This window comes from Ursus americanus, chromosome 14, assembly GCF_024610735.1.
Source record: "Ursus americanus isolate L20-20 chromosome 14, mUrsAme1.1.p, whole genome shotgun sequence".
Lineage (NCBI taxonomy): Eukaryota > Metazoa > Chordata > Mammalia > Carnivora > Ursidae > Ursus > Ursus americanus.
Window position 1 is genome coordinate 21,763,773 of NC_142140.1, and position 491,478 is coordinate 22,255,250.

At 42.0% G+C, this 491,478-nt stretch overlaps 1 protein-coding gene and 1 pseudogene across 4 annotated transcripts; both read left to right on the plus strand.

The window, feature by feature from the left end:
- The first annotated feature begins 75,514 nt into the window (after positions 1 to 75,514).
- On the plus strand, positions 75,515 to 75,914 carry LOC123799220 (small ribosomal subunit protein uS8 pseudogene; annotated as a pseudogene).
- A 61,763-nt stretch (positions 75,915 to 137,677) lies between these two features.
- FRMD4B (FERM domain containing 4B) lies at positions 137,678 to 453,423 on the plus strand. 4 transcript variants are annotated; one of them, XM_087866862.1, is made up of 25 exons: positions 137,678 to 138,038; positions 236,905 to 237,031; positions 339,933 to 339,998; positions 342,667 to 342,761; positions 349,222 to 349,314; positions 360,534 to 360,618; positions 390,410 to 390,466; positions 391,269 to 391,291; positions 414,027 to 414,110; positions 415,771 to 415,836; positions 418,528 to 418,585; positions 419,367 to 419,453; positions 430,036 to 430,112; positions 431,409 to 431,547; positions 432,025 to 432,166; positions 433,032 to 433,165; positions 433,261 to 433,380; positions 434,687 to 434,915; positions 437,708 to 437,764; positions 439,571 to 439,718; positions 442,263 to 442,382; positions 443,490 to 444,301; positions 447,304 to 447,436; positions 450,572 to 450,663; positions 451,704 to 453,423. In XM_087866862.1, the coding sequence occupies exons 3-25, from the start codon at positions 339,933 to 339,935 to the stop codon at positions 451,817 to 451,819; spliced, it is 3,033 nt and encodes a 1,010-aa protein (XP_087722988.1). In that variant the 5' UTR covers positions 137,678 to 138,038; positions 236,905 to 237,031; the 3' UTR covers positions 451,820 to 453,423. The 4 variants fall into 4 exon arrangements, with proteins under 4 accessions (XP_087722988.1, XP_087722986.1, XP_045664021.1 ...); XM_087866860.1 differs by lacking the exons at positions 137,678 to 138,038; positions 236,905 to 237,031 and adding an exon at positions 285,676 to 286,210; XM_087866861.1 differs by lacking the exons at positions 137,678 to 138,038; positions 236,905 to 237,031 and adding an exon at positions 311,724 to 313,354.
- Positions 453,424 to 491,478: the final 38,055 nt, after the last annotated feature.

Below are 491,478 nucleotides of genomic sequence, written 5' to 3' on the forward strand. Positions count from 1 at the left end.
CAGTTTTTGCCTCCATATCTTAAACCAAAATCACCACGTGCCTTCCAAACAATCTCTCAAGCTGCTTTTATTTCTGACATCATTCTCAAAATTTAGGAGTTACTGTCAACTGTAAAATCTATCCTAACTGCATCTAATTAGTTCTGAATTCTTTTCAATTTCTTCTGTAAATTATCTCACGTTCTTTTCTTCCTTTTTCATATATGTCACTACCTATTTAATTGAGGACAGGCTGCTAACTTAGAGGATGCCAGATGCATGCTGGTGCTCACTACCATGCTATAAAAAGAGTACAGGTATGAAGACACGGTGGTTGTCATTTGACAATTTGGGGGTAATGCCTCGGGCAGCTGGAGTCTTCGGGCTGGTCACTCCTGGCCAGCAGCTGCCTTAGCCATTTGCCCCAGTGAGCAATACAAACATCATTTTTCATATGTGCTATAATATAAAAAATTTAGGCAACACTGTCATAAACTGAATTTCCTGCCTTCTATCCATTCCTCTTACCATCACCAGGTTAATCTTTCATACGGTCATAGGGTTAACGCTTCCCACTTATGAAACCACTTTATATTTTACTCTTCTCTCAACAACATAACTTGCCTATTACACACAGTCAAAGCCGGCATCCGAAAATTTCTGTCATCTGACTTGAACGTGCTTTTCAGCTTTTTGCCCACTCCTCCACAAAAAAACATACTTCTGTCAAACTGATCTGCTTAGCATCTCCTAAGAATGCCTTATTCTTTCCTGTATCCTTGCCATAGGACGAGTCCGCTCTCTTAGAAAACTTCCAAACTCCAACTGTCTTCTGATTCCATTTTGAGTACCTCATCCTCCACGAAGACTACCCCATTATTTGGGACCAAAGTGATGGCTCTGACCTCTCAGAAGATGTTGTTTATAATTCTACATCGTCCAATCCAATACAGTAGTTACTAGCCTCATGTAGTTATTTAAATTTAAATAAAACTGAAATTCAGTTTCTCAGTCACACTAGCCCCATTTCTAGTGGTCAGGTGCCACAATGACTGGTGATTCACAGCACAGACATAGAGCATGTCCCTCACGGAAGTAAATTCTATTGGAAAGCACTGCCAGCTAGTTGGCAGTTAATCATTGTTTCTGATTTGGGTTGGCTTTTCAATAACCAATTCCCAACTCTCTTGATTCTTTGTTGCTTCCTGTTATAGAACCCCAGATTCTTCTATTTCTAGACTTCCTTGTGGGTAGGCTTGTCCTTGTGGCCCAGATCTGGCCAATGCAATGAGATTGCTTGTTAGAAGTCTTCCAAAAATACTTTTATATGAAATGAGAGAGAAGTATGCAAGGAGATCTCTCTCACTAGATACTCCCTTGCCTTCAGACATGGCCATGTGAGGATGTCTTACCCAAATGTGCAGCAACCATCTTGTGCCCATGAGGGAAATACCAGGACCATCTCAAAGCAGAGCCCTGTGATGGTTAAATCACTCAATCAGCCCTAAGACTGTTAATCCCCAGACATCTTGGTATGTAGTTAACTGCGTTGGTTCACTATGTAAGCCTCTCTTAGTTTTAATACCAACTACGTCATTAGGAAAATTGTCTATACTTATGCCCTGCCTCTTCAACCATGCTGCACATACAAGAAGGCAAGAACATCTTTACAACATCCGTTTGACTCATCCACGGCACACAGTAGGTTCTCAGTAAAGTCAGGGGAGCAGATTCATTTCTTACTGCTTTGGGAAATCAACAGTGAGGGGCTCCTGGGCTGGACCACAGCTTGTGAATTTCTCTTCTGAAACTAATCTTAGCTTATGTGAAAAACTGTGTCATTTTAACAACAGCAACACTTCAATCTATATTTGTACCTGAAAGTTACACTAGAAAGGTGAGAAAGGGAGAAATATAGTCCTTCAGTTTTACCTCCACAATACACCCAAGACAGATCAATTTAAAAAAATTAGTGTGATAGTGTGATATCAGTGGTAATTTGAAAGGAAGCCCGTGAGTCTCATTGAAAGCTTTGCCAGGTAATCTAATCACACTTAGCTTCAAGAATTATTTGCAGTGTGTGATATGTATGGTGTAATGTCTGTGTGTGTGTGTGTGTGTGTGTGTGTGTGTTCTCCTCAATGACTTATTATCAAAGATGTGTGAACTGAAATAGGATATTACTGAGTTTCCTTTATGTTTCTTTATGCCTTTTGCTTTCCCACTTGTACCAAAGTTCTACTTCTCAAACCAAAAGGAATTCTCATTTCATTCATTCTTCTAACATCCATTGAGAACCCAGCAAACTCCAAAGATCCCAAAGGGAAGAAGACACAAACTCTGCTTCATTAACATTATTATAGCGTTACCATTTAGAGAATTGTCCCTTAGTCCATCCCCCAGTCCTGGAGTGAGGGACTTGTTCGTGCCCCATGGACAGGGCTACCTTGAAGGCTGCAAGTGACTTGCGTACAGGTGCACACGGGAGCCTGTCCGGACAATCCCAGAATTGAAATTTTGATTTTTCTAAACCCTAGTTTTCCATCTCTGCCATGCTGGGAGGCCTAATGGGAGAAGGTTTTAGGACACTGGCTGTGAGATCAGAGTCAGATTTCCATATCTGCCTTGGGCCCGGTGTGACAATGGTGGATTACACTATTTCTCTAGGCCTCTGTTCCTCACTCTACGAAATGGATGTAATAATGGAACCTATTCCCGCAGGGTTTAGGAGGCACTCAGTAACACAGTAAGTGCTGAATAAGTAGTACATTACATAGTGAAGCTTCTTAAAGCAACAGTTAATGTGGATGTAGACATGCGATGCACTGAGCAAAAATGTCTGCGGGAGATCCTGTGTATTCACTCCAGATGAAGTGGGCAGCAGGCTGCTCGAGATCAGATCAGAGGTGCACCTTTCTTTTACAAGAAAGGGCCACGCTCAAGCTCGGCTTCCCATGGGACCAAGAACTCCCTTTCCCCTATGAGAAAGATTGCAACATCCCGCAGGCTCCAGGGTCTCCAGGTGCTGGGCAGCTATCATGGCCAGAAAATTCCCGAATAGCTGATTCTCAAATCCAGACTGCCTGGTAACGAGAAGCCTATGATTTTCCACAGGAGGAAATACAGCAGAATGCCCTGATCTGGTGTGAACTTTTGTGTAATAATGAGACCGAGGCAGGCTCATGCCTTCTCTTGTCTTGCTAATCTTGCCCTACGTACATGTCCCCTTTCCCCAACCTTAGACCACAGAACTTGTCTTGAGCTCTGATCCATAACAGGTAGGGGTTTGGCGGGACCCCCTTGTCTAATAAGCAGGTGCAAGATGGATGCTCACTAACCAAGTGGGAATCAGTCCACAAAGCCTAGCATATCTGCAGGAGAACCAAACAAGCTGTGACGGAAGGAACATCCAGAGAAGTCCACTGTACCCCAAAAACAGCATTATAGTTTGAGTCCCAAACTCCCCTTTCTTCATTCCGCATATTCATTTTCACTCCAAAATTTTGCAATTGTGATCTTGTATTCTTTCTGTTAGAGGAGTCACCAAAGCCGTACACGTTTCAGACCCCACACACCTTGGCTGTGGCTGAGCACCAGCGTTGTTTCGTAGCAGGAGGGGCGAGAGTGGCCGCATGCGTGTCACAATGTAGCCCTTGTAAGCATCCAACCTCTTCGCTTTACAAAGGGGGAAACCGACAACGGGGCTGAGAGGTAACTAGATCTTTCTTGGCCCACAATCAGTGATGACAACAGGAACTTTAACACCCCTCCGTATGTTTATTAGCGACTTTATTGAAATAACACGTCCAGCCCTTCCTCTCTACCCTTCTTCCGTCCTCCCCAAGAGACAGGTACCATTCCTGAAGCCGTTGTGGGGAATAGGTAAGTGGGAGCGCCCTGAAGCCAGACTGGGATTAAAGTTCAAGTTCACCACTTGTTAGTGACGTACATAATCTCACTGTGTCTTACTTTCCTTCGCTGCAGGAATAGAGATAGGGATAACTGTACCTGTCCTATTCGGTCGTTACAAGGATTCAGTGAATTTAGCCACATTGAATTTAGACACAAAGCAATAAATGTTGGAAGAAGGAAGGGAGCAGCATGTTGCTTGACCCCCTTTTTCCTTCTGGTCTGGATCTGCCTGGATGTCAGACGAGATGGGTGTTGTATGAACTGTTCCCACTTCCAGATAAGGGATAAGAGGTGAGCCCAGGACTTGCCTCCAGAACCAGGTTCAGATGTTCATCCTTCTTCTTGTGTCCAGGGCAGAGTGGGAAACAGGGATGCCACAAATATGAATTCTTGCTCTGGGGCCAAGGGCCGAGGTCTAGACTCGCGTCAAGGACTGACAAGGTCGGGAAGTGGCTTCGGGCCAGGCTATTTTCTTCAATTGACTTTATCGACACAACACCTGTACTTGGGTCTGCCGTCTCAGTCGAGTGGCTCTTTCATTTGGTGATGAATTGTGGGGTGGTGGGGTGGCAAAGGAAGGTAGTGCCAGTCTTTGGTCTCCCTTAAGCTCCACAAAAGTCACATCAACGCTACACTGTAGTGCCCTCATAACTCACAGTTGTGGATGTCTCTCTCTGTCAGAAGCAAGCATACAAGACTCTCAGATTACAGAGACCTTTTTTGGGGGGTTTATGTATGAAAGCAGGTAAGAATGTACAGCCACAAACTCAGGTGTGCAGGAAATAACACATTTATCCTTTTTAAGCTTTTTATAGGGAGAATTTAAACCTGAGGCAGACGTAGACGAAACAGCATAACAAACCTGCAGGCAGCTTCAAAAAGTATCAGCTGACTGCCAGTCACATTCTGGTCATACTCCCAACCAAAACGGTACCTTTCTTCCTTCAAAAAATCAGGTAAATTTAACCACTAACCCCCATCAAGGTGAGATCGCAAGAAGTTCATTTCCTTTCCTTGGGTTGTGCAAAGGTCCTGGAGTCGTGTACAGAATGAAACCTTGGAGGGGGCACCTTCAGTGTGTGCTCCACTCTGGTTACTATAGAGCTTCCCACTGCCAAAAACTCAATGAAGTTGGAGGCTTTCTGCTTTTCTGCCATATTGCAGAGCACAAGAATCATTGCAGTGGCCAGAGCACCAGGGCCAAGTGTTGGGGTGCAGCCTCCCAGGTGCCCCTTAAAGCCATTCCTCTGTGAGGTCTTGTCACCCGCACACTCCCCCCTAGGGCACAGCCAGCCAGTGGGTATGGGTCCTTGAGGTATTGGTGGGACACACAGATCTCTAGTCCCTTCCTAGGGTTAAGAACAGTGTTCCTTCTCGCTTTCTACTTTTTAAAGACTCCTAGCACCGAGCACCATCATCTCCCATGGCCTAAATCTTCTCTCCTACTCTAGCTGTCTGCTCTCGCCTCCTACGGGATTTTATCACACTGTCTGTCCCAATCCAACCTCCTTCTCATTTCCTAGAGCATGGACTCTGCAGTCAGACAGCCGGAGTTGAAACCCCAGAAGTATCCCTTGATGGCTGTGTGACTGAATCTCTCCGTGCCTCAGTATCCCCATCTAGAAAGATAACAATAGTACCCGCCACATAGAGTCGTTGTGAGGATAAGGAGTTAATATATATGTGTATGTCTATAAAGCTCTTGGAACAGCCTGAAAGGTAGCCATTTGCTGATTATTGTCACTCAGCCTCACCTCAGCCCCAAGAGGTATACATTATAATACTAAGTTTTTAGACCGGGGGACGGATACACTGCTACTCTGGGAATCGTGTAGACATTGATTTCATTTATATTAGTAACACATTCCCATAAGGGTTTTAAAACAGGGACTTAGGCAATATCCCAGTTTATTTTTAAAGCTGGAGCAAATTATTCACCACGTATAATTAAACACTTTTGAGAGTCCAGTAGGAAATGATAATTCACCAGTAAATGGTAATCTTAGTAATTCAAGATAATTAAAAAAAAAAAAAATCTTCCTCTGACCCTCAGGGAGAGACAGCTTTTTCAAACAGCTGGGAGATATTCCGTAAATCTCAGGTAATGTTATTCCTGTAATTCATGATTTATTTACACCCAGGAAGGTGCTGACTCAACAGGCAGGGGTAAGCCATTACATCATTAACGTCTCATTATTAATCTCATTACTTCCAATATCTCTATTCTGGAGACAGGTCCCCAGATTTTCTCGGATGGCTCCAATTTTAAAGTCCTAGTGTGTTCTCCCTCAAATCATGCAGCTACGTCTCCAGGCAGTGCCAACACCAGAGCGCCCCCCAGCCCCCCAGGATGGCACTGGCACACAGAAGGAGCAGAATCACTTTTTCCTTGTGTGTGTGTGAATTCCCATGTGGAAAACGTCCTCACCAAGCCTCTGAGACAATCGAAGCAGCCAGTCTGAGAGCATAACCATGAAAGAGATCACAGTGTGTGAAGACTCTGGGTCCTGGCAGCTGAGGGCCTGGGGTGAGATCCTTCCTCTGCTGGTTAGCTGTGGGACCCTAGGAGAGTTGCTTCACTCGAGCTTTCTATTTGGAAAACGAAGGCCTGTGGGCCGCTGCTGTTGCCCTTCTCCTACTTTAAAGCAAAATGTCCAGGTTCTTCTCTAGAGCAGCCGTAAAACACAAAAGCCCACACAAAAACAACATGCTGTTGTTTCCATGTTAGGCTGAGTCAGGAGCTCTTTGCTAAGACGGGGCTGATATTTATCTGGTATGGACTTCCTCTCTTGTTAGGCTGGCACGTAGTCTGTCTGCTCATTGTCAGACTGTACTGATGTATTTTGGCAATGTCCCGCTCCTCCTCTTTCCCATCCCTAATTAAGAGGGTTAACCTCTGGGGTCAGAGAAACCTGGGTCTGACTCCCGACTCTACCCCCATCAGCTCTGTGATCACGGGCTAGTTTTTGAATATTGACTTCACTTTGTGCTCCGTAAAGTGGGGACACGAGCAGGCACTAGAGAGCATTCACTGAGGATGGAGCTCAGGGCTTCACACAATGCAACACCTGATAAATGCTATTATCATTACAGTAAAGAAAGGGCCTCAAAGTCTCCAACTATAAAAAGGAAATTAACACCCTGTCCAATGAGAAGGATTAAAGGAAAACCTCACAACTGCAGAGAAAACTCTCACTTATAAAAAAGAAAATGATACCAAGGGAAAAGTAGAAGAAGAAGAAATGTAAGCAAAATTGACAATTGGCCCCATCAGTGATTAATGTTCACTTAATCATATCAATGTCATTAGAGAATATGAATTTAACTGAATACATTGTAATAGATCTCTCTTGGGAGGATGGGGGAAGAAGAAGGAAAGATTTAAGAGAGTGAGGTTCACATCAACCAAAAAAGGCAGTCAATAAATACTGTCAAAATGGATTAGTGAAGAAAACACCGCAAAAAATACATCATTTAGAAATGGGGATGCAAATATGGAAAGATACCTGGCCGGGGAGCTGGGCAAGAGACACGAGACTGCTGTTTTTCTCATTATAAGCCTTTCAGAATTGTATTACTTAGGATTGTATTAGGCCGCAAGGAACAAGAGCTATACACGTACACAGATAACAATTGCTTAACTGTGAGAAAGTGTATTCCTTGCTCAGGTGACAGTCTACAGGCTGAAGCCGAGTTCTGGCATGGCAGCTGCATTCTGTAGAAACCCAGCAGACTGTCCCTCCCGGCTCAGCACCTTAAAGAAACGGCCATGTTCACAGCCCAAAGCCACCCTCCTCTCAGTGACATGGGGCAGGGACTAAGTAGAAAGCACATCGGACTGGGACTTGAGGTCTCTTTAGGAGATCTCCATGACCAGCCACGCAGCACTCCTACTCGCATCCTATTGGCCAGAACTTTGCCCAGCCCCCCTTTTAGCTGCAAGGGAAGCTTGGAAGCATAGCGTGTGTTCGGGATAGGCTTATGTCCAACTAACAGATTTCCTCCCTTGGAAGAACAGGAGATTGGATATAGGATCAATAGTACTACTTGACTTTTGGGGCAATTTTAAGGTTCAGATGCTTTCATCAAATAAAATCTAAAAGCAAACCAAACAGAACAGCAGGTGGCTGAGAGCTCAATCTCTAGGGTCAGAGGCTGGGGTTGAGTCCCGTATGATCCCCTTAGTACCTCCATTTCCTTATGTGAGATGGCAGTTAAAGGAGTTGGTACTAAACCATGCTTCGGATAGTGGCTGGTGTATGGTAAGCCCTCATTCGGGGCGTGTTTGGTGTGGTGGGGGTTGTCATAAACATTTTACGATAATTAAAATAAAGAAATGCTTAAGCCTCAGCTATCTGATGAAGACCAAGCAACGAAAGGAGTACAATGACATCTCCAGGAAACATTTTGAGAATCCTTCAGGGAAGAGAGGAGATGAACAGTTTAATAATAACCTTAATAATATTCAAGAAAACACTGTGTACATAAAACAGGAAATTAATGCATAAAAAGGGACAATGAGACAGTATGGGATAAAATTAACACAACTAACATACAGCCTCAGATTCTCTGAGCCTCACCAATGTCACAGACACACACTGGCGTCTGGGGTCTCAGCCCACCCAACGTCGCAGGAACTGAGGCCAATCCGTCACTCCCCTTATTTCTGGCTCTACTTCTGGAAATGGTGTATGTTCTGGCTTCCCCCAGAAGGAATGCATGATTGTACTAACATTGGGGGTGAATTCACTCCCAGGGGGCGAACTTTTGACCAGTGAGTGATAAAAGCCAGGAGGAAGCCTAGACCACCAGACATGGAATAAATATACGTGCACCAATTTGGGGGGTTTTTGAGTACAAAAAAGTTAACAGTCACGTTTTAAGTTTTATGTATTAAAAATAGAAACACGTTATTCAAATCTCCAAAATTAATCAGCAGAAAAGAGCTGAGAAAGTACTTGACAAAAATCAGTAGTTTTTAGGATAATAACGAGCTAGCAAGGAAGCAATAGCTTTGCTCTGGAGTTGCTACGCTGAGAACTAATCGTATAAATATATGATATAAAGTTATCATGGTAACTGCCGGAAACAAACCCCTCAAATATGTGATTGGCAATTCCTCCTAAGTGGTTAAGAGTCAAAGAGACATAATTTTCCTATGATGTTGTTTTACACTGTTTAATGAAAATTGACAGTGTTCAAATACTATGTATAGCTTCAGATATAATTACTTCTTAGTTGTGGAAGGATATATACAGACTCTCACATTGGTTCACATGGGAGAAGAGGTTTTGTCTTGTTCTTGTTTCGCACTGTATACCTTGGGGTTATTGTAATGTTCCTGTAATGTGGGTCACATATGACACTTATGAATAAAGTCTTTGGGGACGGAAACTGATGTATCAGTACATGCAATGCCGGGCATGGAGTGAGCATGCAGCAGGTGACCTCTTTCCCTCATGTGAAGCGCTCGAGCCCAGGACTTACGGATTCAATGACAGGGTGTACGTCAACCATGGAGCACAGCGTTTGGCTCTGCACAGTAAGCACTGATTATTACTCTCATCTTGATACCGACGATCTTCGAGTTTCTAGTCCTCAATTCACTAAATCCCGTCCCACCTGAAACAAGTGGATTTCACAAGCCAATCTAAAAAGATTCCTTCTTTCAATCAGCTCAGGGTCCAGAGATTTTCCAGAGACTTAACGGCAAATCCCGGTTTCCACCATCTCTTGTAATGAGATTCTGAGCCTCAGCATCCTCACCTGAGAACGAGGACGAGAATAAGATCTAGCTCAGAGATTATAAACGCAATAATGCGTCTAGGGCATGGCACATAGCAAAGCCTCAATAGGTGAAAGCTACACAGCTGTTGCTTTTGTTACAAAGAGCCATGAAGCCGACCAACTAACATCTTGAATAAGGCAAGGGAGAAGTGCCCCTGCAAGCACTCAGGCCAGAGTCAGTATCTTGAGGCCCTCTGCAATCAGGAAGCACGAGGCATTCGTCTGCCAAATTCCCCAAGGCTGCAGTCATCACTAGGATCTGCTGCCTCCCTGTGGAATTTTACAGCCACAGTCATGAGACAGGCAAAGCTTCCAGGCCAGCATTTCATTGCCAAGCCCATCTCAGAAAGATATCCTGGGCTTCCTAAATGATTTGTTCGTGAATCATTAATATTCAAGTCTTTATGCAACTCTCACCTTCTCAATGAGTCCTATGCAGGCTATTCTGTTTAACAGCTCAACTCACAGCTCACCCACCCCCGATTCCTTCCACACTGCTCCAGTGTTTCCCTCTTTCAACACATTTATCACCCCCTAATATACTATATAACTTATGTATTCTTGTTTATTTATTTTCTGTCTTTGCCCTTTACTTCACAGGGCAGGCATTTTTTTGGTTGGTTTTGTCTCCAAGTGCCTAAAACAGTGCCTGATGCTTAGAAGGAACTCAATATTTCTTGAATGAATGAATGAATAAATGAATGAATGAATGAATGAATGAATGCTTTCTCTGTAACATGACATGAAATGCTTGGGAAGCTTGAAGATCCTGGGTTTGATGTTGTTGTTGTTGTTTCTGAACTGCATAAATTCATGGAAGGCCATAGTGCATGCTGCCAAATGTTGCTCTCCTAATTCAGTTCAGACTCGGTAAGAGGAATCATTTCAGGAGCATGATTCCGATTCCCATGCAGGGAACGCAAGCAAACATGTCCAATACTCGATTGGCAATAGAAATGCCAGTGGCACCTGTGCAACTTCGGTCTGCACTGTCCTAAGCAGACTGTGCTCGTGTGTGTGTGTGCGCGTGTGGTGTGCGTGTGTGTGACCCACACGGGATTTTGAAGATGCAACACCTGTGGAAGGAAGAACTAGTCTCCTTTCTGGTGATTAGAGGGCGGAAAGAGGGAAACGGGAATTTGATGAATCTTCAGGGCTTTGATCTTGTACTTTTAGCCAATGTGAAAAACATTCTAAAGCCAGGTGTTTACCCAGAATGGGGTGGGTAAATCTGAGTGAGATCTGAGTCCCTTTCTAGCCTCACATAAACTAAGTCCAGGATGTGTATAATGCAAGGCTTCAAACTCAGGGCTGGGTTCAAATCCCCCTCCACCAACCTTGAAACCTCGTTTTAACCCCACTGAGCCTCAACATTTTCATCCATCAAATGGGTATCACCATTTGAGAATTAAGTGAGATAGTGAATTTATAATTCAACTCTTTGGTGTCCCCCTAAACCCCCAAATTCAGCTCTTTGAGTCACTTTCCTTTATAAAAAAACTTCAGCTCAAGTCCTTCTTCATATCTACATGTGAATCCAGGAATCGCTTGCGTAGTCTTCTGGTGGACGATGACTTTTCACCTAGTAGCTTCTTACTCTGCCTGTTTCCTCTGAGTCATGACTTGCCTTTGCTGCTACTTTCCTTTTTCTGCCCCATGTCAAAGGAAATGTGTAGGATTTCATTATTCTCCTCACCAAGAATCTGTAAATACAGGTAGTTGTGTGGCCCATTCCTAATAAAAGTTGGGGACAACAGAAGGGGATTATCTCCCAGAACATTAGAACAGTCGAGTGAACTCACCTGTTCTTCAAGTTTTATTAAGCGTTCCCTTGCGGACATCTGTCTCTAGACGTGCTACTTCTGGGCACCTCCCCCCAGCCACACTCCCAGGCCTTACCCACTGTTTTCTTTCTAGAAGGTGCCTATAATCTCTTCCTAAATTTTCGTGTTCATAGCTCTTCAGCCCCCACCTGAAATTAACATTGCGACTACTGCTGCATTTCCAAAGGCCCACTAAGAGACGACTCCTAGGAGGCTTTCACCCTCAGGCATGGCCGGGCCATGGAATCTAGGACATACATCCTTTCTTTAACATGATTTTAAACAATCTCAGGTTGGGCTCACCCTTCCCTTTGCTCTCTGCATGAGGAAGGAGGAGGTAGAAACATTTGTCCCCACACAGATGTAACTTATGCCAGTACCATTAGAAGAAGAGTTTTTTGTTGTGGTATCAGACCTATCATCCTAACTCTGTTCCCCTGTGCACATTGCCTGGCACAAAGTACGTGCTCAGTAAACAGGAGCCCCTCTTTCCATGCTCTTCTCCAAGGGACGTTTTGCAGTTCTGACAGAGAAGGCAGAAAGCAAAGCCATGCAAGGTCCTCATCGGAGACAGGGAAAAGAGATGGCATCTTAGTTGGGTTTCCCCAAAGCAGGACCTGAGATGAGAGCTGGGTGCAGGGAGCTTCTTGGGGGGAGCCAGGAAGCTGAGGGAGGGAGCAGGGAGAGTGAGCTAGGAAAGGGAGAGAAGCTAAGAAGGGGTATAGAGTCCATAAGCACAGGTTACTGCTGTAGGCAAAGGGATCGATGGTACTAGGGAACCTCAGCAGAACCAGGACAGGGAGACTGGGGCCATTTTCCCACTGACTCCTGCCCCTCATTGGCCAGGGTCTATTAACCCCCCTCCCGCCCTGCAGTTCCAGGTCTGTCTTGTTGGAAGAGGAGTCACTTGCATGGTGTCGGAGAAGGTCCTAAGGTAGAGAGCAGAGCCTTTCTGGTGCTTGAATTGAGAGCTGCCGCACACTGGAGACCATTTATCCCCCGCTGCAGGAGAACACACAGGTGGGCGGCAGGGAGGGGGAGGAGGCTGGGAACAGCATCTGTGCTGGGGGGGGAACAGAAGCACTGAATCTTGGTCCTGATGTGGCTCCTAAGTATTGTTTGACTTCGAATAAGAACTTGGGTCTTCTGTGCCTTTCATCATTTCTTCTCTACTGTGGGGAAGGGGAAGGAGGCTCCTTCATTGTGAGCTCACACTGTGCTAGACAAACCCCTGATAATTCTCAAGGATGATCTGTCTTCACAAGCACCCAAGAAGTAATATTTTTTTCTGTCTACAGACAGGAAAGTTAAGACCAAGGGAGAAAAAGGTAGATGCCCAAGGTCCCTCAGCTACCAGTGAAACTACCTAGCTTTGAGTCCAAGCCTTTAAAACTCCCCAATCTTGGCTTCCCCATCACACAAGACAAAATGGGGAAAACAACCTCAGCCCAATAATAAAGGGCAACACGGCTTGCAAAACCCTGGCAAGCGAAGGTCCTCGCAAAATAGTCAAAGGCTTGTTGCTGTGCTCAGTAAACCCTGCCCGCCCTTCCTGAGAATTGGGGGTCAGGGAGGCTGGGAGTTGGGTAACTCATGTGCTAAGCTTTGGGCAGCTCCACATTTATCTTGCTCGGCTCTACACACACACACACACACACACACACACACACACACACACCAGCCATCTGTCTCACCTTTGCAATCCAGTAGAGTGAGCTGCACTAGACGAGGAATTTGCACTTCTCTCCTGTGTCTGTGCCTTGATAGGCCACCAGACACCTCCTGCTGGACCAGACCCTGAACTGGTAGAATTAATTTTATTTGGATGTTTCTCTGTTTTTCTGTTAACTTTCCTTTTTCAAGGGATATTTTTGTGAGTCATTTGCTGGCTTTTCTTCTCCTAAGTCATCTGATTTCCATTTAGCTTCTGTTCCAACTTCAAGATGCATTTTCTCTTAGAGCCATTTTAGCTTGGACTTAATTGGTCTGCTACAGGCTCTCACTGCACATTTACGTTTCTGCTGGGTTTATGGGTGCTGGAGTTTTGAGATCCATTTGGCTTGGCCAGGTCCGTAGTTTCTGGCACACTTTCTTATTCTTTACTCCTTTCCCCACTATTGTTTTGCAATCAACTAACTTTAAACCTTCGTGGCTATTTCACTTGGCTTGGTTTTTCCTTGCTGAGTTTTATTGTTTTCTGAGTGTTTATTTCGCATTCATTTTTCAGTATAATTTGTTTGCTCTACTCCTGCTTTTGGACACGGCTGAGGAGTGATAGCTTTGCAGCCTTGTGGTAAGAGGTCCTACAAGTTAAGTGACCACGTGTCCTCATTTGTCTTGGACAGCCCTGGTTTGGCCTGCTATGCTGGCACCCGTTCCACGTATCCTTTTGAAAATGTCCCGGTTCCAGTGAGGTGATGAATTATATGGCTGTCCTATTCACAAGTGTGTTTGTCCTGCTTCCCTCAGCTGACCAGGGTTGAGTCTACTTGTGTCCTATTGGCCTGGAGGCAGAAGACACCTCCTATCGCATGTTATTCCCTGCTGGCTTACCTACAATCTAGAAGGCTCCCTTTCTTTTCTATCAGGGAAAAGCTGTTGATTTACCTTGCATTTAAATTGAAACCTGTGATTGGACATCTATGCAGAACACGTCCTTCAGGAAGGATGGTCACTGACTGCAGGTGGGAAGTGGGAAAAGGTAGAGAGAGGTACAGCATTATACCTATTGATTTATTCAGACTACTGTGATGACATGAATGCTGCAATGTCCTAAGCTCTGTTTCAATATGTTCCATGAAAATAGGAAATCCCAGAACACCTGGTGGCTCGGTTGGTTAAGTGTGGGATTCTTGATTTCAGTTCAGGGCATGAATGCAGGGTCGTGAGATGGAGCCCTGTGTTGGGGAGTCTGCTTGGGACTCTTTCCCCCTCCCTCACTGTCTGCCCCTCCCCCTGCTTGTGTGCTCTCTCTCTCTCTCTAAAATAAATAAATCTTTTAAAAAAGAGAGAGAGAGAGAAAGAAAATGGGAAATCCCAGTGTCCCTCCTTCTACTCATGTATTTGAAAAGGCTTTGGATGGTTGACGTGAACTTGCAGCTCCGCTTCACTCGTACCAATGGTCCAATCTCGGACAAATTGCTAAAGCTGGCCTTCTTTGTGTCACTTGTGCAGGTAACAAACATTTGATCTTTCAGAATGCCATGAGGATTAAATCAGATAACGTAGACATGGACCTAGAGAGAGGAGCTGGTTGTACAACATTGTGAATGCACTAAATGCCACTTTATTGTAAACTTCAAAATGGCTATGTTATGTTACGTCCATTCCAACCCAATGTATGTGAAAAGTTCTAGTGCACAGCAGGTGCTCATGGCCCTTCCTCTGTCAGTAAAGGGTCAAGGGGCATCTCTGGTAGTTTTCAGGGGGCCTGATTGTCACAGGGTCAGGCTTGCGTTCCCAGGCTGGGCACTGCGCAGCTCCAGCCACTGCCTTTGGCGCTGTCGCCTAAGTGAGTGGCGCCCCCTGTTGGTGTACGGCACCCTGGCCCTCCGTTCACCAGTTTGGATGGTTTGCATCAGAAGGCGCTGGATGAACTCATTAAAATGACAAATGCACAGGTCCCACTTCTGGAGAAAAATTCAATAATTCTGCCGCGGGGCTCCGGATTTTCACTCTTTGACAACCTCCCTGGGCGCATCCTGCATACGAGCATCATCACCTGAGAACCTTTCATCACCCTGTAATCTCTTCCTTGGAACCATATACTTCAGTGATCCCAGTAACACCTGTTGGCTGGTTCTTCAGCCAGGATGCCCTCTAATGCCTTCTGCACAACTAATCCAGTGCTTCGGACTCACTCAGTCCACACGGGCATTCTCTCCACTTGGCTGGGCAAGACTGACCGTTCTCACTTTCCCGACATGGAAACTAAGGCAGAGCATTTCATCCGCGGGGACGCAGCTCTCAAGGGAACCAGAGCTGGATTCCCAACTTCCTCACGTTCACCTACTGAGAACTTTCTTCCTCTGGAAATAAAATCATGCCCATCATTGTTCCGCATTCACCTTTTCTTTTTGTTTCTGCGTCTTAGAGATTTTTTTTTCCTTATTCATTCTATTCCTCCTTTTTTTTTTTTGTCCTTTAAGTGTTGGCTTCTTCCTCAAATATCACCATTAGTCCTCTTCTTTGATAATGCTTTTTTTCTCACTCTAACAGAGCAGAGGGGGTGGTTATCTGAACAACCGTACAACTTTACAATGGAACCATATGCAGTTATTAAAAGGAGCGGGAAGGGAAGGGGCTTTTCAACACAGTGAGACATGAGAAAAGCAGGTCACAGAGGAGCGCAAGTGTGTCTGTGTGAACAAGTTATGAAAGCACATTTATGCAAAAGACACAAAGCCAACTGTTACCTGTGAAGTGCCCTCTGGGTAGGGTGAACAACCATCCCAGTTTGCCCATTCCTGGGAGATAAAACTTTTGGTTTTAAAAATTGGGAAAGTCTCAGGCAAGTGGGGACAGGTCGATCACCTTACCTCTGCGCAGTGATGGGATTGGAGGTGGGTGGGCGAGGAGTGAGAGGTGCAGAACTCTGGTGTCCTGCTCTTCTCCTTAAACTACCCCTGCAAACTCCAGGGAGTCCTGGTAGTTGTACACATCGCTTTGAATGCAACTGCCCTGTGTCACGGCATGGCTTAGATGCTGGGGATCTCACCCAGGGCAATTCCCAACTCGGACCATCCGTTGCCCCATCTGCTAAAACTGGGTCAGTGATAATAACCATCTCCGCAGAAATCAGAGGACTGAATAAATGAATACATTTGGAATGTTTTTCGTGCATAGCAGGTACTCAAAAATGCTAGGTGTTATCCCATATCTACTCTATTTGAATCTTTACTGAGTGATATTTACTAATAGTGTTATTTAAATCAGAGTTGTGTTGTTGTTTTTTAATTTCAGGGAAATAAGGCTAAAAAAAAAAAAAAAAGGAAAAGGAAAACCCTCTGATATCCTGGCACCATTCTTTTGTCTACACTGTAACTATATCTGTGTGTGTGATTCTCTATGTATCATCTTCTAAATATTTTCCACAGCTGTTCTTTTTTATTGTTATTAAATAAATATGTTTGACTTCAGTCTATCTCCATGCTCAAAATATAAAGCAGAGCCTCTTTTTGTCACACGCAGGAATGGGTCCAGTCCTCCACATTCTCCTCATTTGCTTATTTAAACAGTGTTGTTTCCTTCTTTATCCCATGGTATGGGATGTTTGGCCAAAGCAAGCAAATGTCACTTTATTTATCCGCCAGCTGGGGCACTCTGTCCTAAAAACTGTTGCTCACCCGGAAGTGCTTTGAGCAAGACCCACAGTGGAAGACAACTAACTCATTCATGCCTCAGGGTTTATGTTTCCATTGTTTATCTTTCCATTGTTAGAGAAAGAGCAGTTTGCTTGACCGGAGGTCCTTGGGTTAAGCCTGTTAGCAAGGAAGCCTACTTGAAGATTACAAATGTCTGAGAATTGATAGTCTTGGGTTTCCTCAGAGATTCCTGCCTCCAAATCTCTCAGTTTTCAGTGGAAGGAGGGATTAATTTAGGGAAGTTTAGTTATTTATTCAAGCTAACAAATATCTATTCTTTACAATGGGACTGCCAACAGAACTTCATTTCAGGAGTTTGCTAGCCCTTTATATGTTGTGTTTAAGGCACAACCTATTACAAACATACTTGTGCTCTTAAAAAACAAGTTTCTCTCTCTCTCTCTCTTTTTTTTTTTTTTTGGCTGACACCAATACCACCTGTGCAAATTTCACCAATTTTCTTTTCTTTTCTTTTCTTTTCTTTTCTTTTCTTTTCTTTTCTTCTTTTCTTTTCTTTTCTTTTCTTTTCTTTTCTTTTCTTTTCTTTTCATTAACTTATTCGTAACTGCTGTTAGCAGAGGGCAATAGAGCTGAATGGCTGAGAATTCAGACTCTGGCCACTGACTGCCTGAAATCATCCCTTGGCCTGACATCAGGCAAGTTCCATCACCTTTCTGTTGTGTGGTTGCCTCATTTGTAACAACAGTGATTGTTTATCTTTCAGGGACTTTATGAGTCATAAATGATGTAATAAACATAAATGGCTTAAAACTTGGCCAGGCATAGAGTGAACACGAAAGCACTAGCTTCCGCTGTGCATGTGCAAGTATTTACCCCACAGGGTGAGGGGATTTGACGCTCTCTGCAGCAGTGGTAGGCAACCGGGTAGCCATCAGTGTTTAAGGTGACCCAGCTCTCTTACTCCCTTCTTGTGGTAAGGACCTCATTCTTTCTGGGGACTGCCTCTGGTGGACCTGCCCACTCCAGCACCCTGGGCACTAGGGAGTTCGCTGGCCCATGAGTGGCCAATCAAGTCCTTCGCTTGGATTTGAGAAATAGAGGCCTCGATAGTGATGACGACAGGAATGATTACAACGGCCAGTCCTAAAGAGCACTTGCTACGTGCCAGACCCAGTTCTAAACCCTTCCCATATATTAACTCCTTTAACCCTCATGACAACCCAAGGAGGTGAGTACTGTGGTCATTCCCATTTTGCAGATGAGGAACTGAAGTTTGAAGAGATTTAGTAGCTTGTTCAAGGTCACGGAGCTGATAAAGTAAGTGTGCTAGGAGATCTTTCTTCTTAACCACTGTCCAATACCGCCTGGCCAGTTTAAGAGACCTCCTCTTTCGCCTGGGTTCCCTCAGCTGATGATGGATGCCTGGATCTCTGTGAGAGGCTACGTGCTGCCTTCTCCTTCTGCCACACAGTGGAAGGCCCCCTGTGCAGCAGGCCAACATTCAGAAGACAGCAAAGGCGAGAGAATGAGGGAAGGAGGAAAAGAGAGAGAAAGGAGAAAGGAAAAGACAGACTGTATCTTGATGACAATGTCTGAGTTCTCTGCCCTTGGGCTTCCCTGTTCTGTGATATAACGAATTCTCTTCCCCACAATTCCCCTTTTTAAAACCAATTTGATTTGACTCAGTCCCTTGCAAACAAAAGGATCTTGACTTATTTAGGTAACAAAATGGGTTTTGCTTGATTTTCCATTGTGGAAAAATACATATAACATAAAATTAACCACTGGTAACATTTAATACACTCACAGTGTTGTGCAACCATCACACTATTTAGTTCCAGAACATTTTCATATGGAGTGCCAAAAGGAAACTCTGTATTCACTAAACAATAAATTCCCATTCCTCCCTTCCCCCAGCCTCCGGCAACCAGGAATCTGCTTTATCTCTATGGATTTGCCTATTCTGGGTATTTCGTATAAATGGAATCACATAATATGTGGTCTTTGTAGTTGGCTTTTCCATTTAGCATGGTGTTTTCAAGACATGGTAGGGCTCGTATTACTACTTCATTCCTTTTCATGCCTGAATAATATTCCATTGCATGGACGTACCACATTGTGTTTATCCACACATCCGTTGACGCACGATTGGCTTGTTTCCACCTTTTGGCTCTCAGGAAGAGTGCTATGAACATTCGTGTACAAGTTTTTGTCTGAACATCTGTGTTCAGTTCTCTTGGGTCTGTACCCAGGGTGAATTACTGGATTATATGGTAATTCTATGTTTAACTTTTTGAAGAACTGTCAAACTGTTTTCCACAGTGCCTGAACATTCCCACCAGCAATGTGGAAACATGGTTATTATTTAAATGTACAGGCAAATGATGAAATACACAATTCCACAATTATTGGTCTTACCTAAAAGCTTTGGGGGACCTCACAGTGCACACACATATGCACGATGCCATGTTTAATGTTTAAACATCTTCTTTCTACAAAGCTCTCACCCGACTTTGCAGGTTAAAAGAGGAATAAGACATTTTCAGTCCTCAAAAGATTCATGATAAAATAGAGGTTGTAATTAAATTTCAGGTCAAAAATTGGTATAGATAGGCCATTTCTTATGATAAACTTAATACATAAGCAGTTATAAAAGGTAATTTGTGATTTTAAGACTTCAGTGGAATGCTGTTTTCATATAGTCTTATAGCCTAGTACATATACTTAATTGAGACCCCATTCAACCAGCCAATAAGTATTTTTGATGGGAGAGGTGCCCCAAATATATGCTAGGTATACTGCAAAGTGCTAAGAACACAGACCCTGTTGCACTTAGCCAGTCTAGTACGAATGTGGAGTGATAGCCCCAGCCTCTGAGAATATTCACCGAGTGTCTAATGGAAAGGAAATATGCCGAGATGTTCAGTGTCTTTCTCCAGTTATTGGATGACAGGTCATTTTTAGCATTCTCTTCTTTTGACTCTCATTTCTAAGTTTTCCTAAAATGAGCATGCGTTGCTTTTCTCTTAATCAAACTAGAGAGAGCAAAAATCAAAATAATTTGTGGTACGGCTAAATAGACTTTTTTAATATCATGAAGATGATCTTTCACAAGTAAGGGTGAAGGTTTTAAGTTATTTTGGCTTGTTTGGGTCAGCCTAAATCTAACTGCTATGCTATTTTTGGTAACATTGAAAGGTCCTTGAAAGTGTCTCCTAGCTATGGCATTGATGTGTCTTAATTTCTAACATTGGTTTTTATTGCCCCCATATATTCATGTTTTGAAGTCTTCTAATTCTTAGGAGAGTATTGCTCTAAAGAATATGGTGACTCCAATTAAAACTGTTGGAATAAGTTAAACAGTGTAGACCAAGGTTTCGTTAAAATAAACACCATTAATGAAAAACTTGCTTTGGGAAGTGTACGTTTTATGTAGTTTCTCAGACTTCTATTCCTTGAGGGGGAAAAGCAATTAAGAAGTTAAAGTAGTTTCGGGGCCCTTACTGTAGGATAAGTGTATTTGAATGTATATGCTTTCTTCACATACCCAGCTGCTATTTATCGAGGAACTCCTGTGTGCCAGGCACCTTACATTGGTTAATTCATGGCAACCCTCGTAATAATGCAACAAGCCAGGATTTAATTCCCCCACTTCATAGATGAGAAATGGACGTCTTCACAACGTGTTAATTCTCTAAGGTTAATCAGCTGGTACAGGAAGTGAGATTTGAAGTCAGGTCTTTTGGATTCCCAAGCTGATGCTTTTCTTTCTTTTTTTTTTTTAAGATCTATTTATTTATTTGCGAGAGAGCACAAGTGGATGGGGCAGAAGGCAAGGGAGAGAGAATCCCAAGCAGAGTCGGAGCCCAACACAGGGCTCAATCCCACAACCGTGAGACCATGACCTGACCCGAAACCAAGAGTCAGTCACTCAACCAACTTTGCCACTTGAGCGCCCCCCAAGCCAATGCTTTTTCTACTATATTATACTTTCTTTCATGGAGTAATGAACAAGAAAATATATTTTAAAGTAGATCAGGATTTCTTGATTGGCGCTATCGACATTTGGGACCAGATCATTCTCTTTTGTGAGGGCTTTCCTGTGCATGTAGGACTTCTAGAGACATCTCTAGGCTCCACCTTCTAGATGCTAGTATCATCCCCCAGTTATGACAACCAAAAATGTTTCCAGACATTGCCAAACTCCCCTGGAGGAATCATCCCTGGTTAAGAACCATGTGCTCAATCATACACCCCATTATTCAGAGGGAAAATGATCCGTTTTGAGTTTTCATAAAGACAGACAGACTGTAAAGGAATTTCACAAACAAAGCCTGCTCGAAGGAGTCCATGATTATGTCGACACGAAACAAGTAGACGCAGATATTGGAGATTTGACAGTGATTGGTGTGGTGCAGACAGCTCAGGCAGGTAGTTTAGACTCCAGAGCGGCCTCCTGCCAAACTTGCCCTTCACTCACTGCCCTGCCTCTGGGATATTAGCACTAACGAATAAGGGTGATGTCATATTTACACAAGGAGCGAAGACTTTTCATTACAATGTAAAAGATAGCCTGCTCCTTCAAAAACATTAAATCAAGCGAGATAGAAACCCAGAAACACAGTCCGGCAGTTAACAACTCTTTAGAAACGCCGGCTCCGTGATGGTCATTGTTCTAAACCCTGGGGACACCACAGGCAGAAAAGAGACAATAGACTCCTTCACAGAGTTTGAAGTCTAGTAAGGAAGACAGGCATTAGCAAGAAATTACACACGGGATTAATTCAATAATTACACATAGGCATGGAGCTGCAAAAGATTCATCCCTGTGATGCTTTTTGATGCCAGGTCAAAAAGCACATGATCCCGTTTATGCTGTTAACAAGCTACCATCCCTAAGCTCCCAATCCACTTCTCTACAGTCTGTCTTCTGGTCAGGCACCAACTACATTTCCCAGAAGCCTTTGCCCCGTGGTTTCCTGTTAAATTCTGTTCACAGAAAGAAGAGAGGGAACTTAGAAAGCAGGAGGAAGTGAGAAGCAAATAAGAGGTCCTGGAGGAGGGACTTCTGTCTCCCTGTTTGCTCAAAGTCCCTGTCAACGCTGCCCCAGCAGTACCCTTCGGCCCAGAGCGGCAGCCCGTTCCAGCCTCCAGTACCTTCTGATATTCCCAGGATCAGCCTCGTGCCCTCCAGAGCAGCCAAGAGTAGCCGGGTTGGGCCCCTTCGCAGAGCTCTCCAGAGCTCCTCCCACACTGTTTTATTCTTTAAACCCTCCAACATCTGTACACTCCTTCCCTCTACTCAACCTCCCCTGTTAAAACACCTCAGGTGTTGTCTCTTTTCCTGACTGAACACTGCCTGACACGTGAGTTGGAGTAAAACTTCAGCCACAAAGTAGAAACACAGCCATGCTTCCTGTTGACCAAGGCGAGGACAAGACCCTGTGAGGAGTCTTCCCTGTTTAGGAGGGTGACTTCAGAAGACAGAATCAGTGGAAAATAGCAACACATGTCTGAGGACAGGGAAGTGAACAAGACCAAGTCCCTGCCGCCCAAAGAACTCATGATCTAGTGGGAGGAGCTAGACAGTAAATGGGTAAGTCACCCATAAGTCACACAGTTTGGCAGAGCATATTGGTTTCCTAGGGCTATTGTGACAAAGTACCACAGGCTGGGTGGCTTACAACAGCAGAAATGTGTTCTATCACAGTTCTGGAGACCAGAAGTCCAAAATCATGGCCATGTTTCCTGCGAAGGATCTGGGGGGGAGGGTCCTTCCTTGCCTCTTCCAGCTCCTGGTGGTGCCAGGCGTTCCTCAGCTGGTGGTCGCGTAACTGCCATCTCTACCCCCATCTTCACATCGCCTTATCCTCTCTGTGTGTCTCCTCTTGCGAGAACACTCGCCATTGGACTCAGAACCCACCTGGACCATCAGGATGACTGCATCTCAAGACTCTTACCTTAATTATATTTATAGAACGCTTTCTCTGGGGCACCCGGGGGGCTCAGTCGGGTAAGCATCCAACTCTTGGTATCGGCTCAGGTCTTGATCTCAGGCTCCTGCCCCAAGCTCCCAGACGCTGCTTCCTCTTTTGGCTTCAGGGCCACCCCTGACCGTCCGGGAGCCCGCTCAGCCAGCGGTGAAGCACAGACCGAAGTGGGAGGAGTCAGCAGTCCTGGAGTCTCGAGCCGGTGGATACACATCCCTCATCATTCAAGTGGACGTTCCGGCAGGTACGTATACACCTCTGCGTCTTCCCACAGAAACGTAAGCCCTGAGAGAGCACGCACTTTTTCTGATTCCGCATCCCCAATTTTTCTCCACTGACTGACTCTTGTGGGCATTGGTTATTTCGATGGCACTTCATAACTCAAGGGTTCAAATACCCATTTTATGAGAAATCATCTCAATTCTATCTAACCTTGGCTATTCTTCAATATTTGAAAAGGGCTATCTACTACACTTTATTCTGGAAAAATAAATTAGAATTGCAAGGTAAGTTGTCAGTGATTATACCTTGTCCCAATCTTTATCAAAACAATCCAGGAAAAAGTAGAAAAAGAATGCTATTTCGATTAAATTAGTTTCCTTTACATATAAAATCCAAAGGTTAATTTTAAAAATTCCCATTTTCCAGATGACGAATTGGAGTCCTGGACAGTTTATTAAATCCTCAACATCATACCCCAAGATCATCTCCAAGAAGTGAAATTTAAAATCACTCCTTTCTGATTCCCAAATCATTGCCCTTTTCACTCTGTTACATTGGCTTTCCCTGAGTCATGAAACAGAGCTTCCGACAACACTGACCATCCAGTAAAACCACGGATTTATTCACTGGGGGCTGAATTCCTTTCCTTAAAGTCTATTTTTCTTAGATTAAATAGTGGATGGAAGCTCATGTTTATTAAGCGGCTCCCTCAGCATTATTCGGTTTCCTCATAATCACCTAAAAAAGATGGAAGCCCTTAATTTGACATAGAAGCACTTTCTTTGTGCTGATGATCTGGGATGGCTGGTAAATAAAAACTGACCTCATCAAAGATCACCGCTCAGTTGCCTCGGGTCAAATCAGACCGAGTTCTGATCATGGCAGTAGTATCATCAAGCCACTTACAGGAGGCCAGATCAGGAGATTGCGGGCAGCCGTTCTGTGACTCCAAGTAAGTTCACTCATCCGAATTACATTTGCTCATATTCTCCGTCACGGTTTTGATCCCGATTCTGATCTCCTCATCCAAAGTTAACATTCACACACACCAGGCACTCTGCCCGTGATTTTGACCATCATCCCCACAACAATCTGGTAAAGATGTACTATTCAAATCCTCATTTAGCGGCGCCTGGTGGCTCAGTCCGTTAAGCAACTGCTTCGGCTCAGGTCGTGACCCCAGGGTCCTGGGATCGAGTCCCTCCTTGACCTAGGGCTCCCTGCTCAGCGGGGAGTCTGCTTCTCCCTCCCCTTCTGCCCCTCCCCCTTCTCATGCTCTTCCCTCTCTCAAATAAATACATAAAACCTTAAAAGTACATAAGTAAATGAATAAACAAATAAATCTTCATTTAATGGCAGAACCAGGGGAAGTCTTTTTTTTAATAATAATTTTTTATTATAGTATGTTAGTCACCATACAGAATATCCTTAGTTTTTGATGTAATGTTCCATGATTCATTATTTGCGTATAACCAGGGGAAGTCTTAACTGTTCAGAGGTGGGGAGAATCACAGGCCACTCGGACAATCTGATGAAAGTTTAAGGATGTTCTGGAAACAAAAATGCATGTAATCACGAGACACACGCACACACATGCAACACATGTATTTTCAGGGGGTGTTCACGGAACCCTGTAAGTCTCAATATGAAGTTACATATGCATTTAGGTTAAGAAATCCTGAGCAGCAGGGCGCCTGGATGGCACAGTCGCTAAGCGTCTGCCTTCGGCTCAGGGCATGATCCCAGGGTCCTGGGATCGAGCCCCACATCGATGTCCCTGCTCAGCAGGAAGCCTGCTTCACCCTCTCCACTCCCCCTGCTTGTGTTCCCTCTCTCGCTGTGTCTCTCTGTCAAATAAATAAATAAATAAAATCTTAAAAAAAAAAGAAAAGAAAAAGAAATCCTGAGCAGGGTACTCAGGCTCAGAGAGAGCCCCCAGCAGCTGTAACTTGCACGATGTGCCCTAATGATTAAGGGGCTAAAGTATGTTGGGACTCACAACTCTTTAACCTAGAGACTGCTTCAAAGCCAACACCATGTCGTTTCCTGAGAAATGACATTCAATTCAAGCTCAAGCACATTTAGATTGGACTAGAAAGCATGCCAGTGTCAAGAACGCAGAATATTAACTTGAAGGCAAAGCATCACAACAATTAATAAACCCCATTACCCTTGTGGAAAGTGCACTTGCCTTCTGACTCAGGAAAGATCTGGCAGTGGGAGCCCGTTTGGCTGGGGCATGTCCCACAGCGGGACAGTCCGCTTGCATCGAGCATGTCCTGGCTTTGCCTGGCCAGATTGTGGACGCTGGCCAGGAACAGCCAGCTCCCGTGGCCCAGATCCACTCCGTTCCCCACGACCTGAGCATCAGCTAAGTGCCGAGCTGCTGCAGTAGACACAGAAGAGAACACGCTCAAGACTACAGTTGCCAATGGGCTCCGAATTAGGCTGAGCAAAGATGAGTCTGTTATTTTAGACTTGTCAGTTTTTATTACCTCCACATGAAATGAAGAGGGTGCCCTGTGATGGGCACTTGACCAAGTAAATTAAACCAATTTAGCTCTAATCTAGTAAGCTGCAGAGAGGCAAGGGCTCTGAGCTCTTTAATTTGCTGATTTAGCCCCATGAAAAAGCTTAAACGGTAATGATGATCATTTTTTTAATGAGAAATGTTTTTAAAATCTGAGATGGGCATTTCTTCACCACTATGAAGAAACCATCACTCAGTCATTTTGATAGCTTGAAATTTTATTTATACCACATTAAAATTCAAGCGTAACTCTAATTTGGATCTCAGGTTTTATAGGAATTTGAATAACAGAGGAATCTGGAACACTGAATTATATTTTTGTGGAGAGTTAAGTCCAAAGTTGCACTTTGGAAATCTACCACCAGATGGCAGTGTCTGACAAAGAGTTTTAATAGTCCCTTTCACACTCCCTCCCCTCCCTCCCATCTCACTAAAAGGTTTTTTCGAAAGCCATGGCAAATAGTTGTAAAAATATAGGCGATACTCAAGCCTTACAGGTGCGTACCGCAACTGAAACTAATTGCTTTAATCCTTTGGAAAATTAAAATAATTATTTTAAATCCTTTCTCTAAATATCCTAAATAATGGGTTCAATTTATTTCAATAAATCAAAATCGTAATTTGAGATTAATTTATGGTAATACAAGTAAATTTAACTCAATGAGAATTATTTTGTAAATACTGATTTAATGGGGGTCTTCCATAATTTCTTTTTTACCTTACGAATGTCCTATAACAATGTCATTAGATTTTGCTGTTTTGTTTTTTTTTTTTAATTCAATTTGCCATTCATGTGTGCCAGGCACTAAATTACAATCAATCTGCCAGACATCTCCCCTTCCTGTGGGCACCAAGAAATAATAAACAGAGAGATAATAATCAAGGGTTAGGAGGAAGGAATTTGGAATTTCGAGTCTGCCAGTTCTGGTTAGAATCGCAGTTTTAATTAACCTGAAAATGACATTTTACTATTACTCCTTTTTCTTTTTTCATACTACTCTCTGTATGTATGCCCATTTTAAACTCTATCTCAGGAACTGTGCTCTGAGTTTATAGAACACACACACACACACACACACACACACGTTTATTCAATAAATAAGCCAGGTGCTATGCTAGGAATTGAGGATGCAGTGGTAAATAAACCAGACAAATTGTTTCCTTCCAAGAAGCCTGCATTCTGGTGAGCAGAGGCAAACAACCAACTTGTATACAAATAATGAGTTTCAGAAGCAATCACTAGTACAAAGCAAATTAAGCCGGGTAAGGAAATGCACAGGGGCAAATGAAAGTGGTCTGGCAGAATTTCTTAGAGTTGTTGACTTTTGAGTCCTGAATGATGAGAAGGAGAAACTGGTGATATGATCTAGGGGAAGAACATTCCCTGCTGGGGGCCAGTAAATGCAAGGGCATGGAGGCTGGAAAGAGCTGGGTGTAAGTAAGCCATTGTTATCAGGCCTGGGTGATTCAGCAAGCTGAGTGGGAGAGAGGGTCCCAGGCTAGATCAAGTAGCCCCGGAGACCAAGGTCAAGGAATTTGAATCTAATTCTAAGTGGGTGAAGAGTCCTTGAAGGTCTAAAGCAGGGACGTGCTACTCTTTTACAAGATTTCTCCATGAGGTACCATTATCCCATTTCATAGTCGAAGAAGTTGAGGTTTAGCGTGATTAAATAACTTGCTAAAGATCACCCAGCTAGGAAGGAATGACCTAGGGTGACCAAGAGCTCCATTCATGTATGCAACAAGCATTTACTAAAAGTCTACTAGGAGGTTACTATGAGGTCTGGGCTAATAGTTGTACAGATACTAAGAGATGCTGTCCATAACTTTTAGTTTCAAAAATCTAATTGAAGAATGAAGGAGATTCAGAAAGAGGGCACAATTTGATTAAAAACTGTATATATATCAGTTGATATAAATGACAAAGAAACAATAGGTTTAGCCAGGATGCGGCCATCAGTTAATCAGGTTTGGGCTCTGCCAGAGAAAACGAAGGCCCATTCAGGACTTTAGAAATGTACTCTGTTGTACACACTCTAAGGAAATCCCCAGTGGTAGAGCCCTGTGTATTCCCCTCTCCTTGAGCAAGTCAGCATCAGTGATTTTCTTCTAACCAATAGAATACGGTAAAGGTGATAAGATGTCACTTCCGTGATTACATTTCATTGTATAAGAGTCTATCTCTGGCCTGGAAGGAGCAGCTGTCATGATTTCGACAGCTGCAAAAAAATTAATCCTGCCAACAGTATGAATCATCTTCAGAGTGAATTCTTCCCCAGTTGGGCCTCAATGAGACCTCTGCCCCAGCCAACCGCTGGCTTGCACTAAAGCAGAGAAACCAGTGAAGCTATGTCCTCAGTTTTGACACACAGAAAGGTTGAGATAAGAGTATGTTGTCCAAGGGCCCTTGTGTGGCTCAGTCAGTTAAGCGTACGAGTCTTGATTTTGGTTCAGGTCATGATCTCAGTGTTGTGGGATCGAGTCCCACATCAGGCTCCAAGCTCAGCATGGGGTCTGCTTGAGATTCTCTCTCCCTCTCTCTCTGTCCATCTGCATGCTCTCTCTTTCTCTGTCTCTCACTCTCTAAATAAATAAAATCTTTTTTTTTTTTTTAGTATGTTGTTTTAAGCCACTTAAATTGTGGTAATCTATTACAGAGCATAGAAAACTAATACATGAACCAATGTTCAGGAAATGTCCTAGGGTTCTTGGCAGTTTCAACCCAGACTTGTATGTGTCTCTTATGGCTTGAATATGACCACACAATTCTCAGGTAGAAAGGCCTGGGTGTCACCTAACAAAGAGAAAATTCACATGTATTCTAGGGAGGAGAGAGGCACCATTGGAAAAGATTTTCCAAAAATAAATATGGAAGCAAATGAACCAAAAGCTTTTCTGCTTAAGCCTGAGGTCACCAGGACTTCAAATAACACAAGCCCTTTTTTTTCCAGTGTTATGCAATGGAAATTGTTGTTCAAAGTATAGAAAAACAAAGTATGCTGGGTAGAGCCCTAGTCCCCAAAGTCCTGAGTAAAGAGAGAATGGCAAAAATGCATCACATTATACCTTTGTTGGCGATTTCCAGTGCAGATTAGCATATTAAAGGCCTGCACAAAATATACCTCATTACATTTGTTTAATCAAAAATTTCAAATGTGGGACGCCTGGGTGGTTCAGTGGATTAAGCATCCGCCTTCGGCTCAGGTCATGTTCCCAGGGTCCTGGGATGGAGTCCCGAATCAGGTTCCCTGCTCAACGGGGATCCTGCTTCTCCCTCTGCCTGCCGCTCCCCCTACTTGTGTGCCCTCTCTTTCTGACAAATAAATAATAAAATCTTAAAAAAAAAAAAAAAGAGAGAGAATTTCAAATGTGAGACATCTCCACACCCTCTTTACTATGAGTATGGCCTGCTTGCCTGCACATAGAAATGTAGGGAACGAGAGCAAGAGAAGGGGTTCCATAATATTGAATTAGAAACAAACATCCCCCTAAACTGAATGATATGTATACTATGAAATGTGTTGGAATTTCTTTCCTCAAAAAACCAAATAACTGAGTCATGGTCTACTTAGGATGGTGAGAATAAGTTGACATAAGGTAGTTTTGGCTCCACAGAGAACTGCTTTTTTCTTTATCAAACACCACCGCAAAGCTTACTACGTCCCAGCTGCTCTTCAAAATGCTTTACGAACATTAAACCTCTAAAATGGCTATTGTTATTTTCCCCATTTTATTGATCAAAGACCAGCAGCAACACAATAAGTACATATGTAACTTTCCCATGGTTACATAGCCGGAAATGGGCAGCACTGGGATTCGAACCTGTGTAGTGCAGGTAGAAAATCCATCCGTGAAACTCCTTTCTGAGGCTGCCTCTGGCTTTTATGGAGACATTAAGATGATGCCGTTCTGTAGAAAGTGCCAACTTCCAGGAGCTGTGAAAGAATATAGTGAAAAAAAATCAGAATGAAATTCTGTGTGATTTTTTTTATTTAAAATATTTTAATTTTATTTAAAAATAAGATATATGTAATATATATGTGTGTGTGCAAATATATTTATACCATATATATATATATCAGCAGGAAGCCTGCCTCTCCCTCTCCCTTTGCTGTTCCCCCTGCTTGTGCTCTCTCTCTCTCTCTCCGTCAAATAAATAAATAAAAATCTTTAAGAAAAAACTTGCTACAAAAAAGAATGTAAAATATCTCTTTAATATTTTTATGTTGATTACAGAAATGATAATATTTTGGATAAACTGGGTTGAATAATATATTATTAAAATTAGTTTCACCCGGTTTTTCTGGGTTCAATAACATATAATCATATGTGAGTCACATATTACTGATATGAAGTTCACCTTGTTTCCTTTTACTTTGCTTAGCGTGGCAGCGAGAACATTCACAATGACGTACGCAGCTCCCACTGTCTTTCTGTTGGGTGGCCAGCACGTTGCCTTCTGCACTGGCGGACTCACTCATGAACATCCACGGCACATTCAGGGCTGGGTCTTCCTCTCGGGTCTTGCTCGGCAGTAAAAAAGAACGTGGAGAGAATCAGCCCTCTTTCCCGGTTTGAAATCTGCCTGCCCTACCTTTGCAGGGCTTGACCTTGAGGCATATGTAGCTAATGCGTGAGAACACTCTGGACCTGGAATCTTCCAAAAGGTCTAACAAACTTATGGAAATCTTTGTGTTATGTTGAGGTCCTAACCTGAGGCCCCGTCACACCAGAATCAGTCCTTCCAGCTCAATATCTCTGCCAGACCAGCCAATACTTAGAGTGAGGTGCGCAGTGTTCGCTTGGGCTTGGCTCGCAGTATCTGGGGTCCTGCTGCGTCTTTCTGGCTAATGCCCAGCACTACAAGTGGAGGAAGGCTGTGTCACGGCGAGGGGAAGTCCAACGCTGGATACCCTGCCCGAGGGCATTATCAGGATTTATATTTTCCTGCAATTCACACCATTTCCTCTCCACACCCAACGAACTTCCTCCAGTGCCAACGGGGCGGGTGACGGCCAACCTCACGTCCTTCCTGCAGCGTGTCCTCGCTACCCAGGAGCCAGAGGCAGCTAGCCCCGATGCTTGCTGTGAAGCCAGCTCTGGGGAGCAGACAGAAAGTTCCGGGAATGCTACAGCTTGATTAGCATCCCGCCCAGCCAAGTCGGTCACCGTCTCCCTCCGACAGAATACCGATACGCACTTGGCGCGGAGAGCCCTCACGAAGGCTCACTAGAGGTTTCCAGGCAGGGGCTGGTAGCAGAATTTCTCCTACTTCTCGATGAATTGGGAAAGAAAAACACCACAGGATGAATTTTTCGTAAATCAAAATGTGATCCGTTGAAAACATAGTCCTTTATCCCTTTATTTGAAATGCTAAGATGTCCTTACTTTTAGGAAATGATGATCATAATAAGTAGCATCTATGTGTGTTTAATGTGTTCACTTGACAGCCTCGTGCCAGCCCTCAGACGTGGGAAATGCCGTAACTGGTCCAAGCATGCAAATGTCTGGGAAGCAGGGATCCAGGCTGATGTTGGTGGGCGGCTTCCAGAACTTAAGGGAATAAGGGTTCTAGAGGTTTTCTATATCAAGGACAAGCCCTTAGATTTCCTTAACAATATTATCAAATACATGCAAATAGAACTTGCCCTTCCCCTCCCCCCAGTCTTTCCCACAGGACGGCTAAAGCAGTGCCCAGGACAGAAAGGTTCTCGGTAAATGCGTACAGACCAGGGTAAGGCAGTAAGAATACCTGGTGATGTTTACAACTCTGTTTGATGGGTTGACTTTCCGCCGATTCTATTTACAATTTTAACACGGATCCCAGAAAAGGGAGCTTTAGTGCAGAGAAGTATAACAATGCTGTGGCGCCTGGGTGGCTCTGCTGGTTAGGCGTCTGCCTTTGGCTCAGGTCATGATCTCAAGTCATGATCTCAGGTCATGATCTCAGGTCTGGGGGTCAAGCCCGGCATCACGTTCTCTGCTCAGCAGCGAGTCTGCTTCTCCTGCTCCTTCTGTGATCTCTCTTGCTTTTGCTCTCTCTCAAATACATAAGTAAATAAATCTTAAAGAAAAGAAGTATAACAATACCTTTTACATGTAACTTTTGAATTCCTGTACTGAAATGTGTGTGATAACCAAATGTAGATACAAAATGTAGAAATAGGGACTCCTTGAGGAATTTTCAGTCTGTTTTTAACTCTTTACTGACTCTGATGAGAAACCGACCAAGTAGTTTTTGAGTGCCTCAAAAGCAAACATATTTCTGTGGGCTCTGGGACGGAACTGGATGAGAGGTCATCCTCATGAAGCTTATTGCCTCTATGCGGAGGGTGAATACTAACCAGGTGAAATATAAGTTTTAAAGTGGAAGGATGGACTAAATTTGAATTTTTTTAAAAAACGCTCTAGACAAAGTTATCTAGTTAAAAAAAAAAAAACAAAGAAGGGGAGGGGTGTTCAAGTGAATATCTAATTAGTTCCCAGGAGAGCACATGCAGAGGGAAAAAAACAAATAAAAGACATTTTGAGAGGAGAGAGAGGTCTGTAAAAAAGAGGCAGTGAATATTAGCAAAGGTCTACATTCGAATCTTGTATTTCTCTGGATAAATATTTGCTGGGAGGACAGAGAGTTATTTTGAGATTTCAGTTTTGAAATCCTGAGTGAATGAAAACGTCTGCCCAGATGTGGGTAGATTCGTCTGTGCAAACGTTAGAAAGAAGAGACTGGGGCAAACCAGTTACTGACGACTGTCCCTTACAGTAACTGGCGATGGCGGTCACGTCTTTGCACCTCAGGAAAAGAGACAAACCACCTTAAGCCAGCTTGAGCCACCAGCTCACTCCCAAGAAAGTGGCACTGAGAAGACTTTCATTTGGCAAGACACATTTCAAAAAATTGTCAATATATGGAAATACCTAGAGTATTTTCTTTTATTTTTCAAGTTCGTTCCATATTCCTGCATCTACACTCAGTAATGGTGACATTTGGGAAATAATGGAATGACATAGGTGTAAGGTGACTTCTTGGACCTACTTAGTAACATTCATAAGCAGCCTTTGATGTTTACTGGTTTTTGTCAGACAGCTGCGGGAATTTATTCAATTAATTTGCTTCTTCTCATCAGAGTGATGGTCTAATGAAAAGAGGAGGAAGAAATAATGGATTCCGCTGTCTTGATCAATTGGGTCCTCTGCGAGTAGGTGTTAGGAGTCTGAACGCTTTGGGGGAGGGGGGCTTTGTTTTAACTATTTATTTTTACCTGGACGTAGAGTGGATACCATATGACCCAGCATCATGTCATTTTCTGTTTTCCCGGAATAAATCACCTTGCAAATAAACCACAAAAAGTGACTATGCAAATGGCTGGAGGCTGGTGGGGCAGAGTGGGAGGGGTTGGCCAGAAGGACCTTTGTGAGCCCAGGTGGTAGGTGAGCTGCGTTCAACTCCAGGGCTCTGCCACACGCAGCTGTGCGGTAGGAGACACAGAATCTTTCTGGGCCTCAGTTTGCTCATTTATGACGTGGGTATAAAAATTACATCTCCTCCCTATGGTTATTATGAGGAATAAATTATATATATACGGGGGGGAGGGGCAGAGGGGGACAGAGAATCTTAAACACACTCCATGCCCAGGGGCTCAATCTCACAACCCTGAGATCATGGCCTGAGCTGAAATCAGGAGCTGGAAGCTTAACCCATTGAGCCACCCAGGTGCCCCATGAGGAGCAAATAATATTAATATGTGCATGGTGTGCCTAACAGTGCCCAATAATGGTAAGCACTCCATAAATTATTTTTAATACCATCATCCTCATCATCATGATGCAGTTCAGTGGTTTTTATCCTGGGTTACTAGAGACTCTAGCCAGCATGAGAAAGCATCTCAGAGACTATAAAGGGAGTGATTCCCCTCCGTCTGTTCCAGATATCCGACATCTGGGGAACAGTTCACTCAAGAAAGATACTTTCTGTTACCTTTTTTAAAGTTTGGGCAATGGCTGATCCAGCAATACACCTTCCTTTTACAAGTGAAAAAACTGAGTGCATGAAGGAGAATGTTCCTGAGCCATGGGTCTCTTGGATAAAGCTGGAATTCACCACACACGAGTGTCTTGTTTCCAGTTGAAAGTTTTTTTCTCTCCCCAACTGGCCACTTGCACTGGTCACATTATGCACAGAGTAAGGTGCTGGGGATCAAGATTAAGATTACTAGAGGGGCCCCTGGGTGGCTCAGTTGGTTAAGCTGCTGCCTTCAGCTCAGGCCATGATCCCAGGGTTCTGGGATCGAGCCCCATGTCAGGCTCCCCGCTCAGCAGGGAGCCTGCTTCTCCCTCTGCCTGCCACTTGTGCTCTCTCTCTCTCTGACAAATAAAATCTTAAAAAAAAAAAATAGATTACTAGAGACAGATTAAGGTCTGGAGGAGTTGGGTCTTTGAGTTCTTAGCTTTGACTTTGTACCTCCTTCTTTTTTCTTTTTAACTTTTTATAATGAGAAATTTTGAATAAATAAAAAAAGTTGGCAGAAGAGTTTAATGAATGCCCATATTCCCCTCACTGGGCTTCTACATTATTTTATTTTATTTTATTTTATTTTATTTTATTTTATTTTATTTCATTTCATTTCATTTCATTTCATTTCATTTCATTTTATGATAAGTTTAAAGCAAATCCTACACACCATATCACATCACCCCATAAATATTGCAATATATATATATATCTAAATAGTAAGAATTTTTAAAATTTACATCTGAATTTTTATTTTTATTCTCAAATTTTTATTTAAATTCTAGTTAGTTAACATACCACGCAATATTGGTTTCAGGAGAATTCAGTGTTTCGTCACTTACATACAACACCCAGTGCTCATCATAACGAATGCCCCTCTTAATACCTATCCCCCATCTAGCCTATCTCCTACCCACCTCCCTCCATCAGCTCTGTTTGTTCTCTGTTCTTAGGAGTCTCTTATGGTTTGTTTCCCTCTCTCCTTTTTCCCCCTCCCATATGTTCATCTGTTTTGTTTCTTAAATTCCACATTTGAGTGAAATCATATGGTAGTTGTCTTTTTATGACTGACTTATTTCGCTTAGCATAATGCACTCTAGCTCCATTCACATTGTTGCAAATGGCAAGATTTCATGCTTTTTGATGGCTGTGTAATATTCTGGCGTGTGTACATACCACCTCTTCTTTATCCATTTATCAGTTAATGGACGTTTGGGCTCTTCCCGTAGGTCAGCTTTTGTTGATAATGCTACTATAAACATTAGGGTGCATGTACCCCCTCGAATCTGTATTTTTGTATCCTTTGGGTAAATACCTAGTAGGACATTGCTGGGTTATAGGGTAGCTCCTTTTTTCACATTTTGAGGAATCTCCGTACAGTTTTACAGAGCGGCTGCACCAGCTTGCATTCCCACCAACAGTGCAAGAGCGTTCCTTTTCTCCTCATTCTTGCCACTACCTGTTGCTTCCTGTTGTTCATTTTAGCCATTCTGACAGGTGTGCAGTGATATCTCATTGTAGTTTTGATTTGTATTCCCCTGATGATGAGTGATGTCGAGCTTCTTTTCATGTCTCTCTTAGCCACCTGGATGTCTTCTTTGGAAAAGTGTCTATTCATGTCTTCTGCCCACTTCTTGACTGGATTATTTGTTTTTTGGGTGTAAGAATTTCTAAATACACAATGTCAACATCACTACCCCTAAAATAAAATTAACAATAATTCCTTAATATCACGAAATCTCTAGTCAATGTTAAACTTTCCAATGGTCCCATTACAGCAATTTTTTAAAAAAAATTTGAATCAGGATCCAAATTCAACCGCCTCTTAAGATTGGTTAATGTGTCTAAGTTTTAAACCATCTATCAGTCTTCCCCATCTCTTCTCCCCCTATAATTTGTTTATTAAAGAATTAGTTCTGGGGCGCCTGGGTGGCACAGCGGTTAAAGCGTCTGCGTTCGGCTCAGGGCGTGATCCCGGCGTTATGGGATCAAGCCCCACATCAGGCTCCTCTGCTATGAGCCTGCTTCTTCCTCTCCCACTCCCCCTGCTTGTGTGCCCTCTCTCGCTGGCTGTCTCTATCTCTGTCAAATAAATAAATAAAATCTTAAAAAAAAAAAAAAAGAATTAGTTCTGTTTTGGCTTTTGGGGTAATGAAAATAATTTTTAATTTTTTTATGATTAAAGAACATTTTGACATATTTTAATAGTTATTATGGCAGTTTGCAAATTCCATGCTGTGCCTCAGGCTTAAACATAGCAGCAATCTAATTTACTTTTTATTGAATGGTGATTATGTACCAGGTACTTATTTGGACCCATGTAAAGCAGTTTGAGATGAAAATGTTATTGTGCTCATTTCACAGATGAGCAAACTAAGCAATGGAATGGTGACATCACTTGCACTATAGGTGAGGGAGTGACCTGGGCACTTTGGCTCTAGGGCTTGGGTCCCTAACATAAGCCAGACCGCCTCCTCTATATGTCCTGGAATAATAGCACTAGAGGCTAAAGTCAAAGCTCTGGAGGCATATACAGACTTTTGGTTTTCTGTTTTGCTCTGTTTTTGCTGTTGTTGTTGTTGATCACTTTTACTTACCCCTCACTGAGGGATCCAGCTCTCCCTCGATCTCACCTAGACAGAATTTACAACCCAGGTCTCAGCCGATGAGCACCAGACACAGTGATCAGGGGTAGGCATGTCCGCCAGCATGTTCCTGACAATGAATCCCTACAGTTTTATGAGAATATTGGAAAAACCTTTCTCTTCCCTGCATTTGGAATTGTTATTGTCATCTCGCCCATCTCATGCAGGCTGAGAAACAAAGTAACACCAGGGACAGTGGAGCCAAGCTGAGAGATGGAGAGGAACTAGATCCTCGTTCAAGCCCTGGATGAGCCATGCCTGCAGACAGACTAGCCTCGATCTCTTGAGCTACAAGATTCAAGAACTTCCCTTTTGGCTTAAAACAGTTTGGTTGATTTTTTTGTTCACTCACAAATAAAATGTACTCTAATCGACAGGGAAAACTGCACAATTAAAAAGAAAATAATCCTCATTGACTCCTTTCATGTGGGCAAACAGCCTTCGCATTGCTGGCTGAGAGAATCACATGTAAATTTTGACATTAACATGATACTGTCGCACAGAAAGACTGAAAGGTCTGTAGAAGAGCTCATGACACCAAAAACACAATCAAAGGACATCTGGCAAATTGCAAGTCCATTATTGTCTTTATCTTGTTGCTGCACTGAAATATGACTTTAATATCTTCTCCCCATGGACTGGATATTTTTTTTCCACTATGTGGCTGATCATTTCCAACTTCATGAAGTCAATACAATACAATTTGCCCTTTGCTGTAAATCTTAATGCAATCTGCCCTGAAAGAGCCCATTTGTAATTCAGAGTTGTTTATTGCTAAATGTGGCTTGTATGCATCCTGACCAAAGCACATTTTCATTTTCAAGGGTTTTTTAAAAATTCACTTGGTGGGCCACACTGTGACTTTCATGGCCCCTAGGCACTTTTGCCCTCATGAGCCACTTCCTCCATAAAAAATATTTTAAAATCGATGTTATCATTATAATGGTATTAAGACAAATCTAATCCAAACTGGACTATATTCATTTTTTTAATCTGATTTTAAATAGGCAACATTTTTGTGGGCCCCAAATGTATCCTAGCCCATAGATACTGCACCCAGTGTGTCTAATCAATAAGTCCACTCTGCCTACTGATTACGTACTAATAAAGGCATTTTAGAATTAGCACAGGTGTAAAGCCTGGGACCTAAAACTTGAAACCCACTCCCCTCCAAGTCTTTCCCACTATCAACATTCAGCGAGAAGTTTCTCTTTCCTTGGTGGCTTGTATGCATCCTGGTGTAATTAGCAGGAGCTTTGAAACCAGATAGGACTGGATTCCAGACACCAGCTCCCACACTTTCCAGCTGTGTGAACCAACTTGTCCTCACTCAATCAGATGTAAAACCGAGCTTGCTAAGTTGAGAGCTTCCATGTCAGGATGCGTGTAAGAGCACTTAGCACAGTGTCTGGCCCATTAGTGTGCTTCATTATCATGATAGCAATGCCAGTGAATGATTATTCCACACAGAGGCAGCATGGCATGGGGGCTGAGAGCACAGGCTTAGGAATCAGGCTGCCTGGGTTTGGATCCGGTCTTTAACTAGCAGCATGACCTTAGGCAAGCAACTTGATCTCTCTCTGCCTCTGTCATATGCTGTGTAAAGAGGGGACAACAATATCTCTCTAGATGATTCCTCCAGTGCTTGGTACCTAATAAGTGGAATTATTTATTTTGCCATTTTTCATAATATGTAAAATGTGTTCCCCTTCTTATTTTTTGTTTGAATTTTTAAAAACTAACTGTTTAAAAAGATAATTGCAACCTTAAGGAAACGTTGCTTGAATAGTACAAAAATGTCCTGAATTTCCTTTTCTTGGATTCCCTACTTGTCAACGTTTTAGATTTACTCCACTGCCCATGCTGTCTATACACATTCCTATTATCATTAGTCAGACAAATGATAGACATGATAGTCCATCATCCCTAAACACTCCAGTGTGTTTCCAAAAATAAAGACATTCTCCTGCAAAATCAGCATCTAAACCTCCCAGGCAGCACAAGCAGATCCAGTGCACAGATCCCTTTCAACTTTCCCTACTTCCCCATGATGTCTCCTTTTTTCTTTCTGGCTAAGAGATCTATTTTGCATTTAATTATCTCTTAGATGTCACCTCACACTCCTCAAGTTTGGAACAGTCCCTCAGGCTTTCCCCGTAGTTGATGTCCTTTATACTTTAAAGGGTTGGAGGCTTTTCATACTGTAGAATGACCTTCAATCCGGGTCCACCCAATGTTTCCTCGTGATCACACTCTCGCCGTACATTCTTGGCAGGAATACCCCAGAAATGGTGCTGTGCTCTTTTCTGTGCATCCAAAAGGAGGTGCATGATGTCGATTTGTCCCCTCACTGATTGATGTTAACCTTGATCACCTGGTCAAGGTGGTGTCTATGGTTTTTACACTTTAAAGTCTCTAATTTTTCTTTGTAATGGATTAGTACTTCGGTAGGGGGCAGGGTGTGAAAAGTACAACCAAATCCTATTTCTTATCAAATCTTTACTCACTGTCATCAGCTTCCATGAATGGCTCTCACCCAAATCTACCACTCCTATTGTCCCCATTTGTTATTTATTTATTTATTTATTTATTTATTTATTTATTTATTTATGTCAGTATTGAGTCATAGATTCCCATTTTAGTCAATGGATTATCTGTCACTAAACCTCCAGTTGGGTCTTACATCCTTTAACCCATTAGTTGTTGAGCATTTCCTTATATTCTAGCACAATAAGATGTTCCAGGTTCATATTAAACTTCCTTTGTCCTGAAATCCTGGAATCAACCATTTCTTCAAGAGGCCCTGGCTCATTTTAGAAAGGATGGTATTTAGAAACCAATATGTGAGTGCTCACTGTGCTTATTGCTACTGGGGTGTGTTTCTTGGCTGTCAATAGAGCTAGAAAAAAATCTCTATATGTGTATAAACAACACATTTATATATATTAGTGTCCTTTGTGTGTGTAAGTGTATATATATGTATACATGTATATTGTAATATGTATACATATTACATGTGTATGTGTGTACATATATACATATTACGTGTATATGTGTGTACATATATACATATTACAAAACCACAAGTTTATATGGCCATCTTTATTTCCAATTCCACACCACTACGTTCTTTCTAGCCTTCTCCTCTGATTTGGGTGTGAGAATTTCCCTTCTCATTACCCCAAATGCACTTATGTTATTTGCTCAGCCACCAGGCTAAACTCAAGATAGAGAGGGAAGAAAAAGGAAAGACAAACAAGAGGAGAGAGAAAAGAAAATAAGAAGAGAAGAAATGCCCCCTTTTTATTTAAAAATAAATATTGAGTTCTGCCTTCTTAAATTCAAACTTAACAAGTCCTAAAGTGCTGCAGGAAACTGGAAGGTAATTCTATCATACCCAACTTAGAATTCTGCCTTGAAAATTTCTAAGTAAGAGAGGCACTTTTCACAAACACAAGTAATTATCTTAAGCAATGAAGAAAAAAAAAAAAAACTGACTCATGTCAGCCAATGTGGGAAAGATATTTTCATCAGTGTATGTATAATCAGTTTCATATTTCCCAGGAAATACTTTGAGAAAATCTGATTAATTTCACCAGAAATAAACCTGATATGCCCAAGAATAATACACTAAGGGTTCAGTGAAATTTTTTTTAATAAAGAGAGCTTCTGTTATTTGACAGAGGAGCATGAATATCTTGAATTGTCTTCTTTAATCTTCTCTTATACATGTTCACTGTAGATCTTATCAAAACTTATTGCAATATGAGCACAGCCATACTAGTAGATCACTAAGAAATATATTTGTTCTGAAATGATGATCTCGAGGCCACTCTTTCCCCATGAAGTGTTCCTAACCCCTAACTCTAATTGAACCCATGTCCTTTATGTACAGTTGTACAGATTGGACCCTGTCCATCTTCAGGGAGGCATTTTTACATAAACTTTCATGAGCCTGTAATGTAAAGGTTGCCCCAACCCCCAGCGGATATGCAGAATACAAGCTGCACAGGTAGGCACAGTGGCCTTGACATTGGTTATTATCCTTTTCTTTCAACGCCTTTGGTGCTCGTTTGGCAGGTATTACCTGTTTGTGTGTGTGTCTATATGTGTGTGCTCTTTTCATCTTGCCTCTTCATGAATCCTTCCTAAACCACTTGGCTCATGGTAATAATTTGTTCCCATACTTCACGTCCTACAGCCACTGCTCAAGCAAGTGTAAATTACCTTATGTTTGTGCTTAGCTTTAATCCTACTTGGTGGTGGTCTCAGCTCAGGCCAAGGCTGTGATTCAGGTGTGTTGGATCAAACTTTGGAGACTTCGTAGAACAGACCTAACACGAACCTACTTACATGAGTGATCGAGAAATCTCCCACTAGAAAACCTGCCGCATGTGGAGAGGGAAAATAAGTAACATGGTTCTTAAAAGTGAGTTTGGGTCTTGACTTGAAATTAACTGTCTGTAGTCTTAAGCGGGTCACTTTTGCTTTCTATGAAATGCAGAATTTGAATCTGAAGACTTAGATGTATTTTCTAGCTCTAATATTCTTTAAAAATAGTGTCTATAGTATAAAAAATGTATAATATTTAAAAATTCAGAAAACACGGAAAAGCTTAACAAATATATATTCAAGTAAGCCTACTACCCAGAGAGAGTCACTGTTAAACCTTTTGGCATAGAACTATCCAGACTATTCTATTAATTCTATTGTAAATGTGTATACCCATATTTTTGGTGTTGGGACATAAATGGAGTAATCACAAATGGGACCGCATGATGTTTCACATTATTCTTTCATATATACATATATGTATACACACATATGAAATTGTATTTATGTATATGTATATATACATATTCTAAGTAATATGCATATATAAGTTATACAAATATATAGAATTTTAGATCTGGGGCACCTGGGTGGCTCAGTCGTTAAGCATCTGCCTTTGGCTCAGGCCGTGATCCTGGAGTTCTGGGATCGAGCCCCACGTCGGGCTCTTCCTCTGGGAGCCTGCTTCTTCCTCTCCCACTCCCCCTGCTTATGTTCCCTCTCTTGCTGGCTGTCTCTCTCTGTCAAATGAATAAATAAAATCTTAAAAAAAAGAAAGAATTTTAGGTCTTTTGCATCTTTTAAAAATTAATACATCTTGGATATCATACATAACAATACTATATATTGTTACATAACTTACTTTTCATCTAAAAATATTTCATGTTTATATTTCCATATTAATATATATTTCCACATAATAATTTTAAATCAATTTGTTGTATCTCATTGCATAGGTGGACCTTAAGTTCTTTAACAAATCCCAATCAATGAATGTTAAGAATTTCAGTGTTATAATTACTAATGAGATGGATGTTGTTATGCATGATACAATAATCACTGCACATGTCCAATAATTTCGTGTTTGGCATATATTATGATAATTACATATGATATATACAGTAATGTTTATCTCATTGTTCTTTATAGCTAAACATTTTTAGCAACTTGTATCATTATATAATATATAAATATAATATATATCAATTATTTCTGCTCTTATATTTTCTTTTGTATTAGGTCTTAGAAGTAGGATTGCTGAACCAACAGCTCTACCATTCTATTTTTTTTCTTATGGACTTTCAATAAGTGTTTTCGGAGAATGACAGGCCTTCACTATGACAAGCTTTCCAAAGAGCGGCGCTGTCACATTGCGAGCACGACCTGTGCTTCGTTAACTAAGCAAACTGTGTGAGAAAAGAAGGAAATCGTTTTGTTGAAAACAGAAGAGTGTGTCCAATCTCATGTTTATAAACTTCTTAGAAGATAAATTTCTAAAGGAAAGAACAAGAGCAAAGAAAAATAAAAAATAAAAATAACTTGCAATTTTATTTCAATCTATACATTTTAAAGAATCAATACCCTTCCATGTGGGCTTATCTATATTTAGGGTTAGTAATAAAACATCAAGATTCAGCTGTGTTTATGCTCTAAGAGCATATCCTATTAGAATGTAAAACTCCAAATAAATCAACTGTAAAAAGACATTTATAATACAAACAAAAATTTGAAAAAAAAATAACTGACCAAATATGAGATGATATTAAGAAATCGTCATTAAATGTTTTTAGGTGTGAATAATGACATCGTGGTTCTGTGAAATAAAAAAGAGAGACACATCTAAAATGATATGACATCTGAGATTTATTTTAAAATAATCCAGCAGGGTGGTAGGGAGACTTGGGGGGAAGGAATAAATACAAAAGTAAAAGAACTATTTGTTCTTAGTTGTTGAACTGGGTAATGGGACATGGGCATTCATTGTACTACTCTGTCTACTATTCCATACGTTTGAAGTTTTCTCCAATAAAAATTTAAAGAAAGAATGTCAACTCCGCAGAGGCAGGGAACCCACCTGTCTTGTTCACTCCCATGCCAAACACAAGGAATAAATGCTTATAATTAGAATGTAAGGACTAGAAATAGGTTACTCTGTTTCACATTATGTTTTTATCTTAGTTACTTGGTTTGCAAAAATTTTAGGTATTCAAACCTGGCAATTAGAGCACGATAGTGAGATCCCCATTGGTAGGAGTATTTAAATACAGAAAGGCTTCCTGTGGGGTGTTATTATATGGGAATCATGGGTAGAGTTTGAACGGCTTAAAGTTAAGTTGCCTGCCAATTTCAGAGATCTATTTGACTTAATGTTATGTTTTTCCACCCAGATTTATATTTACACTTAGCATTTTTATAGAACTGAATGGAAAAAATCCAATTTTTTTTTCAAGTTGGAAATCACCTTCTTTTTGCACTGGATTTCTTCCTGAAGTTTCAGGTCTCTGTTCTGATCTTTGAATGCAAGCTCAGAGACGCAACATGTTCCTCCGAATAATTGGGTTTAAATGGAAATGAAAGTAAGCACCAAAGGAGGTAGGAATTGCAAAGATGGAAGATCTCATAGGCATCCCAGAGAACTAGCTTGGGGTTTACAGCAGTCAGCTGTACCATCAGCAAGGAAAGCTCCCGGATGCCCTGCCCTTGGGTGAGCTCCCTTCTGTTTCCACCACTCCATAGCTTCTACTAACTCCTATCTTTGCTTCTCTCAGAACTTCAGACTTTTTAGGGCCTTTCTCAGGGCATCTTTGAAGCTTCTGCTTCTAAAAATTGCTATCAGCTGTCTGTTCCTGCATCTTAGTACTTAAACCCTGAGGGCGGAGTGGGACAGAGAGAAAAAGAGAGAGAGAGGAACTTGGGAGTAACCGTCCTGCCTGTCTGAAGGTGACCGACAACACTCACTAGAGCTTACCTCCCAGGCTGCCAGCTGGCCTATGGGTTGGCGCTTCCTGTTGGTACTGCCCTTCTCCAGTCTATCATTGAGATCATCTGGTCATAATCTGATTTTGAACTCAGGTGTAAAGAATAGCTTAGGGTAAGGATACTCCAGAAGGGAGAGATGGCAGGGTGGACATCCCGTCCTGCGAGCCCAGGGCAGCTTGGCCATGAGAAAGGGGCCCAAGGAACAGAGAGGCTGAGGACTAAGGAGGGAGAAAACTCATGGGTCAATGCCCTAGAGAAAGATCTTGGACAGCAGCCATGTTTAACCAGAAGGTCCTAATGGTGATCTCCGGAAAAGAGAAATAAATTGTACTTTTAAAATCTAACCTTGGGGGCGCCTGCGTGGGTCAGTCAGTTAAGCCTCTGCCATCAGCTCAGGTCATGGTCCTGGAGTTCCGGGATCGAGCCCTGCCTCTGGCTCCCTGCTCAGCGGGGAGGCGGGGAGTCTGCTTCTCCCTCAGTCCTCACCCCGCTTGTGCTTTCAACTCGATCTCTCTCTCAAATAAATAAATAAATAAATAAAATCTTTTAAAAAATAAATGGAGAAACATTTCAAAGTAAAATAAAATAAAATCTACCCTTGGACTTGAATCCCAGGTCAATCTCATATTACCTGTGCAAACTTGTGGAAAGTTGTCCATCTCTTACTACAAGCTTGTAGTCTGTGAAAAGGGCATAAAAAATGCTTCCCTTGCAGGACAGGCAAAAAGGTTAAATGAGGTAATGAATGCAAAGCATTCAGAAAACAGGCACTTAATGAATGATCTTGTTCTTATCATGCTCAACCTTCTAATGTTCCCTGTGAATCCCAACCTTCTGTAGCTGAATTAGAATTTGAAACCCAGCATCACTGCAGGGAAGCCGTGAGAGGCAGGATTCATGCCCCTTAGTATATAAGATGAACAGGCTCAACTAAACTTAGACAGAAGCTCTCCTCATCCTTAAAAATGACCATCATCTTCCCCCTTTCACCCTCCGGGGGTGAGCTGTCAGCAGCAGATAAAGGGAGATTACAGGAGGCCAGGCCCCAGAGCTTGCAGACTTGGATTTCCTGAATTCTCTACAATCCATTCCTCTCTAGGCATGCTTTCCCCCTTTTCATGGCTCCATCCCCCAAACACACACACCATCCTCTTACCAAACAGGAAGGAAAAACAAAGGGTATTTTTTAAAATAGAGGAAAAAATAATGTCACTTGGATCTCAGGGAGCAGAGGTCCTTGTTTATGATGGATCCTGACCAGCAAACTGTATCCTTCAGGGATTGCTTTTTGGGGAAATTTATCTAGATTCCTTCTGAAAATCGGCATTTCCCCAGGAATGCCTGAGGGATGCTGGTAGTTAAAATACAGAGCTTTGGAGCCGATCAGATCTGGGCTTCAAAATCAGCCCTCTATTGCATGTGGACCTTGGGCAATTTACTTCATCTTCCTGGGTCTCAGTTTTCCCATCTGAAAAATGGAAAGGTAGCACTAACAAGCGGGATATTGAGATGCTTATCGGAGAGCACAGATGGAGAGCTCCCCACACAGCGGAGAGCAAGGCCCTTGGGACACAGTAGCATTCATTACTCAGGAGGCTTCTTATCTGCATTGCTTTGAGACTGGCCTGTAAACATATCTCAGGGGACATTGTTATTTAGAGTGATCTCGGAATCCACCTCAGGTGATACAGGTATTAAAATTCGAGAATGAGATGGTCCTCAGTTTATCTGCTGGCTCTGTCACTTACTAGCTGGTGACGTGGGCAAAGTCAGGTACGTTCTGTGCTCTGTAGTCTCCTGAGCCGTACGGTGGCTCAAAGGGTTGTTAGACCTAGATGGTGCCCAGTCTAGCGCCAGGCACATAACAAGGGCCTAGTAAACAGTCAGTCTGACGATGATGATGACGACGATGACGATGATGATGATGGTAAGGGAGACGGCAAGAATGACGCTGCTGATATTGCATAAAAAACAGCAATGGAATTTCATTTCCAGTTATTTCTAGCATGTTCTCTAGAGACTGCAAGTCCTCGAAGGCAGGGACAGTGGTTTGCTTTCATTTTGTTCTTTGTACTTACCGACTAGCACACAGTGGGCGCTCAGCTGGTATTTGTTGTAGGCATCGATGAGTTGATAATAAGAGAATGCTTCCGTGTTAGAAAAAGGAATTATTCCCAGATCAACAACTCCGGATTTGGAGTCAGACAAATATGTCTTACATCCTGACTTACCATTTACTATGTGAATTTAGCTGAGTCCCTTATTCCTCTCTGTCTCACATCTGTGAAATGGGAATAACAGAACCTACCTGATAGCGATGTGAGAGTCAAATGAGGTAAGGTATGTAAAGAGCTTAGCACTGCGCCTGAAACGTAGGCTCTGCTCAATAAAAGTTAGCTGCTGGGGCACCTGGGCGGTGCAGTCGGTTGAGCGACTGACTCTTGGTTTTGACTCAGGGCACGATCTCATGGGTCATGAGATCAAGCCCCGGATAGGGCTCTGTGCTCAGTGGGGAGTCTGCTTGAAGATTCTCTCCCTCTTCCCCTCCCTCCATGTGTGTATGCGAGCTCTTTAGCTCAAATAACTAAATAAATCTGAAAAAAAACTAAAGCTAGCTACTATGCACTACATAGACAGGCCGCCATTTGACCTGAACTAACCAGAACGGAGGCTAATGTAACTCGCTCACTTGAACTCAGGCCATGGTTTCCTCATGTGCCCAAGTACCCTGCAGGTTGGAAGTGCACAAGTATTTAGCAAGCCTGGCCATCTTCCAATACCCATCAAGATGGCAAAAATAAACATGGGAACCAATTACCTTCTGTGAAGTGCTTGTAACCCCCACTCAGTAATTCGGTCTCAATGCACCATTACAATTAAATATGCAAATAGCAGGCCTTTGATTTTTATCATTTCTGGTAAGGACGCGCATTTTCAATGTGCTGCATTTGCATCCATTTAGATAATGACGATGATGCCAACAGATCCTTTCCATTCCACTCTGCCTTTCATTCAAAACATCAGGCCCAGAGGTGCTTTCAGAGACCACATTTATAGATTAATTCCATCATCGTGGAGCTGCAGGAATCCCTGGGGTGGCAAGAAGCGCATATTAACTTTTGCCGATGACACTGCACAAACACCGGATTATAAAAGCCAATGGCAAATAACTCACCCAGTTGAAAATGTAAGGGAAATTGATGAAGCCAGAAAGAAAGAAAGAAAGAAAGCCACGTTGAGTGGCATTGTAATTTAGCTACAGATTTCAAATAGCAAAGACTCCACAGGTCAGTGTGCATTCCCCTGGAGCTCTGAACTGCATGGAGATGGTGTGGGGGCATGACTCAACAGGAAGGAGGTAGAAGCCCCCTCACTTGTCACCACCCACACCCCCTGACATTCGGTAATCCCACGATGAGCAAGAGAGTGAACGGACTAAACTCTATACTTGCACTGCAGGCTACTTAGGTCAAAACTGTCCCTCGCACTGAAGGTTTGAGCGTCTCTCACTCTTAAAACTGAAACAAGCCAGTCCTTGTGATTTGATTCTTCAGGGACGCTCACGCCCACAGTTATTTCTCCCCAAAGCTGCTATTTCCCTTGGCTTTGTGTTTTGTTTGGTTTTATCATGCAGCAGAGAGCAGATGGACCTAGTTTTCTGAAGACATTGAACTCTTATCAGTAATCTGTACCCCTACATTATATCGGACTTCCTTTGGGAATGTGATGGATGCTTGGACCAGCTACGTGGATAAATGTGGGCACAAATATCAGCACGTGGATTCAGTCACAGGGCAGCATTCATTTTAAGGGAAATTCCTTGATCCCCTGCAGTTTATCTGTGGACCTCTGGTCAAAAACACCTATCCTGGTTGATTCCTAAGATTGTGTCTCTGTGCGACATTCATGGACTCATTCATTCAAGATTTCCAGGACCACTGTGTTGCAAGCACCAGGCTAGGTCCTGGTATTACAAAGATCAATAAAGCATTGACTGCACTTTTGATCCATTCACACCCTGAGATAGGGTGACAATGTGTGACAACTGTCTCTATAGAGGTATAAAAACATACCGAGGGCATAGAAGAGAAAGAGTGACTAAGAGTGGCTCACAAAGTCAAGAAAGACATTGGTATTTTTGTTTCCGTTTCCATTTTTGTTTTTGAAAAAGAGAGAGAGTACACATGAGCGGTGGGGAGAGGCAGAGGGAGAGGGAGGGAGAGAATCCCAAGCAGGCTCCACGTTCAGTGCAGAGCCCAATGCAGGGTTTCTATCTTACGACTCTGAGATCATGACCTGAGCTGAAATCAAGAGTCGGGTGCTCAACCGACTGAGCCACCCAGGCACCAAAGGAAGGCATGATTGGGGAAGGGCTCTTTGGGCACAGTGTTCAAGATGTGTAAACCCAGCCAGAGGGCAAGGGCAATGACATCATCCCAACAGACAGAACAGCAGGGGCAAAGGCTCGGGGGGGTGAAAAAGCCTGGCATCCCTGAGCAGTACTAAGAGTTTGGTTGACCAGAACACAGAGCATATGAGGGGGAGACATGTTGAGAAAGGAAGCATACAGATTTCGTGAGTCCCACTCTCATGAAGTTGGGACTTCATCCTGTGGGTAATGGGGAGACCATGAGGCATTTTAAACATGGAAGAGGGACAAAAGCAGGTTTGTGTTTTACAAAGATTATCCTGTGATTTGTGGAGGAAAAACCAATCCAAGTCTCCCTGAAGTCAATGAAACAATGATCATACTCCATTTTCTGTTGCTAGTGCCACACGGAAGTAAAAGCATTCGGCTGAATCAATTTTCTCAAGCAGCTCAGTGGAAAAGGAAATGTATTTTTAGAGTAATGCCGTGTCTGGTACCCAGTGGGGATGGACACGCAATATTCACAGATGAGGACGGGGGCTTCACAAATTTGAACCAAGAAAAAACAGCTGCTACCTTGAACTAGCCATGAATAATATTTAGAGTTAAACACTAGCCCATAGCACTTGGTGGATTCCAGGGCCACCGCTAAAAAGTGTCAAAAGTGTTTTGTAATAAACACAATGCGATTTTAGCTTAAGATGGTGGTGCTGGTGACGTGAGGTGGAGGGGAGATGTTGCCTAAAGCAAAAAGCTATTACAGACAAAATTACTCTTAGAAACTTCTTAAATTGCCCATGAAGTACAGTACACACAGGCAGTAGAGAGCTGGGGTGTTATTTATAAATAATCTGTACACGGTAAGGTTTCTAAAAGGGCACATATTACAAGTTAATTTGGCAGTAGTTCTGTTATACTGATGTATATTGAAATTTGCATAAATCGTACGCGTTGTATGTTGTGAATGCTACCGTAACCCTTATAACAGCAAACTTGGCAAATAAATGTAACTTTATTTATTTATTTATTTATTTTTTATTTTTGAGAGAGAGTGGGAGACTGTGTGCACGGGCGTGAGTGGGGAGGGGAGGCGCAGAGAGAGAGGGAGAGAGAGAAACTTAAGCAGAGTCCACGTTCAGCACAGAGCCTGACGCCGGCCAGATCTCCTGACCCTGAGATCATGACCCGAGCCGAAATTAAGAGTCTGGCGCTCAGCCAACTGAGCCACCCAGGTGCCCCAAGTAAATTAGAAGAGCTTCCAGGTGGTCCCCACCATAATCTAACCGTCCTGTACCCTGATCTGCTTTTCCAAGTGGTAAAAGCACTTCCAGAATGTCCAGAGTGGGGAAATGCACAGGCAACTTATGTGGCTCATAACTGCCTTAGACTGTCATGAGGAACTAGCCGGAACCTCTGTATGGTGAAGAGGAATCATGGTGATCAGAGACTGTTGCAGGCGTTTATTTTTCTTCAAAATATTTTGGGATTTGGGTAAATCCATGGGAGGGAGCCTTGTACTGGAGCAACTCTTGACACGTGTTGTGGGGACAGTACCTGAAAACTACTGCGCCCTGGGGCCTGGTGTAAAGAGAGTCACAGAGAGCAGGATGCCAGACAAAGTGGAAAATTCTGCCCTGTTGATACCGGGGTCCCAGACAATGCAAGGTCAATATGAATGTTTCCGTTTAAAGGTTCATGTCACCCGCTGGAGCCACCCTCTTCCCTGGCCCTCCAGCTGCCGTGGTGACAGGTGGCTGAGGTCTGCCCACTGCCTGGCGGGGGCTGGCGGATCTCCGCTGGTCAGCTGCAGGGGAGGACTCCACTGCCAGGACAGCGCGTGGGAGATGTCACTCCAATTGCATTGTAGCATATCTTTTTTTCTGAAACCTAGGAGGATGACCTCAAGGGCTTGTTTTGTGTGAATCAGGGCTCAGCAATGACCACAAGCTGACTTGAAGGACCTTAGCAAAATACGTTTTTCCCTCTTACTCTCATTCCTACTCTTGCAAATGGCAGAGCAGATCAGGCCTCTAAGAGACCTGTCACCCCCAGAAAGACTGACGCGACCTTGAAAAGACATGGGCATCTTCCTGTGTCTCTTCTTCTCCTCCTTCTCCTCCTCTCTTCCTCAACTCTTTCCTCCTCATTCTTCCACCTTTTGTCTACCCACACGCACACCCCGTAGAGGACCAAAGCCTGATCTTTTGGACGCGCCTGGATTCTAATCCCAGCTGGATCCTGAGTGACTTATTTATGCCTCACTTTGCTCAGCTGTAAAACAACACTAATCCAACAGTTCCTAGAGTTGTTTGGGGGATTGGATAAGAAAATGCATATACTGTGCTCAGCCCAGTGCCTGTCGCAGGGGCAGCGCTCAACAAATACTATTATTATTTATTTTATTGTAATTATACACTTCCCTGTAGCCTGCCAATGTTTAATTGTAAACACACTGTGCAAATGTTCTCACACCACTGATAGTCTTCCCAAACAGAAGACTGAGTGACGGCACAGAATACCCTTGTACAGATAATGTAATTAGCAATATGATTTCATGACTTCTTAATCACGTTGCTTTTCCTTAGCAAGAAGCAATGTTACTAAGGCAGCTAAGTGCTTAGCCATATGCACCTAACATAAGGCTTTGCTTTCTTTGCATTTCAAATAGATCAAGTAGCAGAAACTATTTTTTGCTAGATTATTTTTCTCCATATATTACGATAGATTCAATATAAAGGAGGATATTTTTTTTAATATAACTTTTGAGGAGTTTCACTCTCCTAATTACCAAATGACCTTTAAATAAATTATTTCACCTCTACTGACACTGCCACAGGGCTCTCAGCTTCACAGATGAGAGTGGGTACAGCTTTGGCATTTCAAAGAGGGTTTCAACAGATGCCTTGAAAAGATCATAATCGTCTGCGCTCTGTGGAACAATTTAAGCTCCCTAATATCGATGATATCGATGATAACAGGGAAAACAGCCAATGTGGTTGAGAACTCATTACCTGCCAAGCCCTGTTTCAAGCATTTTTACATATGTTAGTTTATTTACTTTTCCCAGGAACACTATGGGGTAGGCATGGTATTTATTCCCATTTCACAGATGAAGAAGCAGAGATGCTATTTCTTCATGTGTGAAAAGGGGATGTTACTATGTCGTGGGGAGCACCCTAGCGCAGAGGGAGAGGGAAATGCTCTGAAAATGTGAATGCAGTAACATTGAGGGCGTTATTAACACCTCCTGACATCAGTTAGGCTCCGGTGATGACCTCCATTTTGTAGATGAGAAAACAGACATGTCTGCCATGGTAACGATGAACTTGTGGCTCACCCTTGAGACTCCCAGCTCCCAAGACATGGGATGTTTTTGACAGTCCGTACACTGTCGAGTTTCACCATCTCCTGTCCTCCACAAATCAGTAAGTCCTTTACCAAGTGGAGGAACTCATGCTCCCATGTTAGCAAATAATTAACAAATAATATGGGTTTTGCAGAGAGAATAATTTTTCTCAATAAAAATGGCTTTCAATGATAAAAATGACACGTGATGTTTATAAAATGCCTAATAAAATGGCGAAACATAAAAAAGAAAACAAAAAATCAAATCTCAGTAATTCAGAGAGAGATATTGATAACGTTTTGGTGATTAGGCCTTCAGTTGAGTAATTACATACAAACACACACTTCACTGACACGGAATCCTACAGTTCTATAAGGTGTTTTTCACGCAACAATATTAACTTATGAATATTAATGTTGATACAAATTAATAATTAAAATGCAAATGAACCTATTTCCTATTGTTTTTAATATCTGCAAAGTTCAGTTAACCAAAATGTATTTAACCAGGGGCACCTGGGTGGCTCAGATGGTTAAGTGTCTGCCTTCGGCTCAGGTCAAGATCTCCAGGTCCTGGGATCGAGCCCCATGTCGGGCTCCCAGCTCAGTGGGGAGTCTGCTTCTCCCTCTCCCTCTGCTTCTCCCCCTGCTTGTGCTGTCTCTCTCTAAAATAAATAAATAAATAAATAAATAAATAAATAAATAAATAAATATGTATTTAATCAATCCTCTATTGATGGACATTATGCAATTTTTTTGTAATATCATAACAAACTGGGTGAACCTCTTTGACCTAATCCTTTGTGTACCTTCCTCTGATTACCTCCCTAGGGTAAACCCCTAGAAGTGGAATGGCTAAATCAAAAGATACACACATTTGGCATTTTCACTCCTAGCTAGGGTCTGAATACCTACGTAATTGGTTTTCCCAAAGACAATGTAGGAGAGCTTCCAATTCTTCTTGGTTTGTGGTAAACAGGGGAGAGTTAACACAGCTGTGAAACACTGCTAATATAGTTGTCCTGGGTAAACAAGGTCAGAGGGCACAAATCCCAGCAGGCCTGAAGCTTTAGATCCTGGTTCTCCCACTAGTCTCCCAGTTCATGTCTCCTAAGGGAGTAACAGTTTGCGGTTTGGGTTAACTCAATTGCCCGACTTTGAAATGCAGTTTCTGGCACCTGCAGAGATTCCTGCGGGATCCCACGATGATACAGTCGAAGAATCTCATTGCAATCCAGGAAGAAACTACCTCTGCTGACTGATGATATTTAAAACTTAAAAAAAAAAAAATTTCCAGGTTGCTGCTATGAGATGTCTTATGTATTTGTAATGTCATCTTTGTTTCTAGAAAGAACCAGTCAGTTATTTGCAGACTGTTCACTGTGACATCTGGGATAGAAATAAATTCTCCATGGGCCTTGTCGGAAATCCAGCTCGAGTATACACAGAAGGATTATTGCCATATTATAAACAGGGAAAAAAACACCACACCCCATGGCTTCCCTGATGCCTTTAATTTTAGAATGGATCAACTATTACTTGAAAGTCTTTCTTGCTTTATTAACTCAGGATCTCCATATAATAAGGGAAATTCTCAATGATTCTCCATTCCGGGGTGACACACGGCACAGACGTACTAGGGACATGTGGGTGAAGAACATTTTTTATTTGACACGCACTGCCTCATTGCATTTTAATTACATTCACCCTTTGGTGTCTAGACATGAGTAGAATATCAATGGCATTTGAAATGTTCCAAAAGCAGAAGAGCAAAAAATTTTAGTCTCTAAAAAGTGTGCTTTCCTAAGAGATTCATTCAGTAGTTTGGCATCCTATAATAAGCCAATAAATTTTGACGTAGAGAAAAAATTAATAAATGCCTTATTTGAAATATAAAGATAGCATTTTTATTGTTTACAAATTTCCACTTCTAGCCCAGGCCCAGGTGGTATATATTCTTCTTTCTTGACACTCTCTCAGGAGAAACACAATGGGTTTCTATAAAATTGCAAATTATGGGCACACAACAAAAAGAATAAAGATGAAGAAAATTCAAATTCTGGGAGGTTCAGAAGCAATAAGCAACCTGTCCTTTCCAATTTCACCAGAGAAATGCTTTTTGTCTTCCAAATACAGTTTCCCCAGCACTTCTGAGTTCACAGGGTGCCCCAGCAAAGGCTTACAAGAAAGAACGGAGACGTCCTTCTCTCTGCTTCCCCCCAGGTTCATATTCCACGGGAAATTAATGACAGTGCATTCCTGGAGCACGTCATAATTTTAAAATTCACATTCTCTTATATTACCTCATTTGGCTCTCACGTAGGAGAGGGAAGGCATAGGAGGTTATTAATAGTTCACGTTGGGATGCCTGAATGGCTCAATCGGCTGAGGAACTGACTCTTGGTTTCAATTCAGGTCATGATCTCAGGGTCGTGAGATCGAGCCCCATGTTGGGCTCTGCATTCAGGGTGCGTCTGCTTGAAATTTTCTCTCTCCCTTTGCCCTTCTCCCCTCTTGTGCTCTCTCTCTCTCTCTCAAATAAATAATAAATAAAATCCTTTAAAAATAGTACCGTTTTATCAGAAAAGAAAAATTAAGCCCAGACATACTTGCCCAAGTAGCATGAGAAATGCAGCTTAGAAAACGCACAGCTTCACTAAGTACAAGTCAACAGGTGCTAATATTATTGGTATTGTTTTATTACCATTACCAGTGGCCTTAACAAGGTCAAGGCCAATAGTTGACTCTGAAATGCCCCTAATTCTTTCCCTGGCCGGTCTTTTCATGCATCTTTTAGAAAGATGCTGAAAATCAATAGGACCCACTCTTGTAATCACATTATCCTGTTTCATAAGTACATCCTACCTCTGATGTCCCAGTCTTGTTGTAAGCAGGATACAGTGGAATCATTTATCCCCTGAGAAGCCATAGTCACCATCTAATTCATTCTGTTTTACAGAAAAGAGAGTGGAACTGTCGTCTAGCTTAAGTGACTGGTTTGCAAGGATTAACACTAAAATATTTAAATGCTTAAAATATTATTGTTTAAAAAATATATATCCTCTTTTCAGAGCATGTCCCACAGTTTTCTTTTAAAGATCAGGTGTTTGTTTTGTAAAAGTAACACTGTAATAGTTTTGTTTCATTCTAGTTCATATTTATTTTCATAATCCTAATATAATAAGTGTAATATGTGGAAAATTTTTGGTAATAGTGAATAATAAATGAGGTAGTAAATATCTTCCCAATTTTGCCTATACCACAGGTTTAGTGTACATTTCAAAGAGGATATTATGAAAGTGCTTTGAAAAGCCTAAATTGGGAGCACCTGGGTGGCTCAGTGGGTTAAATATCTGACTTTTGAGCTCAGGGTCAGGAGTTCAAGCCCTGAGCTGGGTTCCACGTTGGGCTCCACACTGGGTGAGGAACCTACTTAAACAAACAAAACAAAGTGCCTGCTCTTTTTTCCTTAAATTTATTATTAATTGTCAAACACACACAAAAGTTGAAGATCAGTGAATACATATTCACTCATCACATAACACAGATTTAACTATTTCTTCTCTCTTCTTTCTTTTCTTCTTTCCTTCCTTCTCTCAGTCCTTCCTTCCTTCCTTCCTTCCTTCCTTCCTTCCTTCCTTCCTTCCTTCCTTCCTTCCTTCCTTCCTTCCCTTCCTTTCTTCCTCCTCCTCCCCCCTCCCTTTCTGAGCCATGGCTCCAAATAGGCTCCAGGATAGATTTAAGACTTTGAACATTCTTCATTTCCCTCCCTTCCACCTCTCCCCTCACTAGCTGGACGTAAATTATAAGCAGCGTATGCTTTACCCCCAAATAGTCCAGCTTGCATTTTCTGAGAATAAGGACATCCTCCTATACAAACACAATACCAATATCAAACCTAGATAATTATCAATACTTTCCTAGTATTCTTATACTCAGTTTATATTAAAATTTCCTGAATTATCTCCCAAATGCTTTTTTAAAGGCTATGTTTTTCAAATCCAAATCAAGTTTCATACTTTGCATGTGCTTAAATCTTTTTATTCTAGGCCAGTTTTTTTCCACCAATTTTTTTTTTAATGACATTGACTTTTTGAAGAGACCAAGCAAGCTATTTCATTGAAGGTCCCACCTTTTGAATTTGTAAGATCGTTTCCTTGTAATTTCTTTAATCTTTTTCTTTATTCCCTAAACTTTCAGTCAAGCACCCTTTATTATTAACTGTCTTATTCTTAAGGAAAAAGTACAGTGTATAAATCAATAAATAGCAAAACAACCCTCATATTTAATTCTGTTATTCACTAATAATGTTTGTTCTGATGGTAGGAAGTTATTCAGAGCCTAGTTTAAAGAAATGATAAACTAGTGAAGGCATTCCATGCTCAGAATCCTTCGGCGTGAAAAGCTCATGTCTGACATTTTCAGATTTGGCTATGATTTTATTCACACGTGTCCGTTCTGGAGAGATTTAAGCACATGTGTTTTTGGAAACATTGCCAAAAAACACTTGAAAATCCTATCACTTCTGCCAGTTATGGCACGTTCGGCTAGAAACTAGAGTGTTTTCTCTGCTATTTAAATGAAATTTAAGGAAATCTTGGAGTTCGGTCCTGCTCTCAAAGTCTCAGAAGAGCCTCTGAGCTGCTCTCCACTACTAAGATGCTATTTTTACAGAACTAAACTTCTCTTTGGACTTTACTTCATTGGCAACATTTAACTAACTGCCCATATCCTGACCCCACTAAATCTGGGAATCTCATGAAACAATGAGAAAGCTAACACCAACTCACTTTGTAACATGTTGCAAAACTAAAGAATCGTATATTCTAAATCTGACACTAGATAACATTACAAAATGATAAGAAAGTGGGGGGGAGTTGACATTTTGTAAGATTTCAGCCACATTCTAGTTGCTGAATACGCTCTTCGTAGTGCATATTCACAGAACAGTAAGAATCATATTTCTTTGTACACTTTTTTACTCCATCAAGCGTATGTAGATTGATTCATTTGTGCAAGATATCCAGGCAACATAGGGGCAAACCACTGTCTTCAGCCTCAAGAAATTTACTAATGGGGAGACAGTCACAGAAATAGTGATTTTCAGAATGATGTGGTAAATAACAAAATAATGCACCGTGGGAGCACAGATGGGGGGGTACTTAAGCTGGTCTGTCAGGTCTGGAAGGCTTCACGGGGAAAAGGATGACAGGTCTCAGTCTCCAGCTTATATGAGGGTCAGAACCAGGAGGTGGAAGGAAGTAGAGCCAGGACCCGACAGGCGTTGGAGATCAATGTGTGATACCCATCACCCGTCTCTGAAGGACAGAAACCACATGAGATACAACATAGCTGGAATCTGGGCTAGAAGAACAAAGGTTGCTGCATTGTTGCAACTGCAGAGAGAACAGGAGAGAGAGACAGAAACAGAGAGAGACATCAGACAAAACCTTCCACTTTAAAGGATTTCGGTCAGAGGAATAACATGGTCGTTTATGTATTTTATGTAGTTTGTTCAGAACCCTAAATGGGACATGAATTTGTGCGGCATATGAGTGAGCAGACCAACCAGCTAGAACACTACTGAGGTCGCTCAGGCAAGAGGGACAGAAGGCTGACCTTAAACGAGGCCGGCAGAGAGCAGCAATTAGGAGATTTTGTCAAAGCTAATGTTTGGGTGAGTCTATCCCTCTCAAAATTCAGTCCGCCTCGGAATCACCAGGAGGGCTTGTTAATGCAGATTCCTGGGCCCCAACCTGAGAGTTTCTGATTTTGTAGATCTGGCATGGGCCCCCCAAATCTACATTTTTTCTTTCTTTCTCTCTCTTTCTTTCTTTCCTTTCGATTTTATTTGTCAGAGAAAGTGAGAGCACAGGGAGCCACAGGCAGAGGGAGAGGGAGAAGCAGACTCCCTGCTGAGCAAGGAGCTGGCTGCAGGGCTCGATCCCAGGACCCTGGGATCATGACCTGAACCAAAAGCAGCCGCTTAACCGACAGTGCCACCCAGGTGTCCCCAAATCCACATTTCTAACAAGCTCCCAGGTGGTACGGATGTGGGACCCACACTTGAGAAGCAAGGTTTGCGAATATCTGCTGATTTTTCCTGCCTAGTCTTCCAGTTACAACCTTTGGTTTTTAGCTTCCATGAACTCCTTTCACATCGTCGGATACAGTCATGGGGGAACCGAGTCAGTTAAGATGTCTCGCTTCCCTTTACCCCAACGAGGCTGATCAGACATGCTGTTTTGTTCTGGAATTTGATTCCAGAGACTGAAAGCAGCTGACTTTATTCATCCTGCTAGCCACCTCCCAGGGAGATGGCCCATTAGTTTCTGCCCAGGGTTCCCTCCCCAAGACGGATCCTTCAGCATTTCCTCCAAAATCACCTTCTCTTTCCTTTTTACTTACCTGTTTAACAAGTGGTTTGTTTTGCTTAAGTTAGCCAGTGTTAGACCAAAGACCCCAACTGATATTTAGTGAGTGAGGGAACCTGGGTAGAGTGATTGTATTTGTTTCCTATGACTGTGGCAACAAATTGCCGCAAATCTGGGGGCTTAACATATGGGAAATTTATCCCTGCATACTTCTGGAGATCAGAAGTCCAGAGTTAATATCACGGAAATGAAATTGAGATTTCAGTAGGATCATGGGGCACCTGGTGGCTCCGTTGGTTAAGCGTCTGCCTTCAGCTCAGGTCACAATCTCAGGGTCCCGGGATTAGGCTCCTCACTTAGTGGGGAGTCTGCCTGTCTCTCTCCCTCTGGCCCTCCCCCCCTCCTTCTGCTCTCTCTGTCTCTCAAATAAATAAAATCTTAAAAAAAAATATTTCAGTTGGGTCATGATCCTTTGGGAGGCTCTATGGGAGAAACCTTGCCTGGCCTCTTCCAGCTTCGGGTGGCCACGGGCACTCCCCAACTTGTGGCTACATCAAGCTTGGTCACCATGGCAACATTCCCCGCCCCCTTCTGTGCCAGCTTTTCCCTGCCTCATTCTTTTAAGGACGCTTGCTAGGGCCCACCTGGATAACCCAAAACAGGATCCTCATCTCTAGATCTTTAATGATTGGTAAGGATCTTTTTTTTCCAATAGGCTCCAGGAATTGGAATGTAGATATCTGGGGGTGAGGACACCACTTTTTATCTTACTATAGTGATCAAGGATTACCCTGGTTTGAGCCCTAAAAGTCTTATGCTCCAGGAATTCCCTCAGTTCCAAACAAATTTGGACTTGTTTGTTCGATTCTTAAACTCTTGGTGTGAGCAACAAAGGTGGGGTGACGGACCACCTGTCTCAGTTTACCTGGGACTTTCTGAGTTTTAGTCCCACATTCCAGGCAGCCTCTCAGTTCCAGGCAAATGGGATTGGTTGGTCACCCAATTCAGTTTCTCTGTCAGTTTCAGAGCACTGGGCTAGGAAGAGCTGTCCTCCTTAAACTCTGAGAACAAAGAAGACTACAGAATAATTGGAGCACATGCCTCGGGCAAAATGAGCCTGGAGAGAGACCAACAGAGCAACAAATCCAGTAGATAGCTGTTAACTGCCGTGGTCAAACTTGAAAGCAGGGTTTATTTCCCAGGAAAGACATAGGAGAAAGATATAATAGGATGGTTTTTAATAAATGGTAATCAGCTGCTTTGAAACATCCTTAAGGAGAAGGTAAACAAATTGGGTGATCGGTGCAGGTGTTATTTGGGGTAAGTTTATAGCCTCATTTCTCTAGGTGTGGGCTCCTGCCCCCGAGGCTCCCAACAACCTTGGGTATCTGCTAGATAGGCTGGTTCTTGGCCTCACCATAGAATTTATGACGCAGACGCTCTGGGGTTGAGGTTCAGAAACCTGGATTTTAAACTATCATTATCAATGTGTTTTATGCACACCTGTAGGGACAGGCAGGTGCCCCCAATGATTTTCTGCCCTGTGGTGGCCACACCTTTGTGTAATCTCCTCCTTTTGAGGGCTGCGGGAACTGTGACTTGCTTTTACCCAATGGAAGAGGGCAAAGATGATGGGAAGTCATGCCCAGAATCCCGTTACATTTTTAAGTCTCCATTTTAACAAGAGGGAGAGACTTGTATGTGAGAGAACAACATAGCAAGAACATTGGGGGGTCTCTAGACCTAAGGGTGGCCCACAGCCGACAGCTAACAAGACAACCACTCTCTCAGTCCTTCAGTGGCCAGGAGAGGAACTTTGCAAACAACTTGAGAGAGCCTGGAAGAAGCCCCAGGCAAGCCTGCAGAGAACTAAGCCGCGACTTGCAGCCTGCTGAAACTCGGCAGCGGATAACCGGGAGCCGTCCATACAGGGATTCCTGACTCAGAAACTGTAAGATAACTGTGCGTATGTTTTAAGCTGCTAAATTTGTACTAGTTTGTTACTCTGCAGTAGATAACCAATCAACACAATGCCTACAATCTGAGAACCATGGCACCGAGGCAGAGGGTGTGGGCTCTGAAAAAAAAAAAAGATCTGCTTCAACTCCGAGGTCTGCCCCCTTCTCAGCCTTGTGACCTTGGACAACAGCAAAATCTCTTTAAGCTTCAGATTCCTCATTTGTCATTGAGCGTGTTCAATGAGATAGGATCTGCAAGGTCCAGGCACGGGGTCCGTCACCTGGTAAGAGCTCGAACACATTCAGTGGCGCTCTTGGTAAGAACTAGTCCAAAGACGAACCTTGTCTAACAAAGTGGCCTATGACAAACAATTTATCAGAGTAGGATTGAGAGCCCCATCCGCAGGTATTTCTAGGATTGGCTAAACAGGCATAGCAGTAGGATCATGAAAGAACCTGAATTTTGAGAGGTCCAATCAGCTCCCGTCTGTTTACACAAGTGAGTGATTAGCAGGAATCTACTAGTATCTCTTCTTCGATCAGACTTTAGGGTCAAAACCCAGTGGATGACTCACTTGATTTGAAGTTGGGAGTATCTAAATCACTCAAAAGGCATGTGTGAACAGACGAAAAAATGGACAGTTTTTTAATACTTGGCTGTGATTTTCCCCAGAGGTAAGAGAGCCAACTCCTGAACGTTTTTGAGAATTTCAGGTAACTCGTGTATGGGTTTGGGCACGGCATGGCTGAGAAGTCATCGTCTCAAACCTGCTTCGGATGGCAGGCATCGGAATCACCCGGAGGGCTTATGTAGTCATGGAGCTCTGGACCCCACCCCAGGGCCTTCTGGTGTTGTAGGTGAACCCAAGAACTTTCATTTCTAGCAAGCTCACCGGTGATGCTTCTGCTGCTGGTGCAGGGACCACACTTGAAGTGGCTCTGGCTTACACTGAAGCAAAGAATAAATGAGTCGTGGTGATTTCCTTCAAAGGTTTGGAAAATTATGTTTCATCATGAACAACAGCAGAAGTGAGACCAATGGGCAAAAGTTAAGACAGATTTTGGCTTTCTAGAGCAAAATAGTTCTAGTTATTAGATTTGAGCAATAATGCAATGGACTGTTTTATTAAATACGGAGTTCCTTTTCCTTGAAATAAGCAAAAGCAAAAGCAGATTGTTGCCAGAGGCAACAGGTGGAAATTAATCACCGTTGCACTGTACTTGTAGGGGGCCAGGCAGGTGTAATAGCCATGTAGCTTGAGTGCAATTGATTCCACATCCTGCTTCAAAGGGCCTCAATTTCTTCATCTGTGAAGTGGGGTAATAATTTGAAGCTTACGTGCAAATTATGCATTGCAGGTTAGGAGTCTGGGGGAAACAGATTCCAGAAAGATGAGAGGCAGGAATTTATCCGGGAGTGCTCTCAGAGTCAGCTGTGTCCGGGAGTGTGCACAACAGAAATGGGTCTAGGAGAAAACAAGCTAGGATGCAATTGCTGGAAGACCTCTGCTGGAACTCAGATGGTCCTTTAAAAGTGTCCCACGTTGTAGTGGGACGCCACCACTTTACCCTCTCACATCCACCAGGCTTTGGAAACAGGCTGTCCCTGTAAAGGGGCTTCATCTTAGGCAATGCAAGTTTCTCCAGCAAGGGAAATCCCTGAGGGCTGACCACTGAGAGCTGTCAGACAGTAACAGTCCTAGAGGATGAGTCCAGGCCACACAGCACACCAGCTACTACAATACATGTGTTTAAAACAATGGCACATGGTTATTATTATAATTTTATTACAATTCACTTAATGCATATGGAGTTTCCAAGAGCAAATGCTCTAGGATGACAACTGCTGTTATAGTCTGAATGGAGACACTTACTGTGGGTCCTTTAGTCATCCATTTATTTTTTTTAAAAAACCCTTAAAGCTATTCATTCTTTTTTTTTTTTTTTTTAAGATTTTCTTTATTTAGGGGCACCTGGGTGGCTCAGTTGGTTAAGCATCTGCCTTCGGCTCAGGGAATGATCCTGGGGTCCTGGGATCGAATCCCATGTTGGGCCCCCTGCTCAGGGGGGAGTCTGCTTCTCCCTTTCCCCCTCCCCCCTGCTTATGCTTGCTTTCTTTCTCTCAAATAAATAAAAATTTTAATTATTTATTTATTATCTCAAATAAAATTTTTATTTATTATCTCAAATAAATAAAATTAAAATTTTATTTATTATCTCAAATAAAATAAAAATTTTATTTATTTGAGAGAGAGAGAGAGTAAGAAAGTGCAGAAGCAAGGGGAATGGGCAGAGGGAGAGGGAGATGCAGACTCCATCCCTGAGCAGGGAGCCCAATACAATGTGGGGCTCAAGCCCAGGACCCTGCAGGGCTCAATCCCAGGACCCTGAGATCATGGCCTGAGCCAAAGGCAGCCAATTAACTGACTAGGCCACCCATGTGCCCCAAAGCTATTCATTCTTAAGGATACGTGAAACCCATGATGGGATAGTTAAAAACTGAGATGAAAGGGAAAAAGAAAAAATAAAAACAAGGATAGTGGCACAATGTGCTAACCCCTAAGTTAGCATCCTGTGTTTTTTAAATTCAGAGCACTAAGCACCATTTAGAAGTTGATTTATTTACATGACCATTTATTTAATGCCTAACTCCCTGTTTCAAAAGTATGGGGGTCAAGGAATCTTCTTTTTTTTCGTTAAGAGTATCTCAAGCCTCTAGCACAGTGTTTGGCACATGGGCACTTGAATACTTGTCAAATGAATGCATGCATAAAAGAGGAGGCAGATGAAGCTAAGAAACAAAGATGTCATAATCAACGGACACATTTACTATGAGTAGAGTGAAAATTCGAGACAGCATTTCTTGGCTGCCAATGACCAAAAAGCAAAAAAGAAACTAAAAAAATAAATAAATAAATCAAACCCAGGGGACCTGATCAATCAAGCAAATCAGAACACATTGCGCATAAGAAGTACAACCATTCCCGGAATTAAGAAGTGATGAAAATCTCCATAGGAAGGATATCCCCGGATACTGGCAGCAATCACCAAAACATCCTCCGTAAGGTATGTGGAGTCAGGTGTCACGAAGCTGTTTCTGAGCGCTCTCCCACGACATACGCAGATGGGTTCACAGAGGAGCTCCGTTAGCCAACAGCAGGTAACCAGGTGTCTGCTGGTCTGGCCTGATGCAAAGTAGATTTTAGAATATCTGGAAGAGCAAATAGATCTATTCCCTGGCAACTACCTACAGCCCGGACTCAGCCAGTGTATCCTACACCCCCGTGTGCTGAAAAGCTTTCCTAGATGTGCTGTGAAATTGTGTCCGATATCTGACACATTACCTGTGGACATAGCAATTGAACACTGAGCCGAGTGGGTCATAGGACACTGTGTAGAGGGAGGAACAATTTACTGCAAGACTGAAGGAAAGAGGAGCCAGCAGCTGCTGGAACCAGCTCCAGAAAATGGATTATGCTCATGTCTTTCCAAGTTCACGCTCAGTGACTTCATGTTGTTGGCTTAAAAGTCTTGGTGGAAGTATTTACACTATGGAAATCAGCAAAAACCACATATAAGGGTTTTCTTTTTTCCCTCAAAGAACTGGTTTACCAGTACCCCACTGGAAGTAGCTTCAAGTGAAGCCTGGACTGGATAAAGGCTGAAGGAGAAAGGTGTTTATTCGGTATCCGAGAGCATGGTTAGAGCCGGGGAAGGTGCTGTTCACACTGCCCCGGAGCGCAGACGAAGGTCAAGTGAATAGCTTGCTAATTGAAGACCCTTCTCAACGCTGTAAGACAAGGTTGCACTGTCGCAGTGATGGTGTTGCAATTGTTCATGACTTGTTTCGTGCCATTTTGAGCCTTCTAATTCCCTTTAACTAGGCTGCCAAAATTTCCATGCTAGTAAAGTCTGGCTTCATGGGATTTGAGGAAGACAAGAAAACAGTTGAACACTGAGCCATTCACTAAATGGACGTGCCCTCCACAATAAGGCTGAGGGGGTAGACACGAATCTGTCTTTCAGCTGATTTCATGTCCCTGGTGCTCCTTGTTGAGTTGAGACTCTTCTTGTCCTGAGGTCTGATCTGGTGTATAAAGTGATGTATTTCTCAAACAACATGGCTTCTCAGTGCAAGCCAACTGCTTCATCTGGTGTGAACCGCAGAACCAGCCATCTGTTCCAGGGCTGGAAGAAAAGCTGACTGTTGGCCCTAATGATGGATAGAATAACACTGTACCTTATGGTAACTTCAGGGGTTTTTTCCAGGGAGATTTTTGACTTTGCACAATTTTTTAACCCCTGATTAAGATACGATTCCACATCCCTAGAGGGGAGGCAGAGAATCCCGTGTGGGACCTTGGCCTGCAAAGCAGCTGTTGTATTTCTGGGTGAACTCAGAACCGTGGGACTCAGGAAACCCAGCTGGAGGTAGGGTCCTTTCAGTGTCCTCCGGTGAAAGTTGAGAAACCTATGGAAGGTTTGTGTTTGAATGGAAGACCGTGCCATTACCACACAGAGGAGAGCGGGAGGAATGATCCTTCCAGGTAATCAAAACGGAAGTGCCTACAGTGTAAGGTATCACCTTGCTCACCAAAAAGCCAGCATTTCATTACATAGCCATCAACGTAGATGTCAACACCCCCACCTTGGCAGCAAAGTCAGTTTCCTTGTATTTAGTTCCCTGATTGGTTTTCGCGGGAAGATACAATATGCCGACATTACCCTGAGGGTATTCTCCATTCTCCATCATATACTCATTAAACTGGTCTAAATGGGGCCTCAAAATAGAATTGTCAAACATGTCCATCTACATGAGAGGATTCCGTTATCAATGAAGAAGATGAAAAGTGCTGGCTGGACCCCTGCAAGTCGAGACTAGCAGACAACCACGATTGTGGAGAAGAATTATTTATGTCATAATTTTTTACCTTTCACATCTCTTCCTGTCTTTCTGCTTGCTTGGCGCTATTTAACAGAGAGAAAACAGGCAAAATGATGTGTCCAACATGGCCACTCACTACCTATCAATTACCACATTGATTTTAATGACTTCTTGGTGTGTGGCTGACTTGATATAAATTTTAGTTACAGAGCTCCCAGACTGATTAAAACACTGAAGCCACCAGAGACCTCTTGAAGGAAAAAGGCAACCTAAAAACTTCCATTTCAATCTAAAAGTCCGTATCCCCAGCCAGTACACAGTCTTCTTGGGGTGGGGTTGCCCTGCGTGGTCTTATGGCTATGGGTCTGACTGGGCTGGTTGAAGAATATTCATTTAGCACAAAGGAATCCACGGGGCTCACAGAGCAATGGGATTTGCTGTCTCCTGAGAGGAGAGAAAGCAGGTTCAGATGGTGATATCTGAAATATGGCAGCTCTAAAGGGACTACGAGAACACCACCTCCTCTGTTCTAGGGAGGTCAGGACACTGGTCTTTATTTTCCAGAGTAAGAACCAGTGGTGGGCAGGTGGGGAGTGGGATAAAAACATGATTTAAACAATATTCGGCTAATTAATAGTGTTTAGAAATAATGCTAGGGATCGCTAACATGAATCGCAATGGCTTTCAAGCTTTTTGACTGCTTCTTGTAAAAAAAAAAAGGCATTTCTCAGGATTTATGAACATAAATATGAATATATACAAAACCAACCTATGTTTCATGAAACCTTACTCTGATATTTTCTATTCTGTGTTTCTAAATGCTGGTTATGACGCAATCGATTGACTTCATGACCCCCTAGTGTACCATGGCCTGCTGTCTCAGATACTGATTTATTGTGTGCTTATCAGGAGCAGAGCAGTAAAGACCAGGATTACGGCACTGTGGTTAAAAGTGCTCTAGAGTCAAACTGCCTAATATCTGAGCCCTGGCTCTGCTGTCTACAAGCAGGTTTCTTCACTGCGCCTCAATTTTCTTGTCTGGAAAGTGAAGTTAATATCTCAGGAAGTTGTTGTGATGATTAAAGTATGTAACACAAATACATATTTATATATTATATAAATAATTAAGTTATATAATATATATAAAAGCTCCTAGATCAGTACCCAGCACACAGTCAGCATTCCATAGATGTTGACCCCTTTGTCAGTTATCTGTGGCCACAGTAGTGCTGGCCTAAGTTATCCCCAAACTCGAAGGCAAATTTATTTAGCCCGTGATCGAATGGGGTTTAGGATCTGTGGGGTTTAGCTGGCTGTTGGCTGATGGGCTGTGTTCCATGGGGCTTATCTTGCAATAGAAGAGCTCATCCTTCCAGGCATGGCCTTGTCTTAGTGATGAGAGAGAGAGACAGCTATAAGTTCAGTCTCCCCAGCTTCATGTCTGCTAACATCCACTGGCTAAAAGAAGTGACAAGTGAGCGTGGGAAGCTGTTAAAGTTAGTGAAGGGCATGGATAGGTAGGAAGGGATGATAAGTCAGGGTCTTTTTTTGTTATTAACCAGAGCTATGATGATGATCCTGGAGTCTCTCTCTCTCTCTCACTCTCTCTCTCTCAGCTCAGTGCTTTGTATAAGTCTGGCTAATCTGTATAAATCCTGACAATAATCCACTACTATAATCATAAGGATTGATTGCAAGTGACAGAGGGCCCATAGGAACAATTTCAAGCAAAAGTCAATTTAACTGAGAAGCAAACCATTCAAGGAGACTTAACATGTCTGAGTTGTGGCAAGGTTGAATATGGGGGTCCAAATGTGATCTCTGATGCTTTGTCTCTTTCCATCTCTCAACTATTTCCCTCCATGTGTTGGATTGATTTTGGAGACAGTTTTTTCCCATGAAGTCCCTGGTAGTGATTCCAGGTTTAAATCCTCCTCACAGCTTGCAGCTTGGGTGACCAACCACCCTAGTGTGTCTAGGATTGAGAGCTTTCCTGGGTTGTGGGACCTTCAGTGCTAAAACTGAGCAAGCTCTGAGCGAATATAGATGAATCAGTCATCCTCCTTGCAATTCCAGATGTGGAGAAGGTGTCTTCCCAAAGGGTCTGGCTGAAAAGTCCTTGGTGCTCCTTCATTAGCTGGACCTGGATTTCCTGAACTAATGATCATGACCAAGAAGATGGAGCCTCTAGAAAAGATTAGATCATTTTCCAACCTATTTTGGGGTTAACTCCGAATCTATAAAAAATGGGTGGAAGAGAAAGATACCCAAAGGGAAGAATCTAGAATATATAATGAAAGTCACTTGAATATCGTTGTCCCCATTTTATAGACAAAGAAATAGAATATGAAAAATAGAATCTCTGAGAGGCTGAGCGACTTTCCATGGTCACAAAAAGAAAAACTGAGCCAAGGTTTGAAGCACAATCTCTCTTCTGGCTTTAAAGTCTGTATTCTTTCCAATGCCTGGGGCTGCTTGTCTAAAGCAGTCACAATACAAATTTTCTCAAAACCCAACGTCGCACTTAAACAACAAAACTATACTTATTAAAATAGTAAGAAACCGTGAATAGCCTACTTTGCAACTCACAGGGGAAAAATACAGAAATTAAGGCCACCTGTGGAAAATTACTCCTCAAGAATTTTTTTTTGCCAAAATATGAATTTATTAAAATTGGACAACTTAAAAATTCTTTTCACTGAAACATGAACAATTGGTCGGACAAATTAAGAGGTTTTTAGCTGGGGGACGCCTGGGTGGCTCAGCCATTAAGTGTCTGCCTTCGGCTCAGGTCATGATCCCAGGGTCCTGGGATGGAGCCCCACATTGGGCTTCCTGCTCGGCGGGAAGCCTGCTTCTCCCTCTCACACTCCCTTTGCTTGTGGTCCCCCTCTCGCTGTCTCTCTCTGTCAAATAGATAAATAAATAAATAAATAAAATCTTTAACAAAATTTAAAAAAGGTTTTTAGCTGGTTTTCCAATTTGCACAGAGGTACCAGAAAAATCCCCCCGCCCCCCATAACCACTGAGGGAGATGGAGAAGAATTGCCATTAGACACATTTGGGTCAAGCTCAAGTTCCATTGGCTCCTGACACTTGAGAAACCACTTCCCCCATCTTGCCTGCCCCTCCAGTAGCCATTGGCCACATTCAGCCACAATCTATCCCTTTTGAGTACTGAGATAACTTTGGATCATCCCTATTGGGGGGGCACAGAGGAGGAGGACAGAGAGCTCTGTTGCTTAGACTAAGAGAAAACAGAACTCTCCTTGTCCATTCTTCATGGACCTCTCTAGTCCTTGCCTAAAATAACTCTTTGGCCCTTCTGAGAGATGAGCATCGGCCAGAGCTGACTGTTGGTGGTTTGGGCGGCAGAGGGTCTGGCAGCGCTGGGGAAACACCACAAGGTTTCTCCCCACCATGCTGAGTTTGCCAGAGTCAAATTGGCCAGGGTTCCATGTAAGAACTAGAATAAAAGAACAAATGGTCTTCGCATCCTCTGTGGGTTCTAAAACCACCACAGCTCTGCCCAGCCATGAGTGGCCAACGGCAGCCGGTGTCAGCGGCCAGAAGACAGATGAGCCTGCTAAGCAGAGTGGGAGAAATGACAGGCCATTGTTCTTTTCAGTCTCGACTGCGCAGAGCAAGTCGCCCCACCAGCAGCAAAAGAGAAGATAAATAGCTCCGGCCTGAGTGTTTGTCTACTGAAAAGAACAGAGAGTGGTAAGAGAGAGGCAGAATAATTGTCATGGATAGAATGTTAAAAATAATACAGTAAAATCCTTACACATCCCACATCATTGTTTTATTGGGTACTTGTATTAAAAACAAACCAACCAGGGGCGTCTGGGTGGCACAGCGGTTAAGCGTCTGCCTTCGGCTCAGGGTGTGATCCCGGCGTTATGGGATCAAGCCCCACATCAGGCTCTTCCGCTATGAGCCTGCTTCTTCCTCTCCCACTCCCCCTGCTTGTGTTCCCTCTCTCGCTGGCTGTCTCTCTCTCTGTCGAATAAATAAATAAAATGTTTAAAAAACAAAAAACAAACCAACCAACCCAGTGACCAGTATTTAGTTATCAAAGGCACTGAAAACTATAAAAAGTTGGTGGGTGAACAAAAATACCTCTTAACGCGAACGTTCTATTAAGTGATAGAGATTCAGGAGGAAGGAGAAAAACATCTGTTGAGTGCCAGCGTGGTGCCCATCAGCTTACATCTATTTTTTTGCCTCTACAACCACCCTGTGGGGTAAGCCTCACTCTCCGAGTTGTACAGAGGAGAAATTACACATAGACAGGGTAAAACTCCTAAGATCACACAGCTCGTAAATAGGGAACGAGAACTTGCATCCATGGCTGCTTGACTGAAATTCCATGATCTTTCCTTTAGGCACACAGCCTCCCACACACAAAGACACGTGGGAAATTTTAACAGAAAATACAATTCAAGAGTCAGGTGATGTGTTCTTGTAATGGATCGTCATCTTTCTGACTGCTTATTTATCTTCCTGTCCCTGTGGTCGCTACACAGTAGTCTGCAGACAAACACAGCTGGCTCCGTCAAGAACATTCTGGAAGCATTTTAGTGTGTGTGTGTTCACTATTGTCCATGGCTTACTTCAAGACTCCTGCAAAGGTGAGATCGCACTTGCCGTGTAACAACCATGACTAGGCAGGTAAAAACTTCATCGTGACCTGTGTCCCCAGCAGGACTTTGGAGAACAAGTGTTCTCTTTCAACCTAATTAGAGCAGCCGGTCAGGATCGCCACTGTCAAACACGGACTACTCCTTTTTTCTTTGCCAAATCAACGAGTGGGAATCCAAAATATTAATGACAGTGCAGAAATCACCCGTCACATATTACATGAGCCTGTGAAGACTACCACGGTTAGTCCTTCTGTTTGTAACATGCAGCCCTGAGACGTGTCAAAACAGAAGAATAAAAGCCATCAGAACGTAGGAGCTGGTTTTAACCCATCCAGCTACATATCTGCTATAGGATATAATGGGTCTCATTTCAGGCAAGTCAAAGTTGTAAGTCCTATTCTCATTAGAGAAGAGAGCAGTGGATAATTTGTACCTATGAAGGTAATTGTGTGCATAATTTCCTTCAGAGCCTCTGCCAAAAGTATGTAGAGTCTAAGAATAAAAAGCTATTGTGGACGTTAAAACGTTGCCTTTAGGTTAGGGAATGCCGTAATATTAATTCTATTGGGTCAACTTCATTGTTTAGCAGTAATAACATAAAACATGCCCTTCAAAACTTACCTAAGGCCAGGGCTAGTCCTTTCACAGAACACTAAGTTTAAGGCTTTTTGACCTTAGACTGTATGGTGTCTGGGGACATGGAGCCAATTGAAGACCTCTCGTTTTCCCTAGGACCTGGGACAGTGCATGGACTAAAGTAGGCTTTTAATCAATGTTTATAGAATGAACAAAGGTTGAGACATTTGTGACTGTTAGGTTCGAGTTTATAAAATTAGTTCAGTAGGTACTGCTTATTTCTGCTTAAATTATTAAATCCTATTTTGTGCGGTAGCCTCTAGGTAACTCGCACGGTGCTTATGCCTCTTCCAGTGATGTTTCTTACATAAAGAGGTCTGGAGTTTTAGCTGGATCCTGAAGGCAAAGCCAAGCTGAGTTAGGAATGGCATATATCCACCATTCCTCTCTTCTGTATCCATGGCCGACATTTCTGTCGACACCACCTTCTTCCTGGCCTCAAGACCTATCACAGTCTGCCCATCCTGGCAGCTCCCACAGGTTGGCTGGATCCGACATAAGGCATGAACTTACTGACCCTCCTTAAGCTGGGATTTCCTTTTGAGATAGAAAAAAATGAGAGAGTATCTAAGCATACATAATAAAACCAATTGGTGAATTTAGATTTCCTACCCAAGAAGTGATTCTACAGGCAACACAGTCCTCTTACAAGACAAACCTACTTTTGCTGTTTAATTTTAGGAACGAGACGAGGTTAGAACTGTGGTGTCAGCTTGGTCCATCCAGCCTCCTCTTGCAGCCAGCTTCCAAGTGGTCCTGGGTACTTAGTGTGTACTTGTCCCAGCTCATTGTGAGTGGGGCATATCGTGAGATACAATAAATATACTGTAATGATCGGATCCTACTATTTCTAAATGTGTTGTCTACCATAAAACAACTAGGAGACAGCAAAAAATACCAGAATAATTTTAGAATTTTAGAACTGAAGGGACCTTAGCAATGACCTTGTTCAGTAGTTTGCAAACCCTCTTGGCTTTGGGACTCCTTTTCAGGCATGAACAATCGATGTCAGGCCAGTGAGAGCCTCCTAGGGACATTGGGAACAAATCGATTGGGAGAGATACCCTGTCTTCCCCCAGGATTACAAACTCAGAGGACCACGTAAACTGGAGTTGCTATGAGACAACTCTTTGGCTTCAGAAAAAATGTCATCTGCAAAATAGATTCAGCGTATCGAGGAAACCCAAACTGAGTGCTATAGACAGTGGTCTTCTAGATCCATCCAACCTCTCAGACATGTTAGACAACCCTAACTGGTTCACTTCCCAGGTACGTGACTGAAGAAATATACTTTTGTTTGATCGAGTTTGTGCAAAGATCCCATTGTGATCCAGGCTCCTTATTTACACAAACACCCACATTATAGGGTTACTGTCAGGATTTGATCTAATTTATGCAAACCACTTAGCATGGAGTGTCAGGTTCCATGATCCTTATAGCTCAGCTGATTGCAAAAATGGCCTTGATACACCACCCCACCCTATAGCCACACTGTTGGCTGTGTAACTTTGCTGTTCTCCCCCTCCTTCCTCCACTCTGACTCTGGGCTCTCCTGTGTGATTAGTTTTTCTAATGGGATTTTAGCAGGCACAATGCAAGAAAAATTTTGAAATAGTCTTAGTTAGGCTCCTGAGCGTGCAATCTCTCTGCTCTTGCCAGGGGAAGACAGGAGGTAGTTTCTTTCTTTTTTTTTTTTTTTATAAAGATTTTTTTTTTTATTTGACAGAGATAGAGACAGCCAGCGAGAGAGGGAACATAAGCAGGGGGAGTGGGAGAGGAAGAGCAGGCTCCCAGCAGAGGAGCCTGATGTGGGGCTCGATCCCAGAACGCCGGGATCACGCCCTGAGCCGAAGGCAGGCGCTTAACCGCTGTGCCACCCAGGCGCCCCCAGGAGGTAGTTTCTTAAAGATTAGATTCGATGTGGAATCTGGAATCGAATCAATAAACTTTTTATATTCCGTTTCATTAAAATTATGGGTCTAACTTGAACTTTGAACAGATCCTTCAGCCACGGGTGATTTCATAACATCATGAATCAAGCATTTGGAAAATCCCGCCTCGCTAAGTTATGCAGATCTCCTAAATATTGCACATCTCATTAAAATATCAAAAATCACATACATAAATATTGCCACCAGTCTCATTAGAAAAATGCATGATGTCAAGCTCACAGTGGTGCTTATAAAAATTTCCAAAATTCCCATTTGCTCTTGCAACTTCAAATTCTACAGTTGGCAACCCATACTGTCAGTTGTTTTCCTCAAAGTGACAACCTCACTTTGTTCATTTTGAAGAAACTGTCTGCCAAATGTCCAAGTCTGAATAACCGTAGTTTGTCTGTCAGGAGTTTTTCAAACCGAGATCCTGCTCTGTGAAAGAAAGCAGTTAGTTGAGCTCTTAACTCAACAGTTGCCCACAAGCGCTTTTCCTCAACAATCCAAGCACTTTGAAATTCAGCAAAAATGCTTCCTGTATACCTCACATTTTGTCACACAGAATACTAAGGGTTGGTCTTTGGCAAAATTAAAATTTTGATTCATCAAGAGCACTCTTAATGAAACTGGCATTTATTTTTATTTTTAGATTATTATTTGCTCCTCGGAGCGCCTATCAGTGGAAAAATGTAACGACTGCGAGAAGTTTGGTACCATTGGTTGGATCCCTCTGCTACAGCCCAGCGGTCTGGCCCGTCATCGCTTTTGCACTAGACAGGAAAGGGTCAAAACCATTGTTCCAGGACTCTATCATGAAGTTCGAAGCATTATTCAAAATTTGAATATTTCAGCCCTTTTTTGTATCAGTTTGCTGAGCATCCCTAGAAAAAGATACTGATGGAGGGCTGCAAGCAAACCGGCAAGCCCAGCTCGTCTTCGGATTCACCCGTTTGCAAAATGTAAGTACAATTTTGCAAATGAGATATTAATGCAATCTTTGCAGCTAAGTTTTTAAATGATTGAGTTACTGTATCCCTGGAAAATGGCACCGTTGCTGTTGTTTTTACGGACTTTTCATGCAGCAGGCATTCGGCACCATCAACCATACAGGGTTTACTTGTTTATCAGGTGTCGCATGTGCTTCACAAACCAATGAAATGCTTACCCTGGGAGATGCTTCCGTAGCTGCTTTGTTTCTAGGTTGAAAATCTGTATCGAACAGCTTTTGACTTTTAAAGAGTTTATCAAATCTATGGTTAAAATACTCAGTTCCTTTTTCTTTACACTTTTAATGATTGGTCTCAAAGTGATGTCTCAATTGGCACCAAAATGTTGCACACAATAATACCCGAAAATCTTCCTTGTACGAGGCACAGTGAGGTCGTCGTTAACATCTATAAAGATAGCTCATGTTATATTTTTGTTATTTACACTTTGCCTGTTTTGTGTTTCACAATATGTTCTTCCCTTCCATGAGACAGAATTCTCTGAGGTATCGGTTTCATTTTTTTTTTCAACATCTTTGGACGTACATGGTGTGGTGGTGGGTTCAGAAAGCAAGCCTTGTGATCTCCTTTTTATAAGCCAGTGATCCATCTTTTGATAAATAATGGGTTTATTATCTGGGTTTCCCACCAGCCTTTCAGTATACCCCCTTTTAGTTGTGTCTTTGTATGTATACAAGGAAAACAAGGATTTCAAAATTTGTTGGATGTCAAGGAGGTTATAATAGAGCATAGTAAGAGTATTGGAAACAATCTAAGTTCATCTCGGAAAAGATACATACTTCTACCTTTCAACCTATTACCTTTGAAGAGTGCAGATAGCACAAGAATATTCGACTATATTCCGTTAGAATGATGATGTCATCACTTGGCCTATAGTTTGGAGAACTATTTGTGAGGGAATGACTGTAAAAGACAAATGTGTTTTAAAATTACTATGAAAATAGTTTTGACCCCCTAGACTATACTTTGAGGATTACTTAACTCATATTTTAGAGACAGAAAAAGAGGCAAAAAAAATGTGTTTATCCTAATTGGTTCCAAAGGTAGAATTAGCCTGTAAATCCCCTGGCTTCCACTACTATAGGATACCTTCTCTGTCTCTCTCTCCTCATCCTTCTTGCCCTACCATCTACTTAAGTAGAGAATACTTAAGATAGATACCAAGATAGAAACTTTCATATTCATCCGTGTGTATCCCAGCACTTACTAACTAGAGCAAATTGATACTCAGTAACTGATTTGTTATATTGGTTTCAGGATTTGGTGATAAGGGATTGCTTTTGTACACTCACATGAAAATCAAGCCTCGGTTAAAATGACCGTATATTTAGAGATCGCCGAAGAGTTCCCCTAGTTTAATCTTTGGCCATAATGTACAGTCTTTCTGTCTTTGTTTTTAGTAAAAATGGTTTCAATTACCAATGAGGGAATCTAGCTGAAACTAACTTAAACCACAAATTAGTTCACTGGCTTATGTAAGTCCAGCAATGGATTTGGCTTCAGGACCAGGTGGATCCAGGAGATCAGATAATATTGGCAGATGCCACCGCTGGTCAGATCTCATTTCTCTTCTCGTGGCCTTTTGGCTTCATTTATAGAAAGACTCCTTCTACAAGTAAGGGAAGAAAACTTCCAGCAGCCCAAATTTATATCCATACCACTTATAATTCAGAAGAGAGAGATATGCTTTCTCTCAGCACTCATTTATCAAGTCACACGGAAGGACTTTTGTTAGTGCCTCCCAGGGCTCACATGCCTACTGTGGATGAATTACTGAGGTTCAGAGGATGTGGTTCTCTGATTGGCCCAGACTTGAATATGTGCTCACCTCCGAAGGCAGAGATAAAACAGACCACACTGGGGACTACCCTTCTAATTTTTCATGGAATGAAAGTGGTTGCTAAAGGAAAAAAACTGCTGAATTTAATTCACAATATTTTTATTAAAAATCGACATATATTAGAGAATACCAAAAGAAAAGGAAGAACATGAAAACAACCTGAAATGTTACCATACACAGAGATTGCAAGAGAAAAATGTATATTTTCCAGTTTTTCTATAGATTGGAAATGAAAAAAAAAGATGACTGCTTTTAAATTTAATATATATTCAGGACCATTTCCTCCCATTCTAATGTATTCTTCCAGAACCTGACCGCAGTGATTGGTTCAGAGAGCAGTCCTGGGAGATGTTCTAACACTTCCAAACCTCCCTGTTCCATAAAAGTAATTTCAGTGTTCTTGTAGGTGAAGTGACTAGTTTCTCTGCAGTGTATCTGGGCACTTATAAGGAAAAACATGAGCATCAAGGAAAGCCTTCCCTTCCCTATGCACAAAAATACATTCACATTCAAATATTGAATTTAGGGAAAGGTTACAGTCACAACAGCACCCGCCTGGACTTGGAGAGGTTTGAAAGACAGCTCGGCTGGAGGCCTTTCTCAGTCCTGCCTTGTTGCTGAGAGGGCTGTGGGGCCAGAACCACACATGTCCGTGAATGCTGGGAGCGGTGAGCATGGTGCCAACCCGACTTGCAATCTCTGATTCTTGTTACTTGTTAAATAATGGAACAGTAACCATCTGTAGCAGACGTCCTTGAAGTCACACGGAGCCAGTCATGCCTAGGAGAAAAACTGCATGAAAATTTCTTTCTTTCCTTGCACAAATACAGCCGGATGCTAAGACCTTCAGTGAAAGTTTTCCTAATTAAGCCATGGAAATGGATGCCTTGCACGTGTTCCATTGTTAGGCAGGATTCACTTAGGGGGTATGCTGGTAAATGTTTAACAACAAAATAAACCCCTTTCCGCCATCTTTCCGTGCCGCCATAATGGTGCGCATGAAGGTCCTGGCAGATGTTCTCACGAGCGTTCACGATGCTGAAAAGAGAGGCCATGCTCCAAAGTCATCATCCGGTTTCTCACTGTGATGATGAAGCACGGTTACCTTGGTGAATTTGGAATCACTGATGATCTCAGAGCTGGGAACATTGTTGTGAACCTCACGGGCAAGTTAAACAAGCGGGGAGTGATCAGCCCCAGATTGGACATACAACTGAAAGATCTAGGAAAGTGGCAGAACAACCCGCTCGCATCCCACAGTTTGGTTTCACTATGTACTGACAACCTCAGTGGGCATCACGGACCGTGAAGAAACAAGACGAAAACACACAGGAGGGAAAGTCCTGGGATTCTTTTCCTAGGGATGTAATGCATACATTCAAATAAAATGCCTCAGTGGACTCTGGAGCTTCACTCAGTCATTTTGAGCTTTACAGCGGAGTAGCGAGAGCGTCTGCAGCAATACAGCCTTGTGTTAACTGGGGAATGCTGCTTCCCTGCAGTGAACCAGGAAGACTTGACTTGGGATAACTCATACCATCACGCTCATGGCTCTCCAGAGGAGGCTGTATCTAACTAACGCTGGATGGTTGAATCTGGGTTGGGCGCCAGGTGGTGATGCTTTCCCTTCTGGAGTCTTAACCTACATTAACCTTGGAAGGAGAGGTGCCTTTCCTGGTGTTAGCCCGACAATACACATTTCATGCACTGCTGCGAATGGCCCTAAAAGAACGACCTGGCTGCAGTGAACTGTGTGAGTGTCCCTAAGGAAGCAGGCAGAAAGCAGACGACTAGAGCCCACAGCTCATTCGGATGAGTCTCAGAGGAAATTTGGACGGCATGTCAGTAACATTTTAGCGATACGTGTTTGTAAGAGGTCACTGAGAGAAATGAAACCTCTTTAATACACTAGTTTTACTGTCAACGTACCACAAATGTATTCCTGGGATTGAGAAGAATTCGTTTGCTGGGCCACTTCGCTGGGGAATGCTTGTGAAGAGTTCGACCCCCGAAGAGGGTAGGGTGGCTTCTCTGAAGGACACCAGGGCTCTGCTCCCTCTTCTAAGCAGTGCTGGCTGGTCATGTAACAAGAGCCACATGTGTTATTTAACTTTCTAGTAGCTACATAAAACAAGAGAAACTGTAAAAAAAAAAGAAAAGAAAAGAAAAGAAAAAGAACCCCCACACAAAATAACAATGAAATACAAAACAGCCATTACTTGTGTTTGCCAATGTCTCTGGTGTAAATGCTCCCACAACAGTTAGTTTTAAACTGTCAACCTGACATCCCTGAATATGGAGTGAGGGAGAGAATCGCCCAGTTGGCTTTCACGGGCCAGCCCGAGCCCGCAGCCACACAATGCTGTTGAGTCCTTCCCTCAACCATGTATTTTGTGAGTTCCCTGTGGTGCCAGACGTGGTGCTGGGCTCTGGGAGTACCACAGTGAGCAAAACACAGATGTTGTTCCTACTCTCTTGGATTTCTAATCTAGTGGGGAAGAGAGACGTGAATCATATTCACAGAAATAAAAGCTAAAGCAGATAAGGAGAGGTTGTTACCTTGTCTAGGAATCAGGGAAGACGTCCCTGAGGGTTACTTGTCTGTGCTCCAGGGTGGGATACCGGTTTCAAGCCAGAGGGAAGAGTAGCTTCTCATATCTGGGGTTCACCCCTTCTCTCTTGGTAACACTTCCTTGCATTAAATCGCCCGTATCTGAACAGTCTCGTGTGGGTTCTCCTTTCCTGACTAGACTCTAAAGAATGGACCGAGGAAGTACATTTGAAATGAAATCTGTGCTTGTCTTACATGGCCTTTCTCCCCAAGCAGACGAAACCTTGAGACAAGGATTTGAAGGAAAGTAGGGGAGCTGAGAAATAAGACAACGGACAGAAGGAAGTGATCCAAGGGGGTGTTATCAAGCAAACTGCCACCATAAGCATCTGGAGCTGAATTCTCCCTGGGACTCTGAAAGACTGTGTTGAAAAGGCCCCTCACACTTATTGAAGGGGAGAAGCTATTGGGGTAAGTATCTGACAACTCCCAGCGGCCATTTGTGGAAGGCTGCCTCTGAGGGGTATAATTCCTAGCATTTCAGGCCTGAGGGGAAAATGCAAAGTAGACAGTCTTGTGGCAAAGGAAGACCACAGTCAGGGAGACTCAGGGATGGCATTTGGAAGTTGGGCCAACTGGTCTGGAAACGGTCCACGCCAAAGGGATGTGTGAAGGGCACTGACAATGTCTGCTACAGGTAAGTAAAAATTAAGATGGTGTGTGTATAGAACCATGCATGGTAAGTGAATACCTTTGTAGAAAGTGTGTTCAAGTGTGTTGAGAGCTGGCTCGAACACTGCAAGTACGTCTAAGCAACACATCGCTACGTACGGGGCTTCGGCAGCTAAGTGTGTTTGGACACCCCTGTGAAGTGCCCTACAGCTACACGAGTGTACACGGCTCCCGAAGATAGCTCTGGAAATGTCCAATCTCTGACCGTTGAAAACGTGTAGTTGGTAAATAGGTGTTGCATTAATATCATCTGTCAACCTCCTGTCTGACGTTGCCCTCTTTCCTTTTATTTTGTCACCAAACTACCTTCGCTTCCTCTGCCTATACATTTTCACCAACTCTTCTGCCTTCCTAGGATGTTTCTGCCTTGCCCTTCTTCCCTCCCCCACGTACACGCACACAGTCTGTCCGGTGAACCCCTCTCATGCTTCCAGACCGCGGTCCAGCATCAGCTCCCCTCTCAAGCTGCCTCTGACCGTCAGGAACAGATAAGCTTAGGGTCGCGACTCTCCGTTCTACACGGCAGTGGATGGTCAAGAACGAGATCTTGAAAAACGAACCGCCCTCCCTTTTTATTGAGGTAAAATTGATAGGAAATTAATAACCATCTTCAAACGTACAATTCAGTGGAATTAGCACATTCCCAGTGTTATGCAACCATGGCCTCTCTCTACTTCCAAAACATTTTCAACACCCTGAAAGGAAACCCTGTACCCATTAACCAATCCTCCAATCCTTCCCCCCTCCCCCAGCTCCTAGAAACCACTAACTGCTTTCTATTTATTTATCCTGGATATTTTGTATAGATGGAACTAGAACAATATGTGACTGGTTATTGTGTCTCACTTCTTTCTCTTGGCATGTGTTCCAGGATTCTCTATGTTGTAGCATGTTAGTACTTCATTTTTATGACTGAAGAATATTCCCTTGTAAGGGCACGCTGTATTTTGTATATGCACGTATCATTTGGTAGACATTTGGGTTATGTCTACCTTTGGCTCTTGTGAAGAGGGCTGTTATGAACGTTCGTGTGAAAGTATTTGTTTGAAGACCTATTTTCAGTATTTTTTGGTATCCACCTGGGAGGGGGATTTCTGCGTCACATGGTAATTTTTTTTTTTTTTTTAAGCATCAGCGTAGAGCCCAATGTGGGGCTTGAACTCACAACCCTGAGATCAAGACCTGAGCTGAGATCAAGAATCAGATGCTTAACCGACCAGGTGCCCCTGGATCACATGGTAATTTTATATTTACCTTTTTGAGGATCCATTGAGCTGTTTTTTCAGTAATTGCACCATTTTACATTGCCATCTTCAGTGTAAGAGGTTCCAATTTCTAGAACTGTCCAGTTTTGGATGTAGGCCCTGCTGCTTACTAATTGTGCAGCCTTGGGCAAGTTACTGTCTGTGTCCACTTTTATCATAACTAAAGAAGAGTAGAATCGTACCTACCTCACATGATTAGAGGATTAAATGTGTTAGTATAGGTAAAACACAGAAATACTGCCTGGCATATAGGAAGCACTAAGTATTAGCTATTTTAGTTATTTCCTGTTGTTATAATGCTCATGCAATTCTACATGAAAACTCAAAACTTATCTCCACTTTTTAGCATAGTACCTGGCAAACAGAATATAGTCAGCAAGTGTTTGGAGAATAAAATAGATAATAAAAGCTAACAAACTTCTCAAAGATAAGTAGGTAGAAACATAAGCCATATTAAATATTACAATACATAGCAGCAAGTGTCTAAACTGTGTGGCACTCACCTAGTAATAGATACATAGCTCTGTGTAATAATTAACTAGTCCATAATGGACCCTACTCTATATGTTCTTAATATATGAAGGGCATATGATAAAAGATATAGAAGAATGAATTATAAAAAGTAATCCAGAATTGTCTATATATACAAAAAAGGATAAAGAGGGTTCATACCTAACACCAAATACCAAGGTCAAACTAGATGAATGTAACTTTTTATTTAAAATTAAATTCTAAAAATTACAAGAAAATTTAGGCAAACATATTTGTTTCTCTACCTGTGGAGATAAAAGTATGGGGTAAATCTCAAAGGAAGAGAGCAATGAATTTGGCTATTATAACAGAAGAAGGCTCTGTTCCTCAAAAAAGAAATAAACTCAAAAGGCAACAAAATGAGAAAAAATGCTAGCTACAAATATTACAAAATGTTTATGACCTTAATATATAAAGAACTGTTATAAGTCATTAAGGAAAACAACATGGCAGTAATAGAAAAAAGAAAAAAAATTGATCAATGATTTTCAAGAAGAAAAAATAATTTTCAAAAAACAAAAAACCCCATGAAAATGAAAAAGATTTTATTTTACTAGGAAACAGGAAATGTGAACTAAAACAAGGAGAAGCTATTTTTACCCCATAAATTAACTAGATTTTAGGAATTAATAAGCCTTAGTGATAATGTGGGTGTACTGAAACAGGGCTGTCAAACACTGCTAATGGCTGTGGAAATTGTTGCAAGTGTTCTGGAAATTCTAGAATTTCTTTTAATGCAGCCATATATTCTCCTTTATATCTGGCTTCTTCCACTAGTTTAATGTTTTTGACATTCATCCATGTTATCGTGTATATCAGAGGTCCTTTCTTCTATTGGTGAAGTAATATTCCATGGTATGAATATGGTACTGATTGTCTACCCGTTACTATTGGTGGACATTTGGTTTGTTTCCAGTTTGGTGTTATTACAGATAAAGACTGTTATGAACATTCTTGAACAGATCCTTGTGTGGACACATGTTTTATTTTGGGGGCTCAAACTGTTTTCCAAAACATTCGACTAATTTACATTTCTACCAACAAAGTATGAGAGTTGAAGTTGTCCTGCATCTACGCCAACACTTTATGTTGTCAGTCTTGTACATTTTAGCCAATCTACCAGTTGTGGGTTTTTTGTTTTAAAGGAAGAATATTTTATGGGTGCTGTTATGTTTGTCATATTGTTTCATATCTTGGCCCATGATGTCTGGTTGTTCCTTTCTTTTTTTTTTTTTTAAAGATTTATTTATTTATTTATTTATTTGACAGAGATAGAGACAGCCAGCGAGAGAGGGAACACAAGCAGGGGGAGTGGGAGAGGAAGAAGCAGGCTCATAGCAGAGGAGCCTGATGTGGGGCTCGATCCCATAACGCCGGGATCACGCCCTGAGCCGAAGGCAGACGCTTAACCGCTGTGCCACCCAGGCGCCCCTGGTTGTTCCTTTCTTAAGACTAAAGTTGGAGCAAGTTCAGGTGACAGGAGCCTGATCTTTGGAACCTTTCATCAGCTGGTTCATCTACTGAAGGTCTCTAAATCTATTACTTCCTTAGGGAGTACAAAACGGTAATTTAAAAAATTCTCTCATTGTTTCCACTTTTTCAGCTTAGAAGCCTCTATAAAGAGCCACTTTCATGTATTGATCATGGATATTTCATTGCCCTGAAGTAGGGTTTATACAGGAAACAGGAGAAACCCTTAATTCTTCCTCTTAGCTAGCCAAAACATTGAATTGTCAATAATTTTTTTTGAAGAGTTTCCTATGGACGTGAGAAAATGTTCACAACATAATGTTGAGTGAGCAAAGCAGGACAAAACTATGCTTAGTAAGACCATTAGTCTTCTCTGCTTTATAGGGGTGTTGGTAGTTCTTATTTAAACTACACGTGCTATATTTTCAGAGTTGCTGTAATAAGGTTGCAGTACTTATACAATCTGTGCAAAAAAGTTGTAAGTTTGCTGACCTATTTGATGGATGGCTGGATTAGGTTTTTTGTTTTTTCAGCCTTCCCATAATAGTTGTTTGCTGCTGCCTCTTGTACATATCATAAAGGAGGATGCGAGCACTAGACAGGGAAAAGGCTGAGGTTCCACTCAGCCAGCTCTTGAGTCTCTCCTATCTAATAGGTTTTCTTTCTTTAGTTCTGACATCTTTTTAAAGATTTTTTTTTATTTGACATAGAGTATGCACACAAGCAGGGGGAGCAGCAGAGGGAGAGGGAGAAGCCCAATATGGGGCTCGATCCCAGGACCCTGGGATCATGACCTGAGCCGAAGGCAGATGTTTAACCGGCTGAGTCATCCGGGTGCCCCTAGGTCCTGACATTTTTTCAGAAGCAGTGACATACCATGGGCTGGACTATAAATAAAACTGCTGGCAAGAAAAAAACATGAGGGCTTGCTACCATAAAATCCTACAATGAAAACCTGAAAAGAAAAATGCAGGTAAAAGGCCTTAGGCTCCTCTTTGTGCTTGTTGATAAATAAGATATTTAGAGACGTCGTATCAACTCGGATCTCTCTAATGTTTTTATAGCTCATGCTGATTTTCAGGTACTTGGGACATGTCAAAACCCTATTCTGTCACACACTGAATCACTCGACATGCTCAAAAGAGAGCCGCTTACTGATGTGTGCCTTTTAAGTGTTCAAATCTTTGTACCGAAATGGGTGCCACTTGGTAGGAAAACAACTCAGCGAGGAGTTTTTATGTGAGAGCAATACTAATTGGAAGATAGGGCTTCCTTTGACCCAGGCGCCCAGGTCTTCCCTGGAGCCACAACTAATTTATGGAAGTTGAAGGCTAGCATTTTCATCTTTCACATATGATTGTCAGAATCTCAGCCTGGCATACAAAAATATCTGAAATCTGAACTCACATTTCCCTCCCCCCTGGACCCCCGACAGGCTATTTGTTCTTTAGTGCCATTTTCATTTCCCTTGGGAGATAGTCTCGTTGGCCATCTCAGCACTATTAGGCTACAGAACGCCTCAAAGCTTAAAATGAAGTTTAGTGAGATTGGCAGTCTACGGGGAGCAGGCTGTCGTACTGGTTGGACTGAGTCAAGGATCCCCCCCAACCCCATGACAGTCACCCCATGCAAGTATTTGGTCAGAGGGAGGCTTCATGCTGTTCACCAGTGTGGTGATCCCAAAGGTGAAAGATCTCTGTCTTCAGAATAGACAAAGATATTGACATTTCACCTGGCTACTCTAAGCTGGACTTTGAGTCTTGTGGCCATTTGCCTATTTTCTTCCAGCAACCGTCTCTCCTTTGTACCACCAAAAGGATCCAGTTTTCCTTTAGAGAACCGGCACTTCCTACTTGCAACTATGAGGTGTAGGTATGATTGAGTTCATCCTCTGGGGATGGGCTCCCATAGCTTTCCAATACATGTATTGCTTTCCTCCAACTATAGTGATTGATTTGAGGAGGGGCAGGTAAATAAAGTACAGTGATTCCACCCCAGGTACTTCAAGAAGTTGTCTCCTTCGTCCATGGAGGCCACCAGAGAACTTTCTTTTGTTTGGAGAGTAAAGTATGAGGATGTATGGCCTGGAACTTCTGTAACTATTGCTGAATGATGAGGTGAGCCCTTCTGGCAACAAAGCCAACACACAGAGGCTGATCCCTCATGACTCCACGGACTCTGGATCACACAGTAGCTGGAGCCAAAGCTCCTCTGGGTGTTTTAAGATCAGTGCGCCATGAAATGTGTTCCTTTTTCTTCAGCTAAGTTGGGTTGAGTTTCCTGTTGTTTCCAAGCCAAGATGACTGGCTAAGGTACTATCTGTAATTTACCATATTTCTCTCACCATAAGCTTATGCGATAAGTATTATTGTACTCATTTTAGTGCTGAAGACATCAACTCTCAGAGAAAAAATCTTAGTGATAGTGTAGCTGGGAGATGAACTTAAGTTGTTTAGAACACATATTGTTAACCTCTGTGCCAGCATTTCTTAAAATATGAACTTCTGAGTGGGGTCCCCAAGGCTCTTGCCAGGAATTTGAAAAGTCAAAACTATTTTCATTATAATACTAAGACATTATTTGTCTTTTCTACTCTCATTCTCTTGTGAGGATACCGTGGAGTTTTCCAGAGGCATCTTGACTTGTATGACATCATTTCTCTGATGGCTAATGGAGTATGTGCTTCTGTGATCTAGTGTTTTCTGGAATTTTCTAAGGCAAGCTCTTGGGGGTTCTCATTATCAGAGTAAAAAGGGGTCTTGAGACTAAAAAGTTGGAGAACCAGTGCTCGAAGCTGTACTGTAAGGTTCAAAATGCTCAGCATTCTCAGAGATACTGTTCATCTAACAGATAATTTTTACAAATATTTTACATAAATCACATGTCACCTCATTACCATATCATGAAAAGTAGAACAAGTCTTCCATTAGATTTTAGTGAGAATTTACCTTTTTCCTTGGTGTATAATTTCCTTGGTGTATAATCCTATGACATTCCAGAATTTTTGAGTTTTGGAAAATAGAGGGCCCTTTCTGAACTTCTTCTCGGGCTCTAATTTTAAACTACTGTCATGGTTGCAATAAAAATTTCAGTGCTTCAAAATGGAGGTGCATCCAAGCGGGTACATTAAGCCTGGGTGTAGGCATTTTCTGTAGAGACTTTTAAAACGATAATAAAATCAATGAAAAGTCTGTCTACTTTTTATTAGGACCATGCTCTGACAATCCTAAACAGCATCAGTGATAAAATATCTCTCTGGCCACTTGTTCAAAATAAAAAATACCTAGACGTGAATTGGTATCCTAGAGTTTGAACTGGTATTGGAACTGCTGGATTCCATCCCACCATGATCCCCTGACCCAGATATAAATTCACTTCCTTCAGTTTTTCCCTTGGATGACTCAAAATAATCGTAATAATACTCAGTATTTGTACAACATTTCTGTCTCAACATTTAGAGAGAAGACATTCTTTGCTCCTCACAGGCCCACCCTCCTCCAGGGGCCTCAAGACACACCCTTGACAGGCTGACTCACTGTACCCCAAAATTCAGTGGGAACTCCAGATCAGAAAATACTCAGGATTGAAATCGATGTCAAGGTTACAGGTGATAATTGTAGAGAATGTTTTAGTATTTTGCCTTTACCTACCCTCCAGTCTCAAGTTACACCCTCTTCTCCCTTCCTCAGTACATTGGGAGCACACTATCCTTCTCTCAGTTTCTCCAGGCATTGTGCCCTCCTACCTCAGGCCTTTGCATATGCTGTTCCTCTGGCCTAGGTTGTTCTTCCCTTGACTGTCCTCCTGACTGGCTTCTTCTCTTCCTCCATGCTTCAGCTTAGACAGCACTTCCTTAGGGGCGCCTGGGTGGCTCAGTTGGTTAAACATCTGACTCTTGAATGCGGCTCAGGTCATGGTCTTGGGTTTGTGAGATGGAGCCGCATATCGTCGGGCTCTGCGCTCAGTGAGCATCTGCTTGAGATTCTCTCTTGCCCTCATCCTCTGCCCCTCCCCCTGCTCATGCTCTCTAAATCAATCAATCAATCAATCAGTTTTTAAAAAAATACTTTCTCAGTGACCCTCTCTGTCCAACTCTTCTGAAGTATGATACCGTTGTTACTCTGTTTCCTCATCTCCTTTTCTCTTACCTCATAGCACCCACCACCATTTGTACCTGCGCTTGGTTTTTGTTCATCTCCCGCATTGGACTGTAGATTCCTGAGGTTGGTCACCATGTCCATTTTATTCTTTAGCCTCCCAGATCCACCAGCGCTGCCCCTGGAACATGATAGCTGCTTAACACTTATTTTGTGAAAGAACAAATTAATGAGTGAATAAATGAATAAAACTCTTTAAAGAGTACAAAACTCCAACCAAAACCTTATGATGAAGAGACATGTTATAATTTTCAAAAATAATCTCCAAAAAGAAAATAAGGGAACCTAGTGATTTGGTCCAATTCCATCAAAAGACAATTGAATGACAAGAAGTCTTACGTTGGGTCCTTTGGCAAGGCCAACATAGGCGTTCAGGCTGTTGAGTCTGCTTATGAGGAGTTCAAAACCAGGAAAGAGAGGTAAAAGTGTTGGTTATATCTTGAGAAGGGGCCCGAGGAAGCCTTCTATAGGCTTCTATAGGAAATGCTCCTTATCTTCATCTGGAGAATGCTTACCCAGGTGTAGACATATATAAATATTCATCAAGCTGTACACTTAGAATTTGCACATATCACTGCATGTATATTATACCTTGATTAAAAACAGAAAACCAAAAACCTTTAGCTAAGTTGAGAAAGAAGATCTGACCTCCAGTGGTGTCTGGACTGAATTGATGCTATAGCTTTCAATGGTATCAAGATGCAAACTGCTTTATCAAACTTCCACGAGAAACCATGTCGTCAGCTGCATCTCCAGCTGGAGGGGTATCAGTATATGCATGACATAATTTAGATACACACACTTTGGGAAAAACATATACACACACACGTACACACACCCCTTATGTGTATATAGACCATATATGTGTGTGTGTTATGTGTATACATACACATGTATATATACACATATGTTTATAGGTATATTTGTATATATCTCCCTAACACACACGTACAGTTTCAGGAACATACAGAGTCAAACCAAGATATAGCAGTCAAAAAGAACTCTGCTATGAAATAATTTAGTGTTCACTCTTGAAATCATTTTCTTTGTCAAAGGGCAGGAGTCGATGTCATAACTTTGAGCTTGTATTGTTTCCAAAAGAAAGAAACAATACAATTCACTGGCATACTCAATTGCTTCTGAACAAGGCTCGCCTCTGACAGACAAATGGCTTACAAATTCATCTTTTTACATGGAAATTATGTTGCACTTAATTTTTCTCAGGGCCAAAGCTATAAATAGAAAACAGGTCATTGTATCATGACAATAAATTATTATTATTTATGCACATTGAAGATGAGAGAGTGACTTGCCTTCATAAATTACCTTTTCTCCATGATTCATTGAATTCTTCCCGACCCATGAATAATGAGTTCCCTAATTTCCTACAAAGAATTGGAGAAATGAAGACAAATTGAGGGTGGGAGGAGCCCGGAGGAAAATTATTGAATTAAGAATTTACATTTTTACATAGCAAGTGTATGGAGAATGTTCCATGGCCGTCTGTACCAAATCGATGCTGCATAATTTGAAAAACAGCAGCCTGATGCCTCTTTATTCCCCTTGACAAGTGTAAATGCTGTTATTCTGACAATGGCACTGAATACTTTTTTTTGAGACTGCTTGTTACATTAAGAAAGCCTCCTCTACGAAGCTCATATGTTAGTAGCATGTGCAATCCGATCAGCTTTCATACAATCCCAGCAAAAACCTGTTTTGCCTGTCACAGGCTCTGTTTGCTCCCTACTTCCAAATAAGCATGTAAAAATGGTGTTTTCATTAAAATCCTGGACTCTGTCGAATGCAATACTCACCAATAGAAAAAGTCTGTGAATAAGAATAGTGCATGAGCTTATTATGTAGTGTCATGGGGACAAGCAAGAAATGTTGACCATTTTTCTTAAACTATATACCAATAAATTCTTTAAAATGTGCTAGAGTCCTCCTTTGTCTTCTCTAGAGAATGAGAAATAGGAAACATAAGCATTTAGAGAAGAGAAATGAGTAACGCTATTATAAAATAATCTCCCCATTTTATGACGTCAATAAATTCTTATAGTGTCATGATCATATCTAATTTTATAGAAGGGCTGCAGTGTGATTAAAAAAAAAACCAACAATGACGTTTCTTCCACTTTTAAGGTACTATTGGATCCATTAGAGACAGAATTTTATTTTTCTCCCCCAAAAGGAAAACAATAAATGCAGTGAAACTGAGAACCTTGTTTAATTTTTTTTTAAAGAGGATTTTTCTGCTCTCATCTTTGCATTTCAGACTCTACTAACATGACATTCATCATCATTTGGGTAACTGCTCAGTTAAAGTTTTCCCTTGTGCTTTCAGATTTAGAAATGCATCTGATCAGCTGCCTCGGATTTACGCTCGCACAACTTGTCATTAAAATACGTATGAAGAGGTGGTGCAATATATATATATAAATTCTTATATAAATTTCTTTCTTATATAAATTCCCACTTACCCCCTAATGCCTTTTTAATAGGCTGTGAAAGACCTTTATTTATCAGGCCTCTCCAAAATACCAGACCAGACTTTTTAGTCAACTAAGCTATGTACCCCCCTCTCCACCCTAAATGTATTCTTTTTTTTAATTTATTTTTTATTTAAATTCAGTTAGCCAGGGTATAGTACATCATTCATTTTTGATAGAATGTTCAATGATTCGTTAGTTGAATATAACACCCAGTGCTCATCATATCACGTGCCCTCTTTAATTCCCATCACCCAGTTACCCCATCCCCCACGCACCTCCCTTTCCACAACCCTCAGTTTATTTCTCAGAGTCAGGAGTCTCTTACGGTTTGTCTCCTTCTATGATTTCTTCCCATTCAGTTTTTCCTCCATTCCCCTGTGGTCCTCTTCACTATTCTTTATATTCCATTTATGAGTGAAACCATATAATTGTCTTTCTCTGCTTGACTTATTTCACTTAGCATAATCCCCTCCAGTTCCATCCATGTCGAAGCAAATGGTGGGTATTCATCCTTTCTGATGGCTGAGTAATATTCCATTGTGTATATGGACCACATCTTCTTTATCCATTCATCTGTTGAAGAGCATCTTGGCTCCTTTCATAGTTTGGCTGTTGTGGACATTGCTGCTATGAACATTGGGGTGCATGTGCCCCTTCTTTTCACTGCACCTGTATCTTTGGGGTAAATACCCAGTAGTGCAATTGCTGGGTCATAAGGTAGCTCTATTTTTAACATCCCGAGGAACATCCAAACTGTTTTCCAGAGTGGCTGTACCAGCTTGCATTCCCACCAACAGCGTAAGAGGGTTCCCCTTTCTCCACATCCTTGCCAACATTTGTTGTTTCCTGTCTTGTTAGTTTTTGCCATTCTGACTGGTGTAAACTGGAATCTCATTGTGGTTGATTTGTATTTCCCTGATGGCTAGTGATGTTGAACATTTTTTCATGTGTCCATTAGCCATTTGTATGTCTCCTTCAGAGAAGTGTCTGTTCATGTCTTCCACCCATTTCTTGACTAGATTATTTGTTTTTTGGGTGTTGAGTTTAAAAAGTTCTTTGTGGATCTTGGATAGCAGCCCTTTATCTGAAATGTCATATGCAAATATCTTCTCCCATTCCTTAGGTTGCCTTTTAGTTTTGTTGATTGAAGAAACAAACTCTTAACTATAGAGAACAAACTGATGGTTACCCAAAGGGAGGTAGTAGGGAGATGGGTGAAATAGGTGATGGAGATTAAGGAGTGCAGTTGTTGTGCTGAGTACCGGGTGTTATATATCAGTGTTGAATTACTAAATTGTATGTCTGAAACTAATATTATGCTGTATGTTAATGACCTGGATTTTAAATACAAACTTTTTTTTTACATTTTTTCACAAGGTTCATAATACAACTTTTTTTATTACATTATGTTAGTTACCATCCAGGCATTCTCTAGAAGCAGACATATTGGTGGTATTCCTTCCATTCATTCTAGCTCCCTTTCTACCTCAGCAAGGTCTCTCTGTTTCACATTGAATAAGAGACCAAAGCTCCAAGAAATCAAATGGTCAGGAAGCTGAGAGGAATAATAAGAGAAGACATAGGAAATGCCCTGCTTCATACTAGCTGAGAATTGTAGTTTTTCATTTATTTCATGAAACGTTTGGTAGTGGTAATAGGCTAAGATCACACCAGGCTGCTAGTGATGCCCTTGACGCAGACATTGAGAATGGGGCTGGAAGCTGTAGTCGTGACTCTCTTTTCCCAGGTTATATCTTGGTCCTTTATCAAGGCTGTTTGCACAAAATGAGAGCCTCTCTTAAGACACTCATATGTTGGGGCACCCAGCAGTCTCAGTTGGTAGAGCAAACAACTCTTGATCTCTGAGTTGTGAGTTCATGTGCCAAGCTGGGTGTAGAGATTATTTAAAAATAAAATGTTGGAAAAAAAAAAAAAAGACATCCATGTTTATAGCATATACAACCAGGGGGACAAGTATGGATTCAGTGGCAATCCTTACACCATACTGATGAGCAAACAAGAGATCAGATGGACTCTGTCATTCTTCTAGATGAAAACAAAATAATCCAGGGCACCTGGGTGGCTTAGTCAGTGTCTGCTTTGGCTCAGGTCATGATCTCAGGATCCTGGGATGGAGCCTTGAGTCAGACTTCCTGCTCAGCAGGGAGTCTGCTTCTCCTTCTCCCTCTGCCCCTCCACACCTGCTCTCTCTCTCTGTCTCTCTCAAGTCAATAAATAACACCTTTAAAATAAAATAAAATAAAACATTAAAAAAATAAACCCTAGAAATTTATGAAAAATATGTCGGAAAAGGGAAGGTAACCGTTAATCTGAAAATTCAGAAGAACTAGCCTCTGAAAATGACTTACCACAAAAACAGGGTGAAAAAAATGAGAAAATCAGCGTCCTTAATTGAACCACAAGAACGACTGCCACAAGGAAATCATATTGAAATGAAAATAAAATGGAATACAATGAAAAATGAGATTAATGGGCTAAGGAGGGATAATAAGAAAATCGAAATTGCAAGGGCAGAGTGAAAAACTGCAGTAAGGACCAAAGTGGAGACAGACAACCCCTGTTGAAAATTAAATCTCTGTGGTGGAAGATGACGTTAAGATATTCTTCCATTCTCAGAAGCAAAGGACAAAGACAAAAAGACAATTCAGTGGATCTGGAATGGAGATTATACTTAATCACTAGCAGGTACTTCTGCGGAAAGAGCCGGACTGTTTTGAACAGAAGCAATCCTGAATAGGGACGCCTGGGTGGTTCAGTCGGCTGAGCGTCTAACTCTTGATTTAGGCTCAGGTCATGATCTCAGGATTGTGTGATCGAACCCCCTGTGCTGGTCTCTGTGCTGGGCATGGAGCTGGTTTAAGATTCTCACTCTCCCTCTCCCTCTTCCCCTCCCCCACCTTCCTTTAATTAAAAAAAAAATTTTTTTTTTTTAAAGCAACCCCGAATAAATTTAATGGAGTAAACCTTCTATAGCTGAGACAAAACAACCAATACCAAACCCTGTGTAAACAGCTCTGGAAGGGGTTGGGGCTCCCATTGCGTAAATTAATCAGTGAAAAATTTAGCATATCCCGGAAGATTTTTTGAGTTGCAAGAATAAATATACACATTCTCAGAGGACCTAGAAAGGTAGTGGGGCAAGGTGGGCATTGTGGTAGGGAGAGGCCAAGTACAGGTAACAAAAATTGAATTTAATGTCAGACATCTCTTTAACAGGAAATAGGAATGTCCGTAGTATTTTATGGGGGAAATATTCTAATACAAAATTGGCCCTAAAGAAGTAATATATATCTTTATTAATCATTTCTTCAAATTGTCTTTGTGACCCAAGAAATATGTAGGGGAAATGCTGTTTTACAGAAGTGTTCAGCCTTCCCCTGAAGGCAGGAGAGGGGGAAAGGGGTGAAGAAGAGAAGGCCTTAGACTTTTTGAAGACGTCAACCAACGAAAGACAAAACTGCAGGCTGCAAAATAAAATATGGGCATTTATTTGGGGTCTTAGGGATTGCGATCCAGGAGGCATAGATTCTACTGAAATTGAAAGCATGCTCTGGGGAGACAAAAGGAGGTTAGAGCTTTTAAAGAGGAAAGAGGGAATGTATATAAATTGTTTTGAATGAAATGTGACTGGTACTGGTCTAGCTACAGTTACACCAACCCATAGGTGGTTGGTCACTAGGGCGAGCGTTAGGTGGAAAGTTCGTTTGTGTCCATGCTCACCTATAGCAGATGCCTTGGCTTTTAGCTGAGTTCAGAAAGAATTCCGAGAATTTGGGACAGAAGACATGCATAAGCCCCACTTCCTCAATGTCCTGGCTCCATTTGAAATAACCCTCTTAGCAATGCTTACTCCACTGTATTCTGCGTTGTCAAAGAGAAGAACCATTGCTTTCCTAACAGTTCTGTAATGATTAATTGTAGGTGTTAACTTGGATAGGATAAGGAATGCCCGGACAACTGGTAAAACATTATTTCTGGGTGTGTCCATAAGGGAGATTGAGGAAGAAATCAGCATTTGAATAATTGAACCCAGTAAAGATGGCCCTCCCAAACGTGAGTGGATATCATCCAACCTTTTAAGGGCCCAGATAGAACAAAAAAGTGGAGAAATGGTGAATTCTTTCTGCCAGAGCTAAGACATCCACCTTCTCCTGGATTCCTGGTTCCCACGCTTTGGAACTTGGACTGAATTATACCACTGGCTTTCCTGGGTCGTCAACTTGCAGAGGGACTGCTCAGCCTCCATAATTGCATGAGGCTATTCCTATACTACATCTCATCTTATATATACCTATGTATCCCATGTTCTCTGTGTCTCTAAAACTCTGAATCATACACGTGCAATAGCCTGTGAGGTATGGAAGCAGGGGGAGAGGATTCTCTCTTTTGCGTTAAGCAAATGCCAAACCATTTCTGCTGTCTCAGTACTTTTAGCACAAAGACCTGAGACTTTCTAGTTTCATACTCTTAAATTTTTGAAAAGAGATTTTGGATAATTGGTAGTTTTTTCCTTAACTATTTCAAAGAAGGTAACCGCGAAGTCTTCTGACCTTAGGCTTTTCTACATACGAAGATTTTTATTCACTAATTTGATTTCTTTATATAGGTCTATTCAGATTTTGTTTCTTCTCAAGTCTGTTTTGACCACTTCTATCTTTCTAAGAATTCACTGATTTCTGCTAAGATAGGGTTTTATACATCGAGTTGTACATAACATTCTCAGATAACATTTTAATCTTTGAACAGTGGGTAGAATGACACTTCTTTCATTTCTTATTTTGATTTTTGTCTTCTCCATCTCTTGGTTAGTAACTAAAGGCTTATCAATTTGATTGATCTTTCTAAAATGCAGACTTTTGGTTTCATTGAATTTCTCTATTGTTTTACTGTTTTCTACTTCACTGATTTCTGCTCAGCCTTTTTTTTTCCGTTTCTTAAGATGGAAACTTCTACTATTGGTTGACACCTTTTTTTTATCTGCTCTATTACCAGCATTTGTTGCTATAAATTTCTAAGTTTTGCCTTATCTGTACCTACAATTTTTGATATTGTATGCTTTTGTTTTCGTTCAGTGAAAAAGATTTTCTACTTTCTTGTCAGTTATTTAGAAGTATATTGTTTAATTTTTAAATATTTGGAGATGATTCAAATTTCCTTCTGTGGTTAAGTTCTAATGTAATTGTTTTGTAGTCAGAGAATATATTTTGAATGGTTTTTAACATTTAAAATTTATTGGAACTGTCTTAGTACTTAGCATATGGTCTATAGTGGAGAATGTTCCATGTGCACTTGAAAAGAATGTGTATTCTCTTGTCATTGGGTGGAGTGCTCTATAAATGTCAGTTAGGTCAAGTGCTTGAAAGTGTTCAGATCTTCATTATTCTTGCTGACAAGATTTTCCGCCTTATTCTATTAATTATGTACAACGGTATGTTGAAATCTCCAACTATAATTTTCAAATTTTTGATTTCTCCTTTCAATTCTGTCAATTTTTGCTGTGTGTATTTTGGGTCTCTTTTGTTAGGTACATATACATTTATAATTGTAATCCCTTCATGATCTATTGACCATTTTATCATTATTAAATCTCTCTTTTTTTTTATCTCTAACAATATTTCTTATCTTAAAGTCTTTTTTGTCTGATACTAATCTTGTCATGTCAGCTCTCTTATGGTTACTATTTGCATGCAGTGTTACAATTATTGCTTTATTCAATCCTATATTATTTAAGAAATTAAGAAGAGAAAAGAGAAAAATACATCCAGATAGTCTTTTATGTTTACCATTTCTTGTGCTCTTTTTGCCTCCTCAAGGATCTGAGTTACTGCCTGAAGATATTTCCATGCAGCCTGGAGCACTGCTTTTAGGCCTTTAGCAGTGAATTTTCTCTGCCTTTGTTTAACTGAACATGTTTCTTTTCTGCCTTCATTATTCAAGAATAATGGTAGTGGGTGTAAAATTCTTAGTTGATAATCATTTCCTTTTGGCAACTTGAGGCCTTCCGGCCTCCATTGTTCCTGATACGTGGTAAATAGTTGGATTGTTTGACTCTATGGAATGAGTCCTTTTACTCTTGTTGCTATCAAGACCTTTTCTTTGTCTTTCAAAGTTTGCCTCTGATGCGTCTAGATGCGAAATTCCATGTTCATCTACTTAGAGTTCATTGAAACTCTTGAATCTGTAGATGAATACTTTTCATCAAATCTGGGAAGTTCTAGGCCATTATTTCTTCACATGTTTTTTCTGCTCCTTTTTCCTTCTCCTCTCTCTCTGGGGTGCCCATTTTACGTGTATTAATACACTCGATGTTGTCCCCTAGAGCTCTGAGGGTTTCATTTCCTTCAGTCTTTTTCCCTGTCTTCCAGACTGAATCAGTTCCCTTGATTTATACGTAAGTTCACTTATTCTTTCTTCTGCCATCTCAGTTCTGCTAGTGTATCCATCTGGTGAGTTTTTTCATTAGGATTATTGAATTTTCAACTTTAAAATTTCCATTTGTTTCTTTTCTTTCTATTTTTTTTTTCCAAGTAGACTCTACACCTAACGTGGGGCTCGAACGTAGGTCCCTGATTATCAAGAGTCACATGATCTACTGACTGAGCCAGCCAGGCACTTCTCCATTCATTTCTTTTTAATAGATTCTGTTCCTTTGTTGATATTTCCTATTGTTGAGTCATGGTCATCACGTTTTCCTTTGTTCTTTAAACCTGGCATCTTTCAATGATTTGAACATACCTGTCATAGTTTCTTTGAGATCATTTCTGTTAACCCAACACTTAACCCATGAAGAGACAGTTTCTATTGACTACTTTTCATTTTGAATATGAGTCACCCTCTCCTGTTTTTCTAGCTCTCACACTTTTTTGTTAAAAACTGGATATTTTAGATATCTTATTATAGCAACGCTGAATTGTAATTTCCTTTTTTTGTGATGATGGTTTTTATTTGTTTCTGTTTGTTTGTTGCTGTTTTAAGTAACTTGCCTGTACTTAATCCATAGCATTAGATTGTCACCCCACAGTGAGAAGCCTCTGCTTGGTTTTTCTCTGTTTATTTTCATTTTTTAACTTATGTCTACATAGCCTAGTGGTCAACCAATGATGGATCAGTGATTGTGCACAAATAGCTTCAGCTCAGAAGGCTTCCACCCTCTGCTGGTGGATCTATGTGTGGTTTGAGGAATGCATTCAAAATTTAGGCAGTTTTCAATTCTGCTCTAGCATTTACTTTCCACGGACTCTCTCAATTCTCCATTGTGTGTGAGCGTAGGCTCCCAGACAGCCAGGGATCTGTGGAATGGTAATTAAGCCTTCCAACGGCTAAGTGGAATGGTTATTAAGCCTTCCAATGGCTAATTCATATGCCTGTTAAAGTTCTTGATAGTACTTCAGTCTGTCATTCCCCACCCCTCCCCCATTTCTACTGAAGTCTTGGGCTCAGAGGGCTCTAGCCCTTTCCCATTCACCCCAGTTGCAAATTTTCCACTCTCTGCTCTAAATCAAGTTAGCCTCCTCCTCCCACAAAAAGGCTGCTAGTTTTCACGGTCAGTCCCATCTGATAGAACTGGCATGCTGGCCAGTTTGGGGTAGGGTGTGGGAGTAGCCACAGGCAAGAAAGCCACAGACTCCTACTGTTCTTACCCAAAGATCAGCAATTTTTCATGAGTATGTGCTTTTCAATTTGTTGTTTCCTTTTGGTGCATTTCCAGAACCCTGAAATGACTGTTTTTGACAATTTTGTCTAGTTTTATAGTTTCTTTTGTTGTTGTTTTTGAAAGAGGATTTGTCAACCTCCTTACCGTCTCAGAGCCAGAATCTGCACCACCTCCACGTCCATATGCATTCTGTCTTTTCCTTCCAGGCTGTTCTAACCATAACACTGTCAGAGCGGGTTCTAGGACACAATCAGCTCTTTCTAGGGCAGATGCTTTTGTTCTTTCCTAAGCAGATTCAGACTTGAAAACATTTTATTATCTCTTGTTGATTCCCAAGTGATTATTGTGGAACGCATACGAGATCTGCATCTTTTCCAGCCCTTGCCATTTGCCCTTCCCTGCTTCCCCTACACAAGCAAATGTCTACCAACCCCAAAACAGGAAAGAGTGATGGGACATTGATGGGAGCTTTCTTAGGCAAGATTATATAGAGGATTTTTTTTTAATCACATACCACTCAGCAAAAAAATCATAGTAAATCCTCTTTCACTAGTCATTTCTATTCTCATCAAATTCCCACTCGGAGAGACTGCAGAGGGACATTCTGCCCCTGATTTATCTCTAAAAAGTGCTGAGTTCTATTATGACTCTTCTCAAGATTCTCTCTATCCATCCCCCAACATATGCCAGATACAATTTCTTCCTTCCCTTAATTGCACAGACTAGCTTCCCTTTTCCTTGTGAAAACTGTACTCAACTTCTAAACCTAGATTCCAAAGGCTTGCAGTTGGTTTCATCCAAGCATCTCGTAAGTACTGTTGGATCTCTCTCTACGGAGATTTTGTACCACAAGATCAGGAGATAAAAATGTCTTCAAATGTTAAGCTCTTTTTATAATCACATTGTTCCACCTTAAACTTGACAGAGTGTCCAACTTCTTAACTTTGTTCAGAAGTTCAAGGTCATTTGACCTGAACACTTTCATCTACCTGTCAGCTTGTGACTAACAACTATCCCTCATGCCTCCCTTGGGTCCCAAAGAAAGGAGAGTGGGTCTCAACATCAATGTTTATAGCCCCTACTAAAGTACTGGTTAATGTTCATCTGGTTTCATTTAACTTATTGTACCTCCAGATAGTTTAGGCAAAGATTGATTTAGCCAAGAAAGTTTAAAAAAAGAAAAAGCAAGACCTAGTAAGGATGTTGGCATAGAGTATGTGGTTCTTTCCTCTGGGATGGTGCCATAAAATGATAGCACCAGAAATAAGAAGTCTCTGCTCAAGTTTCAAAACCTCTGAAGAAGCAATCTGATTGGCTGGCTTGTTTCAAAGGCCCCCTCCATAGACCAATCACAGTGGAGTGAGGTGAGGGTGGGGTCCTTACTGGAAGGATGGGGAGCAAAGGTGCTGGATAGATAAGAGTAATACAGAAGTAGGACTGGATCTAGATGGTATTATGCTAAGTGAAATAAGCCAGGCAGAGAAAGACAAATACCATATGATTCCACTTATATGTGGAATCTAAAACACAAAACAAATGAACAAACAAAAACAGAAACAGACTCATAAATACAGAAAACAAACTGGTGGTTGCCAGAGGGAAGGAGAGTGGAGGGAGGGGCAAAATAGAGAGGATTAAGAGGTACAAACTTGCAGTGATAAATAAGTCATGGGGGTGAAAAGTGTGGCATAGGGAATAGAGTCAATGATATTATAATAACATCATGTGATGACATATAGTAATTACATTTATCATGGTGAGTGTTGCATAACATACAGAATTGTTGAATCGCTACATTGTGTGCCGGAAACTAACATAACATTGTATATCCACTGTATTTCAATAATAAAAGTTAAAAAATATAGTAGAACCACAATGATACTGACAAACTCTTTTCTTTTTTTAAAGATTTTATTTATTTATTTGAGGGAGAGAGAGAGAGAGTGAGCAAGAGAAAGCACAAGCCAGGGGAAAGGCAGAGGGAGAAGCAGACTCCCCACTGAGCAGGGACCCCTATGTTGGACTTGATTCCAGGACCCTGGGATAGTGACCCAAACTGAAGGCAGAGGCTCGACCATCTGAGCCACCCAGGCGCCCCCAAATTCTTCTCTCCTGGCTTTTCCTCAGCTATCTCCCATTTGTTTATCTGGTCATTGGTATCTCTCTTTCAGTTGGTTATTTCTTTTCGTCTGCAAATGAGCACAGATGTCCCCTAGCTTGAAAGAGAATTTTCCTAACTTTGTAACTTTTGCTTCTCATCTTATGTTTTTTCCTTCCTTTCATCAAAATTTTTTGTTAAACCATCCATCCAGATTCTCAGGCAGCTGTCTTCTCTCTAGAGAGACCTTGCTTATATTGCTCCTTTTCACTTTCTTCGCTCTCTCAAACCCTGTCTCGATGTAAGTCAAAAACTTCTAAAACACCATTTGGTTTCAGCAACATTATTGAATACATCAAGTGCTGTCTATTGGAATTTTATTTTCTGTTTTTGTTCATTTGTTTTGTGTTTTAGATTCCACATGTAAGTGGAATCATATGGTATTTGTCTTTTTAATTTTGCTTATTTGCTTTTTTTTTTTTTTAAACTAGGTTCCATGCTTGGCATGGAGCCCCAACACAAGGCTTGAACTCATGACCCTGAGATCAAGACCGGAACTGAGATCAAGGGTTGGATGCTTAATCAACTGAGCCACCTAGGAGCTCCTCTTATTTTCTTGTTTGTTGTTGTTTTATGGTTACTTACAAATAATGAGGAGTTTATAACACGCTATTATGTTTGTATATTTAAATAGTAGTGTGGTAAAAATAATTTGAGTCAACCCTGGTTTCTTTTTTTTATGTTCTTATTTATTTATTTATTTTTCTATTTTGCTATCTTTTTTTTTATTATGATATGTTAGTCATCATTAGTTTTGATGTCGTGTTCCATGATTCCTTGTTTGCGTATAACACCCGGTGTTCCATGCGATACATGCCCTCCTTAATACCCATCACCGGGCTAGCCCATCCCCCCACCCGTCTCCCCTCTAAAACCCTCAGTTTGTTTCCCAGAGTCCACAGTCTCTCGAGGTTCATTTCCCCTTCTGTTTACCCCCCCTTCATTTTTCCCTTTCTTCTACCGATCTTCCTGCTATTCCTTATGTTCCACAAATGAGTGAAACCATATGATAATTGTCTTTTTCTGCTTGACTTACTTCACTTGACTTATCTCACTCCAGTCCCATCCATGTTGATGCAAATGTTGGGTAATCACTCTGATGGCTGAGTAATATTCCATTGTATATATGGACCATATCTTCTTTATCCATTTGTCTGTTGAAGGGCATCTCAGCTCCTTCCACAGTTTGACTATTGTGGACAAGGCTGCTATGAACATTGGGGTGCATATGGTCCTTCTCTTCACTACATCTGTATCTTTGGGGTAAATACCAGTAGTGCAATTGCTGGGTCATAGGGTAGCTCTATTTTTAACTTTTTGAGGGACCTCCACACTGTTTTCCAAAGTGGCTGTACCAACTTGCATTCCCACCAACAGTGTAAGAGGGATCCCCTTTCTCCACATCCTCTCCAACATTTGTTGTTTCTTGTCTTGTCAATTTTTGCCATTCTAACTGGCGTAAGGTGGTATCTCAGTGTGGTTTTGATTTGAATTTCCCTGATGGCTAATGATGTTGAACATTTTTTCATGTGTCTGTTAGCCATTTGTATGTCTTCATAGGAAAAGTGTCTGTTCATATCTTCTGCCCATTTTTTGATTTGATTATTTGTTTCTTGGGTATTGAGTTTGAGAAGTTCTTTATAGATCTTGGATACCAGCCTTTTCTCTGTAGTGTCATTTGCAAATATCTTCTCCCATTCTATGGGTTGCCTCTTTGTTTTGTTGACTGTTTCCTTTGGTGTGCAGAAGCTTTTTATCTTGATGAAGTCCCAAAAGTTCATTTTTGCTTTTGTTTCCCTTGCCTTTGGAGACGTGTCATGAAAGAAGTTGCTGTGGCCGATGTCAAAGAGGTTACAGCCTATGTTCTCCTCCATGATTTTGATGGATTCCTGTCTCACATCGAGGTCTTTCATCCATTTGGAGTTTATCTTTGTGTATGGTGTGAGAGAGTGGTCAAGTTTCATTCTTCTGTATATAGCTGTCCAATTTTTCCAGCACCATTTATTGAAGAGACTGTCTTTTTTCCACTGGATGTTTTTTCCTGCTTTGTCAAAGATTAGTTGAGCAGACAGTAGAGGGGCCATTGGTCTATGTGTCTGTTTTTGTGCCAGTACTATGCTGCCTTTCAACCCTGGGTTCTGAGAGAACAATTTTCCTTTAAAAAGTTCTCAAGTTTCAGGAAATGTAGGTCTATGATAGCAATTTATTGCTTAATCATGGTATTTCCTGATAGGGATTTGAACCCCACCTAGTGAGAGTCCCCATAAAAGTACTATAAATTCTTCAAAGGTAAGAAAAATAAGGTCTATATTTATTTGTATATCTACCTCCAAATACCCAGTAGGATCTCAAAACTAGATTTTATTGAGTGAACACATGGAAGCTTTGATTTTGAAGAGTTGTATGAAATTTTTTTACAGGTAAGAACTATCTTTTCTTGAGTGCTAACTTTTATTCAGTCCTGGGAATTGTGTTAGTGCTTTAGAGTATCTCAGTTTTCCCAACAAACTAACAGAATAGGAACTAATTAAGATAACCATTTTACAGATGAGAAAACTGAGGCTAAAAGAGATTAAATGAATTGCCTAGGGCCATATACCTAGGAAATACTAGAACTGAGATTGCATATGAAATGATTGTTAGAGAACTAAGAGCAAGACTCTTACAGTATAATTTTCATGATAATTTAAAACTCTTTCTTTGGTAAGATTTATATTTAGTTCAGTCCTTAGTCTGTAAGAATATTGATAGATTTATTTCTTTTTCTCACTGAATAGTTGAAAAATGGTATAAAATTAGTCCGTGTTTATATAGTCATGGGTACATTTCCCCTTAATACATTTATACTTTTACTACCAGCATTGAGTAATTTATACTCATTTTGTCAAACAACTTTGTTTAACTTTGCACTTGATAAGAGGACATTTTAATATTCCAGACTGTATTTTGTAATATAGGAAATGCCATGCCAACACATCATTAACAGCACATTTCTGCCCATTGACTTTCCATCTAGAACAAGGAAATATGTGGTGTGCTGAGTAGTGTACAGAGAATCAATGTTGCTAATATTTCAACCAGCGAGTAGCTGTATAAAACGCTATAAACAAAATCTTACTATAAATGGAATAAGCATGTCTCAGCTCAATCTTTGCCTGATAATTGCTACATTTATCAATTTTTAGGCAAGTATACATTATAAGAAATAATTCCCAAGACTTTAATTCCAGGACTTTAACTCTTAATGACTTTGTTTCACATTCTTGATAGCTTGGACTAGCTAATTGGAAGAAGAGAGGGCTGTGTGGTTAGTGCACATTAACGCATAGCTTGGTCACGGTTGGTTTTCCACTCCTTATGGCTATAGTCAAATGTGTGGTCAAGACCACTGTGCCCCATCAGTTATGCTACTCTTGCTAATTTTTGAAGAGAAAGGCTAAGAGTTACAGTGGCCCTTATTCTAAGGAATAAATATTTAAAGAAGGGTTGACTTTCCATGTTGTAAGGAAAAGAATCCAAAATCCTTACCATGGTCTAGAAGTTCTTACTTACTCTAGACCAGCCTAGGTAGCACCATTTGCCTCTCCTTGACTACCTGTGTAAAAAAAAATGCTGTTTCCTCTGCCTGAAACACTCTACCACTCCCTTAATTGCCCTGTGTTATGCCTACTCATTCCTCAGATCTTAAGTGAAGGGTTACTTCCTCAGAGGAACTCTCCCCCACTAAGTCAGGACCCCCATCATAGACTTGCATTGCACGCTGAACTCCTATTTGGTAGCATTTATGAGTAGAATTGGCTATTTATTTTGAGAGCAGGCACTTTGTCTGACAGACAAAAGAACAGATCTTCTCTCAAGTCTACTTGGAGAGGGAGAGAAAGAAAAGGAAAGAGACACAGAGACTGAGACTGAGAAGGGGAGGAGAGAGGAAGGCAGAAAAGTGTGATATAGTTTGCAGGGAGAAGCAAAGACAAATGATGGGCCTCAGACAGACAAGGGAGAAAGCATAACCACTAGGGATCCTACATACTTACCAATTTTTGTGTAGTCCAACCTACATTTCCTGCTTATGACTGAGGTTGCTACTGCTCCCCAGTACCTACATTCTCCTCTCACTCCTGGGCACACAGTTAGCCTACATTTCTCAGCCTGCTCTTAAGTTGTACCATGTGACTGAGTCCCAGCCAATGGAAAACGGACAGAAAGGAGATCTACTTCCAGACGTGGCTCCCTACAAATTCTCCAGTGGACCCTTCCAGGCCCTTTCTTTTTTTGCTTATTGACTGGCCAATGAACAGAATCCAACAGAGGATGTGAGACCTAGTGGAGCTATAAGCAAGAAGGAGCCTAAGTCCCTGAATCAATTTGTGGAAGACCACCTAGTGAAGACCAAATTAATAGATAAAACGAGTGAGAAACAAACTTCTACTTTGTTAGGCCATTGAAGACTTAGTGTTTGTTTTAGCAGCTAACTTTAACCTCCATGAGGTATCTCAATATTTTCATATAAAATACCTTTCCTTGGCTTGTATTAGTTTGAAGCATATTTTAATTTTTACCAGAAAGCAAAAATTTACTGGTAAAGTAAATCTTTTAATTATATACTACCAAAATAGCTTTATATTTACTACCGTTATATAGACTTCCTATGTAATAGAATATATGTGATTATACATATATAATTCTGTATGATATTGATATACATATATGGATTTAGATTTATTGATGTACAGATAGAGAAAATATTTCTGTTACATATTACTCTGGGAAAGGCAAATTTAGAATCAGCGATACTAACTCAGCAAAAGTCAAACATAAAATCTATTACCTATTACTATGTAACTAAAGAAGTCAAAAGGCCAAATTAGATGACCAATAAAATAGTCTGCAAATACTTATTGAGCTATTATACATGTGTGTATACATATATATACACACACATAATATATATATAATTTATATTGTATTATATTATATATATATTATATATATATATATATATATATATATATATATATATATAATATATATATATATACACATTTCCAATACACAGCCAGGTTAGGAATCATTGATCCACAAGGATACACACCAAACCATTGGCAATGTTTACTGTTGGGGAGGCCTGGAAAGGAAGAATGTGTGACCAACTTCTAATATTATATGGTTCTACACTGTTGCTCCAAAAAGCATGTTTCTAAAAGTAAATTTTTGCTCAGGTAATATATGCATGTGATACAAAATTGAGGATACAGAAGGGTTTGTACTAAGAAATGAGCCTCTCTGAACTCTCTTGTCTGTAGGGGACCCATTCACTTTCAGACCTCGACCTCAGAGTAAACCACTATTACCAGCTATATTTATATGTATATAATATAAATACATGTATATATAAATTTATATAAATATAAGAACTATAATAGCTTAAAGTATATTTATATATTATATATAAATACATATTTATATAATATATATACCTTATTATTTTCAATGTTTCATATATATTTATTTTATGTTTTATGCAAGTGTATTTCCATGTAAACACAGAAAAAAGTTAATTTCAAAACAGGAGATAAACAGGAATGACTTTAAGTTCATTTATGTGCTGAATTGTAAATCATTCTAATTAGTCTGGTTAGTATAGGATTTATATTACAGTGGATCTCTGCTTGCATTCGTTCTATTTTGCTATACCTCAACTTAATTTCAACTCTCATGATACCAATTAGAGAGACCTTGCCATCCTCTCCTTTACCTCCTCCCAGGCATCTTTTGTGATTCCAAACCCTGCCGATTCCTGGTGTGTGTGTACGTGTGTGTGTGTTCGCGCGCATGCACGCGTGTGCGCAGTGTGTATGCAAGTGGCTTCTGTGGGAAGTGACCCCAGGGAGCAGGTGTGAGGGACAGACAGAGTGCCACAGAGAAGAAGGGACAGACAATGTAAAGCCACCGCTCCTGGGACCTCCCAAGGAGCCTTATGAAATGCATCTCAGGACCGTCTGCCAAGGGGGACAAAAGGGGGACGTATTTCTCCGGAGGCACCCATCACACATTCTGTACCATTTGCTTTTGGATTTGCTTCTTAACGGTCCTGAGGCAAAACTGTCTGGTTGCACAGATGTTAATTATTCGAGACCACTCTTAATTAGTTGTGTGAGTTATTCATTCTGGAACCATGACAAAAAACCTCAGCTGCTTTGGTCCCTGAAGACATAACCCCAGGAGCTTTCCAGGAGTTTGGTTTATGACCCCTCCCCATGCCTCTCTCCCTTCTTGAACCAGAACCTTTCAGCTTAGTCAAGCTCACAGAGGCCACCCCCCATGGGGACCTTTAAAATTAAACGCTCAGGATGTACATGATGTTGAAAAGCCCCTCGCACACCCACGCTACAAGCTTCAGGGCTGCTGCCCACTGAAATTTTTCCGCTCCAAATCAAACGGCATTGTAGAGGACTGGTCTTCTCTGACTGTGAGCTGACCATTCATTTTCCTTCGACTTGTGATTTCCCTTGCTCCCGTGATTTCCGCATTGCGCCGGGCAGTGTATTAAGCATGTTGGCTGCTTCACGATCATCTAAATAATTAAAGCTTTATTGAGGAGAGCACTGTACAGATTAGTGCATTAAATACTAATCTGCTTGTTCATTACAGTCTCCACACACAAAATTGGGAGGTAGGGATGCCCCAGCCCATATTAAATTACCCGTCCTCATAGAGTACTCATCTGGACAAAGATGGTTGCATAGACGGTCATTTTGAAAGGGTTTACTGGAAGCCATTGCTGGTCCATTACTCTGGGAACCCACCTTTTTTTCGAACAGAACAGTTGGTAGCAACAAAGCTTCCTTCACACTGAAGACCAGCTCCAGGCAGGAAGAAATGAAGCACGCCAGGTAATAAAATATATGCAAGGGAAAAATGATTCCCACTGGAGTTATACCAGGAGGGGAAATAGACTGGTGCTCATTTTAAAGAAGTTCAGAACCAGCGTTCTTTTTATGAGCCTGGTATGAGTGCTAGATCGGCATGGGTAAAAAGAGAACGTGCTCTATTATAATCACAATTTAAACTCTGCTGTACCAAACACAATGGATCGTTGAAAAGAAAGAGGTAGTTTTTTATATACCACATGGAAGGATATCCATGATCCGATAGCAGAATAAACAAAGAACGGAGTAACAGGCATAATATAATCCCGTTTTTATAAAATCAAATTATTTAATACTTTGTATACCATATACATATGTTCATGAATGTATGAAATAAGGTCAGGAGGGTCCCACTCCAGCTATTTTGGTGTTTCCTTTGGGAGAAGCAGCCGATGTTAGGGGAGGGGAGAGAAAGCTTTTATTTGTTATATTAGACCAAAATTTAAAAAATAAAGACAAACCAATTGGTAAAAGCTAGCCGAATAACTTACTTGTTGTAAAACATCGTTATTACAATTGAACTCAAGTCCTAAAATATTTGGCAGCAAAAGAATTTTAAGGAAAATTGATTTAGATTTCATAGTTTTCAGAAAAATCTTAGAGTATTTAACTGCAGATGTAAAGGAAAGTGTGTTTTTCCAGAAATCTAGTTTATTTTCCCCACCTCTCTCAGAAATATTCCTCTTATATAAAAAAAGCAGTGCAGTAATTTAAAAGCAAGCAGGCATGGGGTTTGGAGTCAAAGAGAATGACATTAAAATCCTGCCTGCCCTGTGTATTAACTGTGTGACTCAGAGCAACACACTTAACCTTACTAAGCCTCTGTTTTCTTACCTGTAAAATGGGAAGGATAACAAAACAGGTTCATTATAAAAATCAAGATATTGCATATAAAGGGCTTAGACTATTGGCTGATGTAAAATAAGCCCACAATAAATGTTAGCCATTTGTGGGTGTTGTGGAATATATTGTTGTCAAGAATTGCCTGTTTACCTTCCAAGGGAAGTTTATGTATCTTGACCCGGCTGAACTCATGAGCAGCCAAATGACTTGCTTCTGCCCATGAATTGTGCATAAAACTATGGATTCCAAGAAGACACATTAAAAGCCAGCTCCTGGTTCATTATTTTTCTCTTTTGTCCCTCCTACAACAACAACAATGTGTCAGACAGAAGCCGTTCCAAGAGTCTGAGTCTTGGAGTAAAGACAAACATGGAACACACAGCCAAGTAACAATAGTCCTGATGTGTAACAGGAGTGAGAAATAAACGTTGACGGTGTAAGTCCGTGAGGTTTGGATTGTTTGTTACTGCAGCTAAACCTAGCTTTCCTAACTGAGATACACACCTTACCTCTTGGCTAATCATTTCTGGGCACGTTTTTTTGTTGTTGGTGGTGGTGGGTTTTTTTGTTTGTTTGCTTTGTTTTGTTTTTGTTTTTTTATTTACAGTTAGATTTCTTAGTTATAAACATCATAAATATCTCTAGTTCAAGCAGAGATGTTTGTATTTATTGAACAATTTTAGATGGTTCACGGCATGTCTGGATGGCCCATAATACAGCTGGGTCTACTCAGCCCGGAGCAATGACCAAACTACTTTGCCTGCTGGCTTCACAGAGACAGCACAGCTCATAGTGCTTGGCCATAGGCTTTAGTTTGTACTGCCTCTGTATGGCCCTGATCCTAACCCTTTCACTGGCCCCTCTATGATTCCTGCTTTGGTAGCTGGTCTGCCACCACCTCCCCAGAACGGAGTCTTCCAGGTGCCTGCATCTGCTCAGCAAACCCTCCATCATCTGCCTGCATTTAGATACAACGGAGGCTGGGAAAGTGTATTCTGGCTTCTACTTTGGGGAGATGCAAACTCAGAAAGTAGACCATTCCCCAAACACAGGAGAAGTGTTCCAATATTAGGGATGACAAAAAGCAATAGACAAATATGCACAACAAAACTCTATTAAGACACACACAGCTTGGGGCGCCTGGGTGGCACAGCGGTTAAGCGTCTGCCTTCGGCTCAGGGTGTGATCCCGGCGTTCCGGGATCGAGCCCCACATCAGGCTCTTCCACTGTGAGCCTGCTTCTTCCTCTCCCACTCCGCCTGCTGTATTCCCTCTCTCGCTGGCTGTCTCTATCTCAGTCGAATAAATAAATAAAATCTTAAAAAAAAAAAAAAGACACGCACAGCTTGCTATGCTCTATAACTGCCTGGTGTAAGGCAGTAAACCACTAGCCACACGTGACATTTAATTTAAGTGACACTAAAAATTCAGTTCCTCCACCTCGCTGATACATTTCAAGTCATTCATTGCCACGTGTGGCTAGTGGCTAATGTATCAGAAAGCGTGGTTATAGACATTTCCATCACTGCAGAAAATGCATCGGCACAGCGCTAATACAGAGAACGGAGCTCGATGGTGTTTTGAACTAAGCCGCAGTGTAGAGAGATGGCTGCTGGTGCAGTGAGGGGCCGCAGGCTCTGTTTCCACTGACAGCCCCGCCCCTTGTGGCATCAGGCAGGTCTTTTAGCCGTTTCAAGACCTGATTTTCCCATCTGTCAAACAAGAGCATGGTAATTGTCATGGACTCAGTCCCCCCAGGCAGCCCCCAAACAAGACTCCTGTAATTGGCCTCCTGCTGACACTTGTACTGGGGAAGTTTCTGGATCACAGGGCCAGGTAGTGATGAGGAATAGGTGAGGGGTGGATTTCTACTCTATAGATGAACACTTCAGGATTGTAACCTTGGCCCCTTTTCTCTCTCAGGTGGGTACCTTCTTGTCCCATTTCCCCAGCCAGGTGGAATTCACCCCGATTTTGGCTAAGTGTGAAGGAATTTCCAGGCTAGCAGTGCAGTACGGATAAGGTTAATTACCAGCCACCATCTCATGCGGTACAGGTAACAGTTGCACTTCCCGGTGGTGTTTGGCTTTTGCCTCACTGCCATTGAAAACAAAAATGGGGGGCGCCTGGGTGGCTCAGTCAGTAAAGTGTCTGCTTTTGGCTCAGGCCACGATCCCAGGGTCCTGGGACTGAGCCCTGTGTAGGGAGGGCGCCCTGCTCAGCGGGGAGCCTGCTTCTTCTCCCTCTGCATCTGTCCCTTCCCCCCACTCGTGCTCTCTCTTGCTCTCACTCTCAAATAAATAAATAATAAATAAATAACAAAACTGGATGCCTATAGCTTTCAGCCCTGTTCTTTCTTGCTGACTGACCCAATTTATCCAAAGCTACGGTCTTCTTTCTTCTTATCCTCCTTGTCCAGCCCTAGAGGTCAAGGCTTTCTGTGTCTCTGAGTATCAGTGAGCAACAAGACTCTAGGTAACAAACAAAACAAAAACAAAACAAACAAACAAAAGAGCCCATTCTTTCATCCTGACTCCATTCACTTTTTTCCGTCTTCACTGCCACCACGTCCTGGTCCCAGCCACCAGCGTCTCTCATTAGACCACCTGCTGGATTGCTTCATTGATTGCTGAATTAAATAGAATCTTAAACAAGGGTTTATTTTATATCTGTGTGAGAATCGTGATTTTAACCTTTTTTGAAAAGAATTGTTTAACACAACATTCCAGCCGCTTATGTGTTTCTACACTCCATAAGCTTCATTCTTTACCCAACAGTCAAAGTGGTCCTTACCAAACGGGTAAACAGAGCATGCCTCTCCTTGGCTTTAAAACCCTTTCATAGTCTCCTGTTCCCCTTAAAATAAAGTCTAAAGTCACTACTTGGTCCACGGGCCATGCAGGATCTGAGTTCTGCCTATAGGATCTGAGTTCTGACTACTATCTCTTCTCCTATTATTATCCCTCTCAATCAGACTATCGGAGAAACTTCATGCTTCCATGGAAAGCTATACGTTATCTAGACTTTAGAGGACACTCCTCCAGGATATTTGATTCTGATTCTATGGAAGCTGTTTTCACAACCCTGTAATTTGGCAATGCAAAATAATTCTTGTCTCTAGACATGCAAATCTGGTCTGTCCAGTAGAAGTGCGATTGCCCTCCTTTCCCACCTGTAGGAGAAGCTAGTTTTGCCTCCTTTTGCATGTTCATTTCAATATTCCTTTACTCCATATAAATATGTGGTGGTATGACTTCTTTGAACCATTGATAACATCTGCCAGGTTCCATCACTGATTAATAAATGAAATAAAATCCTTACCAAATGTTTCTTTTATTCCTGTATATAGTCATGCTTTTATCCTTTTTGGAAAATTATCATTGAACACTCCATTCCAGCCAATTCTTTTTTCTCAACTACTCCAGTTTATTCACATCTTGGAATCTCTGTACTTGTTCTCTTCATCCCCAAGTCCTTGCTTGAAGATTGTTCCATCACTGACTTATCTTTATTCAGGGATCGGGTCAAACGTCACCTCCTCAGAAAGATCTTCCCTTGTCACTCCCATTCGTCATCACTACCAGTTCCTCTCTGGTGCCTTCTCAGCAAAATTTAAGCTGAAGGAGTAGGACCACTGGGACTTGTTCTCTGCCAGCAGAATTCTCTTGGGTAGATGTTTCTGAACCTTCTCCACCCACCCAAGGTGAGGCCACCACTTTCCACTCTTCCCAGGTTATCTCTGTAGTTTCTTCTTGCCTTAAGTTCGGACCTTTTATCCTTCTACTGGTTGCCACTTCTCAGCTCAGCCTCTCCCATGGACACTTTACCAAAAAGGCACATTACTTAGTAGTTAAGATCAAGGGTTCTGAGATCCAATGAAATCTGGATTCGATCCCAGCTGTGTCACTTATTACCTATGTGAGCTTAGGCAAGTGTTTTAAACTCTCTAAACTTCAGTCTTCCTATCTAAAAGAGGACATTACTCATACCTTTAACCCCAAGATTTTCATGGAGATCCAAGTGGATAATGCATGTGAAAAATTAAGTAGCATATAGTAAATGCTGAGTAAATTAGGACTGTTGGCTTCGCTTTATTCTACCTTGATTCTCGAATGCTTCACTCCTGTTTCATCTTCTCTCTGGCAACTTTACAAGGGAATTACATGAGAGGTCATAGAAAGTAAGGCTTTTGAACTTGAAATGTGAAAGTGTTTTCTGTACTTGGGGTAAATAACTTATATTGTCCCTTCCTGGGGGAGATGCTGGCGGAGGGTAAGTGAGACATTTCTCTCTCTGTTTCCACGGAGTCTCCCTAGGACAGTAGGGTTGACAACGTTTTCCTTGGGAATTCTTCTGAGGTCTTCTCTTCCTGGGCTTCTAAGAACTAAGGCAGTATTATCTTCTATCTCATCTCTTATTATATGGGACAGCGGGCAAGATAGAAAGGAGTTCGTTTTAATTTTAAGTTTAGTAGAAAATATTTGTGGAAGTAAAAGGACATTGACAAATGAGATGGGAAGAAGTCTGATGAAAGACAGAGGAGTTTAGCATTTGGAAAACAGCTCGATGGGGTGGGGGGAACTGACATCAATTTTCATTTCAAAGTGAAGGATGGAATTAAATATGCTGTAAAGCTATCCTTTGCTCCCTGGCCAGCATATTGACTAGCAATGGTTGTGCTCCTAGAAAAGGAAGCATATGGTCACGTTCCCACTCAGAAAAACCTGATGGCCAAGACAAATAAACGCGAACCTGATGTCTGCAAGTAATAGACGAGGGCTGCTCATTTTCATTCTTTCCATGCTTATGATTCTCAAATAGAATGTGAATTCTGCAATCCTGTAGTTTTGCTCACGAGTGCCCAATTCAGGTGAACATTTTCTCTTAGCTTTGTCTTTATTTCTCATGCATGGTAATTTCTGTCCCAAGATTCTTCACAGAAAAGGTTATGGAATGCACGTCTGAGCTTCATTTGCTGGTAAACTCTGACCAAATCCATCCACTAATGTGCTGGGCTTAATGCGTATTTCTGTTTCCATAAATGAGTGGGATATATACACTAATTTCTGTCACATTCACATGCATGTGTACTTTCACCCTTTTGTACGCAGAATATAATTTTTCTTAATGATGGGGAGCAGGTGACAGATCACAGGGATAAGAGAGAGAAGAAGATGCCATTGAATTCAAGATGATCACCCTCCGCAATTAGAGACATACGTGGCACGTACCTGGTACTGATGTGCCGAAAAGAAAAGATGGTCGCCCACCTCGGCTGCTTCATTTCTCTCTGAGCTGCCATGATCCTGAGCCATGCTTCTTGGAACAAACCGTGGATCGTTTGCAGTAGAAGTCTCGTCTTAGTGGTGGTCCCTGGGATAATTTATACATTCTCCGCAAACTCCGTTTTTTGTCATCTATAAAACAAGAGGAAGAATCAAATTATCTCTTCATTTGTTTCGACCCTAATGTCAGTTCTGCATGCTGACTATCCTTTGTTTACTTAGAAAAAAAAAATTCACTAACATTTGAACCTGAATTGGAGGGTTAGAACAAAGGAAGACTTTCACAACCCATTCTTTTTTTTTAGATGTGATGGAAATTTCCAGCAAAAGAGCAATGATGAAATCAATCATAGTATAGCTGTATAATCAATTATAGTATAGCTTATATATAATTGAGCAGTAATTAAAAGTGACACTTGCAAAGAGCTTTAGGGGCCTGGGAGAATGCTCTCTATGTAATGGGAAGTAAAAACAATCAGAAACAAAACAGCATAAAGAGAATTAGAGCAATGATAAATATTAGAGAAGATCCATGCCCACATTTTAAGAGTGCTTGACTTCTGTTGATGGAATTATGGCTGAACCATTTTTCAACTTCTTAGTGTTTAGGCTTTTTCTATACATTCTAGATATTAAATATTCTTTTTATATGCTATTCATCCCCTACATGGAGCATGTTCTATTTTCTAGTCCGAGGCATGTGCTTTGAGCAGTTTTCCCTAGCTACGGGTGATGGATTTCTTTGTCTGGAATTGACGGTTCCATGTGACAAATGTCAAGAATCTGAAAAACAGCCAGCCAGCTGAGTTGGAGATAGAGCCTCTGGTCGCTTGACAGGGCAAAGTACTCTCAACTAAAGAGCTATTGAATCCCTGGCCTTGGTGTTATGAGGGCCATGCACCCCCCCAAAGGAACTAGACATCCATACATGGCTTTTACAGTATTAGCATTGAATGCACTAGAAATATACCATTGACACTGCAGGTAGTTCCGTTGCAATTCAGGTGTTTCAAGCAACTTATTTATGATACAATACTCTTTCTCTACTAAAGGAGAATACACAGTGCCAGAATTAAGTGTCACTGGGCATTTATTGGATGCGTGCTTTGTGCCAAGCCTTGTGCTAAGCACTGAGGATATAGGATGAGTAAGATCCAGTTCCACTCATCAAGGAACTCACAGTCTCATACTTGATACAGACATAAAAACAAATAGTTGGACTGCCACGTGATGAGAGTGATGATGGGAACAGGCACAGGGAATTGTGGGAACTCAGAAGGGCACCTTTGAGTTAACCGAGAGATGGGGAAGACTATGAGAATTCTCCCTAGAGGAAAAGGTCCTTAAGCCGAGTAGTGCCAAATGCACAGGAATTGGTCTGGTAGAGAACTGAGGAGAGAGAAGGAATATGCCAGGCAGAGAAAACAGCATAAGCAAAGTCCAGAGGCAGGAAACAGCGTGGAGCAAGACCCTAGAAGCCACGCAAGCTTTGCTGAAGTGCCAGGTGAAGGCAGACAGCAGTGAGAGATGAGAATGGAGAGGAACAGAGGGGCCAGATCAAGCAGGACCTTATGCACTCGGTGAGGAGAATAGACGAGACCAAAGGAAGGCAAACTGGGGCCTGCAAGCCAAATTTGGGCTGTCATTGGTTTTTGAGCAACCCAGGAGTTGAAAATTGTTTTCACTGTCTTAACTATCTTTTAAGTTTTTATAAAAGTGCTTACATAATGTCTTCAACTTTTTGTAGGTCTGCAAAACCTAAAGATTCACTAGCTGGTCTTTAAGAAAAAGTCTCCTGGACTAGGGTATATCCTGAAAGTGATAAGAAATCATGGGCTTAGGACACGGGCTGGGGAGTGAGCTTGAAAAACAGGACTGGTGTCTGGGGGATAGCTGGAAGGCTGTTGGGGTGAAAGATGAGACATGCGTTCATTATGGCAATGGTAAAGAGAAAGTAGCAGTGGATTTCTGAGAAGGATCCTGAGTTCAATTTTGGATGTGTTACCCTAGAAGTGCCTGGGGACATGTGCACGGAGAAGTCTGCCAGCTGTTGCATGTATAAATCTGAAATGCTCTGAAGCGAGGTCAGGGCTGAGCAGCTCTAGTCTTAAGAGGCACCAGCAAATAGGTGGAGTCTGGAAATATGTAAGTGGATGAGATCATCTGGATTAAGTATGTCAGTTAAGCGAGGAGGTCAGAGAGCCATGGGCAGAATCTTGGGGACCACTGTATTTAAAGTGCTGGAGATGAATGATGAAATCACAAAGGAGAAAAGAATGAGGAGGCAAAGAAGGGAAAGGAGAACAAGGCACATGTTTTCATGGAAGCCAAAGAAGTCAAGAATTTCAAGAAGGAAAGGTGGATCAACACACATTTCCAAAGCAGCAAAGACTTCCAAAGTGCCAAGGACTGAACAGATGTCCTTTGGATTTGGCAAGTGGGATGATTTGGTAAAGTTACAGAATTTTCCATAGAGGAGATTGGGTTTTCTTAGAAGAAAGGTCAGATGCAATTTTCCCACGTAATTTCTGTCTAGATTCCTGAAGTTACTCGTTGATCTTGAGGTTTATACCATCATGGGGTTTGTTCATTGTCATTTGTAAGAAATGTTCAAAGAGCACCATAAAGGCTATTAAAACAACCTGAATTAAGTGAGTGGATCAAGCACTTGAATCATTATGTTTGAATTAGTGTTGAAGTTACCGTCCCAATGGATGTAATAGATGCCTCGTTCAAAGATAATATGACTTGCCCACAGAATAATTGACACACATGCACACACACAAAACTTCAAAATTAAAGAAGCAGGTGGTTAATTAAACAAGAGGCTGACAATGAACTTGCCAGCTACCAGCTGTGAATCCCTGGAGAACAAGGAAATGACCAAAATTAAGAATGCAGTAATGAATAAGTTCGAAAAAAATTAAGAAAGCAACGTACTGGTAAAGAAATATGTTGGATATTAACAAGTGAGTTTAGGAGCAGTCTTTCTTTTGCTGGCACAGAATCCCCTGCAGATATAAATCCCAAACCTCCCTACTGGGGAGCCACCCTTTGTTCACTCCCGGTGGTCCAACACAAACATGCCATTGGACAAAACATGCCATTGGCAGCTCTAGGTGGAGTCATGCCCAACTTCTGGCCAATGAGGGCCCTTATCTCCCATTCCCCAATGATTGCTTTGGAGATGGGCTCTCGCCCAGCATAAGCCAATGAGAATCAGGCGTGGGGGTTTCCCTGGCACAGGCTGGAAAGAGCCATTCCCTTTGCCTTGCGATTGCTAAACCAATGGCGTACACTCAGGGAGCCACTGATGACTGAGAATAAAGCTTCCGGAGAGGGAAGTCGAGTTAAGAGAGGGAGAGAGGCACTTTCCTGATGACATCGTTTAGGTCATCAGATTCAGCCGTGCCAGAAGCAAGGCCTGGATGTTTCAATTACAACCACCAAAAGAATTTCCCGTTTGCCCTTAAGCTGGTTTGATTTTAGTTTCTACCATTTGCAGTCAAAATAGTCCAGATCGATAGGCCAAGCTAGGGATATTTGGGTATGGAATGCAACTTGCTCTAAAGTAGCCCAAAATCATAACTTTTATGTGTGCTCCAAAATACGGGCACTAACTTAGTCAAGGTTTTTTGGGTTAAAGCAGGGGAAACACTACATTTGCTCAAATGAAGAGGAGTTCATTGCATCAAGTTAAGGGTCGCTCACAAAACCCAACAGCCGGATGAAGGTCAGTCCTCACAATGGAGAATAAATGACCTTTAGAAAGATCTCAAAAGTCAAGAGAGCTATTCACTCTTCTCTCTCTTTCAGGAATCAGAGGATATATCTATTAACATCTGTTCTGTTCTCAGCTTACCTGTTCCCTAAGAAACCATCCCAATGTGACTTCATTCGTTACTGGTGTACATTAAAAAGTTCAACACCTGCAGGTAATGGACCTAATCTTTCCAATCTTTTCAAGTACCAGTTCTGAATACTGGGGTGGGGGGGGGAGCATGAGTTTGATGAACCTCATCTAGCCTGTGTCCACCTTTGATCCAATCAGCTATGACAGTATGGTGGTGTTACCCTCTCTATTGCCTAGAGGCCAAAGCAGTTATTGCCCCTTTAACCTACAGAATCAGAAAATGAAAAAGACATGAAGAAGCACAGTAGCGTGGTGGGAAAATCCCAGGATATGTAACTCAAGAAATGGCTGCGTGGTTTTCAGTGGTTCACTGCCCTTCTTGGAGCCCCAGAGTCTCTACTCTGTCACGTTGAAGCGCCCCATGCAATCAACACTATTGAATGCGGTCATGAGCCTGAAAATGCTCTGTGGGAAAAAAATGTTATTTGAATGAGTATGTTCAAAACACAGGTTCTGAATGAATGCACAGAGTAGAAAGAACATAACTTTGGAGGCAGTTAGAGGGACTCCAAATCCCAATAGTTAATTCACCTCTAGCCGTGAGACCTTGGGCATGCTCTCTGAATATCTTTTCTTCAACATAGAACAGAGATAATAATATTTAGCTTACTAGGCAAATAATCTAGCTTACTGGGCAAATGTAGCAATTAAATAAAGTGTCCCCAGATATGAATTACCAAGCCTAGTACCTATGGCACTCAGTAAATACTAATCATCCTCATTATTAGTTATTAAGGCACATTGCTATTATTTATCCCCAGGTGTTTCCACCCTTAAGCTAAAAAATTTTTCATGCCAATGCTTCAAATAATCACTTCTGTTGGAAAAAGCTCTCTGTTAAAAGATTCCCTTTAAACACTGGTTCTGAACCATTAGAAATACCTGGGGGTCTTTTTAGAAATACCAATACCAATACCAATGCCTTTTTAGAAATACCAATACCTATATACCGGCTGAATCAGAATCTCTGAGCCTGGCATCCCTATTTTTAAAAGCTCCACAGTGAAAAATAAAAAGCTCACTAAATGTTTGTAGAATGAATGTGTGAACGAATGAACAAATGAGCAAGGGAGAGAATCCTACAATGAATGCAATATGTTTATAATCAGTTGAGGCAAACACGTTTAATTATGTCCTCTGATTTATAGTTTAAAAGTAGATTGACACACAAAGAGAATGCTTAGAGCAGCTGCACAAAAGAAAGAGTTATGGTGGTTGTATCAAAATACAGCCGCTTGTTTGCTGGTGTTTGTGCTTTCTTCGGTTAGTCTGATCATTGTTGGCAAACCAGCTGCTGTCGGTGAAAAGTGCATTACTACAACAACACATGGAACTGTGTAAAACTGCTGTGCGAGGACACGGACATTTGCTTCCAGGATGAAAATGCCTCCTCTTATCTGCTGCTGGGTTTGCTTTGCATTGGTTTTCTTGGATACTCATGCCTTCGCAGAGATGGAGCTGTTGACAGACAGGAACGCCCCCACCAATTATACTTGGGGAGCATTTCCTTCTTCTCCCTGATAAAGTTCTTGAGTTTTTGAGTTTCATTTACAATTGGCATGCAGACCACTTCTTTTTCAAGCACTTCGTCCACCAAGTACCGCAAGTCAAAATAAAGATGCTTGGAAGGAAAGAATTCATGAAGGAAAGAGCTTTATATAGACTGCCTTAGCTCGGTTTAACCCATACAAGGTCAGAGGGAGGAAAAAAGTCATCACATAATCACTAATCACAACTCTACTGCGAAGTATAATTGATATGCCCTGGCAGCGTAGCTCAAAACTATGGGTTGGGAGAGACTGAATATTTTAAGGCTTAGCAGCATATGAATTTCAGAAATGGAGGCCCTAAGGAAATAAGCAATGAATTAAAAGGATTTTCAGTTGAAATATAACATAGCTATCGGAAGAAGAAAAAGAAAATTGGTTTCATTTTTATTGAAAGTGAGTAAGTTAGTCTGCTAGAGAAATCGAGAAAATAAGGAAAAATAAAGTAGTGAATTAAACCGGATTCATAAATCACTCTTTAAAATGACCGTATGAATGAGTGAAAAGGGAAGGTTCTGAAGAAACGCACAAGGCTGTTAGGGAACATGGGGACTCAAAGGGATCAGACACATCACTCATCAGGGGTCACAGGGTCAAATGTCTACAGGGCCTTCGAATGAAGGGGTTTGTGTATAAGATAAAAGGGAGAGCAGGAAACTTAGGCAAATGGATATGAATACCATATTTTAGAAAGGATCCATCACTTAGTGTCAGTAGTGTTGCCATGTTGGATATAAGCCCACAGCCACTAATCTTTTAAAAAGAAGTTAGAAACGCAGATTTTTTCATGTAAAGTTCTCCCAGTTTAAATGTTGAAAACAAAATCGAAATTTTAAGAATACCAGATTAACCACAAAACATGTCTGTGAGTTGGATGGTCCATGGGCTACCATTTTGAGAATTCTGGAGTATGGATCGTTATGTATAGTCATTGTACCCTTCCAGAACTGGGTTTTAATCCCATCCACCACACACCAGCTGTGAAGGAGAAATGAACAACTTAAATGTTCAGAACAGTTGGCTTATCCATAGCAGGAAAATGCTAACACCTTCCTCCCTGGGGTTACCATGTGCCCCTGATCCATGAAAAAGGACCATGAATCCAAGAAAAGCAATACTCTTCCAAAATTTCAAAATATGAAAGAATCTTTAACATAAGAATATATGAAATAAAATATACAAATGGGAAATTTTGAGTCATGATTTACCATATCATGATAAAATAGCTCAAACTGTGTCACATTAGAATGTAAAAGCAACAAAATTTACCCCCTCTCCCCCAAGAAAACCAAAAGTTAGCTATGTCTTAGAGTGGTGTTTCTCAATTTTTTCTTCATTATCGCTCCCACCAAGGACCCATTCTAGACATTTTATTGTTCCTAATCACCACTCTCCATAAAAATCTTAATACAACAGATACACTGCATATCTGTGTATATACTGTATGTGTGCTTGCCTGCACTTCACATACAAAAAGAGTAAGTATCTTCATGGATTGGAATAATTAATATTGTTAAAATGTCCATACTACCCAAAGCCATCTATACATTCAATGCAATTCTTATCAGAACACCAATGGCATTCTTTATTTTTTAAAGATTTTTATTTATTTATATGAGAGAGAGAGAAAGGGCATGAGTAGAGGGAGTGGCAGAGGGAGAAGTAGACTCCCTGCTGAGCAGGGAGCCTATGCGGGGCTCAATCCCAGGACTCTAGGATCATGACCTGAGCTGAAGGCAGACACTTAACCAACTGAGCCACCCAGGCACCCCACCAAAAGCATTTTTAAACAGAAATAGAAAAAAACAGTCCTAAAATTCATATGGAACCATAAAAGACCCCAAATAGCCAAAACTATCTTAAGAAAAAAATAAAGCTGGAGGTACCCCACATCCCAGTTTCAAACTATACTACAAAGCTGTCGTAATCAAAATAGCAAGGTACCGGCATAAAAACAGACACAAAAACCAATGGAATGGAACCAAGATCCCAGAAATAAACCCACCCATATACAGTCAACGCATTCGGCAAGGATGCCAAGAGAATTCAATGGAGAAAAGATAGTCTTTTCAATAAATGATGTTGGGAAAACTGGACATCCATTTGCATAGGAATGAAACCGGTCCCCTATCACAAAAATTAACTCAAAATGGAATAAAGATTGAAGACCTAAAACTGCAAAATTCCTAGAACAAAACATAGGGAAAAAGCTCTTTGACATTCGGTTTGGCAATGATTTTTTGGATATGACACCAAAAGTGTAAGCATCAAAACAAAAATAAATACATAGGACTACATCACACTAAAAAGCTTTTTTTTTTCCCCTGCACAGCAAAAGAGTCAACAAAATGAAAAGGTAACTTATGGAATGGGAGGAAATAATGGCAAATCATATATCTGATAAGGCATTAGTATCCAAAATACATAAAGAACTCCTACAGCTCAAGAGCAAAAAACTGAATAATCCAATTTAAAAATGGGCAAAGAACCTGAATAGGCATTTTTTTCTGGTTAGGACATAGAGATAGCCAACAGCTACATGAAAAGGTGCTCCACATCACTCCTCATCAGGGGAATGCAAATCAAAACCAAAATGAGATATCATCTCACGCCAGTTAGAATGGCTATTACCAAGAAGTAGTAACAAGTGTTGGCCAGTATGTGGATAACAGGGAACCCTGGTGCACTGCTGGTGGGAATGTAAATTGGTGCAGCTACTCTGGAAAACAGCATGGAGGTTCCTCAAAATGTTACAAATAGAGCTACCCTATGATCCAACAGCCCCTCTTCTATGACCCAAGGAAATGAAATCACCATTTTGAAGGGATGTCTGTACCCCCATGTTTATTGCAGCATTATTTACAATAGCCAAGATGGAGAAACAACATATGTGTGTGTGTTTGTGTGTATATATAAAATTGAATATTATTCAGCCTTAAAAAGAAGGTAATCCTGCCATGTGTGACACCATGGGTGGGCCCAGAGGGCATTATGCTAAGTGAAGTAAGTCAGACAGAGAAATACTATACGATCTCACTGATGTGTGGCATCTAAAAGAGACCAAAGTCATAGAAACAGAGTAGATTAGTGGTTACCAGGGGTTAGTGGGGTTGAGGAAAAGGGTACAAATGTCCAGTGAGAAGAAGAACAAGTTCTAAGCATCTAATGAACAGCACTGTGAGTATAGTTAACAATCCCATATTGTATACCTGCGCGTTGCTAAGAGAGTAGATCTTAAAAATTCTCACCACACACAGAAAAATGGTAACTACGTGAGGTGATAGATGTCTTAACTAACCTTATTGCGGTAATCATTTTGCAATAGACACGGATAGCAACTCATTGGGTTTTACACCTAAAACTAATACAATGTTACGTGTCAACTACGTTTTAAGTAAAACTAGAAAGACAAACAGAATACCAACAACAAAAGAGTTAAGTTCCCTCACCCCCAATCCAATATTCCTCTCTTTGGGAATGATAATCCCATTGAGAATGCAGATTTTTAAAAGACCCACAACACAGATTGAGTTCTGACATTTTTGCATCACTTTGGAATTAGAGATAATGGATAGAAATCTTATTATTCAATGTCTGGAACAGCATAGATGCATGATAAATTATGGCTATCATAATACATGTTAATAAGATAACATGGAGATTTAACAGGATATTTCTTTGGGGCACTGAGTATCATGACATGTCCAGAGACATATCTACCTTCTGTGTTTTATTGCCTTGCTCCCAGATCTTTATGAAGGCAATTTTACAAGACATCAGAAACTCTCTAGCAATCCCTCTGGAGATATCACTTCCCAGGAAACCGTATTCTCTAAAGAATATTAGCAACATTGCTGTTCTTTGCAATATTCTGTGTATTTGTAAAATTCAAGGGGAAAAAATGCTCTCAGCAAATACGTCATATAGAAAAATCATCTTTGCTTAAACTTATCTCTGGTCAGTGACAAAGTCTCATTTGTTTTGTAGCCAAAGGCCAGTCGTTATCTTTTTAGCCTGATGAAATCTAAGCCCCCAAAGACCTGCTATGCAGAACAGGGTTCCTGGGCTTGGCTTCATGCTTTCGCCACAGCTTGGCTGGTACATTCCTTCCAGGCCTGCCGCACGGCTTTGGGTTAGTAGCCAGACTCCAGAGAGAGACAAGTACCACTGTGTTGTAAGCTCTTAGCGGCCTCACCAAAGCCCAATGCTTGGCAGCCTCCTCAGTTAACGAAAATATAAATTTAACTGCTAGGACATTAGGAAATCATGCCCCAGGAGGAAAACTCTGCGGATGATGTCAGAACAATTAGATATTAAGAGTTTCAGACTCCACGGTTATTAACAGGCTCAGGAAAACTAATTAAGGAGGGCGAGTAGATGTTACCTGGCTCGCTCAGAGGTATAACTTGCCAATGAAGATTCTTCACCCAGAGATTTGACGAGTTACCTAGGAGTTTCTAACAGCTGAGGGCTGGAACTGATGACAGTGCACAAAGAAGCTCAAGAAGTTATTATTCTGGGGAGACTCCTATTTGAGCTCTCATCTTCTGCCATTTATTCACTTTCTTTCTTTCTTTCTTTCTTTCTTTCTTTCTTTCTTCTTTTTGCCAGCCTGAAGACTCCAACATGGCCAGACTGTGCTTTACCACCTAGTTCACTGCCAGGAATGTAGCTCTTAGCAAGAGCTTGTTATCAGGATTGTTACGATTATTGAAGAAATAATGAATCTTTATCATATCGGTAAGGGGCTAACTATAAATATTCTCTCCACAGAATGTATGCTTTTAAGAGTGATGAGTTTCAATGTTGGCTCCGTCACTTACAGCCATGTGATGGGGGCCAATTACTGTATATGTTTATGAGCCTCTGTTTTCTCATCTGTAAAACGGGAATACTTCTAGCCCCTGGCACTTTAGAGTTGCTGGGAACCTCCAATAAGCCAGTGCATATGAGTCCTACATTGTACCGGGTTTAGCTCAGTGTTTAGCACAGAGTGTACTCAGCAAATGACAAGTATTATTCTTAGAATTGTCATTATCATGATCATTTTTAAGAAGTTTCATCTCATGAAGAGTTCAGCTTTGACAGTCAGGAAATAAACCATAGAAAATCCTATGAATTCAAAATATCCCTTGAAGATCCATTATTTGTCCTTAAACCAACAGAGCTGAGACTCCACGAAGATCAAACACCAAGAATTAACTTCCTTTTGTTTCTTTTGTCTTGGCTGTGGCTTCTCTCTTCCTGAAGCATTAGAGGCCAGAGTCTAGTTTGTGGGGTGGAAGGGTGAAGGCGTAAATTAAACGATGTTTTCCTTTTGGCCAAACTCACATAGTTAAATTCGAGTACGCTGGGCACATGTGTGATATGATCCCCTGTTTAATAACTCGTGTTTCTTTGAATGCCAACTTTAAAGCAAATAGGGGTCTCTACACATGGAGCAGAGCTGGCTCATAAGAGAACTAAGTATCTCATAGACAAGCTTGATAAATCAAGGTAAATAGGAAGCTGCATTGCCATTTACAGGTCACTTGAGTATTTTGTTACCATTCCCAAGAACTTCAAATGACAGATTTTCCAGTTTTGTGAATTAACCACGATCAGTCATTCTTGTCACAAGTTCAGCTGTGAAATCTCCACCAGCCCTGGCCATTTCCCTCTCAGAAATGTCATCATGAGCAGCCTTAATCATCTCCACTACTCGAATGACAGATCTAGTATGTCCCCTGGCACCTGTGTCAGCTGTGACCGCCATTGTAAGAAACAATGGATTGTCTTAGCAATAGGGAATGGGCCACTCTGCTCCATCAGCCCCCCAGAATTCTAGGAACTGGAGGACAGTGGTGAGAAAGAAGTGGAATGCCAATGAGATCAACATGGACCTGGGCTCTTTGGAAAGCCAGAGCCTTGAAAACGGGTGGCTCATAGGCCAAATCTAGCCTATGGACATTTTTTGTTTGGTTCACACAATATTTAAAAAAAATTTTTTTAATTGGCTGCCAACATGTAAAAATCAGGAGATATCTCTTAAATTTTGTAGTTTCTGGTTTCTCTTGAAAACTCTGAAGTTTGGGCAATCCTGGGCCTGCCTTCCCACCAGGTTCCAGCTGAGTGGTGGTCACTCCCATTAGATTGGATACCCTTCTCCAGTTTGCCAGCATCTTAAACCCTCATTAGTTTTTCTTTGTTAAGCTTGTACTATGCACGTAACAGTACTGTTTCACTATATTATGACTTTTCTTAGAGTAAAGAGAAAAATAAAATGTTCCCTGTGCCCATGTTTCTACCCAAAGCAGGGAACAGAAATGACTGTGGGACTGAAAACTTTTAAAAATCTTATACCAGCCTCCATTCACATGTCCAGTTGATGCACACATAGGGGGCATTGCTGGTTTTTTCTCATAGTGAAGTGGCTCTATGCTAATTGGTAGAATATACTAATTGGAGACCATTGGCCCCACCTGCTCTGTGTCCTCTGCTGCCCACGACCACTGCAGCCCCTCTCCGGAAACCCAGTGACCGAGGGTTGATGCCAGCCCCAGCGGACGGTCTTTAGGACCCTGCCATGGTGTTAGGTTCCCACAGACACCATTCGTCTGGTAAGTTGAGAGTAGCAGGTTCCTTGGCCTAGGTTCATCCTTCTTTCTGCCTCTTTAAGACATCTCACCTCTAGCGATATCGGCACTGATGATGAAACCCATGGTACCCCAACCCTGTGGTCTCAACCCTCCAACCTAACAGGTCCCAAGAGCTTCACAGTCCTCACTGGGACCAATGCTGGGAAAAGTATAAACTCCTCCCCCAAACGACGGTGTCCCCAGGAAATATTACAGTGATGTCTTTGACTTCAGGGAGGAAAGAGCCCGCCAGTATTTGCTTAAAGAGTCACACGTGAAACACGGCTTCTATTTTGCTTCCTATTCTTCCACTCTGGTTTCCAAAGTGTCAAACAGGACGTCATCCACCTTGCTCACTGTGCCTAGGACAATCTTCACGACCACCCTGGGCTCTAGACATCTCACCAAGTTAACTTACTCTTATCTTTCAAGTCTCAAACTCAACATCGCCTTCTCCGGGATCATCTCTGGAGGGCTGTTAGGTGTTCCTCCGGCTGCGGGCTGGCCCCCGACTCCTGCACCGCGCTGCCCTTTGCCCGTTTGCTGTACACACTTCTTGGGCACCATCTATGCCCAGCTTACAGCACAGCTCACGGCACACAGTGGAAATTCAACAAGTACTCACTGAATGAGTGACTGACTGCATGAAGGAAGATTTCAGATTCCGTAAGCTGCAGGAGTTGCCGCACAGCAAGTCCGCCATGTGTTGCAAGTCACACGTCCCCTGTCCCCTTGGGTCCCTGTTACCACCGGCGTCTCCTGCCTGACTCTTCACTCTTCCCGCATGGGACTTTCTTCAGAGGATTGCCTTTGGAAACTGCAGCCGCCTCCCTGGAAAGTCAAAGGGCCGGGAAGTTTCCTCCCTTCACCCAGGGAAGCCGATGATGGATAGAGGCATAAAAACCCAGCTCCTTTTCCTCCAGGGGGGATAAGATCTGAGGTATGGTTTCTACTCCGTTGCTCCCTGCACTGTTATGCCCAGGCTGGGGCTGGACCTGAGATCTCAACTTTGTTCCCTTTCCTCCCCTTTACCCCACTCTTTCAGCTGTGTCTAACGGGAGAATCCGATTCTTGGCTCCGGGTCTGTCTCTGGGAGAATCCATTCTAGAACAAATTGGCCGGTGAGCATTTATCAAGCACCCCCCCCCCCCCCAGCCAGAACGCAATTATCGGGTAACACCAGGAAGCAGACTGACGCGCACCTCATTCCCTTTGGCCTGTATCTTTAGGGATAGTGCAGTGCTAAAAATATTGAACCCTCAGTGATACCATTTGAGCCAGCCCTTAGTTATTTTGCATTTTTAGAATAAAAACTTACCACAACAGTGGGTGGCCCATTAAAAAAAATAAAGGATGCTAGAAGATCAATAGTCCTTTCTCTGAAGTCTTAGAGAAGGTGCCAACTCCGGATTTCCTTGGACGATTTCTTCCGGTGGGACTTGCACCAGCTATAATCACATGGTTTTCCCAGATATCAAAATAGTGGAGTTATTTTGAAAGGTCAGTAATGGACTCTTGATGTTTGGAGTCTTAATTGAGGGAATCATTGATTGCCCCATTAATATTTTAACCGGCTTGAAAGAAGAAAGTAAAGGCTTATCTTGTTTATAAATACTCTGCTAAAAACCATCTATCAGGCACATACACATTTGATTCCATTACTGCTAGTGATAAAAATCATAGATCAGGGTTTCTCAACTTTGGCATTATTGACGTTTGGGGTAGATAATTCTTTGTTATGGGGGCTGTTTAATGCATTGTGGGGTATTTGGCAGCACCCCTGGCTTCTACCTACTAGATGCCCGGAGCACATCTTCATCCCTACTCCAGCCAGTTGTGACAACCAAAAATATTTCCAGGCATTCTCAAATGTTCTCTAGGGACAAAATTGTCCCTGGGTAAGGACCACTGATCCTAAGTGGTAAATTCCAGAGGTTTGAGGTTCAGGGGTGGGAGAGTGGGTGTCAAAAGAGAACTCTTATTTCTACTCCTTTATGTGTAGTTGTGAAGGATAAAAGACGTCATCTGGATTCTGGAGATTATAAATAGAACCCTCTCTATAAATTGGCACCAAAGTGAATAGTTGAGGTCTGCTTCAAGACCAATGTGGAGCGTTTTTACACAGTGTCCTTCTTTAGAAAAGAGGTTCACATAGTAAAGGAGATTGTTTAAAAATGTGTGTCATGATTTGTCCTGATGATTTGAAGACTACCCGGGAACTCGGTAGGTCAAATCTAACTACTGATTAAACAGATTTGTCCCTAACACTTTTGGGTCAGCTTCTCTTTACTGCTTAAAAAAAAGCAGGTCACAAACATCTGTTTTGAGTCCTTGGAAACTTGAAAAGATTAAAATCAAAAATAAGAAGAAAATAAACAAAGTTTCTTTTACCATCTGTTTCCTAACGGTCTCTCACTTCAAATTATTGCGGTTGTAGAGAAGGACAGACATTTTAAGTCTTTTGAATCCCTAAAGGGAGCCCGTAAGGAGGCCTTTGCGGAAAACTTTAAAGGCAGTGAGGATTACACTAAAGCTTTTTTTGTTTGTTTGTTGGAAATCCAATTCAAAGCGTGTATTTCCAGTCTCTTGGTGATGTATATATTGGAGGGAAGTACATTGGCTGCCAAGCTGTCTTTGGTACATCAAGCCTCATCAACTTGGATAGAATCTGTTAGTGAAAAGTGTTGAACAAAAAGCTGAATCCTTGGATAGTGTGGACGCTTATTAAAAATTTTCGAAAACAATTGGAAGAACACATGAATTTTCCTAACTTTATTTTGACCTATTTTGATGTCATAACAAATAAAGGGGACCATCCTCTTTGGACTCATCAAAATAGTTAAAGACGAGGAAGCTTTTACCCATTATTACAGGTATTAAAGAGCTACCAGTTTCTAACAAGGCTTTCTTTGGACCACTCTGTAACCATTCTGTCTTTTCTTCATTGTGGGTGGCTGTGGGCATTCGATCTTCTTGTTAAACTCTATTCATGTCTCAAATGGAGGAGATGACTAGATTTCCTTCTCTCAAATGGAGGGGATGCTGTTTTTATATATTTTATGCTTAGGTCCTTTTGGAGTCAATTTGCTTATCCGCTCATCAATACCCAAAGCCAAAGGTATGACATGTCTTACTGATAATAAAGCTACCACACCATTCTTTCATGTGTTCCTGCGGCTGACCATTTTATATATCAACACTTGAATACTTTCCAGTGTTTGGCTTTTTGCATTTTGGGTTTACTTCGCAGGCTCTGTTATGCACAGTTAAATGGTTAAATATCTACTCTGCTGTGTTTCTACCAAAGAGAACTAATGTTTGGCTTGTTTCTAATATAATTCATTATCGACTCCATCTAGGAACTGGCAAAGTCAACAGCTAAGTGAGCTGCCTGGTGGTCCCAATTTTAAAGTGGCTGGATAAGGTTTCATGGCTTTCAAGTCCCAAGTTGTAGTGATTATTTGGCCTTCTAGTAGGGGAGTCAGACATTAAGCAAGGAATTACACAAGTAAATGTAAAATTACCAATTTGTTTAGAGTGGTGTTTCTCAACCTCAGGGCTATTGACATTTTGGGCTGGATAATTCCTTGTTGTGAGGGGCTGACCCCTGAATTGCAGGGTGTGGAGTGGCATCCCAGGCCTCTACACACCAGGGTAACTCCACACCTCTCCCCTTCAATTGCGACCTCCAAAAATGTCTCCGGACATTGTCAAATGTCCTCTGAGGGACACAGCCTCCCCCAAATGAGAATCAAGAGGGTACCAACAGGAGAGAGAGGTTCATGGTATTATGCAGAGTATACAATCAGTGACATAACACAGCCTGGATTATCTGGAAAGATTTCCCTGAGGTTATGGCGTCTGAGCTAAGACCCCAGTGGTTAGCAGAAGTTAACAAGGCAAAGAGAGAAAGGAAAGCATTTAATTCATTCATTCATCCGAGAGTTACTTCATCTTAAAAAAGTAAAACAAGGTGAAGGAGCCACATGACCTGGTTTTAAGATTTACTGTAAAGCTATAGCAATCAAGACAGGTGGTATTGGCTAAGAGATATACACATCAGTTGATAGAACCAAATGGAGAGTCCAGAAATACACAGCAATGGCCTGTGGAGTTTTTACAAAGGACTAAGACAACTCAGCTGAGAAATGCTAGCCATTTCAATAGTGGTATTGGAACAATTAGACATTCATATGTTTTTTAAAAAAATTTACCTCTTATCTAACCTCACGCTTCGTACAAAAATTAACTCAAGATGTACCATAGATCTAATGAAATGAAAAACTATAAAACATTTAAAAGAAAACAGAGTCAGATCTGCATGACCTGGAGTTGGAAAAAGAGATCTTAAAGATTACACTAAATGTATGATAAGAGAATAAGGAGGAGAAAGAGAAGTAGAGGAAGAGAAAGGAGGAGGAGGAGAAAACGAAGAAGAAGAAGAAGAAGAAGAAGAAGAAGAAGAAGAAGAAGAAGAAGAAGAAGAAGAAGAAGAAGAAGAAGAAGGAGAAGAAGAAGGAAGGAGGAGGAGGAGGAGAAGGGGGAGGAGGAGAAGGGGGGAGGAGGAGAGGGGGGAGGAGGAGAGGGGGGAGGAGGAGAGGGGGGAGGAGGAGAGGGGGGAGGAGGAGAGGGGGAGGAGGAGAGGGGGGAGGAGGAGAGGGGGGGAGGAGGAGAGGGGGGGGAAGAACTTCATGAATGCCTTCGATGTGTCAGTCCTGTTCTAGGTGCCGGTATATAGCAATAAGTAAGTCAAAATAAGGTCTATGCTTGTGGAACTTCCCTTGTAGTAAGGGAAGTAAGTTAATAATCAGGTAAAGCAGGAGAGTGTGTAGAGGACTATTTCAGCTAGAGTGGGCAGGCAAATACTCTCATAAGAGGTGATCTTTTTACTGGTCCCTGAATAATGAGAAGAAGCCAAAAAAAGACCTGGGGAAAATGAATTCCAGGTAGGCATAGTAGCATGTACACGGTGACCACAAGGGATAGTTTGAGGATGTCTAGTCCCAAATCTTCTTTCCACCCTTTTGGAATCCTGACCCTAGGATTAAGAAACTGAAACCCAGAGTTGTTCAATGCCTGACCAATTGCTTTAATGATACCTATTTCTTGTGTCCATTTAGGTACAAATAGACTGTATCACCATTGCACAGTAGAAATCAAAGATACACTGTTAACAGAACTGGCATTACTCTATTTTCAGGGCAGTTCATCCAAGATCACATTGTTTGAGTGGTGAAGAGAAGCTTTCATTGGTTGTACCTGTTCTGTGGCCAACAGAAAGAACTCTTAAAATGCCGTTGGCTATCAATCTAGCCCCCTTTCCTGAAGACAAAATTTACAAGAGAGATAAAAGCCTGTAATTCCTGTTAATAGAGTCTACAAGATTGCTTTATAATGAGGAAGGCAATTGACAAGATCATTTAAAAAGAAGTAATGTGGCAAACCCCATCCAGAGGGTATGTTTTCTAATAAAAAAGTTTCTTTCGATGACATACAGTATTTAGCAGAACACTTTTCCTGTGTTTATTTTTCCCAAAATAACAGCAGGTTCCAAATACTAGTTCCCCAGCCCCATCCTGATAGTTCCCCAAGGATTTAGATTCCCCAAGGATACTGTTAAATTTTCGAGCAATAAGTATCTAACTGTCCTATTTTACAAAGAGAGGAACTGAGGCTCAGAAGAGTTGAATGACTTGCCCAAGGTCATAAAGTAATTTGTAACATTGCCAAGACAATAACACATATCTTGAAGTATTCCAGTCCATGTATCTTACCCTGCATGAAACAATGCCTTGATTTTGCATAAATTGCTCATTAAAAGAAGCGTCTTGTGAACTGAAATCCACGCATCACATTAAACCACGGGTAGATTTTGCCCCCCATGGGACATTTGGCGATGTCTGGAGACACTTGGGTTATCACAGCCTGTGGGGAAGACTCGAGGACGGCTTCTAGTGGGCAGAGGCCAAGGATACCGCTAAACACCCTCTAATACCCAGGAAAGCTCCCACAGCACAGAATTCTCTAACCAGAGGGCCAAGAGTGCCGCCTTTGAGCAGTATTACCCTGGGCTTCGGACACTGCCTTTCTTCAGTAAACTTTCAGGTCAGTGAGATCGGGGCTTTTCCTGACTTACTCTTGTCCCTGCTCCTGGTGGCTTGTCTGCACTACTGGTATTCAATGCATTCTCAATACTTAAGCCACAATGAAAGGCAGCAATTCCTTCAAAAACTGGTGATAAGGGGCAGCAGAATTGCAGAAAGCAACGATTACTTCCCATAGTAAGTAGGAAACATTTTTAAATGACAGTTCTTTATCCTTTTGGGAGCACAGATGTCTTTGAGAATCTTGCAAGAGTCATGGACGCTTTCCTCATAAAAATACCATCCATAACAAATTTTCCATACAAAAAGGTCAATGGTTTCCCCAACATAGTAGAGGGGTCAGAAGTTCTGGGTCTAGAAAATAGTATAGAATGTTTTTTCACTCCTCCTCACCTTTGGATAATATAGCAAACCACTGGTTCAACACTGGCTATCATTCTTTCCAGGAAAATTGATTCCTACTTTAAATATTTTTAAATGATTCAAATATTGCAAATGGCCTAGACAGCAATCCACTGAAATGAACAAGTAAAATGTGGAATATCACACTGGATCCATATACATCAACTTGGATAGACTTTTTTTAAAAAGACTGAATACTTAATGAAACACTCAGGCTACGGTAACTTATATGTAGTAAGATATCCTACATGCAAATTTTAAAACACGGATAGAACAATACTATGTGATATTCATAGATACACAAACCTATATGGAAATTTGGAAGGCTTCATGCAAATTCATGGTAATAGTTGCTCTTAGGGAGTTGGAGGTAAGAAAAAGCCTGGAGTTCGGGCACCCGGCTGGCTCAATCAGTAGTGCATGTGACTCTTGGTCATGGGGCTGTGAGTTTGAGCACCACGTTGGGTATGGAGTTTACTTAAAAAAAAAAAAAAAGCCAGGGAATAGGAAGCAAAAGGAACTTCACTTTTCTGTAAAGTATTATTTCTTCTGATGAAAAACAAAGGACAATGGGCAAACGTGCCAAAATTTCCAATCCTGACTGGTAGCTATAGGGATGTTTGTTATCTTATATTCTGAACTAGTCTGTATTTTGAAAACAGTTCTGGAAAAGGAAAAAAAATCTCCGATATACAATGGAGGTTTTCAGTTGCTAAGACTCTTAGAAAAATTATCTCTACTCAGTCTCCAAAGTGTACTAGGATCCTCATAGGTTTACTGTGCATTTTGTTTTCTTTGGCAAAACAAGCAAACTGTCCCGGGATGCTTTGTATGCATGGCTTAGTTTTCACAGTCGCTGATTCCCAAGGGTATTTTGCTTTTCCTGCCCACCTAGTTCTTAATCATGGTAGGGAAATCAACACGGTTCCTCTTAAATATTTTATTTTTTCTCTACATTTGGCCGGATTTAGTAAAGAGATGCAGGGAGAGAAAATGGAGGGAAGTAGAAATGCAGAAAGTTTCCTTAGTACACGAAAGGAAATGGAATTATACTGGTCTTATAACTGTTAGAACCAATTTAGGTTATGTGATCATGTGACTGAAAAGCCATTTATTGGAACACAAATTACGTGCTCCAAAGACAGTGAATATCATCATCATTTTTGTTAACAACGTACAGCATTTGAAATCACGTAATTAGGAACATCATTTAAATGTTAGGAAGAAAATAGAAGCAGATGTTTGTATTGGAAAAGCCTTAGGCTAGAAGCCAAGCAGCCAAGATCCCACTTCCTGCTCCACTATTAAACGGTCATGTGTTCTTGGGCAAGTCACCTTGACTGCCTGAGCCTCGCTTTCCTGATCTGCAGAGTGAAAAGGCGGAAATGCATCGGGGTTCTCGAAGTGGGGGCCCTTGAGTCGTATCAGGCCTGCAGATATGTTTTGTTTGGTTCAGTGGTTAAAACGGCTCCAAATTAGTTGTCAACATTTAATAATCAAGAGGTTTTAATAAAAATCCAGGATTCTGGCTTCTCTTAGCAAATCTGGCAACACTGTTCCTGCAATATTGCTACCGGGTAGTGGGGGTTACTACAGACAGGGTGTATATTTCCCAATTTGCCACACTCTCCACTATTCCCTGTTGTCACACACTTGACCCATTGCACCCCTTTATCATCTTGCCTGGCACGTCTAGGCATTTCCATTTGTAACTCCTGGACCAGAAGTTCCCTAAACTCCTTCAAGTTTTGCCATTTCTTGGTGCTCAGCAAAAAAGGGGTTATGGTGAGTTAACAAGTTACCCAAACTGAAATAGACATATGGAAAAATGAAACTGGAAGAGCTTCTATTCAATTCTGGAGTGGAGGGGGAAACTATGTGGTGCTAATGGAAATTTTGTTTCCTTGTTTTATTCATTTTTTTTAAAAGAAATCATAAAATCATGAATTTTTAATGAAATAATCCTAGAAGCATGAAAAGGAAGTGTAATTATTAAAGAGTGGCCAGTCCCTGGAAAAACTGTATGTCTAGAATAACATTTAAAAATAGCCTTTTAGAAATGATGGAGTAACATCCAATTGTACAGATTGGATTATGAATCTTCCCTCCAAATATAGTCAGGTACACCCACACACGCATCCAGATGTTTATGTTAACATTTCCAGGTTTTAACCGCCAGCAACACAGAAACACAACGCAAGCCAAAACATGCCAGTTTGCACCCTCTCCGGTGAAAAAGAGTCCTTCCCAAAGTCACTACCACATTATCTACTCTAACAAGACTGGGATCTTTGTAATTAGGTAACATGGCTACAAAATAGCTATGAAACATGTGTTTTATTTCCCATGGAGTGTCCTTGCCCTTTGGAAGGAAAGACGATACTCTCTGAACACTCAGCTTTAAGATTCCCCCGGACTCACACTATTCACTAAGGAGCTGGACTGTAATGCTGGCCACTTTCCAAGGTGTTTCAGTCCATGAAACGCCAGAAGAATATTATTAAAAAGCATTTTCACATATAAAACTGCTTAGCGATGTACCTTCAAAAGACAGTTACGCACGCATTATTGTGACGTTCCCGTTCGATCGCATTCCTTCCGTCATCTGGAAGCAAGAACAGTTAGCCTAGTGACACAAGTTCATGCTCACAGCTAATCATCATCGACCGCTTCGTTTTAAAAATTGCTGATATTTGACTTTTAACCCCCAAAGGCAATTTCCTACGATATAGCTTAATATCCACCCATGTTTAAATGTAATTATTTAAGGTGGTTTTTTTTTTAATTTTCTAATTTCGGGTCATCAAGACTAGCACACCGACAATAAAGCAATTATGTATGTTTATTTACACCATGTGACATAGGCAAGGATTGAAGATAATGGCTTAATGCTTCTGTGAATGAAAGAAGAGGTTTTGATTTATCTCAATGTATATGCAAAGGCCATGTGGTGAAATGAAAAGGTTTCGATTATGATGAGCACTCCCCATGGGAGTGTGAAGTCACAGGTCACTCTGCTGTTCTTTACGTAGTAAGTGCTTTCAGGGTAGAGGTGTGTGTCCAGGGATACGTAGAAGTCCGTGACACGGTGTGGTAAGGGACGAAGTAACTTGGAGCGTGTCAGCACAGGGCTGGTATTCTCATTAACGCTTCTTGGTTATCTAAAATGTGCTTTAGAAAGAAAACACAGCACATTGACCTTGAACAGCTAAATAGCTACAGCTATGGTTATTGATATGTCTAATATTACTGTGATTTAGTTTTTAAGTCCCTATTAAAAATTCCAGAGGAGCACCTGGGTGGCTCAGTCAGTTAAACATCTGACTTCAGCTCAGGTTATGATCTCAGGGTCCTGGGATCGAGCCCTGCATCATCATCGGGGCTCCACACTCAGCAGGGAGTCTGCGTGTCCTTTTCCCTCTGTCCCTCCCCCCAGTTCATGCTCTTTCTCTCTCTCAAATAAATAAATAAAATCTAAAAAAAAAAAAAGAAAAGAAAAGAAAGAAAAAGAACCCCAGAAATCAGTGTAATCTACCGAAGCCATTACATTAGTAACAAAAGTACCAAAAAGGCTGGGCCTTCAGTCATGGGGCATGAGAGCCCCGTTCTCAGAGTCAGAAAGTCCTGGGATCAAATCTTAGCTCCTGACTTATCAGCTGTGTAACCAGAAGCAAGTCATTTTCTCTCTCCGGGCCTTGGTTTTCTCCCGTGTAGAATGGAGAGAACAAGAGTGCTTCACTTCGTAGAGTGACTGACTAAATGAGACCTCATATAGAAGGAGCTTAGCAAACATGGACATGTGTTCTTACAAAACTAATGGACATTGGCTCACTCACAAGCCTTTAGTGATAAAATATGCAAGCAGTATTCATATTCCTATCCCAAACCTGAGTTTTCAGCGGGATATCTTTAGAAAGCACAAACTCCTTGACGTTAAGAGGACCAGGGTGCTGCAGGGATGGTGTGACTTCTCTTTAGAGTCGGTTTTAAAAAGATACCTAAAACAGGGGCGCCTGGGTAGCGCAGTCGTTAAAGCGTCTGCCTTCGGCTCAGGGCGTGATCCCGGCGTTCCGGGATCGAGTCCCACATCGGGCTCCTCCGCTAGGAGCCTGCTTCTTCCTCTCTCACTCACCTGCTGTGTTCCCTCTCTCGCTGGCTGTCTCTCTGTCACATAAATAAATAAATAAAATCTTTAAAAAAAAAAAAAGATACCTAAAACAAACAAACAAACAAAGCACAGAGGGCCGATTGTACACCAATACATCAACAGGGAACTGGGCGTATGCATTACGCTACATTGATACAGCACGTGATCTGTGTGTTTGCAGGTACTTTGTAAAAGTCTAGAGCATGTATGTTAAAGGTGCTCATTTAGGGCAGTGAACTTGTGGGTGATTTTCAGTTTCTATTTTACGTACTTCCCGTATTGTCAAAAACTTGCCTGCTGAGTATATATCTATCTTTAGCTCAAATAAATAAGCCCATAAATATGTACAGAAACCAATAAATAAATCTGTTTTCATTTGGAAATAAAATATTTGTGAAGCATGTTCTTATTATTCCAATAGCTGAATTTCATGATGCACATACCAAAATATACTCCTTTCTACTGCACAGAAGTGAGATAAAAGAGCTTGAAAGTAGGGGTCCAAGGAATTTCTAGCACCACCTGGCACCAAAGATCTCAACCTCCAACAATCCGTCATGTACGGAGTGATTGGTGAGGCCCTCGTTTGTCACCTGGAAAGTCTACATTTCAGGACAGAATTGTTTCCTCTTGCTGCTTACTGCTTTCTTTTTGTAGATCTGTATTTATCTCATCTCACCAATTACTCTGAGTTTCTGAAAGGTGAGACACATTTCTTTATCCCATGTGTTCCATTGTCTCTGCCCAGCACACAGCAGAGTGTTAAGCATTTACTAGTCATCCCAAAAGTACAAGAATTGTTAGTTATTTTTAAGTTGAGTGTGGTTCCTCCAACCAAGCCCATAGTACAGATTATAAATGGGCTGTCCATGCTGGATTTGACCTGCAAACAGGTTTCGAGTATAGAATATTTAAAAAATTTTAGTTGCTCGCCAAGATTTTTTAAACATTGGGAGATTTCGTACCAAAATCCAGGTGTCCAGCTTTTCTTGGAAAATCAAAACATCAGGTCAGTCAGATCAACACTCCCACATGGCACAGTGTGCTGAGATCAACAGTGCCTGCCTGCTTCCGATGGGGACAATATATTCTCCATTTTGCCACTGTCCCCACCATTCCTGATTGCTTCACCTCTGTTCTAGCTTACTAGCTAGTGTTACTTATCGGGTCCCCGAGTTTGTCACTTCTGAGAAGTTCTTGGCTTGGTTCTTCAAACTTACAAATCTCTGGGGCTTCACTGCTTGGCCCATATTCTGTTCAGGCTTCTGACCACGCTGTCTTATAACCGGAGCGATTCCTTACAGGAAAGCAGCTTGGAAATGCTGTATTCTTCGTGAAGCCCTTTCTGGATTCCTTCTTCCAGACGTACTTTTTGAACCTTTCTTACATATTGCTTTCCGCTTTGTCAACAGGTTAAGCACTTGTCACAGGGTCCTGTACGTGGTAAGCACTCAAAACACCTTCACCTTATTATTACACCTTTTCGTGTTCCCATTTTTTCTTCCAGATTGTAAACTCATTGCTAGCATGAAGGATGATGCCCATCTTTAGGCCAAGCTGTAGTGATTTACACAAAATTGGTGCTTACTAAGTGTGCATTGAATTAAATAGGAATGCACACACAGCTTTAATTAATCACAAGAGTTTAGGGTGGGAAAAAAATCCCTGGGTCAATGAGGTGGGGTAGTCATCAAGGGATGTGGAAGGAAGAGCAAATCAGTGTTTTTCAAGTGGACCCTTGAAAAGCTTGTTAAAAATGCAGATTTCTGGTCTCTGAGTCTTCTGGAGCCCGGGTCCAGGAATGTGAGGTTTCATCAACCCTAACCCCAGAGATCTTGATATAACTGTCTCAACTATTAAAAACAAAAATAAACTCCCCCTTCTAATACGCAGCCAGAATTAGTAATTCTATACTAGAGTAAGAATAAAGAAAACAAGTTTTGTTTCTTTGTTCTGCTGCGTTGTGCTTTTTCATTTTGCTATTTGGGGTATTTTATAAATATTTATCAGAAGGTTGAAGTTGGAAAGAAAGCTGTCCCCTCTCCTTTAATAATAATCGCTAATATTTATTAAATATTCACCGTGCGCCAGATACTATTCCAAATGCTTTCTATGTGTTAACTAATTCAATCCTTACAACAACCCTGTAAGGTTGGCATTATATTATCCCGATTTTAGGTTGAGTATTTGGAAAAGTTGGGCTTCAAATCCAGACACAACAGCCTTGGAGCTGCCATTGTCAAGCCAGAGCCTCTTTGCTTCAAGAAAATCCAGTAAATATCCTGCATCTTCCAGAAAATTCTCCAGACTACTCTGACCACATCAACCTTACTGACATCACCTATATTGCAATTTTCATGTAACAGTCTGCATCTAGTTCCCCCCCCCCCCCGTCCCCTAAACATACACCAAGCTCTTTCTGGATGGCCGCCCTTGTGCTATTCATTTTCCCTGCTTTGTTCCACTTTGCTATACACTCCCTGGGATGTTCTCTAGTGCCCATGCTATAGGTATTGACTTTCTCTCCAAAGCCATTACTCTCTGCACTGCTGCCTTACCGGGACCCTTATGCTGCTCTTCATGTCGAACAGACAGTTTCGTGCACTGGTTCGGGAGTCTTCAGCTCGGAATTCAAAGACAGGTGCAACCACGTTCTAGTTTCCTATTCTCTCGCAGGTCAATTAACCTCTCTGACCCTAGGTTTCCCCCTCTGCAAAATGGAAGTCCATTAAGTCAACTGACCTTGAAAGACAACTGCTGTGTGGCAGGGGCTGACCAAGGCCAGCGTAGACCCTGAACACATGGGGCATCTAGTCCATCCCTTTCTCCCAGGAGAACCAAATGAGATAATACCAAGTGAAGTGCTTACTTAGCCCAGATCTGGGGGCCTGTCATAGTTGCTCAACAGATGTCAGCTATTCATTCAATATAGTCTATTTAATTAGAAGCAAGCAGCCCATTCGACACCAGAAGAAAATTTAATTAAACTTCACACTACACAGATGTAATATTATCCATCACTCCATCTCAAGCCTTCACTGCTTCACATCTTGCTTTTCACTTCATGTCCATAGCAGCTATGCAGGTGCCTGGAAAATCCAGCGAGCCTTCCCTCTGGTCCTTTTCTGTAGGCTGGTGATCCGTCAGAAGAAGAAGGAGGAAAGAAGGAAGAGGAGGAGGAGAAATGCCAAAACCAGGGTTACTGAAACTGTGGTCTCTCAAACATTGACATTGACGAATCAACTAAACTTCCAACAAAACGCGGAGGTGTGTATCTCCGTGTAGTCTTAGGACAATTCTTTTTAAAAACAGATTTAGTTTTAGAATTAATTCATAGTTTATAGAGAAATGGGTCGGGCAATGGGACACACATTCAAAGCTGTTTGGGAATTATTTTCTCTCGGTGACGGTGCACTTCTGGCGCTCTACTCAGCAACCCGTTTGAAAGATGATGTGAAAGTCTCAAGAGCAGATCCTTCCCGAATGGTTCTCCCTTCTTCCTCCACTCTTCTCTCATTTGCTGCCCCGCACGCAGCATCACATCTAGCTGCAATCTGTCTTCTCATTTATCAGCTATTTGAGTTAACCTCTGGAGTTTCGTCGTCTCTAAAGAAAGCATAATGAAACACTCCTGAATCCCAGAACTGTTCTGGAGGGAAAATGCCAGGCATGGGGTAGGCTCTTACTCCCTCTTTTTACTCTTCTTTCCTCTCTTTCTCTCTCGCTCTTCTCTCTTACTACCGTCTCTCCTTCCCTCCCTTCTTTCCCTCTTTCCTCCCCTCCTTGCTCCTCCTTTCTATGTCTTTCTTTCAAGGGGACCCACCAGGTTCGCGGGAATCTCAGATCGAGTCATGAGCCAGACCCACTCCCGATCCGGAGTAGATCCTGTGCCGCCCGCAGCCGCCCGCGCCTCACCCCCTTTATTCTAAGGGCAGTCGGGCTTGGGATGCTTGGAGCCTGGGAGGCGAACCGAGTCCCTCCCCGCGCTTTTCTGCCTCGGAGCGAGGGATGCAGAGGCGCGGGCTAGTGCCCCTCCCCTTCCCCCACTCCCGGCCGCGCCAGCCGCTCCGCGCCCCTTGGCACCAGCGCCTTCTCTCTGGCGGGGTAGGCGAGCCCAGCCGGCAGCCGCGCGGCGGGGGCCGAGGGCGCCCCCTCCCTTCCTGGCGCTCCCCTCCCCTTCCTCCCCTCCCGATACAATGACTGGGCCGGAACAGCGCATCAGCCGAGTCTCATTGGCAGCGGCCGCCCCAGCCCCCGGAGAGGCGGCGGGCGGGGGCAGCTGCGGAGAGCGGAGCCGGGAGCCGGGGCTGACAGAGAGAGCAGGCGGGCAGGACGGAAGGACGGAAGGACGCCAGGCAGGCGGCCCGGGCACAGCTGTAAGTGTGGACCGAAGCGAGGACGCGCGGCGAGCGGCAGCGGGGACGACGAGCGGCCCCGGGCCGGGGATGCGGCGGGCGCCGGCAGCCCAGCCAGCCCGGGAGTCGGGCTGCGCGGCTCACGTGCCGAGCAGGAGCTTGGGCCGAGAGGAGGAGGAAGAGGAAGGCGGGCGCCCGGGAAGGCGCGGAGCCGAGTGGAGTTGCTCGCAGGGCCGGCGTAGAGCCGAGTTCCCAGGTCCCGCGCGCTGAGCCACCTAGACAATAAAAGTAGCGGTCGGCAGCGCCCGAGCGCCCGAGGGCGGAGGCAGCGGAGCAGGTAGGTGGGCGACTGCCCCGGTGTCCAGCGCGCTGCGGGGGCGCGGTCGAGAGCGGCGGCCCCGGCGGGCGCTCAGCGTGCGCCCGGGGCGCAGCGCGCGCGTCCGGAGACCCCCAGCGGAGGTGCTGGGCTCCGGCGCTGGGGCGAGCAGGAAACCCCGCCCACGGCTCCTGGGCTGCAGGCTCCCTCCGCAGGAGCCCCTGGGGCACTTGGCGCGGCGCTCTGGGAGCTTTGGTGGTGTGGAGACAGGAAGTTTGGCGGTTTCGAGGCGTTGGCGCTGGTGGGGTTTGCAAACGCGCCGCCAGGGACCATGTGCTTTGGTTGGTGCGCGTCCGTGGGAGGTGGGAGAAATGCTGATGAATCCCAGATACTTTCGAAAGGCAGGGAAAGGACTGGGGGAAATCCCTGGCGTTAGCAGAGGATACTCAGGGCTTGGTTCGTCTGCCCTGTACAACTAGGTGTGTCTGATTCTAGCAGCTCCTATGTTGGAAAGGCTGTGTGCGTGTGGATCGCTGTCTGTTTTCTGGAGTATTTCACCTTTCACCTTCGTGTGTGTGTGTGTGTGTGTGTGTGTCTGTGTGTGTGTGTGTGAGAGAGAGAAAGCGCGGGCGCGCGCGTGTGCTTGTGTGTGCGCGCGTGTCTGGGTCAGGGGGAGGGAACAAAGATGATATTTTGCAAAATGCCATTCGGTTTGGACTGGAAGATAAACTCTTCCTTTGCATCGAATGCCCTGTGGTCTGAACGATACTGTGAGTAGTGGCTGGTGTTGACAAAGGGGGTGAGAGCTCCTCGGTAATCTTCCCTGGAGCCTGAGAAAGCAGCCGCAGGAGGAGGTCTCCCTTGCTCTCCTTTGTGTGGCCGCTTCCTTCCAGATGTGAGAGGGTTGGGCTGGGCGCTCCTGGGTGGGGTAATAATTATCCCGAACATTCCTGCGATCTGCTAAGACTTGTAAACATACCAGAGCCAACTCCTCTGAACTTTGCGAACCAACTTGGTGTGCTTGCTGGTACCCAGACGGCTGCATCTGGAAGGTGGCCCCTTCAGAAGAAAGACTTTGGAGTGCTGACAGCAGCAGTCTCTCCAGAAAGCTGGCTGATCCTTCAAGGTTAGCTAGTGTTTGCCCCAGAAATTTACCGACCCATTTGGAGGATGTGTACGAGATTTTCGCGCAATCCTGGACATGCTGTTTCCCGTCCGAAAGAGAATGCATCTGTGGAACTTCCAAACCAAATATCTGGAGGAGAAGAAAAAGCAGCTTCGCCTTACTTAACCTCCCCAGGCTGCGCTTTCATCTGCCATCCACATGCTATGAAGAATGGTGGTTGAGAGCATCCTGTGTGTCAGGCGTTCCAGTAGGCACTTTTGGGGCATCATGAGTAGTCCGTGCAGCAGTACACTGAGCCCAGAGGGAGGTTAAGTAACTTGCCGTAAGTCACATTGGTAATTTGGAGTTTACCTGAGATCTGATTCCAGATGCCAGGCTGTTAACCATGACAGTGCCTCTAACAGGGATGTGCTGTAATGGCATTAATGATGATGAAGAAAGTAATAGTAGCAACAACAATAAGCACCTCGTATATTTTTTCATTCAATTAAATAGCATGATGGTGACTGACCCAAGGTAAACACTCAGTATATATTTCGGTCTCTAAGTTAAATGTCACAAACTAGGCGACGGTTATATTGATAAGTCTGTGATTCTTTTTTGTATATCTAAGAATTCTGTGATAAAAGTACAGCACAAACGCACACACACACACACACACACATACACACACACCACACACCTTTGAAGAGTGCTTGCATTTCCTAAAAGAGGACCAGAAGAATTCAGACCATTCCAAGGACTTATTACACAGGAGAGGTTAATCGCTTCTTTACAACATCTGCAAATATTAATCAGACACTGTATTTGCTTAAATTCAGTAATGCAGGTGGAATGTATTTGAAAAATATAATGATGGAAGATGAAGAAACCTACCTAAAATACCATTATAGTGAGGTTTGATTTTCATTCTCCCTGGGAAAATTCTCAGAAGTCACTTCTCCGGGGTGTACAATTGATTGTCTTTAAACTTCACTCTGCTTTGAAATTCATAGACTTTCGTCTTGGTGGCAGGACAGTCCATAGCTTCTCAAACAAGCAGACAACTGTGCTTGAGCCTAATAATCTAGAAGAATTTGGGAGGAGTTAAAGCTACAGCCACACAAGAGTGTAAAAGTGGCTAAATTTTCTCAGTATTGTTTACAGGCCCTGGTCTCTGTTGCTAGCAAGCATGAGAATCCTACTTCTCCATTCGATTCAGCAGATTTAATCAAGACTCTGCTTCTGAGCACACAAAAAGGAAGTTTTGGCTAACTGACAATACAAATAAGGTACATGGAAAACAGTTAAAAATACCCTGTCTTATCCAGCCTGCAGTAATTGCCTAAAATTTCAGGGACTCTTCATAGTTATTTTATACACGATACACACATAAGTGAAGGCTTGAGGTTTATACTGCAAGTGACCTCTGTCTCCCCGCCTCTTTCTCTCTTTCTCACCCTCCCTTCCTCTCTCTCTTCCTATCTCCCTACTTCCCTCTACATCTGCCCCAGAGATCTGATCTTATCTTGAAGACACTATTTTTACATACTCAGTAACTGCGGAGGTTCCCTGAAATTGCTATCTTCAGCCCCTAGATAAATAAATAACGTAACTCAGCTCAGCAACAGGACTTAGGTGTCTCTTTCCCTACTTAATGTATTTCTCATCTCTCTTTTTACACATGGTTTTTATTTTGTTTTAGAAAATGCTTTTTAAAATTTTTTTAGTAATGCATTTATTTCTAGGTCATTAAGATTTTTTTTTTCCTTCCTTTTCTGGTCAGCATGTGTCCTGGGTAGATCAGAGAGAAATGGTAAGGTAGCAAGTATCTGTTGCTAGATACTTGGTTTAGGGGCCAAACCTCCTAGTTTCCTCAATAATCTGATTGAAATTATCATGTTTCTTATCTCACTTTTTCTGGTGAAATCAATTTTTAACTTTATCTCACAAGTCAGTGTTTTTTAAAATGAAGGTCATGAAATCAATATAGTGGGCTGCAACCAGTATTTTTTTTTTTTTAAGTTATAACAGGACAGAAAATATCAGCATCATCAGATGCTAGTAAGTGTTCTGTTGTTTCATGAAACTTTGAGTCAGTTCTCTCTCTGGGCCTGCATGCACATTCTGGGTTACAGTATAAAATGTAATTCTTACTGAGTTGATGTCTAAAAAGTTGCCACAGAGGGTGTTTTCCTAGTAAGTGACAAAGACCCAATTTAAGTGGAATTAGGAGATAGATATATAAATTTTTTTCATACATACAAGTTCAAGTTACTGAAAGGTACATACCTAGAACTGGCCTCAAGAGTATCTTGCTCAGGGCTGAACAATAACTTCGGAATCTGATTTCTTTCTTTTCACCTTCAGCCCCGTCTTCCTCTTCTTTCCTCTGTGTATGGGGCTCCTTGTTGGGTGGCTAGCTGATGGTAGCCGTCGTCAGTTTACGCAATTTCAGGTTCAAGTCCGACAAAAAAGTATAAGCCTCCTTTGCCCAATTATTGAACGAAAAGCCTCAAAACCAGTTCCAATGGGCCTGATGGGCATGGTTTGTAGGAAAGCCCTGTGCCAAATCACTTCTGCGGAATATGAGGGCTTTGCCTTGTGGTCGAGTCTCACCCAGACCCCATGGACCGAGGACCCCAGAGGGCTGGACCTCGACAAAGACAGTTGCTGGAGAAAGGGGAAATGGATGCCGACGAAGTCAAATAAACATTTGATGAAATGTGCAAGTGTCTAAGTCCGTGAAAGCTGATTTCCGTTCTCTTGGATGCCCAGAAGAATGGAGGACAAGCTGAATTATATTCAGGCAAATAGGCTATCAATAGGATTTCTCATGTATGTAAGGAAAGCCTTAGTTGTCACTTTTAACGTGGTCAATATCAGGACTTACGAGATTACAATGCACGGCAGGTCAAATTGATAGTGGTTGCTCTATTTTCCAGTGACACCGAGGGGGTAAAAAGGCAGATATATTGGTTAAAAATCCACTACAAACCCTAAACCTCTTACAAGGGGTGATCTTGATCCCTTTTGCACTGATGTGCGAATCTTGAATCTTGGAAGGCATTTATTTTAATCGCTTTGTTGTGCTAATGTGGTGAAAGTAGATATTGAGGTGGTGTCTTTCAGCAAGTGATTTGAAGAATACGCCTCCATTAAGGGCCAAGGCCCATGAGTTTTCTGCTTCACAGCGCTTAGGCCTTGAGATATTTATCTGGGTCTATGTTACTTTGCCCTTGGGGTTGTGCTGCTTTTAATTACCCTTTGCCACTTCATGTACAATTATCCAGTGGGTAAGGGGGCCCTAATTGTGTGCGGCTGTGAGAATAATGTTCACTCCCAGCAGAGGTTCTCTAGAAGCAGGGTAATCATGCTGGCTTGCCCGGGTCAATCCTGGTTAATGTCTGTGCCTCCAGTTTAGATGAGAAATTACACGGTCCCCCCACCTAGTTTATTTTAGGGGGACATGATTAGAGGCCTTTTTAATAGATTAAAGTATAAAGAATTCCTTTCACCAGGCAAGATTAAATGATAATATTTAAGGGTGCATGCTTGTGTGGTTTAAGTCAAAAAGAAAGCAAAGAAAGTGGTTACCAAAAAGGTCATGAGAGTGCAGTGGTTCATAACCAGGAGTGATTTTGTCACAAGGGGACACTTGTCAATGTCTAGAGAAATTGTTGCCATTTCTTGTCAATGTCTAGAGAAATTGTTGCCATTTCTTGTTGCCACCTGGGGAAGGTGCTTTTGGAAGCCAGGGAGGCTTCTACTCATCCCGCAGGAGCAGGACAACCCCCACAGCAAAGAATTACCCAGCCCCAAATGTATACAGTGTTGGGGACGAGAAACCCTAGTACAGTAGTTACATTTGAGGAGGAGGGAGAGAAAGTATCTAGGAGCTTCTCGGGCAACAGAGTGATGGATACATGGCTGTTTACTTGGAGATAATTATTGAGCTGCATATTTATATTGTGTTCCGTTTGTGTTTTGAGAGAGAGCGTGTGGGGAGGGGCAGAAGGAGAGGGAGAAAGACAGTCTCAAGTAGACTCCATGCTCAGTGCAGAGTCCTACACGGGCTCAATGTCATGGCCCTGAGATCATGACGTGAGCTGAACCCAAGAGTGGGACGCTTAACTGTCTGAGCCACCCACGCACCACTGTTCATTTTTTAAATGTATGTTATGTTTAAGAATAAAATGCATTCCAAAAAAATTTTTAAAAAGAGGTCCTCACCATAACCGAAGGATAAGATGCACTTCCCAGTGCCTACCTAGTAGGGTCTTGTTCAGATGTGAAGACTCAATAAATACCAGTAGTAGAGCTAATGGTAACTAGACGGGCCCCTGTTCACCTGTGCTGGGAATTACTCTGCCAAGATCCCACAATATTTGTCGAATTGGCAAAGTCTGTGTGTTGACCAGTATTTTACAGAAAGGCAGGATGGGTTGAGGTTCCGAACGCTGGCTCTGGAGTCAGATGACATGCCCTCAAATCCAGCTGCACCACTTACGAAATGTATGACTTCGAGCAAGTGGCTTACCCCTTGTGCCTCTAGTTTCCTCATCCATGAAATGGAGAGAATAAAAGTCCCTACCTCATTGGGTTATTGTGAGGATAAAAGGACAGGGTGTAGAGTGCTTCACGTAGTGCCTGCTGCATATTAAATACCCCATAAATATTAGCTATTATTATTTTGGAGGCCAAGAAAAAATATTAATAGCTGTATTTTTTTATTGAACGCTGTGTACTAGATTTCAATCTCAGCATTTTGCAGCTATCCTATTCTTTATTCTTGCAAAAATCCTCTGACATGGGTGTTGCGTCCATTTATTGCTCCCATTTTATGGATGAGGAAAACAGAGACTTAATGACATTAGCAAGTAAGGGAGACTTAATTTCAACCCAAAGTCATTCTGACTCTGGAGGCTCTGCTATCATTTATTATGTCATATTGTTAGATATGAAGAGAAACTTTGAGATCAGCACACCCACAAAAATGAGCCCCAAAGAGGGCTGTGATTTGGCAAGTTATTAGGGATGGTGCGGGGCCAGAGCCCAGAGTTTCTACCTCCCACCATCCGCTACAACCATCTGTGTTTTGCAAGCAAATGCATCTACCTCACAAGGCAACCATGGCAGGTAGAGGCAGATCCAGATACGGGGTCAGGAACTGGGGAGATGTCTTCTAATTCAGCTACAAAAATCCTAGAGCTGTGCTCGCTAAAGTGGGGTAGGTATACCCTTGGTGGCATATGAGTTCATTTTATTTTTTTAAGATATATTTATTTATGAGACAGAGAGAGAGCGCGCGCCTGCTTGTGCACACAAGCGGTGGCGGGGGGGGACATAGGGAGAGGGAGACAAGCGGACTCCCCACTGAGCTTGGAGCCCGAAGCAGGGCTCCATCCCAGGACCCCGAGGACCATGACCTGAGCTGACATCAAGAGCCAGATAGATGCTTAACCGACTAAGCCACGCAGGCGCCCCTGAATAAGTTAATTTTAGCTGATAGATGGAGAATCATTTTCCTTTGATGATTATTTATTTATTTTAATGTATGCCAACAGACTGTTTTTCACTTAGACCTTCAACTCTTATTAAGGAATGTATTTCTTTCTGCCTTGCTGAATGAACTATTGACAGACTGGATAGTACTGCTTAGGATAAGGCTAAGTGAGACAGAATGTCAGTGTAAAATCCTTTAAAAATACATATTAGTAACACAGAGTGTAGGTGGTGTTGAAAAATGGCTAAGGCTTTGAAGGGAAGCTGTGAATGACTGAAGTCGGGGAAATAGACTCGAGCGATGTTTCTCCAGCACTGTGCACTTGAGTCACTTGGGGATGGGATTCTGATTTAGTAGACCTGGAGTGGAACCTGAGATTCTGTTGAGCTCCCAGGTGATGCCGCTGATGCTCGTCTGTGGACCACCCTGTGCCTAGCAAGGGATCAGAGAACCTAGAAAATTCTTGGACATGTGCTGGGTGCTGGGGAGGGGTCAGAGAAATGTAGTAATGTCTTGTCTCCCAGAAGCTTAATCTAGTTGGGGAGAGAAGCTGTGAATGAACGTGGGAGGTTTGCAGAGCAAGCGTGGTGGGAAGGAGAGGCACAGGTACGGGTCTGCCCAGAGCTGCTGCAACGGAATGGCAGGAAGGGATGGGTGGGGTGGGGTTCCCTTTGGCCTGAAAGACGTATGGCAGCCAAGTGGAGAGTTTCAAGACAGGCTTGCAGAGCAGGAGGAAGGCTACAAGTCACAGGGAAGACTCTAGAAAATGCCTGTGCCTGCAAAGTGGAGATTACAGCCATAATTTGATCAACACGGAGAATCAGTCTGGAACATTCAGTTTGAATAACTTGCCCCTTCCAAGAACAGGCCCCTGCCTAGAAATAATAGCTCCTGTTTATTGAGTCCCTGTAAGTGCCAGGCGTTTGCTAACGGCTTTCCGTATAGTATATAAGGACCGTCTGCACAGTGAAACACCATTGCTCATACTTTACACAGGTAGAAACCCAGGCTTGGAGGGGCCGTGTGACTTGTTCAACACGCACACAGCTGGTCAGCGAGACCTGGAATTCGAACTCAGAACGGAGTCTGGGCTCTTTGACACCACCCTGCAAGAGACTGCTCTTCGTTATCCCTGACAGTCTCAGCCTGAGAGGTTGAGCTTTCTCTCCAGAGAGCATACCTTCCAGGAGCCTCTAATGGCCCATCGTGTCCCAAATGAGACCACTGCCCTCGGAAAGAGATCCTGAGCAAACATCCAATGTGGTCAAGTGGTTTATCCTTCACTGCTATTTATAAGAGATTGTATTTCTTTCTGCCCTGCTAGATAAGTTATTAACAGACAGAAGTTTCGGGCATTGTGCCCCTACATAAGAAATAAGTTCAAGACTGCAACCCCCGGCCCAGATAAGCACTGAATGTTTTGTTGCAAGAAGGAGGCACTTTCCTTTGGAAATCACCAAGTATAGCCTAGGCAGACAGTTATTGGAAATAATTATGCCTCCGTCTCAGCATGAGGCCAGTCACAGCCCCGCCTGATTCAAAAGGTCTTTCTGGAATACCAGCATCCATCTTCCAGCTGGTGCTTATAACAACCGACAGCGTTGGTAGGGGACCCGCAACGGATGCGGCCTGAGGATTGTTTCCAGGCTTCCCTTGTTGCACCTGACTGAGCCCATCCCATCAATTCAGTCATTGCAAAAGAGCAGGGGGGACCATATGCGACCTGAATGGGAGGCGCAAAGCTCACAGAGCCAGCCCTGGCCCTGGTTCATCCAAGTGTAATACTCTGGTAAGGTTCTGCCAGACGAAGGAGGAGCTGCAGAGAAAAAGGGGTGGAGAATCAGGAAGGCTGAGTTCTAATCCCATCTCAGCAGCAGGACTGACCTGAGCTGTGTTAATTAGCTCTCTGGGTTTGTCAAGTGGGTGGTGAGACTTGAGGTTCCCTCCATCTCTAATCCTTTACGCTATGAACAATCAGACGTGCACACGCTGTACCTTACCTGCACCTGTGGTACTATTCTCAGTTAATTTATTTAAGTCCCAGATAAATAAATGTGTTTAAAATAAATGCATTTAAAAAGGCTTCCTTATCAGCAGTACGTTGGTGGAACGACTCAGTAAAATTATTTGCTGGGCAGTAAAAATAATATTTGGCGTAACTTATCATCAAATAACCTTTCAGTATTGAGACAAAGCTCAAAACATTGGGCCAGTGTAGCTTCTTTGATAAGTTAGGAAAGATAAGGGTATTCGAGGCCATCACAAATGAACTAATTGCATCCATTTAAATGGGCAAGTTGAAATGCAGGATCCTGATTAAGTAATGAAAACCATGTGCCCCTAGACTGTGACCATAGAGCCTCAGCCCAGTGGGGCCATAACACATAAATTAAGGACGTAGCATGGTAATTTGCTCCAACTGTGTGAAATTAATTCAGTGTATTTTGAAGAGGGAAGAAAAGCATGCTGTGTTATATACCTTCAGGTTCTCAATGTAGCTGCATTTTCACTGCCTTAAAAAACAAAGGGGAGTGTCCAGTGTTTAGAGGTCAAAAGTTTGATTGAAACAAATTAAGAGTAAGAAATCATTTTTGCAATGATTCAGCTGCTTTAAGCAGTTCAAATCATGAGTGGTTCCTGTTGTACTTTCTAGCAGTATGCTTAATTATATGTGGAAAAAGCATATCAGAAAACTATCACTGGCCTTTTTTTTAGATCTCAGGGAAAAGCTGTGAAAAAGGTAAAGATAAAGGGTATTTAAAAGTTTGACAGATTGTCAGCAAGTGTTCATACTATTCAGTAAATACTTGCACTATAAGGATAAGAGGGGCCAATGCAACTTTGTCTTCGTTCAGAGTATACAGTGCAAACTTCCTTCTTCCCACTTCTTATACAGTTTCATTTATCTGGCGTTGTCAAGGAATAAATAATCTGTTTCACTGAAATGATTTTTCCAGGAGATTAAAGCTTACCTCTGCCTACCCACGTTACTTTTTTGCTTGAACTATTTTTGATGAAAACATGGCCCATGCTTCTTTACTTCTTTACATGGAGTGTATAAAGGTGATTAGATCATTCCTGAATTTGGGCCCCTCAAGCCAAACACTGCTTTTTGTTCCTTGCCATCATCCTGTTACTCTTTGACAGCTGAATTGTGGGGCCGAGTGCCTCTGTGTAAATAACCACCATTTCTATTCTTTTATGGTTACTGGTATTCCTAATCATAGGGCTCCTCTGACTGGTTAGCAAATCTCCCGTGGGGTGCTGGGAACTTCATGCATGTTATAATCTTGGCTAATCTGCCTAACCCCCAAGAAATGAGATTATTCCTCCTGTTTTATGGGTGAGAAAATTGAAGTTTAAGAAATGAGTAGGCAGTAGAGCTGGGATTTGACCCCCTGTCTCTCAGTGGATCATGCTTGTTGATAGCTAATTACAAGAGTGGCCTCCTGTTCTGTTTCTCCTCTCTGCCTCTATTTGGGTATTTCTGTCGATCCCCTTGCTTTAGAGACCTTCGCCCAGGTCAGGACCCAAGATTAGGTGTCTGCCTCTTTTATGGGTCATTTTTTGGTGTCTTTTTTCCTTAAATGGGGCTCTGAGGGTACTTTTGCTGATTCCTAGGTTCCCAGACATATTCTGCACAATTGCAGTTTCTGGAACTCTAACCTGTGAATTCATCACTGCGTATGCTAGGGCTTTGGGGGGATTATAGGGTTTTCTGCATTATGATTAAGCCACATCATCAAGCAACCTGCAATCAGGAATGCTTGGCAAGTCCAGAATGCAGGGGTCAGCAAACTTTCTGTGAAGGGCCAGGGACTAAATATATTAGGCTTTGCGGGCCATATGGTCTGTGTTCACCTACTTAACTTTGTCTTCGTAGGGCAAGAATAGTCACGGATCATATATAAAATAATGGGTGAAACTAGATTCCAGTAAAATGTTATTTATTTATTTATTTTTAAAGAATTTATTTATTTAAGAGTGAGAGCGAGAGAGCGCGGGTGTGTTAGCGCAGGGAGGGGCAGAGGGAGAGGGAGAGGGAAAGAATCTCAAGCAGACTCCGGGCTGAGCCCTGACCCCTACCGGGGACTCCAACTCATGACCCTGAGAACATGATCTGAGCCAAAACCAAGAGTCAGATGCTTAACTGACCAAGACACCCAGGCACCCCTGAAATTTTATTTAGAAAATTTTATGTAGAAAAACAAGCTGTGGGCAGGAGTTGGCTTATGGGCCTATACTTGGCTAACTCCTGTTGTAATGGGGAAAATGACCAATCAGGATATTTAAAAAGCCTAACTAGGTAGTTAGTTTGGAGGCAGTGAGTGGCCCATGGACTCTGGAGCCAACTGCCAGGATTTGTCTCCTAGCTCTGCCGCTGACTACCCTACTGTAGGCAAGTATCTTAACCTCTCTGTGCCTTGGTCTTCTGTGCTTAAGGTGAGGAAACTAATAGACCTCACATCAGAGGGTTGCTTTGAGAATTAAGGGAATTATATGTGAAGTACTTAGGAGGGTACCCAGGACAAAATAAACCCTGTGTAACTTTTCATGAAGTTAAGAATCATAAGGAATCCAATTTCTAATGATACTAAGTATTGTAATGAGTTGTGGGGCAGCACAAGACTTCCTTTGCGCGGAGTGGAGTGGAGGGCAGCCATGAGGCTGCCGCCCGTCATGGGTGGGTTTGCGGAAGGAGTGGGGAGTTTTGCTAGTGCAGGCAGCACAGTGGGTCAGGGGAGACCCTAGCCTGGGAGTTACTGGTGAACTGGGTTTAGCAGTTGTCTTTAAGTCACTTCCCTCTAGGGTCCTGCTTTTCCCATCCATAAAATAAGGGGCTTTACCTAGGTTAGTGGATGTGAACTGTTTGCCCACTGGTTGAATTCTGCCTACAGAGAGCTCCATTCACCCCTACAGTGTTTTCAAAAAACTTTTTTTTGGAATTAATCATCAGCAATAATGAATCAGGAGGTTCCACAAGAATTCTGGATTCCAGGTTTCTTTTAAAAATTCAGGAGCTTTAACAACGCTGGCTGCATTCCCTCATGGCATCCGTTGGCCAGCGCTGAGTAATGGCGGCCCATGGGTTCTGTCACTGATGTGCTGTAGCAGATGCTGCTGGTGCCCAGCCCATAGCCTTGCCCTTCCACTTCAGCGCAGGCCAGCTTGACTTCCCACTGTCAGCACCTGGGTTCATCTGTCTGAGGAGTCTCTCTGACTGTGGAAATGGTGTGGGTGAGTGCCAGGGAATTGAAGCCCACCCCTCCAGTGATGAAAGGTTCAGCGTACAGACACCTGAGTTCCCTTGGCCATCTGGTGAGATAACTAAGGTGTTATTCTACACCCATTTCGAGAGTTTGCCATGGGTTAATCTCTAGTCACCAACAGTGACAGTTGACCTAATAGGACACTCTCCTCCTGGTGTTCCCTGGGATGGCCTCTCAGATAAACCCCTTACAGTTGAATCCTTGTCCAAGCTTCTGGAGGAAATCAGACTAAGAAAACCATAGTCCCTACTACTGAGGCCAGATGAGAATTGCTCTTGTTTTCCATCATGCTTAGACGGTTTTGCTTGGGTGGGGAAATAGTTATCCATCCCATGTCCACCAAAGGAGGGAAGGTTAAGGACTGAATGCTCTGTAGGTTTCTAGAAGAATGGGAGTATATTTCCTCGTGTAAGTAAAGAATAGATGGAAAGCTTTTGTGCAGATGAATGACCTTTCCTACTCACTGAAGTCCTGCCCCATAGGTGTCTGAATTTCTGATTCCTTCAATAGAAGATCCTTATGGATTCTTAAAGTGGGGACTATTTTAGTGGGGTATCCTGTGAGAAGCAGTCAGAACCCCTGCAGTGTGACTGGTGGATTGTTTTAAACTGCCTGAAGAGATTTGCATTTTAAAAAAGGAGATCTGAGAATCAAGTTTGTTTCCTAATAGGGTGACCAACCGTCCTGATTAGGTCGGGGCTGAGAACTCTCCTGGGACGCACTAAATGGCGAAAATCCCAGGCAAGCCAGAATCAGCTGGTCACCTACAGGAGATAGAAGTCACACCTAGGACCTGTCAGTGTCCAACCCCTGAAAGCTTATGTCTTTCCTGTCTATAAATGTGTGTGTGTGTACCTGCTTATATATTTTTTAATAAAATCATATTTTTTAAAATGACCCCAAACTTAAAGGTATGTTGAAATAAAATAACTCTTTTCTGGATTTCTAATTATAAAAATCTGAGTAGGTTCAGCGGCGCGACTTCTGTTTTCCTTTGCGTGTGTGCCTCTGCTTTGTCGCTGACTGTGGGGGACACGACACTGAGTAGAAGGAGTGGACTTGGAAACACTCCGTATCTCTTGCCTGTCAGGGCTCTGCAGGGTGGCCCCCCCCCCCCCATTAGAAGCTCTGAGCACTCTCCTCAAAGGTAAATGGGGAACCTGGTGTGTTTGAGGGTAAGACACTTCCCTGAACATTGGCTCTGCCCTGAGTTACCTGTCCTCTTTCTTCTGCTGCCTATTTATCTCTTCTTAGTGATACCGTGCTTTAATCGGAAATGAACTTGTGAAAATCTTGACGCCCAAATTAGAAGAGTGTCACAGCTGGATGAGGGAGAGGAAGCCATGTGCCCAGACAGAGGACATAAATAGCAAAGGGCGTGAATGACACCAGAATGTGGGAATCTCTGAGAGTGAGAAACTAAATGTGTTGTCTGCATAAATGCGGAAGGAAGACCTGGGAATTGGAAGTTTCGCATGACTTGGGGTATCAAATCAGGGAATTTAGGTCCTGGAGTAAAGATGTGAGACTCTATAAGTACGTTTGGAACCAGAAAGATATTTGTACTTGAACCCAAAATCCATCATTTAACTCCATTTATAACCTGGCACAAGTCAGGGAACCTTCCTAAGCCTCAGTGTCCTCCTTCCTAAAACAGACATGAGAAGAAATGGAAGCTGATCTTTGATTGCCTACTGTGTACTCTTATCAGTGCCAGGGACATTAGAGGAATTGTCTCATTTAAAATTTTACAGTCCTGCAAGGCTGGTATAATTGGCCCCATTTTACAGATGAGGAAATCGAGGCATTGGCAAGTCAACTAATTTTTCCAGCATCACTCAGCTAGTAAAGTGAGGAAGCCAGACTTCAGATCTGGGTCAGGCTGACTCCAGAGCCTCTGCCAGCCTGGCATAGCTTACCTCTCGCAGTGCTGGTCTCACTTGGGTCCATCCAGAAGCTTATCCTGAGATAGATTGCAAGTAGTGTCTTTGGGAAATGCAAGAAACAGCAGCAGTGAAGTCAGGAAATGAGATAAGGAAAGGAAGGCAGGCAAGAAGTGTGTTATCAATCCAGCTACCCCAGCGGGCTAGCAGAGCTCCAACCAAGTGGGGAAACTCAGAAACCAGCACAGTGCTCCTATGCCCCAAAGGGCAGCACAGTGCAGTGATCAGGGGGGTGTTTATACAACAGCTCCCAAGAGTCACCAGTTGAGGGCTGCTTCTGAGAGGTGGAGTGATAATTCCTAGGTGCCTCCCTTGTATCCTGTGTTTGGCAAAGTAGGACTACCAGCCCAAGAAAGCCCTTGGCAGAGAAATGCAGGTGTGGTGGTTGGGAGCAGGATACGGTGTGTCTGGAAGCAGGAGGGAGAAGGGAGTGTGAAAAGAGCTCTGGCAGCACCTGCTACCGTAGACGTGAGAACCAGAGACCGTATGTACAGAGGCAGGCCTAGGGCCACCATTTATGGAGGGTATACTATGATTGTGCAAATAATTAACAGTGAGAGGACTTCTGAGGTTTAGCCTGGGTCTTGTGAATCCTTAGTTGCCTAGGATTGTTCCCAGGCACCTGTATGAAGGCCTAAGGGAGGTCAGCCTGCATGTATTGATCATGAACTTGGGATAAATGCCAAGCCTGGCCATCCCCGCACAATAGGCTGTTTCCTTGGTGGCTCTGACCATCGGAGGTCCATCAAGATATCTACTACCCCTGGGTCTGGGTCCTGGGGAAGAGCTAGAGTGGTTGCTTCCACAAGAACAAGACACCTCTTCCTCCATTTAGAAACCCAAAGTTTACCCACCCCCCCGTGTGCTCTGAGGAAGGGAATTTGAAAAAGGATTGTGAGCCAAAAGCAGGAAAGGATAAATGTAGCTTGGGTGACTTGATTAGCAAGATCTTCTATTTTTCTTATGATGACAACATCTTGTCTTTCTGCCACGTCTTAAGGTTCTTTTTTTTCTGTCAGAATGTAATTACTGAGCACTACAGTAGTTCTAGTTTGGGTTGTCCCACTTCCATCCTTCCCCCAGTCCATTAGGGGGGTTCACCATTTTGTGGGGTCTTGATGGGGCAGTACCCATCTCTCCCTCTGAGCCAAAAGACCAGATTATCCCTTTCTTCATGTGATGTGATCCAAGATGGCAGAGACTAGTTTTTGTCTCCTAATATCCAGTTCCCATTCCTCCTGTTGGTAATAACGCACATCCTTTTCGTTTTCTCTGGGCGTGTGGCCGCTGCAGTAGAGACTACATTTCCCAGGCTCCCTTGTGTCTGGTGTGGCCATGTGACCAAGTTCTGCTGAACTCACCTCAAGGAATGGGAGAGGAAGTGGTGCGTGCAGGTTCTAGTTGTTGCCATTGAAAGGAAAACTCCTACTTGTTCTTCCCTCCTTGCCTTGAACTCCAGAACAAGGAAGTGGTGATGGGCCATCTTCAACCATGGGGGTGAGGGCAAGAATCCAGTCATTGGTTTGCAAACTTGGGACTTCCCCACGTGAAATCTGAAACTGATCCCCTTAAATGGAGGGCGAGAGGAGGTTGAAGAAAGAGGCAGACCACCGCACCCTCTGAAGGCTGAGTCCTTGACATGGCTCCTACTGAGAGAATGCTGGGCAAGAACATATATTCCAAGGACAGTGGTGGGGGAGGTGGGAGGTGTTAAGGAGCCACTGATTGCCTGTGTCTAACTTACTCATCAACCAGTGGTCATATCCTCTGTATGACTTCCAACAGCAGGGGCTGACAGAGCATGAAAATGAAAGATGTCTGGGTCCTTCTATCTCCGTGTGGAACAGAGCTGTACTACCAGCCCCTGCCCCTGCCAGACCTGCCCTTTACTTGATCTTGGACTTGAAGCAGAACTTATCTAAATGACTCTTACTTGGTCTTTGTTAAATCCAAGAACCTATATTTTTAACTGATAGAAAGTCTTGATACAGGACTTAGCCTCCGCCAATGGCAGTTACTAAAAAAAAAATCATGGGAGTTGGTGCCAGGAAGACCTGGGTTTCATCCTAGCTCTGCCACATAGTAACTGCACGATGTCAAATAAGAGATTAATCTAAACATTTTCTGAGCCTGTGGCATGCTGTACCATATTCAGTACTCCAAAGCCAGTCTGTGGGGACAAAATGCCCGGCATAATGCTTGGCACATAGTCAGCAATCAATGAAAGATGGCTGTTGATGTTATTCGTATCATTATTAATTATTCACAATGCTGAGCTGTTGCTGACCACTCAGGCAGTAAGACGGTATTAGTAACCTTATACCTGCTGGCTCTGAGGTCTGGAATTAATTTTGCAAATTTCTAGAGGGTTTGGGTGATCCATGGTAAATTAGCAGGTCAGCAGAAACCATATGTTCCCTCAGACCTCTGTGGGGAGCAGGCATTTGCTTACCTCAGGTAAAGGATATAGTCCAGTTAGTGGAGCAGAGGGTATGGCCAATGATGATATGGACAGACTTCCTGGGGTGTTTTGCTCCCTCACAACCCCGGGTAGGTATGTGAGGGTGGCAAGCACAGGTGGGGGAACCTGCTAGTCAGGGGAGAACTAAGTATCTTCATTGCCAACACTCTGCCCTGGCTGACCTGGGAAGCCACAGCTTTAGTGTCTGTGACAACTGCTAGTGGTTTACCTGGTAGCCACTTCCTCCATTCTTAGTAACAAACGCCCAGTTTTATTTGAGGTGAGGTAGTGTGCTTTGCTGAAAGACACTTCCCTTCCTCCTACCCTGTTATATATGGCAGTAGGACCAAGTGCTGGCTAGTGAGGTGTAAGCAAACGTTTTGCAGAGCTTCTGGGAAGGATCCCAGTTCTTAGCCGACTCAGGTGGGAGGCTGCTCTTTTGCCTTTCCATCTTCCTCCTTCTGCTTCCCAGAACACTGGTTTGATGGCCGGAGCTTCAACAACCATTTTGTGACTTTGAGAGAGAAACCATGGGCTCAGGGTGGCTGAGTAGAATGTAGAGGGATGTGCTTTCTGCTGGAAATGGTTACTGCACATGAATTCTTGAGTACCCCTCAAATCTCCTCCCCTACCATTACCCCTCCCCGCCATTTTGGCTCTACGTGTATTTATTGGCCTTCCCCTGATTTTACATTAAGCATTTCAGTAGTCTTGAAGGTCAAAGCGCCATGCCAAAGGACTACAAAGCTACCTCTCTCATCCTCTTGTGGGGCTGGGTTCGTTTCTTCAGCTTTTTTACAAATGCCTGGAGTCCAGCTTCCCAACAGAATGATCACTGACGCCATCATTGTGTCCATTGTACTTACTCAGGACTGAACATTTTGGTGCATAATGATTCTCTAACTTTTTCATTTGGTGTTTTATAGCCTTTGCTTGTGGTCAGATTGTTTGTTTTTTTCTAAATATAGTAACACTACTTGTTTGCTGCTTTTCTGAACATGTGGATGGATTCCTGAGAACTGTTCTTGCAGAGGAAGAATCTTGGAAAAGGCCTTAGAAGAATAACGTGGGGTGTAACCCGAGGTTTGCAGCGTCCTGGTCATCTCTGTTGAATCAATAAGCTCGACGCTCTGCTGGTATTCATCTCCCGATTCTCATCTCCAGGCCCATCTTCCTCTCCTCTGAACTGCGATATAGGGTAGAAGTCTGCGAGTTACATTTGTCACACTCCCTTTTAGCTGGCTTCTGATCAGGCTCTGTCAGGGGGAGGTGGTGGCTGGCGATGGGGATGCAGGAAGACGGGGAAGGGATTTATTTCTGCTTCCAGCCCAGGCATGCATCTGTCACAGCAGCAGACGGCCGTGCAGCTTCCGGCGGGAAATGTGTGCTTTGTGGAAAGGCCAGCCCCGGTCCCATATTTACAAATGCCTGTTGCATCCAAAGCATCTAAGTCAGAGAGTGGCTTCGAATAATAAGGGAAGTAACTAAAGTGCCCCAAACATGTACAAGCTTCACAACCTGCTAGAAGGTTCATTCATTCATGTACTCATTCAGGAAACATTTGTTGTCTACAGCAACTATGTGAGTGACCATGGGAATCATAAAAGAGGTGATTGAGAGAGCGCCATCTAGAGAAGGGACAGTCACTTTGGATTAGCTTTGAAAGAAAGTCTGTTTTTGGAACCTGTGTTTCAGCTGAGCCAGACGGCCGAGAAGGAGCCAGCCATGTGAACATCCAGGGGGAGAGCATTCCCAGGCAGAGGGTATGGCTAGAGCACAGGCTGGGGCAGTAGGAACATACCTGGAGGGTTTTAAGAATGGAGAATGGGCCAGTGTGACTGGAACGCAGTGAGCAGGGGAGAGTGTAGCGAGGCAAGATTAAATCATGGAGGGCCTTGTAGACTGCTGTGGAGGGTTTGTGTTTTATTCTAAGTACAATAGGAAGCCAATGGATTATTATAAACAGAGAGGTGACATGATCTGACTCACAATTTTTTAAGAAGCCGCATGAGATATTTTCCAGGTGAGAACATCAATAAAAGCAGCATGTTAGCTAGAGGCGTGTAACCGTGCTTCAGGCAAGTGCTGTTGGAGGCTTGAACTAGGAAGAAGATTCTTCAGGCAGACCCACGAAGAGAGATACAAAGGGAGGGCATAGGGCAGGGCTTTGGGGGCCAAGGAAACCAACACAAGGACTGACAGAAGAGGCTACCAGGAAGTTGATCTGCCAGGAAGTTCACTGTGTCACGAAGCCCACTCAGGGTCTGCAAGGTGGAAATCCATGTGCCTTCCTCAGCTTTAGGGCCTGGCCAGACCCCAAGAGGGGGAGAGCATTCATTGTGAGGGAGGATGGGACAACCCCCGCGGGGGGCCGCTCACGGCCCTGAGAGGATCCAGTCATGGTGTAGAAAGGAGCAGGCCTTCCCACACAACCAGCAGCCGCCTCATCTGAGTCATCCCTGTCAAGCTACTCAGAGAAACTTAATCCAACTTTGAACCCAAGCAGGACTGGAAGTGCTATTCCCCAGGGTGAAAGCCCCATTACATTCCAGGTAAGACCAGGAGAGAAAGTAAGCCTTTCTAATATATATATTTTTTTCTGGCCTGAATTCTTCTCTTTCCTCATCATTGCTGTTTGCCTGTCTCAGCATGAGCTATGACAGAGCTGAAGACAAGGGTGCCTGTGGTTGATTTGGGGAAGAGGTCAAGGAGTCTGAGCGGGGATTGTGGAAATAGGGAAGAAGGATGTAGACCATCACCTGGGGCGACCAGATCTCTATCCCCCCGAAATGCCATATAAAATGCACCTTAGAATTTTCTACCTGTGGGGAGGATAAGGGGAGTGTTTGTCCACGGGCAGCTTCATGAGTGTCAGCACCCTCACACTTCTGGGCTTGCCCTTGCCTCACCGCAGAGTGGCTCCTGGCATTCCTCCTGTGCCCAGCCCCAGGGCGGAAAGCCCAAAGCTCTTTCCCTGTAGGCTTTTGCATGAGATACTCTTTTAAAATGCTGGGTTTGGATGCTAGAAATGTCAGAGAAGCTAGCCAGGGAGAAAAAGGGTTTAAGTAGAGAAAATATAAAATGGCTGCCAAAAGCCAGCAAGATTCCTGAGGCAGGAGGAGGGATAGATGGTTGCTTGTGGGAAGAAATAAGAGATAACTGTTTTTCAGCAGAGGGTTTCCTAATTGTTAGGCAGTGCTCCCCGCCACCTTTCTCTCTCTCTCTCTCTCTCTCTCTCTCACACACACACACACACCCCGCACTAGCCACATGGAAAGACTCTAAGATCCCCAAATATGCTAGACTCTCTTGACTGAGGTCCTTTCCACACTGAGGACCTCTCAGCCATGCACACCTACACACTTAGCTTGGTTGATTCACTCTCATCACTGAAGACCCACACCCCACTTTGTCTCATGGCTTTCCTTAAATTCCCAAATTTGGCAATGTGTACTGTCTCCATTAGAGCCTTTTGATCTTAAGAACCAGACCCCCACTCAAAGAGGTTTAAGTGGAAAACAAACAAATGGATGTAGGGTAGTGTCCTCAGAAGGTAATCCACAGACCCCTGACATCAGGATCACAGGGGCGTACCCATCCCTGCGCCATGCCTACCTCTACCAGGAGCCTGACGGCCCAGCCCATAAACAAGCCGCCCTCCTGATTCTTTTGCACATTTACATTTTAGAATCCTATTTAAGGCTTTCCCAGTGCTCTGTGGAAAGGGTACATACGATCAGGCCTCAGAGGAACCCGAACCATGTCAGACATCTGCCTAGCTCTGCAGGAGCTTGGTCTCTCATCCCCCCGCTGGTCTCCTTAGTTACCCTCCTTTGCTTACACACAGCTCCCTCAGTCCTAAACTCTGTGGCTCCCACAGCCAATGGGCTTAGCTGCCAAATCCCCAGCCCAAACACCTGGATTGATCCAGGTTGGATCAGGGGTCATCCTGCTCCAGCCAGCTGTGGCCCAGGGGATGGAAGGTAGATGGTACCTGTTCGATGTCACCTTCTCTGCCATGGCTGTGGGCCAGGTAGTTTTTTAAGAATGGTAGCTGAGAGAAATTGTCCTTTCTAATGCAATGTCCTACAAGGTTTTGATTTTCTCCTATTCTACCATTTACTATATAATATTGTAATTGGCAGTAAACTTCTCAGCATCTACCATGAAGCTGGGAGAAATTTCAGGATGAGACCACTGTCATATACATCCTTATATTCCCAGAATTTACCAGAGGGCATATCATCAAGAAGGGACTCAATAAATAATGAATGACGATTGACCAGATACGTCACTGCAAATATATAAGACCACAGGATTCCATGAATTTTTAAAAGTTTTAAGTCAGTTTTATTAAAGCGTCATTTATACACAATAAAACGCATTCATTTGAAGTGGACAGTTTAACGAGTTTGACAAATGTATGCACCAGTGTAACCATGTGCCAATAGAGATATGGACATTTCCATTGCTCCAAAAGTCCCCTCTCACAAGGGGCCACTTTTTAAGTCTTCTAAATTTGCTTGGGACCCTGGTGGTGCTTCTCCAAGACATGAGAACAGCAGCAGCAGCAGCTCCGGGGACCTTGTTAGAAATGCACATTCTTGGGCCCTACCCCGGCGCACAGAATCAGAAACTCTGGGTGGGGCCCAGAAATCTGTTTCTCATGAGCCCTCCAGGCGATGTTGATGAATGCTTCAGTAGGAAAGCCATTGCACCAGGTCATCTGGGGTTTCTTAAAAATAGGCAGCTGGGGGGATCCAGATGCCTGATAGCAGCGCCTGGGGGGCTGCCCTGGGATCCAAGGAGGCCCCATTGTGGCCTGAGCCCATAAAGTGGTGCCCTTCACTGTGTGAGGCCTGCCTGTGGGTGGATTTGGAAGCAGAAGGGCAGAGTCAGGAGGACCAGCTCTTTTTGCAGCATGGCTCTGGAAGATCCCAGTGTTGCTGAAACGTATAGGAGCGCATCAACCCCTATAATGACTAGGGACCTTTGATAGTTTTGGACTCCTTATGCAGTGAGGCCTTTGAAATGATGTTATCGTATGATGAGATTTGATAGTTGGGCAGTTTTTCTCTTCTTTGGAGGGATTCAGGTCAAATCTGTGATCCTAATGCTACTTTCATTTAAAAATTTTATTTCCTCTGTTCAACTCTTCCTTTGCCTTTATGATGTTCATTTAAAAAATTTATGTGCGTGACTTTGTACTCTTTGTCCACAAAGTTGTGAACAAATCAACACGGTAGTAGCTGGGCCAGTTGTGATAGAGGGAAAGTGGAATGAAGAGAGTGCGTTGTGCGTACTGCATGCTATTTGAAAAAACAAGAAATATGCACATAGGAATTGTAGCTTCAGGAACGATGCTGTCTGATGTACAGACTAGGTTGCTGAAGAGATTTTTGAGGGAGGGGAGGAATGGAAGTATGTAAGTGTTTCAGGGAGAAATACAGGCAGGGCTGCCTGGGTGGCTCAGTTGGTTAAGCATCCGACTCTTGATTTTGGCTCAGGTCATGATCTCAGGGTCATGAGATCGATCGAGCCCCGTGTCGGTCTCTACGGTGAGTGTGAAGCCTGCCTGAGGTGCTCTCTCTGCCCCTCCCTGCTCATGCTCTCTCTCTCTCTCTAAAAAAAAGAAAAAAGAAATACGGGATGAACAAACAAATGTTGGGAAAGGTTATTCAAAACTTGAAAATAAAGCAGAAAGATTACTATTTGTCTTTTCAACGTGATACTGGAGTCTTGTGGAGTCAAGCCCACCCAGAGGTCAGCCAGCTCTCTAAGGGAAGGAACTTTGACTCATGATTAACTATTGATGGGAGCCCAGATTCTGTAAAGTTAAATGCTAACTTGCAGGAAACTGTACACTCCAAATGTGTTCCTTCTAGGAGAGATTATATCAGTTTCCTATTGCTGCTAAGAAATTACCGCCAATTGACTCCCATAACACAACACAAACTTACCAGCCTGCAGTTCTGTGTCAGGAGTCCTACATGGGTTTCACCGGGCTAAGCTCAAGATGTTGGCCAGGTAACATTTGATTAGAGGTTCTAGGGAAGAATCCATGCCCTTGTGTTTTCTAGAAGCATTTGTTGGCTCTCAGCTCCTTTCTCCATCTTCAAGGCCAGTAGTTTAGCCTCTTCCAATCTCTCCCTGACTCTGATCCTCTTGCCTTCCTCTTTCTGTTATAAGGACCCCCGTGATTACATTGACCCCACCTGGACAGTCTTAGATACTGTCTCCATTGCAGTATCCTTTTTTTTAAATTTTATTTTAATGTTTTTTTTATTATATTATGTTAGTCACCATACAGTACATCCCTGGTTTCTGATGTAAAGTTCGATGATTCATTAGTTGCGTATAATACCCAGTGCACCATGCAATACGTGCCCTCCTTACTACCCATCACCAGTCTATCCCATTCCCCCATCCCCTTCTGTCTGAAGCCCTCAGTTTGTTTCTCATAGTTCATAGTCTCTCATACTTCATTCCCCCTTCTGATTACCCCCCCTTTCTTTATCCCTTTCTTCCCCTACCAATCTTCCTAGTTCTTATGTTCCATAGATGAGAGAAATCATATGATAATTGTCTTTCTCTGCTTGACTTATTTCACTTAGCATTATCTCCTCTAGTGCCATCCATGTTGCAGCAAATGTTGAGAACTCGTTCTTTCTGATAGCTGAGTAATATTCCATTGTATATATGGACCACAACTTCTTAATCCAGTCATCTGTTGAAGGGCATCTCGGTAGAAACTATAAATCACTCTTGAAAGACACTGAGGAAGACACAAAAAGATGGAAAAATATTCCATGCTCATGGATCAGAAGAATTAACATAGTTAAAATGTCCATGCTACCCAGAGCAATCTACACTTTCAATGCTATCCCCATCAAAATACCGATGACATTTTTCAAAGAACTGGAACAAATAGTCCTTAAATTTGTATGGAACCAGAAAAGGCCCCGAATTGCCAAGGAACTGTTGAAAAGGAAAAACAAAGCTGGGGGCATCACAATGCCGGATTTCGAGCTGTACCATTGCAGTATCCTTAACTTAAGCACATCTGCAAAACTCCTTTTGCCGTGAAAGGTAACATACTCACAGGACCCAGGGATTAGAACATGGACATCTTGAAGGGGCCATTATTCTGCTAACCACCGAGATGCAAGTCATTTTGTTCATGACAGAAGTTAACCCCAAACGTTATGGTTTAATAAAGATTTGGAAAATTATACTTGACCACAATGATGGGAGTTTATTAAAGGGACACAAGAGGCAACTGGAAGAACTCCCAATGGCCAAAGCAGGAACAATTTGAGCAACAAAATAAATAAACTAGTATTGGATTATAACCCGAAGTGTAAAATATGCATGAGGCAGTGGTATAGCCAACCTGGCTGCATAAGACACCCCTGGCTGGTATCCTTCTTTCAACAATAGCAATTTTAGAATTCATCCACAGACAAAAGTGCCATTGAGGGAGCTTAGGAAATGGTACCATATGCCAGGTGACCTGGGAAAGAGTCTTGCCCGCCCATGTGCCAGGTCATAGACAGTCAGACCTCAGTCCCAGCTGTGTACCCTACAGCAACCTGTGAACAGGCTCCAGCTTCTCCTGGGTGTGTCCAGGAGCCCCTGGAAGACACTGTGTTAGACAATCACCCACAGATGAGCGAGCCTGTGCAGAAGTCCAGGTTTCCAGTGGAAAACTTCTAGCGTACATCGCAGCAAAAAATATGACACTCTGGAAAGGGTAAGAGGGACAGTTTGTCTTGACCTGTATCACTGTGCCCCAAGGTAGCATCGCTCAGTGCCAAGCAAGACTTTCTCAGCCTGTGATTTCTCCCTCCATGGAAGTGAGCATCTTTCAGTGACCATCAGCTTCCCCAGCTGTGTGGCATGTTGCCAAAGAGACCCATTCCTCTCTCACCTTCCAGGGTATTGAGGCATGAGCTGCATGACTGGAGGGTGGGAAGAAGGTGGGAAAGCAGCAGATAAGACTGTTGGAGGGCATTAAAGGGTTTTGGATCCTACTAACTGTGTCAAGAAACCCACCCACAAGCATTGGGGACACCTCACTTACAGATCTCCCCACAACTGGCCCACAGCACCCCCAACACTCTGCATATCTTATCCACACATACTCCCACTGTGGCCAGCTCTCTGTGTGCACTCCTGACAGCGATGAGAGTGAGCTTTGACAAATGGGTAATGAGCTGGTGCAGAAAGCTGGCCTCAATTTGTGTGCCAGGAAGAGACCACAAATTTGAGCTTTAGCTCTGCCCTTGGGAAAGCAAAAGGGAATGTGTCAGCAGGCAGCCGGGAGCACTGCCAGCCTGAGAGAAGGCATACAAGCTTAAGAATCCTGCCACAAGAGGGAGTAAGAAATGTGGACGAGGTGTATCCACAGAAGCCTCAGACCCCCTTGCAGGACTGATGGAAGGTATTCATCTTCCAAAGTCAGTTAGTAAAGACTGGAGGAGGTGACTGATATATACAAATGTGAAGACAAAGGAAAAATGAGATACGACTGAAATAAATAAAAAATGAAAGAGGACATTACAACTGATACCACAAAAATACAAAGATCGTAAGAGACTGTTACAAACAACTATATGCCAATAAATTGTATAACCCAAAAGAAATGGATAAATTCCTAGAATCATGAAGAAATAGAAAATCGGAACAGTCCAATAATGAATAAAGAGATTGAATTAGTAATAAAAAACCTCCCAACTAAAGAGAAGCCCAGGACCAGATGGTGTCTCTGGTAAATTCTTCCAAACATTTAAAGAGGAATTAATGCCAATCCTTCTTAAACTCTTCCAAAACTCTTCCAAAAAATCAAGGAGGAGGGAACACTTCCAAACTCATTTTACAAGGCCAGAATTACCCTGATATGAAAGCCAAATAAGGACAATACAAGAAAAGAAAACTACAGGCCAATATCTCTAGTGAACATAGATAAAAAATTCTTGACAAAATATCAGCAAACTGAATTCAGCAGCACAATGAGAGGATCATGCACCATGATCAAGTGGGATTTATCCCTGGCGTGCAAGGATGGCTCAATATACACAATCAATAAATGTGATATACTAAATTAATAGAATAAAAGATAAAAATCATAAAATCATCTCAATAGATGCAGCAAAAGCATTGACAAAATACAGCATTCTTTCATGATAAAAACTCTTGAATAAATTGGATATAGAAGAAACATTCCTCAACATAATAAAGGCCACATATGACAAGCCCGTAGCTAACATCATACCAATGGTGAAATGTTGAAAGCTTTTCCTCTAAGGTCAGGAACAAGACAGGGGTACCCCCTCTTACTACTTGTTCAACATAATACTTGAAGTACTAGCTAGAGCAATCAGGGAAGAAAAAGAAATAAGAAGTATCCAGATCAGAAAGGAAAAAGTAAAATTGTCTTTGTTTGCAGATACGATCTTATATGTAGAAAAATTTTAAAGACTCCACCAAATAACTGTTAAAACTAATTAACAACTTTAGTAAGGTTGCAGAATACAAAATCAACATACAGGAATCACTTATATTTATACACACTAACAACAAAATAGTTAAAAAAGAAAATTATCCCATTCACAATAGCATCAAAACCAATAAAATACTGTAGAATAAATTTAACCAGGTTGTTGAAAGATCCGTCCATAGAGAACTGTAAGACTTTGATTGAAATATTTAAAGGCACAAATAAATGGAAAGATATCCTGTGTTCATGGATTGGAAGAATTAATATTGCTGAAATGTCCAAAGTACCCAAAGCCATCTAGAGATACAATGCAGGATTCAATGTGGTCTGTTTCAAAATTCCAATGGCATTACAGAATTAGAAAAAATATACTAAAATTCATATGGAACCAGAAAAGATTCAAATTGCTAAAGCAATCCTGGGAAAGAACAAAGCTGGAGATATCTCAATTTTTTATTTCAAATGATATTACAAAGCTATAGTAATCAAAATAGTATGGTACTGTCATAAAAACAGGCGAACAGATCAATGGAACAGAATCAAGAGCCCAGAAATGAACCCCCACTTACATGGCCAACTAATATTTGACAAGGAGCCAGGAAAATTCAATACTGAAAGGATAGTTTCTTTAATAAATGATAAAACTAGATTATCACATGTGGAAGAATGAAATTGGATCCCTATTTTACACCACTCACAAAAATTAAAAAGAATTAGAAACTTCAGCATAAGATTTAAAACCATAAAACTCTTAGAAGAAAGCATACAGAAAAACCTCTTTGACATTGGTCTTCACAGTATTTTTTGGATATGGCATCAAAAGTACAAGTGATGAAAGCAAAAATAAACAAGTGAGTCTACATCAAACAAAAAAGCTCCTGCACAGCACAGGAAACAACAAAATGCAAAGTCAACATATAGAATAAGAGAAAATATTTGCAAATCTTATATTTGATAATGGTTTGATATCCAAAATATGTAAGCAACTCTTACAATTTAGCAAAACAAATGAAAAAACAAAAACAAAAAACAAAACAAAAATACCCACACTGATCCAATTAAAAAATGGCAGAGGACCCGAATAGACATTTTTCCAGAAAAGACATAGAGTAGACCATGAAAAGACATACAGACTCATGAAAAGATGCCCAACATCACTAATCATCAGAGAAATGCGAATGAAACCCACAAGGAGACATCGCCTTGTACTTATTATAATGGCTATTATCAAAGAGACAAGATAAGAAGTGTTGGTGAGGATCTGGAGAAAAGGGAATCCTTGTGCGTTGTTAGGTAGGAATACAAATTGGCACAGCTACTACGAAAAACAGTATGGAAGTTCCTCAGAAAATTAAAAATAGAACTGCCGTATGATCCAACAATCCCACTTCTGGGTATAAATACAAAGGAAATGAAAGCAGGATCTTGAAGAGATAGTTGCACTCCTGTATTCATTGCAGCATTATTCACAAAAGCCAAGATATGGGAACAACCTAAGTATCCAACAACAGATGAGTGGATAAAGAAGATGTGGTGTATATACACAATGGAATACTATTCAACTATGAGAAAGAAGAAAATCCTTCCACTTCTGGCAATAGGCATAGACCTTGAGGCCACTGTGCTGGGTGAGATAAGTCTGACACAGAAAGACAAATACAGTATGTTATCACTTACATGTGGCATCTAAAAAAGCCAGGATTACAGAAACAGTACAGTGGTGGTTGCCAGGGTCTGAGGGATGTGGAAATGGGGTGATGTTTGTCAAAGTGTACAAACTTCCAATTGTAAGATGTCAAAGGGTGCCAAATTCCAATTATGAGATAGATAAGTTCTGACGATGTAATGTACAGCATGATGATTATAGTTAGCAATACTGTATTATATACAGGAAAGTTGTTAAGAGATTAAATCTTAGATTTTTAACCACAAAAAGGAAAAAAATGGTAATTGTGTGAAGTGGTGGAGATATTAATCACCCTATTGTGGTTATTATTTCACAGTATATAAATGTATCAAATCATTATATTGTACACTTTAAACTTACGCAATGTTATATGTCAATTATATCTCAATAAGGGTGGAAAAAAAATCCATGAGTCTATACTAATAGCAATAAATGACTAAATAAATGGGTCAGAATGGACAAATATCCCTTGCAAAGGAATTACAAATAATTCATGTAGATACTTCACCCTCAAGGAGGGGGGAGCATAACTTCCCAGTGCTTGAAGTGTTGGCTACATGTAGTGACTTCCTTTCTAAGAGTACGGTATGGAAAGGGGAGGAAGAGAGTAACTACATGGAGCAGCATGGCAGCACTACCTCAGCTAGGTGATCAAGGTCAACATCAATAGTGATGTTTTTTATAGTATATACCCTTAGTGTGAGGTGATGGTAATGACATTTTATGTCTGTGGCCTTCCTTCCAGAACACATAACCCTAATCTAATCATGAGAAAACCATGAGACAAACCCCAAGTGAGGGACATTCTACAAAATGCCTGACCAATACCCCTTAAAACCATCAAGGTCATCAAAAAGAAGGAAAGTCTGAGAAATTGCCAAGAGGAGTCTCAGGAGACGTGAAAACTAAATGAAAAGTGGTATTCTGGATGGAAAAGTAGAAGAGAAACAGTATGGAGTTTCCTCAAAAATTTCAAAATAGAATTAGCATATGATCCAATAATTCCACTATTGAGTATTTACCCAAAGAATACAAAAACACTAATTCGAAAAGCTATATGCATCCCTGTGTATATTGTAGCATTATTTACAATAGCCAAATTATGGAAGCAGACCAAGTGTCCACCTGTAGATGAATGGATAAAGAAGATGTGGTATATATACAATGGAATATTATTCAGCTGTAAGAAAGAATGAAATCTTGCCATTTGTAATGACATGGATGGATCCAGAGAGTATAATGTTAAGTGAAATAAGTCAATCAGAGAAAGACAAATGCCATATGATTTCACTCATATGTGGAATTTAAGAAACAAAACAAACAAAACAAAGAAAAAAGAGACAAACTAAAAAACTGACTCTTAACTATAGAGAACAAACCGATGATTACTAGAAGGAAGATGGGTGGGGGGAATGGGTGAAGTAGGTGAAGAGGATTAAGAGTACACTCATCATGAGCACCGAGTACAGAATTGTTGCATGACTGTATTGTACACCTGAAAGTAACATAACACTGTATGTTAACTATACTGGAATTAAAAATTTTTTTAAAAATTAAAGTTTTTAATTTTGATGAAATCCATTTTATCCATTTTTCCTTTGGTTGCTGGGCTTAAATGTCATATCTAAGCAATCATGGCTCAATTCAAGGTCATAAATATATACCACCAAGTTTCATAATTTTAGCTCTTACCTGTAGATGTTTGATCCATTTTGAGTTAATTTTTGTATTTAGCATGAGATACTGGTACAGATTTATTTTTTTGGCATGCTAATACCCAATTTTCCTGGAGTCATTTGTGGAAAGGACTATTCTTTCCCCATTGGAGATCCCTTGTCAAAGATCAGTTGACTATAGATACATGGGTTTATTTCAGTTCCATTGATCTATATGCATATCCTCATGCCAATACCACATAGTTTTGATTACTGTAGCTTGATAATGAGTTTTGAAATTGGGAAGTGTGAGCCCTTCAAATTTGTTCTTTTTCAAGATTGTTTTGAATATTTTGCCTTCCCATACCGATGTTAAGATCAGCTTTAGCTTCTGTAAAAAGGGAAGCTGGGAATCTGATAGGGATTATTCTGAATCTGTAGATACTTCAGTGAGTATTGCCATCTTAACAATATTATCTCCCAATCCATGAACATGGGATGTCATTCCATTTATATAGGTCATCTTTAATTATTTTCAACAATGTTTTGTAGTTTTCAGAGTGAAAATCTTGCACTTGGCTAAATTCATTCTTCAAGTATTTTATTCTTTTTGATGCTATTATAAATGAAATTATTTTCTTAATTTAATTTTTGGATTATTCATTGTTAATGTATGGAAACATATCCAGTTTTTACATGTTAATTTTATCTTCTTATAGCCTGCAACCTCCCTAAAGTTTATTTATTAGCTCTTATAGGGTTCTTTTTTTTAATGGACGATTTTCTATGTACAAGCTCATGTTATCTACAAACAGAGGTAGTTTTACATTCTCCTTTTCAGTCTGGATGCTTTTTTTTTTTTTTTTCTTGCTTGGTTTCCTTGCTTGGTTAGAACCTCCAACACAACATTGAGTTGAAGGATCAGAGCAGACATTCTCGTCTTGTTTCTGATCTTACTGGGGATTGCTTACATTTTTGGTCCATAGTATCTGGCAGAATTCTTAGTCTATTTAGGGTCATACATTTTTTGAAGGATCTGATGAAAGTTAAGGTGCCAGTTCCAAAAAAACCACAAACATGAATAAGCATATAATATTTCACCCACAATTTAAGAGGCTTCATAGCCTTAGCACAGTGCCAAGAGTATAGTAGAAATTTTATAAAAATGTGTCAAATAACTGAATCCATGTGACATTTTAATAAAAATGAAGCAAATATTCCACCTTTGTGCTTTTACAGTATTTTGATATTTTCAGTCTCTCTTGATCCTCACTGTAACTCTGTGGTTTCAGTTGCTGCAACATTGGTGATCCCATTTTTGAGAGATTAAACATAGACCCTGAGTAATCAGTCAGCAAGTCAGTGATGGAACTAAGACCACCAGCACTCTTGTTTTTATAGAATGTATATAATGTATACTCATCCTTTTTTGCCTCTTTCTTTCCAGCAGCTTCTCTTTGAGATGATATTTAGGTTGAGAAGAAGTATAAAATAATTATAATAATAGCTAATAATTTTAGAGTGTTATTATGTATTTGCAATTATTTTTATTATTATCCTTATTCTTACAAATAGTTTGAAAAATTGAGATTCCACAGCCCCTATATTTCCTTGAATTGTACTTATCATACTGAAAAATAATTGAAGCTCAAAGAGTCACTTGCCCAAGGTCACACAGCTGATAAGACTTGGAGTCAGGATTCAAACTCTAGCTGCTTGATTCAAGAGCTGCTAAGCCTGAAGCCTGTCCTATTATTTCTGTCATGTATTTAATTTTTAAATACTATGGACTTTGGAATCAGAAAAATTTGGGTTCATACCCTAGCTCTGGTACTTCTGAACTGTTGTGTGAGCTTGGGCAGTCTACATAAATATGATTATCTTCAGTTTCCTTGTCTGTAAAACGAAGATAGCAGTTACCTCAGTGGATTGTAGTGAGGAGGATAAACTGTGGTAGGAACATCAAGCTCTCGCATCCTGCTTGGTGCTTCCTACGATGGACTCATCCCACTGTTCCTAGGAATAGGTAAATTCCTTATCATAGTGAGAGCCCTTTTGTGATTGGACCCTCTGCAGTGATACTTCTCAGCCCGTCCCGTCTCACTCTAAACTCTTGCCATGTTGAACTGTTTCAAGTTCTGCAAAAGGCGTCATGCACTTTCTTGCTTCCAGACATTTGCCTGGGATGCCTTTGCCTGGCAAATCCTGCTTTTCTCTCATGTCATAGTTGAGACAGCACTTCTTCCAAAAAACCATTCCCTGACTATTCCCCTTTCCCATGTCTGGGATGAGTGAAACTTTTGTTTGATTTCCACCGTCCTTGCACCTTGCTGTGTCTCCCTTATTACACTGAACTGTAATGATCTGTCTCCACGATAGAGTGTATGCTCCACAAGATTGTGTCATGTTCCCTGTTGTATCCCTGGTGCCTGGCACGATGACTAACTTGGAGTGGGCATACCATGAATAAATATGGAATGAATGAAGAAAGTGTCTCTATGCCCCACTAACTGTCCCCTTGTATCTGTTCTCCCTTTTGTCCAATTTTTTTTAGTTAAGCCATTAAAACTTTAATTTTACACCCCCCCACACACACACCCCTACACACGTACTCCACCCCCACATGACTACAAATGAAGTAGGGGAAGTCTGAATGAGATTGCTCAATAAATAATTGGGTTAGATTAACATCAGTATTCTGGTTGTGATATTATACTATGATTTGCTCCCCTCATGTTATAGCTTAAAAAATTGTGGTAAAAAACACATAACATAAAATTTACCATCTTAACCACTAGTAAGTGGTTCCGATTTCTCTACATCCTCACCAACACTTTTTATTTTCTGTTTGTTTTTACAGTAGCCATTCTAATGGGTATGAAGTGACACTTCATTGTAGTTTTGATTTGCATTACTCTGATGATTAATGATGTTAAGCATCTTTTCATGTTTGTTGGCCACTGTGTATCATCTTTGGAGAATTTTCTGTTCAAGTCCTTTGCATATTTTTAAATGAGGTTATTTGATTTTTTTGTCATTGAGTTGTGGGAATTCTTTGCATGTTCTAGATATTAACCCCTCATAAGATAAATTATTTATAAACATTTTTTCCCATTCCATAGGTTTCCTTTTAACTCTGTTGGTTGTGTCCTTTAAGTTTTAAAGTTTTAAGTAGTCCCATTTGCCTATTTTTTCTTTTGTTGCTTGTGCTTTTGGTGTCATATTCAAGAAATCATTGTCAAGTTCAGTGTCATGAAGTTTTTCCCATATGTTTTTATATAGGAGTATTATAGTTTAGGGTCTCGTATTTAGGTCTTTAATCCATTTTGAGTTTTTTTTTCCTTCTTTCTTTCGCTTTTTGTATATGATGTAAGATAATGATCCCACTTCATTCTTTTTCATGTGGATATCCAGCTTTCCCAGCACTATTTTTTGACAAGACTGTCCTTTCTCCATTGAGTGGTCTTGTCACTCTTGTTAAAGATTATTTGACCATTAATGCAAAGGCTATTTCTGAGCGCTCTGTTCTTCTATGTCTATCTTTATTCCACTACCACAGTATTTTGATTACTGTAGCTTTATAACGTGTCTTGAAATCAGGAAGGATCATTTTCCAACTTTGTTATTTTTCAAAATTGTTTTGACTCTTTGTGGCCCCTTGAGATTTTACAGGACTTTTAGAATGGGTTATTTTTTTATTTATTCAAAAATTTTTGTTGGGATTTTGATATGGATTGTATTGAATCTGTAAATGCCTTCGGTAGTATTGACATCTTAAGAATATTAAGTCTCCTGATCCATGAACACAGATTTGTGTTTTCTTTAATTTCTTCCAGCAGTGTTTTTTAGTTTTGGTTTTGGTTTTGTTTTTTAGAGAGAGAGAGCGCGCAAGAGCGCATGAGCAGGGGGGAAAGGGCAGAGGGAGGGGGAGATAGAGAATCTTAAGCAGGCTCCATGCTCAGCACAGAGCCCAACATGGGGCTCGATCTCACAACCATGAGATCATGACCTGAGCCAAAATCAAGAGTTGGATGCTTGACCAACTGAGCCACCCAAGTCCCCCTGTTTTATAGTTTTTAATGTATAAGTCTTTCACCTCCTGGTTAAGTCTATTCTAAGTGTTTTTTATGTTATCATAAATATAATTGTTTTCTTAATTTCTTTTCTTGGATTATTCATTGTTAGTGTATAGAAATGAAACTGGGGGTGCCTGGATAGCTCAGTCGGTTAAGCATCTGCCTTTGGCTCAGGTCATGATCCCAGGGTCCTGGGAGTGAGCCCGTGTCAGGCTCCCCACCCCCAGCTCAGCAGGGAGTCTGCTTCTCCCTCTCCCTCTGCCCCTCCCCAATTGTTCTCGCTCTCTCTGAAATAAATAAATACAACCTTAAAAAAAAGAGAGAGAGAGAGAAATGCCACTGATTTCTGTGTGTTGATTTTTTTGTATCCTACAAGTTTACTAGATTTATTTATTAGTTTTAATAGTTTGGTGTGTGTGTGTGTAACCTTTAGGGTTTTCTATATACAAGATAATTTCATTTGTGAATGAAGATAATTTTACTTCATCCTTTCGAATTCAGATGCCTTTTATTGCTTTCTGTTGACTAATTGCTTTGACTAGCACTTCCACTACTATGTTACTAGAAGTGGCAAGAATGAGTATCCTTTTATTTTGTTCACGATTTCAGAGGAAATGTTTTGTCTTTCATCATTGTGTATGATGTTAACTGTGGGCTTTCTTGTATGGTTTTATTATGTTGACATAATTTCCTTCTATTCCTGTTTTGTTGAGTGTTTTATCCTGGAGTATTGAGTTTTCCAATTTTTTTTTTACATTGATTGAGATGATCAAGTAGTTTTTGTCCTTCACTGTTAATGTGATGTATTATATTGATTGATTTTCATATGTTGAACAATCCTTGCATTCCAGAAATAATCCTACTTGTTCACGATGGGGTAATCCCTTTAATGTGCTGTTGAATTTGGTTTGCTAGTATTTTGTTGAGATTTTTGCATCAGTATTCTTTAGGGATATTGGCCCATGGTTTTCTTCTCTTGTAACATATTTGTCTGTCTTTTGTGTTAGGCTCATGGTGGCCTCACTGAATGAGTTTGGAACTGTTCCCTCCTCTTGAGTTTTTTTGGAAGAGTTTGGGAGAGGATTGAAGGTGTTATTTAAATGTTTGGCAGAATTCTTTACAGTGAAGCCATCTGGTCCTGGGCTCTTTGTTGGGAGATTTTTGATTACTGATTCAATCTCCTTACTAATTATTTGTCTGTTCAGATTTTCTGTTTCTTCATGATTCAGTCTTGGTAGTTTGTGTATTTCCAGGAATTCATTATTTCTTCTAGGTCATCCAGTGTGTTGGCACATAATTGTTCATGGTAGTCTCATAATTCTTTCTATTTCTGTGGCATTGGTTGTAATGTCTCCTCTTCCATTTCTGATTTTAGTTGATTCTTACCCCTTATTTTCTTAGTGTAGCTAAAAGTTTGTCAGTTTTCTTGCTCTTTCACAAAACCAGCTCTTAGTTTCATTTTTTTTCTTTTGTTTTCTATTTCAGTTATCTCTGCTCTAATCTTTTTTTTCTCTCTTCTTTCCATTAATTTTGGGTTTAATTTGTTCTTTTTCTATTCCTTGAGATATAAAGTTAGGTGGTTGATTTGAGATCTTTCGTCTTTTTTAAATATGTCTTTACAAATACAAACTCTCCTCTTAGCACTGCCTTTAGTGCATCCCGTAAGTTTTGGCATATTGCATTTTTGTTTTCATATGTCTCAAGGTATTTTCTTAATTTCCCTTTTGATGTCTTCTTTGAGACATTGCTTGTTTATCTTTTGTCCTCTTAATAATAGAACCTTCCTCCAAGTTTTATCTGGGCATATGGGTTTCCAACTGAAAACTATTTTCCTCAGTCCACTTTGCAGGCAGCTGTGTCCATTCCTCCAAATCTGGACTGATAAGATGCTCTCTTCTCTCCTTCCCCCATTCTCATTGGTGAGAATTGGGAAAGTTTCAACATCTATAATTCAGCCATGTTGAAAGCCATTGTAAAACATGGCAGAGCCAACCCACCCTCATGGATCCCAGTGTGGTCCAACAGATCAGCACTCTTTACCTGCCTTAGACTACCTGTTTCTGTTTGGACTATTATGTAAAAGAGAAATACATTTTTATCTCAATTAAACCATTATATTTTGTAGTCTTCTGTGATAACAGCCTAGCCTGTACCATATTAGTTCTTTAACTTTACCAAAAGTGTTATGATAACCTGAGGAATTACATGGAGTTGGCTTTGTTCTTTGTTGGACTTTCTTAGTAAGACATTAAAACTAAATGAGTAAATAAATTCTATGAAAAATTAAATGAGGCCTTCACAGGGTATTTCTTCTTGACTCCAGCACCATATTGTACCTCACTGTGGTGAGCAGGAATGGATATTTTTATTTTTGTTTCCTTATCCAGTCCTAGCCCACTTTTGCACCTTCTTGCTTTTTCTCTCTCTCTGTCTCTCTGCTTTCTATTCTAGGCAAAGTACCTGAAGCTCTCTTCTTTTCTCTCCATCTGGACACACTCTTTCCTGTGACTGGAGGACCTTTGCACATGCCAGTATGTATCTGGAGTGTTCTTCTCTTCCTCTTGGCTTCATCACACTCTACTTACACTCATATTTCAGTTAACGCCTACCCCCAGAAGTCCTCTCTGATTGTTAAAACTATGCATGTTCCTCTCATATATGCTGCATTAACTCAGATCCCCTGAGGAGCAGATGCCAAAAAGGGATTGGATGTGCAAAGGATTTTTTTAGGGGAAATGCATGTGCAGTTTCAAGGCAGGAGCTGGAGAAGCAGGAATCGATGGGGAGAGCCTTCAGACCGCAGGGCAGGTCTGGCCCCTGTGAATGATGAAAGATGAGGAAGAAATGGGAAGAGTCTCAAACTGTGCACAGCTCCAAGAACATTTCATTGAGGCCGATAGAGTCACAAGCCACCAATCAGAGGCACCGTATGTGTCCTGCCATGCTCAGTCATTGGTCCAAGGATGTGGAGCTGCAGCAGCTGGGACTGTCATGAGCTGTGCTCCCTGCAGTCGGAGATGCGACGGTGTATTGCACTGGCCCCCGTAGATGCTCTCCGAGCCCCGTGCCTATGATTCCACAGGCTCGTGTGACTCTGCAGGCACTTCCCTCTCTGTACTCTACACTCCGTGAGGAAAGGACTGTGTGTGTTTTCCATGGTATCCCCAAGGCCTACACGGTGTCCAGCACATTTTATAAACAAAAGCGACTGGAACGTCTTTAAAAATTAATTTAAAATTCTTTAAAATTTTTAAAGGATTTTAATTTATTCTCAAAATTTTCTTCAACCTGGTTTAAAGAGGAATGTGCCCTAGGGGGGAAAAATGAAGTTCAAAATAAATATAATCTGTAATGATAGTTGTATAACTCTGAGAGCATTAACCTGAAAATCTCTTTTAGATGAAAGTGTTTTTTATTATGTTATGGTAGTCACCCTACAGTACATCATTAGTTTTTGATGTAGTGTTCCATGATTCATTATGTGCATATAATGAAGTTTAATGAAATAGATGTCCTTATCGCGGTTGGTCAGGTTGAGTGGTAGAATCCCAAGCAAATCTTAAACGTAAGAATTTATTCACTGTACTTGGAAAGGTAGTGTTTTTTCTGAGATATTTTTATGAGTTTAATAAAGTACTCTATTTATAAATGATTCCACATGTAAATAAATGCTTTATTGGTCTACAAGGGAAAAAAACGGGTCAGATTTATTGGTCAACTATAAAAATGTAGATGATTCTCCCATGCTCACTGCTTTGAAGTTAAGCAGAGGAAATGTCAGCAAAGGCCAGACGTGAAATCTGGGCACTATGACAGTCCTGCATGAAGATTCTTGACTCCCCCGGTATGTTGAGGGTTAGTGTAAATGTGGGTCGTCTCAAAGTGCTTTGCTTATAGTGTGATGTACGGGAGTCTAGTGCCCCAAGTGGTATTACCACGTGTGAGCTTGCCCGCTGTGGTCACCAACACCTTTGACTTTCGTGTTGCAACTTGGAGCTCAGTAGCCCTGGACACGTGAATTTAGATCCGTAGTTTACAAGTGCACTCAGGGTGCTGGGCTTAGGTCCTTAGAAAGTGCATGGAATCAGGTGTTTGAAAGTAGAATCCAGTTTTGCCCTTGACTTGTCATTTCAAATACATCTGAACTTCTTCTAAGTTTCTTCACCCCAAATGGACACTGCTTTGTTGTTTTATCCGATAGCAACAGTGATATTAAAGCAATTCAGGATCAAGGGGGAGAATAATATACGACATCTGTAATTCCTCCAACGTGAGAGAAACTGTTTAACGTTTTGCGTAGAGATTTCTGGACTGACTTCATTTCTGAGCCTCACTTGGCCATGGCTTCTGACACTGTCATTTTATGTTATGATATTATCATCTGTGTAATTTTTTAAGAGTTCTAATAACAAAAATAGCTATTATAATCCATGTACTTCATGCTTTATGGGGATTGTATAATTTAAACCCACAACCACCCCTTGAAGTACAAAAATTATTCTACTCTTCTTATATAGTAGGAAGTGGAGACCTTGAGAGGTATGAATATAGCTAAGAAAAAAACCAACATTCTAACCTAGACAAGTTCTCTCTGATTTGGGAGGAAAGAAATCCTTTATGTTACATCATCTGACTGTATTTTATGGATTATTATGGGCTATTTGTAAATCCTTCTGGAATGCAACATGAGATAAATCCCATACAAACGTACATATTTGAAGGGACCCAGGAAGCTTGCTTTGTGAATAAATACATTGTCTGCCCTTCTGTGACCCCGGAAGAAACCATTTTGTCAAGGAACCGCTCTCCTAATTTATCTGACTTATAATTTCAGGGTTTCATAAAGCTAAGGCTCAACTGTAATTACCCTGAATGTTCCATTTAAGCACTCGTGATTGTTTTTTTAACAAACTCTGATGCTTGGTGACCTAATCTAGCATGTGCTCAATGTCTTGTGTGTCTGCTTAGTTACTCCCAAGCTCTCCAAGTAGACCATCACCGCTTTATGGCTGGTAAATATTCCCAGATACATTTTAGTGCTCTTGGTCTTCTAAATGGGACATAAATTCTATGTTTCATGTACACGTACTTCAAGGATGAGAGCTGTTTCTGACTAGCTACCTCTGTATCTCCAGCCTCAGATACTCCATTAGGATTCTTGAGTGACTGGCTGAACTCATTATTGAGGCAAGAGCTATTACTTGAAGAGTTGGCAGACTTAAATTCTTGTACCTTGCGTGCAGCCAACAATGTGCTTCCATTTATGCATACCCAAGAGCGCAAACTCATATCCACACACGATTCTTCGTTTGCAATTTAACCTTCAGAAGAGGAGGAGTATCCATCAACTAATCTTATGTATTAATCAAATTAAGGGGGAAGGGATCTAATCTATTGCCTCAAGTATTTTAAAGATTGAGTCGAGAGTTACAAACTTGAAAGGCTGGTAAGGGCCAACCAGGCAGACTGCATAAGTGTATAATCCAGGCTTAATAGAAGCAATGAGGGAGCAAACTGGAGAACATGCCCACTTGCATTGTTTTTTTAAAAAATATTATGATGGCCAAACAAAACACACTAAAAGCTGAATTTAGACCAGGACTGCCTGCCATTTGAAAATTTCTAGGGACTGGAATGGAAGAGTAGTACAAGACAAGGAAACTTTTTAAGGTCTTAGAAGTTAGACCACTGTATCCAAGTGGATCCCTCCCTCCTTTTCTCCTATTTTCCAGTAGTCTCTTTATTCTCTTTTGTGGCATTTTTCATAGTCTCTGTAAATAGTTTCCTTTGTTATGTGTTTACCTTTTTATAATCTCTCTCTCTTTCTTTCTCTCTGCCTCCCTTCTTTCCTCCCTCCCTCTCAACTTTCAAGCTTCATGAAGGCAGGGACGGTGTTATCTTGCTCATGGTTGTAATTACCAGCGCTAACTAGGGACGGGCACATAGTTGGTCCTCATAAAAATTATTGAGGGGATAAAGCAAAGAGGGTGATATATCTTATCATCATGTGACATATCTTATTCATCTCGGTACCCCCAGCACTTAGTGCCATAAGAGTGATGCAATAAGTATTTGTTGAATGAAATTGTTGGTGCCCATGGTTCACCACAGAGGGTTAACCACAGCGAGGTGGTTTACATTGGGTGGGGCCAAGAATTAGAAATAGATGTGGTCACTGGGCTGGGGATGGGTGGGTACTAGACCCAGATCTGCAAGGAAATTCAGAAAGACAGGAAATAGCAAGTTTTGTATTATGGATACTCATAAGGCATGACTGGTAATCTGAGCAAGCTGTTGGCAACAGGGATGTCTGATGATGGATAAAAATAAGAAATCTAAGAATGCTCAGTGTTCCCAGATAAAGCTCTGCAGTCTTGCCACAAGTAAGCCAACTGATGATACCACTAAATCCATGGTAATTGAAGGTTGAGTTCACATGGTGATAAGGGGAGAGAAAGGCCCAACTGGGCATAAGACACTAAGAAACCACCTAGGCCTCTAACGTGGGTTTAGGATTTTAAAATTCCAGAAATGGTTACAAGGTGTAGACTTGGCCTCCGCATCCATGCAGAATAATCTCAGAAGCCCGGGGCAGGCTCACACCAGCATCAGCATTCACTGGTATTGAGTTCCCTAATAAACTCACCCCTACTAAGGACACCATAATGCCAGTAACTGAGGGGCGAAGCTCAGTGCCCTTGGCTGTAGGGAGAAGAGCTCACTTTTTGTCCTGAGTGAGCATGATCCTAGAATGTTTAATTTCCAGAACTGGAGAACCCATGTGGTTTAATGTTTTCACATGATATAGCAATCAGAACTCTGGTTATAAAAAACAGAAAGATCCTTCAAACTAACTGAAGGGGAAAGAGGGATCTATTGGCTCATATAAACACACCATGGGAAGGCAGGAGCCGAGCTGGCCCTGGGGCTTTGGCTCTCTCTGCCTGGGCTGCTGTCCCTGTGGCCTCAGTCTCTTTGTTGGAGGGGCATTCCCTAGAGAGATCAGTGTAGCCTTGGTCATGTTCCTGATAGTCAGGAACATGAACCCGGGGAGTCCCACAGTCTGGGTATGACTCTTACCTGTGCCCTTGACCTTAGACAAATTCTTCATCTGTAAGGTGTGCATACTTAATAGCCCCTGCATCATACGTTGTTGCAAATGAGAAATGAGCAAATCAATGGAAAATACTTAGAATAATACCCGGTACATCGAACGTAGTACTCTGTTGTTTTTGGTGAGCAGCAGCTCTGGCTCCTAACCCAACAGCTCTGACGCCAGGGGGCGGAGGATGATTCAGTCTGCCTGTTCTCCTAAAAGACAACGTATCTAGGAAGGCCTGTCGTTAGTCCAGCCTGTAACAGAGGTACTGTCCATGTGCAGGGAGGGATCTTCTGTCAAAAGGGGGAAGATGGAGAGATGAAGCAGAGATGCCTCTATCTGCCAAAATTTGCTCTCCCCTTCTAAACAGTTGTTGCTGGGAAGTGTCTGTCCAGCAATGGGCTGCATCTCCCAGCACGTGTCCCCCCTGCATGGGGCTGGGGAGGTAGGACATACACATGACTGTTTGTTGCTCGTGTGGGGTGAGTGGAAGGAATGTGTGATAATCCCAAGCCAAGGCTTTTAAGAAGTGCTTGTGTTGGGGTGCCTGGGTGGCTCAGTCTGTTAAGTGTCAGCCTTCAACTCGAGTCATGATCCCAGTGTTCTGGGGTCGAGCCCCACATCAGGCTCCCTGTTTGGCAGGGGGCCTGCTTCGCCCACTCCCCACTCATGCTCTCTCTTGCCATCTCTCTCCCTCAAATAAATAAACAAAAATCTTAAAAAAAAAAAAAAAAGATGTGCTTGTGTTTCTTCTATGCTTTCTCTAGGATGTAGTTAATGATGAGAACTTCGGTTCACAATCCTCTTTACACATTGGAATCACCTGGTAATCTTAAGAAAATTAATAACAAGCCTAGTTTTATTTTTATTTATTCTAAGATTTGATTTATTTATTTGGAGGGAGAGAGAGAGCATGAGTGGGCAGAGGCGCAGAGGGAGAAAAAGAGAAAGACTCCTCAAGCAGACTCCTCCCTGAACGTGGAGCCCGACACAACACTTGATCCCACGACCTTGAGATCACGACCTGACCCGAAATCAAGAGTCAGACACTTAACTGACTGAGCCACCCAAGCGCCCCCAGACCTAGTTTTATACCAGTGGTTCCTAACCTAGGGGCATTTTTGTCTCCCATCCCACAAGTGGGCATTCGGCAGTCTGAGGACATTTTTGGTTGTCACAACTTGGGCCAGGGAGTTCCTGGGTCTAATAAGTAGAGGCCCGGGGATGCTGCAAACATTCTACGATACACCAGACATCCTCTCCCAACAAGGAATTGTCTGGTCCAAATTTTGTCAAAGTTAAAGAACCCTGTCCTGGAGGGTGGACAGCCACAAGCGAAGAGACAGGAGAGGCGGGAATGCTGGAATTACTGCCGGGAGGAACGCTGCCTGTCAGTCTGCAACACCCACCGTGGGCAGTTACCTCAATGCAAAGTAAAGCTCTCTTGTGTTAAACCAGTGAAATTTGGGGTCTGTTTGGGACAGTAGCTAGTGTTGCCTTAGGTAACAAGAGAAATGCACTAAAGACATTGTAATTATTTAACTTATGAAATGGACATATAAGATATTTTATTACTGTCTGCCTAGGGAAAATATTAAACTGTGGACCACTGTTTTTTTTTTTTTTTAATTTACCAATAATTCACAGCACAGATTTCCCTAATTAAAATCTCCCAAATTAGTATGCAGTGATTTTGTGGCATGGGAATGGAATAGGACTCTTTGCTTTGTATCCTGGACGGAACATATTTGGGTCTGACCTTTATAAGTAGGTTAGGTTAGGTTTCAACTCAAAATTTGTTTTATTTTGTATTTCCTCCGTTTTAGTCAGTAAATTTTAAGTTAATCTTTCACATCATCTTATTAGTTCTTGTTTGTAATGAAGACAAGTTGGATTTGTGAAGTAAGAGAAGAAAAATTGTTACAGATGGTAGCTTTAGTAAATATTGTAAAAACGCCAGGCTCTTGAATCTGTTTTCTATGCAAGTCACTGTGAATGTTGTGAAATTGGTTAGTATTGTAACTCTTCAGGGATTTTGTTATTTCAGGAATTTTAGAGAAAAGGAGGCAATACTCTCAGTGTGTGGGGTTCCGGAGGGCCTACCCCCTGCTCTGGGAGTGGCCCAGGGACGCACAGTAAAACCCTGAACCCTCTGGCCATATTGATTGATTTAGAGATGGCCTAGGTATCAACCAGTTGGTCCAATTAGAGCCAGTTTTGCTCAGGATCTATCAGAAGAGACATGTTTCTTTTTGTTGGGTTGGAGCTGTAAGGCTATCAGCCATGAGCTGCGGGAGGCCTGCTTACTTAAGGGTGAAGCCAGCATAAAGAAAAGCATAGATGAAAGCTGAAGAGAAAGAGAAGAGGGAGAAGGGGGAAGACAGAAAGAGAGAGATTGTGTTTTAATGACATCATTTCATTTGAGTGTCTGGGCCAAGTTATCAAGTCACATCTATGGCTCCATGGAATTTTCATTAACCCAAGCCAGTTAAGTCCCCCTTTTTGCTTAAGCCAGTTTGAGCTGAGTTTTCTATTGCTTACTTCTATGTACTTTTAAGTACTTGGGTGAGATATGTCGATTATGTCTGACCCCCAGAGCTTACATCTGCATTTGTTATGTAGATTTTATTATCTACACTATCACTACTGGTTCTGTTCTCCTTTCCCAGTAATGAACTTGCATCCTCACTCATTTCCATGAGACTGGCATTGCCTATCCTGTGGCAGGAGACTACTTCTCTAACTCATTGATGTCAAGTATGGCCATGTCACTGGCTTTGGTCAATAACATGTGGGAAGGAATGTCATATGCCATGTCCATGCAGAAGTCTTAAGGGTTATCACTTGCGTTTGCCATTTTCGCTTTTTTTTCTCTGCCAAGTGGCCATCAAATCCCACAGTGATTCCTTGAATGGAGAAGATATTGGGAGCAGAGCCTCAGCTGACCCATGACTGGCAAGTAACATGAAAAAGAAATACATTTATTTTTTGCCAATCACCGATATTTTAGGGTTGTTGTTACTGAACCTTAACCTAGCAAAAGCTGACTAATACACTTATTTTTTTCATGCTTGACAAAGCTTACAATTGAATACAAATCTAGAGTACCTATAATGTTGTTTGTCATTCATATCCTGCACGTTACCAGAAATGAATTTGGGATGACCGGTTGCTTCTCTTTCTCTCTCTCTCTTTCTCTCTCTTTTTGGTGTTCATAGCTCTATTATATGCAGTAGTAATCAAGAACATGGGCTTTATCTTGTGGTTTAATAACTGTAAGCTCTTAAACTTTTCTGAATCTAAATGTCCTTCTTAAAATACTAATATCTTCTCATAGGAGTTTTGCACATACATAGTTAAACACAGTGCAGGGCACATAGTCAAACACTGAGTAAATAGTAACTTTTATTTTCATCATTGTAGAAGAAAGTGCCCCAATGAACTCTTTTTGATGCTTCCAGTAACAACTCCCTTGGGTGGGGCCCCAGGTCAACTTATTAACCAGTATTAAACACCACTCCCTAACAGATGGCATTCTGGGGAGGCTCCCAAGACATTACTTTTACGTTTGCATCTATGCCATTCCAAGAAACCTAAGTGGGGAGAATACCTTAGAGAAAGTTGGATGGGAGTTGGGGAAATATACTGAAGAGTGGGGTAGCCATTTATCCTCTGAATGTCTTTGTGCTCCAAATTTAAATGAAAACGGAATACCTGCAGAGTTGGTTCTTAAATTAGACCCGAGAAGGACGCCAGAATGGAGTCCGTGTCCTTGAACATTCTTCTTCATTTACAAGTGGCATTTGGCAAATTTGTTTTGCTAGAGGGTAAAGGTTACACTGGTTGAACTCACTTAATGTTCTTGGAAAAGAGGATAAGGAGTTTTTATGACAGGAGTGTTTCTTAGGGCAAATATGTCTGGGTAATGAGGAGTAAGTCTTTTGAGTGATCTGGATTGAAGCGCGCGTGTGTGTGTGTGTGTGTGTGTGTGTGTGTGTGTGTGTGACATAGAAAAGTCCAGAACATGAGATCATGAGAGGGGAAGGAGAAACTGGGCTTAGGACTATTATTGGGAATTTGTGTTCAGGTATTGTCAGGCGCTGAGGACATAGAGACTCATTCATTCTGTTATTCATTCAGCGAATATTCACGGAGCACGTGCAGCCTGCCAGCACTGGGCTAGATGCTTGGGGGCACAATGGTGAGTGATGTCAGACATTGCCTGTGATGCTCATGGAACTTAAAGTCTAAGAAGTAACATAGGTGATTAAATCATCACGTAAATAAATATGAAATCAGGTGAGCATAACCGCAAGGAAGGAGAGTAACAAAAGCAAAAACTGGATGCTTACCAACGAGATGTCACCCTGGCTGGTTGTGTCAGGGATATGACACGGTCAGATTTGTGTCTGAAGAGATTAGTCTGGTTTCAGTGTTGGAATGTGGTGCAGTTAGGAGATCCGTTAGGGGGCAAGCGCAGAGGTGCCCAGCAGGAAAGGTGGGTGGCCCGGACCAGGGAGGTGGTCATGGAGGCAGAAGTGGGCCAATATCCGAAATCTTCAGGAAGTCAACTCCATTGAACTGAGTGAAGGACTGCATGAGAGAGAAGAGGGAAGTGAGATGGAGAATGACATCTGGGGTTTAAACCTCCCTCCCTGGCCTCTCGGACCTCACAAATGCACCATGATAAATAATATGAAATACATGCCTCAGTTTAAGCAAACTTAAGGCAGAGATAAATGGGACGTGATAAAATGTCCTGTCGCTGCCCCTGGAGCTGAATTGCCTGAGAGCCCAGTGTTTGAAGATTAGAGTATAATGTATTTGTTGCACAGTCTATAGCCAAAGTCAACACCAGCACCCCCAGTATAATGTACCTCTTGAGAACACAACTTGAATATTCCAGCTCTGGGCCTAACTGTAAAGTCACGCTCTTGTGTGGTCCTATAATATTCTCCATCACCTCCACCCCCACCCCACCCCCAAATGCTCCGTGCTCTTTACTTGTCAGAGCTGTTTGCAAAGCCTGAGGGATGTCACGCAACAGCATGCTCTTCAAGGAATTAGCTTTGCAATTTAATGAAGAGAAACTTTTACGACTTCAGCTGTGTTTAGTGTTTGTAATTTCCCAGACTATACTACAGTTCAGGCTTAGTTATAAAAGCATACACTTAGACTTCTATGACTTATATAACTTATAACTCTATACTATATATTTTTGTAACTCTTGTAACAGTGATAAGAGTAAACATTTACTGGGTGCTTGTTAGTATCACTTATAAATGAGAAAACTGAGACTTATAAATATTAACTAACTTGCTTATGGACTCATGGGGACTCATTATTGTTCAATGCTTATATTTATACCCAGGACTTGTGCCTCTGACAAATATTTATTGAATATTTACTGTATGCTAGGGCTGTTTCCAAGTAAACAATATAATATAATAAATTTCTTGTCCTCACAGGGTTTATGCTCTTTTTTGGGAGGATAATGAAGCAATAACAAATAATATAGTATCTATCTATCTATCTATCTATCTATCTATCTATCTATATATGTATTTATACTATGAAGAATAAAACAACACAAGGAATGTGGTGAGGCACTTTAGAAAAGGTACTTGGCTCAAGAAGTCCTTTGTGAAGGGAAGATATTTGAGCTGAGACAGGATTGATGAGAAAGAATTTTAGGGCAGATAGCATTTTGGCTGGGGAAACAGCAAGTGCAAATGCCCTGAGGCAGGAAACGGCTTGGCGTATTTTACAACAGGAAAGAGAAAGCCACGTGGCTGCAATGTCTGCACCCAGGAAAGAGGACTATCTTTGGGGGCCAAGAGATTAGAGGCTCTTTAGGACCACAGTAAAGAGCTTGGATTTTATTCTAAGTGCAGCGGGAAGCCATTGGAAGGTTTTAAAGCAGGAAAGGCACATGATCCGAGTAGGATTTGAGATCATTCTAGTTCCTGTGTGGTAAACGAACAAGGTAGGTACACCAGAGTGTAAGAAGAAAGTACGGTGGTTTGGCCCATCACTTTAGAAGAGAGGTAACAGAAGAGTAGGTGAATTTTCAATATCTTTTGGATGTGAGCTGACAGGGCTTGCTGGCAGACAAGATACAGGAGATAAAAAACAGAAACAAGGGCAACTTCTGGGTTTTTGATCAAAGCGATTAAATCATGAAGCCCTATACTGAGGATTCAACCCAGATTTCCTTAACATTCCAGCAATCTCTTTTGAAAGGCAAGTATCTAATTGCCTGTTCTGGTGAGGGATTCTTCTTTTTGAAGTGTTATCTTATTATTCTATCTGCAGGAAGCAGGGGGAAAGAGAGATTGATATTTATAGGGTGCATTTAAATTCAGGTTTGCCTGCCCAGATGTCTGCTCCAAGCCTTCTGACTAGGTTACTAATAGCTGTGGGGCCCTGGCTCTTCCACTTAGGCTGTATGCTTCAGGGTCCAGGTCCTTCGATCTAAAAGAAGACAAAGAGTTTGCCCTGACTGGCCTTCTTGCTGCCCAGTGCTGACTGTTGTTTGCAGTCTACTTCCTGAATCTGGTGTCATGACTTGCCCAAGAAGACTCTGTAAACATGCTTGCTAGTATGTGTTGACAGATTGGTTTCCAGAAGGGAATCTGGACTGTGTTCAGGGCGTCTGATGGTCCCTGGAGGCCAGAAGATGACAGTCTGGCCCCTTTGTCTCCTTGCTTTCTGCTGCAGAGAGCCAGGCCCTGGAACTCAGCGCGCTGTGGAGCTGGGTCACCGCTGTGGTTTGGACAGAGAGCAGGGTGGGGCAAGCTGTCCCCAGGCTGCTCCGGAGTTGGCTTTAGACAAGGGACTAAGGTCAGGCATGTGGTCGAAATTACACATGTGTTCCTGGCAGAAGTCACATCAGGATTTATGAAAATATTTTTTTATAACTTCATCTGTGCTTGACAGTGATCATTTCTTGGTTGGAGATGCATGGAGGGTCCTTTGGGTATATTCTTACTGTGGATGGAAGTCTGAACTCTGACACTGAGTGGGTCATCCTTATCCTTATCGCTTCAGACTTCGTAAAGTCTCGTATTTGGGCCTAGAGGACAGTGTCAATCAGTCAGGATCCTGGCAGGAAACAAGGTTCACCTCCGATGGCTCCATTGCAAGGGAGTTAATGAAGGCGTGGCTTACAGCTGTGTGGGCGGGGCTAGGGGAACAAACGGGGTTGAGGTGCCATCCAGAGGCCAGCAGCGGAGTAAGCTGTCACTGACCCGAGGGCGGAAGGGGACAAAGGGCAGAACTGTGATTACCTGAGCCAGGTGAGACCCAGTACTCTAGAGGAGGAGCCCCTAGTAGGGGGTGGAGTCCCACAGGTAACAGTCACGTCAAGAAAAGTAGCCCGAGGCAGGAGGGAGCAAGAAAGGATTACCTACGCCCTCTCTCCTGTCATCTCCTGTCTGTCCGCCAGGAGAGAGGAGGGAGGAAATGGAGGCAGATGGATCGGGAGGGGCAAACAAAGACCCACCAGCCTAAGAGGAAATGTCATTCTTCACTCCAAATCATAGGATTGACGCTGTCTTTAACCACACACAAACACACACACGCAGGTATGCATGCCGCGTGCAGGCACACTTTCTCCCGAAAAGGAAGTCCAACTTTGCATATTTAATTATTCCTTGGGAAGTAGTATTGTGTATGTTGTAAGACACAATTATATTTTTAGCTACGTATCTTACCATTAAAAAAAAGCAAGTCCAGCAAACCAACATTTGAGTTTATTTATTTATAAATTGCATGTAGTGGATGCGGATTACCATGCTGCTATATCGTGCACAGTGTGGCATGGGAGGTAAGAGCAGGGCTCTGTAGCTCAGTTTCTTCGTTGGGTTGCTGTGAGCGCTGCATGAATATCTACAAAGCCCTTAGAATTGTGCTGGATGGGAAGTAAGCAGAATGGGGGTTATGTTGCAGCATAAAAGGTCTCAAACGCAAGTTTTTACGAGTGAGATAAAAATATGTAAACAGTTGTTTGGGGGCGCCTGGGTGGCTCAGAACATTGAGCATCTGAGTCTTCGCTTGACTCAGGTCATGATCTCAGGGTCGTGGGATTGAGCCCGCCCTCCCCTGTGCTCAGCGGGGGAGTTGGCTTGGGATTTTTCTCCCCCCCCCCCCACCCCGCCCCTCCTCCCGCTCGCTCTAAGATAAATAAATAAATCTTAAAAAAAAAAAATATATATATATATATATATATATAATCAACGGAAGTTTAACGTGTGGTTCTGTACCCTGTCTAGCACACACACACTTTCTTGGAGGTATATACTCTCTCCACTTTGGAGTCCAGCAGTTGAGACTTAGTATTTGCTACCTGGCAGACTGTGCTACCTTGAGTAAATTCACCTCCCCGCAGACTCACTGGCCTCCTCTGTAAAATAACAGCAGTTAATAGTGCCTGTTTTATAGGGCTGCTAAAGGATTAAATGCACTGCATCCAGTCAAACACTTAGCCCAGGCCCTGGCACATCATCAGTACTCAGTAAAATATTGCATGTGGTTATGGCTGCAAGAATAATGGTCATTGTATTTAATAATGATTTTTTATTATATTATGTTAGTCACCATACAGTACATCCCCGGTTTTCGATGTAAGGCTCGATGATTCATTAGTTGTGTATAACCCAAAGAGAAAAAAAAATCCATAATCCTACAGAATCATATAAGATCACTGTAAAAAATATGTTGGCATATTTTCAGACCTTTTCCTAGAGATTTCATATACACACATACATATATTGCCTAATTACAATCACTGTACATTCCATTGTGGACCTGTTTTTTAGTGGCTATGATATATAACATCTTACAGGCTCATAATAATTTATTCACCCAACCCTATTGTTGGTTATTTATGTTTTTTTCAATTTTAAACAACAGTGTGATGAATATTTTTTAACAGCTTTATTGGAATATACAGTTAACTGTTGAACAATACAGGTTTGAACTGTGCAGGTCTGTTCATGCGTGGATTTTTTTATGCTACAGTATTATAAATATTTTTCTTTTCCTTATGATTTTCTCTTTTTTTTTAAGATTTTATTTATTTATTTGAGAGAGAGAGTGCACTTAAGAGCATGAACGGGGGGAAGAGCAGAGGGAGAGAGAAAAGCAGACTCCCCACTGAGCAGGGAGCCCACCCGGCTCCATCCCAGGACCCTGGGATCATGACCTGAGCCAAGGCAGATGCTTAACAGACTGAGCCACCCAGGCGCCCCTCCTTAGGATTTTCTTTTTTTTTTTTAGTTTTTTTTTTTAAAGATTTTATTTATTTATTTGACAGAGATAGAGACAGCCAGCGAGAGAGGGAACACAAGCAGGGGGAGCGAGAGAGGAAGAAGCAGGCTCATAGCTGAAGAGGCTGATGTGGGGCTCTATCCCATAACGCCGGGATCATGCCCTGAGCCGAAGGCAGGTGCTTAACCGCTGTGCCACCCAGGCGCCCCTCCTTAGGATTTTCTTAATAACATTTTCTTTTCTCTAGCTTACTTTATTGTAAGAATACAGTGTATAATACATATAACTTACAAAATATATGTCAATTGACCGTTTATGTTATTGGTAAGACTTCCTTCTGGTCAAAAGTAGGCTTTTAGGAGTTACGTTTTGGGGGAGTCAGAAGTTGTACTTGGATTTTCAACTGACAAAGGGTTGGCACCCTTGAGGCCTGTGTTTTCCAAGGATCAACTGTAATTTACATACCATAAAATTCACCCGTTCAAAGTGTGCCATTTAACGGTTTTTAGTGTTGTTTTCAGAGTTGCGTAACCATCACCAGAATCTAATATTTTTGTTACTTCCAAAATAAACCTGTACCCATCAAAGCCATCCCCACTTCCACCCCTCCTAGATGCAGGTGACCATTAATCTACTTCTGGACTCTCTAGATTTATTTAAATTCTGGACATTCCATATAAATGGGACCATACAATATGTCGTGTTTCAAGACTGGCTTGAATCACTTCACATAATGATTTTGAGGTTCGCCCATGTTGTGGCATTGCTAGGACATCATTTCTTTTGATTGATGAAGATCCCCTAGTATGGACACATTTTACTCTTCCACTCGTCAGTGGTGGATATTTGGGCTGTTTTCATGGTGGATGATCTTACGAACTAATCTGTGTACACATCTGAATTATTTCCTTTGACTGCACATCTAACCATGAAAGTGTTGGGTCAGAGATGATGCACTTAATTTCTAAACTTTTCATCATCAGACACTTCAGATGCAGCCTATCATTTGAGCACCTTAATTACTTCTTTTGTCATTGGAAGGTCACCGCTCTTCATCTTAGGAACTACAAAACTTTCTTTTTGCGTTCCTGCAACACCTGGAGATAGTTACACCTCCTAATTTTCTACAGAACTATCCCTTGTGGCTTCTCTCCTTTTTTGAGTGCCTGAGACGCTGATGGGCAACGATAGTCCTAAAGGAAACTAAGTGTATTTACTTGTATTGATCGTTATCAATTTCAACCAGAAACCCCCTACGGTCAGTCTGGCATTAATGAAAATCAGCAGAGACTTGTCAGTGGCAGATGGTCTCTTGAAATTGTCTCACTCTGCCCTTTTCAGTACATGTTTCTGATTACCAACCTCTTGAAAGGGTTGCGAGCCAAGGTTTTACAGCACATAGGGAGCAGAGAATCATTAATAGCATCATCTTATTTATTTAAAATATGTTATGTAGATAAACTGACTTCTCCCTTCCTTTAAGAATTTGAAGATAACGTGAAAATTTGTTTTCTCCATGCTGTGGTTTTTAATCCAGCATAGCTGTTAAACTCTTGCAGCGGCCACCTGGGTAATATCTACTCACACTTTTCCTTTATTATATGAGAGGTTCCTGTGGGGAAGGCAGCTGGTGGATAAACCTACCTCGGCGTGAATCCTGGATAATGTTTACAAATAGAACGGTCTCTGCGGCAACCCACTAGCCGCAGATAAGAGAGCCACCTCGTTTACAGCCCTGTTTCCTCTTTCCAAAGCCAGGAACACAGGCCTTGAATCATGGCGAATAGAAGGGCTTATTACGCCCTCACCTTCACCCCCGGAGTCTCTTCCTCCACTGACCTCTCAGGTCACAGGCAACAAAGGTGATTAAAATACTTCGTTCTTTGTACAAAGACCCATCGAAGGCGCTTCTCGGGGCTCCGATGGTGTTGTCGGTGGTGCTGATGCATTTGCCTTTATCTTCACTCCGTGGCCTCTTGGGAAGAGCTCCACGCATTTGTGAAACTGCTGGCCTGGAAGTGAAGAAAGTCCAGCAGGGGCCAGTAAGGGTTGGACATCTCCTGTGTGTCGTTTATGAGAGGCATTCTTATACAGGCTATCCAATGTCAACCTCACGACTCCCTACAAAGTAGGTGCTGTTATGCCCATTGTAGAAATGAGAAGGTTGAGGCACATCTGCTCTGTGCCTCTTGGCTGCCAAAATGTAAAAAAATTCTAATTGAATACAGACTTCCTACGATTTCAGTGTAGGAAGTGCATTTATTCCTAAGCATTCATGAAGGTAACCTGCTTGCTGAATTCTTTCCTATCAGTTAGAGAAAGTGGCCAAAGCCTTTTAAAGTAAATGCTGGGACGCCTGGGTGGCTCAGTCGGTTAAGCGTCTGCCTTCAGCTCCGGTCATGATCCCAGGGTCCTGGGATCGAGTCCCCACATCGCGGTCCTTGCTCAGCGGGGAGCCTGCTTCTCCCTCTGCCTGCTGCTCCCCCTGTTTGTGCGCTCTCTCTCTCTCTGACAAATAAATAAATAAAATCTTTAAAATAAAGTAAAATGAATGCTGCAATGTGTATTCTCCACGATGCGGAGCTCAAAGGCAATGCCCTTCAGAAAAAGTAGGAAGGTTCTATGACCAAGAAATTTGGGAAATGTTGGGTTAAATTAAATTACACAAGATTCTTGATTGCAGACCTTCTCAGTACCTTGTGAAGCTCTAACATGGGTAGGACATAAATACTTTTTTTGTGGGACACCAATTAACATTTTAAACAGCTGGTTGTTCTGATACACACAGTTAGAATGAAGTTCTTAATGGCCGTTTTTGTGGGTTTAATTTTTTAATAGGTTCAGGGTACACGAAGGTATTTAGTCAGAAAGCATGTCTCCCTTTAACCTTTACCTCTGAGATTCTCTTGAGAGAACCATTGATGTCAAGATCTGAGATAGTCTATGCACGTGCATTCATGTTTGTATGTATGTATGTGCATATGTGTGTGTGTATGTTTCGATTTTGAGTACACTATGTCCATTTTTCTGCATCTTGCTTTTTAAATTCAATGTATATTAGAAGTCACTCTGTATCAATACATATAACACTGTGTCATTTGTTTTAAGATCCACATAATATTCTATTGTGTGGTTGTGCCCTCATCCATCTAACCAGTTAACCGACGGATGGACATGTAGAATATAGTATTTCTAATTTTTCCTGCTAGGAACAGTGCTACAGGGGGTGCTCCTCTACGTCTGTCTTTGTCCCATGGTGCTTCTTGTATCAGCCTTTGATAAAAACCAAGGGCATAATAATAATAATAATAATAATAATAATAATAATAATATAATGATATATGACTCTTCGATGATCTGGCTTGATCCAGAGATATTTGGAGAATTTAGAGTTCTAGAGACCTATAGATCCAAATCCTAAAAAAATATGTTGTCTGAAGTTGTTCAAGATAGAAGAAACAAAAGATAGATTATTTTTTCAGAGATAAGAAAAATTAAGGTTTTTTCCAAACATCCATTTCCCTGAGGAAATAAAGAGGTTTGGAGTCAATCATTGCACGTGTGCTCCTGCTCACGGCAAAATGAAACTTGAGGCATCAAGCCTCTAAGGACAGGGATTTCCTACATGCATAACCTTGGATTCCTGATTCAAACCTTAAAGCAGACTGCTTTATTCACCCTGGTTTGGAAGCAGTGGTCTCGCTCCCTCACAATCTTGTACTGCTTTTCATTTGCCAAATAGCATTTAACTGACGCTCCGTCTTTAAGCCTTGTTTGTTCTCTTGAACGTATTTCTCCCTTTTTGTGTGTGTGTAATTAATAGGAAAAAAATAATAGAACAGAGAGTAACTCTTCATGTAACAAGAAATATAATATTTCTTTTAGAAAAGATGTTGATGTCTAGTTGGAAGTGTGCTAGAGAAAGTGATAGAAGTTCCTCCCATATGTTGTTAAATGGCTTTATTGATCATGTCTTCCGTGTTATTTTAATCAATTTGATCAGTGGGGTTCGATCTTAGCGCACGCTGGGCAGATTGCCTCGAGGCCAAATTACTGTTGGGACGTTAGGTAATTTCAGTGTATTTTCCATTGGCTGGTCCTCCTTTGGGAGGGTGCTAACCGGTACATTGTAGCCACAGCTCATCGTAAAGTGCCATCGCTGTAGGGTGGGCGCTGTGTGTGTGGTGTCTGCTCATTTATGCAATATGCTCAGTATTCTATGATCCTGTATTAGTAGGTGGATACTGCTGTTAGCCCCACTTTATACACAAAGAAACCAAAGCACAGGACGATCAAGTAAGTCCCTCGAGCCACTCAGCTAGGATGTTATCAAGCTAGAGTTTGAACCCAGTCTTTCAGAATCTTGCCCAAATACGAGATGGCCTGATTCTTCAGGTCGTATTTGGATTCTTCGAAGCCTGAAGACATGTAACCAGCTGTGAGAGAAGAGGTTTTATGACTGCTGCGGTCGAGTTATACCTAGCAGTGTGTGGAGGGTCCCCAGAGCTCACAGCCCTCCACAGTGGGGCACTTCGTTCTCCTCCATCTAAGCTCTCTCGGCCAGAGGATGGAACGAGCTCAATGACACAGGTGACTCTTACAAGGAAGGAGATGCGTTGACCCTTTTGTGAACTCCCCTGGGACAGAGGTCATCAGCGACAGGGAGGTCCAATCATAACTATATGTCAGGTAGATGGGCAGGTCCCTCACCGTGTTCCAACAGAAACAATCGCCCAAATTTTCCCTTGAGAATTTTAACAAACATTAGCTGTTCCCTCCCTGTGTTTTAATGCGTAGAAATGGTCGGGATGCCTAGAACCCAGTGTGACATTAAGTTTTCAGATTTCCCCTTTGTGTCTAGGGGCTGATGGACAGTCATTATGTAAATCCTGGGTATTAAGGTGTTTTCGGGTCGTAAAGAGGAATTTGACCAAAGGATTCCCAGAAACAGGAGTCTAATTTGATTCTAATCCTGGGCTCTGAACCTCTGCTGTGCTGTGGGCATCTGGTCATTTGCATTTGTCCTTTGGGCAGTATAAACCCATCTACTGCTGGAAAAATCTCAAAAACTGTATACAAAGGGAACTAACACCTATTGAGAGCCAGGAACTGTTAGATGCGCCATACCCTGTAAAAGGGATTGTTGGCACCGTTTCACCAATGACAAACTGCCGGCTGCCCAAACCAGGATTCAGATGCAGGGTTTGCAAACCCTCGCTTCTGTCTACAGTCATTCCACATGCTCTGTTGCCTCCCCAAACAAGCGAGATGCAGAAATCAGAGACGAGAGGAGTTTTGATTGCCAGGTTCAGTTTCCTGCCAAGGCAGGATGTAATTGCAGGGGTGAGTCTAGAGCCTATGATAAGCTGATACTAAACTTGTTCTTGGCAGAACATCTGGGACGTGTCGGGGTTAGGGCAGGAGAGGGGGAGGAAGAGGCTTAGGTGCAAGGATCCTCTCATAATCTCTGCTGTCCTCTTGCTTGAGCATGACAACATTTCCTGAAGGACGGTGCTAAATATTCGGTGGTCTCTGGGATGTGATATAGGTCTTCCAAACTTTCAGGCCTGGAGACATGGTTACAATAGCATGAGTCGCTTTTGCTGTATCTGAACTTGATCTTCATCTCTTCTTGCGGCCCTGGCTTGAGTTGTTTGGATGTGATGTCTCTCGTGATGTAAGAGGTAACTTTGTGAAACAGCCTGCTGACGCTTTCCCTGTTGACCACGCCTTTCACCAACACTGTCGCAGGTTAACAAGGACTCAAGTGCTAGTTGAAGGGCTTTGCTTTTCTAATTTTCGCTCTGTTTTCTTTCTTTTTTGCAGAAGAGAAATCAATAGATATGTTGCTTTTATATTATGTTTCTTTAATTCCTAATAGATATCATTTCCTTTCTTTTGATTAAGTTCTTATCTGGAAGAATGTTAGGTGAGGATATACTCTTGCTTTTACATTTTTTTTCTTTTTCTTCTTTCCCTTTCTTTACTTCTCCCTCCACAACCCCCCCCCCACCCTGCCACCGCCTCTCTTTCTTTCTTTATTTCTTTTTCCAAGATTGCGGAGCTCGATGCTTTGTGGCTAGCCACACTATAAATTTGAGAGACTCCACAGTGTGCCATGCTTCATTCTCCTCTTTGTTTCGTGGAGTGATCATCATCTTGGGGTAATCGCTAACGGGAGGACCCCTCATTGAAAGGAGGAATACAGCACAAGGCTGCGGGGCGTCCTGATACCCTATTGTTTGAGCCCCGTTTGATTTTCCTTTTCTTCGACGACGTGTGAGCTAGGCTCTGTCATTCACTGTTCTCTCCACTCATTGATCTTGCTGGAGACCCTCGTTTTACTGAAACATAAATATCATCAAGCCAGCAGGTGAAGAGGAATCTATTTTCCTGCAACTGGTCTTTCAGGGAGAGGTTTTCAGTGGAAAATGTTGTGGAGGAAATTTTTGCTGCTTTTTGGGGTAAGTGGTGGTGAATGAGGGTAGAGTTTTGGAGAGGAATAAGGCTTTCCTTTGTTGTTGTTGTTGTTGTTGTTGTTGTTGCCCGGTGAACTGGGGAGACCCCGGGCCCTGGGGCCTCGCCTCAGCCCAACCCAAAGATGTCCCCAAAGGCTCTTGGTCTCGTCAGGGGAAAGAATTCAAGCACAGACACAGCACAACGAATGAGCGACACAAGCGGGAAAGTTTATCAAAGCCAATGTGCACTCTCCAGATATGAGAGCAGGTGAGCTCAAGAAAGAGAGAGAGAGGGCTGCACACCCTGGGTGATGGGTTTCTATCTTTTATTGACAGTTGTTAACTAGGGGTTGGAATAGTCATTACTTGGGGCCAGTATTTCTTGGAAACAGGGTTTCCCGCTCTTTCTTCCTAATTTGGTCAGGGGTTTCCCGGTCATGACATCCGCCATCTTGGCCTGTCTCGTGTGCCCTGCCTTCCTGTGGAGTGCTGCCAGGACAGGCCTCTGACTTTCCCCATAGCTGGCCATGACTTCCTTGTTGCTGGCCTCCAGGTATCCTGTTAGAACCTAACTGAACTGCCTACTCTAACATGACTACAAGGGCAGAACCAAGCATCTTTTTTAAAAAAAGATTTTATTTGTTTATTTGAGAGAGAGAGAGAACACAAGTTGGGGGAGGAGAGGAGCAGAAGGAGAGGGAGAAGCAGACTCCCCACTGAGCAGAGAGCCAGACAGGGGGCTCAATCCCAGGACCCCCGAGATCATGACTTGAGCCAAAGGCACCAACTGAGCCAGCCAGGTGCCCCTGCAGAACCAAGCATCCTAATGGCGTGCCATTCATCTAAAAACTTAGGAAGCCCACAGCTCTTGATTACAGGCCTTATGTGGTGGGGACAGCTGGGGCCCAGCCCCTGTCCTTAGGGAGCATAAGCTCTAGTGAGGAAGGCAGATAGAATATCTGTAAGCAGGCAAACAGACAAACACAAATGTGAGTGTGGAAATAAACACCGAAGCCAGCATCAGGTACAGACACGTGCCATGAGCAAAGCAATGGGTGGAAGGTGATGACTGTGGGGTAAGTCTTCGTTTTTGCATTGAACTAAAACGGTGAGAAGGGGGCAACCTTACGAATATCTGTCTGGGAGAAGAGCTTTCCAAGAAGGAAGCACCATTGCAAGTGCCTGAGACAAGACCAAGCTTGGCGTGTTTGGGAGACTGGAATGTGGCAGCTGTTCTGAGAGATAAGAGGAGCCGGTTTGTGGTGAACAGAATGAAGGCACTACTGACAAAGGAAAACACTTCAGGAACCTGAAGCAGGAAGACTAAAAGAATCGCAGGCACTCTCTGGCTAGTAGCACTACATGGTGCAGACGTATTTTTTTAAAGAGCTTTAGTGAGATGTGATTTACATAACCAACAGCCCATGAAACATGTTTATGCATTTGAAATGTTACCCATTTAAAATGTACAGTTCAGTGGCATTTAGTATATGTAGTATATGTACAGAGTTGGGCAGCCATTGCCATAATCTCTCCTTAGAACATTTTCATCGTCCCCAGAAGAAACCCAGTACCCATCAGCAGTCACTTTCCATGCCCCCAGCCCCAACTTTCTGTCACTGCACATTTGCCTGGTCTGGACCTAGTCTCATACAATCTGTGACCTTTTCTGACTTCTTTAGAATGATGTTTTGGAGGTTTTTCTATGTTGTAGCACTGTTAGTATTTTAGTCCTTTTTATTGCCAAATAATATTCCATTGTATGGATATACCACATTTTATATATCCATTCATCGGTAAGTGGACATTTGGACTTTTTCCAATTTGGGGCCATCTTGAATAATGCTGCTATGGACAGTTGTGTACAAGTTTTTGTGTGGACATATGTTTTCATTTATCTTGGGTTAAATACCTAGAAGTAGAACTTCTGGGTCATATGGAAAGTCTTTGTTTAATGTTTTGAGAAACCGCCACATTGTTTTTCACACTGGCCATGCTGTTTTACATTTACACCCGCAAAATATGAAGATTACGATTTCTTCACATCCTTAGTAGCACCTATCACTGTGCGTCTTTTTGGTTATAGCCATCCTGGTGGGTGTGAGGTTGTATCTCATGGTTTTGATTTGCAGTTCTCTAATGACCAATAATACTGAACTTTTTTTCATGTGCCTATTAGCCATGTATATATTTTCCTTAGAGAAATGTCCATCTAAATCCTTTGCCTATATTTTTATGAGGCTGTTTTTTTATTATTGAGTTATAGGGTTTCTTTTTACATTCTGGAGCTACATTCTTTATTAGACACACGATTTACAAATATTTCTCCCAAGGCAGCAGGTTATCTTTTCACTTTCTTGATGGTGTCCTTTGAGGCACAGACATTTTTAATTTTAGTACAGTTTAATTTATTGGTCTCTTTTTTTGCTTTTGCTTTTGGTGTCATATCTAAGAAATCTCAAGGGTGCTAGGATTTACTACTGTGTTTTCTTCTAAGAGTTTTATAGGTCGATTATTTATTTATTTATTGCTCTTAAATTTAGGTCTGTGGTATACATTTAGTTATTTTTTTGTTTATGCTATGAGGCAGGTAACCAAATTCATTATTTTTCCTGTAGCTATCCACCAGTCCCAATATGATCTGTTGAAGACTATTCTTTCCCTATTGAACTCTGTTGGCCCCTTTGTAGAAAATCAATTGACCATGAACGTTAGAGTTTATTTCTGGGCTCTCAGGAGAATGCATCTTTAATTGATGGTATTTTCCTAAGATGGGGTGAAGCTTCAGAAAGCCAAGTTCTGGCTGGGGAGTAAAGCACCTGGTAACTATCAGATAAATTCTGGATTGAAGGGGCTTCATTTTGTATGGCCATAACTTGTATTTATGGATGATGGCTCAAGTATTACTTATTTATAGTACTGGAAGGAATCTTGGGAAGTTTGTAGACCCTTGTTAGGACTATATCTTAACCATTCTTGACAGGCCCTATCTATTCTAGAGCTTACTTTTTCTCTCTTTTTTCTTTCCTTTTTATTGCTAAAACATAACCCGGGTTGAAGAGATTTACAGAGATTGAAGTTTACATATTTAAATTAGATGACACACACAACAATGTGAATATAATAGAATGTGTAGATATTTGAGATCCTTTGACCACACAATTTAAGGGTAAAGATTTCTCAATTTAGCAAAGTTTTTGAAGTAAGAGGGAAGAAACATAGACGTTGGGTATTCATTCTCCAAGATTCATGCTTCTCTCTAAATTAGGGCCTTTCCCTTGGGAAATTTCTTCTTGGACCATCCCTATGTGAATAAACACTCCAAAATGCATCAGTATCTCTGGACTATCTCCTAAACTCAGGTTCCAAATGTCTTCCCGGATAGTCACACTAGGATACCGACTAATACTGAAGATCCCAAACAGAAGAGTTATCTCTGACATCTTCTATGGGGAAACAATTTATCAGTCCTCTGGATTTATCCATTGCTACAGGTTTTATCTCACCCCTTCGATTTCCATTCCTCTGGTATCCAGCTGATTCTCCTGACATAGTGCAGTAACCTTCTGAACAGACACTTCCCTGGAGTTTCTGTAACTTCCAGTTAGATTGGGTTAATCTTGTTGGAAAACCTCCTTGATTGCATCAACCTTTGCACCCCCAAATCTTCACTGCCAGTAGGATAAAACCTAAACTTAGCTTAAACTTCAAGGTTCTTGTCCACCTGGTCTTTCGTTTGCTTTCCAAGTCTGAGCTCTCTGACTTCTTCTATACTCATGTTTCGCTTCTACCCAAACACAGTTCTTGCATTGTTTCCTGGACATGCCTTGACCTTCTCTGCCTTGGGGTTTCATTCACCCTTTGCTCCCCATATAGTATCTTTGCCACTCTGCCTCCCTTTTCCTTATACAAATATCTCCTTTTTTTTTTTTTCAAGATGATATAAATCCTGTTTCTTCTGGTTAGTTCAGAATTAAATGATGGGTTCAAGTCCCAAGCCTTAATGGCTGAGTTACATGGTGGAGATTGCAAACTGGCAATCCACAGGCTGAATCCAGTTTATAGATATGTTTTCAATCATCCATATAGTGTTTCAAAAATTTTTTTAATTAGTTGCCAGTAGTTAAAAGCCTGAGGTTTTACATTTAGGAAAAACAAGCAAACAAACAAACAGATTTCCATCCAATTTGAAAAAATTCCATTCCCACATGGCAACTCTGTATGTTTGCTCTATTGAGCTGTCCCATTTAGCCAAGGTGTGTGTGTGTGTGTGTGTGTGTGTGTGTGTGTGTGTGATTGTACCAGCACCACCGCCCTGTGTCTGATACCCTTCACTCATGTACATTTCCCATCCAGCCCCTGTGGGAATATTACTAGGCAGTTAGTCCTATAAGATCTTATGATTCTTTTTTGTCATCTTGAACTGTTAAATCATTCTTCCATTGCTCTTCACTGTTGGTGTGTTTGTCTTGGATCCCCATCAAATTGGAATGCTCATAGCATAGTACCTATGGTGAGATCTTGTATGTGTAAGATACTAAATAAATTCACTGAGGTAACTTTTAAGCTCCCATTCGTTGCTCAGAATATCCCACCCTTTGGGGCACCTGGGTGGCACAGTTAGTGAAGGGTCTGACTCTTGATCTCGGCTCAGGTCTTGATCTCAGGGTTATGAATTTAAGCCCCGAGTTGGGTTCTAAGCTGGATGTGGACCCTACTAAAAAATAAAAAATTTAAAAAATTTTTTTAAAATCCCACCCTTCGCTTACATGGATTTAAAGTAGTGTTTTTGAAAGACCACAGGGTATAGAAGAGGAATCCAAATAAAGAACCAGGACCAAAGAAACAAAGAGAATGCAATAAACATGGTTGCTATGATTTCATGTATAAAGAGAAAAGAGGGATAAGAAATATTTTATCTCAGCGAGAACCAAATCTGCAAGCTGAACCCACAAAAGAGTCACTGAACAATGTTCTGGCTTCATTATGTATTTCTTGGATATAACTGGCTTTTATATTTAAATGACATTTTCTTTCAAATGAAATGATCAATTCAGGGCTTTCAATAACGTCATCATAATGGAAATTAAGTCTTCCATTTTATTTCAGTTGATTTTAAAAATAACTCTGTGGGTCCACAGTTGGTTAACATTTATTGCTTTTATTTTTAGGAGTTGGCAAAGGGACCCATCTCTATTTTTCCACCAACGGTTTCCAGGTTTTCTGTGTCTTCTCCTCTTCATGAAGTTTCCCAGCATGAAGTGCTGGGCAATGTCCCGTGGGTGACCAGCTCCCAAAACGGTCCTGTATTTTTCAGTGTTTTATCATTAATATGAGGCGAGGCAGTTCTACAATCCATTTGAAGTTTTCCCTCAGTCCAATACAGATACCTGGCATACTTTCCTTCTAATGTGGACTCCACAATATCCTCTTCGACTAAAGATTTTAAGAGGAAATCTCTTCAGGACTCTAAATTGTTGTAATCATGACTATCATCAATGGAAGCACCTCGTAAGGGAAAATTTGCGCTGAAGAAGAGGCTCTTAAGACTCAAAGCTCTGTTGAAGGTCTCAGAATACGATGGTGCTTTTTCCCACCCAGAGTGTTTGTTATTCCCATCCTGACATGGCTTTGGAACACGAGGTCTCCTTTGACCCACGAACCTCACAACAGTACATGCGCCCTGACTAAAAGATACTTCCGTCGAATCTTTGCTATATCTGGTACTACCTCTCTTGAGATGTTTCTTTAAGTTTGCTGCCTTTTTTTAACTCAAAAAAAATTTCTAGGGTAACTTCACATAACTACTATAAAAGGAATACTGATCTTTATAGGCTAAAATGGAACATTGCTAGAATATTGAGTGCAATGAAAGCGCACCAGTATTATTCGTTCTATCTACGTGCTCTTGTCCGCCAGAGGCTCCGCTTTGTCTCCGTGCCACAGGGGATAGAATTGGTTTTAGGAAGGGGCTACACATAACAGCACCAAACTGAGGCTGCCTGAGGGCTAGTCAGAGGGATTAAAAGAGGACCAGAAACATAACTTTTTACCCTGGGATGCAATGTGACTGAGGGGCCCCTCTGGGGATCCCATGATGTCATTTCTAGCAGTGACACAAGCTCCACCCTTTAGCAATCCCTGGAGGGATGGGCGATTTCTGCCACCCCCAGTATATTTCAGAAAATCTTGGTGAAGGCTTTCATCCTTAAGTTAAAAGGGAATTATGTAAGTGAGCTTGCAGGAAGAAGTCTCCTGGGAATGCCTGCACGAAATTTGCTCTTTAAAGGAAGATGTCACAGGGGGCACCTGGGTGGCTCAGCGGTTAGGCGTCTGCCTTCGGCTCAGCTCATGATCTCGGGGTCCTGGGATCGAGTCCCACTTCAGACTCCCTGTTCAGCGGAGAGTCTGCTTCTCCCTCTCCTTCTGCCCCTCCCCCCTGCTCCTGTTCTCTCTCACTCCCACTCTCTCTCTCTCAAATAAATAAATAAAATCTTTTAAAAAAGAAAAATAAATAAAAAAGAAAGGTGTTACAGCAGTGGCCTAGATCAGACTGGTTTAAGTTTCCTGTCCCCCTCCTTCAATTTTTCCTTTCCTGTTTCCTTCCCTTTTTCTCTCTCTCCTTTCTCCTTTCTTTGTCCCCCACCCTTTCTCCTTTCTCCTGCTTCTCTTCCTCCTTCCCACTCATTAGTCATCTGCACAGAACACACACCTGTGGGAGTGTGTCTGTGATCATTAAGTGCAGGAGGAGACACACTTCAGATGTCCCCAGGGTATGACCTGTAATTCCCAGTTTACCTGGTTCTGTGATATTCTTGGGGCTACAGAAAAGCTTTCAGCAGCAATGCTTGTTTAGGGTATTTTTAAAGTGCTGTGTCTCACGGCAGCTTTTACCCAGCTCCTCATCTTCTAAGAAAGCAAACTAAAGTCTAAGGAAATTGAACTTGAGCATTGAACTACGGGTTCACGAGGCTGGGCTGGCCTGAGCAAAGCCAAGGCGTGCATGCTCAGTGCTTTCTGAAACCCAGGTGATGAGTCTTTCCCCCACACAGAATTTTAGCTTTTAAAAGAATTTGTTTCATTTATTCAGTTAGTCTTTGGCATTAGAGAAGCAGTTTGCAGAGAAAACCTAGTGAATATTTGTTGGCTTTTCTATTCAGCTCTACCTCAATCTCCTTCTTTTGGGAATTGCCCAGCCAAGGTCTCTTTTCCTAGTCAATGTAGGAGCAGCCATTTTCTACCGCAGGACCCTGTTCTCTTTTAAGTTTCGGTTTGCCCACAAACACTTGGAGACTAAGAACCATCCTGCTCAGGAATGACTCGATAAACCAGGAAATCAAAAATCAAATTAAACAATTTATGGAGACCAATGAGAATGAAAATACAACAGTCCAAAACCTATGGGATACTGCAAAGGCAGTCCTAAGGGGGAAATACATAGCCATCCAAGCCTCACTCAAAAGAATAGAAAAATCTAAAATGCAGTTTTTATATTCTCACCTCAAGAAGCTGGAACAGCAACAGAGGGACAGGCCTAATCCACGCACAAGGAAGCAGTTGACCAAAATTAGAGCTGAAATCGATCAAGCAGAAACCAGAAGTACAGTAGAGCAGATCAACAGGACTAGAAGCTGGTTCTTGGAGAGAATCAATAAAATTGACAGACCACTGGCAAGACTTATCCAAAAGAAAAGAGAAAGGACCCAGATTATTAAAATTATGAATGAAAAAGGAGAGGTCACGACGAACACCATTGAAATTGGAAGGATTATTAGAAATTTTTATCAACAGCTATATGCCAATAAACTAAGCAATCTGGAAGAGATGGAATCCTTCCTGGAAACCTATAAACTACCAAGATTGAAAAAGGAAGAAATTGATTTCTTAAACAGGCCAATTAATTATGAAGAAATTGAGTCAGTGATAAACAACCTTCCAAATAACAAAACTCCAGGCCCGGACGGTTTTCCTGGGGAATTCTACCAAACATTCAAAGAAGAAATAATACCTATTCTCCTAAAGCTATTTCAAAAAATAGAAACAGAAGGAAAGCTACCAAACTCATTCTATGAGGCCAATATTACCTTGATCCCCAAACCAGGCAAAGACCCCCTCAAAAAGGAGAATTACAGACCGATTTCCCTAATGAATATGGACGCCAAAATCCTCAACAAGATACTTGCTAATAGAATCCAACAGTTCATTAAAAGGATTATCCACCACGATCAAGTGGGATTCATACCTGGGATGTAAGCGTGGTTCAATATTCGCAAATCAATCAGCGTGATACATCATATCAACAAGAAAAGACTCAAGAACCATATGATCCTCTCAATCGATGCCGAAAAAGCATTTGACAAAATACAGCATCCTTTCCTGATTAAAACCCTTCAGAGTGTAGGAATAGAAGGTACATTTCTCAATCTCATAAAAGCCATCTATGAAAAGCCTACTGCAAATATTATTCTCAATGGGGAAAAGCTGGAAGCCTTTCCCTTAAGATCAGGAACACGACAAGGATGCCCACTCTCGCCACTATTATTCAACATAGTACTAGAAGTCCTTGCAACAGCAATCAGACAACAAAAAGGGATCAAAGGTATTCAAATCGGCAAAGAAGAAGTCAAAATGTCTCTCTTCGCAGACGACATGATACTCTATATGGAAAACCCAAAAGAAGCCACTCCCAAACTATTAGAAGTTATAGAGCAATTCAGTAACGTGGCGGGATACAAAATCAATGCTCAGAAATCAGTTGCATTTCTGTACACGAATAACGAGAACGAAGAAAGAAATCAGGGAATCCATCCCATTTACAATAGCACCAAAAACCATACGTTACCTTGGAATTAACTTAACCAGAGACGTAAAGGACCTTTATTCTAGAAACTATAAATCACTCTTAAAAGACATTGAGGAAGACATAAAAAGATGGAAAGATATTCCATGCTCATGGATCGGAAGAATTAACATAGTTAAAATGTCCATGCTACCCAGAGCAATCTACACTTTCAATGCTATCCCGATCAAAATACCGAGAACGTTTTTCAAAGAACTGGAACAAATAGTCCTTAAATTTGTATGGAACCAGAAAAGACCCCGAATCTCCAAGGAACTGTTGAAAAGGAAAAACAAAGCTGGGGGCATCACAATGCCGGATTTCGAGCTGTACTACAAAGCTGTGATCACAAAGACAGCATGGTACTGGCACAAAAACAGACACATAGACCAATGGAACAGAATAGAGAGCCCAGAAATGGACCCTCAGCTCTTTGGGCAACTAATATTTGATAAAGCAGGAAAAAACATCCGGTGGGAAAAAGACAGTCTCTTCAATAAATGGTGCTGGGAAAATTGGACAGCTACATGCAAAAGAATGAAACTTGACCACTATCTCACACCATACACAAAAATAAACTCCAAATGGATGAAAGACCTCGATGTGAGACAGGACTCCATCAAAATTCTAGAGGAGAACATAGGCAGCAACCTCTACGACATCAGCCAAAGCAACCTTTTTCATGACACATCCCCAAAGGCAAGAGAAACAAAAGATAAAATGAATTTATGGGACTTCATCAAGATTAAAAGTTTCTGCACATCCAAGGAAACAGTCAGAAAAACTAAGAGGCAGCCCACGGAATGGGAGAATATATTTGCAAATGACACTACAGATAAAGGACTGGTATCCAAGATCTACAAAGAACTTCTCAAACTCAATACACGAGAAACAAATAAACAAATCAAAAAATGGGCAGAAGATATGAACAGACACTTTTCCAATGAAGACATACAAATGGCTAACAGACACATGAAAAAATGTTCAAAATCATTAGCCATCAAGGAAATTCAAATCAAAACCACACTGAGATACCACCTTACGCCAGTTAGAATGGCAAAAATAGACAAGGCAAGAGACAACAATTGTTGGAGAGGATGTGGAGAAAGGGGATCCCTCCTACATTGTTGGTGGGAATGCAAGTTGGTACAGCCACTCTGGAAAACCGTGTGGAGGTCCCTTAAAAAGTTAAAAATTGAGCTACCCTATGATCCAGCCATTGCACTACTGGGTGTTTACCCCAAAGATACAGACGTAATGAAGAGAAGGGCCATATGCACCCCAATGTTCATAGCAGCAATGTCCACAATAGCTAAATTGTGGAAGGAGCTGAGATGCCCTTCAACAGATGACTGGATTAAGAAGTTGTGGTCCATATATACAATGGAATATTACTCAGCAATCAGAAAGAATGAGTTCTCAACATTTGCTACAACATGGACGGCACTGGAGGAGATAATGCTTAGTGAAATAAGTCAAGCAGAGAAAGACAACTATCATATGATTTCTCTCATCTATGGAACATAAGAACTAGAATGATCGGTAGGGGAGGAAGGGGATAAAGAGAGGGGGGGTGGTCAGAAGGGGGAGTGAAACATGAGAGACTATGGACTATGAGAGGCAAACTGGGGGCTGCAGAGGGGAGGGGGGTGGGGGAATGGGATAGACCGGTGATGGGTAGTAAGGAGGGCACGTATTGCATGGTGCACTGGGTGTTATACGCAGCTAATGAATCATCGAGCCTTACATCGAAAACCGGGGATGTACTGTATGGTGACTAACATAATATAATAAAAAATCATTATTAAGTTTCGGTTTGCCCAGGGACAGGCGCCTGACTCCAGGTAGACCAACTGGAGCTCTTCCTGGGATGTTTGAACTTGGGACCCTGAAGGTTGAGGTGTTCTCTTTCCAGGGACTGAAGTTATTAAAGGTGAAACTTGGGAGCTGTTGTGTTTTTCCACACAGTACAGCCCTGTAATTGTATTTTTCTGTCTTATGATTTCCTTAATAACATTTTCTTTTCTATAACTTACTTCATTGTAAGAATATAGTATATAATACATATAACATAGAAAATATGTGTTATTCAATTATTGATGTTCTCAGTAAGGCTTCTAGTCAACAGTAGGCTATTAGTAGTTAAGTTTTGGGAAGTCAGAAGTTATCTGTGGATTTTTGACCACGTGGGGTAGGATTGGCACCCTTAACCCTGTGTTGTTCAAGAGTCAACTATAATAGTCTTTCCCCGTATTACAGATTAGAACCTGAGGCCCCAAAAAGTTAGAAAATATTCTCAGAATTACCCTGCTAGTAAAGGGCAGAACCAGGATTTGAACCTATTATGGTCCAACTTCAGAGCTTATTTATTTTCCCAATTTCGCCATTGTAACCTCCCTACTCACATTTCTTTGATTTTCTCTTATTTGTGTTAGTTGCCTTTTGTTGTAAAGGATGGACTGAAGGTGGACTGTAATCCCTTCCAGGATTTAGAAAGACGGAAGGAACCTTCCAGATTAAGTTCTCCAAACCCTAACTTATTTTACAGATCAGGAGCTATAGCCTGAGAGGCAAGGATATGTGCCAAAGGTCACCTAGCTATTGTAAGGCAGTCCTGTAACTTGAATTTATCTTCTAGCACCAAGATGTTTGCTTTTTCACTCAAACACATTCTTTTGGTCTAAGCTTAAAAACCACTTCCTCCACAAAACCTTTCCAGTCCTTAGACTGGATGAATTGCTTCTGCTATAAGGTTTCCTACTACCCTCCCTTTCTCCATTCATAGCATTTTATTCCTGCCCTATGTGCCTATTAAACAGCCCATCTGTCCCAAACAGATAGTAGGCTCTGTGAAGGCAGGAACCCTGGGTGTCTTATTTATTATGGCCTCTCGGGTGGCATATGCTTCATATGCCTAAATGGCAAATAAATGAGTGAATAAAACAGCCCATGGGATCTGCAGCAGTGTTCTGGTGTTTAAGGCAATTGGGCTATATGGTTTTGGAACATATCTCCTACTGTAATTCTTTGGGTTTTGCTGTGTTGAACATTTGTTGTTGTGATCATCTGTGTGGCATTTAAACTTGTAGCTTTGGGGTCAGAAACTCTCACAGATGAATTACCAGGAACCATGATTCTTTCTTCCTCACCTATTAACTTCAGTTTCCTAGAATAGGTCTCTGTCCCATGTACACAGTAGTCCCTAGCAGATACGTGAGCTAAGATGAGGCCCCAGATGAGAAAGGAGGAGAGCAAGTGATTCAGACCACTGCGTTTGTATTTTGGAAGGAGACTGGGACGACCGAAGTGAACCTCTAATTTTTGAACCGCGCAGGAAAGGTTGGAAACGAAGAAAAGAAGTTATATGTCAGGATGGGAGAAGCCTAGGGAGAGAAGGTGGCCTAAGAGCTAAGGCTTGAAGGATCAGTAATATTTTGTTGGGAGTGACAATGAAAGGAACAGCCTTCCCTTACTGACTTGGATAGGTTTTCTCCCTTTTGACCAAACACTGTGTTGGATCACTTCAAGTCTCTTGCCTAAAGCTCATCTGCTTTTTCTCCTAAATTTTTATTTCACAAGTTGTATCACACTCATTATTTAAAAATACACATACCCATGCAGCTGGATTATAAACCATCAGCTGAGTTTCCAACCAAAACATAAGGATGTTGGAGAAATGGAAATATATGTCCTTAAATGACTCTAGAGAGGAAGACAAATATGGCTGGAGAAGAGAATTAGCGTCAAATGCAAGATGACTCTTTAAAAGCCCTACCAGATGTGGAGTTTGCAAGAGATAATCATATTCCCATCTTTCCAAGTCCAGAAGGAAGAATTAGGTGGGGATCAAGATATGAGCTCTTCTGATGATGAAGCCACATTGTAGACTTGAACCGTAATGATCTTCATTATATTCCATCACCATACCTGGACTTGGGAGCCCGAACTTGGGAAGCGTTGAGGTGATATAGTAGACCCTTACCCACTAGTCCCATAGAAGGTTACAATGCCTCTGTCAAGCCCACGAGTAGGGAGGCACAACATGCACACTTGCTGTAAGTATGCAGTTTAGGAGGGGAAAGGTCAAAGCAGAGCCTGTATATTAATAATTGGTCTTCTGCCATTCTTACCAGGTAAATTCCTCCTAGAGAGAGCCCAAAGGTCTGTCCTCCAGCCTTCACCTCTTGTAGGGAACATCCTTTATCCTCTGCTTGGAACCATAAACCAGTGGAGTTAGTGAGAACCACCGAAGAAGTTAGGTCCCAAATTGCTTTTACTTCTTGAAGATAATGTAGGCAAAGGGCATTAGCCAAAAATAGTTTCCCAAAGACTCACGTCAAGGCTTGAAAATATGAATACAGCTACCAGTAGGGACAAAACTTGCAGTCCTTTGGAGCGCTCTATTCTTGATATGTCCAATATGGCAAGGCCATGGTCATTTGACCCATGGCAAGCTCCTATTAGACAACATCCTACAACTTGACTGGTAATTTGAGGTAGAACTTCCAAAATAATGTCTTTCTATACAAAATCCTTTTCCAAGGAATAGAGTCATTTGAACTAAAAAGCTAAAACAAAAGATTTAGTATCTCTTGCAAGCTCCTCATGAGCACGCTTGAGAAAGAGACACCTCTTGGCAAAACAGTAGCCTTCCCTAGTTATGTAAATATGATTTCCATAATGAACTGCATGGTGGTACCTTCCTGATGAAATTGCAAGAAGCCCTCTTGGCTGTGCTGAGAAATTTTATTTGCTACCATAAATGATAAACTTGTTTTCTGCAAAAGTGCCCTCTTTGGGGAATACAGATCAGAAATATTCCCATCATCTCGGACGGTTTAATGTGTTTTGCAGCTGAGTGTCTTGGGGTAGATTTCAACAAACCTCTGAACTAGAATTTCTGAGTCTGTCCCACAGAGAGCCGGGCTGTACTGCTATTAATCTGAAACACTTGCTGCATCACAGCAATTTGGTGAAATTATAATTGAAACATGGTACTTGACCCTGAGGGGACCATGGAGAAAGGGATTTGCTTTGGTGGCTTCTCATGCATCATTTAAAACCTGCTGCCACTGAATCAAAGTCTCGCTTATATCTTAACTATGTGAACCCCACACCGACAGCCAGTTCAGCCGGGCAACAGAATCCTGTGCTCCTTGCCAGCCCTGTCATTTTGTTCTATTTGTCTGTCTTTACTTTTCCATAAATTGGATTACTCTGATTAATAATAGGATTGTGAAATAAGAGCTTGTTATGGGATTCTGGTGACTATCAAGAAGAATATAATTAAACCATCGTCATGCCGTCTAATTGAGGAAAAGACATTTGGAATTAAGGGAAGTTGGCGACGTTCAGTTATTAATTTCATGTATACAAGGTATTAAACTGAGCTAGCTAGGGATTACTGATTGTTGGAATCCTTCTGAGATCCACCTAAAAAGACAAAATGAAAGGGATGAAGTGAACAGGCTCTGTTAAACCATTTGGGGGGCTGCTCAAGAACATTTCTTTTAAATCTTGTTTACATGCTGAAGTCGTTTTAATTAAAAATAGTCAGTTGAACCAAATCAGTTAACCCTCCCTGCTTCTTCTGTAGCAGAGGCTGCTAGCTGTGCCCCAGTCATTTTCCCCCTCTTTTTCTAGTAGGAATAGAACTGGAGGGGCTCCTGGGTGGCTCAGTCATTAAGCACCTGCCTTCGGCTCAGGGCGTGATCCCAGGGTACTGGGATCAAGCCCCGTATCGGGCTCCCTGCTCTGCTGGGAGCCTGCTTCTTCTTCTCCCACTCCCCCTGCTTGTGTTCCCTCTCTCGCTGGCTGTCTCTCTCTTTGTCAAATAAATAAATAAAATCTTAAAAAAAAGAAAAAGGAATAGAACTGGACATGTAGCCACTCAGAATCGTATTTGCATTCCTCAGCCTTTCACGCAGTGGGTTGTTGCCATGTGACTACATTCCGGCCAATGAGATGTGATGTGAGGGATGAATTTTGGGGTTGTATATCTTAAAGGCATCCAGGGTCTGCATCATCTCTGTCTTCTTCCCAGTGGCTGGAGGCTGCCTTCCTCCCAAGCAGCTGGCTCAGATGAGATACAAGCTGAGGACTAAGGATGGCAGGACAAACTTGGTTCTGATGACTGTAGAGCCACCTTGACCAGGACTACCTATGCAAACTCATCTGTAAGGACGAAGTCAAGAAAGAAATCAACTGGATTCTTGAAATCCAGAAAATCGAGGAATCAACTAATCAGTCAGTTAAGCATTCGACTCGATTTTGGCTCAGGTCATGATGTCAGGGTGAGTTGGAGCCTGGGCGGGCTCCGTACTGGGTGTGGAGCCTGCTTAAGATCCTCTCTCTCCTTCTGCCCCTCCCCCAGCCCCAGCCTGCACATTTGCAAGTGCTCTCTCTCTCTCTCAAAGAAAAAAAAAAAAAAAATCTTTGCTACACCGTCCTAAACTGGTTCCTTTCTTGGCCTTTGAGACCCGGGCTATAAAGGTCATAGGTCTGTATTGATGGCAAAGTTGAGTGCTTCCAGCAGCAAATAACCAGTATCCGGACACACCCAGGCTTCAACGGGGAAGTGGGTTTGTAACTCTCAGAAGATCAAGCTCAGAGGTGGGGCAGGCTTTCTGTGTTGCGGATTGAGCGGCTCTACAATATCATTAAGGCCTCAGTTTCCTTCTCCTCGTCCTCTGCCATCCTTGATAGGAGCTTCAGCCTCAAGCCAGAAGCAAATATGGGTGTCCCAAGTCTGAGTACCATGTCCAGACAGGACGACCTTCATAAGGAAAAGAGGGACCTTTTTTTTCTGTGGCTGCCTTTAGGGGGGCAGGAAACGTCCCCGAGATCTCTTCCTTCCCCGGCAGTGTTCCATTCATGTTTCAGTGGCCGATTTTGACTCACATTCCTGACCCTGTCACTGCCAAGGAAAATGAAATTACCCCCTAAACCACACAGATCCACCCCAGGGGCTTGAGTAACGTCTGCATCACTGGCTGTGGAGGGGAGCCATTGAGAAAAAATGAACAAAGGTTGGATGCAATGATTGAGGAAGTGAATGATGGGTTGGGTTGGCCGCCAACAGTGTCTCCTACAAAAGGAAACATAAAAGGATCTAGAAGAAAATATGAATGAAAAGGTTTATGTTGGAGATTTGCTTCAAAATAATATGGGAAAGAGGATGTGGGTGGAGTATAGACAAAACAAGTCTATCCTTGAATTTATAATTGCTGGAGTTCATGGGGGTTCCTTAGACTTTGTTCCCTGCTTTTGCATCTATTTGAAATTATCTGTAATTTAAAAAAAAAAAAACTTAAAATAAATAATCCAAGCAAAGCAACAGAAGAAAAAGTAGCATGTGAAATTTGATCTGTTTTCATGTTAGCAATAATGTTATCTAACAGTTATTAAGTGTTTGCTCTTTGCCAGGAGATCTACTAATCAGTTCAGAATGGCTTAGGCCAACAGGAGAATTTATTTGCTGGTGGCACTGCAACTTGCAGAAGTAGCTTCGGGCCTAGGTGCGTGTGCATCTTTTGCTTATACTTTCTTCCATATTTGTGGGCTTTCTTTGCGTGGTGGCCTAATGGCTCGTGGCTGGCTCCCATTTTGCCAGCACCCCCCCTTATCTGCGGGGGATGGTTTCCAAGACCCTTAATGGGACAGTACCAAACCCTCTGTATACTGTTTTTTTAATACATACATACCTATGATAGAGTTTAATGTACACATTAGGCATAGTAAGAAATTAACAGTAACATTACAGTAACAGTAACAGTAACATTTCCCCCAGAAAACTACTTGTCCCCAAATCCTTGTGTCAGGGTCTGCTTTTGGAAAAACCCAACCTAAGGACATCAGCCATCAGCAAGATATTGTAATGATCAATTGGGATAAGGTAGTAAAGCCCTTAGAGCATTGCCTCCATCTTAGAAAGCATAAAATAAATGGAGAAGTTATTTTGACTATTTTCCTTCAAGGTCACCACCAAGGCTGACTATGCAATTTATCATCCAGTTTGGATATGTTTGAGAATGAAAATGGGTGCTCTGTGACTTTAAGAGACAACGGGTGAAACTGGCACTATTTCTAGAAAGCCAGGATGTATTGTCAGGCAACAGTCATGACTTCGTTGGAAAAGGAATTCTCTAAACAAAGGAATTATAACCCCAAAGTATAAATACTCCTTAACTGAACTGTTTTACAATTTCACATTTTTATGTGTTATCCTTTCTTAAAGTGAGGGCTCACCTGTATTGTATCACTTTAGTGCGCAAAAGGGATAATGTTAAATTTCTCATTTTCAAGTTAGTCATAAAATTGTCCCTTACAAAGAACTGACAAGGGGTATCATGCACAGAAAGAAGTGCTTCTCAACACAATGAAAAGAACTGATCAAACTTCTCCTGGAAGAGAATTGAATTTTGAAAGAGGAAAAACTTCATATGTAGAAACCTAATACCCAAATGGGATGCGTTTGAAGGAATATTTAAATTACTGTCTAAATAGTGTTGACTGAGAATAGTCACTTCTCCTGTGAAGAAAGGTAGAATCACAGCCCCCAGTAAGAGCTGGACGGAGGCTTACAGCATCCAATCTGGTGGTTCCCTTCTAGATCATCTGGAAGAGCTTTTGCAAATATGCAGAGATTTGCTTCTCAACCTGTGGAAGCCACACATGGCCTAGAACAGGGGTCAGCAAACCGTGGCCCCAGGCAAGCTGGCCACACCCAGCCAGGCTCATTCACGTACTTATCACGTACGGCTGCTTGGATTAGACAGTGGGGGACCTGAGTAGAAGCAGTTGCAGCAGAGATCATACAGTTTACACAGGCTAAATTATTTGTTCTCTGGCTCTTCATAGAAAAAGCTTGTTGACTGCTGGCCTAGAGGGATCTATATTTTAAAAAGCCTTCCAGAAGATTCTGGTGCACCACCAGGATTGGGAATTACTGTTGACAATTTATGTCCTTCATTTATAAAAACAGGAAGCTGAAAAGCGCAGAGAGGTGAAGTGACTGGCCCAAGGTTGCAAAGCCAAGACAAGACTGAGAACGTCTCACTTCCTACCGTAGCACCTTCTGTCTCATGATGGTCCTAGTTTCTGTTACAAATCAGCCGTTTCACTTGACCACTGTGGAGCTCAGCTGACAACGATCAGTTTCCTGGCTGACAACATTTGATGATGAATAATACAGTGAGTTGGCTTGTCATCTGGCAGCATAACTTTCCTGCATGCCAGAATGCCTTCCCTTTGTCACCGGCACCATCTGGATAGAAAATGGTATGGAATTTCCAACAAATGGCATTTGACAGACATGTGCCGTGGAAATCTCTGAAGTGAAAGGCTTGTTGAGAGTGGCAGGGTCATGTGTCCCAGAAGAGAGTCATTTATTCATTAGTTCATTCATTCAACAATCATTTGCTGGGCCCAGTGCAGGGCACAGGGAATCTAGTGTCAATCTTCATGGATCCTACAATTTGATGAAGGGGGCAAACAATAATAGATAACTAATTAAATAGATAGGTAAGTGGATAGAAACTGATGACTGCAGGGGTGCCTGGGTGGCTCAGTCGTTAAGCATCTGCCTTCAGCCCAGGGCGTGATCCCAGGGTCTGGGACCAAGCTCCTCATCGGGCTCCCTGCTCTGCTGGGAAGTCTGCTTCTTCCTCTCCCACTCCCCCTGCTTGTGTTCCCCCTCTCGCTGGCTGTCTCTCTCTCTCTCTGTCAAACAAATAAATAAATAAATCTTAAAAGAAAAAAAAAGGAAATTGATGACCACAATTGCCATGAGTGTTATAGACGACACAATACAATACTAACAAAAAAGAGGCAACAATTACAGAGTGCTTGTGCAGCCCCAGGCACTCCTACCTGGTTTGTATGTACTGACTCATTTCAGGTTCACAAAAGTCCTGTGGTGGTAGCTGCTATAGTAACCCCCATTTTACATATGGGGAAACTGAGGCACACATTAGTTAATTGGCTTTTCCAAGGTCACAGGACTAAGAAATGGTAAAGCCAGGAGGTAAATATATACAGTCTAGCTCAAGAGTCCTTAACCATTGTGTTTTATGCCCTGGTAGAAAGATGCAGAACTAAGAAAGAGCCATTTAAGCTGACTGGTGCCTTTGGCGATGCTGGCACATAGACAGTAAATATATCAATGAATTAATTAATGGGGGTATTCATATATCTACATACATATATATGTATATTCCTAAGAATGATGTCTGGCATAAAACGGACTGTCGTGAGGCCAGCATTACCCACGTTCATTTCCTTCCCTTCCTGGTGTTTGAGCTATTACCAACTCTTTCAGCCCAAACACTCCTACGAAAGGTGAAATGCAATAATTAGATAGAGCTCATTAAATCAGTTAAATGATTCTGAAGTAGGAACCAGAGAACCATAATTTACTAAAATGTTTGAAGTATTAGTATGCAGTGAGAATAATAAAAATAAGAAGTCACACTTACAAGATTGCTACAAGAAAAAAGGCAATCGATCGTGAACACAGAAGCACTGAAGATGTATTTATCGCATTTCCTTAGCATACAAAGCGTTGTGCAAAAGTACACGTGTTTGGGAGGAATTGGGCTGATTGAGATTCTCAGGGAGTGTGTGTGCCCTAGAGGTTTGTAGTTTCAGATTCTCCGAGGCTACTTTGGGGGAATCAGTGGGTGGACGCTCTTTAAACCAATTTAAAGTGACATCTTTGGGAACTTGAAGCTGTGGGTCTTTGAAACAAGTTAGAGTGCTTTTTGCCACCCAGTAGAAGAGTCACGTTCTCCCTGGTTAGCAAGAACAGGATCCACCAGGTACACCCTCTGACAGCAAGGATGCTTCTCGGGGCCATGTTTAAATCTTTATGGCCAACTTTGGTCTCCTTGGCAATTAACACCCTGAAGGTGTCCAAACACCTGTTCAGTTCTAGAGATAGCTAATTCGTGTGAGATGAAAGGGGAGAATGTTTGCTGACCATGTGTCTTTTGAAATCTTCAAACCTTTAACATGCTTTGCCAGCCCATCACATCTCCACCTTCCTTGCTCTGTCTTCCCAAACAGAGGAAATATCAAAGCCTTTTCCCTCTCTTTGTCTAACTGGCTCTTAGGGCCCCATTTACATGGTGTCTTCTTAAAAACCTTGTGCTGGGCACTCCCGGCTGGCTCAGTTGGTTAAGCTTTCAACTCTTGATTTCAGCTCAGGTCATAATCTCAGGGTTGGGAGGTCAAGCCCCGTGTTGGGCTCTGCACTGCATATGGAGCCTGCTTGGGATTCTCTCTTCCTCTGCCCTTCCACGTCCCCCCCCCCCCCCAAGAAGACAACAGCAACGACAACAACCTCATGCTGAATCATCTCAGACTGAGTTAGCGCAGGCCAGTAGGAAATGCCACCCGAAGATATACTGCTTTGCTGTATTATTTTGAGCTATAGTTCCTTAAAGGCAGCAGATATAGGAAGAGGCTTTCTCTGAACTGTCCTTATCTGCCTTAAGATAGGTCCTCCTGAAAAAATTCAGTTGGCATAGATCGCCTCCTTGAGAGTATCACCACCCAGAGAAGGTTGGGTCTTAACCATTGCAGAGGAGACTAGAAGTCAACATCACACCCAGACTGATTTCGTCACAAACTATCATACCTCCTCCTAACACCACCTCATACCTTTTAAGGACCCATTCATCTCCTAAAAATTATTTCATGTCCCTGGAGGGGTGTCCATGCCCCACCCCTTTCCCTATTAACATGGTATTTAAGCCTGAATTCAAAGCCACCTCTTTAAGCAACTCATTTTTCGCTGGGTATCTCCTGTGTATACACGAGGTATACATGTTAAAAAATTCTGCTTGTTTTTCTCCTGTTAGTCTTTTGTTTACAGGGTCTGCTAAAAATTCAGAAAGACAGAGACAATTTATTTTTCCTCCCAAACATTAATCTTTCCTATATTTTCCTATACTTTCATAGTACAGTTTGCAGGGTCATTGTTGAACGTCTTGTGTCTTCTATGAGCCATAGACTGTGTTTATCTAGTTCATTTTGCACACCCAGCATGTGGGTAGCCCCATATAGCTGCCTACTAAATGGATATGCAATGAAGAAATGGATCCTAGAAATGGATAAACTCTATTTCACACCATCTCTGAGAGCTTTCTGGGGCTCTGTGGTGTAATTCTTGTTATTGGTTTGATATTTGCTTATGAGCTCTCCTAGTTGGAGTTCCTCTGAAGCAGAATCTGAAACAAGATTTTCGGTGCAGGAAGCTAATTTGAGAGGAGATGTCCAGGAAGCAAGAGAGACAGGAGAGGGGAGGAAGGGAAGGAGAAAAAGCCAAGAAAGATGGTCTCTGTGGGAAATCGGTTTTCATCTCTGCCAGGATCCTGAGGCCCAGAGGCTGGAGTATCCAGTGCTCCCTCACTGTTGAAGGTTGCCCCCAGGGGTGTTCCCTTATGTTACCTGCTTCAGAGGTAGGAAAGCAGAGAGGTACACAGTTGATGCATGAAGTGAGAGCTGTCAGCATTGCCAGAACTGTCCACCTTGGCTAAGACTAAAATCAGGGCAATGTAACCGAGATGGGGGCACTGTAAGTGTCTGACTATTAAGCCAGGAAACATCTTTCCAAATGCGTTTTGTAATCAAGATAGAAATGCTCAACTGTGCTTTGGGAAGAATTAAGTGGATTATTTTTTTTTTTAATTTTTAATGTAAGGAGAAATCATTACATTGGGGGCCAACATTAATACTTTTTGAAGAAAGGTGGCCCTGGGTACTACACTGTCCATCTTGGCCATGTTTTTGTTTTCCTGGAATTCAGTAATCACAGGCCGTGTGCTGAAAGGGGTGCACCCTGTGACCCCCAGGAGATATCCCGTTGCCTGGTAAGCACTGGGAGACCCATCACTGCCATTTCTGTAGACTGGGTACTTTATTTTCTGTGTTTTTCTTTTCAACATCACTTATTTTCTCTTTTTCTTGCTATGAAAGCAAAGCATGATTATTCTGGAAAATTTAGAAAATACAACAAAGAGCAAAGTAGGAAATAAAAGCCATTATTGTATTTCCCTTGCCTTGCTACAGCTAACCTAAATTTTTTTCCGTATTTCCTTTCAGTGATTTATCCAGTTGTTACAAAAATGTAACCATGCTTCATACCATATTTAAAATGTTCACTCATTGTGGACATTTTTCTGTATTGATAAATTATCAATATTGTTCACTCTCTTCCTCCTCCCTTCCTGCAATCTTTCCTTTCTTTTGTAAAAATATTCTAATTTTTGTTTGCTTACAAAAATAATTCATGTCCAGTGTAAAAAAATATGTATATATACATATGCATACACATATAGACAGACACACACACACACACACAGATACACACATCCATGTAGGGGTGTTAGACCACTCAAAGAACTTCTGCCATCAAGGGCAAGAGTCAGCAAACTTTAAAGAGCCAGACTGTCAGTATTTTCAATTTTTAGGCCATGTAGTCTCTGTTGCAACAACTCAACCTTTCCTTCTAGTGCAAAAGTAGCCATAGAAAATGTGTAAAAGAATGAGCATGGCTGTGTTCCAATAAAACTTTATTTACAAAAACTGGCTGCCAGTCCAGGGACTGTGGTTTGCTGAGGCCTGATCTAGGGAAAAGCACTAATAACATACTTCCAGAAATACATGTCTATTTTTTTTTTACAAAAATGGAATCATACTACATAAGCTATCTTGTATGTTTTTCAATATTTATGAGTGTCTGCTATGTGCCAGCTCATATGCAGTGGTGACATACAGTTAGGTGAACAAGACTGACCAGGGACCCTGCCCTCACGGCGTTTACTGTAGGAGGCACGCAGTGAACATAGCAAGTGCTCTGAAAGTCATTGGGGGCTGTGATAAACATTTTCACGCATCATAACTTTTGCAACCAATTCCCTACTCAAGGGTATTTAATTTCCTTAGTTAAATAATAATAACTGTTTATTATTATTTATAATAATTTATAATTTTTTATAATTTATATTTTTATAATATATAATTATATAATATATAATAATAATATAAAATTTTTATAATTTTTATAATTTATAATTATAATATTTATAATTATTATAATAAGTAAACTTATTCATTTGAGAGAGAGAGACAGAGAGACAGAGAGAGCACAAGCAGGGAGAGAAGCAGAGGGAGAGGGAGAAGCAGGCTACCTGCTGAGCAGGGAGCCAGACATGGGGCTCAATCCCAGGACCTGGAGTGGAGATCCGGACCTGAGCCGAAGGCATACTCAACCATCTGAGCCACCCAGGTGCCCCACCTTCTGTTGTAGACCACACTGTCATAAGAATTCTTGGTATTAAATCTTTATGAAAAACTGGCATTTTTTACTTAGGCTGAGTTCCTTAAAATGGAATCACTGAGTCAAAAGGCATACAATTTTTTTTCAATCTTTTATTTGCTAGGCATTGCCAAACTGCTTTCTAGAAAACTTACACCAACTTAGACTTTCACCTGGACTGACCTTTCTTTTTCCTCCCTTACTTCCTTTGCACAACCAAATTGAGCTTCATGAATCAACAAAGTAAAATGAAAGTGACATAAATCTAAGCCATGAAACAGAAATAACGAGGTAGGGAATCGTTTGTGGGAGAGGAGCCCTCTTTCAGAGGTTTTGTCTCTGGGGACATCCTGTGATTTGATCCCTATGTAATGGTGAGAAATAAATCTCAGAAGTTCTTCAGAGCTAGCTGACATCAGTTATTAACTGCCTTTACTGTGTGCCGGAAACTATGCTAAGCCCTTCACGCACTTGATCTGAATGAAGCCTCCGAACAAAATGGAGCTGAGAAGCTACAAACGGCCCGATGGTGGAGCAAAACCATGACTTTGAACTAGAGGAGACATCTCAAGCTGGCAGCCCCCTAGTCCGTTTTCTTTGGCCTACACAGTGGGGCCCAGTACAATGTTTAAAAATGTATTGACATGGTTCTAAACATTTTAAAACTGGAAAATGTCCCTACTTAAAACTGCCAAGTTGGCAAGATCTAGGCACCCTGGAGTCCCATTCCCAGATACTGCCCGTGGGGTGGGCCAGAGGATGACTCCTTCTACACTGGGGACTTGCATTCTGATAAAGATATTATTGAGCTGAGATTAGCAACCACTCTGTACTGCGTCCTCTTTCAAACCAATAGTAACTTTGTTGTGGGGACAGGACAGGGAGGTGTGGGGAGAATAGACATCCTGCCTCCTCGCCCAATTCACGTCTCTTACTTCATTGCCTGCCTGAGTTTGTGGCCCTGCTATTAACCGCTGAGCTTCGGGACGAGACAAGACTGAGGAAAAGGAGACAGACATAGGTCCAGCCACCACTGTGACCCATCATGGGCCCCGGGGGAGGGGACACTTCAATGGCTTACGTAGGTGAGGGCACACCAGCCGGCAAGATGACTCTTGGTTTCTGGGCTCCTGCCTGTCTCCCCACACACACTCCTTTCTCATTTGTGCTTTGTTCATCCTCCAAATTCCATTGGAGTACATGTCACCACACACTTCTTGGCCCTGTGGAATAGGTCTCCCTACTCCACCTCCCCTTAGAGAACGGGCTGGGCCGTGGCATCCATACAGAGGGTGAGACCATTGTTTCCTTCCCTTTCCTAGTCCACCTCTCTGCCAAATGTCACTACCCACGGCCAGCCCTGCACCTGACTGTCCTCTGCTTGGAGCCATGCACAGATGGGCTTTCTGCTGGGGATGGTTCTGACATTTGCTTAGCTCATAACTCTCTGTGGCTGGAGAGCAAACTGGGCTCTGGGAGCCGGTGCTGGGCTAGCTCGAGGCTTTACCTGGCATTGTCTTTCTTTAGAGCCGGACTGTGCAAAGAAGAAATCTGACATAGCCGTGCTTCCCCGACCCCAGGCAGTGCGCCAGGTGAGGGGCGCCAGGCAGGAAAGGACCATCTGAGAGCCTGAAGGGGCCAGCAAAGAGTAAGCACCAACTCCGAGTGTGGCCCTGCACCAGCGGGAAGCAGATCGAGGGACTCCCTGAGGCCAATGAGCCCGGCAAAGGCGGCTTCTCTAAGGTGCTGCACCAAAGCCTCCGTGCCAGGAGAGAGCGCTTAAAAGCCCCACGTCTTCCCCTTCCTGCCTGTCCCCTCCCTGCCCCACTCCTTCCAGGAGCCCACCTGGCAGCCTCTGTCTTCAGCAAACTCTCAATCTCTCCAGACTTCTGGAACTGCGCCGTCCAGGACAGAAGCCATTCGCCACATGTAGCTACTGAGCACCTGGCATGTGGCTAAGCCGAATTGAGTAGTTATGTAAGTATAAAACATGCAGAGGGTTTGAGGCTTAGTAAGAAAAAAAAAATAGGGGCACCTAGGTGGCTCCGTCAGTTAAGCATCTGCGTTCAGCTCCGGTCATGATCTCAGGGTCCTGGGATCAAGCCCCGCATCAGGCTCCCTGCTCAGCAGGGAGTCTGCTTCTCCCTCTGACCTCCCCCCCCCCCCCCGCTCATGCTTTCTCTCTCTCTCTGTCACGCGCTTGCCCGCAAATGTGTACATAAAATCTTAAAAAAAATAGAATGCAAGCTATCACATTAATAAACTCATAATGGTTACATGCTGAAATGATAATATTTTTACTATCTTGGATCAGATATTTTTTAAAATATTTATTTATTTTAGAGAGAGAGAGAGCATGAGTTGGGGGAGAGGCAGAGGGAGAGGGTGAAAGAGAATCTCAAGCAGACTCCCTGCTGAGCAAGGAACCTGACTCTGGACTAGAGCCCACGTGACCTGAGCCGAAATCAAGAGTCAGACACTTAACCACCTGCGGCACTCAGGGGACTCTGGGTCAAATATGTTATTAAACGTTATTCTATCTGCTTCTTTTTACTTTTATAAATGTAGCTACTGAAATTTGAAAATTGTCTATGTGCCTCTCCTTTGCGGCTCCTGGTGTGTTTCTCTAAGTTGTGTTGTGCCGCGCTCCCTGGCTCAGCCACATCAGCTGTGCTTCTTTATGACTTCGCTATGTATCTGTTACATACACATGCATGCACGGGCGCACACGCACACGTGTGTGTGTGTGTGTGTGTGTGTGTAATAGAGTATGCGCTCTCAGTCTCTCTAGGCGGAAGTCAGGATGAATGTCTCCTTACTGTGTGTTTCATCACTCCCTGCCTGAGTGCCCCTTGCGCATGTTCGATAACGATTCTTTCATTCATCTGACAAATATGTATGGAACCCATACTCTGGGCCACACTCCCCTGGAAACTTAATGAACTTTAACTCACTAGCTGCCATAGTCCCTACAGGGTGGGAATTATTAGCTTTGTTTCGCAGATAAGGAAATTGGAGTAGGAAATTTAAGTGACTTGCTCAAGATCACCTGCTGTGGCAGGAAACAGGATTCCAGCGCTCTTTGGTCTGCTGCAAATCATGTCCCCTGTCCACTTCAGCGTGTTCCTGTGGTGCAGGATTCTTCAGCCCAGTCTACTTGTTCCCTGAACCCCGTCTTCTTATTTGTGTATACATACCTAGTACATGCTTGTTCCTAGTCCGTCTTTCCCAATAGACTCTTCAGAAGGACAGAAACCATTTCTCTTCTGAGCACTGTTGCGTTCCTGAAGCCTTGCCTATATGCCTGACACCCAGTGAACACATAGAAACTTTCTGCTGAACGTATGAAGGAATAAATGATGGTCTCTTCCTCTCCTCACCATTATACAATTCATGTTGAATTCCATTTTCCTGGAGAGGATACAAATAGAAATAAAACTCCATACCCATTTTCTCAACAACTATAATCACGTAAACATTCATTTTGTGTTTTATTTATTTAGAGCCCCATTATGCAAAGAAAGAATCCATTTGTGTGAGCGTCTGGGGAAAAAAATCTCTCTTTCCCTGCCAGTCTCTCTTTCTGCACATGACGTTATCTCAGACCAACACGACAAAAACCAGGCACCTGTCCTTTGTCAAAATCGAGCACGCATCCTCATAACAGCTGTGTGCTAGCAGTTGCCAGAGCCTTGGTGCAAACCTAGGACTGGTGGGCTTTTACAGTGATCTTGGCCTAACTTATTCTTTATGAAAGTGTCTGAATGGAGTGTAACATGCCAAGACCACTTAACTCCTAATCGTTAAGAAAGAAAGGCAGCCAGGCATGAAGAGAGGAGCCCTGAGAGATAAACCATAAGGAATGGTCCCTGGTCTCAGCTTTGCCACTTACTCTTTCCCTAACCTTGGATGCACCATGCTTCCTCATGATTCTGAACCTTAGCTTTCGTATCTCTAAAATTGAGGACATTGAAATAGATCAGAGAGGACAGTAATGTCTACATCTATCCTGTATAACTATTGAAAACAGAATTTCCACATCCACTCTAGATAACTATTGAAAACAGGAGGGGAAAAAAAAGTCTTGGCAAGAAAAAAATCACAAGACTCAGACTCTGGAGTCAGAGTCAGAGGTCTGAATTTAACACCCAGCTCTTCTCAACTGGTTGTCTGACCTTCAACTGGTCATTTCACTTGTCTGGGCCTTGATTTCCTTTTCTGTAAAATGTGATCATTGGACTGAATGATCTTTAAGATTCCTTCTAGGTTGGACATAATGTCCATGTATTGGGGGGGGGGGAGTTATGGGGTGGATTTTGGTAGATGCATTCACTAGCTTTTTTTCTCCCTACGAGCTAATGATTACTTAGGAGTCAGAAACTTTTGGGGGGTCACATGGTGTAAAAAAGTGCATAGTGATTCCTGTGTGAATGCTCTGGAAGCAAAATAATCTCCTTTTTAGAAGCATGAGCCCCTCTAAACAAATATGTTAGAGCACAACTTTGGTTGTCATCCCGGGAGTCTTCATGAAGAGGTTGGCCTTTTACGTACCAACCGTTTCTGTCATCAATGTCTGTCTGGTTGTCTCGTCTAATCTGAGTGGTTTTATGGTGTTGAGATTGCACAGGTAATGTCAGAGTTAAAATACCTGGTGTTTTATTAAGTTCGTTTCATTTATAGATCTTGAGAGGCCTTGGGGTGATAAAAATCTGAGTTATGCATTGCATTAAGCAGAGTTATATAAAGCCTGTTGAATATTAATTTTGTAATGATTCACCTTACAGTTTTACGAGGCTAGATATAAAAAGATACTGTGAATAATTGAGCCTATGGTCTATAAAATGAAGTCTAGAGAAGAGAGAAATAATTGGAAGTGAAGAGAGCCAAGCGTTTTCCTTCTTTGCTGAGATCAAGTTAATTCACTCTCAGCCCCTTTCTGCAAATTCAGGCCCCCTGGTTTCTTAGAGCATTAGATGAATGCATAGTACAGAATACAGCGCTAATAAAATGTGGGCCATATTATTGTTTTCGTTATTTTTACCGTCACCTCAATATATTTTATCTTTATAGTCTGCATATTTTCTATATCCTTTTTTGGGTTACATTTTTCAAAATTGCTTCTAAAATAAAGCAAGGTCTTGCACAGAAAAGATAAAATTACTTATACTTCCTATCTCTAAAATTGCACTTTGCCTAAGTTATACAAATGGGCAATAAGCATGTAAGAGGGTGCTCAATATTATTAACATCAAGGAAATGCAAATTCAAACCACAGTGAGATACCCGCAAATACCTATTAAAATGGCTAAAATTAAAAGACTGACAATACCAAGTGTAGATAAGGACGTGGAGCCCCTGGAACTCTCATACACTGCTGGTGGGAGTATAAAATGGTAAAACCATTTTAGAACACAGTTTTCAGTTTTTGTAAAATTAAAAATACCTTTATTCTAAGACCTAGCCATTCTACTCCAAGGTATTTACAGAAAAGAAATGAACAAATGTACAAATCCCTACAAAGATTTGTACTGGAGTATTCCTACCGCTGCATTTATGATAACTCCCAATAAGAAACGATCCAAATATCCACCAGGAGATTAATGGCTAAACCATTTGGGGGTATAGCCATACAATAGAATACTTCAAAATAAAACATAACCATTTTAAAAAGAACCAACCGCTAATATGTGCAACAACATAGGTGTATCGCAAAGATGTTATGCTGAGCGGAAGGAGCCAGACACACAAAAAAGTTCAGACTACATGATTCAATTCCTATGAAATTCTAGAAAAAGCACACTAGTATATAGTGACAGAAAGCAGAGCAGTGGCTGCCTGGGGCAGAGGTAGGAAGTAAGAGGGAGGATATAGTACACAGGAACATGAAAGAACTTTTCAGGGGGTAGAAATGTTCTATGTCTTGACTGTGGCGATAAGTATAAAAGTGTATATGTGAGCATCTGATGAACTGAAGGCTTGAAGTGGGAGTAGTTTATTATATGTAAATTATACCTCACCAAAGTTGATTTTTAAAATGCCTTTTGCATATCTTTTGTTGGTTCATTAGTTCCTCTAGAAACCGATCTTCCAAGATCTAGATTCGAAATCGAGGTTCAATATTTACTCATTGGTACATTGTGAGTCTTATATACATAACATAAAATAGGTATATAACTACATTTGGCCAACCTTCGGAACTGCCCTAAGAAACAAAAGAGAGGATGAATTTGTAACCATGATTTATAAATCATGATACTGTGCTGAAAATTGACTGTCACTACCATTATATGGTTCACTCTGGAAGTCAGAATGAAATTACCTTGATTTGGGCACATTTAAAATTAGTTGAGCCTCTTATCTGGACCCAAAATGAACTCTCCCCCTGTTGAATGCCTGGCTAAGAGCACAGAATATCCTAGCAAATTTCCTTAGCGTTTTAAAAATATCTACCTGCCTCCGTCCATGTGACATACCGATCAACCCACTCAGACTGTAAGCCCTTCACTTCCAGCAGTGACAACCTACACAATCGTTCCTCCAAGTCAAGACACACTGTACGAGTCATCTGAGCTTGTCAACGAGGTTTAAATTTCATTTGACATCTCCAAAGAATCCTCTGCTTCAGAGCAATGAGCTCTATGTCGGAGAATCTAGCCTAGTTGTGGGTAACAATGCAGATATTCATAGAGAGGCATATGTCTCTTCTGCAAATTAACAACTCTTATCTTGGGCAAGAAATTGAGTTTTGATTCTGAATGGACAGGGAGCACTGAAAAGTTGAGTCCTGATTTAATCTAAAAGCACACATGCATTCATCTGACAAAAAATCAGAGGATGTGCATTGTCCTGGGCTCTGGGGACTTAGCAGTGAATAGGACAGGCAAGGTCTCCCTCCTTAGAGAGCTTACATTCTCGTGGAGGAGCGAGTAGCAGTCAAGTAAACAATGTAATTTCAGGATCATATGGAAAATACACAGGAGTAGAGAATAACACAAACTCAGGTTGATACTGTTTAGGGTATAGTGGTCAGGGAAGATCATGCATGTTGAGTTAGGATGACGACATGGAACCAGCTATGTGACAACTAGAGAAACAGTGATCCGAGCAGTGGGGACAGCAAGTGAGAATGGGCTTGGCAAAGTAAGGAAGGGAAAGGAAGCCAATGTGGGAAGTATCAAGAATGAAAGGAAGACCGCCATGAGCTGAGACTTCAGAAGTGGAGAGGGGATAGAGTTGAAGTTGTATTCCATGAAAATGAGAAGACCCTGAAGAGTTTAAAGCAGGGGAAAGAAATTATCTGATATGTAAATATGGCCACTACATGAAGAAGGGATTGTCTCGGGTCAAGTGGGGAAATTAATAAGAAGGCTGTTGAAATAGACTAAGGGAAGGATGATCGTGGCTTAGACGGGACTGGTGGCTTTAGAAATAAAGAGATATGAACAAATAGAACAATGTGTCCTAGAGGTATTGCTGCCGGGGTTTGAGGAGTGGGAATTGGGGGGTGGGGAGAGAACACATCGTTTTATGGCCTGAGCAACCATGAGCTGATGGAACTCTTTCTTAGGAGACCACCTGCAGTGATACGTTAGGCTGTCTGCATCCTCGGTCCGCCAGTAGGACAGTGACCAAATTACTCTGAAGGTTGGAATAGCAGTTAAATATTTGTAAATATCCTATGAGGGGAACTCTACTTGTAAAGATCCTGTCATCTCTCTTCTGTGATTGTCCAGACATGCTAATACGTAGGTGTTGGAAATGTCATGATTTTCTAATCACATCCTTCTTTTCCTAAAGCTGTTTTCAGCAGACATCAATTCAGGACAATAGCCAAACTCTTTCTGGCTGCTGTTGTTTATTGCTGGTATGTCCCTGTTCCCAGCACACTCACTGCAGGGGACATGCTTTGAGGAGTTTACTTTTGCTCTGGAAGACTTTTTGGAAGCTTGCCTCTTTTTGCTAATTATGGCTTGGGGATTACTTTGTCAGAAATTTTGAAGCTCCGAAGTGTAAAAAAATAATAATAATAATTACAGGGTAATATTAAATATTTAAATATTGCTCATTTCTCCATGTGGTATGAGATTTGGGCGGAGACTGAATCTTTGGGCTGTTTAGTTTCCATGTTTATCATCTTGTATAGAGTCACAGATTCAATTTTACCTATTTAAGCAAAATTTAAATTTGTTTCAAACGAGCAAGGATGGCATTAAATTGCCCTGACCCAGGTACGTTGGAGTTTTTGTTGTTTCTTTGTGTTCATGGAGAGTAGTGAACGTGAGCACCCAAACAGAAACATCTCAGCATGTGAAAATCATGCTGGAGTAACGACGAGAAAACTCTTTTAGAATGTTTTGGATTCTTTTGCATTGTAAAAATAATATAAGCCCATCCTAGACAGTGTGGAAGGCACAGGAAAGACATCAGCCATAGCCCAATCACAAAGAAATCCATGAGATATTGCAGTTCCTCATAAAAGGCTAGAGTGGGAAGGGGCTTGTTAAATGATCTGATCTAGCTTCTCATTTTGCATGTGAAGATACTGGGGTGCAGGGCAGTGTGGAGTCAAGAGCCCATGTTACCTCGATGCCGGTGTGGAGCTGTTTCCCTGATGGCTGATGTGGCTTCATAAGCCTTTAGATTCTTGGGGACCTGATGGAGACATAGAATCTGCTTCAACCTCTTTCTGAGCAAAGGGGACGAGACAGCTTAACTGGGTGCACACATGGCTCCCTCTGCCCCCTGGTGTTGAGGAGGATGCATGGTCTTAAATAAGGATGGTGTTACATTGCCTTGACCTCGAGGAGCATTTTCCGGAGTGGTTTTTGGGCCACCTGCATCAGAGTCATCGAGGGTCCTTGTTGAAAATGAAGATTTCTGGGACCCACCCCTGGTGTGTGAAATCAACGTCTAGAGGTGGGAGTAGGAATCTGCTTCCTTAACAAACTCACCCATCCATTGAAAAATAATAGTTTGTCAATAAGAATAGAACTTCCCATATTGAATCATTCAAATTCTCCAACCTGTGATAAATAGGTGATATAGATAGGTAGGTAGGTAGGTAGGTAGGTACATAGGTAGATAGATAGATGATAGATAGATACTATGTAAATGGGTAAAAAGTTGGTGACTCCACACAAAGAAATTGTCAATGGTTATCTCGTGAGAGTAGAAATAGGGTAAATGAGAGAATGGGGTCTTCACTGTTCGGTATAACTTAGAAACCTAGATTTGCAGAACACAAATCCTTTGGAATTGCTTTTATGAGTATTCCTGCAGTCAAGCTATTTCTTTGAGAGACTAGAAATGTCTACAGAGTATTATTTATTTTCTTGAGCGATGTGTATGGCCTTGGGAGAAAGGGAACACTCTTCATGAATATAAAGGATATAGAAGGATCAACCAGGGGACAAGGTGAGATCCAAGTTAGTTCGTTTATTCATTCACTCAGTTATTCAACACCCATTCACTGAATACCTTGTATGCGCCAGGCACTGTTTGAGGTGCTCAGGACACGGGAGAGAACAAGACAGGAGGGCCCCCGACTATGTAGAGCTTATGGTCTATTATGGGGAAACGCCAATAGAGTTTAACAAGATAATTTCAAATGGTGACAAGAGCTGTGAAGAAATGAAGACGTTATGCCATTATGAATGATGGAAGGGCCATTCTCTGGTGTGAAGGGACAGTGTGAGAGATGACATCTGACCTGAGACCTTAGTGGCAAGAACAAACCAGCTATGTACATATCTGGGGAACAAGTCTGCATAAAAAGGAAGCTGCAAGGACAGGGTCCTGAGATGGAGTTGGCTTGATATGTTTAGGGTGTATAAAGAAAACCAGCATGGCTAACGCTTAACGACTACCACGAGATTGAAGATAAAGTTCAAGAGGAAGACAGGCCCAAGCCACATACTGTAATCATGCCACAGTAAGCAGTTTGGATTCTATTTTAAGTGTAATAGAAAGCCTCAGGGGGCGCCTGGGTGGCTCAGTCGTTAAGCGTCTGCCTTCAGCTCAGGGCGTGATCCCAGAGTCCTGGGATCGAGCCCCCCATCAGGCTCCTCCGCTGGGAGCCTGCTTCTTCCTCTCCCACTCCCCCTGCCTGTGTTCCCTCTCTCGCTGGCTCTCTCTCTCTCTGTCAAATAAATAAATAAATAAAATCTTAAAAAAAGAAAAGAAAGAAAGCCTCAGGAGACCTACATTCAAGGAGGGATCGTTGATATCTTCAGATTTGGGTTTTTAGAAAAAAATTACCTCAGCACTCAAAATTACAGAGAAACTTAAGAGTCAAGTTTTAAAAAGATGTGCAACTCCTTCAGGAGAAAAAGTCATCGGAAACCACAAAAGAAGAACTAAAGAAATGGTCGGGTCTACCATACACATGGGAAGGGAAGATCAATATGATAAAATGTTGATTTTTTTTATCAAAAAAGGATTTCTAAATTCATTGCAGTTCTAAACAAAATCCCATCAGCATTCTAAGATTGAATGGAAACATAAAAATGCAAGAATTTAATAAGGGAGGTTTGCAAAAGAAGAAAAAGTAATGAGGACTTCCCCTAATTATCAAAATTTGTTGCAAAGACATTGTAATTAAGACACTGTGTTATTAGTGAAGGGGGATTAAGAAATAGATCAGTGGGACAGAATAGAGAGCCCAGTGATGGACTGAACATATCTGGACCCTTCTATATGACACTGGAGGTGCTGAAATTCAGAATGGAAAACATAGACTATCAGAGGTAAATGAGTATTAGAAGTATCAGAGTATCAGAAGCTTCCCAATTTACACTTTGTACAAAAATAAATTGTTAAATTGAAAACCTAAATATAGAATGTAAAAACTCAAAACCTTTAGGGAGGGAAAAAATAAGGTATCTTTATACTCTTAGGGTAAAGTAGATTTTATAAGCCAGAGACACAAAAATCACACTGAAGAATAATGAGCTTGGTGGATTTCACCATATCAGAATGTATAGCTTCTGCGCAAAATAACATCATAGAATGAAAAGGCAAGTGACAAGCCACTAGAAGATATCTGCAACCTGATGTAACAAACAAAAGCTACATTTCTAGAATCTCTAGCAAACTCCTATAAATTGATAAGGAAAACTCAAACTACCTACTAGAAAAATGGCTCCTTATTAACAGGCACTTTCCTGAGGGGAACACATGAACAAGCAATAAAAATGTGAAAAGGCTTTCCACCTCCCTGATAAAGGCAAGAAATGCAAGTTTAATATCTCAGGATAGCATTTGATGCCTATGGGAGTAGCAGAAATTCAAACGGTTGAGTTAGACAAGTCAGACTTGGCAAGGCATTGAGATAAACGGGCACTTGGGAGAGTAAGTTGTCATTGCCCAGTTCGACTTGAAAATCCACGTATGCTACAACAGATCTGCGGTAGACCGTAGGCCATCAACAGTGTTTCTCCAAGGAAGGGCTCTTGGCATTGTTCGAGGGACAAGTCTTTGTCACGTGGGACTTTCATGCACCATAGAAAATTTAGCATCCCAGCTCTACTCCACCACCGACTCACAAAAGAACTCTCCCCTGTTTCTAAATGCCCCCAAGAGGGTTGGGCTTACCAGGAGAACATCCTGCAGGTGCACAGTGCGGCCACAGTGCTAATGTGCCGAGACAGCCTCTGTTGCTGAACAGAGAGATCTGGGCCCTGAAGGAGGACCGTGAAGGGTGTTAGGACCAAAAACTGGACACCGTCCAAATAGCCCTCAGTCCAGAAAAGGATAACAAAACTATGGTCTGGTTGTATGATAGAGCACTATACAAGAATTACTGACCTAGAACTGTAGGGAGCAAAGAGAAAATATCTCAAAAACAGTGTTGCCTACAATGGAATATACAGCATGATATACTTTATATAAAGTGTATAAATCACAAGACTGTAGGGTATATTGTGTTGGGTACACATAACACACACACACACAGGCATACGCATGCGTGAACTGGGGGGGTCTAAATTCTGTGGTTTTATTTCATAAAAGAGTAAATGAATGGGAAGAACAAAATTAGTTCATTTTGAGTGACGGGCATGTGTACAGGAGTTTGTCACATTATCCTTTGCGTAATGTTGTGTTTTCACCCTCACTCAGGCTGCTGAGTGGGCAGCGGAAGGAGTGGATGGAAAGGCGAGCGGGGGGTGAGCACAGGGGCGGGGGCAGTGAGGCTGTGCTGGACGTGGAAAAGGGCGCTGGAGGAGCCGAGTGAGGACCCCAGCATCCCTACCAATACCACTTTGAACTCCAAGGGGATGTGACCACTTTTCTACTTCATTTCTCTATCACCCAAAAGTTCTTCCTTAAATAACACTTCCCCTTGTTGCTTCCTCTGTCTTCCAAGCTATGATATTGTCCCCTAAGCAAGCCAAGGATTTGTTAGCTGCTCATATTTTTTAGCAGAACAAGACATTCTGTGTAAACAATTTAGGCCCTCTCCATCCCCATCCCTGCAATTATGCTCCTACATTTCTTTTAATTTTTTTTTCCTGAACATTTTTTTTATTGTAGTACAATATACATAAAGTCAAATTTACTATTCTATTTTTATTTGTATTTATTTTTATTTTTTAAGATTTATTTTTATTTTTTAAGATTTTATTTTATTTTAGAGAGAGAATGGGGAGGGGCAGAGGGAGAGGAGAGAGAATCTCAAGCAGCCTCCACTCTAAGTGCAGAGCCCCACGCAGGGCTGGATCCCACGACCCCAGGATCATGACCTGAGCCAAAATCAAGAGTCAGACGCCCAACTGACTGAGCCACCCAGGCGCCCCCCAATCTAACTATGTTTGAATGTGCAATTCAGCGGAATTAAGTACATCCAGTGTTGTGCGACCATCAGCACCATCCAGCTCCAGACCTTTTTCGTCATTCCAAATTGAAACTCTACGCCCGTAAACCATAAGTTCCATTCCTCAGTCCCCTTGTCCTCTGATAACCTCCATTCTACTCTGTGTCTCTGTGCATTTGATAACTCTAGGCACCCCAGACAAGCGGCATCCTACAATATTTGTCCTTTTGCATCTGGCTTTATTCCACTTGCCGTAGTGTTTCTGAGATTCACCCACAATGTACCACGTATCAGGATTCCATTCTCTTTAAAAATGAATACTGTGCCGTTGTATGTATACACCACATTTTGTTTATCTGCTTCTGTGTCAGTGGACACTTTGGGTTAGTTCTGTCTTTGGGCTACTGTGAACACTATAACACAGAATGCAGCTATGAACAGGTGTACAACTGTCTGTCCAAGTCCCTGCTTTCAGTTCCTTGGGATATATACCCAGAAGTAGAATTCCTGGATCTTATGGTAATTCTACGTTAAATTTTTTAAGGAACTTCCTAACCAGAACTTCCCATGATGGCTGCACCATTTTACATTCCCATCTGCAATGCACAAGGGTTCCAACTTTTCTACATTTTTACCAATACTTGTTATTTTTCATTTTTGAAAATAGCCCACCTAATGGATATGAAGTGGTATATCTTACTGGGGCTTTGTCTGACACTTCTCATAATGAGTGTTAAGAAAGCATCATACATGGCTTCTGTCCAATTGTTTGATCCGTGATACCCATGGTTTGAGTATTTCTGCATTTTCCTAAATGCCTTCCATGGAACACGGGTCCTAATACAAGCTTCTGGATTTGGGGGCTTGGGGGACACGAGATGGGAGAGATTAAACTGAGAAACAATGCACAAAAAAAGAAAGAAAGAAAGAAAGAAAGAAAGAAAGAAAGAAAGAAAGAAACCCAACAACCTTCAGCAAAGTCAGATCAAGTACATATTGGCAAATTCAAGACAGAAGTGTGCGTCGGTATCCTGACTCCCCATTCCTTGGGAGCTATTCGTTCTTTCAGGTATCACACCATGCTGAGAATGATTCTGGTATTTAAAGGTAGGCATCTTTGTATACAAGTGACCCATAAAAGAAAGCCAACTCTTTCACGTGGTACTCAAACACAAGTTTATCTGTTGCAACTTTGGAGGAAAACTGGCCATATGGATGATGGTGTGCAATGGTGGACTCTACGGTGTGGCACTTTCCTTAAGGGATCCCCAGTGTTTATTGTGACCAAACACAGTTCTCACTTTGAGCTGACTCTAGAAATCACTTCCCACGCAAGATGCAATTTTACCGTATGTCCTCCCCTTGAAGTTTGAAATATATATTTTCCAGACCCTGAAAAGTCCTACAATAAAGAGACCCAACCAACATAGTTTAAAGCAGGAGTTGGCGAGCTGTCTCTGTGAAGGGCCAGATAGTAAATACTTTTGGTCTTGTGTCTCTGGTGCAGCTATTCAACCTTGGAATCATAGCTCCAGAGCAACCATAGACAGTCTTTAAATGACTAGATGTGGCTGTGTGCCAAAAACACTTACTTGCAGAAACAGGCAGCAGGCTGGAGTTAATTCACAGGCGGTAGTTTTCTAACCCCTGGTTTAGACCGTCGTGACCAAAGTTTGTTGCATCATGACCCTTCCCTCCTTTATTTTTTTTAAATGGAAAGCATGTAGTAGACCCTTAGATTCCTGAATTCAAATATTGGAGGGTTTTAAATCTTCCGAGTGGCACTGAAAGTTGATGGCGTGTAGCAGCGTTGTCACCTTCTAGTACTTGGGTTTGCATTGCTGTGGCACCGGAAGTAGTTATGTAGTGGGTGGTCTGGGCTTAATTGTGTTTTACGATTCATATGTTGAAGCTCTGACCCCCTAATATTTCAGAATGTCACTATATTTGGAAATAAAGCCTTTGAAGAGGTGAGTAAGTTAAAATGAGGCTTTTAGAGCAATCTTGAAGAACAACAAAACGGGAGGTATCGCAATCCCGTATGTCAAGATACACTACAACGCTGTAGTAATCAAGGTAGTATGTTACTGGCACAAAAGTAGCTACATAGATCAATGGAACAGAATAGAGAGCCCAGAAATAAACCCATGATTATATGGTCAATTAATCTGTGACAAAGGAGGCAAGAATCTTTCCAATAGGAAAAAGACCATCTCTCCAACAAATGGTGTTGGGGAAATTGGACAGCTACATGCAAAAGAATGAAACTGGACCACTTTCTTACACCAGACACAACAATAAAATGGACTAAAAGCTAAATGTGAGACCTGAAACCATAAGATTCTTAGAAGAAAACATAGGCAGTAATCTCTTTGACAGCAGCCATAGAAACGTTTTTCTAGATGTCTCCTTTGGCAAGGGAAACAAAAGCAAATTAAACTATTGGGACCACCCCCAAAATAAAAAGCTTTTGCACAGTGAAGGAAACCAGCAACAAAGCAAAAAGACAACCTACCGAATGGGAGAAGATGTTTGCAAATGATGTATCCAATAAGGAGTTAATATCCAAACTATATAAAGAATTTATACAACTCAACACCCAAAAATGAAATAATCCCATTTTAAAATAGGCAGAGGACTATGCATAAACATTTTTCCAAAGATAACATACAGATGGCCAACAAACACATGAGAAGATACTCAAATTCACTAATCATCAGGAAAATGCAAAGCAAAACCACTATGTGATATCAACTTACACCTGTCAGAATGGCTAACATCAACAACTTGAGAAATAACAAGTGTTGGCGAGGATGTGCAGAATAATGAACCCTTGTGCACTGTTGGTGGGAATGCAAACTGGTGCAGCCACTGTGGAAAACAGTATGGATGTCCCACAAAAAAATTAAAAATCGAATTATCATATGATCCAGTAATTCCACTACTGAGTATGTATCTAAATTAAACAAAAACATGAATTTAAAAAGATACATGCGCCCTTGTCTATTGCAACATTATTTATAATAGCCAAGATATGGAAGCAACTCAAGTGCCCATCAATAGATGAATGGATAAAGAAGATGTGGTATATATATGCAATAGAATATTACTCAGCCATAAAAAAGAATGAAATCTTGCCTTTTGCAACAATATGAATGGATCTAGAGGTTATAATTCTAAGTGAAATAAGTCAATTAGTGAGAGACAAGTACCATATAATTTCACTCATCTGTGGAATTTAAGAAACAAAACAAATGAGGAAAGAAAGAAAAGAGACAAACAAAAAAATACTAACACTAAATTATAGAGAACAAACAGATGATTTCCAGAGGGCAGTTGGGTGGGGAATGGGTCACAGAGGGGAAAGGGATTAAGAGTATACTTATTGTGATGAGCACTGAGTCGTGTATAGAATTGTCGAATCATACTTTATGCACATGAAACTCGTAATACTGTATGTTAATTATATATGAATTAAAAAAAAATAAAATGTGGCTTTTAGGCTGTCAGGGTGGCCCTCATTCAATCTAACTGGTGTCCTTATACGAAGAGGACATTTGGACCCAATAAGAGACACCAGGGATGTACACAGACAGAGAAAAGACATGTGAAGAGGCAGCAAGAGGGCAGCCACCTGCAAGAGAAGGAGAGAGGCTTAGAAGAAACCACCCTTCCGGCCATCTTGATCTTGGGCTTCTAGCCTCCAGAACTGTGAAGGCTGTTCGAGCCGCCCAGTATATGGCATTTGTTATGACAGCCTAAGTACACTGGTACGGAGGTGATCATTATCTCATCCGCCCTAACTTGCTGAGAACTTGAACTTCTTTGCTCACCGTCAGGTACTTAATATCACAAGTATCCTTCACGGCATTTTATGGGGAAGTTACATGATATGCTCTAATTGCATTTACATATTTGGTATATACAAAGATCTTAAAGACATATCCTTCATAAATGTTACCAGTTATTGTTGAAAATATTCCCATAATGCTTTTAGCTTATTTCTTGTCCCTTCTTTTCTTTAGTCTCCTTGTAAATACTATCCATTCTGTTTCCACTCCTGAGCCATTCCTGGGCTCTGGAGTTTTCAAATAGATGCATATTTCCTGGGTTTATAGTTGCTGCTTATCACTGGCAAGAAGTCAGTGTGCATCAGGCCATGGAATCAAAGAACTTACTAGCTATTGTAGATAATGCTGCTATAAACGTAAGGGCATATATGCTGCTATAAATGTAGGGGTGCATTTATCCCTTTGAATTAGTGTTTTTGTATTTTTGGGTAAATACCCAGTAGTGTGATTCCTGGATTGTAGAGTAGTTGTATTTTTCACTTTTTGAAGAACCTCTATGCTGTTTTCTGCAGTGGCTGTAGGAGTTTGCACTCCAAAGGTCCATCAATAGATGAATGGATAAAGAAGATGTGGTATAAATGTGTGTGTGTGTGTGTGTGTGTGTGTGTGTGTGTGTGTGTATTTGTATAATGGAATATTGTTCTGCCATAAAAAAGAATGAAATTTTGCTATTTGCAAGGACACAGATGGAGCCAGAGAGTATTATACTAGGTGAAATAAGTCAGAGAAAGACAAATACCATACAATTTCACTCATATGTGGAATTTAAGAAACAAAACAAAGGCAAAAAAAGAGCCCAATCAAGAACCAGACTCTTAATGATAGAGAACAAACTGCTGGTTACCAGACGGGAGGTGGGTGGGGGGATGGGGGAAGTAGGAGATGGGGATGAAGGCGTGCTCTTGTGATGAGTACCGGGGATGTCTGGAAGTGCTGGATCGTGATATCGTACACCTGAAGCTAGTATGACACTGTATATTAAGTATACAGGAATTAAAATTAAGAAAAGAAAAAGAAACGACAAAGAACTCACTAGCTGTGTGTGACCTCAGACAAGGTATCATATTTCCCCAACTCGGTTTCCTCGTCTTCATAATATAATAATACCTATACGATTTTCAGAGCTCCTGGAAGCATCAGCTGCAATGTAAGTGATATGCCCCCCACCCTGTATGGCTTATGGTGGGCACTCAATAATTATTTGCCCTTCTAGGCAATCGGGAAATACCTGTTTCTCTCTTTTCTGTCCTTGTTTTTTTTTTTTTTTTTAAGATTTATTTATTTATTTTAGAGAGAGCAAGCGTGAGTAGGGGGAGGGGCAGAAGGAGAGAATCTTCAAGCAGACTCCTCGCTTAGCGTGAAGCCTAATGCAGGGCTTAATCTCATGATCCTGAGATCATGACCTGAGCCAAAATCATGAGTCAGCCACCTAACTGACTAAACCCCTCAGGAGCCCCTCTCTTTTCTGCCCTTGTGATCTGAGCTGCCATCAACTGTGCAGTTTTGTTAACACTAAAGAAGTAAGGAACTTAACTAGTTTCCTTATACAGGATGCTAGATGCTGCTTGTTCTATCATTATTTATAAGGCTTAACCCCTCAAGGAACTTGTGTTACCTGATGGACACATGAAAGTTTCAGAGAGATGTTTCAATAAAGCAGAAAATGTACTGAGTCATTGACCTGCCAGTTCTCCCTCTATATCTTTCTACAAGTCACCTTCTCTCTCTCTGAGCCTCATTTATCTTACCTATAGAGTGGAGGCTGGGACTAGACCATACCTCTAGTATATTCTAAACCCAGTATTTTACCTTGAAGCCATGGGGACTAAGGAGGTGACTGGATGTGAGGGGTCTTCATTCTGATTTGGTGCTACCCAAACCATTACCCTAGCCCCACGGCTACACTCCATCAACATGCGATCCCAACTATTTAAATTTAATTTTGTTAGCATTTTAATATTTAATGTAAAATACCTTACATAAAATTAGCATCTTATTAGCTTTAAGATTCAAAGATAAGTGAACTATCTTGTTTCCCAAAATAGATCTATTTTTGTCCTCAAAGGATACCAAAAATATCGCCTGCAGGAAACTCCCACCCTAAACCACGCCATCATTGTGGTGGAGCTCCTTGAACATCTGGTTCCTGTTAGAAAAGATGAATGTGTCATATGGCATGAGTAAGGAGACACGGGCAAAGGTGCCGATGAGCAAATCGTACCGAGGTCTTTCTGCTTCCTGCCGCCATCTTCCACTTCACACCTGTGTCCTTGTCCAGGCAGAGCTGAGGGGCAGGTGGAATGGGGAGGTGCCGTGGGGATGGTCCAACAGTTGAATTTTATTTACCCACATGGCAAAACAGTGAATGCCACACCTGCTGCTTCTGCCCTCCTGTCCAGTTTTTACACACTGGTGTGTGTGAAACAGTTCGGCGCATAGTTGACAAGGAGAAGCTCACTTCTTGACTTCAGGAGAGTGTCTGAGGAATAGCTGTTTCCCTTTCTCTTATAGGGAAAATGACAAATACATATAAATGAGCATCTTATGGCACAACACACACACTAAATTTCATCAGTATTCATGACGTGCATTTCCTTCTCTCCACAACTGACAGCTGTTAAAAATGATATTGGGGAGTGCTATCCTGGTTCCGGTAATTCTGGAACATGGATTCTGAGGTGAGGTGTTATTGATTTCTCCCACTTTCACAGCCCCGATTTTACAACCGCCTGGAGATAAGTTTTAGCCCTGCAGAATCTCCCCGCCAGAGAGAGGGACACCATCTATTCAGTGAAATGCATTATGTAAGAGGCCATATCAGTACCAGATCTCTAGCTGTTGAGAGTAACCTCGATCTCATTTATATTTTGAGATGGCTCTCTTTTAAATGTCATTAGGTAAATTTCTAAAACTGTGATTAAACTGTAGCCAGCCAAGGGAAAATTAGAACTAAATTGGAAGTGTCGCCGGTCTGAGATCTCTGGTTCTTTCCTGTGTGCATACAGAAATTAAGGAGCCTCTCTTTTCTGTGTTACAGGCTTTGATGAGAAATCCAGAAGAAAGAACGTGTGAAAGAAAAAGATGACATCTGTTCATGGCAAACCAAATCCGAAGATTATTACAGTGAAAACGAACAGAGGTCAAGAGAATACTTACTAGTAAAGGTAAGTGGACATCTCTGCAAATGCTGAACTGTGATGGTTAGAACAGGAAAGTGGGTTTCTACATGTCCGTGTGTGAGTGTACATTAACTTGTCAAACGCGGATAGGCGAGGATAGGAGAGGGTACATGATACAATCTACATCAAAATATTTGTGTTCCAGCGATGAGGAAGAAAATTAGTTACCCGCAGTTAGCTCCCTATTCTCAAATGAAAGCTAAATGCCCCAAAGTTGAATAATAGACTTAGCTTTTATAAAGGGATTCGCTTCTCAGACAGCAAAACAAACAAAAGCTAAAATAAGCACTGTACTAACTATGCTGTGCCATTGACATATTTCCTACAATATATTTCTGACACTTCACACTCTCAGTGGTAACACTTGACCAGCGAAATCCAGTGGGCAGTTGAGCAAGCTAGTGGTTGATTATTTTCACGCAGGCGATGATTTTCAGCCTTAGCTTTGTTGTAGTGAGGTGTGCTTCGTACCTTTGGTGTTAATACTGTGGGGTTTTTTGCCCCATTTCCAACTGCTTTTTATAATACAATAAGAGGGGAAATGAAATATCTCCTCAGAGCAGCGCCATGGAAACCAGACTGCCAGCCAGATAGGCAGCCCCACCATATGCTATCTCAGGACGTTTCTTCATTCGCTGATCTCAGAAGTCTGTATTTGACACACAAAGGTGATTTGAAGGACACTGATGTATCACGTGCAGTAGTATGAGCTGTGCACAGGGAGAATGTACCACGGTTAAGGACGGCATTTACACGGTCTCTCAAAATGCTTCCTTGGGTGGAAATAAACAGTTGGATTGCAATGTCCACATGCCTTCTGGGGAAGGCTGTCATCTAGCAGTCAAGGACACGGACTCAAGATTCTTGCTCTGCCACTGACCACGTCTATGACTATGGTCAAAATGATTAATCTTCCTTTGCCTCATTTTTTTGAGTAGATGAGGATGAGTAGATGAAACGAGTGAATAGATAGAAAGCACTTGGAAGAATGGTGAGCACAAACAAGTGCTCAGTAGTTAGTAGCTGATTTTATCATTGAGCAAAGTAGAGTGTCCTTCAGGGATGGAAATTTCTGTTGTTTGATTTTGCGGAGCCTTAAAGATGGAGGGGACGTGGGGGGGAGACCACGTCTAACCCTGGGCTTGTAGGCACTGTCCACGCCGCTATCACACGGACCTGCGAGGTTAAGGATGAAAGTGCATCTGAGAGCATCTCTCAAACTCGTAGTCATTTGGGTACTTTGAGAAGACTCAGAGAATATAAACTTAAGTGATGTAGGATCTTAAATTATAAATCAGGTCATCTCAGACTCTTGGCTGCAATCTGTAAGTCATGGCATGATCTGGCCGTGGCTGCTTATCTCCACCCTCTCCCTCTTAGCATTCTGGACTCACTCATACCTTCTTCCTGTCCGTCTAAATCACACCATCTCTGGGGCGCCTGGGTGGCTCAGTCATTGGGCGTCTGCCTTCAGCTCAGGGCATGATCCCAGGGTCCTGGGATCGAGCCCCGCATCAGGCTCATCCACTGGGAGCCTGCTTCTTCCTCTCCCACTCCCCCTGCCTGTGTTCCCTCTCTCGCTGGCTGTCTCTCTCTCTGTCAAATAAATAAAATCTTTAAAAAAAAAATCACACCATCTCTTTTGCACACACTATCTGTGTGACCCACTACCCGTGAGCCTTTGCGCCCACTATCTGGCATAGCCTTCATGCCCTCCCTCCCTGCTCCTGACCCCTTTGCATGTTCTTTTCTGTCTCAGACCTGTCTGCTAAAGAGAACCCCCACCCACTGACATTGTCTCCCAAAAATATCACCCCTACAGACATTCTTGTCAACTAGTAACTATGACAGCATTTTTGTCCATATCCTCGCAATAAGGAGCATTCAAAATTCTTTTTGTCCTTGCCAGTCTGACAGGTGATGAGCTTGCCTATTTAAAGTAGGTAGAAGAGAGGGGCGCCTGGGTGGCCCAGTCAGTTAAGCATCTGCCTTCAGCTTGGGTCGTGATCCCAGGGTCCTGGGATCAAGTCCCACATCAGGCTCCCTACTCATTGGGGAATCTGCTTCTCTCTATCCCTCTGCCCCTCCCCTCTGCTCATGTTCTCATTCTCTCTCTCAAATGAATAAATAAAAAAATAAAAAATAAATAAAGTAGGTAACAGAGAGGATGCACAGATCAGCAAAGAGGGCAGCCGTTAACCATTCATTCACTCATCGTCAGAGCCTGTCTCCTTTATGACACTCATTCTTACTGAGAATTATTTTCTTTATTTCGTTCTTCAGTTATTTTTCCTACCTGCCTTACTGGCCTGTAAGTTCTTCAGGGGCCAGGCTGGTGTTTTCATGATAATATTCTGGGATCCTGGACTGGCAACTGCTGTGGATGATGTACTTGGAAACCATTCTGGGAATGACAGAATGAATGAGAGAGACAGGGTCCCTGATCTCAGGAGCACAGGTCTCGTCATTGAGGCGGATGATTGCTTTACAGGGCTAGAAATTCAGAATTAGAGCAAGGAGATAATCAGTGGGCCTCAAAAAAAAATTAGTCTCGTAGGGGCAGGAGCGAGATTCTAAATGCTAACCGATCAACACAAATAAGGACCACCTTGACCAGGTATAGACCCGTAGTGCTGGGGAGGGTATTTACCCTTCATGTGCTGGATTGTATGGAAGTGGGTGGGGTTGAAGGGTGGGGCTCAGGGCAGTGATCACTTGCCCACCACTATGGAGAAAATTTTAGTATTTTAATATCGAGCGCAGCTGCATATATGCATTGCTGCTGAATATCAGCGCCGATTATAGCGTACCTTGTTTAAATAACCAAGTGCACCTGTCAGACTGGCAAGGATGAAAAAAATTCTAAATACCGCTTGTGGGAAAGACATGGACAAAAAGGCTCTCATAGTTACTGTTGATGAGACTGTCAGTCGGGGCAATATTTTTGGAAGCTAACTTGGCAGTATTTATCAAAATGTTAAATGCACATTTCCGTGAACCAGATAATAGAACTTTATCTTCCAGGGAAACTGGTACGAATACAAAATGCTGTATGTACAAGTGAGATCGCTCTAGTGTTGTTTTAATAGCAAAAATACGGGGGCAGTTTATGTATCTATTAATAGAAGAGTAGTAAATAAGTGATGGCATTTCCATCCAATAGAACAATGTGGCCCATGAAATGTGTCAAGTAAAAGGGGAAATCAGGCCGAAATTGTGTCTGTTAGGATCATGTTTGTTGAAAGCAAATGAACACAACCCTAAGTGTCCATCAGCAGATGGGTGGATAAGCAAAATCTGGTCTTCAATGGAATATTCTTTAGCCATAAAGAGGAATGAAGTTCTGATACATGCTACAACATGGATGAACCTTGAAAACATTATGCTAAGTGACACATAAGGACAAACATTGTATGATTCAACTTAAGTGAATTGTCTGGAATAGGCAAATTCATAGAGCAAGTAGAAATTACCAGGAGCTGGGACGAGGGAGGAATGGGGGGTTAGTGATTAATGGCTACTGTTTGAGGTGCTGAAAAAGTTTTGGAGATAGATGGTGGTGATGGTTGCACAACATCGTGACTGTAATTAATGCCAATGAATTGTACACTTAAAAATGATGAAAATGGGGCGCCTGGGTGGCACAGTGGTTAAGCGTCTGCCTTCGGCTCAGGGCGTGATCCTGGCGTTATGGGATCGAGCCCCACATCAGGCTCCTCCGCTATAAGCCTGCTTCTTCCTCTCCCACTCCCCCTGCTTGTGTTCCCTCTCTCGCTGGCTGTCTCTATCTCTGTCAAATGAATAAATAAAATCTTTTTTTAAAAAAATGATGAAAATGGCCCTGAAAATGGTGAAAATGGCAGATTTATGTCCTATCTATTTTATCAGAATTTTTTTAAACTTGAAAGAAAAAGCAAACCAAAAAGAAAAGCAGGCACACGCACACGTGCGCACACACACACACACGCACATGCATGCCCACAGGCACCATATAGTCTGGAAAGATACCTGCAGGTTGTTGACAGTGATTGTCTAACAGATGAAATGAGGGGCAGAGCAGAGAGAAGAAAATTTTGTCCTATATACTTGTGTATCTTTTTGCACTTTTCACAGTCAGCATATATTTTAAAATTTTTTGAATTGAAGGGGTTTTTTTTCAGTCATCCTGACCGGTAGTAAAACCCTGGAGTTGGTACAATATTCTAGTTTGCAATCATCCTGACCTGTAGTAAAACCCTGGAGTCAGTACAATATTCTAGTTTGCAATCAAAACAATCCTGAAAGGTCTGTTTACAATCGAACGTGTTTACATCTCATATCTCTGTGCAATGTGTAACCTGGAGTGCGAATTTAATTACAGTTTAGAACACAAAATCGTTTTCCTTTTCTAGATTAAATTACATCTTGTGGAAAACAGGCTCTTGCTATAGAAAGAATTTGGTCTTATCTCTCCCTCAATGAAGACGGGCTCCTCCATCTAGTAATTTCCTGCAAAGCCAGATGCTTCTAGTTGTGGTTTTATATCCCCTTTGCTGGAAAAGCATCTAAAGCATGTTGGCTATTCAAAATTAGCCTCAATATGAGAACACCTAGAAATGTTTATGCATAACAAGAGGTTTTTCTAAAACCCTAATAAAATTCCCTAAAAATGGAATGGGTTCCCCCATTTTACAAAATGTTTAAACCCTACAACGTGGTCATACGTTTATGTAAGTAGAGAGAATGTATGGAAGGATGTGCCCCCCAGACTATTCATGTTAGTGGCCTCGAGGAAATGATCTCATGGATGGTGCCAGATGAGAGGAGATTCTTTATATACTTGTACATTGTTTAATTGTTACAACTAAGGGCTTTTCTTAGTAGCTTCCTGAAGGTATAACTGACCAGCACTAAACTGCACATATTCAAAGTGGAAAATTTCGGGGGTGCTTCGTGGCTCAGTCAGTAGGTCATGAAACTCTTGATCTCGGGATCATGAGTTTGAGCCCCAGGTTGAGTGTAGAGTTTACTTTAAAAAATAAATAAAAATAAAGTGCAAAATTTGAGGGAAAAATGTAACTACATGAGGAGAGGGATGTTAACTAAATTTATTTTGGTAATATTTTTACAATAAGTTTATGGCAAGTCACTGTGCTGTACACCTTAAACTTATACAGAGCTGTGTGTCACTGATGTCTCAAGAAAACAAAAAATATAATATATAATGGAATATTACTCAGCCATCAAAAAGAATGAAATCCCGCCATTTGCAATGACATGGATGGAGCTAGAGTGTATTATGCGAAGCAAAATAAGTCAGAGAAAGACAAATACCGTATGATTTCACTCATATATGGAATTTAAGAAACAAAACAGATGAACATGGAGAAGGAAAAAAAAAAAGAGGGAAGCAAACCATAGGAGACTCTTAACTATAGAGAACAAACTGAGGGTTGCTGGGGGGGGGATGGGCTAGCTGGGTGATGGGGATTAAAGAGGACAATTGTGATGAGCACCGGGTGTTGTATGAAAGTGACGAATCACTAAATTCTTCTCCTGAAACCAATAATATGCTATATGCTAACTAACTAGAATTTAAATAAAAATTTGAAACAAACAAACAAAAAAGAAAACAAACAAAAAGGCAAAGAGACGGAAGGAAGAATGATGGAACTGACAACATATTTTCAAATATAATTAAGAAAGAGGATCCTCTGAGAACCATAAGTGTCTTATTTTCTATTGCATGTTCAGCACTGTTTTGGCAATAAAATAAAGCAGCAGCTTAGAGCTGAGAAGCCAAAAACATAAAGTGGACAGTTTGATAAGTTTTGACACATGCTTATACTCATGAAGCCATCACCATAATCAAGTTAATGAAAACATCCATCGTTCCCAAAAGTCTCCTCATGCACCTTTGTCATCCCCCCCTCCTACCTAGCCCCTCTCTTGCCCCAGGCAGCCACTGATCTTGTTTCTATCACTGTATATTAGTTTGCGTTTCCTACAGTTTTATATAAATGAAATCCTACACTACAAATCATTTAGTCGGGCATCTTTCACTCAGCATAATTATTTTGAGATTTGTCCGTGCTGTAGTATTATAGATGGTCCATTCCTTTTTATTGTTGAGTTGAATTCCATTATATGAATTATCTCCATTTGTGTATTTATTCACCATTGGTGGACATTTCAATTGTTTCTAGTTTTTCACTATTACAAATAATGCTACTACGAATATTCATGTGTAAACCTTTATGTGGATATAGAGAGGAGTGGAATGGCTGGATCGTATGGTAAGTGTATGTTTAACTTTTTGGGAAATTGCCAAACGGTTTTCTAAAGTGGTTGTACAATTTTACACCCCCACCTGCACTGAGAGAGAGTTCCAGTTCCTTCTCATTCTTGTCAGTACTTGGTATGACCAGTCTTTTTCCGTTTCATCCATTCTAATAGGTACGTACTAGTGACTCCATGTGGTTTTAACTTGCATTTCCCTAAAGACAACTGATGCTAAATATCTTTTCATGTTCCAACTTGCCATCTGTGTATCTTCTCAGTGAACTGTCTGATTCAATTTTTTGTGCATTTCTTAAAAAATTGGATGTTTTGTTTTCTTATTGAATTTTGAGAATTCTTTATATATTCTGGATGCAAGCCCTTTCTCAAATGTATGCTTTGCAAATACTTTCTCCCAGTGTCTAGCTTCTTTTCTCTTTTTCTCAATGTTGTCTTTTGAAGGGCAGAGGTTTTTATTTATTTATTTATTTATTTATTTATTTATTTATTTATTATTATTATTTAAGATTTTATTTGTTTGAGAAAGAGAACGCAAGTGGGGGGGGGTGGGAGGCAGAGGGAGCCCCCTGAGCAGGGAGCCTGATTGGGCTCCATCTCAGGACCCTGAGATCATGATCTGAGGGCAGATGCTTAACCGACTGAGCCACTCAGGTGCCCTAAAGGGCAGAGGTTTTTAGTATGTTTAATTTGTTTTAATTTGAGTTATTACAGTGAGGGACATTTAAAGATATTTGTCAGCCCTAGTAATTTTTACATTTAGATACTCACCCTACGTGATAGCAGGCATACTAAAACACACACATACCCCACATTAAAGAAAATTTTTTGCTCTGTTCCTTTTTTAAAGACTTTTTTATTCTGATTTTGAAATTGTTTCCTTCAAGAAACTCATTTAGTTTATTATTGGCTGTAACTCTTCAAGACTCATCCTGTACCCTTGATGATTCATGCCAAGTAAAAACGTAACTTGAAATTATTTTAAAACATAAGGTAACTTAATATAAACTACAATTTATCAACTAACAAAGTTTGACAATATGTTGATTTTTGTGGATATTAATGTAAATGTTTTTTACTTTATATTGGGTAGTTTTCATATTTAGAAGGCAGTAAGTTTGTTTGCTTGTTTTTCAGATCTAGAATAATCTTTCTAGGCCCCTGGAAAATGTGTAGCTTCTAGACTTTGTATAAGACAGTCTGGTTAAATTACATTTTAGGAAAAATATAATACTTAATAAATTAAAATAAATAGAAAACTTTTTTTCCCTTCCAAGCAAGAAATTACTTTAAAATCATCAAAGATGTATATGAGGAGGGCCTGGGTGGCTCAGTCGTTAAGCGTCTGCCTTCTGCTCAGGGCGTGATCCTGGAGTTCTGGGATCGAGCCCCACATCAGGCTCTTCCCATGGGAGCCTGCTTCTTCCTCTCCCACCCCCCTGCTTGTGTTCCCTCTCTCGCTGGCTGTCTCTCTCTCTGTCAAATAAATAAATAAAATCTTTTAAAAAAAAAAAAGATGAGGGGCGCCTGGGTAGCGCAGTCGTTAAAGCGTCTGCCTTCGGCTCAGGGCGCGATCCCGGCGTTCCGGGATCGAGTCCCACGTCGGGCTCCTCCGCTGGGAGCCTGCTTCTTCCTCTCTCACTCCCCTGCTGTGTTCCCTCTCTCACTGGCTGTCTCTCTGTCACATAGATAAATAAAATCTTTAAAAAAAAAAAAAGATGTATATGAATATGGGAAAATCTAAATGTCAAATGAATGCTAGGGATTAAAATATGTGCCCTTCCTATGGAAGTCTGCTTTAAAGCCATTTAAAAATGTTAAATACTCAACATCACTGATGATTAGGAAAATGCAAATCAAATCCCACAATAAGATAACACTTCACGTCCATTAGGGTGGCCAGTGTGTGTGTGTATGTGTATTTCTAATAAGTGTTGGTGAGACTGGTCGGAAATTGGAATCCTGTGCACTGTTGGTGGGAATGTAAAATAGTGCAGCCCCTGTGGAAAACGGTACAGTGATTCTTCAAAAAGTTAAACTAGAATTACCGTATGAACCAGCAATTCTACCCCGGGGTGTATACCTAAAAGCATTGTAAACAGAGACTTCTTGAAGAGGCATTTGTACACCAGTGTTGATAGCATTATTCACAATAACCACTGGTAGAAACAAGCCAGACATCCATTGACAGGTGACTTGATAAACAAAATGTGGTATATACATTCAGTGGACTATTATTCAGGAATAATAAGGAATGAAATTCTGACACATGGTACAATATGGAAGACCCTTGAAGACTTCTGCTAAGTGAAGTAAACCAGACACAACACGACAAATATTGTATGATTCCATTTATATGAGGTTGCTAGAGTAGTCAAATTCATAGAGACAGAAGGCGGAATGATGGTTGCCAGCGGCTGGAGGGAAGGCGAAATGAGGAGTCACTGCTTAGTGGATACAGAGTGTCATTTTGTCATGATGAAAATGTTCTGGAGTTAGGTGGTGGTGATGATGGCCCAGCAAGATAATCGTACTTAATACCACAGAACTGTACACTTAAAAATGGTTAGAAGGGGAAGTTTTCTCATATGTACGTTTTACCACAACTGTAAAAAACGTTAAGAGGAAAATTTTCCAAGTATTTCCAAATAAAAAGAGTTAATAGCTAAAATATCAGCCTGATACTTTTAGTGATAGCCCAAATTTCTTAATGGTCTCATGGCCCAAAATGAAAGAACAATATTTTTAAAGGGAAAAAATTATTTTCCTTTTATATGATGCTTCATACTTCAGACTTCAGTAGTGCAGATTCAGAAACACAAATTACTAGCCGACTGCCAGGCATTCTTTTAAGACTTTACATGTCTTAACTCATTTACTTTTCAACAGAACTAGGACAGACTGTTATTTCCAGTTCAGAGATGAAGAAAGACGTTGAGAACAGGGAGGTTATGTAACATGCCCAAGGTTACACAGCGGGTGAGAGGTACGCTGGTTGTCAAACACCAGAAATATGGCTTCAGAGCCCACAGTGTGTTTTCCCATCTAGTCACTATAAAGAGCTGTAGTATCAGGAGAGCTGTCTATAAACTGTGCTATCATTTCTAGAATTTCTACTGGATAGTTTTACCTGAAAAACTTGAGTGTATTGACACTCTATTAGCTTTTCTTTGGCAAAAGATTGTGACTTAAAATACGTAAATATGTTCTCTCCAACTGGAAATTATCCTTTACCATTTACCCAGCTTTTATTAATGCCAATCTTGAAGGAGATGCACGAAAATGCTATACATAAAAATGTAAGATTTCTAGGTTTTATCAGGGAAAAGCTCTGGAAAAGAAATCTCCATATTGGAAGAAAACATGACCTTATATTCTTTCCTTGCCCCTAAGATTCATGTCTCCCAACATGGTAGGTTAATTTTAAAAATAATCACGTCAGTGTTCAAATAAGTTTTGGAAATCCTGAATTAAAAGGAGTTAGAATTTCTTTACCGTGGGACTTCTTAGGCACTTAACATACTAACAAATATGGTGAATTGCCAAGAAAAGGAAACCATATGTATAACATATGTATTACATATTAAATAATATATGTTTCCCAGAGTTCTTTTACCACTACTTCTCCCATGGAAAATCATGAGCAGGGAGTGCTTCCTGGAACACTTTTGGGCATCTTGGACATACTAGGGATTTTCCAAACCTACCACCAGGGGGCAGTTCCCCCCCATTTATATTCTGACAAACCTTAACCAAAACTTTCTTTATTTTCCCTCAGCACACATGAGACAGGCTGACATTTTCCAAGCAGACTTTGCTAAAGACTTTCAAGAGATAAGAAAAGAAATAAGAAACCCAAGAAATAGTAATTCCTGAAGAAATAGCAAATCTGCCAAACTCTCCTGGGCCAGTATGGAATACAAGTTCTCAGCCATATTGCTTGCATTTTTTCCCCTCCTGTTTCTCACCCAAGTGACCTTTCTGTCATCTTGACTCCCAAGAGTATCTATGAGCTTATCTTCTCACAACTAAGGATAAATTCCATAGACCCTTGTGTTTTTACAGCTCAAATTATTTTCTAATTTAAATGTCCCAGGTCTGCACTGTGATCTTTCCTCTCAGTCCTGGTTGGCAGCTCTGAGGTACCTCTGTGGTGAGGAACAGATAAGGCAGTTCCATAAATGTTCTAGTCATGACTAAATGTGCAGTAAACGGATCACCCTCATGTCCTTTGCCAGGGCAAACGTTATTAATCAGCAAAGCTTTGTGCTTTCTTTGTAGAACTCAGAACCAGTCTCACAGCCCTTCCTGACACTGGGCTCCAGGTAGACATTATTACCAATGGGCTGCTGCTAACGTGAGGGGGAAAATTCTCTCGTCCAAGCCTAGGATATAAATTCCATCCACTTCTGGAAACTCCTGTGGCGACTCTCTCAGATGAATGTAATCTCCAGTAACCTCTACCCAAAACACCACACACACACACACACACACACACACACACAGGTTTTTAAAAGTCTATTTTAGATCCACAATAATGAAAGTCTCTGTTATAAGCCCATCAGAGCCTAATCCATACCTGATCTCTAGCGCATTGCACAAATACCACACATTATTGGAAGAAGAGTGTTGTTACATCCCAGTATGTTCCAGAGGCTCCAAACTTGGCCCATGCTGTTGTTTAACTTCTGATTGGTATTGATATCATGTGCTTATGCCCCATTTTGGTTAGCATGTCCTTGGAGTTGCCTTTGTACGAGCTGCTCAGGAAACAGCCTGTGCTTTCTGCGGAACTTCCGCAACTGTCAGGCATAAAAAGGCCTAACCTGTTATGGTCGGCTTTGAAGCTAATTGTCATGCGGCTTTGGGGTTTTTTTTTCCTTTTCTTATAACGCTGGAAGCTTATTTTAGCCTTCAAGAATAAGAGGAACAATACAGGGGCGCCTGGGTGTCTCAGTCAGTTAAGTGTCTGCTTTCGGTTCAGCTGGTGATCCTGGAGTTCTGGGATCGAGCTCTCCATCGAGCTCCACATTGCATCGGGCTCCCTGCTCGGCAGGAACTCTGCTTGTCCCTCTCTCCCGTCCCCCAGCTTATGCTCTCTCTCTCTCTCTCTCAAATAAATAAATAAAATCTTACCAAAAAAAAAAAAAAGAGGAGCCATACAGTGTAGACACTAAGCTTGAACTCTGGGGTTAGTTGGGGTTCCACTCTTTGCTACACACTTAAATTTCATTAAAGCCTTTGGTGAGTTACTTAATGCCTCCAAGCCTTCTGAAAAATAAGGGCAATAATAATACCTATCTTGTTGAGGTTCATTTATAAGATAAATGTCATTGTGTCTCTACTTTGTACCAAGTACCAGTAGCATTGGGTGGATTTAATGGGATGAGACATTTAACTCATTCACCAACCTCCAAAACGATACTATTGTTACTTCTCTTGTAAAGTACTGCTGTTTCAGCTGAAGTCCTCATGAAAGGTGGGGGCAAAAGGAGGCCATGGCTCTTGAATTCCAAATTGATTAGACATGAAATTTAGGGGGAAGACCAGCAGAGTCAGTATTTAAGTTTTAAATTATGCCAGCGGGGTGAACTTCCCCCAGCGGCCAGTGGGGGGTGCTGTGGGCACAGAGTTACTACAGGACTGCCACACCGGACTTGGGGCGGAAAGGTCCTGCTTCCCCTCAGGGGAGTGGGGCTCAACGTGGTGAGCAGCAAGTTCACCTTTGCTGCGAATTCTCTAGGTTCTGTTTCCTGTTAAATATAACTCCACCCACATTCTAAGGACAGCAGAATTAATTCACATGTACTAGACGTCCTCGCTGACCTATACGCTTTTGCAATGAAAACGATGTGCTCAAGGAAGCGTGAGGCGGCAGCGACACTGATACATGGGGTAATTGTTAAGAGAGCATTATGGAAATACTATAAATGAGAAATTAACTGCTGAAGAGAGATGGTAACACTGTGGAAAACAGTAAGACAAGGGAATCTTGGAAAGCACTAGCACGTCTGCCACCTTCCCATTGTTCAAAGTCCCAGTCTGGCCACAGTGGCCAAGTTTGATTACCAAATGGTGAAGTTACTATCGACAGCATCTCTGATGTTTTTATATTGCTTTTATTTGGTTTGTGGTGTTGAATCTCATGTTCATTCTTTTAGCCTTGCCTCTTGAAATCAGCTTCAGAAATGAATCCAGTCCACCTGAGCAAATTTCACATTCATCTTTTGATGTTCAAAAGAGCTGGTTTTTATTCCAAATATGAATTTCCAGGTTAGGATTTAAGGTAGTCAACATATGTCTTTTATCAATTCATTTGTCTTATAAAAATAGTTCTACTTCTGACATTTTGATAAGAGAAATATTGTTATCTCATTTGTTTAATATTTATTCTTGATTATCAATGAAGTCGAGGATTTTTTCTTCGATTTATTAGCCATTTATGTATCTTAGGAAAATTGCATATTACCATTGTTCTTTTTCTGTCAATTTGTTTAATACATTAATAGATCAAGAAGGAAATCATTGATTCGGGGGTGACAGACCAAAGTACAAGTCATGGGTGTTAATGATACAGTCCGGATGGGGGCGCCTGGGTGGCACAGCGGTTAAGCGTCTGCCTTCGGCTCAGGGCGTGATCCCGGCGTTATGGAATCGAGCCCCACGTCAGGCTCCTCCGCTATGAGCCTGCTTCTTCCTCTCCCACTCCCCCTGCTTGTGTTCCCTCTCTCGCTGGCTGTCTCTATCTCTGTCAAATAAATAAATAAAATCTTAAAAAAAAAAAAAAAAAGATACAATCCGGATCACAAAGCCGTGGCAAACAATTGGAGGTGACCGCTCAGCTCCTACCTGATCTTTGTAGTTAGATGTTGTGTCTTGGCGTCTCCTTCTTGGAGTCAATGTGGAGCTCACAGATGGCTTGTTCGTCTTTCTGAGGTGCGTATGGTCTCTGGGAGCCCTGTGGCAGGTTACAGGGTGCTGGGAGAGAGTCTCTGCAATCCATGCAGGGCTCATAGAAGAGGTGGGTGGTGCTGCTTGACAATCCTCCTGGAGAGAAGGCAGCAGGGCCATTTGTCTGTGAAGGAGCACAGCTCAGCCTAAGAAAGGGAGATGCATAATTCCTCCACCAGCCGGGGCATTGACTGAATCATATGCATTTCTGTATCTTGCACTCTGGGCAAATGTTGGTTGGGATGCTGGTCGAATAAGTTACAAGTGATTCCGTCTGCCAGTCTGCCAAAATACCCTTCAGGTAGTTGAGTCCTTTTACAGAGAAAAGTTTTGTGATGTAAAAAAGTGTGATATAATAACAAAAGTGCTTATTTGTTAATGCAGTAAAGAGCAAGGTCTGGTGTATGGTAATTTCAAACTAGTCAGGAGTGTGGACAATATTCGGGGATATAGGCGATCACGGTAATGTGATGGAAGAACAGCTGTGATTTCTATTGAGACTGAGTGACCCGTTCTGCTAATATATCTGTAGTTGGTTACTTATATTCATAACTGAGGGAATGCTGATTTTTAAGTAGACGTGAGCGAAAAAAATTTTTTTAGTTTAAACATTTTTTAAATTTACACTTATCCAAGTTCCATTCTTGAATTCCAAACAAGGATCCCCTGGGAGTCAGGGACCCCTGACTGAAATCCCTTGATCTCTGGCTGGTGGGGGCAAACGCTGACTACACAGGGCCATGGAGGAATTGTTTGAGGTGCTGGAACTGCTCAGTCTTCATTATGATGGTCCTTAAATTACTCAAAAATGAGGACTTTCACATATAAAAATGAGAACTGAAAGAGAGAGAGGGAGGGAGGAAGGAAGACAGAGAAATGGAAAGAGAAAGTTGAGTTATGAGTTGCATATTGCTGCTAACAGAAGCAGCTCCTGTAAAAATTCCTTTTGTATTGGAGGTGGGTTTCTTCCACAATTATCCAGTGCTTTCTGGAGAGTCAGTGTAGCTGCAGTGGTCAGGGGAAAAAGGACTCTGGAACAAGACTTCCCAGGTTTAAATCCTGGCTCTGCCAGTTATTTACTGGGACCCGGGGCAAGTCACATGACCTCTCTCTCAGTTTTATCATCTTAAAATGAGGGTGGTAATAATGGGGCCTACCTCATATGATTATTTGGGTATTAAATGGGTTACCGTATTTAAAGTTGATTATTAGAATAGTGTCTGGCATCTAGTAAGCACCATAATGTCATCTAATATTTAGAAATGCTTGGGGAAGAAGCCAAGCTCATGATGAACTCAGTCAATGCCAGCAATGGTGTCAGCAATCACAGAAAGACTGTTTGGTCAGGAGAAGTTAGTCATTAACAAAAAACGATGTGTTTATGTGTCCATAACACACATCAGCTTACTTGTTACTATTCTTCTAAATGCATTTGAACCTTTTTTTTTTTTTTTTTTTTGGCTGTGCCTGCAGCTCACTTCTCAGTTGTATCAACTCCCAACATCCTCTTCCTTTTCCAAATCACGTCCCCTGTTGGACCACCTCACATATTGTGCTTCCAGAGGACAAAGCCAGTGCCTTTTATGCAACGTTTGCAAATGAAAATCACACCGGTAATAAAGGGGCCAGGTCTCCTATAAAACCCTGGTTGACTTGACCATGAATGCTTAGGTCGAGGTTATTAAAGATGACTGATATTTAATATCATTCAGATAGTCTACAAAACTGTGTTGAATATTTACAACACGGCAAAGTGTTCACCTGCCAGGTTTCCAACAGAATCCTGCTGGGATTTTAGTCCAGGAGTGTTTTACTAGTGGGAGCACAGTGTGTGAGCTTTCAAATCATCTGCACGTGAAGAATTTATTGAAAATAGGTTTCTCTGCCATATACCAGGCCACAGCCCATTTATCTGGAGAACCAGAAACTGGGGAATCATGGAAACCTAAAATCATGAAATAATCCCAAAACTTCATTTAAAGTAATTTTCAACCTTCCTCTGTAAACCCTAAAGACAATTTATAAGGAGAAAGGACATATGGGATATCAGAACAATTTCTTTTTAATGTCAGTAAAAATACAGACAGTCTGTTCTTTTTTTTTTTTGTCTAGTTCTGTTGTATAAAGTTGCCATGAACACTGAATTAGCAAATGCTGAACCAGCTCCTGGGGAAAATACAGGGTTAGGTTCTTGTGAATCTCTGGTCACAACATTCTCATTAACCAATTAACATATAACCTTGGTTTATGTGTGTTTCTGTTTCAAGGCACTTTATTGGCCGTATATTGTGGATCCATTAACACTGAACTCATGGTCAACAGAACTGTAACTCACGCCTGAATGAAACTTACCCAACACACACATTTTCTCCATAAGGCGCATCGTAGTTTTCTTATTCTTAGGAACACTAACCAGCATTTCAGTGCTATGCTTTGGGACCATTTTAAACAGCAGAGTCACCAGCAAAAAGCACAAAAAGGCAAAATACATTGTGCTAAAAAGACCCTGAAGAGGACACCTGTTTATGGTACGAGCACTGAAATTAGAAGGCAGGCTGTCATCTTTGTGGACCTTAGCTGGGGCCTTGCTCAAGCCGCGACTCCCATGTGTTGCCCCCTGCACCTGGCTGAGAATGACTATAAGTGCAGCACATGTTTGATTTCGGGTTTGCAAGTAAATTTTAGCAAGTAGGTGAATTTGCAAATACGGAATCCATGAATAATGAGGATCGGTTTATAAATAAGAAAAAGAGCAAAAAAGAACCTATGGGGTCTGACCCTCTCCATTCCTGAACAGCATTAGCTAAGTATAGAACTTCCATTGGATAAATGCCCATTGAATCGTATACCTGGACCAGAGCACAGCCCTCCCTGGCTCAAAGCCCACCGATCTCTCCATTGGAGAGCTTGTAGAACTTGGTGAGGGGTCAGCAAACTCCAGCCTGTGGGCCAAATCCCTCATGCTGCCTGTTTTGGTATGGTCCCAAGCTAAGAAAGGGTTTTTGTTTTGTTTTGTTTTGTTCTCTCTCTCTCTCTCTCTCTCTTTCAAATGGATAAGGGGAAAAATCAAAGGAAGACTATTGCATGACACTTGAAAATTGTATGAAATTTAGATGTTGGTATCCGAAGGTGATATTTTATTGGAACACAGCCCATGAGCATTGGTTTATGCCCTGTTGATGACTGCTTTCGTGTCATGCGGCAGAGATGTTCACTTGCCGCAGAAACAACGTCCACAAAGCTGAAAACGTTTCCTGTCTGGTCCTTTATAGAAAAATTTAATGACCTGGGATCCGAAAACTTTGCTAGTGGTCACCATGTGGGGTCTTGCACAGGCGATTAAAAGCTCTGCGTGGCAGGAAAACTTTATCTAGCAGAGGAGGAGGTAAGTTTTAGGCAACAGAATTAGGGCTTTTCCCTTCCTCAACCCCATGTCCTCCTTTTCCGACAAGGTTAAGTTTCAAATTGCTATTAATTAAGTAACTCAGGAATTTACTTCACATGTTGAAGCAGATTAGAAGCTCTCAGCTTGTTTCTGTTAACAAATCTGTTTTAGTTATTTTAAAGATTTATTAATTTATTTGACTCAGAGAGAGAGGGAGAGAGAATGTGAACAAGGGAGCGGCAGGCAGAGAGAGAAGCAGGTTTCCCGCTGAGCAGGGAGCCCGATGTGGGACTTGATCCCAGCCTAAGGCAGACGCTTAACCAACTGAGCCACCCAGGCATTCCAATAAATCTGTTTTAAACTGATTTAAATGCAACTGGAGGAAATTCATCAAGGAGAAGTAAAAATGATGACTCCAAACTTTTTGCTTTGGAATTATGCCATCAAATTCCGGAAGCCTAGTTTCGTACCAATTAAGAAAGTACGGGGTGCCTGGTTGGTTCAGTCGGTTGGGTGTCCAACTCTTGATTTCCACTCAGGTCATGATCTCGAGGTTGGAATCAGGCCCCACATCAGGCTCCATGCTCAGCGAGGAGTCGGCTTCTCTTCTTCCCCTTCCGTCCCTCCCCTCCCCCAAAATAAAAAAAGAAAAGTACAGTTCATTTTATTTTGTCTGTATTTGGAGTTTTAACAGCTGAAAGTTGTCTGTCTTAGCTTGGGACCATACCAAAACAGGCAGCATGAGGGATTTGGCCCATAGGCTGGAGTTTGCTGACCCCTCACCAAGTTCTGCAAGCTCTCCGATGGAGAGATCGATGGGCTTTGAGCCAGGGAGGGCTGTGCTCTCGTCCAGGTATACGATTCAATGGGCATTTATCCAATGGAAGTTCTATACTTAGCTAATGCTGTTCAGGAATGGAGAGGGTCAGACCCCATAGGTTCTTTTTTGCTCTTTTTCTTATTTATAAACCGATCCTCATTATTCATGGATTCCATATTTGCAAATTCACCTACTTGCTAAATCATTTAGACCAAAACTATCCAAGAGAATTTCTGCGTGGCCGGGCATGTCCTTTTTTCTGCATTATCCAATATGGTAGCCACTAATACATGTGGCTGTTGATCATTTGAAATGTGGCTGGTAGGACCGAGGAGCTGAATTTTTAATTTTTGTTCAGTTGTAATTAAGTTGAAATAGCCACCTGCAGAACTCTTATGTACCTTATGGAGCAGGTTGCATTTAGACTTAAGGTGACGAACTGGCCAGCAAGCTTCTTAAGTTTGCCTTGAATAGGGTTTTTAAGGCGTTTGGATTTTTTGCCAACATTTAAGGATTGGGGGATTTTATATAAAGACCCAAATTCTGGCTTCTTATGGGGAATAGATGTATCTGGAGATACCAGGGATGCCCTTTCTGGACAAGATATGAGATCTCCAGTCCCCACTGCTCCCTATTGTCCTATACAGAGCCCACTGCGTCATTTTCGTTACCTGCTTGGTCTCTATCGGCATTCTAATGTGCAATTGCTAATCTAATTCAACCCCCAAATTTTCGTGTGGGAAACTAAAGCCCAGAGACAATAAGTCCCTTACCCAAAGTCGTCTGGTAATTAGCAGTAATTAAGAGCCCAACTGGCTCACACCAGCATCCAGGTCCCTGGCCAGTGCTCTTTTTACTGCAGAGCCCTGATTGAAATCTCTGGGTGTGTATGGGCAGTCGAAGAGGCAGCACCACCCAGTGCCTAGGTGTGTCTGAGCTGCACTCATAAGCCTTATTCTCCTCTACTTCCAGGCCATGGAGAGGTTGGACATTGGGTGAGTGAGGTCTCTGCTTTCCTCCCATCTGGGCTGACTCAGTGAGAGTCACAATGGGCAGTGAGGGCGTGGAAGGGATATAGGCCTGAACTTTCCCTGGCCATTTCCCTCCCTGACTTCCTGTCTCATTGTTTACCGTTGACGTTTCCAACCGTTGTCAATGGTGGCGCATCTGAGAGCCCATTTTTGGCTGTTTATCCTACCTTGTGTCTCTGCAGTCCCTCTGCTGATTTGGGTCCACCTTTCTTTTTCCGAAGGCCTTTTGACTGATCTCTGAAGTCCTAGTCAATTAAATCTTGGGACAAAACACTTAAACGCACAAAGAAAGCTTTTGAAATAGTCTTTCACAGAATGAGAGTTCAATTTTATTGAGCATTTCTCTGTTCTCTCGTCCTGCTCAGGTCCAGGATAATTCAGAAAGAGGAGGTTTAGCTTGGTGACTTCGGGAACATATTCACCTGGGTTTGAGTCCTTGCTCTGCCAGTTGCCAGATCAGTGACCCTGGGCAAAAATCCCTTAAGCTCCTGGACCTGAATTTCCTCGAATGTTAAAGTACCTACTTCCTAGGGCTGTGGGTGAGGAATAAATCTGCTAATGAATGTAAAGTAGAAAAAAGCATGGCGCCTGTGACATAACGAGTGCTCCGTAGATGGAAAGGATGGAGCGTTCATTTTTTACCACGTCCCTTTTCATACATCTTACATTCTTTCTCTAGAGAGGGATCTGCCCTGTTCATCAGGCCACACCCCTTCTGACCTCCTTCCCTGGGGTTACCTTGTTATAAACTCAGCAGATCCACTATCTCGACCCATTTTAACCCCAAACTTCTTTTCCTACAGTGCATTCTCCAAGTTCTGCTCTGTGTACTCTGCATGGAAACTTCCATTTACTACTTGATTCTGGACTTAGAAAGCTCTCTTGCCTCCTTCTTCCAAGTGTGGAGCCGGAGCTGGCATTCATGTACTTCGGCCATCTTGCATACTGGGGAATGGGCACCAGTGATTCTTGCCTGCCCAGGATCCAGGTCCTCTTCTCCTGAGAGAACCCCTCCCAGTTAGCCTTTAGGCTTAGGTGAGGCTCCTCCCCCAGTCTTTTCTGGTATGAAGTTTGGACATGCGACTTAAGCCTGGCCAATCAGAGCCGGGGAAGAAGAACTGAATGACTCCTGTTGGAATTACTAGGAAACAGAATCTCTCTTTCCATAGGAGTTGCTCAACTGTTTGGATACAAGCTTGGCCCTGCTAGTGGCCACCTCTGGTTCCCGTGGGAAGCAAGAGGGACATCCATACTCAGGAGAGAGAACTGAGAGACAGAGAGGGACAGAGTCCAGTGCATCGGTGTCTGAAGGCCGATACCCCTGGGCTTTGCAGGTGTGTGAGCCGGTAAACTCCGCTACATTCACCTTTGTTAGATTTACTTATCCACGTTTGCTTTGATTGGTTTGAATTGGAGTTCTATCTCTGTAACTAAAAGAGTTCTGCTTAAACTCTGCCCTTTCTAAATTTCCCCCAAATACGTCTCCCAGTGTATTTCCAGTTATCATACATTCAGTGGCTGGCGCTGGATGACCTCATATTTGCCACGTGCATTTTCCCCCCGGGGTACTTTGCTATCTGGGCGTACTTGCAATCAAGCGTATTCGTTTTCTACTGCTACATGATGAATTTCCACAAAGGTGCTGGCTTCAACAACACGTACATATTATCGCACAGTTTCTGTGAATCAGGAGTCTGGGCACCACTTCAGTGGGTCCTCTGCTCAGGGTCTCCCCAGGCTGATAGTAGGTGTTGGCTGGGACTGTGATCTCATCTGAAATTCAGAACCTCTTCCAAAATCAAGGACTGTTGGCAGAATTCAGCTTATTACAGTTGGAGGACTGAGTCCCTCAGCTCCTGGAGGACACCTGCGGTTCCTTGCCACATGCCCCCCACCAACAGGCCAGTTTGTTTCTTCAAAGAAACCAGAAAATCGTCTTTCTCTCCCATTTGCTAATAAGATAGAGTCATAGCAGCCAGTGACAGCCCGTCACCTGTGGCACATAAGGTAATCTAATGAATGGAGTGACAGCCCGTCATCTTTTCCGTATTCTCCCAGCTGAAAGCAAGTTTACAGGCCCTAGCTACACTTAAGAGAAGAGATTACATAGGGCATAACACCAGGGTGTGGAAATCATGGGGACCGTGTTAGAATTTTACCTACCACACCAACTTTACCTCCCACCAAATGATCTAAACCCTGTTCAGAGCAGTAACATACTTGGATGAGTCAAGTTGTTCTGCATACATGTATTTAGTAAATATGTGTTATTAGTTATAACGCATGTGTGTGCATTTTAGGATTGAAAAAACTACAGGAGGCTGAATAATGCCCCCCAAAGATATCAGATCCTAATCCCTAGAATCTGTAAATGTTGTCTTATATGGTAAATGTGTCTTACTTGGCAAATGTGATGACATTGAAGTTCTGGAGATGGGGGGGATTAGCCGAGATTCTCTGGGCGGGCCCTACATGCCATCACAGGTGTCCTTACGAGAGAGAGATGAGAGAGACCCACGGAGGAGAGAGCCAAGGGAAGACAGAGGTGGAGGTTGGAGTGATGTGGCCACAAGTCAAGAAGTGCTGGCAGGCACCGGAAGCAGGAAGGTGCCAGAGCGGATCCTGTCCTAGCGCCTCTGCAGGGAGTATGGCCCTGCTCACACCTTGATTTGCGGTCAAACTAAATTTGCACTTCTGACTTCCGGAACCGTGAGAGAAGACATTTCTGCTGTGTTAAGCGGCTCCTTCTGTGGTAATTTGCTACCACAGCCACAGGAAATGAGTATAATGGCCCCAACGGACTGATTAAGAATCAGGTTTGCAGTTGAGGTTTCAGAGCCTATAGACAATTTGGCCAAATTTCAGCCTAATTTTTAAAGTAATGCTTTTTCCCAGCAAGGTCCTTAGAGCACCGGCTCGGCATCTGTGGCGATGCTTGTTTAGCAATGAGTGACTCAGAAGCACTGGCTCACCTGTGCCCGTTGTTCAAGGCAGACCACAAGTTTGGCCTCAAGCCACTTGGTGCTACTTGGTGGTCAAAGCCAAAAGCGGCCCCCAATCTAAAACTTTTCGCATTTGATCTTTCTAATTTTCTAACCTTTCTTTCTTACTTTACTCAGCGAGGGGGTCTAACTTTCCCCTTGGGTAAGTGATTAATTCCACAGGCACTACCTCCTTTTATCTGGTCTCTAATATGTCAACCGGATACCTTGAGTATTTCCTCATTCAGCAAACCTTTCTTGAGTCCCTGCGATGTGCCATGAGGGATGGAGATGTAGGAATGACCAAAAACCTAGTGTTTCTTATTCTCAAAATAACACAGCCCCATGAAAAGACAAAAATTAAATAGTCCCATGAATTAATGTGTAATCGCAGATGTCGGTAAGTCTGAAGAAAAGAAACGTGTTTTGAGGAAGTTATTTAGCATAAGAATATCGTGCCTAGTCTGGGAGAATCGTGGATGACTTTCTCCTGGCTGTGACTCTTCAGCTGGGAGCTGAATGTGAGTAGGACTCAACTAGTAGAAGGGGAAGAGGCCAAAGCTCCATATGGCGGCAAAACCTACAACCACCGTGTGACCAGAAGGCATGGTACATTTGAAGACTGAGAGGCAAGTGGGGAAATTGAGCAAGGTAGGACTGAAGAGGTAGGCAGGGTCTGACCATGGACACAGAAGACTCTTGAAGGAAGGCGGCGAAGCACACAGAGCTAAAATGAAATCAACTGGGGTCATAAATCTGCTCCCTAGTCTACCACATCCTGTGACCCTGCTTCCTTTTGGAAGCAGTGGCCCAGCCTCAAGAAGCTCTTATGGAGCTTTCTCTATGTTCACTTGAGTGATTCACTCATACCATTGCCTGTCCACAAAATATACATGTCTAATATTTCTTTCTTCTCACTGGGCAGTGGTCAAGGCTTTAAAAGGCTGTGAGCTGTGGATTTCAGCCTCAGTAACAGCAAAGATTAGAAAGAGAGGTCCCCGTGTGCCTCCTTGGAGGACAACACAGCTGCCAGCAGAAGGCCAGGGAACACCTGTGATGGTGTTGAAATGCAGCCCCGTAAAACGTGCTCACATCAAACCCAATTTAATGGCAGTGCTAACGCGCAGCAACAAACACTGTCTATTGATCCATCCCTCTTGGAGATCTAAGATTACCATTGACGTTTCCTGCCCATGGACCACTGGACTTTCGTTGAAGTAACACCTTCTAATTAAAAAGGAAGCATATTTTTTCCCCTGCTGAAAGGCAGAACCATTTGTTTTCTAAGATACATGGTTCTCAGCCACATAATATACATTCCTTCGAGGGGAGGGGGCATACTTTAAGTGCAGAATGGTTTGTGCTACTCTGCTCCATGGCATTTTTATTCTAGTGTTTCACTCTCTGTTGTTAAAGCAGGGCATTATTTCCTCCTGATCGAGGTCTTTCGAGGAGAGTATTGTGTATTTTATACGAGAAGATCTCCTGGTTCTATTCAGATGTGCATCTATTACCTGAAAGCACGTTTCTCCTTTGGATTCCCTCTCTATATGAATGAAATATTGCTGCGGGATCATTTCTTGTCTCCCCGTGCATGTAGGAGCGTCCGTGGCATGAGAAACAGTTGAAACGATCCCATATGTATACCGCTCTCCCAGGCCAACACCAACCTTATTAAAAAGAAACAAATTCAGTGTCATGAAAATCCCAACGAAAAAGGCAGAGCCAAGAAATTCCAGAAGGTTTAAAAAGATAACATTGGTATAAACAGGAGAAATTAAGCAAACAGAAATTGTTCACTTTTTTCCTTCTTTTATCTCTGAGAAATAACTATAAGAACAGTTGGTACCATTTTCCTCCTGTTGTCCTTTCCTGTGCAATTCACCGCAGATGAGATGCAGGGTTTCATTGTCTTCATTCTGCTGCTTCTCAAAATGCTGCCTGTCTTTGGAATGGATGGTGAAGTCATCACGTTCCCTTGAGATTACTGAGGCAATCAAGGCAAACTCTAAAGCTAGTGAAAGGGAAGAGGAGGGGAAATCTTGATATTCTGAGCATCTCGCCTATTTGTCTCTGTCTGAAAGCCTCTGTTAGGATTAGATGACATTTGGGGAAGCCTGAGTATGAACCGGGGTGTTACAGTGATTTGTGACTGTGTGTGGGTGAGTTTTGAGCGGGGAGGATGGTGGGAAAGTATCTGAGAAGAATCGGTGAGAGAACATGAGATGCTAACTGCTGTCAGGCAGGATAGTAGGTGAGGCGAGATACAAGGTGGGGCTAGGCGATCTGAGTCTAACATCAAATTACCACGGGTCAAATCCAGGTACCTCCTGGCTGAGTTCAGGCTAGCTGAGTGACCTTGAGTATGTCACTTCACTTCTCAGTTTCCTTAAGTATAAAATGGAGATAGGATAATGTCTCCATGACAGGGAGATTAAATGAAATTATTGTACATGCAAGTACTTGGTTCCTTAGTGCCCAATAAATATTAGCTATTGTTTTTATTGATATTATTGATCAGTTTCATATGTTGATCTTTGGGTATCTTTAACCCAGGCACTCAACAAACATGACTCTTGTGCCTAGTGTACGTCAGGGACTAAGCTAGGTGTCAAGGATGTAATGAACCATTATCATAAACCATGGGAATTACCATAATAGAGATATGAGTAGGCTACCGGAGTGGATCCAGAGAAGAGCCATGATAACTCTGAGACCCACCTGTACTGTGGGGAACCACAAAGAAGGTTTAAGTGCCCAAAGGTATAAAGTTTCCCACTGAACTTGGAGGGTCTGAGAAGAATAAGGAGTTTGTTGTTGGCATTCTCTCAAGTATCCTCTCACTGCCCTCCCTCCACTTTCCAGGGCTCTCATCCCAGTCCCTGCCGCCCAAGGTCCCAACTTGAGCATTTGACATAAATTAACACTTTCCTGCAGTAAAACTTAGATGATAGGAAAGACTCGTTTCAAGCTCTAAATTTCAGACAACTTAAGTAAACTCATGGTTGGGAAGGTAGGGATTCCTGATAAGCTCACATGATAGCCATTTGTGCTTCAGGCTGAAACTCAGCCGTGTGGATTTCCCATTCCACCTTCATCTCTTCCCCTGCCACATTTACCTATGTTCACTCCCCTGTGCTCTCTAACTTTTGGGCTATAAAAGGAGGGAAGGAACGAAGGAAGGAAGGGAGGAAGGGAGATGTGGGTCCCTGGGTGGCTCAGTCAGTTAAGCATCCGACTCTTGATTTCTGCTCAGGTCATGATCATGGGGTCCTGGGGATCAGCCTCAGGCTCCATGCTTATCCAGGAGTCTGCTGGAGATTCTCTCTCCCTCTCCCTCTGCCCCTCTCCCTGCTCATGCGCTCTCTCTACCTCCCTCAAATAAGTAAGTAAATCTAAAAAGGAAAGGGAAGGGAAGGGAAGGGAAGGGAAGGGAAGGGAAGGGAAGGGAAGGGAAAGAAAGAGGGAGGGAGGGAGGAGGGAGGGAGGGAGAATAAAATCAGCCTTCCAAAAGCTGGCCCATCCGCCATATAGTCTAACTCCAAAGACAAGCTCTTCTAGATTCCAGGTGTCCTTTTCCTGTGACATCATGGCCTCAGTTTATCTTCCCATTGTTATAATTCAAAAGGTCTTTTGAATCTTCCTTTCAACCCAGTGAGGCAGTTAAACCTGGGTTTTGAAACCTGGCTCCACCACCCACTGGCTGGAAAACCTGGTATAATTTTCTTAACCCTCCTCTGCCTCATCTGAAAAAATGGGGATAATAATAGTACCCACTTCATAGGGTTGGTGAGCACATGAGTAAGTTCACAGATGGAAATTGCCTAAAGTAGTGCTTGGCACGTAGTAAACGTAGTAAACGTAGTAAGCATGCAATACGTGTTAATTATTTTATTGTCATGTAGAGAGAAGGGAGATTTCTGGCTAGATCAGCAAGCGGGAAATATTCTTGCTGTGTTTCTGAGCACTCAGCCACTTGTTTCTGCAACTCGGCTTAAAGACAACTTTAAAAATCACTCAGTCAGGGATTTGTTAGGATCTGATCTAGATGATTGTTCAAAAGCATGATCCTTGGAAATCTTCCACTTTAAGAAGTGTACGTTAAAGCTGGGAATTGAAGCTTGTCTATCATGACCTGGAATTTTGGTGTGAATTGTACAACAGCCATGTCCCCAGACGGCTGTCCGGAACCTTGTAAGCTCCTCGCTCCTGTAGTTGTGATGGACTCCTTCAAAGTTCCCCTTGAAAGGAGTGGAAGGTCAGCTTTGGAACTGGAAGACTTTGTTCAAGCAAATATTTTTATGAAGTCAATGAGACAGAACAGTTTCTAATTCCTCATGCTTGTGACAAAGAGATTTACCCTGCTGGGGGACGGGGCCCTGTGTGATTCATATCCTGTGGGATGAAAAATAGAATTCAGAAATCCAGCGGCCCCTCCCACTCTGTCCTAGGCTTGAATGGAGATGCCCAGGCGCGTTTATAATCAGCCAGGCACACCTTGCTTCAAACCGAGGTGGGGTGGCCAGTTGTACTTCTTGTGAGGTGAGTCATAGATGTCACAAGAATTTAAAGGGGTCCTAAGGTAAATCTTTTTGAGTCTAAAGAAGCAACTGAGAATGCAATCATAGGTGGCACTCTGGGGACTTAGCGTAAATACCGTGTGGGTTAGTGGCCACCATACTGAAAATTGGGATGGTCCGTGTAGAAACCCGGATGACGTGACTGGTGTGCTCTCTTCAACATTTGGAGTGTTGGCACCACGGGGCCACCGTTAGCACTTGTCAACATTCAGGGCTAAGTGGCAGTGCCCCCCTTCCACCGGGCATGCCATCTCGATTGCCACTGGGAAACATGGCCCTCGGGACTCATAGGTTTCACCTGGTTGGCCCTTTGCAGCCCCTGTTCCACAGGCCAAGTACAGATTTTCAGACATTAGATGATGGCATTTTCTATTCCAATAAAACTCTCGTGGCCTTTCCTTCCACATCTGTTCTCTTATTCACTCTTATTAAAAGAGACTGCTGTGGCTTCTGGGTAAATCATGATGCTATTTTTCTTCTTCTCGGTGGCCAGTCCTAGGCCATAACTACTTCCTGCCATCAGAAGACATCGGTTTGACAGTTTACTCTGAGGGGGAGTGCTTATCCAGAAACGCTTGCACGCACACGTGTGCTCCCCCTCGCTCGTGCTCACTCACATACACACGCGCACACTCACTCACACATTCACTCCTTTGCACAAGAATGCCAGTAGAACGCACAGACTTAGGAGCGTGGCAGAGCTGATATCGGCTTTGAACCCTAAAGTTGGCCAGACTTGGTTGATGGCAGATCATCCCAAAAGGAATGTCAGCACAGGGAGAAACAGTCAGGAGCATGCGATGGGCTCAGAGGGGAAGGTGGGAAGCTGTCAAATTTCAGCTTTATCCCTTTGCCCTTTTGCTACACAGCCCGAGGGCAGCAAGCCAGGGTCAGTGGTGTGTACTAGGAAATTGCATTTGTTGTCAGGAAATCTGGTACATTTAAGGGAAAGGTGGAGTTTTGTTGCCGTTGCTGGAAGGTCCGGGGATCCTGGAGCGAGAAGAACCCATATGAGCAACAGAAACTCCAGGTTGAACTGTCTTAAACAATAAGGGGTGTTTATTGGCTCATGTGACTGAGAAATCCAAAGAGTTTCTAATTTCAGGTGAGGTGTGATCGAGAGGCTGACACAGTCCCTTGAATTCTCTCTGTTCTGCCCTCCCCACGTGTCGGCTTCGTCGTCACATTTCCTTCCTTTACCGTGGCAAGACCAGCTGTGGCAGTCAAGTCCTCACGTCTGTGCCTTACGTGTACCAAGAAGAGAGGGTAACTTCAGCCCAGAATTCCAAGCAGTAATCCTGAGACTGTCTCTGATGGACTGGCTATGTCCCAAGTCCACTCCCATGCTCATTAGTTTATGCCAAGGGTGGCAGGGGTCAACACATGGGTCGTGTGAGGGGTGGGTAATGCATGCAATTGGGATTATCACACCGAGAAGGAGGGCTGCTAGTGGCACCGCACTGCCAGGCCAGCCCCTCGGCAGTAGCTCTTGATGTTCCCCATGCTTTATTGGGGCAAATGGATGACACGCTAGTACCCTCCTCCCTAGTCATTGTAACATTGCTGCAATAGACATGGGGAAATGGAGCCCTGCCTAACCATCGCCCTGGTTTATTGGTTTCTTTTTTGACAAATTTTTATTTGAAATCTCTTCACAGCCCAGTAGATTTGCTCTCCAACTGAAGGAGAGAAGTTCAGACACCTAGTTCCAGGGTAATGACTAAGCCAGAATTTGCTAGTAATCTACCCCTTCTCCCTTTCATGGTGTCTGATTGACAAAGAAGTGCTGAACCAAGTGAAAGGCAGTGTCCTGCTAAGACAGTTTGAGGGGTAGAGAAATAGACACGGATTTACTGAAAACTGCCTGTGAGCCAGGACTGTCGCTAGAGATGCTGTATGTGTGTTCCTATGTTAACCTCCTTAGGAAGGAAGTGGTTTCTCTGTTTTATAGATGACAAAGCAGAGCTCTAGAAGGGTAGCATAATTCCTCCAAGGGCGAAGAGCAGCTAGAGCAGAGCTGGGATTTTTACCCCAGGTTGGGCAGAATCTGACTTCAAACCTTGAGCTCCTTACCTCCCTCTTTTTCTGTATAAACACACTCTGAGCGTCCTTCTCAGGTTGAAGTCAGGAGTGAGCGCTCCAGTCTTCTCCTTCCTGTTTGAAATACCCCCCATGCCCAGCTACCCTCACTGTGAGAGTGGCCCCATCTCTCTGCCAAAATCTATGGAATATCTCCAAATGCTGGTGGCCTTCATCTCAGGAGAGCCTGTCTTGTTTGCCGCTCTGTCCAGGCCTACCCTGTCCATCCAGTGCTGCGAGCCCTGACTCTCTTCTGATTTCATTTCCTTATTTTACAGCACTTTCCATTCAAAACGTGCATGCCCCAAGTCTGCCTCCATCACAACCCTGCTATCTGTTAGCTAATATGTTCCCCAAAGCTGGTGGGTTGTTTTATTAAGAGTTCCATGGAGACAGGTTTACTTTCCAAGGCCCTTCTGGAGAAAGTGTCTTGCTCAGTGGGTGGAAACTTCAGATTACCAAAATGGTGCCGATGCAAGCATTTGGCTCTTAAACCGCAGTGGTAGAGACAGCGGTGTTTTGCTTGTGCATGGGGGAGTCCATGTTTGCATTACTATTAATTGAAAGGAATGTCTCATGTCTCAGAAATGCAGAGTTCTCCATTACTTCAAGGAGAACCATTCAGGTCAAATTTGCTCCTGAATTCCTTTCCAGAAACACATTTCCTCCTGATTGCACCCTCCCATTTCATCTGTGCATTACCTCCTCTCCATCACCTTGATCAGGGGTCGGCAGGCCATGACCTGTTTTTGTAAATAAAGTTTTATTGGCACACAACCATGCCCGTTGTGTATGTGTTGTCTCTGGCACTTTTCCACTAATCGGCAGAGTTGCATAGTCATAACTGAGACCCATTGTCTCACAAAGGCTAAAATACTTACAGTCTGGCCCTTGACCAAAAAAAGTACTGAGGCTGACCTAGGTCAGTAAGTTCCATACATATTCCTCCCAAACCCCCCAATTCCCTTCTGCCTCACGTGGCCAAGAATTAAACCTCGCATGGCCTGGGCTCCATCAAGAAAAAAAAATTGAATGCCTGATGTTTGGAAATGAAAGACACAATCTCAGCCTCAGTCCAATCTCAAAAAAAGAGTGAGTGGCACTTCCGTAGCCACTTCCTATTTCTGGGCCCCTGGCAGACATTGCTAATCAACCATCGCACTCTTTCCCACCGAGCCTCAGATTCCTTCTTCAAAGCAAAGCCCAGGCAGCCCCTACCAGTCAACTGGAGTTGGCATTTGAGTGGAAAACTCTTTCCTATCTCTAATCCAGTGGCTGCCATCAGGTCAGAGAATCACATAAGACAAAAAACATGTTTAATAAATAATTATGAATATCCTTTTGGTTGCCATGTCAGAGACAGACATAGCATCTCTTATTAAATCCAGAGTTGGAAATTAATCCACTGTTTCTGTTTCTTTGATGAAATCATTGGCTCATGAATAGGGACCATGCTGTATGAAAAATACCTCCCCTTCCTTTTAAATAGGAGATTCATGACTCTGTGCAGTGCTCAGTGAGAGGCACCCAGGAACTGAGGTCCAATGAGAATATTCTAGAGTCCTGTATCAATGTCACCCTCGTAGAGTAGCTTCATAGATGGAACCACTGGGAGTGTTTACGTTCTTTCTTTCTCACTCATAGCTACCCCTTGCTGTCTCTCCTGTTGTTGAATTCATAGACGGTATTGCCAGGGGCTGGAGTGGAGGCATCTGGATTCTTACGAGAGCTTCCTTAAAGCAAGCCACACTCGTCCTGTGTTCTGGTTGATTCAGGTTCCAGGAAGCCCCCACAGACACTCTTTTCAAATGCTGGTGCAATTACCTTCTCAAAAAACTGATGTTAATGGTGATAGTTAAGAATCGACTACAGATAGGTATCCATTGACAACTGCGGTGACCGGCCCCAAAGACCACATTTGCTGCCACAGAATGGACTGACCTGGCTCCTGAGGAGGAGGAGGTGATAGGCAAATTGCAAATAAGGAGGTGGCATCACTTTGCAGTTTCTTGCTTCTTTTTGCTTCCAGAAGTTGGAGAAGTGGATAAGAAGGAAAGTGAATATTTTACAAAGGAAACGAGGCAAGCCTATTAAAAGGGGCAGTTGGCAAGAGAAAGATGCGCCTTCCTGGCTGGGGAGCATCTGAGCCTATAGAAATGATAACTATTGGGGCGCCTGGGTAGCTCAGTCGTTAAGCGTCTGCCTTCGGCTCAGGGCGTGATCCTGGCATTCTGGGATCGAGCCCCACATCAGGCTCCTCCGCTGGGAGCTTGCTTCTTCCTCTCCCACTCCCCCTGCTTGTGTTCCCTCTCTCGCTGGCTGTCTCTGTCAAATAAATAAAATCTTAAAAAAAAAAAAAGAAATGATAACTATTGACTGGAAGGATCCAGACGCACTGGGACGCTTTGGTTTGAGCCCTGCACAGTTGGCTTCTACAGCAAAGTTGTAGGCACTGCTGTGGAGTGCCGGCTGGAATCCAGTGTGGGTTTTTCCAAGAGCCATTGTTCATTGAAACTGAAGCTTTCAAAGTTTTAAGGGAGTGACTGGGCGAGCATGCCTTTGGCCATTTAAAAACCTTAAGCCAACCTTGGCAAAAGGTTTTAGCATTTGGCACCTTGTGCCTTTTTGTGTGGGACTTATGGTGCCCTCCCAAGTGGCAGTGGTGAGGGCCTTTTTAATAACATTTTAAGCTTTTAGATTTATGGGATCCCAATAAAATTAAGAATGTGGTGTTACTGATATTCTGTGGGTGAAAAAAATAAAAAGCAATGCATCCATTCCTGGAACAGATGTAAGAATTTAATACGAATCATACCCAAGGGGCCCTATAACCAAATCATTGAAAATGCAAACGAATATTATTTGAAATCACTTTAATATAAAGACTGTTACTATTAATATGGTGCATATCCTGGGGTACTGTTTCACTAGGAGGGACCAAGTTAAATTTAAATTTCAGTTGAATAGGCTGCCATGGAACTTTTCTAAAGACCAGAAAACACATCACCATGGATTATTTAATTTTTGGCACAAATAAAGAAAGGACTAGAAAATATGGTACTGGAATAAGCCAGACACTGTGGTATATTTCAGAGCAAGGACATTATGGTTTAACAGTGGCTCTACCTTAGCTTGGATGTTGGCTATCCTCAAAGGCAAGAGGCCTCGTAGAGAACACCAGCTGTTTCTGCTACCCAGCAACCCTTTTCCTCCTTCTTCTGGTAACAGGAACTTCCTTCACTGGGGGAAATATACCTTTCACACTCTGACCAAGTTGTTGAGTAGAGAGCGGCCAGTCATGCTACCCCATCCTCCTGGACCCTGGCATGGCTCCTGCTTCTGGCTGAGCCAATGAATTTGCATGCCACCATCCCCTCCACACTAACTACAGTGCTTATGATAGGTAATCAGCATGCTATCCCATGATTTAACCTACTGGACTGGCAGGGCAGAGCTGGCTCATTAGTAGGCTAGAAGGACACATACCTGGAGCTGCCTTTGATTGTGTTTTTTTTTTTTTTTTAAAGATTTTATTTATTTATTTGACAGAGATAGAGACAGCCAGCAAGAGAAGGAACACAAGCAGGGGGAGTGGGAGAGGAAGAAGCAGGCTCATAGCAGAGGAGCCTGATGTGGGGCTCGATCCCATAATGCCGGGATCACGCCCAGAGCCGAAGGCAGATGCTTAACCTCTGTGCCACCCAGGTGCCCCTAGTTATGGTTTTTTTATACCCTGTTGAGATAGCACACCTGAGAGAATGAATGGATCATGTGAAGGAAGCATTGGCTAGGGCAAGAAGAAAGAAAGAGAAAGTTCTTGGCATCCTCAAGGCCCATTTGACCCTGCCTGTCCCCCCATTTGGGGAAGTTAAGAGAGTGACAGGTGAGATTCAGAGACTGGAAGAGAAGTAGACATTAGGGTACCCCAGACACCCTGACAATACAGTTCCTGTTTTGCTTAAATGAGTTAGAATTAGGGGCACCTGGCTGGCTCAGTCGTTAAGCGTCTGCCTTGGGCCCAGGGCGTGATCCCAGGGTTCTGGGATTGAGCCCCATATCGGGCTCTCTGCTCTGCTGGGAGCCTGCTTCTTCCTCTCCCACTCCCCCTGCTTGTGTTCCCTCTATAGCTGGCTCTCTCTCTCTCTGTGTGTGTGAAATAAGTAAATAAAATCTTTAAAAAAAACAAATGAGTTAGAATTATGTTTCTGTCATTTGCAAGCAAAGAGCCCTGGCAAATAAAGACTCTGTGTAGCTGGCACTGGCACCCCACATTTCTCTCCTAGGCCGCTGGACTACGTTTCTAACCAGTTCCATTGCTGTCTGCCTCAGCGAGCGTTCTTTGGGTGTCTGTTAATGTGCCAGCCCTGCCCTTGGGGTAGACACACATGGATATAACAAGACCTCTTGCACCCTCTTTCCATTCCTATAGAATTTTGGGTTCTGAACCAACCAACTCACCTTTCTCCATGCCTTGTCCCCCTTTGTTGGTGCCCTCATTCTCACCCACTCATATGAATTTGACTTTTTATCTTTCTTGACATAGTTTGGTTGTGCCCAACTCTACCTAGTACCAAGTGCTAAACCCACTGCTCTACCTTGACTATTCGCCTGGGGGTACCCCAGTGTCTGCCTCCAGTCTCTGAATTGAACTGTCACTTCTCCACTGCTCTATACCTCAGTTTCACCATCTGTAAAATTGAGGCATTAATAATACCTATTTCATAGACAGTGGTGAGAATTAAAGACTTAAGGGGTGCTTTATAACAAGAAATCAATATACTGTAACCAAAGTTCTGATACTTCTAACCCTGATAAACAAGTTTAAATGTAGAGTCACATTTTTTCATCCTGAGCATTAAAGAAAACGATATGAGGAAAATGATTAGATTAGAAAGCCTGTAAATTTTTGATTTTTTGGGGTTCTATTATTGGACCGAAATCTCAGGAAAGAAATACATTCGCATGGATTTCCTTTTTCTTTTCCTTTTTTTGTGTGTGTATTTTCTATTTGACTTTTCTTTAAAAGAACCCAGAAGAAAGTATCCTTAGAAATAGACTTGTCTCTGATTTTAAGTAGAATTAAATGTGCAAAGAGAGACCAGAATGGTGTGTGTGTGTGTGTGTGTGTGTGTGTGTGTGTGTGTGTGCACGTGCGTGAGAGAAAGAATACTACACTCTATTTTGTAACTGGAGTACATTGGACTTGTAAGATCTGACCATGTCCTTAAGCCTCTTTTCTTTTTAAGCTGATTGCATCCGATACATATTTAAGGTTTCTACCCTTCAAAACCTGTCCAGCCTGTTTCTCCTCCCTGTGAAGGATCCTGTATTTGAATAGTGCCCGATATTTCATAGTCTCAGGGGTAAGCAGTAATGGCGGGAATGAGATCTGCTTCTCCACTTACCTGATGGGAAAGGGTTCCTTCTTTCCTTGTTGAAATTTCCCTGTCACTGAACCCTTTACTTTGCTAGAAAAGATTCTCTTGGAGAATGCTAGATCACATGGCATTCTTTGTTGTATTTGTTCTCCCTTGGTTAATGGCAGAAACTGCCCAGGTCGACCAGTTTTAAAAGGGGGATGGCGATAATACTTCAGAGTTTTTGAGGACATGAGGATGGGTCGATGTGCGTACAACTCCCTAAATCAATGCCTGACGTGTAGCTTCTTTTCTAAGGAATATCAGGAAGGAGTAGATCTTCTTTATCCAAGGAATATCTGTGTGCCCATTTGAGGCCTCTCAATCCATACTGAACCTCAAAGTACCTCTACGATCCAGGCAGTTCATACTAATGAGGCAGTGGGGATCTTACCTAGCCTTCGTGTTCCCCGGTGTAGACATACACACACGGTATCATCAGTATTATCTGTACATCCAGCCGCATCCTGGCCTTCTGGATGTTTTACAAATACACAGGCTCTTTTCCTCTCCTGCATTCTGTATGTGAATGAATAGTACCATAATCCAGACATTCCAAGGTGGTGCTTCCTTCAAACAAAATAATCACTCTGGATCTTTCTCACCGCTTCCTTAGCCAGCGTTCTTTATCCCTTTCACTTGCTGTTTTTCGTATATGTTATTAATGATATATTGAGGTCAACTGTAGTACTATCCCCTGATGCCAGCAACCCCGCCTCCCTTCATGTCATAGTGTCTATAACATTGCGCATTTGGGTGTTAAGGGTCTAGGAGGCTTAGAATTGATGAGGAAATTAACTTTGTACATCTTAAATTTGATGACTGGTTCAATTTAGTCCCATGTATATTAATTAGGCCCTTACTATCTGTACGATGCTGTGTTAGACTCTGGGATACAAAGATAATAAATCATACATCCTCACGTGATGTAGTGAGTGCTGGGTGTTATATGCAACTGTTGAATCCCTGAACTCTACCTCTGAAACTGATAATATACCAAATGTTAATTAATTAAATTTATATAAGATTAAATTTAAAAAATTTTCCTGGTGGGTAGGGACAGAGAAAGAGGGAGAGAAAAACTCAAGCAGACTCCATGCTGAGCATAAAGCCCTAAGCAGAGCTCGCGCTCACAACCCTGAGATCGCGACCTGAGCCGAACGAAATCAAGAGTTGGGCACTTAACCAACTGTGCCACCCAGGCACCCCAGGTTACCATATTTAATCATTTGTTGATGGAAAAAAATTTTTTAACTAAGGTAAAAGCTTTTCTGAAGTTTAATTACACTATAATGATATTATCCCCTAATGTCTACCTCTGTGCTTCTAACACTAGGGTAATGCACTGTCCTCATCAAGGTATTAGGAGGTACCCTAAGAGATTATGGGAAACCAAATATAAACATTGTGCATCTTCCTGTACCATCAGTTTTACTTAGTGTATTTTTAGAAGGAAAATCAAAGTTATATTATGGAGAAAAATACAAAATCCACAGGAATCTTTAAGATAAAATCAGTGAATTCAATTTCTCATCGCTAAAATTGTTTTGGGACCCACCCTTGACCCCTGAAGGTACATATTCCCTTCCTTTTGCCATGGAGTTTACTTGAGTGGAATAGTTGAAAAGAGCCAGTCTGCATACATTTTCACTGTTGTGGAAGGAAATTAAATTAGTCTGGGTGCTCTCCTTTCCACACAACCATATTCCAGTGATTGTGGGCCTTGGAAAATTCTTCTCCAGCTTAAACATGATGATCCTACGTTTTTGGTAGTTGTGTTTTGTCACGTAAATATAATGTTTGCATTTTATTTAATTCTATACTGATTATCTTAAACCACTTTTTTCAATTCTTTATCATCTCTGAAACTCTACAGTGGCATGTATGGAAAATGACATTCAAAAGGAATGCCAGTAACTGTTGACATTCTCAGCACTCTTGCAGTTAATCAGTTAACAGACTTAAGTATTCTGTTGTAGAAATAGAAACCAAGAACAAATCCACAAGGCAAATGAGTTCAAGTCTTCTTATCCTGCTCCTAGCATAACTTGAAGTAATAGAAACAGAACGAGTTTCTGACCGTCCCAAGCACTCTTGAAAAGGGCTTTAGAGAATAAGCCACTTAGGAGGACAAATATGTCTTGTATAATCCCGCTGCTACCATCAAGACCTATTTGAATCAGGTCGAATTAAAATCAAGGTGGTTCCAAATATCACCTTCTTAGCACACAGTGTCCTCTGCTGTCGTAGAAATATCTCGCGCGAAAGTCATCTGATCACCTTCCTAGGTCCCAGCCATTTTTTCCCAGTCTTGTTTTTCATCCGAGAATTGCCCTAATCCAGCCTCATTTTCTCCCCCACTTTTTCCTTGGAAGGCCTAAGGAGTAGTAGGTTCCAAACCTTTTTATTCTTGGCTCTCCGTTAATTCTAAGCTTTCTTTTAAATAGCACTCGATTTGTTTAAATGAGTGAGGCTCTCCTAGGATCATGGAGAGCTTTTGCGTGTCCATCTACTCAAAGGTCAGGTTTATTGAGCCCCTGCTCTGAACCAGGTGCTAAGCGATGGCAGCGCAATGGTGGCAAGGCAGGTACATGTAGCGCGTGTGGTCCGAGGGTGAGATCGAGCTCCTGTGAGGGGGCCACTCTCCGGCTTTGAGGGATCAACATTCACGCTAAGGCTGGAAAGATAAACAGGAGTTAACTGGATGAAATTCTGAGGTGGAGATGAGTGTTCAGAACTGAAGAACCTGGGGCCAAGGAGTCGGAACCCAAAAGAAGACCAGTGTTGCCTTCCGTAATGAGGCAATACATGGAAGAGAAACACAGGCAGAAAGACTGAAAGGTTACTCAGTGTCAGGACAGTCCTTGCAATCAGATCTCATCGTTTGAATTATTTACCAGCTTAACCATCGTTTTCCCTAAATAAGCGGAAACTTCAGCTCAAGTTGAATGACTATAGAGATGTTAGACTACAGGCCAACAGAGTGCTCTAGGTTTCTGTGTGAGCAACTCTCCTTGTTTTCAAGGACACTAGCGAACGAAATGGAAGTGCTAGGCTTCATATGGGGACACTCATTTCCAGGTTTCTCCGCAGATGAAAATCCTAAAGCTCTCCAGTGGAAGCTGGACCACACGCACACCACCATACTCCTGTAAGCTGGGGAAGCATGGTGAATAAAGTACCAAATATCAGTCCACTTGGCAACTGCATTTCGATCAATTTCATTTGCTGCTTAAACAACATACCCGAACTGGAGACTGCTGAAGTGGAAGACAATCCAACATCCTTGCATTTAGGATTCTTCCCTTAAGACTTGTTTGTTACAAATAGGTTGTTTTTTTTTTCTCTTCCTTTTAATCCTATTTTACCTTGAATGACTTCTCTAGAAGTACTTGAATTCTGATTATATTGTATTGCTTTTCTTGGTATTTCTTTATTCTTTTTAAATAACTGTTTCATCCATACAGCATGATGTATCTGTTTGGATTACATGGACTATGTCTGGAGGGGCGTACAAAAAACTAGGCATAGTGGTAGCCTTTGTGGAGGGGAGACAGGCAAGGCTGCCACTTCCTTATATAGCATTTTCATGCGGTTTAGATGAAAAGGATTGTTTCCTCAGAGCCATGAGTTGTGGCTTATCCAGCAGAGCCCAGGCTGGATTATAACCTCTCCTCACTTCCTCCACCACATACCATTGTGCAGTAAACAACTTGAGCAATCTTACATGGCAGTCCTGGAAATGAGCTGGGGAACCAGGATGGGAGAAGTTCGTAACATTTCATTCACTGAAGAGTAACCTTTTGTATGAGTTCACGTGCATTTCAGAATTAGAAATCAAAATGTAATATGTGCTGATATAGCAAAGAAAGAAAAGAAAGCCCTCCAAAAAAAAAAATAATAAAAATCATCCAAAATCACTATCATTAATTTGATGTATTTTCCTTTAGTTTTTTATCTGCCTGCATTCACTGAGTTTCACAGTGGAGTTCATGTGCAGTACTGATTTCCTGCTTTTACTTTTACTTTGTTTTGTATAATACATTTTTTTTCCTAATCAAGAAATTCAAGCACCTTTTCCTGAGAAATAAGTATTGCATGTTCATTATAGAATATTCAGAAAATAGAGGTAAAGGGTTATGATGTGTTTTATTTTATTTATTTGTGTGTTTGCTTATTGATAACAGCTTTATTGAGATAGAGTTTACATATAAAGTTCACCTGTTTAAAGTGTATAATTCAATTGCTTTTAGTATATTTACAGAGTTGTGCGACCATCACTATAATCCAAGTGTAGGACATTTTCATTGTCTTAAAAAGAAATCCTGTACCATTAGCAGTCATTCCCCATTTCCCCTACCCTCCTTCCAGACCCCCCTCAGCCCTAGGCAACCACTATCTACTTTCAATCCCTATAGACTTGCCTAATGTGGACATTATACGGAAATGGCATCATAAAATACGTGATCTTTGCTGTCTTCTTTCACTTAGCATAGTTTTTTCAAGATTCATCTGTTTTGTAGCGTGGATCAGTATTTCCTCTTTTGCTGTTACTTGTTTTTTATGATTGCTTGATTATTTATTCTTGACTTATTTAATTTAGTCAGAAATCACAAAATTCACCCTTTTGAAGTGCACAATTCAGTGGTTTTTAGTATATTCACAAGGTTGTGCAATAATCACTATAATCTAATTCCAAATTATTTTACTATAAAAAGAAACTCCAGAGGCGCCTGGCTCAGTTGGTAAGTGTCTGACTCTTGATTTCAGCTCATGTCATGATCTCAGGCTCGTGAGATCAAGCCCCACATTGGGCTCCGTGCTGGGCATGGCACCTGCTTAACATTCTCTCTCTCCCTCTGCCCCACCCCCCTTCTCTCTCTCTCTAAATAAAAACTTTTTTTTAAATAAAATAAGTTACAAAAAAAAAAAAAGAATCTCCATACCCATTGGCAGTCTCTTCCCATTCCATCCCCCCTAAACCCTGGCAACCATTAACCTATTTTTTGTCTCTATGGATATATGGCTTTTTTGTCTCTTTTTTTTTTTTTTTTTACTTAGCATAATGTTTTCAAGATTCATCTATGTTGTAGCATGTGTCATTACTTCACCTCTTTTTGTGGCTGAATAATATTCCACTATATAGCTTACCACATGGTATGTGTCCACTATCAAGTGACATTTGAGCTGTTTCCACTTTTTGACTTTTTTTTAAAGGTTTTATTTATTTATTTGAGTGGGAGAGAAAGAGAGATCACGAACAGGGGGGAAGGGTAGAGGGAGAAGCAGACTCCCCGCTGAGCTGGGAGCCTGACACCGGATTCAACGTGGGACTCAGTCCCAGGACCCCGGGATCATGACCTGAGCCGAAGGCAGATGCCTAAACGACTGAGCCACCCAGGCGCCCTCCACTTTTTGACTCTTATCAATAATGCTGCTATAAACATTTGTGTGCAACTTTTTAGGTGAACGTATTTTCAGTTCTCTTGGGAATATACTTCCTTCCTTTTTATTGCTAAATTGAATTACATTATGGGGATATACCGCTTTATTTGTAGACTATTCATCAGCTGATAGATGTGTGGGTTGCTTCCACCATTGGTTATTATGAACCATGTTGCTGTGAGCATTCGTGTACAAGTTGGGTTTTTTTAACACATGTTTTCACTTCTTTAGGGTATATACCTAGGAATGGAATTGGGCCGTATGGTAATTCTGTGTTTATCCTTCGGTAGATTGCTAATCTTTTCCACAATGGCTACACTATTTTACATTCATACCAGAAATGTGTGAGGTTCCAGTTTCTCCACATCCTTGCTGACTCTTGTTATTATTCTTTTTTTGATTACAGCCATTCTAGTGGTTGTGAAGTTGTATTTCAATGTGTTTTGATTTGCATTCCATAAGGATTCATGATGTTGAACATCTTTATATGTGCTTAGTAGGCATTCATAGATCTGCTTTAAAGAAATGTTTGTACAAACCCTTTGCCTACTTTTAAATTGGGTTATTTGTCTTTTTCTGATTGAGTTGTAGCTCTTTACATACTCTAGATAGAGGTTCCTTATCAGATAAAAGATTTGCAAATATTTTTTCCCAGTGAGTGGCTGGGTCCCCCCCCCCGTACTTTATTTATTGTATTCTTTGAAACACAAAAGTTTTTAATTTTGATAAAGGCCAATTTATTTATTTTTTTCTATTGTTATTTATGCTTTTCGTGACATATCGAAGAAGCCACTGTCTAACCCAGTGTCACAAAGATATACAATTATGTTTTCTTCTAAGAGTTTTACAGATTTCACTCTTACTTTTAGTTCTTTGATCTATATTGAGTTAATTTTTGTATATAATGTGAGGTAGGGGTTCAAATTCATTCTTTTCATGTTAGTATCCAGCTATCTTACCACCATTTGCTGAAAAGACTACACTTTCCCACTGAGTGGTGTTGGCACTCAAAAATCATTTGACCATAAATGAGGATTGATTTCTGCACTCTTGATTCTTATTCCATTGATCTATGGATCTATCCTTATGCCAGTGCTAGTCTGTCTTGATTACTATGGCTTTGTGGTAAGTTTTGAAAAGTGATCTGTTGAAGGTAACAAAACATCCAACTAAAACAGCTTAAACTATGTAAGGCCCTTTATTGTGTAAGTCTCATTGCAAGTCATCTGAACATAGACTGTTCCCAGGTTGATTTGACATCTAAACAAAATCATCAAAGACCCAGGCTTTTACCATCCTTTCTTCTCTTATCTTTGCTGTCAACACATGTCCTCTTGGTCACGGGATAGCTGCTATGGCTCAAAGCATTGCGTCTTCATCCAATAATGCCCCAAGCAGGAATCAAGGAATATGCTAACAAAATTCTTGTGTTCCATTTTTTCAGAGGGAAATCTTTTCCGGAACTCTTTAGTGGGGCACCTGGGTGGTTCAGTCAGTTAGGCATCTCCTTTGGCTCAAGTCATGATCCCAGGGTCCTGGGATAGAGACCTGCATCAGGCTGTCTGCTCAGCAGGGAGCCTGCTTCTCTCTCTCCCTCTGCCCCTTCTCACACCACCCCCACCCCCACGTGCCCTCTCTCTCTCTTTCTCTCAAATAAATAAAAATCTTAAAAAAAAAAAACTCTTTAGAAATCTTCATTTTATGTCTTATTGACAGATGGGGTGTCATGCCTTCCCTTAGATCAATCATAGTTCATTTCAGGGGTATGGAAAATGAAGGCTCTGAAAAGGGGGGGGTAAATGGTTCATAAATAGACACCCAACACCATCTGGCAAAATATATAAACATACAAAGAATAAACCAAAATTATCTGCAAGCCCACCAGGCTGAAATTATAACGGGATTTTTTTAGAGTGAGGACATCTACCTTAAATTTCTTTGGTGCCAGCTGCTTCCAGAGTAAAACTCCTGTTTTCTCTCTTTGTTATTGATTCAAGACCAGATCATGAAGTTCTTTTCCTCATTCTTCTCAAATACTGCCTAGAGCTCTCTGAACTCTTGATCTGAAGAATATACAGCTGTTTTCTCAACTCTGTGAAATATCCTTAAGGCCTTAGGCCTGTAGCATGCTGCTTTCAGCTGCTTTCTCTTGTTGACAATCCCTTTTGTAGTTGAGAACGATATGTCACTAATACAACTTTAAATTAATTTTAGGATAGCAAGATAAAATAAATACCTTTATTTCTTTTTTTCTTTTTCCTGGGGGGGGGGGTGGTTTACATGCCGAAGTTTGCTTTTATTTTGTTCTTGCTGTTCAGGGCCAAATAGTCCAAATTCCTAGCAATAATCCTACCAAATCATTCTGTAGTTTTTAGTAATAACAGGAAAATGATCTATTTTTTATAACTTCTTTGTTTAATGGCCAGAGTATACCTGGTCTTGAGAGTTCTTACTACTTTGCAAGCTATCGATCTTGGCTGATTTCTCTTTTTCGTTTTACTAGTTACCGGCACATACACAGTATGATTGATTTTTTATATACCTTTTGTTTTTCTTCTTTCATTTATTGTATAGAAGTGAAGGTCCATTGGGTTTCAAGTAGCTACTCTTAACTCCCATAAAAAAAAAATTCTATTACTTTTCATTATCTTTTTCTTCCCATCACTGTTTTAGTCTTACTTAAATTGGGCAAGTCCAAAGGATGGGCATTTTGTCACATTCACTTCCTGGAGGAGTAAATAAGTCCCAGAGCCATTCATACCCTATAAATTATAGTATGAGACCAAAGAAAATAACATCAATACAAAAGAAATTGTCCTTTTGTCTCTCAAATTAGAAAGATTAAGAAATTAGCAGCTATATCACTTAAGATGCTTTTAAATGCTTTCCCACTGATCTTCAGCAAATTACCCAGCTTCTCTTTGTCTCAGTTTTTTTATCCATGAAATGGGGCTAGGAAAGCCTTTCTGCATTTGACCGTGGGAGAATACCGTGGAAATCAACTGATGCTACATGTAGAGCTGACTTTATTTAGAAAAAAGGATGCTGTAGGGGTAGTGGAGGCACATTTGGTTAAGCAGCCAACTCTTGGTTTCGGTTCAGGTCATGATCTCAGGGTCCTGAGATCAAACCCGGCACTGAGCTCCACACTCAGCATAGACTCTGCTTGAGGCTCTCTCCCCCTTTCCCTCTGACCCTCCCCTCCTCTCTCTCTTAAATAAATAAATAAATCGTTTTTTAAAAAAAAAGGGGTGCTATATAGACCAATTTCTTACTATTTTAATTTTGTCCTTGCTGATGTGCATGTAAATTAAGTATAAATAAAAGGTGACAAATTATGGGGGTGGGAGGTAAGTCACAACATTGATACTATTTCTTCTTTCAAGAAGAAGGTCAGCTCTTTGCCACTGACCTGTGTGGGCTTCTTTGGAATCAGCATCCCCTTCAAGTGCTTTCTCATCTACATAGATGACTTCTAAAATTTGACTTGGCAGGAGCTTCCAATATCTGTTGAATGGATTAACTAGCAAAAATGGAGACGATAGGGATCTAGCATGTTGCTCCCTTTTTTAGACCTCATACAATAAAGATAACATCCCTCCTTTTTCCTTTGAGCAGGGAGAATTTGGTTTAATAAAATAACAGATGAGATTTTTGAGGAAGATGAGAAGATTTTGTTTTCTTTCTTCCTCCCCCCCCCCCCAAGAGTGGAATGAGTTTGCCAAAGGATAGAAGCTGGATAGATGTCTTAGTGCTGGATATTATTTAGTGTGTAGTGTTTTTAGATCTTTATGATGCCAAAAAGCCATTCAAAGTCAGGACAGCAGAATCGAAGCAGCCTACTGGTCGGCCCTGGACTGTGGGCGATCATGACTGGTTCCTTCCCCTTCAGGATTCTGCTACTTCTGACACTCCCCTCCATCTCTTCCTGCTGGAGTCCGAGACTGCAAGATGCTCCTTGCTCTCTCAGCCAAAGGGAAAGAGAAGTGAAAGCAGGCTTGGAGGGAAGAACAAGACCACCTAGCCTCTGGCTCAAGTGGGATTGAAGCAGAACTTCTGTCCCCGCCAAGCCCTCCTGCCTCCTCCTTCGGCTGGGATGTGGAAGGGGGAGGGGCAAACAGACTCCCTGAATGCGAAGCCTGCCTCTGCACAGTTGCTTTGAAGGAGGCACCTTCACCCATCAAATCCTCACCCTGTTCTGCAGGTTAACGCCCTCGGGTCCCCGGGGGTGGGAGGGAATGAGAGACATGTGGACTCCTTTGGCTTAGTTATGTAGACATTCCCATAAGCCTACCCTAAGTCTTTTCTTCTCACCCCTGGAACTCCACAGCTGCTGCCCAGATGGGCTTCCCTGCCCCCCCTACTGTTCAGGCATCCCCTACTGCCAATTTTTCTGAGTTCCACAAATCTGGGATCCAGCTTGCCATACAGCTTCGTGAATCTTCCTGCTCTTCTGCCTTGGAGCCTTATTTGCATGTCTCCTCCCCCTGTCACCTGGCTCTCTCCTACTCACCCCTCTGTCTCAGTCTCAGCCGCAGTCATGGGATGCATTCCCTGACCCCCTCATCCTACATTACATGTCTCCCCTATAACCCTTGTGGCAGTGCCTGCTTCCTCTTATTACTTGGTCAATCGTCTGCCTTCCCCACTCTACTCTAAGACCCGCTGAGACAGAGATCATCTCTGTTTTGCTACAGTGCATTCTAAGTACTTAGTCTCCTGCCTAACACATAATGCAAACTCAATGCAGAATTTTTTTAAGGAACAAGAGTATGTATTTTGGGGATGGATGAACTTCTTTCTGTATTCACTGTTGAGACAAATAGTCATTCATTTGTCAGTTCAATAAACATTTACTGATTGCCTGCTATGTGCCAGCGACTGGGGAAATAAATATGAATGAGACATTTTCCCTACTTCTACCAGTGGTTTCTTTTTTTTTTTTTTTAAGATTTTATTTATTTATTTTAACAGAGATAGAGACAGCCAGCGAGAGAGGGAATACAAGCAGGGGGAGTGGGAGAGGAAGAAGCAGGCTCACAGCGGAGGAGCCTGATGCGGGTGGGGCTCAATCCCAGAATGCCGGGATCACGCCCTGAGCTGAAGGCAGACGCTTAAGGACTGCGCCACCCAGGCGCCCCCTACCAGTGGTTTCTGAATGGTGGTAGCTACCATCATATCTGAGACATTCAAAATGCGTGGAGGTGCTTTTGTTGTTGATGTCATAATGACTGGGGGCACTCCTGGCAGAGCCTGGGGTCACAAAACATTTTCCAATGCAAGGGGTACTCCTCAACAGGGAGAGACCATCCAGCCACCCCACCCCCACCTCACCCACACGGCTTCCTGATAGAGCTTACAGTGTCATAGAGAAAAGGGGAAAAAGGGGAAATATCCTGCCACGTGAGAGATTTTGTAGCACTGCATGGCCCAAAGGAGACATCAGTATTTCACCTTGGGGTCATTGTGGTGGGAATTTTTATAATGTGCCAAAGAAAGGCTTTGCCCCAACTAAGGAGTCTCTAACGTAAATGACATGATAAAACCAAAAGTCAAAGTACCAAAATATAAATAGTTTATGATGAAAATTACTATTCTTCACTTTTAATGACAAATCACAAAAAGGTGGGTGAAGATAATAGAAAATGACATTCCAGTTCTTTCTCAAAGGACGTTAAGTTCATTAGAGCTCTTTTATAAGTGCCCCCAAAACCATCAAGAATGATTGTTGCATTCTTCCCCAATCTGCCTTTGGGGAGAAAATTTCAAGAGGGAAGAATGTTTCGCCCCATGGAAGTCATGTGAGCAGAAGAGCAGAGTGGAACATTTAACTAGACCAGGGTTCATCGACCCCTGCATGACTGACATTCTAGGCAGAAGAGTTCTTTTTTGTGGAGGCTGTCCCGGGGATTGTAGGATGTTGAACGGCATCCCTGGCCTCTACCCACTAGATGCCAGTAGCACCACCCCCAGTTGTGACAACAAAAATGTCTCCAGATATTGACAAATGTCCCAGAGGGAGGGATGCAAAATTGCCCCTGATTGAGAGCCAACTAGATCTTGTTTTTATCCCCCTCAAGCCCAAGTCGGACATTCAAGGTCTCTCAGAGTTTACCAACACTGGCTTTTCAGGTGTGTAGAGGAGTACAGTTTAAAAATGCCCACTGGCACGGGGGCACCTGCGTGGCTCAGTGGGTTAAGCGTCCAACTCGATTTCAGCTCAGGTCATGATCTCAGGGTTGTAGGATCGAGCCCCGCGTTGGGCTCCGCGCTGGGCAAGGAGCCTGCTTAAGATTCTCTCTCCCTCTCCCTCTGCCCCTCCACCCACCTCCCCACTTGCTCTCTCTCTGTCTAAAAAAAAAAAAAAAAATCCACTGGCAGTGAACTCTGTCTTTTTGATGGGCAGAGGGGACCATTGGAAGCTACAATGTTACCAACTGGCTATCCCTTTCTAGAAACAGAGGTTGGCATTTCGTGCTGTCTTCCCAGCATTGTGCTCTTCTTCCTGCTGATTGCTCAAAGGAGAACCTACAGGAGCCTCAGGGATAATGACAATTTCTCTTTTACCTCTGTAGCAGAACTCCCAGGTGTATGAGTAATGCTGTCACCTGAAGCATCTTCTTAAGTCTCCAGAGAGAGCTGCAGGAAATTACAGCGTATTGCAGGGAACTCTGATGCTAAAGAGGAAAGAATGAGAGAGAGAGAGAGAGAGAGAGAGAGAGAGAGAGAGAGAGAGAGAGAGAGAGAGAAAGAAAGAAAGAAAGAAAGAAAGAAAGAAAGAAAGAAAGAGAAAGGAAGGAAGGAGGAGGGAAGAAAGAAAGAAAGAAAGAAAGAAAGAAAGAAAGAAAGAAAGAAAGAAAGAAAGAAAGAAGAAAAGAGGGAAAGAAAAAGAGAAAGAATGAATTATGAGCAAGATAATTTTGAAGCCAGCTTGATTTAGCTCCCTTTCCACTGGAAATTTCAGGCCAGCTTCAAGGGTGTGTGCCTGGGATCTGGTTTATTCCATGTGGTTAGTCCATTTTAAGAACAATGCCGCACTTGGGTCCCTCTTTTCTCCACGGCTGCACATCTGGGTTCAGTGGCTACCACCCCACCCTCCATGGGTCCCTGGTGAGGAGGAACTTGCCCTTCCTTCCCTGTCCTAGAGCACCGAACTTCTCCTTCCACAGGAGAGGAAAGCCATTTGGGTAAGAGGCGGCATCAGTGTGGACGTTGGTGTCTTTGTCTTGCATCCAGCTTTGAGAGTCCACAGCAAAGGTTGGCTGTGCTGGGGAAGATGGAGCTTCAAAAAGCTTTTTGGGAACTTGAACGAAAGTGACCAGAATTGCTCCCTGCAAACAAATCACCACCAACTGTAACCTCCAACCCACAGAAAGGGATAGGAAAATAGAAGTAGATGATGAGTTGAAATTTTTTAAAAAAAAAAACTTGTTTTATCTGCATAGAAAAAATTGAAACAATTCATGATTTGAGTGGTGGTGGTAGTTTGTTTTCTTTTGGTGCTTCCCTTTGCCAGCCACTACAGTGAACACTTGATATGGAATATTTGACCCTAGATAATGGATTCTGATATTATCCCCATTTTATAGATGAGGACATTGAGGCTCTGTGGGTTTTAGGCACTTGTACGGGGTCTTAAGGAGCAGGGATTTAAGTCAGTGTCTTTCTTGTAGGAAACTTGGCTTCTGCCCACCATCCCCTGCAACAGTGCTTTTCCCCCTTTAGTGGGAATCCCCCAGAGGCCACATGAGCACAGGGGTTTGCTGACCTCACCCGATAGTTTCTGATTCCGGAGCGGGCTGAGAACTTGCATCTCTCACCAGTTCCCCTGATGATGTTGATGCTGCTGGTTCAGGCACCGCACTTTGAGAACCCTGACACCACATGCCACTTTCCAGAATAGTATAAGCACCGACTTTGGAAATCTGGAATGAAAATGACTGAGGTTGAACTGAGCGCTGCCTTTAGACCTGTGCACAGAGAGAGAACAGCCCCGGTTTCTAGAGCATCTCTTCTGAGAGCATGGTGTCATGAGACAGAGATAATTGACCTGTTGGAGGTTTTATTCTGGTATTCCCTTTGCTGCCCGACATTTCCGAGAATACAGTCACAGTGCATCGTTAAATAAATGTACCACTTCCATTCACTCATACTAAAACTCCATTTTGGAAGTTCAGTAGTTTTCCATTAGAAGGATGACATTTCATTTTCAAACTATACTTAGTTCAGTTTCTTTTGATTCCGTAAGACCTAGTATTTTGCGATTTTGTGTAAACACTGTGACCATTGTGTTGGAAAACAGTGTCAGAACGCCAATACTCATGAGCACATAGAGTAGACTTACCGCGAAGAATTGCTTCCAAATTTTAGATCAGGTCTTGTGTCCAGTGAACTAATTCAACAAAAACTCTTAGGCGATTTTCTTAGTAATAAGTAAAAAGTAGTAGGAGACATGTCATTTAAATGTTCCCTGATTATGGGTACTTCCAAAACAATAAGCACTTTGAGAACACATTTTTGTGTTCTGACTGATTGAGTTTCACCTGAAGTAAGATTCCAAAGGCACATTTGAAACCTGAAATAAAGCTGATTTACTTGTCGATAATCTGTTCTGAAGCTCTGAGTTAGTTCAGGAGAAAGGCTTTGGCACCTTAATTCCCCACCACTCAATAGCCAAGATAACAGCCCAGGTGTGACACAGACAATTGTCCTACAGATGGATTCAGGAACAAACAACATCCTGAAATCTGCCGCTGTGCTTTTGCTATAAGAAATGTTATACTGTTATATGGAACTGAATTCTACACATATTCTAAAGGGAAACAGAGACTGGTGGTATGTGGGGCTCCTTGGGCTCCTTTTCCCAAATGCCTTAGGCAATATCAATTCCAGGGGGAGAACTTAAAAAAAAAAAACAACAGAACATTAATTATCTGGTGACTTCATGAGTGGTCCAACAGTTTCCTTCGGTTTTGAGTCAGGAATAAACTCCCCGTGCTGTTTGGTGCTGGCAGCTGCTGCTAGACATATCCAGAGGCTGAATTTTCCAGAACCAAACCAAGGATTCTCTTGTGAGCTTCTGTTTCCCAGCAAATAGTAACTGGAAGCTATTTGTAAAGACCAAGAATACTCTCTGTTTTTCCCACGAACAGATTGCTGCATTGGAATTAGTGGGGTCTGAAGGTGAGGGAACCTGCCCTCTGGCTGGCAACAACCTGCACTTGTCGTTTTCTTGGAGCCCCTCAAAGGAGGAGCAAAGGCGGGTTGTGCAGCCCCGCAGACACTGTTGCTCTGAGACTGGTGTCTTCATCTCCCGCCTCCAGCACAACCAAGGAAACGTTCAGGGCTGTTCCCCCAGGGAAGTGGGGTCCAGAGGGATGCTTCGGAGGATTTTATTTTTTTCTCTCCTGCATCTGTGGCTGCCCAGAGATATTTATCAGCACGTACAGAGCAAAGCCCCTGTAGTGTTAAGTAAGATGCTCCCCAAAGCGGTTTAGGAGACTCGGGCTGGGGTGTGTGTGTGTGTGTGTGTGTGTGTGTGTGTGTGCGTGCGCGTGTGTGTGTGTGCGCGCGCAGAACGTGCAAGCAAGAGCGCTGAAATGCAGCTCTCGTCTTTGCCTGCAAAGAGTCGCTCCACGTCCCCCTCTGCCCAGCGCACTCGGGGAGCGCCAGGGGGAGTCCTCGCAAGCCAGGGCTTCCCGCGCCCCGGGAGCGCCGAGGGCTCGCCTGGCGGAGCTTAGCGCAGCTCGCTCGGCGCTGCCAGCCTGCGGGGCGGGCGGGGGTGGACACTGGGCTTCTGTGTGCCAGCCGCAGCCGTTGGCTGGCGGGCGCCCAATCCCGGGGCATGCCGCCGGAGGCTGGCCAGGACGCACGGTGAAAGACGAGTTCAGTGGCAGGCTTGACCCCCACCCCCCACCCCCGGGCTGCTCGCAGAAGCCGGTGGCCGGAGCCTAGGCGGTCGGGCCGCGGCGGCGGGGCTCTGCTGGGCTGCAGCTGCAGGAGCCGGGTCGCCCCGGGGTCCCAGGCAAGGAGGCGGCATGGCTTCGGTGTTCATGTGTGGCGTGGAGGACCTGCTGTTCAGCGGCAGCCGCTTCGTGTGGAACTTGACCGTGTCCACGCTGCGGAGATGGTACACGGAGAGGCTGCGGGCTTGCCACCAGGTGCTGCGGACGTGGTGCGGGCTGCGGGACGTGTACCAGGTGAGCCAGGGCGCGCGGCGCCCCCAGGGCCCTCGCAGGATGCCCGGCGCTCTTGCGAAGCCGGTTCCACCTGTATGATTTGATTCTTTCTCTCTCTCCCTCCACCTCTCTTTTTTTAAACTCCGAGCGGGCTGCTGGACTCCTGGGTCAAACGTTCAGCATCTGTGGATAACTGTTGCCTGACAAAGCTGGTGAATTTTCACGGGGGCACTTGCGAGTTCGTACCAGCATTTGCAGACATCTGTTACAGGGCGATGGTGTACTGCCTGGCACTGAGCTCAGAGAGCTGTAGCTTTGCAGCAGAGGGTCTGCAGGAAGCGACTTTGACATTCAGATGATTCCTCCTTTTTCGTTTTATTGGGGTGGATGGGGGTGAGCATTTCAGGACCAACGATTTCCCACCAATTTATGGTCAGAGGGGCCTTGCTGGATTTGCATTCTTTCCTTTGATTTTATTTAAGTTTTCCATCAGGCAGCCCCAACTTGCAAGGCAGAGCCAGGAAAAGCTGATTCTGTGTCTACTGGCTTTTGGAGGAAAGACAGCAAATTGTGAACACTTTGCAGGAGGATGATGGCTAGGGTAGGGAGGGGTGGCCTGGCGGAGGGCCGAATGCTTACATTTGGGTTTACTCCCCTCACACAACACAGCCTCTTTATTTCTCTGCTAGGTCCTATCCTGCAGGCAAAAAATGCAGCAACTTATTCAACTAGAGGACCATTCATTTTCTCTGGGACTGCAGCTTCCCTGGATTTTTTTTCCTCTTCTTTTTGACAGTCATTTGTGGATTTAAAAGTCCTTTGCTTGGGTTGTTAATCTCTTTGAGGTTAAAAAAAAAAATCTACATTGCATTTAGGAAGATTATACCTGGTGTTTACTACAGGACTGTATCATCACGTTTTCTTTCCTGTAGCTCTGTTGCAGTTCCTGGATTCCCCCTACCCTGACTCCATCCCCACTATGGCTGTCATTTATATCTCACTGTACTGAGTCCTGTATGTGATCAAGCCTCTGGTTTTGACAAGCTGTAGTCTTCCATCCATCAAGCAAAATGAAAGGAACAGCACCTGAGGTTAAACTGTGGGAGTGTAAAGAATCAGCATCCCCTTGTCATCATTGATGTCCGTATCCTCCTTGTTACAATGTGAGCAGGATTTACTTCATGCTTTCAGGACTTCTGCTTTAGACAACAGGTCTGTGGTGTCTTGCATTTTGGGAGAATCCAAAATCCAGGCTGAGACACAGGACGGCCTGTGGAGGTTTCAGAGTATTAGGGAGCTGTAGCCATATCCCCTCTGGCCACAGTACAGAGATTACCTGGCTTTTTGGAGCCAGAAGTGTTTGCCTCTCAGCCTTTTTGTCTTTGGGGAAATCATTGTTGCGTTGGTCTGTAGGAGAAGTGACCCCCGTAGAGTTTTGTTTTTGCTTTTTAATGTTGGAGAAACTTCTAAAAGGCGAACACAAATATTGGAGCCAACCAGACAACCTCTATGCATCTCTTCCCAAGGTTCAGGGATGGATGGATTATCTCTTTGCTATTAGTGACTAATTAGGTTAGGTTCCCGCATCCTGAGACCCCTCCCCCGTGGGCTCTTTATAAGTTTTATCAATCATTATCTGTAAGCAGAACAGCAACTTGAAGGACTATCCTATAAATTGTAAATTTTCTCTTCTGTAAAATGGATGGTGACTGAGCCAATACCCTCTCATGGTAATAAGAAAGGACATCTAAAATAGTGGTGGCCATTTTTATGAGTATAGTCATAAGTAGGAGACGATCTCTAAGTTTAAATTTTCCTGTGCTTTGGGAGAAGTAAGAATTCTTAAGATATTTCAAAACTTGGGAGAATCATAGATTTCTTAATTGCACAACACAAGTCAACTGCTAGCAAAGAAACACCATTTTCATTAATGCTTTTTAAATACTGAACAAGAAAGTAATGACTTAAATTATATAGAACCGAAAGGCAGTAAAATAAAGTGGTTAATACCTCAGACTCGAAGTTAAAGAAACATAGGGATAAATCCAGCCTCTGCCTCTGTTTGATCATACGTAAGTTGCTTCATCTTACCCGGATTCAGTCTATCATTCATGAAATGGGAAATACAATAGTACTAATCACAGACGTTGATAAAAGAATTACTGACACATAAGATATTTAGCCCAGTTTACGAAGCATTCAATAAATGTTATCTGCTCTGTCATTTGGGACTTACAATAATAGGAAACCCAACTCTAACCTACAAAATAAAAAGAAGGGACTTAGGACAAACCAAAGAGTTTAGTAGTTGAATGAACTTCAGATACGGTTTGATCCAGGCATGATGCTCGTTGCCCATGATTCTTGCAGCCTTGTCTTGTTTGTGTATTGGCTTTTCCTTTAGCTGGTTTCTTCCCTCATGAGAGCAGATAGCTGCAGCAGTTCCACAGCTGAGATCCACATATGAACCCATCCAGAAAGAAAGAAAATTTCTCACCTCCACCAGCTATCAAAAAAAAAAAAATTCCCAGTTTGCACTCTGATAGGTTAACTTAGGGTCTGTGCCCACCCCCAGTGCCATGCACTGAATGGCACAGGGAATGGGATTATAATTCAGGCATTCTCAGTGGAAGTGATAGGACCCCCAAGAGACAAAAAGTATTTATTGGGAGTGGGAAGGGAGCACAAAAAAAATCTTTCTCTTTTTGTGTATAAAGCACAGATATACATACAATACCTAAACAGATATACAGTATACTTTCGGCATTAGAATTTGCAGGGGTGGGGGGTGACTAGCAAACAAAAAACTATCTACAAGCCTCCTTAAGATGATGATAATGAATATAACTGTTGAAACTATCTACAAGGCTCCTTAAGACGATGATAATGAATATAACTGTTGAGAAACACTAGTTACACTGAGGCCAGTGGGGGAGCAGACCCATTTCTGCAGCTGGGCATGAGGTTGGTCTCAGGCAGACCACGTAGCTACCAAACAATGGGGGAGGGTCAGTGCTCGGTTGGGGTGCAGTCTACAATGTCCACTGCACCTCCTTCTTAGAATCTCAAATCTAAAGCTTTTAAATAAAATAGTTATTTTTCTAGGTAAATACAAAGATTAATGGCAAGCACATTTCTAAGTATTTTGCCACGGTAATCTGAGTTAATGGGGTGGGGGCTCATCTTTAGGACACCCTTATTGCTATCCAATAATTACGATTTCGAAAGCATAAAGGGGAATGTTCAGTGGTCCTGCCCAGTTTCCTGGCACGTGAACTGGAAACACCATAGGGTTACATATTTTATCGAACCCCATTTTTTATCATCTTGATAATAAAAAGGTGTCATTTTTCTTGCTTCTAGCCTGAATAGTCTTTGCGGGAAATCCATGGCTCAGTCACTCCAGAGAGAAATAAGGGTGGTGCGGGAGATATTCGTTACATGAGATACCTCGCGGTTCCCTGGGGGTGTTTCGTGTAGTCATATACCGTAAGTGAAAGAAGATCTCCCACCTATTCATATGGAATTTGGCAACGACATCGTTGCCTGGCTGGCACAGCTGGGAAGGCATAATTTCTTTGGAATTGAACACTTCCTCCCCGTCTAGATACTAGAGAGGCATGAGACTTAATTTGCCAAAAACCACGAATAATTAAGAGACTAGCTATAAGACATTTCTGTAGTAACACGGCTAAATAAAGAACTGGCAGACGCTGTACTGGGGCTACCTTTGAACAAAGACTTACTTTATGAGTGAAGGGTTGAGTTTGGTTCAAGTTGCAGGCTGGGACATTCACCTTCAGTTTGGGATTAAATCTAAAAAAGCTGATTCCTCAGCCATATATCTATCCTGCCGATATCTTGCCTGGATGGGTTCTGTTATAGCAATTAAGTTTAACAAACAACTGAGGTGGAAAATGATGGGAGAATGTGGTTGAAAAAAATCAACGCCCTTTGCTTTTTATTCGGTGTGGCGTGTTCTAACAAAGCCCTCCGTTTGTTACTTGGGTTTAAGCTTTCCCCTCATCCCGAACACCTCAAAGGTAGAATTTCTTGCTAATCCTGAATGGAGTCCTTGCCTCCAGCAGGAGGTAATTTGGGCAGAATCTGAGATATTTAAGTGACCGTAAGAGGCTGGGTCAGCTCCCCGGAGGCAGGCAGTTGGCCCCGAGGGGTAGCAGACAGTTCAGAACAGGCAGCGGCTGTAGGCTCCAAGTTCAGCAAATTTGACCTTGACCAAATTGCTTTCCCTCTTTGAGCCTCCTGGGTAAAAGGGGAGAACTTTAGTACCTGCATTATGGGAAGGATAAAAAATTCATGAGATAGTATCTCTACACTGAACCCCCTGCCTAGCATAAGCAAATGCTCAGTTAATGTTAGCTCCTGGGTATGCATAGTACTTAACACCAGACCCATAGACGGTCCTTGATGAAGGGTATGGCTAAGAGTATTACTATTGTTTTTATGAGTGATGCTAGTTCTCTGGAAACTAAATTCCCATCTTTGTAGGCAAGGATGTTAAGGAAGAGAGACGGTGGCTTCCCACAGTGTGTGTAGGGTGAGCTTTGGGTATTTGCTCCTGTATTCACACATTTTGTTCAAGCCAATACAAAAAATCTAGGAGATCACAGGCAGCTCCCATTAGGGTCTCTAAGGAAATAATCTCTCTATATCCAAGACTGTGATGGTCCGTAAACTGGTAACACATGAGCTTTGTATCCCACCACATTGGCTGGGAAAGACCAACTCCCCCAAAAGTCAAGTTCCCCATTGAGCATTCAGTGGCCTGAGTACATCTCAAACCACATATTTTGCTTGTCGCCAGCCTTCACTCTCCACAGTCCTCTGAATTACACAGACTGGAAGAGCAGCTGACAAACTGCGACCCACAGGAGAAAACTGTCCTGTCTCTCATTTTTGTAAATAAAGTTTTATTGGCACACAGCCCTGCTCACTCATTTACATGTTGTCTATGGCTGCTTTTGCACTACAGTGGCAGAATTGAGTCGTTGTGCCGTAACTACTTACAGCAGAGTAGTGGATACAAAGACTGTATTGGCCACAAAGTTGAAAATATTTACTGTCAGGTCCTTTACAGAAAGTTTGCCAGTTCCCACACTAGAAAAAAAAAAAAAAGCAACATATTAGGTAGAGAATGCTAGAGGAAGAAAAGTCCAAAATACAATCATAGAAAAAAATAGAACTTGAAGGAATATGAAAGAATTTTCTCATCAAATACCTAGTCACCAGGAAATTAGTGAACAAATATTCAGGATGAGTGTTCAGGTTACGTTTACTAGGTCCTTTGCTGTAGAACGTGCTTGGAGTTACACACAGATTGATTCATTCTGTTGTTGGTTTATTTGTAACTAAAATAATGATCAAAGCGCTTGCCCCAGCCCTGCTGCTGTGCCAAGGCATTAGCAACGCAAAGGCAGAGTAGGCATTTTTCCTGCCCTCGAGGGATCTATTGTCAAGGAGGGGAGATAGTTAAGGAAATGAAACTCTAGGTGCACATTGGAGGGGATCTAAATCAGACTGGATTAAAGCAAAAAGGAAGGGGAAGAGAGCCAAGGAGGCTTCCTGGAGGAGCTAATTCTCAAGCTGAGGTTTGAGGGACAAGTGGGAGTTGGATAGATGAAGAGAGGCAGAAGGGCATTTCAGGCACAGGAAAATATGGCTTTGGGGGGATTATAGACAGTTTCTTAAGGCTGATGGGGAGAGAGGGTGAGGTGAGAGAGAGAGACGTGGAGTCAGAGACAGAGATTTTGGTTGAGAATAACGTCTAAATTTGAGTGATGTTTTGCTTTAGGATTTTGATGTTTTTTTCTTCAGAACTTTGGGGGCAGGGAAGAGGTTGATTTAGACTCATCCCTGGCAGCAATGAGGCTAATAGATTTGGGAGAGGGTGACAGGGTGGAGGCGAGAAGGGAACCGGGAGGCTCTTGCAGGGATACAGGTGAATCAGTCCGGAGAGAACAGGTTTCGCTATGGCAACAAACAGCTCCAGCACCCTAATGGCTTAAAGAAGTATAGGTTTGTTTTTGGTTCACACTACCTATCCAATCACAGGTTGTCTGTCAGCCTTGCTCATCACTGTCACTGAGGCTCACAGAATGTTCCTGCTCGTTGCCAGTTACCGGGATAGAGGGTGAAGAGCTCTTCAGGGCTTTGCGCTGGCAATTAAGTGCTTGGTCTCTAAGTAGCTCATGTGACTTCTCGCAGGTCGTTGGTCGGAGCTGATTATGTAACCCACTCAATCACGGGGGCTAGGAAAAGCGATCCTGCCACGGTACCGTGTGAACGCTGATGCAGATTTGGTTCTTGAAACAAATTCACAAGCAGGATGTTTACTCAAGAGCACGCTGGGCGGCAACACCTGTAGAAGGGAATAGAAAGGAGCAGAAGGAGCAGAGGAGAAATTGGGCTATAATTCACCCTCAACAGTGGCTTCGGCTCCCCTCATGGTAGCTCTGGAACAGAGAGTAGTCCCCATTTGGAACAAGAGGACTGTTCTTCCCCTCAACCTACATCAACACATCATTGGAGGTGGCTGTCCTTGAGAATGTGGAGTGACCTTGACGTAGGCAGCTCTTTAAGGGAGGGCAATCCCCAGAGGGGGCTGAGAGCTGTCAGCTCAGAGGGCTTCCGACAACTGAGGGAATACATCTGGGCAACACATCACAGCATCTTCTACAGATGCCTGCCCAACCAACAGGTGCCAGGATCAAAGCCTGAACTGAGGAAGGGCCCAGGGGAAGGAAGTGGGGAGTAAGGACTGCGCTGATGTGAAGGATGGAGAAGCCATCTCCTGATTGGATCCTACAGTGTTGAAGGGATCGGGCAGTCATGGAGTCAGTTAATAGCAGTAACACCTACAGAAAGGAGAGAAGACTTGGCAGATAAGTGAAATAGGAGTTTCCTTATCATCACAGAGAAAATTCACCTTCCATCTTTTCTGGTGATCAAAGACTAGGGTTTTACGGCAAGGAACTGAGATGCTAAGATTTCCAGAACTAAGAAGGAAAAGTATGTTAATGTTCTAGCCCATCATCTCCCATGACGGGAAGATCTAAAAGACCTTGTATATTTAAAATCAACGAGATCGGTCTCAGTATCTTTGAAAAGCATTTTGGAGCCTTTGTTGAACAGCTTGAAAAACACTAAGAATAGACTCTTCTGCCTTTTCTTTTTTTTTTTTTTTAAGATTTTATTTATTTATTTGACAGAGATAGAGACAGCCAGTGAGAGAGGGAACACAGGCAGGGGGAGTGGGAGAGGAAGAAGCAGGCTCATAGCGGAGGAGCCCAATGTGGGGCTCGATCCCGGAACGCCGGGATCACGCCCTGAGCCGAAGGCAGACGCTTTAACCGCTGTGCCACCCAGGCGCCCCTCTTCTGCCTTTTCAAATTGGCGTTTGCTTTTCCTCATACCGGCGTGTCTTGGGAGAGGGGCAGCACAGAGCAGCTTCCTGTTTATCCCCGCCTGTGTTCATTATGAACATTGTGTTTGGGATGTCCAATTTGATGGTTGTGGAAAAGTGTCAATGATGCGAATGGGAAATAAGATAGGTAGTTCAAAATTTTGTAGACCAGATAATATGACGTAACGCAGGGGAAGGAAGCAGAAATGAAACTCTTGTGAAAAAAATTAAAGTTGACGTCCACATGTAATTACACGTATGTGCACCTGTTGGTGTTCATACGTAACATATAAATTCTGGCATCCTTGGAATAAACTTGGCATGAAAGAAGGTGATACCTATGATAAATTACATCGTGCCATTTCCCCCTAATGTCCTAATCATTTTTAGTCTCTTGAATTTTGTGTTTGGGCAAAGCTTGTTGCTTAAATAACTGTTTTTTCTTTAACTGGTGCTTTTATATAGTCTCACTGCCTTGACGTGGCTAATACCTACTAATTATCTAGTAGCTGCTGTACACCAGGCCCCGTGCTTCGCACTTTGCAGGTGTTATCTTAAAACAAAACAGAAAAACCCTTACGGGATATTTTCAATATAGAAAAATATAAAAGGAGGGGCGCCTGGGTGGCACAACGGTTAAGCGTCTGCCTTCGGCTCAGGGCGTGATCCCGGCGTTATGGGATCGAGCCCCACATCAGGCTCCTCCGCTATGAGCCTGCTTCTTCCTCTCCCACTCCCCCTGCTTGTGTTCCCTCTCTCGCTGACTGTCTCTATCTCTGTCGAATAAATAAATAAAATCTTAAAAAAAAAAGAAAGAAAAAGAAAAATATAAAAGATAATATGAGTAAAAGTCCACGCACCTACTGCCTCTCAGTGTTAAGACATCTTAATATTGGGGTGCCTGGGTGGGCTCAGTCGTTAAGCATCTGCGTTCAGCTCAGGTCATGATCCCAGGGTCCTGGGATCGAGCCCTGCATCGGGCTCCCTGCTCAGCAGGAAGCCTGCTTCTCCCGCTCCCATTCCTCCAGCTTGTGTTCCCTCTCTCACTCTCTCTCTGTCAAATAAATAAATAAAATCTTAAAAAAATGAGACATCTTAATATTTTGCCATGTTTGTTTAGATGCTTTTTTTTAAATACAATAAAATTGGGGGGAAAAAAGAAATATAATTGTATAGAATCAATTGAAACCACCCTTGTACTTCTCCTGTCTCCCTAGAATCCTACCACGAAGTTTGTGTTTCTCATTCCTGGGCATGTTTTTATAATTTCACCACATATGTTTGTATGTATTAATATATATAAACCGTCTATATTACTTCTGTGTCTGTCAAATTTATATAAGGATGTATCATTCTGCTACCTTACTATTCTCTCAACAAGCTTTGGGGATTGGTCTCTAAGTTCATTCCAATCCGTATATTCCATTGCATGAATATAACTAGTCTTTTGTTGGTGGACACACAGGTCGTTTCCCAGTTTTCAGTGTCTTAAAATACTACAGTGAAAATGTTTGGGTTTGTCTCCTCGTGCTTATGAGCGGGAACTTCTCCAGGGTACACACAGAGGACCTTTAGCTTTAGGGGATGCCGTGCCTTATCTTTGTCCTTGTAACAGCGCTACAAGATGATATAATGAACCCCACTTTGTTGGTTTTATATACTTATTAACTAATAAGTCACGGTGTCGGAATTTGCGCAGTGCTCTAGCTGGCTCCAGCACTCAGCCTCCTGCCACTGACTTGCTGCTTTATTTCTGAAAAGATAAACAACACCTAAAGATAGAATATTATCAATTTATTCACTTATTTATTCACTCAGCAAACATTGGGTGGAAACACAGCACTTAAAAGTGCAGTCTATACACTCAGGCTGCCTGAATTCCAATCCTAATTCACCTTTTGTTAGCCGTGCGAGTTCTCTGAGACTGAATTTTTTTTTCTACTGTAAAATATAGCTAATTATAGTATCTCACTTGAAGTGTTTCTCTCCCGGGACCGTTGTCGAAATTCATTGTATTGATATTTTCAGTAAGTAGTGTTAGATAGATGTGCAGATGGATGGTTGGATGGGTGGATGGATGAGTACCTGGGCAATCGTTATCTTTACATGCGCGGTGTGCCCAATGTCTTATGTATATGAGTAACCATTGAAACCACTACAGTCTGCAGAAGACTTCAATCCGCCTTCCTCCTCTCCACCCCAGACTAAGAACTACAAGGCTAGGGGAGCAAGCAGGACAGGGCCCCTGAGCACTGCAGAGAGACGCCATGCCCCCATGGTTGCATGGCACAGCTTTTTATCCCGAGACTCTGACATCTTCTGATTCTGGCATGAGAGCAAAGATGCTCACAACTGTTTAGTTGTTTTCTTTCTTTCTCTGCAATTGAAGCTATTAAACTTCCTTCTTCTCAACCCTGAGCCCTAGACTCTCATGCACAAAGGCTACGGGACCCCACTGACAGCTGTAAGCTCTCCTCCGATATGACCCTGAGATTCACAACTGCTAAGGAGACCCAGTTATTACAAGCATCATGCTACCCTTGGGTAATGTAGCCAGCAAATATTTTTACAGAAATGAGTTTGTCTCATTAAAATGTGATTAGATGCTTATTATCTGAGAGAGAAAAGGGCCTTGATAAAATAGGGAAATAGAATGAGCTGTAGTCAGCTGGACCTGGTTTAAAATCAAGGCTTCATGACTTACCAGCTGTGTGACCTTGAGCCAAGCTGCTTAATTGCTCTGGGCCTGTTTTTTACCCACGCAAGAGAGAAAATAAATAATACTTACATTTACATGGTATGAAGGTTAAAAAATAACATGGATTGAGAAATAGTAGCTTTTTGGTTGGGAAAATTTGGACCCCTTGCACAGACTTGATCCTAAGCCTAAAGTAATCATGCTAGAAGTTAGGAGTGCCAAGACTAACCAGGATATAACTCCAGGCATGATCATTTCATAGCTGTGTGACATGGGCAAATTACGTGACCTCTCTGTGCCTCATCTTCTTGTGCATGAGATGAAAATGATAACAGGACCTACCTCCCAGGGTTGTTGAGGGGACAACACAGATAAATGAAGATTTCACTAGGGTGGCTGGCTCATGGTAAGCCTTTAAAAAGGGTGAGCTATAGATATTTCTACATAGTGAACATCTTCTATGTGTCAGACATAGTGCTAAGTGCTTGTGGTCACCATTTCGTGTAATTCTCCTAACAGTGACAGGTAGCAGGTGTTTTTGAACCCTCTTGGCAAATGTGGGAAGTGTGTAGAGCTGCTGGGTGACTTCTGCAAGAGCAAAGATGGGAGCTCAGTTCTGTCTAAGGACAAACACCATGCCCTCTGCCATCTTGTGCAAGGGGCTTAGTTTACAAACTGTTCAGCCCCGTCCTTTGCTCCTTGTGCCTGCCTGACGCCCTAGGACTTGCCCAGGCTCCATCTCTCCCTCTACCAAACCCTGTAGCCATAGCAGGAATCAGTGACCTGGTGGGGACTAAATGGTGTACTTTCTCAATCCAGCCTCCAGAAGTCATTCAGCTCATGCCATTCTCATATTTGAATCCCTCCAGTGACGTCCCAGCTCAGAAAAAGCCAGCCTCACCAGACCCCCATGGCCCCGCACGACCGGCACCACTTTCTCTGTGTTCTCTTCACCCCCAGCTGCCAGCAAACACGCTCAGCGTCTGGTGGTAACTCCTTACACTCGTCTGCTAACTCTTCTCCGGCCACACTGGCCTCCCCGCTGTCCGGTGCGTTCTGGCCTCAGAGCCTTTGCCCTTCGGGTGTCATTTGCCTGGAACCTGGTCACCTAGCGTCCATGTACGTGCTTACCCCCTCACTACCTGCAGGTTTTTCTTTAGATGTCATCACCCACCTGCCAGGCCACCCCTGACCCTTCTCTCGTCCTGCTTTGCCACCTGACATTAGACCTTTGTTCGGATGCTCTTGTGTGTCAGCCGGACCAGAATGTTAGCTGAAGACGTGCAGGGACTTGGCTTTGTTCGCTGTAGTAGCCTCAGTGCCTGGAACCTAATAGATCCTTCGGAAATACTTGTTGACTAAATGAACAAAGAAATCTGCTTTACATTTTAAGAAGGTCACTCTAGCCGTTCTACTGGGTATGGCTGGGGAGGGGTAAGACAATTAGGACGCTCTTTCTTTCTTTCTTTCTTTTTCATTTTTTTAAAGATTTTTATTTATTTATTTGACACAGAGAGAGCACAAGCAGGGGGAAAGGCAGAAGCAGGCTCCCCGCGGAGCAGGGAGCAGATGCGGGACTCGATCCTAGGACCCTGGGATCATGACCTGAGCCAAAGGCAGACGCTTAACCGACTGAGCCACCCAGGTGCCCCAGGACACTCTTTCTGATGCTGGGGACCTGGATAGGAGCAGCGGCAGCATGCGGTGTAAGGAGATGCTAAGAATTTGGAGGAGGAAAATGTGGCATGAGAGGACCTCTGTCCAAAGGGAAAGGTCGTGGTCTATAAAGTTCTGGAAACTTCATACAGGGGGAAAAGCCATGCAGGTTGAAATGTGTTTGTATGTGTATGTTTATTGTTTCTCATGATTGAAAATAGCCCCAAGCCAACATAAGTGTTGCTGATTGAGGATTAAATTTGTTTGGGTTCTCTGATGAGTTCTCTGATGTGTCTGTGTTCCCATTCAAGAAGCAGTGTTTTGGATTTGAGAGTAGATTATTTCCTGCAGGGCCCGTGAAAATGGGCTCACCCGAGGACCCTGGATTTGGTGGACAGCCAGCTGCGCGTCCCCGTCGGTGCCCAGCCCAGGGTGGGGAATTTGGCAGATTCTACAGTTCTTGTCAGCTCCGACTGTCAAGCGATCACCATTTCCTGTGCCCGGCCCTGTGGTTAGGTTCTGGAAAGTGCCCTGTTTTGCCTGACAAATGCTGACAGACACTTGAGACATTTTGCTTTTTTTTTTTTTTTTTTTTTTTTTTTGGTGTTCTGGGGACATTGCTTAGCACCTTGACTCTGTCTCCTGTCATTCCCATCCATTGGAGTTAAGGATACGAGAACCTTTTGGATTTGCCTGGATTTTTGGGAGAAAAGAAAAAAAATTTTTTTTTTCTGGTCTTCATTAGTGTTTAATTAAAAGCTTGCTTCCCCTAGGTCTTTGGCTGTGTCCAGGCTTTTTAAAATTCTGCAAGCACAGACAATATAAAGAGAATTTGACCCTTTGAGTTACAAGAGCTGGTTATTGTGTCTAATTATCAATCTCAAATAATGACAGAATCATAATCCCCAGCACAAAAAGTAATACTAGGAATTCCCCCAAGTAATTCCTGAAGACAAAGCACGCTTACTTTTAATAAATAGTCTAATACCAGTTTTTAAATGAAATTATTGTTTACGTTTGAAACAATTTGGTCAGGATATAAAGAATCTTAACTCTCCACTCATATTTAAATTTATGGGTTTCTTTCTTCCTGAAGGTTTTCGTATATTAATATTTCTAGGTCTCAATGCCAAATATAGTTCTAGCCAAGCTCATAAGATTTTGCTCTCAAATACCTTTTGGAAATGATATTTTTTTAGTGAATGTGCTTTTCCTTCAATAAATTTCAGAAGCCAACTCCGAGTTTCAAAAATAATTCTTTTTTGAGATGTTAGTGCCAGAGTCTGAACAGTGGCCTTTATTCACAACCAGACTAGATCAGTTTAATTTTTTTCAGGCTCCTATGCTACATTAGGTGACAAATACAGCAAAACTTTGCCACACCTTTATTCTGTATATTGTGTGCTTTGAGCAAATCTAATTTAATTATGGTCTTTCCGTCCTTTTTTTTCTCCTGACTTTTTTCTTTCTGTATGTTTTCTCAGAGCTAACTAGGTCATGTTTAAGGATATAAATAATTTATAATACATATAAATGTATATGTAGGTATGTGAGTACAAATATACAAATAAATGTATAAATACATACGCATATATATATATGTATAAATATATGACTGTATCTGAAGTTTTTCCAGAAAGGAGAACCATGAACCGACATATTCATCAAATATAACTTTTACTTTTTTTCCCCAATCTTCAACATCACTTTTTTTTTTTAAAGATTTTATTTATTTATTTATTTATTTATTTGAGAGAGCTAGAGAGAGCACAAGCTGGGGGAGGGGCAGAGGGAGAAGGAGAAGCAGACTCCCCACTGAACACGGAGCCCAATGACAGGCTTGATCCCAGGACTCCAGGATCATGACCTGAGCTGAAGGCAGACGCCCAACCGACTGAGCCACCCAGGCGCCCCTCAACATCAGTTTTAAAGCTGTGTTATGACCCTGAAATAATTACTCAGTATCAAGTTCCATCAAAGATGGTATTTTTTAGGAAGTTGCTATCAATTTTAAGTTTAAAGCATGGGAAGTTGCTATCCATTTTGATGAAGTTCAGCAAATGAAAACTAGTGAACAACTTCATTTGTTTCCATTGGTTTAAAGAGAAGAAACTAGAGAACCGGAGAGCTGGTTATGGGCTGTCACCTCCCGGCTCGGCTCCCCTGCCTGTGAAATGGGGCCATGCCATGGCTGCCACATTGGGTGGACTGAGCATTTCAGTAGCGAGCAGTAGAGCAAGTCACCCCCAGTGTGGTGCTTGCCCAGTCTCCTTCCCCAGCAACCACCCACCCTGTGCAAGACCAGGTGGGGAGTTGCAGGCTTGAGGAAGGTATGAAGAAAAGCACAAACGAAATGGCCAACAACAATGCAGCCAAAGCAGCTTCATTCATTATTTATGGCTATTTAATGACATCTGTCTGTTTTAATAGACCTTGTAATGAGATGAAAGGCTTTATCTATTTCCTTTGAGTGATATACACATACCCTTCGGGAGCTGAGGATGTTGGAGTCAGACGGATGTGAGCCCTGATCCTGTGCCTTATCCCTGAATGGCAGTGTGGCCCAGGGCACGAGGCCTAACTCCTTTGAACCTCAGGCTTGTCATCTATGAAATAGGGACATAATATCTCATAGTGTTGTTGGCAGGTTTAAATGGGAGAATGCCGTGGGACTGCTCAGCCCTGCACCTGGGATGTGACAAGAACTCAATAAATTATAGTTTAAGAAAAAGGCCCTGACCACTAAGATAGGCAGGAAAGACAAGGACAAGCGTGCTAGAAATGGGATGCTCTTTTCCTTTCTGTCTCGGTGAACTTAACCTAAAATAACCATAAGAGAGGAGATGGATATTTTGAAGCAGGAAAATTAAATTATAATTGATCTGGTATATTGCTACAACCTTTTTGGAGGAAAATTTAGTGGTCTCCAATCAAAATGTGAGAGGTGTGCCCTCTTTGACCCAACATTTCCACTTTAGGAAGTCATCTTAAGAATCTTCTCACATAATGGTATATGTGCAAGATTTTCATTGCACCATTACTTGAAATAGCAAACCACTGGGGGACATGAATAGGAGAATGCATGATAAAATGGTAATACCTTTGTACCATGACATTCCACGAGATCAGGAGGAAGAATGAAGTAGAGTTATAGATCACAGCTTCCCTAAATTGTCAGTGAGATAATTTCGAGTAAAACACAGATACTACACAAGAAATGTGTGTATGTATTCCTTTACATGGGAGAACAAGGCTGGAAAGCCATACATCAAACGATCAATAATGTTTACCCCTGGGCAATGTAAGTGGATAAAGGGAGAGCTTTCCACTTCTTTAACTTTCATAATTTTGAATTTAAATATTTTATAGCAAGGATTTATATAATTTTTGTACTTTTGTAAAATTTCCTACTTGAAACAATTGATCCAGGCTATTGTGAAAAGCATTTCCAGGGAACAGGGTTGTGTCCCCGTGAACCCTGTGTCACTGTACCCAGCATGTAGTGTACCCTCCCAAGTGTTTGTCTTGTATGTCCATTTAATAATGATTACCAATCATTATTGATTTGATTACTATTAAATAAAATGTAATATTTGTACTCATTTAAATGAGTACCATAGAGTCTTTTTTATCATTAAAATAACAAAAGTCCATAAGTATAATTGTTATAGAAATGGGTGGTTTATTTTTTTTAAGACTCTATTTATTTATTTGAGAGAGAGAGTGCGAGCAGGGGGAGGAGCAGAGCAGGAGGGATAGGGAAGGGAAAGAATTTCAGGCAGACTTTGCACTGAGCGTGGACCCCAACGTGGGGCCCGATCTCAGGACACTGAGATCAAGACCCTGAGATCATGACCTGAGCCGAAACCAAGAGTTGGACACTCAACCAGTTGACTGAGCCAGCCAGGTGCCCCGAAATGCATGGCTTAAAAGTGAAGGTACTTTATCCATGGTATATATTCACAAAATATTTGTTAAATGTATAGTGGCATACATATTACATTAATATAAATTTTTATAAAGGTGAGATCATCATATACATCTTATCTTGAAATGTATTATTTATTTAGCGTATTTAGATACTGATCTCTCATTATTTTTTATAACTGTCGTATCTTCAAAGGTATGACTGTATCATAATTACTTTCATCAATCCCCTATTAATGGGCATTTAGGTCATTTCCAATTTTCACTAAGAAAGTGCTACAGTGAATGTCTTTGTATGCAAAACATTTGTGGGAGAATTTCTGTAAGATAAATAACGTGTGGACGAAATTTGGATTTCCAAAAAGGTTGTACCAATTTATGCTCCTGTTGAATGAACAAGAGCCCATCTTTTCCATACCCTAGCCAACAACTTTTGATTTATGCCATTCTCCTAGCCAAAAATTGATCTCTTATACTTTTTTTTTCATTTTATTTCATTTATTAGTGGAGCTGTCCAACTTTCATAACTTTCTTAAGGGCCATAATGCTCAGAACACTGGGATTGTTCTTGCCTGAGAACATTGGGAGAAACACATTCTGCGTTTTAATACAGTATCGAGTGGTTTGCATGTTTTCAGAGCCAGACTTGAGAGCAAATTTTTGTGTCTTAGAAAATGTTTGTCATCTCAGAGTGGTATGGAATTTTCCTGTAGAGTTAAAATAAGTTTATGTAGAACATTGCCGGTTAAATCCAAGTATCATAAAGATAAATTGTCGTTCAGCCTCTCTGTCATGCCCTACAATCTGAAGATTTAGAAATAGCAGGGAATACTTCTTTCTTTTTACGTTTGCTCTACTGTTTGTGTCATACTGTGGTTTCCCTGTTCACTATTGAGTGGATTTCAGCAATTTTGTTTTATCTCTTCTGCAAATGTTCTATACTTCATTTAGAGAAGCTGGAAAGGGCTCGCCAAGGCTTTTATTTATTTATTTTGTAACAGGGAATAAAGCTTGGGGCAGCAGAACAGAATGATGCACCATCTATATTCTCTTTCTCATCTTAGATGCCCGAGGCTTTGAAGCTTATTTGGTCCTCTAAATCCATGTTTATTAACTTAAATATAATTTTGCCAGAGTTGAGTTGTCTCAAAGAGATTTCATAGCCACAAGCCACCGTGGAACTGTCTTTTGTCCCATTTTGGGAGCCACCAGAACTGATTACATAGATGATGGAAACTGCTGGTCTCATTAATGTCGTGGTTTTTCGAGAGAGAGAACCCTGAGGGTGAGGACAGATTGACCTGCAAGGTTGTTTGTGTATGGAGTTCCACCAGGGCCGGTCTAACTCAGAGGTAAATTGGAATTGCCACAGGAAGCCCTTCAGAGGGGCTTTTGTCATGTTTTAGCTGCACAGCTCTCAGCTTGGCCTTCTGCTAGCACCCCATCTCCCTTCTGGAGGCGTCCACCGGACAAATGGCAAAAAAGCAGGTCCTGGTGCAGATTTCCTACCACGGCAGCCAAAGAGGCTAGATCTTCCTCTCTCTACACTCCAGTTCAACTAGGGGACAGGCCTAAGGCCTCAACCTGGCTCCCAGATACCTGTACGCCCTTGCACTCAGAGTGGAGAGTGGTGTGGTGAACTAGAGGAGGGAAGGAGTGGAGACAGGAGTGGTAAGCTGGAAAGAGAACATTTGAAAGTCAGAACCATCCAGGCAGCAGTGGGATGTGACACAGACACGATGAGTGCATGACATGATCCTGGTTGTGTTTGCCCCGATGGGTTCTCTTGTTTCCTATCATTATCTAAGCCTGCTTCCAAGAGGCACTTTTTTCCTTCTTCTATGCTGAGAGGCCTGATTTGGTCAGGAATCAATATCACCCTCCATGTAATTTGGGAATATCCTGACTCGTTCGTCAGCCAGTGCTTCCCAACTTTTTCTCATGTCCTAGAGTACATAGAAGATGATAATGTTGGTGTGGCACCCAGGGTCAATGTTTATGAGGCTGCTCAAGGCTTAGGTCACCAGTGAAGGGTCTCAGGCTGCCATGATGGCTGAGAGGACCAATAGGTTAGGATAGCCTTTCCCTACTATATTTACAGGTTGGTTGTGAAACTGTGGTCCAAGGGCGCCATGATGACCTTTTCCTCTTGCCACTGATTGGTTTAGCATAAACATATGGCCGAGCTCTGGCCAGTGGGTGGTGGGGGGCAGTTTGCTGATGCATTTCCTGAAAAGATGTCTTTACTCTTAAAAAGAGACATAGAAGAAAGAGATGGTCCTTCTTTTGAAGTAGACATGTGATGTCTGGAAGAGTGACAGTGATACTGCAACCAGGAGGGAATGTTAGCTTCAGCAGAACATGCTGAGTGGAAGAACAGAAGGAACCTGGGACTTTGATGGCATTACTAACATGTAGACCTCACCAACCTTGGAACAAACCTATCTTTAGATACTGAGATAATGGATCCATGTCATTTTTTAAATATTTATTTATTTGAGACAGAGAGATTGAGAGTATGAGTGGGGGGAGGGGCACAGAGAGAGGGAGAGAGAGAATCTCAAGCAGACTCCCCACCGATCTTGGAGCTCAAAGTGGGGCTGGATCTCATGACCCTGAGATCATGACCTGAGCCAAAACCGAGAATCTGACGCTCAACCGACTGAGCCACCCATGGGTCCATATTATGAAAGTTATTTTTACTTTTTGTTTGTTACTTACTGCAAAAAGCTTTTTTTTTTTTAATTTATTTATTTGACAGAGATAGAGACAGCCAGCGAGAGAGGGAACACAAGCAGGGGGGGTGGGAGAGGAAGAAGCAGGCTCATAGCAGAGGAGCCTGATGTGGGGCTCGATCCCACAACGCCGGGATCACGCCCTGAGCCGAAGGCAGACGCTTAACTGCTGTGCCACCCAGGCGCCCCTGCAAAAAGCTTTTTGATGTAATATCTGCTCGGGACTTGAGGGTCAGGACTTACAGAAGAGTTGTTGTCCAACCAAAAAAGTGCTCAAAATAAGACACTTTTGAGGAAAGAATGGGAAAGGACCTAGAGATATATTGGTGAAAAGAAAATGTTTAAGTTCAGAGTAAGATGGATAGAAGTAAAAGAAAATTCTTTTTTAAAAAGTGTTTGCTTTAAAAAGTACAAAATTTCTTTGTTAATATGATAGTAGTCTTGACTGGATATATTTGCTAGCATTGCAGCAAAACATTAGAGTAAGGGAAGGAATGCTAATCAATAATTGCAAGACGCACAAGAGCGTACAAGTCAGAAGCCTGAACCCTGGAGCCAAGGTGTTTAAGTGCAGGTCCTCCAACTGCTCCTTTCTAGCTGTGTGACTTCATGTAAGTTCCTTAACCTCTCTCTGCTTCTGTTTTCTCATCTGTAAAATAAAGACGGTGATGATAATAGTCCCTACCTCAAATGTATTGTTGGGTATATACTTATAAAGTATGGGAACAGGATCCAGCATGTATTAAGTACTATGTAAGTGTTTGCTATTATTATTTGCAATTATCATCCAAACCTGTACTCAATACAGATACTTCTACCACTACACTGTTACTGGAGTGGCTAAATTAAGAAGATCTATAATACCAAGTGTTAGCAAAGACCTCCCATACATTACTGGTGGGAGTATAAAATAGTATGACCTTTTAGAAAATAGATTGGCAGTTTCTTAAAAAATAAACATGTGTCCACCCTATAATCTGTTATCTCCATTTGTATGTATCAGTGAAAAGATATGAAAACATGTACATACATACACACACACACACACACACACACACCTTGTAAGGGTGTTCATAGAATATTTGTTTATAATAACCCCAAACTAGAAATAGCTCAGGTCTCATTCATCAGAGAATAGCTAAATAAATTGTGGCATATTCATGAAGTAGACTACTACTCAGCAATAAAACATGAACGAACTGCAAATATATGCAACACAATGAATGAACCTCAAGAACATTTTGCTCAGCAAAAGAAGCCAGACATACAAGACTATATACTGTACAGTTCAATTCCTGTGATTTTTCTAAAACAGGAAGAGCTAAATCTGAACAATGGTGGCTTATGGGGAACAATTGGCAGAGGTAATTTTCTGGAAATATTCTACGTCTTGGTGGGGGTGTGGAAACATAGGTGTATACATTTGTCAAAACTGGTCAAATTGTTAATACTGAAAATACGTATATTTACTATATGTAAATCATAACACAGGTTTTAAAAATGAAACAAAAAGCAATAGCAGATGCTGCATAGGTCTTGGGTAGTGAATACACAAGAGAATACCTTTTATCCCAGGTAGCAGGAAGATATCAAAGACTTCTAGGGTCATGTCCAAAGGACTCGGGAGCTGATTCAAGCTCCTTGTTGGCCAAGATGCAGCAGTTCAAGCATCAGTAAAGACAATACCTTTAATGGTTTAAAACACGTGTAGGAGGGGTGCCTGGGTGGCTCAGTCGTTAAGTGTCTGCCTTCGGCTCAGGGCGTGATCCCAGCGTTCTGGGATCGAGCCCCACATCAGGCTCCTCCGCTGGGAAGCCTGCTTCTTCCTCTCCCACTCCCCCTGCCTGTGTTCCCTCTCTCGCTGGCTGTCTCTCTCTCTGTCAAATAAATAAATAAAATCTTTATAAATAAATAAATAAATAAATAAATAAATAAATAAATAAATAAAAAAAAACACATATAGGAGCACCTGGATGGCTCAGTCGGTTGAGTGCCCAACTCTTGATTGTGGCTCAGGTCATGATCTCCAGGTCGGAAGAAGGAAGTTGGCTTGAGATTCTCTCCCTCCTCCTTTGTCCCACCCCCCAGTCACGCTCTATTTCTCTCAAATAAATAAAAATTAAAAAGAAAAGAAAAGAAGACACATATAATGTATTTAAATGCATGTGTTTATAAATACTTAAAAAAATATTTTGGCCACCATCGGAAGTGCCAAGTCATTATTTTGAAAACTGGTAAATAAAGAATCAGGCATTTGCTCCGTGTCTCCTATTATGAATTATATCACTTGGGTAACCTGTTAGTAGATGAGGGGAAATGTCTCATTACAGAAATATTCTCGCTAATAAGTAAAGGGTGATAGAAAGTCACCATATTGCAACCTTTAATCCATTAAATGATCTGGCTATTGAACTAACATCACAAAAGAGAAGGCCCTCCTAATGAAAGAACAGAGGTGGTAACCTGTGAGACAGTCTTGTCAAAGAAGATCCAACCTGGACTCTGATCGAGCCTTCAGATTCAACCAAGTTGTGGGAAATACAGTGGACAGAGAACCATGTTTAATGACACCATGAGATGTAATTAGCAAAACTCAGATAGTGGAATGTACAGGATAAGCAGTCCAGTGTCCTCAATAAATAAATGGCAATGAGAAAGAAGAGAGAAAATGAGCAAGGTGGGTGGAAGGAGAAACCTATAGATTAATAGACACACAAGAGAAAAATTGACAAATATGCAAAGTGTGGACCTTTTCCGCGTCAATATTCAAACTTGAAAAAAACAACATTAACGAGACAATTGGAAATTTGAGCACTGGAAATCTGATGATATTAAGGAAGATAGATAGATAGATAGATAGATAGATAGATAGATAGATAGATAGATAGATATGTAATTGGGGTTATGTTTTTAAAAAGATTCCTTATCTTTTATACTGAAATATTTACAGATGAATTATTTGAATGCTTAGATTTGCTTCAAAGTAAAAGGACAGAAAGTGGGTGAGAATATTAATGAAACGAGATTAGCCGTGTGCTCATACCTGTTGAAACCGAGTGAGGGATACATGTTGGTTCATTGAACCGGTCTGTCACTTTCTGTAAGTGCTTGAAATTTTCCATCATGAAAAGTTTTGTTTTGTTTTGTTTTTAAAGAAATGCAAAGGGAGAGGAAAAGGGGAAAACAAAACAAAAACCAGATGGTGCAGAAATACAGGAAGGAAACCTAGCAGCACGCTTGAACACTAACCCTAACCCCTGCATGCATTTCTCATGGTCTGCAGCAGCCAAGCAGAAAGGCAATATTTAATAATGTAAGCCCCGGGTTTGAATCCTCCTCTACACCCAGCTGGCAGGGGCCGGGGTGGCGGGGGTGACTCCTGGTGACACTCCCTAGGGCTCAGTTTCTCATTTGTAAGATGAAGATGAACTAGTACCCACTTCAGAGTGTTGTTGTCCCGATGAAAGAAGATAATCTGTGTCAGGCTCGGGACCGAGTACCGAGTACCAGTTAGCACTCAGTAAATGTGGGCTCTTGGCTATTATTTTATTGAACGTAGTCTTTAAAATGAGAACATTAGACAAAAGTGAATACATGCACTTTTCAACAGATGTTGGAGTCTTTTGGATAACTTCTGAACCTCAGAGGCCTTTTTTGTTTCCCTTTTCCGAACACAGGGATGAGATCAGATTTTGCAATATTTATGTCCATCACCTACAAAACTGCACGTGCCTTATGATGACACCCAGTCAGAAGTCACTGTGCCCCACCCCGTGAAGCAGACAGAAAGGGAAACCCTCACATTACTTACCTTTCTCCCTACCTCTTTTCCACCTCTGTTTTTCCATTTATGGTTAAGAAAGCAAGAGAATCTGGCTAGAACAAGAAGCTTCCCTCTTTTTCTTCCTGGAGGGGAACATGAGTAATGGACTTTTCCATCAGGGTTGTTTTTCCTGGACATGGTGTCCCCCCCTCCAACTGCTACAACATGTGATCCTGAAGGAGACCTTAAATAAACTTCAAGTGTTCCTTATCGGTCAGCGATGCCGTCCCAGCTTCTAATAAATTTTGAAGTCGTTTTCTGTATTCGGTGCTCTTCCTTTTAAAAACAGAAGTTCTATTCATTCACTGGATTAAGTCAGAGCTTGCCGTGTGCCGTGTGTTACATAGCCTTGAACAAGGCAGAGAAGGAGCCAACCACGTGGCTCCAGGCCTCCCCAGAAGCTCACCCTCACCACCAAGGGCCCTCCATTTTTCTTTATCACGTCCTCCTGCTTTCTTCATGAGTCTGTCCCTCATCTGAAATTACCTTTATTTATTCATTTATGTACTTTTTTAAAATTTCTTGTGCCCCATGGATGTCTCTCCTTTTCACTCCTGCATCCCCACCACCTTGCCCAGTACCCAAAGAATCAGCTCCAGAACCAGGCTATGATTTGTAGGGCCCAGTGCAAAAAAGAAATTGTGGGGGCCCCTGTTCAGAAAATATTAAGAATTACAAGACAACAGAGCATGACCTCAAGCGTGGGCCACTTCTGAGCATGGGATCCTGGAGGAATACACTAGTCGTACGTTCATTATTATTAGGCCTAGCACCTAAGAGACACCCAAAAAAATAGTTATTGAGTGAATGCAAATCTAAGAAAAACCAGGTATCCAAAGAGCTCCAACATACAAATTGATAAGAGATTAAGAACAGAAACCAGCATGTATCTGAAAGGGATGCATCATTTATCAACCACAGGGTTGGCTGTAAGGTGGAAAATAAGATAGCGCTCTGCTCTCCTTGAGAAACACCAATCTAGGCCGTAAATCCCTTGAGAGTCTGGACCCGAGCATCTTCACCCTGACTTCCCTCACGGCGCCCTGCACGTACACGGTGCTCAGTCAATATCTGAACTGAACTGAATTGGTTCTAGAGGAAGAAGGAGAGCAGGGTGAGGTGTAATGAAGGAAACGCACCCTTCTTTAGTGCAGATCTCACAGAATTTAGGAGATGAGCTGGCCGTCAGGGTCCTCCTCTCAGTTTATGACAAATGGTTCAGAGAGAGGCTCACCCATCCGAGTTTTAGAAAACCAGTACGTTGCCTATGATGGGATGTTATGGTGTGTCTGGCATTCATTAGGTATATAAAGTGTTCTGTGATCGTCTGGGGATAAATGCAAAGCTCTTCACAAAGATTGCTTAGACTCTATATACCTTTAAAAATCGAGACTACGCTACCATATAGTTTTCCCTAAATTGGTGGACATATTTCCCTGGTTCTGCTGCCAGCAGTGGTGGAAATCCCCACAGAGTAACCAGTATGCTTGTCCAGGCTCACCAGTTGGTTAGTTGGTCATGTGATGGTGTCGCAGTTTGCTTTTGGTAGGCATAATTTCACATATGTTTTTATTTCATTGGGACGTATGCCAGAGTATAATTTCCTTTCCACTGGGACTCCATACCAGGGCTCCCTCAAGTCCGCATTCCTAGACCCAGGTTCATCCCTGCCTGGTGTCAGGCTGCCTGGCAGGAGCCATTTGGAAGAATGGTTGTTTCAAGTTGGATGTAGGGTGAGCTTTGCTGCTCTTCCTGTTTGGGCCTTAGAATTCCAGTTTTCTAGGACCAGTTCCTAACTGGTTCACAGAACTTCATCTGATACCTGAATACAGCAGGAATTATCCCCTTCCCTAACACAGAATCCCTGGCACCGAGACCGCCCTGTGATTTGCACCGGAGCCCCCCAAGCTCCCCAGTGCTAGGTTGATAAGCAACTCCATTGTGGAGCATTATTGGTCATCTGGCTAATGGTGTCTGATTATTGCTGTCCCTTCTCCCACAAGTGGATGTGTTTTGTTTTCTAATGAATTCTTTTTTTATTTAAATTCAATTAGTTAACATATAATGTGTTATTGGTTTCAGAGGTAGAGGTCAGTGAATTCTTTAAAAAAGAAAATTAAAACTAGGTTGAGCACAAGTGGGAGTTATAGTGATTCAGACGGTCTTCGAAGTCTGTCTCTCTCCCACTCTTCTGCTCAGCATGAGGTACCCTGGTAGCCCCAGACTCATTGCAGCAGCCTTATAATTGCAGAACAAACACAAACACACTTCTCTGAGGAGTAAGGGGTAGAGGGTTTTTTTTTTTTCATTATTCCTGAATCATATGTTCATCGCATGATGGAGGCTGGCGGGGGGTGAGGGGAGGGCTGGCATGTGGTTAATCTCACCCTAATCATGTGGATGGTACCTTCATAGAAAAGCAGGGATCTGTGATTAGGAAGAGGTGTATCAGACTCTGAGGAGGCAAAACCAACAGACACTCTGACAGTCTCCTCATTTTAACCCTCCCGTGTGCTCTCATGGCCATAACCTGGCCTTGCCCTACCACTGTATTTGGAATGCCGACCTTCACCTGGACCTTCAAGTTGGCCTGGCCTCCTGGTTTTAGCCCATCCTGTTGCCTCAACTCTGAAACTGGTTATCAAAACTCTGATTGTCCTTCAACATGAGAAACTTCTTCCCATACGGTTGGCAATGTCCCATTAATTCTCTCAGGAGAATTTCCAACCCAGTGAGAAAAGTTGCCATTTATGGAGTTTTTGCTGCTATATATACACAAATAGAAGGTTCCCCAAAATATAAAGTAATTCACTATTTTCCCAGTAAGAAGATTCAAAACACATGTTTGGGGCCAACTTGAATATATATAAATTTAGGAAGGCAGATTACGTAATGGAATATCTCCCTCTAGTATTTCAGATCATTTGTTCTATAGATTGAGAATTTGAGTGATTGTTGCCTGGCGGTCTCCCTCTTTACGCAGTGGTTTTGTTCAGCCCCTTCCCCTGCATCTGTGCATTGGCCCTGAGACAGAAGCCCATCTTTGAGTCGTCTTTGAGCTATCCCAACCACATCTTCACTCCTGCCTAAGACATTTGAGCGACAGCACTTCTTTGAATCTCCGTATTTAATATTTCATCGGGAAAATGATTGCATGACATTTTTTCCTTCTCCCATCCATCCCCCAGGTGCATATGCATGGTCTTCCAGCATAACCACCTGCTGCATGACCTTTTATTTATTTATTTATTTATTTATTTATTTATTTGAGAGAGCACATGAGTGGGGGGAGGGGCAGAGGGAGAGGGAGAGAGAGAGAATCTCCAGCAGACTCCCCACAGAATGCAGAGCTCCACGAGGGGCTCATCTCATGATTCTGAGATCATGACCTGAGCCAAAATCAAGAGTTGGATACTAAACCAACTGAGCCACCGAGTTGTCCCTGCATGGCCTTTTAAAGTGATGTATAAGTAACTCCTTTATTCCTAACAACCAGCCCCTCCAATTGTGAGGTCACATGCCCACAGATAATTACTAAGTCTGCACTGAATTCTTTGCCACCCTTTCCACTGATTTTTCGAGTGACCCGAATAAGCATCCAAACTTGGCATTGATCGAGGTTTTTTTAGGCTATTGTGTCTTCCCAGACTGTATATTGTGGTTCAAAGTAATCAGAGTCTTTGAAAGGACTTCAAGGTAAAGCCACTTGCTCAGTGCTCCGGGCTAAGATCTTTTTTTGGTAGAGGGAAGGGGGAAGACTTCCTCATTAAATACATGTGCTATGTGCCTATCTACCAAGCTCATTCTTTGTGTTCTGCGTGCATCATCTCATTCGATTCCTCCAACACCCCTAATAAGATGGGGATTTTTATTTCCACCTTACTAAAGAGGAATGGATTCTCAGAGAAGCCAAGTAACTTTCCCAAGGCCAAGCAGCTGTAAAACCCCAGGTTTGACTCTAGAATTCATATCCTTAACCATACCACACACTTGCACAAAATTTCAGAAGTTTCTTTTTCTTTGTTTTTTTTTTTTAGATGGGAGCATGGTGCCATGTCACAAGCTCTTACTTAACCATTCTAAAAATAACACACAGATTTATTATTTTTCCTGGATTCTGTATATTTTTCTTTCCGCCCCACCTTGGAGTATAACATACTGCGATTATTCCCTACCCATTGAGTAATTTCAATAGTAATGCTTCTGTTCAATGCAAATGATGAAATAGATCCATTTTGGAGACCACAGTCATCCTGCCAGGATTTTTTGTTTGTGGCTGGCATTTCTGCTATTGATGGATAGTACTGAGGTCGTCTCATGGAATTCTGAGTTTCTTTCCGAGTGTAAAAGCTAGTGGCATGAAATGGGTGTGGGGACAGAGTTGAGTTCAATATTCCTTCTGTGTGTATGCATTCGGTCGCCTGCCTGGGGTATACATAGACGGAAGAGCCGAAGTTGAAGTATGGAGTCTTTGATCGCCTAGCCCATCGCTGGATAAGGATCCATCCCACGTCATGCATCATCAGTGAAGTTTAGAGAACGGTAAACAACATTTCATCATGTGTTTTAAAGATGTGATGAAGAGAAACTTTAGGTAGCCAAAAGAAATAGCAGAAGTTTTGGGTTTTTTTTTTTTCCCCATCGCTCTCCTGACTCATGTTGAAAGGCTTTTGTTTCTAATCAAAGCAACAAACGGTAAGGTCATTTCCTTGTGATTATATGGCAGCGGAAGGCGTCAGGGTTTTCAGATCCCTACTTCCACCAGCTTTTATTTGGAGAAAACACACACACACACACACACACACACACACACACACACACACCACAAGCGCTTAATACATGTGTCCTTTGTCCTGCACATTCTCTCCAGTCCCTTTAAATGAGCCGAGATCATGGTTCGGAGGTAAGAACAATTTCTCTTATAATATTCTGACTACAGACAGCTTCGTGAGCTCTTACTGGCATTTCTTACCAAAATCTTGGGCAGATTTTAATATTTTACTGGGGTGGAGTCCTCTCACTACTAATATTCCAGAATCTGACTTTCAGAAAAGGAAACTCCAAGGAAAGTTTATCTCCGCTCTTTTCAAAAAAAAATTACTCTTTCCAAAAAAGAGTTGGCTATGCTCCAGTTTGATACCAAAATGAAGATGGTCCTTAACACCCATCTTTTGGAGCATTTTCCTGTCATTGTTTTACATGCGATCTCTGCTCCCGTAAAGGTCCTAAAAGGCTGATTTCTTGTTTTTACTTTGGAACTTATCGGTTGTTGTCGAAGTGTGTCCTTCTACCTTACCGCTCCACTCCCTCACACACCCTTGTTCTTTTCTTTCTTACTTTCTTTTTTTGTGGTTGTTAATTTTAAAGGCTCGAGCTCCTTTATGGATATGGAAAGGACAGGGAGGGGGCAGGAACTGTGTCAGTAAGCAGCACGAAAATGCTTTTGGATTTCCAGTTGTTAATCATGTCCTCAGTACAATGTGTGTAGCGAGCGCTTGGCAGCAAAGATTCTGTGGGGATCTAGAACTCATTAGCAGCCTTTCTAAAAGGACCTATTAATGTTCACCCCTGTCTTGCCTGGAAAAAAGAAGCAGGAGAAGTGAATTCTGTCTCCGAGTCTAGTTTATGGTGAAGACACAATGTGATCAGAATTCAGCAGCTTAAGGCAGTGACCTTGGGAATATCATTTTGGGGGATGGCTATTAATTAATTCATAAAACCTGTATGATTTGTCAGAGGAAGTTCTACATCCTAATTTAAGGGAAGCTTTTCTTTTCTTTCCTCCCTTTCTTTCCTCCCTAACGTGGTGTTGGTAAACTCATCAAGTTTAACTCAGAGTGTCCATTTTTTTCTCTGATAGGTAGATGTTGGAGATGGAGGAGGGGAGGAAAATCTGGGTTGACTGCAGAAAACAAAGGAAATTGTCTCATCCAGGAGACTGCAAAACCCTTGGGTATAGAAGGAAGTCTGTGGAGGAAGTGGATAGGATTGGGTACAGAAGAGAAACATCAAGGAAATAAATACATCACAATAGGAACTGGGATAATACCCCCTTGCCATAATATAACACCACAGTGTGGCCTGAGAAACAAATCAGTGCTCTCTAAATTAATTCTATTTAAAAGTATCTTACAATCTGAAGGGGTAGAAAGGAATATAATCTTAACCAAAATGTAGTCCTTTGACCTGGTTCTCAGACCGGCATTATGGTGACCCAGGGCCTGACAACATTAGATGGTCCTGTTCTTTGGATTCAGACCATCGGACCTCTCTAGAAGTGAGACTCTCTTGCAATGCAGCCTCTTCAGGAATCAGAAACTACATTTCTTAGCAGAAGATCTAAAATATTCCCATACATCCCAAATTCCAGTCCAGCTCATTTTCTGTGTGTTCCAGGGAACCATTTATTTGGCCTTCAATTTGGAGCATACAGGAAAGTGGTGACTACTAAAATAGGGTTCTTACCGACAGATACTACACCCACCCACCCCCACCATGGGGCAAGGGCAAGTGCTCAATAACTACTGGGAGGGAGGGGATGGGTGGTGGACAAAGACCCCTGGTTGAGTAGAATTGTAAAATAAGTTCATGCCATGGAACATTTGAGCCCAAAGAAACGTAAGTCGCTCTCCGGTCCCTTCATTCAGTTACCGACAGGATTAAAATCCAGAGTCGTGGGGGAATGTTTCTAAGATCTCATCTCTCATTAAGGGCAGGGCACAGCCTAGAATCTCCAGAGTCCTGATGCTATACTCTGTCCACCACTGTGTTGTTTCTAGGACCAGCTGACTGCTTTGTCTAATTTCTAGCATCTCTGAATTACGTGCAGCCAGGGTTATTTCTCATTTACGCATTTCTAACTTGGACTAAAAATGCCCAGATGAAGTTTTGTTTCTTACTGTACGCTGCTTACAGCTGTTGGTGAAAACCAGCAGGCAAGTGCATGAAAGACCCCAAGAAAGGAACCAGCTGCCTTGTCACTTTCACCACAAGCCGTGGTCCTAGGTAAAAATATACTCAAACACTTTCTCTTTGCTTTGACAATATTGTAAGAACCAAAAAATATTAGTGAGTTCTCAGTAAAGGTCTGTCTCCAAATCATAGTTCAAGTAGGAGACTTCTGTTTGTCCCTGAGATGGATTTCACGAAACTCCAATTAAGACCTTTTTTATTTTTTTGCCTGATGTTGGAAAACTGCAAAAATTTTTAAATGAAAGACTTTTTGAAACTAGAAAGAGAAAGCTGAATATAGGCTAAAATATACATTAACATGTTAATCTGGTAAGGATAAGCAAACAGTTTATCATTCCAATAAAAGCAAGTAAAGAAAAGTAAGATTTTTTTAAAGATTTTATTTATTAATTTGACAGAGAGAAAGACAGCCAGCAAGAGAGGGAACACAAGCAGGGGGAGTGGGAGAGGGAGAAGCAGGCTTCCTACTGAGCAGGGAGCCCGATGCGGGGTTCGATCCCAGGACCCTGGGATAACTCCCTGAGCCAAAGGCAGACGCTTAATGACTGAGCCACCCAGGCGCCCCAAGAAAAGCAAGATATTGGACGCATTCTGTTTATTTTAGAGGTTTTTTTTTTTCCCCCTAAAGGAAGCCCTTGTAGATGAGGCTGTAAAGATATGTTCACTTCTGTTCTCTTCCATTGGTTTATTTTCTCTTTTGGTTTTGTTTTCTTCTGTCCTTGAGAGTTAGAATGAACAAGTCAGCAGAACTTGTATGTACTTTGATTTTACTGAATACTACCTTTTCAATTTGATGTGTTTCGATTCAGGTTTTCCAGTCGGGAATGGAATTAGTCCAGAAACTGACGTTCTGTAACAGAGCATCTTTATCTGGTAGGGCAGTGGGACGGGCCTGAACGGTACAGTGGACAGAGAGGGGATGGATTGCTGGTCTGACTCCGCCACTTACTGATAAGCTCTGGGGCCTGAGGGGAGCTCATTCTTCCCATACCGGCCTCCAAGTCCACATTCGTGGGTAAAGACATTAGACTCCTGCTGAGGTTCCTTTCCAACTTTGAAAGGTTCCACCTCTAAATATTTTTAGTGACCTCCCTGTCCCCTGGGAAAATGACAGTTCTCTCTGTCCCTCTTCTCTGCTTACCTCCATCTCCCTCTCTGTCTTTCCTCTCTTTCCCTTCCTTCTCTCCCTTCTTTCTTCCTCTCCACTGATATTTTCCTTTTCACTCAGGAAGGAGTTTAGGGCACGGGCTCCAATGACCCAGCTACCCGTAGCACCAGTGGCAGGAGAGGAGGACGAGCAGATTAAGTCAGGCCAAGTGGGAAATGGCAGAATTACTGAACCTGCAGACGCTGGGATGCTCTCGAGGAAGAAATCAGGACCTTGTAAAGAGTGGATGTGGCTCTTGTACTAAAATGGGACACTGCTCCTTGGGGTCCAAATTCTCTAGAAGTCAACACCTATTTCCCGGGGTGGGCGTGTGCTGCCTCGGTGATGGGCCAGGCAGGGGCTCACAAGGGTGAATGAGGTGCCCCTGCGGCGCGCTTAGGAAACCTGGGCCAGCAGGCGAGTGCAAACGGACCCTCTCCAGTGACTCTCCGTAGCTCTCACAAGCTGGACGTGTAGTTCGCTTGCCACCCACTCTTGGGAAGTGCAAAAGCTCTTGATGGGAAATGGCCATGAGTAGTGGAATTTAATTAGCCTGATTTTGAAGTCAAAGGATTAAACCGACAGGGGTGCATTGAGGTAGAAATCAGACAATGTCGGCTACAACAAATGGTGACGCCAACACATTTAGCGGCCCATTGGTGAAGGTCCTGTTCTTGATAGGCTCTGTCTCCGTGAAACCAGAGAGAGAGGAAGTGGTGAAAAGTGCGGTGTTCTGCATCTTCGCCTGGAAACCCTGCTTGGAACTGAGTGACCGCCTCTGACCTTCCGATGGGTCTAGTCAAAATGGCCTTATGAGGTTGTTGAGGGGATTAGAGCTAGCCTCTGGCACTGAAGCCATACCTAATTAAAGGCAGTTAATATTATTTAATATTATTATTATTCTTCATCTAGCCCAAGTGCAGGTAATGAAGTGTCAGGAAAACAGGCAGACACCAGCAGATCAAGTGTGCACAGTAATGAATGGGTCATTTTCTTCAGGGCCCTTCACGTTCACAAGAGCATAAAAATGAACCAGTTATTGGTCACCCCACATTTGGATCTCTGCACATCTTGCCGCTGGAAGAATATTTACCAGCCTTCCATTGTTTCGGACACATGGGCTTGCCTGAGCCCATAGTCATTTGTCTGGATTTCACCAGGCGCAGTTCCAAAAATATGTGATCGCCATGTGTCCATTGCAGCCTTCGGTCTTGGGCTTGAGGTCAAGGGTCCGTCTTTTTAAGGACCTGGTTCTAAACCACTTTAAGGATATGGACCCTATATAAATCTGATCAAAGTTATGGAAGGTTTTCCTGGCAAGAGCCTCACCAGCACATTTGGCTTATATTGGGGGAGGCGGAGATGTTTTCAAACTGCTCTCACCTCAGTAGACCTGTGAGAGGTCTGTGTATCCATGGTAAAGAACCAGAAGAAACAGTGTCTTTCAGAAACATGGTGAGAAACTAGTTGGCCTCTGTGTGATGCCCAGGAAATGAGTTCTTTGGAACTTTTGAGCACCTCACCTTCTTTTAGCCCCTAGAAGTGTGGTGTCCCGGAATTGACATAGGGTCCGTCGAAGGCATTTAGGATCTAAGAGCCAAGTGCGGCCAGCTCCCCCTCTACAGCTATTTATCCTGCTCCCCTGGGAGCCGGAGTCAGAACTTGAGCAACAAGCAGGATGTGCAGGAGGCAGGCTCCCTCTTGGTACTCGGCCTTGTGTTGACTTGAGAGTCAGGTCACTCTAGAGGGACCTGAAGGTAATTGCTCTGCTCACCATTAGAACTGCCATCCGGCTTCAGGGATTCATCTGAAAATCTGCAGAGATTTTGCAGTAACCACTACATTTGAGCTGGAGCGCTAGGATGTTGTTTGTGGTAACCGTGTACATCCCCAAGTGCCCACCTCAAGGTGCAAGCACCCCTCTTTATTAGAGCAAGGACTGAGGTCCAACGCACCCACAAATCTTGCTTTGCATTACTTATCCTTTTTTCTTTTTTTAAAAAATAAACTACTCATAACTAGTAATCCTTTTAAATATTTTATATGCAGAAAGAATATATTGCTTCTCAACTTTTAAAAAATGAATGAAGTAACTCCATTTTTTCATTCAACTGATGTTCACTGAGCAACTGGTTTTATAGGGTGCATGCTACAAACTGGGGAAGAGGGAGTAAGAGACAGATAGGGTCCCTGGAGGAAGAGAATGTAAACAAAGTACATGGTTATTTAATTACAATTGTGAAAAGTATTGCAAAGAGAAGTACAGAGAGCTAAAAGAAAAAGCAACACTCATAATAACAGTTAACGAGCCCAGAGCTATTCCAGATACTCTATGTACACCAGCTCGTTTAAACCTCAGAGCGGAGCACCACTATTGTGTCCATTATGCAGATCAGGAAACTGTGTAACAAAGGGATGAGGTCCCTTGCCCCTGGTTGTGCTGCTAGCAAATTCGCTGGATTAGGATTTGAGCCCCAGGCAGTGTGACTCTCAAATCTACCATCATAACAACTACAAGGTTTGTGGCTTCCATGGTAAAATGACTTTTAATCTCTATTTTTATGGATAACTTGGGTTAACCCAGTTGGGTTAGAGTGCACTTTCCCTACTCTCTTGTGCTTTGGGGTGGAAGGAGATCACACAGAGGTAGAACTAGAAGAGGACCAGGTGGCTGGAGCCCAGAGAGGGAGGAGATGGCTGGGCAGGAAGCAGGGGGGCAGGGCCAGGTGGGCGGCATTAGGGATGGGTGCTGTAGGTCAGCTCTGAAGGGAAACCCCTCCATCAATTCCCTCTTGGGAACCTTCCATGCCTGTGATATTACGACACTGAGCGGAGTTCTCCTGAGCTGGTGTGATTCTTTCAGAACAGCTTACTATCCTGTATAGAAAACAACCTACTTGAGGATATGTAATGTGTGTCATCCCACCGACCCACTGATGTCTTCTCTAAGCCAAAGGTGTTTTCCGCCTTTCCTGGGGCCCGTGACTCCTTTATGGTTCACATAGCCACGTTATACCTGTGGCAGGTTCAGTAATCATCATCATCGTCCTCATCACCATCACCATCTTCATCCTCATCCTCATGGCTCACACTCACACTTTGTGGCAGGCCCTGTGGGGGGTGCTTTCCATGCCTTCTGGGGTTTCAGCGTCAAATCCATGAGGGAGGGAGGGAGGGAGGTGCTGTCACTACCCCTATGTTTCAGATGAAGGAACCGATTTACAGGGCTTCACGGACTGCCCAGCATCCCACTAGCAGTCAGGTCTTGCAGCCCAGGTTGCCTGGTGTCGAAGTCCAAGCGTGCTTAACCCGTGTTACCTCCCTGCCTAGGGCACTGCCTATCAGACAGATGTGAAAACCATCCCAAGTTAATGATAGAACTGATTCTAAAACTCGGGTTTTGCATTAAGTTTCCTTTTCTAGGCCGACAGTTAAATCTCACGGTAGAAAAGAGAAAGAAAGGGAACTGAATAGAACACCAGGGTCTGTCACCATGACCTGAAGCAGCCTTGTAAACACGTTACGGATTTACTAGCCCATAGAGATACTTTACGAGCCCACCAGCAGCCAAATTGGTGAACACTGGCAAAAATAGAGGGCTCTAAAGGGGTGGGGAATCTGTATTTGGATACTAACCCTTGGGTGTTTTAAAGAGAGAGATAAGGGGCACACCAGAATGGTTTTAATAATTATTGGGTGTTTACTATGTCCCAAACACTGTGCTAGGTTCTTTACGTGCATTCGTTCATTTGAGGCTCACTACAACTTTATGAAGTTGGTCTCAGTCGTATCTCCATGTCACAGATGCGAACCAGAGAACTTGTCTCTCTTTCTTCCATTTTGCCACTCATCGCCGTAATCTCATAATAACCAGATTTTTCTTTTATAGGTGTCCCCAGGTCATGTCTCCCCCACACCAAAAAGCCTCCGATAGCCTTCCCCTTCGTTTAAAATAAAGCCCATGCTCCTTACTACAGCCCACAATGAAGTAAATGACATAGCCCCGTGTTTTCCAGACTTCAGTATGCATCAGAGTGACCCGGAGGGCTCTGCTAAAACGGATGACTGAGCACCGCTCTGCATTTCTAGCAAGCGCTGGTGGGTAGGGAACACACTCTGAGGACCACTGATGAACCCGTTATTAACTCTGTGACCTTGTCTCCTGTCCTTTTCCTTTTGGCCACCCAGCTCCAGCCACACTTGCTGCCATTTTTTTTTCTTAAACTGTTGATTCTCAGGGGTGAGACTTCACTCCCAAGAGAGTGAAGCTTTGCTCTTGAGAGGCAAAAAAAAAAAAAAAAAAAACCTTAGATATTACAATAATTTGTGGCCCTCCAAAGCTCAACTCCACCCAATAGGAATACAATGTATCTGTGATATTAAAATTTCATAGAGGAGGAGGGGATTGGGAGGGGAAATGTCTAGAGAGGCTCCTCAAAAGGGCAATAATGAAAAAAAGTTGTGCCGCATTTCTTAAACAAAGCATACTCCTGCCACAGAGCATTAGCATTTATTCGGCCCTCTGTCTGGAATGTTCTTTTCCCAGATATTCCCAAGGCTGACTCCTTATCATTCCCGTTTCAGATTCAGTATCATTTCCTCAAATAGCCCCTTCCTGACTACTCTAAAGTAATAACTTTCCTGCATCACATTCTTCTGTTTTCTTATTTTCTTGGTACTCGGCGTGATCTGAAAGCCTCTTGCGTACTGGTTGGTTTCCTTGTTGGTTGGCCGTCTCCTCTACTAGCGAGCCTGTAAGAAAGGAGCTCCTTGGCTGTGTCCCCTGCTGAATATCTCGAGTCTAAGATAAATTCTGGCACCTAACTAGAGCTTGATAAATATTTGTGAACGCATGAATGGATGGTAATCACACAGCTGGTAAAGCGGTCATGCTGAGATGTGAAGCCAGGCGTTCAGACCTCAGGCCTCTTGCGTAAGCACCCCTGAAACCCAAGGGTCGTTGAGTGAGGGCACGTCGCAGGCATGGTGCTGTCACAGTTTACTGGGTCCGGCAGAGCACCCCGCTCAACCTGTGTCATCTAACAGGCAGGGGGAAGAAAATTGTTGAATTCCAATCCTACCACTGAATTTTCTCCCATGTTTATCACAAGCAGGAGAAAAAGGGGGAGGAAAACCCACTAACTTGAGATGAGGAGATCAATGCGAAGGATTATAGATAATAGTATCCTCCTATTTTACAAATGAGAACACGGTGGCTCAAAAACATTTCACCAAATGCCGGAGGCCCCAGAGCCAGGAATTAAAGAGGCTGTAAAGTGCACCATTTTCCTTTTCCCCCTCTGGGACCTCTCCTGGAGGCTGACACCCCTGCCCATAGATCCATCATCGTTAGAACGTCAGCCATACCCAGCAGCCCACTCGCCCCAGAGCATTTCCTGCATCCCAGGGAATCCTACCGGACACTGATGCGAAAAGATTTGCCCTCTCCGCCTCTGCCCTATCTTGATTTAGGAGAGCGGGAAGGTCACTTAAAATGACACATCTCATTATCTGTACATCAAAGAAAAATAATTTCTGGTCACTTCCATTATGGCATCATATTCATCTGTCCGATTCCCCTCCCACCAAACAAAAATGTGCAATTATTACTTTATCCCCGAGAGCCTGAGCCAGAGTAGGTGCTCAAAAAACATTCATTTGCTGTAAAGCAAACGAAATCAGCCAATGAATGAAGACAGCAAAATGGATAGTGTTTACACTTTGGTGGAAATTTGGTATTATATAATCAGAGGGAAGAAATGATAAAATAGAATACTATCCAATTACAGCGGAGGAAAAAAAGCCCCCATTGCCTTCCATGCAATTTTTAAACTTTTTTTTTTTTTAAGATTTTATTTACTTAGAGAAAGAGCATGAGTGGAGGGAGGGGCAGAGGGAGAGGGAGAGAGAGAATCTCAAGCCGACTTCCCACCGATCCAGGAGCACCCCTCAAGGCTCGATCCCAGGACCCTGAGATCACGACCTGAGCCGCAATCAGGAGCTGGATGCTTAACCAACTGAGCCAGCCACGTGCCCCAGTGTAGGTTTTGTTAACAACTTTAACCACTGTGGTTGCAGAGGAAGGAGACCCGTATGAATTCGAGTAGGAACTAAGCAGACCGTCAATTGGCTGTAACACAGAAGTAACAGCATTGTAATGGAACAAAAGTTCTACAAATACTCCTAATTCCCAGCCACAATATTTGTGGAAATCAGATGGTGACTTCTGCAGACTCCCCACCTTCGGTCCTTGCCAGCCCCACAGGATCCACTTTTCTTGTTTAAATAAATCACTTCTCTTTGATAAAACTGCCCCTGCTGCAGTGCCTTAAACCCTCCAGGACTCAGAAGGTGTCAGTAGGTAGAATAATAGTTCCCAAGCCAGAAAAACCCGGACTTTGATCTCCAGGGCTGTTTTAAAATTCTCCAATTTTTTAAAAGTACATTTCTTTTCATTGACTTCAGTCTCATAACAGGCTTTGGGGACTGGCAGAGTGAGCCCAGGAGGCGTCCAGGACCTCGCTGATGGAGCATTGCTGATCCGCCAAAGCACCCCTGGGTTGGGAGAGCTATGTTCTCTTTAGAATTCTAATTTAATGTTAATGGAAGCCTTCCCACTATAAAATGCACAAGAGGAAGCATTGCATGCAGGACCTGCCTTGTATTTTAGTGGTTTTTTTTTTTTTTTCTAACTTTACTTCTGGGTGAATATTTTATAAGGGCCAGGAGATTGGGGCAGGAGAGAGCAGGAGCTCCAGTCTGGAGTCTCAGCTCTGTCTAGCTCTGCAACCACAGAGAAGTCATATCCCTTCTTTGGGCCTCAGTGGCCTCACCTAAAAATGGGGGTATGACACTCTGGCATGTTAAGATGTGCGAAGTTTAAAAGAACCAATAGAAGTGAAGGCACTTTGAAAGTTGAAAGCACTCTAGACAGGCAAGGTGATATTATTCCTAATTAGAACCTTCAGACCAACTCTGACCTTGCCCGAGCTTCCTGCTCCTTTCTCTACGGCAGAGTACAGGGGCAGAGCGGGACCTGCTCAGCACGGAAACACGGCCTTCGAGGACACCTGCTCTGAAGAAGTGTGTAGCAATTGCTTCGTCTTTATTAATGAGAGGTATAATAATACCACTACAAGTTGCGTGAACTCTGCTAAGCATGTTATGTATATTATCTCATGTGACCCACACGAACAGGGCCACACAGAAACAGAAGAGCAAAGCTGGGGCTGACACCCAAGTCTGTCTGACTCCAGAGCCTGTACTCTTGACCTTCACACTTCCGGAATAATATGCTATATTTGAAAAAGCAACACTAGCTGCTTCTTATGGAATGCTTACAATGCACAAGGCAAGAATACTCCCATTGCACAGCAGCTGCTCGGAGAGCGCAAGGGGCTTGCCCGAAGTTTCCAGCTAGTTAGAGGCAGAGCCAGGCTGAGACATCATATCCATCTGACTACTGAGGGGCTGTTCCCTGCACCAAGTGGCTGGGTGGGCAAGCTGCACCCTGTGTTATCACCCCCCACTGCCCCGACTGTAACTGAAGAGGCACTAGGAATTCCGGAATTTAATGCTTTCCCAATGGGTTTGCAGAAGCCACCATCCAGGCCACTCTTTCCAGAAGTGCGCATGCTTTTTTAAACGACCCAACCCTTCACCGCCTTCAGAAAGATTATCCCAGAAAAGCAAGTCCAAGAAGCAATGCTGAGGCAGGGCCACAGGGGCAAATATTTGGTTCCCTGGATACAGCTGTGCATAGTGGGTGAGATTTCCTCTCACGAGACTTGTCCCTTCTGCTGGAGGCAAACGGAACCGAGAAGAAAACAGAGAGGCCGTACCAGTGGGGAGAAACTTGCCGACAGAGCATAATGACACATGCTCGGTTCTGCTTGTGAATGGAAAAGCTGGAAACATCTTTCACCTCTGCTTTAAGGTCAAGGCGGCCTCCTGCCGCAGGGAGAAGAGTTCCATTGGTTTGAGAGATTCCAGAAGGATAACAAGATAGCAACACAGCTGGTTGGGATCTGGCAGTTAAAAGGCAAAGGAGTCACTCATTTGCCAGTGAGACCTTGACAGAAAGAGAGGGAGGGAGACAATTCAGAAGTGGAGAAGCAGACGGAAAGAAAGGGAAATTCACTCATTCCACACATATTTAGTAAGCCCCGCGGTGGGCTCGGCACTGTTGTAGGAGCTAGGAGAGCAGCAGTAAGGGAAACTTACATTCCAGTGGCAAAAGAACCAGGGAAAGCAAATGACAGTGAACGTTGTGACAGGAGCACTGCAGTCCTTGGTCGGCAGACCCTCAGCGGCGAGCCTGGTCACTGGGGATTTGGGGAAACATAATCATCAAGTAGAACAGTTACCTTTTATGTTGGCCTCTGTCTGCCAAGCTCGGTGCTCTGTGAGCAGGTATCATGAGTCCCATTGCCGGGAGGTGATCAGTAAGTCTTGGAAAAGTTAAGTAGGCTGAGCTTTGGATGCAATTCTGTCCAAATCCAAAGACTCGGCTGTTTCGTCTTCCATCCCCTGGTGTCTCAGTGGCCTCAGCAGCCCGACATCGGGCTCTGAACCTCATCCTTTCTCTGAGACCTCCCTCTCCCGCTGAACTTCTCCAGGGGTATGCTGATGCGCCTTTCACGAGCGCCTCTCTGGGGAAAATGGCACTGATGCGTAGCATTTGCCAATTTCTGTGGTGTGAAGACCCTCACCTTGGCCGATCTCCTGTTACCACTGTAACCTCCCTGATTGGGAAGAGGTGAGCTGTAACATATCACCATTGGGTAGTCCCGCTGTCACACTGACTCAGTAGACATATATAACCTCAAGAGCAAAGATAATAGTAAAACATAACCAAATAACTGGAAATGATGAGTTTTGAGCATTCATTACCTGTATTTTTTTTTTTTAAGTAAACTCCAGGCCAAGTATGGGGCTTGAACTCATGACCCTGAGATCAGGAGTCACGTGCTCCACCAACTAAGCCAGCCAGGTGCCCCTTAGTACCTGTATTTTTAATGTAATTTATTTCATTACTTTATTATTTCTTCATATTATTTCTTCCTTCTGTTCTTATTACTTCATTATTTAATTCATAAGTTGATATGCTGTAACTTTTAATATGGGGTCGTGCTTCACCACCAGCTTGAAAATGGGGCAGTAGACTCTCGTGAGTTTCCGAGACTCACCATTCTCTCTTTCAGAGGATTCTTTTCCCCTCGTTGTGTTTTCTGGTTCTGGCCCAGAAATTGTTTTTGGCTCCTTTTTCATATTTCCTTTGTCTCCTTGACCTGTAGCCTTCCGGTTTTGTTTTGTTTTGTTTTGTTTTCATCTTTGAAACCTGCATTAGCCTCAGAAAAAGATGTCATCCCATTTGATCCACTCAACCTGCATTAAGCGACCAAAAAGTTTCTTTACTAAGTATTAGAAACCTGTAGGTTGAGAAGAGAGTTTCTTCTGTGATGGTGAAATGCGTCCTGGACATTGACGATTAAGAAATTTTCTGTATTGTCCTACATGGGCTTGACTTTTCAGTTTTCACAGTTTGATAATGCTTTTCTAAATTCCCTACCCAGGGGCGCCTGGGTGGCACAGCGGTTAAGCGTCTGCCTTCAGCTCAGGGCGTGATCCCGGCGTTATGGGATCGAGCCCCACATCAGGCTCCTCCGCTATGAGCCTGCTTCTTCCTCTCCCACTCCCCCTGCTTGTGTGCCCTCTCTCGCTGGCTGTCTCTATCTCTGTCAAATGAATAAATAAAATCTTTAAAAAAAAATAAAAATAAAAATTTAAAAATAAATAAATAAATAAATTCCCTACCCAAATGTGACATTTCTACCAACCCAGTTAGCACTTTGGACCTAATACAATCCGTTTGTATTATTTATAAACTCCCTAAGGACTATTTCAGCTTCTACTTGTGCTGGGACAACAAAGAGACATTGAAAAGCATAAATCAGAGACATTCGAACAGGCATTGATGAAAAATGGAGATGTGAAAACTCGACAATGAATGTGAACTCCAAAACAAATGTAAAGTTGATTTTGGTTTTCTAATTAATTTTTGTTCGGTTTTAGGTTTCCAGGGCGATATACGTGATTTATGTGCCCTGTGGATGGCTTACATTCAGCCCAGATTTCCAAATGTGCTGTACAGTGAATAAACAGTACCTAGAATATCTTTCAGTTACAAGGACTGCAGTTTATTTTTAAAATCCCTTCACCCGAGCTGCGCTTGTCTTAACTTTTAAGTTTTTGAAAGACGCAGTACATTTGCTCATTCCTACAGGCTGTTTTTCACGGGAGAAGAGAAAACTGACAGTTGGCAAAGCAAAAAGTTTCCAAACCACAGGGTGTCTGCTACTTGCATAATCACCAAAGCCAAAATTTCCATCTTCTACAAGTTGACGGGAGAACTTCATTTCTGGTCAACCTGAGCTGAGACAAGAACTGAAATCACCCTCAGCCCATGGGCTGTGCTCTTGGCTTTTCTTGGTTACACTTTGTGACTTTTCCTGTTTATAATATCTGTGTCCTCCCGTTTTTTTCTTTTCTTTTTCGACTCAGTACTGTACCATGACGTCTAAAAATACAGCCTAACAACTGGTTTTAAGTAAAGAGGATGTTTCTTTCTGGAAAGGAACGGCAGATATATCCTGCACGGTTTTTTGAAAATAAACATTGGACAAACTCTCATCAGTGCCTAAGCTGAGTTTCTAATTGGAAAAGCACAGAGTATGTATAAAGACAATCCTGGTTTTTGCTGCAGCTTCTTCTCTGAAGATATGTCACCTGTTTTCCCCACCTGTCATTGGGTGAGCTCCTAGTTGAGTTTGGCTCAGGCCTTCATTAGCTAGGAAGCTTGGGTGAGTTATTCTCAACTTCTTGGGTCTCAGCCTTTTCATTGTAAAACCGAGGGCCCAAAATGCCTGCTTCACGGGGTGGTTATAAGAATTCAGCAGATGGGGCGCCTGGGTGGCTCAGTCGGTTAAGCGTCTGCCTTCAGCTCAGGTCATGATCCCAGGGTCCTGGGTTCGAGCCCCACATCGGGCTCCCTGCTCAGTGGAGAGCCTGCTTCTCCCTCTCCCTCTCCCTCTGCCCCTCCCCACTGCTTGTGCAGGCTCTATCAAATAAATAAATAAAATCTTTAAAAAAAAAGAATTCAGTGGATAAGGTGTATGTCAAAGCATATGACGCAGACATAGCAGTCAGCAAGTTCAATTCTACTTCATGTTGGTGAGAACAAAAGGAGCCAACCTAAGACACAACCTGGTTGCAATCAGATAAGGAGACAGAGTTTATAAGCGTTTCCCCAGCTTGGGTAGCAGGGCAGTTAAAAATGGTGATTTTGAGTTTGTCTGTTGATTATCACTGAGAAATCAGAACGGCATTGATCCCCGTCTATTGGGTTGACCTCTCTTGCCAGGGTTTAACTGGTAGATTGATTTTCAACTCAAATTTGACAACTTGTCCTCTTAATAATCCAGGAGAACTTTTTTCTTGAGAAAAAATAATCATTTAACCACTTACGGTTAACACAATAGCATTCAACAGCTTACGGATCATTTCCACTAATCACAGTGCTCAGTGCATGAGGGTAAGAGTAAAGCTCATAATGTATGCCAGGTGGGGCGCCTGGGTGGCGCAGTCGTTAAGCATCTGCCTTGGGCTCAGGGTGTGATCCCGGTGTTCCGGGATCGAGTCCCATATCCGGCTCCTCCGCTGGGAGCCTGCTTCTTCCTCTCCCACTCCCCTGCTGTGTTCCCTCTCTCGCTGGCTGTCTCTCTGTCACATAAATAAATAAAATCTTTAAAAATAATAATAATAATAATAATAATAATAATGTATGCCAGGCACTTAGAACAGACTCTAACGCCTGATCTATAAGTAGAGTGTATTACTGGTGGTATGATTATCATCTGTACTTTTGAAGTGGATTTTAGGTTCAATCCATATTAATACAAGAGACAAACAAAGCTAAATAAGATTGATTCTTAATGTTCTCATTTCCCAGGAGCAGAAACTGAGATTTAGAGGAATACCACAATATCAATGCATTACTCTTGGTTAAATGGCAGAGCTAAGACACAACCCAGGCCTCCTGATTCTTTTTTTTTTTTTTTAAGATTTTATTTATTTATTTTAGAGAGAGAAAGTGAATGTGAGCAGGGGGAGGGGCAGAGGAAGAAGGAGAAAGAGAATCTTCAAGCAGACTCTGTGCTGAGCATGGAGCCCGAGCGGGGCTCGATCTCAGGACTCTGGGATCACAACCTGAGCCGAAACCAAGAGTCGGACGCTTAACCAACTGAGACCCCCAGGCGCCCGCCAGGCCTCCTGACTCTAAATCCTGGCGTACCTCACGGACACCAGGCCGGTGTCTCCCGATGGCCTTCAGCTCCAGATTTCTAAGTAGTTATGCTTCTTCTTTTCTTTCTTCCTTTGAAACCTGGCCTTTCTTTTCACCAGCCTTAAGAGATCAGGCTATCATCTGATAAGCGATTGTCTTTTATGAGAATGCCCTCCCCAGGGAGTGTCTGCCAAAGCTGACCGAAATTCCCTGCCAGGTTGATGTTGGAGGGGCAGAAACGGCTGTCCACTGGCCAGCCTTTCTTGTTTGCTTTTCTCCCACCTCTGCCAGAAAGGCGCTTGCACTTGAATGCTAATGTCCAGAAAACAGGGTTATCCCTTCAATCTGTACTGGGAGCCCCTTCTCAAGAGCAATGGTCCAACATAAGTTCTATCAATTTCCTAATTTCTCACGCCTCCTGGGTGAGACATGCGTTTTGCAGAGGCTCAGAACTTAAGTCCCTTGCCAGTTGAGCTTTTTTAGAGCCTTTATTACCATCTGAAAATACTTGTTTGTTAGTCATTTCTTTTCTTCTCCTTACCTCTAGAGCAATTATTCTCAACCGGGGATGATTTTGTCCAAGAGACATCGGGCAATGTCTGGAGACCTGGGTGGGTGTCACAAGCAGGGGGGAGGTGTCACTGGCATCTAGTGGGTAGAAGCCAGGGAGGTTGCTCAACAGCCTACAGGGCACAGGACAGTCCCGCAGCAAAGAAGTATGTGGCCACAAACCTAGCGCCAAAGCTGGGCTACCCTGCTCGAGAACAATCCTTGCTGATGTGTATGACTACCCCGAGCAGTGTTTGCGCTTGGAAAGTGCTTAGTGAATCCTGGTGGAGCAAATGAATGAAAACGCGTTTCAGAGCTTTCCCACACTGAGTTCATTGCACTGTGTTCTAGATTGCATCTTAAGCCCAGACCGTCGTAGAGTCAGATCCAGGAGGCCTGGATCTAAATGGATCTAAATGTCATCCTGCACCCAGAGTGTCCACGCAAGCGTGACCAGAGCCAGCAGCCCGAGAGGTGGGGATTAATTCCATCCTGATGTCCAATGAAAATCAATAGCAAACACATAGACACTGTTTTTAGCAACTGCCTGTGTTTCTTCCGTGCAGGGCCGGGAGGTAGCCAAGGAATGGAGATTGCAAAAACCTTGCTCCTCCCCTGGCCTTGCTGCCGCACAGTGACCTGAACCCAGAAACTCTGGTTTGGTGAATCTAGATGAGGCTTTTCCAGAACAATGTCTTCACCTGGTGGTCAGGCTGATATGGGAAATGCCTAAGTGGGATGTTTGAATCTATCTGACCTAGGAGATAGGAAATACCTTAGAACAGAAGTAATACAATACAGCAGTGAAAGGCACAGACTCTGAGGTCACAGTGTCTGTATTTCCACCTTCGGCGCCTCCTCCTCGCTCTGTGAACTTGCAGGGTGGAATCAGCCATTTACCTTCTCTGAGACTTGACTTTCTCATCCATAGAATGGAGCTAGTACTGGAATCTGCCTCATAGGCTTGTTATGAAAATGAATTTAGGGGCGCCTGGCTGGCTCAGTCGGTGGAGCATGTGACTCTTGATCTCTGGGTGATGGGGTTCGAGCCCCATGTTGGGAGTAGAGATTACTAAAAGAATAAAATAAAATAAAATTAAAATAAAATAAAATAAAATAAAATAAAATAAAATAATTGAAAATGAATTTAAACAGCCCATGTAGGGGCACCTGGGTGGCTCAGTCAGTTAAGCATCTGCCTTCTGCTCAAGTCATGATCCCAGGTTCCTGAGATCAGTCCAGCATTGGGCTCCCTGCTCAGTGGGGAGTCTGCTTCTCCCTCTCCCCCTACCCCTCCCCTCTGCTCATGCTCTCTCTCGCTCACTCTCTCACACTCTCAAATAAGTAAATAAAATCTTTAAAAAAAAAAAACAGCCCATGTAAATATAAGAAAGGGCTTGGAATAGTGTCAGGCACATGGTCACTGGCCATTAATTATTGTTAACATTCTTTTCCTAAGTCAGATTACTCAAGTTACTCAATTTAGTCTTCAGGAAACTGAGTTCTGCCTTCTTTCTCACTGTCCCCACCCCGTCACATTTTCCTTTCTTCCTGTGCTTCTTCTATGCCACCTGCCTCTCTCACGTGCTGTCTCTTTATTATCCTCCACTCCCAGTGAACCTGCAGCTGAAGGAACTGAGAGTCCACTCCAGGTCATAGCAATACGACCCAAGACAAGGGACCTAACCTCTCGACACTTCAGTTTTGTCATCTACAAAATCTAAACCGTAAAACTTCTTACCTCCTAGGGATGTAAGTAGGTGAAAAAAGATACTGCCCATGTGCTATGTGACATCCAGTGGTTACAGCTAGGAGAATCGTTCATTGATATGGGAAAAAGAGCTTCCCAATGATTGCACTTTGAGAGGGTAGACACCATCTTGAAACAGCTAGAGGGAAAATCACAGCTGACACAGTGTGGAGACATCTGTGTCAGTCTAGGCCATTCTCTGAACGGGAGCGTCAAAGCTCATATTCAGTCAACACCCAGATGATATAAAGGAGCCCTGTTCAACTGGGGTTGACATCATTGGGGCGAAATATAAAACTCCGTCCACTCAATAGATCCCAAAGTAAGAATGTCCTAGATACGCCCTTCTACCTCTCTCCAGTTCCTCCAGAATCTCTCATCTGATGAGTCTAATAGCACGCCTTGTTCTCCGGGTGGAAGGCTTGTTTGTGACATATGAGCCTGTCTGGGCCAAGGCTCAGGAGGTGTTTTAGAATATCCTCACTTTACCTTGTGCTTGTAAATGGAAATCATTTGTGAACTTATTTCATTGTTCACGGTGCTAGGTTCTGAGCAGTTAAGACTTTCCTTCACTCTGCAGATACTTATTTACCACTTTCTTACCCTGTGCCAGGCACTGTTCTAGGCCCTGGGGATACAGTGCTGAACAAATCAACGACTCTGTCATGAAATTTACGTTCTGATGGTGAAAGAGAGAGACAGATAAACAAAAACAAAACAACAGGGGTGCCTGGGTGGCTCAGTCATTAAGCGTCTGCCTTCAGCTCAGGGGGTGATCCCAGAGTCCTGGGATCGAGCCCCACATCAGGCTCCTCCACTGGGAGCCTGCTTCTCCCTCTCCCACTCCCCCTGCCTGTGTTCCCTCTCCCTGGCTGTCTCTCTCTCTGTGTCAAATAAATAAATAAAATCTTAAAAACAACAACAACAACAGCAAAAGGAATATTAGCCATGAAGAAAACAAAGCAGCACAAGAGGGAGAGTATCCAGACTCCACTGTAGTGACGTTTGATTTGAGATCTGAAAGATACAAAAGCGCCCAGTCATGCAGTGACCTGGGGAGACGGCATTCCAGAGGGAACAGCATATGCAAAATTTCAAAGGAGGAACAAACTTTTATTTTGAGGAAGAAAAGGAGGGCCAGTGCGGCTGGTGTGTTAAGGGAAAGGCGGATGGGTTCTAATTAAAACCAGAGCAGGTTATGTGGACACCGTTGGCAAGGGAAGGACTTAGATTTTCCCGAGGTTTGTGTGAGAAGCCATTTGGCAATTTTAAGCAGGAAAGTGAAGGGATTTCATCTGTATTTTAGAGATACTGCTCACATGGCCATGCAGAGATTGGGTCCTCACGGGACTCAAAAGCATGAAGCCGGGCTAGAGAGCCGATTTTGCACACATCCAGGCAAGGGATGGTGGGGAATTTGACTCTGGGTGGGTCACCCCACAAAAAATCCTGAGGAATCATTTTTATGAGGCAGGCCCTCTCATGCCAGGCTTTCAGAAAAGGTCAAAAGGGAACAAGAGAGAAGAAAGAAAAGAAAAAAAAAAAAAAGCAGCTTGCCGCTTCCTTTACCAAGCTTTCATATTTCCTTGTTCCAAAGAACTACTAAAGCAAAACCAAAGAAGGCTGAGGTTCTGGTCTTTTTCTGTAGTTGTTATTTCCTGTTGCTTTTTAAGCTGACCCTGGTCATTAGGAACGGTCCCACACTGCCCTATCTGGACTTGCCTTTGGGTTTCTTACCAAGTCTGCCCCCAAATTGGGTACTGGAATTGGGTGTCTGGGGTGGGGTGTTTTCACACAGACTTGAACCCCACTATGGGTTACAGGTCAGGACGCTCCAAGAAGCCGGAGGTCTGGCCTGTGGCCGAGTCTCACTTCCCTCTGCTCTTCCTCATTTGACCAGCGACCAGATGGACAAGGTCCTTCCACCAGCACCCTGTGCTTAGTGTCTGAGGACCCACTCCACCAGCTGGGGAGCAAACGCAGGGCAGCCACAGACTGAGGTGGGAATTTTAATGCAACCTGCACTATTTTAACCTCTGCGTCCCTGGGGTTGAATGGGGGAGGAGGTGGCAGGAAAGGATTCGAGCCTGGGTGGGAGTTAAGTGAAATGTTCCAAAGAGATGATTTTTTAAAATGTTTTCTGTTCCACGTGAGGCATTGCTGCCCCTGGGGAAGAGTCGTACCTGAGACTGTTTGGACGGTCTCTGTGGGGTTCAAGTGACTCTGTGTAACATCATTTCACACACATACTGGAGAGAGAGTAGGGCCCACTATCCTTGTGTTTGCTTATGAAAAGAAAAGTGTACTTCCTTTGAGATTTCTTAAATGAAGTGTTGTGGCCTCATTTGGCAAATTAGTTTCTGTCTGGCATTAGGGGACTGAAGAGCTCATAGGAAGAGACAGACTCTTAAATCTTAAGGCAATTTGTTAATCAAAAGAGAGAGAGAGAGAAGACCCTTTGTAATGAGGTAGTGAAGAACACGGACTCAGGAGCTAGTCTGCCTAAGTTGGAATCCCAGCTCTACCTCTTACTAGCTGTGTGACCTTGGGCAAGTTCCTTGGCCTCTCTGTGCTTTGGTTTCCTCGATGTAAAGTGAAGAGGATAGAGCTGTTTACCTCATGGCATTAGATGAGTTGCCACATATTCAATACAGTGAACGTGCTCAAAAAATTTGTTGTTTATCTTATATTTTAAGGTGATTCTGTATTTCTAGATGTAATCATTGTGATCCATAAACAGTTCCCTCCAAATATAAATCCTGTCGTTGAAATTAGAAGAGAAAGCATGGGTGGGAGTCATGTTTTAAATTAAATTAAAAATTCCTGCTTTTTTTTTTCTTTTTGTTGTAACAGTTTTGTTTTTGTTTTTTTTTATTTAAAAAAAATCAGCCTGTTGAAAACAACAGCATTTGAATAAGACCGTTTCTTCCAGCCAAGTATCCTTGTGCACAGCACTTATGCTCCAGCCTGGAAGTCAGAATCCTGAGTTTTAATCCCAGGTCTCACATTAAGTAGCTGTGTGGTGTTGGACACATCCGTTCCTTCATTGCCCCATATCCCGAGTAAGCGGCGGTTATTAAATGCCTTCTGAGACTCTTTCTATTTCCAAGTTCTAAATTCTAGCTACTCCTAGTCAGCTGACATGACTTTTCATGTCTGCTTTCGGTGTTTTGTTTTCCCTCTTCTCGCCACTCACCCAGTCTGTTGAAAATGGGCTGCGTGGGAAGGCTCTCCCACAGTTTGTCACCATAGAGCCCATGGAATAGCAGGGGTCCTGCTAAGTGGTTAAGAGCTTGGGCTTTGGCTCTGAGTCCAGTTCTGCCATTTATGAATCTTGTTATTCACAATCCCTCTAACCTCGTTCACCTGTAATATGGGGAGATGACACTGCCTACCTCATGTGGGTATCACGAGGGTCGGATATGTGAAGGCATGAAAAGTGCTGAGTGCATTGCCTGGAATACAGAAAGGACGTGTTCGTGGTATTATCGGTGTTGTCATTAAAATGCCAAACCGGGGGGCGCCTGGGTGGCTCAGTGGGTTAAGCGTCTGCCTTCGGCTCAGGTCATGATCCCAGGGTCCTGGGATGGAGCCCCGCATCGGGCTTCCTGCTCAGTGAGGACTCTGCTTCTCCCTCTGCCCCCCCTTTCCCGCACTGTGCACGAGCGCGTGCTCTCTCTCTCAAACAAATAAATAAAATCTTTAAAAAATAAAAACAAAATGTCAAACCGGGTGCCAAGCTTACAGAAGGCATGCAGGAGCTTGTGGTCCCCTCTCTCTTTTTACATCTGCCCCATCAGCTCTGGAGAACTTTCCTGCTCTGTGCTTATTAACTGGTTTGTTAACTCTACCTATCATTTATCTTCTTCAAAATGGGTTAGTAATCTTCCTCCCATTAGGAAGTTGTTGTGTTTTTTTTTTTTCCAATAGGAGAATAAATGGACTATAGGAAGGTTTATTAGCTGTTTGTTAAGCTTCAAGCAAATAAGGAGTATAATTGTGCTTTGTGGAAGTGCTTTGTTTCACTCTCAGGGGTGTCAGATTGAAAGCTACCAGGACATGGCTTATGAAGCTCAGAAAGATTAAGTACCTTCTCCAAGGTAACACAGCTCGTAAGAGATAAAATATGATTTCAAGCCCAAGTCTGGCTTAGAACTCGTGCAAGTGACATCATTTCCCAAGCCTTGGTTTCCCGGTGCTTAAATTGAGGAAGGCCCCCCAAAACGAAACAAAAGCAATGAGGATGCCCCTTTCAGAGGCTTGCTGAGAGGTTGAAATACAAGATGTTAGTGAAGGTCAAGGGTCAAGCACTTGGCCTGGTGCACAGGAGGCCGTCCTTTGACATGGGTTTTGTCTCTTCCCTGGTACTGGGTGAACTTATATAGTGGTTTGCTTATTCTCATGACACAACTCCCAGGAACCTGGCAGATAATAACTTTGGGCGAGGCAAAAACCACAAACCTCATCTAAAGAGGGAGCTGCTGTGCCCCACCCTGGCCCAATGTTGCCATGGAGGAAATCCAGCCCAGTGTTTCCAGATCCTACCATCTCAATTTTTCTTAAGTGGCATCTTCTGATTTCTAATATCCACAAAAATGTATTCACAACAAAATACATCCACCACCATTCAATCTGTGATTTAATTAAGTGACAAGAACAGGCCTTTCTTTTTTTTTTTAATAATAATTTTTTATTATTTATGTTGGTCACCATACAGTATATCCTTAGTTTTTGATGTAAAGTTCCATGATTCGTTATTTGCATATAATACACAGTGCACCATGCAATACGTGCCCTCCTTAATACCCATCACCGGCCTAACCCAGTCCCCCACCCCCTCCCCTCTGAAGCCCTCAGTTTGTTTCCCAGAGTCCATAGTCTCTCATGGTTCATTCCCCCTTCTGTTTACCCCGCCTTCATTCTTCCCTTCCTTCTCCTACCGATCTTCCTGCTATTTCTTATGTTCCATAAATGAGTGAAACCATATGATAATTGTCTTTCTCTGCTTGACTTATTTCACTTAGCATAATCGCCTCCAGTCCCGTCCAAGTTGCTGCAAATGTTGGGTAATCGTTCTTTCTGATGGCTGAGTAATATTCCATTGTATATATGGACCATATCTTCTTAATCCAGTCATCTGTTGAAGGGCATCTCGGCTCCTTCCACAATTTAGCTATTGTGGACAATGCTGCTATGAACATTGGATGCATATGAAGGGCAGGCCTTTCTATGCCTAGTGGTGATCAAATCAGTACTCTGGCCTCCCAGAGAAGCCATCCTCCAACAGAGGAAGGGGTTCGGCTAATACAGAGCACACATGTGCCAGCGTGGGCTTAAAACTGTAGCATTTTTTCCCCTCCAGTTCACCTGCTCTGCCCTTCTCCTGCTTGTCCTGTGTGGGCTCTATCACTTCGCATACTGAGATGTTTGTTCAGTTCTCCCTACCAAAAGTCAACCTTTCCCCCGGCTGTTGTATTTGTGGATGGCGCATGCGTGATTATGAGTGGATGACTTCACCATAATAATGACATCATTCTGGGGAGTCCATCCTTTGGAAACCTTTCACTCTGTTTTAGGTGTAGATATCCATGGTATCTGGGACCCTGGGGTGGCTCAGTTGACTAAGCATCTGACTCTTGGTTTTGGCTCAGGTCATGATCTTGGGGTCCTGGGATTGAGCACTGCGTGGGGCTCCGTGCGCATCAAGGAGTCTGCTTGAGATTTGCTCTCTCCCTCTCTCTCTGCCCCACCTCCCTCTAAAAAAAATTTTTTTAAAGACACCTGTGGTATCTTAGAAAGATGCTTTTAGTTGCAAGAAGCAGAAACCAACTCAAGTTAGTTTCAGAAAGAAAAAAAAAAAGTGGATTTACTAAAGGAATACAAGGGTGTTTCATGGAACTAAAGAGCAAGAATTCAGCCAAACCAGTGGAAGTGACTACAAGTAACTAGAATGACATTAGGAACCTGACAGCAACTCTCTCAAGCTTTCCCTTTCAGGTTGCATGATTTCTCTTGCCTCTTTCCAGCTACTTGTGTCCTTCATTCTCTCTGCAGATGGCTTTCCTTTTTGTCCGCACAAGAGCACAGGAGAGCTGCCCCTATCCAACTGCTTTCTCATCCTCTCAGCCTCAATTCCAGATTCCCTGGACGGAGGATATGATTGGCTCAGCTTGAGTCAGGTGTCCATGCCCTCGTTCAATCAGCTGAAGCCTGAAGTGGAAGGGGTAGGACCAAGTTGTACAAACACGACCACCACTGCCAGTCTTTGTCCTGAGATGGGCAGACACACCGGAAAAACACTTACTGTTTAATTCTCTAGGGTAAGATGAGGTGTCGACAAAAGGAAAATCGGCAAGTCTGAGCGAAGTACGATGGAAAGGAAAAAAGATGCTTTTTAAAAATCAGGAAATAAATTCAAATTGGAATATGCAACAACAGAGTAACTTGAAATATTTTATGAGTTTTGACGTATTCCTTAATGGATTCATGTTGTGTCAGTTGGTCTTCTGAGTATTATTTTATTTTCTCTTACCATAGGACATGTATTTGGGGTTTCTTTGTGTGGGTTTTACAACAGAAGTAAAGTGATTTGAACTGACACATTAATTTCTTTTTTCCCATAGAACAGCGTAGAAAAAAGTTGACTTTTTTGTTGTTGTTCAGTTAGACCTTAATTTAAATCTTGACTTGGCTTTTTTCTTGCTCAGATAACTCTGGATAAATTACTTTAAACTCTGTACCTCGGTTTCCTTGTCTGTAAAATGAGGATGTTGTATAGATTTTTTGTGGAGCTTTAACGAAATAATGTACATAGAGTGGCCAGCTTAGTACCTGGAACAAACAAATATTCGTTCCCTTTCTCCTGGCCACCAAAAGTGTGTGTTGGACCTCAGCTTTGCCGAGTTAAGGACATAATCAGGGGCCATGGGACAAAGTAAAGCTTGCTCACTCACTTCTTCACCCTACTTCAGTGGTTTCTATGGGCCACATCTCCGTAATACCGCGATCTAACCAACCGAGCTAGTTTTCAGACTTTTAGAGCAGAGTTTTATCAAAAATGTAAATGCAAAATTAGTATTTTTCACACGGAAAACATCGCTTATCCCACTCTGAGCCTCCATTTCCCCATCTGTTAAATTGGAGATAGTAACAGCAGTCCCACAGGGTGACTGTGCAACTCAGAGATGATATCTATAAAACACCTGGAACAATACAGTCTATACCTGGTGCTTCGTAATGGAGTGATTTTCTCTTTAAATTGGGCTTATATGTATCTGAGTTTCCAGGTCTTACAGTTTGGTACAACAGCTGAGAGAGAAAATGCCGCCCATCCTTTTTCAAGGTGACCCAGAAGTTCCTCATCCGTGGGCAGAGTTGGGTATGCATTGTTCACCATGACGTTGCTTAGAGTAGCAAAGGACTGGAGGCCATCTCAGTGTGTCTCAGCAGGAGACTCTTTACATTATTACATGTCCACACAATTACTTGTTACTATAGAACATTTAAAAAGAATGCAGTTGGTCTATATGTGTTGACATTGGAAAGATCACCAAGGAATAGCCTAGTTCCATTTGAGTTGAAAAAGAAAAAAAATATATGTATACACACACACACACACACACACACACACCATGTATGTGTGTCTGTATATACATATAGAATCACATACACAGACCCCATACATGTGGAGTCATATATAAAATTGCTGGATGGTTATATGCACACACGCACACAAATATGAAGAATACTTGCTTCATTTGCAAAACAATATGGTCAATATAATAACATTGAAAAGCAAACCATTTAATATGAAATTTTTGAAAACATGTGCACGTATATATCTGAACATCCATGTAAAAACAGTCTGCGCTGATTCTCCTCAAACTGACAGGCAGTGATTTCTGCAGATAAATGATTTGGAGCATGAGTTAGTTAAGGGAGCTCTTTGTATTCTGTGCATTATTTAAATTTTTTACAAGGGGCTGGGCTGGCTCAGTCAGTAGAGCATGTGACTCTTGATCTTGGGGTCGTGAGTTCAAGCCCCACGTTGGGCGCGGAGCCTACTGAAAAAATAAAATGAAATGAAATAAAAAATAAGTAAATAAATATTTTACAAAGAATATTTCCCAGTATTGCGGTTATAAGTGGTAAAAAGTAAATATAATTAGAAATTTATACTGATGTATATTGTTCTTAGCTATGTATCTTAACTGTTGTTAACTACAGTACTGATATACTATAAAGAGGACAGAAATTTCAAAGAGGGAGACTTTCAATTTTAACTCTAATGTCATAGGTTTTCCTTTATAATTATGCATGTATTATATTTATTAAAATACATCAATGAATATAGGCATTTTCATTTGAAAAATTCAATATAGAGTCAATGAAAAATATAGTAGGTTTTCTCCGGGAAGGAAACCAGCTTTTTGTAGTATAATCTTGTATGCATTATTATAGACATAATTTTTTCAACATATTGAGTTGTCTTTGCTTTTCATTCTTTTCGTCTTTGAAATCCAAGAACAAATTAATTCATTGATTAATGAATTCAAGAATTAAAGCCATATAAGTCTGTTTAGGATCAAGGCTGCTGAATAACTCAGCTGAAGCCATTTTTAGGCTGAGCACATCGCATGTAAACTAAACTGTAAATCAAGTTCAAGGGTCTGCTTGCCAGCTCCAGCCCTGATGTCGCTCTTGCTGTCTTGTCCCCACAGATGACAGAAGGCAGGCACTGCCAGGTACACCTCCTGGATGATCGGGGACTGGAGCTGCTGGTTCAGGTAGGTGTTGCCATGCAGAGACGGCTTGTACTGGTTCCCTCTGAGCCTCATGGCCTGGGGTCAGGCTGCTCGCTTATCTGTGCCAATGACTCGGGATTGTTTGAGGGGCAGAAGTAAAGCTTTTAAGTCAGACAACTCGGTCTACGTGTAAGAGTAGTTATAATCTGGGGACATGAATTTGAGACCCTTGGGTTCCGGTCTCAGCTCTGACACTCAGTGGCTTTGTGACCCCCAGGAAGTGACTTTGCTTCTCTGAACCTCTTGTTGGTAAACTGGACACCATAATGTTTCCCCGAAAGGGGGATTGTGAGCTGCAAATCCGCATCCTGCCACTTTCTTGCTACATGGCACTGTCCACGTTAAATACCCGGCATCATCAGCTGTGAACTGGGATGGAGAAGGCTTGGTTTTCCTCACAGAATTATGACTAAAATCAAGGTAGATTATATATGTGAATGAAATCTTTTTGTAAAATATATGGCGTATATGAGTGGTGGTATTTTCATTGTTGATCCTTCTCTCTTTATTTACCCCACACTGTGGACCAAGGACCTTAGAAACTGTAGAAATCCCCTCCGATAGCCACAGCTGTAGCTACAGCTAGAACTCTCTCCTTTGACCAAACCTAAATTCTTCTGAGGCTCCTTTCTCATCCACTATGCACAGGCTTCAGTTAGAAAGAAAATAGTACAGTTGACACTGTTTCACCAGAGTAGATCTCTTAGTCTAGATTTCTGCCTGTTTCTTTCTTTCTTCTTCTTCTTTTTTTTTTAACCACGACCATTTTTCTTCCCCAACAGCAAACATCCAACTCTCAAAGCACCATAATGAGCCCTAAATTGTTTGGCTCTAAGTTCAGAAAGAACCCAGGCAAATGCCCTCCAGCATATCCCCCTTTCCTTCCCAAGTCCCTGCAAATCAGGTGTCCACTATCACTCTGGATGTCCCCCCTGATTGCAAACCATGCTCCTTGCCACCACGGCCAGTCCTTCTCAAGAGCTCATAGATTAGATCCTTCTTCTTTTTTTTTTTTTTTTTGATTTTTTAATGATTTTTTATTATATTATGTTAGTCACCATACAGTACATCCCCGGTTTCCGATGTAAGGCTCGATGATTCATTAGTTGTGTATAACACCCAGTGCACCATGCAATACGTGCCCTCCTTACTACCCATCACCGGTCTATCCCATTCCCCCACCCCCCTCCTCTCTGAGGCCCTCAGTTTGTTTCTCAGAGTCCATAGTCTCTCATGCTTCATTCCCCCTTCTGATTACCCCCCCTTTCTTTATCCCTTTCTTCTCCTACCGATCTTCCTAGTTCTTATGTTCCATAGATGAAAGAAATCATATGATAATTTTCTTTCTCTGCTCGACTTATTTCACTTAGCATTATCTCCTCCAGTGCCGTCCATGTTGCAGCAAATGTTGAGAACTCGTTCTTTCTGATAGCTGAGTAATATTCCATTGTATATATGGACCACAACTTCTTAATCCAGTCATCTGTTGAAGGGCATCTCGGCTCCTTCCACGATTTAGCTATTGTGGACATTGCTGCTATGAACATTGGGGTACATATGGCCCTTCTCTTTACTACGTCTGTATCTTTGGGGTAAACACCCAGTAGTGCAATGGCTGGATCATAGGGTAGCTCAATTTTTAACTTTTTAAGGGACCTCCACACTGTTTTCCAGAGTGGCTGTACCAACTTGCATTCCCACCAACAATGTAGGAGGTATATCCTTCTTCTAACTAAGTGCTTGGTAAACACTGGTGACAATCATCTCTACAATGGGTAAAATCACTCCATCCCTAGAGAGAAATGAAAGGCTTAGGCTTTGGAATCAGACAGAACTGGGTTCAATTCCCTGCCCTTACTGACTGGAACATCAAGCAGGTGTTTAGCTACTCTTGACTTTGGTCCCCTAATCTCTAAAATGGCATTAAGAACTCCTATCTCATAGGCTCATTATAAGGACAAAATGAGACAATGGATAGAAGGAGCTCAGCACAGTAAATGGTAACCAGGAGTAGAGAAGTAGCTTTATCTGTGACCCCACAGCCTGGGGTCTTCAGCCTCTTCAGCCGGCCCTCACCAAGCGAAGTTAGTCCTACAGTCCACACGGTGAGGTGTTGGTATTCTTTGTGTTGGTCACCAGCACCATACTACATATGAAAGAGGATTTTTCCAAAGTGCCGTCGCGCGAGTAAACACACTATGCCCTAGAGGAAAAAGTAAGGTACTGGACTGAATTGCAAAATACATGAAAATGATGATCTCATTGAGGTTCCTATTACAATTTCTTCTCCTTCCCAGTCTTTTGGAAAATGTATAGTCGATTATCATAAACAGCAAAAGAGGGGGGCAGATGTATTTAAAAACAAACAAACAGGGTTGCCTGAGTGGCTCAGTCAGTTAAGTGTCTGCCTTTAGCTCGGGTCATGATCTCAGGATCCTGGGATCGAGTCCTGCATTGGGCTCCCTGCTCAGCGGGGAGCCTCTTTCTCCCTTTGCTTGCAGCTCCCCCTGCTTGTTCTCTCTCTCTCTCTCTGTCAAATAAATAAATAAAATCTCTTTAAAAATTTAAAACGAACAAATGAACGAAAGCCGCTCTAAACCGTTTGGGCCAGAGAAGGGTGGTAGCTTCTGATCGCATTTTATTTTAACAGCCCAAACTTCTATCGAGAGAATTGCTGGACCTCGTGGCTTCCCATTTCAACCTGAAAGAAAAGGAGTACTTTGGAATAACATTTACAGATGACACGTGAGTGTTCTCATCATTTTCATTTACCTTTCATGTGGACTACATGCTTACTGTCATTCACATCAGCAGAAAAGGGCAGAAATGCTCCAAGAATTCGAATATGTCTTGCTTGGTTAAAGATTATCTAATATAAGATTTCTCTCCTAGGACTATTGCAAGGGAGAAGAAAAGGAATAGTGATCATTTTTAAACATCAAAATATTGTTCTAGTGTTTTAGAAATCTGTTATAATGGGGTTATTCTTAAGAGTCTATCTCCCCATTTTGTACTGTAGTTATGTATCGGTGATAGAATACTCGGTCGTCATTCACTCATATATTGAAACGAGAATTAATGTTCTGAGTGTTGGTGGCAAGACACTTTAAAGGCAAATGTATGGCCCACCTGAAAAATATGTTTATTGTTTTAATACCGAATGAACTTTTGCACTTCGCCCTAGGTCATTTTAGTTACTTCCTTACTGTCTTTTTTTTTTTTTTATCTACTTAAATTTTTTATGCTGACTTGGACACGGTATATATTTATCAATGACTTAAATGCTTTCTGAAATGAAGCATGTGTGTAACAATAAAATCATAAGAAGTTAAAACTCCATGTAAAAAAAATGTGTTTGGTCTCACCAATTCTTTCCTGTGTGCGTGTGGTGTGTATGTGTGTGTGTGTGTGTGTGTGTTATGATAGTCCCAATTTGCCTGCGTTATTTGCAACCTGATAGATTATCAGAGGAATTTTTCCCTTTCGTGGAGATAATATCCAAAGAGTTCTTCAAATATTAAAATTCAAGAAAATGCATTCCAAAAAAAAAAAAAAAAAAGAAAATGCATTCCAGACACAAAATATATTGGCCAACGACCCAGCATTCTTTCTGTAACTCTCCCAGTGTAAATGTTTTTTCAGTTCTTTAGTTTAACCAGGCAGAAAATAATCTCAAGAAGGGGTTAATTTTTTTTTTCTTTTAACACCTAGATTCTGATTATTTCCAGCCTGAGTGGGCCACAAGCCTAGGACCCGCGCAGGCTCAGGATACAGGCTGGGCAAAACCAGGCAACCACTTGTCAGGAGACAGAAAAACCAGAAAACTTTGATCCTAGACCCAGGATGCTTCCTGAATCGGAAGTACACTAGACAAAAGTACCCTAGGCATTGCCCGCCTCACTCTGATTCACAAGATTATCAGTTCGCCCAACAACTATTGGAGACCCTGTATGATGGTCCTCTGCTGGGTGAAACAGGAAATGCAGACATTCATTGACCGCATGGTCTTAGCTGGAAACACAAGGCTGGTTCATGTAAATTAGAGACTAAACACACACACACACCACACACACACACACACACACACAGGCTGCAAGCGATTGTACATGCAATAATTGCAAGCAGTATAAGACATGAAACCTAAAAGACATAATGGCTAAGCTATATGGTTGAACTGTAAGTGCTATAAACACTGTAACTTAGGTCACATAGAATAGACGCCAAAAGCATGAATATTAATTTATTCATTCAACAAATATTTCTTGAGTGCTCACCAAATGCCAGGCATTGTTCTAGGTCCTAGAGAATTAGCTGTGCACGACAGAGATGAGGTTCTTGTTTTCACGAAGCTTATACTGCAGTGGTATGGTCTAGCAGAACAAGTGAATAAATAAGTGAGAAATTACTCGAAATGATAAGTGCTTAGAAGAACATGATCATGGCCATGATGAAGAAAAGTTGGGTCACAGTGTTAGATAGGGTGGACAAGAAAGGCTTCTAGGAGGAACAAGTAATAAAAAGCAAGACCCAGTTCTGCAAAAGTAGAGGGAGGCATTCCAGACAAAAGCCAGGACGAAAGCCTTGAGGTGAGACGGAGCTTGACTTTTGGGGTTTTTTATTTTATATTTTTGAGAAAGAAAAAAAAAAATCTTGATGACTGCAATATAGAGAGTAAGAAGGAAAGTGGTGCAAGTTAAAGGTTGAGAGGGAGGCAGGGAGCCGATATTATAGAATTGTGGTAGCTATGGGATTTTAGGCCAGTAACTTAATATCTCCGACACTCCAGTGTTCTCTTCGGTACACTGGGCATAATACTAGTACCTCTATATAATAAGGACTGCATAAGACACATGTAATAGGATGCTAGGATTATGTACTGTTAAGTCCGGTAAGGTATGCCCAGCTCATAGCACAGGCACACACTGAAAGGAAGCTATCATGGCCATTGTTGGTATGGTAGTAAGTTCAGTGTCCAGAAGCGGGCTAAAGGATGACTACAGTGGAATTCACTCAAGAGAATAACTACAAATGGACAGGGCGGGGCAGGTAGACTTTAGGTAGAGGGGAATGGGAGATGACATTCTAGGGAAGACTCATTTTGTGGCCCAGTGTGTGAGCATGGAAATGAATATGGTGCATTTGCTCAGTGGTGAGGAGCCTGGCCTGATGGTCGGGCAAGAGGTAAGAGGGACAAGATTGTAGGTGAGCCCTGTCTGTCATGTAGGTGGGAGAGGCACCCCTAGGCCACTGTAGGATATTTGCACAGGAATTACATGATTTATGACTGGTATTGCAAGTTCCCCAGGCTACAGGGTTCAGGATGGGCTGAAAAAGGGGGTCCTGGCCACATGGATGGCTTCTAGGAAAACTCCCAGTTCAGGTGAGCGTAACCAACAGTGCATAAATCAGTTGTTCAGCCGTAAGACCTTCTCTTCAGAAAAAAAAGGAATAATATGAATGACTTCCTTTAATGCCTTGAGCCACCTCCCCCCCTTGTGCTCTGGGATTTCTTTCCAAATCCTCTACTGGGAGAAGAATGTCTCACTCCAGCGTCTCCTCCAGCTATCTCGTTTGGCGACAGTGGTTGATGGTTATAGTCTTTCCAAGAAGCCTGGCTCCAAACTGTCCTCTGTCTACTCCCCTGCAAGTGACAGCAGAGTCTATTTTTGAATTATGACCAGTTTGGAAGGTGTCTTCTGGCTGTAGTTGTGTTTATTTTCAGAAGAGGTAGGAGCTGGGCTTTGGGAGGGGGAGGGAGGATTTGGCCATTTCCACCTTTCTGCGGAACAGGTCTGGAAAATTGCTTCTGTCTAAGGGTGTCTCCTTGGAATGTCTTGGTCACAAGCCTAGCTCTTTTTCTTTGTCTGGTAAATATTTTTGGAAAGTATTTTCTTTCAGCGCTCCCTTTCCCCCGCCCCCCATAAAACCACTGAGTCGGATCCCTCCCAGGATGCTGTCTGAATTCAATTTCCAGCTTAGATGCCACATCGGCCGTCTGCCTTTGGTGAACTCTCAACAGAGTAAGACAAAGCCGAGGGGGACATTTTGTCAATGAAACTAGCTACTGTGTATGCCCTCACGCCACAAGCCAAGAAGAGAAATGGAAAGAAAAAAAAAAAAGAATTGTGCCATTACATAAGAAAAGTAGTGTTGGTGCCCAACAAAAATAAATCCATGGTCCTGTTGGAGGGTGGGGTGGAGTTCCTTGAGATGACACTTGGAAGTACCTCCTAGCGACCTGTGTGCAGAGGCAGCCTTTCACCTCTAGAGGGCAGTCTCGCCCTCCGGAGGCAGCGGCCCTGCAGTTGACCAAAATGGTTCCCATCCCCTTCAACCCACTTCATTTTTCTTTTAATTCCCTTGTTTCAAAAGGCTTTGCTGAATAAGCTTTGTTTATGAAGAAATAGCAAATAGTTTTCACAACACAGTTGTGACTTTTGATCACCATCCCATTAGATGGGTGTGAGTTGATGGGCTTTTAGACTGATACAATTCTAGTCCAGAAAAAGCTTGCTTTTGGGTTGACCTGCACAGCTTGATAGAGGTGAGTGTCTAGAGTCAACTGTCTTTTTGAGATATTGATTAGATCTAATATATTTGCTGATGGAAAAACTTGAGAAAAGCAGGTTGTCACAATAAGTGCTTTTTGATCTCATTTTAGTCTCAAAGATTATAAAACAACACATTAACCTTATTTGTATCTCAGTGATAGAGTTACAGGTAATTTTCAATTTTTTGTTCTTCTAATTTTATCTTGTTGGTGATATTATGGATGGGGTTTTTTAAGTTTATTATATTATCATTATTATTATTTTAGCAATGTCTATACCCAATGTGGGGCTCAAACTCACGACCGCAAGATCAAGAGTCATGTGCTCTTCCAACTGAGCTAGCTAGGCACCCCTGGATGGATTTTTTTTTAAATCTACTTTCTGGGGTGCCTGGGTGGCTCGGCTGGTTGGGCATCTGCCTTCAGCTTAGGTCATGATCTCGGGGTCCTGGGATCGAGTCCCACATCGGGCTCCCTGCTCGGTGGGGAGCCTGCTTCTTCCTCCCCTGTTCCCCCTGCTTGTGCTCTCTCTGTCAAATAAATAAATAAAAATCTTTTTAAAAAATCTACTTTCTAATGTATCCTTTTTAAAAAATTATTTTTACAGTACATATACATGAATGTCTTTTTATTTAAAAAAATTGAATGTCGTAATTGAAGCCATTCCCTTTTGATTACCTCCCCACTTCAAATGTTGCAATTTGCTCTATAGCTCTCCAGAACTAAAAGAATTTCATCCACACATAATTGCGTTTTCAGTGTGCTTCTTTGGTTAATATAATTGGTTTATGCTGTGTATGTTATTATACAACTTGTTTTATTCATTCTTGAACATCATTCCATGCAAGTTCATGTAAATATATGTTGTGATCTTGTAATAATGCCATATCTGTCCTGTATAAAAGCAGGAAGAACAATTCCAAATGAGTCTCATTTTCCCTAAGAAAACTTTTAAGACCTGATACTATACACTGTTTTATGTACTTAAAGACAAGTATTTGAACATGTCTGAACTGGCGTATGTCTTTCAATCAGCAATTCTAAACTGGATGAAATACAGTAGGAGAGTCCCTTACCTTCTAGCCCCCTATCTTTATATATATATATATATTTTTAAACAAGCAGTATTTCTAAGAACATCCCCTTATATCACTTATATCAGCTTATTTATCTTATAACATTCCTCCTAGGAAAGCTAGGGACCGTTATCGGAAGCCTCATCTTATAATTGCAGAAACACTTTTTCCAGTGTTGAGACTAGTAAGTGACAGAGATCAGCCAAAAGTTATAAAACCTGATTCAACTCTCTAGTCTTCTGTATACAAAGTCCTGTATTCCAAGTCCTGGGCTCAAATCTTGGCTTCTGCTACTTTTTTTGCAAACTTATTGTAAAATACAGCCTTAATACATAAAAACTTCCAGCTCAGTGGGCACAGAGTACCTGTTATTATTATGAGTAGCTATTATTATTAATGATTATTATTACAATTACTCTTGTTATTGTTTATGTCTACTTTTCCTATCTACTTATAATGAATACAGCTTAGAGTTTCCTGAGTTTTTTTAATTATTTATTCAAAGACCAAAAAAGGTTGGAAAATATCTTCTGGCCCATTATAGGTTTTATTATAATTCAGCACCCCACCACTCTTTGCATGTTTCTGAGCTTTCTAGAAGCAAGCAAAATGGAGTCTATGCCTTCCGGGAATATACAGACTTAAACAGACCAACTGGTTGGACAACCTTGGAAAAGTCCTGGAAACAATCCCAAGCTACAGTGTCATCCTTTGGATCCCCCAGTGGTCAGAATTTAAAGAGAACTGTTCATAGTCATGAATTTGCTGAGGCTCTTGAGTAAATAAACAAATGCATGCTTAAATATTAGGAAATCCATAATATATGAACAGAAACAACACTCAGAGAATATGTAACCCTATACTTTTTAGAAAGCTGTACTATTGTTCTTTGTGTCTGTCTGATTTCATGAAACCAGGAGTTTTCCCCTTTTTGACTATCTAAAATATTTCAGATATCATATTTAATAAGAATTTAAAGATTAATATATTAAGTTTCACCTAGTTTTTTACCTCCAAAGCTACCAGGTGGTATCAGTTTCTTGTTTATCCTCTCAGAGATATTTTATTTATGTGTGCGCGTGTGCATTTTTTAATTTAAAATGGCTATATAATGTACTCAGGTTATGCACTTTGCTTTTCCATGTAACGTCATGTCTTGGTAATTGTTCAAATAAGTTTGTAAAGATACTCTCCATCTTCTGTATGGCTTCCTTGTATGTTACTGCTCAGTTTAAATTAATTTTTTAAGCAACACCTTGCTGGACATCTTTGGGGTTTTTTGAGCCTTTTTTCTGTTACGACCATGCTACAGTAGGGAACTTTACAGCTGGGCCATTTTTCACATGTGCAAGTTTACCTTGATAAGTTTTTGGAAATGGACAGTCTGGTTCAGAGGCAGATGCTTTTATAACTTTGATAGTAATTGCTAAATTGGCCTCATTACCAGTTGTAACAGGTTATACGCCTGCCATCCACGTATGACAGTAACTGTTTCCCCATGGCTTTGCCAACACTTGCGTGCTATCGAACCTTCCTCTGACCTTCTGTTTAATCCTTTTTCTTTGCTTTGCCCTCACAGAGGTCAGCAGAACTGGCTACAGTTAGATCACCGAGTTCTTGACCATGATCTGCCCAAGAAGCCAGGCACCACCATTTTGCATTTTGCTGTGAGGTATGTATCCATAGAAACATCCAGCATTCCCACCTCCCTTAAAAAAAAAAAAAAAAAATCTGGTGATCAGATAGAGAATAAAAAAAGAACAGACCTATCAAAACATTATTATGTGGAAAAGATTCTCCACTGTCTCAGTCTGGAGACAAAGTTGCCATAGATACTGTGTAGAACTATTTTCTTTGAAGATAAAGGATAGGATCACTGTCCTTTGTTCCTCAAAGTCCTTTGGATCAATTTAAAGCTGGAAAACATAGGTACTTTGTTTTAACACAGAAGGCTGTTTTCAACTCAGCATACTTTAAGGATTTTTATAATTTGAAATATGGCAAACATTTACCGTTACATGTTGTGTATGAACATTTCCTAGAGACTGTGGCAAGAATTGAATTTTATACAATTTCACGCCTGAGTTTGAATAGAAGATAAAATGCAAACAAATGCTCATGGAAAGAATTATCTTAACAGCGCAGAAATCTGAATTCAGCTCGCAGGCAGAGAGATTGCTGAGAAGGATGTAAGGAGTCCTTGACTTGTTCCCTGACTCTGCTTGGGCTGGACACTTACCCATTCCTAGGGGCCTCCATACATACTTTCTCCGGAAATGGATGTGTTCAACTCAATCAGAGATATCTTAAAGCCATGATGGGTATAGTTTTCCACATGACATATTCACACTCTAAAATAAATAAAAGGTCGGAGAGCCTGGGTGGCTCAGTCCTTAAGGGTCTGCCTTTGGCTCAGGGCGTGATCCCGGCGTTCTGGGATCGAGCCCCACATCAGGCTCCTCCCCTGGGAGCCTGCTTCTTCCTCTCCTACTTCCCCTGCTTGTGTTCCCTCTCTCACCGGCTGTCTCTCTCTCTGTCAAATAAATAAATAAAAATCTTAAAAAAATTTTTTTTTAAATAAATAAAAGGTTATAAAAAGTAACACCTGTTCCTGTACCCAGCTTGAGAAGTAACACATTCCCAATTTTGCTGAAAGCCCCTTTCTGTGCACTAGCAGCTCTCTCCCCACTACCTGAATTTGATGATAAATTTCATGATAAGCTGTTTTCCTTGTCTGAAGCCAAATATGATAAAATAAGCTAAGGTCGTAGATTTTCCAGGAATCCAAATAAGTTTTCATAAAGCTAGATCAACCTAAAGAATGTCTTTGTATTCTGAGCTTGTGTTATTTTGTGGATATTGAAGTATGCTTTGTTTGAGGCACCTGGCTGGCTCAGTGGGTAGAGCATGTAACTCTTGATCCCTCGGTTGTGAGTTCAAGACCCATTTGGATAGTTTAGTTTAGAGGCACATGCTTTTATAATTTTGATAGCTGACTTGGAAGGAAGGAAGGAAGGAAGGAAGGAAGGAAGGAAGGAAGGAAGGAAGGAAGGGGAGGGAGAGAGAGGAAGAAAGAAAAGAAAGGAAAGAAGAAAGAAAGAAAGAAAGAAAGAAAGAAAGAAAGAAAGAAAGAAAGAAAGAAAGAAAGAATGGATGATTTGTTTTATGACATAGTAGTGGAAGCTTCTTCTTTTTCTTTTTTTTGGGATTTTTATACTATGATTACCTGGCAAAATCATGTTGATTTACACAATTTTTTAAAACTTCAGTCTGCTCCATGAAACCCAAAAGTATGATAATAAGATGTCCTACCTTTTTTTAAACATCTTTTTTTTTTGTATGACTTGTGATTGCCAACAGTAGCTGCTCCTTATTCAGGAAATAAAGTATTGACAATCCCCAATTTGTTTTTTGCCTTTTGCCTTGATATCTGGCTTGGAATTTCTTTCATACCACCAGACATGTTTTTGAAACCCAGGAAGTAGGTAGCATAAGCGGTGATTTGTCCAGAAGCATAGCTGGTGTGGAGAAATGTGCGGAAATCCTAAAGAAAAACATAGGAGTTTCCTGGAAAGAGTATGGTGTGAGTGCTTGTGTTCTTGGAAATGGGAGAAAAAGGCAAACACAAACTAAGAAGCAGTAGGAAAAAGTGTGTATTCGTCATTAAACAGGGGTCAGAGCATAGAGAAATTTTAATCTTATGTGTGAAAAATGGTTCAACATACGTCAATACATTTTTCACCAAAAATTATATTTTCATTGTAAACATTTCAAATTCTGTGAACTTACTCTTGCCCAGCCTTTCCCCCCTCCCTCCACCCCTGACACCCTTCCCTTCTCAGAGAAAAATAAGGATGACACGTTGCTTGATGACTGACTTTGTTTTTACCTGGAGATTTCTCCCCTTGTGTCTGTAAAAATCCACTTTGTTTGCACTTTCATAATGTAGGGGTCTAGTCTCCTATGAAGCACTTAGGCTGTTTCCAATTATGTATATTTTAATGCAGGCTGTGGTTAAGATCGTTGCATTTGCATCTTTGCACGCACGTGTGTTTCTCACGCGGAATAAGCAGTCAGCAAAATCCTCTGTCTTTGGAGAATTTAACAAGTACCATTTATTTAGTTATCCGATTGTGAACTCCTCTGACAGCTGATATCTGGTCTAGTTTTGGTCTCAAAATACCAGGGGAGAAAACTCTGTCTTCCCTTCTATTCAGTCATTCGTAAGGCGGCTCTGTCTTCTGGAAGCGTGTTCCAGAGATGCCCGAGCAGCCTGCTACTTGTTCCGTGAGTTTCAGCACTTACTTGAGCGTTATCTCAAGTGTCCCATAATCACATCACATGACTTTCTCTTAACTCCTTGCGTGTTTAAAACCCTTATCGAGTTCTTAATTATTCACTTAATTTTTCCTCCCAACAGTATTGTGAGATCATAATAGTCTTTGTTATTATTCCAATTAAGTACTTGTTACTCCAACTGAATTAAAGAGATAATAAAGCAAAAGCACCAAAGAATGAAGTGAACTGACGGAGGTCTCTCCGCGGAATGTTCTTTGGAGGGCTCACGAAGGGGGTTCTAGGCGCCCCAGTGAAGTCTGGTGCCTTTCAGAGGGCTTCTAGCCTCTTCTTTTGAGAGAACAGAACTGTTGGTGAGCTTATGGGGACATAGACACCATCACCAACCCTTGAAGCTGCCTGTGTTGGCTACGCTTTTAGTCATTGAAGAATAGAACCAAAGAGAGCTTTCGGTTCTGTTTGGACATTGGTCACTACAGGAGCCTCCGGAAATACACCAGACCTCTTTTTTTTTCCGATTGAAGTATAATTGGCACACAATGTTACATTAGTTGCAGGTGTACAACACGGTGATTTGAGGAGCCCATACATTATCCAGTGCTCATCACAAACGTAGCTGCCGTCTGTCACCATGCGACGCTGTTACGATACCATGGGCTGCAGGCCTCTGCTGTGCTTTCCGTCCCCGTGACTTCTTCGTTCTGTAACTGGAAGCCATCACCGAGGTGCAGTCACGAAGCAGTGAATGCACAATGACAAAGGATTCCCCACAGTGGTAGCGCATTGCAAGGACGTGCCTCACAGTTATTTTCATTGCCAACAGTTAGAAATATCAAAATGCTGACAATGAAGTTTAGGTTCAGTAAGTTACGGCATTCTTATGGTGAACAATTGGCCACTTTAATAAAAGAGATTAGTTGCTTTTTTTTTTAAGTACGTTGCATGTCAGTGTTTCCCCACAGAGAGAAGGGGTGCGTATCTGAATCATCCTAGGAATTTTTCAAACTAGACAATCATACCCGTCCAACCCCCAAATCCCCCACATTCCTGGCCCAGATTCTGATCCAGTCCACTAGAGATGGTAATGTGGTCTTGTTCCAGTAAGTTGTGACAAATAAAGAGACATCGGGATAGAAAGTGAGTTTGCAAAATGCTATAAAAATATAAGAAAATATCATTTTTTTAAAAATTGTAGTGTTTATGAGAAAGAAAAAACCATACAGTTTTGCTCTCTCACTCTTGATATGTGGCATTAACCATGAGGCAGGCACTGGGCTAAATATTTGACGTCCATTGTCTCACTTGAGTCCTGAGCTAAACACTGGGGTCCTGCAGGTCTGGGAGAGGGGGTGACTTTCTCTTGGTTAATTCCCACCAGGGCACAGGGAGCAGCTCAGAAACACAGGCTGCTTCTGCGTGGAAGAAAGAAAACACTGAAGGTGAAGGGCACTTAGCGTTACCTTTATGAACTTCCGGATTAAACCTTTGTCTTTTCAGTTGCAAAAGCTCAGTGATAGTGCGAAATACTCATGTGACACCTGGGTGTAGAGACGCCCCATAATTTATCTATGCACCATAATTCATTGAACCAGTTCTCCATTTCCATTGAGTCCAAACTCCCCCAGGTTGCTGGGGGACTTCTCCATGGGGAGGCGGGGGGGGGGGGGGCTTGTTATTTGCTGCTGTAAATTATCTTTTGCAAACGCATGGGCCTCTTTGGTAATGCAGCCCAGATGTGAGCATTGGAAAAGCTTGATAGTGAATGCGCTTGCAAGCATTTAAATCAGAGAGCAGGGCCTTGGCGTGACCTCACTGGAAAAGCTTGCATTCCCTCAGGGGAGGGCAGGCGGAGGTGGGTCAGGCTGGTACCACCCAGCTCCACCAGAGCAGCGTCTCAGCGTCTTTTACTCCCTTCTTCGACTACTTGTTGCTTCCCCCCTCCTCCCCTTCTGCTCTTCCCTCTCCTGCCCCTTTTCCTCCTCCTCAAGTCCCCTCTGCTGTGCCCTAGGGCTATAAGGGACCACTCAGAGATACCCCTAAACCATCATCGGTGACACTCAGGGCTGAGAACTCCCTGCATTACTTGGAGAGTTCTGGCAGAAATGTGGGGGATGGAAGGGAAACTGCTACCTTTCTGCCAAAATTGTTGCAAACATGGAGCCTTTGAAAAACTTTGAAAGTGCTGTCAGCACTCAAGGAAGCATCATGGCTCTAACGTGTGGGTCCCCATCACTCCACCTGACTTTTTTTTTTAAGAAAGCCAAATATATGGAATACAACACAGCAGGTAAAAACAAAGACTCTGGTGAAAAAAAGAGATTTAATGTGGAAAGACACCCCCAATATATTCAAGCAGACCACAAAACATGTGTGACATGATTACACTTAGGGGAAATACATGAGTAGGAAGGAGTAGGGAAAAAGTTTAAAATGTTACCAGTAGTTGATCTCTGGGTAGAATGATTCTGGGAATGATTTCTCTTTCTTTTTGTTAATCTATATATATTTTCCTACAATGAACACATTACTTAAGCATTTTTTTAGTGCAAACAGCAGTTAGTGTCTGGGTAGAATGATTATGGGAATGATTTTTTTCTTCTTTTTGTTAATCTCTATATATTTTTTCCTATGATGAACACATTACTTAAGCATTTTTTTTAAATGCAAAGAGTAGTTAATCTCTGGGTAGAATGATTATGGGAATGATTTTTTTTTTTTTTGGTCTTTTTGCTTATCTCTCTGTATTTTTTTCCTGCAATGAACACATTACTTAAGCATTTTTTTTTAATGCAAGCATTAGGATTGATAAAAGGAAGAGAAATTAGAATGTTTGTGAGAGGCTAGCCATGAGTTATTTTAAAGCTATCAAAGAGTAGGAAACTTACAATAAGCACAGGACAGGAAGGTTTATCTCTTCGCGGAGGAATGTGATCAAACGCCCAGAGGAATAACTGGTTCCTCCTACTGTGGGCCCAGCAGAGGCTCTTCAAGGCAGGATGTGAGGTGAGCAGGAGCTCTGGGCCACCCACCACACTCCCATCTGAGTGGGCCATATCCCAGAACCTAGAGGATGTGACTGTTGGTTGCCTTAATATTGACTGTGACCACCTAAGCGGCATAACCCATTCTTGACCTTCCAGGCACTTGGTTAGAGACCTCCATCGGTGAGGCTCCAACATCCTAATTCATACGAGAGCTCCAGAAAGACCCTGAACCCTTCAAAACTCGTGCTCGGTCCCGATTCCAGTTTCTTACAGGATTATATACCTCAGTGTGCTTTCTGATCAAATATCAGACATTGTTCATGGGAATCGGCTTGCTCTCCTCTGTAGTCTGTCCTCAGGGTGGCATCGAAAGGGCGGAAGGAAGGAATGAGTAATGAGTGCAAAAAGTTGTAGCGTGCAGAAGTTAAAGCTTGGCCTTCAGCGCAGAGTTTCTTAACAGGGGACCTTTTGACATTTGGGGCAGGTAATTCTTTGTCGTGGGAAGCTACGCGGGGGTGTGGGATGGTCTCAGCATCCCGGGCATCGGCCTCCTAGATGCCAGTACACCCTCCAAGTCAGGGTGATCCAGAAATGTCTTCCACACTGCCCACTGCGTCCCCACTCCGCCCACGGAGACCCAGTGCTGTAGCATCGCTCCTGGGTTCGAATCCCAGCTCTGCCATTTATCCGCTCTGTGGCTTATTTTCTTCACATGTAAAATGGACCTTGTTGTTGGAGGATTAAACCTCTAAGAACATATAATGTAGACCCTCAGTAAATGTTAACGATTTTCATGATATAAATGACAGAGGCTGCCTTCATCACATATGGAACGGGTTAAAAAAAAAAAAAAAAAGAATTCCATAATGTGATATACGGTCTGCGAACGTGGAAGGTTTGGGACTGTCTGGCTTAGGTCAGACCCATTCACATTCGCCCTGGGTGGAAGATCTCATCGTTCGTCTTTGTCATTCACAGTGCCTGGCCGTTCCCCCCACCACCACCCGCCATCTTCCCTCTCCTGCCTCCCTTTCTGCCTCCTTCTCAAAGCCTGCGTCCCTACTTTGCTCGTGGAGGACAGGAGCAGGCTGTTTTGCAATTGGGAAGGGAAGAAGCAACACTTGGATACTTATGGGCTGCCTGGGGCAGAAGACTTCCTTGAAACCCTTTCGGACAGGTCACAGCAAGGCCCTTACCCTCCTGGGCCTCCAGCCCTTCCCCAGGGAACTCAGAAAGAGCCACACCGTGGTAGTGAACAACCAGGCAGGTTCTTACAGGCTTATCTGGAGGGCCCTCGCTGGTTCTCCTAGAGAGGCCTGGAAATTCAGAAGTGAAGGAGGGACTTTTGGCAGGGGAGCACATTGTGGAAGCAAACAGTGCTTTCCTTGGGGAATTCTCCCAGGCTGCACCCCTCCCAGAGATGAAAGGAGCAGCTGGGACTCCCACGAGCCCTGCATAATAGCTCAGAGAAAGTACAGTATACTTCAATTACACTGCTGTCTTCAGCATGCATTATAAAGTGAGACGATGAGGTTGCAGGGTCATTACAAGCAATAAGCAGAGATCTCCCTGCTCAGAACGTGGACTGGGATCTGATAGGAATCTCCTTGGGCCCGAGGCTGCGGTGAGTGCCAGAAATTACCTGCGATGACTGACCGAAACCCAGAAGGATGCCCTCACTGGACGCCAGTCACAAGCTCAGCATTGTTCAGAATGCGAAGTCATTGAGCAATTCTTGCCCGATTCACCGTCTTTGAAGATATCACTGAGACATAAGGAAGGCCTTGGAAAATGAAATATGCTCAGTTGCAGAGAACAAGTCGTAACTGGTCAGAGGACTTTTATTTCACAGCATTTTCCCGTTCTGGGTAAAATAGACACTTGGGGGGAGCATTGTGTCCTTGAGAGAAAGCACTTAGGAAGGACACCTGATAAAGTTTTAAAAAGCTCCTCAGCATAGCCAATGCCTGTTATTATAGTCCCATCCATAGAAGAAGAGGAATATCGTAATAATATGCCCGCCACTTATTGGCTGCTGAACGGCATGCCATTCACTATGTTGAACACATTCAAAACATCTCATGGCTCTGGGATGTGGGGCAGGTGAAGCAGGGGAGCACTGAGAGGCTGGACAGCCGGCTCAAAGCCCGAGGACCAGGCTCTCTCCCCAACTCCATGGTGTTGACTTTTGGTCACCATGAATAAATGCCCCAAGAAGAAAATATTGGCCACCTACATGTAAGCGACTTATTGAAGAAAGGCCCATTCCAAACAATTCCCGTGTTCTGTGTTTTGACATACCTGTGTTGTCTTCGGGCCGACAGGCCCACCTGCTCCCCAGGCCATCTTTGTCACATCCCTGAAGTGTGATGTTCTGTTATCCTTGCTAAACGTTTAGGTGAACAACTGTCCTGTCAGGAAGGGACAAAGATGGCTCCTGGGGGGGTGGAAGGAGCACACAAATTAGAGACAAAACCTCTCCAGGCAAATTCTCTTTTCCAAGAAATTGTACTTATTAAGCTGTATGAGGTTTGTCTCTGAAACATATGCGTAGTCAAAAAGCCTGAGCTCATTTCAGGGCTGAAAATTGAACCGTGGGCTTCAACTTCACAAAATCTTGGTGAAATCACTCACAGTAAGTGTGAAGAAAGGAAACCGTATCCTTTTGCCAAAAAGGGGCTGAAACAAAAGGTCTTTATTTTATGCGTCTGAGAGAGTTCGTTTTATTTCATTAAGAAGCCCTAGATTCTGTTTTCACTTCATGATACATGTTGATAGGTGTGCCTAGGGAGCTACTCTCCCAAAGGACGATACACACTTTTCATACACTCCATAAATATGAAGTCGTTACAGTGGCCCCCTTGTGGGAGAGATGGGATTCTGGTTTGAGAGAGCAGGTAATCAGACACCAAAGAAGAAAGGTAGAAGGCAGCAGGGCAGGTTGCCAGAAAGTGGTGGGAAACAAGATAGGGACCTGTTTACTGGAACGAAGGTACAGTCAGGGACTTGGGCTTCGGAAACAAGGTGAACCCAGTTTCTGGTACAAAGCTATCTGTTCAGAGTTGGGCCAGCCACAAGCTGATTTGGGGCCGAGCCACCCAGCTCCCTGCATGTGGTTTCTTAAATTCTTGAAGCTTAGCAAGAGGACTGGTCTGGCTAATATGTCCTCTTCCTAGAATGGCTTTCCTCCCTTGGCTACCTGGTGAACTCATGCTTTCTCTAAGACTCAGCTCAATTGTCTAAGGGGACATTTTCGTGTCCTATGACACTTAGTGCTACGGATTTCAGCTTGGCAGCCTTCTCCCTGTTGATTCATAAGCCGAGTTAATTGCATCCCTCGTTCGGGCCCCATGGCATTGTGTGCCTGTTACGTTTCATTGTGATTGTTATGGTAGGAAGGCATTATATCACATCTGTTTGGAATGTGAACTTTGAAATCTGACAGGCCTCAGTTCAAATCATGGCTCCTCCACTTCCTACCTGTATGGCTTGGAGAAGATGACACGTCCATCTCTCCATTTCCTCATCTGTGAAATAGGTTCATAAGTTCACTACCTGTAGCATCTGGTTATACTGAAGATGAAGGGACCTGGTTGTTGAGACTGAAATGAGACAGCGTATGGAAAGCGCTTAGCAGGGGCTCAGGGGATCGTACCTGGCACACTGCTGCTGCCCCTTCAGGAAACCTGCTCCTGTGACCTCAGCTGACAGGGATAAAAGTACCTGTAGAAGCAAAGAGAGCAGGCAACTGCCACCACCACCACCAGTTGAACTGGAAGGTCCTTCAGGATGCAGCCATTGAGTTAACTGGCCTGGAAAGAAGAGTGCTCAACCCCAGAGAGGCTCCTTATACCGGATAAGAAGTGGACCAACCAAATACATGTGATCCCTCAAAGGGAGTGACAGAGAAACCACGGAAGCAGAGGGAGGCACGAAGCCGAAGCCACCAGTAGGAGAAAGAAGGGCAAGTCAGCAGCAGGAGCTGAGGGACACAAAGCCAGGGGGACCCTGAGGCCAGCTGCCAAGGCACCCGAAGGCCTGGGATCTTAATTCAAAGCTGGAGTCACTTCCCCTGGAGCCACACAGCATTCCATTCCAGAGAATGGGTTTTTTATTAACAATTGTTAATATTTATTGAGTGTTTTCCATATTTCATCTCCTTTAGTCCTTTCAAGACTCCCCCAAACCATGAGATGAGTGCAATAGTGATACCCATTTTAGAAGAGACACAAAGAAGCTGATGAAGTTGCCCAAGGCCCCACAGCTAATAAAGGATGGAGGAAGGGAGTCCCTATCTCGATCTGATTCCCAAGCTTGTCCCCCCCCCCGCCCCCGCCCCACATTCTCCTCCCTGTCTGAGTCCTTCACTTTCCTTTCTCCCAAACTAGCCATCGTCAGTCTTCGTTAATCTCACTTATGAGATAAGTAAGGAAAAATAGAAAGGATTTATTCTCTTTCTGGAACTCCCCTTGATGATTCAACATTAGAGGTGGAATTTTTCAAATGATTTTGCCATCTCCGTGATAAAATCATCCGTGGTCCTTTTCAGTTGCATTTATTTATCCAACATTCTGTCCTTGTTGGGAGGAAGGGGGTGAGGAACAGATGCCCAACGCCTGTCATGATGGTGCAGAGCTAAGGTCTGGCTCCCCGAGCCACTTTAGCCCTGGTTGATCTTAACTCTCACCAATCAGAGAGCAAGTTTCTCTTCCAGAAGCCGAGCTGAGAGCTGTCTTGGGGCATTGGGTCTTTCCATGCATTATTCATCAAGCAAGGCTCCGAACTTGAGAAAAACTTCTGTGCCTCGTCTGTCCCGCTCACCCACCCAGAGCGGAGCGTTCACGGGCCAGCCTCATCAGTCGGACATTTTGAAAACAGAGCTGTGAAGGACTCCCCTCCCCTCCTTACATGGGGCTGTTGGAGCTCTCCTTAGAGCAGGCACTAAAGCCCAGGAAAGGGGGTGGGAAGAGGCCTAGAATACTCTGATTTGCATGAAAAAAAGTCCAAGGTTAAGTGCTACTGAGGGCTTGGCTTTCAGCCAAGAGAAAACCCTGGCCTGGAAGGATGACAGGGAAGGAGCAGGGTGTGATTGAAATTTGCGTGGTGGATGCAGGCAAGGGGGGCCTGGGGCCCTCACACCCTCACACCCACCTCAAGTCTGAAAACCAGAGCAGACATCAGCGTTCCGTTATATCGTTCTTACTCAGTCAACTTCTACTTTCTACTTCTACTTCCGCCTGGGCTTTGTTTTAAAGCTGCCTGAGGTATGACGAGCTCCCAGAACACGTGTCCAAGAATGATCCACACCGATAAAGCTGGGTTTGCAGTTGGGTACCATTTTGGATTTCTCTTGAATTCCCCGTCCAACACACAAAAACTTTCTGTTAAGAGATTTTATCTGCATATATGCCTACATTCATATAAATGTGTGTGTACATACATGTAGACATATATGTGTGTTACAGATTTCTTTTGAAGGGGAAAAAAAAGCACATCTGTTTCCTAGTTCCTCAAAATCCATTCCGCTTTTGGGGAAGCTAAATGAGGACACGACATCATGCCGAAAGAGGGAAAGAAATCTGAAGAAACCAACTTCTGTACTATTTTTCAGGTTTTACATTGAGAGCATATCGTTTTTAAAGGATAAAACCACCGTGGAGCTGTTTTTCCTGAATGCAAAGTCCTGTGTGCACAAGGTAAGATGCCCCCTTTTTTTACGTTCAGTGAGTGACTCCAGACGGACTGGAGGAGGGGGGACAAATGGTATTGCCTATATTTCCATGTTCAAACAAAGAAAAATGGCCAAAAATCTTTTCCACTGCCATAAAAAAATTAGAAAATTTTAAACAAAAGGCAGCTCTTCTCAAATGCAGAGTAAGAAAGACAGCCATCTGCAGGGCACTCACGCTCACAGACAATTACCACTGCCTTAAAGGCAGCTTATACTCCACACAGAATATTCCAGAAAGAAAAGATGGATCAGTCAGATTGTGATTGAAACCTCAGAAAAGTCATACTGGAAATCTTGTTTCATAGAGTATGCCCTACGTCTCTCATCATTCAAAACCAATCTTATTTAGGGGGCCTCTGCTCAGAGCCACGTGTTTTAAAGCAGTGTCTCTGTTATCTGCGGTGAGGGACCGGTTTTTCACTTTATTGTCTTCTTTGCATCCAATCTTTGGAGGACACGTTGCTTTTGTAAAATACAGTGAACATGAGTTGCTAGAGAAATGACCCCACGCCTGGATCATTTCAGATTGCTATAAAGCATTCTCAATTTTGATCTTACCTCCTTGCTATCACTGGGTTCAAGGCCTCTACGCCAGCCTCCTCAAACCACACCCTTGGCCAAGCCAGGGAGTCTACGAACCTAGATACATTCATCTGGAGCAAACGTCTCCATTCTAGGTTAGAGTCTCAGTGTTCAGGATCTCAGAGCCCATGCCCGCTTTCAGGGCCGGTGGGAGCCCCTTCTGTCCAGATGCATCACCCTAAATCTGAGGGGTGCCCAGGATGCCTGGCCTAGAAGGATGGGTTAGGGAACCTACATTGGTACATTTCCCCTAGGCCCCCCAAATGTTAAGGGTAGTTCGCTGTACACACACACACACACACACACACACACACACACAGCTTTAATTGATTAAAGACTCAGACTGGGCAGTTTTTGTTGGATTTTTTTAAACAGCTGTACTGAGAAATAATTGACTGTACATGTTTAAAGTATACAGTTTTGTAAGTCTTAACATATATAGTAGCCATGAAACGATCACCAAAATCAAGATCGCGAACATACCCAGCAACGGCACTTCTATTTTTTCTCACAATGGAGCAGGTTACATTTTCTAGAGTTGTATGTAGATAGAATCACAGGATGATGTTTTTGTTTTCTTTTTTTTAACATTTTATTTATTTATTAGGGAGAGACAGAATATCGGGGGTGGGGGCAGAGGGAGAGGGAGAAGCAGACTTCCTGCTGAGCGGGGAGCCCAATGCGGGGCTCGATCCCAGGACCCTAGGATCGTGACCTGAGCCGAAGACAGACGCTTAACCCACTAAGCCACACAGGCGCCCCATCTTTTTGTCTTCTTTCCATGAGCATAATTATTTTGATTCATCTGTGTTGTTGCGTGTATCGGTAGCCCATTCTTTTTTATTGCTAAGTATTCCATTGTATGGATGTACCTTAAATTGTTTTCAATTCCCCATGAGGGTTTTTTCCACTTTTTTTCCAGCTTTTCTGAGATATAAATGACATATAATACTCTGTAAATTTAAGGAGTACAATAGGATGATTTGATACACACATGTTGCGAAATGATCCGTTCACCTGTTGATGGACATTTGGGTTGTACCAGTTTGGGGACTATTACAAATAAAAATGCAATGAACATTCATGTACAAGTCATTGTATAGACACATTTTTTCTTTTTTGGGGGGTGAATACCTGGGAGCAGAATGGCTAGATCATAAGGTAGATATGCTTCATTTTTTAAGGTGCTGCCAAACTGTTTTCCAAAGTGGTTTTCAAAAATCAGCTCTTCATATATGTATGAGTTTGGTTCTGGGCTCTGTATTTTCTTTCATTGATCTATTTGTCAACCTTTTTGCCTGTAACATACTGTTTTGATATCCAAAGCTTTAGAATGTGTCTTGCAATCAGAACAAACTCTAGCATCGTTCAACACTGTTTTATTTATTCTGTTTTTTGCATTTCCGTATGAATTTTAGAATCGACTTGTCAATTTCAAAAAAAAAAAAAAAAGAACAAAAACCACAAACAAACACAAAACACCCGATGAGATTTTCACTAGGATTGCACTGAATCTATACGCCAATGTAGAAAGAACTGACAACCTAACAGTAGGGAGTCATCAGACCCAGGACGCAGGATATGATCTCCATTTATTTCAATCATCTTTAATTTCTCTCAGCATATTTATAGGTTTCAGCAAACAGGTCTTTTGTCAGATTTATCCCTAAATCTTCCATATTATTTGATACAATTGTGAATGGTGTCTTTGTGAATGATAGCTTTTAATTTCAATTTCTGAGTGTTCATTACTAGTATATAAAAATACAATGATTTTTGTATATTGCTCTTGCATCCTGCAAACTTCCTAAACTCACTTATCACTTTTGGTAGCTTTTTTGTAGATTCCATCAGATTTTCTTTATAGATGTTCATGGCATCTGCTAATAAACAGTTTTACTTCTTTCTTTCTAGTCTGCCTTTTTTTTTATTAGTTGTCAAGTCTGTAGACATAGTTGTTCAAAATATTTCCTTATCGCCCTCTTAACATGTGGTCTAGAGTGCTGTTACCTCTCTCGATCCTGATATTAATAATTGGTGCCTTTCTCTTTTTTTCTAATTAGTCTGACTAAAAGTTGATTGCTCATGAGCTTCTCAAAGAACCAGCTTTTGGTTTCAGTGATTTTCTCTGTTGTTTTTCTGGTTTCTATCTCATTGGCTTCTGCTCTGAGCTTTATTATCTTTATATTTTATCTTTATTATTTACTTTCTTCCTTTTTCTTTAGGCTTCATTTGTTCTTCTTATTCTAGTTCCTTAAGATAGAAACTGAGATCACCGTTTAAAGATGTTCTTTTCTAATACGGGCATTTAGTATATAAAATTCCCCCCTAAGTACTGATTTTGTAGTATCCCACAAATTCTCATATGTTGTGTTTTCATTTTTATTTACCTCAAAAGATTTCCAAATTCCTTTTTCATGTATCTTCAGTGGCCTCTTGTTATTTAGAAGAGTGCAGTTTGGTTTCCAAATATTTGGGGGTTTTTTTTAGAGATCTTTCTGTTATTTCTAGTATAATCCCACTGTGGTCAGAGAACACACTTTGTAGGAATTAAATCCTTTTAAATTGATTGAGACTCGTTTTATGGCCCAGAATATATTCCATCTTGGTAAATGATCCCTGTGCACTTGGGAAGAATGTGTATTCTGTTGTCACTGTGTGGAATGTACTGTGAATTTTATCACTGCTTTTGATTACCAGGTGCATTGGTATAACTTTCTTTATGGTTCTTATGATTGGTATTCATTGAGCATCTTGGACTTGTGGGTTTATAGTTTTCGTCAATTTTTAAGATTTTATTTCTTAGAGAGAGCACGAATGGGAGAGGGAGAAACAGAATCCCCGCTGAGCAGGGACCCTCACTGGATGCAGGGCTCGATCCCAGGACCCTGAGATCATGACCTGAAACAAAGTCAGACACTTAACTGACTGAGCAACCCAGGTGCCCCATCTTAGCCATTTTTTAATTTATTTCTAATTTAATCCCACTATAGTCAGAGAACACGCTTTGTATGAATTAAATCCTTTTTAATTTATTGAGACTTGTTTCATGACCCAGAATATGCCATCGTTTTAATTAGATAGACTTGGTTGGTAGTATTGTTCGAGTCTACTGTATCTTGCTGATTGTCTACTTCTTGTATCAGGTATTGACAGAGGGGTATTGAAATCTGTAGCTATTACTATGGGTGTTTCTATTTCTTTTCACAAGTTGACCTAATTAAATTATTAGTTTTGTTTCGTGCATTTCAAAGCTCTGTTATTAGGGAATAAACATTTAGAATTGTTAAGTCCTTTTGATTATCATTATAAAATGATCCTCTTTGTCCTGGTCATAATCTTTTTTCTGAAGTCTGCTTTGTTTGACATTAATATAGTCACTTCAAGTTTCTTCGATTAGTGTTATCATGGTAAATCTTTTCTCATCCTTTTAAACTATTGGAAACTGTATATTTGAAGTGCGTTTTTTGCAGACAACATGTAATTGCATCTTGATTTTTTAATACATTTTGGCAATCACTGTATTTTACCTGGTTATATATATACTGTTTACATGTAGTGTGATTTTTGGCATGGTTAAGTTTAAGTCTATCATCTTCCTATTGTTTTCTGTTTGTCTCATCTGTTATTTTTCCTTTCTCTCCCTTCTTTTGGATTTATTTTGTACTGTATGATTCCATTTTACCTCTTTTGTTGGATTATTAGCTATAACTCTTTATTATTTCCATGGTTGCTTTAGGGTTTATAGTATAAATTTTTTTAAAGATTGATTTATTTATTATTTTACGAGGGGGAGGTAGTAGGGGGAGGGGCAGAGGGAAAGAGAAAATCTCCTGCCAACTCCCCACTGAGGGCGAGTCTGACACAGGGCTTGATCGCACGACCCTGAGATCATGACCTGAGCTGAAATCAAGAGTCTGAAGCTTAACTGACTGAGCCACCGAGGTGCCTCAATAGTATACATCTTTAACTTATTACGTCTGCCTTCAAGTGACATAATACCAAAACACATTTAGCACAAGAACCTTACAATAGTATATTTGTCTCTCCTCCATTAGCCTTTATGCTGTCAGTGTCATACATTTTACTTTTTGATATATTATAGCTGCACAAGACATTGTTGTTTTTATGTAAACATTTGATATTTCTGCCTGCTTTTAAGGTTTTCTTTTTATTAGTGCTTTTGATTAGGAGGTACTATGGTATTGTTTTCTTCGTGTTTCTTATTTTTGGTATTTATTGAGCATTTGGGCTTGTGAATTTATAATTTTCAACAGCTTTTTAAATATCTCAGCCATTTTATCTTCAAATATTTTTTCCTGCTCCCACCCACGCCTCCTTTGCAAACTCCAATTACACATATACTGGGCAATCTGCAGTTACCTCACAGCCCAGTGATGCTTTCTTCTTTTTATATAGTTATTTTTGTGTGTATGCTTTATTTTGGATAGTTTCTATGGCTCTGTCTTCAATTTTATATCTTTTCTTTTGCAATCTAATCTGCCATTGGTCTCATCCAATATATTGAGTTTTTATCTTAGAAGTTTGATTTGGATCATTTTTATATCTTCCATACGTCTACTCCATCTTTTTGGATGTATGAGATACCGTTATAATAATTGTTTCAAAGCCTTTCTCTGTTTATTCTAATATCTGTGTCAGTTCTGATAGGTTTTGACCGATTCATTTTTCTCCTCATTATGGGTCATGTTTTCCTGCCTACTTTGCATGCCTGATAATATTTGAATGGATGCTGGACAATGTTTAACTTTTTGGGTGCTGCATATTTTTATATTCCTATAAATATTCTTGACATTTGTTTTGGAATAAAATGTAATTACTTAGATGCATGTTGACTTTTTTCAAGTCTTAGTTTTATGATTTGTTAGGCTGGCCTAGAGCAGTGCTCACTCTAGAACTAATTATTCCCCATTACTGAGGCAAGACCTTTCTAAGTAGTCTCCTCAGTGCCCCATGAATTATGAGGTTTTTTCTGTGGGAACCAGGTACTCTTTCTTTTCATCTTCTTGGATGGTTCTTTCCCCAGCCTTGGGCAGTCTCTTTCCATGCATGCAATGATCAGTACTCTGTATATCTACACGATTCTGTCTGTGAAGCTCTCCTTTCTCTGGCACTCTGTTCTGCAAATTCTGTCCATTTTGGCCTCCCCAGTCTCTCAGCTCTGTCTCCTCAACTGAGAGAATCCACCATGCTCTATCTGTGTAGCACCTTCACAGCCTAGAAACATCCCATTGCAGTAAGTGGGGGCAGTTATGGGGTTCACCTCATACAAGGTTCACTGTCCTTTGTTGCCTTTTATTCAGTGTTTTGAAAATTTTTGTTTCATATTTATTGGCTGGTTTTTTAGTTTTTTGGTTATGGTTTTGTTTGTTTGTTTGTTTGTTTGTTTGTTTTTGGTGAGAAGGTAAATCCAGTCCCTGTTAATGCATCTTGGCTAGAAGCAGAAGTATTCAAATCAGAGTTTTGGTTAATCCTATGGGGAAAGTAAAATGTCTTCACACCAACGACTTTCTTATAGCCTCTCTTTGTTGAGACTTGAGCTTCCTTAAGAACTCTAAGAGTTGACTGATAAGTAGATACCGATATAGCAAATACAGCATTTACTGAGTCGGGAGAAAACATTTCATAAACTACGGTTGGTCATCGTCTCCTATGTGGAGAAGTACAATTACCCCTTGTTATATTTTTCACTACCTAGCTGGCCATGGTCCAATGAAGCAGTTTTCTTGATTGCTTCTTTGCTCCGTTGCTATGTAAAGAAAGATACAATGCAAATTTTAACTCATGATATTTCTCGCTTCGCTTTGTATGCTAAGTTCTGTCGGTCTTGAGGAAGTCCTGAAATGTAGAGTTCTTTTAACTTCTACTCCTTCTTATGAATGTCAGTTCCTGAGACATCCTTTCTAAATGGGAGAGTTTTGTGACTTGTCAAAGAATTTAGAGCTTTTACAAAATACAGTATTGTTAGGCACTATGACCTATGAATATTATTGCAATAATTTTTTAAATTCACTTGTAAGAATTTAAAGTTCAGTATTTTCTACCTAAGTAATATGCAGATGGCTAGTCACAAACAATCCCAAGAGATTTTATAGGATCTGGTAAATGATAAGATAACAGGTTCCGGTAGCTGTGGGGTAAAGCAGCTTTCAAGTAATTTCTTAAGATAAATGCTAATTTGAGAACATCACTCATAAGGAATATCATCTGAATCATGGACACAGGAGTAAATAAGCTTTATGAGAACATAGTCTCAGCTATAGAACCGTGTAGGTGGATCACTGTTTGGTGAAAATCAGTCACTGACGTGATAGCTGCTGTTAATTTAGAGCTCGGTGCTGGGTATAAGAGTGAATGGGGCTTCCTTCCACACTGTGCCGAGGACATTCTTCCCACCAGTGATGTATTCAGCACCTCTAGTCACCCACTACCCACACTTCTTTCTCCCTGCCACATAGCTGTCCCCATCTGCCAGCTCCTTCCTTCCACTGAAGACAGAAACATACAGGCAGGAAAAGAGAGCTCTTCCTTGCAAATACTGACAAAGCTGCAATATCTCTTTGCATGCTTGGTTAGTAAGAAATATGACTTGCGATAAAGTTTCATCCAGCGGCTACAGCTCTGCATAGCTACGTAAATTGTGGATTATATTTTAAAACTTCACCCCTGTGAGTATGTCGTTTGAAACGCTGGATGGTTCCCAGTGGTTTTGTAAATATCATTGCCCAAATCATATAGCAAAGAAGCCATGGTAACTTTGTGTTGAAAGAAATATTGGACCTCATTTTTGAGTTTGAGTGTCCCGGGAAAGTCTGATAAAGGGATAGAGATTTTTCACTTTTGTTTACTCCAACGCAAATCCCCACGTACACAGTGTGGTACGAATTGGACACTCAGTGAATTTTTGTAGACTAATGCCACAAATGAACACGTGCTGTTGATGATGAATTCTTGTTTCCCAAGAAGTCAAGAGATAAACAAAACAGCTTGTCTGGTGTATCATTTGACGAGCATTAACTATGAAATGTATATAAACTTACTGAGAAACTAAACATCTAAAATGGTAAAAAATTCATTTTCCGGGTATTACTGAATATCATTTAGCAATGCTTTGGTAACTCTAATTAGTTTTCAGCAAAGAATGAGTAAGAATGATCCTATAAGGGAGAAAATGTAATGTATAGTCTAATATTTTATTTGTGAAAAGTCAAAAGCCTGTTGGATTTTTCTCTAGTTATTGTAGGTATCAATTAAATGTCAATAGCAATCGTAGAGAAAATCAGTTCTGGTCGACTGCAGTTACACAGCCATTGGTATATAGGCCAAAGTCAACCATGGCTAGAGCTGAGCACATAAGAGAGTATTTATTTAGCAGTACTTTCTTTTTTGTGCCTGCTGCCTGCCAGCACCATTTGAAGCTGTTTATAACTAGAAATGCCCTGAGGATTTCTTGATTTTTCTCCTTGCCTTGCTGAGCCATTTTTTTCCCATTTCGAAATGATCTGGCGAGATGCGGGCAGCATTTCTCATTGTGTGACCTTTGACTACTTTTATCAGATTTACAACAAATGATCATTTTTAATGAGCAAGCTCTTGCCTTCTTGCCCCTCTCCAGACCACAATATCAGAATTAAGGAGAGAGACGGAAATCAGCCTTTTCAACAAGGTTTTTTGGTTATTTTCCCCAGCACTTTAGTTGAAGAACCACTGGGTTTTCTGTATGTTAAACATACAGAATGTTTGAATATGGGTTGAACCTGGCTTTGAGACATACAAATCAAGATCCAGAGATGACTCTAGAAAGATGCCTTTTCATTTCTCCTCTTCTTTCCTGGCAGTTAAAACAGGAAAGGCATTTCCCTCTTAAGAACAGGAGAGCAGAGGAAGGTATGAAATTGCTTTCCAGTTCTGAGACAAATTGGAAGGAAAGAAACGTCTGCAGAGCCTTTTCTATACATGTTTGTGTGTGTGCCGGTACTATGCTAAAAGGTACACATTTCACTGCATTTGATTCTTACTCTAGTCCATGAAGAAGAAAATACATGATCCTCTTTTAGAAATAAAAGAACAGTGGCCCAGGCAGGTTAAGTTATTTGCTTAACATCACAGAGCTGGTAGGTGGGAAAAGTATCCTTAGAAAATTATACCAGCAAGACACTGTGGCCCATAAAAGCACCCCTCATTTATCTCAACTTTTCTTTGATCATTGCTCCAGGGAAATAAAGTATCCTCCATAACTTAGACCTCGGGGACTATTGTTATAGGGTGGGCAGGTCACAGCCCCTAATGAGTATTGAATACATAAAGTTTGCTAGGTGCTTACTGTGTATATTCATTCATTTAGTTCTCCAAACCTTACCTAAGTTCTATTATTGTCCCCCATTTTACAGGTGGGAATACTGAGGTAGAGAGGTTAAGTAATGTGTAGAAGTTCTCATAGCTAGCAAGTGGAGGAGCCCAGATTCCTCCCAGGCAGTATGATGCCAGAATCCAGGACTTTAACGACCACATACGCTGCTTCTGGATGGGTGAGCGTTGTCTATCCCCTCTCCATGGGGGAGGCAGATAGGAGTCATCTGAAGTTTAAGCTCCTTCTTTCCCTTATTCCAAACTGTGTTGTACATACTCATGGTCTTAGCCCATGGTGTTATAGATGCCTCCAGACACTAGGAGCCAAATGGCTTGCACAAGTTGGCCTGGGGACAAAGCACTCATCTCCTTCCCGAAGCGCGTGAGCACTCATGGAGGAACAGAACCTACCAGAAAGCTACAAACGGCCCCGTGTGGGTCAAGGAGAGTGCTGTTGTCTGAGTTGTCGGTCAGGTGAGGGCTCTTGAACCTGTTTGGCTTCCTTGGTGAGAATGCAGAGGGGCACACCTTGCCTTTGCAAAACAGCCACCTGTGCCAGGTGGCGATGATGTGGAAATTCCGAAACTGATACTGGGGAACCCTGGCAGTGCTCAGCGTGTGGGCTGCGGTCCACCTTGGGCAGCTTGTTGCCTGCTAGGAGAAGCCTGGATGCCCAAAACGGGACTGCAGGTGTGGCCCCAGTTACCATTTCTGGAGGCCTCCGTGACCACGTCTGACTTTAGTAATCAATGCACACTTATCACCACCACCCCTTCATTAAAATCAGTGATTTGAAGACATGCTTAGAAAATTAAAGTAGTGTTGTCCACCTTGTCTCTTTTGCTGTGTATAAAATTTTTATAAGGGAAAGGCAGGAAAAGGCAAAGCAGAGCAAGTGGGGTTCAGGGGGTGCTCTTTGGAGATTATGCACTGGGGTGAGGAGGACGAGGATGGCAGCTCGACTTCCTTGAGAGCTCCCCAAGCAGCAGGCATTGATTTTTTTCCTTTATTAGCTCATTTAATCCTCTCAACCGATACTGTTATTTATTATTTTTTTAACAAATGAGGAAATGGAAACATAAGTAAGTGAAATAATTTGGCCAAGGTTAAATTGCTCACTAGTCGTGGAGTAATCACTAGGCAGCCTAGCGCCAGAGACCATAGTATTTGCCTTTCATTCATTGATTTGTTCATTCATTCATTGAATTCATTTAGTCACTAAAAACTTACTGCATTCCTATTTAGGGCCAGCATTTCTGATGAGTGCTGCGTTATTAGTATTCTTGCACTAGTACCTTCCCGATGGCCTGTCCTAAGTCTTTTTTTTTTTTTTTTAAGATTTTATTTATTTATTTGACAGAGACAGCCAGAGAGAGAGGGAACACAAGCAGGGGGAGTGGGAGAGGAAGAAGCAGGCTTCCAGTGGAAGAGCCTGATGTGGGGCTCGATCCCAGAATGCTGGGATCACGCCCTGAGCCGAAGGCAGACGCTTAATGACTGCGCCACCTAGGCGCCCCTGCCTGTCCTAAGTCTGAAGGATTCTTTCATTTCTATATTTGTGTGTAGATGCGTGTTGTGTTTACTTTACAGGCAATACATATGATGGTGATACTTTCTGGGACATAATAGATGCCAGGGACCACGGAAAGACTGAGCATACCCAGAATTCATTGATGTATCTTCTTACTCCTTCATACTAATATAAAAAGCAGTGTGAGACATTTTCCTAACTCTGCAATACAAGACATCTCAAAAACAGAATGAGGAATTTGTAATCTCACACACACACACAGACACACACACACAGACACACACGAAAACTGTACTTCAAATCTACAGCTCAGGGTGCTCGGGTGGCGCAATCGGTTAAATGTCAGACTCTTGGTTTAAGCTCAGGTCGTGATCTCAAGGTCTTGAGATCAAGCCCTGCATAGGGCTCCACAATCAATGTAGAGTCTGCTTAAGACTCTCTCTGCCCCTCTAGCCCCTCTCCCCCCTCCCTCCCCTACACACAAACTCTCTCTCCCTCAAATAAATAAATGAGTCCTTAAAAAAATTAAATCTACAGCTCCAGAATCTATCTCATGTTCATAAGCTATTTTCTTACCAAAAAGAGTTTAAGAAACTTTGAATATTAGACTACTTTCTTGGAAATTCACCACATGCTTTGAACATATTCAAGACTTCAAGAAGTTCTTCAGGATGCAGACGTGTGATTTTGTCCAAACTTACATGCATATGACATTTTTTTTAAGCAATACTTGTTAATGGACTGCTGACCACACTTGTGAAAATGCCATTGTGGATATATACAATACCGTTAAATAAAGCAGAAAGTGACAACTGTAAGCCTCCTGGGTATTAGCCTATGTTAGCTCTGACCACAGGATAAAACCTAGGTCTATTCTGATTCTGTAAACAAAACGTCTTTGGAGTCAGTCGAGAGATGTTGACCTGGGTACTAAGCCAGCTAGGATTTCCTCTGCTCCAGGCTGGGCAAGAGGATATATCATCCCAAAAAGGAGCAGACATTGGCTCAGTAATGCCTTAACACATTTCACTAGGCTCCCTTTTCTTTTCTAAAAAGCTCTCATCTCTTTGTACCTCGAATAAATGTAGAAACACGAAAGAGCCAAACATTAGTAATCCTATTAAGAATTAGTTATTGCAAGGCTATCCAATCATGTTTATTCTTATCCTGCCTCTAACCCCATTTCTTGACTGAGACCTTATTAGATGTGCCCTTTCATTAGTAGACTTGGCGAGACCCTCAGCCCGACATCCCTAAAACACACTCTTACCCCACTTAGAGTGATAGAGCATATTGCATCATGGTCTTAGGATCTGAATGCCTTTTGCATTTCAGCGTGTGAACCTGGAGGCGCCAAAGCTCTTTTAAAAGCCCACGTGGGGGCGCCTGGGTGGCGCAGTCGTTAAGCGTCTGCCTTCGGCTCAGGGCGTGATCCCAGCGTTCCGGGATCGAGCCCCACATCAGGCTCCTCTGCTATGAGCCTGCTTCTTCCTTTCCCACGCCCCCTGCCTGTGTTCTCTCTCTCACTGGCTGTCTCTATCTCTGTCGAATAAATAAATAAAATCTTTTAAAAAATAAAAGCCCACGTGGCTTTTGAGGGCAGTCTGGCCATGTCCATTCAAAGTAAGAACGTATCTTTTCACCCAACTGTCCACCAACTTTAAGAATTATCCTATGGAAGATGTTACTAAAATATGAAAACATAAATATAAAAAGATCTTAAATAATTGTTTCTGATAGTAGAAAACTGGAAACTGCCAAAATACAATTCAACAGGGATTAGTTAAATCAAGGACAAATCATTCATGTGATAGGATCCCGTGTGGCCATCAAAGAGTAGAGTAGCCCTGTTCTGCTCAACTGACATGGAAATGTGTCCAAACTACCTTGTCGCGTTTAAAAAAGAATCAAGCTACAGAACTGTAAATATACTGTGATTGTTGTTAACTTCATTATTTCCTTTTATGTATATAAAATGTACTCATAGGAAAAAACAAAAAAGTTTGGCATAACCTAAATTTCTATTACCTCTGGGAGTGAGGTTATGGAACTTTTGTTCCCTAAGTCATGCTTTTATAATTTTTTTTAACAAGAATTTTGAATTATTTTAAATCAGAAAAATAAAGACAAAGGCAATCAATGTAATCACTGAACTTTAGCTCCTTAAAGCTGTGTGAAGAGAATAAAAACATTTTGCTCATCACTTTTCCTCCATTAGAAAAACGCTCAGTCACCTTTCTCACTGGGCAATGCTAAGGGAAGTTGAAGATTCCTAATTGCTTTATCTAGAAAAGCAAAAGGTCAACTATTAAAGACAATGGACAGAATGGGTTTTTTTCCCAATTGTAAAAGTAGCACTTGTCCATTGTAGAAAATTTAGAAAATGCAGAAAAATACAAAAAAAAAGAAAAAGAAAAGAAAGAAAGAATTGATTCATATGCCTAATACTGGGGCATTAATTGTATTATTTTGCCATATTTCTTTCTTTTGAGCACAGACTTTTCTTGGTTGCGATCACTTGCCTACATTTTACAGTTTGTTAGACGTAACTTTTTATGTATGTTTAGGCTGCTTTAACCTTATCTGGCCACTTTGCTTCCTCTGCTCTTTATGTTCTTATGTTTGGAGAGTGAGCGTGCAGCATGGGGGAGGAGTACAGGGATACTTTGCCATTATACATTTTCATTTCATTAAATACAAACTCACACATGGAGGATAGGGGCCAGGTTTTCTTTACATTGGAATCTCTAGGACCTCTATCTTAAGTAAAAGATTGTTAAATGGATGAATAAGTGAATACTGAATGATTAAAGAATGAACAATTGGATAGCAGGGTTGAGGCATTTTAGGAAGTGAAATCGACAAGACTCAGCATCTCCCCAGTCTTCACTGCCCCCCCCCTGCCTACAGGGGCTGTGGAATGCAGTGACTCTGCAACCAGGCACCCTTGGCTCAGAAACATGGCCTTGGCTCTCACCTGGGCATGGTACTTACATTTTTAATCCTCGGTTTAACTGTTAAAGCGAGGGCAGGAGTATTACTTGCCTCAAGGATAGGTTAATATATGCAAAGCGTATAGAACAGCGTCTGGCACGCTGTTTTGCTGTCGGTATTTTTGCCCTTCTTATTACTGCCGTCCCATATCAGCCCCTTAGGAGGATGCTCAAGCCCTGGCTTATTACTGGAGCCTCTTCCCGCACTCACCCTGTGGTCAAAATGAAATAACTCCTCGTTCGCTTACGATCCCAGCCTTTGCCAAACTTCTGTGCCTTTTTTATATACTCAGCCTGCTGAATGTCTTTTTCTCTTTAATGTTCTTGTTTCCCTGCTGGCTGCCTTTCTTCCTCCCTTCCTTTCCCTCTGGCAAATATTCAGCTTATCCTTCAGAAATCAGCTCCAGTCCCTGCCCCGGGAGCAATGCTTTCCTCCCCTTATGCACCATCACCAGTATCCTACAGGAGCTCAGTTCTTCCAGCCTCCAAAATATCCTTTACATGCCTATCCTAACTCTCCTCCCATTGTGTTGAATTATTTGTTCGTGTATCTACCCCCCACGACCAGACTAATTAACTCCTTGGGACCAGGTCAGCTCTTACTCATGCTTATGGCCCAACCACTGGCACAGAGCCTGGCCCACGCTAGAGGCCCTCAGTAAGTAGTGGTCAAGTGAGCAAAGTAAATAGAGTTTACACTAGCAACTGCATTGACCAGTCTTTCAAAATGGGCTTGTGGAAAGATCAAGTTAAACTGAAAATCAGTTCTGAGTAACAACCATGAAATTAGACTTTTTCAGCTTTCAATCTTATTCTGTTTTCACTACTTAAGATAGAATTACTGCTCCTAAATTCAATTTTCTGGCATTGGTGCCACACTTGTAACCTTGAAATTTAATACACTGAATTTATTGGAATACAATTTGGACATCGCATGATCGGATTTGTAAAGCACAGGCGTCTCGACATAGGTACTGTAACCTTTGTTGCTATATTCGCTGTAAATACCTTGTGGAGACATTCAGGAGAATCACTGGAAAATCAGCTACAAGGATAGGTGGACACACTTCTCTGCTCTTCGATTCAAAGATCTTCTCTTGACGTTTCAAGGAAATAAGTCATCAACTTTTGATCGCCTCTGGAGCAGAGGAGCATGGAGAGTATACGCAGAGGGAAGCCGGTTCATCCTAAAACCTCATGGTAGCGAGTCATCCGGCGTTTTCTCCCACCCACCCACTCAGCCATACCGCCCTGGATATCACTGACTTTTCTTTGTCCTTCTTACTAGAGCCAAAGTTACACCATAGAGGCAACAAAAAAGCAGGGATAGGAGAAACATTGGAAAAATGAATCCTCCCCAAAGTTAATACATGAGCTCTTGAATAATCAAAACTGACTGTTTTTTGAGAGGGAAACATTCCCTACAACCTAGAAAGATATTTCGATAATTTACTACTATTCTAGCTGCCCAGTCATGGCAAAGAGATATTTTTTTAAGTACACATTCATGGAAAGATCTGTTACTATCCCTATTTATAATGTCTTTTTTTTTTTAAGATTTTATTAATCTATTATTTGAGAGAGAGAGCACAAGCAAGGGGAGGGGCAGAGGGAGAAGCAGACCCCCTCCTGAGCAGGGAGCCCGCCATGGGACTTGATCCCAGGACCCCAGCAGGATCATGACCTGAGCCGAAGGCAGATGCTTAACCTACTGGGCCACCCAGGTGCCCCCCTATTTATAATGTCTCAAGAGAGAGAAATGGCCTCAGCTCCACGTAACCTAACAGAACATAAAGCCTAGTCCTCTATAACCAGTCCAATACTCCAGCATCACACTCCTGCTTCTTGTGCCAGAGTCACTGCATGTAATTCACCAAACAATTTGAGTAGTCACTGAGAACTGAAATATATTCAGTATATCTGCTAACCTGGCAGTTTTAGCATTTGGGATTTGAAGAGTGAATGTGTGTGTGTGTGTGTGTGTGTGTGTGTGCGTGTGTGTGTGTGTACACATGCGTGTGTGTGTGTGTGTGTGTGTGTGTTTTAATCCTCAAGCTCTATTCAAGATGCTGAAATAATTTAAAGGATCAGTAACAGAAATTGCATTTCGCAGGCTGTATGTTCTGTCTACACAGAGGCAAGCATGCCTCCTCATAGTAACCGGCCATCAGTATTTATCAAGCGAAGTCACCAAACCAAACATCAGAGTTGGTTTGAAGGCTAGCCAGTGCACGAGGGACAAAGAAATCTGATATCGTATTTTAAAAGGCTACTGCGAGTTTTATAATAAATATTTCACCTTTTTCTGTTTCATGTGGTTTTCCCTCTGTTTTCCTGACATTGAAATTACCTGCATCTTAAACCATGAGCATTCGGATATATGCTGCCTTGTACATTTGTGAGAATCAGAGTTTTCATAATAATAGCTTATAACACGTGCCAGTTTGAATCCTCGGGGACTTGCCATCTGTGCATGTCATTTGCCTATATCCCCTCCCTGAGATGGTAGAGGGGAAGATGTTTGGCCCTCAGTGGAAAGAACTGAGGTTCGCAGAGGTAAAAGAACCTCATCACAGAGTAAATAACAAGGAAAATGCCTTCCAGGTGGCGCCAGCCAGGGTAAATTTGCAAAGAATGAATTTTTTGTTCACTGATACATCGCCAGCACAAGTAGGCACTCAGATATTTCTCGAATACTTTGAGAAGAGCTACTAAAAATGCAGTTGAAAAGCCTGCATTTCATAGTGGTGCCACTTAGCATGAATTATCTTAAAACATTTAAACTCAGCACTCATACTTTTGGTAAAACATCATGTCAGAAATGAGCTGTAAGAAGAGCACTACAGCTAAATTTGACTCAAAAAAGTCATGAAAATAGTATGATCAATGCTTGGACAGAGGCAGGAGGAAGTGGATGATCCATTCAGCTGAAAATACAATATCTTAAATGTAGGAATGAATGAAACGACTCTAAGATGTTTTCTCAATTTATTCTAGAAATCAGATTTCTTTGTTTCCTGGTTTTGAAAATGCTTAGCTTGACATCCTTAAAAATACACATCTTGGATTTCAAAAGGAATATGGCAAAGAAACTTCCCAAAACAAACTTACCCGTACCAGATCTCTCTCTCTCTCTCTCTCTCTCTATCCATCTTTTTACCTGTCTGTCTGTCAGCTGTGATCTCTTTGTTTAACCCACACTAGAGCCAGATGTATTTTGCCTTTCTGCAATGTTAACACATGCCCAGGAGGCCTTAGGAGGAAATTTGAAGGGCTATCATTATATTTTTCAAGCAGAAGAAATTGAACGGAAGATTCCCATTTCATAATTAAGTAGGCCTAATAGTGATGATTTGCAACGTGGATTCATTAGGAAACAGGCTAAGATATCTACTTCAGCTAAACCTGTTGAATTGGCCACACATAGTCACACATGTAATATACACTGCAAGAGAGTGATTGACTTCTCAGCTAAAGGCAGTAGTTCACGAGTGCTGGCCACCAACCAAGATCATCTGCTCACTCCTTGGAGAGACTGTCCAAAGTGTGGCCCAATGCCTGACATGGGGAAGTGGGGGAACACTGAGCACAGGGGCTCCCAAATGCCTCGCTGTGAATCCTGGCTCCACCACTCACAGGTTGGGTGGCCTTGAGCAACCATCTCGTGGCCTTCCTAAGCTTCAGTCTCCCCACTTTACCTCCTCTCAGGGCTGTCCTGAGGATTCAGTGAATTAATATTTGTCAACCTCTTGGAACAGATAGTTAGCACCTCAGTGTTTCTTGTTTTTGTTGTTGTTGTTGTTGACAGTGTTATTCCAAAATTCTGTTACAAGATGCTTTCATCTATAAGAAGTACTTCAGCATTAAAAAAACCAGAATTATGGTGTAAAAGGAGAATGTTGGCATAAAAGGAGCGTGGTATGATCTATTGGAAAAAATAATAAATAATAATAATAAATAAAAAATAATAACTAACCCAATCGGATGGATGCACAATAGTCCTGAAGATAAAAGTATCATTGCATATTTACTCACGCAAAAAAAAAATAAAATAAAATAAAAAAGACTAAATAGGGTACTGACTTTAGCAGACCTTCTTTATTCAAAGGCTTAATTTTACCATCATGACCATAACTTTCTCCTGATTCATCCTTTTCTCTCTCTAAACATCCTTGATTACCTTGTAAGCACTTTGCACTGTTTTTTAAAAATATGACTAGTTTTTCAGCTGAACACCCCACTACTACAAATTCAAACTGTAATCAGAAATTGGTGCCGGGGTTCATTTAAGCAATTAGAATGCTGTAATTAAAGTCTGCTGTGTATGTCATCTTATAATGCGTAAGGGTAAGTGCAGAAGTCGAGAGCTTGGTTCTAAGTGTTTACTTAATGACGGTTATTCATCCGTTCTGCAGTTGTCTCCCCTCATATTTATTAGATGTGGCTGCCTTGGAACCTCCATGCTTATTAGCAGAGCCTGACCTATTTGCCTTTCTTGCATCGCCTAACAATTCGGCTGTAGATCACCACACCTAATTTTCAGGGCAGTCTCATAAACATTCACTCCCTTGCTTTGAAACTATGTTGGTGCAAGAGTTTATAAAAAGGATTCAGATACTGCAGAATGGTGGAGCCAGTCTCTCTCATACTTACCATGTGACCGTCTCATTCTTCCTGGGCTTAAGAAGAATAAAGCAGAGCCTCAAGTTCTCAAAATTGGGGGGTGGGGCATAAAAATGAGAATTGGGAGCAGAAAGACTCATAGTCTTGGTATTTTTTGTAGCATTATCTGATAGAACGTTGTCATCGAAAGGTTTAGTTTTTTTTTTTCCGTAAGTATAGATTAATTCATTGAAAATATTGTTTGATTGTCCACAATGTGGTAAGCACTCTGTGGATGCTGGTGTACAACTGAGCAACCAGATCTCTGCCTGTGTAGAGTCTGGAGTTTTGTGCAACGAATACCCTATTTCACAAGTTGTGTGTATCTAAAATCCAGTTCCTGGGGCGCCTGGGTGGCTCAGTCATTAAGCGTCTGCCTTCGGCTCAGGTCATGATCCCAGGGTCCTAGGATCGAGCCCCGCATCAGGCTTCTCTGCTCAGCAGGGAGCCTGCTTCTCCCTCTCCCTGCTTGTGTTCCCTCTCTCGCTGTGTCTCTCTCTGTCAAATAAATAAAATCTTTAAAAAAAAATAAATAGGGGCGCCTGGGTAGCACAGTCGTTAAAGCGTCTGCCTTCGGCTCAGGGCGTGATCCCGGCGTTCCGGGATCGAGTCCCACATCGGGCTCCTCTGCTGGGAGCCTGCTTCTTCCTCTCTCACTTGCCTGCTGTGTTCCCTCTCTCGCTGGCTGTCTCTCTGTCACATAAATAAATAAAATCTTTAAAAAAAATAAAAATAAAAAAATAAAAAAAATAAAAAATAAAAAAAATTAATAAGTAAAATAAAATCCAGTTCCTATTCAGTTTTTTCTAATTGTCTCATTAATGTTCTTTATAGCTTTTGGGTTTTTTCCTGTTCTGACCCAGAGTCCAGTCCCGGATCACACGTTGCAGTTAGTCACCGTGCCTCTGTAGTCTCCATAATTGGAAACAGGTGGCCAGTCTTTCTTCGGTATTTCTTCCCCTGGTACTTTTGAAGGTATAGACCAGTTGCCTTGCAGAATGTCTCTCCTTTTCAGATATATGGATTTGTCTAATGCAGTGGTTTGAAACATGTGTCATGTGGACGTGTCTCAGAATCATCTAGGAACTTGATGAAAATGCTGAGACCCACACCCTGTCCTATTTCATCCTGTCTTACTTCAGTGAGCCTGGGCCTCTGTATTCTTCATTAGCTCTCAAGGCAATTCTACTACACACCAAAGTTTGTGAGCCACTAGTCTAACATAATTTCCTTGTGGCAGGAATACCACGTAAGTGATGTGTGTTCTCAGTGTATTTTGCAAGGAGGCTGGCAAAGTCAGTCTACCTCAGGGGGGGGGTTTTGTATTTAAAAGATTTATTTATTTATTTGAGAGAGAGAAAGCAAGCATGAGTGGGAGGGGCAGAGGGAGAGGGAGAGAGAATCCCAAGCAGACCCCTTGCTGAGCGTGGAGACGATATGGGGCTTGATCCCGTGACACATAGGTCGGGACCTGAGCCGAAACCAAGAGTCGGATGCTGAACGGACTGTACCACCCAGGCGCCCCAGTTGTTTTTGATTAAGGTGGTGTCTGCAGTTTTCTCTTCCCCTTTGTAACTTGTCTGGAGTTGACACTCGGAGGTTGTTTGAGCATCCAATTTCCCAATAGTCTTTGACCCAGTGGACTTGGCCTCCAGTGGTGATCTTGCCTAAGTCAGTTTGTTCGGCCGCAAGTGTGAATGGTGATTCTCTATTTCTTTCTTTGACATTTCCCAGTCAGCATTCATCTGTAAAGAATAATTTGTCTTTCTCCTCCATCTCCAGCTTTTAATAATATTTTTCAATATCAGCATGGACTCGTGGATTCCTTTTTATTCAACATATTATCATCCGTTAGATTTTATTAATTAGAGAGAGGGAGCAAGCACACGAGATTGAGAGAGAGAGAGAGAGAGCACAAGCAGGGGAAGAGGGAGAAGCAGGCTCCCTGCTGAGCAGGGAGCCGGACGCCGGGGACTCCATCCCAGGACCCGGGGATCATGACCTGAGCCAAAGGCAGACGCTTAACCACTTAACCTCCTGAGCCACTCAGGTGCCCCATCAATGTATAGTCATCCATTCTGCCATTCATTTTGGCGATCAAAATGCTCCTTGGAATCAGCCATTTTTCCTTTCCGTGGAGAATGGTATTTAGAAATCAAGATCTGGTTTCTATTTAAACTAACAGGAACTTCATCCCAAGGGGGAAAAAAGTGTCACCTGTCCACCTAAAAATAAAATGCACGCATGAACCATACCTGAGCTGATCCTTGGGCAAGTACGGTCTGCCTAGTTTCCCTTCTTTCTCATTTCCATATCTGTATATTCCTTTGATTATCCTCCCACAAACGAACACTGATTCACATGCTGCAAAACTTTCTCTTTCTCTTTGCTCCTATCTCGTTGTGATCTAGTTTCTGAGAAGCGGTCGGCCCAGATACTTTGGTCATAATGCTTATGTCTTTGAAACTGTGATACACGCCCACAGAAACACCTGTACTTTTTGGCTTTTCTTGTAATGCTTTTTCCTTTTTCAAAGCGTTTTATATCTTGTTTTGCTTTTTGTTCTCAAACTCCATGAAACATGTGAGACAGGTATTATGATTTCCCTTTTATGTTTTTAGAAAGGAAGCCAGAAGAGCAAAAGACTTTCTGACATCTAACACCGACTGTGTTTGGTGTGTTAAGCTTGCGTATCTAGTCTTTGACACCTACTACTTAGCTCACAGTGCCCATGGCTGGTGAAGCCTGGGCTGTGTTCTCATGGTTCAGAAACTCATTCGGAGTTCAAAATCAAGGCCAATCAACCGTAGAGTGAATTAAGAAACACAAGAAGCATTCCCTCTTTTAAAAGGAAAGATAAAAATACTCCCATCGACTTTTTTACTTCACTACCCTTTTAGTGGATGAATGTTCTAGAAAAAGCACCTGCTCTTTGCTAGGCAGTGTTCTAGGTCCTGGAGATACAGATAGGGCCAAATAGATAAAAACCCATGTCCTTAAGGATCTTACCTATGAGACAGGGCTGATAGTGAGTGGGAAGAAAAACAATAAAGAAAATAGATAAAGTGTGTAATGCATTAGAAGGTGCAAATCAGATCACCAAATACAGTCGTACAAGGTGCTCACTGCTCAACTCCATGCCCAAAGGTGCCATGAGATAGAACTGTCACTAAGTAAGATGAGAAAGGCTTCAGGGAAGATCAGGAGTTCTGTTTGTTTGCTGTATATTGAAGTATAATATACATATAGAAAAGTGCAGGTAAGCGTGCAGCTCAACAGACTTTCTCAAGTTGAACACATCTGGGCAACTAGCATCACTATCAAGTAAACAGAAGAGTGCCACCTGAGAAGCCCCTCACATGTTCTCTTCCAGGCATTAATCCCCCCACTTCTGTGACTTTTAATAGCATGTATTACTTTTGGCTGACTTTGTATTTCGTATAACTGGAGTCACACAACATATGCTCTTTAATGTTTGGCCTATTTTTGCTCAGATTAGGTTTTTGAGATTCATCCATATTGTATGTAGTTTAGGCTAGCTTGTTCACTTTCACAGCTGAATAGTAGTCCATAGTCTAAATATACCACAGTTCATGTGCTCATTGATGGGCATTTGGTTAGTTTGCAGTACTGAGTTATTACAAATAGTACTAGTGTCCATCGTGTAGGGGATATATGTAAACATGTCTGTTAGGTGTTTACCTAAGAGCAGACTTGCTGGGCCATCGTGCATCTGTGTGTTAAGATTTAGTAGACCTTACCAAAAAGTTGGTCTGGAACTAAGTTATAATCCACCAGCAGTGTATGAGAAGAACGTAGTTTAAGTAAAATGTCTATTTCATGCAGTGTAATCAGATGGACCAAGTACACTGCAAAGAAGTAAACCAAAATACTATTTGAAGACGATTTCACTGTGTGCCTACAAATGGAAATAAATTAGCTAAAACTTATTGGCATTATAAGCTTTGGTGAGGAAATTTAATGGTAGTGAAATACTCTAAAAATAATAATCCTACTTAATGATAACGAGGAAATATAATGAAAAAGGTGGCCCATTTATAAAGGAAAATATAAAATACTGAGTGTTAACCCTAACATTGAATGTGTGTGATCTTTATAGTATATCGTAAAACTTTATGGCCACTATAAAGCTATTTCTTTTTTTTTTTTATAAAGCCATTTCGGTAGAGACATACATGGTTCCAAAGAGGAAGGCAAATTTTATATATATGTACACACACACACACTCATACTTATATATACATATATATATACTTGTGTATATATATATATATATACTTGTGTGTATATATATATTTATATATATATAAACTTGACAAGATTATTTTAAATTTAAAAAAATATGTGAAAGAGAATGTTAAAGATTATTATGGAAAATTAAAGCACTTAGATTTTGAGATATAATGGAACGTTGATGAAATGTTACAGAACAACACAAAAATGGAACAGTACCCAGACCAAAGTAGATTGCTATAGCTATAATAATATGGAACAATGTAAGAAGCAAGATGGTGCATGGTGCAGAGAATAACATGGAAAGAATCTTTGGGCCTAGGCTTTATGATAAATGCTTTATATTTGTCCCTCATCAGTGCTCTAAACAACCCACTAAATTCAATATTATCATTCCCCATTTTGCAGATAAGGAACTGAGTTTCAGAAAAATAGCTTGCTCAGAACCCCAAAGATTCTTCCAGTGAGGGAGATGGGCCCCAGGCCCGTCTGACTTCATAGGCCAGGAGAAGGAGAACAGATTGAAGGATACAGTTTGTACCCAGTAGACGACACAAAGGGGTTAACATTGGTAGCTCAAACAAAACATAAGCTCTCAAATAGGTAAGTGAACAAAGGGTCATTTCACACATGGGCAATAACAAGTAAGATGCAATTGCAAGAGGGAGACTCAAATTGATTAGTAAGCAAAGAATTGCAAATTGCAACAATTTTGCAGTAGTATTTGATACTTTTCTAATTAGCAAAAATAATCTTATTTATCTGATGTGACGTATAAAAATACATACATTTCCCTAAGATGGAAAAATCGGTGAGAAGGTTTGATATCCTTATCTGGGTGATGGTTGCATGAGTGTATACACGTGCCGAAATTCACCACGCTGTGCACTGAGATTTGTGCATATTACTGTATGTACCTCAATAAAAAAAGAAGAAAAGCACTTTAAAATATGGTCAGTGATGAAATCAGAGTTACTTGTGAGAAAATAAAAGAAATAATTAGATGCTGCCAAGGTTAAGGTTGGTATAAAACGTTTGGCATGGTTCGTATAAAGCCTTGAATTTGAACTCCAACTTCTCCTAAGAACCACAGCAAAGAGGGCGTTATGATCACTTGCATAACTCACAGTGGTCATTAAGGCAAAAACAAAGCAGCTGCTCAGAAACTTCTCCCAGGGGTCCTCCTGAAGGACTGTTATATGATGTAATTAACTATATCCTCCACAACGCACCTAGAGTTATTAAGATAATGAGGGTCCGAGGGTTGCTTCCTATATAGTTTCTCAATAGGAGCCAAAACACAAAAGCAGTTTTACCTTGGGACAAGCCTTATGGTTCAGTTTTGCAAATTTCTGATGCTTGTAGCTTAATCCAGGAATAAAACAAAGAATCTAGGTCAGTGGTTCTCAACTAGGGAACCTTTGCCACCTAGAAGACATTTGGAAATGTTTGGAGACATTTTTGGTGGTCACCACTGGGGGAGAGGGGAGGCTGCTCCCGGAATCTAGTGTTTAGAGACCAGGGGTGCTGCTCAGCACCCTATAATGCACAGGGCAGCCCCCACCAAAAAAAAAAAAAAAAATTATCTAACTGAAAATGTCAATTATGCCAAGGTTGCAAAACTCTGGTCTAGAAGAACAAATGGAAAATATATATCATCGAGACCATCCTTCAGAAATATGACCTCTCACCACTAGCTTGGACAAAAAAAGGACAAAGTATTGGTTCATTTACACAAGGGTAATGGGGGGTTCAGATGTGGTAGTTATGGCCGGGTCCCCTAGGGGCAGCATAACCCCCAGAAGACTGGAACTAGCACAGGGAAGGATGCTTCCATGGGCCAGCAAGAACTGCCTTGCAAGATAATAGGTAGGTCTTGAGTGGTGATGTGCCCCCTCCTCCCCCGCCATCAGACTAATTGTATGAAACCAGTGAGTCCATATCTCTGGAATTCTCTGATCTGGCAGATTCCTCCTCCATGTAGCTGTGTCCACAGAAGGAATTAAAAGGTCTCCTGGGAGCTACACCCATTCACTCATTTGTGTGCTTATCACATCTGTTCTTGACGCTGTTTGCTGGCTTAGTGGTAAACCAAAGCGAGAGCATCTGAGCAGCATTCAAGTCACTGTTCTTGCCACTTGTTGAGCTTCAAGCAGACTTTGAAGTCTGGCCTGGCTGAGCAGTGGATGATGCAGTCGACTACCAAGGTCGGGAAGTCCCTTTCTCTCCGTCTGTGGGCAGTGATTCTCTCTGGTTCACATCTTCCCAACTTTGCCCTGAGACACAGCGGGAGAGAGCTTTCTTCCCTCAGCTCTGATTTGGAAAATCCCTGGGAGTGTCGTTGGACCAGCTTCCGTCACTTGTCCACAGAGCGATGATTGTGTTTGCACACAAGCCAGTAGAGAAAGAAGCAGTTCTGAAAAGAATGGGATCTTCAGCCCAGAAAAAGAGATGGGTACTAGGCAGTAAGACAAATAGATATCCAGCACTCTGGGGAAATATGCCAACTTTTTACAGACTTTTTATTTTGAAATTATTTCAAACTTACAGAAGAGTTTAAAGAATGGCACAAAAAATGGCAATATGTCCCTCAAACCAAATTCACCAGTCATTAACATTTTGCCACATTTGCACTCCCTCTCTCTGCCCGCGGATGTGTAATTTTTTTCTGGATCGTTTAAGAGTAAGTCATACTGTTTATCCTTAACTAATTCATCGTATAGCACCTAAGATCAAAGACATCCCTTATATATCCATGTTACAATGATTGCGTTTAGAACATTTAACATTGAACCTGTACTATTGCATAATGTACCGTCCAGTTGTCCCAGTAATGCCCTTTATAACAACTTGCCCTCTTGATACAGAATGACACCCTGTGTTTAGTTGTTATAACTGCTTAGTCTCCTTTCCTTCGAAACAGTTCTTCATCCTTTCTTTAGCATTCATTCTATCGACATTTTCAAAGTGAATGGGCCAGTTCTTTTGTAGAATGACCCTCCACTTGGGTTTGTCTCATGCTTCCTCACGATTAGATCTAGTGATGTATTTTTGGCAGGAATACTACCCAGTGGTGTACTGGAACCAGCTAGTACCAGCGGTGAGAGCCGATTCTCACATCACCTCCCAGCAGTGTGTCCTATGAGATCATACTGGTAGTTTGAAACCTGGTAGTTTGAAATCAGCCATGGTGGGAGTATTTGCACCCTGGATAGCAACAGATGCTACAAATGAGGGATCCTCCCCCCTCTCCAAGTTTTGGTTGTGAAACATTTATATTTACCAACACAGGCATGTATATAAGTGAAGTGGTGTCCTTCTCAATGAATACTATCAGGAAGCACATGATGCTGGTCTGTCCAGTTATTGGTGATATCTTATCACTTGATTAAGACTGTAGCTGTCTCGAGCACCTGGGTGGGGCAGTCAGTTGGGTGACCGACCCTTGGTTTTGGTTCAGGTCATGATCTCGGGGTGGTGGGATCGAGCCCTGCATTGGGCTCGGTGCAGAGTCTGCTTGGGTTTCGTTCTCCCTCCGCCCCTCTCTCCTGCACGTGTGCTCTCTCTTTCTCTCTCTCTCTCTCTAAAATAAATAAATCACTCTTTAAAAAAAAGATTGTATTGTCAAATTTCTCCATTGAAAAGTTAGCATCTTCCCCCTTATCATTAAATTCCCCCTATAGAGAGGTACTTTGTGATTATATAAATACCCAATTGTCCTGTTTCTCACCAAACTTTCACGCAATAGTTTTTATTTATTGAAAACTATTGCCTGGATAATTAGTACTATGATGACTGTAAATGATAATTTTCTTTTCCTCTCATTTCTTACACGTTTCTTTGTTGGTGTTCTACAAGCTACCTTTTTAAATAGACTTAACCCAAGACTAGCTCGATAATTAGTTATACACTTAGAAACAAGCTGACTTCTTCCCCCAGCGGTTTGTCAGACAGTTCCAAGTCCTAAGTGTTTGTGAGCCAGTGATTCATGTCCATCGTTGTGCAGAATAAGTTTCCATGAAGTACTATATTAATACAGAAGAAGCAGATGGGTCCTCAGAAATAATTTCCCCATTCCAAGTGTTTATGTTTGATGATAACTTACCATCCCATCAGCAGGAAACGTGGCATTTGGAGTCATTTCTCAGTCTTATCTGATTCCAGTTTTTATCAAAAGCATGCCTTCGAAAGATTGCTGGTGAGAGATTTACACTGGAATCAGAAAACTAGTGTGTGGCGGAATGGAAAGAGCACTGGACAAGAAGCCCAGAGTCACGGTCTGCTGTGGTGTTGGGTCGTACACACCATGACCCCGATGCTCAGTACCATCATCTCTAGAATAATAGGAGTCATATTTTCACTAAATTCCCTTTCAAATTCTCAAACTTTCTTTTATTCTCTTCTACTTGTGAATCAAAACCTAGAGTGTGCCTTATTAGCAAGATGTCTTGGTCAACTGAGCTAAGAAACCAAGGACAAAAAGAAGATGTCCGACACAGAGCCTGAACCTAGTGACCTAGGGACTGAATCCGTAAAGCAGCTAAATTAGCCATGAGGGTAGAGCACCAAGACTTGATACTGTTTCGTATTACCCTTGTGCATTCAGCCACATCATCTGACTCTTTTCTCTGCTCCTCTTTGTTTATCCCTGACAGTCATGGAAACCATGAAGGATCCCATTACCTCTCTCTCTGAGGAGATCCCTCTCTCAAGTGGTAGCTTGCCCAGTACCTATAAGGTTACCTCTGTTGCCATGGTTATAAGGAAAAGAAATCTTCCATCCTAGGACAGACAGCAGTTTCTAAAGAACTTTTGCACTTCAGGCATGAAATTCCAGAGTTCTGTCTATGTCTTAATTGAATTTCACCATACGAAATTGCTGAGAACCAGGCAGATAGTATTATTTTTGCTTGATCCATTGTTTGGTGAGCTCCCTGCACAAGTCAGGTAACCTTGGCAGTCAGTATTAGAATTCAAAATATGTTGCCTTGGATTTCCAGAACAGTGGTTAGGAGGAAGGTGAGGTAGGGGCTGAGGTATATAAAAGAATGTAAGGCTTGGCCAAACCATGCATTCTCCTGTCTCCCTGGCACAAGAGTTCGGTAGGCCCTACCCCTCCACCCCACCATCACCCTTCTCCACCAGAATGGTGGTGGGACAACTTGCATAGGTGGGGGAGGGGGGGGAAACAACCATAGGTGAACTGCATATTTGCCTCCCCACTCTTCTGGAGCTGTCTGAGCCTGGTACTTGTCATGCTTCAGCTCCTCATTTCAACATTTTTAATATTTAATGACCCTTCTAAGGTAGAGAATTATTTGGCAGCATTCTTAAGAGTTTCTGTCTGAGGCCTTTTTATCTGCTGAACTTCCATTTGCTAAATTGAAAAGTTGGTGTCTCAAATGTTGTTTGGATGACTCACCTAAGATTCTGATGAGGCAAAGAGGGTCATGGGGGATCAGAAGAGTTGGCAGTCATTTTCAATATATTTTATTTAGCTTTCAGTCTGCTAATATCCGAAACAACCCATTTTTTTTTCTTTTCTAAGATTTTAAGACAAACTGGACTTCAAGTTTAGGTGTAATTTCAAACTCAAAGATGTTTTTGAGAGTTCCTCCTCACGTTACCCACCCCTGCATAAGGTTTTTTCTTTTTTTCTTCGAGCATAAGGAACTCAACCTTTGTAAAATTTGTCTTGATCAACACCCATCTCACCTGTTGGATTAAGGGCTTCATCATCTTTCACCAGATTACAAAACCACTGTCTGTTGCCTGAAAGACAGAGGGTGATTGATTCTTCCAATCAACCTGGCTTCTCTTTGATTTTATAATCTGTTTCTAGAGATTAGAAGCAAGCTTTGAATTCCAAGGCTCTGGCCTGTCAGCTTTTAAAGGGAAAAAACTTTGGAGCAGATCCGTTGCCTCAGGCTTCAGAAGGGAAACTTAGATGTCGCGGGTTGAAATTCATTTGTTTTCATTTTGTCGTATAAGGGAAACACAGATAATTACCACAGCCGGCATTGTAACGCCCTGGGTTTTTGGTTTGTTTATTTTATTTTATGGCTTTTAGAAGAATTATTGTCATTTAGTTTGTTTTGTTTTTGAGAACTCCACTCAAATCACTTGGAAAGATGAGAGAAAAGCATAGTCCTTTCAGAAATCCTCAGTGAGCCAACTGCTTCTGTGAACCTCCCTCATTCGCCTTTGCCTTAAAACTACTTAATTACTCACCATTGATGCCCTTGGTATAACTAGAAAAACTCTTCGGCCCGAATTCAACAGGTAGAAGGGAGAATAAGGAATTCAGGGTAATTTCTAGGCTCATGAGTTCCATGGTCTCAAACACTCCACTTTCAAGTACTAACTATACAACACTTAAGCAAGGTTACATGGAATTGTTTCAGTGCGTGTTAATGCTTGCCAGAAAGCATATCACCAAACAAATTTTTTTTACAAATGTTTTAAAAATAAAGATCCCTCTATACCATTCATTGAGTCACTGTGGTAATATATTACGTGATGTGGTAATGGTATTAACAAAATTCTCATATTTAACAAAATAAATGAAGGCACCTGTGAGTATTTTTGCTAGAGGCAATACTCCCTCCACACACACTTATGCATCCCTACCAGGGTACTGAAAAAGCATTCCTGTTTTCCAGAGCCCAGAATTCCTATTTTTGGAGTTGAGGGAAATCTTAAAGGATGAAAAAAGAAAATAATGGGTAAAATGATAAATTAGAGTTCATCAAACTTCAGTAAAATGGAACAGAAATTTGGCCTTCTTTAAGTATTTTCTGTAACTGATTCTTAAGGCTTTGCATTTTATCTTAATTATGTAAATAGTAATTCAGCAATGTGTCATTGATGCAGAAGTGAACTTATATTTTTAATAATAGTTGCATCGTGTGTATATCGAAAAAAATGTGGTGACACAGAAAAAAATATGTCAGGAAAACAGAATGAACAAATCTAAGAAAATCTTCAGAGCTTAAAAACGAACCTATAGGGATAAAAATTATTCATTGAGAAGTTGTCTGAATTTTCAGCCTCAACGTCATTTGTGTTTCTTCCAGAATACTGCTCTCTAAACAAAATTCCCCACAGCTAATTAAAATGTGTGTATGCACGCACACCACACACACACACACACACACACACACACACACACACACACACATCGTGGCTTCCCCTGAAGCCTGGAAGCGCCCCTCCACTCCCCCTCCCTTTCCCCTGTAATGGTATGATCTGCGTTTGATTGTATACTGCAGGTGCCAAGCTGTGACAGCTTCCCCAACTCCACAGCCATTTGCTACAACCTAGGGCAGCCTGTGTTCAGTGATGCTTTTCTTTTCCCCCGACAGGGGCAAATCGAAGCGGACAGCGAAACCATTTTCAAGTTAGCGGCACTCGTGTTACAGGTAAGAATCCACCGACCGCCTCATGCCTGCGCCTTTTTGTTTGTTGGTTTTTGTGCACTGCCTGCAAGTCTGAAACTTTCGCATGGGCTGGTGGCTGATAGATTTTTAAGCCAGCTGGTTGTTTGCCAGTGAAAAACGTGAGCCACCGTTTTCTGTTTTAGCGTCATTTGCATGAGCCATAGTGTGCTATTGCCTGTTGCAAAGGAAAATGAAATTTAGACTGCTCTGGGGGAAAAGAATTTAGACCGTACTTCTGGAAAGGGGCTCTGGAATAGTTGAGTCTGGGAAGCAGCAATTGTTACAACAGCTGTAAGTTTCATTTAAATTAAGTAACTTTTGTATACACTTTCTTGAGGTCGAGTGCCAGAGCCCCTTAATGCTTAAAGACGCTAGGAGCTGAAAAACCAAGCGTGTTCTGTGCTTGTTTAAAAAGAGAAAACAAGTAGCCTGCGTTGATTTTCTCACGTCCGGTTTAAAAGGTCTGCGTCCACACCAAAAAGTGTGCTGCTGGAATAGACCAGCATTTATCACGTGATCGCAGAGACCTAAAAGAAGACAGACTCATCTGTGCTTTTTCAGACATATTTGTCTCCTCTGTTAAGAATAGGAAGTATTTCATGGATACTAATGTGTTCTCGCCAATGCCACATTCTTCTCCGTGGTCCTAGAGAAAGTGTTCCTCGTGAACATTCTTCAAAACAAAATTCAGGCACTTTAAGAGGGAAACGTCACCAAGAGTGAAATTCATTCGCTTAATTAACATAAATACATATTGATCATCTATCTTTGTTTTTTATTTCAGGAAGCCAAAGGGGATTATACCAGGTAATGGTTCCTTTTCTGATGTTACTATGCAAAATAACCCTAGCTGAACCCTCGCTGAATGCCCTTACTTTAAATAACAATGGATGCAAACTCAAAAGAAAGTAGATCTCCAGGCGGGAGACTGAGATCTCTTCCCTCTTCAAATAGGGACCCATTCTTTTTGTGAATGAGTCCAGCAAGGAAGCTTTCTTAGAATTTTCCAAGCCAGACTGACAGTGAATTGTAAACAGAAGCCCTCCGAAGTTCTATTTTCTGTTCTCTGTTAGCAAGATGAAGAAATCCCTAAAAAGCTGTGGTAGCCGTGCTGACTTTTTAAAATTTATAAATAATCCTGTGTTGGAAGAGTTATAACATATGCACAAAAAGATAAACTCCATCAGCTGCTTGGTCAAGGGATTAATAGGGGCTTTCTTTTTGCAGCTGCCCTGAAGGGGCCTCCCCCTTCAGACACTTGACCTAACAGTGGTATTGTTGCCACTGGGACACTTACTGGTTCTAACTGCCTGACTGGCCACCTCATCAGAGTGTTTCTATTTGAATTCATGCTCCACCTGCTCCTTTCTGCCCTTTTCGTGCAGTAGTTGGAGTCGGAGAAATCGAAACGGTTAAAGGGAGAAGCAAGACCTCCAATTAGAAGCAGCCCACAGGCCAGTGACCCATTGAAAGCCTCACCTCTACCATGTTAATGTTCCACTCCTGGTAAACTTTACCCGTAGATTATTTACAGATGACCTACTACTCATTCCCAGCCAGGGTTTTGAACGGTATGCTCCTTAACAGACTGATAACCGACTAACGCCTTCCGTGCCTGAAAACGTCCGTTCAGGACGTACTACTTCGCCTCAGAAACGCCAGATCCTCTCACCTGCCCGTTCAGTTTGGTGAAATGACTGAGGAGTCCACATAACACACCGCGATTCGCTCGCCATATTCAGAAGCTTTGTTTTGTGCTGTGTTATTTTTTAAAATTTGTGTTTAAGTTAGGAAATAGGCTTCGAAGGGATCAGGAAAATCTATAAACGCATTTTTTTTTAAATTAAAAGACAATGTGGGGCTAAAAGGAGGATAAATGAGTTTCTGGATCCTTGACCTCATGCCGCTATGTTCTCTGCTCTTGGCTTTCTTGGAGGAGCCATATTTCCTAGGAAGATCAGATATGTGAGGAATGCCGTCATGTAGGGGGGTGAGTCTGCAGTTGATTTAGAAATGACGGCTTTAGGGCCAAAAGCTCACCTTCTGCAGTCTGTGAACTGCTAACCCTTCCTTCCCCATTTCCTCCCCGCCAGCCATGTGATGGACACTCCAAAAGCCTCATAGCCTCATCAGGAAAATGGCACCTACCCCCTAGATTAATGGGTGTAGAGTGGGAGATCAAATGTATGTAAACATTGCCCAGGGCAGTTTCTGGCACGTAGCAAGCTCTCTGCAGACTTTTGACTATTATTATCAATTATTCTAGTATCATTATTGCCCTCCTCATTATCAGCCTGTCCTATCTTTTGGCGACCTCTGAAGAGGCTATTGGGACTAAGGTGGGTCTGAAGAAGGTGAATAGTGTATTAAGAGAAAGAAGAGAAGAGAAAGGTTGTTATCACAAACCTACCTCAGGGAAGATCTCTTGCATATGACTGAAGGCTCAGAAGAGACAGTCTTGGGGTAGTCCAGACCTTTTAGCCCTAAGACTTCAAGGTTGTCCAGTTACTCTGGCCAGGCCCAAACCAATCCTCTTCTTTAACTTTGCCTTGTGCCTGGTGGTGATTACTAGGCTGGTTACATGGAGGACACTGTTTTGAAATTGTCTAAACCTCACTGAGTAGTAAAAGGAAAGTGAGCCTGGGTGTCAAGAAACTAGCTATGTGACCTTAAGCGATCCAAGCTTCAGCTTGCTGTCTGTAAATTGGGACTCATGAAAATAGCAACTCGGCAGGATGGTTTTAAGGAGATGAATGATGTGGGACGACTTTTAAGTTATCAGTTGTTTCGCTAGCAAGCAAGCATTAGTTGTCGCTAACGAGGGGGTGGAGGTAAAGGAAAGAATAAGGAACTGTGAACTCTTGTCACTGGGTTTATAATGAGGCAGAATTTTGATTCCTTGCTACCACCCCCTCCCTGTGATGTGATCACTTCCTCCCGTGAATGGGGAGAATATACTTCTCCTGCAAACTTTTGTCACAAAACTAGTTTAAGAAAAATCAGGCAAGGGGCGCCTGGGTGGCACAGCGGTTAAGCGTCTGCCTTCGGCTCAGGGCATGATCCCAGCGTTATGGGATCGAGCCCCGCATCAGGCTCCTCCGCTATGAGCCTGCTTCTTCCTCTCCCACTCCCCCTGCTTGTGTTCCCTCTCTCGCTGGCTGTCTCTATCTGTGTCAAATAAATAAATAAAATCTTTAAAAAAAAAAAAAAGAAAAAGAAAAATCAGGCAAAATGAAATACTGTGAGGCAGTGTAGTATATTGGTTAAAGCAAAGACACCAGAACCAGACAACCTTGCTCAGATCCCAGGTCTTCTACTTAGTACTTGTTTAATCTTGAGCAGGTTATTTAAACTGTCCAAGCCCTCAGCTTCCTCATCTGTAGAATGGAACTTATCTTAATAGTATACACCCCATAGCATGGCTATGAGCATTAAAGGAATTAATATTTGCAAAGCACGCGGAACAGTTCCTACAGTCCCCACTTTTCTTATTTCATCATATTAATGGAATGACTTACCACCCCCCTCTTGTTTCAAATATGAAATGCTTCCCGTTTTGGGCTGATATTTAAATAACGCTGTGATGAACATCTTGGTGTAGTTGGGATTGTGGTGACCTGCGATTCTTTTCTTACATGATGTTTCTCAGGTGGAAGCAAGCAGAGGGAAGTTCCTTAAAGAGGCAAAACACAGAGTTGCTGAAGTGGAGTTTCCACATTCTCGATACCACTACATTACAATTATACAAAGTTCATAGCTTTATCCGCTAACACCCACTGAACGCCTAAAATGTGTCAGCCCCAGTTGGGGCACTGAGGATGCAGAGAAACCCAGGCTAGGGCATCTCCTTCCAGGGACCTTGGCTTTCTATCAAGAATTACCTCAGTGGCCATTCTGAATCCCACTCTTCTGTTGGTTTACATGTCAGGAGCTGCAGCCCCTGGCTTTTAGAACTTCACTGAGTTTACTCACTGCGGTTTAAGCCTCAAAAAATGTCCCGGAATACCTTCCAAGACCAGGACAATGTGGCTTTCTCAGTTACAACAATGATTAACACCTACTTCTTCAGGCTTCTCTGGTCCACCCACTCCTAATGAATATCTCCCTCTTTCTCAAATGTAGCATTTCCAAAACTGAATCCAGCAGCATCCATCCCAGCCCCCAGAGAACTCCTATTCCCTGACTCCCCTTGCATGGCATTACCTCTTTCTCTTGAATCACCTCTGAGGATTTCCCCTTCTCCCTCCCACCCATCTCCTCCATCTGTCAGTCAGCTCCCTTCTCTCCTTCTCTCTATCAGAAGGCTTGCTTTCTCAGCCCTCATTCCCCTCCACACAACCCGAACGGAGCACTGTGTGTATAGTCTGTGGGAGTGCTTTTGACAACATTATTTTCAAAGCCCATGCATGATTGCATTCAATCCCCACCACAAATGTTACCCCTGCCGTTGAACAAATTAACAGATGGAAAATCAGCCCCAAGGAAACAATGTCACACAGCCAGCGAGCTTCCAGGTCTTTTCTGATGCCGTCCCTCACAACCACCTGCACAGAACCCCAGTTATCACCCCAAGACATAAATGTGATCAGTGTTGTTCCCTTCCAAGAGTCTCCTTACAGCTTCTCATTGCACAGACGCCCACCCTCCAACAGCCTGCCCTGGTATCAAGGCTTGACTTGATCTGTAGTATGTATTTTAATTTCCCATACTCTCCTGTTCATACTCTTTAATATCTGTCCATGCCTCTCTTCTCGGTTCTCCAAGTACTCTGTAGGATTTTTCCCTTTGTGGCTTTGCTCAGACTCTTCTTCCTGGAATGCCTTGAAAAACAACAATCCTCCCCCTTCTTGCTTAGCTTCCTGCCATGTTTCCTTAAGAGTATTTTAAGTGAACATTATCATAACCAGTAGGAAACCTTGCTTTCTGGAAGTTAATTAAAATAGTAAAGTGGGGACTTTCATTCTCTTTAAATAGTTGACAGTCTGAATTTCCAAGTCAGCCTTTAAGCTGCAAAGATAACAAGCTGCTTGGGTTACACAACACAGACAACGCAGAGAATTCCTGAAAGCTGACACGGCGGCGAGGAGGGAAGGCTTTATCACTGATCACTGAGCTAGCTGCAAATGAGTTTGTAAAAGCCAGGCTGGATTTTTTTTTTTTTCTTTTTCTTTTTTCTTAAGATCCTGAAAGGTGGAAGTTACCAAATAACCGTGTGATTCGGGCACTTCTGCTTATACATAAGAAAAGTGAGTGACGACAATTTACAACTCAGTGCTGGGTCAGAATGAGCTGAGCGTATATTGTCACCCAGCTTCAAATGGGAAGGAATAATTCACAGCTTACAGCTGTGCTAGAAAATGCAGCTGTTTCCCATGGGAAAGGACCTGGTGTGGCTGCCCTAAGAGTGGTTAATGAAGGGAGAGGGGAAAAAAAGCAAAGACTTAAAAGAACTGTCCCGCCTCATTCTTACCTCTCTAGAGCACTTAAAGCTCTAAAATGCCCTTCCATTTCCAGAGCCTGTAAAATCAGTTACAGTAATAAAAATAGCAGCTCCCACGTGTGGGGTCCTTACACATCAGTGGGGAGGCAGCAGTGAAGACAGGAGCTCTAGAATTTAACTGCTTGGGTTCGAATCCAGGCCCAGCCGCTCGCTGTATAGCTCTGGCTAACTAACCTCTCTGGAACCCAGTTTCTGGGTATCAGTAAATATTACATGGTGTTGTTATTGTTCCTAAAATGCATAACCTTCGCATCAACCCAGTGATAGGCACTGTTAGTATCCCCATTTTACAGATAGGGAAACTGAGTTGTGGGGTGAGCAAGTAGTATGCTGTCTAAGTCACATAGCTAGAGAGTGGCAGAATTAGGACCCCAAACTTCATGCTCCTTACCGCTGTGAGAAGTCTCCTGTTTCATATTCCAACACAAAGTGTAAGAATCATTACCTTTCTTGCTAGCAGAATAAAGAAGACTAACTGGACAGAAGTTGAACCTTTCTGTCTCATTTCAAGGAAGGGCTTTAATGTATCAGCCAAAGGCTTTTGTAAAGAAAAGCTTGAGAAACAGCTTTTCTCTCTCCCTGTGAAATGATTGTTTTAAGGTTTGACCTAAAGATAGAAACAAATTCTTTTGTTTATCAGTTCGGTGCATTAATACTTTATTTTTAATGGTTTGTAAATATATCTAAATGTTAGGCGGTTTTACGTGTTTTACAAACATTAATTCGTTAATCATCATCTTCACCCTCTGAACTTGGTATAATATCCCTGCACTACAGGCAAGATTAAGAAACTGTGTGGCCTTATATTGATATTACCATATTATGGCTTAACATTTCCCAGTGACTTGGCCAGTTATCAAGAGTTATGTTGAATAAACAAACAAGGTAACAACACATGGGGAACCATCGACAATTAAGTGTGGGGAAATACCTGGTTAAGAGTTAAACAAAATCCAAGTTCTTTTTGGTAAGTTTCCGATCTCCTCATGTACATAGCGAATCTCCTAGAGGAAGACATGTAAACGGTATTTCCTATACTGTTTTGTCCCTGATATGTGAGCCTCTTGCCTGACAATGTTCCCTGGACTTGACTTTGTCAAGTGTGGGTTTATTTATTTGCTGAAAGCCCAGTATTAAAATGCCTTTAAAAGATAGGCACTTGGGGGAAATCTGTTCTTTGTACTCGCTGTCAGATTCATTATTCCCCTAGATTTTAGTTCCATTAACTCTTAACTCATCAAGTTCTGAACTTGCTTTTTCTGAAGAGCTCTAAATTTGGAAAAAAAGCATCCATTCCATACGGTGGGCACTTTTTCATCTGTTCTAAGCATAGGGTGTTAGAGCTGGCCTGTATCATGCATTTGAACCCTCATTTTGCAGCTCATGAACTAAGGAGTGACATATGCGTGACAATTCAGGTAGACAAGACCAGACCTGCGGGTCTGTGTACCCCACCCATCTCAGATTCATCATTTTAACTTACACCTGTGTAAGCAGACCCGTGTGCATCCCTCCTGTCCCTGCTGGAAGGCAGTGAGGGACAGCAGGCAGTGCACTCCACCCTGGTAAGTGGTGTTATCAGTGCAGTGGCCCTGAGTCTAATATTAGTTGCTTGAGGAGATAGTTTAAGAGTGAGAAGGCAGGAAATGAACTCTCAATCATCAGTGCCCTTGGATGCCTTGCCTTTTTCTCATTGTTCAACTCTGTTCCTTTGCATAGATTAAATACCTAGAGTGTGCAAGGCGCTAGACCGAGCAAGGGCTCTGATGGAGGCAGACCGCGTTTCCAGTCTCCTTTGTAGGAGATGCCCGGGAAAGGCATGGGCTTTGCATTCAGACAGGCAGGCGGGCGGGAGTTTGAAACAATCTGCTGGTGGCACAACCTTCAGCCTGTTTTAAGATATCTGAACCTAAGGTCCCTTCTCTTTAAAAGGTTTGTTTTGAGGTTACCTTAACATAACCCCTAACCTTAACCCTTTCAGGGTGCCTGATACGGAGTGGAAATGTGAGAGTACCTAGGAGTTCGTTTCCACTTTCCACTAAGTCCTATCTATTGTAGTGAGATGTGGGTTTTGTTGCTTTTTTTTCCTTACCATCTTAGCAGTTATTAAGTGTGCAGTTTAGTGATGGTCAACACATTGACGTTGTTGTGCACCTGTCACCACCATCCACCCACAAAACTTTTCATCTTGCAAAGCTGCCAGCTCCATACCTATTAAACACCAACACATCTCCGCCCCTCCCCCAGCCTCTGGCAACCACCATTCCACCTTCTGTCTCTGTGAATTTGCCTATTCTGGGCAGGCACCTCATATAAGTGAAACGATGCAATATTTGTCTTTTTGTGACTGGTGTATTTATTTAGCATAATGTCCTTGCGGTTCATCTGTGTTGTACCATGTGTCAGGATTTCTTTTATTTTAAGGCAGAATACTATTCCTTTGTATGTATAGACCACATTTTGTTTACCTGCTCGTCCATGGATGGATACTTAGGTTACTTCTACTTTTTGGTTCTTAGGAATAATGCTGCTATGAATATGGGTATCCAAATATCTTTTTGAGATCCTGATTTCAATTTTTCTGGGAAAAGAGATGCATTTTTTTAAAAAGAGTCCCTGGCTTGTAGGTACTTAATTATATTCCACCATTCTTTGCGATAAGGTGGAGTGAGGGCATAGGAATGTAAGACAGACCTCAGATTCTTGTTCTAAATCATCAGATCTTACCTACCTATCAAAATCAATGCTTAAAGAGTCTAGTATTTATATTGAAAATATTGTTGCCGATGAATTTTTATTAACGTGGAAAAATGATTACAATATATGAAGTAGAAAAAACAAAAGTATATATATTATCCATTTTTTAAAAAAATGTGTATCAGTATATTCAAACACATGGTATATGCATAAAACTGGCAAGTTATAGCACAGTGCATTGTCTTTTGAATTTTTTTGTTCATACAACACATTCATTTCTAATATATATGTGTGTGTGTGTGTGGTTTTGTTTTTTTTTTTAAGATTTTATTTATTTATTTAACAGAGATAGAGACAGCCAGCGAGAGAGGGAACACAAGCAGGGGGAGTGGGAGAGGAAGAAACAGGCTCACAGCAGAGGAGCCTGACGTGGGGCTCGATCCCACAATGCCGGGATCACGCCCTGAGCCGAAGGCAGACGCTTAACCGCTGTGCCACCCAGGCGCCCTGTGTGTGTTTTATTTATATGTAATAGTTATGTACAGGTGGAACCATACCAGCATCCTGTTCAGAAAAAAATATTTATGGGGCACCTGGGGGGCTCAGGTGGTTCAGCATCTGACTCTTGATTTCAGCTCAGGTCACGATCTTAGGGTCAAGGGATCGAGCCCCACGTCAGGCCTCAGGCTCAGCATAGAGTCTGCATGAGATTCTCTTTCTCCCTCTGCCCCTTCCCCCACTTGCACGTGCAAATGGTGCACGCTCTCTCTCTCTCTCTAGTGAATAAATAAAATCTTTTTTAAAAAAAGAATAAAATATTTGCAAAAGAATAACATGTGGAAAGGAATGAGGTAGAGTAACGCGTTCAAAGAAACGGATACAGTTAAATATCACTGGAAGTTCTACTATTTTCTTTCCACCATAGAGACCGTAAGAGAGTGGATTCTAAAGTTCGGTGGAGCTGAGTTCAGTTCCAGATTCCGCTTCTCACTGGTGAACAATCGTAGCTAAGTTACTGAACCTCTCTAAAACTCAGTTTCCTTATCCGTATGGGGATAATTGCAGTTCTTTTAGAACATATTTTTGAGGTGTGACTGACATGTAACATTAGTTTCCGATGTAGCAATCGACATAATCATTAGATAATTGTACGTAGTGCACAGGGATCAGCGCGGTAAGTCTAGTTAACACCCGTCACCATATGTAGTTAGGAACTTTTTTTTTTTGCTTGCGATGAGGAAATTTAAGGTCTCTCTTAGCAACTTTCAAATATGCAGTACAGTATTACAGCGTTTTGCATGCTACCTAGTTTAAGGCAGGGGCAGAAAAAAAATTAAGCTATTATTATGGCTGTCATGACTTACAATTGTCTTAGGATGGTGGGCGGAGAAACGTTTACAGTTTTCCTTCTTAGCATGTAGGTGTGTTTTTGTTTATCAACATCAAAGACAGAGTGCTTTTGTCAGAACTTTTTTAGAGGTTATTTTGTATTTTTAAAAAACTCCAAGCTTAACACAGTGACTTACACATCTCCCGCCCTGCATCCTCATTCCAAATGAATGTACAACTTGTGGAATATTACCCACTCTGCCTAAAGGAAACTTCCCAAACCAAGGCTTAAGCTTTTCCCTGCCACCCAGAGCAGGGAGCCCATGACTCCCCACAGCATGTGGGAGGCCCTGGTGTGCCTTTGTCAACAGGCTCATTCAGTTTGGGCACAGGCACCCGAGGCTGGGCAGGCAGAAAGGAAGCAATTAAGACAATGGAAACCTACCAGAGAAAGAGCTCTTGGCAGGGCAGACTTCATGGGTGTGTGACCCGTGCAGTCACACGGGGCCCCCTGCTCAGAAGGGGCCCCACGCTTGGTTGGTGCTCTTCTGTCACCATTTTGAAATTGTTAATGATTTTTTGACAAGGGGCTCCACATTTTCATTTGTTCCTGGGCCTTGCAAATTGTGTGGCTGGTTCTGGCTGTTGAAAATTGTAAGGCATGGAGAAGACCTGGATGTTGAATGGTTCTCTAGTAGGTGTCTAAAGAGGTGCTCCTGTGAGAGGGGTGACACCACACAGAATTCTACAAGCCAGCTTTTTTGTGTATGTCTGGAACGTCTTAGCCCTTTCTGATTCCATTTTGCATAATCTCCCAGGTCTGAGGCACAAGGAGTAACATAACCTCTACTCCATAGGACTCCTGTGAAAATGTACAGAGATAATGCACACAAAGGGGTTACTTAGAGCAGTGCCTGGCGCCCGGAATACTCATTTCTAAAAGCTTCCTGAATATTCACTATCTTAATCCTTGTATCAATTCCAAGAGCGAGGTATGATGATTATCCTCATTTTACACCTGTGGAAACTGAGGCCCAGAGAAGTTGAGTGACTTGCCCAAGTCACACAGCTGGTAAGATGTGGAGCTGGGATTCGAACCCAGGCCCTCTGATGGCAGAGCTGGCGCTCTCACTTCACCATTATGCACCCTGCTTTGACCACTATCTGCTAGGTGCCAGGCACCCTTCCATTCTTTCTATCATTTTGTCCTCAAATTGAGATGCTCGTTCTGCAGATCCGGGGACTGAGGCTGGCAACTAAGGTCCTTGATCTTCCACTCACACAATTTGGATCTGAACTCTCCTCCGAATTTCTTTTTTTTTTTTTTTTTAAGATTTTATTTATTTATTCGACAGAGATAGAGACAGCCAGCGAGAGAGGGAACACAAGCAGGGGGAGTGGGAGAGGAAGAAGCAGGCTCATAGCGGAGGAGCCTGACGTGGGGCTTGATCCCAGAACGCCGGGATCACGCCCTGAGCCTAAGGCAGACGCTTAACCGCTGTGCCACCCAGGCGCCCCGCTCTCCTCCGAATTTCTGCTCTGCCTTTTCTTTGGATGATTCCTCAAAACGGAACCCAAAGGGTGTTTAATGGCATCTGCTGGATGGGGCTGATAATGAAATGCAGTCCAACGATAGGGACGTCCTGGACCCACAGGCCAGATGACTCTGCATGGCTTGTTTCTGGTAACAATGTCACGTCCTCTGCACGAGCTCAGGCCCTGGCATCATGCTGGGTCCCCATTCCGGCTCCATCCTGAGGAGCTGTGTGGACTTCTACAAGTCTCACCTCTTTATTTCTCAGTTTTTCCACCTGTAGAGTGGGGGTGGTCATCCTCTTGGCGGGAGAGGATTCTTGGGTGGATTATGTTTACGTGCTCAGTTGCATGCCTAGCAAGCACCATGTAAGTATAAGTATTTCAACCTGTCAAAGCTGTTTTGCTCCAGCTTTTAGAAAAGAAGGGTATCGCCTGTGTTTGAATAGAAGCAAATACTTTTGTTTCTTCTGATAGTTCTTAGCAGTTCACAGAGCTCATTCTCAGACTCTTAGCTTGTTTGGACTTCATTTATTTTTAATTTTTTTTTTTTAATTGCCTGTGTAGTCTTGTTTGGACTTTAAAATGACCCTGTGAGGAAAGGGGCTTCATCTCTATTTTACAGAAAAGGAAGGCCTGGATCCACCAGCAGAATCAGGCTAGGAAGCCAGGCCTCTGCATTTCCCGGCTTTTAAGTATTTTGCATTTCAGAACACTTTGCATTTCACAGCTTCAAGACTTGATGCAAGTAAACAAAAATAAAAGCCCGCAAGCTCCACCTTAATAGACCTTAGACAGCTACCAACCCCTCAGTGAGGGTCAGTCCTGTGCCAGGAGTGGGGTGGGGGGCTTGTGCCATCAATGCTACTTGGTACGAAAATGAAACTCAGCCACCGTGGGCTTTGCAGAGAGCGGCTGGCTAAGACACCTGCATATTTGGTGTGTAGTAGGAATAGAAAGTAGCATCACATGAACTTCTCTCCCCAAAGTGCAAGCCATTCAGAGTCTGCCTGAACTAAGGAATGGCGTCTTAAGGGATGATCTCTACATTCCCTCTCTGATACACATTTCAGTGCCTTTTGGTTTGGTTCAAGAAACACTGAGTAACAACATAACACGTATTCAGTCTTATCATCTGTGTTCAGATGGCTGATGTGGTTAATCCAGTTTTTGTGTGATTAGGAAGGACACACTGAGTCACACATGCAGGAAGAAGGGATAAAGCTTTGGGGCTTCAAGTTGACCATACATAATTTTCACTTTTCTCGTGGGCAATGTCCCAGGAGAGGAACAGATTTCTTTGACTTTACATTCTTTTCTAGGAAAACACCATCTATATGATTTTTCTTCCGTGTGCCCTTTTTTTTCTAACTTGAGATTTGTATGAGAGATCATTTTTTAAATTATAGTAAAATATACACAACATAAAATTTACCATCTTAACCAATTTTAAGTGTGTAATTCAGAAGTATTAAATATATTCTCATTGTCACACAGCCGATCTCTAGAACTCTTCATTTTACAAAACTGAAAAGCGATGCCCTTTAAACTTACTCTCCCTCATCCCCGCCCCAACTCCTGGCAACCATCATTCTACCTTCTGTCCCTATGAATTTGTAAAATATTTTTTACTTTACTATGTTTACACAATTTCATGTGCTTCTCAGCCTCTCATTCTTACGAATTTTCCTTCTTCTGAAAGAGTTGAAGTTTCCAAGTAGACACGATTGGAATCCTCAGCAAGCTGGCTAATGTTGAGAAAAACCTCTCATCACATTTTCATTATTATTAGAGTTTCTTTAGACTTAAAAAAAAATAGTTTGACAGTTGATCATTATCAAGCATGCAGATGGACAGAGTAATTTGTCCTCTGTTACGAGTTAGGCCACAGGCGAAAACAATGGCAGAAGAATTCAAGCTGAGAGCACACTGTGTTTCCCACCAAGAACACGAGCAGATCCCTTGCATCTCTGGTACAGTGCGGAGATAAGGAGGGCCCGACGCAAACTCCCTTTCATGATGGTGGAAGAGCAGATTCAAGGCTGAACTTGAACTGGTTACCGCGGATTCTGCTGAACCAGCCCTAAAACTGCTTACAACTTGGGACTTGGCAAAGTGTTTCCAGAGTTCTTTCCCTGTGTTGTTTATTACCAACTCTTGAGGGTTGGCAGATTTAGCAAATAAAAATACGGGATGCCCGCTTAAATATGAATTTCCAATAGATAATGAATACATTTTTTAAGTCCTATACCCAACATACAGTGTTATAATAGTTTCAGGTACACAATATGTTGATTCAACAATGACTTTTTTTCTTTTCTTTTTTTTTTTTTTTTGGTGTAAGTGTGTCCTAAGTATTTAATCTGGCAACTCTAACCTAAATTACCCACTGGGGATTCTTCTTGGTTGTAATCATCCGTCCGTAGCATGGTCTGAGAGTAGAGGCAGTAAAGGGTTCGGAAAGCTCTTTGGTTTCACATGCTGCTGTCAGAAAGGAAAGAACATATGTATTGAGTGTAGGCCGGTGTCTTCACAGTATTCTGTTGGCATCTTCCCAAGAACCCTGTAAGACGGGTCACTAGCCCTAGCTTTATGAGGAAGAAGAGGCTTACAAAGGTTAGTTTATCTAAGGCCACAAAAACCCTACCAACCCAGAAACTTGGGACTGAATTCAGTTCTCAGTCCAAACCTTATTACTGCACATCACAGGTCCAGAGCCAGCTGGTTGGTTGGTCTGTTGATTTGTTTCTACGTGGAAGCTTTGCAGTAGCCCGCATCCAGGTCCTGGCTGCCTGTGGACGAGCTCTGGCGGATAGGGGGTTAGCTAGGTGACTTTTCTAAACCTCAGTTCCCTTATCTGTAAATTGGAAATAGTGCCTACTTCTAGGTTCGCTATGAAGATTAAGTGAGTTCCTATAAGCAAAATGCCAAGCACTTGTCTGCCCCACAGCACACACCCGGGACAGTCCCCTTTAAAGCCTTTAAAGCTCAGGGGTCCAGTGGGGCTGGAGATCAGAGGCAGCCTGGAAATGCATGTTCACACCTTGAACCCCAGTGAAAGAGCTTCATTTTCTCAAGATGGTGGGGGCACCCCTTTCCTGGAAGCAGTGGGGGCTCCAGAGCTTCTGTGGGAGGATGTCTTCTGTAATCCTTCCAAGGATTTGGCTGGAGGTGTGATCAGAAATGTTTAAATGGGGCGGGGAGGAAACTCCAAGAATGGAAAGACCTTGTGACTTGGGAGGGGAGTGCTGGAGGTCTGGCTTTGCTGGCCCCTCCCCGCTTCCACACCCGCCTTCCAATTCCCTCCGGCTCCTCCTCCCCTCCTTCCCCTTCTGCTGCTCTGACCCGGAGTCTGGGGAACCAGCCAACCAGCTGCTGGTGTTCTAGACCCAGCGCCACCTCTCTGCGGAGCTTCTGGTAAGTCTTCAAACCGCGGTGGGCTGGTTTCCCCTCGGGGACTGAGGGTTTGGACCAAAGGAATTCGGCTCTCCCAACCGGCTGGCTTCGGTTTGGACTGGGGGGTGAAAGGCAAAGGAGGGCACTTCATTTTAGCTACTAGTAAGGAAATTACCTCGGTCTGGAAGCACTTTTTCTATACTAATTATTTGTCATTATCCGTATGGCATTGGACATGGAGTGCATGGGAGCCCTAGCTTTTTGCCTTTGCATACAATCGGCAATGAAAGTGACAATGTGTGTTTTACTTCCTCTTCTCCTCCCCGGACTTGGGCTCCTGCAGCTGAGATAACTTGTCAGGAGTGGAGAGCTTACTATGAAATATTGAGTCAGTGTAAAAAAAAATGCGGCGTCGGGACTACTTTGTGTGGTTTAAGGAGCCTTGTTGAGGTGTGTCGGGATTTTCACTTGAAGCGAGGATCAGATGAGTTTCGATGCCCTGTTTTAAAATCCAGCTGAAAATGACTGGGGTCTGATTTTGTAGCTCTTAAAAAAAAACCTTTTTAATAAAATTTGATATCTTTGCTATTAGGGGACAACCGTAGACTGTAGTTGTTTGGTTTGGTTCAAGAAACACTGAGTGGTAACATATTCCGTTTTGTTATCTGTGTTCAGATCTCTTGTGCGGTTTAATTCATGTTTTGGCTAATCCAGATTAATCTAGTTTTAAAAAGCTACCTGTCCTCACCCACGAAACTACCACTGGCATAGACCCAGTCAGTAGCCACCATATTTATAAATTCTGAAGGCCCAAGTTAAGCTGATGAGTCTTCCCTTTCTTCCCCAGCCACTGGCAGAATCTGGAGGAATTAGGCAAAGTGGGTAAAGCACAGGTTTGGAGTCGTATCTGCTACTTTCTTACTGTGTGAGTTTAAATTACTCGCTCTTTAATTTCAGTGTTCACATCTGTGAAATGGGGGAGCTGGTGATAATAGCATAATACACCTATAGAGAGAGGCTTTCTCCCAAACTCTGCCACCTAATAATGCCCAGTGAGTGTGAGAAATTCAAAGCATCTCTTTTTGGGGACTGAGTGATGTGCTCACTTGACATACCTACTGGGTCAGCCCCCTAGAGTCTCCTGAAACCAACCTCTTAGACTGTCCTCAGCCTCTGGGACCTTCTTTTCTATTTGAAATGGTTGATGACTGTCTCTTTTTTGAAAATCTGCTTGTGTTTTATGATGTGGGTATTCTATTACTCTGTTGCAGTTGTGAGACAGATTGCTGGGTCCCCCTTTGAGCCCTTCTGATGCAGTAGGTCTAGGGGAGGCCCCCCAAATTTGCATTTCTAACAGGTTCCGAGATAATACTGATTCTGCTGGTCAGGGGACTGTGATATGGTAATTTTATGCTTGTCACCTTTAACATCCCCTTACCTAGGAATTAGTAGAAGGAAATTTACTGTTACAACTCCCTAGTTATTAAGTCAAGGAGCTAATAAACTAGACTCATCATAGAAAGCCAAGTTCCCAGATAACAGAGAAATATGATTTTTTAAAAATTCAAACAGCGTGATTTGAAGTCAGTCTGGCCAGAGAAAAACCGCTGTAAGTAAACTGGTAACATACCCTTAAACTGTTAATCATGGAGTGTTAATCAGTCTAGTAGATTGGTCAAAGAAATCCATGTTTATACACAGTAACCAAGATCCTTTTAATAATGACATGGTAACACTGCATCCAGCCCGAATGTTTTAGTAGGTGAGTTGACACCTGCTACACCATTTAACAGACATGAAATGCACTTTCTCTGACTGGTATGATCATTACCATGTCCCAGTCCTTCAGTGAAGTGCACAGGTTTCTAGCAAGCTTAAATAAGGAAGGGGCTTATCACCAGGGTCTCCACAGGGCAATGCCAGGAGACTGGCAAATGTTTCTAATTAGCACAGTTCCTAATGACTGCAGATCCTTAATTTGCATCAAGCACGGCATTAGCTAGAGGTCCCAGCTATGACAACTTGCCCAAGTCCCCGGATGTCCCTTTTCATACCTTTTTATTTAATTACTTTTTTCTCCCCTTTACTTAATTTCTGATGTTATTTAGGCCGTGGTAGACTTTAGCTTGAGTGTTCAAACAAGCATTAACTATAGCATTTTTACATTTGCATATACATTTTTTAAGCAATATATTGTATCTACCCATAAGTGTTTTATTTATTTATTTATTTATTCATTCATTCGTTATTTTTAAGTAATTTCTGTGCCCCGTATGGGGCTCGAACTCATGACCCCAGGATCAAGAGTCACACGCTCTGCCAACTAAACTAGCCAGGCGTCCCTGCATATACATTTTTATGAAATACGGGTTTTGGGTTATATATGCGTAAAAAGACTCCAGTCCTAAGTTACTTTTTAAATAGCTTAGTTTATTTCTTCGTGTAGTCAAGTTGCTACAAACATTCTCATTGGGTCATTATATTCAACATGTGCTTTTTAGGCACTTTTGCTACAGGTTTCAGGTAAGAAAGAGCTTTAGCCTTAAAAGGAAAAGGGAAGTTTGGGGGTTGGGCTTCTTTTTCAAAGTGTCCTAGAAACCTAGGGATGCCCCCACACCAGGCACACACAGCTACCGTCTTCAAGGGGCCTCAGCGGATCCGGCTGCTCTGGGAAGCACCAGCACCATTTGCTAATTGCCTGCGCTCCAGCCTCAGAATGGCAGGTGGCTGGTTGTCACTGAGCGTGTTCCCAGTGAGCCACAAACAGGTGCACACATTTGCTGGGGGTGGCTGTTTCCACACAAGTGCTCCCCCACACACAAAGGGTGGCCTCGGTTTTGCCAACCATGTGGCTTTCTCGAAAATGAGTGAGGTTGGCACATTCCTCCAGGGCTTTTGAGGTCAGTGAAGAAAAACAACAGCCCAAGAAAGGGGGCTTGACAATGCCAAAGGGAATCATTGCCTGGAAAGTAGTTGCAGGGGCGAAATGGTGGGTCATGGGCTGCTCGCTTCTAGAAAGCTGTCAGAATAGGAATCTGGAATGCCTCATGGGGGGTTCTGCCTAGGTCATCAGATGAAGCACAAGCACGTCCTTCAATGTGACATCTGCATTCCTGCTGAGACGATGAGGAAGAGTAATTCCTGGTTTAGTTATTGAGAAGTAACGAGCCTTGTAGATTTATGGGTATTCTCTCCGGCCAGGACTTGGAGAAGTCAGTCCTCTTGGCAGTTCTGGTCAAGTGCATCTTTAAAATAACACTTCCATTGCCATTAAGGTCAAGAACGCCCAGTCAGGGTGAGTTCATTTAGTGCTGGGGAAAGGCAGAGACATCTCCATCCAGGGCTGCTCACCTCCCAGCTGCTTTTGGGCCCTCCCTTCTGAGATGGCTCCTGCTTCATATAAACCGAGCCTCCTGCCCCGGGCTGTCTGTCTGCCTGCCTGCCGGGAGGGGCCGTCTGTGCTGAAGCCAGACCTGGCTGCCCCGCAAGCTCAGTGGATCCACGTGGCCTCAGGCTCCCAGGCAAATTCCCTGGGCTGGGTTCTTCAGAGGGTGAACAAATCAGCACTCAGCTACTGTCAGTCCACTCAGACATGAAATCCTTCTGGGTCCCGAATTCTGAAAATGATCAAGATTAATTGTAGAATAACGTGCCAGTGTTTCTAACACCCTGGTGGATTCACCTTTTGGTTAAGTCACCACGTCTTGCTTTAGTTAGTGCTGCAGCTCTTCCCCTCTAAAGGGCAGTGAGTGGGCTGCACTTGCCCCACGAGTCACATTTGATGTCGTTTTTTATGTGAATTATATCACGCAGAAGAATGCATAAAACATGTGTGTTTGGTTTAAAGAACAAATCAGAGAATGCACAGCTACATAACCACACCCAGGGAGGAATGCTGCCAGGACCCCACCCCACCCCCCATTGTGTACCGTACCCCTGCCTTCAATAAAATCCTCTTTCCCCAGAGGTACTCTGTGGTACATATTTTCTTGTTTTGCTTTCTACTTTTATCACCTAAATATGAATCTCTAGTTTCATTTTGCTTATTTTTTTTTTTTAAGATTTTACTTATTTACTTGAGAGAACCAGCACACGCATGCACGAGTTGGGGGGAGGGGCAGAGGGGAAGCAGACTCCCTGCTGGGCATGGAGCCCAGGACCCTGAGATCATGACCCAAGCCAAAGGCAGACGCTAAACTAATTGAGCCACTCAGGTGCCCCTATTTTGCTTATTTTAGAACATGGGGTTGTGATATATATGTGAATTTGGGTCTTGCTTTTTTGCTTACTATTTGTGAATTTCATCACGTTGCGTGAAGCTACAGTGTATTTTCTTTGCTGTCTGGCGTTCCATTGTTCGAACGCACTACAATTCTATCATTCCTATTATTATGAGATATTTGGGTTGTTTCCTTTATTTGTCTTCTTGGGTTTTGGTTGTTTGTTTCAAGTTTATATATAAATTCTAGCTGGTTAACATATAGTGTAATATTGGTTTCAAGAGGAGAATTTAGTGATTCATCACTTAGGTACAATACGCAGTGCTCATCACAAGTGCCCTCCTTAAAACCCATCAACCATTAGCTCTCACCCCCACCTGCCTCATTTGTCTTTTTGGAGCAATGCTGCTATAAAGCTTATTCTTTTGCGTAAGTTTCCGGGGACATACCTAAGAAAGCATCTCTGTGTATAGGGTATGCAAATTTCCAAAATGATCTGACCAATTAACATTCCCATTAGCAATGGATGGGAGTTTCTTTTGCGCTATACCTTCATGTAGACTCGGTACTGTCAGAGTTTTGACAGTCTGGTATGTAGTGGTGATTCATTGAGGGTTTAATTTGTGTTTCCCTGAGTATTTACGAAGCTGAACACTTGATTCTCTCTGTTGGTCATTGGATTTCCACATCTGTGCCCTGTTTGTTGAAAGGTTTAACCCATTTTTCTGCTAGGCTGCCTGTCTCAGCCATCTTTGGGTCCTTCTGGAACTCTCTTTTCATGTTGATAGCTAATGTCAACAGCTCAATTATCTCAATATCTGTGGTGGCTTGTTAGAAATGGGCTCTTAAATGGGTTCTTACAGGAAAGTGATGTTATGTATTCACAAGGAAAGGATGTTTCTGCAACAGCACAAATGACTAAATGTGAACGGATGACAGGAACCTTTTCTAATACAAAAATAAGTAAATAAACAAATAAGGCTTTGTTCTTTTCCTGAGAGTATAATCATTGGGGATGTGGTCCAGATTCCACATTTGTCAAAATCACTTATGTATCTCTTTTATTTTTGCACTACGGATGATTTGCACTGTTAATAATTTTTTTGAGACTGGAAACCAAATTGAGGATCTGAGAAGGCATCTCCTTATCCATTCTACACTAATAGCTTATGTCACAAATTGCAAAGCGATAATGATGGTCCATGGTATGTTTTATGTGGCCCGCACAGTGTTTTATTTTTTATTTTTTATTTTTTGTCTCTTTGTTTCTTGGTGGAGGCAGTATTTTAAAATTTAGATATCTTACATAAAACTCTAAGATTTTTGCCTTAATTGTTGGAAAAAATGTAATCATTGAACAATAGTGGATCCACATTCCCACATTGCAGAAATTACCTGGATCGAAGCAGTGGCCCCTAGCAGCACTGGAGGCAGATTGTGTTTTCCCCCATATCCAATCTCTCTTTCTTCTACATTATTAGAATTTTTAGCTAGGCACGTGGCTGCCCCAAATGAAGACACAACCTACCACATGGAAAGAGCTGTGATGAGACCTGTGGGGTAAATAATGACTAAATAGTGTGTTGAAGAATTTTTAGCCACAACTTCAAACCTCCCATTTATTCTCAATCATGAGCTCATTGAATAGAATGATGGATAAAATCTCTCCCTTACTTCTGTCCCCTGTCTCTTCTCTCTTTTGCTTCTACATCCTAGGTGTGCAATATATACTCAATACATACTTGCTAAAAGAATAAATGAAGTTATGGTGAATCGCAGCTTCTACTCTAGTGAGCTCTTGATTGCCACAAAATTAACTCGAACCCAAAGACGTAACTGAGTGCCCAGCTGGGTTCTTGTAACATACTTCTCTTGGATCCAGAAGATAATAATACATATGTAATTGGTGGCAATGATGAATAACAAAAAGTATTGTCCTTAGCCTATCATTTTAGAATATATACATGTATTTGCCCTTCATAAAAAACTCACAAGCCAACTTCTTTGAAAAAGGAAGTGGGATTTGAAGGACAGAGCATAAAAGAAATTATTTAAGAAAAATAAATATCATTACTGAGAGTTGACAGATGACCTTTAATATGAATAAATTGGATTGTGGTATATTTTGGTTTTCAGGAAGCCCAAACCTGTTTTCCAAGATTGTCAGTGTGGTTAAGCTGTACTACTTAGATTTCAAATAATAGAGAGATTTATCCTTATGTAAGAACAGGAGCCAAGTGACTTTTTATTTCCTGTAGTGATTTGTAAAGCTGGATCTTTCACCTTTAGGAAGGGCCACAACCTTCATTTTGAAATGTAATGTTGACAGGCGCAAATCGTAGTGTCTCCAAGCCAGGTGACACTCCGCTCTCTATTCTTACTGAAAGACAGTAAGCGTAGGTACAGTTTGCTCAGTGGGTTCACTTGATTGCCCTGTAGCACGGTCAGGAAACGTGAAGATAAAGCCAAAAGACAAAATTTCTGTAGACATTGAAGAAGAACCACTTACACCGAGCCTTGGTGACAGGAGTGAGCAATTTCTAATACAGCAAAGTACAGTGTGGGTCAAATAAGCCCTGTCTGCAGCCCATGCTGGGTTCCCCAAATTAATCTGCAACAATTGATCTGTGAGTGTTGAATGAATGCTGTGGGAGGAAATTCACCTTAGGTTGTGTTTGGTCCTCCGGTTGGGGGTTTATCTCTTTCAGTGTGAATCACTGGGGCACACCCCAAGGAAGCTAATGTGAAAATGCATGAATGATGGCTCTTGAAACTGATTGGTTCAGTGTTTCCATTTGTAACTAGCAGGTGAGGGTGAAGGGGAGCTATGTCTTGCCAAAATGAGAAGGCGCATGTTGGCTCTTTGGGACAGTGCTCTGAGAGTCTGTCAGGGAAGCAGGTTATGGTCTTATCCTTCAAAGCTAAGCAGACTGGGTTTGCCTCCTGGCTTCCCTACATAGTGGCTGAGAGACATTGAGCGAGTAGCTTAGCCTCTGAAAACCTCTCTTGCCTGTAAAGCGTGGATAATAGTACCTACCACATGGAAAGAGCTGTGATGAGACCTGTGGGGTAAATAATGACTAAATAGTGTGTTGCATGGGGGCGCTTGGATGGCTCAGTTGGTTAAGTGTCCATCTCTTGATTTTGGCTCAGGTCATGATCTCGGGGTCATGAGCTTGAGCCCCACATCGGGCTCCACACTCAGTGGAGAGTCTGTTTGAGATTCTCCCTTTCCCTCTGCCCCTCCTCCCCGCTCTCTCTCTCTCTCTCTCTCTCAAATAAGTAAATAAATCTAAAAAAACAAAGGTGTGTTGTATGATGCCTGGCTCTCAACAAAGGATAGGTCATGATAAAAATACGAAGCCATGGAAAGTAGGAGGAAAAGAATTACCAATGTGCTGTTTGATGGACACCAGTTTGGTCAGGATTTTGAGTAACTCTCTATGTACTTACTTATCCTAGGCTCTGATAGACCCCAGAAAGTCATGTCTGTTTTCTCATAGACTACCTCCTTAAACACTTGGGGCAGTTTTTGAGAGTATTTTCTCTCATACTGTGTGGGCCAGCTATGACTGGGTCATATTACCTATTCTTCCTTCTGTTAAGTTCTATAAAGACCACACCCCTCTCTCCCCTTTTTTTTTTTTTTAATTTTTTAAGTAAGCTTTACACACCCAACATGGGGCTCGAACTCATGTCCTCAAGATCAAGAGTCATATGTTCTACCAACTGAGCCAGCCAGGCATTCCCATGCCCCTCTCTTTTGACAACTAGAATTTTGCCATTTCATACTGAGATAATAACCAACCTTACACGAGGTCCGGTTTTAGTTTACTTACAATTTGAGCTCTAACTTGGGTTTCATTAGAAACATGATTTCAAGTCATCTTCTCTTCCAGTGATTTCTACAGTTGGCCAACTTGATCATTTTATTTCAGACTGTGGTAAGGAAATAACCAACAAGTAATAGAAAGGTCTATATGCACTTTTTAATAAAGGCTTTATTTATTTGGGGCACCTGGGTGGCTCAGTCAGTTAAGTGTCTGCCTTTGGCTCAGGTCATGGGCTCGGGGTCCTGGGATGGAGCCCCGTGGCAGGCTCCCTGCTCACAGGGAACCTGCTTCTCCCTTTCCTCCACGCTCATGTTCTTTCACTATCTCTCTCTCTCTCTCAAATAATTAAAACAAAATAAAATCATGATCCGCGGGAGGGGCAGAGGGAGAGGGAGAAGCAGACCCCACTGAGCAAGGAGTGCGTTGCAGGGCTTGATCCCAGGACCCTGGGATCATGACCTGACCCAAAGGCAGATGCTTAACTGACTGAGCCACCCAGTCACCCCTATATAAACTTTTTTTATTGAATTGATATCTATTACAAAAAATTGGTGATACTGTGAGTGGTTTTATGATAACCAATATTCCAACAGTATTATGTAGCCGCTAAAGATCATTATGAGAGTGCTATAGGAACATAAAGAAGGTATGTAACGAAATTTGAAGAATGTTGTGTGAGAATGGAATATCCACAATTATAATAATAATTATGTAATAGAATAGATATACATAGGAAATATACAATGAAAATGGCCGCAAGATTATCAGGAGAGTAGGGAAAATAGGACTATGGCACCTGAATACTGTTATTTTAATTTTTTTTTAATCTTTTTAAAAACTTCAAAATATCAAATGGCTTGGGGGAGTTCCGTTGGCGGCTCTCTCTAATTGAATCCATAGCCTTATGTGTGTACTGACGATATTTTGCTAGGGCCCAGTATACTGTTGTTATTTATCAGATTTCCTCTGGTGACTAGCTTGGATGATATTTTAGGTAACGGTGACTGACGTTACTGTGTTCTTCTTCTTTTCAGTGATGACAATGCCCGGAAGGAGTTAAAGACCCTACCAGCCTTTCCAACCAAAACTCTTCAGGAGCATCCATCCCTTGCTTACTGGTGAGCCAACGCAGGACGACAGGTGACCCTGATAGCGTAGCCTCCATTGAGAACTGCATGCTTTTCAAGGTATTTAAAGAAATATAAGTGAAGAAGGTATCAAATAGCCCATCATATGCCTCAGAGCAACTGTAAGTAGACCTTGAGCCTTTCCAGGAAAGGGTCTCGTCAAAGCCTATTGGAGACCGTCGTACCAAGACTGTAGTCATTTGTGACGTGTGGCTACGTGCCTTCTCATTCACATGAGGAAAGGGTCTGTAGAGGGTGCTTTTTCAGTGAACAGAATGCTCAGTACGTGTGCAGTCACTGTGTGATGTGGCCCTAATCTAGCAATATACATCTTCTAAAACACAGATTTCATTGGATAGAGGTTTTCTTAGAGGCCAGAAACCCTGACTGATCAGAGGTTTCATTTGTGGCCAAATATTGTTGTATATTTTAAGTCATTCTATTTGTTTATATTTTAATGAATCTATAGTATCCATTTTCCATACAGTATTTTTCTTAGAATAGTACTTCCACCCACCCCTTTGAATTAGTTACATCCCCTTTAAAGATAGTTTCCTTGACTTATGGCTCTGGATCCTGTAGGTAGTTTTCCTTTCCACTGAAAAACTGATGACAAAATAAATATTCAACACGAATAGCTTTAATAGGAAAAATGAAATGCAGTTCCCACAGAAAGAGCGAAAGTGAGTCCTAAGACGACATTGCTTCCTGAGTCTGGAATCTTCCAAACAAATCATTGTTAAGTGATAGTTTCTTAAGAAAAAAAAAAAAAAACAAAGACCGTTTACGGTTGATTACTGGTTGCGTAGAGATAACAGTATTTACCCTTCTAGGTTATACTTGAGATATGACGGGTATCTGTAAGTAGGGTACAGTGGCTGAGTGACGTCAAAGGTGACAGACTTCAGCCTAGTTCTTGCTTTTCTAGCCAACAAGTTTTTCTTTTCGAACTTTTTTTTTTTTTTTTACTAAGTATCTCTACCCCCAGTGTGGGGCTCAAACTCATGACCCCAAGATCAAGAGTCACACGTTCTACCCACTGAGCCAGCCAGGTGCCCCTCTAGTCAACCAGCTTTATACTAGGACAATAATGAAGGGTTTTCTCCAAAAGCAGTGTGTCCCCAGGTAGTGAGTGACAAGAGAGTATTTTGGATTGCACACCAGACTCAGAGCAGTTTTAATCCTTTCTAAATCTTTGTGGATAATTTAAGGAAATTGCCTTTAATACCTAACACTTGCTGATCTCTTTTTTTAAGCCTTCTAATTTCCCTAGCAAGGCTCACTAATTAACATTTAATAACATTATTTTGTATTTATTATATCTCATTCAATTATGGCAAAAATACCAGTTTTTCATTTAATAAATTGATATTATCTTTCCTTTTCCAATAAATTTAAGTTTTAAAAAGTATTGACATATATATATTAATCGTATAAAATATAAATAAGAAATCACGATGAGGTAGCCAAATGTCTGAGGTTCAGGAATCAATGTCCCACAGAAATTGAAGTCAACCAGCTTCTATCTCTCAAACAAGTTGGTGAAGGTCTTTATTTTCAAGTTTCTCAACAAGCCAGCTGAGAATCTTGAAATTGAGTCGGTACCTCATATAATCGTACATTGCCATATTTCTCGTTCCTTGTTTTACAGTGAGGACAGGGTAATTGAGCATTACTTGAAAATCAAAGGTCTGACTCGAGGTCAAGCTGTGGTTCAGTAAGTATCTGTCTTTCCTTTTGCCGAGATAGAGTTTTAATGTCTTCTGTTTGAAGAAATAATCTGAAGTGATTTCTGTTGTGTGGTGTGTGTTTATATCGTCCCCATCTGGTTAGGAAAGCCTTGCTAGGAATCATAAAATGCCTTGAGTCATTCCATAGTTGGTGTCATCAATCCAGATATCTTCCGATGACAGGCAGATAGCAAAACTGAGAAATGTAGGCCAGGTGTAGGACGATAGAAAATGGTGGGGACTGAGGTAAACTGGAGAGCTGTCACCCTGAGTACAGGCAAGGTGATTCAGTCTCAGAAATCAGGCCTAAAGCTATCAAACCTGACATTTTCTAAGAAAAGCTGGAAATTCTGATTTTTAAAATCCAATTGTAAACGTTGCAAAGAAATTTTAAGAAAACTTTATTACAATGCAAGCCAAACCAAACCTATCCGGAGGCCATATTTGGTTGCCTGGTTTGTGACTGTACTTTGGGTGGAGCATACAGTGTCGGTGTTGGATAATCCATGTCTGCATGCTGACAAGAACAGACCACAGTGAGATAGTTCTGCCTTTTAGACTTACAGAGTTACTGTCCATTTATTTATTCTTTTTTAAGATTTATTAAAATCAGTGGGGAGCCTGATGTGGAGCTCGATCCCCGGACCCTGAGATCATGACCTGAACCGAAACCAAGAGTCGGAGGCTGAACTCACTGAGCCGTCCGGGCACCCCCCCATCCATTTATTAACAATGTTTCACAAGCTACATTCAAGTTTTAAAATTTTAAGAACTAAATTTATTATTTTTTAATTTCCAAATTATAAAAATGAATATAGGATTATTGCCGTAGTAATTGTAGAATAACTTATATGGCCGTAGAAGTTCTTTTAAAAACCCCCGAATGTAGCTCAGAGCACGTGAGAACTGAAATAAGGACTTAGAGACTGCCGTTCCCCCTGGTCAGTGTGTAGATTTCCCTCACAACCTCTACCTCTTGCACTAATCTCCTTTTTATCACGACACACCTTCTGTGGTCTTCAAGGCAGAAATCAAAAATGAGCAGCCCTGAAGTCGAATCCTGGACATTTTAACTCATTGTGCCTGTTCTCTAGAGGGGAAAAAAGAGGAGTAACAATTTCCCTGAAGGATTTCGGGTTAGGCTAATGACCATGTTATGAAGAGGCCTTGTTTAAATGCAGAGTCCTTGGACTTCCCTTGATCTTTATCGCTATGGCTCCAAATAAGAGACTCACGTGGTGGCTAAGGCTCCAGACTGTGGAATCCAGCTCCCTTTGTTAGAATCTTGGCTGTGCAGTGTATTTGCTGAATGATGTTGGCACATGGGCCTAACCTCTTACATTCATCGACATCCAGGCCATTTACTTTTTTAAAAAGCATCAAATTATTGATTACAAAACCCAGAGCAATTGATACTCAAAATGTCTTTAAAAAGTCCACTTGTACTTAAACAGGAATCTCAATTCTTTATGAGCAGAGAGGAAGTCTTACACAATTTATTTCACTCCATAACACCTTAGAAGTACACAATCAATACTTGTTGAATTGAAAATAGAGTAAATGGAGAAGTCATTGTTTTCATTTTTATGTGGGGGGGGCATATTTTTTAAAATCAGATTGATGTACAATTAAATTCATCCTTTTTAGGTACATATTTCTTAGAGTTTAGACCTAAGAATTAAGTATATATTTCTAAGAGTTTACCACAATCAATGAATGGAATCACTTTATTTTTTTTTTAACTATTTATGTCTGTATGTATGTTTGTAATTTCTAGGCCCAACATGGGGCTCCACCTCACAACCCCAAGATCAAGAGCTTTGTGCTCTACTGACTGAACCAGCCAGGTGCCCCACAATTGCTTGATTTTTTTCTTGTTATGAGCGTGACCCAAAAGTTGATTCTCGGGGCGCCTGGGTGGCACAGCGGTTAAGCGTCTGCCTTCGGCTCAGGGCGTGATCCTGGCGTTCCGGGATCGAGTCCCACATCAGGCTCCTCCGCTATGAGCCTGCTTCTTCCTCTCCCACTCCCCCTGCTTGTGTTCCCTCTCTCGCTGGCTGTCTCTGTCTCTGTCTAATAAATAAATAAAATCTTTAAAAAAAAAAAAAAAAAGTTGATTCTCATTGCTTTCTGTCCTTAAGTGCTTAGTTTAAAAAATACTTGCCATTTGGATTTGTGATACAGTCCAATGTGTTTCTAAGCCATAGAGATCTTCATATGCAGAAAATAGCATTTCTTAGAGCTTTTGGAAATTGAAGTTTTGTTAGCAACTTCCTAACATTTGGGTAAGGTAAAATATAATACTCCCTCGAATGGCTTATTCTATTTCTACTTTAGTCAGAGACATTAGCCGTGGTTGTAATGAGAAAAGTAGATACAAATTGTGTTTCTTTCCTTTTTTTTTGTTTAAGGTTTATGGATTTGAGAGAGAGTGTGAGAGCAGGGGGAGGGGCGAAGGGAGAGGGAGAGAGAACCTCAAGCCGACTCTCGCCTGAGCGCAGAGCCCTACTCAGGCTGGATCTCAGAATGCTGAGATCATGACCTGAGCTGAAATCAAGAATCGGACACTTAACGGACATAGCCTCCCAGGCGCCCACAAGTCATATTTCTGTACATCACTTTTCCCAAAATGGTCCTCTCATTTATTAAGAGATTATAACATATATCATTTTTCATAGGTATATGAAAATAGTAGAAGCTCTGCCCACGTATGGAGTCCATTATTACGCAGTCAAGGTAAATACTTTTGCATAACAAAGCTTTCATAATGCCCATGTTAGTTTGTGAGTTAGTGAAGAGCACCAACTTCTAAAAGCATATAAATTAATATGCATATGTATGCAAATTATCTCTATAAATTTCAACATTTAAAATACGATTGATTTTCTTAAAAAATAAAAGCCTGACTATATCTTGTCATTTGTAGCAAATATAAAAAATATTTGCTACATTCAAATGTTTTTCCCAAACCTCTGTTAATCCTTACATACTCAAATTATTCTCTTTTAGCACATCTATTCCTTTTACCTATTTTTGCTGCCATTTCTCTTCCCCAATTGTTCACCTGTCTAATGCTACCAGATACTTTCTCATCTTTGTAATTCTTTGGAAACTTCCCTGACCATCATACCTCGTTACTAATCAAGAGGACAGAGAGCTTTTTTCCCTTTTTCTTTTTAGTTTTTCTTTTCCTTCTTTTTTTTTTTTTTTTTTTTTTTTTGATAACTGGCTTTACACTCTGGATTAGTTTTACATTTTCTTTCTTTTCTCCAACTGTTTAATCAAGACAGTAATGATTCATTCTTTTTGATGCCATTAACAGGACTGATCTGTTTTAACTTCTAGATCTTTTTTGCAGGCATTTTAATAGCAAGTTAGGTTTTTAAGTAATGTTTTGTTTACCAAGACAGCTTTATTTTGACTTACCTGATACTTGTGAAAGGATGAAATTGCTAAATCTTCACCTGTAGAAGACTGAACAATTAGGGCTTGGTTCTCATGCTTTTCCATCTTCCAGGATAAACAAGGACTTCCTTGGTGGCTTGGAATCAGCTATAAAGGAATCGGCCAGTATGATTTGCAAGATAAAGTGAAACCTCGGAAAGTAAGTGTGAATCATTTTAGACACATAGGAGAACTTGGGCTATTCTGGATTTGGCGACATTGCTTTAATGGACACCGAACTTTGGTTAGTGAAGCCATGGGTTCAGAGAAGGCTCAGGTTAAATGAAAAGTACTTTTATAACTAATTTTATGTACCCTGCACCCAGCAATTCCACATTCACATCTGATCATTTGTTCTAAGGGAATCAAGTTATGCACAAAGATTTAACTGTGAGGATGTTGATCCCAACTTCATTTATAAATGCATACAATTAGATTCCTATTTTAACGTCATATGAAAAGGATGATGACATTTATTTTCCAAATTTTATATATCTATCTATTATGTAGGCATAAAATATTTATTTATATACATAATTATATATAATGTTAATATTTTTATATAAATTATACATGTATATACACACATATACGTACGTATGCTTACTGACAGCGGATGGATACACAGGTGGACAAACTGTGAAGACATAGCCAGGCTCTTTGGTGCTGGCTCCCTCGCAGTAATCCAGTTCTAACTGATCTTTTTACTACTGCTGCTGTTTTCACTTAACTTTGGTTCACAGTTTTCCGCACTAAACATGTCTGCTTTTTTCAAAAGAAAAATAAGTTATTGTGTTGTTTATTAAAGGTCACACTCTCTCAGGTTTGGGTTTTCTAGAGCTAATAAATTACGTTATTTTCAATTTGAACTGTGGCCATGACGCTCTGTCTCGTGATCCAAGCACAGGCATACAATCCATTTCTGCCCATATGAGAATGGATGAGTCCACGTAGACAGCCACCCGCCTGCCCTGGCCGACTGTGTATTCTAATAACATGAAGGCTTACTCAAGTCGCCCCTGGTTGGGGCCCTCCCTGTGCTCTGCTGCCATCGCCGGGCGTCACGGCAGTGAAACAGCGACCTGTAATAGCAGACCGTGCGTTATCACACCCCGACATCGCAGCCTTGAATAACTCCTATCATTTCCATCTGTCTCGTGCTTTAATGTCTATTAGAAAAACAGCCATATTCGTCATAAAGCAGCCCTTGTAATCATACCACAGTGTTCCATCTTCTGTGTGGTTTTTCAGCTTTTATCAATGCTCACAATCTTTCGTTGAGTTAAAATAATAAGCTCCTCTTTTCTCCCCATTTTATGGTTGTGAAGCTGACACAGACAACACAAAGGGGTGGCCAGGGCTCACCCCCTTCTCATGCCAGCCCTGCCCTCCTGGAGCAGACTAGCTGGGAATTGAGGCATCTTATTGGAAATTATTGATAAAAATAATAAAACATCATTTCGCATCCGATATCCATCCCTATGAGGGACAAGAAGGCAGCATCTGTGTAATCGTATAATAAAATTGTGTCTCTCTAAGCCCTGTGACCCAGATCAATTGAAGTAAGGTATACTTACTTAATTTCCAGGAGGAATATGAATAATGTTGTTCATACTTGAAAACTTGCCTCTAAGACCACATTTCAAATAAATAATGTTAGAAATAAATGATGAGCATATGATCTTTTTCAACATAATTTTCAAAATTATTTTATTTATAATTTTTTTTTTAGCTAAAAGTTATACATAGCCATTGTAAAAACAAAGCAAAACAAAAATACAAACTACAGAAACATGTCAGTTAGGGCCGGAAGTCCTTCTGCAATCCCTGTGCCTTCCCCATGATAACCACGGTCAAGAGAATGATAACTGGTTCATTGAGACTTTGTCAGTGTATATCCTAAGCTTTCCCGAGAGAGAAATCTTTCTATGCACACTGTTTCATCCCGCGTCCTGTTTCTCCAGGTTACTTTATAAACACATCTCTTTTCACTCTTGAAAGCTGCCCAGTATCCATTATGTGGAAATACAGAATTCATTTAACCGATTCACTTTTGATGGACAACGCTGGGGGTCCGTGGCGGGGAGAAGGAGCAGAATGAATCCCAGTCAAGGCATATAACTAATCCCTCGTTTATCTATTTTATAAAACCAAAGTATTGTTTACCATGTTTTCTTGAGGTAGACCTCAGCCTCTATTAACATTTTTTGGTAATTTACTTCTCCCCTGGATTTTACTTGAAGAAATAACATTCAGGAGTCTCACTGGTTTTGCTGAATCTTGCGCGTCATGTATAACCTAAGTCGACTCACAAGTCATCTCTTAGCGAATGTGCCTTTGTGAATTTGAGAATCCCGCAGGGTATAAATGTATCTACTAAAAACAACCAGCTTCCCCCCCAAAATAACAGTGAATCGGTATCTGCGCAGCGAATTTCCTCGCAGTCACTCGTGACTCACAGCCCTTTCTTTACATTCACAGTTTCATAGGAATTGGTCAATATTGGTTGACACTGATCACAATCAGGCATGCTTGTTCATCCCAGAGTTTAGACAAGGATCAGAAGACACTCTCTTTTTTTGATTGGCAGAGTTTTCGCTTTCGTTTTCAAGACGTGCCATTCAATTCAGAAAGGACCTACCCGGGCCATCTTGTGTTCCCACTGCCTCGTCTTCTCTTTCTTGGTTATTTTTGCAGCTGTCCACGCTGAACCACTGCTTACTTCCTCCTTCTTCTGTTGAAATCCGACAGTGGATTTTGCTTCCATGTGTTTGTTTTTCCATGGCCAAACAAACTACGGGTTTAATTGGAGGGAGGGTGTTCTACAAGTTACAGCCCTCGCCCAGTTGGTCCAAATGAAAGAAGCCATAATTCAAAGGGCCATGAGCACTGACTTGTAAAAAGGAGGATCCTGCTTCAGCTGTTCGCATGACCTGGGCACACAGCAGGTTACCAGCGGCCGAGCAGGAATGAAGGTCAAGATTGCCAAACTCTGAAACAAAGGCTGGAATGGGAGGCCTTGGAGATGCTCAGCCTTTTGAGCTGCTTGTTACACATGCCTGCTGGGTTATAATTACGTAGCTTAAAAACAGGCCAGAAGGGGGAAGATTTGCCAATAGTAAGACAGACTAAGGCCAAAGGCTATTTTGAAAAAATGTTCGTCCAAGACACGCAAGCTGAAGCTTTCTGTCCTTTCCATATAATGTCTATTAGTTGTAGGCTAGGAATGTTGGGGACTATGTTTCTCGTACATGCCAGAATACCCAGCAAGTGCTCTTTGTGTATTTTGGCTCTAAGGCTTTTGCCAGTCATGGGGGCGAGTTGTTTTCCATCTGTGTAGTAAAAAGATCCAGAGCAAGAATTTGGGAAGCAACCCATAGCCTGTCTTTGATGTCTGGTGTCTGTTTGCTGTGTGACCTTGGGCATGTTGTTGAATCTCTCTTTAAATTCCGTTTCTTCACCTGCACCACGGTAATGCCACCAACAGCATAGGGTGTTCGTAAGAATTATGTGAGGTTATATTGAGCACTGTCCCTGATACACAGTCAGCCCTACGCAATTGGTTGGTGTTCGTTGATAGTGACTTCTAGACAATATAAAAAGGGTATGAGACATATTCTTGGTTAGAGAAGGAGCCCACATTGCTACAGAATCATAACCTTAGTATTCTAAGAGTCCACACTCAGATTTTCTGTTTTCAGAGACTTTGAAGCAATCTGCGCCATTTTATTAACTGTAATGCCCTAAGGCATGATGCAAATTGAGAAATTTAAAATTCTGAGTAACAAACCACAAAAATTCAGAGTATTAAAAATTCAGATCACAAGGGTTTTTTTTTTCTTTTTAATTCTCCCTTTATGCATGAAATGTGTCATTGCAAACTCTTATGGAATGTGAAAACATACCAGAACTCAATTGCAAATCGTAGGACATTGCAACTTAAAAACAGTGAAGTTTTACATTTAAAAAAAAAAAATGCAAGCTGTGTTCCTAGGAGGTTTTTATTGCTCGTTCAGTGTTTCAAGGAAAAATGTCATTTCTTCACAAAGAGGTAGAGTGGGTCAGTGGCTAAGTGGCTAAGTGACGTATTGATGTATGTCGTGACTGATTTGTAGCCCTCCGGCAAGTTAGTTGACCTGGGAAAACCAGACCCTGCCAGAGATGGGAGAAATAAAAAAAGGCAAGCCAGCGGGGGGTGTCACCAGCAGACCTTAGTGGGATAAAATGCCTTTCAAGATTAGTATCTTTGTGCATTATAACTGCTAACCAACTCTTGGGATGTGCGTCCTCACCCGGGGGCATTTCAGGGTGGGGAGAGGGTTCTTAGCCTTCTGTTAACTGATTTTTTTTAAACTATTGGAATTCCCAAATGCCTAGAGCGAGATGAATTAAGTCACAAGCACAGGAGTCTTCCTATTTCCTTGTCGTAAAAGTACAGGGCTCATTTCATTTAAACTCGGCGACTTGCTTACTTTTCTAAGCACAGCCATCTTGACATTTCTCACCACTCCTGGTTTTTCCACCACCTGCCACCTTACCCGGAGCTCGCCGGGGCTGCTCCTTCTAACACTGTTTCAATTCTGGTTGAGCTCAGCGGCAGGAGAAGGAACATGCGCTGTCCAGTCACACTTTCTGCATCGGTACATAATAAAGTATGGTATGGAAGAAAAGAATGGAGTTAGAGAATGTCAACTGAGGACCGGTCCATCCTGTTTGTAAAGTGTCTAATTAAGCTCCAGCCACACCAATAATCAATCTAATTGTTAAAGCCTTCTGCAGAGTCGCTGGGAGGAGAGCTCAAATCCTACATGGGTTTGAAATAAGAAACCGGTCCTGTACTCCTGCTTACCGGTTGGCTGACCTGGAGCTGTCACTCAACCTTTTGTGTCTTTATTTCCTCACCTTTCGAATTCCAACGATTCTGTGTACTCTATCTATCTCAAAGATCATTGTGAGGACCCAGTGGGTTAGTGAATTCTTTTACCGAGTAGATTTTTTTTCCTTCCTACCGTATTCTGATTTACAGAACACCACAGATATTTTTCTTCCCCTCCTGTAAGCTCATCACAGGATTTTAAGCAGTTCTTCTAAGACAAGGAACTCTCAGAAAATCGGTTGGGCATTGGTGAGTCTCCATTTCCATTTCACAACTGGCAAGCAGATGGAAAGAATTCAAGGCAAGCAGCCTGATTAGTCATAAAGTCTAATTGTAAGGGAGGCTGGGAAGGGTAGTCTTTAGGTGGGTGGCCATGGGCAAAGCCATAACTCAGGGTGTTCTGTTACTAAAAGGAAGGAGGGAAAAAAGATCCTGTGGGTGATAAGTAGTTTCTGTCACACTGTGTTTGTTTTCTCTGAAGTCTTTTACGGGAATGGTCAGTGAGAAACTAATGAGTGAGCAAAGAGAGAAAACATGATGATAAATTTTGGATAGTTTCTGGTGGAAACAAAATGGAAGGATAGTAATGGGATGGGTGTGGAACACTCCATTGGTTCGGGGAAGGCCATTGAGAAAGATGACATTCAAGCTGGGTCCTGAAGGTTGAGAAGGAGTCAGGCTGTGAAGAACTGTTGGCACGTTCTAGTCAGAAAAGAGTGTATGCTGGTGGGAAGGAGCTAGGCACATCATAAAACGGAGAGGAGACCACTGTAGCTAGAGCTTAAAGCCTAGGAGTTTTCTCTGTAGAAACAGAAGATGATGTTTGCAAAAGAGGAAGTGGCCGCTGGACCGGCAAAACCATTCGATTTCATTATTTAATCTATTCGTTTGTATTTCTAGGCATTTAGCAAATGGCTGAATTGTTGGCACACAGAAATGAAAGATAGCACTTTAATAGGATTGACTTGTCCAGGTGCCAAGAAAACCAATGAGTTGATAAAACATGGTGAAAAGAATGTTCTAGGAAGGGGCATAAACAGTAGAAGTTTCTTCGCTTTGCACTTATGACTACTTACGATCGATTTGATTGTAATTCATTCATCCTTGAGGAACAAATTTCTAATGAGAGTTCAGTTTTTCCTGGTTTTACATTTTAACAGCAACCAAAAAAATGTGTTGAGCCCATGCTGTATTGAGCCCATGCAAAAAAAGGGGGGGTATTGAGCCCATTTACAAGGACCCTGAGCTAATATTTTATATTCTTTATTCCATTAAGGAAAAAGCCAAGTCCCTGTCATTAAGGACCTGACAACCCATCTGGAAAGACAGAATTATAGTCAAAGTTAGGGATTTTACTGAAGTATTCAATAACGGGGCTAGACACCAAGCGGTGAGAAGGGATGCCAGTTGTAAACACCAAAAGAGCTATGCTGGTGTGCGCCTGCAGCTGGTCGGCCCTGGTGGCACCATACACGCCGGGGGAGCACGCTGCTGCAGGTATTAACAGGAAGTCATTAGGTCGGCCCTGGGCAGTTCGAGATTCCGCCACAGAGGAAATCTGTGGAGATCACATCCCCTTGAACGGTCAGAGTTAATATTTTCCTGATGCCCAGAACTTCTTCGTCTAAACTTTTTCTCAAATACTCCGAGTGTTGTATTCCTTGCATTTAAGATGTGATGTTTCTTGTATGGAAGGTTATGATAGCACATCTCAAAAGGTAATTTTCGCTACCTGAGTGCGTCCCATTTGGGTATGACATTTTTGTTCGGTACGCCTGACTCTGCTAGCATGGCCTCTTCTAGACTCATGGGTGGTGTTCAATCCCTCTGGTGGGTAACATTTGCACTTAGAAAATCTGAACAGCCATTTGTTCCTGAGGAGATTACCCAGCTGAGAAAACTAGGACCCCAGTGTTCATTATTTTGGAGGAAATATTTCATCTTCTACGTCAACACACTCCGCCTACCAAAGCAGACGTATATCACCAAAAATTATCCTCTGAGTCAGGCTTTCTCAGTCTCTGCATTGTTGACATTTGGGGCCCGATAATTTTGTCCTGAGCCTGGCCTGATATTCACCAGCATCCCTGGCTTCTACCCACCAGATGCCCTAGCCCCCATCCCTGCAGTGTGACAACCAGAAATGTCTCCAGACATCGCCAAACGGCCTCAGGGTTGTGGGTGAGAGTAAGGGGTGATGTAAATCATCGCTGGTTGAGAACCACTCGTGCAAGTACAATTTGAGGGTCCCAGAGTCCTTTTCTGCAAATTGCTATCATAATTGCTGGGTGGTGGGTTTTTTTTTTTCCTTGTGAGGTCTATCTGAGAATTATTCCATGTTTTTGTTAATATAACAAATCTCCATTGAGTCTTCTTCCCAGATGAGTGAGGCAGGATGGTGTGCTTTGGTTAGGCACTGGGGTTTGGGGAGCCTGGTTGTGCCTGGGTGTGAATACCAGATCTGCCCCCATTCAGCTTTGTGACCTTGGACAATTTATGTAAACCCCTCTGAGCCTCTGTAGTCTGTCTTACGAAATGAGGCTCTAAATAGTAACTCCCCGTAGGGTTGTTGGGCAGACTCACTGTTAGGCACGTAAGCATTTGATGGATAGAAGGATGGCTGGATAGAAGAAGGTGGTCAGTTTGGCTTTGTAAGCCCGTGATCCTGCAGAATTCTGTCTTTGTGGGACTCTGGAAGGCAAAACACATCCACTACCTTGATCGTGAGTACTAACAGTACATTCCTCGAGTATAACTTTTTTTTTAAATGAAAAAAGAATAAATCAATAATACAGTGATTTGGTTTTGCTTCCAGTTACAAGCAAGGGATTACCCGATGTGAGTCACTGTTTGATGTACAGTCATACAGTACAGCTGTGACTATCCCAAATTTAGTCATTTCCAGGGGAACTTGCAGTTGAATGATTAACCTATATAATAAGTGCTATAAAAAAAGAAAAAAAAAAGCCTCTGATGATGCCTTTCCTATCCTGGCCTGGTGTTATACCTTTGGGTGACCTCTGATTTTAACTTGTTAAGACTCAGAAAGACAGTTTGATCCTTTCTGTCCGAGGCTTTCCCTCAGTCTTATTACTCTGGGAGGTCCCCCCCGGCCTGTGGCAGGTGCACGCTCCTCAGCATTGGTGCACATGCCAGGGCATGCACCTTTTCTGGGTACCCCAGACAGGAGGGAGCTTGCCGCCATGCGTCTCTCTGTGGGCGTGCCTTTGACCCACCCCTCCCTCCTCCTCTCTGACCTCCGAGATACAGGAACAGTGAACAGATTTCCTACCCAGAGGGTGTATCAGGAAACCACCGATGAAATCAACAGAAATACAGCAGTTTTTACAGGGGCTGAAACTCACAAAAGTGGAAACCCGATGTGTCAACAGAATAACTTGACTGGTTCTCGTCAGCGGAAAGACACATGTGGGATCCAGACAGCTCTCCCTACTTCTCTTTCTGCTGTTAAGTGGCTGTCCCCCATCCTCACAAAGACATGATAAAACTAGGGAATTGGACGGCGCGTCGTCATAACAGTTACAACTAGCTTTATCACTTACTGAATGTTTATTCTAAACCAGACACTGGGCTAAGTGCTTCATAAACGTAACCTCACTGAAGCCTTCCAACAGCCCTCTGAAACAGGCATTGCTCCCATTTTATGGATGAGAATGCTGAGACTCAGAAAAGCTAAGCAACTCCCCCCCCAACCCCCCCCAAAAAACAAGTGATGGAACCAGGATGCAAACCCCTGTTACGCTCCACCTTTCTATCCTCACCCTAGTGGCAACGGCCATCACGAATTAAGTGTGTGTCATTCCTGTTCACTTACGCTATTACAGGCACGTCTATGAAATCACATTTTCCATCAACTTTTAAGATTTCAGGTAGGGAAACGGCTTTGCCTTTTAGACTTGAAGACTCGGTCTCTCACCATTAACTTCTTTTGCAAACCCGGTTGCCATCTAATTATTTCAAATTCCTTAAATAAACTGGAGCCCTTCACCATGTAAGTGGGGTTTTTGTTTGCAGGGAGCATGTTTGCTCTCGATGTAGAGACTTGCTGAATGGAGGCAAAAGCGCTAGTATTTCACATTTGTTAAGTGATAAGAGGGGGAGGTGGTGGCTTTCAGAGATCGTGTTTCAGGTCCGGCCCCGGTTTTTATGTGTGTGGGAATGGACGCAAAGAAAAACACAGCTGAGCTGCACTGTGGCTCTTCCTGCAGAACCTGTTCGTGCCCGGGCTGAGTAAACCCGGGCTAGAAATGTCTCCCTGAGACAGCCTCCAGGGAAATTTGTGCCTGGATTCAAAAAGCAACTTATTTCCCGGGAAGTATCATCGGAGCCACGCTACAGCCCATTTAAAAGACTGTGTCTCCCTTCTGGGAAGGGCTGCCAGGGAGAACTTTGCCCTCTTTCTCCCTGATCGGAGGAAGGAGTGGAACTGGGGAGGTGTCACTCGCTGGAGTTGCTGATGTCAGTAGCGTGTCAGCCGTGGGAGGCTCTGTTTGTGAAACTGAGTTACACCTAGATGTCTTATGAAACTCCGTTCAGAACTCACCGGAGCTGCTGTCTGGGAGAGGGGGGAGGTGGAACGAACCTTGGGGTTTTCCTTCACATTTCTGTCCCATTTTTGGAATCTCTGGATGAAAAGAAATGAAAGCGTCCAGTCTACGGACATTTTAGGAAATAGGTATGTAGCTTTAAGCTTTCGCTAATGACTCTTACCACCTGGCTATTGCTGTAGTTACACTGACTGCATGTTCGGACCGCGAAGGGCTGTGTTCTTAGCGTGTGCTGGTTTCTCTGACTGTGTTTGGGATTGGGGGTCCAGTTTGAACGCTTTTGTCTCTTGCTTACATGTGTTTAGGAGCTTTTAGTTCATGCTGTTCCTTTACGTGAGGTTCACATGTTCACGAAAAGTCTTGGCTCCTGTACTACAGGAAATGGTTGTGCTGATGGGTGCTTTGCAATTAGACAACTCAAATGCTTCCCTAAGTTTCTCTGAACGTAATTTCAAACTCCAGCCAAAGTCTACTAATCATCAATAGTGGGACAAATTCCAAGTTGAGAGGAAAAACGGAGGCTCAGGGGAGTACAAGGGGGTTGGGAAGGAGCCCAGAAAATACAGCAGGGCACTCCGTCCCATGAATGGGCCGCCTTTTACAAATTATGTGATTTTCAAATCACATTGCTAGTTAACTTCTGTTTCTCCCAACCAATGGGCAGATGACACCGAGTGCAGCCTTAGAATGTCAGCGGTGGGAATGTAGAAGTGGGTTCTACCCACAAAAACTGGAGGCTCTAGCTCAAGAGAGCAACCCCACATTTACCCCCGCCCCACCTCTGCTCCAATTCCTGGCGCTAGGTTTCTGTCGCATTTAGGGGAACTCTTGTAGGCGGGAAACTGGTGTCACAGAGAATCACCCCTGCTTGGGGTTCCGTTTTACTTTCACTTTGCATTCTTTTGAAATTTCATCTGTGGTTCTACTGAAACATCCTTTTGAATGTCTTTCCATTTAAATCTGAAGTCAACATCTTTGATCAGAAGGCATGTGCTTACTGGAATTGGTAAGGATTTCCTAACTCTATTTAGTTGAGTCAGAGGAAAAAGAGTATGCATGTTCCCCACACTTGCCCGGTTTTATTGTTCAAGGAAGATTTACTCGTGAGGTGACGATTACTGTCAGAGAAAGGAATAAAATGGTTTCAGGTTGTTGACTTGTAACAAGACTGCGTCACATGTTTGTGCTTCGCCTTAGTGTACCTTCTTGATTATTTGGTGATTAAGCTGAGTTCCAGATTTAGTAAAAATCAGCATTAATTAAAGCTGTGCGTCTTTTCTGTTTTCTTCATTTCTTAGTTATTCCAGTGGAAACAGCTGGAGAACTTATATTTCCGTGAGAAAAAATTTGCTGTTGAAGTTCACGATCCACGGAGGTGAGGATGACAGCCTTTTCTTTGTACGGTCCCGGTGACTATCCCAGTAACGTTGCTGCTGGGAACATGCATGTGCAAGTTTTTGTGCGTTCATGTTTTCATCTTTCCCGGATAGACCTGGGGGGGCGGATTGCTGGGTCAAATGGTAACTCTTTCTTTAACCTTTGGAGGAACTGCTACAGTTTTTTCATAGCAGCTCTACCATTTTGCATTCCTACCAGCAATGTGTATGGTTCCATTTTCTCCACATCCTCCCTAACACTTGTTATTTTTAGTTGTGTTTTTGTTGTTTTTTTAACAGTCACCCTGGTGGCTTACAGTGATAGCCCATTTTGGTTTGAATTTGCATTTCCCTCATGACTAATGATGGCTAAGCATCTTTTCAGATGCTCTTTGGCCACTTGTCTATCTTCTCTAGGGAAATACCTGTTCAGACCCTTTGCTCATTTTTTACTTGGGTACTCCTGGTCACTTTTAAAACAACAGTTGCCAAGTTATCGCCGCGAATTGAAGTCAGGATTGAAGGCTCTTGGAGCTCTTCAGAGGAATTCATTATCAGTCCTCAGTGTTTGCCTTTCAGATCCATTTATGGATGCTTAAAGGTCAGAGGGAGGGGGGAAACAGTTGTGACAAAAAGAGGACCAAGAGGTAAGCCAAATTCCTACAAAGAACATGGGTACCCTTCTCCCTCCTTCCCCACAGCATCTCCCTGCCCTACTCCCCATCCTTCTCCTTTCACCCTCTCCTCCTCTGACCCTCTCTCCTCTTCTTATCTGGTGTATAAGCAGTACACTGGACCAGTTTCAGACTTGCGTATCTGCAGACAATATTATCATGCCCATCCTCTGATAATGTCAGAGCTGCACAAGTCTACCTAGATCTGAAATGCTCTTTTACCTTGAGGAAGGTGTTGACCCTGCCCTCTCGGTTGCGTTATCTTTGAAATATTATCACCTTGATTCCTGACCTGTTGTGATAGTAACACATCCTGTGGTTTTTAAGTAAATGTTTTTAGTACAGCCCCTAATTTGAGTAGTTCTTATCCTCTGGAGTATTTGTGTATGCATTTTTGAACATGCTAGTTTTACCAAAAAAAAAAGAGAGAGAGAGATTATCCAGGTGCAACAGGTTTCTTCATAAAAGGAAAAAATCAGAAGCTTGGCTCCTTTCAGCATCAGAGTGTGGCAGCAGGAAAACAATTAAGAAAATACTTCATAATCACATTCCTCCCTGGGTACTTTTTGTGGTGTGCTGGGCCAGAGGTGAATAAATAGAATACTTTCCTTAATCTTTCAGGATTTCTGTGTCAAGAAGAACCTTTGGGCAAAGTGGCCTCTTTGTGCAAACGTGGTATGCAAACCCTTCTCTCATCAAGTCCATCTGGGTAATGGCAATTAGTCAGCATCAGTTTTACTTGGACCGGAAGCAAAGCAAAGTAAGTCACTAGAGCGTTTCTATAGGAACAGATTTCCTCCCTCATTTGCTTTCTGTTCAGAAGATAAGCTTTCTCAGAAAAGATGCAAGCACATGGATTTTTGTTCTTCGAGGTTTTGGTTTTTAAACTTGCCAACCAAGTGTTTTAATTTTTCTTACATTTAAAAGAGGAGCAGTGTATAGCCTGATTTAGAAGTTGTAAGACGTGCCAACTTTTCAGCACGTGTGTACAGGGACACAGGAGACATTTTGAAGTTATTGATTGAACTGTACCATGAGAGAGATTCATGCGTAGTTAAGCATTTTCAATGTAAAGCTTAAGTCTTGTATTTTTTTCCTCTGAAGTGTCACTTGGGCATGTAAAAATTCTAAATTGTCCTCTGTGTTGACATACGTATTCCATAGTAGCTTAATCATTTTATTAATTTGAAATAGGTTCAGTTGAGTGAATTCTCTTTCAATGTTGTATACCTCTTAGGCAAAAATTCCTTCAGCCAGGAGTTTAGACGATATCGCGATGGATTTGACAGAGACAGGAACACCAAGGGTCTCCAAAATGGTGACCCTGGAGGCAAAAAGTCAGTTCATCATGGCGAGCAATGGCAGTTTAATCTCTTCAGGTAACATTTTGGGCAAGTACATAAACTACTTTTGGGGGTGATAAACCACTTTTAAATGCATTTTAGATCCATTATTTTGGGAATAAATAAGCCTGTCAAAACCTGCAGCATTCAGCATTAAACCAATTTTTTAAAAAGTAAAAGGAAAGTTAAATTATAAGTAGCTTGTATAAACAACACTAGTTACAAAGATAGTGAACTCCTCAGGGTAACTTGAAAGGACATTTTCTCCCCATCTATTCTATCAGCTTCTTCTTCTCCCAATATTTAGTTTTTGATTCAGACAGTTGTCTAATGCTCTACTTAATATATAGTCAAACGTGACTACAAGCTTCAAACGTCACCCCAACCCCACCTCCCACTGTGATTGCTGCCCTGAAATCCTTCCTCTGCAGAAATTCTGGAATCTCTTATCATCAAGTGTATGTAACTTAACTCAAATGAATTTTCTCATCTGAATCCTGTTGTCAACTCTTAATCAGAGGCACAGAATATTCCTTTGCCTTGCTTGCTTGCTTTCTACAAGGACATTCTAAACAACTATCTCCAGGAACATCTTACCTTCTCTCCTGCTCAGAAAAATGAAATTCTTCCTTGGGTGTGTCTGAAACATTAAGCATTTTATCATTGCTTCTAAAATGACTGAGCCAAAATACAGAAGGTATATATAATTACCAGGCTCTGTTGGATGCCCAGAAGCATGAGAAAATGTTCTCCAGTTTCCTTTTATTATGTTCAGAAACAAGGAGAAAAGAAATAAATTATTATTTAATAGCAGGTCAGGCTTAAAAATCCTTTGTCCTTTAAAAAGGAAGGAAACATGCCCTGTATAAACCTTCCCTGCCCTCCCTTCCAATCCCTCCAGGTTCTCAAGACTCAGAAGTTAGCGAGGAGCAAAAGAGAGAGAAAATCCTGGAGCTCAAGAAGAAGGAAAAGCTCTTGCAGGAAAAGCTCCTGAAAAAAGTCGAGGAGCTTAAGAAGATCTGTTTGCGGGAGGCTGTGAGTGTCTTCTGCTTTTTGGGGACTTGTCACATTGTGTTTGACAGTCCGGCCAGTGTCAGTTAACCCCCTCCCGATTCTGTCCTGTTCTACAGGAGCTCACCGGCAAAATGCCAAAGGAATATCCGCTGAACGTAGGTGAGAAACCGCCTCAGGTCCGAAGGCGTGTAGGCACGGCATTCAAATTGGATGACAACCTGCTACCAAGTGAAGAGGTATGAGCACCAGCTCTGAGCATTTCTATTAACAGCAGGACGGAAGAGCCATCAGCTGAACGTGGCTGACTTGTTCCTGTGGTTTTTGAGTCCCTGCTATACCTTTCTATCTCGCCGCTTGAAAGGGATATGGTAGACCAGATCAAATTCTTCCTTTCACGCACAGTCCAATTACAGTTGAGTTATTTCTCACTACTTTACTCCTACAAACACAGAGAGCTTTAAACAAACCCCCAATGTTTATAAACTGAGAACCATGACCATAAGAATGAAGAACTCCAGCATTAGATGCTTCCACGTAAAACATGGAAGCCTTTGACAAATACGTTTGCCCTTTCCGATGTGTCCTTTCTGAGATCTCACTTCCTCCATCCGTGAAATGGGGGTAATCCTCATTCTTCCCGCTAATGGACACAAGGAGTAGAAATGATACAATGCATGAGCAGCATTCAGGTATAATAAAGTTCCCATATAGAGCATATGTTCTCATTTGCATGTCATCAGATCGTAGGGTCCTACTCCTGTTTCTTGCCCAAATTCAGCCATCTTGGCTGTAGAAAATGATAGCAGTTTCTATCCATAATAGAGTGAGCTTTGCAAGTTTTTTAAAAGATTATTTATTTTAGAGAGAACGAGGGAAGGGGCAGAGGGACAGGGAAAGAATCTCACACACACTGTCCGCTGAGCACGGAGCCCGATACAGGGCTCCATCCCATGACCCTGAGACCATGACCTGAGCCGAAATCAAGAGTCGGACTCTCAACTGAAAGAGCCACACAGGCGCCCTTGAGCTTTGCAATTTATCAAATATACCCAGTCCTGAGCTAAGCAATGCACATACATAATCTCATTTAATCTTTGCCGTATTTTTACGAGATAGATGTTCTCTCCATTTGAAATGGAGATGCAGAATTTAAAAAAAAAAAAAACCTGCAGCATTAAAATAATTAAACAGTGTTTCCAGGGTCATGCAAGCGGGAACCACCAGAAAGAGAAATCAAACCCAAATGTATGTTTCTAAAGCTCTGTATGTGACTATAACCTCCTGTGTCTGTGAATCTTGGGTTAAGAATCTCTCCTTGAAAAATATAATCTTCACCCAACCAACTACATGAATGAAAGGCCATTCCCTTCTTTAAAATGATAAAAGTCGGATTAGTGAGAAGTTTAAGTAAATGGATGAGGGAGGTCTTGTCTTCTAGAAAAGTGTTTGAAGATACCTATGCAGTAAACTTAGAAAGACTTTCTTCTCAAAGACCATCTGATTTGAGAATGTACAAAAACTAGTATCATTGTATAACTGCAGGATCCTGCTTTGCAAGAACTGGAGAGCAATTTCCTAATACAGCAAAAGCTGGTTGAAGCTGCAAAGAAACTTGCCAACGAGCCAGACCTTTGTAAAACCGTGAAGAAAAAACGGAAGCAAGATTACACGGAGGCAGTGAAGAAGCTTCAGGAAATTGAAAACGCGATAAATGAATACCGAATCAGATGTGGAAAGAAACCCAGCCAGAAAGCCACCGTTATTTTACCAGGTTCGTAATAAGTAAGGTGTTTCCGGTCACACAGTCACTGTTTGTGATGGTATGTAGCATTTCCAAGTTAGTTCCTTTGGCGAGAAATAAAAGAAAGAACAGGTTTAAAAGTAAGTTTCTTGGGGTAAAAATGGTTTGGGATGTCAGTCTTGCAAGCGTGTAGACGTGGTTTTCAGTGACATCCTCACTATTGTAATACTATACCTTTGCGTAGCTTTCATTTTCAGAATGAAGGAGCATTCGTAGCCATATTGGTTCCTAATCACCTTTAACCGGCCTGACGTCATTGCAGGAAATAGAGTTGACAGCATAGAGTAGTAAGAGAGCTGGGCCTGCCCAGTTGTTTCTCAAAGGTTTTTAACACAAGGACCAAACATTTTTTTAAAGACCTATCTACCATTTGTGAAAAGAGCTCTTACAATTCCTGTCATTCGTGGAGGCTATTTAAAGCTGTGGACAAATGTCTGGGATAGAACATGAACTGCAGAAAGCAGCGTATTAAATCGTAACCTCGACAGGAGCCTGACATCGTATAAATATGCACATACAACAACTGGTTGGGAAATATTTCAAAATACTAGTAGTTGTGGAATTTCAAGTAACTTATTTTTCTTTTAACACTTTTCTGTATTTTTAAAAATCTCAACATTATTTACTTAAGGCTTTCATATTCAGGAAAAAAAGCACACTGAAAATCTTGGTTAGGTAGATTTCAAGTCCAGTTGGCCTTACTTTATCGGCATGGTTTCCAGCCTTCATCGTTGGTCAAAATACAATTATATTTCTTTGATTCCAAAACTATTTTTTCCACATTGAAAAATCTGTGAAATTTGAATAATTTTTATAATAGATGGTGAATTACAGTTACAACTGGCAACACTTTTTTTTTTTTTTTACTGAGATGTAAAATAATTATATATGTCAGATTGGATGAAATGTGGTGACTAGGTTTAGAGTATACTTGGGTTTAGGGCAGTATGGTTTATAAAGCAGAGATAGCTTTTGGAAAGTGAATGCACAGACATCAACACACAAGTGTTCGTCAGCTACAGCTGGAGAATTTAGGGTGGCTTTGACTCTGAATGAGAAATCCAGTTGGCCTTGGAGGTGGTTACGTTCTGGACCTCCAGAGATGGGTGATTAGCAGTGTACTTAACTTTCATGGCCATTTGTTGTGGCCCATTCATCCCCAAACTGTGCAAGATTCAAGTGATCTCCTTTACAACGAGTGACATTTGGGCAGCAGATGGTGCCAATGTTTGAGCATATATTGGGTAGATTTTTTTTTTTTTTAAGTGTGCCTGACAGCTGACTACACTGGCACGTTGCCTTCAAACTCTGCTGTGTGTCCAGTTAAGAGATAGTCTGCCCAGTTCTTGTGGAGATTAACATTTGAGATCAGATGGCAGAGATTTCCTTCATAAATGGCATTGCAGCCTACACTGCGGTGCTGTATTTGCCTGTAGCCTTGCCAGGACTTGACCCTGTGTGTGGAATGATCTGCCAGGTACATCGACACATCTGAGAGGACTCTTGTTGCTAAATACATTTTTTAGCATTGGATGGGCAGCAGAAATAGTTAGGAACGTTGTGGGTATTTCCAACCACCAGAATGCTGTGTCTAGGTAATAAAAGCAATAACTATAGCTAATATTTATGGAGCATTTGTCCTGTACAAGGAGCTGGGCTAAGGGCTTTACATCTATTATTTTAATCACTGTTCACCTGAGCACTGAGTACTACATACTATTCTGATTCCCATTTTAGTTGAGCCAAGTGATACTAAGAGGGATTAAGTCATTTGCCCAAGGTCTCACAGCTAGTAAGTGTCAAAACCAAGATGGGAACCCAGGTCTGTCTAATTCAGTGGTTCTCAACCAGGAGCAGTTTTGCACCCCAGGGCATATTTGGCAATGTCTGCAGACTTTTTGGTTGTCAAAACTGGGCGTGGCGGTGCTGCTGTTAGACAGTGGGTAGAGGCTGGAAATCCTACGGTGCAAAGGACAGCCCCCCGCCCCCAGCAAAGAATTATCCAGTCCAAAATGTCAGCAGTGCCACATGAGAAACCCGGGTCTCAGTGAAAAGCTCATGCACCACGAAGTGTACACCTATTAAGAAAAGGGCCTTTTCTTCAGGGAGTGGTCAAAAAATAATTTATACTAACAGCAGATTTTCGAATGAGGGGTCAAGTGTATTTCACGTAACATTTAGCATTTATGACATGAATGGCATAATTTTTCTTTCCAGTTTGTTGGTTGTAAGCCCTCCATGGATAAGGTAAAGTTTTCATCCCATGTAGAAGCTAGATTGAACACAAGTTGAAAACAAAAGCTGCCTTGAAATAGGTTCCATTTTTCTTAAAGATTTTATTTAATTGTTTGTTTATTTAGAGAGTGCATGAGTGGGGGGAGGAGCGGGGTGGGGGAGAGAATCTCAAGCAGACTCTGTGCCGAGCGCAGAGCCCCATCTGGGGTTTGATCTCACCACCCTGGGATCATGACCTGAGCCAAAATCAAGAGTCAGAAGCTTACCTGCCTGAGCCACCCAAGAGCCCCTAAATTTGTTCCATTTTAAGAAATAGTCCAGTGTCATATTTGTACAATATCTAAGATGTTTGTATCTTTACTAGTGAATGATTCCACTCTTATAATCTTTAATTATTCTTGATGCACTGTAATTAGTTACACTTACTAAATAAAAATAAGATGCACTCTATTGAGAATGGCTTTATTAAACTCACTGTAGGTGTATAAATGCCCTGTTATTCTAAAGGCACTTATATTTATTCACAGAAGACATAATCCCATCAGAGAGCAGCTCCTTGTCTGACACCACCACCTATGATGATTGTAAGTAGTTCTTCTTTTTCATTTTAAAATGTTATGTATTCTGAAATATGAAGACAATTTCTTTAAAGCCTGTGTGTTATTCTTTTGGGAAAAGTAGAATGAACTAACGTACATTTATGCAGAATGGTTGCGAAAGGGAGATGATGCAGAACTTCTACCGAGGTTAACTCAGCATTAAATACGGTACCGTACAAATGGCGTGACCTCAGGAAACCAAAATACTATCAGACAACTAAGTCAGTCTCTCCGTAAGGGTTTGCGAGGCTCTGTAGAATTTTTCTAAATCGCATTTTATTATGTATTTATTTATTTATTTATTAAATTTTAAGTAGGCTCCACACCCAACGTGAGGCTTGAACTCACGACCCTGAGATCAACAGTTGCATGCTCTACTGATGGAGCCAGCCAGGTGCCCCTCTGTAGGAGTTTTTTAAACGTTTTCTCTTGAAGTAGTTACAGGTTCACGGGGAGTTGCATAGATAATTCAGAGTCTTTCACTCAACTTTTCCCAAAGGTGACATCTTATATATTTGGAGTCTAGTCTCAAACTGGGAAATATAGTGTAGACTTTGATTATCCCTGTATTCTGGATAGTTAGGAATTTATTTTCCTTAGGAAGAAATGGGTTACATGTCATTGTATTGGTTTCATAGAGGAATGCCGTGTCTGTTGTGATGGCCTGTGTTTGTTCAACACATTTTATGATGGAATGGATTTCATACCGAGTGGCGGAGTACTTCCTTGTAATCCCTTGTGCTTAAGCAGAGGAGTGACTGTCTGTCTGATATGATTTAAAGAATTCCGGGAAGCCACAAACCCATACTGCTTTATCTCCCCCATCCCCACCCCACCCCAAGTTGATGGTGCATGAAACTCCACCATTCTAAAATTCTTCCTCTGAGCTGAAGTTGGGTCATGCTTGCCATTACTCTTTGAAAATGCGAATGTCAGCACGAGACATAACAAGTCTCTAATGACTCAGCATAAATCAGTTATATCACTTTCAATGACAGGATGAGCCTCTGGTCAGCCAAAGAGGCCTAAGAATTTGAAAGGTGAACAAAAGAGATCCACGCCAGCTTTACAAGCCAACTTTCTTTTGGCCCTATACACACTGGGGTTTTTCTTTAATATAACTCTAGAAAAGCTATAGTATCACCCACTCTACCTGAATGATTCCTTTGCTCAGAGTGGTACCTACTAAGCTGGCAAAAGTTGGGTCAGGCCCACACGAGAACAGTTGACCCTTAAACGATGTGGGGTTAGGTGTGGCCACAACCCCCTGTGGTTGAAGATCCAAGTATAACTTCTGACTACCCCAAAACTCAACTACTAACATCCTGCTGTTGGCAGAAGCCTTACCAGTAACTTAAACAACACATTTGTATGTTAAATATATCACATACTGTATTCTTACGGTCAAACTAGAAAAAAGAAAATGTTATTAAGAAAATCATAAGGAATAGAAAATATTCTATATTTACTAAAATTTTTTAGTAAAAATTTTTAGTAAATTTTTAGTAAAAAAAATAATTTGCTAAATATTTACTATACCGTACTATATCAGAAAAAAAAAAAAAAATCCGTGTATAAGTGGACCCGTGCAATTCAAACCTGTGCTGTTCAGGGGTCAACTGTATTCAGTAATTTCCATTTTCTAGTGTATAAAATATAAAAATAAATTCCCTGAAAGTACTACACTTCTGAAAACATCAGATCTTCTGATTTGCTTTTTGGAGGGCTGGCTAGGTATTTCTTGCCTTATTTACCTACTTACTTATTCATTCATTCATTTACTTATTACAGCTAATGACACCTTCACTCTTGCCGGGCAGCGACCAAGTTCAGTACCTCATTCTCCAAGAATTCTTCCCCCCAAGTCTCTCGGTATCGAGCGAATCCATTTCAGAAAGTCGTCCGCCAATGAACAGTTCGTGGAGACCAGGCAGTCCAGGTGAGAAGTCACATCATCAATGAGGCAGACGCCTCACACCTATGAGACCTTTCCTCCAAAACAGTTGACCCTTTTTGGCATTACCCTCTCTATCCTTTCAGAAGGGGTCTCTTACAAGACTGAAGCGTAGAAACTAACCCTGTTACTTGTTGTTGACAGTGAGTGCAGGTGTTTCTAAGAGATCCTTCCAAAGCATTTGGCACTTTCCTGTATTTTAAAGTCTGTTGGATTTATGTTAGGTTGCAGGGGTATTATTTATAATCTGGAATTGGATATGATGTCCTAAGTTCAGTTTCATAACCCATGCTCTCAGGAAACTGTCCTTAAATACCACTCTTCCAGCGCAAGAGACAGAAATGACTTCTGATCTTCCAAATAGAAATGAGACTTCAACTCATTTTTAATCTATAAAATAGATAATATGACTTTTTTCTCAACTGTATTAGGTAAATATTATCTGGGCAATAACAACAGGTTTTAGAAAGATGACAGACCAGGGTTTCTCAGAATTTGGCTGCATGGATCAATATTACTAAAAAAAAAAAAAAAAGGACCCAAGATAGGATTACCAAATGTTTACTCTGCCTAATCAGAATGTTCAAATAAATAGTGCCAGGATTTCATGAAAAAAAAAAAAAGACATGTAAATATCAAAAATACAGCCATTGTCATAATAATAATAATAAAATGAAGTTAACATTTATTGAATGCTTACTGTATGTCAGACTCTGTTCAAAGTGTTTTAATATGTATTAATGAATTTAATCTGTACCACAATCCGAGTAGTATGACAACTGTCATTACTGTTTACAGATAAGTACACTGAGGACCAGAAAGCTTGCATAACCTGTTGGGTTCACGTAAATGTTGGAATTGGGATTTGAACCTATGTAGCCTGGCTCCAAAGCCTCTGCTTTGATTTTTAACCAATATGTCACACCTCATCTCAGCAAAGGTGGAAGTTAGTCTTACAATAAAGGAAGATTATTTAGATTTCATGATTCTTCACTTATGCAAATGAAACTAGCACCTTGTTATATTTCTCCTTTGTCAAAGACCATATCAGGCCCAGCTGTTAGATTAGCATTTAGACCTGTTGCCTTAAACAATAGAAATCCAAGTGTCTAGAGCTGTGCCGGCCAGTTCAATTAAAAGTAAATAAAATTAAAGATTCCCTTGCTCAGTCATGCTAGCCACATTTCAGGTGCTAATGGGCACATGTGGGCTAATGGCTGTAATGGCATAGATACAACACATTTCCATCATTGGACAGCCCTGGACATGTATATTTATTATATTAGGGAAAACAAAGCTATTGCAGCAAAAGGAAAAATTATAACCGGAAATGATTATCTTAAAAATTGCGATACCTACCTTCCTTAATAGCTTAAGATGAGTTTGCTCTTTGAGCCAGCAATTTCACTTAGAGGAATTTTTCCTATTGAATTAATTAACCATAGGACGCTCATCACATTACTGTTTACACTAGTGACAAATTGAAAACAACCCGAATGCTCAACTAGTGAATTGTTTAAATAAATTATAAATCTTTACAGTGGAATGCTATACTGTCATTAAAATAACATTGTGGATGAATATTAACCAACACAAAACATTAGATATAGGTTTTTTTAATGTGGGTTTTGAAAGAGAATCTAGGGTAAGATCATATTTTTTTGTTGTTAAAAGCTATAAATTGCCTGTAAGTATGCTTAGTAAAAATATCTGAAAATATTCAGTGTTGACTGGCTGTATCTAAGGTTTCAGGTTACAGGTATTTAAACTTCTCTTTTTTATCTGTGCTTTGCAAAATTTTCTGCAATGAACTGGACATGCTTTTGTAGTAAGTAAAAATGTAATGAAAGTCACACTTAATTAAAATATTAACTTCAAATTGTGTTCTCACTGTGCTGGTAGCGAACAAAGTGATTTAAAGATGTTGCCTTCTAGGCCACGGGCCTGCAGACAACAGCCCACTGGCCAGGTCCATCCTGTGACTGAATTGAATATGGCCCATGAGCTAAGAATGGTTTTTATATTTTTAAATAGTTGGGGGGAAATCAAAAGCAATAGTGTTTGGGGACGTGAAAATTCTATGATATTTGACTTTCGGAATCCACAGTCAAGCTCTGTTAGCTCACAGCCACCCCCATTCACTTACATGTTGTCTACACTGCTTCTGTCCTTCAGGGGCACAGTAGAGCAGTCAAGACAGGGACATCTGGCCTGCAAAGCCAAAAATATTAACTATTAGACTCTTTACAGAAAAAGGCTTTGCTGCCCCAGCTCCAGTTGCTTTCCATCTCTTTTATTCAGGACACTCATTTTTTTAAAAAATGTAATTTTTTCCTTCATCCTTACGACTCAGAGAGATCACTTGTGTTTCCCCTAAAACTCACCTAGGACATACAAGGACACCCTGACCAGTTTTCCCCAACGCTCCTTTCCTTCAGCTTCTAGTAAGTTTCAAGTCGGCTTATGATGAGTTTGCCAGAGATGTTGGGAGGCTCATCATCTCCCGAATTCCTCTTTTTCCCATCACAGGGAAATGCTGTCGACACACAGCAGCCCTTACAAAACCCTGGACCGGCGGCCCCCAGGTGGACGGAGCATGCCCACCACTCCAGTTCTGACCCGCAACGCCTACAGCAGCAGCCACTTGGAGTAAGAGCGCTTCGTTCCAGTGACTTTGATTTTTGCTTTGCTTTGTTGTGTGTTTTAATCATTTTAAGGGACTTGAAGCAGCAGGACTGTGTTATGGACCTACATTTTCTACTTAACGGTTCAAGGACGTTGGCAAAGAAAATGTACTGAAAGATATGCTTTGTGCGGGTAGACAGGAGATTTTTGTGTGTGTGCCTTAATTTTCCCAACCAGACATCACCCTTCGTTGTTCGGTGGCAAGGATGAAGATAATGACACTAGCAACACTTTGAAGTGTTTAGGGAAGGTTTTGCTAGCTCTTTTATATGCCTGATATTTTTTAAATTTTCTAAAGATTTTATTTATTCATTTCTCAGCGAGAGAGAGAACACAAGCAGGGGGAGTGGAGTGGCAGGCAGAGGGAAAAGCAGGCTCCCTCCCTGCCGAGCAGTGAGCCTGATGCAGGACTCGATCCCAGGACCCTGGGATCATGATCTGAGCCGAAGGCAGATGCTTAACCGACTGAGCCACCCAGGCGTCCCTATGTGGCTGATATTACCCAGTCCGCACAACAAGCCTAACCGTAGATCTCAGATCCTGTTTTACCTCCTCGTTTTACGGAGGAGGATTGAAAAAGGTGAAGTCTTACCCAGGCTCGCACGCTAGGAGATGGCAGAGCCATAACCCCACCCAGATACGTCTGGTGTCAGAGCCAGGCTCTCCCCTGTGCGGTGCTCCCTCCACCCTAGTCTGTGTCTCCTGCTATCCTATTGGAAGAGAGGAACCTCCAAAGACACGTTGGGTTTTGTTTTTTGTTTTTTGTGGTTTTTTTAGGCTTTTTTGCAACTTGCGCATCATCAGTTTATCTTCCCTCCTCTCGAGTAAGGCTTTGGATTGCATAGTTGTCAGAACCTGGTTCCTTTCTCATTTGGACCATGACACAATGAACCTGTGTGGGAACCAAGGGATCATGTGAAACATGGATTCTCTCTTGCAGTCAGCTTTGGGAAGTTTGAGTTTTATGGCAGTTCAAGGGTGATTAAATCCTTCAATGCCATGTTCATTTTTTTAATTGGGGTCCTTCTTTCTTTCTTCCTTTGTTACAAATTGGCCTCTCTCCTCCTGCAGACCCGAATCTTCAGCACAGCACTGCCGCCAGCGGAGTGGAAGCCTTGAGTCTCAGTCCCACCTGCTGTCTGAGATGGACAGCGATAAGCCATTTTTCTCCCTCTCCAAATCCCAAAGAAGCAGTAGTACGGAAATCCTGGATGACGGGTCTTCCTACACCAGCCAGTCAAGCACAGAGTATTACTGCGTGACGCCCGTCACCGGGCCCTATTACACTACCCAGACTCTGGACACTCGTGCCAGGGGCCGGAGAAGGTCCAAGAAACAGAATGTTTCGACTTCAAATTCAGGAAGCATGCCCAACCTAGCACAAAAGGATAGTCTGAGGAATGGCGTCTACACAAAGAGCCAAGAACAACCTTCTTCTAGTTATTATATTGCGGGGTACACACCCTATGCGGAGTGCGATCTTTATTACAGTGGCGGCTATGTCTATGAGAATGACACGGAGGGACAGTACAGTGTCAATCCTTCCTACCGGTCCTCGGCCCACTATGGATACGAGCGTCAAAGGGACTACAGCAGGTCCTTTCATGAAGATGAGGTCGACCGGGTGCCCCATAACCCGTATGCAACTCTCCGGCTGCCCAGGAAGGCTGCTGCCAAGTCAGAGCACATCACCAAAAACATCCACAAGGCCTTAGTTGCAGAGCACCTGCGTGGCTGGTACCAGCGGGCCTCTGGGCAAAAGGATCAGGGGCACAGCCCACAGACTAGCTTTGACTCAGACAGGGGATCGCAGAGGTGCCTGGGGTTTGCGGGGCTGCAAGTACCCTGCTCTCCCAGCAGCCGAACATCCTCCTACTCTTCTGGTAAGAATATTCCAGATGTGCTTGATCCCCAGATCGAATTTACCTGATGTCCCCCGCCCCCCCCGCCCCCCAAACCACTCCCCTCCGGGATCATAGGACCAGTACCCAAGGGCATGACACTAGTAGCCATTCTGTGCGGCCACAGTTAGAATTGCCAACCTAAAAACAGTTCTTCTCTTCGGCTTTCCAAAGAACACAGTCCACAGGAGTCCAAGGAGCAATTTGTAGATTCCAATTCAACAAACATTCATTGAACAACTACTGTATGCTGCCCTGTGCTAGGGGCTTTCAAATACTGTATCTTTTCCACGTGTCATGGAAGTGTTCAGGTTACTGATGTTTGATATATTAAAAAAATAGAGTAAATCCATCAGGTACGCAGAAAACATTAGGATTATGCATCCTTCCCTGTTCACCACCAGGAACTTGATCCTCTAAAGGCACTTTGTTTGGAATGTTCGGGCAGCTATGGGAGGCTCCTAATAATTCTGATGAGAGCCAGTGATTTGTAAGCCCTGTTCCTGGTGCTGTTCTCTGTGCTTCGCGTGTCTTGACTCAATTCAGTAATCATATATACTCTACTTTAGGGTTGGTGTAAGGGATTTTCAGAGATAATTTTGGTTGGAGATGTTCCCTCATGCATTGACTTTGGCCCCTCACTCCACTAAAATCCGTGGAGGACTTAGTGCTTACCCCCTCGCTGTGTGAGCTACTCTAAGTAGAGAAATGAGGGGAAAGAGGAGTATCTGCCTCTGGTTTCATTGACTCAGCAAACAAGCAGGCATATCCCAGATGCTGAGGAGCCAGTGTTGACCCAGTTTCTGGCCTTGAGGAGCTGCCAGTCTAGTTAGCAGTCAGAGGAATGTATACCACTTAAGCAATTTTTAGGCTCCAAATGAAGGAGTTCTTGAACTATGTGAAAACCTGAGGTCACATGTGCTTGCCCCTCTTTCAGGCACGACCCCTCAGTAAGACACAGCACAGGGATTCCTGAGTCACTGTGTAATAGTCGGTGAAAACTGTGCCTTTAAAAGTTTCCTCAGCTTGTTGACCAGAGGCATTTCCATGGCGATTTCTATTTGGGTTTAAGGTCTCTTCTGTTTGTGGAGGACTTTGGACTTCCGCTAGGGCTTTCCCATTTATTACCACATCTAACATACGAAAAGGCTTCTGTCCTTATTCCTTGTTATTTATGGCTCATATCTAGAGAACGCCTTTCTTCCCCCTAAAGTTCAGGGCACTGCATGAGAATCTTTCAGAAAACTAACGTAGGGAGAGTGTTAGAAAGAACGAACAAACAAGGAGGGCTAAGATGGCATATGGATGGTCATCGGGGCACAGGGCGGCGGTGATGCCTTTTTCAGCAGGGAGGCTAGAGAAGAGCAAGTGTGCCTCAGAAACCACAGCATTACTGGTGGCTGGCTGTGTCTGGGGCAAAAGTAAGAACGGAGTTAATGCTTCCTGGTTCACACCTAGTAGGAGCCTGGCTGGTAGCCGCAGGATTTGGCCCCACAGACCAAAAGGCATTACATGTTAAAAAATTAAAGTGATGGAATTAGAGCTCCTCGAGAAAATTCCCTTTTGGAATTTTCCTCATTCCTGTCTACATTTCATAACCAAAAATGTATGACAACAGGCATGCATCATGGAGAGTTTCCTGTTATTTGCCGAAGTAGTCAGGCCTTTCGTAGTTCCTTCCAGCCATCTAAAGACTCCCCTGGTGACTCAGTTTTTGTAGTAATGACAGCCACCATCTCTTGGCAGCTTACCCTGGGCCACACCGCGTGCTCCGTGCTTTATGTGGACCATCCCATCTAATGTATGCAAGAGGTCTACACAGGGAGCGCTGTTGTTATGTCTGCTACTGCTGTCCTCATCTTGCAGTGGAGATGGTCCCTGGCCAAGCCCCAGAGCTCATGAAGTGCATGAGTGGGAATTCTCTCCCGGCTCTGACACCCTAACCACCAAGCCTCACAGCCCCTGACTCAGAGTTATGAAACAGTCTTAGAAACTCGAAATGAGAGAATTACATCTTTGAGTCAAAACCTCATGGCATCCAGAGCCACAGATGAGTTTTGAAATGCGTCTGCCTTACGCTGCTCACGAGGGCTTTGTGGTATATAAGAAAGAAGAGGAAGAAGGTGGCCTCCAAGAACAGGAAATGGAGGGGAGCTGGAAGGATCCATGAGCGGTGCTGGTCTTAGACCACCAGCTTGGCCTTGTCACCTCGGGCGTCCTGGGCATGGAGCAGGGGCTTTAGAGAGAGGACAACAAACGTCCCATGCTGAGACATTCCCTGGGCATTGCTCCCAGATTGCACCCCTATCTTGTTCCAATTCAGCCCCTCAGTAGAACTAATTCCCTCCTGTACTAGTTACCCACCCCGCCCCTGCCCCCCGCAACACACTTATTTTTAAGGCAAAAAGTCTGCGTTGATCCTGCTAGTGGCTGGCGTTGCCTTGGGCTGAGGAACAAGTCATGTCCCAACAGGTGAACTTACAGAGTGTTTTTCTTCCAAAGGCCTCCAAAAAACTCAAACTGGTCATTTTATCTTTATAAATAAAGCCTTATCTATCCAACCACCATAGCCAGAATGGAGAGACTCTCTACACATACGAAAATGTTTTTTCTACTGGTCTTTTAAGTTATTTTTTATAGAATGCCTTTCAATTATTTCCATTAATAATACCAATAATTATCATTTTGGGGGTGCTTACTCGTACACATGTATAACCTTATTTAATCCTGGTATCATCCCTGTACAGGATATATTTGCATTATTATCCCCACTTTACAGGTGAAGAAACAGACTTTATTATAAACTGTTTGCCCAAAGTCACATGGCCAGTAAGTGACGAAATTGGAATAGGAACTCTGTTGGTTATAAACATTGGCTCTTAATCTCTGTACGTAGATGATTATAATGTACATCTAAATGGCCTAAACAGTCTTTGCTTTGAATATGCCCACTAATTTTGTCTCTTTCCATTGTTTATTTCTAGTATCTTCTACAAATGCTTCTGGGAACTGGAGGACCCAGATAGCGGTAGGGCTATCTGACTACGAGACCCCGGCACATTCTTCCTACACCAGCTGCTATGGCAACATCTATAATCCTTTGCCCTCCCCAGGCAGGTGAGAAAGCAATGCTCCAGAATTCTCGTAGCCTGTTCCTGTTCCAAAAGAATTGAGAAATTCTCGTTTATTTTATGAATGCTCAAAGATCATCAGATTATAGCCCACGGGCCCAAACCAGCTGCCACCTGTTTTTGTAAATTAAGTTTTATTGGGAAACGGCCGTGTTCATTCACGTACGTTTTATGTATGGCTGTTTTTGTGCTGTGAGGGCAGAGTGGAGTACTGACCGAGCCCTCAGGGCCAACAAAGCCAAAAATATCTGGCCTTTTAAGAAAAGGTTTGTTGACTCCGAGATTGTTCAAATTTGACTCCGTTCCTAGTCTTCTGTAAGGTCTTAAATTCTGTGTCTGATGGGGTTTTTTTAATGGCAGTACTTTATACAGTATTACTGATATATCCATTTAAGACTCTTCTGGGATCTTGGAAGAAAAATACCTCTACTCCAGAAAAGGCTGTTCACATCAAAATTCCTTGTAGACAGTTGGTGGGCTTGATTTCAATGAACACTTGCTGCCTTTTTGTGTCTGACCCTGTGTTCATTGAGAAGCTCCAGACATAGCCAGCTGTCCTATTGGTAATCATGGTTCTTTGTAAACATTTGGAGGAAATATACAAGACAATTGGTTAGAATGTGATTTTTTAAAAAGATTGCTAACTCTGCATTATACGCACTTCTTTGTATATGCAGGAGGAATTAAGTTTGAAGAGGTCATTTCTCCCTATTACTTTTCACAGAATATAATTCACAACCATTGTGCCAAGAAACAGAGCATTTTCTGTTTGTTTTTATTTAATGTTGCTCTCGGTCAAATTGCTTCAGGCAGAGGGAGACTTACACAGACAATAACTTATCGAAAGTGTCTATCCTGGTGAATTTGAGAGGTTAATTTCTTTTCTTTTTTTACTTCAATTTTTTATTGCAATTCTAGTTGGTTAACATGTAAAATTGGTAAAAGGGGTTTCAGGAGTAGAAGCCAGTGATTCCTCATTTACATACAACACCCAGTGCTAGTCACAAGTACCCTCCTTAATCCCCATCCCCTATCTAGCCCATCCTCCGCCCACCCCTCTCCAAACCCTGTTTGTTCTCTATAGTTAAGAGTCTCGTATGGTTTGCCTCCCTCTCTCTCTCTCTTTTTTCCCTTCCCCTATGTTCATCTGTTTTGTTTTTTAAATTCCGCATATGAGTGAAATCATAATTTCTTAATAAGTACTCAGTGTTACAAACGAATTGGAGGTATTCAACCCCCAAAGCCTTATTTTTCTTCTCCTTGTTCAAGGAGTTTTTCTTGGCTTGAACTGTTAGGCCAATTGTCTCAACTCAACAAAGGGTGTGCTCAAAATAGAATTTTAGTGAAAATATACCTCAGGGGACTTCAAATAGCTTGGGTTTCTGTAAATAATGCTTGTAAATGCGTTAGGAGCAAGAACTAAAATGGCTTTGGCCCAAAACTGGACCTGCACGTTTTCAAGTCAGTCCTCATCATTTTGTGTTTGCAAATAGTTCTCATCATCTGCGAACAGTTTTCCCCGTTTGTATACTTTTACTTTCCTTTTCATGGACTGCATTAGAAACAATATAAAAGTGCATAAGACAGTTCAAAAATCCTTAACACCACTTTCACTGGACTCAGGAACTACTAAACATTTTTAGAGAAAATCTGATTTGACCAAGTGTGCCTGTCTATCTCAGCCAGCCCAAGATGGCTTGATATGGAGTCTGATGTCAGAGGTGCGGTAATCTACAGGAAATGAGACACTATTTAAAGATCCCTATTGGGTGTGCTCACACGCGCATCATTATGAGCTCGTTGTGGAAAATTAAGAAAATAATAAAGGAATAAATAAGTAAGAAATCATTTACCCATAATTCTACCATCTAGAAATGGTAGCTGTTAGCATTTTGACACATTCCCCCATTTTCCAGTATCCATTTTTTTTTTAAGATTTTTTATTTATTTATTTGACAGAGATAGAGACAGCCAGCGAGAGAGGGAACACAGCAGGGGGAGTGGGAGAGGAAGAAGCAGGCTCATAGCGGAGGAGCCTGACGTGGGGCTCGATCCCAGAACGCCGGGATCACGCCCTGAGCGGAAGGCAGACGCTTAACCGCTGTGCCACCCAGGCGCCCCCTCCAGTATCCATTTGTAACGTGGCCGTAATGATAGCGTTATGTGCAGTTTTACATCTTTCATTGTCTATGAACTTCTGCATCCCAGTTTTCTTACTTACTATCACAACATAAACATGTTCCCATAGTTTTTAAAACTCTCTAAACCTTACTTTATGTGACCCACATGATATTCCACTCAATCAACATACCATACTTTAACAGTTCCCAGTTTTGAATTTGAATGGTTTTTAGATTTTCTCTTTTTTTTTGGTGATGCTACTAGTTAACATCTTTTTTTATTGTGATGTAGTTAATATCTTTGTGCAAAATACTTGTCTGAATTCCAGGTTATTGCCTTAAGATACATTCCAAGAAGTAGAATTAGTGGATTAAATAGAAAAGTGTATTTTTTTAAGCCCTTGCTTTCCAGAAAGATATGCCAGTTTACCCTCCAGCAACAGAAGTATGGGTGTGCTTATTTCCATCTATTTGTCTATTTAGGGTTTTTTCAAATTATATTTCAGAGTGATCAATTTAACTTGACCTACTAACAAAACAAGTATCATAATAGCCATCCATTAAGTTTTAGAAATTTGCTATAAAATTGTGTTATTTTTGATGAAAACACAATTTTTAAAATAAGAGAGAAGTTAGGTTTCAAGGTAAAGATAAAAAGACCTTTAGATCAGCCCTGAAGTTAAAGATTTGAGTAATTTTTTAAACAAATGAAGTATGTAGTATTCCAGGATCCTTCTCCCCAGAGTGTCTGGCTCTTAACATTTACAGAAAGCTACACATTTTTACCAATAAAAATTTGTTTCCAAGTATGCTGTGGTATAATTGTCAGTGGCGTAGACTTTCTAAAATCATAAATGTCAACGTCTCTTATGCTCCCTAGTATATAATACAGTCAGATTCTTGGCTCTGTGCTGCAAACTGTTTTCAAGTAACTTTTTTTTCCCCCTTGACTTCCTGCTTTCCATTTCCCGTCCTCTTCCTTATCTAACTACCTCTACTAGGCAACACCGAGGGCTTCTGTCCCAGAGAATGGGTGTGTCTCCCGAAATGAGCTCAGTGTTCAGTTCTCTTTTGCTCAGTGTAGCCCGCTGTAGTAAGTACGGCCCTCGGACCCGGCTGCTGCATCTTGCCTCGTGGCGGGACGTCTTGCTTGTTCTGGCTGGTGTGTGAAGCTACGGAAATGTGACTTTGTGTTTATGGTAGATGAAAACACTAAATACCTGGTTTCACGTAGTAGTTCTTTCCACAGCTCTCCTTCCAGTGACTTCTTAACCATCTTGACTAAAGAAATTTAAAATAAAAAGAAACCTACTAACTATCTAACCTGTTCTAAGTGATTGTTGAAGGAATGAGGTTTTGCTTCTTGGAATGGTTTGTGTTACAGGATGCCTTCCTTTGGGTACAACATCCAAGTATGCCTAGGATTTTTGTATGTGATGTTGTTTCCAATTTATTCTCGACCCATAGACCCTAGGGATGTAAGATGTGTCCCTGGGTGCCCCTGCCTGCCACTAAATATATTCCTTTGTCCCTGATGGAAAGCATCTAGTATATTCCCTTAATTTGAAGAATACTTAAAATGTGGCTGTCAAAAATATTTTTTAAAAAGTTAAAAATATGACTCTCACCCAAGGAGAAAATGGGCATGTGTCAAAGATTTATTTAACTCATTAATGAGAGAACTAACAGAACGGTAAAGCTGCTTCCAAGAGAATTCAGAAGACTGAATTCAACACATTGAAAGATAAAAGGCTGGAATAAGATTACTAAATAAGATTAAAAAACCGGTTAATGGCCTACAGGGCAATAAAACTATGACCATAATCTTTTTATAGTAAACCGAAGTTATTTGTATTCCTTCCGGACAAAAAAACCCTACGAGTTAACATGTAACTTACCACTATCCGCGTCCTAATCAATGGTAAATATAAGTGAGACAAAGGAATATCTCTCTAGAGGATTAAGTACACCTTGCATGGGCCTTTTCAACAATGTGCCAGTAGGACAATGAAAGAACATACCGTCATCCTCTGCCTTGACGGTGCTTTCTACTAATTCGTTGAGTAGAGTCATCTTTGCACTCTGGTACTAAAAATGACCACAAGTAATCACTTTCCTGGTTTCCTTTAATAGACAGTACCCAGAGATCAGTCACCTGGACGGCACGGACGGAAGCCGGTTGGAAGACAGCCTGGAGAGTAGGGAGCAGAGGCTCTTCTGGCATGAAGATTCGAAGCCCGGAACATTAGTCTGAAGTGCAGTTGGACCTCTGGACCAAGCGCTGCGTGCTCACACTAGTGTGCCTTGCAAAACGTGTTCGTCTTCCCAGAAGGCTGTTCGGCTTTAGAAAGCTCAAGGCATCCAGGGTCGAAGAGGGGACTCAGGTGCCCCGGAAGTGAATCGCACACTGAGGCTGCGCAGAGGCCCTGAACGACTTGCCTTTCAGACTCCCGGCACTGCCCTGACAGAGCGAAGTAGAACCGTGGCCAAGAAAGGACTCCGCCTTTATCAGTAGCAAGCACTTTTTGAGGGAATAAAAGTTGTTGAAGGCAAACCGCAAAACTGTGAAAAGTGCGTTCAGGGTCTCCCGTAGGAAAGAAGGACAGGAAATTTCAGAGCACAATTCAGAATGATGAGAAAAGGGAAACCAGAAGCTCCTTAGTCATTACTCACCTTCAGAAAGTTTGGGTTTGTGAGCCGGCGAAGGATGACATGCTATCTCTACACGGACGTGAACAATTGAGACAGTATTGGAAAATTACTTGAAGAGAAGCTGGATTTTCATGAAGTTCTGAATGAGTGTAAATGTTTTTAGGATATTATAAAGAGTGATGGTTTTCATAAGCACCGTAAAATGGGTTCTGGAAAGACTTATTGCTGTAGCATCCTGTAATATAACTTTATGGTAGCAGATTGGGGAAAACAAAGCAGCCCACTGAATAATTGACAAACTCTGCTTGGAGAATTTTCTGAGGTACAATATTATTGGGCTCCTTTTTTCTTTCCACACCAGTGGCCTGATGGGTTATTATTCAGGCTGGTAACTCTCCAATTTGGCTGCCATTTGAAATGGCAGACCTGATCTGGAAAGTTTTTATAACCAAGAGGTTGAAAAAGTATTTTAAGGTAATCCAGGAAGAACCCAAAACAAAAAGAAATGGAAAAACAAAAGCCACAGCATTTTCGATGAATTGCGTGCCTTAAAATGGTGAACATTAGAAAAGTAAGCATATTGTCCAGATTCCATGGGGGGTCCTAAGTCACCAAATGAGAAAAAACAAGATTAGTCATTACAAAACAAAATGAAACAAAAAAACAAAAAACTCCAAGCTGCAGTAGATTTAATTATGAGGCTAAAACTACCTCATACTTTACTGGGAAGAACTAATTAGCTATGGTTTATTGTAATGTTTTTTTTTTTAAAAAAAAAAAAACATATTTCCGTATTCCAGATTGCTCTTTTTTGTCATCTTTGCTCTGCTTCAATATTCCATAAAAGGTGCTCCCTTCCCCCTTTTATACAGTTTTCATGTCCATATTGTGAATAGAGGAGTTTCTGAACAACTTTTTTGGAACATTTTCTATCTATATTCCAAAGCATGTAATATATACATAAAGATGATTTGTTAAGCTGGTCCTTAGTCATTTGTATCATTAAATATGAAGTTTGGGGGAAGAATTTGGAACAAAAAAGGAGACATGCAAAAAAAATAAATAACTTATTCCTTTTTGCATATTTGTATAGCCTTCTAGAAGCAGAAATACCCTTTTGCATATTCTTTTACTGTTCTGACTTTTTAAGACCTATTATTTTTTTACATAGGTCAATAAACTGACGGTGTGCTACTGAAAATGTTTACGCATTCTTCCATTACATTCAGGGTTCAAACAAAGCAGTTTAAAGTGCTCGACTTCAAGTAATCATGTGGGACAAGATTGTGGATTTTTAGTTGTAGTGTTACCATATTTTATTGATGCCAAGGTGCACATTTTTTCATATTTACATCTTTAAAATCAGGGTGCAGCTTTTGATGGATGGCATGCTCTCAATGAATTGGCAGTGTCTTTTTCTTTCGTAGTGCTACATAAAAGAATGCTGTGTCTTACAATAAAGTTGTCTTAGAATTGATGAAATACGGTAGTTTATTGCCTCACTGAGGATGACAGATGTGAATTTTTAGGCTTCCTAATATCACGAATGTTGTTTATTTGTAACAAGTCATTCATCCTAGTTTTGCAGACTGGCAAAAAGGTCTTTTAAATTCAAGAAAATGTTTCATCTGACATCTATTTATCCTGCACAACAGGGAGAAGGGAATGGGAAATGAAATGTAGGAAGACCTTAATATTTCTGTGCAAGTATCTTAGATGGAAGTAACCTTCTTCTGTTCAAGAAAGGGAATGCTCAGAATTGCAAGTACACTTTGGAAGAACGCATGGAACTTGGCTTCCAAATGGTTAAAGAAGGTATAGAAATGGAAGCACGCTGGGCCTGCTGTATGATTTTTTTTTCCCCCATCTTTTTAGGAAAACTGCTCTCCACCACATGTTTGGTATGTTTACTAATAACCAAAACATGGCAGAGGTAAATTATTCAGCATAACTCATTGATCTGTTTCTTATTACAAGATGTCGTATCTTCCTGATAAAAATTTTAAATTCAAAAAAAAATTTAAATTCAAACACAAAGCAAATACATAACATAAGAACATAATTGTGCCCTGGGAGCCTAACATTACCAGATGTAAGAATTGTTCATTTATTTTCTATTAGTTCACATTTTCCTCTATGCATACAGTAATGTCTTTAAAATTCAGCATCATATTACAAGGACAGGTTACAACTTGTTTTTTTCACCTAGCATATCTTGGGCCTCTCTGTATCAATATATATTGATCTACCTCATAAAGATGTATATTTTACAAGGTGGATTTTTTTTTAAATTGCCTCACCTTCCTTGCTGTTCATATTTTTTCTATATTTGAAAAAATTCTTCAAAATTCTTTCTTGTACTCATATAAGCTTCATGTTACAAGTAATAAAGATTCCAGAATTGTTTCAAACTATTAGTTTGGCCTGTTCTTAGGAACAAAGGTTCAGACTAAAGAGTTCCTTCAAGTGTTAGTCCTTCAGAGCATTTAGAAGTGGAATAATGACTTTCTTCAGGACAGTAGAAATGCTCGGATTATTTTCTAGAGTAATTTTCAAAGGATCAGTTGTGAAAGACAAGTTTTTAAAACTTTCAGCTATTGCGGGCCTCTAGTTTTGTGAAGAAAAATAAAAATGAATTACTAAGGAAAACAAGTTAATTTTAAAAGTGAATTCCTAGGGAAGTGGAGAAAACAAATAGATACAAAAATATACATTCCTGCTCACTATTAGATTCATTGGGCATAAAACGACTCTGTCGAGTCACAATCACTCTTTCTTTCTGTACTTACCTCGATTTACATTCCACTAACAGTTTCTTAACTCCCTGTGTTTTTCATTGAAGTATAGTTGACATACGGTGTTCTGTTAGTTTCAGGTGTACGATATATTGGTTTAACAATTGTATGCATGACTCATTGCTCATGGTCAGAAGAGTATGTGGACCACCCTCTGAGCATCGCATTCCTGCATGTTAATAAGGCAAATCATTCATCGTCCCCTGTTACCTCATGAGGCATGGAGATGCAGTTCATATCCAAAGAGAAAAACCTTTTTAACATACACAGAGCCCGGAATATGATGCAAAACTGAACTCATCTTTGTGCTCAAGCCCTTTACCTCCCATGTTCCTCCTATTTGCCGCCCCAGTCCAATCCCCTCCTCCGGATCCTCACCGGACTCTTCTGCCTCCCCCACCCCCCATCCTTGTGCCACCCCGGAACAGCAAAAAGCAAAGCGTGTCCTGCTGCAAAAATGAGTTGGCATTCATAGAATTTGGGTTCAATGTGTGCCAGGCTGATGTGAAGTGCCATGTGTATGAGCTGCTTTAATCCCCACAACAGCCCAGTGACTGGGTGTTATCTCCATGTTACTGAATCTGAGAATTGGGAAGGTCAAGTAATTTGTCAAAAGTCATGCAGCTCTCGGGAGAAAAGCAGGAAACAGATTTTGATTTGTCCAACACCAAAGCCTAAACTACTGCAGCCTTGTTCCAAGAACAATTTCTCTACAGTCAGGGTAGCAAACAAGATTTTTAAAAAAATATATGAGGGGCGCCTGGGTGGTTCAGTTGGTTAAGCGACTGACCTTTGGTTTCAGCTCAGGTCGTGATCTCAGGGTCTTGGAATCAAGCCCTACGTCAGCCTCCATGCTCAGTGAGGAGTCTGCTTGGGACTCTCTCCCCCTCTGCCCCTCCCCCTGTGTGCTCTCACAAATAAATAAATCTTAAATATATATATATATATATTTCATATGTATATATGAAAATTGAGTGAATACATGCTAAGCTCAGCTGTCCTTGCTTTTTTTTTTTTTCCATTCCCCGTGGCAAAAAGGCAGAGGCAGGCCTCAGTCCAAATAGAGGTGAAGATAACCCTTATCTGGGTTACCACCTAGCCTTGCAGCCCGGTAGACTGCATTAGGTATTGCTATGTGAGCTCATCAGTGGACCAAGTACATTTGTTAAATTCTTTTCAAGTCAATAAAATGTCTCACACCAGTGAATATACTTGTTACAATCACAGATAACCATAATGAGCTAAATATTGATCAGTAGCACTGAAAATATCTGTCGATCTTTCTCCATTTCTGATGGTTCGGGGCGGTATGATAATATGAAGTGATTATGCTCTATCTACCATGACCCCAAGGAGTCCTCTCAGAATTGACCTCTAGCAGATGTATGTGCCTGTGGGTTTTCACTCTTGATTCCCCTTGAAAAGAGTGAATCTGGGATTAATCTCCTATTAGAATCTGAGCCCAGTGACAAAAAATCCTTCCAATACTTCCAACCTTTACTACTTTTGATGCCTCGAGTCTATTTCCCCTGCAAAGGAAAATAGGAACTATGCAGCAAGATTTGTTTTAGCAATACTTAGCTGATTCTTAACATCAGCACACACACAAACACATTTTCTCCCTTTTCTTTAGCTTTTGAATATCAGCAGTCTTGACAAGAATGGTGTATTGGGACCAAGGGCATGGGGGTGGGAGCTGACCAAACTGCTGAGTTTAGATCATTATCTCTTCTTAAATGCTTGTCGCACTTAAGAAGTGTCCAAGGTTTAAAAGTTCTGTGATTTTCAACTAGGGCTGTACCACCAGCTATGGGGCATCTGGAAATGTGAATGTGTCGCTGTATTTTAGAATCCCTCAGTGATTTGGAAATACTACCGGCATATAGGGACCAGGGACATTAAACAAATACAAGGCATGGGTCCCCTACAACAAATAGTTGTTCTATCCCAACTGCCCAAAGTGACCCCATTGAGAAACCCTGGGCGTCTTACCTAGGAAAATGTGTTAAATCCACTTCTATGGGTGCTGCCTTCCCTTGTTTAAAGCAGAGATTTCTCAATTCTAAAGGGAAGAAGGGGAAAGTAAAGGAGATGATTGTTTCCTGAGGGTGGGGGAGAAATTTATATGAGTCGAAAAGGCATATATCCAACAAATATTAGAACACCAACTACGGTCACTGTTCCAGGAAGTGAGGATAGATGAGTTTCCTGAAGCTAACTGTCCAGTCAATGAGGGAGAAACAGAAGTGCCCAATGGGAATAACTAAGAAGGATCATTAGTCTTATGAAAGCCAAGCGTGGTGAGAAAAGAGAGGATGTAGATAATAGCCTAGGTTGCGGGGACACAATGGGGCCTTTGTGGGGGGTAACGCTTCATCCCAGGCTTGGTGGTCGGTAAGAGAAGGTCCAGTTAAGCAAGAAGGAAAAGAAGCTCTCCTAGGGTTAAGAGAATGTCACCTTGGGGGCGGCTCTGTCGGATAAGTGTCTAACTCTTTTTCAGCTTGGGTCATGATCTCACAGGTCATAAAATCAAGCCCTGCATCGGGCTCAGCACTGGGCATGGAGCCCGATTAAGATTCTCAATCTCTCTTTCTCTCTCTCTCTCTCTCTCTCTCTCTCTCTGTCATCCTCTCCTTCTGCCCCTCCCCCCTTAAAAAAAAGAGAGAGAGAATGTCACCATGGCATCACCAAAGCCCTAAAGCTAGAAGCAACTTAGCCAGCTTAAGAAACTAAAAGAATAGAAGGACATATTATTCCAGGATTGAAGAAATACAGGTAATTAGAAAGAAAGCTGCCGGGGTGCCTGGATGGCTCAGATGGTTAAGCATCCGGCTCTTGGTTTGGGCCCTGACCCTGATCTCGGGGTTGTGGGTTTGAGCCCCATGTGGGGCTCCACGCTCAGCGCAGAGTAAGCTTGTCCCTCTGCCTCTGCCCCTCCTCCTCTCAAATAAATAAATAAAACCTTTAAAAAAGAAAAAACGTGCCATTTTTCAGTTCTCACTATAGTCACAACGATGGGCGATGGGCTAAGTGCTGTCATTTGATTTAATCCTTCCTCAACTATGACAAAGGTGGTCTTAGCCCAGAAAAGGATAGAAAGAGAGGGGCTCAGAAAGATTCCCATGGCCTCAGTTACAAGGCCACAGAGGAAGTTGTAAAGCAAATATTCAAACCTGTGTTTGTCTGACCAGACCTCATGCTCTTTATTAACCATGACATTACAGAAAAGCAGTTGCTCACCGAGAGCCTCTCTTAAATGGAAACCAAAGAAAATGAAAAGAGAAAGGTAGGAGCAAACAAAAGAGCTGCCCTGGGAGGAAGAAGGAGGGAAGGTCAATGGGAGGGGTGGAAATCTGATCAGCAAGGTGAAAATAGGGAAAAAGACAGTCCAGGCGGGCTGCAGTGCGTGGGTTTTCACGATCGGCCCGTCAGACACTTCTGATTGGGGTGTCGCTTGAAGATGTTCCTAATGAAGGACCAACTGGGTGAGAATTATCTTTGCAAAAAGGGTGGAGGAAAAGAGCAAAGGCGTTTGGGGAAGGCACTCGAAAGGTCTGTTGGTCGTGAATAGTGAATTAAACTAGCGTCGCAGCCTCCCACCCCTGTTCCCTTATAAAACAAACACTTAACATTCCCTGGAAAACCATTTTTCATGTTGTCCTCTCCTTATTTTCAAAAGAAATTGGCTCCATAAGGAGATCAAAGATTGGGAAGCCAGAGTGAGAAAGATCTCATCTGGCAAACTAGCAACCCAAGACTGGGAAGGACGTTCTCCTCAGGCCTTCAATTACCAGAAGATAGTGGGTGTCTGGGTAGACATCACCATCTTTATAAAGCAGTAGTTAAATGTGTGGGCTTTGAAGTCAGGCAGACCTGGAGACGGGCTGCCGGGCTTGAAATCAATGCCAGCCTCACCACTTGCTGAACCCTATGAACTAGGGTAAGATTTCTAACCGCCCCGTGCCTCAGTTTCCCCACAAGTACCCATCACACAAGGGTATTTGTGGGCTGAACAAGATAATGCATGTAAGAGTGAGGCACGACACCTAGTCTCTAGAAGGTGCTTCATGAGATAGATTATTTCCTGGAAAAAAAAAAGATGGGAAATGATGGTTGAATATTAAATGAGATCTAGAAAATTGGGTTTCTGAGGATTGGCACTGCCTTAGTGTAGCCACTGAAATGACAACACTCTTGCAATTACTCATCACTGTCGAGAGCTGATTATATTTCAGGTGCTGTCATGGGCATAGGGTCATATTGGAATATTTTGTCTCTTTTTTAATCCTTGTATCAAATTTACAATTATTAATCCCAAACAAAACCTCGGGGAGGTTAAGTGCTTTGCTCAAGTTACATATCTAGAAGGTACCCAGGTCTGGACTGCAATTCCCAAATGCATAAAACAGAACTTTTGTAAAGTATGACTTTGTGCCACTCTGGAGTCTGCCATGAATGGAAGATGCACCGAGGTTTAACCCACACAGTCAAGCCATTAAGGTGTGTTCCAGACTTTTCAGCCAGAGCTCTCCTGCAAGGCCTGGACTAGGACAACGTGCACTTGCAAAAGCCTGGGAGTGAGTGCCTGCTTAAAGTGGGTGCCCAGCTGCCTGACTTGCTTCTCCCCGGGCTTGGCCTTGCAGCTGGCTCAAGGACTGCACCTGCCTTTTTCTGTGCAGGAGAATGCAAACAAGCCAGCCAGCAGAGGGGCCACATTCAGCAAGATCCTAGCTTAAATGTAAAAAATAGCTCTACCTACCAGATTTTTATCATTTACTAAAAAAAAAAAAAAAAAAAATGTAGATACAGGACATTTAGGGCATCCTGGAAAAAACTCACCAAGGGACACAAAACGAAATCATTAAATTCAGAACATATACCATAGATATGGGACACCTGGCAATCTCATTTGCCAGGCCACTGCCCACTGGCAGGTGGGACAATAGATGCTTGAGAAGCTCTTGTAGATGGTTTTCTAGAAAGATACCTGTCACACCCTCCGGTCCATGAAGAGGTTCACCCACCTCAAGCCAGAGTCTTTCTTCAGACCAGGAACCTTCTAGATCAGGCCCAGTTTTGTCTGAAAACATGCAGAGAATGTGTGGAAGTTCTTCTGGAAGAGCATGCCTGATAAAATCACCTTTCCTAAAACGTACTTTTTCTTGGGCCTAGAATTCTGGCTCTTACAAAATTGGTCAATGAGGACACCTAGAGGCCAGCTTAGGTCATCACAGGCAGGAGGTTTCTGATGGGCCTCCCGGTGATACTGAATTAAAATCCTATGTGTACAAACAAGTTTCAGTAGCCTTGCAGGAAAAGGAAAAAAAAAAAAATCAATTTTGAGTGTCTGACACCTTGATTTATTAGCTGTGTCTTCTTGGGGAAATCATTTAAATTTTTTAAATCTTCACTTTACTATGAAATAAAAAATAGTTATTTTAGCAATTTCACAGTATTGTAAGAATGCAATAAAATTATGCACTTAAGAAAGTTAGCACAGTGCCAGGGATATAGAAAACCCTCATAAATGTTTCTTGTCGTTATTGTTTCCAGTGTGACACTACAAGGCAGTGTAATATTAGAGAGTTGTTACTAATAATATTTAATGTTATTATTAAATTTAAATGTTACTACAATTAAAAGAGTAAATATTATTAATATTTAAGATTCATTGGATGCCACGGCCGGGATTCGGGTGGAATGATTGAGCTTCTTGCTCAGGTGCCAAAATATAAAGGCCATCGGAAAACTCATTTGACAAGATAAGTAATATTTTAATGCAGCCTTTTTTAAAAATAAAAACTTAGGCAAAGAAAATTCGTGATGAACAAAACATTAACATTTTAAATAAAGGCAGGATCAGTATTACTGGTCATTCTTTTTTCCTCGGGCTTCGTAATGGCTCAGCACGACACTGCACTGTGCTAGCACTTAACCCTACCGAGCAGAAGAGGCAAGTGTTCTATGTACCCATCTTACAGACGAGGAAGTAGAAACCCAGAGGAGCTGCTCAGATACACGCAAACTCCCCCAGATCTGAATGATTCTAAAGCTCATGCCCCGCCCCCTTTCTATCTTGTTCATACTTCCCATTCACGAAGTGATGCAGGCTCAAGGTTCTCTACCCCACGGTGTACTTTCACTCATACTGTGTTTAGAGTTGCCAGATCTAGCGAATTAAAGGGTGTCCAGTTAAATTTGAAGTTGAGATAAACCACAAGTGATTTTTAGTATGGGTATGTTCCATGTATATCCTTTATCTTATCTGGCAGTCTTCCTCCCCACCCCATCACCAAGGAGACTAGACATTTTAATAAATACAGCTCACAATTTCACAATGGAATAAATCTGCTGGATTAATCCTGCCCTTTCTGTACTGAGCACAGATCAGAAATGGTAAACGGCTTTAATAGAGGTACAAGCTCCCCCCACCCCAAATAGAAAACTGGCTTAGTATCTTCGCCTAAAGGCAAAGGGACTTTGAGCCTCATCTGGCCTTACAAAGCCCTTCTTTGGTCTTTACTGAGATGTTCTAGGATAAGAAATTACAAGCCTGAGTTGAAATAAAATAAAGAAAATGCTTTAGGCGTTCTGGGTCGCATGTCCTGCAAATGTTATTTGTTATTTTGAGATCTCTGGCTCCAGGCGCCATAAATTATTTCCTTGGCAGAATAATATTCTGAACCCTAATGATTTGCTTCCATTCATAGCGCAAGGAAGGTGATCGAGAACGAATGAAATTTGTTCTTTAAAAAAAGCGGTAATCACTTCGCCCACCTGGAGCTGAACCATTAGCAAATTTCAGCCCCTCAGAGCTCAGTAAATTGAATATATTGTCAGAAAGTATTTCTTCTAATAATGTTACTGCATGCAGATGAAGAAGGAGAAAAATATTTCAGGGCTAACCTGAACTTTAAGCACTATTTGAATTATTAGGTTTTTAATTATATAAAAGTGAATCATTAAAACCTGTCAACGGATTCTTAGCACATCACATGACCTGAACAACCATTTCAGTTTCTAACTCACACCCTACTTACCCAGTGAAAATATCCTAGCTCCCTCCCAGATGAATACTGGGGGGGGGGGGGGGGGGCCGGGGGCGCATGCGCGCGCACCCGACTACCCTCCGCCATACGCCGGACTAAATCAGAACAGTTGAGGGTGAACCAACCACTGATCTGTTTTCAGTGGGCAGGTGATACTACTGTGCACCGTGGGGCGTGAGAACAAATGAGCCACAGCTGGCCTCTCCCCTGCATCTTCCCTTCACCTGGGAAGCTTCGTCCTCCTTCTTCAGTGGGCCTGTCTCTAAAGCGGGAGCATTCGGCCAGCTCCCCAGCCCTGGGGTAGCCCAAGTTTCTCCGCGCAAGGTGAGAGAGAGCGAGAACGAGAGACCCGCCATTATGCAGAGCTGCTTGCCGTGTTCCAGGTAGTGTTGGTTAACCGGAAGTCTGCGTCCCTGGGAGCCTCCTTAATATGCCGGCTCCGATTCAGGGGGTCTAAGGCCAGGAGTCTGACCTGCATTTTTTTAAAAAGATGTTATTTATTTATTTGACACAGAGGGCGAGAGCGCACAAGCAGGGGGAGGGGCAGGGAGAGGGAGAAGCAGGCTCCCCGCGGAGCAGAGAGCCCCCAATGCGGGGCAGGGCTCGATCCCAGGACCCTGGGATCGTGACCTGAACCACCCAGGCATCCCCTGACCTGCATTTTGAATACATTTCCACGCACGTCTTTGTTTTTTGTCCATGGCCCACACTTCGAGTAGCAGGATGGTGCCATCTTAAAACCATCCCTTCTGATCCAGCTTTTATTTGTTATACACGCATGTATATTTTACTTTCCTATATGACACGGTGTCCTTTTTCTGAACTTGAGTGGGAAAGGGGGTAGCATTTATTGGAAAAACCGTAAAACTCCAGTAACCTAACTGGTCTCCACCTTTATAATGATCCATAAATACTAATGTAGTGCCAATATATGAAATCTTAGAAGGCATAACTGCCCAGGTGATGGTGATTCTTCCTCTGGGATCCACCTGCCCCATTATCACCAGAGTTCCCACCTCCTCTGCTAAGCCTTCATGTTGGGAGCACAGGGGCTCTACAGTCAGACAGTGTGACTTCAAGGCCCAGCTCTGACACCTGCTAGCCCTGTGACCTTGAAAAAGTCACTGGGCTTCTTTAAGAATCTATTTTCTCTCCTCCCTTCCAAGGGTTGATGTGCAGATTAAGGATGATACGTATAAAATGCGTAGCGCATGACAGGCTCAGAGTAAACACTCATTGTATGCTCATTGTGGTGGTGATTTTACTGTTTCATGACCTGACCCCCTAAGGTGTAGTTGATGGCTGCAGGGGTGCATGCTTGACCTAAGCTAGGGCACTGCACCCCCTCTTAGGAATTTGAAATTGGGAAGTGAAAACGTCAGGGACTGGATGGTGTCAGAATTTGACATTTGAGTCTTTCTTCTAGAACAGCTGTCAGAGGACTAGCAGCATGAGCGTCACCTGGGAGCTTGTTACTGGCTACACAGTCTCAGGCTCCAGCCCAGACCGACTGAATAAGGATGCATTTTTAATAAGGTGCACATTACAGCTTGAGACACACTTGGGGGAAAGTCTGTTATCCTCTTGGAAGGCATTTTTGTGATCTTTGCATCTTCCTACCTGCATATACAAATGCAGATGTTTATAAAACACTCTCAACTAATGGCTTATCTTTTCTTAAGCCTGGGCTAGCTCTAGTTCATCCCTGCTACGTGCAACCCCCCAATCTCAATAGCATTGCAGACTCTATTCTGGATGTTAGAGCTTTTCCACCCTATCCTATAATGAAGACAAACCTAGAAATGGAAGAGAGGTTAGGTTCTAAAGTCAGCCCATGAGGTAAAAACTGTATCTGGTCAAAATATGCTAGAAAATGGGGGAGAGATGTGCCACATGAAAATGTGATACACCATCTTGCAGGAAATCCAACATAGCCGATTTTGGAATACACTGATACTTCTTCATTTGAGCCACAGAGGAAGTAGTAGCTTCGCTTTCATGACTACATTGCATGAAAGTCCTTATTTTTAAACCCCAGACTGAGGTGCCTCAGTTGTTTAAGCGTCTGACTCTTTGATTTCAGCTTAGGTCATGAACTTGGGGTTGTGAGATTGAGCCCCACATTAGGCTCTGTGCTGGGCATGGAGCCTGCTTAGGATTCTCTCTCTCCCTCTCCTGCCCCCCTACCTCCCCCCCACCCCCTCCCCACTCACGCGTGGGTGCTCTCTGTCTCTCAAAAAAAAAAAAAAAAAAAAGTAAACCCCAGACTTACAATCACAACAGGAAGATCACACTATGGAAACTGAGAAAATAGATGCATCTTTCCCAGCTCACGTCCATTCTGCGGCATAAGCTCATTGAGTGGAATGGCAATCAGAATCCCTTAGACAATTTAGACTGGTTTCCCCCATCTCTTTCTCTCTCCCCCTTTTCTGTCTCTCTCTGGCGTGTAGAGTTGACTTTTCACACATTAGATGGGAGCAGGTTATCACTCTCAGAATGTTGGATCACACATTTTTGTATACATCACAGACTCTCCAATTCTAGCATTCTGGGCAGCCACTAGGAAGTATTAAAGGCTGTGCAAGATAGTAAACAAGCCAGCAATAATTACCTGTGACCACTGCTGCAGCTCAGCTCCCAGAGCATTCACAGTTCACACAGCCTTCGCTTGCTTTCCAACATGACGTCTGCTACCCCCATCCTTTCTCCCTATTATATCCCACACTGGCTATGTCATCATAACAGGTGTCGCTGTCTGACAGGTTTCACTGTAAACTCTGTGTGCCCACAGTCCTAGCAAATACAAATTCTATATATTGACCCCGATTTGGTGACACACTTGTGAAATGTTTCATTTTCTAGCCACTTAGAAGTATTAAAGTCTCCGCACGATAAGAAACAAGCCCACACCTCGCTATTATAATAGGAACCTTCTAACACCATCTTTACAAGGTAATGCTGTCTCTCATCCACTCCTCTGCTTAAAAATGGTCCTCATGCTACAATGTGAATAAACCTTGAAAGTGTTTTGCTAAGTAAAATAAGCCAGACACAAAAAAACAAATACCGTATGATCCCACTTATAAGAACTGTCGGGAATAGGCAACTTCATAGAGACAGGAAGTAGATGAGAGGTTACTGGGGGTTGCAGGGAGAGGGGAAGGGGGATTTCTGGCTTAATGGTTACAGAGTTTCTACTTGGGTTGATGAAAAGTTTTAGAAACATGTAGGAGTGAATACAATTAATGCCACTGAATTATATGTACTTCATGCAAATTTTATGTAATACATATCTTAAACAGTAAAAGAAATGGGGGAGAAAATGGTTCCTACTGTCCACATCATGAGGTCTGCATACTTAAGGTTCCATATTCTAGCTAGCCTTACTGCTTAATAAATCCAAGGACCACCATTCATTCCATTCAAAACTCTCTCCATTCTTTCATCATTCTCTCCAATGCCAAACACACTCTGTGTTCATTCTCATTTCCTTGGGTTTTCATATGCTCTTCACTTATTTATTTATTTATGAATTATTATTTTATTAAATTATTACCTGTAATGTGCCAGGCAACGGAAATACCAGAGTTTCAGACATGGGCTCCATTCCCTGGACGTTTGCAGTCTAATCAGGGAGTCAGTCAAACTCATAGGTAATTGGAAAATAGTGCAAACTGATATGATCAGGGACCTCTCGGGAATTGGGTATGGGCAACCAACATAATTGAAGGGCAGGGTGGAGTCCAGGAAAGCTTCCTTGAAGAAGTGTCCTCTGACTGTGTGTGTGCGCGTGTGTGCGAGCGTGAGTGCACAAAATTGCTGTTATCTTGTTAATTTATTTTAAAGGAGATGTAACACTTCCCTAACAATCAACATCGGGCAATGCTGGGAGTAGCCATCCTAGAACAGAGTCAACAGCAAGCAGTCTGGTATTATCATTCTAGGGCACCTGTCCCTTAACGGGTTCTTGTCCAAGAATTGTATCTACAGAACCATCCTGACTATGATAGGTGCTTTATCATGCTGTAATCCAGGCACGGCAGACGAAAATAATCACGATTTTCTAAAAATCTGAAGGAAAGAATACCTTATGACTAGGGAATAGCATGCACAACTTGCTTGGCCCATGTTTTTTTCCCTTCTTTTTTGAGGTCTCAGGGTGGGGGGGAGAGTGTTCTAGAAATTAAAAAGTAAGTTAAACTTGGGATATAGGGAAAGGCCAATGTGCACGGTCCATCTGAGCCATCCCCAAGATGGCACGTAAATAAATGAAAAAATTGTGACTCCTCTTGTTTGGAGGTCATGTGGCATAGTGGGAAGAGCAAAGGCTTTGGGGTGACTTTCCCATCCCACACGGGTCTTGTTAGTAGAAATAATGATAAGACCGAACAATAGTTACACTCTTGTCATGTAGTTAGGTTCCCATTCAATCCTCACAATATACTCACGAGGTGAGTACTACCGTTACTCCTGTTTTATCGATAATTAAGTTGATGCTTTATTAGGTTACACGCACAATGTTGTTCTCCTCATCCCTCAAATGGGAATGAGGAAGCTGATTTGTTTTGATAGAAGTGGATAGGAAATATACATGTACAGCCCCGAACAGAGTAGATGATCTACACACGCTGGTTCCTCTCCCTGGGATCAATGCCATTGGACCACTTTAGAAATAAGCTCTCTCTGTAACCATCCCCTTTGGTTACTTAAGAAACCAATATCCTTTGGCTAGAATCCCATTCGGAAAAGACTCTTGGAATTCATGTCTTTAATAAGTTTAGAATTCTGGTTCCAGTGGACGTAAGCACCTCCATAATCAAATGGTAATGTGTAGATTTGATGCATAAATAATGCTAGACTAACAATGAAGGTCCAGTCTAGCCTTGAAAAGCTGTTGGCCTGAGAAACACTGTAGATCTGGCAAGGTCTCAAGAGAGCAAGAAGGTTTGGGCTGGAGATCTACCAAGAATCTCAAGGGGTAGAGACATCCTTAGCCTGGTGTCTTTGTTAAAGCAGTATCACAAGTTACCATGCCATAAGACTAGCGAGGTAATCAGATAAGCCCTGCAAGAGAAAAAGTAGTTCCAAACTCACAGTGCCTAGATTCTGATCAACTATGTATTTTTAACAAGTGGAGAAGTCGCCCAAATCCAGCTCATTGCTCTCAGTCATCCATTAGCTATATCAGTAAGGCAACTGTTAGCTGCCCTGGAAGATAATCTGTGAAAGGGATACATATATTGATTTAGAGCGATCAATGAATCAACACATCAATAACCTTTCCTTGACACAGGCTGTGCTTAAATCAAAAACAAAGCCAAACCAGGAAGATCAAATTTGTATGCGCCCTAATCTTCTCGATTCGTTCCCCGTATAGAGGACAGCAGCAGTGCAGGTGACCCAAAGAACCTAAACAGAGGGGCACCTGGGTGGCTCAGTCAGTTGAGCATCTGACTTCGGCTCAGGTCATGAGGTCAGGGTCCTTGGGTGGAGCCCCTCATGGAGGTTGAGGCCCACGTGGGGTTCTGCACTAAGGGAGGAGTCTCCTTGTTCCTCTCCCTCTCCCTCTCCCCCTCCCCACCACTCAGATGCTCTCTCTCTCTCTCTCTCTCTCTCTCAAATAAATAAACAAAATCTTTGGAAAACAACAACAACAACAACAAAAACCCAAAAACAAGAACCTAAATAGAGTATTTGGTTTTATAAATACGATTTTAAAGTAGCAGATTTACTTCTACTAATGCTTGCCTTAAGTAAAGAGTTAAATGATGTTAAATTGTTTGGGTACATTCTGCAGTTTGTTTTAACCAAGAGTTTCATAATGGTGCCAATAACTGTTCTCATCATTGTAAATTCTAAAATTCCTTTGTAGGGCCCTGGTCTCTCTGGTTATAGGACATACAACCTGGCATATTCTTCACTTGTACTCCTGTGTTGTAGGAAAAGATAAATGTGCAAATCTGGGAAGGAAAATAGCATGTGCTTGGTTCCACTCTAAGACCTGGATGTTAGGGGCTATCTCATGCTGGGCTCTTTGTCCAAGTTCCTTCTGTGTATGTGGCGGGGGGTTGTTAGGGGCTACTCTCACGCTTCTCTCCTCCCCCTTTCCTCTAGAACAGAACTTGCTAGCCTCTGCACTGTTGACTTTTTGGCAGCTACTCCTGTGGCAGGGGCTGCCCTGTGCAGTGTAGCACATTGAGCAATATTCCTCCCCCCACCCTCTAGAGGCCAGTAGCATCCCCTCTGCAGTTGTGATCACTGCAAACGTCTCTCAACATTGCCAAATGGCCCTTGCGGAGACACAACCCCTCCTGGAGAACCGCTGCTCTTAAGAGGAGGAGTTGCTAATCTGATTGTGGGCAGTGTTACCCCCACTGGGCCACATTTCACTGGGGGGGAGGGGTGATCCTTGTTCAGCAGCTCTTAACCTGACCTCCCTCTGGCTTTCTGAAGTGTCTTAAGTCACAGACGCCAATAATGTAATGGCTACAGGATACTGGGTTCGCAGACACTGGAATCTAATCCAGCTTTAGAACTTACTCGATATTTAACTTCCTTCCTTTAGCTTCTGGTCTGTAGAATGGACATAATAATAACACTTATCTGTGGCCGATGTCGTTCATCCCATACTCGATATTCGTGTTGCCCTTCTTCTCCACTACAACCCACAGCTCTGTCTGGACGGCAATGTGTCCACGTTGGGATTGTCAGATCCAGCAAAGAAAAACACAGGATGTTCGGCTGGATTTTAATTTTAGAGAAATGACCGATTGTTCTCATAAAAGCATGTTCTGTTTACTAAAAATGTATTTAGTATATTCAGGGCCCCTCTTAGAGCTTGACCTGCCCTATTCTTTTTTTTCCTTCTCTTTGACACTCCTTTCCCCCTCTCCATCTTTTCTCCACCCCCACACTTTACATAGGTCCCGAGGACTCCGGTCCCAAGATTCAGTGAGAGAGAATAAGGAGGAGGAGTCTCACTTCGTCCTTGAACGCCAAGTGCAGGGCTTTGCTTTAGAGTGTGGTATGCTTTGCAAGCACTGTACAATCTTGCACGTCCCTTTTCTTTTTGCAGTTGATACCTGTATATTCTCCATGGATCAGAGCACTGAGAGGGAAAATGAGTAAAAGGTACCCCAAATCCCTAACAGTTGACACAAGGAACAAAATCTAATTTCTGGATAAATGGGTTTTGTTTTTGTTTTTTTTTTAGCTTTATTGAGATATAATTGAAATGTAACATTTTAGTGATGATTTAATATACATATATACTGTGAAATGATGGCCACAGTAAGGTTAGTTAACACGTCCATCACTTCACATAATTACCTTTTTTTTTTGGTTGGAGGGAGAACATTTAAGATCCATTCTCAGTAATTTTTCAGGTATATAATACAGTCCCGTTAGCTGTAGTCACTGTGCTGTACATTAGATTCCCAGAATTTTTTCATCTTATCACTGGAATTTTGTACCCTTTGATCAGCGTCTCCCTGTTCTCCTGCCCCCACCTCCTAACCCCTGGAAACTACCACTCTCCTCTCTGTTTCTATGAGTTGGGCTCTTTTTTGTTTGTTTTAGAAATAAGTGAGATCATATGGTGTTTGTCTTTCTCTGTCTGACTTTACAGCATAATGTCCTCAAGGTCCATCTATATTGTCACAAATGGCAGGATTTCCTTCTTCTTATGGTTGAATAATATTCCATTGTGTGTATATACTGTATTTTCTTTATCCATTCATCCATAGAGAGTCACTTCAGTTGTTTCCATGTTTTGGCTGTTGTGATTAATGCTGCAGAGGGTGAAGATATCTCTTTGAGGTCTTGGTTTAAATTCTTTTAGATATATACTGATAAGTGGGTTTGCTCAATCATATGGTAGTTCTATTTTTAATTTTTAAAAAATTTTAGGTAATCTCCATACCCAATATGCGGCTCAAACCCACAACTCCAAGATCAAGAGTTGTACACGTCACTGACTGAGCCAGCCAGGCGCCCCCTATGTTTAATTCTTTGAGGAACCTCCATATTTTTCTCTGTAGTGGCTGTACCAATTTACATTCCCATCAGCAGTGTACAGGGGTTCCTTTTTCCCACATCCTTGCCAGTAGTTGTTATCTCTTGGCTTTTTTGTAACAGCCATCCAAACAAGTGGTTTTGATTTGTATTTCCCTGGTAATTAGTGATACATGTACCTGTTCGCCATTCGTATGTCTTCTTTGGAAAAATGCCTATTCAGGTCCTTCACCCATTTTTACTGGATTATTTGTAGGTTTTTTTCTATTGAGTTGTATGTGTTCCTTGCCTATTTTAGATATCAACCTTTTATCTGAACAAAGGTTGCAAATATTTTTCTACCACTTTATAGTTTATTTTGTTTGTTACTTCTTTTGTTGTGTAGAAGCTTTTCAGTTTGATGTAGTCCTACTTACTTGTTTTTACTTTTGTTACTTGTACTTTTGGTGTCGTATCCAAAAATTATTACCAAGACCATGTCAAAGAGCTTTTCCTTTGTGATTTCTTCTAGGAACTTTACAGTGTCAGGTCTTACATTTAACTCTTCAATCCCTTTCAAGTTACTTTTTTTGAATGGTGTAACATAGGAGTTCACTTGAATTTTTTTGCATGGGAATACCTAGTTTTCCCTGCACCATTTATTAAGGAGACTACCCCCCAAATATTTGTTGACTGTATGTGGATGGGTTTTTTTTTCTGGACTCTCAATTCTGTTCCATTGGTTTATGTGTTTATTTTTATGCCAGTAACATATTGATTTGTCTTTGTATTTATTTTTTTAAGATTTTTTTATTTAATTATTTAGAGAGAGAGTGCGAATGAGGGGAGAGGAAACCTCATGCAGACTCCTCGCTGAGCGCAGAGCCTAATGCGGGGCACAATCTCACACTCATGAGACCATGACCTGAGCCAAATTCAGGAGTCCGACATTTAACCGACCGAGCCACTCAGGGGCCCCCCTATGTGTTTATTTTTATGTCATTAACAAGTTGTTTTGATTACTGTTCTGCATTGTTTGAAAGCAGAAAGTATGTTAACTCTAGCTTTGTTTTTTCTCAAGATTGCTTTGCCTATTCAAGGTCTTTCATGGTTTCATATGAATTTCCGTATTGTCTCTTTCTGTATCTGAAAAAAATGTCATTGGGATTTTGATAAGGATTGCATTGAACCTATCAATAGCTTTGGATAGTATGAACATTTTAACAATATTCTTCTGATCCACACGCATGAGGTATCTTTCCATTTATTTGTGTCAGTGTGTTATCGCTTTCAGTGAATAAATCTTTTACCTCCTTGGTTAAGTTTATTCCTAAGAATTTTATTGTTTTTGATGGTATTATAAATGAGATTGTTTGATTTTTTTTTTCGGATATTTCATTGTGTGTAGAAATACAACTGATTTCTGTATGTTAATTTTACAGCATGTGACACTTTTGGTGGAAATCTTTATGATTTTCTATATAGAAGATTAGATCATCTGCAAACAGATAATTTTACTTCTTCAATTTGGATGCCTTTTATTTCTTTTTCTTGCCTAACTGTTCTGGCTAGGACTTTCTGTTCTTACTTTTTTTTTTTTTTTTCCTGCCTAGGACTTTCAATACTATGTTAAATAGGAGTCATGAGAGTAGGCACCCGTGTCTTGTTACTGATTTTAGAGGAAAAGCTTTGAGCTTTTCACCACTCAGTAAGCTGTGGGTTTGTTATATATGGCCTTGATCATGTGGAGGCATGATTCCTCTATATGCAATTTGTTGAGATCATTTATCATGAAAGCGTGTTGAATTTTGTAAAATTTTCTGCATCATTTGGGAAGATCATAGGATATTTATCCTTCATTCTATCAACGTGGTGTATCACATTTATTGATTTGTGTATGTTGAACTATTCCTGCATCCTAGGGGTAATCCCACTTAATCATGTAAATCCCATTTAATCCTTTTAATGTGTTGTTAAATTCAGTTTACTAAAATTTTGTTGAGAATTTTAGCATCTATATTCATCAAGGATATTGGCCTATAGTTTTCTTTTTTTTTAATTTTTTTAAATTTGAGTATAGTTGACACATGATGATACATTAGTTTCAGGTATGCAACATAGTGATTCAGTGGCCTATAATTTTCTTATAGTGACCTTATTCAGTTTTGCTATCAGGGCAATACAAGCCTCAAAGAATAAGTTTGGGAGTTCCTCCTCTTCTTTTTTTTTTTTTTTTTGGAAAGAATTTGAGAAGGATGATTATTCCTAACACATTTGGTGGAATTTACCAGTGAAAACCTCAGATCTTGGGCTTTTCCTTGTTAGGAGGTTTTTGATTACTGCTTCAACTCTCTAGTCGTTAGTGGTCTGTTCAGATTTTCTGTTTCTTCACGATTCGATCTTGAAGGTTGTTGTTTGTTTGGCAGGTTGTTTGTTTCTAGGGATGTATCCCTTTCTGGTAGGTTATCCAATTTTTGGGCATGTAATTATTCATAGTAGTCTCTTATGATCCTTTGTATTTCTGCTGTATCAATTGTTATATTTCCTCTTTTATTTATAATTTAATTTATTTGAGTCCTCTATTTTTTTTCTTGGTTAGTCTTACTAAAGGTTTGTCAGTACTGTTGACCTTTCCAAAATACCAACTCTTAGTTTCATTGATTTTTTTTTCTTTTGTCTTTCTAGTTTATATTTCATTTACTTCTGCTCTAATCTTTATTATTTCCATCCTTCTGCTAACTTTGGACTTAGTGTGTTCTTTTTCTAATTCGATGCGATGTAAAGTTAGGTTGAGATCTTTCTTTTTTCTTAGTGTGGGCATTCATTGTTATCAATTTCCCTCTTAGGACTGCTTTTGCTGCATCCCATAAATTTTAATATACTGTGTTTTTTCTCCCTCCCTCTCTCTCTCTCCCTCTTTCTCTCTTTCCTTCTTTCCCTCTCTCTCTCTTTCTTCCTTCCTTCTCTCCCTCCTTTCCTCCCTCCCTTCCTTCCCTACCATCCTTCCTCCCTTCCTCTCTTCCTCCCTTCCTTCCCTCCTTCCTTTCCTCCCTTCCTTCCTTAACACACAATGTGGGGCTTGAACTCATGACTCTGAGATCAGGAGTCACAGGCTCCTCTGACTGAGCCCGCCAGGCATTCGACACCATGTTTTCATTTCATTCCAAGTATCTCAAGATACTTTCTGATTTCCCTTTGATTTCTCCTTTGACCTATTGGTTGCTCTGCAGTATGTTGTGTGATTTACATGTATTTGTGAATTTTCAATTTTCCCCCTGTGTTACTGATTTCTGATTTCATACCACTTGGTCAGAAAAGATATTTGATATGATTTCAATTTTCTCAAATTTGCTAAGACTTGCTTTGTGGCCCAACACATGATCTGTCCTGTAGATACAATGTTCCATGAGTGCTTGAGAAAAATGTGTATTCTGGTGCTGTTGAATGTTCTATATATGTCTGTTAGGTCCATTTGGTCTATAGTGTTCTTGATGTTTGCCATTTCCTTATTAATTTACTGTTTGGATGATCTTTCCAATATTGAAGGTGGGGCATTGAAGTCCTTTATTATTGTGTTGCTATCTATTTCTTCCTTCTAAATATTTAATATTTGCTTAATATTTGCTTTAAATATTTAGAAGCTCCAATGTTGGGTCCGTATATATTTACAATTGTTATATCCACTTGATGAATCAACACCTTTATCACTCTATATTGACTTTCTTCATCTCTTTTAATTCTTTTTTTTTTTTTTTTTTTTTTTTTTAAGTAGCCTCCACACTGAGTGACCTGAGATCAGGACCTGAGCTGAGATCAAGAGTCAGACACTTAACCGGCTGAGCCACCCAGGTGACCCTCTTGTAATTCATTGTGAATACTGGCAGACTGTAGCTGTGAGGAGCCTGGAGCCAAGTGTAGGGCTCTTTCAGGATCTCCAGTGGCATGGGTAGGAGTGTCTCCTGTTGGGTCCTTGTGCCAGGAGGCCTGCTCATGGACTATGGCTGGGACAGGCTGGAGCCCAGTTTCAGGGCCGTTTCAGAATCTGTAGTCTTAGGGCGCCTGGGTAGCGCAGTCGTTAAGCGTCTGCCTTCGGCTCAGGGTGTGATCCCGGCATTCCGGGATTGAGTCCCACATTGGGTTCCTCGGCTGGGAGCCTGCTTCTTCCTCTCCCTCTCCCTCTCCCCTATTCCCTCTCTCGCTGGCTTCGGCTCAGGGTGTGATCCCGGCATTCCGGGATTGAGTCCCACATTGGGCTCCTCGGCTGGGAGCCTGCTTCTTCCTCTCCCTCTCCCTCTCCCCTGTTCCCTCTCTCGCTGGCTGTCTCTCTGTCACATAAATAAATAAAATCTTTAAAAAAAAAAAAAAAGAATCTGTAGTCTTAGCAGGTTTGGCAGGTTTACCTCCAGGGGCTCCCAGACTCTAGCTGAGAAGGGAAGGAGCCCATTCATGGTCTATGTCAGAGTCTACAGCTGGGAGTAAGGTTTGTATGCCAATTATTTGACATATAGGTGGGCGTTACTTCTTCTAAGTCCCTTGGCCGATGGTATTGGTGGCAGAACAATAGCCAAATGGGGTTGTGGCTAAGTTCTCAGGGTTATGGAGCTGTTTCTGGGTCTGTAGCTGAGACCATGGTCTGAGAGTCAGCCAGATGTGAACCTGCTTTCCTTAATCCTGGACCGCATGGTGTGTGTGTGTGTGTGTGTGTGTGTGTGTGTGTGTGTGTGCTCAAAGTCTCCTACCTGGATCCCAAAGTTTCTGTAAAGGCACTATCATTCATGGATGGATGATAAAATATTGCTGTTGCAGTAGGGATACAAATGAAGGAAGCTCTATTCAGCTATCTTGCTCAATACATGGTTTTCACTGGGGGCTGAATAGAGTTTCATTTCAAACACCAAACTGATTGACAGTGGCTGCCTGGCTTGGGGCTCTGTGATGGCCTCCAAGGTTGCTCTGGGCTTGGAGATGTGTCACGATCAACTACAGTGTCCGCCATGGACATGACACAGGGGAGTGGCAATACAAGCACCCTGTAGTCGTCATCCTGATCTGTAATATAAGCCTCAGCCGGTGGTAGTAGTTGTAATTTTCTGCTGGGTCATGCCCTGACATGGCCTTGGCAGGCTATTCAGATGTCTTGGTAGCAGTCGGGGACTTTTGCTGTTTACTAAACTAACTTTGCACTCATTAAACTTGTAATTTAAGTAACCAATTAACGAGCATATATATCCATATATTTGAGCTCTCAATAAGTGTCTAAGCCTTTCAAATCTATTTTGATGCCCAGAAAGATGAAAAATCTCTTAGGACAAATACAAGAAATAAATGTACTTTAGATCAAAAAATGCTAGTGATTACCTTAGTTTTATTTTTTCATGAAACCTGAGAATATTATTTCTCTTCATTCTTGAAACATTTTTGGAAAAAAAGGGAAAAGCATGTTAATAGAAATTATACATGCCGTGACATCTAAAAAGCCTCAACATTATTTTAGTAAAAATGGCAGTAGAATGATCTTTTTCCCAAAAACTTAATGCCAACATTCACATGAAACATTCAAATACCATGTCCTCATTGCCGTGTCTCCTTCCCAGAGCCTTGCACTTGTATTCCTCTAGTTGCTGGGTGGTTGTTATTGTAAAGGCACCATCTGACCCTCTGTAATCCCCAGATTGCATTTCAGTGGATTGCAGTTGGGCAGAGGCAGAGAAATATTTTTTTCAATTTTAGAAGCCTCCGTCATACCTACAAGTATTTTCTAAGGGGATGCTAGTTTGTGTTACATGGAAACATTTGCTGAGCAAAGTCAGGGAATGTCTGGCAACTGAAGACAGTGAGCAATGGCTAAATCAATCATTCTGTGTTGTTTATTAGGGAAAAAATGAAGCCAGTAGTGTGAAATTTGTTTGAAAGCACTTAGCATGTGACACTTTCATTAATTTAAAAACAGACCCCAGGAAGTATGTGAAGTATGTAAAGAATGATGTTGGTTATAGGATCAGCGAGACAACCCCACTGTGACTAAAAACAATGGTGGTGGTGGGGAGACCACGAACCCATGTCCAGTTCTCCCAAGGGCGTTGTGGTTGCTTCTCCTTTGTGGATGGGTTAAATTTCTGAACTCAGGGAAGAACACCTGTGTTTCTAAATACGGAATTCTGAAGATAGTAAGAACTGTATTGCTAAAAAGATTTCATGGCCCAGTGAGATGGTTTACTGGGGAATGTAATATGAACCAGTGAAACCAGAAAAGCGCTGAAATAATCCTGCATATTGGCTGTGCCTTAAAACCCGGAGAAACAATGACTGACTCACCTCTAATCCCACACTTTTATCTACAATGGTAAGAGCCCACAGGGAGAATCAATTGTGACTTTCAGTTACAAGCTGAAGACCGGCTACAGTATATGGGGCTATTTTGGACTACGATTGGTTATTTTGGTTCAAGTGTTTTAAAAGCTGTCGCACAACCTTCAACAGACTTGCTGTGCAAGCTGACACTCGTGTTGCTCTCCAGGCTGCATACAATTGCAAGGTGATGATATCTGTGTCCCGATAGAGTGGGAGGCAAAATTCCCTTGTGTAAGCTCTGTTGCACACCAGAGACTCTAAAGGAAAGGCCTGGTCCAAAGGGCAAGGCAGAGAGGGGGACATATGAGTTGTGGCTTTGTGTTCCTATTGACCTCATAAATTTATCAAATTGTTTTCAGTAAGCACTTTTGATACCTTTGATAAGTCCCATATGTATCTTCCTCTTCTCCCCAACTACCTACATGACTCATTCATTCACTTATTCATTCGCTCAACCAAAATACTTGGTAAGTTTTTGTGTGCCCTGAACCACGAAAAGACAAAGCCCTTGTCCTTTCAAAGCTTTCTGATGTATGAGACGTTGCCTATCTTTTGTTATAAAGAATGCAAAGAATAACCACCCTTATTATTGTTGCTTTTTAAAATTGAATTATAATTCAGATGTAGTAGTATATTGGTTTCAGTATACAAAACAGTGATTTGATATTTTTATACATTAAGAAATGATCACCTTGAGAGGTCTAGTTACCCTCTGTTGCGGTACAAAATTATTACATTAACCAAGTAAATTTTATATCATTTTACTAATAGTTATCTTTTTTATGTGAGAATGTCATCTCTCCTTCCTTTTACATGGTAAAGAAAGGGAAAAATATGTTAATTGAAAACATTACCATTTGGAGAACCAACTGCCGGCACATCCTGTCCAGCAACATGCCTGGCCTTACTCACAATCAGGGTAGTCAGGCTTCAGTAGTAGATACTAGCATTTGTGAGAGGTCACAATGTATCTCAAATGTGAAGATGAGCACACATACACACACGAAACACTGAACGGATGAGACAACTAACATGAGGGGAAGATGAAATCATGAAATGGAAGAATTAATGCACAAGGAAATAGAGTTAATAACAGAGAGCCTTAAATCCTTGAAATAGTACAGTGTGACACGTGTTCTGAACGAGGTAGCACAGGTGGCTAAGAATCCAAAGAGGAAGCATCCTACAGACAGAGGAAGAACAGATTCACATTCTTGGAAGAGGTAATACTTAAATTGTTTTGTTTTGTTTTAATTCTAGATTGAGGGCAGCTAGGAAAATAGGGCACAGAAGATATTCCAGGTCAAATGTATAAACAAGGGAGGGCAAGATAGAGAACTTGATAGGAAATACAAAGAGATCAGGATTCCTAATTCTGAAATAGTCTGCATTAATCGTAATTCATATTTGTATAGTTCTTTGCAATTTTCCAAATGCCTTCACAGATATTCTATGTCAATTCCACCTGCTACCTGGTAGTTGTACACATTTGAGAACATTTCACAGCTGAAAAATTCTACTTTACAGTGGTCTAGTTTGTGTTCACTGGCATAATACAAAGTGGCACGTATTATTCTGGCCACTATGAGTAGTGAACAGAAAGAATGAGAAAGCAAGTCCTGGTGTGCTCTAAAGAAAACACATTCTTATCACAGAACCTGGAGTTTTCATCTGAATTCTGGAAAGCCTAGTAGAATTTTTAAAAAATGCCACAGAAGTCACTCAAAATTTTAAAAATTAGCAAAATCTTGCCAAATTGAACTTGACTTTGGAGGCAGCGTAGGTATGGGAGAAAACAGTAAGGCTCAATATCATAATTGTTTTACATGGCTGTTTTCCTTGTGTCTTGCACTAATGCTTCCCTTATTAACTAGTATTAATGTGTTCAATAATATGCTGTGACTTTTTCAGCAAAGAATCACTGATGTGGTTAAAACTTAGCACAACATGTAGGGGATACCATCGTTTTGCCAATCCAGCAACCGTTCCTTCTTCTTCAGATAACAGCACCCCCAGGAATTCTTGGGGCACCATCCTTTTCCTCACTGTATAGGAGTATTAGTGGAATGCCCAGTCAAGGTGCCCTCCTACCCCAGGGCATCTAAGCTAAGATAATCACATGCCCATTCTCTGGAATTTCCATCTTACACTGAGAAATCTGAAGACCGAAGGGAGGGTAGGGATTTATTTGTCTCCATGACACGTGAAAGACACTGTTGCTTAGTTCCTGCTGACTGGATTCCTGCAACCCTGTCTGTTCTACCACCGACATGCATTCAGAAACAATGCACCTGTCACCACAGACATTAGGATGTCTCTGGCTCACACTGCCATCTTGTCCCTTCCGGGTTTCTGCAGCATCACCCTGCTTCTACTTTTGCCCCCACAACATCTATTTCCCTTGTGTATTCAGAGGGATCTTCTAAAGATACAAATCATCTTATTCCCTTGCAATTCTCTTGCAGTGACTTCCAATTGCATTTAGAATAGAATGTGAACCCTTTGCCATCTAGATGCTATCTGACCCCTACCTTCCTCTTCAGACCCACTTCTTATCACTCTTAACCTGACTCACTAACCTCCAACCACCTTAGAAAAAGAGAGATAGAGGAGGCAAAGAATCATCTTAGGAGACTATAAATTATTTCAGCAATCGAGTGACCCTCAAGCATTGGAAATTTGTTACCATTCATTCAACACATCAGTTTTGAAGTCCTCCTTGTCTCTTCTAGGCAGTGGAGATAGCAAAGCAGAAGAAACAAAGTCCCTAATTTTACATCGTTGGTGGGTTTTTTTTTTTTTTAAGATTTATTTATTTATTTGAGAGAGAGCACAAGAGCAGGGGAGTGGGGGAGGGGAGAGAGAAAGAGAGAATCTCAAGCATACTTTCTGTTGAGTGCAGAGCCTGATGCAGGGCTCCATCCCAGGACCCTGAGATCAAGATCTGAGCCAAAATCAAGAGTTGGACGCTTAGGGGCGCCTGGGTGGCTCAGTCGTTAAGCGTCTGCCTTTGGCTCACGCCATGATCCCAGCATCCTGGAATCCAGCCCCGCATTGGGCTCCCTGCTCAGCAGGAAGCCTGCTTCTCCCTCTCCCACTCCCCCTGCTTGTGTTCCCTCTCTCGCTGCCTCTCTGTCAAATAAATAAATAAAATCTTTAAAAAAAAAAAAAAAGAAAAGTTGGACACTTAACTAACTGAGCCACCCAGGTGCCCCCACATTGCTTGTGTTCTAATGGAAAATAGTCAAATTAAGAATATTTAACAGAGGCTACCATAGGCTAATGGTTGCTCTCAAAGAGACACTGAAGAGATGCTTTAATGAGGGGGAGAACCATTTAAATAAGTATATATCCTATCAAAAAGATTACGCATAAGAAAATGCTCATTTGGGTTTGTAAACTCTGGTGTGTTCATTTTGAAAATCATGTTTTATAACCATTTGTGGTCACATTTCATACCCATGTATAGGTATAGGTGCTTTTATATCTGCAGGAAGAAACCACTCATGGAAAAATACGACTACCTTGAAAGAATAGCACACATTCTGTGTCATGAATGGTAACACTGGAAAGACAAACTTAATTTCTCTTAGATGACAAGAGACCCATCTTTAGAAAAAGAGAAAGGGAGGAAAACAGTGTAAGATCACACAGTGAGTGTAGGGACAAATATGATTAATTACACGATCTAACTGTTGGCTCCTCCCCAGTAAAGACAGCCGCAGGTTTTTGCGAAGTGAGATTTGCAGAATCTCACTTCCATAATCAAAAACACAGGAAACAATGTTAAAAAGTCACAACGTTTCAAACACACACACACCCCAAATGTTAACAGGCGCTGTTAACCAGTTATTTCAATTTTTTGTTTCTGCTGATCTGTCGTTCCAATTTTTTCTATAATAAACTTGTATGATTTACATAATTAAAATCAAGTACATCGAAAGAGAGAAAAAAAAAACTTATTTCCAATGACCATATATTTTAGCCCTTTCTTTGGAAAGACACCAAAGAGGAGGCTTGGCTTTACCTTAGTAAGAGTTGATAAAATTCCTGAGACACTGAACGTGGTTTCAGGTTATGCTTCTAAAGTTTCTCGAAGCTCTGGCCTGTTCTCCAATGTCATGAATGCTTTCTGAGTAACAGAATTGTGGTATCTAAATTTCTCCTTGCATTTCAATCCACTGAAGTGCCCTTTGCCTCGTGTCCTCGGGCATTTGGTGCCAATAGTGTTGTGGTTCTTTTTTCCACGTGTAGATGGCCTATAATGTTGTTCTAATCTAACTTTTGTTTAAAATTTTACTTGTATATTGAGGTGAAATGAGCCTTAAATGCAATGCCTTGATCTTAGATGTACAAATAAATGAGTTGTGACAAATAGATTCCCTGATGTAACCAATACTCCAATCCAGAGAGAGCTGTCAGCCCAGAAATTCCCCCAGGGCCAGCTTTCCAGTCAATCCCCCCCCCCCCCCCCATCAACAACTGCTCTTATGACTGCTATCTCTCAGGTTTTGCTTTACTTGTTTTTGATCTTTTTACAAGTGGAATCTCACCGCATGTGTTCTTTGGTGTCTGCTTCCTTCACTCACCTAAGTTTCTTGGAATTTGATCATGTTGCTGTGAATATGAGCAGTTCATTTTATTGTGATGTGGTCTTCCCTACACCATGATTTGTTTATGCAACCTTCCCTTGGTACACTTAATGCCCTCAAGTCTTTTAAAAAGTGGCTTTTTATTTTGTAATGTAGTTCAGAAAAAACGAATAGAATCTTTTTCTTTTCTGTATTGGATGTTTATTTGACATACCAACTGAACCTCTTTTTTTTTTAAGTTTTATTTAAATTCCAGTTAACATGCAGTGTGGTATTGGTTTCATGTGTACAATATAGTGATTCCACACTTCTGTCCATCACCCTGGGCTCATCACAGGTTCCCTCTTTAATCTCCATCACCCGTTTCCCCCATCCCCCCCCACCTCCCCTCTGGTAACTATCAGTTTGTTCTCTGTACTTAAGAGTCTGTTTCTTGGTTTGCCAGTCTCTCTCTTTTGTTAACTTTTGCTCATTTGTTTTGTTTCTTAAATTCCACATATGAATGAAATATGGTATTTGTCTTTCTCTAATGTATTTCACTTAGCATATTACTCTCTAGTTCTATCCACGTCATTGCACATGGTAAGATTTCATTCTTTTTTTATGGCTGAGTAATATACCACATCGTCTTTATCCATTCATCAGTCGATGGACACTTGGGCTGTTTCCATAATTTGGCTATTGTAGATAATGTTGCTATAAACATAGGGGTGCATGTATCCCCTTAAATTAGTATTTTTGTATTCTTTAGGTAAATACCTAGTAGTGCAATTGCTAGGTCATAGGGTAGCTCTCTTTTTAACTTTTTGAGGAATCTCCATACCATTTTCCAGAGCGGCTGCCCCAGTTTGCATTCCCACCGACAGTGTAAGAGGGTTTCTCTTTCTCTGCATCCTTGCCAACACCTATTGTTTCTTGTGTTGTTGATTTTAGCCATTCTGAGAGGTGTGAGGTGGTGTCTCATTGTAGTTTTGATTTGTATTTCCCTGATGATCAGTGACGTTGAACATCTTTTCAAGTGTCTGTCAACCATCTGTGTGTCTTCTTTGGAAAAATGTTCATGTCATCTGCCCATTTATTAATTGGATTATTAATTTTGGGGGTGTTGAATATTATAAGTTCTTTCTATATTTTGGGTACTAACTATCAGATGTGTCACTGGCAAATATCACTTGATAAGTATTAGCGGGCTCATCTTGATCATCTAATTATTTTCCATTCAACAATTTTTAAGATATTTTTAAATTATAAGCACATAATATAAAACTTAGGATCTTAACCATTTTTTTATCATATTCATTTTAAAGTGTATAATTCAATAGTGTTAAGTATATTAATGCTCTTGTGAAATCATCTCCCGAATTTTTCATCTTACAAAACTGGAACTCTATATCTACCAAACAGCTCCCCGCTTCCTACTCCCCCCAGTCCCTAACAACAACCATTTTACCCCCTGATTCTATGAACATAATACTGTAGATGCCTCATATAAGTGGAATCATACAGTATCAGTATTTGGGTTTTTTTGTGACTGGCCTTTTCACTAAGCATAACGTCCTGAAGTTTTATCCACATTGCAGCATGGGACGGAATTTCCTTCTTCCATGTGGGTGAATAATATTCCATTAGATATAGATATATATATAGAGAGAGATAGATATAGATATACCACATTTTTCTTATTCCATTGATCTTTTGATGGACATTTGGGTTGACTCAATAGCCACCCCTTGGCTATTGTGAATATGCTGTCATAAACATAGATGTGTGAATATCTCTTTGAGATCCTGCGTTCAGTTCTTCTGGATAGACTTCTAAAAGTGGGATTGCTAGATCATATGGTAGTTCCATTTTTAATGTTTTGAGGAACTGCCATATTGTTTTCCAGAGTGGCTGTGCCACTGGACATGCCTGTCAACAGTGCTTCAGATAGTTTTTGAATGAGTCAAATACTGTCATTAGCTTTGCAGTCCTAGGTTACCTTTTGCTTTTACTCTTCTCCCTCTGCCTAGAGAGAGCCACTACCCTGAATTTGGTGATTCTCTCGCCTGTGCATATTTCAATATTACTCTATTGACCGATAACACCCATTACTATGAATAAGATGTCTACTGTCGCTCTTAGTTTTTGTTGTTCTGTAGATAATATCTTTTCTCTCCGGTAGTTTCTTTGAAGTTCTCTAGTTTTACTACAAGTTGTCTAAGTATGGTGAGGTGCAGGTGTTTTAAAACTGCAGAGGGTTTTAAATGTTTCAAAACCAGTTTGGTCAGTATTCAGAAAACACTTTCAGAGGACCTAACTCTTGCTCCATTTCTGGAAAATAAGCAATAATTTCTCCTCAGATGCTGCTGCTTCATCATTCCGCCCACCCTCTTATATTGGAATTTCTGTTAAACAAATGTGGGAGCCCTAGAATCATGCCATATTCCGAACATCACAGTTCTATATTCCCATTCAGAAATACACTCTGTGTCCAGCTGGAGTTTATCTTATGGTTTATTCCCATAACTATACTATTGTAAGATTTTTTTTTACATTTTCTTATTTGATAATTTATACTTATTTTGAAGGAGAAGTTGTATTTCATTTTTCTGAACATCTTAAATTTTAAAAGTCTATCAAAATGTATAAATTAACTTAATCTGCAGTTAACACATGTTCAAAATACTGATTTTGCTGGTTCCCCCCACATACTTAAACTCCCTGACACATTTACTTTTTGTCTTTCCCTTAAAAAAAATTATCCCCATTTTTTTACACTTTTAAAAAAATTTAAGTATAATTAATCTACAATGTTGTGTTAGTTTCACATGTAACCCATTCTTAAGTTTTCACTTAAACATAGTAAAACAGGGGGCCATGCTAGCCCCTCCGTGATAATGCCCATACAGAACAGCCTACATTTTAATGATGAAAAATGACCCTTATGAGGATATTACCTATGTAATAATACACATTTAAGATATGATTTAATGTTTTTTTCCTGATCATAAAAGTGCATATGCACTTCCAAATTCAAATAATTGGGAAATGTTTAAAGAAGAAAACAAGGATCCCTGCTTCATGTTGACATAGATCCTGCCAGACTTTTTTCTATGTTTATATATAAAATATAGGTGGATTATATTTATATGTTTTTTTAATTTAACCCATTATGCCATTTAATAACATGTGTTTTTCATTCCATAAATTATAGATAAGATTCCATAATAAAACAGCTTTATATCAATTTTTTTAAAAAGGTTTTGACGTATTAGGTGGTAAGAATAGGAGATACTTTGATTAGCCCCCCATTGTTGGGCATTTAGGTTGTTTCCAGGTCACTGTAATAGTTCTGTGAACACACTTCTATTTCTTTTTTAAAGATTTTATTTATTTGAGAGAGAATACAAGCAGGGGGAGGGGCAGGGGGAGAACCAGACTCCGCGCCAAGCAGGGACCCTGGTGGAGCTCCATCCCAGGACCCTGAGATCACAACCTGAGCTAATGGCAGGTGCTAAACCAACGGAGACACGTGCCTGTGAACACACTTTTAAATACTGGAAGTTGTGAGGCTCTCTCCAAAAAACATATGCTACCTACATGTATTTCGCTACCCTTAGTTTTTGTTGTGATGGTAAAATATACATAACATAAAATCTACCAGATTAGCCATTTGTAAGTACACAGTTCAGTGGCATTGAGTACATTCACAATGCTGTACGCTCACCCTTGCTTTTAACCAAGTGCAAATCTGCAGCTTGATTGAAGAAATCTCCTTATAGCAAAATGTGTCGTCGACAGCCGTCAAGAAACCTTGGGCTTGCTCTCAGTTTTTAAGTTTTAAAAATATCTCTGCCTTTGAGAATGTGGACTTTTATCAGAGTCGTTGGGGAATGTCATATTTGTGAGGTATCGAAACAGGAAATCTTGACATTGGCCTGCTGCATTTACAGATGACAGAGTTTGTCATCTGTTGTTTTCTAAGATGCTGATGATTTAAGGGTTAAAGTATTTTGTTCTGTGTGTCTCCTCAGACCTGCATTTATTTTTTACCTGTTTTAGCAGGATATTCATAGCCCAAATGAAAAGATTAAGGCAGTTATCCTGAAATCAACTTGAACGTCATCTGGGGTTATTATCTGTGTTTTAAAATGTGAAAGCGACGTTGATTTGTGATTCTGGAAATGTAGACAAGGATGGATCAAAAAAAAAAACAAAACAAAACACAAACATTGGTAATGCCTCTACTTGGACTTGTAACATTTTAGAGTATTTCCTTCCAGGCTTTTTTTTCCCCCCTATGTAAACACAGACATTCTGTTCTCTTTATTTGACTTGATTAGATCGACATGTCACAAAATGCATTATGAGGAAAATTACTCTTTTTTAAGATTTTATTTATTTATTTACACCATTCGCAAGCATGTGGATGGGGAGAGGGGAAGAGGAAGCATGTCAAGCAGACCCTGCACTGAGCACAGAGCCCAACGCAGGGCTCGATCTCACGACCCTGAGATCATAACCTGAGCCAAGATCCGAGTCGGAGGCTCAACCAGCTGAGCGACCCAGGTGCCCTGAGGAACATTACTCTTATAATATGCCCTGTGGTAAAGAGTTTCTGTGGCCATCAGTTTGGAAAAGACTATTTTCTCAATTTAGAAATTCACAATTATCTTAAATGTTTACCAAAAATTAATAAAGGAGGCTCACACTGATGTGATTTGTTTAAAGATTGGATTATTCATTTCTTGTATTTTCCTCAAATCACTTGGGTGACTTCAGTTTCATTAAAATTCTAGTAGCCTAATTTTTTAAAAAAATTCACAATTCTCATTGGGATGTTCTAAACTTTGGGTTAAGAAATCTCTCTAGCTTGGACACCTGGGTGGCTCAGTCAGTTAGGCATCTGCCTTCCACTCAGGTCATGATCCCAGGGTCCTGGGATCAAGTCCCGCATCAGGTTCCTTGCTCAGCGGGGAGCCTGCTTCTCCCTCTCCCCCCTCCGCCCCCCCAGCTCACGCTCTTGCTCTTGTGCGCTCTCTCTCTCTGACAAATCAATCAATCAATCTCTCTAGCTTTCTCCAGCCATCTCTAAGCCAATTTGATCCAGGAATCCTTACAAAGTCAACACTCTGAATAAGTGTTTGGTGATGATAGTACTGCTGTTGATGATTATATGACTTACAATCGACCATTGTTTGCCATTTTTTTATCTGCACTAAGAAGCAATTTTGCTTTCTGTGCTGTGTAATCTGCAGTCAGCTAGGGACTTGAGATACCCTTTCCGATGGATTGAAAAGAAGTAACAGAGGACACTGCTTAAAAGCCCCAATTTTAGAGGCAGTCAGTCTTTAGCTCAAATGCCATGCCTCAGTTTTAATATCTGTAAAATGAGTTTCATAAAAGTATCCATTTTGTAAGATTGTTGTGTGCAGAAATTGCCATATTAGATACAAAGCACTTATCCCAGGCTTAGCGATGTTAAGCGCTCAAGAAATGTTAGTGGTGTGGCTATATAATTTTTTTAAAAGATTTTATTTATTTAGGGGCATCTGGGTGGCTCAGTCCATTGAGCGTCTGCCTTCAGCTCAAGTCATGATCCCAGGGTCCTGAGATCAGATCCCTGCATCGGGCTCCCTGTTCAGCGGGGGTCTTATTTCTCCCTCAACCTCTCCCGCTGTCCCTGCTTGTGCTCTCTGTCTCTCTCAAGTAAATAAATAAAATCTTTAAAAAAAAAGATTGAAAAAAAGATTTTATTTATTTACTTGAGAGAGACAGAGAGAACATGGGGGGAGGAGAGGGGCTGAGGGAGAGAATCTCAAGCAGACTCTCTGCTGAGTACAGAGCCCAACACCGACACCAGCTCAATTCACGGCTCAATCTAATGACCCTGAGATCATGACCTGAGCCAAAATCCAGTCGTTTAACCAACTGAGCCATCCAGGTGCCCCAAGTGGCTATAAAATTAATAGCAGTAGTAGTAGCTGCCAGCTGTCATATTAATAGCAATAGTAGTAGCAACAGTAATAAACATTGCAGCAACAATAGGAGGAATAGTAGTAGCAGTAGTAAGTAGCAATGCTGGTGGGAATAGCGGTAATGGTGATACTTAGTGCAGTAGCAGTGTTAGTAGTAGTTTAATAACATCCTCTCGCCCTTCAGAAGTATAGAGAATTAATTCATCTTTGAAATTAAACCCAAATCAAATGAATTCAATTTCACAATTTTGAGATGGCTTATAAACCAAGATAAAATAGTAAATATCCTCTCGTAATTCAAGCTACTCTGGGGTCTGGTAAAAGCAAAAGAGGCTGGATATTTTGGCTGTAGAGAAACACTTGCCTCGAAAATTTAGGAGTCCAACCTGAGGCAATGCAACCATGGGTCAGGGAAATTTGAGGAGAGCGCCAGGCATTTATTTTGCTCTCCCAAAGTCTTCGGGCAATTTGCAGCCAGTGAGCAGAATGCTGGTGATCCAGATGGAATTGCATAAGAGAACAGGGTGCCATAAACAGGACAGAACTGATTTATTTAGTAACATTTGGAAACCATTTATAGAAGTCATGTTCATTTACAGCTAGTGCTGGGGGCTGAAGGAGGATGTGGCTTAGCCATCGTTTTCTCATCCTGAATGAATGTGGGACGGAAAAATAAGAGGATCAAAGGAAACAGTGCTTCCTTTTACCAGCAGGGCTTTTCATAAATGTCTCAAGCTTTACATATTTCTTTTACATGTATTCTCCGTGCTGCTGGGAAAGAATAAAACCAAACAGCCATTTATGTCGGTCTTGAACAATATTTGTTAGGGATGAGGCACTTTCTAGGCAGAAAAAATTCATACAATTTATTTGTGAAAATATAATAATAATAATTAATGTTAAATAATTGTTTACCATGGATTGTATCATTTGGTTTTTCAAAAATCCTAAAGCCGCTGGGGGCTCCTGGGTGCTCACTCAGTTGGTTAAGCGTCTGTGGTTAAGCGGCTGCCTTCGGCTCAGGTCATGATCCCAGGGTTCTGAGATCAAGCCCCACATGGAGCTTCCTGCTGAGCAGGGAGCCTGCTTTTCCCTCTCCCTCTGCCCCTTCCCCCCTCCATTGTGTGCGTACGTTCTCTCTCTTGAAATAAATAAAATCTTTTTTAAAATCTCTTTTTAAAAAAAATCCTAAAGTAGGTACAATTATCATCCCACTTTTGCAGATGAACTAACTGAAGTGCCCAGTGGACATGCCTAGTGTAGGCGAGGAGAAAAATATTTTCTTACTACCTTCATGGTTCTCCAGCTGAGACCCTGTAAATTGACAAAAGACAGATCAACAAAAGAAAAGCATACAAATGTACTTAAGAGAAGTTTTACATGACACAGGAGCCTTCATATGGAAATGAATACCCCAAGAATTATTAAACCTGAGTGATCTCATGCTAAGTTTAATGAAAGGTAGAAAATCATGGAAAAACATGTGATGGGTAGTAAACTGGGGGAAACTGAGCAAGGCTTGTCCGTTTGGATTCCTCCTGGAGTCCTGTCTCACGAGCTAGGGATGCTCCTTTGCTCTGTGTAAAGGGAGGGCACCTCCCAGATGGGGTCTTAGGACCTGCTTGAGCGCAGGGAAGGAGAGGTCAGAGAGTCCTTCCTGCCCCTGCCTTTTCTGAAACACCTTCAGCTTAAAATATTCCACACTCCAAGGTGCTGTATTTGGGGGTAGTGTGTTGTGAACTTCATCAAATGCAGTTCCTTAAGTTATCTGAGCCTGATCTGTAAAATGGGCGGCTTGCAATAGCCCTGTGATTCCCATGATTATTTATACATCCGAATCACGCAGAGAGCTTTCAAAAAAAATACAGATTCCTGAACCTAAACCAGAGAAGTCTGGTTGGGTGGCTTCTGGTTGGGCCCTGGGGCATCAGTGTACTCTGTAACTTCCTCCAGACATTCTGATCTGTGATGCCCTACCTGGCTAGAAAACTCAGTAGTCCCACAGCTAGCTGCTTCCTTTGGGTACGCTGGTTGGATTCTGATGGGAGACACTGCTGACGTGGCAGCTGCACAACATCGTTAAGAGAAAGCACAACTCAATCATCTGTGTGTCAAATGAGGCTAATTACACCAGCAAAACCCTCTCTGTCAGCATATGAGTAAAATGCACAGCGGAAGCAGCTGGGAGAGACGTACTTGCTTCCTGGACTCATCAGCAGGATGGAAGTCGGCTGAAAGAGCGCCCCTTACAGCGTTCTTCAGTCTGCTTTTGAGCATCACAACTGTTTGGTCACCAGAAAAGAATTTAAACCTGAAACTTACAAGCAACAATTCAGATCATTTTCTTGGGAGAGCTGTATATTAACATGCAAATGGTGGTGTTCTATTTTCCTCATACACAGTCCCATCTAAAAGCCTCTTGCCTTCTATAAAAGCAAGACTTTTTTCAAGCCTTTTGTTGATTGACATGAATATAATGGTTTCTCACATGGAAGTGGTTTATAAAATGTGTTGCATTTTATAATTGCCTTTGTTTTTCTTTAAATGTTTCTGTGGTTATCTATGAAAGATGAGACTAGTAATATTTAACACTTACTGAGGGCTTGCTCTGCGCCATGCACAATCCTACTTGATTTGTGTATCTATATATAACCTCATGTCATTTTCTCAATAATTGCATATGGTAACTATTATTCTCGGATCCCATTTATACTATGAGGTAATTGGGCTAAGTTGTCCAATAGCACATAGTCACTAAAGAGTTCAGCTGGAACATGAATCCAGCAGACTGATGCCAGGTCTTTCTCTTTCATATTTAGATTAGTATGCCCCAAAGTATGCATTTTGGAAAGTTAATTGCACAGGATATTAATAAATTACTTTTTTGTGGGGATGGGGAGGCATGAATTAAATGAGGTTGGGGAATATCAGGTTAAATAAATTGGTTTCTTTTGTGTGAGCTCTCAGAGTGTTGAAGAACTCAGGTGCTATACAGTTCTCTAAAAGGCAAAAGCAGAACTTCACATTTCCCAAACCACCTTGAACACAAAACTCTTCTTGGTCAAGTCTCTTTAGACCACTGTCACACGAAGTCTATGAGATGATGGTTGGTAAATGAGTTATCTGCAAAGTGGTCTACCTCCCTGCCCTCTGAAGCCATGCCCCTCTGTCCCTTTTAAGGGACAGTAGGAAGACCTGACAGGCAGGAGGCCAATGCTGTGTTGTCACTAAACACGTGTGTTTTTTACTTTAAACATGAACATTCAAGTAAATTGGTAATAAATTTCTTGGGAGTCATTTAGCCATATCTGTGAAAAGCTTCTCAACCTTGGGGTGTTCAAAATAAATAACTGGGATAGGAAGAAAACATTAGAACATCCTTTTAAAACTTCTCACATTTGATTTTTCTGCCTATGTTTTGTTATATAGCTGTATGTGTGCGGGTGTGTGTATAACAAAACACATGCCAAAAATTAACATTTATGATTATGAATATTATACGCTTAAGAATATTTAATCATGTGTATTATAAATATCTATAAGTGATATATTAGAATAGTTGTATATGTAACCTGCAAATAATTCAATATATATCTGTGTTGGGGATGATTTGCAAAAATATTGAGCAGATCACTTAAGCATATGAAAAGCCTTCCATTTCTTCATAATCTTGGACCCAGCAATTGCACTTCTTAGAATGTATTCACCTTACCCTAAGGAAATAACCTTACACATGTATAATTATTTAACTATAGGGGATGTTTATTAAAGAACTCCCTGTGCGTGTGAGAATTGAAAACAGTCCAAATCTTCAACAATTGGGGATTGCTTACATAAATTATGGTATGTTCGTATAAGGAGTCTTAACAGAGAGCTATTAAACATTATGTAATAGTAGTAAAAATGCTATGGAAAAATCCTGATTTTGTAAGCCAAAAAAAAAAAAAAAAACAGATGACAAAAGAATATTTAGTTCATATGCCTGGAAGAATGGACTGGAAGAATGAACCAAAATATTAATAGTGGTAGCTCTTAATGGTGACATAAGGGGGAAATTTTATTTTCTTTATACTTCCCTGTGTTATCTTAATTTTTGTACAATAAGTGTACAAATAAGCATTGAATAAGCATTGAAATGAACATTAAGTGCTTGACTAAGCATTATGTTCATGAAGTCCCAAAGCTGGCAATTATGAAAGGGTATACAGTAATAAGATCTTTCCTAGCCCGGTTTCCCAGACAAGCTGCTCCTCTCTCCAAAAGTACTGAGGGTAATGGTTTTTTGTATATCTTTCCAAGGATCTGTTATGTTGATAAAATCTGTGTATATATGCCTATATTCTTTTACCCCTTATCGTACAGATAACAGCATATAATACATACTGTTCTTTTTTTTTATTTAATGATTTTTTATTATGTTAGTCACCATACAGTACATACTGTTCTATATGGTTCTGTTGAATAATTCTGTGCACCTGTCATTTCACCCCTATCTACAGTATATCTGTAGGATA

Coding starts and splice junctions, on each gene's coding strand:
- FRMD4B (XM_087866860.1), top strand. CDS start 286,049: ATGGCTTCGGTGTTCATGTGTGGCGTGGAGGACCTGCTGTTCAGCGGC. Junction 415,837..418,527: donor CGAGGTCAAGCTGTGGTTCA/GTAAGTATCTGT, acceptor CATTTTTCATAG/GTATATGAAAATAGTAGAAG. Junction 418,586..419,366: donor TCCATTATTACGCAGTCAAG/GTAAATACTTTT, acceptor TCCATCTTCCAG/GATAAACAAGGACTTCCTTG.